Genomic DNA, 557,611 nt, shown 5'->3' on the forward strand with positions numbered 1-557,611 from the left:
GGAAACGTTTGTTGCATATTATATTATTACATGGATATCTTGATTAAACTTCCAAGAAGCCTGCCTGTCTCTCAGGTAAAGGTAAGAAGATTAATTCTGGGGTAGGGATTAAAACATTTACTCCTAACTGGCAAAACAAATGGAGGACTGTTTGTTGCTACTGTCTACTTTGGGTGTCGTGAGCATAATTCCTGCCATAGTCCAGTCCAGTCCAGTTATTTTACATTGAAGTGTCTTCCTGTCCCCTTAATGCTTTTAAAAAACCCACATATACTTAGATACTGACTAGCAAATGAGTGCTGCCTGTCGGGGCTTTGTTATCGATAACAATGCAACGAATGAGCAGAACGTTAATGCTCACTAACTACGTATAGCAACAAGACAATAGCACATATATGGTAATAAGTTGGGCAAACCTGTGGACTTTCAATTTCTTCTAGAGTACGTCACCTGTTTAACCTTAGGAGAACATAGTGACACCCAGACCTTTTATTGTAGTCTCTTAATGCATCTTTTACATAAGTGCTATGGAGTAAACTTCATGACTTGTCCGAAGTCAACTCATTCATATTTTTAGCACCAATAAGTCTTCCAGTTGCTAGTAGGCGCACTGGGAATTACAACCCTTTGACTATTTAAATGTGTTTATCCAGTCGTTCACCAGACACCATCTAGCATGATGGCACGCTGTATATTTATAGGGACACTACAGACAAAAGGCATATTCCTTTATAGAGCAACATGTTTATAAAATAGAAATTGAAAATTCTTTTAAAACTTGGCTACACCCTAACCATAAATATATATGTTTGGCACTCTAAGTATTTTCAGATTCCAAACTCAAGAGTAAACTGTTGAATTATTGCATTTTCATTGCATACTATACTGTCTACCACACTGTTCTTCTACAAGTCTTTTCTCTTAATGGGACGCTTAGAAATATGTCCTATTGTACATATTTCTGATTATACAAGTGGGCAGCCCTATATAACTTTTATCGCATTATGTCTTGTTATGATCTTGCTACTATATGTTGTCTTTTATGTTTACTTGGCGTTCACATGCTTTTTAGCCTTAACAAAGCCCAGAGGGAGTAGATGTCTGTTGATTTTTCCTAATATAAATATATTGGCTTCGATAAGTTTTAAGACTTTTCCATTTGGACGGTTTCCATACATTGATAGTGGAGAGGTAATGCGTGACCAATCATGAGAAAATAGTTATGGTTGGCAAATACAGCAATTTTTGCCTGAAGCATTTATAAGAAAAAAATCTGTTGGAAAGAAATTCCTAATTTTTAATATTTTAATGGAGGTACCCACTATGGAAAACTTTGTTACAATTAAGTGGCTTTTCTGGTATTTCCTCATCATCAGATTACATTTGCTAAAGCTTAAGTTATATTTTCACTTTAATTTTCAGTGATACTCTCAATTGTTGCTGAAGCCTAATATCAATCTAATTCAACAGCAAGTTTGTCTGGTCAGTACTTAGATGAGCGTAAATATATTTTAAAAAACTATGCAACCCTATCTTCCATCTGAGAAGCATATAAAGCAGTGCCCCAGCTGGCATGATATTTTTTTGCCCAAACTGATTACAAGGATATATACAATTCTACACCCCGTTATTTGCAATAGGAGTATACCAAAATTACATTTTATTTTTATTATTTTACAGTTGTTTACCGATATGTGAGTTTTTTAGATTTGAGAAAGGGTCCAATCGTATCTCCCACTTGTAAAGTTGTAAAACTATTCTGAAGCAATGAGCATGTGCCGTAGCTTCCTAATTGGAGAGGCCATGGTCACATGCATCCATTCTGTTGAGAATGCGGATGAAGGGGTGATTTTAGGCTTAACTAAATTTTGCTGTTGTGTGGATACGTTTTTGTAGTTGTCGAGTTGCCATTCTTTTGTCATTTCAAAGTAAGAGTGCTGCCATTTGGCAGCTGAGATGCATTTTTTTTTCAACTACATATTTTTTGTTACCTTCTGAATTCGTAAATGCTATCTAATGGTTCATTGAATAAGTCAGTAATACATGGAGTACTTGGTTCGTTCATGGCATTTGACGCAATCCTTGACGGCTCATCGTGCATGTTTGAACCCAAAAATGACCCTGCCATCTCACCCACTTTGGATATGTGTCTTCAACACCCGTTGCCACCACTTCCACGTACCATTAAACCTGGATGGATCGCATTTCTTGATTAACTGCACTTTGGAATTTACCTCTCTGAACTGGGGGGTTTTTGGTTACCAGTGACCCCCCAGGGTTATGTCACACGTCTTGGAAGTATAGATAATGGGGTAAGGGCTAAACCACTCTTTATAGTCCACTAATATCTAGGGAAGCAGGTGAGCGTACCCCTAGCCCTTGGAGGAGGGGGCATGCAGAGTTGCTTATATACATGTTAGATCTGAACTAGATCACTGCCTAGACATATTTGCAATCTCAGACAAGCTAAGGACTCCTTCCTGGTTGAGATGAATTCTTCACTTCTAAAAATGTTTCTAGAATTGTGAAACAGAAGGGCTGATGTTGCCCTTATTATTAATAATGTAGGGGCATCGACCACTGCCTCACAGTTGCAGACTTTTAAGGCGTTTGAGACGCCAGTGGGCAAAGTTTTTATGACCCCCTAAATCCATGTGAATTGTTGCCTGTGTTCATAGACCTCGCACTCACAATTCGCTCTTTGACGAAGATTTTCTGGAGGAGTTGAATTGTGTGATGGGCCATGAGAGCACTTGGTCTCCTGCGGGGGACTTTAATTTCTTGGAAATCGGGAAGATAAAGAGCAGATATCATCTTTACTGAACCCTGACTTGTGGAGTTGATCAAAACTCCCACTTATGAAAAGGGTCCCACCCTTGATCGGCTTTTTACTATAGATATCTTTGCTCCATCAGATATTCAGACCATCTTCAAGCCTTGGACTGATCTTGCTTTATATCCTGCCAGTTGATCTATGAGGACTAATCCGATGGGGAGCAAAATAATGGTCTCTGTGTTTGATCAGATATAGCGGACTAATTAAGCAATTGAATCTCTGGTGATATCTTTTCAAATGCCGGACCAGACCCGAGTAGAGTAGTGAGTTGATGCACATAAGACGCGTTGACTCGGGACATGTGACCAGCAGCACCTGGAGAGATTTTAGCTTAAGAAGTAATTTACCGCCTCAGAAGTGGTTTATGCAGGAGTTGCTATCAACTAAAGCCCAGCTCCTTGTTTTCTGAAAAACTGTCACAAGAGCAGCTCAGGGAACAAGGAGGCAATAGATACATTGCGTAAATGCTGTATCGGTGACATACAAGCAGCACCATTCCATTTATATAACCGGAGTTAAGTCTGGAACATATACAGATGAATTATAAGCGATTTTAAGAGATGTGACTGTGACCAGATCCCTCGCTGAGCTCCCGGGTGGTAAGCAGGAGGCTGTCTTGGCTCAGTTGATCAAGGACAGATGACACCTTGGTGATTTACTTACACCTTTCCTTCACTTCTTTATCTTTCAGCCATGTTAAATGGCACATTGAGGCTTTTAAGCCAACTGTTTGTGAACCATGTTTGTGTTTTTGTAAAGAGAAACCATGCCTAAGAAGAAGAGGCCAGGGCAGCAGGGTCAGAAGGTCCATGGACTGCTGTGTCTGTAGTATGGAGGGCGGTAAAGAATCCATAGAAGGCAAACCGCATCCTGCATCCCAGAGCCCACAGGGGTGAATCCCCTACGGAAAAGTAGTTTGCCCCTGCTTTTGCACGAGAGACATTTGTGCAGCTGAAATGTTTATAGTGCTAGTCTCTGTCCCGTGTGACTGGGAAATGTTGGTGTAAGTCTGCATCATCCCTCTGTTTGTTGACTCCCTGTAGCTTTTAGGAACTATGCAAAATCTGGAAAATTACTTTCCCTTGATTTTTCACAACAGTTGACCAACCAGTTGGATATTATTTTAGGGGGGGGGGGAATTGTGCAAAAAGTAGTATGCCAGTTCTAGTACCCCCTGGAATAGTGGCTTCTCTTAAAATAAGTCTTCATTTTGTCCAGTTTACACACTCCATGGGAGTGTGTTAATATTCAGCATGAAAGAGCAAGAACGCAATGTTTAGGGCACCTACATATCAAAACCGCAATAAAGCAAATGAAGAGGTCCTGTCCCCTCCAAAGATAGAGTGCAGAATGGGCAAGGAGAACAATCTGCAATGTAAACAAGCTTGGGATAGACTTAAAGAAAGCCTACCATATTTAAGGGGCCAATGCACTCAAAAAACAAGCCTGAATGCAAAATGAGTAACATACTGAAGGTAGCCGTGATAAACTGACAAGAGTATCAGGGGCCTCTTGGGCTCACCAAATGTGCTAAACCATGCACCCTCAAAAAACCAGTACCAGTGCCTTCGAAAACACTTTACCTTACATCCGACATTCCCAAGGAGACCAGTGTATATTAGAGCATTGGAATGATGGGAGCTCCATTGAAAATGATGGAGTAGCTCCAGGCTTATAATGACTGGTATATGGCCAGAGCTCCAACATGCCAATGTTTGTCTTCACGTTTCTCCCTTTTTAATTTAGAACCTTCTACCCTTAGTGGGTGTAATGTTCTAATAACCCATAGCACTTATGCCTCGGGCTATGCCTATTATTAAAGGCCCTCACTCTCGTTCTATGCCCTTGCCTGTGGCTCAGACCTATAACTCGGTTCAGGGCCTTTAACAACTGGTATAGCTCTCTGCCATCGGCTGTAAAGCTATATTACATTCGCTCTGGCCTAGCTTGGTGACCTTACGACATGGTGTTCTCCGAGTTTAGATTGTTCACGTGGTCGTTTGTATGGTTTCACTCCTGATACTACTTTCGTCATCACCTCCAGGCAGAAAAGTAAGCCCCATTGTTTTCCATGTGGACTGTCGCACTGCTGTCTAGGGACTTCTCACAGAGCGGGGCTTCTCCACCTCCAGTAGATAAAGAAAAGCAGCTGGCAGTAGTGCTGGCTAGTAGGAGGGTCCTACATCTAACATCTGCTACCTGGTGGTTCTTTGAGGAGGTGGGCTTCCAACAGATAAGTGACCTCACTATAGCCTATGCCTTCTAGCTTGTTTTAATGTTTTTCTCAGTTATAGAGCAATGAATGAGGTAACTTCATTCAAGAATAGACCAAGCGTACAAATCAAACTGTGCAAACTCAATAGTCTTAAAAAGAACAAATAACAGATGAAAATGGACGTGACATAAGTGGTAGTACAATGAAATTGTGAATAAATCAGTGTAAATACTTTCACTTGGAACTGGCATTTTCTACATGCCACTGCTCACCTTGGAGGCTAATGTTTGTAATTGGAGTCTACTTGTGGAGTACAAGTCATGAGTATATCTTGATTGTGTATCACAGAGTGCCGGGCACCACGTATTAAGAGACCGACAGCATCATCACCTGATTAGTATAAAATGCATTTATTCTGCGAGTTCAACTAATCTCATTTGACCTTGGTGAGATACAGCTACTTGCTTGGGATTGGTTCCGCTGAAGAATGTTTTAGTCTATAACCGGGTTTAAAATCAGATAGCCCATTGAAGATGTGCCTAGACACAGTTGTATGACACAACCACACATTAATATTCAATGCGTTCCTTAACGCAGACCGAACAACGAATGCGTCTGAACCACACATTCCATTTACAATACAAGTTGTTACAACAACTTGCCTTAGGCGGATGATGAACTTTGGAATAGTATTATTTACTATTCCAACTCCAGTCAATGTAACAGTAGGGAAAGCATTGGACTTTAAAGTCCAACGTTGCTTGACCCAACGCATGGCATTGTAACGACTTGCGTTGTAAATGTAATGAGTGGTTCAGACGCATTAGTTATTCAGCCCGCGTTGCAAGGGCAACGCGTTGTTCGGCGGGGAGAGGAGTTGGCCTAACTGCTACGGCGGTCGACCTCGAATCTGGAGAACTGGGTTTAAGTCTCAGCAATGACGCTGAACAGCCTGTGATTCTGGGTAAATCACTTACACTCCCAGTGCCTAACAAAAATGAATGTGTCCTCCTGTAATGCCTCTGGTGCTATGTAAAGCGCTCTGATACCCGATTGGAGTCAAGTTCGCGCTATATAAAACTCTGTACAAAAAATATATATATATATTATTTTCCATTTCCCGCCTAAACACACAGAGACAACTCTAAGCTTGGATTTAGCTAAAAGTACTGTGCAAGGTGGGTACAGTCGGACTGGCCTATTGAGCAGTCGGGCAGTGCCTGAAGAGCTTGGCTGACAGAACAGTTTGTGAGTCTGTTTTTTAGCAGTTTGTAGGCCTGTTTCATGGCCAGGTGGTCTGGTTTTTAGTGTTGATTTTCCTGATATTACTGCAAAACTCACCTGCTGCCAACCCAAATATCTTTAGTCTCCATTACCTTGCAAAATACTCATACTCTTTACTAGTCAAAAATTGGCATGATTCGCAAACGTACCCCACTTTTTTTAGCGATCTTGTTTGCTGATAGAGGCCACTTTTACTTTGATGCCCTGGCCTATTTTTGTTCCATCTGACCCTGTTGGTTGGAAGTGTGGTTTCCAAGGGTTGCCCGATATTGTTAACTGAGGGTGTCTGACACAGTCTTTGCTACTGTTGCTGTTTTAGAGTACCAGGTCCTGGCTTGTGGTGGACATGATGCTTCTCTCTGTGTTCCGTAATACAGCTGAAGATTGTTACTGATGAAGTTGTTGCGCCATCAATGTAATTTCTGGCTTACAGGTCCCCGTATTTTTGGTTCTTCGGTTAGTGACTGAGGAGTATGTGTGTCCTGCAGGCACTCATTGAACATGGGAATGGTGAGGTAGGAGGCTGCGAGAGCTGAGGCTGCTTCCCTGCTGCTGAGTTTATGCATGTGGCTTATTGGCAAATTAGAATGAGTCTAGTTCCCTAACAACTGGTATCTTCCCTGAGTCATGGAAACACGCCATTGTTCTACCGCTCAGAAAAAAACTTAAAGGAGTGCCTGGCGATTTGAGCAACTATCGCCTTATCTCTCTCCTCCCAGCCACTGCAAAAATGAAGGATAAGTGGGTTCAAAGGCAGCTATCCTCGTTTGTCGAGGAATCTGGCACCTTGCATGATATCCCATCTGGGTTCAGATTGGCTTTAGTACTGAAACGGCCCTCTTGGAGGTATGAGAATCAATACGAAAGACAGTGGACAAGAGAGCATCAGCGATGCTGGTGCTCCTAGACTTGTCCGCTGCATTTGACAAAGTAGACCATGCAATATTGCTGCACAGACTCAAGGAGATCGGCTTGAGGGGGCTGGCTTTGAGCTGGCTGAACTTGTTTCTCCAACCGGACACAACAGATCGCTCTGCAAACTCACAAATCCAAAAGCAAGCAGATCTGGTGTGGAGTCCCTCAGGGTTCAGCACTCAGCCCGCTCCTTTTTAATATCTATCTGGCCCCACTGTTCTCGCTTATAGCCAATTGGGGTGTGAAGGCTATTCCTTACGCTAACGACACCCAGTTGGTGTTCTCTTTTAAAGATCAAGCGGACAATGCCTTTAAGAACTTCAAGGGTTGCTTGACAGATATCTCCTTATGGATGAATAACAACAAATTGAAGCTAAATGATGAGAAAACGGAGGTACTATTCTTTGGATATACTCTCCAGCTGCCGTCGGACCTATGGTGGTCACAGGACATGGGTCCTCCACCCACCCGGCAAAGTCTGCTAAAAATTTGGGGATTAAATGTGGGAGACTGATCTCTTGCTTTCAGCTCAGATCATGCGGGTGTCCTCAACCTGCTTTGGTAAACTGAAAAGCTTACGAAAATGCATCCATTTATTACCTGAGGACTGTCGCCGCGTATCCATGCCACGGTGACGGCTAAATTTGACTATGCGAACAGCCTATATGTAGGTTTACCTGCATATTTGATTAAAAGGCTGCAAATGGCCCAAAATGCAACTGCAAGAATGATTAGGTGAGTACCCTTCCGCCATCATATCTCCCCACACATCAAGCTACTCCACTGGCTGCCTGTGGCTAGGAGAAATGAATCTAAGGCTCTGACCATTGGTTTCCGCACCCTACATGGTAAGTGTCCGAGCTACTTGAAACGGCGCTTATGTAGCTATAAACAGAATAAGCTCTTGAGATCTAATTCCTTAAACCTATTATGCATTCCGAGGTTTAAGAAGGCGCGATTGGAGGGAGATCCTTCATGATTGCATCTTCTAAGCTTTGGATTGCCTTGCCTAACTTTTTATGGCAGATAGATTGTGAGCCATTGTTCAGGATAGCACTGAAAACTTGTCTCTTTAGCCTAGATCCGATGTACTAGGTAAGTGTGAGTAGTTCGGACGACTCGTTCTTCTGTCTTGCTTAGCGCCGGGACACCTCTGCTGGAGGTAGCTGTTAGCGCTTTTACAAATGCCAGTATTATTATTATTCCATTCCAGCCTGCCTTCGTTTAGTCCTAGAAACATAGACATAAATAGCAGGAACCCCCTGGCCAGTCTCGTCTCTCTAAATGCAGCAGGCCCAAAGCTTTGTCTCCATCTCCTTTCCATTTGATTCTGAATCATTCTTTCCAAAATTTCTGCAGCTGTGAGGCTCTTCGGGTTGACATTTGGGATGAAAACTGAAAATAAACCAGAAAATCATTATTTCGAGGTGGTTAGATGGTGTAAGCCCTTGACCAGAAGTAATCATGTCTTGGAGGTTTCCGTTCTGAGCTTACCTCTTCTGTGCATTTTCTGGCCTTTTATTTCCAAATTCTGGCTTTTGACCTTGATTAATAAAGCTGAGTTTAATCCAGCTCTGGCCCTCGTTGCTTGTGTCAGTAATCTGGGAAAACCGCGTATATTCCACTTTTACAAACTTACACCAGGACACCTCAGGTCTTTCCCTCCTCTCCAACCAGGGTTATCCTCAGCATTTCCAGAAGATATAAATACAGCAAGGATTTCCTTTTGTGCTGTGTACCTAATTTAGACCACTTAGGCCCAATTTTTTTTTTTTTAAACTTGCCCATGCCTAAGCATTTGAGAAAATTGAACAAAAATGTATTTATTACTCTACAAAAAGTCCAGAATGTACCTTCATTCTGCATTGTCAACTCTACGTTTAAAGAACAGTGTTTATGCAAATTGGAGCCCTTTGTAGCCTCGTCAAGGGAATGAAGCAGTATACAAATTTGACAATACAGTACAATGGTGCAATACGTTTTCTTATCCTGTTGGAGACAACAGTGACTCTGTGTGACCACTGGAGATGCACACAAAGGCTCCATCTCTTGGCCCCAATCAAGATTTAATTCTACTTCATTAATGTCTCTTGGTATCGCCAGAAGTTTGGGGGGTCGGGTTTCATCTCTTTCCTGTTATCTGTCTGGTCACAAACATTCTCAGACTGAATAAGGACTGATGGGCGAGTTGCAAGGGCTACAAAGATACTGTGTTTAGCCAAAGCATAATATTTTAGTCAGTGTTCTGAATATTTAGATTAAAAGTAGTAGGAGATCACCAGTAACATAATCATGTAGCATGTTTATGGTACATGCAACAATTTAGTATGTGAAACCCAAAAACAAGACGGGTGATTTGAAACATGCCTTTGGTCGAGGGTGTAGTTTAGTTTGTTACCTGATTTTTTGCACATAAAATATGATTAGATTCTAGATTGATTTTGCAATGTATTTCAGTCGCATGTAACCAAAAATGAAATCATGGGTGTATGTATGTTCAGGGCCACTGGAATTATCCAATTCTGCTGATTTTTTTTTTCTTTCATAATTATGAGTTAACAGCACTTGCCGCATAATCATTTGCAAATTTCAACAAAACATATTTCTGGCTCAAACAGATCAAAAGTTACTTAAAGTGCTGCATGTGGTGTTGTGCACTGGCAAACCATTTAATTAGTCACCTTCCAGTTGCTGATTTCTGGATCCAGGGGTTAAATAGGTGCTAATGAGTTGATATTTTTAGAACTACATAAATACGTGTTCAGATGACAAAATAATGCTGCCTGTTCTGCTGAACGCTACATATTTTGACTTTTTGTGACTCATAATTTATTCAGCACTGCTTCATGATTGGGGCTTTCATTGCGGCATAATTCCAGTAGCCCTTCTTATGGTCAATGCCACATTTTGTATCTTTTCAAATTCAATCAGCATGTTAGAAGGAACATTGTGCACTCTGTACATAAATGAAATGTTGATCTAAACTTTTACTGCTGCATTTTCTATGCTATTGTCTGGGAAGAATAGTCTTTTGAATGTACTATGCTTTGTACTAGTTGCTTGTCCTATTGATAGTTCGACACAAGTGTTGAGCTGAATTGATCCTATTTCTGACTGTGAGGCTTTTGGGCTTCGTGATATGTCCACTCAAATGTCCCCTTCTTGGGTATTTGATTCCACAGCTGCCTCCACCCCCACCCCATCTTCAAGTACATAAATGTACTTAAAAACAACAAAATTAAGGCATTTTGTTTGTGTCTGCAATGCACCAGGTTGGGTTTTTATGCACATGAGAACCACTGCTTGAGGGCCGAAAAGTAGCAGAGTGAGGGCTTTGGTTGAAGGTAAAGTTCAATATCTGTGGTAGTGGGTACCACTTACCTGTCATTTAGAGGGTCATTGCTGTAGCCTCTGCATGCCTAGCATTTTGTTGATGGCATTATGAAGAAGCCTGCACAGGTCTGGAGTTAGTGCATAGGCGTCTGAACCCGTATGATGACTATGCACTGTCCTGAATTGTATTTGAGTAACATTCAACTTGTAAAAAAATGTTTTTAAAAGGGCTGAGAGGAGTTTTCTTGGGTACTCTTTATATTCTCCAATGTGTTTTGCTACTTTACATGAAAAGTCATTAAGTGCCTCTTCTTTCACTTATCCTCTAGTATCACAGTTTCTTTTCGTGATTTAAGCAACAGCCTTTGGATGCCAAATACTATCGGCCTCTTTTCACGTCTGCCAGTATGTACGTCTACCTGCGTGTGCCCCAAACTTGAACTGATGATCATGTAAACCAGAATGTCAAACCGATCTTACCTGGAGGTTGTCCAAAGCTGGTCTAGGTGGCCGGTTCCATTTCACATTTTTAGGATAATCCATGACTATGCCAATTAAGCTTATTGCAATCCATTGTATGCAAATGTATGAAATGCTTATCTTGAAAGTTTGAGGTGGATCTGGCCCCCGTGGACCATCAACGCTTGTTCAATCTCCGGACCAGCAGATGCTGCAGATTGTGTTTCAAGCCACTATGCTGAATGAATCTAAAGCTTTCTTAAAGCAATGACCTTTATGTCCCACATTTGTGATGGTGTGAAGACTGTTTGTAGATGTTGAAAGGACAGAGTTCCCACAGCTGCTCTTATGGATCACTGCAGGGAAGAATACACACATGATGTAAATAACATCTTTATCTTTTGACGGTTTCTTTCCTCTTATTGTGAGAATTGGGTCCCATCTGCAGAAGGCTTCTGACCACATGGTATGTCAGCATAAATATTTAATACTCTTCCATGCAGACATCGCTTTGTGTCCTAAAAAACGGGTTTAGCTTGTGCCCTTCCACGAGCTGCAAGTGCTACACTTTTGTTTTCCTGTTGTCAGAACGAGGCTGCCGTCCAGCCAGAAAGACTTTCATACTTTGGCCCATGCTACCCGCTTGCACATCCTCTGCCTGCATGGACCAGGGAGGGGGAGACTCCACGGCCTTCTTAATGGGGCTTGAGGGTGTGATGTTTTTTTTAGTACTGGAGTTTCATAATGTTGGAGACTTTGTTGTGCATTGATCACCTGGGAATGTGTCTATTTCAAATCTAATAAAGCATGTAAAATATCCGTGTAAGTTCTTAAAAAGGTCTCTGATTTTATTTCCAACCCACGTTATCTATGAACCTAGTACGTTTTTATGTGGCCCCCCATTTTCACCTCCAAATATAACGGATTTTGTGTTTATATGTTGCTTTCTAAAATTTACACTCGACCAAGCCTGTAGGATTCTCTGTTTTTTCATCCGTGATTTAAAGGGCACGTCTTTGCTTTGCATTTGGAATAAATGGATATGTGCACCAGTTGCTAATATATATAAAGTCTCTTCCACCAGTTATATAGCAAAGCGGAACACACAGTAAGCCACTCATTCATGAGAGACACACAGGTCATCATTGTGACCACAGAGGAATTACAGTGCTGTAGATTCGCCCGATGGTCAATCTGTTACTATACCTTGCGGTTTAACCCTGGTCTGAAATTTCTACACATGTCTGTAATTCAGAACAAGGGATAACATGCAGAATTGAATTTAACACATCAGGGAATGTATTGCAATAAGTTTCCAGGTTGGTCCCCCTCATTGGATCCCGGAGTAGACATTTGTTTCTGAATCGATTGTGGTGTCATTGTCTAATCTGTTCCCTCTCAGCTCCAACGTTCGATTTCTCAGATTCAAGACTTATCTGGAGTTGAATGTGACTTTTGGCATCAACTGGTTTGCACCAATGTTGACAGCACCAATGGACATGCTTTTCTAGATGTGGTTCTCATCAGCTAAGGCATGGTGCTTTATGCCAAATTCTCTACCTTGGAGCCAACGCTCATGCTGTGTCTGTTCCCCAGAGGAATGATCCTCATCTCCGCGACCAGTGTAATTTAAAGCTAATGATTTCTTCAGTGTCTTCCTCCAAACCCCGAGGTGTAGTCCTAGTCCGGGGCATTGGTGCAGTTTTTCAGGAGTAGGTACCTGGAGTTTGCTCATCTCTGGAGTTGTTTTAGCTCACCTACATGGGGCTCTTCTCCTGATGCCTTCCAGCCTACTGGGTGGACCCTGTTTTTCGTTGTTGGATCCAAGCAGGTTTAAATCCTTATTTTTAGCTCTCGACTAGCGTGGGCTGCGCTTGCGCAGTCTCGCTGACGAGATTTTGTTTTTCAGTACTGGGGCTTGAACCCGCCTCTCTCTTCCATTGGCTAGCTTCATAAATGGAGGCTTGCCATTGGAAGAGATGTGCGTCACTCATTTCTAGCTCCGTCTTGTTTAATTTTTTATTAGTAAATCGTTTTTTATTGGTATTTTACAGCAACAACACATCAAATAAAAGTCTAGGATATGTGATTGCAAAAATAATTAACCAAATCGGAGGAGCAAAATAAGTACTCGTGACTTGGGAGATAATACAACCTCCTGAATACAAATAGTCTCTGTGCCACAATTTCATGCAACTTGGGTACAATCGTGTTAACAGTAAGGGAAAAGTGTTTCCAAGAACAGTCATCCTAATGTTGTAGGATTTGTTTTAAAAAAATGGACTGAGTATTGGGAATGATATGGGAAACAGTGGTTGCACTCATCCATAAGAACATATGGCATGCGTAAATGGCTCGGGTGTGGGGGTGTTGTACAGATTTGCAGATCGATTACACACCGGTAAGGGGGCCCAGGGATAAGGAAGGTAGAGGAGAGAGGGAGATGTGTGAATAGTGTATGAGGACAAGGAGAATGGTGGGCATCCGGAGGTACCTCACAGAACTTTTCAAGCAGTGTGTCCCAGAGATGGTTGAGATATTTACAAAGACCTTTTACCTCCTCCTTGTGCAACTGCACACTCTGCTTGAGCCCATGCATGTACCGAACGTGTTCACGCAGAGGCCATTGGGGGAGTCGCTGCTTTCCATTTGCAGGTAATCATCCTCTCTACTAAGAGGAGGGCCAGGTCCGCAAACCTCATCACCACTTTTTTTTTTTGGTTTGTTGGTACAGCCCACGTATACATACCTCCCAGGTGTAGGGGAGTGTGGTCTATGTACAGTGTGTGAGGTGTGGCCTGATGTTTCTCCTGTAGGACGCCAGTGCTGGGCGTAACCAAAGTGTATGGATTATGTCCGCAGCAGATGTCTGGCAGCAGGGGCAGCAAGACACCAGTGAGGGATAGTGTGGTAAACTTGCCAGTCGATATCTGTGCAAGCTCGACAAAGATCAGGGTTCTCACAATGTTGTGAGGGAGTGTGTAAAGCAATGGCCAAGCCAAATAGCTAGGTGCCTCCTGTTATCGAAGTGTCTAAATATTGTATGAGCAAATGTTGTGCAGGTTCCTGTTGCAGAATCTCCCAGGACAGAGATAGTGGTCCGATTGTCAAACAGTCGGAGAAGTCCATCTGCAAACAGGTCACTGATGGTGTGTAACCCTGCCTTGTGCCACTGCGACAATGTTATGTTATGTTAATTTATTTCTTCTATAGCGCTCGGCTACTCCAAGGAGCATCCCGGCGCTTTGGCGAAGAATATCAGCAGGTAAAACAACACATAACAACTGAAATGCAGACAGAACAAAAGGGAAAAAGAAATATTTGGTAAAAAGCCATGTTTTAAGGTCTTTCCTAAAAACGAGAAGACTGGGAGCCTGTCTCAGGGAAAGTGGTAGTTCGTTCCAAGCCTTCGGGGCTAGGTAACGGAATGACCGACCTCCCATTCTTGCACGCCTAATGGCAGGGACTGTCATCTTGAACAAGCAGGATGACCTCAGGGTCCTGCTGGGTACATACCGGGAAAGACGTTTCCCGATGTACTTGGGGCCTGTGCCATGTAGAGCTTTGAAGGCAAAAGTCAGGCTTTTGAAAAGAATTCTCTTTGCGATCGGTAACCAATGTAAGGTGTTCAGTAAGACAGTGGCACCTGCTCTTCTCGGGAGTCCATAGATGGCTCGGGCTGCCGAGTTCTGAACTACTTGCAAACGGGTCAGAAGATATTTCGGTAGACCCAAAAAAAGGACGTTTGCGTAGTCCAGTCGAGATCCAATCAAAGCCTGGACAATTATCTTCCTATGCTGGAATGACACTAGAGGAAGAAATTTCCTCAGCATCCGCAGAATGCCGAAGCATTTGCCTGAGAGGCACGAAATATGAGGCCCAAAGGACAGTTCACTGTCCACAATCACTCCCAAGTTCTTAGCCTTGAAAGACACATTGTCAGGGGGAAACATATCTTGTGGCCACCAAGATTTCCAATTTGGCTCGGGAGCGCATCCAAAAAAGAGCAGTTCCGACTTATCGGAATTGCACTTTAAGCCATGACACCTAAATCACTCAAAGACCGCACCGAGGCAATCCCTAATCTGTATGCCGTCAAACGACCCGCCCCTATCACATGTGAATAGGAGCTGGGTGTCATTGGCGTAGGATACGATCTGGGCGCCAAAGGACTCCGCGACTGCCGCCAGAGGGGCCATAAAGATGTTAAAAAGCATGGGGCTGAGAATGGAGCCCTGAGGGACCCCCACCTCTAGCGGAGCCATATCAGCGGAGAAAGGGGGCGCCCAGATCGTTTGCCGGCGATCGGCCAGAAAAGATTTGAACCAGGTCCACACCGTTCCTCGAAGGCCGCATTCCCAGAGTCTTGCAAGGAGGCCTTCGTGAGGAACGGTGTCGAATGCTGCTGACAAATCAAGCATGACCAACATGGCCCCTCCCCCAAAGTCGAGTACTTCCCTGATGGCATCAGTGACCTCGAGTAGGGCCGTCTCCGTGCTAAAATTAGCACAGAAACCGGATTGCGTTTCGTGCAACAGGTCGTTTCCTTCGATGAAACTGGAAATCGTCCTATGCACGTATCTCTCGGTCACTTTCGCCAGAGCAGGGAGAAGGGAGATAGGCCTGTAGTTGGCATGAATGAGGGGGTCTAAGGTAGGTTTCTTGAGCAGTGGTAGGATCATGGCACGCTTCCATGCCTGCGGTCCCACACCTGTAGACAGGGAGGAGTTCAAAAGGGGGTTCAACAAGGCACTTAAGGCAGGTGCCACTTTCCCCAGATGTTTAGCCGGGCACGGGTCAAGTGGAGAGCCGGATTTCAGACCCGACAGAAGATCGAGAGATGTATTCAAACACAAATGGGGAAATTCAAAAAGAAAAGGGCCTTGGCCCTCCTCAAGAGATGAGGAAGATGAGGGGTTTGAAACCATCTGTGAGCAGGAGTAAGAAAGAGAGGCTTGAATGTTTGTAATTTTACTAACAAAGAAGGTGGCTAGCTGTTTTATCCATAATTCAGAGTGAGTATGAGAGGGGGTACAAATGGCAGGAGAAGTAAAATCCTGAACCACTTTAAAAATTTCTTTGCAAACATTTTCAGCCTCATCAATTCGGCGCTCAAAATAGGCCTTTTTTTCTTCCCAGATCGAGTGATGGTAGGCTTTAGTTATCGCTCAAAATATTGTATGAGCAAATGTTGTGCAGGTTCCTGTTGCAGAATCTCCCAGGACCGAGATAGTGGTCCGATTGTCAAACAGTAGGAGAAGTCCATCTGCAAACAGGTCACTGATGGTGTGTAACCCTGCCTTGTGCCACTGCGACAATTCCCGGGTGGTGGTGTGATCATGACCCCTTGGCATGCCAAGCAAGAGCAGCTCAGGGGCATATGATATAGATGATCATGTAAGAAATAAGGCTCCACGGTAATATCAATATGCCACTTGTAGTAGGGGTATAGCGGGTGGTGGAGTTTTAGAGAACGGGTGAAACAGAACCAGGATACATTCAATGGTCCAGGAGGGAAGACCCGACGCAGTGTCACTGAGATAATGGCCAGCAAACTGACGAGACGTCCAGTGCAGCCAGATAATATTGTTCAAAGTTAGGAACATTTAGACCCCCGCAGTCCGTGGGTAAGTCGTTTTTTAAAATCTATTCTGCAGCGTGTGTTGTGCCAAACACAATCCCCCATTAGATGCTCTAAGGAATGAAAGAAGGGCCTGCTTAGGAGCAGTGGAAGTTTAGTGAAATAGTAAAGTAAACGTGGCAGGACCACCGGTTTTTTAACAAGGCAATTCGACCTGCCACCAACAGTGGCAAAGTCTGCAAGAAAGACGTTTGTGCTCATATTGTCGTCACTGCCAGAGTGAGATTGCCCTCCTGAAGATTTTTATCTGTGTGTGGTATCTACGGATACCTAAGTAACGAAAAGAAGCAGGCTGCCATTCCAGTATAGTGTAATTAATATGTATATGGGATTGGGAGTAAGAGGGTTAAAGGGGAAAAAGACAATTTTGATTAGTCAACGCCAAGACCAGAGACGTTAGAAAACTCTGTCAAAGTTGCTATGGGGGGCGAGGGGGTTATATGACGGACGTCTTTGAGATAGAAGAGAATATTGTCTGCATATAGCAAAATAGAATGCATGCTGTCGTCCAGCGGGTCCCCCCCAATTCTGGCCCTGTGCATGTAAACGAGCCAGAGGTTCGAGCACTAGGGAGAATAAGATAGAGGGGACAGAGCACTTCCCTGTCAGGTCCTGTGTTGTATCATAACAGGTTCCGGTGTGTGGCACCCAATGTATACCCTGACGGTGGGGTTGGTGTAGAGTAGTGTTAGAACTGGGGGTCTCCAGTTGGCAATGGTATACACCTTTGACCAAATAGGGACCCTTGCTTCTAAGTCAGGGAAAGGGGATTACACTACTATATGACTCCCGCTCACCCCCTTGGTAGCTTGGCACGAGCCAACAGGCTTCTCTCAGAGGCAGTGTGTTAAGCATTAGTGAACACACAGTAATACAGTGAAAACACTACAGATGGACACAACACAGGTTTTTTAAAAATAAGTATTCTTACAAGACCACAAACGACAAAAATCCACAATAATGTACTTAAAATACTTAAAGATGGTAGAAGTCACTTAGTTAAAGTTGATGATAAATGCGACACAGTTCTCACAAACGTACTTGGATGCGTTTCGCAAAACAAACAAAACCCTCCCCGAGTTGGGGATGCATCGGTACCTTGCTTCGGGGGAGACGATGCGTTGCGCCTCAATGCTTGCGCAGAGTTGGGGATGCGTCTTGGTCTTTACCAGAGAGGAGGTGATGAGTAGCTTCTCAAACTGCGGCTCGGTTACGATGCGGCAAGATGGCGCCTCGATGCGATAAGATGGTGCCCATGATGCGACGACCTGAAGATGTGTGGCAAACACTAACTTTAGAGCTGCAACAGGCCTTGCGACACGCTTCTCCGGTGATGTGACGGCAACCTTTGCGGTGGCGACACGCTTCTCCGGTGATGCGTCGGGTAACAGCTTTGACGAAGGCACTCTTCTCTGGTGATGCGGCAGGGAGACCTCTGCAGCGGCGACACGCTTCTCTGGCGATGCAACAGCTGTGACTGCGACACGCTTCTTCTCGATGCCTCGTGCTCCCAGTGACACGCAGGCTTCTGCAGACAGAATTCCCAGCAAGGAAATTCAGAGGGGAGCTGGTGGTGAAGTTTTTTTTGTCCCTGAGACGTCAGCAGGAGGCAAGCACAAGTTCAAGCCCTTGGAGTAATATTCTGCAAGATGATGAAAGTTCTTTGAAAGTTCCTTCTCCTTTCCTTTGCAATAAAGAAGCCAATGCAGGGCAACACAGCATGCTGGCAGGGGGGCAGTCCAAACTCCTGCTGCTTCCTTGGTTGTTCTCCTTTGCAAAGGTTCGTCTTGTTCCAGAAGTGATCTAAAGTCTTGAGGTCTGGGTTCCCATATTTATACTGCAAAATCCTTTGTCCTCTGAAGGCAGAGGGGCCTGTACCTAGTCCAAACCAGTTCTGTGCAGCTGTGGAACACTTTGTTTACAGGATTCCTTCTTTACTTTGACAGTGTGGGCCAGGGACATCAGACGCACCACAGGAGGTGGAGCCAGCATTGTGGAAGGCAGGCTCAGCCCTATTCAGACCCAGGTGCGACTCCTCCCACCCATCTGCATGCAGATAGGTCTATTCAGCCTTGTGCTGAATCACCCTGTCTGCTGGAATCCCCCAGCCCCTGTCACTCACAAAACCAGACCCACAATACACAAGCTAGCAGAGGCAGGCTGGATAGTTAGGCAAAAAAATACCTACTTTCTAAAAGTGGTATTTTCAAACACAGAATGTTAAAACCAACTTTACTAAAAGTTGTATTTTATCATTCTGAATTCAGGCATACTAAATTTGAATTTCTACCATGTTCCCTGGGTCAGTTAGGATTAAAAGATGTTATACAAAAATGGCTGTAATTCACTATTAGGACATGTCACACACATCAGGGCATGTCCTACCTTATATTTACAATGCACCCTACCCTTGGGCCTACCTTAGGAGTGTCTGATATGAAGAAAAGAGAAGGTTTAGGGACTGGCAAATGGATGCACTTGCTAAATCGGCATGGCAGTACTAAACTGCACACAGGCTCTGTAATGGCAGCCCTGAGACACACTTTACAAACTGCTTCTGTGGGTGGCACAACCAGTGCTGCAAGCCAGCCAGCAGCATTTGATTTACAAGCCCTAGGCACCCATGGTGCACTGTACTAAGGTCTGACAGGTAAATGAAATATCACAAACTTGGAGTCACTAGTCAATACATCAATTTAACATAGGGAGCACTTGCACTGTGGCACTGAATAGCAGTGGCACAGTGCCCAAAGCATCTAACCAGCAAAACAGATCAAAAACAGAGGAGGCAATCTGTTAAAAATGGAAGGCAGACTCACGCCAATGATACCAGGTCTAGCAAGTAGTGTCACAAATCAAAGGAAACGGGCCCCAATTCTGTATTGCTTCAGTAGTGCAAAAAGGAAAGGCCATTCCAGGGAGTCAAAAGCCTTGTGAAAATCTAAAGCCAGGCATTCCGAATGAGGGTGTTGTGATGGTGCGGGCTTAAACACTTTAAAGAAATACCGAAGATTCAGTGAGGTTTTTGTATGGGGAACAAAGCTGTCCTGGTCTGAGTGTACCAAGTGAGGGACCAGTGGTGCTAGGCGATCTACCAATCTTTTTGCAAGTATATTATAATCTGTGTCCAGCAGTGCTAAGATCTGCTATCTGTGGGGTGAAGGGGCCTTCCCCGTTTAGGCAATGAGTTAAGCATAGCATCTCTCATCAAAGATGCCATGATGAGAGCAGTGTCATATATGGTTTTTAGGTGAGGGGCCAATTGTGGTAATGGACTTTGGAAAATAGTCCGGCAGGAGTCTTGCATTGGACAACAAACTGATTGCTTACCGTATTTCTAATAAAGGTAATCTCATTAAGTTACTTCCTGGGCATTTTAACATTCTTAGCGACCATAATCGATGGGGACTCTGCAGATTCCTGTCAATGCATCATGCCCGCATCCTGTGCCAAATGTTTTTTCTTTCTTAAGCTAAAAGCATTATAAACCGAACAGGCACGGTTAATGTGGTTCCCCAGTAGGCAGAGATTGTTACAGACCTGATGGTGCTCTGAGCACTGGAAGTTACTGTTACGGAAAGCGCAAAACTTAAATGGTGTTATTTTTTTTATACCATCCCCATAGGAGTCTTTTTGGCACTACCAGCCACAGACTTGGCAAATTATTCAGCTTCACTGCTGTCGACGAATGGAAGCATTCTTGCTCTTCTATGGCTAATGTTCCAAGTCCAGTTGGTTAAAACTGCTTAGTTGATGTGGGCCAACAGCCACAGGTACTAATTATTAGTACACAGCAGGTGTGGAGCCATGGAACATGTCTGAACCAGATAGTGGGAAAAATATCATTTGGAGTCTCTGTCATGGTGCATTATGGCTTTTAGGGGAGCTATCACGAGTCACTTCGAAACTGAAACCACGTCTTTTTAGAAAAAAGTTGTAGTGTCCGAGCCCAACACTAGACGGCAGGAGTGTTCACAGCAAGCGATCTTCAGCACATGCTGCAAACATAATGTTCACCTACGTATTCTCTGCAGGAATTCTGGTTAAGATGCATCACACTCAACCTTCTTGTTTCTTCATACTTATTTTATTTTTATTTATTTGAAACTTATATATAGCGCTGGCTAGACCCAGAGGTATCAGAGCGCTTTACATGAGACAGGACATTGTTTCAGAGCATTGTTACATAGTTACAGTTGCAATTACCAGTATATGCGTAGGAGAAAAACATGAGATGACACAATAACATAAAACATTAGCGTGTAGCATATCCAAGGCACACATCATATGAGTAATGGAAGGAAGTGGCAGAAAGGTAGACAGGGGAGATGAAAGCAGACAGTCGGGTCCCACAGTGGTTTCTGTTTTCCTCTTCACAATGCAGTGGATTATTCCATTGCTTATCTGTATATTTGGTTTTATAAGATCCCTGGAGTGAATCTTTGAACCTTCAGGAAAACGCCAGTAACTGAATGTCCTGGACTCTGTTTTACAAGCAGGTTTAGGAAAACAGGGTTAATCTGCTCCAGCGAAGTACTTTTCCTCCTCAGATTAATAGTGTAATTAAAATGGGGCTTTCTATCAGATACGTATATAAAAGCAAGACAGTCGCTTATCATTTTGTTTCGTTTCAATTCTGTTTGGTACCAGAAGATGTTGCACAAATAGCAAACCGACCTGATTTGGAAGCAGACTGCTTCATTGTACATTCGCTTGTTCATTTCTAATGGCCTCTAGAAGGTTGACAACTATGTGTCTCGCGCCGTGACATCCCCAAGGGGATAGGTCTTCCGCTTTACAAATATAGCAAATAATTTGATACTTAGTACAACTTGAATGAGCTCCATTTAGTTAGTCTTCAAAATGATTCAAATCTGTTTAATTGTTATTTATTTTTACTGTGAGTCGGATCCTGGGGAATGTTACTGATGAAATCATCCGAGGTATGTTTCTATCCCTGAAATTGAGTATTTTCAGACCTACGTCCATTTCATTCCCGTTTGTAGGTGGCCATCCCCCGGTCTCACAGAAAAGCTCCTAAACAGACAGTTTGTCTAATGATTGGCGCTGTGAGGCAAATACAGGGTCAATTAAATAGATGGAATGTGACTCCAGCCCACCTCTTGCGGAAACTGTGCGGTCGCATTGGCAGCTGAAAATCAAAAGAAGGAACTGAGGGTCTGGGGTACCCTTGGAGACAGCCCTTCGTTGGGCACCCTTGTGTCTGCTCATCACAAGCCCACCATCTTGCTGCAGGAAAAGATGCTGCAGTCAATGAAGAGGGTCAGTGCTAATGTCCATCTCCATACCACGCACGCTGTTTTACCGGTTCCAAAAGCGCAGAGATACTCCAGAAGGAGTGGATTCAAGCACTATATAAACCAGCAAATAAATAAATAAATATGCAGTGGATTTCAGCTGCACCAGCAGTGCGAGGGAAGTGTAGTATAGGCAATGTCTTGCTCTGAACGTCAAAATGAAGACAAATTTATGGTAAAGACATTAACACTTTGGGAAGGCATCGCGATATTTTTTGTATATACTTTGACATCTACTTCACTCTGGGGCAAGGCGCTTCTCGTGGTTGCAGTTGAAGAGCATTTTCTTGTATCGCGGAGAACACATCAGGAGTGTCTGCAAGGCAGATCACCCCCCTGAGAATTGAGTAAGTGGAGATAAGAGGCAAAACCTATGGGTTTCTAGGGCTCAATGGCTGCAGTGGAGGGTTTTGATGAAAGATTCAGGTGATTGAGTAATCAGCATGAGTGCAGAGGACAAGGTGGATTAGCAGGTGTGATAAGACATTGCAGCATTCTCATCCTGGCTCTTCTTTTAGCTCTCCCCTTCTTTAGCGTCTTTTGTTCACTGTGGTGGGAACCTGCTAACCGTTTTACCTGGTTGTGAAATTCTGCTCCACTAATGGAGTTTGCATAGATTTCCCACTCCATGTAGCGCACAGTTTTTCCCCCGCTCGTGTTGGCCAACGTTAATTGGCTCAGTGCAAGCGAGGAAAATCTTACTACAGACCACCTCAAAGCAAGATTTCTCAGTGTGGGCGGTCGCGGATTGCCACAACCGATCACGTTGAGAAACCTTCGACGTCCTGGCACTGTTGACAGGCTTGGAAGAAGTTGGTCCTGAACAAGGAGAGATCCTGAATTTTCCTGACTATTGTAGACAAGCATTTGAATTGCAATAGGTCTCGCATTTGCTTAAGTTAGAGCTATTAGCGTTGTAAATGACAGTCTTCTATCATCGTTTTTTTTGCTGTTGCCATATTGAGTGTTAATAAATTCAGATCTCCATAGCAGAAAGTTTTTCTACAGCCACATGTAGTAGAAGGAAAATTCAACACCCCTGAAACCTAATGCAGTTTTTTAGGTCTTGGCTAGAAACGTGAGAACTATAGTCGGCGTCTCAGAGCGACAAAGGGAGACAAGACCTGGCCGCGCGCAGCGTTTCCCCATAGGATAATGTTGTGCGCGCGGCCAGGTCTTGTCTCCACAGCATGGCATGGCAGACCGGATCGCGACGCGCGCCTCTCTGGAATGCAGGGGGATTCTGCATAACAGCGCGCGGCGCTGATGACACACACTACAGAATGTCAGCTAACCGACTCTGCTGCAGGCAGATACAAAAAAGCTTTTCACTGGAAGTCCAGATGAGACTGACGAGTGTGCGTGGAGGCATATGATCGAATGTGCTGTCAGCGCTAATGCATGCCTGGCTCCCGTGGCACAGTCCTGCTATGCTATTTGCTTTTTTATTATTTTCTGGATGTCTCTATCCTGGCACCCTACTCCTCTTGTGCACAGAAATGCTCCTCTTCCTATGGGCACGTAGTTGTACAGGCTATTTATTTATGCGTTTCACGTAGTTGTACAGGCTATTTATTTATGCATTTTTATATAGCGCGGACCTTACCCGAAGGCGTCAGAGCGCTTCACATGGCTGCCCCTTCAAGCAGGCTTCTTTAAGTTGCAGGATTTGCCTCCCCTTTCCTAACTAGCTCGAGCTTGCACACATACAGAGTTGTACAGGCTATTTTTTTTTCCTGCAATAAAGAAATTCGTCCCATTCCATAGATCAGGGGTGTTTTCACTTTCTGGGCAACATTGTCACCTGTCTAAATGGCTAATTACAACAGTGAAGAGCTGACGGTGAACACAACTTTCACAAAACTCACACTGATGCCGTACATGCTGTCCACAACACGTTTAATAACTGGTCAGTTTTGGCTACAATTTGTTGTGCTACAATCTGACTATTATCTATTATACAGCAGTCAATAGATTACGTGTTTTTATGTGGCAAATTCATATTTGCGCCGAAAATATTTACGTTCTATAAGTACGATTTTCCAGTGGCCATGCACACATTTCACGTGACAATGGAACCATATGTGTCACCTGGCACATATTGCTGTATTCACACCTGTCGCTGGAATTCCTCAGTCACCTGCCTTAAGTGTATGCTTTCGGGTCAGGCTGTACGCGTCCTATTTTTGGAAACCCAACAAGATGATGGACGGAGTGATGACACTTTTCAACCACTCACAGAACTGCTCCTTGCCGGTGACAGCGGCGCTGCCATTTGCTACAACGGAACTTTCTACATCTCCGTCATTGTTCGGCCATATCCCTTTTGTCGACACGCCCTGCTCACGGTATCTCTTGCAAAACGTGCCTGAGTTCATCAGAGTGAGTGTCCCCAAGAGTTGGTATTCCATTTTGTCCTAAATAAAAGCATACGTTGGTCCTTCTTTGCCCAAGGTAGTTTCTGCCTCTCCTCCACTGAGCAGCCTGCTGCTCTTTTCAGTGACCCCCCCCCCCCACCCCCCCTCCCTCCCTCCCTACTTTCCCACAACGTGGTCCGTTAACGCCAAGAACTCTGCTCCATTATTATGTTTCTTTCCTGAGCAGTTCATGCATTAGCATTAGCCACTGTTAAATGTGCAGTTTTATGCACCGCAAACTCTGGCCCGAGGACTTTGATGTGCTTTACCTGAGCACCGGTTACATTGCACAAAGTCGCATTTTTTTAGGCACGGGGAGATGAATTGACTTAGCTCAGAATCACACAGTGCTGGGCTGACGCCAGGACTCCAACCTGTTCCCAGTTTCCAAAGTCAGCAGGTGTAGTCGTAACGCCACATCCTCTCTATTAGCCACTCGTCGGTGGTGGCACGTGGTCTCCGCGAAATCTGAACCGCCAGCAGTCCGTATTCTCCTTCATTCTTTGACGTTGTTTGTTTGCACATGAGTAGGTTCTGAACTTTGCAGCTTCTGGTAGCTGTGTCCCTCTTAATCTTCTTGAGGTCACTACTTTTCGTGCCTGCCCTGCTTTCTGCTGCTACAGATTTCCCTGTTTAGGTCTCGCGCAGCAATTTGCATGCTTTTGTTCAGCGGGTTGTACCTGGCGGGTCTTTCTAAGGGAGTCTTTGTGGACATAGAAAAACAGTGGGATGGCTTAGCAATTTTCTAAGCCCTTCCCATCTTTCTGGCGAAGGCCTAGAAAGGCAAGGCTGTCACGGGCTGAGAGGTGACCGAGCCGAGGGTCTGGAATAGCTCATGGCGCACAGGAGTGCACATCAAGGCGCTAAGCAAGCTCCTGCGCAGTTGGAACATGCCAAGGATGTGTTAATATCTTTGAAGTCCAGAACTTGAGGTTGGGGGCTAGGGGGAAGGGGGTGGGGAGGGGAGGAGGTCACTCCCACAAAGGTTGGAGTCATGTGCCGTCTTCTCTGGCAGGGCAGAATCTTGCTCCCTATCCCCAAACTCGCCTCGAGCACCCGAACAATGGGACAGTCTCGCCCCACGCTCCATCCCTCGCCCCACACTCCATCCCTCGCCCCACACTCCATCCCTCGCCCCACACTCTCTCTCTCTCGCCCTCCCTCTGTCTCTCTCTCTCCCTCTCTCTGTCTCTCTCTCTCCCTCTCTCTCGCCCTCCCTCTATCTATCTCTCTCTCTCGCCCTCCCTCTATCACCCTCACTCTATCTATCTCTCTCGCCCTCCCTCTATCTATCTTTCTCTCGCCCTCCCTCTATCTCCCTCTCGCCCTCCCTCTATCTCTCTCTCGCCCTCCCTCTATCTATCTCTCTCTCGCCCTCCCTCTATCTATCTCTCTCTCTCTCTCGCCCTCCCTCCCTCTCTCTCTCTCTCGCCCTCCCTCTCTATCCTATCACCACAACATCACTCGGCACCACCACAGCATCACTCAGGGGGACCACAACATCACTATGCGCTACCAAAATGCTTATAAGTACAACAGTAACTTACAATATTATTATAATATAATATTATTGCCAACATTGCTTCATCTTGCAAATCATCTTCATACACCAATACAGACTTTGCAAAAAAATGTAATGCAACACATTGTCATACACAATGCCAATAACTCAAACTTTAATGCTGCGAGACCTATTGCATTGCAAATGCTTGTTGAAGAAGTATTTAAATTGGTTCAACAGGTAAAATTACTCCTAATGAACTAGTATTACTTTTCAAGTATTAAAACCCTTGACTTGGAATGCGTGGATACCATTTAGGCACTCCGTAGTTTGCAACAGCGCGTGGCCTGGTGTGATGTCACTACTCGGTAACTCTGATACATTGTAACCTGGAACGATGCAGAAGCAAAACACAGCAACCTTATTACTACACGGTAGCAGCGGATCTGTACTTGATAAATGCAACATAAGATAAAAAGCGACACAATTTGTTTTAATATGGCATATGGGCGTTACTATTTGTTTAACAAAGTTATAATTGGGCACAGTGAAAACGATTTCATGTTTGGTAACTCATGTGAAATATTCTAATCTCCCCTGATCTAGGTGCGGGAAACAGGATTCTAAGCTGCCATTCCCATGCTACTGCGGATTACTTTCCCAAGAGAGTCCTTATGCATCACAGTTTATGCTAAAGCGCTCCTATTCCCTAGTACTTGGAGGCGGTATATAAAAACAGTCAACAAATAAATACATTTAAAAAAATGTAGTGTGTCTGTTGGAGCCGGCAGGACACAAATAGAGTGGGTGGGTCTGCGGAGTCTCGTCTGCATCAAATGCAGCTCTAGATATTATGGGCTTCCTGCCAGGAACATAGTAAAGGGGAAGGGGAAGGTGGGGGGGGGGGGGTTTCCCTGCCAGGAACATAGCAAAGGATGGGGGGGGCGGGGACACTTGGTTTTTCACTTTCTTTGTAATTACATAGAGAAGTATCCCGTAGGATGAACCCAGGAATCTACCTTGAGTGAGGGACGGGCAGCCACCGAGTAAGGGAGGGGCAGTCTCTGAATGACTTCCCCCAAGTACAGCTACGGATTGGGGGGGGTGGGGAGGGGGGTTGGGGTTGCTGAGACTGAGGAGACTGCAGTGGAAGGGGCTGGAAAGAGGGTAACTAATACAAGGCAGTGACCGACTGATCCAAATAGAAAGAGGAACAGGTTATCAAACATGCAAGCAAAGGGAGGACTAAAAAGCTGGGTACATGGATAAAGGACATTAAAGATGGAGATATAAAAAGCAGAGTTGGCGAGTGGAAAACTCCACAAAGGAGCAGAAGAGTCGTACAAGTTAAGGGCAGTTATGAAGCGTCACATGGTGGGGGGAGGGGGGGCCCCCACAGGGCGAGAAGAGTCAAAGAGGAGATGTGTATAGAAGATGTGCTTAAAGGGAGAGGTGGGGTTCACACGGTTGTTGGGGCTGGGTGACGTCCGAGCGAGGAGTGATACACCTTAGAACACCAGAGAGTCCCGTGTGAAGAAGTGGTAAGGGTCCGCAGGGGACTTGAAGCCACAGGCTTTCCGGTCTTTCCTTTGTTTGGTGCTTTCTTAAAGCACCTTCAGTGGGCGGAAGCAAGAGACGTTTGAATGCATCCAGCATTAGGTCTGCGAGACATAAAAAGTGCTAACCTTTTATTTTATATGCCGCAATGAAGGAAAGGATCATAAACGCTGACCCCCCTGCAAAGACATGGATGCCACCAGCGCAAGGCAGAAGGAGATAGTAAAGCACCTCCCACACCATCATGTTGATGCCATGAACTGGAGTGTCTCTACCTTGTCTTATGTTTGTACAGCACACCCCGCCAGCCAGCCAGCCAGCATCCATTTATCATGGGCTGCCATCCCAGGCCACGTCACACAGTGATCACATTATGCAAATAGTAAATACCACATGAGCGAAGGAAAGTGTATCTGTGTTGCAAACGCTAATTTACTAGTGTAAAGCTTGCCAGAGCTCTGCATTTGGTTTTTGCCAATGCTTGTTTTTGAAAGGGTGTAACAGATTCCAATAAAAACTTGGAATCAAAAGGTAAACCCCCAATTTCTCGCCCACCGCAAAATCAAACATATTGAACCCCAACGAGCGCCCCAATGTGTCTGTCTCCCACAGAACGGAGGCATAATGGCAGTACGGCGCTATTTACAAACAAAAGTACCATGTGCAGACCAGCATACTCCAAATAATGGCATGGGGTACATGGATGGAGAGGAAAGGGTGTTGTAAACGACTTAACAGGATGCCAAATGTAGCTTGATGCAGAATACACAATGCAGATTGACAGAAAACTGCATGCAGAGGGTAAAGGGGGGAAAAAGTGTATGGAGGGCATCAATTGGAGAAGCTGCATGGTCGTAAACTGGAGTAGAAGGTGACGGGCTGCACAAGAGTACGCAGAATCGGTGTAGCTAACACTAAAGGAAAACTGGGGAGTGGCGGAACGAAGCAGTAGATTGCAGCAAGATGGAACATGGAGAAAGTTATGCGCAATACAGGGAGGAGCGGGGGAGATAAATGTCCAGTTGGTGCACAGTAATCTGAACTACAAAAGACGGAGGATTAGAGTACAAAAGAGACCAAGGCAGAAATGCGGGCAATACGCTTAAAACACAGGGGTGATTGGGGCGGGCGGCGTACTTAAAACAATGGGGTGAAGGGGGGGAGAAATCAGAGCAAGGAGAGTAGCAAAACATGGTACATCTGTTGGCGGGAATAGACGATACAGCTGAAAAGGGTATGTCGAGAAAGCAATATTGGGTGCTGTAGTGTGAAGCAAATACTACTTTAGGAGGGAAGGGGGTGCGTGTAATGTATAAAGGTGCGCTAGTAGGTTATGATTAGGAGTACGCAATACAAGGAAAGATGCCCCAAAAATAATACAGCAACGTGGAACAATAGCCATAACGAAGAGAAAATCAGAACGTGAAGCAGGCAAAAACGAAATCCTAATGGTCGGGGTACAAAAAGGTAACTGGTGAAAACGTAACGGGGAAATGTTATGGAATGCAACGGCGACAAGCCAAACATGGTGGTAGAAAAGAAACCGGAGCCTTCAATAAATGAAGCACATTTTTCTGCACTGAAGACATTTTCTACAGAATCAAAACAATGACAGCTTGTAGCGGACTTACAGAATCCTTCGGATGGCAAATGGTGATCACTTTTGCGGCCGCTTTGATGATCTCAGTGGCCACGCGGCTCACTGAGAACATCAAAGCGGCCGCGAAAGTGATCACGCAGGCTGACAAATGGTGCGCGCGCCCGGCGCACATGCACTGTACCCGATCTGCCTGCAGCCTTTGGGAGCACTTTCAAAAGTCCCTTACTAAATATCTCGCATAGCATCGCTTACGCATTAGCTAGGCGAGACCTAAAAAGGAATTCCAGACTCTTGCTGCAAAATTGGAGGAGAAAGACCGGCCTCCCTGTCTGCTCAAACAAATTTTAGGGGCAGTGGCACGAGAGAACGAGCATGGAGATACCAAGAAAACCGGTCTGATGTACAGAGGCCCATTGTAATGCACAGTCAGTGAGAAATATCTTAACACCTTGGCTGCTAAGGCCATTTACCTATTCTCATTTAATTTCCATTGAAATCAATGAAAAGTGCATGACGAGTTACCCTTGTCATTAGCAGCCAAGAGGTTAAAATGTCTTGTTTCTGAACAAGAAGTCAATGTAATGAACGTAGACAAGATGTTATTGATTCATGAGATGGGATATACAGCGAGAGCCTTGCCGTATATTATGAAAAATGTCCAGAATATTGACAGTCATTTTGAAGCCGTCAGCGAGATTTATTCTGCCAGACCATTTGACTGATTAAGGGATGTTCGATACCCCAGTGCGTGGTGACTCACGAAACCCCGCTCCTTGTACTTTTCGCATTGTGGCAACAATATACCCACGAACCCAGGATTTCACTGAGCGGCATAGCTGCCTCCCAAGAAGGGCCCAATCATAGAGCTTCCTTCAAGTGCTCCTCAACACCTCCTGTCCTGATGAAGACCCCAACACGAGGAAATACCAGCCTGTAACCTAACAGGGGTCGAAACGTAGACTTCTACAGATCATCGAACACGTGGGACTTAAATGAACAAACTATATATGTCCTAGGTGTTATGATAATAAGGAGAATTTATGGATCTTTCTAAGACCGTATACGTTTTTATTGTAAAACTTGCTATTGTGCACGTCACGATACCTTTACCCTTTCCCTCACCTACCCAATCACCCCCATTCTGCTACCAAAACTTCCTTCCCTTGTCACTGTGAGCACTGTATATAATAACACAGTAATATGCCAAATGTTTTGAGTACTAAAGCATTTATTATGTGCATACATCAATGACTAATGTGGAGTAAAACACATGATTTCTTATTTATGTTCTATGTGTCACTCATTAAATATATATGCTTGATGAACTAATGAAGCCATTTTTTTGTGGTGGATTTTTTGTTACTATTCTTTAATAATCAAACTAACTCGACCAGTTTCTCTAACGTAATGCTTTGATAACCCTGGTCGGGTAGTTTTATTTGGGTCATCCCCGTTAAAACTTAACACAGAATATTGGCCAAGTAGACGGGAAGACCCAAAAGCAAAGAATTAGCATAATCAAGGTGGGATGAAACTAGTGTCTGTACTACTGTTTTGTGTGGCGATCAAGGAAGATGGGGAAGGATATTTTTCAGTACCGGAAAAACAATAAATGAAATGTTGGTGTTGTGAGCAACAAAGGTAGGTTTATTATTGTGTTTAAAATCCAGTGTGACTTTAAAAAAAATATATATATATATTTCTTTATTAGCAATTTTAAGCATATTACATCTCGCACCTAGCAGCAGTTCAATGGAATGAACTGCCGCTAGAATTACGTCTTACTGATGACTACATGTTATTTAGAAAAAGGCTGAAAACCCATCTGTTTCCTAGGGTTTTGTTCCTGACACAGTGTCATCTAACACTATCCCACCCTCACTATGAATTACGCTCTCCCAGCGTCGTGATACACTTTTGGATTAATGTTCCGCTTTATAAATAAATGAATAAAATATAAACAGTGCAGTATAATTATTGAGAAATCCTTGAGCAACAGATGTATACATATAACTGCTACCTATACTGGTCCAGCAGTAACAACATAGCAGTCAAAATGATACTCCACAATATCTACCACATAACAGCTGGGAGTACTCCAAATACCACCAATAAAGAACACATAAGTAGTGCACGGTATAACGGATAGAAACACAGTTTATAATAAGCATTTTCAATGCAATAGGTCCCGCAGTTGTTAGAGTTTTGAGCCATTGGCATTGTAAATGGCACTGCCTTTTATTAATGTGTTGGTTTTTAAAACGTAAATAAAAGGCATTGTCAATTACAATGCCAATAGGTTAAACTCTCGTAAATGCGAGACCCATTGCATTGCAAACGCTTGTTTATCTTCAAAGAGCAGCACAGTACTCCTAATTACAGCAAAGACACCACAGAACTAACGAAGGATTAGAACGAATATGTGTATGTGCCTGAGGAGCAGTGAACCCCCCCACATAAGCAGCTAAAGTGTCAAGGACTAGCCGTCGGCCCATGTGGCAGGAGATTTGGGTACCACTACAAATTAGCTAGTTGTTTATGGGCGTTTTCCGTCTGCAACTCTGCAGACAAAAAGCTCATAAATAACACTGTTAGGGGATGCCATGACAGAGAGGCGTGGGAGGTGGGCTGGTATGTACAGGGAAGGAAACATACATTACATGTTTTTTTTTAATTACAAGAGAACAATGGGGGTGAACAAATACAAAAAAGTCTACGTTGGATCTAGTCTTATTCCTACACTGGATATTCCAGCCTTAATAAGACCACGCTTCAGCCATGCAGGTGGAGAAACCTTTTAAGAATCTGAGAATAGCAACACCTGTTCGTAACTGATGGAAAACGCATAAGTACAGAGAAAACAGTCTCTTAGCTGTACCCAACAAAGTTTGTAAAATCAAACCTCGCAACACCAACAAAACGATTTAGAAGCTACATTTAACATTCCATCTAAGCATTACAATTCCTATCACGGTCCATTAGGTTAATAATGTGTTTTATTCATTATCACTAAAATTATTATCCACGGTTTATTTGGCAGAGAACAGGGCCACTGGAATTATGCCATTTTGCGGTTGTGGTGTTTTCTGCAAAACTAAGGTCCATCAACTGCTGGATTTGCCGCATATTAACAAAAATAAACTAGCACTAAGGGAGGCTGACACCGGGGGACAGTCTGAGGCCTGGAGTGCATGCTCAAGGAAGGGTGACTCTTATTACCAGTGGGGAGCTGAAGTGAGAGCCCTGGTTAGGGGGCGGGAGGGAATGTGGGAGGTGAAGGGCTGTTAAGGTCAGTTGGGGTGGGGAGCCTGGCGATTGTCGGAGCCTTCGTAAGTGTGTACACAGGCTCTGGCTGATTGGGGGACGGGGCAGTGAATGTTTGCCATGCGTGGGGAGTCTGTGGCAGTGGGAGCCTGAAATGTGAGGAGACCCCGTGGATGGCTACGCCAGTTAGCTGACTGTGAAAAGACAGACAGTGCCACTGTTGGTATGTAACTGCCACAGTCTATTAACACGTGGATCTCATAATGTGCAGTCGGGCTGGCATTTAGGGGGTTTGGAAATGGGGTTGTTGCAGGGGAGGCGGGAGGGAGCTTATCTTCCATGTATAAAGTGCACAATGGCTATTCGATTAAACATGTGCACCTCATATCAGCGCGCCGGGGCCTCGCTGGTGAGGGGGAGCCGCGCAGGTATTGGGACACTCACAGGCCCGTGGTGCCCATGCCTACCGTGAAGATGACGCAGAGGGCCGAGAGCACCACCATGAAGTCCGGCATGTTGGCAATGGGGGCGGGAACGGTCCTTGAGACTCCACCGCATGCTTGGCGTCAGGAAGCTCGAAAGCCGAGGAGGAGAGCTGCCGCCTTCCCGGGTCTGGCCCTCCCCGCCGAGACGGGCTTGGCATGAAGTCTGTGTACGATGCAGGAAACAAAGGCAAACTACAAAGAAATATACGTAAGGTGTGGTGGAATATGGATGCACCAGCAACATATAACAAGACGCCGTGAGCGTGCACATGGGCTGTCCAGGCGCCCTCGCGAAATTGAAAGCAAGGCAGAGCGCAAGAGGAGAGGCGCGCGTTCACAGCGCATGTCTCTAAAAGCACGTGGTCACAGCTATTGTCTGCAATGGGTTTAGTAAGCTCGTGCACCTCTCCTGTCTTCACTTCATGAGCTACCTGGCAACAATAAGTCTCGCTACGCGAGAAACGCATGCGCTGCATCGGTAGCGAGACCTGAAAAGGAATATCAACATTTTAGAGAATACCCTTCCCTCCCTGCCAAACCCTACCCACTTGACTTTCTTTCTGTATCGTATATGCACTGCTCACAGTTCTGCTGTTAGAAAATATTTGAATATAGTTATTCGCACATGTTTAGGTGCCTATACCTTTCCTAGCAGGACCGCTCTAAACTCCCTGCCCCCTTCATAATCCTTTTCTGAGTAATTCTCCAAAGGGGTCTCCAGTAATGATTGCATCATGGCGCCCCAGGGTAGCAGGGCCTCCGCAGCCTACACATCTCCGCGCGTTTTTCTCATCTGTGTCACTTACGCCCGACCCACTCCAGTGAGTCTCTTTTCCAGGCATCAGCCATTGGGGAGTTGAGGTCTCAGCCAGGTCATCTCTATATGCCATCTTGCCACAGTAGGCCTCAATACTGTGTAGTGTCTACTCTGTGTCTTTTTTGGGTTATCGGAGATCAGTCCAAGCAAACACTGGGCTATCTGCTGTGGCATATCCCAGCCAGTAGTGTGTTGGATGGGGTACAGCCCTCCATCCATTAGGGTACAAAAGCTGTGCAGTGCCACATCATATGTAGGATCTTGGCTATCTATGCTCTGCAGCAGAGACCACGCTGATCCCTATTTGGGTAAATGGAAGGCATCTCCCAGGGCATAGGTGCACCAAATGAATGATATTATACTGAAGCTGGTAGACTGTTGGCTTCAAATTGACACCCTACGAACCCTAGCATGGATATTAATAGTCTTTGGGAGCAATAGACTCATAACTATCTCATTGCCAGGCCGCATCTATTCGTAGCGGCGCTAGCCGCTTACCTGTGGTAGCTCCCTGTATAAGTGTGTTATGAGCCTACGCCCACATGCCATGGACAGTAAAGTAACTATTGTGTGTGAAGGCTGGCCGGAGGGGGACTCTGGGAAGGTCAGTCATAGCTGACGTGCTGTGGCTGCAATTTTGGCGTATTGGAGAACCTGACCCCCTCCAAGCTTAAACGCCTCCTGCTTAGCGACAAAACGTCCCTCCCAATAAAGGTCCGATGACCTTATACAGCCACCCTCTTGCCATTTATCAATTGCCATGAGATCCAGTGTGACATTTCTGATTTGATTATAATGATGTGTCTGCTAGACGTTTTGCAGCTCTCAAAGAACTCTAATGACAGTCTAGCTGGCTAAGTGCCTTCTGCACACATCCACTTTGAATGGTGTAAATTATTAACTAGTTGTGGTACATAGGCCTCGGTATGCTCCCCTTGGAATTTAGAATCATTGAAATGTAATATAAAGCTATTTGGGTTGATGTGTAACTTCCAACTCAACATCTTGTAGATTGGAAGCAGGTAAGACATTTTGGGGAGCACACCTACATCTATGGACCTCTGGGTTCCGCTTCAGTTTAACACTGCCGACGTGGATCTAAATAACGCCCAGTCTATGTTTTAGGAAGCTCAAAGAATGTCTGATAACAGCATGACTGATTATAAACCAGCTGGTCTTAGGGAAAATTCACTTATCAAAATGCCTGTGCTGCGCGTTCGTCAAGCAAGTCCCAAGTACTGTTGTGGAGTATTGCAAACATCAGTGCTTAATTTGAGCAGGAGCTTTCAGGTGCTCAGCACCGGCACTTCTTTCACAGGGCCGGGGATACAATTTCTGACCCTGCAGGTGGTGGTCTCAATATTAATTGTTCAAATTCAAAATAAAAAGAATAACATACATTGCATGGTTTGTGGCTGGTAAATGTTCATAGTCAGGCCAGCATACGCCTGTCCAGGCAGGTATGATTGTGTATCACCAAGTTAGTGATGATTTCATCTCGATGATCACAAATCCAAGAAGTCATCGACAAACTATGTCTTGCAGTCCATTCCCAGAGTCTGCTGCTCCCTGCCACTGCCTGAGCCTAAGCCTCTTATTGGATAATTGTAGATGGGGTCTGGCTCAAGACTGAGTTGAGGCAAGGAAGCTGCGAGAGCGCATTTGGAACTTGGGAGTGAGGGCTCGTGAGGAAGAATAAACTAAAGCAAGTGTGGACTTTCCACTTGCTGTGTAGCCAGAGTAGCATATCCTGCAGCCCTGCATTGCTGCTATCCTCAACGTGCTTGATGTGGCTTTGGCCCAACACAACTTTTGTGCGCCATGGCGTCACCTGTAGAATTTGTGCGCTACACCCCAGCATGGTAATTGGTGAGTGTGCGTGAGTCCAGTAGGCACCACAGCCATACTTACCAGCATTGGCAGCATTACGGCTGGGGACAATGCCTGTGCTGTAGCAGGCAGGGTCACAGCAAGCTGCGCAGGGAATGCCAATGCCGTCGCCATCTCTGGACCTACTAATTACAGGCAGCACTAGTAGTGACATCACCTGCTGTGCTCGAGCAGCTACCTGTTCTGCAAATAATCCAGTTATACTGCACTGATTAATATATGCAAAAAAAGAATTTTCATTTGGTGTACATTTTTGTTTTGCACTCGGTGTAGGTAAGAAAGTAAAACACATGCCATCTTCCTCTTCTTTAGGGAAGACAACAGGAAAACACAGAGTTCAAAATAGCAGGGACATGTACAGGCTGACAACAGGGGTCACAGGTCGCAGCAGTGTTATAGATGAGAGAGCAGGAGTAAAGAGGAGAAAGAAACAACAGGAGAGGAGAGAGATAAGACAGAGCTAAACAGAAGAAAAGGAGAGCAAATCAGATACAAAGAAAAAGCAGCCATGACGTGAAGAAGAGAGCATTAAGAAGAGAGAAAATAGAATGAAAAGATGTAGAGGACAGGACAGAGGAAAAGAAGCAGTCGACTGATAAAACAGAAACACAGATAATCCCTGCTAGAAGAGTGATCGTAAAGAGCCAAGATCGAGGGGAGAGAGAGCAGAGCATGGATAAAAGGGAAAAGGAAAAAGGGCAGGGGTAGAATGAATAGAGGGCAAATCAGAAATGCAGGGAATAAGGTAACACACCAGGTGTGACAAAGATGATAGAAAACAAGTAGAGAGGTGAGAGGATAGACTCTTAGAGCAAAGACGTAGGGAACAGACAACAGATCAAGGTTAGAAGATAGAGACTGAGACAGTGAGAGTGTTGAAAGTGGGGCTCACCGGAGGAAGAAGTGAGCTGTGGCCTCCTTGGCAAAATTTGCAACACCTGCACTTTTTTTTCTCCAAATTAAGCACTGCTTTCAAGGGGCCTCATTTATGAAAAGTGACGCATCGCTGCGTGAAAACAGCGATGCGTCACTTTTCACTGCGCACTCCTTGCGACACCAATGATGCGTCATATTTAATGTATGACGCATCATGTCGCAAGGACTTACAGATATGTCAGTATTTCTGACGTATCTGTAAGCGCAAAAGTGACGCATTGCTGGAGTGTGTCACAAAAGTGTCGCAACTCCAGCAATGCGTCCTTTCACATGGGAAAAGCCCCATGTGAAAGGGATTGCGTCAGTCTTACACCTGCTGTGAGGCAGGCGCAAGATTTTGACGCAACAGCATCCTAAAAGTGACGCAGTGAAATCTCATAGATTTCACTGCGTCACTATTACGAGGCTTTTTGCGGGGGAACGCCCTCTCTGCATACAGTATACCTGACGCAGGTATAATGTGGCGCAGGGGTTTAAAAAGTGACGCATCTACCTATATGCGTCACTTTTTAAATATGGCGCAACAAGGCACAAAAAGTGACGCACCGGCGGTGCAAAACTGACGCAAGGCCTCATAAATAAGGGCCAATGTGTTTTGGAGTTGTGGAGCCTACATTTTAAATACATTTAAATGTAACGGTCTTAACTGGAGTAGTCGCGGGTACCTCCAAACATCATTCAGATGTGACATTTGATTCACTTGCGCCTCTTCAAATATTGGAGAGCGTTGGCTTCAGAGCTCGTTGTTACTTTGCTATCCAAACGCAGTGCGGTGTGGGTCAGCCCTGGGCTGCACCTCTGCTTGCAAGCACTCCAAAGCTTGGTTGCACGTAAGTTGGAAATTAGGAACAGAAGTATTGAACAAAATGGAAGATCCGTCATGAAGGGGAATAGGATAGATCACCAGGAGTCTACAGGTATTCCAACTCGAGTGATCCAGTAACTTATGGGGTTGAGAGAAGACTGACAATTTGGCATATCACTACCTCCAGCGGCATTGTGTGAAGGGTCAGACATTCAAAGACTGTGGGTGTGCGCGCATTCTCAGGTGTCCTGATGGAGAGCAGTGACTGCAAGAGTAATTCATGACAGTTGAGATTATGTTCAGAAAGTGTGTATGGTGATAGCACGAGAAATGTACATGGCAGTTTGAGTGTATGTTACATTTTCATAAGTCTGTGGTTGTGAAAGTGGCAAGGTGCAGCTGTGTTTGGTATGGACAGGGTGTGTGTTTTCATGGGATCTGTAGAAATTAGTGTAGGACTTCACTCTTTTATAGAGTGATATACATGCAGAATGTGTGTCCCCACTGTTTTTCTTTCAAGTAAGCCAGGGCAACCCACTATACAATGTGGCAAATGGAAGAAAGTGTTTATGCTCCACGCTACAGTGCATGGCAATGCATCTGAGCACTGGAAGAAACAAGTCCTGACTGATGCACTGGTTGGAAAATTAGTACGTCTAGCACCTGATTGGCAGTGAATTTATGAACATTTGCCAGAACTTACTGCCGAAGAAGCGGCAGGTCCCATTGAAATTGATGCCTGCGTAAAAAGAAATATATACAATTCTTACAAAATATGTGCACCATATTAGAGAGCTTGGAAAAGGGCACAGAGAGAAGGGGAAACTGTTTAATATTATGATACAGAAAGCTGGCAACAGACCGTAAGTTTGGGAAAAGTCTTGAAGAGAGAAGAGGCGATCAGTTTATGTTGGGTTGCAAGCAACATCGAAAAAGACAAGCTCTGGTTGAAGGCTAACTCTAAATCATCAGAGGTACTTCTGATCGCTAATAGAACTGAACACAGCCTTACTGGCGTTGAAGAGATAAAGAGAGAGCATGGTGAGAGGGAGAAAGTACAGGTGGTGATGCACAAGAGCAAAATTGATCAAACACACCTTGAGACATTTGAAACAAAATGTTATAGATGTGGCAAGCCAGGTCACTTTGCGAATGATAACGAATACCCAGGATGGTAATCAAGCTGTAAACCATGCGGTAAGAAAGGACATTTTTTTAAATTATCCAGATCAACTAAACCTCCAAAAATGTAATCAAGTAGTCAAGGAGATTGTACAACAGGTTACAGGGAGAAATAGATTAGTGCTATCGATATAGTGAAAACTAAAGTGTGTGAACTTGACCTGTTATTTGATTCAGATTCAAAGTTGACAGTTTTTTAAGAATTACTTGTAAAATTCATCAAGGGAATGGTAAAGTGTATAAGGCTGATATTAGATTTGTCCATAGTGAGGAGCCTATTAACTTACAGGGCTACTTTATGGGCTCTACAGAATATAAAAAAAGAATAACCATGACTAAAGTGTATATGTCATCCAGAGGGGACTGTATAATCAGTCAATTTCACCTACAAAATTATATTTTACTTTTGGTCCCTAAAGCCTCTCCTCCCTCCATTTCAAAGGAAGATAACCACGCCTTGAGGTGAAAGCAACATAATTGGGTGGTGACTGATTCAAAGCAGAATTCTGTGAAGCATTTAGTCAAAAGGCGAGGATGTTTGAAGTGGTATAGACATGGATAAGGTTGAAAAGAGAGTCAACCAAGAGTAAGTGTTTTCCACGTTAGATATATCATCAGGTCAGGTTGTATGAAGAGTCTAAAGACTGCAAAGTATTCCTCCCCCTCCATGGAACATATAGATTTCTCCTCTTCCCGTTTGGTCTCATCTTTTCAGCCTCAGTATTGCAACCAGTGACGGCAAAAGTGTTCGCTAGCATACAGGATATCAAAGTTTATCAGGAGGATGTCCCGGTAAATAGATGAAGCCAGAACGAGTATGATATTGAAAATGCAGCAATATGGGTTAACGTTGAAAGTAGAGTAATGTAGGTTCAATCAGAAGGAACGCAATCACTTGGAGCAAAGATAACAGGAGATGGGATTAAGCCAAAGCAGGAGCTAGTTAACACAATTGAAAACTTACAGCCTCAGAAAACAGACAAATTAGCAATGTACCTTGAAATGGCAGAGTTTTATGCCAAGTTTATCTGTAAATGTGCATGCAGTACACAAGAAATTAGAAGATTGCTAATGGAAAAGGGTAGAATGCGTATGGAGCAAGGCATGTGAAGCTGAGTTTGAGATGGTAAAGACCGATTTAGTGAAGGCTCCATCACTTCAGACTTTTGACCCAAACTAAAAATGGAAAACAGTAACAGATGCAAGTACCAGAAGGTTTTGGGGCAGTCCTGCTTCAGTTTGAAGGAAAGGAATAGAAGTCCATTGTTGTAAATAACTATCTTTTGTGTGGTATTCTCCAGATGTTTGTCCTCTTTTGCCAAAATGTGTGTACTCCTGATTGGCACATTTAAGTCCCTAGTATATGGTACCACATGTACCCAGGGCATGTAAATGAAATGCTACTAGAGGTCTGCAGCACTCATTGCAACCCTCACTAAAGAAGCACTGTACACACTTGTCCCAGACCTGCCACTGCAGCCTGGGTCTGCAGTTTCAAACTGCAAATTTGACCTCTAAAGATAATCCTTTTGACAGGTTTAAACCTTCCTTTTTCATACTTATGTTACCCCTAGGAAAGACCTTACGTTCTCATAGGGTAGGGTGCATGGCATTTAAAAGTAGGGCATGTTGATTTAATGTTTTACACTCCTTGGCAGTGAAAAACCTCCCAAGTAATGTTTGACTGGGGCAAGGCTTGCTCTCCTATAGGGAAGTGCTGAGGTACATTATAAGCACTTGTAATGCTTTGTATCAGTTTGGAGCAGCAGAAACATGATTAAAACCTTCCTGCACACAAAAACAATCCACAGATGCATTTTCCTCTTTCCATGTGTGCTGCAGCAGACATGAAAAGAGGAAATAACAAAGAGAAATAAACCTTCTCCTCATTATACACCTGTTGGGATGGCTTAGCGTTTTGACAGAATCTCCGGTTTAGTACCTCTAGTAAATCTGGGATTGTGCCAAACTCCTTGAGGGGATGCGTGGGAGCGCCCACACTCCACCCATGGAACGCCGTCCCAATTCAGAGTAACATAAGGCAGCAATTTACGCCGCCTTGCAATACTCTGGATTTACTGACCCCTGCAGATCCACACTAGGTAGCTTTGCGTGGCTTAGTAAATCTCATAGAAGCCCTTGTGTGACGCAAGGGCTTCGTAAATCTGGCCCCTGGTTGCGGAGGAGCTAGGCTGTGCCTACTTTGGTCTCGCCCTAGAGACCTTCAATGACTTGGCGACTGCCAGGAATCCTCCAATAACATGAGAAAGTGTCCCTGGCTCTTCCTCTGTGTTGCCAAAGTGCATAAATCTGCTCACTTCTCTGGACATTCGGCTGAATAAGAGGTTTAGAGGACGCCTGTAAGACCAGCTGTGGAGCTGCTGGCTCATACAGGAAAAGGGCAAGAGAGTCCACCACCACCACTACCAGTGCATTTGTTAAAGCGTCATCCGATAGGCCCATTGCTGTATGCAAGGATGGCCATTAAATGCAACACACTGCAGAGACAGGAGCCAGGGCGTACAGACGCATTAATACTCCTCATGACATCTGCCTACACCTTTCTGGCGTGGAATGTGAAGGGCACTATCTCCGTAGGGATGTGGAATAACCCCCGTTTGATTGAATCTGAACATGACAAGCAAAAGAGGGTAGGACAAGTGTGGTAATTTTCTTTTCCTCCCTCATTGAAAGGAATGTTCTTATAGATTAGCATAAATCTTCTTGTCCAGCTGCATCGATCTGTCATGGATCCAGGCGTATCTGTGGGAGTGGCGCGGACACATCAGAAGCTGATGCCACATTGTTGCATGTATGCGCCCAGTGTCGGCAACGAATAAGTCTTCAACGCCATAGAGGGCATAGACCAAAGATACTCTGAGTATTATATGATTTGGGTTCTACATTTTAGTTCCTGCTGTGTTTTATGGGTACGATAGCACAGTCCTGGGTGAGTATTCTTCCGAGACTGCTGTATGTTTGCCAAAGTTGATTACGCTACTCGCTTGCATGTGACGCATACCTTATTTGTAGTTCAAGAACATAACTTGCTGTCGAAGTTGTTTTGGGGAGGGAAATCAGGACTCGTGGGCTTGTCAATGCTCATATTTTTGTGGGAGTATGGACCCACCATATGTGGAGCGTGGGGCATAGGACTGCGGAGTTCATGGTCTATAGGATTATTGATACTCCTGAGGTGAGGTCTGGAATATTACACCAATAACAAGATGCCCTCCTTGCTTATTTCAAGTGGATGATACAGGGGGACCAATGCTACTTCTAAACATGTACTGAAATGTTCATTCCGGGGTTTTTGATAATATTTTAACAAATGTCACATAACATTTTTGTTTTGAGCACCAAAAAAACAGGTGAAATTAGGTTTGGCAGCGGCATTGTTGAACTACAAATATGGGATGCATGGAGTAAACGCTGTTGACTGAGCGCGGGTGATGGAGGTAGTTATAATGCTGTATGCCAGGCACCAGTGAGTCACTGTTGTTAAAAAGGACTGAAAGGGAATCAATTTCGGAATAGGTTTGATGGGCACGCGATAGGCAAGAAGACTTGGCACTTATTAGAGGGTGCTCAGGAGTGCCAGATCCAGACTTGTGACAAGACTAGAAAAAATGGTTAGGGGTTCTGCCCACCTCACCCTCCCGTACCTGGAGAAGTGTGGCTCACTGGTTAGAGGAGGCAGACCTGGCAGCAGAGGTCAGCCCGGGACCAGGGTTCAATTCCCGGCTCGGTGGGGTCTTGAGTCCTAAAAATGTCCATGGACTTGACAATTCTCGCTCCGGTGCCTACTCGATTCACGGGTTCACACTCTGCGACTCTGGGCAGTAGCTTGCTTAATCTCCACAACGGCCCCTCACGGCGGGATGCCTGGCTTTCACCTTGCGGATACCCTGCCGGGGTTATCTCACGGGAATACCAGGACGGGTTCCCTAAGCAAGTGCTTAGAAACCGCTTGGTGATTTGCGCTATATAAATTCCTGTACATTTACCTTTACATTTACCTGAGCAGGAGACATCCAAGGATGAAAAAGTAGAAACAAATGGTACTGAAGGGATCAATCCACTTTTAATTATCGAACAAGAAACAATTAATTGTCTTGTGAATTGCGAATTATACCCAGGGTAAGTATATATTAATTCATATACACATATATGAGCGAACAGCCAGAGAGGCACAATATAAACAAATAAAACAGTCTATATACAACACATCACATGTACATTATATACAAATACACAAAACATTTACAATATCAAAAATACTTCTCTGTACCCTTAAGACAAAAAAACATATATAAAATATATATATACACCAATTTACATATGTACCTCCTCTTAATTTGGGGTGGAGTACACAACAAAATGGTAGTCCCAAAAACAAAGCACCAGGGGGTTAACTTATCAACCCAGCCTACATTTGTGTTGGTGCACCTAGGAAAAAATCCAATCTTCCTTAAATTTTAACAGGGGACTCCGTTCAAAGCATAAGGTGTCGACGCAGTCGCGTTTCAGCCAGATGATATAGGCTTCATCAGGCCATGGGTAGTCTAGTAACAAAAAATACATATATTATCCTCTTTCTTACCTAAACAAGACAACACATTACAGCTGCTAGAATTAAAACCTCGCCCCCACATGTGGAAATGCAGTGTCAATGGGTGATTCCATCAAGGAAGAAAAAGAAAAACAGATAGTCAAGACCCAAACGAAGAAAAATCCAAGGGCAAATAATAATAAAGTAAATATTAATAATACGGGAGACTATCAAAAAACCACAACCACACCTCCAAGGGTGAACAGCACAAACATGTGACAAAAATTTAGAAACAATGGACAATCAATCAAATCACCTTATATCCCAAAGTGTATTATTGCATATACATGCCAAGTACTACGAAACACATTACGTGTCAAATATAAATACCTAATCTTCACGGCCCTGGCTAAACCTAGGGCAGGTATCACCGGCCACCCCACACAACCACCCAAGTGGGTGGGGTAGGCACCACCGTCTCGGCTCTAGTCTTGTGAACTCTACATGAAGTAAACATATTAGAGAGGCCAATCAATCACAGCGGAAGATCTAACAAGGGGGAAATGGCCACATAGCAGCCATCACTAACAACAGGATATCTAACCCAAGTCCCGGCGCACATACCTTATATCTTCACAGTGTCCGCCCAGATAGAGAATAATATCTGAAGTGGCTCAAGTCTCGCGGTCTTCCTATAATCATACCGGATCCCAGGAGAAAGAAGAAGAGAGGAACAACACACCGTCAGTCACTCGGACCTCTCTCCTCATTTCCCTCCACCAGTGTTCAAACAACGCTAACTGAAGGTCCTCACATGCTGGATTACAAGCATCTATAACCTTTACTAGGTGCGTACACCCACCTCTACAGACACTCCCAGTCATTAACTTCACAAATAGTGGCAGCCGGCCGGTCATGTGCAGATCTAAATCCGAGTAAAGAGGGGGCTCAAAATACCCATAATTCACGTGCCCGCCAAACTCAGAGGGTTACGTTCTCAAAGCTACATATCGGCCTAATTACAAACCCTAACACAGACCCTCGAAGCAAGAAAACAGACAAGCATTGGAAATGCAATAGGTCTCGCAGCATTAGAGTTAGTGCTTTTAGAATTGTTTATGGGTTTTTTTTGTAAATCTTTAGCATTTTTGTTTCCTGTAGCCAATGCTAAAGAATTACAAAAAAAAAAAGCCATAAACAATTCTAAAAGCTCTAACTCAAATGCTCCGAGACCTATTGCACTGTGTGAGGGTGAGGGGTTGAGGGTGAGGGTGGGTGAGGGTGAGTGAGGGTGAGGGGTTGAGGGTGAGTGAGGGTGAGTGAGGGTGAGGGTGAGGGGTTGAGGGGTTGAGGGTGAGTGAGAGTGAGGGTGAGTGAGGGTGAGGGGTTGAGGTTGAGGGTGAGGTGTTGAGGGTGAGGGAGGGTGAGGGTGAGGGAGGTGTTGAGGGTGAGTGAGGGTGAGTTAGGGTGAGGGGTTGAGGGTGAGTGAGAGTAGTTGAGGCTGAGTGAGGGTGAGTGAGGGTGAGGGGTTGAGGGTGAGTGAGGGTGAGGGGTTGAGGGAGGGTGAGTGAGGGTGAGGGTGAGTGAGGGTGAGTGAGGGTGAGGAGTTGAGGGTGAGCGAGGGTGAGGAGTTGAGGGTGAGTGAGTGTGAGGGGTTGAGGGTGAGTGAGGGTGAGGGGTTGAGGGTGAGTGAGAGGTTGAAGGTGAAGGGTTGAGGGTGTGAGGGTGAGGGGTTGAGGGTGAGTGAGGGTGGAGGGTGAGGGTGGGGGGGTGGGGGGGTGAGGGGGTGAGGGTGTGGGGTGAGAGTGAGGGGGTGAGGGTTAGGGGGTGATTGTTAGGGGGTGTGAGCGTTAGGGGGTGTGAGCGTTAGGCGGTGTGCGGGTTAGGGGGTGTGAGGGTGAGTGTGAGTGAGGGGGTGTGAGGCTTCGGGTGTGTGACGTTGCGTGAGTGTGAGTGTGTTTTTCTTGTGATGTCCCACTCTATTTTGATTCATTCTCCACTAAGTTCGGTGATTCATTGGGGGTGCGTGGCTAGCCGAGCTGCGAGATGGCCGCCATGTGAGCGAGCTCCGCCGACCGGGGGATTAATCCTCTTAATTTATCCTGCAATACAAGCTGTAACTGGCGTGCTGTTCACTCTACACGGTGGGGTAAGCTTTTGTGGCCCCTCGAACGAAAAACAACGTAGCGAAAAGTGTCCCGCTGGGCGAGATCCGGAGGAAGGTGGGACCCAATTGGGAGACACTGAACCAGCCGCAGGCGAGCACCATTATCTCGCTGCTAAAATCGAGCCCGAGGCGGAAAGCGAGACTGAAGGCCGCAGCTGTGGGAAACTGCGGAGAACTAACCAAAGCACGCAAAGGTGCCTGGGGCTGGCGGACCGCGCTGCCTCGAGCGCCAGATCTACACATTGCATGCATCAGCAGATTGCTCTCCTGAAGCTGGCTGCCTGAGCCTTTACCCTATACAAAATGGCGGCACCCCGCAGATTGCTCTCCTGAAGCTGGCTGCCTGATGGAGTGGAGAGCGGGCGGGCAGAGAGAGTGAGGGGGCGGAGCGGGGGTGTGGGAGGAGTGCGGCTGGCTGCCTGATAGAGTGGAGAGCGGGCGGGCAGAGAGAGTGAGGGGGCGGAGCGGGGGTGTGGGAGGAGTGCGGGACACAATTGCTGCGAGAGGGGGCTGTTTAAATATAACTTTTAGATGCTGGCACCTGAGCCTTTACCCTATACAAAATGTCGGCACCCCGCAGATTGCTCTCCAGATTGCTCTCCTGAAGCTGGCTGCCTGATGGAGTGGAGAGCGGGCGGGCAGAGAGAGTGAGGGGGCGGAGCGGGGGTGTGGGAGGAGTGCGGCTGGCTGCCTGATAGAGTGGAGAGCGGGCGGGCAGAGAGAGTGAGGGGGCGGAGAGGGGTGTGGGAGGAGTGCGGGAACAGACGGGAGGGGAGGAGAGTAGGAGGAGGAGTAGGGGAGGCACGGCCTAGCGGCCGTGCAATCAAGAAGTGAGGGGGCGGGAGAGTAGGCAAGGCAGGCGGCTGGGGCCATGTGCACGCGCTTTTAAGCTCAATGCGCATGCGCATTGAGCTTAAAAGTCACGGGCACTGCAAGGAATCGCCACGATTCCTTGCAAGTTGGGGAAAGAGTGGATAAGTCCCAATACTCTCGCTTGCTCGATGCGCATGCGCATCGACAGGCGAGACCTAAAAAACGAAGGGGGCCATACCTGCTTATCACTCCACTATCTTACCCAACACTCCCCTCAAAAATGTATTCTAATCTCCAATGACCTCACTGCCCGCGCTGCGCGCTCGCATAAATATGCGGCGAAGGGGGAAGAAATTACCTTCAGTATCCAAAAGGTCGGCGGCACGTTACTTCAGTGCTCGCTACAACGCCTCTCCAGTCAAACCACCAGAGATTCTGGGGTGGCCGACAACGCGCATTCTAAATAAGCGTGTCCTACGTCAAACGGTACGCCCATCCCGCAAACGACACTAAAAAAGGACTACACATCCCCAAGCGTACCCGAAGTTCATTTACTCTCGACTGATGCACATCCACCGGCACTAAAAGGTCACAAGTGCTCAAATTATTCCGGATAGAAGGCCAATCTCATTCAACCATGCAAAAAGGAACAAAAACAATTGTTAATAAAAATAAATCATGTAAGAAGAAGAAATAACCATAAGAAGACAATTCAACCAAAAAGCCCATTGTGACATCATCAAATCGTCAAGCATCCACTAACACTCCTGCATTTCCACTACTGGGTTCCCATTCTAAAAAAGGCAACATGACATTACATCCCAAAAAGGAGTAAACAGTATCAAAGAAGATGAATGCCACTCATGCTCAATCTGTGGTAGAGCACAATAAATACACATTATACACATTATAATGCCCCATCAAGAAAAAATATATATGTATGTATATAACAGCATAAGTACACATACATCAGTAATTAGTGCCATACCATATCGCAATCCATACTCACTAGATAAAATCTCCAACAGAAATATACATAGTACAGTGATCAAGGCAAAGGAACAATAGATTCAGATCAAAGCCCAAATTTCATCCCGCTCATTAAGTCCCTTCTCAGAGGTATGGTACCTCTCTATTAGTCTTGCTTCTGTACGATTCAACTTGGTCTCTAATTCTGTTTTGTTTTTCGCCGAGATGGTAACTAAGACTGCCCAAGTCAACTCCTCTTCATTATGGTCTGCCTCCATATAGTGCTGCACTAAATGAGCCCCAATGTACTTACACCTTATGCGCGATTTATGCTGTCCAATGCGCATTTAGACTGCTTGCGTAGTTTGCCCAATATAGGACAAATCACAGGGACATGTTACTACATAAATGGCGTTCTTGGTGTTGCAATTAGAGAAGGTGCGCATCGTATGTGTATGGCCATTGATATCAATCTCTTTCAGATCCTTAGTATTCGGACACACAGCACAGTTCATACAGCGGTAGTGTCCGATCACGGGTGGCAATCCTAATAGGCTCCTAGTATCTTTTTTGCTTATCACCACCCTACTCGCCTTCACCAAATTCTGCTTTATTTTTTTTCCTTTCCGAAACGCAAATAGCGGTTTTGGAATATTCAGATGTTCTATTAGTCTCCAATTTTTTTAAATGATCTGTTTCACCTTATTAGCTTTAGGATTGAATGTTAGGACGCAGGTCAAAGATGTGCCCTCTTTCTTTTCTTTAGGTGTCAACAAACTTTCCCGGGGCGTGTACCAAGCACGTTTAAGTGCTACTCTGACCAACTTCCTGGGGTATCCTCTATTGCAGAGTTTATTCATTAGTGTTTCCGCATTATCAAAATAGTCGCTTTTGTTGGAACAATTGCGACGAATACGCAAAAATTGCCAGTAGGGCAAGTTTTCTTTAAGACTCCTGCGGTGGCCACTACTGAATTCTAAAAGTGTATTCCGGTCAGTAGGCTTAGTGTAAAGGTTAACCTCCAGGTGTCCCTCGCTGTTATAAATCCACACATCAAGAAAATTGATTTAATCATTGCTTGCACTCATTGTGAATCTCAAATCAGATGAACACGAATTAAGCCACTCATGAAACCTAGTGAGTTCCTCACTATTACTATTCCAGATTAGGAATATGTTGTCGATGAAGCGCACCCTCCTCGACACCAAGTGCAGAAATGGGTTCACTTCACCGAAGACATACACCTCCTCAAATTGATCCATCACCAGGTTGGCAATCTCCGGTGCAGACTTGTGCACATGGAGTGTCCTTGATGCCACAGCTTCTACATAGACAGGAAGCGCCCGGGTGTGGATGTGTGAAGTGGCAGCGTGCAGAACACTTGTAGCACAAGTCTTCTCCGATACTACCGGTTGGATTTTGGGTCAAACCCAACTCTAAATTTAGATTTTGGGTCAAACCCAACTCTAAATTTAGATTTTGGGTCAAACCCACCTCTAAATTTAGATTTTGGGTCAAACCCAACTCTAAATTTATGTTAAGGGAGCTTGTGTTGGCAAAAAGGCGCGAGACCATGAGTTGGAATCACATAGGGGTCAGACAGAATGTCAGAGCGTTTGGGACTTGCACAGATGCCTGAGGGAGACCTCAGACCAGGTGTACAGAGGGCCAGCTAAGGCCTGGACATAAGTGATGATCCCCTTCCTCCATTGTGTAGACGTACACTACCATCCATTGCGATGCCCCAGGCGCAGTACTATATAATGCTATGGACATGTTCGAGGTGGGAGTTTACAATTAATTTTGACATCACAAGCTTGCCCGCTATGATAGATCCGCAGATTCAAATTCCTTCAAATATCTGACTTTGCAAAATATTTAGAATTTTTGTGAATGCGTGCAAAGGATTATTTGTACACGTAGCATGCGATTAGGAGGGCAAAACTGTATTGTATTTACATTTCACTTTAATAAAAAAAAAGATATTGAAATTACAAAAATAGAAAAGAAAGATTAAGCATGTATATAAAAATGTATGTTGAAATGTTAAACGACAATGCTAATGACTGCTTTACAGTGTAAAGTTTACACTGTAAAGAATGTGATGGGATGTACCTCAGTGTTTCTCTTGTCTTCCCTCCTTCGGCGAGTCACAGGGCTGGGAATGAATGTAGACATGTCCTGCTGTCCCCGCCTCTCGGGCTCCAAGAATTCTCTGCTTGTGTCCGGGCTCGCCTGACCCCCTTGGAATAATTCTCTTACTGGTACGTCCCAAAGAAAGCTATAAATGTCATCGCCTGTGATTGAAACGCCCGTGGGAGGCGCAGGCCCGCCGCAGCCCGTGCAGGGCCTGCGGCCTTCCAGGGACGGCCCCAGTGCCTGACCCGGGGCCAGGCGGCCGTGGACGAGAGAGAGGGCGCCCCCCCCCCATCCGTGTCAGGAGCCAGGGCACTGTGTGAAGAAGGCAGGGGGTGGGGTCAGGGTTTCAGAAAGAGGCACGCATAAAGGTTCAGGGACAGCGCCCTGCTCATTCATCATCTGTACGTAAAAATGATCTCTCAGTGCACATTCAGCGGGGCCACCGGAATTATGCGGCATGGTGGAAGCAAAATATCCATAATACGCTGTGGCAGTATTTCACTTCATTTGGGCCTGCATTGCTGCTTCACGTCATCATTGTAAGTCTAATAGCTGCATCAAGAGATCTGCACAGAAAGGGACCCAGTGAACCTCTGCACCACGCGCACTCTCTGTTGCCCAGACCTATTGTACATATACTGGGCGTTGGCTCAGCTCCTTGCGCGTGATTGGATGGCTTTGTTGTCCGTCTTCCTTCTTTGCTCCTGATTCGATCTCTTCGTCCATGTGTGTCCCATACTGGGAGCATTTTGGGCTCCAGCTGCTCGGCTTGTGTCCCTCCACTGCTGACCAGGATTGCATTCAGGGATCTAATATTATCATTTTCTGTAAGGACTCCAGTGCATTTGTTTTCTTGTTCTTTCTCCTTGTGCTACTTCCAGCATCCCCCTACTAGCTCTCCATGTTGAGTGCTCTCCTCTCCCCCATCCCACCTCTTTTATGAGAACGCCCTACTCGCGCTCTATTTTTAGATGGCGAGACAGGACGTATATATATATATATATATATATATATATATATATATATATATATATATATATATACCTAGAACAAAATTATTTTTTGTTTAACAACGAGATCTACCATCAGGTGAGAGGAGTGGCGATCGGGTTCCGGCTTCTCGCCCAGCTACTCTTGTTTACACATGGGGCATTGAGGCCGTGGGAGGAGCAGGTCCTGAGGGGAGAGCACAAGAAAATTATGGATGATCAGGGTTTGGTTTATCTCGGGTATATTGAAGACCGGGGGCCTCATTTATGACTTTTTGCCGCAGGGAAGCGCAGCAGGCCTTCCTGCTGCGCTTCCCTACGGCAAAAGAAAAGGGCAGAAATGCACCGTATCTATAAGATACGGCGCATTCCTGTCCTTTTCCCCTGCGCCGGCGCACAATGGGCTGCGTGCGCCAGCGCAGGCCCCCTTGCACAATGGTGCAAGGGTGCCTGCGTTGCGGGGAAGATTATTTTTGTACAGGAAGGGAAACCTTTCTGTACAAAAATAATCACAAGAGGCTTTTCCTCTTTCTATGTGTGCTGTAGAATGCAGCACACATAGAAAAAGGAAATACAAGGAGAAATAAAGACATTTCTCCCTGTTGCGCCTCCCTTACGCCTCCCCTGGGGAGGCGTAAGCTTTTGGCACTGCTTCAGAGTTACGATTTCTCGTAAATCTGGGGCAGTGTCAAAAGGCCATGGATGTTGCTGGGAACGCCCCCAGCAACACCCATTGCACGCCCCTTTAACGCAGAACACTGCGTTAAAGGCACTGATATTTATCAGGCAGCAGTACGCCACAAAAACTGGCGTACTGCTGCCTGATAAATACCACGCAGGCTTCTGCGCCACGGAACTTCATGAAAAGTGAAGTTCCGATGGCGCAAGGGCCTCATAAATGAGGCCCCAGCTTTTCATCTGGAGAGGCACAGAGCAGAGTGCCATCATATTTGTGGAAATGCTTAATATCAACTGCCTTAACTTACATTTTACGTCAACAATTGATACACAAGCTGTCTGCTTTTTAGATGTGGAGGTAAACACAGATAACAACTCTTTGGCAACTAGACTGTATAGGAAGCCTACAGCGGGCAATACTGTTCTGCACGCGCCGAGTCACCATCCGCAGCATCCCTTATGGTGAGAGGCTGCGTATCAGACGCATATGCAGCTCGGACGTGGAGTGTCAGATTGCCCAGTTAGCCAGCAAGAAACGCTTTTTGGCCGGAGGCTATGCTGCCAGTGTAATCGACGCAGCTATCCAAAAGACTAAGTCCATATCTACAAGAGAAATATTGATACCTAAGACACAAGAAGTGGGACAAGTTGACAGTAAATCAGGTACCCAAACTAGGATCATTCTCACTTACAATAGACCACATCAAGAGCTGCATAGGATCAACAATCGTAGCTGGAATTTGGTGCAGGGGGACCCTGTGATTAGAGGTTTAGTGTCAAAGAAACCGGCACTTACATTTAGGAAATCCTATTCGATGGGCAAAAGTCTGGTGAGGAGCAGCCCTGAAGTAGCCACTCCGGGAACATGGATGGCACAGATTAAGGGTTTCAGAAAATGCCCTAGTTGCAAGGCCTGTAATAATAATAATAATCTTTATTTGGATATATAAAAAAGAAGATATCCTTAAAAGCATTTCACAATAATTCCCACAAGTCAGCACGTTTTAAAAGAAATTTAAGAGCACATTTTAACGACAATTAATCAATGAAGATCATCCGAATCATGTTGTTCAATTTCTGTTGCCTGTTAAAAATTAAAACGTTATTTGACAAGCGACAAAACGCCTAACATTACAAAAGGGGTTTGATGTGCTGTCAGTTGACGACGTACAACTTATAAAAATCAAAACAAATTCAAGAAATTGCTACTAGTTGTGCAAAAATGCAGTCCAAGTAGAGTAAAACACTAGTCAGTGACGACAATTATGATAAAATGCAACCGGTTATCAACAATTTTTAAAACTTAGAAGTAAAATACGATTTGTGTTAAACAGCTAGACAGGGGAGAGCGGGGGTTGCTTGTCCGTCTGGCTTTTGTGTAAAGCTGCGGTGTGCGTGCCGTATGTAGGTTGTGAAGGCAATATTTAGAGCTGTATTTTCAGGGCTTAAAGATGTGATAATTGCCTGTCTGCAGGTCCGAACACCCAGCCTATTCCACTCTGCTTTTAGTTTGCGTCTTTGTTGGGACATGAGGGCGGGACATAAGCAGACCACGTGCTTCAATGTTTCAGCTGTCTTACAGCACCCTCTGCACGTTAAATCTTCCGTACTGCGCCGCCAAGAAGGCAGATCCTTTAAGAATCGCCAATCCCCCATTCTGATGGCCAAAAAAATGCGTATTAAATGCAGTGAGTAAGTGCAAGAAAGGTAGATGGCAGGGGATATCCACCCATAAGAGTTCATAACTGACCATGCATGACTGCGTTTGGACAGGTGCGCTTTATCCATAATAAGGGAGCTCATTCTGACGCCTTTTTTAATACAGGTTTTGAATGCAGTCGTGCTAGGGTTGAGGGCCCATAGGTCGCCCACCGACATTTCACGAATAGAATCCGTGAAAAGGCGGCCGTATGAGCCCTCTGGGTTTTTCTGGCTAATCTCTAACCAAACTAGACCCCATTATATCCAACATACAGGAGTTAAAATGGTTGAAAACTGACCCTATTTGCTGGTCAGACCATTTTTTAACTCTTTTTAGTATTACTCTTACTGAATCCAAGCTGCCATACTCTGCTCGGCCTCCGATTTTCATGAGAAATTGGAAAAGGTTGGACCTGACCGAGTTGCAGAATGCACTAAAAACACACCCCCCTGTTTTGGGTGTTGACATGGAAACAAATGCGCGGGAAGCCCACACCTGGCTGGAGAGAGCAGTCGACACTTGTTTGCCCATTACCAGGTGCAGAGGGAATGTTCATCGTCCCCCAGCTCCCTGGTACAATGAAGATTTGAAGCTAGAAAAAACCAAGTGTAAGGCACTCGAGCGGAAATGGCGCAAACATTATGATCCTCTAAAAAAGGAAATATATCGTAAGGCCAGAAACCTCTACCATATGACCTGCACCAGAGCCAAAGCACACTATGTAACAGAGACCATCAACACTGCCGCCAATAAAGCACGGACTCTTTTTAATACAGTCAAAGAACTAGCCGGAGCTAATTCTATGGCGGCTGCACCCCCCCTTACCCCTCAAAAATGTCAAGATCTTGCCACGTACTTTGTGGAAAAGATCGAGAACATTATTGCCAATATTAATCCCCTGGTGAGGGATGACAGGGAAGTTCCATCTTCTGTAAGTCCAACAGGACAACGGCTTGACTCTTGGCCACCCATCTCCTTGGACACCCTGAAATCCTTAGCTGCTTCCATTAAATCAGGCTCTCCCTGTGAGCCTCTCCCTATTAGTATTCTGAGTCAACTGGATGACTCAGCTCTGGGGATTATTGCTGAGACATTAAATGCCTCTATTCATCTGGCAACCGTCCCAGCGGCTTGGAAGCACGCCATGGTCAGCCCTCTATTGAAAAAGCCGGCTGCTGACCCAGAGGGGCTGGCCAACTACCGCCCGATATCCCTGTTGCCCGCTTTCTCAAAGATCTTAGAGAAGCACATTCACGGTGTACTCTCAACATATACGGAGAATAACAACTTACTCCATTTTTCCCAGTCAGGCTTTAGGGCGGGCCATTCCACCGAGTCCGCCCTCTTGGGAGTCACCGAGAAGATCAGGGGACTCTGGGACGAGGGGCAAACGGTTGCTCTTGTCTTTCTTGATCTAAGCGCGGCCTTCGACACCATCTCACACAACAGACTGCTTACTAGGCTGAGTGATGATGGTGTCTGAGGGAAAGCGCTGGACTGGATCTCGTCCTACTTGAGCAACCGGACGTTTCAGATCTCGTCCTCGCAAGCTCAGTCACACCTTTTTCTCACCCCATGGCGTGCCTCAGGGCTCAATTTTGAGTCCGCTATTTTTTAATCTGTATCTCCGCCCTCTCGCCGATCTAGCAGAGCGAGTAGGTCTAGAACTTATGACATATGCGGATGATTCGCAGATTATTTTTTCTCTTACCAACTCAAAGCCTTCATCCCCCTCTGCGCTGAAATTAGGTCTTCACGAAGTCTTCAGCTGGATGTCAACGAACCAGGTGAAGCTCAACGGGGAGAAGACGGAGATTCTTCTCCTAAGAGAGATCTGTGGCAGGATACCCATTGGCCGCCATCCTTGGGTGCTTTTCCCAGCCCGGCTACCCAGGTCAGAAACTTAGGGGTATGCATCGATGATTCTTTATCGATGAAACAGCAGGTCAATAAAGTGGCTGGTACGTGCTTCACTATCCTCAAATGGCTGCGGAAGATCATCTGGATGCTGCCTGTGGATACCCAGAAGACCGTAGTCAATACACTGATTACATCTAGGCTTGACTACGGTAACATCTTATATCTGGGTTCCAATTTAGCTGTGATTAGGCGGCTTCAACTTGTCCAGAACTCCGCAGCCAGGCTGCTATGTAAGATCCCTAGGACAGCAAGGATCTCGAAGCACCTTAAGGACCTGCACTGGCTTAGAGTTGAGATCCGGGTTCGGTTCAAAGCGTTGACCTACATGTTTAAGATCAAGGCAGGGACCGCACCAAAGTACCTGCAAAAACTGGTTAGGCCCTACGTTCCTGCACGCAACCTCCGTTCTTTAAATGGAGCAAACTTTGTGGTTCCTAGATTTAAACTGGCCCGAGTGGGGGGAAAGTCCTTTTCCCATCTGGGACCAGTCCTCTGGAACTCCCTTCCCTTAGCCTTACGTAAGGAGGAAAATCTCGCCAGTTTTAAGAAAAACGTTAAAACTTGGCTCTTTAATAAATAATTGCGGTCTTTGACCGGGTTGCTTTCTGTGTTTTCGGCCTCCCAGTCCTGGCGCCGGGAAACCCTTTGTGGGTATCTGCGCGCATTATAAGTGCAAAAAATAAATAAATAAATAAATAAATAAATAAATAAATAAACTAAAGACTCTAAAGTGCCTATATCTGCTTTTCTAAGTTTGTGACAGAAATTTAAGTATGTGTCGATGTTGGAGGCCTCGTAGTTTAATAAGCCCAGTTCTAGCCTGATCTGGGCAGCGAAGGCAGATTTAGGCAAATGGAGTTCATTTTTGTAAATTCTGGTCACAAGCTGATTTAGGGTTGTGTTTATTTTACCCCTGAATATCTCGATGCCATACGCCAAGCTAGGCCCAACTTTGGTCTCAGGATATCCAGTAGGAATGAAAGTGTTGGACCAGACAGCTCTTTTGAGGGCTTAGATAGAGTGACCTCTAGGGTCGTGGCTTTTACTGCAATCTCATTGCGCTGTTTGGTCAAATTACCCCTAGAGTCAAAGTGGACCCCTAGGTATTTGTATGTGTTTCCTGTTGTTAAACTTATATTTTTATATGACCACCCACCACCACCGTTGCGTTTCCTTCCAAAGGTTACTACTTGGGTTTTCTTTAAATTTAGCTCAAGTTGGTTCTTAGTGGTGTAGCTGTATAGTTTATCCAAAAGCCTTTGCAGCCCGACCCGTGTAAGGCTGAAAAGAACCAGATCGTCGGCATAAAGGAGATTACTTATTGATGAGTCTCTGACCTTAGGGGGGTGACTGTTTATTTTGTCGAGTGTGACCGACAGGTCAGCTATAAACAGGTTGAAGAGAAGGGGGTAATAATAACAAAAGGTACCAGAGGTACCTTTTGTTATTATTAGATTCAGTGGGGATCGTACTCAGAGCCAGGTCTATAAATTTTCCCCTAGGTCCTCTCCTACCTTAGTGTGTTTTGTTGAAGAGAAGGGGGGCCAGCACGCATCCCTGTTTGACACCTCTGGTTGTCATGATTTTCCGCGAGAGATGCGTGCCAGACCCCAGCTTCACCTGGACCCATGTGTGTGAGTACAGTTGGATTATTGCTTCCAGGAGTTTTTCAGGAATCCCCCATTTTTTTCCCCATAGTGCTGCCCTTGGAACCCGGTCGAACGCAGCTTTAAAATCAACAAAACAACAGTGCACAGCCCTAGATGTTGAGAGCATTTTGTCGATGATTATGGGCAATGTGAGTAAATTGGTCAGAGTCCCGGAATTGGCAGTAAAACCTGTTTGGTTCATTGGAATCAGTTCGCGCAGATCTGCCCATGACCTCAGCTCCTTCAGTAGAATTCCTGCATAATGCTTTGCCTCGATGTCTAGGAGGGCAATTAATCTGTAATTGCTTGGAGTGGTACGGGAGCCTGATTTATGGATTGGATGGATTATTGCACCGCGCCAAGAGTTGAACTATTGAAGTTCTTAGTGCAAAGTTGAAAAGGCTGGTTAAGTGCCCCGACCAAAGAGCAATGTTTGATTTAAACAGACTCTGAGGTAAGCCGTTTGGGCCCGGGGCCCCGTCTGATCTTGCTTTTGACACAGCCTTGGTAACCTTTTCTTGAGTGATCTGGATATCTTCACTGCGAAAGTCTACACAATTTGTGGACCTGCGCACGCTGTTACTTGGGAGGGCTTCTGTCTCTTTGGGGGAGCGGCTTCTTATTGGTGCTGTGGTCTCCGGGGTCCTAAAGTGGTCAGTCAGGAAGGTGGCCCAGTCAGATTCTTGTATATTTGCTGACCCAAAGCTTCATGGACACGATTTGGAGCGATTGATTAATGCCCAGAATTTTCTTGCGTTGCCTTTTTTACTTTCCCATAGCAATTTGGCCCAAAATTGATTTTGATGTGTTAGTTTGTCTTTTTGTGCGGCCATTCTGAATGATTTTTGTGCTTATTTGTACACATACAGGAGCTCGTTAATCCCTGGGGATTTTGTAAGCGCCCGCAAGGCATTGTTTCTGGTTTTCTTCAACGCCCTTGAGTGATTTGAAAGTGAAAACTGCAGGGTGGAAGTAGCATTGTGCAGAGCCTGTTTGGCGGAAAAAAGGGTGACCAGTTGTGAGCAAAGCATTGTCCATGCAACAGTCGGGGAGGCCATCTGATCTGTTCCACCTTTAATGAGAGCCAGGCTTGCCTTCATGATGTTGGGACTTATGTCTTCACTCCATCTTAGGCGTTTCAGATTTTCAGTGTAGATTCCTGTGCAGGTGGTTAAAGCAGATTTATGATGCTCTGGTTTTGTGGTGAGGGTAATCACCTGGGGTCAGTGATCACTTTCCAGTCGTGGTAGAATACTAAAGCTGGCCAGATGTTGGATCAAGGCTGAATTGCAGATGGTATAGTCCAGGTAGGATTGCTTGTGGCCGTTTGTCCAGGACCATTTTGGAGGAGTATCAGCCGTTGATCTTCCGTTCATTACCAAATATCCGGCACTGTAGAATTGCAGCACGCAGAGTTCTGCCAGGGCGCAATCAACTTGGTTTAGGGGTTTAGATTGTGCCGGTGCCTCAGATAGTGTAAATGGAAAAAACCCTTCATATTCTGCAGGTTTACCCTGGAAGAGGTTGGTGTTAAAGTCCCCTGAAACAATACAGTCTGAATCGGGATAGTCCCCAGCGAGCTCAATCATGATTGTTGATAGACGTGCCAGATGACCCTTTTTTGTGCGTGTGCTTGGGTTGATGTAGACATTAAGAAATAGGAGTGTGCGTTGCTTAAACCATGAGTTGATTTTGACACCAAGTAGCCAATCTTCATCCAAGTTTAATGGCACAATCAGGCCTTTTAAGTTGTTTGAAACATAAATTGACAGGCCCCCTTTTGAGTGGCCATAGCGGCAGTCTCTGATTCCCAGTTTCCATAGTTCGATAAAACCAGTGACGGGACAACTTTGAGTAGCCCACGTTTCTTGCAGGGCTATTAGTGCATGCCCATATATAAAGGAGTGTGTCTCTAAGTTGGTTATTTTCTGCTGGAGGCCGCTGATGTTCCATGAACACAATGTAAAGGCGGAGTCTACCTGAGTGCTTGTAGTGGTTGCAGGTGGGGGTGATTGGGATCTTGCTTGTGCCAGTGCTTTGTAGTTTTGGTTCTCCGGGGGAGCTTCCTGTGGTCAGTCTGTTTTTCTACTGGACAGGGCGGCCGGGAGCCATCCCCATCCTTGGGTATTGTCAAGGTTAAGTTCACCTGTTGGGGAGGTTGTCTGTGGTTCTGTAATTCCTAACGCATTTTTTAGAATTGAATATGGCCTGGTTTTGAGTCCAGATGTAAGGCGTTCAGCTTTTAGCCGGGCGCCTGACTGGTTTAATAACACTGTGGGGTAACCTGGGATAGAGTAGGGATAGATTCTGATGCCCCATTCCCGGAAAGTAACCATATGGTCCAAAAATATTCCTGCCCAGGGGGCCGACCTAAATGACACCAAGGTTACCTCGGATGGTTGTGTACCTCTTGGGGGAAGGAATTCAATGGAGTTTATGTCATCCGATGTTATTGCTTCAAAACCCGGGATGCCATTCACTAATTTTATTATATTTGACCTATGTAGGGTGTCATGCCGCCCCTTTGATTTATATTCTGGAGCTAGGAGAATAGTGGTGTATTTTGAATCGCTTTTGGACCCCTTGATACATGGACTTTGTTTGGACTGAATGGCTTTGTCGGCTGGGAAGCCAGTATCCAGTCCCCGTTGGAGTTGGGGCTGCTGTCGAGGAACTAGACTTAATGTCTGACTGTTTGTTAGGGAGGTTAGTTTATGATTGTAAATTGTTTTTGAAGGGATTATTTCAATGTTGAGTTTTTCCAGCCGAGGTTGGGTTGTTGGGAAGGCTAGTTGAGGTTGTGTTAACGTGCCTGTAGTCCTCGGTGTGGCTAGTTCATTGGGTGTGGGCCTCAGTTTTTCTATGGCAGGCTGTGGCTCTGATGCCACTGTTTGAGCGGATGCCATGTTTGAATCATAACCACAATCAGAGGGTTTTTGACAGGGGCTTGAGTGTGAATCCCCTTTTAATTGGCTGTGACTGACGTTTTTTGAGGTTGAGGGTGGTGGTGGAACACTTGTAGCTTTTTTATTAGACGCCATTAAAAAGACAGGAATAGTTTCGGAGGGACGGATGTTTGATTTGCTCTTAGTTTATTTCTTTGTTTGCTCTGCCGTTTGCGCTCTCTCTTGCTGCAGGGTGGCATAGGGGCAGACAATGTTTCGAGATTAGGAGGTGCGGAAGCAGCTGGACTGACTGGCAGCCCTGCCACGTTGGGGCTGATAGGATGTGTTTACCCACTTAGTGACCCGGTGTTTCGGGCCGAGGCCGTGACCGGCGCTAATGTCATTGAGGGTAATTGAGGTTGGCAAGGTTTTGTTTGGCTGTTGCTGTGGCCTATTTGAGGATCTTGTTCCCCATTCGCCTGAGTCACAGTTGCAAAAAATGTCGGGGAATGACTGATTCTGAAATCGGATTTGAGGGGATTTGCGGTTGCTTGCAGGGGGTTTTCGGTGAACCGCCTCCCTTCAACAGCTTAACCTCATTTATTAAAGTGGATAGAAAACCTGGCAGTGAAGAAAGTGAGTCAATAATGGGTGAGCAGCAACAAACCGACTGTGCTAGTTTTGAAGATGATTGTGCTCCTATGATTAAGTTGTTCAATTTATCCAGTTTATTGTCAATCCCTGCTGTGAAAACTGCTAGAGTATTCAGTAGGTCGACCTGCGGGTCTAATTTGTCAGAGTGATAATTTAAGGCGGTAACGGTCAGTTGCAAGGTTTGGAGTAGTTGAGGCCAAATGCTTGATATTGTAGGGGCTTCTTGATGTTGGTTCGCTTTCGGGATAAGGTTAGGGGCGTTTTGAGGGTTTTAAAAAAAAAACAGGTGGCTAAAAGTTGGTCATTTGAGTCAGATTTTTTGGGTGATTTTGATGAGGTTGGTATTGCTGTTAGTGGTGAGAGTAAACATTGTTGGTAACTGGTCGGATACGGGCTTCCCTTTAGAGAACTAGGGATATGTGGTAGGGGGGGGCTAAGTATGTCATTGTTAAAGGCATGATAATTTTGAGCATGAATTTGTGGACAAATTAGTTGAAGGTGGGGTGCTGGGGTAACCTCCTTTAGCACAGCAGTGTGTTGCGGTGGCTGTGATGGTGAGGTCTCTAACTGCGATGGTTGACGTGCTGAGGAGTGTAAATCGTGAGTGAGGATCACTGGAGGGGGTTGGGTAGAGCAAGCCTCTTGCTTGTTGGTGACATAAGGTCGGTGAGACTGACTCAATAAAGATTGATGACTTGGTAAGTGATCTTGGGTCATCCTCCCGCAGCTCTCCCTGGCCGTTATCTGGTCGTGAGATGCAGACCCAAAGATGTAGACTTCTGGAGCAGAAGCAGGGTTTTTGATTGTTGTAAGCAGCGTTTGCGGTGAATGCAGTGATTGCGTGCTTGACTTTACCGATTGTTCTAGGGTGCTCGGACAGGTAGCCTCCAAGGGATGAGGATAAGAAGTAGACTTTAGCATGTCCGGGGCTTTTTTAATGTAGTCCAATAGGAACCGGGGTTTAAGACCATTTGCAGCTGGTGCCTGGGAGAAGAGCGTGTTGCTGTTGTTAGGGTGTTGCCTTCCATGTGAGGGCGAATTTGGAAGCTTCAATGTGTCCCGGAGGGCCCGAAGGCTCGTGTGAGTAGCCAGGGGGGCTCTTTATCGATTGCCGCCTGGTTTGCCTTCTTCCTTTTTGTTGCGGTGGTGGTTTTTCTAACTCTCCCCGATCTCATTGCTTCTGTTGAATGGCGTGGTTGCAGGGAACCGCTGGTGTAGGGTCCAATGCAGTGGGACCTTCTTCCGGACTTGCACTTGGATGTTTCTACTAGCTCCTGACTGTATCGTGAGATCAAGGGACGTAGGAGCCCCTAATGGCAAAATATTCTCGTCTTAGCTTGACTGTCTCGTAGCGGGGAGGTCGGGTTTCAGGTGTCAGGTGTCAGGCGCTACTGCTGTTGCTGTTACTGTGGTGTGTGTAATGGCGACCCCCTGCTCGCTGCTCCCCGCCCCAGCCACCCTGCTCGTGGCCACCCGTTCGCCGAACCGACCACCAGGGGCCAAGGGTCCGTGCTTAGTTCAGAGGCATGCCCCACCCCCCAGATGCAAAACCTCAACCAAACGTGGGGGGAGGGAGGGATGGGGGGCGGAATGCGTGAGCCCTCACTACCTGGTCTCCGCCGGGCGGCGGAGCCGACTTGGTGCCCATGAGCCTGGGGGGGTGTCAATGGGGAGGGAGCGAAGGGGATGGAGCCAAAGCTGGAGAGCTAGGGAGATTCCCCAAGAGCGCCCTAGGCAACCGACCCGGCGAGGAACAGGCAGCGGTAGGGGGGGGAGACCACGCCGAGCAGAGCGGAGCTAATACCCTTCACACCGACCAGGGCTTGAGAAGTGCCATCAACGGTGACCGAGGGGGGTAACTCCGGGGCAGGTTAAGGCAGTTTAGGGCAAACAGGCCGGGTGAAGCACCTTGCGAACCAGGGGGGAGCGAGGTCTTGAACTCAGCCTGGACTTGGCTCCCTGCCTACCCGTGGCTGTGTTGCGCCGCCGCTCACCGCCTCTCGACTTACTTGGTTTTACCTTCTATGCACCACACCGCCGTCCCCCTCGTTATGCCTCGTTCTCGGGCCCCCTGGTTACCAAGTCCGCGGCAGTCCCGGTCTAGATCCTGGTAGCTTGGATACGGCTCCGGCAGAACCTCCACTTGCTCCACTTGCTCGGCCAAGCTCCTCCCACCTACAACCAGCTACGCCTCACCACGTCAGTACGCCCTGCACGCTACCAGTGAAAAACAGCTATGTGAGAGACACAACCAAATAAACGTAGGCCTGTAGATTTGGTTGCAACAAAACCCAGTATGGCAGTCCCTTTCAACCAGAGCCTATTATGATTGGTAAAAGATTGACATGTAAGACTGAATATGCTATTTATGTGCTGGAGTATCCTTGTGGGCTCAGATATATTGGCAGCACAAAACTGCCGGCCCCCAAACAGATACTCCAGCACATAAGAGCTATTACGGTAAATGATCAAGCATATCCAGTAGCCAGACACTTCGAGCAGGCCCATAATGTGAGAAGTTGGCCTGGTATATGATGTTCACTATTCTAGTGAGCACCTTGCACCAGTCCAAACAGCCCTTATGGTGATGGTTGTAAAGTCAACCTTATAGACCAGCTATCCTAGAGGTAGCATGGACAAAGCAGTCTTAGGCTAAACTCAAGAGGGCATGTGAAGCCAGCTGTTCTACCATATGCAATCCCTTTAATACCAAATAAAAGGACACCACACAGGATATATATTCAAAATATATATGTATTTATTTCTAAAGCAATCCCCTGAAATCTTTATGAGCACAGAAGTACAAGCGCATAACAAGTAACTTAATATAACATACAAAAGTTGCACAAATATGGATAGGGCCGGGTGGCCCGCTAAACCATATACTAAACAAATGGTATAGGAACCATGTCACGAACAATGGTAAGGCCTAGGGCCTTGGGAATCGCTGGGGCTACTCTGAGCTAACAATAGTTAGGGAGCAGGAGGCCCACGGGATGCGTGTGCAGTATCTAAATGCACACGCGTGCACACATAGAAGTCAATGGGTGCGTAAAGTTAGAAAGTTAAAGGTTTGGGAGTCTTCCGACTGGACTAGAAGCTAACCACTTGAAACTAGGAGAGTTACTCTTCACAGGAGCACCGCAGTACTCGCGTTACCTCACCCACAGGAAGCGGGTGCATAGGTCCCAAAGTGTGTCGGGTTTCGTCGTGGAGTTCTATGGAGCCTTGGAGAAAAGATGCTGCAGGCGGCCAGGAGAGAGGAGTTCGGGTGGATCCAAGGGTGGATCGAAGATGAAGAGGACCTGAAAGCAGAGGGGCCAGAGTCTGGGTCACTAGCCAGTGACCAGGAAGAAACCAGGCGATGTCGCGAAGCAATCTGGTGCTGATGGGAAGCTTCTCTCTGCAGCCACGTGGACCAGGAGGCGTCAACGATGACCAGGAGTCAGGCACGGACTGTCCCACAAAGGCTCTCACTGTCGGCAGTGTCGGGTTCAGGATTGGAGTCAACAAGCCTTGGCAAAGGCAACCCACGCAGGATACAAAGTGGGCTTCTTACTCAGACCAGCAAGGTCTGAGGGGCTGCTTCTTTTGAGGGAAGCAAGGGCCAGTCTGGAGCAACCAGACCAGCAGAGTAAATTCAAAGGATCGTCGCCAAGATGGCCACTAGCCAACGGGCAAGTGACCGGGCAGACGCGTCGAGCAGGAAAATGCATAAGGGACCCACGTAGAACTCGTGGAGGGTGCAGGGCTGATCTTTGGAGCAGATGCTGCTCGGGGTGGTGCTTCTTAATCCCCAATGCACAGCTTCGAGGAGGCCTCGGGGGCTGCACAATTAGCAGGTCGCAGACTTTTAAAGATAGCTGGTCCCACGTCTCTCGTTGCCTCCACGGGTCTCAGTTTTGCAGGGACTGTGGATCGGGCTGTTGGATGTCTGGAAATCCAGTTCTCGTTGGGCTCTGTGCTCCGGCGGGAGCGTCGACAAAGCAAGTCGGTGATCGCTGGGTTGGTGCCTGCTTGTGCAGGGTGGTCACTCCTTGACCACAAGGGAGATTCTTCAGTCTTCTTCTTGCAAAGTAGAGTGGTGAAGGTACAGAGTTTAGTTTCAGAATTTCAGTCAGGATAATCTAAAGTCTTGGGACTCAGCTCCTACCTATATACCAAATCTAGGGGCTGGATTACCTGCTAGGTCCCTCCTATGGGTGGGACCAGGGAAGGGGGTGGTTACACCCCTTTCCCTTTGTCCAGTTTTGCGCCAGAGCTGGGGCTGGAGTGCCCCAGCACCGGTTTGAACTGGACTATGCATGGGACACCTTGTGTGCCCCAGGCAGTGTCTCCTTTTTTTCAGCCCTCCCTGTCCCAATACACAATATCCTGTCTGGGGTGGTGCTAGCACCTCCCAAGGCAGGAAACCTATTGTCCAAGCCTCCCTCGCTGGAAGGACTCCCAGTAGCAGGAGGTCAGACTTGTGTCTGTGGCAGCAGCATCCATTTTGTGATGCTGAGGCTCTGGTTAACTTTAACCGGGAATATTAGGAAAAACATGTCTACTCCCTCTAGAAGGGTGGAATGCTACCCCCGTAGCCAGAACTGGTGAGGGGGTTAGTATTCCAAATTGTATGACACCTTACTCAACATGTTTTGATAAAGCCAAACCAGAGTTAGCATCTGACCGCAAGGTTCATAATGCACTTAAGAGTATATGGTATGGCAATATCCTAGAACAGCTATAAGGACATGGTTCCGAAAGCTGCAGACAGGCTGAGCTCATGCTAGAGCACCATCTCACATAAAACCAAGCACTCTGCCTCCAGGATTGTTAAGGCCGGCCATAGGAGTGACTTATAGGTGTATATGTGTCTAGATATAAGGTCTATATAGGTATACTATATCTAAGCAAAGGGTGATTACACCACCTTGCCCCAGCTGAGTGATCAGCCAACTGTGTCAATTTGGGTGGACAGCCAGGGGTGGCATAATACATGCTGCAGCCCCTGGTAGCCCTTGGATGCACATATGCCCTGGGTACCTATAGTACACTGTACAGGGGCTCATAAGGTGACCCAGTATCCAATTGGAGATGTACCTAGGGTACATGGAGTCCATTTTAAAGAGAGAGCAGATAGCCTGGGGCCCTGATTAGCAAGATCTCAGGCCAACTAAGTCGAAAACCAGCTAAACACTAGGCAAAAAATCTGGGGTAACCATAGTCCGGTATCCACCTTCCTACACATAACAGCAATCCAAATTTCTTGCAGTACTATGTAATTGAAACGGTCTTTCCTATGAAGCGAGGTGGTAACCGGAAGGCAAAATTACGTCTCCTCGAGACTAGGTACATAATTGAACTCGATACAAAGCATCCTGCAGGACTTAATTCCAGTGAAGATTTTTATACTTGTTTGTAATCTCGGTTTCCCAGTGCATATATTTTGTAAATTGTTCTCTGGTATTTATAAATTTCAATGTGGGCCCATATTGAAAATGAAGATGACAACCGTTACAATCAGGTTCTGGTTTTATATAATATGAATGAATTTAGGTTTGATTTTTTGGATTTAACACTTTCTCTTTGAGGTTTAGGGTTATTACAGAGCAGCACCTGTAATAGGTGCTCTGATGCACAAGGGTATTAGCTATGCAATTTTGCACTATTTTGCACATATATTTATTTTTTTGAATTTTCGCATACAGTGTTGGTATATACAGGATGGATTTATATAATTATCTCAGGTCCTTGCGAGAGTAGATAACGCCCACTTGGGCTATATTATAATGGTATATAAAGCATCTGTGGCAATATCAACATGAATATCTACAATGCAACATGTATGGTACTTTATACATGGTTGTCCTGGTAATACATTTTCTTGTATACATGGACTTCCAGGTTACCAACTTTCATAGGACAACCATCACAGATACATATATTTCAATGTTTGCCTCCATGGCACTGGGAAGGTTTTGAATTATATGTATTACTGTGACAGGCAATCAAAATGACAAAAACATCTTTTTAAAAGCATTAGAACAAGTGTTTTTAAATATTTATCTTTCTATTCAAAAGGTCATTTTTCTTGCTTCCATGCTTGATATTTTTCACATTATTATGGTATTATGCTGCTAGGAGCAACTTGTTGCTTTATTTATGAATCTTGCACTGAGATATGTATTAATTGCACAGTTCCATTGTATTATGCTGCTAAAAGTAACTCGTTGCTTTCTATGATGAATTTTGTACTGTGCAATAGCCATTTCCTATTTACACACTTTAAATGCCTCCCCTTCCTGTGACAACGCATCATGTGATCAAGACCCGATTGGGGCTCGAAACGCGTCATGGCGTACTGGCTGGTCGAGAAATAAAGCATATATGATTGGCACTGATACCTGGGTCCACTTTTCGTCTTCTTGCCCAGGAGAGACAGTCACAAGCGGCGATTTGGAAGTGTATGTATATATATATATATATATATATATATATATATATATATATATATATATATATATATATATATATATATATATCTCTATCAGGGGTCTCCAACCGTGTCTGTAAGAAGACACAATTAAGGTAAATGAAAATCTTCCTGAGCTACAGATAATAGTAGTGTTTCATTAGTTATAGTCAGATTTAGCACATGAATACGTTGACGCGTTTCGGTGGACTAAACCAAATCTCGTCCACCTTCTTCAGGACAAATATTTCGGTATGAACCTCCCTCGAATTAGGAATAACAGTTCATTTAATATCTATAAAAACATTCATATAACAAAAGATTAGAACCAATTGAAGGTATCACAATCGTGACCAGCTCAAGCAAAAGGTGGTGGAAATTTGGTTTAGTCCACTGAAAGGCTGTGAGGTATTCATGTGCTGAATCTGACACCAAGGAAGGATTTTAGGTGAAAAATATTCACTTTGTCAGGATTCATGTTTGTTCAGAAATAACGTTTCAGCACTTGCAGCAGATGTAGTAACACAGTTTTTTAGGGTTCTCCCATTTGATTTTCGTTTGATATTATACATTATTTGTTTGATTGTATTCTGTTGCACTGATACCATTGGGGGTTTGGAAAGGGACTTTATTTACCTTTTTAGGTTTTTATTAGATATGGTCTTCAAATGTACTATGAGAATATAATAAACAAGTTAGACATCTATATGTGGTCTCTATGACATTAAAGCTTTATATACATTTCCTCTCTGGTGGTATTTGCATAACCTTATAGGATCCCAGTTGCTTTGTGTGCAGGGGGATGAATTGAGTGGTTGCATATCTATTGTGTGCCGCATTGATCCCAAGGGGAGTCTTCTATTCTATTACTTCAGGCATGGTTGCCAGCAGTAATGTAAAAGATGCTTTGTCATTGTAGAAAGGCTCTAAATGGATTAATACATAACATAAATATCCGCAATGCTCTGGCACCAAAATACTATTATTGGTAAAAAGACTCCCACTCGCCATGATTTATCACTCAAATATCATCTTTAAATTTACACTATGGACATTCAGCCTTTTCTTCCCTCCAAACATCAGTTTATTGGTTCTAAAAATACACACATTATTGTCTTGAATACACTCGTTTTAATTTTGATGTACATACACTAATTCAACCAATCAAGATGTTCCACTTTTGTAGCCTTGGCTCCACGCAGGAGAGTTAATTCCAGGTAGCTGGAGAGATACCTGTTGGCAAAAAGTGAGTGTGTGAGAGTTTGTGTGTGTAGACACACACATATATGTATATGCACACTCCCGTATACATAACAGTCCACTCACAATGTTTCTGTGTTTTACATAACTCTTCCTCTTTTATTTTATGCATCTAACGTGGGCGTCCATCATGTTAGATTAATAAATTAAAAATGGCCGCCAGCATCACAACACATGCATTGTGCTGCTTATCTTGGGATGGATTTTCTTAACTAAAAATCCATTCCAGAGTGGCCTCTGTATGCATATGGGAAGGAATGTCGCTGATATGATTTCAATGACTTCCCACAAATGCAATGAGCCGAGATGTTAAGGGTCAGTGATCTGAATGGGAATAAAACCAGGTCTTGCTCAGTGAAAAACTCAGGGTCATATTTTCAAGGGGATCACTTTTAGCGATGCTCTGGTGACGATATGCCCTTCTCCATATGTTTAAAGCAGCGCTGAGCGACTTTTTGTCACTTAATGCCACCTTGTTAAATACAGCCCCTTTACACGCATCCCGTAGAGTGAAAGGGGCGTGCAATGGGTGTTGCTGTGGGCGTTCCATCACATAACCTATTGATTTTGACTCTTCCCCAGATTTACAAGGAGGTGTAAATAGTTCAAGTTCAAGTTCGGGAATTTATATAGCGCACTACTCACCCAGAGGGTCTCAAGGCGCTTGGGGGGTCAATATTTATCGAATAGCCAGGTTTTAAGTTCCTTTCTGAAGGAGATGTGGTTCTGTGTAAGGCGGAGGTGAGTGGGGAGTGAGTTCCAGGTCCTGGCCGCCAAGTAGGAGAAGGATCTACCTCCCATGGTGGATCTTTGGATACGCGGAACTGAGGCGAGGGCTTGATTGGAGGATCTTAGTTGGCGGGTGGGTGTGTAAAAGGACAGTCGAGTGTTGAGGCATTCGGGTCCTAGTTTGTAAAGGGCTTTGTGTGCGTGGGTGAGGAGACGGAACGTTATTCTCTTGTTGACGGGAAGCCAGTGGAGGTCTTTTAGGTGGCTGGTAATGTGATCTTGGCGAGGGATGTCCAAAATGAGTCTCGCTGATGCGTTTTGAATGCGTTGGAGTTTTTTCTGTAATTTGGCTGTGATTCCGGCGTATAGTGTGTTTCCATAGTCCAGTCGACTCGTGACCAGTGCGTGGGTGACAGTCTTTTTTGTCTCGGGGGGGATCCAACGGAAGATTTTTTTGAGCATACGAAGTACGTTGAAGCAGGAGGATGAGACTGCGTTGACTTGTCTGGTCATCAAGAGTGAGGAGTCCAGGATGAAGCAGAGGTTACGAGCGTGGTCTGTGGGTATGGGTGCTGTGCCCAGAGCCGAAGGCCACCATGAGTCGTCCCAGGCAGAGGGGGATGATCCTAGTTTGAGCACCTCCGTTTTGTCGGAGTTAAGTTTTAGGCGGCTGTTTTTCATCCATTCTGCTACTTCTTTCATGCCTTCGTGGAGATTGGTTTTGGCTGTGTTAGGGTCTTTGGTGAGGGAAAGGATAAACTGGGTGTCGTCAGCGTAGGAGATGATGTTAAGGTTGTGTTGACGCGTGATGGGTGCGAGTGGACTCATGTAGACGTTGAAGAGGGTGGGACTGAGTGATGATCCTTGTGGTACACCGCAGATGACTTCGGTGGCCTCTGATTTGAATGGGGGAAGTCGGACTCGCTGAGTTCTCCCCGCGAGGAACGAGATGATCCAGTCCAAGGCTTTTCCTTGTATGCCGATGTTGTTGAGGCGTTGTATAAGGGTGCTGTGACAGACTGTGTCGAAAGCGGCGGAGAGGTCGAGTAGGATGAGGGCCGCTGTTTCTCCGTTGTCCAGTAGTGTTCGGATGTCGTCTGTCGCTGCAATGAGGGCGGTTTCAGTGCTGTGTTTGGCTCGAAATCCGGACTAAGAGGGATCGAGGGAGTTGTTGGATTCAAGGAAGGTGGCGAGCTGGCTATTGACGGCTTTCTCAATGACTTTGGCAGGGAATGGGAGGAGGGATATGGGGGGGTAGTTCTTAAGTTCAGTGGGGTCTGCTGTGGGTTTCTTCAGGAGGGCGCTGAGTTCGGCGTGTTTCCAGCTTTCTGGGAAGGTAGCAGAGGTGAAGGAGCTGTTGATGACATCACGGAGATGGGGTGCGATGATGGAGTCTGCTTTGTTGCAGATGTGGTGGGGACATGGGTCGGTTGGCGAGCCAGAATGGATGGAGTTCATTAGGCGGATGGGGTCTTCAGTGGTGATTGGGTTCCAGGCGCTGAGGTTGTTAGCGGGCGGTGTAGGTTCGGAGGGGGGTGGGGAGGGTTGTTAGTTGGAAATGTTCTTGAAGCTGTTATGTATGTCGGCAATTTTGTTGTAGAAGAAGGAGGATAACGAATCGCAGAGGTCTTGGGAGGGAGAAATGTCGTTTGAGGCTGCGGTGGGGTTGGTGAATTCTTTGACGATGTTGAAGCGTTCCTTGCTGTTATGGGCGTTGTTGTCGAGTCGATCCTTGAATGCTGATTTCTTGGTGGATCGAATCAGTTGGTGGTGTTTGCGGGTGGCTGCTTTGAAGGTGGACATGTTGTCGGTGGTTGGGTTTTTTCTCCATGTTTTCTCTAGAGTACGGCATAGCTTCTTGGATTTCTTAAGGTCATCGTTGAACCAGGGGGCCTTTTTGTTACCTGATTTGATCTGGTGGTTTTTCAAGGGTGCTAATTCATCAGCGCTGTGAGTGATCCATTGTTTGAGTTTGGTGGCAGCTTGGTTTGGGTCCGATGAGAGGGTGGGAGGGTTTTGGTTGAGTGATGTGAGGAGTTGGTCGGTGGTGATTTTGTTCCAGTTTCTTCGAGGAATAGGTTGTGAGGGGTTGTGGGTCGAGGTGGTTTTGTAGCTGAAGTGAACACAACTGTGGTCCGTCCAATGGAGAGCTGTGGTGCGATCGAAGGAAATGTGTTTGCTGGAGGTGAAGATTGGGTCGAGCGTATGTCCGGCTACATGGGTGGGGGAGTCAACAAGTTGTTTGAGTCCGAGATTGGCCAGGTTGTCCAGAAGGGTGGTGGTATTGCTGTCGTTTTTGTTTTCCAGGTGGAAGTTGAGGTCTCCTAGTAGAATGTAGTTCTCGGAGGCGAGGGCATGTGGGCTGATGAAGTCAGTGATGTCTTCGCTGAATTGTTTACGGGTTCCTGGTGGTCTGTATATGAGGGTGCCTCTAAGTGTAGTCCTGGGGTCGGTGTGGATCTGGAAGTGAAGGTGTTCGGCGGTAGCGAGGTTATCGTCGGAGCTGGTCGTGATTCTGATGGTGTTCTTGTGGATGATGGCGATGCCTCCTCCTGTTTGGTTGGTGCGGTCTTTTCGGATGATCTTGTAAGCGTCCGGGATGGCTATGGCGATGTCGGGCGCTGATGAGGCGTTCATCCATGTTTCTGTGAGGAAGGCGACGTCCGGCGATGTAATGTCGAGTAGGTTCCAGAGTTCAATGGAGTGTCTGTGGACAGAGCGGGTGTTCAGCAGGATGCACTTCAGGTGGTTCGAGTCGGAGCTGTGTTTGGAAGGCGTGGATTTGGTGTGGGTCTTGATGCAGGCGAACTTGCAGGAGAGGCAGGCGAAGGGACCGTGGGTGCGTCCTGAGGCAGTTTCGTAGCAGAGCATGATGGTGTTAGAATGGCGCAACAAGGACAATACTTTTATTTCTCCTCGTTTTTTGGTCTTGCCTGGCGAAAGCTGCACACAGCGCTGCACTTGCCATGCGTCAGCTGTTTGTCATCAAATCAACATGTGCACACGTACGGAGGGACAAAGACGGCGTTGGGCTGTCCACATGCACGCGCAAATGCACGGGCATGTGGACAGCCCGACGCCATCTTTGTCCTTCTGTACGCGTGTACATGCGACTTAAATTGACACACAGTCTCGACTCACTCACTAGTGTTGCTCTCTCAGCAGTCGATGCTACTGCTGTCAGTCACACTGTGGCAAACCATGGGGCCGGGATTAATATCCGGATGTGGCGGCGTAGCTGTCACGTCTGGAAGAAGAGTAAGTGAGAAGCTGCAGGAGACTTAATCTGAGTCAGATGACGACTCGAGTCGTGCTCTAATGATGGCCGCCCGGCGGCGTAAAACATGATCGATCGTCGTATCGCGGGCGGCCGGTGGTGCAAACTACTACTGCGGCTAGGCAGCGGCGCCAGGGGGCCAGGACGAGTGAGTCCGCAGCCTGGGGGATTGAGAAGAAGAAGGCTGCTGCTGCAGAGTGCATCGATTCATGCAGCAGCAGTGCAGTTGACGACCGGGAAAGAGTGTCTGCACTCTACAAGTAAGTGTTTTAATACTAACTCATGAGTCATCGTGATCTGAAAAATATAAATTTCACACAAATATGCTGCATTGATCGGCAGGGCTGCTCTGTATGATCATCCTTCCAGGGGTCACAGTGAGCCTGAGTCTCCTGGTTTAAACTAATTTATCATAATCTCTGCAGTGTCACATGATTTCACAGTATGCAGGCAGGCCGCAGGGCTGCTGATAATTGACTTTTATGTCGATCCTGCTGGCAAGACCTCAATGTGTCCAATCAGGCTCTGGCAGCGCAGCTCTGATGTTTTCCTGTTTCAGCCTCTACCCCTGCCCAATCTGGGTGTGTGTCTACCTTATGTGCACAAAACTTTAATAAAATACTACCTCTGAAATACTGGTTTAATGCCATGGTTACACATTTGTTTAACAGTATGATCAGGTCCTTTGCAGCAGTTTTTAAACCCTTGTTAGAGTTTCTTGTTGTTCAAATGGGTGTAATTTCTAATATTGATATGTTTCCCTCATCTTCGCTGCTTAATTTTGCTCCAAAGGAAAGTGTCACTCATAGTCATTGAAATGTCACTCATAATTACACTAAAGTTCTGAAACTTTCTCACATAGTAATCTGAAACCTTGGCAGCTATGCACAATCTTATGGTTCCCAGGTGCTTTCACAATCTGTGTTCCTTTTACGTTTCTGGCATTCTTGTTGATGTTTGTTCTGTTGATATTCCAATTTGTAGTGTTTCCTATTGTTAATACGGTGTGTTGGATGGTCATTAGTAAGGCTGGAGCAGGATTATATATTGTTTAGTCGTGGAATATTTTGTATAGTGAACTGCTAGATTGGGCTCTGGGTCTGTGTGGAACATTATCTTTTCTTAGTTCTGCTGGGTTGAGGAATTTGCTCATTTGCAGTGCTTAAATTGAGCTGTTGCTGGCAGGTGGGGCCCACCAGCACATATTTTACCTCATCGAGTTGGACACAGAACAAGAAAGAACAAGCATTAAAAATTCAATAGGTCTCGCCTATCATTAAGTTAAAGTCATTTGCTTTGCTATGCAATGCCATTAGCAAAGCAAATGGCTTTAACTTAATCAAAGGCGAGACCTATTGCATTTTCAATGCTTGTTTCTATGTGTGCTCCATCCGTGCCCCTCTGTAATACTGATACCGATCTTCAGAGGAATTACAAGTGCTGTATTATGGTGAATGTTCTGCCCCTAGGAAAAATAGAGCGGCTGCGTTGAAGCCGCTCCGTGTTTTCACAGCCTGCACTTTGAAGGGAGAATAGAGATCCCCTTGCAGGCAGGTACAGTGAGTGGCTGCACCTGCTTGCACAGGGGTGTCTGGGAGCCCCTTTCCCCCTCTATAGGGCTGCTATCAGGGGGCACACTGATGCCGCATCACCTTTTGGTAGTGTACTGTCAGTGCGTCTCCTGAGAACTCCTCTGTCTGTAATACGGCGCAGGTGCAGGGGCAAAGGGTGTCCCACATTTAGATGGGGTACGCCCCCATGCAATTGAAGGAAACACCCTCTAAAGATAGGTATCAGTATTACAGGAGGGGATGCACAAGCATCTGGTGACCCTACTGTAATACCAAAGTGCCCCGGGGGCATGCAAAGGGGGCACAAACGCCTGTTGCACTCCAGGGGCACTTGCATAATACGGCTCAAGGTGTTTTAGGAAGTCATGTTGCCTGGGCTATGTAAGAGGTATTCTCACTGACTGGCTCTGTCCATGTGATTTGCGCATTCGCAGCAGAGTGCAGCTGATTGGTCAGAATGCTGAAGAGGTTTGCATAATTAGAACATTAAGTGGGTTCTTGTCCATGCACTGGCATCAGGTTCGTTCTGTTGAGAGGTTGGTGGAAATCTGAAATGATGCAAAGAGGGCACTCTATCCAGCACAGCGAGATCCCAGGCCCCAACAGGGAGGGTATTATGAAGCCCCGCAGGCGCTTGCTGGGAAACATATAGGTTTGGGGAGCACATGGTGACTGCCAAGACTGTACGACTATCAATCCAGTTTCTGGGGCTAGTGTGCCTTAGGGCAATGAATGTGGTAGATTGCTGCTGTCCTTGGAAATGCAAGAACTGCTGCAAGGTCAACAATATGCCCAAGTAAGATCTTTAGGCCAGAGCCCAGATTTACTAAAAAGTCATGCAACACAGCGCAGCGTCTGACGTTGATGTGTTGCATGAAAGGGAGCGAGCAGAACAGCACCATATCTACTAAGATGTGGCATGGTTTTCTTCTCTCACTGTGCTGGCACAAATTTTGGCTGCCATCAGGGACGGCTCTAGGCGGCCCTGGGCAGGGAGCATAGGTAGGGGGCCCCGGAAGAGGGGGTCCGGGCAGGGCGGAGCGCGGAGGCCAGTGAAGAGGGGGGGGTGAGGGTGTTTGGAAGTGGAACAGAGCCGGAGACTGCCAAATCCCTGCCAGGGGCCACCACGCAAATATGTATCCATCCTCAGAGGATTATTATATTAAGGATATATATTGGCGTGGTGGCCCCTGGGGTTTGGTGGCCCTGTGCAGGTGCACAGCTTGCACATGCCTAAGGCCACCCCTGCTGCCATGTACCAATACACACACCATTATGCAATGGTCTGTTGCTTTCTTTAAGGACCCTTCCAGTAAAAAAAAAATATCCTTTAACAGTTTTCCTAAATTGTATGTGTGCAGTAAAATGCACAATGAGTTTGAGTTTAAAAGTTTTTATATAGCGCTCTTACACCAGCGGTTTCATGGCGCTGTAACTGGCAGATCTCCACAAGGGACAAAGGGAGGAGGACAGGTGACAGGGGACTAAATAAAGATTTTGCTGAAAAAATAAGTTTTAAGTTTCTTTCGAAACTGGGAATATGGAGTTACACAAAGTAAAAAAAGAGGAGAAATGAAAACATGCGTCCTCGCTGCACCTGCTTCGAGGCGGCGAGGACTTTGTTGCAGATTGCAGTCTACTATTGTTTGTAGATTTGGGTTTGCGTCAGAACCCTTGGGTGGTTGCATTGGAACGCCCATGAACCACACATGGAATTTACCTCGGACACAGTGTAACGCAAAGCATTGGACACTATTCAGCACAAACCCTGATGGAGGTTGTATAGTAAGCTCCATCATAACATTTTTCATTGTGTTTACATTCCAAAAATAACGCAAACCGGCGCACAGCATTCGTTAATCTGGACCCTCATGTCTAAGTCAAAGAGTCCAGGCTCACTCTCGAAGGGTGGGGTTGCGTGAAAAGTCTGCGTAAGGCGGCACATGCATCAGCTCTCAATAAATATAATGTCCAAGTGCTGGCATTCTCTTTATAAAAGAGAGGACGTGTTTATTATTATGAAGGAAATAGAAGTGAATATGTTTTATGGTGTGTAGTACTTTGGTTTAAACAGCCTACGCACCTACCTCTTCGGTGCCCCGGGGGAAACTTAGGGTCATATTTACAAGGGCTTTATCTCTGCTTTTTTGGCTTAAAAAGCCAAAAAAGTGGAGCTAAAACTATCACCCTATTTACAATAGGGTGCTAACATGCATATTCACATGCTAGCACCCTTTTTCCCAACGCCTCCCTTTGCATGTGGTCGTCACTGGGCGTACCACGGATGGACAACCTTGCAAATATTGCTGATGTTCACATTGCGTTATTTACATGGCTGCCCCAGCAGTTTAGCACACATTAGTTTTTTGAGAAAACTGCTGTTTTCTCTAAAAACTAACGTCTGCTAAAATGCAGACTTACCTATCCCCAACATTGGGGTGGATTATGCTGATAAGACCCTGTGGGTCGTATCAGCGAGGTTATCGCCCTTTTGAAGGGAACATCACTGGGTTTCCAGCGATGTTCCCTGCAAAAAGGCGATAACCTTGCTATCTCTGGAATTTTTATCGTCCTGGAGTAACGCGTTGTTAATAACGTGCTACCAGGGCGATCAATTCCAGAGATAGCCTGCGATAATCTAATTATTGCTAAGCGCGGCCAGCGATAATTATCGCTGGCCGTTTTTAATATGCCCCTAAGAGAGACAGATAGACTAGGTGTTGGACCTGGCCCTTTTTGGCAGGTTCACCCCGAAACTTTTTGCTTTTTCCTAGCCTGTTTCTGTGACCTGGTGTTGGTGATTTTAGGCCTCTGTGCACTTTTTCACTGTGGTACAGTGTAAAGTGCGTGAGCTCTCTGTGTATGTGTGGTGAGTGACCGGCCCTCCCATAGGAATGAATGGGGAATATGTATGCCCATGGTAGTTCCTGATGTGTGGGGAGTGCAAGGTCGAGTTTGGTATGTGTGAACTTGTGAGATTGAATGCTGCGCAATGATTTATGTGGAGAAGTGTGGCTCAGGGGTTAGAGGCGGCAGACCTGGAGCTTGAGTTCGGCCCTGGACCAGGGTTCAATTCCCCGCCTCGGCGGGTCTTGGGTTCAATAATTCCACGGACTCGATAATTCTCGCTCCGGTGCCTTCTCGACTCACGGGTTCACACTCTGCGACTCTGGGCAATAGCTTGCTTAATCTCCACATCGGCCCCTCGCGGTGGGATGCCTGGCTTTCACCTTGTGGATACCCTGCCAGGGTTATCTCACAGGGGAATACCAGGACGGGTTCCCTAAGCAAGCGCGGAGATGCCCCAGGGTAAGTCATGCGCTATATAAGCTTCATACATTTACATTTACATGATTGTGTCTAGTGTAGAAGTGCCACTTCTAGAAGTTGGCATATTTGTGTAATTTGTGCCTGGCATGTGATTGGCTGGAGCCTGGCTCCAGGAGGGTGCCTGGGCCTGCTTGTGGATTGACTGTCTGGTTTGAGGGTGACAGGGGCTGGGGTGCCCCCAGGAGGTTGTCTGAGTCAGCCCTTGGTTGAATGACTGCATCTGCAACTAGAGTGGTGGGAGGAGATAGCACCTGGGAGTGAATGGGGCTTGGTTTTCCCCACACAATGCTGGCTCCACCCCCTGTGGTGCGTCTGATGTCCCTAGCCTGGCCTGATAAAGGAGTTCCCTATAACCAGTTGTAGCTGGTTCTCACACTGCCTGCACCCTGCTAGACAAAGGATTTCTCTGTATAAAAAGGGGCTGTGTCCCCTTACAAAATGTTCTTGTTTCTGACTTGAATCCTGCCAGGGGCGTGCTGCTGCTTGGGCTCAGGGGAAGGCCTGCCTCCCTGGGCCCTGCCCAGCCCCTGGATACCTGATGGACCCTGTGCTGGGACCCCCCTGCTTTGCCTGGGGGGATTGGGGGACTTTTCTTTGCTGATGGGCTGGTTTCTCCAACTCTTGGTTCCAGGACTTTGCTGCATCCCTTGAAGAACTTTGCTGGAACTTTATCTGTCTCCTGTCCTAGCGCTAGGAGCGCTGCATATGCCTTTATAGCGCTGGGGGAGCGCTTGATTTGTCTTTATAGCGCCTCAAAGCGCTGTATTTCCCCCCTGAGCACCTGGGAGCGGTCTGTTTTCTAGCGCTAGGAGCGCTGTTAGTTGTCCTTTAGTGCTTCATGTGTCTTGGCCGGTGCCCACCCGGCATTTGTCACCCCGTGTGGTGGCCGAGCGGCGCGGGTGCCACCCCGCTCATTGCCGCCTTCATTTGCCCGCTTTTCTCGCCCCGTTTATGTTTTCACTCGAGGGAGCCTACCCCTCCGTGAATTCAGCCCCCGCCTACAGTGCCTGGCCGGGCCGCCGCGCTGCCCGTGACGACCCGGAAGTGGTTGGCCGGCCGGCCAATTGCGAGTGCCGCCTGGCCGGAAGTCCTGCCCTCGCAGGAGCAGCCCGAGGAGAGAGAAGAAGTACGGCGGGAGATGGCGTGGGGCTCCCGTGAGACTGGGAGAGCCTCGCACCAAAGGGAGATGCAGCAGAGGCAGCCGCGCTGATGAGGAGCCCCTGTGAAGGGTGGGGCTCCACCACGCGGCACAGAAGGCCAGAGGCGACACCCGAGGGAGACCGGCGGCATATCAGAGCCGGTGAGTGGGGCATTCGTGGTGTTGGCAGCAGAGGGGGGCGTCAGGGCACATTGCCGGTGCCCCCCCCGCCCCCAGTGGTTGCTCTCAGATGAGTGGGGCCTCGGAGTCCCCCGAGAGGGACTCCCGCATCCGGAGGCAGGATGGTGATTGAGCCCTGAGAGGCTCAAGTGGCCCCATGTGTTGACGAGCCCCGAGAGGCTCGAGGGAGGCATATGTGATTTAGAGCCCTGAGAGGCTCCAAAAGGCGGCACTTCGTGTACGAGCCCAGAGAGGCTCGTGGGGCCATATTTGTTGAGCCCTGAGAGGCTCAGACCGGCCCATTGGTGTTAGGAGCCCAGAGGGGTTCGTGGCCGCATTTCTTTGCTTGGAGTCCAGAGAGGCTCAGGGGCGATCACTTGTTCAGAGTCTGCGTGACTCCCACGTGGACCCATCATTATTGATTCCCAGCTTCCCAGCAATTACTGGGCAGCTGCACCGTTTAGGACCCTGACTATTAAGACACAGGGCGTCATAGCCCCAACAAGGCCAGTTGGCCTAGGGACTGCCACAGGTGGCGGCTTATGTAAGTTTGGCGCAATTGTGTGGTTTTTCCTGCACCTCTGAATGTTTTTAGGCATCATGTGTTTTTGTGTTATTGAGTTGTGTTCTGGCACCTCTGAATGTTTTTATGCATCATGTGTCTTCTTTGTTCTGGTACCTCTGAATGTTTTTAGGCATCATGTGTCTTCCTTGTTCTTACACCTCTGAAAGTGTTGGTTTATGCATCATGTGTCTTCCTTCCCTGCACCTATGAATGTGTTTTTGATGCATCATGTGCCTTGTTCTTACACCGCTGAATGTATGTTTTATGCATCATGTGTTTTCCTTCCCTACACCTCTGAATGTTTGTGATGCATCATGTGTAATGTGTTCTTGCTTATACCCCTAATTGTATTGCGATACTTAGGTGGTTGTTCTTTCTAGTACAGGAGGTCCTAGTGAGGTCCTGGTTCCCTGCGTGACATTCTCCTAAGGTGGTTAGGGTTGCGTAGGTGGTACTTACCTGTTACCAGTGGTTACTGGTTGTGTGCTATATTTGCTAATTTGTGCGACAGTGATTTTATATCCTATATTCTATCTTCTAGAAGTGCTATTTCTACTAAGTGCTGATTCTGACAGTGGTCCACGTGGCCCTGTCCGGTGTCAATAATCCCTTGTGAATATTGCCCGTGCCAGTTGGCACAATGTATATTGTGTGATTACTATCTGATGTGTTTTGACAACACAGAAGTTATTTTTATATAACCTCGTGTGGAGTTCCTTTTGTGGTGTGCCTAGGATGTTGTTGCTGTTGTGTGCGTGCGCAAATGCTTTACACATTGCCTCCGGGATAAGCCTGTCTGCTCGTGCCAAACTACGAAGGGGGTGAGCAGGGGTTATCTTGGCGTGTAACTCCCTTGCCCTGACTAGAATGGTGGTTTCTGCCTAGCTTTGGCGTCAGCCTTAGCCAACCAGAAATAGCCAGTTCTAACACTAGGGATACAATTGTGATGATTTCTAAGCAAGTGCAGGCTCTCTTCAATAAACACTGGTTCTGTGCATACATATTGGCAGGCCCTGCGCCTAGGCTCCATGGGCAGACCACGGACCACTGCTGTGCCACACACACAAGGAGGGTTGCCAGTGGGCTGGGGTCTTTCTGGCACTTCCCTTTAGGTTTGCCTTACATCCCCACTTAATATGCCTGGAGCCTGACCTTCTTCCACTGGGCTTAGTTTGCTGTCTGCCAAGTTTCATGCAGTTTCTCTCATGCCATGGCTTTTCACAGGTGCTCACCCCCAACTTAACCCTGTCTAGTCCTGAGCCTTATTGGCTGCCCCCTCAACCCATTGATCAGGACATTTCCATTCAGGATATTGTCTGTGCTGCATGGCAGAAACCATGCACCCAGGATTGTGGCTGTCATATGTGCTGCACAGTTGCCGCTCCCCAAATCACCAGCAAAGTAAATTCTATTTGCATGCGGGCACCTCAAAAGCGGAGACAACATGCCCCATCTGAGTGGCGTGATACAGCGGGATTTGAGGATCTACTGTAGGTCTTAAGAACCATCAGCCTATAAAACGCTCACCGGGTGTGGCCGTGTTCTTAGTTCGGAGCACAGGGTTCACGGTTCGATCCCCGGCTCCCGCGGCAGCTCAGCTCAGCACCATGTGACTCTGGGCAATAGCTCACTTCATTTCCACGACTGCCCCCAGCGCCTTGAGACCTGTAAAGGCGAGTAGTTCGCACTTTACAAATACGGATTTACATTTTTATTTTTTGGTTTTCCTCCCGGTTGATGAGAGGAAGCCTCAGCGTGGAGTCTGTGCTTCACCTCTGTTGTTCTGCTTGTTTGCAAAGCTTCTCCTGTTTCTGCCTCTCCAGCTGAGACTATCTTCAAGCCAAAATTAAGAGAAAATCTTCCCAGACATTTTCTGTTTGCAGGGACTTTGGAATTCCTTCTGCAGTGTCACATCAAAGACTTTTCTAGCATTCCTGGAGTTATTTGGTTATCATGTAGTTGCCTTGTCCGAAGTCACAGGTGCAGGAGGCTCAGGTATCCAGCGGTCTCTGACTGTGCCCGCTGTGGCTCATATGGGTATTTGAGAAGTCTGGGGCTACAATAGACCTTTGTAAATTTGGAAAGCTTGCGGTGCGTCCTTGCAAGTTCCTGGCTGAGAACTGGCGAGGTGAGAAATTGCAGTTCTTCTTGGGTGGTGGTGGTGGTGGTGGTGGTGGTGGTTGTTATCTCCATGAGGTAAAATGTAACTTCTGGAGAACTTTGAAAACTGTTTTTAGTTAGAACACTAAGTGGAAGGTGCCTGAAAAACCATTCTACAATGAGTTCCCACAATGTACATCTGATGGTGTTGAGCTCCCTTTGCTGTGAACCGGAGGACCTTTCCTGTGGCAAAGGACGAAGCTTCATAAATGCACATAGAGGATGGAGCAATTGTCATCTCTGGAGCAAGCATCAGCCACCATGAGGCACATTCCAACACTTGGCTCTGTACTACATCTAGGCCACCCCTTCAACTAGGTACACCAGGCACATACCAGCACAGGACACTCTATTGCATTAAATTTGCAGTTCAGAGTGCTGCGTGAACTCATGCATACACTCGAACAGCACTCTGCAACGCGAACCGGTGCATACACTTGAACAGCACCTTGGTGACAGGCAGACGGGCTCTTTGAAATCACTTATCTGGCTTTCACTGGAGGTGGAGACCCAGCCTGAGTTTCAGAGGGAGCAAGGGATACCCCAGCAGGCGGGGACAGTCACTCACTGCACCCACATGCTGTGGAATGTATGCGGGTCCATTATACCCCAGCTTCCTTTTCCGCAAAGGCACCCTCAGAGGAGACGCCTATGTGGCATGGAGTTAGCGCGCCTATCAGCAGCATCTTTTCCCCCATGGACAAAGAGGCAAATGGTTCACTCCTTTGCATCTGGCCATGCGGTCATGAAAATGAAGACCCCCTTGGAACCAATAACCTTATTAACCTTCTTCGGATCTAACATTATTTACCTCCGTCTGTTTGTACAGTTAGTACCACCACTCCCCCAAACCCGCAGTGTGTCTTCCACCTCAGACCATAATAATAAGTGGTGAAACTTCAAGATTGTGTGGTCACCCTTGGTTTGTCTTTGGGGAATGCCTTACTATTGTGGCGGTTGAACCATAAAACTGAGAAAACGCTTTGATCCCTTCACTCTTCTCAAACCTGCTGGTGGATATAACATTGATGGGGTAAACATTCCATTTGTATGCCAAGAAGTGCAACATGTATTTCATTTTTCTACCGAAAGATGCATTGATAGGAGTTAAGACTACAGGACAATGTATTGTGTGAGCTATGATAGAAAGTTTCTTAAATTGGGCTTCAGAAAGTAATACCATAATAAATGTTATATTGTTCTTTGATTTGACCCTTGGATCTTTGTTGGTCAATTATGTAAAACATATGCTGCCTTTATAGTTTCTTTAATCCATCTTTGTTTCTTTCAATGATGATAGCTTTTATTGTGTTTTTAGTCTTCATGCCTTGAGAAAGCCCTCTGCGGTCGTGAAACACGTGTCGGAGATCCAGATATCTTATTTGGATTTGTAATGTATGATGCAGATGGAGTTACACTGAGTGTCCATTCAAACATCCGATAGTTTCATTACTCATGGTAGTGCACCCACATGTCACATGGCCTCAAACTCTGGTGTTACTCCATTTTGAGGATAAAATCTAGCTTCCGCATGAGGCATCTGGTACAGAGAAAGACACTTTCTGCGCACTACAGACTGACAACTACAACTGAGGGACATATTTGCAAGGGTTTGCACCACTGGAATGGCACTTTTACAGATCTTGCGGAAGCACAATGCTCTGCTCCATATTTACAAAGTGGCGTTTGCCACTTTTTGTGGTTTAACGCCGCTTTCTAAACATGGTACCTTTTCACACAGGTATCTGCATGAAAGGGGTGTGCAATGGGTGTTGCTGTGAGCGTTCCACCACAACACCCATTGCTCTTTGATGCTGCCCAAGGAGGTGTGAATCTGAGGCAGTGCCAAAAACGAATGCCATGCAAAATCAGGTGTTAGAAAAAGCAACATTTTGGAGAAATAACAGATTTCCTCACGTTGCGCCATTCTATGTGTGCTGCATTCTCCAGCACACATAGAAAGAGCAACCCGCCATTAATGATTGTTTATGTGCAGGAAGGTGCTCCTTCCTGCACATAAACAGTCATGAAATAATGAGGCTTTGTTACTTCTAGGTGTGCTGCAAAATGTAGCACACATAGAAGTAGCAAATCACAATACCTTCCTGCACACAAACAATCATTCCCTGCAACACGGGCACCTTTGCCCTATGGCGCAACAGTGTTTGTGTTGGAGCTAGGCAGCTATAATTTTATCACCAGCACGAGGGAAAACACAGGAGTGCACCATATTGTTGTAAATACGGCGCATCACTGCGTTTTGGAAATGGCAAACGCAATGCTGCACTATTTGCGCCAGCTCCTTCAATTCCCTGTAAATATGCCACTGAGTGCGTCCGGTCATGGAACACGTGTAGGTACAGTTCAGTGATGAGCTGCATTATTCGATGGATTCCTTTTAGCCCTGTGGTTGGATGAATGTATTATTGTGACGGTCTACGTGACTCTAGAACAGGAAGATGAGTTATACAGCCAAGATCCATACTTTGAAAGATTGTTCTGTGGGTCTAAATACCACAATGTTACACAATCTGAGCATAGTAGAGTTTTAAGCCTGAAAGGAAAGTGTGTTGCACATACTTTACACTCATCAAGCAACAGGAGTAGTAAGGGGAAGCCAGGTAGGTCAGAGATTTACTCCTCTCTGCTGTATGTGTCCAATTGGTAGAAGTGTATACAATATGGTAAAGAGTAGAATTCAAGAATGTTTACTCTGAGAAACCAGTTCCTAAAGAAATGAGCAGTCCGAACTGAGAAATTGCTCTCTATGCAGGTCTTTAAATATCACTCTAACCTGGTATTTTAACTGTAAGGAAAGTGCAATAGAAAATATGATGAAAATATTTGTGATCTGTATAAATAAAGAATCTGTCACCCAGTGTGGTGGGAAGAGGTTGTTTCATGCAAAGTTACTTAAAATGTAGTTAAGTGTCTTGTTTTTGCTTTTAAGTACATGCATGTCAGCACTCTTGGATGTTCTGTTAAGGCGCTTTTGCGAGAGTGCTTTATACCTAAAAGAGTTCATTGAACTGAAGACCAAGAGAGACAAGGGATCATATTTACAAAGAAGTGACAGCGAGTGGTATTAGCCTTCTTGGTTTAACGCTGTGCTCCGCCACTTCTAAAAAAAGGCAGGGCAACCCCTATTTACAATATTACAGTGCAGCCCTGTGTCTCCCCCTGCGCTAGCACTAAATTTATCTGTCTAGTGCCAATGCAAGCACCTTTGCACCATAGTGCAATGGAGCGTGCGTTGTGGGGAATAATTGTTTATGTGCAGGTCGAGACAGCAATTTTAAATGGCGATTTGTAACTTCTATGTTTACAAGTTGCGACTCGTCATTTTTAAAATGATTATTTATGTGCAGGAAGGGACACCTTCCTGTACATAAACCATCATACATGACGTTTTGCTGTTTTTATACGTCCTGTACAATGCAGCACATGCAAAAACGAGGAGATATAAAGCATTACTCCTCGTTGCGCCTTGATAAGACAAGGTGCCTTATTTACAAGGCACCGTTAAGCCATGTTAAGTGGCTGAACACTGCCTTACAAATAAGGCGAAACCCATATCACCAGTCGTGGCCAATATGAATCCTGGGGGGGGGTGTAGGGGGGGACAAAGACAAATAGAGGGGTACACGCACGGGGGTTAGTTATAAAAAAACAACACTTACGTTAACTTACCTTTGCGTTTTGCATCCCGCGTCGTCCGCCTGAACAGGAAGCAGCCACATGCAAAAATAACAGTTGATAGACAGAATGCAGAACAATGTCATACATTCACCCCAGTACAGAGATCTGGGTCTAAATCCATCGTTTTTTTTGCACTCCACACCACCCCAGTTCAGACATGGCCATATGCAAATTAGCCTTGACCCTGTGCCTCATGGGAACAGTCCAGCATGAACTGCCAAGCCATGTCTTTCCTGGACCGGAATCAAGCATCCTAGGACCGGTTTCTGGCTATCAGCCGTCTTCAGCCAGGATAGCTTGACTCCAGTGGTGTGGAGAGCATGGAACTCACATCTGAGCATACCCATCCCACTCGGGGTGACAAATGCAAATATAACAGTTGATGGACAGAATGCAGAACAATGTCATACATTCACCCCAGTACAGAGATCTGGGCCTAAATCCATCGTTTTTTTCCACTCCACACCACCCCAGTTCAGACATGACCATATGCAAATCAGCCTTGACCCTGTGCCGATTTAGGCTCAGATCTCTGTCCTGGGGTGAATGTATGACATTGTTCTGCATTCTGTCCATCAATTGTTGTTTTTGCATTTGTCACCCCAAGTGGGATGGGTATGCTCAGACATGAGTCCCATGCTCTCCACACAACTGGAGTCAAGCTATCCAGGCTGAAGAAGGCTGATAGGCAGTAACTGGTCCTTGGATGCTTGATTCCGGTCCAGGAAAGACATGGCTTGGCAGTTCGGGCTGGACTGTTCCCATGAGGCACAGGGTCAAGGCTGATTTTGCATTTTCTGAACTGGGGTGGTGTGGAGTGCAAAAAAACGATGGATTTAGGCCCAGATCTCTGAACTGGGGTGAATGTATGACATTGTTCTGCATTCTGTCCATCAATTGTTGTTTTTGCAGGAAGCAGCCACAGGCAGCCAGCCGCCCTCCCCTAATCCAATCACGATGCAGCAATTGCAGCGTTGTGATTGGCTGGGACGCCAACCCCACAGGTGTCTATGGGGAGGCCATTTCATCTATGTAGCCGCCTTGTCCGTCTGAACAGGAAGCAGCCACAGGCAGCCTCTCTCCCCTAAGTCAATCACGACGCAGCAAGGGCAGCGTTGTGAATGGCCCATAGACAAGTGTCTATGGGGAGGCCGTTTTCTCTATGTAGGCTGCATGCAGCCTATATAGAGAAAATGCAGAGTGCGTATGACTTGTTTGGTTGGCCCTGGGGCCGACCAAACAGTCAGGGCACTCAGAGTGGGCAACCCACTCCTCCCCTGGACTCCTGCAGGACCGCCCACCCGCCCGCCCGCCCCCAACCAGGCATACCCTTCTGCTTTCTCGCAGTACAAGAAGCAGAAACATAAAATGTTATTTAAAATACTATTTTATGTTTCTGCTTCTCGCACTGCGAGAAACCAGTGGAGCAACACTCCTCCACCACACGGGGGAGCTGCCCCGGATCGTCACCACAACGTAAAAAAAAACTCAGGTTCTGGTTGCAATAAGGGCTTGTAAATATGCCCCAAGGTTTGCTATAATGCCACAAAGGAAATCATTTTGATGAATCTTTTTATGGAAATTCACGCGAATACTCATCACACTCTATGCCAGAGGTAAGTGACTCCATAACATACCTACTTGGGCTCCAAGAGGTGATTTAATAAAACGTGTATAGCACTTTATAAATAACACAGAAAGTGGTCATTCCACATGAATGAGAGACCTGAACTGGTACTTCTTGCATTAAGAAAGAATTCTGAATGATGTCACAGCTCAGTCATTAAAAGTAATTTATTTGGGATTTCATTTTATTCCTGTTTGTCCCCCTCTCCAGGAGCTCCAAGAAGCACTTCTGAGCAGCTCAAGCTGCATAATGAGGTACCGTCCTGGGGTTCATGAACAGCATAAATCAACAAAGAACATAAAACAGACCCTCTCCTTAACAGGACATGCAGAGAGAACAACTGGGTTTCTGTCGCGATCACAAGTTAATACACTCTTCACACCCTGTGCAAAAAAAGTGATGCAAGCCTGGTTACCAAACTCATGTAAATATATATTTTTTATACAATAAAAAATTACAGAAATCAAAAAAACAACTTAAGCCCAATACCGTGTGTGAAATCTGAAATACACATACCGAGGGTTTTATGGAAACACACTTTAAAGGTACATTATTTATTTAAATTGTAAAGAAAGTAGCAATGCCGCATTTTGCTGACTGTCTACAGCCCGAACACTACAGTAGCTGAAAGTTATTGAAACTACTGGGGGCCTCATTATCGGTATTTTGGCGTAGGGCAGAACAAAAAGGCACCTTGCTACGCTGCCCTGTGCCAAAGTGAAAGGGCAGGAATCCACCGTATGTATCCTATATGGAGCATTTCTGACCTTTCTGCCTGTGCTGGCACAGTTTCGACAGCCTAGCGCCAACATAGGCACCCTTGAACCATGGTGCAAGAGTGCCTCCGTTGCAGGTACAATTGTTTTTGTGAAGGAAGGGCCACCTCCCTTCACAAAAACAATCCTACAAGGCTTTTTCCTCTTTTCATGTGTGCTACAGAATGTAGCACACACGGAAAGAGGAAAAAAAGCAGAGAAATTACCATATTTCTCCTCTATATGCCGCACCTGGGGAGGCGTACGGATAGCATGGAGAGCACGAGACGCACGTCTGGACATACCCAGCCCACTCGGGGTGACAATTACAAAAAGAACAATTGATGGACAGAAAGTTGAACAGTGTCTTTAGCTTTCTTGCTTTAACCCCTTAAGCGCTGCGCCCGTCCAGCGGCCGACGGCACCACTACCTCGGGAGTGCTGCCGTCGGCCGTTGAACGTTCCAACTGCACCTGCGCAATGGAACATTCAGCCCTGGAGCTGGACGTTCCAAAGCAGCTAAGGTGTTAAGTGCAACAAGTATGCCCAGACTGGTCCCAGGACGCTTGTTTCTGATCCAGGGAGGATCTGGCTGGCCGTTCAGGTTGGATTGTTCCCATGAGGAGCAGGGTCAAGACTGATTTGCATATGGATAGGTCTAAACTGGGTTGGCATTGTGAGCAAAATAACGATGTATTTAACCCAGATCTTTGGAATGGGGGTGAATGTTTTGATTCGTTCTGCATTCCGTCCATCAATTGTGTGTCTTTTGAAAATGAGGAGTTGGCATGGACACTGTGCGCAGTATTCCTGGTTCCTGTAGTAGTTCATTTAGGGAATCTTCAAATCTGATGTAACTCCTGCAATATGAAATGAGACATACCCTAGGTGTAGATAATTCTGGAGTGCAGGAATACTACTGTGGTAAACTCAAGGGTCCCGTGATAGGGTCTATGAGAGGTAGAGTGGTAGGCGCGCCTGAATCTAGGCATCAGGATCATCTTCTATTTCACAACAGCTATTGTGTGCCACATCTACTTCTAGTATCCCATGGAGGGGTGGGGGTGGAGATGCCCTTTTTAACTTATTTAACTAGCCCGGACAGACCCAGCAATTACCGCTGTAGTTCCCTACTGTTAAGAAACCCAGTTACCTCTTCTTGTTGGGGTATTTTGCTTTTCACATCTAATTTTTATGATTTTTGTTTTTTTGCCTGACCCTGCGCATTACATTAGCCTATTGCTTTTGCAGTGCTCCGCTCCCCCCCAACACACACAAGTCTGTGTCCCTCCCCTGTCCTGCCATGTACTTCAACCCCTTTCTCCAACCAGTACTTACTAAATAACATGTCAATCTCCTATTAAGGCACCACGAGACCCAGCATAAATAGCAATTCTTTAAAAACCTTTTGCCTTCCACCTACCCCCACCCCATATTGACCCTCCCCATACCTGGGCTATAAAAGAAAGGAGGGCCCGCACAACTTCTCTTCTTTTTGTTTGCTTCTTGCAGACATCGCATAGGATTGTTGCTTCAGGATTGTGCATCCAGTGCGTGGAGGCCGAGAGGACTCCAGGTGAGTAGACATCACATCAGCTTGATGCTTCAGGCTCGTGCATCCAGTGCGTGGAGGCCTAGAGGACTCCCGGTGTGTAGACATCACATAGGCTCGATGCTTCAGGCTCGTGCATCCAGTGCGTGGACGCCTAGAGGACTCCCGGTGTGTAGACATCACATAGGCTTGATGCTTCAGGCTCATGCATCCAGTGCGTGGAGGCCTAGAGGACTTCAGGTGTGTAGACATCACATTGGCTTTATGCTTCAGGCTCGTGCATCCAGTGCGTGGACGCCTAGAGGACTCCCGGTGTGTAGACATCACATAGGCTTGATGCTTCAGGCTCATGCATCCAGTGCGTGGAGGCCTAGAGGACTTCAGGTGTGTAGACATCACATCGGCTTGATGATTCAGGCTTTTACATCCAGTGCCTTGGGGCTTCGAGGACTCCAGGTGTGTAGACATCACATCGGCTTGATGCTTTAGGCTTGTGCATCCAGTGCATGGAGGCCTAGACGACTTCAGGTGTGTAGACATCACATTGGCTTTATGCTTCAGGCTTGTGCATCCAGTGCGTGGACGCCTAGAGGACTCCCGGTGTGTAGACATCACATAGGCTTGATGCTTCAGGCTCATGCATCCAGTGCGTGGAGGCCTAGAGGACTTCAGGTGTGTAGACATCACATAGGCTTGATGCTTCAGGCCCGTGCATCCAGTGCGTGGAGGCCTAGAGGACTTCAGGTGTGTAGACATCACATTGGCTTTATGCTTCAGGCTCGTGCATCCAGTGCGTGGACGCCTAGAGGACTCCCGGTGTGTAGACATCACATAGGCTTGATGCTTCAGGCTCATGCATCCAGTGCGTGGAGGCCTAGAGGACTTCAGGTGTGTAGACATCACATCGGCTTGATGATTCAGGCTTTTACATCCAGTGCCTTGGGGCTTCGAGGACTCCAGGTGTGTAGACATCACATCGGCTCGATGCTTCAGGCTCGTGCATCCAGTGCGTGGAGGCCTAGAGGACTCCAGGTGTGTAGACATCACATAGGCTTGATGCTTCAGGCACGTGCATCCGGTGTGTAGAGGCCTAGAGGACTCCCGGTGTGTAGACATCACATCGGCTTGATGCTTCAGGCTCATGCATCCAGTGCGTGGAGGCCTAGAGGACTCCCGGTGTGTAGACCTCACATCGGCTTGATGCTTCAGGCTCGTGCATCCAGTGTGTAGAGGCCTAGAGGACTCCAGATGAGTAGACATCACATTGGCTCGATGCTTCAGGCTCGTACATCCAGTGCATGGAAGACTAGAGGACTCAGGTGTGTAGACATCACATAGGCTTGATGCTTCAGGCTCGTGCATCCAGTGTGTAGAGGCCTAGAGGACTCCAGGTGAGTAGACATCACATCGGCTCGATGCTTCAGGCTCGTACATCCAGTGCATGGAAGACTAGAGGACTCAGGTGTGTAGACATCACATAGGATTGATGCTTCAGACTCGTGCATCCAGTGGGTTAAGGCCTAGAGGACTCCAGGTGTGTAGACATCACATAGGCTTGATAATTCAGGTTCGTACATCCAGTGCGTGGAAGACTAGAGGACTCAGGTGTGTAGACATTACATAGGCTTGATGCTTCAGACTCGTGGGCCGATCATGGTTTGAGGTGGGGGGGAGGCGAAGAATGTTGATGAGGGAGGAGGCAGGCAGGAAGGGTGGAGGAAGAAAAAGAGGTGGCTGCTGCAGTTTATAGCCTACGCCGATGCTGCTTTCCAAGAAAAGGCACCAAATTTAAGCCTTCAAAGGGTGCTTTCTCCATGAAAAACCATCACGGAAGCTGAAAAACCCTAAAATATACGTTTAGTTTCTTGCCCGCTGAGTGTTGTTAAGGGTCGAGGTGGAGCTCGCAAAGTGACTGCTGCCTACCTGGAACTAACGATTTTTCATGGAAATATTGCACACTTCTCTGCAAAGTCTGCCTTGATTTTTCCGATCTGGGATTTGGTGTTTCCTGCGCTAGAGAACAGACCAACAGCATTCCCCCTGCAGCAGACACAAATAAAGAAAGACTTCTACAACCAGACCACTGGACTTTTATTTTGGTTTTTAACGGCATTCCGTTCCCAGATGTTATAGACGTCAACCCACGCCCCTTTCCAAAACCTTGCACCTGAAATTAAAAAAAATATATAATAAATACAGAAATGCTGGAAAGGGAATCCGAAAAGGGGGAATTTAAGGCATCCGTTGGCGGAAGGCAAAAGGCAGCTGGTTTCCTCTTTTGCTCGTAGCGGCGGAGGCCCGGTGTACATCCCCGGACTACAGTGGCAACAGTGGCGGTCGAGGACGCCGCGGCCGTCGGCATGGCCGCCCAGCTCACACCGGAAGAAGAGCAGGTAACCTAAACGTCGACACCCTGTCGCACTGACAGGACAGTACTAGGGAAACACTGAGGTTTAGAGAAAAAGAGACGTCAGAGGGCGGGGTTGTCTAAATCCTATAATCCTCGTTTTCGAATCTTATGTATGCTGAGAAAATAGATTTGGTAATTAACATTTGTATAGCTTTATAAACGTCTTCAATGGCAGTTTAGTTTAGGCACGTTTTTGTTGACGCTCTAGTTGTTCCGTCACCGGAACAGGAAGGGGAGCAACAGGAAGCGGAAGGCGGCCATCTTGTAGAGGCGCCGACCGCTAACGCAACGGTCAGGGTTCCCGGCGCTCCGGCAAATTAAAGATAACTTTCATTACTTATATAGCGCGTCACTGGAGTTATTTCAATTACTACAATGGCGACGAGGCTCATCGTGTGAAACCCGCGCACCACCTGCTTTCCGACACGGCACCAGCAGGAGGAAACGCCGGAGCGTGGCAGAGGTCCCGACCTCCAAGTGGAAAAGAGCGCGAAACGGCGCCGCCCCCCCCCCCAGAACATCACCACAGGTCAGCAAATATTAAAACACATGCCCTGCCTGCGGGGGGAGAAAGGACTGGAAGGGGTAACAGCAAAGGCACACTGTGGGCACGGGAGGAAGCTACAGAGCCCGGCCCAGTGGTGCACAGTACCCTGGGTGGCAGTGGAAGCTGCTAGAAGGTGAGCACATAAAGTGCGGCGTAGAGAGGGCGGACAGGAGGCGCTTAGCCCTGCTCAGTGGAGTACCCCACCTCAAGCTTTAGCTGCAAGGTGCCCGGCAAGCTGGCAGAGCAGCGATCAGGAAAAGAAGTGCCTGGCTCTTCAGACCCAGCCAAGGAAAGGCTTGTACAGGCTTCACCTGGTTCCTCAGAAGTGAAGGGGGAGGAAGACAGCGACGACGATCGCGAAGAAAGGCACGCAGTCGAGCAGTCCACGCCGGGTAGTCCACCTAGTCGGGCGATTCCGGTTGCCACTCGCCAGAGAGGCGAGCCCAAAATGGCTACCCAGTCATCCTCCCTCACCCAGCTAGTGCCATTATTGACGAAGAGCGGAGAACCGGACATGCAATGGGAAGACTGGAAGATGTACTTCCTGAATTACCTTGATGCTTTGGAGGAGGAAGGTGATACCCCGTTTTCTTGTAAGAGGAAGAAGAAAATATTGTTGCATAACTTAGGTCCTGAAGGGATTAGGGTATATGACACCATAGTCAAAGGAGCAAGGGACGCCACAGATACAGACGTTTTCAGCCACGCCATTGCCGACCTCGACGCACATTACTGGCCGGTGGTGTGCGTCGCCATAGACAGATACAACTTCTTTCAAAGAAAGCAAAAGAGTGGTGAGTCCGTGGACGAGTATGTGGTGGCCCTCCAGAAGTTAGCCCTTTCGTGTAAAGTTGGCACACTACACGACAAACTAATCAGGGATCAGATCATCATGCACACATCAAGCACCCACGTCCAAGAAAAATTGTGGGTAAATGGGGACGCCCCCCTCAAAGAGATCTGGGCGATGGTGAAGAAGGCCGAATTATCCAAGCGATGTGCACAAGCAGCCAAGAAGGAAACTGGAGGATCGCAAACAGTGTGCAAGATAATGACACCGGGGAAGAGTGAGCGGCCAAGGCCGAGAGACCAACCGAAGATTCAAGAGGGTCGGCGCCCAGCCCCAACCAATCAAACGGACCAGAGAACGAGCAAAGGAGGGCGACTAAGCTGCTACAGGTGTGGGAGCACAGCGCATCTCGGGAACGACAAAGCGTGCCCGGCATTCAGGGCAAAGTGCTCATACTGCAGTGTGTTCGGGCACTATGAGAAAGTGTGCCGCCGGAAGCCAAAGGGAGCAATGGTCAGATACGTCGACCAAGAGCAACAAGAGAATGTGGATAACCAAGAGGAAGAAGATGACTTAGAAGAAGTTCTCTACATAGACGTGCAGGTGTTAGAAATGGATGGTTCTGAGTCGGACAAACCAAGACTAGACATGCACATAGGAGGGATACCCATAGAAATGATTGCAGACAGCGGTGCCCCCATCTCCATCATACAGAGACGAGTGTGGGAAGAAAAATTTGTCTCCAACATTGAAGAGGAACTACGTCCGATGGACCTGAGACCGGTCACATACACTGGACAGAAAATTCCCATGTTGGGATACTGCCCCCTCCTGTTCGAGTTCAGGGGCCGTCACGCACAGTGCAAGCTATACATCGCAGAGAAGGGGCCCTCAGTACTAAGCTGGAAGGACCAGGGAGCGTTGGGGATACAGCTCAACCCAGGAGGCAATGAGAAAATCCTACTAATGGATTGGGAAGAGAAAGATGATACGGAGTCGTGGCGCAGAGCATACCCCAAAGTCTTCAACGGACAAATTGGAGAACTATCGAAGTACAAACACCTCATAAAACTTAAGGAAGGAGCGAAACCCGTCGTTCACAAGGTGAGGAACATCCCGTTCCGTTGTAGGGAAGTAGTGCAGATGGAGCTGGACAGGCTAGAAAAGGAAGGGGTGATCAGAGCCATAGAGAGTGCAGAATGGCTTTCACCACTGGTGGTGGCGCAGAAACCCAACAGTAAGGTGCGGCTGTGCGTCGACCTCAGGGAATTAAACAAGAACATAGTCATCGACAAATTCCCTCTGCCCCGCATAAATGAGATGCTGGCGAAGACTAAGAACATCAAGTGGTTTTCCACAGTGGATTTATCGTCCGCCTACCACCAAGTGAAACTGCACCCATCCTGTTGTCACCTCACGTCCTTCATCATGCCCTTCGGCTGCTACGAGTTCATGAGAATGCCGTTTGGCCTGGCCTCAGCGGCGGCAGTATTTCAGAAGATGATGCACAGGATCCTGAGAAATGTTGAAGATGTACAGTTCTTTCAAGACGACATCTTAGTCATGGGAAGAACCAAGCAGGACCACAACGACAAACTTCACAAAGTGCTGCGCACACTACAAGACAATGGACTTACAGCGGAATGGACCAAATGCAAGTTCGGAGTGCAATCAGTTACCTACCTGGGTCACGAGGTAAGCGAAAGAGGGATTGAACCAAAGCAGGCCAACATGGACGCCATCCTGCAGGCCCCCACCCCGAGCAAAAAGGAGGATGTTCGGTCATTCCTGGGAATGGCCGAATACTACAGCAAGTTCATTCCTCACTTCGCAACGAAAACCCATCTCCTGCGCCAACTACTGAAAGAAAAGAACAAGTTCGTATGGAGCCAGGAGGAACAGACGGAATTTGACACCCTCAAACGGGAAATGGGAGCCGCCATTCCACTAAAGGGATTTGACCCAACGGCAGCATCCATGCTAACAACAGATGCCAGTGACCGGGGTTTGGGAGCGGTACTGATGCAGCAATCCGAAAATGGAGACATGTCAACAGTCAGCTTTGCCTCAAGATCTCTACCGCCAAATGAAGAAAAGTTCAGCGTAATTGAAAAAGAAATGCTGGCTGTAGTATGGGCCATGGAAAGATTCAGGCAGTACTTGTGGGGTGCAAAATTCCTGGTAAGGACTGACCACAAACCCTTGGTCAAAGTGCTGACCTCCAGTGGCCATGCTCATGCGACACCCAGAATTGCGAAAATGACACTCAGACTACTGGACTATGTGTATGAAGTAGAGCACATCCCGGGGCCGCAAAACAAAGTGGCGGACTTCCTCAGCAGAGCGGCAGCCATGGAAGCAGCGGAGGACCAGGAGAAACATAAGTGGGAAGGATTCGTGGTAGCCACCATCCAAGAGACAGAGAATGTTATCAGTGCCCAGGAATGGGAAGAAGCCTATAAAGAGGACGATGACTTGGAGGCCATCAAGGGGTACGTAGTCCACGGGTGGCCGGAAAAAAGACACCTCAAGGACGAGCTCAGGAGATATTGGGAAGTAAGAGAGGAACTGTCATTAGCAGAGAACCCAACATTCCTATTGCGAGGTGACAGTGATCCCGCCGCGCGGCATACTGAATCATTTGATGTCCTTACTGCATGAAGGGCACCAGGGCATCACAAAGAGCAAAGCCCTTGCTAGACAAGCGTACTGGTGGCCGGCCATCGATGGTCAGATAGAAAGATATGTAAGGCAGTGCGAATCATGTGCCAGGGCGGACAAGTCGCAGAGCATGTTAAGACCACCGTGGGACGGTTCCCAATCCCGGATGGCCCGTGGGAAATGTTATGAGTGGACATTATGGGCCCCATCCTCAACAAAGCAGGAACGCTGAAGTATGCCATGGTTCTCATCGATAGATTTTCCAAGTGGCCGGAGGTGGAAGTGACGGAGACCGTGGACACGGAAGCAGTGGTGAACTTCTTACGCTCCACATTCGTAAGAGAAGGAATTCCAAAGATGGTCACGTTCGACAATGGGCCGCAATTCACATCCACCAAATGGACTGCCTTCACCGCCAGGAATGGGATAGAAGTCAAACATACGCCCATCTACCACCCCGCAGGAAACGGCCAAGTGGAGCGTTTCAATCGAGTGATCATGGGCACCAACCATCCAAGCGGCGATCAATGATGGATTGGACTGGGAGAAGGAGCTGGAGAAGATGATTTGGGCTTATCGGATCACCCCGGGGAGCACGGGATACAGCCCATTTAAAGTTTTAAGAGGAAGAGAAACCTTCACAAGAGACAACTTAGCGTGGAGGAAACTTGTGGTGCAAAGCAAATGGTCACCGGCGGTGGTCAGGAGGAACTTGGAAAGAGCTCAAGAAACATACACGACACACTTCAACAAGAAACGCAACGTGCAAGGTGCAGAGCTGGAGAAAGGCGACTGGGTAAGGGTGAAGCTAGCTATCCTCAAGAAAAAGGGAGAGAGCAAGTTCTCACCGCCTTTGCAAGTATTGGAACCTTACGCACGTTCTGCCCTACTCAGTGATGGGAAGGTGTGGTCACAGGACAGAATGGCAAAATGCAGCAAGATCATCAAGTGGGGCAGTGAACAAGAGGAAGGTGCAGAGTATGAAGAAGAAGGCGAAGAAGCAAGTGGAGGAAGGCAAAAGGAGAAAGTCAGTGAAGGTGTGCAGCAAGTGGAAGACAGTGAAGGTGAAGGAAGTGCGAACGAGGAGCTGGTGCAAGGAAGAGAGCAGTGAGGAAGTGGTAGAAAGAGAAGGAGAAGGCAATGGAGGAAGACAGGACGGAAAGGAACAAGAAGAAGGCGGGAGTGAAGGAGTGAGAACCAGAGCGGGAAGAACTGTAAAGGTACCTGGGAAGTTCAAAGACTTTGAAATGAACTGGAAGTAAGGACTCTATTGTTATACTGTTTTAGTTGATTAAAAGGGGGGAGATATGTGGTGACGCTCTAGTTGTTCCGTCACCGGAACAGGAAGGGGAGCAACAGGAAGCGGAAGGCGGCCATCTTGTAGAGGCGCCGACCGCTAACGCAACGGTCAGGGTTCCCGACGCTCCGGCAAATTAAAGATAACTTTCATTACTTATATAGCGCGTCAGTGGAGTTATTTCAATTACTACAGTTTTGTGTAAAAATGTGATTTCATGTTAAAATTCAGTGTCCGTTTAACGAGAAGTTGCGTAGATATTTTTCATTGTGGACAGACCCGCTTTTATGTTCTAAAGTTATTTCTACAGTAACAAGGAGTAGAAAACACGTATTGCGCACATGATTTAAATACAGTCCGCCACTTTTTGAGGACTTGCCCAGTTTCCGAGTCTGTGAAAGGGCTACTTTTAAAATGTCCGTTTTTTTTCTTAACTTAAAATTCATTTCAACAGCGAGAACACTTTTACTATATACGTCACCTACTTTGTAAGGCTAAACCAAACTTTTTACCTATTCCTCTATCTTCGATAAAACGTAATTTTCCCGGGTCTGTACCCGAGAAACCTTATAACGCCCTCCAAATTCACTTCCTTCGGAGTTTTTAAGTTGTGACAAGCGCGGCTATTGTGTAAAGGTTGATTTGAATTCAAACTCTACCTTTTCCAAAGAGTAGTCCAGAGTCGTAATGTGCAGTTATGGACTGGGAATCGTGTCATATGTGCCCAAACTACATTACAGTGGTGCTAAATAAGTTTGCAGATTTTAAAAAAGCAGGGACCAAATCAAGTAGCGTTTGTTCTTTTGGTTCTGTTTGCGCGGGGTGGGGAGGGTAATCACTGTTTATTAAGTAGTCAATCGAAGACAGGCACTATTGATATTTAATTCTTGTGCGTCTGAACAGTAGAGAAGTGAGACGAGTAATATTGGATTGCATAACGCCTAACATTAAAAAGATAGCAGGGCCATTTTCGATTGCATGATGGTCTGCCCTTCTGCTACTGATTTCATTGCAAGTTAAACATTTATAAGATGGACACAGCTATGGGTATAGGTAAGCCCACCCCACCCCCCTTCTCAATGCATGTGTTGTCAAAAATGGGGCCGCAGGAGTTTAAAACAAGATTGTCTCATTGAAAATGGCAGGAAAAGTAAATGGTAGGAAAAGTAAATGGGGGAGTCGGAAACAGCTAGTTAGGAGTATCTTGAAAATTACACACCAGTTTAACATTTGTGATCTAAACTGAATACCGTGGATCACCACTGTCGGAGGTTTTGTGGTGACTCCAACATTTATGTCTATGACCAGTTTCAACTAGGATTTTTACGTGGTTTGAGATCAGGATTAACACCCAGTCTCTCACAGGAGTGTTTTCTTCTATGGGCATTCAGGAAAGTTATGAAGACATTGCTGTTACAATGCCTGAACCAAAAGAGTTAGACACATGTCCTCCTTTTGTCTACTGCTGTGCATGTCATTGATTTGAGCCCAACACACTTTTCCTTCTGGGGCACTTGAGACTCAGACACAACATCCAACTATAGAACGCTCTGCTTTCCCAATAAAGGAAATAAGATGTGCTTTTTTAACTAATAGCCTTTCAATTGTTAATTAGTCGCTATTTTGGGATCACATTTTTTAAAAACATTTTTGCCTGCAGTTTAAAACCAGGCCCTTTCATTTGAAGCGTCTTAGTAGGTCAGATTTGAAGTGCAAAAAATGTTAAGTGCTTTTGTTCACGGTGAAGTGGGCTCTTTGCTCTAGGAAGCAGGCCCTGTTAAGTGGGTGTCTCTTTAGTACCTGTATGACGTCACATCAGTGCACAATACATACCTTGGGTTTGCTCTCCTCTGTCGTGCTTTCTAAAAAGGATGTCATTGATAATGGCCAGGTGGTGTACTGTGCAGTAAAGCACGACCAAGGCCACGTCCTATGGATTTGTATGGGTCATAAAGCACTACAGGATGATTTGCTTTATACGTACGCTGCACTTCACAGAGACAATGTGTCTTCTCACCTTGAAACTTCCATTCGGAACCTTCCAGAGAGGCAGATGTTGCAGAGCAAGGGATGGGGCTTTCTTTGGGTAGGTGTGGCTCACTTGGGACATTACAGCATTTTCACGTCTGTCACATGACAATGTTTAGAAGGGTTATCTTTTGTGTGCACGTTAGTGTGCACCATGTTTTTTCCATTTAGGTTCGGAATGCCTTGCTTAGTGCACTCTAGGAAGGTGTGGGGGGGATGTCTGGTGACGGAAGTAGACTGGGCTGCAGTGGTATCTGAAACAGACCCTCACCACGCACCTTGTGTGAGGGGGAAGGTTGTCCAGTGGGGCATTCCTCCCGCTTCAGCAGTCGGTGGCACCTGTGATATCGCACATGCACAATTCTAGTCTGATAAGAGTCTAACTTGGTTATTGGTGGTGACCAGTGCGGAAGCAGAATACTTTGTAAAGTGAGCTCTTGTACGTAGGTGACCTGATGGGTTTTTCACTGCTGCTCTGTGCAGTTACATGACTCCATTTCATACCAGTATGTGGAACTGTATCTGTTAGTTTGACTGTAACCAACTTGTCAATAACATGACCTGATCTGTAAGGAACTAAATCAGGCAGGGGTTATGTGCCAGGCCCAGCTGCCTCGTGCCCAGCCTACACTCAGATTGCAGAGAAAATGACCTACTCTGGTGTCCGCCCCTCACTGCTACCCTTACATCTGCTGACCTAGTACTTTTTTGTGTGTAGGTGGGTATGCACACACAGAAGACGATTTCTGAATCCGCTTCACTCAAAATGCAACCCACGGTGCCAAAAGGAGGCAGAGGTTAAAAAGGGACAGACTTGAATAACTACATAAAGTCGCTGTGTGTGGCTCTGGGTGTGTGTGTGTGTGGCTCTGTCGGTGTGTGTGTGTGTGTGTGTGTGGCTCTGGGTGTATGTGTGTGGCTCTGGGTGTGTGTGGCTGGCTCTGGGTGTGTGTGGCTGGCTCTGGGTGGGTGTGTGTGTGTGTGGCTCTGGGTGGGTGTGTGTGTGGCTCTGGGTGTGGGTGTGTGTGGCTCTGGGTGTGTGTGTGTGGCTCTGGGTATGTGTGTGAGTGTGTGTGTGTGTGGCTCTGTGTGTGTGTGTGTGTGGCTGGCTCTGGGTGTGGGTGTGTGGCTCTGGGTGTGTGTGTGTGGCTCTGGGTGGGTGGGTGTGTGTGTGGTAGTAATTGCTGTCTGCTGAGCTCGTCCGAAGGGTACAATAGGTCTCACATTTGTGAGAGATTAAGCTAATGGCAATGTAAATGACAATGCCATTTATTTATCTGTTTTCAAAACCAACACATAAATACAAATTTTGTCATTTACAATGCCAATAGCTCTAACTTTTCCAAAGGCGAAACTATTGCATTGTAAATGCTTGTTATTTTTTGGTTTTCCTCCCGGTTGATGAGAGGAAGCCTCATTGTGGAATCTATGCTTCACTTGTTTTGTTCTGCTTGTTTGCAAAGCTTCTCCTGTTTCTGCCTCTCCAGCTGAGATTATCTTTAAGCCAAAATTAAGAGAAAATCTTCCCAGACATTTTCTGTTTACATGGACTTTGGAATTCCTTCTGCAGCGTCACATCAAAGACTTTTCTAGCATTCCTGGAGTTATTTGGTTATCATGTGGTTGCCTTGTCCCAAGTCACAGGTGCTGGAGGCTCAGGTATCCAGTGGTCTTGGAATGTGACCGCTGTGGCTCATTTGGGTATTTGAGAAGTCTGGGGCTGCAATAGACAATTGTAAATTTGGAAAGATTGCGGTGCTTCCATGCATATTACTGGCTGAGAACTGGCGAGGTGAGAAATTGCAGTTCTTCTTGGGTGGTAGTGGTTATCTCCATGAGGTAAAATGTAACTTCTGGAGAACTTTGAAAACTGTTTTTTTAGTTAGAACACTAAGTGGAAGGTGCCTGAAAAACCATTCTACAATGAGTTCCCACAATGTACATCTGATGGTGTTGAGCTCCCTTTGCTGTGAACCGGAGGAGCTTTCCTGTGGCAAATGACGAAGCTTCATAAATGCACATAGAGGATGGAGCAATTGTCATCTCTGGAGCAAGCATCAGACACCATGAGGCACATTCCATCACTTGGCTCTGTACTACATCTAGGCCACCCCTTCAACTAGGTACACCAGGCACATACCAGCACAGGACACTCTATTGCATTACATTTGCAGCTCAGAGTGCAGCGTGAACCCCTGCATACACTCGAACCGCACCTTGGTGACAGGCAGACGGGCTCTTTGAAATCACTTATCTGGCTTTCACTGGAGGTGGAGACCCAGCCTGAGTTTCAGGGGGAGCAAGGGATACCCCAGCAGGCGGGGACAGTCACTCACTGCACCCACATGCTGTGGAATGTATGCGGGTCCTTGATACCCCAGCTTCCTTTTCCGCAAAGGCACCCTCAGAGGAGACGCCTATGTGGCATAGAGTTAGCCCACCTCTCAGTGGCATCTTTTCCCCCATGGACAAAGAGGCAAATGGTTCACTCCTTTGCATCTGGCCATGCGGTCATGAAAATGAAGACCCCCTTGGAACCATGTGTTTTTTATTAACCTTCTTCGGATCTAACATTATTTACCTCCGTCTGTTTGTACAGTTAGTACCACCACTCCCCCAAACCCGGAGAGTGTGTCTTCCACCTCAGACCATAATATTAAGTGGTGAAACTTCAAGATTGTGTGGTCACCCTTGGTTTATCTTTGGAGAATGCCTGTTGCCTTACTATTGTGGCGGTTGAACCATAAAACAGAGAAAACGCTTTGATCCCTTCACTCTTCTCAAACCTGCTGGTGGATATAACATTGATGGGGTAAACATTCCATTTGTATGCCAAGAAGTGCAACATGTATTTCATTTTTCTACCGAAAGATGCATTGATAGGAGTTAAGACTAAAGGACAATGTATTGTGTGAGCTATGATAGAAAGTTTCTTAAATTGGGCTTCAGAAAGTTATACCATAATAAATGTTATATCGTTCTTTGATTTGACCCTTGGATCTTTGTTGGTCAATTATGTAAAACATATGCTGCCTTCATAGTTTCTTTAATCCATCTTTATGGTTTCTTTCAATGAGGATAGCTTTTATTTTGTTTTTACTCTTCATGCCTTGAGAAAGCCCTCTGCGGTCGTGAAGAACAAGTTACTTACCTTCGGTAACGCTTTTTCTGGTAGATACAATATCTACCTGTGGATTCCTCACCTTGTGAATATCCCCCTTGCGCCAGCAACGTTCGGAAAATTCTTCGTAGCACGCCGGCGTGGACGACGTCATTGGAGCACGGCATCGCGCGCGACTCCGTCTGACGCCACCGACTCCATATAAGGCCCACGTCGGCGTGATGACGTCAGTTCCGCCCTTTTTTCCGTGCCTTCGAGGCACCCGGACGGACCAACGAGTACATATATATGTATATACACAATGTACACAGCACATGCAAATCAAAAGCAATTAAAGTGCAAAACTATACAAAATCAGATAAAACCATAAATACATTTGCATATAAAACCAGGTATAGCAGAGTGGACAACGGGGAGGCTGGTGGGTCAGTGAGGAATCCACAGGCAGATATTGTATCTACCAGAAAAAGCGTTACCGAAGGTAAGTAACTTGTTCTTCTGATAGATACATCTGCCGTGTGGATTCCTCACCTTGTGAATAGAGTCCCACAGCAGTCCCCACTCCCGGAGGAGGGTGCCCACTCTGCTACACCAGCAAATCTTGGAGAACAGAGCGCGCGAAGTGGCCGTCCCTCCTCACCTCAGCATCCAAGCAGTAGTGCTTCGCAAAAGTGTGGAGGGAGGCCCAAGTCGCGGCCCTGCAAATGTCCTCAACAGGAACAGCTCTAGACAAGGCAGAAGTAGCAGACTTTGCTCTAGTTGAATGAGCTCTAATACCCTCAGGAGGGTCCTTACCCGCCAGAGAGTAGCAAATCTTAATGCAGAGAATAATCCATCTGGAAAGTGTGCGCTTGTGTACCGATCTGCCCTTCTTGCAGCCAGCAAAACCCACGAAGAGCTGATCATCTATTCGATAGTCTTTAGTCCTATCAAGATAGAAACTAACCGCTCTCTTCGGGTCCAGGCGATGAAGCCTCTCCTCCTCCTTGGAAGGGTGTGGGGGAGGATAAAAGGTAGGAAGGGTAATGGATTGACCTAGGTAGAAGGGAGTAACCACCTTAGGCAGAAAAGCAGCCCTGGTCCTAAGAACCATTCTTTCAGCATGGATGGACAAAAACGGGGGCTTGGAACTAAGAGCTTGAAGCTCACTTACCCTCCTTGCCGAGGTAATTGCAACCAAGAAGACCGTCTTAAAAGAAAGAAGCCTCATTGGACACTTGTGCAAGGGTTCAAACGGCGAACCCATCAGATAGGTTAACACAAGATTCAAGTCCCAATGAGGCACAATGAAGGGAGAAGGAGGGAACCTATTAGTGAGTCCCTTCAAAAACCTCAATACCACAGGAGATTTAAAAAGAGAGGGCTGATCCGGCAAACAGAGAAATGCCGATAAGGCCGAAAGGTAACCTTTGACAGTGGCAACAGCAAACCCTTGCCGAGCCAGAGAAAGAGCAAACAACAAGATATCAGATAAATGAGCCTTTAACGGGTCAACATCCCTCTCCCTACACCAAGATACAAACTTAGACCACCTATACGAATAAATGGATTTGGTGGAGTCACGCCTGGCAGAAAGTATGACATCCACCGCATCGTGAGGGAGAGAGAAAGAACTCAGATTGCCCCGTTCAATCTCCAGGCATGAAGGTGTAATGTCCGGAGGTGGGGGTGTTGAACCTGCCCCTCCATCTGAGAGAGGAGGTCTGCCCTGAGAGGGAGACGGAGCGGCGGGTGAGAGGAGAGGTGGAGAAGATCTGTGTACCACACCCTTCTTGGCCAATCCGGGGCGACCAATATGACTCGGGCCCGGTCTTGGCGAATCTTCCTCAGAACCCGAGGAATCAAGGGTATGGGAGGAAACACGTAAAGGAGCTGACCTCCCCAGCTCAACTGAAACGCGTCCCCCAATGCTCCTTGCATCGGATACTGGAGACTGCAGAATGACGGGCAGTGAGCATTCTCGCAAGTGGCGAACAGATCCACCCGAGGAGTCCCCCACATCCGAAAGATGTTGCGAACAACCTCCAGGTGAAGCCTCCACTCGTACTCGTACTCATACTTTCTGCCAGGCGTGACTCCACCAAATCCATTTATTCGTATAGGTGGTCTAAGTTTGTATCTTGGTGTAGGGAGAGGGATGTTGACCCGTTAAAGGATCATTTATCTGATATCTTGTTGTTTGCTCTTTCTCTGGCTCGGCAAGGGTTTGCTGTTGCCACTGTCAAAGGTTACCTTTCGGCCTTATCGGCATTTCTCTGTTTGCAGGATCAGCCCTCTCTTTTTAAATCTCCTGTGGTATTGAGGTTTTTGAAGGGACTCACTAATAGGTTCCCTCCTTCTCCCTTCATTGTGCCTCATTGGGACTTGAATCTTGTGTTAACCTATCTGATGGGTTCGCCGTTTGAACCCTTGCACAAGTGTCCAATGAGGCTTCTTTCTTTTAAGACGGTCTTCTTGGTTGCAATTACCTCGGCAAGGAGGGTAAGTGAGCTTCAAGCTCTTAGTTCCAAGCCCCCGTTTTTGTCCATCCATGCTGAAAGAATGGTTCTTAGGACCAGGGCTGCTTTTCTGCCTAAGGTGGTTACTCCCTTCCACCTAGGTCAATCCATTACCCTTCCTACCTTTTATCCTCCCCCACACCCTTCCAAGGAGGAGGAGAGGCTTCATCGCCTGGACCCGAAGAGAGCGGTTAGTTTCTATCTTGATAGGACTAAAGACTATCGAATAGATGATCAGCTCTTCGTGGGTTTTGCTGGCTGCAAGAAGGGCAGATCGGTGCACAAGCGCACACTTTCCAGATGGATTATTCTCTGCATTAAGATTTGCTACTCTCTGGCGGGTAAGGACCCTCCTGAGGGTATTAGAGCTCATTCAACTAGAGCAAAGTCTGCTACTTCTGCATTGTCTAGAGGTGTTCCTGTTGAGGACATTTGCAGGGCCGCGACTTGGGCCTCCCTCCACACTTTTGCGAAGCACTACTGCTTGGATGCTGAGGTGAGGAGGGACGGCCACTTCGCGCGCTCTGTTCTCCAAGATTTGCTGGTGTAGCAGAGTGGGCACCCTCCTCCGGGAGTGGGGACTGCTGTGGGACTCTATTCCCAAGGTGAGGAATCCACACGGCAGATGTATCTATCAGAAGAACAAGTTACTTACCTTCGGTAACGCTTTTTCTGGTAGATACAATATCTGCCTGTGGATTCCTCACTGACCCACCCGCCTCCCCGTTGTCCACTCTGCTATACCTGGTTTTATATGCAAATGTATTTATGGTTTTATCTGATTTTGTATAGTTTTGCACTTTAATTGCTTTTTATTTGCATGTGCTGTGTACATTGTGTATATACATATATATGTACTCGTTGGTCCGTCCGGGTGCCTCGAAGGCACGGAAAAAAGGGCGGAACTGACGTCATCACGCCGACGTGGGCCTTATATGGAGTCGGTGACGTCAGACGGAGTCGCGCGCGATGCCGTGCTCCTATGACGTCGTCCACGTCGGCGTGCTACGAAGAATTTTCCGAACGTTGCTGGCGCAAGGGGGATATTCACAAGGTGAGGAATCCACAGGCAGATATTGTATCTACCAGAAAAAGCGTTACCGAAGGTAAGTAACTTGTTCTTCACGACCGCAGAGGGCTTTCTCAAGGCATGAAGAGTAAAAACAAAATAAAAGCTATCCTCATTGAAAGAAACCTGATCTCAAACCACGTAAAGAACTCAGATTGCCCCGTTCAATCTCCAGGCATGAAGGTGTAATGTCCAGAGGTGGGGGTGTTGAACCTGCCCCTCCATCTGAGAGAGGAGGTCTGCCCTGAGAGGGAGACGGAGCGGCGGGTGAGAGGAGAGGTGGAGAAGATCTGTGTACCACACCCTTCTTGGCCAATCCGGGGCGACCAATATGACTCGGGCCCGGTCTTGGCGAATCTTCCTCAGAACCCGAGGAATCAAGGGTATGGGAGGCAACGCGTAAAGGAGCTGACCTCCCCAGCTCAACTGAAACGCGTCCCCCAATGCTCCTTGCATCGGATACTGGAGACTGCAGAATGACGGGCAGTGAGCATTCTTGCAAGTGGCAAACAGATCCACCCGAGGAGTCCCCCACATCCGAAAGATGTTGCGAACAACCTCCAGGTGAAGCCTCCACTTGTGGTCGGCAGAGAACTGCCGACTGAGAATGTCCGCACGAACGTTCAGGACTCCGGCCAGATGATTCGCCATCAGACAAATCTGGTGGTCCTGAACCCAGGACCAGAGACGCAGAGACGCAGAGCCTCTTTGCAAAGACAATGCGACCCTACTCCTCCCTGTTTGTTGATGTACCACATCGCGGTCGTGTTGTCTGTCAGGACCTGGACCGACCGACCGCGAAGGGAAGGGAGGAATGCCTTGAGCGCCAGACGTATGGCCCGCAATTCTAGAAGGTTGACGTGAAGCAACCTTTCCTCTGGAGACCAAAGACCTTTGACCTCCAGATCCCCCAGATGAGCACCCCACCCTAGAGTGGATGCATCCGTTATCACCGTGGCCACCGATGGTGGAAGCTGAAAAGGCTTTCCTTGAGACAGATTGCCTTCCACGCCCCACCAAGACAGATCCGCTGCAGTTTCTCTGGAGATCTTCACAGACTCCCCGAGATCTCCGTTGTGTTGATACCACTGCCTGCGGAGGCACCACTGGAGTGCCCTCATGTGCCAGCGTGCATGGTTGACCAGGAGAATGCAAGAAGCCATCAGACCGAGCAGGCGAAGGACCCTCAGGACCGGAACAACCGCTCCATTGTGAAACAAAGGAATCATTTCCTGAATGTCGCGAATCCTTTGCGGAGGAGGGAATGCACGACATACAGTAGTGTCCAGTACTGCACCTATGAACAGGTTGCGCTGGGAGGGCACCAGGTGAGACTTGGGCACGTTTATCGAAAAACCCAACCTGAACAACAGCTGCGATGTCTCTTGCAGGTGATGAAGCACCTTCTCGGGCGACTCCGCTTTGATCAGCCAGTCGTCCAGATACGGGAATACAGGTATCCCCGACCTCCTGAGATGTGCAGCCACCACTGCCATCACCTTGGTGAAAACTCGAGGCGCAGTAGTAAGACCAAACGGAAGGACCGCAAACTGGTAGTATTGCGATCCCACCGTAAATCGGAGATACTTCCTGTGCGACTTCAGGATTGGGATGTGAAAATACGCATCCTGCAAGTCGATTGACACCATCCAGTCTTCTTCCAACAGCGCTTGAAGAACCTGCGCAAGAGTGAGCATTTTGAATTTCTCCTGTTTGAGATAGAGATTCAAAATCCTGAGGTCCAGGATTGGACGTAACCTGCCATCCTTCTTGGGGATCAGGAAATACCGGGAGTAGCACCCCTGACCCTTTTCCTGCTCTGGAACCACCTCTATCGCACCTTTCTTGAACAAAGCCAGGACTTCTTCCTGCAGGCGAACAAGGTGGTCCTCCAAACAAAAATCCTGGCAAGGAGGGTAATTGGGAGGGAACTCCTGGAAAGGAAGAGCATACCCATTTTCTACGAGATTGAGAACCCAAAGATCTGATGTAACCGATTCCCAATCCCGTAGAAAATGAGTAAGCCGACCCCCCACCGGAGCCACCTGATCCAGAATGGCGGATCTAGGGCTGCTTTGCTGCAGGGGGAGGGGGTTGGTTATTAGAGGAAGAGGAGGAGGAGGAGGAGGAGGAGGAGGCCTGGCGTCCACGACCACGGCCCCTTTGCTTTCCTCTGTAGGTTTTATAATATACAGAGGATTCTGACGCTGCTGCTGCTGCTGCTGTCCCTGGTTGTAGGGACGAAAATTGGATCTGCCAAAACCCCCTGTACTTCCTAGCCGCAGAGCCCCTCATCTGAAGGCCCAAAGACTTCGCCGTAGCCCGGCTGTCCTTGAATCTCTCCAGAGCTACGTCAGCCTTCTTGCCAAAGAGGCCTGACCCATCAAATGGCAAGTCCAACAACATAGACTGAACATCAGAAGAAAAATCAGAGGACTTAAGCCATGCGGCCCTTCTTGTAGCAACAGTAGAGCCCATAATTCTGGCAACAGAGTCCACCGTGTCCATACCACTCTGTATAACCATACGAGCTGCAGCCTGAGTATCAGCAACCACCTCGATAAAGTTCTTCCTATCGTCCTCCGGAAGCTTAGGAGAAAGCTGTTTAACAGAGTCCATTAAAGCATGAACGTACCGCCCCAAAAGGCAAGTAGCATTGGTGGACTTCAAGGCCATGCTACCTGAGGAGAAAATCTTTTTAGCAGACTGGTCCAATTTCTTAGAGTCCTTGTCTGCCGGCACCTGTGGGAAAGAACCCGCAGCCCTGCTGGAACAGGCGGCCTGCACTACCAGACTCTCCGGTGCAGGATGCGAGGAAAGAAATTCAGGGTCATCAGGAGCCACCCTGTAACGCCTTGCCACTGACCTGGAAACCGCAGGAGCAGACAAAGGTCTCTTCCAGACCTCCTTTATTGGTTCAGTCAATGCCTCTGTAAAAGGAAGAGTAGGCTCCACAATTGAAGAAGGCGAATGCAAAACTTCCGTAAGGATGTTGGGCTTGTATTCAACTGTGGGCAAAGTCAAGCCTAGCAACTCTGCAGCCTTCTTAATAACAACATGATAGGGTGCCAAGTCCTTAGATGGAGTGTCTGAAACGGTTGGCAAACCCCACTCAGGAGAAAGTTCCAGGCCACTAGCGTCTTGAAGGTCCTCAAAACAATCCCCCTGATCTTGCAACTCCCCTTCCTCAACCTCGGAGTCCATACACTCCTTCTCCTCCAAGAGGCGTTGAGCCCTGCGCCTCGACCATTCCATACGGACCGAAGTCGATGGATCCGGCAACGACTCCGACGGCGCCGGAGCCGACGTCGAGCGAGGAGCCGGAGGACGGGAAGCACCACGATCCGAATCACCACGAGGCCGATCCGGAGTCGGCGAAGCCGCATGCGAAGTCGACGACCTCGGCGGCGCCGTACCGAGCCAAGGAATACAAGGCGTCGGCATAAAGGGGGCCGGGGCATAAGCCTGGGGCACACCCAAATTGAAAGACAAAGGACCCATGGGACCAACATGCGCACCAGTGGGGTACATTGCCCTCGAGTAAACACCAAACATGGCGTTTAAAAACTGCGAGGGATCCTGACCTGGATCTGGAAAGGGTGGGTACGAACCCAACGGCCGCTCCGAAGGAGGCTGATCCGGCAAAGGCGCACCCTGGCCCTCTTGTTCTTCAGGCTCCACAACCGGAGTCGGTGCTCGAGGAACCTCTTCTTCATGCACCGATGAATGGTGCGACTCCAGATCCTGTTCCGGCTCTTGAACTGGAGAACCAAGGTGAGATCGAGCAGGAGAAGGAGACACAAAGTCCTTGTGATGTTTACGTGACTTCTTCCTCGAATCCGAAGACTCCTTGCCAGAGTGGTGTCTGGAGTGATGTTTACTCCTCTTATGCTTCTTTCTCGAGGAGCCCGAAGCATGGCCCGAGGCCGACTTGGATCCGGACCTCGACCTCCCTCTGGACCTCGACCTCTCTCTCGACCTCGACTTGGCCCTTGAAGCCGACCTCGACTTCGACCGCGACAGCTGTCTCGACTTCGAGCGCCTGGACACTGACCTCGAAGACCTTCCGGCTTCTCTTTCCTTCACCTTTGCAAGCAGAAGCTTCGCCTCCCGCTCTCGCAAGGCTTTGGGGTTCATCTTGTCACAGGGACGACAGTTCTTAACATCGTGACCCGAACCAAGACACCACAGACAGTCGGAATGCGGATCGGTGATCGACATCATCCGGGAACAGGAACCACATTGTTTGAAACCTGTCTTCCTCGTCAACATCTTCGGCGTTGAAGTGAATTCCAACAGAGAAACAGAAACAGCTAAACAGCGAAAAGATACAAAAGTATCGCAGAAGATCCCAGAAACCGTTAGCGTTGACGACGCGGAAAAAAGGGAACTGACGTCATCACGCCGACGTGGGCCTTATATGGAGTCGGTGACGTCAGACGGAGTCGCGCGCGATGCCGTGCTCCTATGACGTCGTCCACGCCGGCGTGCTACGAAGAATTTTCCGAACGTTGCTGGCGCAAGGGGGATATTCACAAGGTGAGGAATCCACACAGCAGATGTATCTATCAGAAACACGTGTCGGAGATCCAGATATCTTATTTGGATTTGTAATGTATGATGCAGATGGAGTTACACTGAGTGTCCATTCAAACATCCGATAGTTTCATTACTCATGGTAGTGCACCCACATGTCACATGGCCTCAGACTCTGGTATTACTCCATTTTGAGGATAAAATCTAGCTTCCGCATGAGGCATCTGGTATAGAGAAAGACACTTGCTGCACACTACAGACTGACAACTACAACTGAGGGACATATTTGCAAGGGTTTGCACCACTGGAATGGCACTTTTACCGAACTTACGGAGGCACAATGCTCTGCTCCATATTTACAAAGTGGCGTTTGCCACTTTTTGTGGCTTAACGCCGCTTTGTAAACATGGTACCTTTTCACACAGGTATCTGCATGAAAGGGGTGTGCAATGGGTGTTGCTGTGAGCGTTCCACCACAACACCCATTGCTCTTTGATGCTGCCCAAGGAGGTGTGAATCTGAGGCAGTGCCAAAAACGAATGCCATGCAAAATCAGGTGTTAGAATGGCGCAACATGAAGAAATCTGTTATTTCTCCTAAATGTTGCTTTTTCTATGTGTGCTGTATTCTCCAGCACACACAGAAAGAGCAACCCGCCATTAATGATTGTTTATGTGCAGGAAGGTGCTCCTTCCTTCACATAAACAGTCATTAAATAATGACGCTGAGGGAAAACACAGGAGTGCACCATATTGTTGTAAATACAGCGCATCACTGCGTATTGGAAATGGCGAGCGTTATGCTGCACAATTTGCGCCAGCTCCTCCATTGCCCTGTAAATATGCCACTGAGTGCGTCCGGTCATGGAACACGTGTGATGTGTAGGTACAGTTCAGTGATGAGCTGCATCATTCGATGGATTCCTTTTAGCCCTGTGGTTGGATGAATGTATTATTGTGACGGTCTACGTGACTCTAGAACAGGAAGATGAGTTATACAGCCAAGATCCATACTTTGAAAGATTGTTCTGTGGGTCTAAATACCACAATGTTACACAATCTGAGCATAGTAGAGTTTTAAGCCTGAAAGGAAAGTGTGTTGCACATACTTTACACTCATCAAGCAACAGGAGTAGTAAGGGGAAGCCAGGTAGGTCAGAGATTTACTCCTCTCTGCTGTATGTGTCCAATTGGTAGAAGTGTATACAATATGGTAAAGAGTAGAATTCAAGAATGTTTACTCTGAGAAACCAGTTCCTAAAGAAATTAGCAGTCCGAACTGAGAAATTGCTCTCTATGCAGGTCTTTAAATATCACTCTAACCTGGTATTTTAACTGTAAGGAAAGTGCAATAGAAAATATGATGAAAATATTTGTGATCTGTATAAATAAAGAATCTGTCACCCAGTGTGGTGGGAAGAGGTTGTTTCATGCAAAGTTACTTAAAATGTAGTTAAGTGTCTTGTTTTTGCTTTTAAGTACATGCATGTCGGCACTCTTGGATGTTCTGTTAAGGCGCTTTTGCAAGAGTGCTTTATACCTAAAAGAGTTCATTGAACTGAAGACCAAGAGAGACAAGGGATCATATTTACAAAGAAGTGACAGCGAGTGGTATTAGCCTTCTTGGTTTAACGCTGTGCTCCGCCACTTCTAAAAAAAGGCAGGGCAACCCCTATTTACAATATTACAGTGCAGCCCTGTGTCTCCCCCTGCGCTAGCACTAAATTTATCTGTCTAGTGCCAATGCAAGCACCTTTGCACCATAGTGCAATGGAGCGTGCGTTGTGGGGAATAATTGTTTATGTGCAGGTCGAGACAGCAATTTTAAATGGCGATTTGTAACTTCTATGTTTACAAGTTGCGACTCGTCATTTTTAAAATGATTATTTATGTGCAGGAAGGGACACCTTCCTGTACATAAACCATCATACATGACGTTTTGCTGTTTTTATACGTCCTGTACAATGCAGCACGTGCAAAAACGAGGAGATATAAAGCATTACTCCTCGTTGCGCCTTGATAAGACAAGGGGCCTTATTTACAAGGCACCGTTAAGCCATGTTAAGTGGCTGAACACTGCCTTACAAATAAGGCGAAACCCATATCACCAGTCGCGGCCAATATGAATCCTGGGGGGGAGGGTAGGGGGGGGGACAAAGACAAATAGAGGGGTACACGCACGGGGGTTAGTTCTAAAAAAACAACACTTACGTTAACTTACCTTTGCGTTTGCCGTCCCGCGTCGTCCGTCTGAACAGGAAGCAGCCACATGCAAAAATAACAGTTGATAGACAGAATGCAGAACAATGTCATACATTCACCCCAGTACAGAGATCTGGGTCTAAATCCATCGTTTTTTTTGCACTCCACACCACCCCAGTTCAGACATGGCCATATGCAAATCAGCCTTGACCCTGTGCCTCATGGGAACAGTCCAGCATGAACTGCCAAGCCATGTCTTTCCTGGACTGGAATCAAGCATCCTAGGACCGGTTTCTGGCTATCAGCCGTCTTCAGCCAGGATAGCTTGACTCCAGTGGTGTGGAGAGCATGGGACTCACATCTGAGCATACCCATCCCACTCGGGGTGACAAATGCAAATATAACAGTTGATGGACAGAATGCAGAACAATGTCATACATTCACCCCAGTACAGAGATCTGGGCCTAAATCCATCGTTTTTTTTCACTCCACACCACTCCAGTTCAGACATGACCATATGCAAATCAGCCTTGACCCTGTGTCGATTTAGGCCCAGATCTCTGAACTGGGGTGAATGTATGACATTGTTCTGCATTCTGTCCATCAATTGTTGTTTTTGCAGGAAGCAGCCACAGGCAGCCAGCCTCCCTCCCCTAATCCAATCACGATGCAGCAATTGCAGCGCTGTGATTGGCTGGGACGCCAACCCCACAGGTGTCTATGGGGAGGCCATTTCATCTATGTAGCCGCCTTGTCCGTCTGAACAGGAAGCAGCCACAGGCAGCCTCTCTCCCCTCCCCTAAGTCAATCACGACGCAGCAAGGGCAGCGTTGTGAATGGCCCATAGACAAGTGTCTATGGGTAGGCCGTTTTCTCTATGTAGGCTGCATGCAGCCTATATAGAGAAAATGCAGAGTGCGTATGACTTGTTTGGTTGGCCCTGGGGCCGACCAAACAGTCAGGGCACTCAGAGTGGGCAACCCACTCCTCCCCTGGACTCCTGCAGGACCGCCCACCCGCCCGCCCGCCCCCAACCAGGCATACCCTTCTGCTTTCTCGCAGTACAAGAAGCAGAAACATAAAATGTTATTTAAAATACTATTTTATGTTTCTGCTTCTCGCACTGCGAGAAACCAGTGGAGCAACACTCCTCCACCACACGGGGGAGCTGCCCCGGATCGTCACCACAACGTAAAAAAAAAGTCAGGTTCTGGTTGCAATAAGGGCTTGTAAATATGCCCCAAGGTTTGCTATAATGCCACAAAGGGAATCATTTTGATGAATCTTTTTATGGAAATTCACGCGAATACTCATCACACTCTATGCCAGAGGTAAGTGACTCTATAACATACCTACCTGGGCTCTAAGAGGTGATTTAATAAAACGTGTATAGCACTTTATAAATAACACAGAAAGTGGTCATTCCACATGAATGAGAGACCTGAACTGGTACTTCTTGCATTAAGAAAGAATTCTGAATGATGTCACAGCTCAGTCATTAAAAGTAATTTATTTGGGATTTCATTTTATTCCTGTTTGTCCCCCTCTCCAGGAGCTCCAAGAAGCACTTCTGAGCAGCTCAAGCTGCATAATGAGGTACCGTCCTGGGGTTCATGAACAGCATAAATCAACAAAGAACATAAAACAGACCCTCTCCTTAACAGGACATGCAGAGAGAACAACTGGGTTTCTGTCGCGATCACAAGTTAATACACTCTTCACACCCTGTGCAAAAAAAGTGATGCAAGCCTGGTTACCAAACTCATGTAAATATATATTTTTTATACAATAAAAAATTACAGAAATCAAAAAAACAACTTAAGCCCAATACCGTGAGTGAAATCTGAAACACGCATACCGAGGGTTTTATGGAAACACACTTTAAAGGTACATTATTTATTTAAATTGTAAAGAAAGTAGCAATGCCGCATTTTGCTGACTGTCTACAGCCCGAACACTACAGTAGCTGAAAGTTATTGAAACTACTGGGGGCCTCATTATCGGTATTTTGGCGTAGGGCAGAACAGAAAGGCACCTTGCTACGCTGCCCTGTGCCAAAGTGAAAGGGCAGGAATCCACCGTATTTATCCTATATGGAGCATTTCTGACCTTTCTGCCTGTGCTGGCACAGTTTCGACAGCCTAGCGCCAACATAGGCACCCTTGAACCATGGTGCAAGAGTGCCTCCGTTGCAGGTACAATTGTTTTTGTGAAGGAAGGGCCACCTCCCTTCACAAAAACAATCCTACAAGGCTTTTTCCTCTTTTCATGTGTGCTACAGAATGCAGCACACACGGAAAGAGGAAAAAAAGCAGAGAAATTACCATATTTCTCCTCTATATGCCCCACCTGGGGAGGCGTACGGATAGCATGGAGAGCACGAGACGCACGTCTGGGCATACCCAGCCCACTCGGGGTGACAATTACAAAAAGAACAATTGATGGACAGAAAGTTGAACAGTGTCTTTAGCTTTCTTGCTTTAAGTGCGACAAGTATGCCCAGACTGGTCCCAGGATGCTTGTTTCTGATCCAGGGAGGATCTGGCTGGCAGTTCAGGTTGGATTGTTCCCATGAGGAGCAGGGTCAAGACTGATTTGCATATGGATAGGTCTAAACTGGGTTGGCATTGTGAGCAAAATAACGATGTATTTAACCCAGATCTTTGGAATGGGGGTGAATGTTTTGATTTGTTCTGCATTCCGTCCATCAATTGTGTGTCTTTTGAAAATGAGGAGTTGGCATGGACACTGTGCAGTATTCCTGGTTCCTGTAGTAGTTCATTTAGGGAATCTTTAAACCTGATGGAATTCCTGCAATATGAAATGAGACATACCCTAGGTGTAGATAATTCTGCAGTGCAGGAATACTACTGTGGTAAACTCAAGGGTCCCGTGATAGGGTCTATGAGAGGTAGAGTGGTAGGCGCGCCTGAATCTAGGCAGCAGGATCATCTTCTTCTATTTCACAACAGCTATGGTGTGTCACATCTACTTCTAGTATCCCATGGAGGGGTGGGGGTGGAGATGCCCTTTTTAACTTATTTAACTAGCCCGTACAGACCCAGCAATTCCCGCTGTCGTTCCCTACTGTTAACAAACCCAGTTACCTCTTCTTGTTGGGGTATTTTGCTTTTCACATCTAATTTTTATGATTTTTGTTTTTTTGCCTGACCCTGCGCATTACATTAGCCTATTGCTTTTGCAGTGCTCCGCTCCCCCCCAACACACACAAGTCTGTGTCCCTCCCCTGTCCTGCCATGTACTTCAACCCCTTTCTCCAACCAGTACTTACTAAATAACATGTCAATCTCCTATTAAGGCACCACGAGACCCAGCATAAATAGCAATTCTTTAAAAACCTTTTGTCTTCCACCTACCCCCACCCCATATTGACCCTCCCCATACCTCGGCTATAAAAGATAGAAAGGCCGCACAACTTCTCTTCTTTTTGTTTGCTTCTTGCAGACATCGCATAGGATTGTTACTTCAGGATTGTGCATCCAGTGCGTGGAGGCCGAGAGGACTCCAGGTGTGTAGACTTCACAAGAGGACTCCAGGTGTGTAGACTTCACAAGAGGACTCCAGGTGTGTAGATATCACAAGAGGACTTCAGGTGTGTAGACATCACATCAACTTGATGCTTCAGGCTTGTGCATCCAGTGCGTGGAGGCCTAGAGGACTCCAGGTGTGTAGACTTCACAAGAGGACTCCAGGTGTGTAGACATCACAAGAGGACTTCAGGTGTGTAGACATCACATCAGCTTGATGCTTCAGGCCCGTGCATCCAGTGCGTGGAGGCCTAGAGGACTCAGGTGTGTAGACATCACATAGGCTTGATGCTTCAGGCTTGTACATCCAGTGCGTAGAGGCCTAGAGGACTCCAGGTGAGTAGACATCACATAGGCTCGATGCTTCAGGCTCGTGCATCCAGTGCGTGGAGGCCGAGAGGACTCCAGGTGTGTAGACTTCACAAGAGGACTCCAGGTGTGTAGACATCACAAGAGGACTTCAGGTGTGTAGACATCACATCAGCTTGATGCTTCAGGCCCGTGCATCCAGTGCGTGGAGGCCTAGAGGACTCAGGTGTGTAGACATCACATAGGCTTGATGCTTCAGGCTTGTACATCCAGTGCGTAGAGGCCTAGAGGACTCCAGGTGAGTAGACATCACATAGGCTCGATGCTTCAGGCTCGTGCATCCAGTGTGTAGAGGCCTAGAGGACTTCAGGTGAGTAGACATCACATCGGCTCGATGCTTCAGGCTCGCACATCCAGTGCGTGGAAGACTAGAGGACTCAGGTGTGTAGACATCACATAGGCTTGATGTTTCAGGCTCGTACATCCAGTGCGTAGAGGCCTAGAGGACTCCAGGTGAGTAGACATCACATCGGCTCGATGCTTCAGGCTCGTACATCTAGTGCGTAGAGGCCTAGAGGACTCCAGGTGAGTAGACATCACATCGGCTCGATGCTTCAGGCACGTACATCCAGTGCGTGGAAGACTAGAGGACTCGGGTGTGTAGACATCACATAGGCTTGATGCTTCAGGCTCGTACATCTAGTGCGTAGAGGCCTAGAGGACTCCAGGTGAGTAGACATCACATCGGCTCGATGCTTCAGGCTCGTACATCTAGTGCGTAGAGGCCTAGAGGACTCCAGGTGAGTAGACATCACATCGGCTCGATGTTTCAGGCTCACACATCCAGTGCGTGGAAGACTAGAGAACTCAGGTGTGTAGACATCACATAGGCTTGATGCTTCAGGCTCGTACATCCAGTGCGTAGAGGCCTAGAGGACTCCAGGTGAGTAGACATCACATCGGCTCGATGCTTCAGGCTCGTACATCCAGTGTGTAGAGGCCTAGAGGACTCCAGGTGAGTAGACATCACATCGGCTCGATGCTTCAGGCTCGTGCATCCAGTGCGTAGAGGCCTAGAGGACTCAGGTGTGTAGACATCACATAGGCTCAATGCTTCAGGCTTGTGTATTCATGCATGGAGGCCTAGAACACTTCAGCTGTGTATCTAGGGTGACTGAGAACCCAGAATAAAGTCCAGGCTGTCCTCCTTCCATATCTGGTAAGTAGTGCCACATGCTGGGCTTGTAGATGGGGGTTTGTTCGGCGGTTGTAAGGTTATCGTCAGAGCTGGTCGTGATTTTGATGGTGTTCTTATGGACGATGGCGATGCCGCCTCCTGTTTGGTTGGTACGGTCTTTTCGGATGATCTTGTAAGCGTCCGGGATGGCTATAGCGATGTCTGGTGATGATGATGCGTTCATCCAGGTTTCTGTAAGGAAGGCGATGTCTGGTGACGCAGTGTCGAGTAGGTCCCAGAGTTCTATGGCGTGTCTGTGGATCGAGCGGGTGTTTAGCAGGATGCACTTCAGGTGGTTAGAGTCGGAGCTGTGTTTAGAAGTCGTGGATTTGGTGTGATTCTTGTTGCAGGCGAACTTGCAGGAGTGGCAGGCGAAAGGACCGTGGGTACGTCCTGGGGCAGCTTCATAGCATTGTGGTGCGTCCGGGGTTAAGGGATAGGAGGGTGGCGGCGTCAAACGTTATGCGGGAGGAGTGCGGCTTGCGGGGGACAGGGGGTCTGGCGCTGGGCGCGGTCCTGGGGCGGACGGGCGTAGACGGGCTTACCTTTGGCGCGCCTTCAGCGCGCATGGGGCACGACCGCTGCGCGTGAACGCTGCACGACAATGCATCTGTCATATGCGGATAGTGGAAGGGGAGGGGCGAGGGAGGGTCAGCAGGGAGGCAGGGTGGAGATCAGGGGAAGGAGGCAGGACAACAACAAACAAAATGGCAGCAAGCAGGCAATCCGAAAACAACACTGGGGCACAATGTAGGCGAGCGCGATGTGAATGGCGTTCTGGCAAATACAGTATACTATTACAGGCACTAATACTATTTCAGGCAGTATAGTACAAGAACTGCTGTCGCACAAGCGCACTTTGGTCGTCAAGCGTAACGATTTAAATGGCCTCGGCAAATTTAAACAATAATGCCCGGCGGGCGGGGCAATCTAGCGCTACGCTCTAGCTAGATGAATCTTAGACTGTGCAGGCACAGGCAGAGTGCGAGATCGAATCTCAGTGGTAACGATACCGGTTCGAGGAGGCTGGGAGCAGCGTGTGGAGCGGCCGCTTCTGCTGAGAGCAGTTGTAAGAAATCCCAACTTGTTCCAACACAGGTCTTGGGGTTCATTGGGGCCCGATTCTAGACTTTACTGTGCCATGTCTCACTTCCTCAACTCACAGCTGTCAAATTATACCAGTTACTGTTTACTCTGGGGAGAGGAAAGCTGAGCCAGCAAGCCCAGAGCTGCCGACTTTGGAACTGGGGAACCAGGTTCGAGTCTCGGCATCAAATCAACATCCCGTGATTCTGGGCAAATCACATAATCTTCCCGTGCCTACCAAAAATGAATGTGTCCGAGTGTAACTAACGTAACTGGTGCTATGTAAAACGCTCCAATTCCTTCGGGTTGAGTTCCTGCTATATAAATCTGCAACAACAAAAAAAAGCCATGGAAGACAGTTGACCATAGGCAGCTAACATGTTCAGTGTTCTTTTTAGGTGCCATAAACTCGGCACATAGATTTGGGGAACTGGGATATCCATTGATCAAACCTTCACATCCGAGATTGTTTTCAGAGACTAGGTCTAAGATTAGGAGCAGAACTCTGTCCAGGGCAGGACTGGCTACCAGGCGTTTTGACATTCTGCCGAGGTGGGGGCTGATGTCACTGTGGAGGGGGCTAATTTCGTTGATGGAGACCTGCTTGTGCTTCGAAATAAACAAAGCAAAACAAATTTCGTTCAGCACAAGCAGGTCCCCATCAACGAAATCAGCCCCCAGCTCGGCAGCATGCATAAACGCCCGGTAGCCAGTCCGGCCCGACTCTGTCCTAAGATTATGTCCCTCTTCCATCACAGGAAATAACTCTTCCTTCTTTGTTTCTAGTTTCTACAGCTGAAGAGGAATCGAAGATACACTGGATGTGCTCAGAGCATTCAAACTCGACAAATGGACAAGATCCCCGATTAAAGATTGCATGAAAGAGCCATTGTCAATTTTGGTGTTTTTCATCATGGTTGTAAGGCATCTAATGCAACCTTAAGTGGATGGTTAAAGATGGGATTTCCATGACCTAGGAAGAGTGTAGGGTACATTTTCCTTGGGGATGGCTGGCTGCATTCTGGAAAGAAGCATGTGGGGCCTCTATTACCAATATATGTAATGCCTATATACTTGTATATGCTATGATATGTCTCATCAAAGCAGTCCATGCCTCATAATGGAACATATGGGAGATGGGTATAAATAATAGAAAGCAACGAGGGACACACAATACTGTGAACAAGACCCGGTGGGGTTGAAACGCGTTGGTGTTGGTGTAATTGCGATTTGTACATAGTTAATAGATTGAAGATTAACTATCCTCTCAAGAGTGCAGCGTTATTTCTTTAGATGGAGAATGCTTTGATATATGTACCTATATTACTCATTATAGGTCAGATGTAGCAGGTATAAATTCGATGTGGAGCCCAATGTTTTGGGAGCCGCCACTTGCTTAATCATTGTTTACTGTACTTTTGGTTCTCTTGGCAGAACCATTGATGTGGTTTCGGAGCAGGTGGCTGGAGGCATTTCATCCTTCTGACTCACCAACTCTAGACCTGGCTGGCCTCAACAGTTATTGCAACGAGAAACCGAGAGCCAGGGAGGCAGAGAAGTGCTTTATGAGCATGAGAAATAAAACAATAAAATACAGGTGCCGGGAAGGTAAAACCATAAGAAGAAAGGTAGAAGCGGAGGTCAAGTGAAAAGACCAAGAGCACTATTGAGAGCGAGCATCGTGGGTCAGGAGACCGACTACAGCGCGCACGGCACTCGCTGCCAGGGCAGCCGGTGCCTATGATTCTACATTAAAAAATAAATAAAACTCTGTTGATAAAAGTTTTTAAGCCGGAAAAAGAAGTTCTTTCTGGAAGTCTATGGAAAAGACCATCACTACTTTCAACCAGATGTATTTATTTGCAATATGTTTTTTATACGTTGCGAAGGGAGTCAGGCGAAAAAGCATTTATTTCAGAGAGATTAGGGTGAGGGGTCTGAATGGCCAATCAGAGGTTCCCTCAAGTTCAGGCAGGGACTCTAAAACTCACAGTGTGTCTCCGGTGTCTAGAAGTACCAATCCAGCCCCAAATGCTACACCATGGTCCCTCCCAATGGGAAGAAACACAGCAAGAGAAGCAGTTCGGCACTGCCGGGCCTCCAGGGACACAACTAGACCTACAATTCCAAACTTGAAAAGGGTCACTTCAACAGAGAAAGAATATGGGCTGCTCTAAGTGAAGGAGTCAATTTTATCCACTGGGATCTCAACTGGGTTAGAATTATGAGCTTTTTTAATATTCATATGTATTATTATAGGAAGCGACTAACCACATGTAACTCAGTTTCGGCTATGCCGCAACCAACCAGACCAGACTCAGCTGCTTCACCTCAGTCCGTCCGAACAAAGACAGATCAACCCCCACCACGGTTCCAGCTACTTTTTGGGATACAGCCTTTACAACAAGGGTTTTACCGCATTGTACCTTTACCACACATTTTTTTACCAAGCATATGCTTTTACAACGTATGCCTTTACCATGCATTCAAGGTAAGTTCAGAGGTGTGGGGGGTCTCCCCCCACAAATACATTATATATATATATATTGGTTGTGTGAGCAAGGCAAAGATGCTGAAACGTGTTACAGCGAAATAATAAATGCAAAAGAAAATTTGTAGATAAGCCCCTGTGTTAGTGTCTAATTTCTATTGAGGAATTGGAATATATACATATACAATATATCACACACACACACACATATCTATATATATATATATATATATATATATATCTATATATATATATATATATATATATATATATATATATATATATATATATATATATCAAATGCTCCAAACACCAGCCGGTTGCACTCGTGAGCGGGTGCACGCCAAAACGGGGGTGTACCCGTTGTATTTATCACAGCTACAAACGATCCACGAATCCTTAATTCGTAAAGAAAGCAGCACACTCAGGGGGTAGTTCCACATAGATTTAATGAGGGAACTTACAGCATACGACGCGTTTCGCCAGAGGGCTTCGTCAAGATATGCAAAGAGTAAGGCGTTTCAACTCATTATAAATCAACAAAAAAATCTCTTACTTCCGCTATTACAATGGTAAGCAAAGAAGGACTATATACATGGTTACAAATGGAACCGCCATGTTGGAGAGATGTATCCTCACACTGTTATATACAGATAAACAATCAATATACGCAATCAATATACATATGTACATGAAATGCAGCAACCCTAATGCATATTAGAGGGTTGCAAAGTTAATCAAGCCCGGAATGGGCGTAATAAGTCCTTCTATCCTGATAACGCCCAAGATGGGCATAACAAATGAACAGGTGTTTTGTACAATGGATAGGGTGTTAGCAAAATACACTATACTCTGAGATGCAGGGAACCAAATGGCACACGTAAATACATATATACATATATACATAAGCTGCGAGTAGCAGTACTCGACATAATCTAGCTGCATGGCACGGAATTCTGTAAACACAGAGGACACACCCTCAAAGACATGGCAGAATTGGCAGGCCTAAATCTAGCCCTGGATGGGCCTGTGTACTACACCTGTACAAAAGAAATAACCAAATAAAATGGGATGTAAGAACAAATTCTAGATATAAATAACAGTCATGTAATCCTAAAACCAGAAATACGAATAACAAATATGGACTGTAAAGACAAAATAGAGAATACAGTGCGAATGCCAATATTAGTCTCCATCATAAATGCATGCAGATTAACCCAAGTGGACTGAAAGTTCTTCGTGCATATTAAGACCTTTGGGGTATTTACTCTGCAAGTCGATGATGTATCTCGACTCCAGCCTTCTAAGTTTGAGAAGGCGGTCGCCACCCCTGATGTTCACTGCTACACTATCGAGACAACAATAAGCTAACAGGTCCCTGTTGCTATTATGTTTCTTTTCAAAGTGCCTCGCTACAGGGTAGGTGGCGTCTCTTTTGGCAATGGCACGCATGTGTTCTAAAATTCTCAATTTAACTGCATTGGTGGTGCTCCCAATGTAGTTTAAGCCGCAAGGGCAAGTGAGGCAGTAGATGACATATGCTGTAGAGCACGTGAGAAATTTAGTGATATTTTTGGGTGCGGGGAGACCTGGAATTTTAAAAGCAAGCGTCCGCTTGCTATATTTGCAGGCCTTGCACCGGCCACATGGGTAGAAGCCTTTGAGTGCCGGTAATTGGGCTTTATTTTCAGGAACTGAATAGTGACTCGAAACCAACTGGTCTCTGAGCGATCTGGCTTTCCTAAACGTTACAAGAGGATTGCTGGGCAAGTCAGCTTTAATGATGTTGTCTGACATTAAGATGTTCCAATTCTTTTTAAGTATCTTTTTGACTTGGCCAGCATTGCGGGAAAAGGTGGTAATGAGGCGAAATGCCCCATTGATGGATTTACCTGTTTTCTTAGGTTCTAACAGTGTTTTCCTCTGCATCTTATTGGCTCTGTCAAGAGCCCTGGTTAACACCTTTTCACTATATCCCCTTATCCTGAATCTTTGAAGACTAGCATCCGCTGCCTTCTTAAAATCCTCTTGATTGGAGTTATTCCGTCTAAGCCTTAGAAGTTCTCCATAAGGGATGCTTTCTACCAATTGGCGTGGGTGGCTGCTAGTGGCGAAGAGGGTGGAATTACCTGCCGTCTCTTTCCTAAATAGTTTAGTTTGCACCATTCCCTTGTCATCTATATATACAGTGAGATCGAGGTAGTTTACAGAAGTCCTGCTTATATGACCTGAAAACTTTAAGTTCATGTCATTGATGTTGAGTAAGTCTATGAACGACATGGCAGTGTCTATGGGACTTTCAAGGATGATAAACAAATCATCGATATATCGATGCCATCCAATTATTCTGTCATGCCACTCTGGATTGGTGGTTCTCCAGGGAGCTTGCTCCTCCCACCAACCTACAAAGAGGTTAGCGAAGCTTGGAGCGGAGCAAGCTCCCATGGCAACTCCAGAGATCTGCCTGTAAAGCTGCTTGCTGAAAAGAAAAATATTATTTTTCAAGCTGAAAGTCATAAAATCAAGCAACATCTTATTATGTTCATAGTAACACGCAAGACGTTTATCCAGAAAACTCGCCATGGATCTCAACCCATCGTCATGAGCTATACATGTGTATAGACTGGCGATGTCTAATACCATCATGCAATAAGTGTCTTTCCATACAATGTTGTCCATCAAAGTCAAAAAATGTTTGGTGTCTCTAAGGTAAGAGGGCAATGACTTGTTTCTGCGTTGTCTAAGCCCTGTGATTCCAACGTTTTATTACCTTCCCAAGGTACATAAGGACATGTCCAATCCTCCGGGAAGGCCCATTGTCGCCTCCAACGGTAGTCTCACTGAAAACCTCTCCATTTATGTGGATTCATTCCTTTCACCTTTGGTTATGTCATTGCCCTCTTACCTTAGAGACACCAAACATTTTTTGACTTTGATGGACAACATTGTATGGAAAGACACTTATTGCATGATGGTATTAGACATCGCCAGTCTATACACATGTATAGCTCATGACGATGGGTTGAGATCCATGGCGAGTTTTCTGGATAAACGTCTTGCGTGTTACTATGAACATAATAAGATGTTGCTTGATTTTATGACTTTCAGCTTGAAAAATAATATTTTTCTTTTCAGCAAGCAGCTTTACAGGCAGATCTCTGGAGTTGCCATGGGAGCTTGCTCCGCTCCAAGCTTCGCTAACCTCTTTGTAGGTTGGTGGGAGGAGCAAGCTCCCTGGAGAACCACCAATCCAGAGTGGCATGACAGAATAATTGGATGGCATCGATATATCGATGATTTGTTTATCATCCTTGAAAGTCCCATAGACACTGCCATGTCGTTCATAGACTTACTCAACATCAATGACATGAACTTAAAGTTTTCAGGTCATATAAGCAGGACTTCTGTAAACTACCTCGATCTCACTGTATATATAGATGACAAGGGAATGGTGCAAACTAAACTATTTAGGAAAGAGACGGCAGGTAATTCCACCCTCTTCGCCACTAGCAGCCACCCACGCCAATTGGTAGAAAGCATCCCTTATGGAGAACTTCTAAGGCTTAGACGGAATAACTCCAATCAAGAGGATTTTAAGAAGGCAGCGGATGCTAGTCTTCAAAGATTCAGGATAAGGGGATATAGTGAAAAGGTGTTAACCAGGGCTCTTGACAGAGCCAATAAGATGCAGAGGAAAACACTGTTAGAACCTAAGAAAACAGGTAAATCCATCAATGGGGCATTTCGCCTCATTACCACCTTTTCCCGCAATGCTGGCCAAGTCAAAAAGATACTTAAAAAGAATTGGAACATCTTAATGTCAGACAACATCATTAAAGCTGACTTGCCCAGCAATCCTCTTGTAACGTTTAGGAAAGCCAGATCGCTCAGAGACCAGTTGGTTTCGAGTCACTATTCAGTTCCTGAAAATAAAGCCCAATTACCGGCACTCAAAGGCTTCTACCCATGTGGCCGGTGCAAGGACTGCAAATATAGCAAGCGGACGCTTGCTTTTAAAATTCCAGGTCTCCCCGCACCCAAAAAGATCACTAAATTTCTCACGTGCTCTACAGCATATGTCATCTACTGCCTCACTTGCCCTTGCGGCTTAAACTACATTGGGAGCACCACCAATGCAGTTAAATTGAGAATTTTAGAACACATGCGTGCCATTGCCAAAAGAGACGCCACCTACCCTGTAGCGAGGCACTTTGAAAAGAAACATAATAGCAACAGGGACCTGTTAGCTTATTGTTGTCTCGATAGTGTAGCAGTGAACATCAGGGGTGGCGACCGCCTTCTCAAACTTAGAAGGCTGGAGTCGAGATACATCATCGACTTGCAGAGTAAATACCCCAAAGGTCTTAATATGCACGAAGAACTTTCAGTCCATTTGGGTTAATCTGCATGCATTTATGATGGAGACTAATATTGGCATTCGCACTGTATTCTCTATTTTGTCTTTACAGTCCATATTTGTTATTCGTATTTCTGGTTTTAGGATTACATGACTGTTATTTATATCTAGAATTTGTTCTTACATCCCATTTTATTTGGTTATTTCTTTTGTACAGGTGTAGTACACAGGCCCATCCAGGGCTAGATTTAGGCCTGCCAATTCTGCCATGTCTTTGAGGGTGTGTCCTCTGTGTTTACAGAATTCCGTGCCATGCAGCTAGATTATGTCGAGTACTGCTACTCGCAGCTTATGTATATATGTATATATGTATTTACGTGTGCCATTTGGTTCCCTGCATCTCAGAGTATAGTGTATTTTGCTAACACCCTATCCATTGTACAAAACACCTGTTCATTTGTTATGCCCATCTTGGGCGTTATCAGGATAGAAGGACTTATTACGCCCATTCCGGGCTTGATTAACTTTGCAACCCTCTAATATGCATTAGGGTTGCTGCATTTCATGTACATATGTATATTGATTGCGTATATTGATTGTTTATCTGTATATAACAGTGTGAGGATACATCTCTCCAACATGGCGGTTCCATTTGTAACCATGTATATAGTCCTTCTTTGCTTACCATTGTAATAGCGGAAGTAAGAGATTTTTTTGTTGATTTATAATGAGTTGAAACGCCTTACTCTTTGCATATCTTGACGAAGCCCTCTGGCGAAACGCGTCGTATGCTGTAAGTTCCCTCATTAAATCTATGTGGAACTACCCCCTGAGTGTGCTGCTTTCTTTACGAATTAAGGATTCGTGGATCGTTTGTAGCTGTGATATATATATATATATATATATATATATATATATATACACACACATATATATATATATATATACACACATATATATATATATACACATATACACACAGATTTGCATATGGGTGATCCACATTGTAAATACAATGTATACTGCAGAGAGGAAATTCCAGTATTTATAATGTTAGGCAGTATTTTCATCTATCAATTCTTGGCTATCAAAAATGGTTTCAAATACCAATTCAGTAGTTTGTGAGCCACCAATTTTAAATATAGTTCTACACAGACATGGCTATTGCTATTTCTAAAATAAGAATAATGTGCTCCTTTAGCGGTACCCGCATACCCAGAAAAGGCGTCCTGTACATTTTTAAAGGCCTGATGGCCTTAAAGAATTCTTTCAGACATCGAAAGGAAGAGGGTCTTTGGAATGCTTCAGACATCAAACAGAGCCTTCTCCTGCACTATTCTGTCAGACCGAGAGCAGACTGGAAATTGTTCTGTAACACACCTGCAAACTGCTAGACAGTCTGAAAATCTATAAGTAACAAACAAAATAATCTAAGACAAGCTCGGATTGTAGGCACTTTATGAAAAGCTATGAACCCTTGCATTGAGTGCTGTACATGGTAACATAAAGCACCACCAGAAAGACAATGATGAAGTAATCAGCGAAAAATGAGGAATGCATCTGGTAAGCTTTGAAGAGTATACTCTTTTCCCTTTTTAAACACATATGTCTCTGCTGTGCACTTTCACTTGGTTCCAGAAATACCTATGGCACCTTTTCCACATCTTTGCATGAGGTGGACATTTAGTTTAGAGTCAGTGCAGTACCAAACACAGTGTTGAGCAGCAGCAGTATGGGATTGTTCCGGTTCTGAAAGTTCCTGGTTGGGACAACCTTCCACAAACAAGCATGGGAGCCAAGTGATGTCCAGCAGGATCATTGAATTGTTTCTGTTCTGCAACTTTCTGGTCGATTTATCCTTCCAGTAACAAATATGGCAGTGAAGTAATCTCAAGCAGGGTGGTTGGATTGTTTCTGTTCTGCCACTTCCTGGTTGACTCAGTCTTCCAGTAACAAACATGGCAGCCAAGTGATGTCCAGCAGGATCATTGGATTGCTTCTGTTCTGCCACTTCCTGGTTGACTCATCCTGCCAGTAACAAACATGGCAGCCAAGTGATGTCCAGCAGGGTCATTGGATTGCTTCTGTTCTGCAACTTTGTGGTTGATTCATCCTTCCAGTATCAAACATGGCAGCCAAGTGATGTCCAGCAGGATCACTGGATTGTTTCTGTTCTGCCACTTCTTGGTTGACTCATCCATCCTGTAACAAATATGGCAGGCAAGTGATGCCCAGCAGGGTCATTGGATTGCTTCTGTTCTGCCACTTCCTGGTTGACTCATCCTTCCGGTAACAAACATGGCAGCCAAGTGATGTCCAGCAGGATCATTGGATTGCTTCTGTTCTGCCACTTTGTGGTTGATTCATCCTTCCAGTATCAAACATGGCAGCCAAGTGATGTCCAGCAGGATCACTGGATTGTTTCTGTTCTGCCACTTCTTGGTTGACTCATCCATCCTGTAACAAATATGGCAGGCAAGTGATGCCCAGCAGGGTCATTGGATTGCTTCTGTTCTGCCACTTCCTGGTTGACTCATCCTTCCGGTAACAAACATGGCAGCCAAGTGATGTCCAGCAGGATCATTGGATTGCTTCTGTTCTGCCACTTTGTGGTTGATTCATCCTTCCAGTATCAAACATGGCAGCCAAGTGATGTCCAGCAGGATCACTGGATTGTTTCTGTTCTGCCACTTCTTGGTTGACTCATCCTTCCTGTAACAAATATGGCAGGCAAGTGATGTCCAGCAGGATCATTGGATTGTTTCTGTTCTGTCACTTCGGGTTGACTTCTCCTTCCAGCAGCAAACATGGTAGCCATTAAATATCACAGAATTGTTCTGGTTCAACTACTTCTTGGTGGGTCATTCCTCGGGTAACCAACATGGCATCTGAGTGCTGTTTGGCATCTACTAGTAACAGAGGAGTGTTACTGTTCTGCCACTTCCTGGTCTGTTCTTTCCTCCCTTACTGCAGTTGACACCAGGTTTCAATGGATTTTTGCTCATATTCCATGGGGGCTGCTGTTAAAAAAGTCCATAAGTCAAATGGCGACACCCCTGGCACTGATCCATACGATGGAGGTATAAAGGTCATGCTTCGCTGCTACCTGTCTGCCAATCTGGGTTGTTGAAGTCTTGGTCTGTCAGGTTCACTGTGTAGGGCACATCAATGACCCCACTGGGTTCCCCTCGCTGGCCACTGGCCGAACGCCAAGAGTTCAAAGGGCGAATGGACTTCTTAAACCTCTGAAGAAAACAGAAGAAAAAAATTATAAACACATCTATTCATATTGCACCAAAGGCCAGCAGGGGGCATCAATGAGCTTTTGCAGTATTTGGGGCAACAAGACCAGTACAGTAAGACACTACATTTGGCGCAATAACTCCAAATAATAGCAAAATACCAGTTTGGGTAAAAATAATAAAAGATAGAATTATTTGTATTTTTCTTTCGTTAAAGGCATATATGCTCTTGCAATATGAGAGTGCTGCATAAATTATGCAAGTTGGGTACTTCCAGAATTTAGGTGGAGAGCTGCTCCTTCCTATAGAACACATCTTCAACACTACCGACACTCAAAATCTGCTCACCTCAAATGTCTGTTTTATGACATTTTTGTAATTTTTTTTTAAACAAGTTTTATTTGTCACAGTTCACATAAGTTGCATAGCTCCGCAACCCAGAGACTGCTGCACACATCAATTGTAAAATAAAAAATTACGTTGACTTTTATATACTTGAAAAAACCATAATAGATCAAACCCCTCCCTCCTCCCCCCGATTGCGCCCACGCCCCAATAGAATATTTAGTACTTCTCTGGACCCATACACAGAGCCCATCAGCCACCCTGCAGAGCCCATCAATCCGTCAAGTGAACGTCCCCTTCCAGCGGCGGATGTAAATCTAGTCCCCGGTAGTCTGCCCATCTTTTCCAAATCTTATAATGCTTACGGGGACACCCCCTGGCAATGAAGACCGGCTGTTCAAGTCCCATGCAAAAATCTATCCCATTCCTCCTTGCAGCCAACGTCTGAGCCGAGGGCGCCTTCCAAGCCCTGGCAATGTCCCTCTTTGCCAACGTGAGACCTAACAACAAGAGGTGTTGCTTATATCTATTGCCCCCAACTACCTCCATGACATGTAACCGGGCCAAGCGCGGCGTGCAGCGAAGCTCCCATCCCATCCCAACACTTCTGACAGGCAGGAGAACACCCCCCTCCAAAATCTATGTAGCGAGAGACAACTCCAGACTGTTTGCAAAAAGGCGCCCTCCTCCGAACCACATCGATACAATCATTCCTGCCCTCCACAAGCGCTCTCTGGTAAAATACACTGTGTAAATATTTGAATTGTATCAGACACAGGCGCGTGGCTGCTATTGCTGCACCCCCATGGACTTGCTAATACCTCCGCCCAGTCCTCCTCCTCCAGTTCACCTTTTTATGGCATTTTTTTATGCGTAGGGTAAGCTCAATGCCATCCACAACAAGCTCAAAAAAAGTGACAACGTTTTTACTATGTTTAGCATTTACTACTATTGTTGCCAATATGGAAAAGGGGTTGCCTTATGAAAGTTATTTAAAGGACTCTGCAAGGTAGAGGTAGATTGAGTTTTTTGCCTGTTGCAAAACACAAATGCTTCGAAGCACTCGTCTTACAAGGCACATTCAGATGTGGCTGCCGCAGGTGGTAGAGAATGAGCCTTCCTACAGTAATGCTGCCAACTCTCCATGAAAGCTCTATAGATCCCCAAGGCAGTGGTTCCCAAACTTTTGTCTTCTGTGGACCCTGACTTTATCATTACTGGAGCCTCGGGACCCTCACTGAATCATTGTTGGAATCTGGGGACCCCCCTTCGCTGAGTCGTTACTGGAAGTCAGGAACCCAGGATTAAACACTGTCGATAATTTGAACCACAAAACAATACACAAAAAATCCAGAACAAGCATTCCATCAACCACATACATAAATAATAATACATTTAATTTGCAAACAAATATGATTTTAAAAGAACAGATTTTAGTAGAAGGGTTGGAGCTTTTCTAAATTCCACTGAGGCCCCTCGTCGTCCATACTATATTCTATTTGATGCACCTTCACTGCTCCCACGAATCAATAGGAGGATACCAATTTAATTTCTAGCCTCCAATTTCAAATACTGGACATTTCCAGTACATTTAAAAATGTCCAACTGTACATTTAGCCACTATATGTATTTACACTTTATTAATCTGTTAATATTAGTTAATTTTCTAAGCAGTGATGGACCCCCTGAGGAGGCTTTGTTGACCCCTAGGGGTCCCTGAACCACAGGTTGGGAACCACTGCCCCAAGGTGTAGTCCCGAGTGCAGGAGATGTTGGTTGCAGATGTTCTCCATGGATTTGAGGTGCCCCAGATCCCCCCCCCCCCAAACCACAAAATTCCTTCCAAAGTAGAATAGGAATATTTCAGTTACGTTTGCAGAGACATATTAGTAGAGACGTCCACCAGGATAGCGACGGAGTTCAATTTCGTAGATAGTCAAAGGCTACATAAATGTGGGCAGGACTGTAACGAGACCCTCTCTTGAACAGGCAGACCCTAATGCTTTCAGCCATCCAAGTTGACAACGGCAAACTGAGCTAAAGACAGTGGCTGCATTTTAAGGAGCCTATGGCTTCCTTGCAAACATGCTGGGAGAACCTCAGAGAGACTTGTGTAAGTGCAGAGCCGCACCATCGGTCGGATGCCATCCTAGAATTTAAGGCTTAAAAATAAATAAAAAGTACCACCAGAGTATACTGCTCTAACACTAAAGTGTTGATCTAGGCTTTCAGAGATCAGCCATTAATAAAAAAAATCTCTCCCACATTAAAGATTCTTGTAGTGCAGGTAAGGCAATGAATTGAAGCATCCGGGAAGGATACGTGATTTCAGGTTAGGAAGGATCTAATAACCGAGATAAAACAGATTTCTTTCAGCACAGGCATTCACACACCAAGGTTATCAAGTACAGGAGCAATAAGAAAGACCGATTTCCTAAGAGGATATCAGATGAGCCCAGACAGAGCTAGTGTCACCAGACATTCTGCCAGATCTCATGGTCAAGGACTCTTGTGGTGAGTAAAGAATGCAACAATTGCTCCAGGATAGCACTATTATGCATCGATCTCAGTGCGCATAAGCAAATGTGTTGGATGTTCACTAAAAATTGAATGCAACCCTGCCTCAGTCTATCACCTGAGGGACGGAAAGACAGACGGAACACTAACAATGCCCAGTAGAGAGTTATAGCGATGTCTTGCAGTCTAAGCAGCTTTGCTGTAGTCGTATCAAGCTACTACTCTCCGTTCACAAGTTCATCAGAAGCTCCAGAAGGAATACTGTACTTACGTCTGTCAGGGTTCCAGTTTCCTTAAAGATGGCCACTCCCGCCCAGATGGGAATCTGTATACAGCAGAGTGCCCCCATGCAGATGCCCAGGGCTTTTCCCCAGCGCGGATACTCGTACGAGCCGTAGTGCAGCGGTGTGTTGTACATCTCCATGAAGATATAAAAGAGGATGAACTATGAAAAAAGAGACAAGATCTTGAGGTAAAATATGCGGGATCAAAAGCCGGCATACTTCTTGTGCACTTCTGTTAATTCAATAATTGTTTCACAATAGATAGATTTGCAAGCTGATACTGATAGGCAATTTTAAGACTGAGCCCACTCTTTATTTAAACCCCTTTATGAAATACAAGACAGTGTGATCTTATTGGAAGCAAAGATACCACTTCTTCAAAATCACATACCCTATGCTACAAAATCCATGTCACAAAAACTAGAGTGGGGAAGAGCAGGAGTCTCAGACAGTGGGAGACAAAGGGAGCAAGCCTCTCCATCAGCTATCTGATCTTATGCAAATTTATAGTGTCTAGCTACCCTGGGGCTTCCCAGCGCTAAGTGAGTCGAGTGTGCACCCTCAATCGTCTAGAGCTGAAGCTTAAGTTAAACTAATGAGGGTAGAGCCATGGTTTGATCATCTTCCTGAACTGAATCTCCATCCTTAATTCCCTTGGCAGAGAATTCCAAAGTTTGGGGGACAGATAAGGCACGATCTGCCACCCCATCTGGATCTGTGAACACGCGGCACCCTCAAGAGACCTAGGCTCGAGGATCTTAAACCCCTACTGGGAACATAAGCTGATAGAAGAGCACTTATCAGTGGAGGTCCCTATGATTCACACTCCTGTGAACCATGCAGAGTGCCACAAAAGTATTCTGAAAAGCCTTTTTGAGCTGCAGAAGAGTAGTTTGAGACATTCATCTGCCTTTTCCCTGCAGTTATTTTATATATTTCTTTAAAATAATTGTTGTTTTTCCATATTTCAATACAAAATGCATTTTTCACATGGGCCTTAGATGAGAACAGTATAATAAGCCCCACTGCCCAGGCATCATGTCTTCTGTCCTTGATAACTATTCACATCACACCCCAATATGTCTCATTAACAGCTGAAACTTCACCTGTCTCCTACCCACTTGTCCAAGATTAAGACAGAACTACAAACCTGTAGTTTTTTAATTTTTTTAACTGTGTCCTTCTTACATTTTACTTTTCCTTAACAATTCTCTTGCTTTAATGAATGCTTTATTAAAATAGGGGAAACCTCAGTGTTGTAGTCATTCCAGCCTGGCCTAGTCACACTCCTTAGCACCTTCTTGTTTTGAATATGTCGTTATTGTTTTCCTGTAGATGCAAGGTGGTGAGTTGCACACCTATATAATCAGATGCTCTTAGACAACTTCGCTTAACGTACTCTGCTGGGCGTGTTAGCTTCCTCTGCGCTCTGTCCTATTAATATGAGAGCAAGAGTACGTTTGCTCATATGGGATTCCTCACCTGGGGAGAGTTAAGTGAATAAAAGTGGGCGGTAGCTGGTTGCAGCGAAGCTATTTTTTTTCTGATGGTACAAGCCAGAGTATTCCGCGGCTTTTTGCCGCGAAAGAGAAGGAATATGGATGATTCACGAGTAGGAAGCTCACACAAATAATTGTTTTGGAGATAGAAGAGCACGTGTCACGGTAAGCGCGTGGCAGTAAAATGTTATTGTAGAATAGTGAGCGTCGGCTGGAGGGGTTACGAATCAGTCAGTTGAACATTACTGAGTAAATTTCAGATAATGGTTTCTGGGGTAACACGGGCAAACGCAGGACGATGGTAATCTCGCTACTGTTTGGAACAGGCATATCCAGAATGTGTATATAAGCGCAGGCAACAGGCTTACAGTCTTACATTTATATGAGTGCATGGGGTTAGTAGACTGTATTATAATGATGACATTGGCAATTATTGGTGATATGTATATTTTTTATTTTCATAGATGCCCCTGAAGAAGGGTTTTATATCCTAAATGCATTGGGCGTTTTTACAATAAAGCGTGACATGTGGAAACTTTCATCATTCTTGTGCTTTTTTGGAGAACGACATGAAGTGCAACAAAAATGAGTCAAATGAATTGACTAAACAAAGGAGTAAAAAGGATTAATGATGAACTAAACTTGGTATAAGCGTAGAATTTCATGATTTAATTCATTGGATTCGTTTGAAACATGGCTGTGCAGTTTGATGGGAATCGACATGTGGTTCTCTTGTGTTCGTATCGTTATTGTTTTCCTACCATCTACAATGGTCATCAGTGGGTGATCAACTTTCAAATCAAATGCATAACTCACCTCCCTTGCATATCTCTTAAAAAGAAATACCTCTTTGCCCACCCCCTTCATCTCCTTAGATTCTCACTTCAAACTTCAGGTTTCTCCGGATGAACATCCGGGATGCTGATGCTGTGCACACAGGAACAGTGTTGCCTATTATGTTCCCTTAATGCTGTGATTTCATGCCTCCTCTTATAGAGAGCTACACTTTCTCCTCTAGTCTCTTCTTGGCCTCAGGAGGTATTTGGTATTCAAGGTAAGATTGTTTGAATGGCAGAGGTCATGTTATTTTGTATTTTAAACTTGGTATCTGCTAAAACCTGGAGATTTTGTATTTGTGTCAATTCTTAAAATCTAATCTTACTTTTTGTATTAGTTTGAATTGATTGACCTTGGAGAAGTCAGACGTTTCTAAAATCCATGCATGACCAGGTAAGGTTTTCTCTTCACAAACTGAACCACGCAGACTAGACTTTATAACACTCACACTTCGAATACTGAAATTTGAGAGCACCGTCCTTTGAGGGGGCTGAAGAGTCACCAAAAACACTTTATGAAAGATGAGCCGAGATGGGTCTTATATTTAGTAATTGCATGCTGCCACGAAGGGTGCCATTAACAGGTTATAAGATTGTCCCAAAAGCATCAAATATGGTTTAAAGTTCTAAGTTGAGAGATGTTGACGATCGGACCACAGATTTGTTTAGTTTATCCTGAGATCTCCAACACCTCACTGGGCTCTGACTCTTTAAGGGTTGGAGAGCTGGAGGCACCGGTGTTTAATCCAGATGTCTGCCTAACCAGGTCAAGTTTCACCATCATCTTAAGGAGTGGGAACTCTGTGTTTGCTAAAGGAATCAGAACAGCATCAATGAAAAGACCATGTTATATTGACTTCCTGGACTCGGTTTCTAAATTGTAGATATTGAACTGGTGCTTCCATAGACATTGCACATATTATAAATATGTGGGGAATCGGTGGAGGTTGGGGAGTTGGAAGACGGGTAAAGGTGCCACAGAAGGTGTGGGAACAGAATGCATTGATATTTGTTTTTTAGTTAGCACTATTGCCACTGAACATAACTTATTTACTCGGATTGTAGGAGTTGTAATTAGCAATTCAATGAATGTTAAATTTTGTGTTTAATCTACATTTGTGTAATACTAGCCTGATCAATCAATCCGAGTATTTAATATGGAAGAGTCATTGTCTGTTCTTGGTCATATGAAATTAAATAAGTCAATGAGCTTCGTAACGTTGTCATATGTTTGCCTTTCTTTAATAAAGTTGGATTGATCTGGTTGTTTAAATATGTTCTAGTTGTATAGTCAACTATTTAGCATATATTTTTAAGGTGAGATTTAGACTCACTGAGGGACTGGGTCGCCATCCAGCTTAGGTATCAGTAATGTAGTACTCAACCATGACCTTAGTTACTGTGCTAGTCCCTGGAAAGTTACAATCACTCTTTACATCATCATAATTTAGTCATACTTTGATACATTAGTCCTCCTTCTGTTTCAGGACAGTTCTTGATTCAGACTTTTTAGATGAATTTGTTCAGTTGAGACATTTGGCTGGGCTCCTACTTTCTGATTTTACTGAAGTACAGCTTGTAGGAAGGTGGAATCCCACTTTTTGCCTGGTATTTTGCTGATTTTCGACTTAGTTGGACTGGGATCCTGCTATTCAGGGCTTTAGTCTATCTGCTTTCTCGCTAAAATGTATTCCATGTACTTTAGGTACATACCAGATTAGTTACTGAGTTACTATGTGAGCCCCTAGTATATGGTACCTTGGGTACCCCAGAGGCCTACCGGGGCCTGAAGCATGTATTATGCCACCCCTGGTTAGCCTTTCAAAATGGCACCACAGATCTGCACTTGCAGCCTGGGCAAGGTGGTGTAAGCACCCCTTACTTAGATATAGTATACCTATATCTACCTTTACATATAGACACATATTTACCTATAGGTCACTCCTATGGTAGGCCTTGAAAATCCTGTAGGCAGAGTGCTTGGTTCTGTGTGAGAGGGTGCCCTAGCCTAAACTGAGCCCCTCTGCAGCTTTCGGAAATCCTTCCTTATAGCTGTTCTATGATATAGCCATACCATATACTCTTAAGTGCATTTTAATCCTCGCGGTTAATGCTAACTTTGGTTTGGCTTTATCAAAACACGTTGTGAAAGGTGTCAAACACTTTGGAATACTCCCCTCCACCCCTCCCCCCCCCACCAATTCTGGCGGCGGGGGTAGCATTACACCCTTCTAGAGGGAGAAGACATGTACAAACTGGTATACCCGGTTAAAGTTTAAACGAGCCTCAGCATCACAAAATGGTTGCTGATGTCACAGATACAAGTCTGCCCTCCTGCTGCTGGACGAAACTCCGGCAGGGGGGGCCTGGACAAAAGGTTTCCTGTCCAGGGAGGTGCTAGCACCTCCCCAGACAGGCTTTAGTGTTTAGGGGCAGGGCGGGTTGCATTCAGGGAATGCTTTTCAGACACTGCCTGGGGCACACAAGGTGATCTTTGCATTTTCCAGTTCAAACCGGTTTCTTGGGCACTCTGCCCCAGCTCTGGCACGAAACTTGACAAAGGGGAAGGGGTGTAACCACCCATTACCCAGATCCTCCCATAGGTCGGAGCCTAGAGTTAGTCCAACCCTTAAACTTGGTACAAGTATAGGAACCCAGTCACTAGAACTTTAGATTACCCTGGAAGAAACTCTGAAACATAAATCTTGGACCTTCGACATTCCAGATCGACTGGAAGACGGAAGAAATCTCCCTTGAGGTCAAAGACATCATCAACACATCCTTCGACACCGCAACCTTCCCTGAGAGCTGGAAGCACGTCGAACTCAGCGCTCTACTGAAGAAACCATCAGCGTACCCCACCGAACTCAAAAACTACCTCCCCATCCCGCTCCTCCCGTTTCCGGCCAAAGTCATCGAGAAGACCGTCAACAAGCAGCTGGCCGCCTTCCTCGAGACCAATGGGTCCCTCGACCTCTCGCAGTCTGGCTTCCGGGCCAACCACAGCACCGAGACCGCCCTCATCGCAGCCACCGATGACATCCGAGCCCTGCTCGACAATGGAGAAACAGTGGCCCTCATCCTCCTGGACCTCTCCGCAGCATTTGACACGGTCTGCCACCGCACCCTAGTGCAGCGTCTCAGCAATGTCGGGATACCAGGAGAAGGCACTGGAGTGGATCATCTCCTTCCTCGCCGGAAGGACACAGAGTCCGCCTACCCCCGTTCAGATCAGAAGCCACTGAAGTCATCTGCGGCGTTCCTCAGGGCTCCTCGCTCAGCCCCACCCTCTTCAATGTCTACATGAGCCCCCTTGTGGCCATCGCACGCCAACACAACCTCAACATCATCTCCTACGCCGACGACACTCAGCTGATCCTCTCCCTCACCAACGACCCCACCACCGCCAAAGCCAACCTTCACGAAGGGATGACAGACGTAGCCGAGTGGATGACGACCAGCCGCCTGAAACTGAACTCAGACAAGACGGAAGTCCTCATCCTGGGCTCCTCACCCTCCGCATGGGACGACTCCTAGTGGCCCCCCGCCCTGGGCAGCGCACCCAAACCGACAGACCACACACGCAACCAGGGCTTCATCCTGGACTCCTCCCTCTCCATGACCAGACAAGTCAACGCCGTCTCCTCGTCTTGCTTCAACATCCTGCGCATGCTACGTAAGATCTTCCGGTGGATCCCCACCGAGACCAGGAAGACGGTCACCCAGGCCCTCGTCACTAGCCGACTGGACTACGGCAACGCCCTCTATGCCGGAACCACGGCCAAGCTCCAGAAGAGACTCCAGCGGATCCAGAAAGTCTCAGCAAGACTCATCCTCGACATCCCCCGACACAGCCACATCTCCGGACACCTCAGAGACCTGCACTGGCTCCCGGTCAACAAGAGAATCACTTTCCGCCTCCTCACCCACGCTCACAAAGCCCTACACAACCAAGGCCCAAGATACCTCAACAGCCGCCTCAACTTCTACACTCCCACCCGCCAGCTTTGATCGACCAGCCACGCCCTCGCCGCCGTCCCCCGCATCCGAAGAGCCACCACAGGAGGAAGGTCCTTCTCCTACCTGGCCGCCAAGACTTGGAACTCCCTCCCGACCCACCTCCGTCTGACCCAAGACCACCTCGCCTTCAGGAAGCAGCTCAAGACCTGGCTGTTCGAGCAGTAGCGGACCCCCCTCCCCAGCGCCTTGAGACCCTCCGGGTGAGTAGTGCACTATATAAATGTGTTTGATTGATTGATTGATTGATTGAAAGAGTGACATCCCTGTTCAAACAGGCACCAAAGAGCATCTTGCCGGTCTGCATTTTTGAGACTCCCGCCTGATCCCGAAGAATCTGCAACACAGGACACAGACTTCCAGACATCTCGGAGGCAGATACAAGATCCCAGCAAAGTTAAGTTGTGCATTGGGGTACTTGAAGCCCATGCCCAGAGAACTTTTTATACCGAAGCTGAGAGGCCTGCAATCCACGAGTGTTCTGGATGCCCCCTTTCTTCACTGCAGCTCGAGGCTCCTTCACGATCCCTAGATCGTTGGCTAGAGGGTCCCCACGAAGGACAATCCTTAGTTTCTTGAGCTTTCCTGGTTGATGTGCTCTGACTCCCCTCCAAAGGGCGAGTCCCTCAGACCTTGCTGGTTTGCACCAAAGCCAATCTTGTCATCTTGCAAGGGTTGCTGTTGCCAAGGCTTGTTGGGTTCAATCCGGATACCGACACTGCAGCACTCGACATCCTTTGTGGGATAGCTCGAATCCAGCTCCTGGTTGTCGTCGACGCCTCCTGGTCCTCGTGGCTGAAGAGTCAAGCTTCACTTCTTTCACCTAAAAACACCCGACATTGGCTGGCATCTTCCTGTCGCCATACTGGTCACTGGCTAGTGACCCAGACTCTGTCCCCTCTGCTTTCAGGTTCTTCAGATCTCTGATCCACCCTTGGATCCACCCGGACACTTTCCTTTGGTCGCCTGCAGCACTTCTTCGCAGCTCTCCATTGGAATCGATGACGAAACTAGACACAAAAAGACACCTATGCACCCGGCTTCCCTGGGTGAGGTAACACGAGTGCTCCGGTGCTACCGTGGGTCTTGACTCTCGAAGTGTCTAAGTCTGAAAGGGTTCCATCGTAGTTCACTCCTAAATGTCCTTAATCTTTAAAAATGTAACTTGTATTTCCTCCACAGAAGTTAATAGGTGATCTGCGGCTGTGTTAAGACACTGCACAAGTTCCCCGTGGGCCTCCTGCGTCCCTTCCTTGGGTGGTTCCTGGTTGCCCCAACAGTTCTACAGGCCCTAGGCCTAGCTTCTATCTCTCACTTGGTTCTTATACCATTATTTTAGTATATGGTTTGTGAGGGCCCTAGGGCATAACGTATACTATGCTATTTACTGTGTGCTATTTAAAGTTCTTGTATTGTACTTTTGCCTCTAGCCTCATAAAGAGACTAGGGGAGTTGTTTTTAGAATAAATACATATATATTTGATATATACCTTGTGTGGTGTACTTTCATTTGATCATTCAAGAGATTATAGACTGGTAAAACAACCTGCTTTACATTCCTTCGAAGACGTAGCCTGAAGGCTGCTCTCAACTAGGATAGCTTTCTATAAGGTTGACTTTAAACCTACCATCAATAAGGGTTGTTTGGACTGGTGCAAGGTGCCCACTAGAATAGTGGACATCATATACCAGGCCAACTTCTCACACAGCTCATTACAATGTGTGCTGCTAGTTATGGAGAACCAGCTTTGAGTGTTGGTAATTGTAGAGGTGTAGCTCTGTAGCACACTCTGATAACCTGTAAAGGTTTGTTCTATCTCTGCAGTATCAAGTGTTGCCCATAGTATACAGCTGGTTAAGCATTGAGTGCCAGTCTGTGTTCAAATATACCTCAGTTGCCCAAATACTCCTGGTGCACCTCTGCCGGGCTGGTGGTCTGTCAGCAGAAATGTCTGCTGGCACGCTTATAGGTGTGCACCTCTACAGCATAGACTATTGACCTGTATATAGTGTGCATGTCTGTGCAGCATCGAGGATTGGCCACTGTAGAATAATACCTCTGCCAGATGAACTGCGAGGACCCCGGAGTAGCGTATGGGCAGCTTGTCAGACTGATGCTCACGCAACCTTGATGAATGTGCCATTTGGCCTGAACTGATGGAAGAAACAGATCAGCTCCTTAGAGGGGAACTCACCAGCAGCAGGAGAGGTGTGCAGAACACCCAGCAGGCTTTAAAGAAGATGAGGAGCTTCGTGCACCATGGTGGACACTGGCAGATCATATCGATAATGTCTTGGCAGAACTGGTTCACTCCTGAGAAGGTAAATAAAACAGTTAAACATAGAGCAGTCAGACTTCTTAGAATAGTACAATATCAGCAATTCACCTTTGTGATCAATGCCTTATTGAATAAGGAAATATGACTTGCAATCCCAGTTCTGCATCATTTGTATGTTACTTAGGTTGATCAATATTCAATATCCACACTCAGGTGTGAAAGGTAACATATACAGACACAGGAGGTTAATGGGGAAGAAGAGAGACAAGAACATACACACATGCAAGCATGTTTGTTCATTGAATCAAGTGCTGTGGTGTTGTAGAGTGCTCCATTTACATTTAAAAGAGCTGCTATAACCTGGGATCTACCAGGATTTAGGTCTTCTTTATGTGAATAATTTGTGCAGCACTCTAAGCCTGAAAGAGTCTGGCTCTGACTTGCAGGGGCGCTCTCTTATGTCTGGACAAAGATTGTGACTCTCTGATTAACTCAAATGATAGTGAAACACGTGTCAGCGGTTGCTTTAATTCATTTCAGGTTGGCTTGGGTGGTATATTACTAATTCAAATCTGTAATACTATGCCTGGTGTGGTAAAAGGCTTTTGTCATTTTTCAGCTTAGCGTGGATAGCACAGTGCTAATCCAATGCTTAAATACTTTGCTAGAAAAACAGGCACTTGAGCTGAGCAGTTTTGTAGTATTTGTGATATTGTGGAGTGTTCCATATAAAGGAGCTGCTCTCCATCCAAAACTTAGGAACTACCCAGATTCCTCCTCTTTCTTTAAAAAAAAATATATTTCTACTTTGCCAATACTAAAAGGAGAATATTCACTTTGAAGCAAATGTTTAATTTATTACACACATTGGTGATAATAGGTGGGATTTTATGAATACTAATTAAGATCCCTTGACAGGGAACACACCATTTTCGATTAAAGCCAGTACTTTCACATACTTTAAACACTAGGCTGTAACAAACCACTTCCCAAACTAGTCTGTGTCATAGAAAATCACTTTACAGACACAGCACCAATTTAATAAACGTATCACACTGGTCCACACAAGACAAACCACTCCACAAACCAAGCACAGCCAGTGAAAACATGAATTATTCATGCATATCAACCAAATCAAATCCTTTTAACAATGTGCCAGGCACGTGTCTCAATCATTTCACGACCATCCACAAACTGAGCCCGCTGACAGGTGCAGTGAAATATTTGCAGCAGCAAAGGGAATTTAAATGCACAAAGACATATGTATGGGAGGTGTCCAACATTTGTTTTAAACATTCACGTATGAAAAGATACACTTGTGTGGTGTGTGTAGGAAGCATGGGAATAAGAGTAGTTTTAGATCACAGAATGCGTGTATCTATATCAGATCCTTATTGGTGCATCCATTGCCAAGGCAAAGTAAGAGTCTACAGAGGGTACCAGTGATAGATTAAATAGGTTTATTGAATACAGATTGTTGGGCAGATACATGGACCTCTTGACACCCTGAAACCCTCTGATAGATGATCTACCTCGCAAACTTCCTATTCTGTCGCTTTGTGCTCGACGTCTCTTGGCAGAACATGTGCTACCTTCACAAAGCTGTAATATCTTCAAATCTCAGTTATTCCTTCTTATTAGGGTTACCGAGAGACCTGTTGTCTAACAGACACAATTAAAGATGCCACTAGGCAATGAAGAGATGCCAATCTTTATCGGTCATATCTTTGTGTCAACCATTACTAACGCCAGTTCTAGCTCTGGATTTCTAATTCTGGGCACAACGACACCGCCAGGTACTAAGAGCTACATCTGTGAGCGCATCTTTTCCAAGGCACCACAGATTAACATCATCAACAGGACTGGGCAGGAATACACAAATAATGAAATCTCTTCCTTTCTTAAATGTACATTGACTAACGTTGCCAAGATAGAACTATGGTCATGGAATTCTTTAAGGCGTTCCAGTGAGATCCACGCTCAATTTTCATAAAGTTGCGAACCTTCTTCAGGAAGGCAGACGAGGGAGCATCTCTAGTGTATCTTAAAGACAACGCACCAGTGTTGCAGCACTCACTCGATTGACTGTGAACATGGCAGCCTGACAAATGGCTCCAATGCTATAGCTCTATTTGTTCATGACAAAATGCAATTTCCTTCAGGATTCTTGGAAGTTGCTGAGCTAAGATATTCAAGAAAGCTGTAGTTGATTTGCTGACGTATGTAATCTTCACATAAGTCTTTCACCATCTCTGGTCCATGGGCCAATCTATTCGATATCACACACCTAGATTCCTTTAGTAACCCAGATGTTGAGCCACAATTATGTGTTTGAAATATTGACCAGAAGGTATATCATTACCATAATATCAACTTTACAATAGTGGAGTTAATAACTGTAAATCTACTCTTATCGTGCCCATGTTTTGATAGTCGATATCATGGTACAGTTACAAGTCATTATTTCAACTGTGATTTTTTTAACACACAACCCTTACCCATTGTAAGTACTGGCATGGAATTTGCCTTTTTTAGATTGTTTGTTCACTACCACGTGTGATCGTTTTTGTGTTTAGGCACTTATAGGGAGCCACCCGATTAGAAGAGACTGCAGCGATGGTCACGGTGAAAAAAAGAGTATGTAAGCGCTGTAGAGTAGCCTCAATGTCTTGTGCTGGAGGAACCAATCCATTTTAGCCTCCTACATTGGATTCTAATATTGCATGGACACTGGTGGCATTGTTATATAGTAATTATTAATAGTAGACACTGATCTCCCTCTGATTTTCCTGCTACTCTTCATGCCCGGGGAGGGAAGAGTGTGAGACAAGGGGTGGCATTCCATCACTGTTGACATTTGACCATGATTGTCCGGGGTCATCCGTTGAACGTTGTTGATATCAAGTGCAACCTGGTGAACCAAACCAGGCACTCAATATCACACAGATGCGTTGCCTCCTCTGCCTACACGCCAAGTGCTCTTAAGGAGTGGCTACACACAGACCCTTTATGTGCACAAGATGTTTTAAGAATTATGTGCTACAGGCAAAACAGGAGCATATAGGGGTGTAAAGTATGTGTCTGAATGAGAGTACATTTTTAATTACGCTTATACAAGATGGCGCCCACCAGCTAAAGTCAAGGGGACCTGCCAAGATACCTACCATAAAAGCAGGTCATGCCGATGCACATGAAGAGAGTGATGATAATGAGTCCGAAGCTGGTGCTGTATGAGTCGATTAGGGTAAACCAGTAGATACCGCCCTAGGAATCAAGAGGAAAAGAGCAGATGAACTGGTGACAATCTATTAATGGGTGGCAGCCAAATCGTGATCCTCTGTACACTCGAATTATCCCAGATTGCTTCATGTCAACAAATTTATTGTTTAACATGTTTATCCTCATTTTGAATGGCCCGAATATCAATGTATGCCCAGGACTTTGTCTGTTCTGCACTGTGATAGCTTCTATGTCCACAGGGGATTCTGGGGGTAGATGTATGAAAAGACTGGTCACAAAAAGTGGTTGGAAATTGGGCATGGGCATTGAGAGACCAGTCTTCAATTTTGAGGTGGCTCTATGTACTAATAGGTTGCATTGCAAAATTCCCAGTTTGAGGGAGAGTGGGATCACAGATTAGGCTGGGGTTGCAAAGTAAGGTTCAAGAATAACCTGCCTGATTGATTAACTAGGCAGGTCGATATTTGATTGGATTGCCTACCAACCCAGGGATGGCAGCCTGCAAAGAACAGCAGATCACCATCCCTGCGTTTGCATTCCCAAATGGGAAACTTTTTTTGTTTGCTTTTTAAAAAGCAGTTTATGTTCCTTAAAAGAACCATTGCTGCTTAAAAGAAAGTGTTTGGGAACACATATGGGGAAGCAACAGGCCCCCAAGACAACTGATTGCTCCCCTGCGGTTACCTGACACGACCACCAAGGGTAAAAGCTATCCAATGGGGACATGACTCCTTTTGTGAATCTGTTTCCACCTCTCACCTGTAACTTTTCAGTGGGTTGTATAGTGATCACAACCCTTTGATAAATACCATTCTAGCTTGCTATTAGGATGGGATGGCCATTCCTAAATGTGATTCAAAATGTGCCGGTAAATCCATTTTGTGAGTCCGAAATGCTTTTCCCACGCACAAAGGCCATTTTTCAGTTGCAAACTCAATCATTTTGTGCATTGCAGGGTTTGAAACAACAAAATCACTCTGTACATCTCCCCCTGGTGCACGCACAAATGTATTCTGTTAGCATAGACACGAGTAGGACACATTTCTTATTTTAAGATGTCGACATTATTTGCGTCACCCCTTCTGTGAGCACAAAATACAGGTGTCCCAAGTTACACAACATTCCAGGGGTTGGGGAATTCCTATGAATACACCGGTTTATTTATTCCCTAGAATGATTGTCCCTTGCTAGGGTTAGTTGCTCTGCATTACTGCCAACAAAACAAGGGTCAAGGCAGGATCCTGGGAAAGAAGCACTGACTGCACCTGACTTACTTCATGGAACCTCTGCCTCAGAAGGCTACCAGGTGTGGTGCTTGCTGGAGGATCTGTACGGCAGCACTAACACCAGAAGGAGGCCATGGCCCTGGGAAGAGTCACATCAAAGCTAGAGGGTCCCATCTAAAGAAGCAAGAGGAAGTGATAGTTTTCTTTAATTTAGCGTGACACTCAGATAATGGATCAGCCTGAACTTTTGGGTTTAGGAGGAAACAGAATGTCCATAAAATGTGCGGGTCGCCCTTAACACGATCCCAGAATAGGACTCTTGCAGTCCCTATCCAGGCCATTGCGTCTTCAGATGAAAACTCTACTTTATCCACATTCATCTGCCCACAGCCCCTGCCAAATCCATGGAGAGGTGCCCTCCAGAAAGTACACACTTGCCTCAGGAGTAGACATTGCCTGTGCCACTGTCCCTCTCTCTTTGGAGCAGTACAAGGCCCCCTGATTCGCTAAAGGACGAGTTTTCTCGAGCAGCTCTGTGGAGTTGGGGCTTTGGTGTGGATAATATCTGTGGACCAACAGGACCTTTCAAGTACCTCTGTAATAAGGAGCAGACCGAGAAGGTAGAAGCCGAAGCAGAGGGCGCCAAGGAAGATGGTCTTCCGCCTCCAGTCACGTAAGGACGGGAACTCGTCAATCACGGCTGTGGTGATGCCTTCCATGTTACCAAACTGAAATACACAAACAGGAAACAGCAAGTTCTGGCGTGTGGTGGCATGCAGGGTAAGCGCAATCATGCTGAAGACCCAGATAACATGACTCTCTTGATTCTAATTATCACTAGGCAGACAATTGGAAATGCAGAAACATGGCTGCTGCATGCAGTCGGATACAATCACCAGGGGGGTTCATCCATAATGAATCTAATTAGTGCTTAAAAGGACACACCTCCTTAGTATACGAACCTCTAGTTCATCTCCGCAGGAAATGGCATTCGAACGATGCAGGGAATTAAACCAGATCTTGAGGGAAATCTAACATTGTGACAAGGTAACACTATGGTAGTCAATTCTTGTAAATGCTACAAGTAAGTTCTTTCCTTGGCTGTTACATATACGCAATATTACTAAACAACTGCTGATTTAACAACACAATGTTTCAATAAAATAATATCACCAATAAAGCTACCATTTATAAGTTCTTAAAGTGTATTTCAAGGCAAGTTAACATTTCTACAATGAAATTCATACAAAATATTCATTTGTATAACTACTTGATAAGCAAATAAAACCGCATAGAATCAAGACAGCCCTACATATAAGAGAAGCAGTAAACACATTTTAACTCCAAAACGACTACTTATTTATTGAACGTATCATTTATTTATAAAGCACCCAATTACCTGGGGCTGTCCTGGATCTAGCAGAAATTACTCCGGAGTAAACAGCCAGGTGTTAAGCTCTTTCCTCAAATGTATCAAATATATCAGCTTGGTCTGGCTCCAAACGGACAAAACACATGTTTGGCAGATAAGTCTGATGAAAACTATACTAAACTGTGGAAATAAAGATGACAGCCAATTCTAAAAACAAAGCTAGTGATATATTGAAAGGCAATGTGTGGTGGACATGTTTCAGTCGTTTTTTAATTGCATTCAGCCTTCTACAGGACCATAATTGCTTGGGAACATAGATCACTTGCATACCACAGAACATTCTCGAATTAAGATGTTTCGCCTAAGCTAGATTGGGCAAAAACCAGTGAAGCCAACCAATTGTTGATACAGATTCCTTAATAAGGATAAAAGATGTTGAAGAGCAGGAGTACCGTCAAAAACTGCTTAGTCTTCAATATTTACAAACCACCCATATTCTCAACCTAAACCTTGCCTGGGTTCAAGTTTGTTTAGCTCCCCGCCATGGCAACACTGAAAAAGCACCAGAACCAAATAACAAGGACATCCAGGGTCTCCTTTAGAGGTTCGTATTGAGACACTGGTTTAAAGGCTGTCATAACTAATCGAACTGCAGGATATGTGTTCTTCTACAATTTTTATCCATGTATTACACCATTAGAGCATAGAGGTCCCCATAGCCCCAAAAGGGGCATGGCTAGTATAGGACACGAGGTTCTAGTATCACCGATGCGTCTTGTGCTTTAAATAGAATTCTGAAGCAGCAGTTCACTTAACCATCTTCAAATTCATGAGTAAAGTGTCACTTCACGATTAATGATCACTGGACTGCTAATGGAGCCAATATGAGGGCTTATCCTGTCCATGGACAGCCCAGGAGATGTGCATACCAAGCACAGTCCTAAAAATAGATTATAAAACCTCACAAAAGTCAGCTTTCTCCATACAGATTCTAGCTTTCTAGCCCTTTCACCAAAAAGGGGAGACAAGATGAAGAACACCTGGCCATGAATTGACAATGCTGTGGCAGCAAATGATGGACGGAAGAACAAGTTACTTACCTTCGGTAACGCTTTTTCTGGTAGATACAATATCTGCCTGCGGATTCCTCACCTTGTGAATATCCCCCTGCGTCAGCAACATTCGGAAATTCTTTTGTAGCTTCGCGCCGACGTGGACCCGGACGTCATAGAGGCCCGTCATCGCTCGCGACTCCGCTGACGTCACCGACGCCTATAATAGGCCCACGCCGGCGTGATGACATCAGTTCCGCCCTTTTTTCCATGCCTTCGAGGCACATGGACGGACCAATGACAGTAGACAAACACAGTACACACAGAACCAATATCAAGGTAACACACACAGTGTGAAGTAAATGCAATATAACATTTGACAATTAAATAAATACATAATAGAAACACTGGCATAGAAGAGTGGACAACGGGGAGGCGGGTGGGTCAGTGAGGAACCCACAGGCAGATATTGTATCTACCAGAAAAAGCGTTACCGAAGGTAAGTAACTTGTTCTTCTGATAGATACATCTGCCGTGTGGATTCCTCACCTTGTGAATAGAGTCCCACAGCAGTCCCCACTCCCGAAGGAGGGTGTCCATTCTTCTAAACCAGAAAATCCTGAAGGACAGAGCGCGCAAAGTGGCCGTCCCTCCTCACCTCAGAATCCAAGCAGTAATGCTTCGCGAAAGTGTGGAGGGAAGACCAAGTCGCCGCCCTACAAATATCCTCTACAGGAACACCTCTAGCCAATGCAGAGGTTGACGACTTAGCTCTTGTAAAATGAGCCCTTATACCCTCTGGAGGTTCCTTACCGGCCAAAGAGTAGCAGATCTTTATACAGATAACAATCCATCTAGATAAAGTTCTTTTATGGACCGCTCTTCCTTTCTTGCAGCCAGCAAAGCCAATGAAGAGCTGGTCATCCAACCGACAGTCTTTAGATCTGTCCAAGTAAAAGGACACCGCCCTCTTGGAGTCTAGACGGTGCAACCTCTCCTCCTCTTTGGAAGGGTGTGGGGGAGGATAAAAGGTAGGGAGGGTAACAGATTGACCAAGGTGGAAAGGAGTTACCACATTTGGCAGAAAAGCAGCCCTGGTCCTAAGAACCATTCGATCAGCATGAATGGACAGGAATGGGGGCTTGGAACTAAGAGCTTGAAGCTCACTAACCCTCCTTGCCGAGGTTATTGCAACGAGGAAAACTGTCTTAAGGGTCAAAAGCCTCATAGGACATTTGTGGAGAGGCTCAAAGGGAGCACCCATCAAAAAGGTCAAAACAAGATTCAAGTCCCACTGAGGCACAATGAAAGGAGAAGGAGGGAACTTTTTTGTGAGGCCCTTCAAAAACCTAAGGACAACAGGAGACTTAAAAAGAGACGGCTGGTCAGGCATGCAGAGAAATGCCGACAGCGCAGAAAGATAGCCTTCACTGTGGCAACAGCAAGCCCCTGTTGCGCCAGAGAAAGAGCAAACTGAAGAACATCAGATAAATGGGCTCTCAAAGGATCTAAAGACTTCTCTCCACACCAAGTGACATATTTCGACCACCTATACGAATAAATGGACTTAGTGGAGTCACGCCTGGCTGACAAGATGACATCCACCACGTCAGGCGGGAGAGAGAAAAAACTCAGGTTGCCCCGTTCAATCTCCAGGCATGAAGGTGTAAGGTCTGGAGGTGGGGGTGTAAAACCTGCCCCTCCATTTGGGAGAGGAGATCTGCCCTGTGAGGGAGACGGAGCGGCGGGTGAGAGGAGAGGTGGAGAAGGTCTGAGTACCACACCCTTCTTGGCCAATCCGGGGTGACCAAAATGACTTGGGCCCGGTCCTGGCGAATTTTCCTCAGAATCCGAGGAATCAAAGGTATGGGAGGAAACGCGTAAAGGAGTCGTCCTTCCCAACTCAACTGAAACGCGTCCCCCAAGGCTCCTTGCATCGGATACTGGAGACTGCAGAATAACGGGCAGTGAGCATTCTCGTGAGTGGCGAACAGGTCCACCTGAGGAGTCCCCCACGTCCGAAAGACGTGACGAACCACCTCCGGATGAAGCCTCCACTCGTGGTCAGCCGAAAACTGCCGACAGACTGTCTGCACGAACGTTCTGTACTCCGGCCAGATGATTCGCCATCAGACAAATCTGATGGTCCTGAACCCAGGACCAGAGACGCAGAGCCTCTCTGCAGAGACACTGCGACCCCACTCCTCCCTGCTTGTTGATGTACCACATCGCGGTCGTGTTGTTCGTAAAGACCTGAACCGACCGACCGCAAAGGGAAGGGAGGAAGGCCTTGAGTGCCAGACGAATTGCCCGCAACTCTAGAAGGTTGATGTGGAGCAACCTTTCCTCTGGAGACCAAAGACCCTTGACCTCTAGATCCCCCAGATGAGCACCCCACCCTAGAGTGGATGCATCAGTTATTACCGTGGCCACCGATGGAGGAAGTTGAAAAGGCTTTCCTTGCGACAGATTGCCTTCCACGCTCCACCAAGACAGATCCGCTGCAGCTTCTCTGGAGATTCTCACTGACTCCCTGAGATCTCCGTTGTGTTGATAGCACTGCCTGCGGAGGCACCACTGGAGCGCCCTCATGTGCCAGCGTGCATGGTTGACCAATAGAATGCAAGAAGCCATCAGACCGAGCAAACGAAGGACCTTCAGGACTGGAACAACCGCTCCATTGAAGAACAAAGGAATCATTTCCTGTATGTCGCGAATCCTTTGAGGAGGAGGGAATGCACGACATACAGTAGTGTCCAGTACTGCCCCTATAAACAGGTTGCGCTGTGAGGGCACCAGGTGAGACTTGGGTACATTTATCGAAAAACCCAACCTGTGCAACAACTGAGTTGACACTTGCAGATGATGGAGCACCTTCTCCGGCGACTCCGCTTTGATCAGCCAATCGTCCAGATACGGGAATACAGGTAACCTTGACCTTCTGAGATGTGCTGCCACCACAGCCATCACCTTGGTAAAGACTCGAGGCGCAGTAGTAAGACCAAAAGGAAGGACCGCAAACTGGTAGTGTTGCGACCCAACCGTGAATCGGAGATACTTTCTGTGCGACTTCAGGATTGGGATATGAAAATACGCATCCTGCAAGTCGAGCGACACCATCCAGTCTTCTTCCAGCAGCGCTTGAAGAACCTGAGCAAGGGTGAGCATCTTGAACTTCTCCTGTTTCAGGTAAAGGTTCAAGATCCTGAGATCCAGAATCGGCCGAAACCTGCCATCCTTCTTGGGGATCAGGAAATACCGGGAGTAGCATCCCTGACCCCTCTCCTGCTCCGGAACCACCTCTATCGCACCTTTTCGAAACAGTGCCAGGACTTCTTCCTGCAGGAGAAGCAGGTGGTCCTCCGAACAATAACCCTGGCAAGGAGGATAAATCGGGGGAAACTCCTAAAAAGGAAGCGCATACCCATTCTCTACAAGATTGAGAACCCAAAGATCCGATGTTACCAATTCCCAATCTTCAAGAAAATGGGTAAGCCGGCCCCCCACTGGGCCCACATGAGCCTGAATGGCGGATCTAGGGCTGCTTTGCTGCGGAGGCTGGGGGCTGGGAAGGGGAAGAGGAGGAGGAGGAGGAAGCGTTACGGCCCGAGCTCGGGACCTCTGCTTGCCTCTATAAGATCTATAAAACGTGTTTTGCGGCTGCTGCTGGGTTGACTTATAGGCTCGAAAAGAAGATCTGCCAAATCCTCTTGTACGCCTACCAAAAGTGCCCCTGGACTGAAGGCCCAACGACTTTGCAGTCGCCCTGCTGTCTTTAAAGGCTTCCAAGGCAGTGTCCACTTTTTTCCCAAACAAACCAGACCCGTCAAATGGAAGGTCCATCAACGCCGCCTGGACATCTGTGGAAAACTCACTTGACTTCAGCCATGCAGCTCTTCTTGTGGCTACGGGAGAACCCATGACCCTAGCCACAGAGTCTGCCGTGTCCAATCCACTTTGAATAACCTGCCTTGCTGCAGCTTGAGTATCAGAGATTACCTCCTGGAAGTCTTTCCTACTCTCCTCAGGCACCTTGGGCACCAACTGCTTCACAGTGTCTATAAGAGCGTGGATATAACGCCCCATCAAACAGGTAGCATTCGTGGATTTCAAAGCCATACTGGCAGAAGAGAAAACCTTAGCAGCCTGATCCTGCTTTCTCGACTCCTTTTCCGCTGGGACCTGCGGAAATGCACCCGTAGATCTTTTGGAACATGCAGCCTGCACCACCAAACTCTCTGGTAGAGGATGAGAGGATAAAAACTCTGGGTCTTCAGGAGCTGTCCTATATCTCCTAGCTACTGCACTAGACACAGCAGGAGCCGATACAGGTTTTTTCCAAATCTCCAAAATTGGATCCTTTAAGGCATCATTAAAGGGCAACATTGGTTCAGACGCTGAAGAAGGTGAATGAAGGACCTCCGTGAGCAGATTAGATTTAAATTCTGCAGTCGGCAGAGCAATGTTCAACAAGCCCGCAGCCTTCTTTATCACTACATGATAAGGAGTCACAACCCTTGATGGTTCATCAGAAACCGAAGCAAGGTCCCAATCAGGTGACAGTTCCAGGCCACTAGCAACAGAAAGGTCCTCAAAAGGATCCTCAGAATCCTGTAGTTCGCCTTCCTCCAGATTTTCCTCACGATATCTTTCCTCCTCCTCCATCAACCTCTGGGCCTCACGCCTTGATCTATGCTTCACATTTGAAGCCGACGGATCCGCAATCAACTCCGACGGAGCCGGTGCCGGCGTCGAACCCGATGTCGGACGAAGAAGAGATCCACAACGTTGATCAGGGTTCGGCTTCAAAGATGATGGGACTGGCGTCGACGGAATCGGAGACGCCGACCTCGGCATTGAAGGCTTCGGAGTTGAAGGCCTCGCCGGATTCGGATAATGCCAATGCGGCGTCGGAGCCGGCATAAAGGGCGCAGGTGCATAGGATTGAGGAACACCCAGACCATATGCCATCGGACCCATGGGACTAGAAGGAGCCCCAGAGGGATACATAGCCCATGAATAAATTCCGAACATCGCATTCAGAAAACGCGAAGGATCCTGACCTGGACCTGGGAAGGCTGGATACGAACCCCCAGGCGGATCTCGAGGGCACGGAGCCGAAGCGGCGTCGACCTCCTCTTCAGGCTGGTGCACCGGAGTCGACAGACCTTCGAGCAACGGAGCCTCTCCCTCTCCAACCACCTCCTCCTCACCTTCATCCTCCCGACCTGAAGGATGGGATGGGTCCGGAGATGGAACAGCTTTCTGCTTCGGCGAACTCTGAATTCGCATGCGACGCCTCAGCCTCGGCATCCTGTTCCTCCGAAGCCGAAGAAACCACCACATTCTCGACCAGCTTCACCTGCGACTTCGGCTTGGAACCCGACTCCTTTCTCGATCGATGTCGGGATTCATGGGTTCTCTTCTTATGCTTCTTCCTCGAAGACCTTGAAGCATGGGCTGAGGACAAATCCGAACGAGACCTTGACTTCGAACGTTGAGTCCGCGATCTTGATTTCTTCTTTTCTTTTCCTTCTTTAAACTTGGCAACCAGAAGTTTTGCTTCTTTTTCCTGGAGGGCCTTTGGTGTCATCTTCCTGCAGGATTGGCAGTCCTCGACGTTGTGGTCAGAGCTCAGACACCACAAACAGCATTCATGCGGATCTGTAATGGACATCCCCTTATTACATTCTCCGCAGGCCTTAAACCCGGTCTTCTTCGAAGACATGTCGAAAGAAAGTGAAGACAAAGAGACTAGAAACAAATAGCAAGTAACAAAGTTACAGCCAAGGCTACAGACGATCCCAGAAAACCGTTAGCGTCGACGACGCGGAAAAAAGGGAACTGATGTCATCACGCCGGCGTGGGCCTATTATAGGCGTCGGTGACGTCAGCGAAGTCGCGAGCGATGCCGTGCCTCTATGACGTCCGGGTCCACGTCGGCGCGAAGCTACAAAAGAATTTCTGAATGTTGCTGACGCAGGGGAATATTCACAAGGTGAGGAATCCACACGGCAGATGTATCTATCAGAATGCTGAATAAATCAAACATTCTCCCATAGTCAAGTGATCAGGCTTAAATCCATCATTCTTTTGCTTACCACGCCACCCCAGTTTGGACGTAGCCATATGCAAATCAGTCTTAACCCTGTTACTCATGGGAACAATCCATCCCGAACTGCCAAGTCTGGTTCTTCCTGGACCGGAAACAAGCATTCTCGGACCGGTTTTGGGGTATATCACCCCTCATCAGCCAGGCTAGCTTGAATCCAGTGGCACAGTGAGCAAGAGACCATCCCACTTAGGTCGAAAGGTGCTGCAGTGAGCAAAAAAAACTATGGATTTAGACCAAGATTTCTGTTCTCTGTAAATGTTTGACATTTTTCAACAGTCTGTCCATCAACTGTTCTTTTTGCATTGGTCATCCTGAGTGAGAGGGGTATGCCCAGACATGGGTCCCGGGCTCTCCATGCCACTGAAGTCAAGCTAGCCTGACTGATGAGGGGTGAAACCCTAAAACCAGTCCCAGGATGCTTGTTCTCGGTCCAGGGAGGACCTGGCCTGGCAGTTCAGGCTGGACTGTTCCCATAGGAAGCAGTCTCAAAACTGGTATGCATATGTCTGGGCTCAAACTGGAATTGCATGGGGGAGCAAAAAAACGATGGATTTAGGGCCAGATCTTTGTACTGGGGTGATTGTTTGACATTGCACCTGGTGGAGGTCACTTTTGATTTGATTTTTATCGGCATCTCATGATTTAGGATATCCATCATATTTTTACAGCCTTGAGAAAGCCCCAGGCCTGTCTGGCCGAAAGAGGGTGAAACACAGGCCTGCTGTCCATAAAATTACCAACGTGTTGAATGATATCGTGAATATGATAAAAACGCTTGTTCTGTGAATTAAAAATATAATACCTCAATTGAAACAGGACTAAATAAGTTTCTTAGCATGCTACATCAGAGTGATGAAACAACATACAAATACACAAACAAGGTTCCTAAACTAAAAAGGAGGCCAAACTCAACCCTTAAATAACTACTATTAACAGAGGCAAAGGAGGTCCAAACCTCGAGTAGCGTCCTACCGCTCATATTACAAAAGGGCATTATCAGCCCAGGGAGAGATTACTTGGACATAAGAATTTGAATACCAAAGACTGAACAGGGGTTTGAAACAAAATACAATGCCTGGGATCAAATCATCATTCCAAGGGACAAGCTTAAATGCAACATTTACTCAAAACAGCCACAGAACTAGAAAAAGCCACTTGTTTTTCAAAAGTTCGAGTTTACTTCCAAAATTCCAGATTCTGAATGCTCTTGGTGATATTACTGAAGTTATGGCTATGATAGTTCAGAGGCATGCATAAAAGTACACAAATGATCCATCAATATTCATGCCTTAGAACAGAATTGGGCCAAATCCACACAATGTTGTGGACAATACCCTTTACAACATTTCCAGTTCCTCAATAGATGGGGATAGTTAAGCTATTGCCACTATGCCAATGCCTGTATTATTTCTGGTCTAGGTCATACCATGAATTAGCACAAAAATAAACAAGCATTTGCAATGCAACAGGTCTCGCATTAGTTAGAGTTAGAGAATTTGGCACTGTTTATATTTAGCTGGATATGTTTACTGTTTTGCGTACTGTATGTGTTAGAGAATGGCAGGTTTGTATGTATCAATGGAGTAAGTATGTGTATTATACTTTATATTATGTATAGTGTATGTGTATTATATATTATACAAACCTTGACCCACCCCAGAGAACAACTTTGTTCCATGCTCTGACCAGTAAATTAGGACTGTGGAAAATCCACCATCCTGGCTTACTTTCTGCCATTGTAAAATTAACAAAATCCAGTTTCATGAATTACAATATGAAATTTAGCCCAACTATGGTGCCCAAAAAAGTTTGTTAACAAGACTCTGTAAAAAAAACATTATGCAATTGCATTACAAATATGTATAACAAAATCAGACTTTCAACTTAATATTTCCTGAAATGAGTCCTCATCAACATAACAATGAATATGTTAGTAGGAAGAACAGCGTAAGTGAAACACTCTTGAGGTTTTCAAGGGCCCAAGGACCTGTTCACACTATGGGGCATATTAAACCTCTTGCTGTGCGTTCGCCTTCTCCGCATTTGTTTGGTTAGTAAACCTCATGCTGTGCGTTTTCCCGTCTGTGTGATAGCTTTCATCTATTCTACATAACAAAAAAAACGAGTTTACGCTATTAGCATTGTAAATGGCAATGCCTTTTATGTTCTAAAATAAAAAAAGGAATTGTCATTTACAGTGCCAATAGTTTCAACTCGCGTAAATGCGAGACTTATGCATAATATTCCAACAATGTTGCATCACATTATTATTGACTTTGAATTAATTCCAAAAGTTATTAACAGAATGGCAAATCATGACTTGTGTGTAATTACCAATGCATTTCGGATTATTCCACCCTTCTTCAGGGGCAGCTGTAAACCCAATAATATGCCAATTACCACATTGTAAGGAACGTGACTCGTTTCTAAAATAACCTAGTTCTATCAATGGCATGAAAAAGCGAAATGGCTGGAACAGTGTAGTAAACCAACTCTGAAAATCCGCCACCATACACTGTAAATATTCAGCACACCACCAGTATGTGCTTAGAACCATGTGCTCAGACACAAACGTTATAGTGTCTCTCCTTGTTTGAGTACCCCAAAACACTGTAATGACTAAAAAAAGGAATAAAAAGACAACAAAACACTTGCTGCCAGTGCTAATAATTTTATAAAAAAAGAAATGTCTTTCTGATACCAGGTGCAGCATACTACAAGATCCAGCATCCATCAGTAATCTTACTTGTGCACTGAATCGTGCTGCCCGAGTCTCAGCGCAAAAACATGGCGTGTCCTTGTGCATTACAAGCATACATTTACAGCCTTTGGCCATCAGCCATTATTGGGCACTTCATGCCTCCCTTCCCCCGGTGCCTCGGCTGCTGCTGGTTGGTGTGCAGTGCGCATGCTCCAGGGACAGAATGAGTGATTAGAGCTGTGTCCTCTCTGTTTACCAACCAGGCGCTAAGATCTGAAGCCATGTGATCACTGCAGGAATAACCTTTGAACACAGCCTTTGGCTCAGTCCTGAAAACATCATTGTCGCTAATGCGCTCCTTCAAGGCACTAGGCATGTTTTAGCCCCCCCCCTCCCTCCCTGACAGATTGCTTATTCTATGTGCACGGGATTTAAAGGCTAGAGCGTTTCTTCCGTCCAGTCATTTACAGCGCTTCGTGGCTGCTGCGGTGCTGTTAGACACTGGGCACTGCAGAAGGGGGCCGTCAGACTTCAGATTTAAGATCAGGATGGCCCCCCCCTTACACAAGGACGCATTAATTTTGTTAGACTAAATTCAGATGCCAGATGTAGACTAGGGGTACAAAAGGGGGTGGTGATGGACGGAGCATCTGAATCAATCAAACACTCACACCCAGTCAAAAGATTTGGGTTTAATCCATCACCGTTCTTTAGCCCACTCTGCCACCCCAGTTCAGACATGGCTATATGCAAATCAGTCTGACCCTGTGCCTCATGGGAACAGTCCATTCCGAACTGCCAAGCCATGTCTTCCCTGGACCGGAAACAAGCTTCCGAGGACCGGTTTCTGGCATTCCAGCAGTCTTCAGCCCGGCTTGCTTGAATCCAGTGGCAAAGTGAGCAAGGGACTCACGTCTGAGCATACCCTGCCACACTTATGGCGGCCAAAAGCGGTACAAAAGGGGGTGGTGATGGACGGAGCATCTGAATCAATCAAACACTCACACCCAGTCAAAAGATCTGGGTTTAATCCATCACCGTTCTTTAGCCCACTCTGCCACCCCAGTTCAGACATGGCTATATGCAAATCAATCTGACCCTGTGCCTCATGGGAACAGTCCATTCCGAACTGCCAAGCCATGTCTTCCCTGGACCGGAAACAAGCTTGGGGGCAGTGCCAGTGATTACAACAGATCCCCATCGAATATGGCGGCCTACCTCACCAGAAGCGAACATCATCTGTGGGTTTCATCATCAGAGTGGTATATTCCCGTCCTGCCAGGTTGAAACCTAGCGCTTGGAGGCGGGGCAGAGGGAGGCTGCACTGTGTGCTCCGTGGATGAATCCAGCAATCTTGCAGAGCAAGTAAGGGGTTGCATCAGCGGAGTGACATGCCTCGTCCTGCCAGAGTGTAACCTAGCTCTTAGAGGAGGGGCAGTGAGAGGCAGCGCTGTATAATCCAGGAATGAATCCAGCGCTCTCACAGAGCCCCGTCCTGCCAGACAATGAAACCTAGAGCTTAGAGGCGGGGCAGAGGGAGGCAGCGCTGTGTGCTGCTCCGTGGATGAATCAAGCGCTCTCGCAGATCAGCAGAGTGGCTTGCCCCTGCCCTGCCCATGCCGAAAAATTAGTTTGTTAAGTTTGTTTGGTTTAACTGGAAATCCCTCTGTGTTAAAAAAAGTTTGTGCACATATTTGTATCACCAATATTAAGGGCATGCACAGTTTTAACTTGCGTGCAATTCTAGAGAGGTCCGGAGACATTTACCTTTGTAATGAGAGAAGCTTCCTAATGGGGGACAGCGAGGTCGCATTCCAGCGGAGCAGCCGTGAAATGGATTCCCCCCAAAAAAAGAAGCATATGTCTTCAATTATCGCGGCCGTGTCTGGCCGCGATAATTGAAGACATATGGGCTTTGGTACGCGAACGCCTATGGCCTATTGCGTGTTCTGTTAAAAAAACAGCACACACGCAAAGCCCAATCAAAATGGACCTAGGAAATAACATGCCCGAGCTGTGTGGAATTTCTAGGTCCATTTTTGAAACCCTACCAAAAGGGCTTTTCACTTCGCTTCGCTTGTGAGCCCTAAAATGGAGCCCTGGTTAAATTGCAAAGCTACAAGCAGTGGATACAGTTGAATTTTGTGGTATAAAACCTCTACACTACAGGGTGACCACCCTACCATAACCTGTGAACTGTACAAACTATGCTGCAATACTCTTTGTACCGAATCAACTTGCAATATCACGAACGCAAGCCTCAGCGTCCTCCACTTACCAGGGTATCAACTCCCAAAGTAAACAGCATCAGGAAGAACAGAATGGCCCAAAATACCGACCCGGGCAGGAGGGCAAGAGCTTCTGGGTAGGCTACAAATGCCAACCCCGGACCTAAGGAACAAAAGGAAAGTAGATATTTGTCTATTTCTCCAATTACTTTATTACCACTGCAAAATACAAATAAAATGTGTTCTACTCTACCCAAATTGCACAATTCCATTTCTACATAGTCATCTAAGACCAATAATAATGGGATTCTAACAGTTATATCATTTCTTGTGACTTGTTTACGAAATGCAAAGCAGAAACCAGGTATACTATGGAAAAGTCTTCAACTTTATCACCAGAATGGGGATTGAAAAAGGGTTTGTTTAATAAATAAATGTAAAAAAAGAAAAAGGGTTATTTTCTAATTAAACCTGGTATGTGGTAAAATGAAAGGATTTTTCAATGCAATGTAGGAATTCATTAGGTTTGTGATAAGATTTGAGACGGTTTCCACAAAGTATCTGATGGGATTAGGGAAAAGGCTACACTCCTTAGACTTTAGGAAGCTGCCACCCACCCATTCACTGGAAGCAATGTAATGGAAGCCCTATCCCCATGCTTTTGAAACAGACACACGCTCAAGAGAGGCCCATCCCTCCTGTTATGCTTCAGAAAGTAAAATGTAGCTCCTTTAATACCAAATTCTCCCTTAAAAAACGTCCTAGGATTTTCCTACAGAAAAGCAGAAATTCTTTGGGTAAGCAATAATTGAGTTAATAAGGAATTATGTTTTAATTCCATTCATATAGCACTTACTACTGCCCAGGTGTTTAAAGTGCTTTACAGTGACTAAAACCATGGAGCCAAAAAGCAGTGGTCCGTTGGTTATTGGGGTTAGGCTTGCACGTTAAAGAAAACCCTTTCTGCATTTACCTGTGTTTGTTTATGTGCATTCTAATCTTAGCTAGGACATTAGTCCAAATGGCAGCTCAACTTAGGATCTCATGTAGTTTTATCACGCAATAACCAAGTGCCAAATCCGAGAACTGTCCAGGCAGGTCGGGCTTCTTTCCCCTTCCTTTAAGAGTATTCTAAAACTGTCCTACATGAACCCTAACACAGGCACCTGTGACCGTGGTTTAGTGTCTTCTGTAAGGGACCAACAGGAATGACTTGGGAGACGTTTGGGGTGCTGTGAGCAACGAGTGCACGCGTCCCACTGAGAAGTACAAGATTACTCTCCTAGTACAGTTCATCAGAGGAGGAGGAGGAGAAGAAGAAGAAGAAGAAATCAGGCACTAAGGAAAGAAAGATACACACAGTGACCTCTGCCTCTCTGATGGGGGGGGGGGGGGGGGGGGGGGAGGGAGAGGGAAAGCGTGTGCTGCTGACTATCGATAGTACTGGAAGTGTGACTCGACCAGAAGGGAAGAGGAGCGGTACCGCAGCCAGGGAGACTGACGCTGGAATCTGGGGCTCACGGTTTGATCCCCGGCAGCGGCGGCAGGTCAGCCCAGCACCATGCGACTTGCTTAATCTTCCCGACGGCCCCCAGGGCGTGATGCCTTCGGGTAGCTGTTCATGCCTAACAAATACTGGATTTACATTGATCAGACTGCATCTGCTGGCTGGGTCTGAGTGTTAGTGCCATCAGGCATTGACACAGAAATGTTTATATCCTGAATTGACGGCCACTCAAACCATCACTAAACCTTCACTAAGCAGAGCTACATCAACCTCTTTTCTTTTTTAACAACTGCATTTATTTTTTTTTCTTTGCCATTACAGGGACATCATAGCATGTATGTATGTATGTGTGTATGTATGTATGTATGTTTGTCCTAGTTACATTGGAGTATAAATTATTTCTTACTTTTAAGTGAAATTTTGCTTGATGTATAAATAATAAGCAAAATATCTCTTCAAAACCAGTCTACTACCTTTGCCTCTTTCAATTATCCTTTTAAGGATCTCTTCTCCCATTGAGTTTCCATTTCATGTGTCACCGATCGGGGCGGAGCATCCGATAGACGCTGGACCGCTCCGCAGCACACGTCCTGTTCATATGGGTTCTGAATTGGCGCCAAACTTTCTTGAATAAATGCGTTCTATCATTTCCTAGTGCGGATAGTTTTTCCATAGCATATAGGTTCCAGATCTTTCCCGCCACAGATGCATCTGCAGTGGTGGATGTAAGGGTGTGTCTGGAGTCTCCAAATATACATGGTTGCTATTCTTGTAGCTAACAGTAGATGAGATTCATTTCCCAACCAGAGTTGTGAGTAGGTAAATACTATGTTCTTCTGGTCCTCTAAATAGCAGACTTGTGGGATCAAGTGGACGGGTAAGCTGTCTAATGTGGGATAGGTTTTCCTTGTCATATGACGGTACATGTTAACATGACCATCACTTAAGGGTTAGAGTGCCCTTTTCCCTACAGTCATTCCAACTAGTCTCCAAGCCACTAAACTTTGCATGCATCCTTGCAGGGGCTCGGTACCACCTTACCAATATTTTATATACATTTTAACCACTATTCTTAAGGGATTCACAACTGTGTTCCTCCCCAACAATTTCAGGGCTTTGCATGTATCAAAGATACAACTAAAATAATTAAAACTGTAAAAGCATAATTAACTTTTGAAAACTTGAATATACAAATACGTCGAAACACTTAAAAGCAGACCAGACTTTACCAAAAATAAAGAAATTTTTGAGAAATTGTGAAAAATGTAACAAGAATGCTTATAACTTTAGGCAGATTAGTAAGTAACTTCATTTTTAAAATTTAAATTTAGGGGAACTTTGGCACAAGTGGAATGTATGGAAAAGCATATAGAAAACTATTTGACCATTTGATCACATCCAGGGATAATGAAGTCTCGATAACTATTAATAAACAAATGCGAGAGAAAGGGTATTTCACCATAAAGGTGGGGAAGGAAATCCTGATCCCCTTTTATCAATGATTTACAACAAAATGGAGGAGGGCCCCCAAGAGGTTGACTAATACCTCTTTTCAAATGGATATCGAGGTGAGTCTATTGCAACCCAAAGTGGGACAACCTTTGTCCTTAGAAGACCCCTCACTCACCAACCTAGTTGGTGATATGCTTCATCATCGGGGTCCCACCTGGACAGCCAAGTGCCATCCAAGTGTACTTCGACACCTGACTACAGTGGAGCTGTTTTTTTGTTTTTCATATGTGCAGAAGAAGTAATATAAAAGTGCATATTAAAATTGTCCAATACTACCCACTCGTAGAATTTATTCTGGAGCGTTTTAGACAATGATTAAAATAATATGGGACACCTTTGCCCGGTTAGGTGGGCTATTGATGTCAAAACAAGTTGTGTCGTTTTTCTAAAAAGAGGTCTACATGTTTCAACCTACGTGCAAATATGAGGTTTTTGTCAGGACCAATGTGATGCAGACTAGGTGGTATACGCACGCTAAGGCTTACCCTGCCCTCGCCTGCGTAAATCTCAAAATCACAAAAATCGTGATTAGTTACAAAATACTGTTCTTCTCCATGATTGCTGCAAAAACTCGAAGCGCTCTGATTGCGGGCTTCATAGGAGTCCCCGGTCCTGCATTTGAGATCGCTGCCACAATTAGTGGAGGGATTCTGCGGGCAGATTCGCCTATGCAGGTAGCCGTGCGGGAGCCCCGTTGGTGAAACATGTAGACCTCTTTTTAGAAACACGACACAACTTGTTTTGACATCAATAGCCCACCTAACCGGGCAAAGGTGTCCCATATTATTTTAATCATTGTCCAAAACGCTCCTGTTAGACCTGTCTGCTTCTGGGAAGACTCTAACCACCATGATTTATTTTTGTCCCCCTTAGCCTCCCAGAGTTTCTATTTTTTTATTTTTACATGTGTCCATCAGGAGTTTTTAATGCTGTCAGGGGGCTAGGTGTTCCTTGGCGATGACGCCATTTTTCCCTCATCACTTGTGAGGCCTAGTCACCCCCTTGAAACCTTAGGGATCTCCAGAGACCTAAAATGGTGTCCACCAACTGCCATAACGGACACTCCTGGAGGACAGGACCATAGGGTAACATTAGGGAACTTTCTGGAATCAACTAGAGACTTCTGCAGGACTCAGGCCACCCTATATAAGGCCAGTGACCAGCAGCCATTTTATGCTGACCCCAGAGTAGAGGAGTGAGGCAGTGGTGAGAGGAGGTGGACACACTGAGAGCAGCTAGTTTGTCACTGAGGCTGACAGTTACTTCAGAGGATTGTTCCCCCTTCAACCTTTGACCGATCCCTCTCTCAAGACAACAACTACTGTCAAGGAAATCGAGTTACTGGAGGAAGAAGAACCTTTTATCACAGCGCCCCAGTAAAACCACTCAGAGCACCCTTAATTGGGGGTATTCCTGCCTGTCAATACCCAGCGCTGTGCTCACCGGTGTTGTGGAGTAGCTGTGGTGAAGGTGGGCGTCTGTGGCACCTTAGCGCCCTGAAGGGCGAGGACGCCGTGTGTGCACATCCTTCCTGTGGACCCGGAGTGAGAAGTGCCTGAGGAGAAGCAGTGGCGCTGCTCCGATCGGCGTCGGGACCCCGGGGGCACCGGCCGCGTCACACGAAGAGGTAGGCGCTTCCGCGCATGACCGGCGAGTGAACGCTTTTGCGAGGCAGGAGGGGCCTAGGATCGAGCAGGCCCAGAAGAGACCGAGCAGCGTCCCTGTGGAGATTAGCGTCCTTCCTGGGAGCAGGTGCGCCGAGACGGAAGAGGAACGAGCGCTTCCGCGCATGCTCCGCCGAGTAGTGCCAGCGGAAGGAAAGTCATCGCGCCAGCTGAGGAGCGCCGCGCCGGAGCGCCAGGAGGACGATCCCCTCAGAGGAGGCAGAAGCGCCACAGCGGACGACGCGGTAGGGAGCCCTGGGCCGGGGAAAGCCTTCCCTGCCTTCCCCCTTCAGCCCGTCTGTTACCGGGCTCCAGCGCGTGTGGAGGAAACACCCGCGACACGCCCCCAACCTCACAAGTAAGCCGGGTAGTGTGGGAAAGGGAGGCGGCAGAGCCAGGTGAATGAAGCAGGACAGTGGGGCTACGACCCACGCGAGTGACTGACTTGTCCAGGGGAACCTGACTCAAGGAAAGCGAGTTAGCGAACGGAACATCATAGAATAAAACTGATCCAATATCTGACTCAGAGAAGAAAGGTGGAAGTGGTGCAGGGAACCACAGGGTTCCTGGGTAAAATCCCCTACAGAGTAGTGATAAGTGAAGAAGTAGATTCTCTACCAGCTAGGTGTGCCTGTCAATCAGAGGGAGAGGAACCTTACTAATATTATTGTGTTTTCCCTTTTAGCACATAACTGGTGGGTTATACAGTGAACATCTACATTCAGGTCTTGCTGTTGAGTTGAGCAGTGCTTAAGAGCTGTGGTGTAAAGTACCTATTAATGAACCTGTAAAAACGTATTGCACTATCAGTCTGCATCTTCTTTTCAGTAGATTTATTGGTGGAGTAATGTGTCATTGTATGTTAATGTGAAGTAACCTTACAGAGTGTGAAGCTAATGAGATTCTCTTAATCAACCAAAGAGTTACCCTTATGCTTTACTGTACCATTGACAAAAGAATGTGATTTATTGCCCTTTTTCCACAGCAGGAGGAGTGAAAAGTAATTTCTTAAAGTAAAAGTGTAATGTTGACTCCTGAAAGAAACTAATATTGCATCTTGTATAACTTAAATCCAAAGAGACATATTATTTTTATAAAAGGTAACGGTATTTTTCCAAACAGAGGTGTTGTGTCTTTATTTTAGTGGTTCATCACTGTGTTACTGTGGGTGAGACTTGTAAGTACTTAGCCAACGCCTTGAGTTAGCTGTAGACCACTACTGTGCCAAGCTACCATATGTAGGCTTGGGTAATCTAAGTCCAACATAATTGGTGTTTCAGCGGTGGGATAGCGGATTTGTGCTTACACTCACTTATTAGTAATGCAGTGCCAACCACGAGACCTCACCTGGAGTTTTCTCCCTGCGGCCCTCCTAATTTACATTTTTGATTTTTCTAAATTTACTTCTGGCGGTGGGTGGAGGTTGACCTCAGGTCACTCTGTGGATTTCTCCTGGGTAGCATTTTATACTTCAAATAGAAATGGAGATAAATGTGGAAGAGCTAGACAATTATACTGTGCCCCAATTGAAGGAATGGTGTCAGCAGCAGGGGGTGTTTTTCAAGAAAGGCGCCAGAAAAGTAGAGCTGCTGACCAGTATCCGGGCATGGGTAGAGGCTCATTCCGGGGAGGAGGTAGATCCTGAGGAGAGTGACAAGGACACTGTCCTGGAGACCGCAACACTGTACCAGGCGGGAGGGGAGAACCTTGTAACAGGTCCTAGAACACCTTCTAGAGTGGGCAGTAGTGTGTCAGAGAGGGGCCTGACCGACGCCGAGTTAGAAGACAGGAGGGAGGAGAGGAGGATGAGAATAGAACTAGCCAGGATGGACATGGTGAGGGAGGAAAAGAGGTTGGAACATGAGCGGACCATCAAAGAGATGGATTTGCAAGCCCTGAATTTACGTACCCCCAAACCAGAGAATGGTGGCAGCGATAACCAAACCAACACCAGAGAACCTAGACCGTACCTACCAAAAGACATTATGGCTTGTTATGTACCCAGTGACGACATTGCTAAATGGCTAGCCGCCTACGAGGTCTCGCTGAGGGCCCATGGAATTCTGGAAGTCCACTGGGGAGGTGGGTTATACAAATACATGCCCCCCACTGGCAGGGATACTTTGTTGGCCCTTGACCAGAGTGAACAGACCTACTATCCGGCTATGAAATCAGCGCTGCTCAAGAAGTTTGGGTTGACCCCTGAGAAATATAGGCAAAAGTTCCGGGGCAGCTACAAGCTGGGCACACAAAACTGGGTAGATTTCTTGGACTACTCCAGGAAGGCCCTGGAGGGTTGGGTAAGAGGCAGCGAAGTAGGAGACTATGAGGGACTATATGACCTCATACTCAAGGAACACCTACTCGAGAAGTGTCTTCCCGAACTAAGACAGCATCTGGTGGACAGCAAGCTGACCAGCCCCAGGAAGCTTGCTGAGGAGGCGGACATCTGGGTTAGTACCCGGGTGTCGACTAAGGGGACTGGAGGGAATTCCCAGAAGCAAGGACAGGGAGCCCCCCAGAAGAAAGAGGGAGGGGAAACTAAGAGGGAGTTCTCAAAAGGGCCACAAAATACTTCGCAAGGAAGGGGCAGAGGATTCATCCCCAAGAGTAACCCCCCTCGCAACCCTACCCCTGGCCAAAGCCAGCAGCCAAGGGTTGTTCATTGTTTTGAGTGTGGTGGTGTGGGACACTATAAAGGAGATGTGAGATGCCCAAAAAGACCACCCCCTCCCACTGGAGGAAGAGCCCCGGGAATCACTAGTGTAGTGCTCGGGGAGGAGATGCCTTTGGGTAATGGAGGGGAGCGGGCGGGTGTCACCCTAGTGTCCCTGGGAGATAAGGAGATGGTTCCCAAGACCCAGCTGCCCTCTAATACTACTAAGTATGAGCAGTGGGTCACCATCAATGGCCGTAGAGGGGAGGCTCTGAGAGACACAGGAGCCAGCATGACTATGGTAAGGAGTCAGCTGGTGTCTCCAGAGCAGGTCATCCCAGATGTACTCCATCCCGCCGTAATGGCTGACGGCAGATTGGGCCACTACCCTGTGGCTGAGGTTCCCTTTGAGTGGGGAGGGGTTGCAGGTCCACTTCGAGTTGCCGTAAGCCCTGCCGTGCCTGTTGACTGCCTGTTAGGGAATGATATGGAGCACAATGCTTGGAGGAGGGTGGAGTACCAGACTCACTCTGCGATGCTGGGACCCCCTGACTGGACTTGTGTCAGCACAAGGTCAGCGACTGCCCGAAGGGGAAGTTTGCTTACGCTGGAGCCTGGAACAATGGCCCAGCCGGCTGCCAGAGAGGAGAAGGACAAGAGGCCGGAGGACCCTGCCTCGACATCTCCCCCTCGTGAGACAGCTGGACCACCTGCGGAGGTGGATCTGGAGTCCACAGGGGAGAGTGTTGCTTCCCTGGAGAACCTACCCATCCCTACTGAATGGCATGTGGAGGGAGGTCCTTCCCGGGAAGAGTTCTGCAAAGCTCAGAAAGAGTGTCCTACTCTCGAGGGGCTGCGGCAACAGGCCAACGCCCAGGCAGCGGGAAACATTGAAGGGAGCTACCGGATTTACTGGGAGGATGGACTCCTCTACAGTGAGCCCAAGGCACCTGGCCACGGTTCAGCCAGAGCCTTGGTGGTCCCTCAATGCTTTAGAGCCTTTCTACTGGAACTGGCTCATGAGATACCATTGGCAGGACATCTAGGACAGGACAAGACCTTTGCCCGGCTTGTCCCCCACTTCTACTGGCCTCGAATGAAAGTGGCGTCTGATACATATTGTCGGACGTGTGTGTCCTGCCAAGCTAGTGGGAAAACAGGAGTGAAGCTTAAAGCTCCCCTGGAACCACTACCTGTCGTTAGCACCCCCTTTGAGAGGGTGGGCATCGACATTGTGGGGCCATTGGATCCACCAACTTCAGCTGGTCACCGGTTCATACTGGTTTTGGTGGATCATGCCACACGGTACCCAGAGGCAATACCTCTGAGGACCATCACTGCACCTGTGGTGGCAAGGGCCCTGATGGGGATCTTTACCCGAGTGGGTTTCCCCAAGGAGGTTGTGTCCGACAGGGGGACTAACTTCCTTTCAGCATACATGCGGGCTATGTGGAAGGAGTGCGGAGTTACCTATCGGTTTACCACTCCTTATCACCCACAAACCAATGGTCTTGTGGAAAGGTTTAACAAAACCTTGAAAGGTATGATACGGAGTCTACCTGAGAGCCTGCGGAGGAAATGGGACATCCTCCTACCCTGTCTCTTGTTTTCTTACAGGGAAGTGCCACAAAAGGGAGTGGGCTTCAGCCCCTTTGAACTTTTGTACGGGCACCCTGTACGGGGACCTCTCAGCCTGGTGAAAGACGGATGGGAACGGACTCCCAGAAAGCTTCCCCAGGACGTGGTGAGCTACATGCTGGCCTTCCGGAGCCAAATGGCTAAGTTGTGGAAGCAGGCTTCAGACAACTTGGAGGCCAGCCAAGCAGTAATGAAGGAGTGGTATGACCACAACGCTCACCCAGTGGAACTGGAGCCTGGACAGAAGGTTTGGGTGATGGAACCTGGAGAGCTAAATGCCCTCCAGGACCGTTGGACAGGCCCCTTTGAGGTGTTGGAGAAGAAGGGGAAGTCCACCTACTTGGTGGATCTTAAGGCCCCGAGGCAGCCCCACAGGGTGCTGCATGCCAATCGCCTCAAGCCACATCATGAGAGGCCCGCGGTTGTCTTGATGATGGTAACCGATGGAGCAGAGGAAGAAGAAAGCGAACCTCTCCCTGATCTTCTCTCGTCCCAAGAAAAGGATGGGTCGGTGGAGGGAGTAATTCTCTCGCCATCCCTAACTCCTGAACAGCAGAGTGATTGCCGCCAGATACTGGAGCAATTCTCTTCTCTGTTCTCCCTTGTCCAGGGTAGGACCCACTTGTGTACCCATGACGTGGACACAGGAGACAGCCCACCTGTGAAGTCTAAAATCTACCGGCTGTCGGACAAGGTGAAGGCTAGCATCAAGAGTGAAGTCGCCAAGATGCTGGAGCTGGGAGTGATTGAACCTTCTGGAAGCCCTTGGTCTAGCCCGGTGGTTTTGGTACCAAAGGCTGCCCCACCAGGCACCACACCTGAATTGAGATTCTGTGTGGACTACCGAGGCTTGAACTCAGTGACCAAAACTGATGCCCATCCTATCCCACGGGCGGATGAGCTGATTGACCGGCTGGGAGCTGCTCAATACTTGAGTACCCTTGACCTAACTTCAGGGTACTGGCAGATTTCCCTTACCGAGGAGGCGAAGGAAAGGTCAGCCTTCTCTACACCTGAGGGACACTACCAATTTCGTGTGATGCCCTTTGGGCTCAAGAATGCCCCTGCCACTTTTCAGCGGCTGGTGAACAGGGTCCTTTCTGGAATGGAAGCTTTTTCGGCTGCATACCTGGACGACATTGCTGTCTTCAGTAGCAGCTGGGAGGACCATTTGCAGCATCTGCAAGCTGTTCTTCATGCCCTGCAACAGGCTGGATTGACAATCAAGGCCAGCAAGTGTCAGATCGGACAGGGGTCGGTGGTGTACCTAGGTCACTTGGTAGGCAGAGGGACGGTGCAGCCCCTCCAGGCAAAGATTGAGGCTATCATCGCCTGGGAGCCCCCCAAGACTCAAACAGAGGTCCGAGCCTTCCTGGGCCTCACTGGATACTACCGTCGCTTCGTGAAGGGGTATGGCACTATCGTGGCCCCCCTCACTGAGCTTACTTCCAAGAAGCAACCCCGACGGGTAGTCTGGACGGAGGCTTGCCAGCGAGCCTTCATGACCTTGAAACAAGCATTGTGTTCCGCTCCCATTCTCAAGGCCCCTGATTTTGCTAGAGAATTCATTGTCCAAACAGATGCGTCAGAACATGGCATTGGGGCAGTGTTATCGCAGCTAAATGATGAGGGCTTGGATCAACCCGTGGTCTTCCTGTCCAGGAGACTACTCCCCAGGGAAAGGAGGTGGAGTACAATTGAGAGAGAAGCCTTTGCGGTGGTCTGGGCTCTGAAGAAGCTGCGACCATACCTGTTTGGTTCGCACTTCCTAGTTCAGACTGACCATCGCCCCCTTCGTTGGCTGATGCAAATGAAGGGGGAGAATCCCAAGTTGCTAAGGTGGTCCATCTCCCTACAGGGAATGGACTTTAGGGTGGAACACCGACCTGGGGCAGACCATGCCAACGCAGACGGTCTATCCAGGTATTTCCGCCTTAGTGATGAGGACTCCCAAGGGGTTGGGTAGTTCTCCCCACTTTCAGCTGGGGGGGACGCGTGTTAGACCTGTCTGCTTCTGGGAAGACTCTAACCACCATGATTTATTTTTGTCCCCCTTAGCCTCCCAGAGTTTCTATTTTTTTATTTTTACATGTGTCCATCAGGAGTTTTTAATGCTGTCAGGGGGCTAGGTGTTCCTTGGCGATGACGCCATTTTTCCCTCATCACTTGTGAGGCCTAGTCACCCCCTTGAAACCTTAGGGATCTCCAGAGACCTAAAATGGTGTCCACCAACTGCCATAACGGACACTCCTGGAGGACAGGACCATAGGGTAACATTAGGGAACTTTCTGGAATCAACTAGAGACTTCTGCAGGACTCAGGCCACCCTATATAAGGCCAGTGACCAGCAGCCATTTTATGCTGACCCCAGAGTAGAGGAGTGAGGCAGTGGTGAGAGGAGGTGGACACACTGAGAGCAGCTAGTTTGTCACTGAGGCTGACAGTTACTTCAGAGGATTGTTCCCCCTTCAACCTTTGACCGATCCCTCTCTCAAGACAACAACTACTGTCAAGGAAATCGAGTTACTGGAGGAAGAAGAACCTTTTATCACAGCGCCCCAGTAAAACCACTCAGAGCACCCTTAATTGGGGGTATTCCTGCCTGTCAATACCCAGCGCTGTGCTCACCGGTGTTGTGGAGTAGCTGTGGTGAAGGTGGGCGTCTGTGGCACCTTAGCGCCCTGAAGGGCGAGGACGCCGTGTGTGCACATCCTTCCTGTGGAGCCGGAGTGAGAAGTGCCTGAGGAGAAGCAGTGGCGCTGCTCCGATCGGCGTCGGGACCCCGGGGGCACCGGCTGCGTCACACGAAGAGGTAGGCGCTTCCGCGCATGACCGGCGAGTGAACGCTTTTGCGAGGCAGGAGGGGCCTAGGATCGAGCAGGCCCAGAAGAGACCGAGCAGCGTCCCTGTGGAGATTAGCGTCCTTCCTGGGAGCAGGTGCGCCGAGACGGAAGAGGAACGAGCGCTTCCGCGCATGCTCCGCCGAGTAGTGCCAGCGGAAGGAAAGTCATCGCGCCAGCTGAGGAGCGCCGCGCCGGAGCGCCAGGAGGACGATCCCCTCAGAGGAGGCAGAAGCGCCACAGCGGACGACGCGGTAGGGAGCCCTGGGCCGGGGAAAGCCTTCCCTGCCTTCCCCCTTCAGCCCGTCTGTTACCGGGCTCCAGCGCGTGTGGAGGAAACACCCGCGACACGCCCCCAACCTCACAAGTAAGCCGGGTAGTGTGGGAACGGGAGGCGGCAGAGCCAGGTGAATGAAGCAGGACAGTGGGGCTACGACCCACGCGAGTGACTGACTTGTCCAGGGGAACCTGACTCAAGGAAAGCGAGTTAGCGAACGGAACATCATAGAATAAAACTGATCCAATATCTGACTCAGAGAAGAAAGGTGGAAGTGGTGCAGGGAACCACAGGGTTCCTGGGTAAAATCCCCTACAGAGTAGTGATAAGTGAAGAAGTAGATTCTCTACCAGCTAGGTGTGCCTGTCAATCAGAGGGAGAGGAACCTTACTAATATTATTGTGTCTTCCCTTTTAGCACATAACTGGTGGGTTATACAGTGAACATCTACATTCAGGTCTTGCTGTTGAGTTGAGCAGTGCTTAAGAGCTGTGGGGTAAAGTACCTATTAATGAACCTGTAAAAACGTATTGCACTATCAGTCTGCATCTTCTTTTCAGTAGATTTATTGGTGGAGTAATGTGTCATTGTATGTTAATGTGAAGTAACCTTACAGAGTGTGAAGCTAATGAGATTCTCTTAATCAACCAAAGAGTTACCCTTATGCTTTACTGTACCATTGACAAAAGAATGTGATTTATTGCCCTTTTTCCACAGCAGGAGGAGTGAAAAGTAATTTCTTAAAGTAAAAGTGTAATGTTGACTCCTGAAAGAAACTAATATTGCATCTTGTATAACTTAAATCCAAAGAGACATATTATTTTTATAAAAGGTAACGGTATTTTTCCAAACAGAGGTGTTGTGTCTTTATTTTAGTGGTTCATCACTGTGTTACTGTGGGTGAGACTTGTAAGTACTTAGCCAACGCCTTGAGTTAGCTGTAGACCACTACTGTGCCAAGCTACCATATGTAGGCTTGGGTAATCTAAGTCCAACAGCTCCAGAATAAATTCTACGAGTGGGTAGTGTTGGACAATTTTAATATACACTTTTATATCACTTCTTCTGCACATATAAAAAACAAAAAACAAGCTCCACTGTAGTCAGGTGTTGAAGCACACCTGGATGGCACTCGGCTGTCCAGGTGGGACCCCGATGATGAAGCATGTCACCAACTAGGTTGGTGAGTGAGGGGTCTTCTAAGGGCAAAGGTTGTCCCACTTTGGGTTGCAATAGACGCACCTCGATATCCATTCGAAAAGAGGTATTAGTCAACCACTTGGGGGCCCTCCTCCATTTTGTTGTAAGTCTCGATAACTATGACATTATGGGTGTGAAATAAAAATATGGACTAGTTTGCTATCAATAAAGGCCTCAACTACATTGAAAGGACAAATCTTACTCCTGGGCAATGTGTAGCCCCAGGACTTTAAAAAAAAAAAAGTGACCTGAAGCATCATAGACAAACTTGAAGGTAGGCTGTAGCCAACCACCCTTACTGTCTAAACCCGCTCCTGCTTTATAAATGGGGCACTGTCCACCAGTGAACTACTCAGGAGACAGGCAAAGCAGATATCCTGGTGGTATTTCTGGATTCTTTCCTTGAGTGGCTATATTTTCTGAACATTTTCTCACTATAGAAGATGCACATGTACCTGCACAAAACATTATTTCAAAGAAAAAAGCGTGAAAAAGATACAAAAAGCATATCAAAATGAATTTTAAGTTGCTAAAACTGGAAAGAGAAAGTAGCATTTTTATAGATTCCTGCTTCACAGTGTGGAGAAAATAATGGAGTCTAAGAATGGAGTCTAGTTTTCCAATGCATTGTGGGACTGCAAGGCAGCACCCATGTCTTAAAGTGACAGAGACCCTGTGGCTAACCCCCCTCCCACCCCCGCCTGTGCCGTTCTTTTTCTTTTCGGACTTTTAAAATTGGCCGTGAGGGGGAGGGAGTAAAAGACTGAAGGCAGTAGAGTTGTACTTTTAATTCTCCATTGAATTGGACATTTGGTATTAAGAAAACATTCTAAGCCTCACTTTCATTTGTTGTTCACAATTATATATTAAAATACTTCGCTCACACAAGTATGTGGAGTTATGCAGAACAAAAAATACTCCTCTTTAAATTTAAATACATACCAATAGAAGATACACACTATACCTATTTTTGTTGGTAACTAAGTGCTTGACCTAAATGTTTGTCTGTTTCTATCCTGTGGGCAAGGATATACCGACTTTAGAGATGCAGGATTTGTTAGTGGTTGCCCTTCTGTTAAGTTTGCGACTCTCTTTTTCTGCCGTACCTAAAATACTTCTCCATATTTGTTTTAACCCCCTCACTCCCACACACCCACAGATGGAGAACATTGTGGGACCTACTTTACACTTACAATTAAATTCAACTTAAACACCCAAGCTCTTTGGAATGTTACCTTAGTTTCTGCTTCCAAATTAACATGGGGTTTCTCACCCATCTTAGGAAGGGATATGTTGGGTCATATATGAACTGGCCAGAGAAGCATTCAGTCACGAGACAGGATGGCAATGGAGTCATTTCATGGCTCCTCTGGTGCATTTCAGGGAAAGGGAAAGATGGGCGGGTGGGATCGCGAAGATTCAAATATCTGGGTGGGATGGTGGGCGGCATCCTTCCCAGTTCATGTCCCAATAACAATGGCAGATAAAATCAATAGGGTGATGTATTCCCAGAACCAACTGACCCCGCTCTCCCCTAGAGCTACTCTTCCACTTACCTGAGTCGGCCACTTCTCCCACCGGCACTTTCTTCTTCCAGGCCATGTGTCCCAGCACAGAGAATATGGCGAAGCCGGCAAAGAAGCTCGTACAGCAGTTGCCAATGGCAATAACCAGGGTGTCTCTGCAGGGACACCAAAAAGTGTAAATCACCGTTGTCCGGCGCTCACATGCATTCACATCCAAAGCCTAATGCATTATTAAAAAAAATCAGTACATAAGTGTTGTTTTGAAATTGATCTTAAAAAAGTACAAAATCAGTAAAAGCTAATGGCCTAGTTAAATGTTATGCCCTTCTTAAACATCTTCAAGAAACGCGTATTAAGATATTGCATTCATTTTTAATATTTTTTCAAAAAATGTTCTCTGCCCGTAGAAAAATCTTATGATGTGTTATGTTATGTTATTAAAATCTTATAGAGCGCACGTACACCCAGAGGTTTCATGGTGCTGGTATGTTGAGACTTGTATTTCCCCATCACAGCATGTGACAACAGCTTGCCAGCATGTATGCACACCCTGGTTGTTAAACGGTTGTCACAAAAAGTGTCATCACTCATTCAGGAGAGATGGGCATAGCCAAATGCTGTGCACGATGGCTTCGTGGGCTTGCCTGCACCATCTGTAAACGTTGTCATTTCCCTTAGCCAACCATTTCAGACAGAGGTCCAGAGTCAAAACTCCTCTGAGATGTTGGGACATAAATGTCCTTTTCTTGTGGTTGGAGTAACAAGTGCCCACGTGCGTCTGTTGCAGCAGAGCTTTGTCCGAATGATTGAGCCAAGCATGAGAGGCTTTGCAAAGGCGGTCTTTTCACCTAGAAGCAACAGCGTCCACATGTTGCTATTAACAAACTTCTTGAAGTCTCTTGAGATTGGCTGCTCCCACACACCGGTTATGTGCAGGTCTTATACTGTTCTGCAGATGCTCTCTGAAGATGCACTTCCATGTATCGGTCGGCGGTTCTAGCCAGACCCTGTGGTCCAGCGAGCTCTCCTGGGGAGCTCTTGGCTTTTGCCTTGCATACGTTTGCTTCTCAAGCCCACGTTCCAGCCGGATGTGGGCTCGAAATGCACTCCATGGAAGGCAGAAGAGCTGCCTGTATCTGTTGAGGGCTTCTAACCACTCTGATTGGCGACCACAGAGAGCTTCACAACCATGTGTGATTGTGGGGAGAAGCTTTGTGCTGATGACTATCAATAATGGATAGAGGGCTTAACCTCCAAGCCTCTTTTCAAGTGGTACAAAGGCTGCTATTAAGGACCCACTTTAGATTGTATGTGGGCCTTGTGACTAGGTATTTTATGTCAATAAGGATTCCTAAATATTTATCAATTTGTTCCGGAATTATTTTAGGGTTATTCACATACCAGATCTCTGATCTCTCTAGACTTTTGCTGAACACAAGCGCTTTAGTTTTGCTAACATTGATTTCAAGCTTATCTGTATCGGTATAGTCTCTTGGTTTCAGCAATATGAACAAGTTACTTACCTACGGTAACAATATATCTGCAAGAAACAGTAGTTAGCATTAGATTCCTTACCTTAGAATATCCCCAGGCGTTAGACTGGATCCGGAAATTTTTGAGTAGCAGTATCCTTGCGCGTCGGTAGGCGTCGTCTGCGGCTCCGTGTCCGTCGTGGGCGCCGTGATGACGTCGTCAGAGTACTTAGACGCCGCCTCCGCGTGCTGACGTCAGTTCTTAGACACAGCTTTTCCGCACCAAAAACGCAGAGCTATGTCAAAAACCAACACTGGTGCCATTGAAACTAGGGCCCTGAAAGGGGATGGCCTTAACCCTAGATATCGGTTCGCAGAACGGGGAGGATGGGTGGGGCGGTAAGGAATCTAATACTAACTACTGTTTCTTACAGATATATCGTTAACCAAGGTAAGTAACTTGTTCATCTGAAAGAAACAGGTTAGTATTAGATTCCTTACCTTAGTATAGATACCCCAGCAATACCAACTCCAGTGGTGGGTCTGCGAACCCAGAAAGTCCTGGAGGATGGAACGGCCAAAGAAGCCATCCCTCCGGACTTGGCTGTCCAGGCAGTAGTGTCTTGCGAACGTGTGCAGCGAGGCCCACGTAGCTGCCTGACAAATGTCCTGCAAGGGGATTCCCCGGACCCATGGCAGTGGTAGCCGCCGTGGCCCGAGTGGAATGGGCCCTCAGCCCAACAGGAGGCTCCTTCCTTGCCAAGGAGTAACAACCCTTGATACACAAGACGACCCACCGAGAGATGGTCTGCTTGTGTACCGCCCGTCCCTTCTTAGCGCCCACGTAACCAACAACGAGTTGGTCATCCACCTGGAACTGGCGTGTGCGGTCCAAATAGAATGAGAGCGCACGTTTTGGGTCCAGACGGTGGAGCCGCTCTTCCTCCTTTGAGGGATGCAGAGGCGGGAAGAAGGTGGGCAGGGTGATAGACTGCCCGATGTGGAAGGCCGTGACAACCTTGGGCAGAAAAGAGGGTCTTGTCCGCAACACAACCTTGTCCGGATGGACAGAAAGGAAAGGAGGTTTAGAGGAAAGAGCCTGGAGCTCACTCACTCTCCTGGCAGAGGTGATGCAACCAGGAAAGCAGTCTTCAAAGTAAGAAGGCGGAGAGGACAGTTGTGAAGTGGCTCAAAGGGAGCGCACATCAGATAAGTAAGAACCAGGTTCATGTCCCACTGAGGCATCATGAAGGGAACAGGTGGAAACATGTGGATGATGCCTTTCAAAAAGCGATTTACAATAGGGGAATTGAACAAAGATGGTTGATCAGGCAGTCTCAGAAAGGCCGAAAGGGCAGAAAGGTAGCCCTTGATAGTGCCCAGAGCAGAGCCCTGCTGGGCAAGAGAAAGAAGGAAGAGAAGAACCTCAGAAAGATGGGCAGAGAGAGGATCCACAGCCTTTGCTGTGCACCATGCCACAAATCTGTTCCACCTGCAGGCGCATACCGACTTAGCATTCTGGCAGCCAGGCGTCCCTCCACTATCACAAACTTCAGGAGGCAAGTCAAATGGCCTCAACTGTCGCCGCTCAATCTCCAAGCATGGAGGTGGAGACTGGACAGGTTCGGGTGGAGGACCGTCCCCTGTTGCTACGACAGAAGGTCCCCCTGAATAGGCAGACGAACCGGGGATCGACTGACATACTGAGTAGCTCGGGATACCAGTACCTTCGTGCCCAGTCCGGAGCCACAAGGATGACTTGGGCCCGGTCGCGTTTGATCTTCTTCAGCACTCTGGGAGGAAGTGGTATAGGCGGAAAGTCGTACAACAGACCGCAACTCCACTCGCGACGAAAAGCGTCTCCGAGCGAGTGCCGCCTTGGAGATTCCAACGCGGAGAACTGATGACATTGCGCGTTCTCTTTGGTGGCGAATAGATCTAACCAAGGCTCTCCCCACTGCTGAAAGAGGCGTTGCACCACGTCCGAGTTCAGACGCCATTTGTGATCCATCATGCACCGGCGGCTGAGTTCGTCCGCCCTGGTCACACCCTGATGTTCCAGCCGCTGCCAGAAGCGCAGAGCCTCCTGGCAGAGGGTCCACGACCCCACCCCGCCCTGTTTGTTGCAGTACCACATAGCGGTGGTGTTGTCCGTGAACACTTGCACTACACTCCCCCGGACAGAGGGGAGGATTGCCTTCAGTGCTAGATGAATCGCCCGCAGCTCCAAAAGGTTGATATGGAGCCGTGACTCCGCCGGAGACCAGAGGCCCCTGATCTCCGCCTCTCCCATGTGGCCTCCCCAGCCCTGGAGGGACGCGTCAGTCACAACTACGTGCTCCGGTTGGGGAACGGAGAGGGATCTGCCGCTGACCCAATCGCGGTCCTTGAGCCACCACTGCAGCTGTCTCGCAGTGCCCTCCAAGATCAGGACATGGTCGGACAGGTTGCCCTGATGCTGGGCCCACTGAAACTTCAGGTCCCACGGCAGAGCCCGCATCCGCCAACGGGCGTGATGCACCAGAAGGATGCAGAAAGCCAACAGCCCCAGAAGCCACAGCGTCAACCTGACCGAGACTCGGGATAAAGGCTGAAAGATCGGAATCAGAGCCTTTATATCCCAAACCCGCTGTTCGGGGGGGGTAAACCCAGAACTGCGCAGAGTCGAGAACCGCTCCGATGAAAAGGAGCTTCTGAGAGGGGCACAGGTGTGACTTCGGCACATTGATGGAGAACCCCAGCTGGTGCAGGAGGTCTGCCGTCGTCTGGAGGTGGCTGACGACTGTCTGGGGCGAGCCCGCCTTCAACAACCAGTCGTCGAGGTAGGGAGAAGACTGAAACCCCTAACCTGCGCAGATGAGCCGCCATCACTTTCGTGAACACCCGTGGGGCGCTGGTAAGGCCGAAAGGGAGAACGGTAAACTGAAAGTGCTCGTGGCCTACCGTGAACTGCAGGTAGCGCCGGTGGGCCGGGTATGTGGAAATAAGCGTCCTGCAAGTCCAACGCTACCATCCAGTCTCCTGGGGCAGGGCAGCTAAGACCTGAGCCAGTGTCAGCATCTTGAACTTCTCCTTCCGGAGGAAGCCGTTGACGTTCCGGAGGTCGAAGATAGGGCGTAGGCCCCCTTTGCCCTTCTTGGGTACCAGAAAGTAGTGGGAGTAGCAACCACACCCTACTTCTGGCCCAGGAACATGCTTGATGGCCCCCTTGGCCAAGAGGGCCGTATCTTCCTCCTGCAGAAGCCGCAGATGATCCCCCGATACGCGGTGGTATTGCGGTGGCATGGCTTGAGGGGGTCTCGATGGGGAGGGAGTAGCCCCTTCGGACGATTTGCAGCACCCACCTGTCCGATGTGACAGTGCGCCAGTGGGAGTGGTGATAGCGAACCCTGCCCCCCACTGGCGCCACATGGGCCTGAAAGCACGGACTAGGAGGGTTTTGTGGCGGATGCTGCAGGGGAAGGGGTGGGCTGGCCTCGCTGTTGTTCCCGACCACCTCCACGGCGATTTCTACGGCCACCACCGCGTTGGATGTTAGCCGGAGGTGCGTGGCTGGCAGCACGTGTGGGGGGGCGCCCCTTCCTTGGCCACGAAAGGAGCGAAAGGCACCCGTTTGTTGGCGCGGGCGGAGAGGCCCAAGGACTTGGCCGTAGCCCTGGAGTCCTTAAAGCCCTCAAGCGCCTGGTCTGCCTTGTCGCCAAAGAGGAGACGGCCATCAAACGGCATGTCCATGAGAGTATTCTGGACATCCGTCGAAAATTTGGCAGACCTCAACCAGGCGTGGTGACGAATCGCTACCGCCGTTGCCATTGCTCTGTCCAGTGAGTCGGTGGTATCCACCGGATGGAGAAACGTGCCATATCTCGACCCTCCGCAAGGGCTTGGGCGAGTTTAGCCTTGACCTCCGCCAGGCATTGTGGCAGCACTTCCGTGACCGTGTCCCACAGGGAGTGGGTGTAACGACCCAAGAGGCATGCAGTGTTGGAAGACTGCAGTCCCAAACTAAGGGAGGAGAATATTTTCTTCCCATAATTCTCATACCTCTTGGATTCCCGATTAGGCGGAGCCAACGGGAATGCAGTCAGGGAATTAGAGGCTTAGATGACCAGGCTCTCGGGGGTGGGGTGGGTGGACAGGAAACAAGGGTCGCCCGGAGCCGGGCGGTGGCGTCTGGCCACGTTCCTATCTACAGGCTGGCCTGTAGCGGGCCTGGACCAAGTGCCCAAAAGAACGTCAGTCAAGGCCTCATTAAACGGCAGCAGAGGCTCTGTTGAGCTGGACTGCGGTTTAAGGACCTCAGTGAGGAGGTTAGTCCTCACTGCCGTGACGGGGAGCTCAAGGCCCAAGGCCTTGGCAGCCCGCGTCAACACCACGCTGAAGGTTGCCCCCTCCTCCGAAGCCACAGTAGGAGGTGAGACAAAACCAATGTCTGGCGAAGTGCAGTCCCAGGAGGACTGGACAGGTGTGTCCACCTGTCCAGTCCTCCTGGGACTGACCCTCACGTGTCAGAGGGTCCTCAGACCCCTCCCAATACTCCTCATCAACCATCTCCTGATAATCAGGGTAGTCAAAAGACGGGGCCGGTTCATTGAAGTAGAACTCCCCAAGCGGCGTCGAGAGCGGCGGGCAGTGGAGCCGCTCTGACGCTGGAAACGGGTCGAGGGAGGTATTGGGGACGGCGCGGCCCAAGGACGGCGCCGGAGGTGACACCTGTGGAACTGGTGCTGGTGAGGTCGTCAGGTCGACCGGCGACGATCCGGATCCAGTGGGGCCCTGCGGCGCCGGGCCCGAAGGCTCCGGCGGCGTCTGGGCCGAAACACCCGGCGGCATCGGGGCCAAAGCACCCAACTCACTAGGGCCCCCAGACAGGTCCGCTGGGCCCGAAGGCGCCGCGGAGCCCGTCGGAGGAAAGAGGGACCTCATGGCCATGAGGAAGTGCTCGATCGCCTCTGGCGTCGCTTGCTGCCCAGGGACCGGAGGGTATGGGGCAGGTCGCGACGCCCGCGACTCCGACCGAGCCACATGGGCGGTGTCACCCGAACCCCCGGCCGCATCGCGCGAGCGTCGGGGGGGAGTCGGAAGAGCAATGACGTCTCTTCGACTTCTTGTGCTTACCTGACAACGACTTCGACCCGGAGGAGTGATGACGACTCCCGGAGCTATGATGGCTCCGCCCCCGCGACCGGTCCCTCGACCTCCATCCGGACCGGGAACTCTCACGGCGCGGGGCCGACTGCCGGAGCTCGAGCCGCATGCGGGACCGCTTCCGCCTAGCCTTCGAGGTTAAGGCCCGACAGTCTGAGCAGGTCTTGTCGTCATGACCGGCGCCGAGACAGTGGAGGCACCGACGATGAGGGTCGGTGACTGACAGACGGTCGCAGTCCCCACAAGGCTTAAAACCTGGCATCCCTATCGGCACCGATCGGAGTCGAAGACTCGAAGAAATGATCAAAAAGATCTCAAAAAAGTTAGTCAAAAAGTGACTGAGGTACCACTTTTTCCGGATCTGCGCTGCTGGCACGGAAAAAAGAAGAACTGATGTCAGCACGCGGAGGCGGCGTCTAAGTACTCCGACGACGTCATCACGTCGCCCACGACAGACGCGGAGCCGCAGACGATGCCTACCGACGCGCAAGGGTACTGCTACGCAAAAATTTCCGGATCCAGTCTGACGCCTGGGGATATTCTAAGGTAAGGAATCTAATACTAACCTGTTTCTTTCAGATGTTATTCACATTTTTGCTGCTTTACATCAGATAGTACATTGAAAATCATCCATGCGCAGTGCTGCATTTGGCACCCATTTATGTCAGGACAGAGGACATTCGAGAGTCATTTAAATGCACATGAAATGTACTTGTCATTCTGATGGATCTGCCTAGCTCTCTGTATGCAACTGTGTGGTGCTTTGGAGTGACTAGTATTTTACAATTATTTTCTGTGCTTTGATAGGACTCAATTCATTAATTTGGTTTTCAGGGCTGGATAGTTTTTTTTTAGCTCATTTAATGTTATTAAATGTTCTAAATTAACATTTGCTAACAGCTATGCAACAATATCAGAAAGAAAAGAGAAGTGAAGATACCGGCTATTGCGGTGATTGTCAGTCCATGATATCCTGAACGACTGATAGCGCTCACTACCCGATGGGGTCTCTTGGTGCTGGTCTTAGAAGCCCTGCCTAATCAAAAAGATTACTCTTGAGATTTTGTGGGAGTGTGGGAGAAAGCCGGAGCCATCATGACTTCCAAACCAAGAGGCTTGTACCAAGAAAGTACGTCCACTATGAGAGATGAGGCGAAACGTATCTGCAGATATAAAGCTTCAGCTCTACTCTGTATATTACAACATGAAATGTGTGACTGTTCTCTTGAGCGAAGATATAGTGGAGTAAGGAGGTTACATCATTTCAAGGAAAGATATGCCATTTTGAAATAAATGTGGCTTCCACCAGGAGTGAGTGTAGAGGCCTCCAGACAGACGATGTAGGGTCTTTTTCCAGAGGCCAGGATTGGCTCTAGCAGCGGAGTTTGACCCTCCAACGAGGTCTCAAGCAAGCCCAGGTTAAATTACATTGCGGTCATCAAGTCAGGAATCAATGGACGCCCCGACTACCAATGTTCAATGGTGCTGATGAAGCAGAAGATAAAGAGCCTTTAAGGTCCAGGGTTGGCAATAAGAGCTGTCCAATCACAGCCCTTCCCTGTGGCAAAAGTACAGTGAAGGCACAGAAGTATTCGTTCTGGTGTTATTGGTGTGGATCCTGGCTAATTTGAGCCTCGATATCGCCATAACATATTTGTAAGTTCTTCATGTCACATCCAAAATTTCACCTTCACCCATCATAGCAAAGTGCCTGCACGCTGTATCTATTGAAGCTAAGTCTGCCCTCTTAGAAACTCCATCTTTGCTTGACATGCTGAAATAGTCCAGGTAAACTTCATCACCTTCTCTGCTGCTCCTGCTCAAATTTAAATTCTTTTTTAACAATAACCATTAAGGCAGTGTCATTTAAATACCGGACGTTTCAAGCATTGTTTCCTAAATTGGGTTTATGCATTTTTATATGTTGGATGAGTCTTACATTCCTGCACTGTATGCCAATGTACCGCTTTCAAACGCATTAGTTCGGCATAATCTGCTTTATCTTGGAATTGTTAATGCAATATATGGCTGCCTCCGTAAATTAGTACATGCAGTCCTCCCAGCTCCCAACCTACCTGATGACATTATTATTAAACTTGTTGTAGGAGGCCATGGAGAGCAGACCGCCGAATCCAATCCCCAGGGAGTAGAAGATCTGCGAGGCAGCGTCATTCCACACCTGAGAAAGAAATAAAAAGGCAGAGATCTCAGTCTGAGCCAGAAGTTACAAGATGGCTTTCTTCCCTCTACTGGCTCCACAGATGTGGGGAATGCAAGGCTGGAGCTACAAAGGAGGTCCATACATTGGGCTAATTTTATATACACTACAATTTACAGCTGAAAAAGAAACATCTCAGGATTGGGGATCCTAGAATTTGGAGCAGTCGGCTTTGGTACACAGCTTAACATCAGGATAATGAGACGTTGGGAAACCCTGAATATCTGGTGTACAGATGTGGAAGTGTTGACAGTACAGCTTGTCTGCAAAAGCACTTATAAAAGGAAACATGGCAGGAAACCTCTTTTCTATCCATCCTACTAAGTTGAGCCCTTGTGATACCAGCTTAGGAATTCCGCAACCATGAGTATGACGACGGTTTATCGCTAAAGCCACAGGGTTGTGCTCTCTCTCTAATGCTTGCTTTATTTACCGCTTTGTTCTGAGAACCACCATGCCCTCCTTGATGGCGGATGGTCATGTCTCGGCTGTTACTATCATCACGGGCTCATGTCTTGTTTATGGTAACTCACCCAGTCTTGGTCTTCCATGGATCAAAACTTCATGTGATACGGCGATGGACAGTAGGATCATGGGAGGGACCGCCTCGTGGCTGCATATGTAGAAGTGTACTCGGTTCAAGAAGTGGTGCCTCGTCCATTGGATGATAAGGTAAGGTGCACCAGATTACGACTAAATAGTATGCTCGGTTCGTGTCTTCCGGCTGTGGTCCTGTTTATTCGTTTTTGGTGGTTGGTCTTTATAAGAATAACGTTTGGGTACCAGCTCTCTTGCAAGTTGGATACAACTCTCTAGAACAATCATTCATTGACACAGTGTGCATTTATGTACATATATAGCATAAACCTGGTTGCAAAGTTAAAGAAATGCTGTGCAATGGAGGGAGTATAAGGAGGACCAGAGAGGAGGGGGACAAAGGACATTACTAACTTGGATCCATGATCCGAGTGTTATACAGCAATGAGGTGTTGCTTGAAGAGGAGAGCCCTCGGCAGTTGGGGTGAGGGGCTTTCTGGGACTGGATGGAAGTTCTAGGTCCAAGAACATAGCAAGGTAATATGCGATGTCTTGTCTTTATCCGTGCTGCATTTATTTGTCTTATTTGCTGCTGCAAGCATTACACGGCCAGCAAGAGATTTGGAAGTCAGGGATGGTGGAGTCTGAGATTACCATTTGTTGGATTATGTTACAGATTTTGAAGAAAATGTAAGCTGTAGAGGGAGACAATGGAGATCTTTGAGACTTCATGAGAATCTGTCAAACTTCCTAAGACCTTTCATAAGTTAGATTGCACCGTCAACTATGTTCTTCATGGGGGTACAATGTGATTATGTGATTCTAGGATAACAGTGAGCAGGACACTGAATTCAATGAAGTTAGAATAGACCAGGGACTGTACAGCTGTTCTGAAGTCAGCTTCTGAAAAGAGATTTTACTTTGCCAGCATGATGAGTTGGCGTATTTTTGATGGGTGATGTGCATTGTAAAGCAGAGGGTGGTATGACTGTAGAATCCTTGAAGCTTAGCACAGCGGACCAGTTGTGGGTGTACATTTTTTTTGTACAAAGTTGTATTGTCTGCCGTTGGCAATCAGTACAGACTGGGGCTGGATGTCTCCTGCTAGACCCTGCTGCTCTTGTTGGCCAGAAGGGTTCCCAGGTGATCCATTTAGAGGCTGAAGTTTACTGGAGTTAAGATGGACTCTGTAATTGAGCAGGTCACAGGGAGAGATCAGATCTGGGAGTGTTCGTCTGGCTGAGCTGGAATGAATGAAGGGGAACAAATAATTATTCCATCAAATCCTGTTCTTGAGAAGATGGTGACGAGGGGGTTTAATGACCGAGATGTGTCAAAGGATGTAGAGAGGAGATACTGACCACTGTTGGTGATTTGGAGTACATCATAGCTTAGTTGCCTGTTGGCTGCCTCTGCTACATGGGGTCAAACTCTGGTCTACTTATCTTGGAAGAGGATGCCGTGCTTGATCTATCAACAGAATTGAGTCAAGACTACTTATTCAAAGCTCTTATCCTGCAATGGTAGGTGGGTGATGAGGCACGATTGTTCCAGTCTTGTGTGAATTGGGGTTGATGCCATGGCTGAGGGGCATGATCAGTTTGGTTGGATGGTGATGCAGGCGATGGCTCTCACTATTGATACTGGACCTATGTTGCCCTTTTCTGATTTGGGCCTCAGTGAGTTTAAGATGCTTGACAGGTCCTCAGTGGCGAGAGGTTCTAAAGGGGCCAGTTGGGTCTGGCGATATGTGGCCCCATTCAGATGACGGCCAAGAACCCTGTGCTGTCAATGTGCTGCAGGAGTGAGGGGATTGACGGATTAAGACGACGTGGTTGCTGCTGTGTGGAGTCGACTGCACAAAGAACATTCTGGAATGTGGAGGAGATACAGTAGATTTCTATGTTGCCATTTCTGGCAGAATCATCATCAATTCTACCTACCAGGAGTCTAATGAGACCGCTGCATTCAATAAAGATGCCTCCGTTGCCTCGGTCAATTAGTCAACTCTTGTATGATGCTTCTTTAGGGAAATGGCACACTTCCAACTAGTTCAGGGCCCAACACAGTGCATCCATTTATGAATGTGACAATGCCATATTTCAAAGGTAACAAGTGTGAAAGGGTAACCAGTATACTGAAGTTGGGAAGGTGGGCAGTTGAGAAAAACAAGAGATTACCCAAAATTTGAGGTTCCGCATGCTCGGACATGGGGCGGATAAACATGTGTGGTTTGGGGGGCAGGCTATATATACACCAATAGAACCGATTTAGCCGAAATACTTCCGATTTTTGAAGTCTCCAAAAAATGTTATTTTAGCTGTCTCCCGCCTTAAAATAACTTCACTTTAATATACATTACTTTGAATTTCTTTTACAATAAGCTGGTATGTATGGGCAGACAGAGAGTCAGTGAGTTCCATAGATCAGAGGTATGACCTACCTGAGCGCTCTGTAGCCTCTTCCAATCTGCCGTGAGGTAGAACCGCACCCCTTCGATGGAGCCCTCCAGAGTGGCGCCTCGAATGATCAGCACGAGAATGACAAAGTAAGGGAAGGTTGCTGTGAAATACACAATCTGTGGGACAATGGGAAACAGACGGGAAATTACATGTTAACCGAGGAGCACATGGGCATTGACTGTAAGGGCTGGGGAAGAAGAAGACAATGTTCTTGTGTGACATTAAAACCTGCTATAGACATTTCTTTGACTATGTTTGAGGTTCAGAAACACAACATTTCCTCAGGGACAGCGAGCAAACTCCTAAAAAGATGCCACAAAAAATAGGCTGCATCCAATATTATAAAATACATTGACTTGTGTATGCAAATAATTTACATCATTTGACAAATGGAAAAAAAAACGATATAATAACCAATTTTTTTTTTTGCTGAGACAGGGAAAACATTTTAAGTTAACTTCAGATGTGCGGTTGCCTGGCATGTTAATTGTTCTTCATTCAGTCATCTAAATCCCCATGACAACTAAATCTCTATCCCGTCATTCATTCAGTGCCCCTCCTCGCTATAATCTACACTGATTTATTCTTGTCTGCTCCACTTCACGCACAGTCCTTAATATGATTTAATAATAAAGAACGCACCGCTAGCAAGCCTTAAATGATATGGGTGTATTACCCTCCGGCTGTGTCCCTCTGACTCCATTCCCCGATTTATTCTTCTTTCCTTTGCACACTATCATTATTTTAATGCGGTTCGAACAGGTGAAAGTCTCACATGTTTATGTTACGGTCTTTTCTCTAGAATTGTAGCCTAGACGCAATGCAACTGTGTAACAAGAAGTAAACAAAGTAACATTGTTCCACCAGATGGCAGCCATGTTGCTTCTTGACGCCAATATACATTCCATGGCAGAAGTGTACAAAACTGTATTCCAAGATGGCTGCCTTACAGGTTATGCAAATGCTTACACTGCAATTCCACAAACACTGGCAAATCCAAAGCCGAAATCTATGTGTGATGAGCAGCTGGTCAGCAGTGGGATCTGGAGAGGAGGGGCGAAGGGAAAGGTAGCAAGCAGCAGGAGTGTCTAGTGCAAGTGGGGAGGGAATAGAGGGGGCAGAAAGCAAAACAAAAGCAGTGTGCGGGGGGGGGGGGGTTATAGATATTGAGGATGACTGGCGAATGAGTGCGGGACAAATTAGAACATAGAAAGTTACTGTCACATAAGGAGAAAGAGGAGAGTAAAGAACATGCACTCTTATTGAGTGCTAAAGCACAAATGCCACAGAACCATGCACAAAGAGAAAATTATTTAGCATGCCAGCAGATACTCCACACATGCCCCAAAGGTACAGGTCGAAAATGTAGGATGCAGGGTACTGCTAGATAATTTAAAAGAGTAGACACCGGTAAGGAATTCTCCCCTATTGGGCGACAGGTAAAAAGGCCTAACCTGCCAAAATAACCTTTCCCTCAGGCCTCCACTGCCTGGTCAGGTGACAGAAGTCATGCTCAGTAAAGGGGTCTGCACATGGCGCGCCCCTCCAGACCACAGACACAACATCCGGGTCACCTTCCATAGCACAGTGAGCCTGTTGTGTGTGCAGAAGCCAAACATCAGGTAGGGGCAGGGTGTCTCCAGAGCTATGCCGGTCACCTTTTCCATCCCAACACTGCCCTCCCACACACACAAGGCCAGCACACTGCCCACAGATATGCCTCACTTCATCATACATTGAATGACTGAAGCTTGGAACGCTTCCAGTGTGTTATGCTGTGGATACTGGCTTATGAGAAAGCATTATTGTAAAAGTGCCATTGTGACAGTCCGCAACAGAAGAAAATGAGCCACAAGGTAAGACAACAATCATTTACTACATCACATGTGACAAGATTCTGGTAAACCTTGAATGTGTAGTTAAAGGAAACAAGAATGAGGAAAATAAAAATAGGTTAAGTACCTGTAGTCCAGGCTCTGCATCATAGGTATCTTCATTTTTTAATAATTCCCCGCTTCGTGTGTGGACCGCAGAACGCCATTAAATAGGTCATTTTCATGGAAATAGCATCAAAGAATGTGTTTGCTCATGAAATTTCTGAATAAATCTGTTGAACGAAAGTCTACAAAATCGTCTCATTTTTCATGCATGTTCATGAGAATGTTTCTAAATGTTATTCATCGAGTCACATTGCAGCATCTTTCACTAGGAAACAGAGATTAAAGTCACTCTGAAACAGAATATGAAAGGTATTTCCACGAAAACAAACTGTTCAATGGTGTTCCAGGGTCCAGGGATGCAGCGGGGACTTGGTCAAGCACTCATAACTTCAACAAAGAGTTCTATGATGCAGAAAAGCAAAAACAATTGAATAGACAGTCTTACACATTAAAACAGAAGCTGACGAATTTTACAGCATTTGTTGCTGCCTGATTCCACAGTCTCACATTGCATTGACCAATTCAGTGAGAATTTTTAAATGACAATTTCCTCTTCATTTTCTATGAAGATTGCTTTTTCCATCAAGGTGGCATTTTAGTTTGTGAGTAATTTGTTTTTGCATGTTTTTTTGATTACATGAATATTTGCAATTTTTTGTTTTGACAGTGTTTATGGATTTAGCGTGAAAATAAAAAAGTTTACTTGAACCAGACTAATTCATACAGGAAACCCTGGTGCATTCACATATTTTGGTGTGGGAAACAAATCTTGACATGTTTGTCCCCAAGATATCATAATGATTTAGGGAACTTATTAGCATTACGGTCATGGAAAATTACCAACACTGTGCATAGCGTCATCTATATCATAGGTACCTAACATTGATCCACGGAGACCAGCGATAGATCACATTTCATTGATAACCTAGGACCATGTCATGGATTCCCCTTTAGATTCATCGTATGCAGAGTCATCTCTTGTGGATATCTTGAAACATTGGCATACCGGAGTTCCCTGGTGACATGCACCTGGAGGTAGAATTTGTATGCACCAGTGGTTATATCTATGAACTCTCAGCCATTTTGTAAGATGGAGTGAAAGCATTATTAGAAAATTAGAATGTGGAGCACTCCTTTGAATATGATGGAGTGCTCTGTGCTTCTACGGGCCGGTAAAAGCCCACAGAGCAACATTCCAATGTTGTTTGAACAAAGGTGTCTCGGAGCCTGAGGGGATTTCAATCCCCTTGGACTCCTGAAGCCTTTGTTTTATTTGTTACAACATTCTGCCCTCTAGTGGCAGAATGTTCTAATAGCCTTATAGCCCTTTGTAGCGGAGCTATACCGGCCATTAAAGTCCTGCTCCTTTGTTAAAGGCCCTCACCTTCAGCTCGGGCCTTTAACGCTGGAGCGGGCCTTTAATAGGCAGTAAAGCCTACTACGGCAGGCTATAAGGCTATATTATACAAACATGTCATGGCAAATGTGCATTATTAGTCAGAAAATAAGTCCATCAACGGGTAGAGGCATTGAAGTGCTTTGCAAAAGAATTGCATACTTCACGGCAGGGCCCAGAGTGACTGTTGTGTTAGCTGTAAATGCTGCTATTAGACGTATGTATATGCAACATTATACATTTTGCTGTACCCAGGGCTTTAAGTGGGCCGGCTCTTTCCGGTGCTCAGCACCGGCAGTTCTGAAAAGCAGGTGTTGAAACGGGTTTCAATAGGGCTCTCCATTTTTGCCCTCACCCTCAGGGTTAAAATAAACCCTTAACTCTGCAGCAGTGCCACCCTTCACTGCCTTTGATATAACTTCAAAGAGACCCGTCTAGCTTGTTGTAGGTAATCTTACTTATTATATTATATATCTGGATTCAATCACAGAAGCAGCAAAATGCCTGCCAGGTGGCACACTATGCTAAGCACAGATTTTTTAGCTTGCGTTTTAAGCCACACCCTTAACTGAATCGGTCACGCTCCTTTGAGAGACCCCCAGCCAGTTTTTTCAGCTCACTTAGGGCCAGATGTAGGAGCCCTAATACCGGTCTGTAATGGCCAAATTCGGCCGTTACCGACCGGTATTAGGGTTTCCAGATGTAGAGGGCCTATATTTGACCGATTCTGTAAAGTTACCGAATCGGTAAATTTACAGAATCGGTAAAATACCGAAACGGTATATTTACCGATTCGGAAAAACCACATGTAGGTGGCACTCCTAAGAGTGCCACAGGCCCTTAAAAATCGGTACTTTACCACCCAATCCTATTGGGTGGTAAAATACCGAATTCAGGTGTGCATGCACATCTGTGCCTGCACACCTGTGCAATGTGACACACAGACATGCCCTTAGGGCATGTCTGTGTGCCACATTGCACACAAGTCCAGAATTGGGGTGCTGGAGGGTGTCAAAGTGACACCCCCTGCACCCTTGCAGGATTCGGTATTTACCGATTCTGTAAATACCGAATCTGTATTTCACATTGATTCCTATGGGCTTCAAGGCCCATAGGAATCAATGGGAAATACAGATTCGGTATTTACAGAATCGGTAAATACCGACTCTTACAGATTCGGTAATTTTTTACCTACATCTGGCCCTTAGAGCCCTGGCTGTACCGATTAGGCGCATGCAGTTTCTAGTGTAGAGGAAAGTTAGTTGTTATTAAGACAGATGTTTTAGTTATGTATTGATTTGCATTCCTGCTTGTTTTTGCGTTTAAGAGACTGTGCATTATTCTGTTGTTTGGTTGTCCCTGTACACTGCATGGCAGAGATGTCCTTCCACACGACCATTGCCCAAGGGCTAAGATTAATGTGCTGGAAGCACGAGGCAGGTATCTCGACTCACCTTCCCAGAGCTGTGGATTCCTTTCAGTATGCAGAGAAAGATGATGAACCAGGCCACCAGCAGACATATCGCCAGCTGCCACCGCACTGGTCCTGGGTCGCTGAGCCCGGTGCTGTGAATCACGCCCAGCACCTTGTCGCTGCCAAGACGAAGGCATAGTTAGTGAAGACTTACACTGGTATGGTATTCAATATACACAAAACAAGGCTCTGACCCTAAACACACTGAGTCTGCAGCACCCCCTACCTCAGGTCCAGGAAGTACAGGTGCTGATAAGACCCATGAGCTTGGAGGCCAGCCGCTTAGATAAAATCCCAAAAGACAAACTAGGGCTCCTCAGAGTACAAGAAGGTGTAGATGTGATAATTCTAAGTTCCGACAAAACACATAAAACCTCTGCTAACCCAAGGGTGCCCAGTGTTGGTCCCCAAGTCAGAGAGTCAGGCCACCCACGAAATGCACTTGCATACAAGGGGTCAATATAGGGATTATTTACATAGCCCGGGGTGTGCCGAAAAGATGCCAGGGAGGTGCTGAAAGGATGACAGGGGGGTGCTGAAAGGATGCCAGGGGGGTGCTGAAAGGATGCCAGGGGGGTGCTGAAAGGATGCCAGGGGGGTGCTGAAAGGATGCCAGGGGGGTGCTGAAAGGATGCCAGGGGGGTGCTGAAAGGATGCCAGGGGGGTGCTGAAAGGATGCCAGGGGGGTGCTGAAAGGATGCCAGGGAGTTGCTGAAAGGATGCCAGGGAGTTGCTGAAAGGATGCCAGGGAGGTGCTGAAAAGATGCCAGGGAGGTGCTGAAAGGATGCCAGGGGGTGCTGAAAGGATGACAGGGGGTGCTGAAAGGATGACAGGGGGTGCTGAAAGGATGACAGGGGGGTGCTGAAAGGATGACAGGGGGGTGCTGAAAGGATGACAGGGGGGTGCTGAAAGGATGACAGGGGGGTGCTGAAAGGATGACAGGGGGGTGCTGAAAGGATGACAGGGGGGTGCTGAAAGGATGACAGGGGGGTGCTGAAAGGATGACAGGGGGGTGCTGAAAGGATGACAGGGGGGTGCTGAAAGGATGCCAGGGAGTTGCTGAAAGGATGACAGGGGGTGCTGAAAGGATGACAGGGGGTGCTGAAAGGATGACAGGGGGGTGCTGAAAGGATGACAGGGGGGTGCTGAAAGGATGACAGGGGGGTGCTGAAAGGATGCCAGGGAGTTGCTGAAAAGATGCCAGGGAGGTGCTGAAAAGATGCCAGGGAGGTGCTGAAAAGATGCCAGGGAAGTGCTGAAAAGATGCCAGGGAGTTGCTGAAAGGATGCCAGGGAGTTGCTGAAAGGATGCCAGGGAGGTGCTGAATAGAGGCCAGGGAGGTGCTGAATAGAGGCCAGGGGGGTGCCTAAGGGATGTCCTCGGCATACCAAAGGGAGGTCCTCGGCGTGCCGAAGTAAGGCCAGGGGTGTGCCGAAGAGAGGTCCTCTGTGCGCTGAAGAGAGGAGGTCCTCTGGTCGGGTAGAAGGGGGCAGTGTGTGGAGCAGAGAGCCGTGAGTCTTCAGAAGGGGCAAGGAGCAGAGGGGGCAGTGTGTCTTTAGAGGGGCAGTGTGTCTTCAGAGGGGCAGTGTGTGGAGCAGAGGGGGCAGTGTGTCTTCAGAAGGGACAAGGAGCAGAGGGGGCAGTGTGTCTTCAGAGGGGCAGAGTGTGGAGCAGAGGGGGCAGTGTGTCTTCAGAGGGGGCAGTGTGTCTTCAGAGGGGGCAGTGTGTCTTCAGAGGGGGCAGTGTGTGGAGCAGAGGGGGCAGTGTGTGGAGCAGAGGGGGCAGTGTGTGGAGCAGAGGGGGCAGTGTGTCTTCAGAGGGGGCAGTGCGTGGAGCAGAGGGGGCAGTGTGTCTTCAGAGGGGGCAGTGTGTGGAGCAGAGGGGGCAGTGTGTCTTCAGAGGGGGCAGTGTGTGGAGCAGAGTAGGCAGTGTGCCTTCAGAGGGGGCAGTGTGTCTTCAGAGGGGGCAGTGTGTGGAGCAGAGGGGGCAGTGTGTCTTCAGAGGGGGCAGTGCGTGGAGCAGAGGGGGCAGTGTGTCTTCAGAGGGGGCAGTGTGTCTTCAGATGGGGCAGTGTGTGGAGCAGAGGGGGCAGTGTGTCTTCAGAGGGGGCAGTGTGTGGAGCAGAGGGGCAGTGTGTCTTCAGAGGGGGCAGTGTGTGGAGCAGAGGGGGCAGTGTGTCTTCAGAGGGGGCAGTGCGTGGGGCAGAGTGTCTTCAGAGGGGGCAGTGTGTGGAGCAGAGGGGCAGTGTGTTTCAGAAGGGGCAGGAGCAGAAGTGGGAGTATGTGACAAAGGGGGCAGTGTGTGGACAGAAGTGGAGGGGAGGGTGCAGGGTATGAGTAATGGGACAGTGTGTGAGAAGGGGCAGAGCACAGACGTGGCGCTGTATGGGCGTATGTGAGCCCAGGTTGTCTAATTCTGTATCTATAAGGGTTTGTAGCATTTTTAAATAACCATTCATTCAGTATTAAAATGAACCTAAATGAATATACTTCAGCGGTGGAAGAGACCACCGCACTACGTCTCACGGTCCCACCTTATAGACCAGCACTGCTCCCTCCCTCCCCCAATAATTTTTTTTGAACACAGCTCATTTGGAGACAAACCTTTGTCTTAATACAGGCATGAGAGCCCAGAGGGGTGAGAACAACGAGGCGCGACATGGCCCATGTTCTGAGGTAATGATGCGATCGGTCTCCGACTGGCAGGGCGGCCTGTGCACGGTCTGTAAAGTAACAGCGCCGCCTAGCGGGCTCAAGTGGCTATCGCAGAGCATTACCTCAGTTCACTGCTTATATTTTGAAATGAGGAGATACTGCCAATACCACTCGCTCTCAAGCATTTGGTACTACAGGGGAATATTTTATATCATTACAAAACTGCCTTCCGCAGCCATTTAAAAATACAAAGGGGTCTGGAGACGGGCAGCAAAGTACTAAGAGTTCACCAAACATGGCTGCTGCAGAAGCTTTGCCTTACCAAGTGTAGTGTTGTCGACCCTGGGCCCACATGCTACGACTAGAACAAGTAACAGAGACACCGTGGGTACGCTGGTTGACTGGCCATGAGCACGTGCACCCGGGCCCTTTTATTAACAGGGCCTCGTCATGCGTGACGCCTGTGGTGGATGGGTAAAGGGGTGCATATGTGTCCAGCCCTCGAGGGAGTGGCTGGGAATACAAGTGCCTGCTGAGACACTAGAATGTGTCCATCAGGACACTACATCCCTACCTGTGGGGGTAAACCATTAACAAAACACCGCAGGGGCCCATCAGCATCACGAATCGTGCAGCGTGAGGACAGCACACTTGGGGCTGGTGACTGACTGCAGCAAGACAATCTTAGCTGGCACTCATCATTTAACCCGTTTACCGCGGCGAACAGTAGGCGTTCTGAAGGGAGGGCGGGGCTGCGTCGGCCAACGGTCGTTCGCAGCACCAGGGAGGGGGTGCTCCCGTTGGCCACACGGAACAAGTTAGTTTGAGTAATTCAGGACATGAACGCTGACTTGGAGACGTCAGTCGCACTCCGGTAGCATACCAGTTGGAACATGTCCTTTGGTCTGAAGTTTTTTTTGGAAAACGTAGTTTATTGGTTTTGTCACAAGGCATACATTAAACATTATAGTACTTCTTCTATCTCAGTCCCCATGTATCATATCGTGAAATACCTCAATTCTTACAATCTACGTACTATTGCAATCTAAATTTAAAAAAAACAATTCTTCCGTTATCTCCCCACAGTCCTCCCTCCCCCTTCCCCACCTCCCCAAACCCCGTCACTGGCGCGTGCGGTTGTGATGTACTCTCATAGTGTATGCGTACAGGAGTGATTGTGTGTCATCGTGCTTGATGGGGAGTGAAACGGTCCGTGCTTTCTGCAGCTTACGTTCGGTTCTCCCATGGGGCTGTTTCCACGGACGTTGGGCCGCCTTAGTGGCTGTCTGGTGCCTCCGGATCAGCACTGTGGTGGTGCGAGTACTCATTCTTCTTCTCGCGGTCTCTCCAGCGCACCTGCGGATATCCAGTTTTTTATGATGACGGGATTGTCACTTTTCTTTTGCGCGGACCTCCTGCTGGTAGGACTTGCTTCTTCTCCTTCAGGAGCTTTCGCTGGCCCCATCCCCTTCGCAGGGATTTTTGCGGTGCTACTCTGCCAGGATGCCAGGGTGTCATGCTTCACCCTCGAGGCTGTGCCATCTTGGCGTTTGCTTTTGCCTCCATTCGGGCATGCTTGGAGGAGTTGGTCACTTAATGTGCCATGCTCCTTGCGTGCTGTGCGATGTGGCGCCCGGACACGTGTCACCTGTCATTGGACCACGTTGCAGTGGCAGCTTGCCATGTGGAGTGTGCAACTCTCCTTTTGCCTGTCTTGTGCCTCTGATGACTCCGTCTTGAGTCAGTGTGGAGGAGGATACTCTGTGCTGTCTTTGGCCCATGGTGCGGCTTCGCTGGTGCAGTGAAGATGTAGAGGTTGTCCCTGCAGCATTCAGCATTGGGTCTTTACTGTGGAGAGGTGTCACTCTCATTGGTGCCTGCCTGTGCGGTCAAGCTTCTAGGTGCATGGGTCGACGCACATCGGGCTCCGCACTCTTAGTCCTTTTTTGAGGCACCCTTTCCTGGTGCGTGGCTTGCTCATTTTCTAGTTTGCTGTGGTATCCGTTCACTACTGGGGGTTTGCGGTAGCATCAGACATCCACTGGGATTTGCATAGTGGTCACTTTTCTACTCAGGGACGTTTTGTTCCTCGTTGTGTGGCTTCTCCTGTCAGACAGGTACCCAATGAGCCTTCACAGGGGAAACAGATCTCTGGCTGCCGGCCGTGGCAGCAACAGTTTCTTTTGAAAGGCTCTTGCTTTGTTTCAGTGAGGGTGCTCTTGGCTGGTTCCCTGTATGCTTGCTCAGCTATCCTTGTGGTGCATGACACTCTCCTCGCCCTTCTTAAACTTTTCTCACGCTGCTGGGAAAATGCTTTTGGGCGCAACAGGTATCCGGGTCCGTTGGAGGTTGGTGCAGCCTTTTGTGGGGGGCTTCATGTCTGCCTTGCTGGGTACATGGCCCCTGTAGTGCAGCAGATATGTGGGTCTGGTTATGTTTGTTGCTGCCCCAGGCAGTATGTGGTGCTGTCCGGGGACCTCCAGGGTGTGGGCAGCCTGCTTTCTGTAGTATTTTCCTTCCCCAGTGTTGCACGTTGGGCACTGTTCGCATGTCTCCTCTATTGTACTGAGGAGCAGGGGGCCTTTGACTTTACTGAACTTGTAGCAGCATCCTGGGCTTTTGCTAGGCATTGGGAGATGTTGTTGCAAGGTAGGGATCACGCCAGAGCAACTTATGTCTGAGATAAGTCTGTGCTTAGTTGGGAGCCGTTTTTGTTCAGGTCCAGTGCCACTAATTACTAGATGGCACTGCAGTCTCTACAATTCTCCACACTTCAGGCCTCCGATCTTAACTTTACATACTGCTGTTCTGTCAATTCTTGGGGAGGCCGCATCATACTAGGCAAGATGGGAAGACAAATGGAGGTAAAGCACACTTCACAGGCCTGGACACGGACGTTCTAGTAGCAGGCGATTGCTGGGGCATTAGTTTCCATTCCGCATTCAGCAGGTGACTAGAAAATGTCTTGGGATATTGCAGCCTTTTAAGGTCGAGGACCGTAGGCTGCGCTTACGCAGTCTCAGTCAGAGATTTAATGTATGAGATGTTTTCTACAGTGGGGCGTGAACCCCCCCCTCTTCTCCATTGGCTGGCTTCCTAAACGGAGGCCAGCCATTGGAGGAGAGGGTCGTCACTCCATTCAAGCCCCGTCTTTTTGAGATTCGGTGGTGTGTTTTTTACTTTCTTTCTCTCCTCTTCCCATTGGCTGGAATTTTACCTTCCAGCCAATGGGAAGAGGAGAGAAAGAAAAACATGCCCCCCAGTCGCAAAATGGCGGCGCGTTTCGCAGAGGCATTCTTGCCTCGCCTCAGAGAAACATGGTCGTATGGAGCGCTCCTCTCTTGTTTTAGGACTTTTGCCCTGGGTGAAAGAGTTTTCAATCCTTCTACTACGAAGACGAACTTGCTACCACAGCCAATTTTAATCTCAAAAATTGCATTTCTTCCCTGTTTATCTCTCCGCCTTCCTTTTTCTAGCGGCTTCTTACCCTCTGCTTCTTTTTACTCCCGCACGGAAGTGCCAACTGACTGGTAATGCACCGCATAGATTGGTTGTCATTCAGTCAGCATGCAGCACTTTGCACACAGACTACGTCACTGTTGTTAATACCAGCCAATGAAACGTGCAGCGTGATGGGGACGTCATCACCTGCGTGCAGTGCCACTCTGAGCACAGGGCTGTGGTGGCAGGTTGGTTACAGTTCGACGTGTGTCCCGCGCGCCTGTGCAGCAGCCCTATCGATTACAACGTGACAGGCCACATACCAGCGCGGTGTGCGCAAACAGGCTGACACCTTCCTGCAAGCGGCTCTGCGTCTGAGCCGTCGCACCCCTTCCTGCTCTCTCGGGGGCTGAGCTCTTGTTCAGCGCCTGCTGCTGTTGTCTTTTGAAATGTTACTTGTGCGCCTCTGCGCCCTGAAGGCTTCACTTAATGTCCAAAGCACATGGGGGTACAGGGGCAAAAGCAGCTCCGTCTCCTCTCGAGGTGGAGGAGGGGGCCCCGTGATATAGCTGCAGACACCGAGACACAGGGCATTGCAGACAGCCAGACACAACAGTGTGAGCTGGCTGTATACAGCCACATAACGCCCTTATCTGGTCACATACAGTCAGACAGCACCGAGATCCGGCTGCGGACAGATATAGGACCATGAACTAGCCTTCGACAGCCAAACATAGGGTTGTGATCAGGCTGCGGACAGCCAGACAGTGCAGTGATCTAACCCCGGACAGCTAGACACAACACTGTAATTAGGCTGCAGATAGCCAGACACAACGCCGTGCTCAGGCTGCCGACCGTCAGACAGAGCACTGTGAACAGAGCGAGGACAGCCAGACACAGTGCAGTGATCCTTGCAAACAGCCAGACACAGCACTGTGATCAGGCTGCGAACAGCAAGACAGCGCAGTGATCTAGCCATGGCCACACAGACAACATTGTGACGAGCCTGCAGAAAGCCAGATAGCCCCGCGATCAGGCTGCACACAACCAGACTCCAGCACTGTGATCAGGCTCCAGACAGCATCATGATCAGGCTGCAGTCATCCAGACACAGTACAGTGATCAATCTGCAGTCAGCCAGACACTGCACCATGATAAGTCTGCGGACAACCATTCACAGTGCACTGATCTAGCTTGCAGATTGATAAAGCATATATACATGAAAAGCAAAATGGTATATTTGTTTAAATCTCTGTAAATGTGAAGGAGTTTGAAATTGCCAACCGTCAATTAAGTTGATATTCTTAGCTTGGTTTGTGGGTACAGTAAACCGTCTAGAATGGGCGAACCATGGCCTCAATTGAAGCATTGGTATGAACTGACAGCATAGATTAGGAGAAAGAACGATAGTGATATTGTTGCATCTATCATAATTGCAGCCAAATTTAGGAAAGCTACAGTCTTCCATTTAACAGTTTCGTTTTTATATTTTTTTTGTTTGTGAATGAAGCATTTCATAATTTATTTGAGGGCCACTTCTGTCTTTATTTCTAGGTATTGTTTTGTGGTTCAAATTGTAGAAATTGCTTAGGCTGTGGTTTTAGGTTTGCAGTAGTGATTCACAGAGAGGGCCACAGAAGTCACAAGATTAAGAGCTGCAGGGCTAAAGCATCTGCTACTGTGATCTGTGTTCGACTTTATGGTTATAGGTTCCAATCCCAGTGGCTCATCTTGGTCTTTCATCTTCCGTGGGCAATAAAATGAGTATCATGGAGTAGGGCATTAATATGCATTTGTGATTCTGCTCCAAGGTACTTTTCTAGGTGAACATGCACTGTGTGTGTGCGTGAAAGCGAAGGCCCTTTAGAAGGTTTTGGCTGGGGCATAGTACCATAGAACAAGTTATAGATGCTATCCATTGAGAGGGGAGAGCAGCTCAGGGGTGCATGGTCTGGGGGCTCTAAGGGGAGGGAGCAAGCACCATGGTGTACGACTGTACGGAAACCTGAGGCCTTAGGACCAGTTGGAGGAGCTATTGATGGTGAGTGGAGGGCATCTAATGTTCATACAATGATGGCAACTCTATGGAAGGGGTGGCATGACCATGGTGCTCTGGCCTAGGCAATTAGAACAGTTGTAGTGGTTTCCCATTGCATGAGGCAAGCCGGTGTGGGGGCAGTTGTACCACTACCACCACAAGGAAGGTGCATATGTGGCACTGTAAAGAGCTGGCCATGGTGAGGAAGGAGTGTTGAGTGAAACATATTCAGAAGGATAAAGGGTTCCAGGTGGTTGAGAAGAAGTGAGATGCCAAGGAAAGAACTTAGAGCTTCTTGAGAACTGTTGATCTTCAAAGGGCAGGATTAGATGGCCACAGTTGGGGCGTACACTTTTATTGAGGCTGTTTGCTTCGATGAGAGGTATGGTTTTGGGCATGGAGAATAAAGAACGTATTTCAAGTGTAATAAGCTGCAGCAGCATCACACTTCTGATAATGCCCCATTACATGGTCCAATGTGATCTTAATTCAGCATTTTAGCAAATTGTGCATGTGAATTGAATTGTTCCCACTTTCCTTGCCTAATATACTTGAAGCAAACTTAATTCTCAGCAATGGATTAGGCTCTGTGAAACATTATCAACCTTGTGTCTAAAACAGACTGACTGCAAACTGAAAATCTTAGCGTTACCATGGCGACTTATGATGCCTTGATATGCGAATTAACTCCTGAAGTCTTCTTACATTCATCGATTTGTCTGAAACATGTGTATGTGTGGCTCTGTGTGTGTGTGGCTCTGTGTGTTTGTGTGGCTCTGTGGCTCTGTGTGTTTATGTGGCTCTGTGGCTCTGTGTGTGTGTGGCTCTGTGTGTGTGTGTGTGTGGCTCTGTGTGTGTGTGTGGCTGTGTGGCTCTGAGTATGTGTGTGGCTCTGTGTATGTGTGTGGCTCTGTGTATGTGTGTGGCTCTGTGTGGGTAGCTTTTTTTGTAGGTGGCTCTATGTGTGGGTGGCTCGGTCTGTGTGAGGGTGGCTCTCTGTGTGTGTAGGTGGCTCTGTGTGGGTGGCTGTGTGTGTGTATGGGTGGCTCTATGCGAATGACTGTGGGTGGCTCTGTGTGGGTGGCTCTGTATGTGTGTGTGTGGGTGGCTTTGTGTGTATGGCTCTGTGTGTGGGTGCAAATGCAATAGGTCTCGCATTTGCGAGCAATTAAGCTATTGGCATTGTAAATGACAATGCCATTTATTAATATGTTTTAAAAAAAAGAAAAACATAAATAAAAATAATGTCATAGCAATGCCAATAGCTCTAACTTCAACATTGCCGAGACCATTTCATTGTAAATGCTTGTTCTTCAGGGCGGCAGGGCCGGCTTACAATTTCCCCTCTGTCAATGCAAGCTACAGCAGCTTGCTTGCTTGGTTGACGCTGGGGTATTGGGGGCACTATAAATACTGGTGCGGGACAAACACTCCACGTACCTCAGTGGATCATCTTGCTGAGATATTCAACGCGTGTATGCAGCACCAGTATTTCCCTAACGCCTGGAAAGAAGCAAGAGCCATAGTATTCCCCAAGGCTGGGAAACCACTGCGAGATCCTGCAAACTACCACCCCATAAGTCTGCTATCTGGCCTATCAAAGCTCTTCGAAAGAGTTATCCTCTCCCGTCTCGTGGACTTTGCGACAAGCGAAAACCTCCTTGCCAAAGAACAGTTTTGGTTCTGGAAAGGCCACTCAACCAACCACCACTGCTTTACAAACTTATCAAGCTCAAGTTTCCAAGCTACCTGGTCAAGCTGTTGTCTAGCTACTTGTCAAAACTGACCTTTCATGTGGCGGTGCAAAAAGAATGCTCATCGCCACGCCCAATTCTTGCTGGAGTGCCTCAGGGATCAATCCTAGGACCATTCCACTTCAACATATTCACAAACGACATCCCCACTGACCTAAAGAAGACCGATCTTGCCCTTTACGCAGATGATGTTGCAGTCATCTCCCAATCCTTCAGCGACAAAGAAGTGGCTAAGAACCTTGAGACATCGCTCTGCAGACTCTCCGAATGGTACAGCTACTGGCAGATCACCCTGAACTGAAGCAAAACTACAGCAATATTATTCACCAGAAAGCTGAACAGGAAACATCCACAGATCCTCCTCAATGGAGATGATATCAAATGGGGAAAACAGCAGCTCCTACCTGGGGGTGACTCTAAACTCAGCTGGAGAAACCACAGGGAAGACCTGCCAGAAAGCAGCAGCCAAACTGGCTGCATTATACCCACTCCTGAAACCAAGTCGATGCCCATGCAGAGCAAGGTGCGAGCAATCACCGCAATAATTCGACCAACTATGACATACGCTTCACCAGTTTGGAGTGGCTGCCGCCCGCAGCTTCAGAAAGACCTACAGAGCAAGGCCTTACGGATTTCAGCAGGTGCTCTAATGTTCACACGAACAGTAGACCTCCACAGAGACCTAGGCTTTGAGATGTTAGACGACCATCTCCTCAAACTCAACAGTGCATTCTACAAAGGATTGGATCAAAAAGAAAACCCAATGATCAGGAAACTCGAAGACATCTCTACAAACCCATTTGACCGCTACCCGCGGCCCATCGAAGCGCTAACCTTGTGAAACTGAAACAGCAACGCAGCATCAAAAAACTCATCAGTGGCTGAAGGCAAACGCCCAGCAGGTAAGCAAAACTCATCACTGCCAGATGGCATAATCGCCTCGGCAGGCACCCAAAACTCAACACTATCAGAAGGTGCTAGATAGACAAGATGAGAGTCTTTGAGGAAACATGCAGACACTTCTGCAAACTCAATTGACCGCTACCTGCGGCCCATCACTGAGCTGACCTTGTGAAACAACCTCAACTGTGACAAAGCGTCACACATCAATAAGACAACCTAAACAACTTCTACAAAATTCAAAATGAAGGTGGAGTAATGAGGCTACTGCCTCGGTATCCAAAAACTCACCACTGTCAGAGAAGGAATCTGACAGACTAAAACAAGACACAGACGCACACTCCACCTATTAGGTGGTTCACTTTGCTGAGATGCGGTGTCATTAATTACTGCAGGGTGGCCTGCTCACGTTTTTGTCTAAAGTGCAGTACATATTCATGGACTTTTGGGAACTGGGTCTGGACATATTACTGTGCGCTCTAGTCAGGTAGCAGCACGTTTAGGAATCTCCGATACGTGCACCTTTGCTACAGTAAGCAGTTCTTATGGGTAATTCCCTTTACCCCACCCTGCATGTCTCGCCCATGTCCTGACCCCACACTCTTGCAGGTGTATGAAAGACCCCATGCAAGCACCTACTTCCAAAAGGCTTCGCTGGCGCTCAGCTGGGTGGTGTTTGCAGTCACGTTCTGAAAAAGAAAAGAGATTCATGTTGTAGTAAACACCCTCTGATGCCCTTTTGGAAAAGGTTTGCCATGATAGTGCAAAAGATTGGTTAAGGCCCGAATGGGGTACAATTCCAGATGAATACTGTTGAGTGGATTACTCTGTCGGGAGACGAGTAGGAGTAAACCAATCCAAACAAGGACCACAGTACTGAAGGAGTATTCACAATGTCCACCTGATGATACCTGGGGACAGACGCAAGCATCCCACCGCCTCTCCAACCAATGCCTTTATATGGGGCATCAACACACTTACTTACATTCAACAGAATGAGCAATGGACTATCTAACCAGTAAGGCCCCCCACAGTCTGGTACACCCCTAGCTCTGTACAATGAGTAGACCCTCTGAAAGCCAGTGACGTGGTCAAGCAGATGGCCTTCCACACAGCTGCCCACACACTGTCAATGACATACAAGCGGTCACAACAGCTACAGGCACAATGGATAAACTCACAACTGTAGGTTCCATCATATACACACTGTCACACAAGTTCAACAAGAATTCCAAACGGGCGCACATGTTCTCAGACACCATCAAATAGCTGCATGAGTGTGTGTCACAAAACTGTCATACATATAGAATCAGTGTCACAATCATGTACTGTCATACAGCCACATACTATTGCAGAGATGCATGCAGACACACACACACACACACAGCCACATTGACAGTAACACAGATATATAAATACAGACACACAAGCACACACACACATACTCGGCCAGAGGCGAGAGGTGGCCTGGACTCTTAGCCCGCAGACATGACATGGAAAGACCCAGACAAGAGCTTCTGAGAGGGCAACCTGTTGGTGATGCCACCTAACATAAGACCTGTGGGTAGACAATGTAACACATGGTAGGCAACTAGTCTAGAGTATACCCAAGCAGCTTCTGGGGCCCAGGTGGGTGCTAGCCCTTACAGGGCTAGAAATGGACTAGTGTAGAGTCTTGATGCTGCTGGAGGTTTTGGGCGCCAGTTAAGCTTACCCCAGCTAGCTGGAAGGGAGGGGACCATCAAGGGAGCCATAGATACAAACTGTACAGTCAATGAAGGGCTTCAGGCTCCACTGTCCTGGTTATGAAGGGCTAGGTAACCACTGTAGGCATTTTGTAGGTTCTGTCATGAAGGCTCCCACAGCTCCTTGTTCTGTGAGCCACTGTGTTATTTCGCGTGGGTGACTTGCAGCTACGGCATGGGTGAATCAAATGTTGGCTGCAAGATCTCATTTGATGTGCATGGGTGCAGCATTATATTTGGTACAAAAGTGATTTGGAATCCTTCTAGAGCACTTCAAGTAGACCACACCCACCTGAAGTGCATCCCTCAAGGGAGCCGTGGTTGTGGGTCACGCCTCAGAGTTCAGATTAAACAATATATTGTAGGTGTTGGGCGGAGAATCGGTGGATTGAATAATGCAGTATCTTTGATTGCCTATAAACCAGGAGTGCAGTCACAAGCGAAGCATTCCTGGACAAGGTTTGTACAATAGTCTGCACCACTCCTTGTTCTGCTCATTGGGAAGGGAACAGAGCTCTAGAGTGTGGCACCAGCACCACCACCAGAGGCAACTTGTGAATACGGGGTACAAAAACACCTGCTCTTAGGTTTGATCAAAGGACTTCACACTCTTGAAAAAGGACTCCATCAAACATTTTATTTACTGGCCCCAACATTTCGAACACAAATGTTTTACAAGAGAATAGTAGCCGTACACAGCAACTCCGACAAATGGGCCTGCAACAAACGCCAGGCTGAGAGTTAATGAAGAACCCCAACAATGCGGGTTTGTGGCATAAACAACAACCAATGGCACTTAGTGTAGGATGAAGTGGTCCTAGTTCCATATGGAACCGTTGTGGGGGTTCACCTTCTGTTAAAATAGGCCACAATTGCACTGATGATTTATGAAGGTACTTAGTTTATATGCTGTTCTACGCAATATTATGTTTGTAGAAGGCCCCGTAGAGTGGTGCTTCTACTCTGCAGAGTCATGGACTTAAAGAAGGAACATGGACAGATTGTGCTGTCATTTTTCTCATTGCTTATTGTCGTCACTGCTTATCGGACAGTTTGATCAGCAACATGGCAACATCTAAAGGAACTTGCATCCAATGTTTACACCTGAACAAGGTAATATATCGCACCGAGCACAAGGAGCATGTGGACTGTACCAGGTATGTGAGAGGAGTGTCCCTAAACACAGTGCCTGTGGACATTACAGATGAAACGCTGTTCAGCATGAAAAGCAGGATATCACCTGCACCCTTCAAATCTGTGCCATTACATTGGGAACAGTGTAAGGAGCAGGCTGTGACATACTCAAACGCGATTAGAGAGGAAGTATTTACTGCATGGAGGATGTTTGATTTTTAAAGTATGGTCTTCTAGATTTTGGAACAAGAAATTTGCTCACATGTATTTAGAGACAATGGAACTTGGAGGGGCTGCTAAGGTGATACAATAGAGGATTCCGCATCAGAGATCAAAATGTCCTATAAGGGGTTCAACCGAGATGAAAGTAGAGTTCTAGACCCATCCGTTTTTCCAGAGAGCCTGGGGGGACCAGTTGATGCCTTCATGACAGCGGAGAAGAGAAGCTGCTACATGTAACTAACACGAGTTTAAAGAGGAGGATTAGAGACAAGTTCATTGAGAAAAACAGTAGTAAAAAGACATGCAGCATCTTGCATGAGACAATTGATGGTGTGAGTCAAGAGTGACCATCATCATGAGGTGCAGAGTTGACAAATTTAAACCTAATGGCAAAACAAGAGAGTAAAGAAGGAGCAGGATAAGTCCTGTTAGAATAGGGACAGTAGCTGCTTGAAGAGTGGAAGTTAATGTCATGGAAGGAATTTAAAAATGTTTCAGCGTGGTCACAAACATGTTATAAATGTAACTAATCGGTATTATGTGAGGGTGTGCCAGGGGACGGAAGCATAAACACCCTGGTAAAGTGTGGGAGCAGGGCGGAAGGGACTCAGGAAGAGAGTATTTGCCGGGAACACGTTGGTATGCATTGTATTAAAGGTATAGGGATAATTGCAGGTACAAGATCTCCCTCTAACCTAGTTACAGAGGGTGAGTTTATTAGAGTAGAACTCCATTGAGGGTTGAGATGAAGGGTTAAAATAGAAGGGAAAACCTTGCTCCATGGAAGTGAGGCAGTAGAGTCGACGCCATGCGCTGAGATTTAGTAATAATGAGGGCCTTGTGTATAGATTGAAGAATGAATATTGTGGTTTCATATAGAAGAAAACTCAACGTCATAATGGATCCCAATCACCTGTATCAAGATCCTTGGGCCAATGAGGAAGGAAAGGCTTCTGAATCCACTTGGGAGGAAAATTCCTGGCTGTTATTAGCAAATGCTGGGAAGTTTCAATAGTTCTGCTACAAGATTGTCTTGAAGGATGATGCCCCACCCTATGGAGGCAAAGTTCAGAATTCTGTTTGGGTTCAAAAAGAAGCTCAAGAGAGTTCAAGAGATTGTTACTTAGATACAACTGAAGAAATACAAATTTGGAGTGACTGGTGCGCATGGTCTAAATCATCGAGAATGTACGTGGGTTTGCGGTGCCTCAACATTTTGGCAGACCATAACCCACTCTTGAATATAGTGATGTTCTCCTAGGGGGCCTCCTTGTTTACAGCAGTGGATTGTTTCATCAGGCACACCAACACAGGTAGTCATGACATCTGAGGGTGTGCTTTGGTATAAAAGAAGGTAATCAGCTAAGGACGAGTATCTGTTCTCTTTCTAAAAGCCATGCACACTTTGTTTAGTAAGTTAAAAGAGCAGCAGCCTCTCAGGATGGCATGCTTGGATTTAGGATGAGTGAACACGAACATGAGGCATTGGAAAGGGTGTTCAGTGTCCCTGATGGTGAACTCCAAGAAGAGAGAAGTGTAAAAACCTAGTGGATGATGGAGTATATAGGACACACGTGATAAACAAGGACTGCCACCAGTAGAGCTTGGTACATGCCATTGAAAAGGCTTTCAGTCCAATTAACAAAGATCAGTAGATTTCATCCTTGGGGCTAGCAGAATTATTTTCCAGAATTGTATCACAAAAGACAGAACTCAAATGTTTCTTTCTTAAAAAGGATAAAACTATTGTGTGGAGCAAAAAGTGCAATGTGTTGAGGCGAGTTAAGGATGATACTCGAGTCAAAAACATTAAAAGCTTTTGACGCAAGTTACAAATCCATAATTATACCAGATGTGAGTGGACATGTATTGTGAGTACTACTACTGCAAATGACAAGAGGATCAAAGAAGTTGTATCTATTGCTGCAGGAGCATGTTAGTTTGTGTAAGCGAGAGGACCTGGCATGCTGAGAGTGCAGCACTGTGGGACCTGCCTGCGGGCAACAGAGTTTATCCTGCCTACCACTCATAGCCCACTAATAGAAGTTTGGCGGTGACTTGAGGATGCAGCAGAGAACACAACAACATTTTCGCCGGAGTGTCTAAATCTCTGCAAGCAATATCCCAGGAGGAAGAGGTGCTGTGAAAGCTTAATTTATTCCAGGAAGCCATTTTCTTAACTTTTGGAATGCGTGATGTTGTCTTCTCCGAATCACAGTTTTTTAAAAAGCGGCAGAGCTGGACTAGATCATCATTCCAAATCAAAGCTGGTGAGCACAGTGGATTTCTACGGCTGCTTGCCAATCCAAGAAGTCACTTCCTGTCTCTCTACCAGGCTGCTTCTGAATTTTGGGAAAAAGTTCACTGCAATCGATCCAATAGTGTTGTATGCTATGGTCTACCACGTTTTCCACCCTTTGCTCTATACGGTTATTCCACTGTTTTCAAGACTCTTCAGCAAGTCTCTCCTGCTAGTCTCTCAATTCTTTGCATGAACTTCTGAAATGTTTTCCCAAGTACATCTCCATCTGACACTGGATGTTTTTTGCCTTTGGTGCTTTTCCTCCCATGAGATCTTATTGGAAGACACCTAATTTTCATGCATTGTTTGTTCTGTGTAGGTGGTACTGGGTCTACAGGAAAGAGTTGATTGTGTCAGGCAGCACTGAAACCAGGATAGAAACCTCAGCAAAGTCCAAAACCTGACACCTTTTGAACACCAAAGGGTACTGATTGCGTCACTCCAAGCTGGCATTACAGTCTCTGAAATATTCTTAGAATATTAAATAGGTTCCAGGGTTCAGAAATGTCACTGCCAACTGTGTCCCACTTACCGGTCCTTGATGTCACAGATTAAGTTGCGAATGAGGAGACTGAAGAGAAAGAAGAGTGTTTTGTCAGCCAGATGAACAAAGTGTTGAATGAAGCATTGACGGACGAGATGAGGACACAGAGTTCCACTAATGCTCATTCTAGCCAGGGTTATCCATTACATCAACAAAGGTTTGCCTCTGGCAGGTCAACCAGCCTTGGTTAAAGATGCCCATGTATGTTTCGCAGATGAATTAGCAATGGATGGGGATTTGGCCAGACAGTTAGACCTGCGGGTGGCAATACTGGGATGAACGAAGAAGGCAATGGGAATGGCTCATGAAGGTTACATTGGTACAAGAGCCATCATAATATATGGTCAAGATGACTTTTGGTGGTCTTCTCTCGACAGGATGGTTGAATGTTTTGTGAAGGATTTTTCTGCATCAGTCCACATTTCGGCACCAATGTGATACCTTTGTGTTGACAAGAGACAGGATTAACGATTTTTGTTTAAAAGGCGGGTGGATAGGATGGTAGCATTTGAGTGCGTAAAAGCTGGAGGGTGTGTCGGATGCAAAATGCATGGCACAAGACGAAGAAAAGAAGATGTAAAGAACTGAGAGTAAATGATGGTGAAGCGAGTGTGCAGATATCAGGTTGGATACCGAAGGAACACAATTGATTTCCTGCACTCCAAAGGGTGTCGCAGTTGAAGGAGGATGTGGTTGTGTTGGTGATTCCTTGCGGAAAGAGAGAAGAGATTTGTGTGAGAAGGCGGAGAAAGAACATGGTTTTTTAAATCAATACAGATGTGTTTAATCTTACGGCAGTACATGATAGTCCCATGGAAGCAATTGCTGGCCCTTGACCTGAAGAATTAGGTTATGACATCAATGTTGTGTGGTATGACTGCACCGTTCTGTTCAGGAGGTTTCCATATCTTGAGGGTGCAAGGGATGAGGGAGTGTTGGGACTTACAAGCGTGAAATAAAATAAGCTATGTCCACTGGGGCGGGGGTGTGGGGGGAGGGGAGCTGTTTGGTGGCTGATGTCTAAGTTTCTGGACAGCAGGTCTGTGAAACTTGGTGATGTGTATATGTCCTCTGCCATTAAGAAGCCTGTACATTGCACTTCTTTCCAACAGCAAAGACAGATAAACCGATGCAAAACTAAAGCTAGTAAGAGACAATGTTCTAAATGTACATCCCTACAGTGTAGGAGGGCTATTTAAGGCAGACATCCCTCTGGGACTCACAATGCCAGAAGATGGATAAAAATGCCATCATGTAAGAGAACTAACACTCATGCATCCGGGAGCTGCTGTTACTTCTGATTTTTTTTTTAAATATGTTTTTTATTGCAGGCAATATACAAGTCACATGTTATCACATATTACAGTTCCATTTCTAGTTGTCACGACGTGCCAATCTTTCGGCAGCTCTTTACACAGCCCATTAGCCCACATCCCGGAAGCCGGGCGGCGTGTTTCAGGATAAATTAAAGGGCGTAAAGCAATAGTCCATCATAGCCATCTAGTAGGAGGACCTTGTGCCTGCTTTTCCTTTTAGGAGTATCCCTTCCAACATAAAGCCCACCCAGGCCCACCAACATCGCAGTGTTAACTTAAGGAACGATCAAGGTGTGCTGAATACACCTTAATACAGCTCGTGATACCCTTTCTCTCCATAATCTTACGGATCTCCTACCGGGCGTTTATGCCTAATAGGAACCCCCCATCTCGGTGTCAGGTGTCGCTACTTCCTTATTATTTCTCCAGGAGTTCCTCACTAATCTAGTGATATTGTGTATTATGTCGTGAAGGTTCAACCTATAGCGTATCCTAGGGGCGCTGATGTGCTATCTACAGCCCTTAGTGCTCTTGATGTGGTCTCCCACCCCCTCCCCTTCCCTTAGTCCCACCACTTCCACATGTTATCTCAGTCTGCTTTCTAGTGCTATGTACCAGGAGTGTTAGGTGTTTCGGGATGTAATGTATCCTGGGTGTGTTGTTGGCGTTCCCTTTGAGTATCTTGCTCCTCTTCCTCGTCTTGTGTCTCCAGATCTCTTAGGGCCTGTACTAATACCTCCCATGCCGTCGCTGCAGCTAATGCTCTATCATCCTGTCGCCTATGTGCCATCTGATATCTGAGGGAGCTTTCGCAGGTAGCCCATTTCAGGAATTCACTCATCCAGCGTCTATACGAGGGACCAGCTCTTGCCTTCCAATGTCGAGTGATTTCGCGTTTGGCTAAAATAAGACCCATGTCGATGAATTTGCTAGTGTTCTTGTGCTTGGGGTGTGAGGGAACCAGTGTAGGACACCGATAGCCATGTCAAACTGCAGCGGTCTCCCCGTCACCTCGTTTAACACGTCCCCTATCGCCTTCCAATAATCTCCCAGCATTGGACAAGTCCATAGCATGTGGTCTAATTCTACCGCCTCCCTAGTACACCTCAGGCATGCTGCTTCATGCACTCCAAAATATTTACGGATTTTCCCTGGTGTTAAATATGCCCTATGCAATATAAAAAAGTGTACTAGCTGGAAGCGCGCATTCCTAGTGCTCCTGCGGACTCGTTGCATTATCTGCGCCCAAGCTGTCTCCGGGATCTCTTTACCTATGTCTGCTTCCCATTTGTTTTTCAACACAGTCAAAGGTGGTAAGTTTTCACAGAGCATTCTGCCGTAGAGGCATGTGACCGCTTTGTAGGTGCCCACCGCCATCATGGTATACTGGCAGGCCATAGTTGTTGTGGGCTCCATCAATCCCTCCTGCCAGTGTGCCTGCACAACTCTAGTAATCGCGGCATGCAATAAGAAATCTCTCCTTGGTAGGTCAAATCTTTCCTGGAGCGTTTGGTAATGCAGTAGCGCCCCATCCTCGTACAGATCTCCTACAACTTGCTGTCCCGCCTCCTCCCAAACCTGCAGTTGCGACCAGTCCCCTCCATGCGGTAACGCAGTCACCATTCCAATCGGAATTTCCGGCGCATATGGGTGGCGTACTCCCGCCAGGCGTTGGGATCTGTTCCAACAAAGTCGGAACGTTCGTTCCTCTATAGTTAGGTCTTGCAAGTTCAGCTTCTGTTGTAATGTTATATACGTGTCGCTGTATGCCTCCCTCTCTCTCCTGTTCTGGGCCTCTGAACAATCTCGCCACCTCTTGCGTAAATAGCTACAACTGTGCTGCTAGATAATAGAGTTCGAAGTTCGGGACTGCAAGTCCCCCCTCATCCTTCGGTCTAAGGAGCGTATTCTGGGCGACTCTGCATCTCCCTGTGCCCCAAAGATATGAGGAGATCTGTGATTTCAACGCTTTGAAAATGAAACAGGGTATCCTCACGGGCAGCGTACGGAAGTAGTACAAAAGTCTTGGTAGGGCTACCATTTTTAATAGGGAGATCCGGCCCATCAATGATAGAGGCAGGGTCGCCCAGAAGGCCATACTGCTCTTCAATGCTCAAATACAGCGACCCACATTACCCTCCAGCATGTCCGCTGGTTTGTGGTATATGTACACCCCGAGGTACTTCAAACAGGTGGGTTCCCATTTTATCAACGGGTGTCAATGGGTGTCCATCTGGTCTAAGCTCTCCCTGCCGAACAGGAAACATACACATCTTGGACCAATTGACTTTTAGGCCTGAAAGCTCCCCAAAGCGTTGCAATAGCCTTTCTGCCCCAGTCAAGGCCTCCTCCGCATTTTCAAGAAATAGCAATAGGTCATCCGCATATAGGGATATAAGGTGTCTCCCATCTCTGCCGTCTAACCCTCTATAATATCTGCCCGTCCTGATCTCACTGGCTAGAGGTTCTATTGCGAGAGCAAACAAGAGGGGGGACAGCGAGCATGCCTGTCGTGTCCCGCGCGTTACCTGGTATTGGGGCGATATCAATCTCCCCACTCGTACCATCGCCGAGGTATATAATACTCTCGTCCATTTTATATATTCTTCGCCCAGCCTGAAGCGTTTCAAGACATTATAGAAGTAGTCCCACTCCAGGCTATCAAAAGCTTTCTCTAGGTCTACGGAGAGGATCAATGGCACTTGTGCTTCGGAGATGTCAGCGCTCATAAGGCGTATGAGTCTCCGAATATTTGAAGTGGTGTTGCGCTTAGGGATGAAGCCCGACTGGTCGTCATGGACCAGCGAGGTCATGCATGGCAGCAATCGGGCCGCTAATATACTACTGAGAATTTTATAATCGATTGTTAACATGGACAATGGTCTATATGAAGCCTTGTCGCTACTTTCCCTCCCTGGCTTCAGCAATGGGATCACCAGCGCTTCCCTCATTGATTGGGGCAAGCAGCCCTCTTCCTTGGCTTTCTTATATACCTCCAATAGCCTTGGTGCTATCAGGTCGACATATTTGCTATAAAATTCTACCGGCAGACCATCCAGTCCTGGTGTTTTATTGCGAGCCATGCGTTTTATAGCTCCTCTAATTTCCGCTAGCTCTATATCCTTTCCTAGGTCCTCTGCTTGATCGTGGTCTACTTGTGGGAGATCCAGCTCGTCTATAAAGGCATCCAGAGCTGGGTCCCCATTTGCTACCATATTTTTGTAAAGCTTCTCGTAATACCGTGTAAAGCTCTGTAGTATTTCGGTCTGTGTGTGCACCATAGTCCCCTCGTCATCCTCCAAAGCCAGGAAGGGGGAGTGTCGCCTTGTGGGGTTGGCCAGCCACGCTAGTAGCGTGCTCGCTTTATCCCCTTCTGCATGCATCCTCGTCGAGTAGGTCTTGTAGTCAAAGCTACGGAGTCTTTCTACTTCAACAGCCACTGCTTCCCGAGCTGCGCCGACTCGCTCTTGGAGCTCAGGGTGCCCAGGCCTCGCTATTTCTATTTCTCTGAGGTTTTTCTCCGCTTTATCTAGGTCTCCTAGGAGGACCTTACGTATTCCCGCTTGCTTCCCAATAAAGAGCCCCCTGATGACGACCTTGAAGGCATCCCACTCTGTTGCCCGGGTCGTGGTGGAGCCAGCATTGTCTGCAAAGTATTGCGTAATTCCCTCTTCCAGCATCGCGTGAAAGAGCGGATCGTTCAAGGTGTCTGGGCGTAATATCCATGTGGGAATACACGGTGTCTCAGACATCCAGTCTAAGGTAACCAATAGGGGGTTGTGGTCTGATATTGTCCTGGCGAGATACTCAGCTCGTACCACAGATGGCATCATCAGTGGGGAGCACAGCATTGCATCCAACAAGTTACTTCTGATACAATCCCAATATTATAATGTTTCACCACCTGCAGCATATGGTCGTGCTTTGTGCTTTGCAGAATGAGCACAGGTCTGCCACGTGAGAAACACAGCAGTGTCAGCATGTTCACTGCCTCCCTCTGTTGCAATTTGCGAGTCGCAATTAAGGAATTTGTAGGAAACGCAATTTTGTGTGTGATTCCTACATACATAGGCAATAGCGATTCTTTAATTGCGATTCCTTAATAAATCGCAATTAAAGAATCGCTATTGTCTATGTTGATGTATGTGCACCCTAGAGTCCAGCTTCCCAGATGGATAGGTGACCGACTGCTGACCGCGCATGGAACTAAACCGCAAAAATCTTGCGGTCCCCTGCCTTGACCATGGGCACATTATGGCCTATAAGTAGGGGTTGATTTATGGATTCATACTGGGGTGAGCATGACATAGACACCCAAGATCTGCTGTATCACTACCATGGATTGAGTCCAGGAGCTTTTCTCCCGCAGCCTTGTGACCTGCTCATGAGCAGTCACCAACTGGAGGCCCCCTATTGGATAACATTGGGACTCCGCACTTTGCACCCGCCCGATCTATGTCACTGAAGGAGCTTTGAGAGTGCATCCTTAAAACTGATAAAACAGTTTTCTCCCATAGGACTGCACTGACTGCTTTTCTGTGAACATTCTTCTAAGCGTGTAGTTGCTTTGTATGAAAACCTAAGAAACTGCAAATGTACCAAAACTGATTTACGTACCTTTTCTCCAGGAAATGTACCAGTGTGATATCTGGGCATATCACATGGAGTAGAAAAGGTAACTTAAAAAGTAATCTGAAAAGTAACGTACAAAGTAATCTCAAAAGTAACTAAAGAAATTTTGACTGGTGCCTTACCTATAAACAAACCAATTGCATCCACCTGTATTCCAATTGTATTGAGCTGCATTATACCTGCAAATGTATTACTTCACTTACCTTCAGCAGGCCCGGCTTTTTTCTAGAAATAAAATAACTAAATATTTTTATACAAACAAATGGGTCTGAGTTCAGTCTTTGAGTGTGTGACGTAATTCCTTGCCTGGGGGTGTACAATAAATGCTTAGCACTACCCTCTGATAAAGCCTCACTGCTTGCCCATACTACCACAAATAGAGAGTAAGGTATGATCTACTTTTACCTCTTCCTGCCTTTGGGGTTCCACTGGACTCTGTGCACACTATAACTTACTTTGGTATAGTATATACAGAGCCAGCTTTCTACAAGGATTGTTTGGGTATTCCTCCTTCAGATGACGAAAGCTGGACTTTGAAAACATTGAAAAAGACTGGAATAACATCATAAATGTCAAGAAAGTAAATCTGGAAGGTGGTGGAAACATTTCGGATTCACAATGGAAGGGACTGTAGAAAAGAAAGCACAGGCATGAGAAAGGGGAAGATGTGGAGACAACGAGGTTTACAGGGGTCTCACCCTGTTGGTGACATTTCAAACAGTGAGTATTTCCTACATGATGTATTAACTATTTTAAGTAATCACTATTTTCAGAACATGGCAATTTATTGCGTGTTGAAAGAAAGTCTATGTATTTCTTCTGTTCTGACACTATTATGTGCCTTGGCTCTCTAAACTACTAAACTCCTTATTAAGTGGGTTGGTTAAAGCACTGGCACATTTAATTTTGCATCACTGGAATTCTTGGCTCCTTGGTACTTCTGGAGTCAGACATATCAGATTATTTTTACATGGTTGGCTAGCTCTCCTCTGGACCATCTGAATGCCAGCACTCCTGTTCCACATTGAAAACATACAATGTAGTACTGCAGTGAGATTCAGGGCCCGTATTGCTCCACTACCCAGAAGCCATAAGGTCAGGCTGACTTAACGTCCCTTTCTGCAGGTTCCTAATTTTCAGTTTATGTTGTGCCTTTGCTCTCTGGGTACTCTCTTAATATATAATTTAGGTTATCTTTTCCTGGACCAATCATGCTGGATGTTATCTGTGCCATAACCAGGCCTGGGCGTATTTCGCAGAGTTTTGCTATGCGAAACTCCGCGAAGTTCCACGAGTGGCGGAGTGCAGTGCGAACTGCAGTTTGTGCTGGTATTCCTGCTGCTCGGACACAAATTCTACCCGAGCAGCAACTCGCGAACATACCGTTCGCGAGCAGGGAAAAACTCAGCTGCACATCGTAGAGCGGAGTTTTCTGCACTCCGTGATCTCCACGGAGTGCGAAGTGCAGAAAACTCCGAAAACTCTGTGAATGGAGCAAAGTTCACCGCCAAGGCCTAGCCATAACCTGAAATTAAACTTCAATCCTAACAAATATTGTATTGTAACATGTGTACAGCACTTAATAGCCTTTTGTCAGGTGCTAAAAAACTCAAAATGTGAATAGGAAGCTACACCGTGTAAAGTGTGTGGGGGCGAAAGAGGTTTTTCTTTGGAGTGTATGCAGGAAGTGTTTTCAATATTGTGTTGGATGGCCACCGAGGTGCGGTTATAGTGTTATGGGACGCGGGGCCTGGCAGTGTGATGGGGAGGGTATGTGAGAGAGATGTGCAAATTATAATTGTAATAAGGACTAGCCAGCTTAGCCGTAGGTGCTGCAGGATACTGTGTGCCTGTACACCAAATAGGAGGTCATCGGAGAAGGCCCTGTAATAAATATGGCAGAATGAACCAGGCAGGCATGCTGTTGAATGAGTAAAAGGATGCAAGAAGAGCAAGAATGGGAACTGGTAGCCTAAGGAGTAGCCATGCATCATTTCATGTTATTTTTTGTTTGTTGTTTTGAAAGAGACGGCCTCAACCAACTGCTGAACGAATACACCCCGTGTAGGAGGAAGGAAATTAAAGAGCAGTCAAGGCAGGCAACCTGAGCAGGAACTGCACAACGTTTAAAAGGTCCAGACACCCCTTACTGGAAGAAGGAACAAAAGGAGTGCACAAGGGGTTGCAACCCAAGCCTCTCTGATGCTCATGAAGGCTACCAAATGAGAGAGAAGCCTGGCCGGGTAATGGCTCAGACCCCAGGCAAGCTAGCACCTGCAAATGCAAGGCTGGGAGACATAGCGCTTGGTAGGTTGCTGACCTCACAGTGCAAGAGAAATCCACCTGTCCTGTGATATCCTCCTCCAGACCTTCAAGGATTTCCTACCAGAACAAAATCCACTTACGTTATTAGTAGTGAATGCAATTTCAGGGCAAAAAGGAGACAAGCTGGTGAAAGCAGACATACCTGGTTTCTATTGTGTCAGCTAGAGCGGCAGCATGGCAGCTGTTTGGTGATTCTTAGTTTGTTCTACCTTAGCTGAGCTCTTCTCTGATCTATTATAGCAGGGCCACAGGAGTTATGGGATTGTGCAGAGATTTTACATAAATTTAGATTTGCCGCACTTGCCACATAATACATTATCTGCCACATAATCTGAAGATTTTAACAATAAAAAATGTTGCTTTCACTCAAATGGTTCAAAAGTTACTAAAAGAAAAGTGACACGTGTTGCTGCTCAGTGGAAGGCCCTTTGCAAAGCTGGATTGGTCACTTTTCTGTTGCTAGTTGTTATATTTGGGTATTGAACTGGTACTAATGAGATGCAAGCAATGCCCAGGCAGTGTTAATTAGTGTACAAATGTCAAAATAATGAAGTAATACAGTTATAAAAATGTGCTGCATTATGCCGCCTAATTTGCCTTTTCTTGACGCATAATTTACTCAACCCTGCCATATAATTTGGCCCTCTCCTGCCACATAATTCCAGTGGCCTGGATTCAAACCATGCTATTGGGTACCAGGGCACTTTTGCCTCAACGAGTAAGTATCAGTGGCCCTGCTGGTTTCAAGGTCTGATTACACAATGTTCTCGCTGGCAGCCTTTGCCCATGGATTGGAGCTGCACTGTTTCTTAGAAAGACGGCTTGGCACACAGAGCCTGGACTTCTGCTCATCTGAAGGGCACTGATTTGCCCTGGTGTGTCTTACATTTCCCTGCAGTACATGCTCTTTACACTGTTGTGAAGGACCACTGCTATTGGCATCAGTATGATGGAAAAAAATACTGAGCAAGCACTGTGCAAAAAAACCAAAGTTGTTATTCTTTGCTAATGAGTTCTTAGAAGGAAACTCTGTTCTGGCAAGGTGTATGCTTATGTCCAGGGTCAGAGTTTCTTGCCTCCTCTGAGGCTGTATGCCCACCATGTGATGTGTGCATGGGCACACAGTGACCAGAGGGTATTTTAATGAATTTCACTGCAAGTACTCTGTGCGTCTGTTTGCTAAAGGACGTATATATTTTTGGTATGTCAAAAACTGAATTGTGTGATCTAGTCATTTTCTGGAAAATGTACTGAATGTAGTTTTATTCACCTCCACCTAGACACTTTGAAGCATCAGTAAGGCACAGACTTGCGCTGCTGCCATCATCTCATCTGATGATAGCTTCTGAAATGTCACTTCATCAGCACAAGTGTGGTACCTCCGTTTTTTTGTGTGTGCAGTTTTATATAGCACAAACTCGACCCGAAGGTATTGGAGCGCTTTACATAGGCACCAGTAGCATTACACAAGGGCACATTCCTTTTTGGTGGGCACGGGGAGATGGAGTGATTTGCCCAGAATCACAGGATGTTGAGCCCACGCCGAGGCTCGAACCTGGATCCCCAGCTCCAAAGTCAGCAGCTCTGGCAGTTACGCCACATCCTCTCCCCAGTTCTGCGGAGCCTTGGCCTCTTCAGGCAGCAGCACATAGTCCACATATGCACACCCTTATTTATAGATGCCCCCGCCGGTCCGCGTCTCATTGCACATGATCCTCTCATGCGGTATTTCTGTTTTCACAAGAGGATAATCTGCACCGGATTTAATGAAACCAGAGCCGGCCTGGGAACCCAAAGCAGCCCTAGCAATTTTGTCAGCCGGCCCCCTCTCCCGGGGGGGGGGGGGCCTGGGGCAAGGGTGAAGCACTGCTGCTTTTGTTACTGGAGATGGAAATTGCAAAACCGGCCCCCACCCTTCCAGCCTCCCCGGCAAAGGCCTGATGCCCACTACGACCAGTCCGGCCCTGAATGAAAGCCATATCTTGACCCCTAGAGGAGGTTTACTGGTAGTTGAGGGGTCCACAGATCGGTGCAGTCAGTTTGGGTACTGATTCTTCGACTGGTACTAAGAGCCTGAATTCTGTGCTTACACATGTTCCTGCTTTGCGTTTGCATGTGCGGAAAGATTAGGTATACCTTTGCTTCCTCTAGGGCACACAGACATTTATTTCCTGTTGAGCTGCAACAGCTTTTGAAACTCCATTCCATCTTATAACCAGATTGTATAAAATTGGGCTATTAATTCGGGGAGGGCCACAGAGCTTAATTTGAGCCGGTGGTTTCCGGTGCTTGACACTGGCATTTAATTGATAACACTGGTACTCATGAAGGCCAGCTACATGGTGGAACTGTTTGCCTAAAATTAAAGATGAGCACACAACAATTGTTTATTAATTTAAATAAATGTTAAAATACCTACTGTCCAAGTCATTCTCATAGCTTTGGGGGCCTGGAATAGTCTGAATTGTCACTCTTGTTGGAGTGTGATGGTTAGTAGTTGTGCTGGCAGTGTCATTGCCCATTGCCAGCACTGGAAGGGGCAATGGGTGGTGCTAACTGCAGTTACATCCTGAAGAGGGCCCTGGAATATCTCTTAATTTACAAACTAGGCACTGGGGAGGGGCATGGATCAATTCACCGAAATGCCAGGGGTAGCGGAAGTGACATCACATACCCTTTGACCTCCACTTTCACTCACACACACATACACACAAATTCACACAAACATACTCTCACCCACAAGCATGCACACAACATACAATTAAAATAATTTTTTACTCACCTTAGCTGCGTTGGAAGGGCATATTCCAGTTATTGTACTCCATTTTTATTACTCTATTAGTGAATAACATATTTTATTTATTCACCATCAGTGTAAGGAATTGACAGAAAATAAAGAAAGTGGAGCCCCAGCTGCCCCTGTGTTCCTGGCACTGAATTTGCCACCTTTGACTCCTGGGGTAGCATAGGCAGATCTAGGGGTAGCAAAGGGCAAGCCAGGGGTCGCAGCTACGACCCCTGGAGACCCCGAAATGATGTCCATGGGGAGGGGACTGAACTGACTTAATGAACACAGTCTTGTTATGACTACACACAGTTCTTAGAGAAGAACAATAGTTACTTACCTGTAATCTGTGGTTCACCAGTATTGGTGCCTTTCATAGATTCACATGCCTGAATCATTCCCCGTCGTCAGAGTGGGAGTCCCACGGTACATAAAAAAGCAATAATTTGTATATAAGAAACCAAAACCCTTGGTACTAACCAACCAGGAAGTAAAGTAGTCCTAAGTTACAGTGGAAAAACTTCCACACTCATGACTATGCTAGTCATTTTGTATAGACCAAACTACAGCCAATCAGGCGCCAGCACCCACCAGAATGTTCTCCCCAGAGACTCAGGCTCTCAGATTTTCTCGCACAGGAGTGAAACCAGTATTATCACCTGAGGAGCCTCTAAGGGGAGGTGGGTGGGTGCATGTGAATCTATGAAAGACAACAATACTGGAGAACCACAGATTGCAGGTAAATTACTATTGTTCTTCTCCAGTATTGGGGTGTCTTTCATAGATTCACATGCCTGAATCAGAGTAAATGGCAGTACACACCATCCTGCTCATAAACGCTTTTTTCCATTCCTATGCATATGTACACTTTGCAAACAATATTACATGAAACATAAGCGTCTAGAAGAGCATAGAGGAGGAGGGAGAACAGAGGCTCACCTTACTTAAAAAGATTGCGAAGCACTTCTTGTCCCACTGAAGTATCTGCATCGCTGGCAGCATCCAAGCAATAGTGCTTGGTGAAGGTATGCATGCTGGTCCAGGTTGCAGCTCTGCAGATATGATGGAGAAGCACTCCAGAGAAGAGTGCTGTTGAGGAGACCGTTCTCGTAGAATGCGCTCTTGGCAATGATTGCAATGGCCTTCCTGCTTGCCGGTGACAGAGACTTATTTCTGCAGACACCCAGCGGGCTATGGTCTGTTTAGATACAGAATATCCTTGACATATCCTTCCGTATGCTACAAAGAGCCGATCGTTTTACGCAATGTAGCAGTTTGTTGAAGGTAAAATTTAAGACATCTCCTGATGTCCAGGGAATGCAAGGCCTTCTCCGCTCTCGTTTGTGGATTAGGAAGCACTGGCTCATTAAGATGAAAGTCAGATGGAACTTTAGGCATGTAGCTTGGATTTGTACGTAGTACCGCCAAATTTGAAGTGAACTGTAAAAACTGAGATTTGATGGTGAATGCTTGAATGTCACTGACTCTAAATGCCAATGTTAGAGCTAGAAGGAGAGAAACCTTCCAGGAATGAAATTTGAGATCCACTTTATGAATAGGCTCAAAGGGGTGATGCATGAGTTGAGAGAGTACCACATTCAAGTACCAGGAAGGAGGTGGACGCCGAACAGGCGGGAACATTCGAAAAAGGCCCTTGAAGAATTACGGAATTATTCTAGTGGAATACAGAGAATTAGAGCCGTCTTGATGGAATCTGGAGATGGCTGCTAAAAACACGTTCAGTGTGGAATGAGACAAGCCAGACTTAGCCAATTGAAGAAAGAACTGTTCTGGTTTCGCATGGAGTGGATGTAAATTGGCCGCGAGACACCAGTCACAAAACCTTTTCCATTTAAGTTTGTAAGTCTTAATAGTAGCAGGCGCTCGTGCATTGGCTAAAACCTCTTTACAATCCTGTGGGATATCTAGATGGACGAATGAAACGTATTGAGGAGCCAAGCTGCTAATTTCAAGGAAGCTGGGTCCAGATGACAAATTTGACCCTCTTACATTGTTAGAAGATTTGGTAGTGCTTGAAGTTGTATGGGATTGCACTCAGAGAGAAGTAGGAGCTCGGTGAACCAATATTGGCGAGGCCACCTGGGCACGATGAGGATAAGGCGGCATGGTTGCGGTTTCATTTTCCGGATGACCCTGGGAATCAAAAGAGTCGGTGGAAAAGCGTATGCAAATATCTGAGACCAGTTCATCGAAAGTGCTTCTCCGCATGAATCCTTGTGGGTAATCCAACTTGCAAAGTATGGGCATTTGTGGTTCTGCTTCGTCGCAAATAAGTCCAGGTCGGGATGACCCCACTTTTGAAAACTCTGTCCAGAGTCGGCTGATGAAGTTCCCATTCGTGATTTGTCGCTGTCGCTCTGTTGAGAGAATCGGCGAGCACATTGGACATTCCTGGAATGTGCGTTGCTGACAGATTTATCCTGTGACGCAGAGCCCAACTCCAAATCTCCTAGGCCTCCTGAGAAAGAAGGGCCGATCTTGTGCCCACTTGTTTGTTCAAGTAATGCCTACTTGTTGTATTGTCTGTCCTGATTAGAACGGTGGATCTGTGTATCACCGTCCGAAAAGATTTCAGGGCCAGAAAAATTGCTCTCAACTCTAGGAGGTTGATGTGCCACTTCTTTTGATGTGTGTTCCATTTCCCACTGAAGGGCATTCCCTGTAGGTGTGCCCCCCCATCCTTCCAGGGAAGCATCCGTGGTGATGGTGTAACTTGGTATCTCAGTTAGGAATGAACGCCCTATTTGCAGATTCTCTTTTTGGGTCCACCATAGAAAAGCTTCTCTCATACAGTAGGCTATGGCGATCCTGTTGTCGAACGACCCTGACACTTGAACCCATTAGAGACTGCGTTCCTCTTGGATAGGTCTCATCCGGAGACGGCAGTTGGGTATGAGAGGGATGCAGGAAGATAGCATCCCTAGGAATGACTTGTACATTTGTACTGAAACGTACTCTTATTGCAGCAAGTTGAGGGCCATCTTGCAAATCTTGAGTTGTCTTTCTTTTGAGACAAAGGTTTGGGCAAGAAATTAGGACATGGCAACCAATAGACACTCTTGCCTTCGGGATTGCATTGAGTAGCATAAAATCAGGTTCACCCCTAGATCCTCTACCTGCGCACGTTCTCAAACAATTGGATCTTCCTACTCTGGAGGTACTCAGAGCACTGTTAAATGCCTCCCTGAAGGAAGCTATACTACCCAATGACTGGAAACATGCCATGGTAGTCCCCCTGCTAAAAAAGGCCAACAGCGACCCCAAAGTGTTTCCCAACTTTCGCCCGGTCACTTTCCTGCCGATTGTGTCGAAGATTTTAGAAAAACATGTCAATAAGCAGCTGGCAGATTTTGTCAATGACAATAATCTTCTGCACTATTCACAATCCGGCCTCAGAAAAGGCCATTCCACAGAGTCCACCCTACTTGGGGTCACTGAGGTTATACGCCAAGAACTTGACACGGGAGGCACGGCGGCACTCACTCTTCTAGATTTGAGTGCCGCATTTGACACCATATGCCATACAACCCTCATCAAGTCCCTGAAGGATATTGGAATCAGAGGGAAAGCACTGAAATGGGTGGAGCAATTTCTCCTGCATCGAACATATCAGGTCTTCTCTAAAAGTAATCACTCAGAAGTATATGAGTCCCCTTATGGAGTGCCCCAAGGCTCTATACTGAGCCCCCTCCTTTTTAATGTGTATGTCACTCCCCTAGCTCAAATTGCTGAAGAGATGGGCCTCACCATTTATTCTTATGCGAATGACACACAACTTGTGTTCTCCCTTACATCTATAGAAAAATCTGACATCTCTCCCCTTCGATCTGGACTACTCAGAATGGCCAGCTGGCTCCATTCTAAAAAATTAAAGCTGAATGGGGATAAAACAGAGCTACTAATTTTTGGCAATCAAAAGAATCTCTGGGGCCCAACTCACTGGCCTGTTGAAATGGGCGCTACTCCGACTGCGGTTCAATCCGCACGCAATTTAGGGATAATAATTGATGATAAGCTGTCCATGCGTACACACACAGCCAAAACTGCCTCCACATGCTTTCTGATCCTCAAATGGCTGCGAAAAATACTGTGGGGATTGCCAGATGGAGCTCAGAGGACTGTCCTACAGGCCTTAATTACGTCAAGATGATATTATGGTAACGTCCTATTCCTAGGAGTTACGAATAGCACTCTGAACCGACTTCAAATAGTCCAGAACTCTGCAGCCAGAAGGCTCCTTAATCTCCCAGGACGCACGAGTATGACAGAACATCTTAAAAAACTACACTGGCTGAGAGTGGCCAGCAGAGTAAAATTCAAAGCACTGTGCTATATGTATAAGATCAGCTCAGGAGCAGCCCCGGAGTACCTATGTAAAATGGTACAGAAATTCCTACCCTCGCGTAACTTACGCTCAATGAATCAGGCAAAATGTATCGTTCCCAGGGCAAAAAGGGCTCGACTAGGAGGTCGTTCTTTTACCTATATGGCACCGGTACTGTGGAACTCACTCCCCCTTCAAGTACGGCTAGAACCCTGTTATCTACGCTTCCGCAAGGGAGTGAAATCATGGCTGTTTGATCAATAATTGTCCCCTGCCTTCTTGCCAGTAATACAGATCCAGGCACCGGGAAACCCTCAGGGTAGCTGTTGCGCCATATAAATGCAATAAATAAATAAAATTGGGTGAGGCGAGTGTCTAATGTTGCTCCCAGAAAAGATATCTTTTGTGACGGAACAAGATGGGATTTCTTGAAATTGATTGAAAGTCCCACAGACTGGAAGAGTGAGAGGCATCTTTGGACATGTACTCTTGCTGCTCTTAAAGAACTGGCCTCGATAAGGCAATCGTCTAAATACGGGAAGATTTGAATGCCTTCCAAGCGAAGATGTGCCGCCACTGGGGCTAATATCTTTGTGAATACTCTGGGCGCTGAACGAAGCCCAAACGGAAGAACCTTGAATTGAAAGTCCCTGCCAGCCACTCTGAACCTCAGGAATTTCCTGTGCCTGGGGAGAATGGGCACATGAAGGTAGGCATCTTCAAGATCTAGGGTAGCCATGTGATCACCTTGGGAAAGAAGCTGGAAGATTTTTTGAAGTGTTAACATCCGGGAGGACATCTTGAGGTATTTGTTGAGGGCGCTTAGGTCGAGAATGGGGTGCCATTCTCCTGTTTTCTTTCTTATGAGGAAGAACCTCGAATAGAAACCTCTTCCTCTTTGTAATTAAGGAACTTTTTCGATTGAACCATTCCGAATCATTAGATATATTTGGGAAAGAAGCTCTTTGAGGTGAGCTGGTGGCGGACCGTTTGGAGGTGAATTTGGAGGGATTTTGACAAATTCTAAAGAGTGTCCTCTGGCCACTACATTCAGGACCCACATGTCCGTAGTAATCTTGGACCAATTTGATAAGTAATGGGATATTCTTCCTCCAACTTTTGACCATGGTACTGGCAGAGGTGGTGGGAGTGGCAGTTCTCATTGCCTCTTAGAGGAATCTCGTCCCCGATAGGAGGACTTTTTTTTCTTGGAAAAAGTGGTTGCCTCGCTGTCTGTATGTTTGTTGTTTATACGGCTGACATTGCTGGTTACCTTGTGATGATTGCTACGAGCGTTGATGAGAATATCCTCCTCTATTTGAACAGGACCAGTGTCCTTTGGCGCCACGAAAGGACGATTTACGAAACTGCAGGTTTCCCAGCGACCTTGCGGTGTCTGTATCTTTGTTTATGGCCTGCAAAGCCTCATCAATGTGCTGGCCAAATAGATATTCTCAGTCGTAAGGCATATCTATTATCTTTGCCTGGACTTCTTGCCGTAAGGAAGTTGACTTCAGCCAACCCTGTCTCCTTAGCACTGCGGCGCCCGCCAATTGTCGAAAGCCTGTGGTTGCCACATCCACAGCTGCGTCAATCATCTCTGCAGAGACGTACTCCCCTTCATATAACACCTTCTTTGCTTCTGACCTCTCCGGTTCCAGAACCTTTGAGATATGGAGATATATCTGACCACATCTGTCTATCATATCTCCCTAGGATTGCTAGGGAATTTGCTGCCCGGATTGTAGTCGCAGCTATCGTTGACACCTTTTTGCCGATGGAGTCGAGACGTCTTCCATCTCGGTCAGGTGGGATGGTCACTTGTGAGGACGGGTTTCTAGCTCTTCTCTGTGCCGCTTGAGTAACAACGGACTCTGTCTTAGCTTGTCTGATAAGGCATGCAGGTGATGTAATGGGCGCATTGTACTTTTTGTCAATTCGAGGTAAGACTGCGGGTAAAGAATTTGGAGTGGACTTGACCTTCAGGCCCTCCTTCCAAATTAAACCTATTATCGGGATTGTCCTCGCTTGTTTGTGAGGCTGATCTTTAAAGTCATATAAAAAAACAATCCTCCTGTTTAGTTTCCATAGTAATCTGAAACCTCTTTATTGCTCTTTCCATAACTAGATGGAATCCTCCAATATCAACAGGTGGAGAGTCCGCAGTATGAGGAGCAGTAGGTGATGGGGTCTGCGTCTGATAATTATCCCACTCCGACAGTACGGATTGATCGTCCACCTCTCCTTCCTCTCTGTTGTCATCAGTGGTGTTACAGTCCTGCAAATGGTGGGATTGAGCCGGAGAAGGCGGAATTGAAGAACGTACCAAAGGTACTGGTGCCAAAGGAGACTGTCTTGGGACACTCAAGGCTGAGGCAGGTGTTTGCGGTATGGGTGTCGCCGGAAGAGACTCTGCCGACTCAGACGGAGGGAACCGGCGGTAATAGTCATTTAACATATATTGTAAATTGTTTAGGAGGTCTAATGGCATATGTGCCATTGGTACTGCAGCAGGGGCTTGAGCAACTGGTGCAGGAGAATGGTCTTCCTCTTCGTGATCTTCCTCCTGCATCTTTATCAATAGTTCTGACGGACTTCTGGCCGCTCTGAAACGGTCGTCCTCATCAGATTGCTCCTGATCATCATCTTCCTCTGAATCCAGAAGCTGCTCAGGCAACTTTAGGGGTGAAAGAGGCAGTAGAATAGAGCCTCTTCTTTGTAATAATGAAGCCGCCGTCAACGATGAGATAAAAGAGGCAGCAGGCGAAGCAGCGGACCAAACCTGTAGATCCGTACATGATGACTGAAGAGGCATTTACAGACCCACCGTCGACTGTATAGTCGACGGGGATATTGCATGCCTCGTCGACGAGGCTTTCAATGTCGACTACGTTGTCGACGACGAGGTAAGTTTCATCGACGAAGCCTTAGACGACGATGTAGTCTCCGTCGACGACGAAGCTGTTGACGACGGTAGAATTCTCATCGACGAGGTACTTGTCGATGACGGTGGAATCTTCGACGATGATGGACTTCTTGTCGACGGTGCGGTCGTCGACGGCAAAGCTGCTTCCTTCGACGAAGGACCCGTCGACGGGATGACTTTCGTCGATGGGCTAATCTTCGTCGACAATGCACTTGTCGACGATATCTTCTTTATCTTCGATGACAAAGGAACGTCGACGCTTGATGGCTGAATAGTCGTCGACGAGATGGGTCTCACTGAAACCAAGACCATCGTCGACGGTGAAGAAGCAGACGACATCAACATCTGAGGCCTTGGCGAAGAGAAAGTAACAGTCGACGTGGAGGAAATACTGTAGACGGGACCCGTAGACGGAGACGAGGTCTTTTTCTGAGGTAACGTTTTCTCTGACAGTCTTTTAGATGGTAAAGACTTAGCAGACTTTCTCGGGGGCGAATTAGGTCCAGATTTAGAAGGTGGAGAAGCCTTTTTTGCAGTAGAAGAGGAAGGCAAGCTAGAATCCTTAGCTTTTCTCAACACCTTAGCCCCAGGAGAAGATACCTCTTCCTCAATCTTTCTCTTTCTGGAAGATATAGAAGACCCCGAAGCCAGACTTCCTACCTCAGATAGAGGATCATCCTGGTCCTTAATCTTCTGCAACCCTAGTAGAAGATGACCTTCCCTGTCTCGGAGGGTCTTCTGAGGACAGGTCCTGCTGATCTTACAATCCTTTACCTCATGGTCTGGATATAGGCAATAAATGCACTTTTTGTGGGGATCTTCTTTAAAAAGCCTAAGCTTCCCACAAGACTCACATGGTCTGAAGAGAGATTTTGAAGAAAAAACAGTCCGGTTGACAAGTACTGAGCAGAGCTCAGGGAGACTCTCTTTCACACGACGTGTGGTAGAAGATCTGAGAGCCGGAGTCTCTGGGGAGAACATTCTGGTGGGTGCTGGCGCCTGATTGGCTGTAGTTTGGTCTATACAAAATGACTAGGATAGTCATGAGTGTGGAAGCTTTTCCACTGTAGCTTAGGAATACTTTACTTCCTGGTTGGTTAGTACCAAGGGTTTTGGTTCCTTCTATACAAATTGCTTTTTTTTGTACCGTGGGACTCTCACTCAGACGACGGGGAATGATTCAGGCATGTGAATCTATGAAAGACACCCCAATACTAGAGAATCTCTGTTCAACACTAGTTTCATTGGCAAAAGCAGAATGCAAATCCCCAGAGAAATGTGGGCTAAGTTCAAGCAGTGCTAACAACTTCAAAGTCAAGAAATCAATGTAAAAAAATCCCAAACCAAATAGAGAAAAATTTAACACGCAAAAATACACCAAAAATATTAGAACTGGATAACAAGAACCAAACCTATGAATTTACATGTCTTATGGTAGAAAGCATATTCAAAAAAAGAAAGAAGCAGTTAAAAAATATCAGTCAGAGGTTGTCCAGGCCGTAGGTGTGATTTCAGGTGGTCCGTCATGAAACGGAAGTGAGATCCACCAAGAGGGTGGTCTCAATTAAAGTTTCTACCTTTTGACTTAGTCTATTTTTTATCTAGTCAGAAGCCTTCAATGGGGCAAGGTTCCATGCTGTAGCCAGTGAGAGTCCCTTGAATTCACATATGTCATTGTTGAGCTCCTGCTGAAGGGGGTTGGCATTAAAATCTTAGAGCAGGACAAAGCTGTATTTTGTAACTGACCAGGCTGCTTTGCTGCGGAGACAGATTTGCATCTCACACTGATCCAAAGTATTATCTTCAGGTTTACTATTTTGGTTCTCAAAATACTCCAAAGAAGCCAGACTGGAAGCTGTAGCCAGGCATGGCCCCACAAGAGTGGATATCTTTGGTACAGCAGAACCGCATGGAACTTTCCAATATTGCATAAATCTCCAAGTAAGGCACACCTGGTTTTCTTGTCCTCTTTGAAGGTACTTCATCCCCTTATCTGGAACTTCCGGAGGTGGATAAAAGAACCAACTCTCTCTCTTTTCTCCCAACTGCTGTAAGTGTTTCTGCTGGTCACTCCTTTAGCCCTCAGGTCAGGCGTCTAGGCACATGAACCGTTTCTAGCCATTGCTCCTGCAGAGTCTATGATGAAGACTCCTGTGTTCAGTTGGGATCTCTTGGAGACAGGGGCCCTTCTGCTTTATCTGTCCGTGGAACAGGCAAACAGGAGGTCAAACACCTGGTATGTGGGAAGCGGTAGCAGCTCCTAGGTCCCAGCAGACATCAGGTGTTCGAGTCTCCTTTCTCATTTTGTTTTTGAAACATCTCATTTCTTTACTAGTCTTACATAACATTGCAGTTAGTTCCACTGTGAAAGCCACAGCCAGCCACACACATGAAAGAGGACACCTGATACCCAAAGCATACAGGCATATAAAAAAGGCTAAGAGAAATACCAAGAAAAAAGCATGAGATGTAAGCATCTGCATCAAATCCTCTGGGTAGTCTAGATCACAGCGCAATCAGAATCTTCCCCCTAATGGCAATACTAGGCAACTAAAAGTGCATATAACTACTTTTTGGGCCAAGAAGTATAGCCCTCCTAACTGACCCAACCCCATAATGTGACTCTTGCACATCCTCCACCATTAGAATACATAGGTACAGCCTGTTCGACTGTCCAGTAGAAGGAGTCTTCTTTCTTCCAACAGGAACTTAGTCAGGTGTGTTTTGCATAGGTCCAGAAATTCTCAGAGGAGATGGTGAGTTGCTAGTTGTATCCAGTATACTGGACAGTGATAGGATAATTTTCCCAACCCAATTCTGTGTACTTTCTGGCTCCATGGCTATACTTTACCTCCTTTTGGAGCACTTCCGTTTTGCTTTACTGTAAACTTTTCCAGAATGCGGAGTTCAAATATAATACCTTTTCCATCCCAAGAGTCCCAGGCTCTCTTAAACCACTCCCTTGTTTAGATGCAGTCACCTTCCTCCGTCAACACTGAACTGTTTTTCCCCTCCTGTAATTCGAGTCAGGGAATCTAGCAGCATCCTGTGAATGAATGTGAACAGATTTTTTCAGTCCCATTTACTGTTTCCAAATCAAAAGAGGTAGCGTGAAGGCTCTTTGTTCTGCCATTAGTTCATGCACCCTTCACAGATTGCTAATCCCTGTTAAATGGATATTTGTTAGCAACAAGCCTGGCTTCCTGGTTCTGGAGGGCAAGGCATGGTCCACTGGAGAGCAAGGTGGATAATTCCAGCTAAAAATATGTATTGAGCCTCCAGCAGGCCTACTAGGATAGGATAGGATATATGTTTATAGAAGGCTCGATTGCCATGGCGTCTTGGCGCTAGTGTATGTGAAAGGAAGTACGGCCTGTGTTACCAGTAGGACTAGGTGGAGGTGAACAGCCATGTTTTCAAGTCCTTCCTAAAGAGCTGCTGATTAGATTGAAATCTCATTGCCAATGGCATTTTATTTCATAGCTTTGTCGCACAGTTCGATAAAGTCCTGCCACCCCATTTTGCCCGCCTAATCTTAGCAATCTGGATAAGGCCCAAATTAGCAGATCTAAGAACACGGGAGGGGGTGTAAGGTAGGAAGTTTTTGGGGATATCCTCAGCACCATCACCGCAGAGTGCTTTGTGTGCCAGGCATAAGGCCTTAAATTCCATGCGATGCTGGATGGGAAGCCAGTGCAGCGACTTAATTCCTGCCAAGGTTGATTGTCCTTTAGGTATGTTAAGAGTAATCTTGCTGAATCATTCCGTAAAGACTGCAGTTTTCTCATCTGGGTCTTATCATAGCCCCAAAAAAGGGCATTTCAGTAGTCCAGTTTGGACAGGAACAGAGCCACCACCACCGTCTTTTGCAGTTCTTGTGAGATAAAAGGGAAACATTTTCCCAAGGTTTTTAATAAAAAGAAGCAAGAGGAACTGAGACCGTTAACTTGGGCAGAAAAATTCAGCTTGACTCCGAGGTTCCTGACCTTAGGGACAGGGCACGGGCATTCCCCCGCCTCAACCGGCTGCCAGGAGTCATTCCACAGGGATCGTCCCTGGCCAAACTCTATCACCTCCATTTTATCGGTGTTGATTTTCAGGAAGCTATGGTTCATCCAGGTCATTACAGACTCTGCTCCCTCGCCTCCAGAAAGGAGGAGAAGAGGGCCAGGGCAGTGTTCTCGGCCCCACATCCTTCTTCCACTGCACTAACACCGTGTGATTCACAGTGTAAATGCTGCAGACTGGTCTAGGAGTGCGAGGACTGCTCTGCCCCCTCTGTCCACTATTCTCTGGATCTCCTCCGTTGCAGTAATCAGGGCTGATTCGGAAGAGTGACAAGACCGAAAACCATGCTGTGTAGAGTCCAGCAGATTGTTGGCATCTAGAAAGTCAGTCAACACCTTGTTAACTGACTTCTCCAGAATTTTGGCTACTATCGGGAGGCCAGGAATTGGGTGATAGTTCTTTGGTTCAGTAGGGTCCAGGGTTGGCTTTTTGAGAATGGCCTGATGGATACTCTTTTCCAGGTTCGTGGATAGTTACCCGATTCCAGAACTTGGTTAACAAGAGGGGTACGTTTGTCACAGATCTCGGCCAGGTGCATAATGGCAGGAGGACAAGGGTCTTTGGGTGAGCCGCATTTTATAGAGAGGAGAAGTTTTTGTACCCTTCATTTGTGATTGTAAGCGGGATAGAATGCAATGGGTTGATTGAACAACATCAGGCAGTTGCATTGCTTATCCGGAGTCCCTCGAGTGTTCAAGACGTCATTATAGATCACTTGCACCGTATTCTGAAAGTATAGGGCCAATTTGTTACACATGGCTTGATCTGGTTTAAATGTGTTGTCCTGCTGTGGTTTAGCCAGCAGTTTAACATATTTAAAAAGTTCCTTCGTGGAATTTCCAGCTTCCTCAATCTTAGTTGTGAAAAATAGCTTTTTAGCGGCAATAATTGCTTCCTTATACTGTTGGAGGGCTAGATTATAGGTTGCTTTCTTTGCATTACTATAGTCTTGTCTCCAAAGACGTTCAGCTCTCCTGCACTTTACTTTTAGGCACTTGACCTCAAGGCTATACCAAGTTGACAATGTCTTGGATCGTTTTACCGCCACCAATTTTTCGGGCGCAACACAGTTGGCCACTGCCAGGAGCCAGTCATTGAACTGGGACGTTGCTTCGTTATTATCCTTCGCTAGCGGGGTAGGGAGGTGACCAAGGGCCAACTCTAGGTCAATGCCTTGAACTTTGTTCCAGCATCAGAATTTTACCTTGGATGGCTTAGTTTGAGTACAGTGATTAGGCTGCATAACCTTGATGTTAAAATGGACGGCCTTATGGTCTGTCCATGGGAGAGTTAACATTTTAGTCAGATTAATATCAGTTATTTGAAAAGATGCCATCCAAAGTATGGCCCGCCAGGTGGGTGGGTTCGGTTACTAGTTGATTTAAACTAAAAGCTGCTAGGTTATCTACCAGTCGGACTGTATCCGAATTGTTTATTAATTCCAGGTGATCGTTAAAATCCCCTGGAATTGTGAGGGAGTGGGAGCCTGTATAGGACTCCGGAAGCGTCAATAATGCCTGGGAAAAAGCAGCTCTGGGCCTAGGTGGACGATAAATGAGTAGCCTCTGAAAGGTAGACAGGTTATTTAATTTTATACAAAAATGCAGTGCCTCCGCTGGTAGAACTGAGATGGCTTCCAGACGCACCTTTAGATGTTCTTGGTAAATAATGGCTCTCCCCCCCCCCCTTCCCCCGCTTCTACCTTCCTCCTTATCTTGTGAGGGGACTGCATAGCCCTCTGGTAACACGATGTTCCAGTCTGGGCCTGAGGTATTATCCGTCCAGGTTTCTGTCACAAAAACTATGTCAGGGGTGGAAAGCTGAATCAGGTCTTCTAGCTGATATTTATGTTTTAACACCGAACAAGCATTCAGCAGAACACACAGTATGTGCTGCTCACGTATTGCCTTAGGGACCTTGACTAGCCCGTGTGTGGTAGTGTTTTTGGGCGTCCCCCCATTTCTCTATCCTTATGAGCTTAAATCTTTCCTGCTCCCGATCCTCGCCATGCCCGGTTTGTGTGCTCAGAGCGATTAGTAATGCCTGGATTGAGGCAATATGAACATTTAGAGCATAGGAACTCCCCTACATTCTTGTTTTGCAGAAGCATGTCATGAGCTCTACATGTGCCTCTTTCCAGGTCAAGCAGCTGATTTTTGCTGTATATTTGGGGCTTTGAACAACCAGGGGTTCTGGCGCTGGTTCGTGCTCCGGGCGCCAACGGGCGCAGATAGGCTTGCCTTTGGCGCGGTCGCTCCGGCGTGGTTTAAATAGTGGAGGGGAAAAGACTAGAACGTCAACCCCGGTGCAATGCGGATCGGTTTTAGCATCCGGGTACCGCAGGGGTCAGACAGGAAGCAAAGTTACATACCCAATATTAAAAACAAAGTTCTAAAACAACTAGAAAGTAAGTCTTTTAAAAAGTATTCAATTCGTAGATCTAGTGTGTGCAAAAACGCAATTGACTTTGAAGCAATTAGCACCAATACAACGCGGTGTAATGGGCTCAGTGTCCTACCACATACACAAGTCTCCCTGATGTGCTTCCAGCCGCACAAAGAACATTTTTAAAAAGTTACTTTCTCACTGAAATTACCAAAAATCATATTTCATCATTACATTGGATTTTGAAAACTAAGTGGAAAATACCTGTGAACCATTTTCCTACTATTCTCCCAGGCCAAGATACAAATTAAGGATTTTATTTCTCCCGAAGTAGGTTCATGGAGAATATAGTGGAACCTACACTACAAAAACGTCTTTAGGAAATTTAGTTGTGGTAATGACACAGTATATTAAATATGTAGTATGCCACTTTTTTTTATTTTAAAACATTAAGCACCCAGCCCTGTGGACTTACAAAGCACCCGTTCAAGTTTACATTATTAGATATGTATGTTTTTCTTCTTTGCAAAGGCACTTTTACTTTTCATATATCACTGCAACATTTTCAAAACTGCAGCACAGTTAGAGCATTGTGGTGCTCCTGGCACCCATATATTTAAAAAATATATACTTTTGGGTGTTGTAAATACGGACTGAGACCCATTCATTACAATTAACTTTCATACCATTGGTTCATTTTCAGTGTCATCTACAATGGCCTGACAGGAAAATTAAACAGACCAACTGGTTGAACCCAATTTGGAGGGAACCATTTTAGGGCCAGAGCACATGCACAATGGCACTTAATAGAGGTGTTAATATGCAGAGCCCTAATAACAGCAAAAATAAGATCAAGAAAAAGATGAAAAATCCATGTACAAAAGGCAGATTTTCTATACTAGTGTATTGTTTTTATTTTGATCCATTCTCCCACTTTATTAATAGTTCAATCAATGTTTTTCAGTACATCACACATTTGATTCCCTTTTTCCTGAAGTGGAACTATCTCTGTTTTAAAGCAAAAGTTATTTCCAAGTTGCTTTTCCAAAAGCCTCGGAAAAACACACCCACTACCGAAATCCAGACTGTTTAAAAAATTGCTGAACCATGGCATGGTAGACACCTCCCATCATCTTTAAAAAGGAAAAAAAAGTTATTAGAAACTGTTTTAAAGAACAACTCTTTCCCCTCAGGTTTATTCACACCTTTACCAAAAAAATCTTTGCATTTTTAAAAAAAATCTTTTTATTGAACCAAAACAGCTCCATCAAAAGACACATCAGGTAGTAGTGAGAAAGCAGTGGTATTCACACATTAAATGAGTAGAGTGCACCAGCCATTGATGGGCAAAAATACAGTCTACCCCCAGGTCATGCCCCAACAGAATATAAGTGGGTCAGCTAATCCGTTCCTCTCTCTCCTCCAATCCCCTCCTCCTTGGCCAGGACCCTCGCCCCTACCTCCCTTCTCCCCCATCCCCCCTACGAAGTGTTCAGACTCTGCTATCAGCCGAGGCCCTTGGCCTCCCAGGGAGAGGGTGTGTCAAAGATATGTAGTTTGTGGTACTCAGAGGGAGGGGGAACTCCTACGGTGATGCATCCGGGGTATTCATCCATTCTCCTCTATATTTCCTCCAAGCCTGCCATATCTTTTCCCATTTTTTGGGGCACCCTCTACTATAATAGATGACTTTCTCTGCCCTCTGGCACCAGTCTATATCCCATTCCCATTCCTCAATTGTCTGAATCAAGTCACTCCCTCAAAGTCTTGCAATGTTTCTTTTGGCTACCATGCTCGCAAAGGCCAACCATATCCTGTCTCCTTTGGGCCACGTAATGTCCCCCGTGACCCCCAAAACATGCCAGCTAGCCTCCAGCGGTACCTCCGCCCCAACTACCTCCTCCATTAAGTCCTTCAGCCTGACCCAATATGTACGGATTTTAGGGCAGTCCCAGAGGATGTGAAAGAATGTTCCCTCTTCCCCACAACCTCTCAAGCAGAAGTGTGATGTTGCGTATCCCATCTTGAATTGTACCGTTCGTGGGGTGTAGGACCTGTGAAGGATGCGCAACTGCACCAACCTGAATCGAGCTCGAATCACCACCTCCCTAGGACACTGCAGGGCCTCATTCCAGTCATCGTCCTCTAACAAACCAAGGTCGGATTCCCACTTCTCCCTCAGTGGCCCTAGGATATCAGGAATATTATTATTGAGCTTCTTGTAAGTAAGTGATATGGCCTTATCAATCATGGGGTCTAACAGTGGCCTGTCCTCAAGAGGGGCATAGTCAGGGACCTGATCCCCCTGTGTCAGATGCCTATATAGGGCGTAAAAAGTTCATAGGTCGCACACTACTCCACCCAGGGGCTAGCGGTGTGCGGTCCATTGCTGTTTTTTCTACATAAGGGCTCCCATGAGCCTCCCAAGCAGGCGAGCTTCTGGACGACGCACCTGCATGCTGGGCAACAAGGCCCGTGACGGTTACGAGGCGGCCTTCTCTTCCACCCCTATTGACTTTCTCTACTGATAAGGGAAGATATCCCGAAACCCGGGCCATGTCCCGGGTCTAGAGATCGGGGGAATAACAAGTATCTACTTGCACCTACATAGGTGAACCACTTACGAACTTTCAGTAATTCTTTAAACTTCAGGCACTTCACATACCAGAGTGCTTAGGGGCGACCCGGAGGAGGGGCTAGCGGTGTGCGGTCCATTGCTATTTTTTCTACATAAGGGCTCCCATGAGCCTCCCAAGCAGGCGAGCTTCTGGACGACGCACCTGCATGCTGGGCAACAAGGCCCGTGACGGTTACGAGGCGGCCTTCTCTTCCACCCCTATTGACTTTCTCTACTGATAAGGGAAGATATCCCGAAACCCGGGCCATGTCCCGGGTCTAGAGATCGGGGGAATAACAAGTATCTACTTGCACCTACATAGGTGAACCACTTACGAACTTTCAGTAATTCTTTAAACTTCAGGCACTTCACATACCAGAGTGCTTAGGGGCGACCCGGAGGAGGGGCTAGTGGTGTGTGGTCCATTGCTGGTTTTTATGCCTATATAGGGCGTGTTTGAATTGCTGATAGTGCAGGAATTCGCCATCCCCCCATTTGGAATTCCGACTGAAGAGTTGTGAATTCCACCACCTGCCCCCTCCTCCAGACGTCCCCCAGCGTATCTATACCGATCAGGCTCCACTGTCGCAGGTCACGGAGTTTCACCATTTCCCTAAGGAAGTCTCCCCTCCATAAGGGCGTTTGGGCAGTAAGCCTCATTCACCATCCAAGCAGTTTCGTTGCTCGTTTCCACATGTCCACCACTACTGCCGTCTGGGGAGGCAGTGACTGGTCGCGCCGTGGTTTGGAGTAGAGAGCTGCTAAGTAGGAGCCTGCTCCTAGGGCCATTCGATCCACCCGGTATGCCGGTTCCTCCTGTGGAGTGAACACCCATCCATTGATATTAATCAGCTGTGCCGACCAATCGTATAGGCGGATGTCGGGTACTGCCAGTCCCCCTTCGTAGGGACCCCGTTGCAATTTCCGAAGAGCAATCCTCGGACATCCTCCACCCCACAATAAGGAGCGTTGCTCCGATTCCACCGTTTTGAAGACATGCTCCAGGATCGGGAAGGGCGAGCTCTTCAGTACAAAAAATCTTTGCATTTTTAGTGCACATTTCACAGCCATTTTTTCGCCGCTGCAGACGTTGTTAAAATATTAAGAAAAAACGTGAAGGTCAAATGCTTTCCCCCCTGATATTTTTCTCTTTATACCACAATCCAGTACATACAAAGAGGGGTCCACTGTCCACACACAGGGACCACAAGTGAATCCAGAGCTGGGGAAAAAAGTCTTAAGTCTCTGGTGGGTTTGAAAAAATTAGAAAAATGGTGGGTGATGCTAGTTAAAGGAGGGTAAGTTTGGAGGAATTGAACCAAAAGAAAAAGCTTGCAGTTCCTAGTGTGCGTTTCTCTCAACTTCAGCACCTAACATGTACATACATAAATACTCTACATACACACACAGAGCAGTCTATTGTGCAAGTATTAAACAAAACCAGCTACCGTCCAACATTTCATACATACATAATGTAATTCAGGACTCGGGGATGATTGGGATATTTTTGTAAATGGCACAAAAAGTGAAGAGTGGAATGCTTGAATTTATTTATGCCCGGACGCGAGTCCCTTGCTCTCCATGCCACTGGACTCAAGCTATCCTGGCTGATGAAGGCTGAAAGCTCAGGGCCGGTCCTAGGATGCTTGTTTCCGGTCCAGGGAGGAACTGGCCTGGCAGTTCGGGCTGGACTGTTCCCATGAGGCACGAGCTCAAGACTGATTTGCATATGGCTGGGTTCAAACTGGGGTGCCATGGTGAGCAAAAAATGATGGATTTAGGCCTTGATCTCTGTACTGGGGTGAATGTGTGACATTGTGCAGCATTCTGTCCATCAACTGTTGTTTTTGCATTTGAATTTATCATAGGCACTAGTTACGGTTTAGGATTCTATTCCAGTCCATCATATTTCAGCTTGTCCTAGCCATTATGGACAGAGACCAGCTCTATGCAGTCAGTCTTGGCTCCACTCCACAGAGGATGGCCAGACCAAACTGCCAGTTCTCCTCTGAAATGGAACACAAATATCCCAAACCTGATGCACAGTGAGCGGAGGACAAGTCCACATTCCTCCTGTTTAGGGAGGTTCAATTCGCACAAACAAGGGATGGGTCGCCCTCCATGGGTTGGAATGCAGTCCAGAGTAAGTATGAATGGATGAGATGAATTTAAGCATTCCACTCATCCCTTGTGCTCTATTTGTCTCAGTCACACCATGCTGGTGTGCTTTGTGCGATAGGACTCAAGCTGCACATAACTGATGTGGTCCATTATGGTTGGCATGGATCTGGCTTGCTTGTGTTTTCGTTCAGACAGGGCGTGTGCCTTTGTAGTTCAGGCAGGACGGTTCCTACTGGAGCAGGACCTGGGCCAAGTCTAAATAGTTGCTCTCTGTCAGGAGTGGGCACAAAAATGGACTGCGATGCAGTCCAAAACAAATAGCAGTCAACGGGCTTACATTAAATGCAAGTATTTCACCCATCACATTGTTTTTGGGATATTTTTGTTGCACATTCCAAGTAAATTCACAACTTGGAGGCCAATTCGGTAAGTACCCGCTTTGCCATTTGTGAATTGTAAGTAACTTCCATACACAATACTTTTTCCATTGCTGTGTGTGGTGCCGACAATGCATTTCACTTCTAAGCACAATAAAAGGCAGTCACCTTGCAGAGGTGGGCATTCTGAGGAGCTTCGCAGGACCACGGCAGAGGGCTCTGGAATGACATGCCCAGGTAGTAGAAGGTCCAGGCGATGATGACGTTGTAGTAAAGTGAAACCAGTGATGAGACCAGTAACATCCCAATGCCGATGCCTGTGGAGCAAAGGAGGAAACAAAACAGAGATCTGAGGTTAGAGACAGGTGTCCTCTACAACAGCTCTCCAAATGACGCACTACATGAAGAATAGCGGCTAGAGTCCACAGCCCCCTAGGACAGCGCTACAGTCACACATTAGATGAGAACAGAGGTCTAAGGTTAGAGTCATGTAGTGCCATGCAACAGCCCTAAAAATAACAATACACTGTGCATAAATGTTGTCGACTGATCAAGAACCATTGCATTAGGCTTGTGCTCAAACAGTGGTAGCAATGTCTACACATCATCTAAACAGAACTAGCTCTGTGGTGCAGAGTAGTTCTTGAGCGCACTGGAGGTAGGAAAGAAGGACCAGGGACATAGAATAGTCACTCTTCCCGAATGGCAACATATCAGAGGAGTTGAAACAAGAAACATCACCTGTATGGTCATTCTGAGGCACCCAATCCGTCTGGCACCTTCCCAACAGCACCACAATACTTGCAACTCCAAGCAGCTCCGAAAACCTTGGCCTCTTTAAGCAAATGCAAAGCTATCCTTTGAACAGCTGCCTCTCAGGGTGATCAGGCCTCTGCCTTACGTTACTATCTATAATTTACAAAAGGGGTCGCTGTACTGTTCCTATGGGAAATAGGGGGAAGTATCTAGCTGGCATGACCACAGATGTTAGAATAACATCCTGGGGCATCCATTTTGTTGGATATAATGGCCTCACACACCCCGAAGGATGTCATGCTTCATCATCGGCAGTTGCTCCTCGTCGGGGAGGCGGTGCAATCCCCGACGGGCTCACCTCAAAGAGGGGCTCTTTGGCGGAGATCTTTTTCCAACTGCCTTATGGTGAGGTGGGGGTGTGTGGACCGGGCTAGGTGTGGTGGTGTGTGGGGTATTAAAATGTAGCAAGGGGTACCGGAATTCAATTTATTCTGGGGGTCCCCTGGCTGCAGTTAAAAGGAGGGGTTAGGCTCACTACGAGTCAACAAGTTAGGTCAGGTGACCCTAGCTGAGGCTAAAGGTGATGAAGGTCGACATGTTTCACGCTATGGGTATAGTCACCCGCGATTCATCAGGACCGTGTAAAAGTGCAGTGTCAAACATGCTAGTGTCATGTATGTCTTATGTTTACCTCTGTGGGTACTCCTATGCCTGGACATAAGGGAGAGAAAACAGGAAAAACATTAAATGCTGCTATGCATGTCAGTAATTCCAGTCAATGCCAGCGTGTTCATACAGTAAGGCATGCCTTAAGAGTTGAAAAAAACATGCCTTGCAACAAAGTCTGTGTGCTAAGTGCCCAGTGAGAAGCACACACAACTGCTGAGCTTTGTGAGGAGGTTGGTGATGGAATGTGGTCTAAAAACAAACAATTAAAACCAGCCCCTCATGTGGCAGTTAGTCCTTAACCTTTAGGTGAGTGGGACATAGGCAATTTCCCAATATTTTACACGTTTGAGACACAGTGTGTGTTTGGTGTTGTAGATGCATGTATTGACAAGTGGTGTCGCCAAAAAAACATACTCGCTGGTGTTTCACAAAAGATGAGTAACCAAATCCTCATGAATTGCGGTCTACTGGTTAATTTTTTAAGTTCCTCCAAAAAACTGGTTTTAATTGTTTGTTTTTAGACCACATTCCATCACCAACCTCCTCACAAAGCTCAGCAGTTGTGTGTGCTTCTCACTGGGCACTTAGCACACAGACTTTGTTGCAAGGCATGTTTTTCTCAACTCTTAAGGCATGCCTTACTGTATGAACACGCTGGCATTGACTGGAATTACTGACATGCATAGCAGCATTTAATGTTTTTCCTGTTTTCTCTCCCTTATGTCCAGGCATAGGAGTACCCACAGAGGTAAACATAAGACATACATGACACTAGCATGTTTGACACTGCACTTTTACACGGTCCTGATGAATCGCGGGTGACTATACCCATAGCGTGAAACATGTCGACCTTCATCACCTTTAGCCTCAGCTAGGGTCACCTGACCTAACTTGTTGACTCGTAGTGAGCCTAACCCCTCCTTTTAACTGCAGCCAGGGGACCCCCAGAATAAATTGAATTCCGGTACCCCTTGCTACATTTTAATACCCCACACACCACCACACCTAGCCCGGTCCACACACCCCCACCTCACCATAAGGCAGTTGGAAAAAGATCTCCGCCAAAGAGCCCCTCTTTGAGGTGAGCCCGTCGGGGATTGCACCGCCTCCCCGACGAGGAGCAACTGCCGATGATGAAGCATGACATCCTTCGGGGTGTGTGAGGCCATTATATCCAACAAAATGGATGCCCCAGGATGTTATTCTAACATCTGTGGTCATGCCAGCTAGATACTTCCCCCTATTTCCCATAGGAACAGTACAGCGACCCCTTTTGTTTCCTTAGTGCAAAACACGGACACAAGCTGCAACTGGACCTTCCACCCACCCTGTGGGTGGTTAACCGTGTCCGTTGATCGATTGATCTTCTCTAATCTCCCTCCTTTTGATACATATCTATAATTTACGTCAGTTACGTGGCATATGTCGCGAGGGTGTGGACATAAGGAGATACGAAGAAAGAACCAGGAAGGTTGAGCATCAACATTTAGGAAGGCTTCTTCCTCCCGCATGCAGCTTTCCAATCTTCCCCATAGCTTGGGAAAGGAAATCAATAGCCAAAGCTAACTTGGAGAGGGAAGCGCATGTTAAGCCAACCTTGGTCGAGGTTTGTCTCTTCATCTTGATCACCATGTGCAACAGATGTGGCTTAATGGCCAGAGCGGCGGACTTTGAAGCTGGGGAACAAGGTTAGAGTCTGGCGGGAGGCTCAAACATCCTGGGATTCTGGGCAAATTACTTAATCTCCCCGTGCCTACCAAAAAATTAATGTGTCCGTGTGTAATGCAACTGTCGCACATGCAAAGCGCTCCAATACCTTCGAGTCGACTTCGCTCTATAGAAATCTGCAACAAAAAAACCCAAAGAAAACACTGCCAAACTTAATTGTTTCTAAGTGCAGGTGTAACTAATAGGAATACAGAGCCACTGATACAAATAGGGGTCCAGAAAAGTAATCATAAAAGTTTTATGGCTTAATGCTACCATATATATTTCAATTAAAAACTAAAAAATATTGGTAAGGGCCTAGTATAAAAGTGCTTTACAAAAAGGAAACAACAATTTTTGCGCTGTTCCGTGCAGGGAAAACAAGGGGGGGGGGGGGGGTAAAAAAGATGCTTTACCATTTTATTTCCCATATTTATGCCAAATCTGGCATGAAATTAGAACTTTACTCAGAAAGTGTGTTAACATTGAGTGGTTTGGTGTAAATCTGTTTAGTGGAGATATAAGCGTTTTAAAGAGGTGCTGGATGGCATTTAAAGATGTTTTATACCTCTGCTGTTTAAAACCACAAAACCTGTTCACCACAAATCAGTTTTGTTTTTATAAATGTGACTGGCTGATGAAGAGGATCACATTTTTTGCTGCCATCTTGAAAATTGTGATTTTTGTGCAAAATTGTGATTTTTTGCGTAGTGGTACATTTATTTCCAAATTAATGGGGAGGGGCACCATGAGAGATGTCTGACTCCAGGGGAGGGCTGGGTGGCGCTAGGAGACCTGGAAAATGGTTAATAGCCAACATATCTTAGAAAAAAAGTTTGCTGTGAAATAATAATAATTTTCATAAAAATCGAGATCGTGCAGCTGCCAGCTCTGTGTACAAAATCATGATTTTTATGGAGAGTGAAATATTTTTCAAAAAGTGTTTAGGGTAAAATTACACTTGCTGCACACAGCCAAAGGCTATGCCTGTCAGTGTTAGGAAACTGGGGCAGGTTATGTTATGTTATGTTAACCTCCATTTATAACGCGCACGGCTACTCGGAAGTTTCCCAGCGCGAAAGCCAAAAGGTAGGAGATTAAAAAAAAAAAAAAAAAGGTGACCCGGCTGAAAAATTACTTAAATAAAAGAGTTTTTAAATGTTTTTTAAACAGCCTAAGGTCCTCGATGCTGCGAAGTTCAAAAGGCAAGGCATTCCAAGCCATGGACGCTCTGACAGAAAGGGAGCTGCCACCCACTCTGGTTAAACAGTACCTAGGTACGACCGCGAGGCATTGGTCTGAGGAGCGCAGATGTCTGGGTGGTACATAGAACGTGACGCGTCTCCTAAGATACTGCGGCCTTGCCTTATAGAGGGCACCATGGGCCAGTGTAAGAGCCTTAAAAAGAATCCGCTGGTCAACCGGAAGCCAGTGCAGATCCCGCAGCAACTGTCTTACGCCAGACCTAACAGGGATCCCCAGTAAAGCTCTCGTGTTCTGGACAATCTGCAGTTTTTTTAGCTGTTATGCCGAGAGACCAATGTAGAAAGCATCGGCATAGTCCATCCGCCACAGGATGAGCTTGCGGGTCACCGTTTCTTTGGCCCCTTTGGGCAATAGGGGAAGGAACTTCTTTAATCGTTTAAGCGTGCCAAAGCACACACCGGCTAGTTTACTAATCTGAGGCAGAAATCTTAACTCCTTGCTGAACCAGACCCCCAGATTTTTTGCCAGGCTCCCTATAGAATTAGGCAAGGGGTAACCCACATGCCAGCTGTCCCCTCTGAAATGCGGAAGGAAGGATCCATAGAGGAGCACCTCCGATTTCTCCTCGTTGCACTTTAGTTGGGCTTGCTCTAACCATTTAAAGACTTCCGCAAGACAGTTTTTCGCAGTGGTCGGAGAAAAATCGGGTTTCTTCCATGAGAAGAGGGGCTGGGTATCATCAGCATAAGCGATGACCTTAGCGCCCAGCTCTTCCGCCAGGTAGATGAGGGGCGTCATATAGACATTAAATAGAAAGGGGCTCAATGTAGCGCCCTGCGGAACTCCCGTGGTCAGTCTTCACGGCGTTGAGGAGCAGGGAGGCAGCCATATTTGTTGTGTTTTATTAGCCAGAAAAGATTCAATCCAACCCCACACCTGACCAGAGATGCTGACAACCGCGCCAACAGTTGGCGGTGAGGTACGGTGTCAAACGCGGCAGAGAGACCTAATAGCACCAGAGCTGCTCTACCGCTGGCATCCAGGCACTCCTTAATCGCCTCCCCCACCTCGACCAGGGCTGTCTCAGTGCTATGAGAGGCCCTGAAACCAGACTGGGCAGAGTGGAGGGCGCCAGAAGTCTCCACAAACTCCAAGAGCTGGTTGGAATCAGGGCCTGGCATTGGGTAAACGCATTGTGAAATACACTAAAAATACACTAAAATAAATACACAACTGGGAAGAAAAGATGCTGTGAAGAGAAAGCCCAGAGGCACTGGTGTCTCATTGTGGAGATTCCATTTCAAGTGTCCCTGCAGATCGGGGAGGTGCTCCAGAAGTGTCCAATCAAAATGAAAGCTGTGAAAAGCAATCGTAGTGAAGTTACGAATCCCGTGCATAGTAAATGCCTCATGGGCCCTAATGAAACATGAAAATGTGCTCTTTATCCACCCAATGGCTAACAAAGTACAGCCATTATTGGAGGCAATCAATTCCTAAAGTTCTTGTACTCTGGTGCCACAGCAGCACCACTGATAGCCACGCGTCTACCAGTTCCTAAATAGAATCAAAGTCCATTTGTGCACTGCATGGAGTCTCCATGACCTCAAAGCCCTCATGCACCTGTACTTAAAGCTGTGGTGTCCAAGCGGCCCATATGGTCCACTGCGTTGGTGAGGACGGGTACGTGAATGTTGGAAGGATCAAGGGATATCCAGAATATTGAAATAACCCCATCTTGAGCTCTAAACACACCGAGCACATCAACTCTTTAAAAGACTTACCTCCACCCCATCATGATCCTTCCATCACATGAGCTATTAACCCATCCGTCAGTTCATCCCTTCCCCTTTTCATCCACCCATCCACTTACTCAGCTATCTATCCATCCTTTTATCCAAGCATCCATCAGCATACCCACTAACTCTTTCAATCTACTGTAGGAAACAGGCTCTGTATATACTACACAAAAATGAGGTATAGTGTGTATAGAGACCAAGTGACCCCAGAGATAGGCAGAGGTTAAAGTTAGATAGAACCTTACTCTCTATTTGTGGTAGAGTGGTGGAGCAGTAAGGCAGTATCAGAGGACAGTGTAAAGCATTTGATGTACACACTCAGTCAGCAAATGAAGTCACACACTCAATAACTGAACTCTAGGCCAATTGTATTTGTATAAAAATATATACTGTGGTTTTATTTTTAGAACCAAGCAAGCCTGGCACAGGTAAGCATTAAATACTTTTCAGTAATAAGCTACTGGATATAGAACACTTTGTTTGATTTACAGGGGATGCAGTAGGATGCAACACTTAGAAATACAGTACATTGAAATGAATAGTCTTTTTCAGTAAATTACAGGTAAGTTACTTTTTACGTTACTTTTCTAACTCTGTGCTGGATACCTAGATTTAGCACTGGGACATTTCCTGTAAACAGGTAAGTAATTACGTTTTGGTTATTCACATGATTTTTTAAGAATATGTTCAGATTGCAAAACTTCACACACTCGTTGTTTTGGAAGAAAAACAGTCAATGTTAGCCTAAGGAGGCAAACATGTTTACTATTCACAGATAAGTAATCAACTGTGGCAGTTAAGGTTCTGGAGTTAGACTCAGGAGTCCCCCAGGGTCAGTGATGCACTGTTGTTGCACCCTCAGCGGCACTAGGGCGGCCTGGTGCAGAGTGTTGAGGCCCAATGTTATCCAATGGGGGATAGGGGGTCTCCGGTTGGTGGCTGCTGGCCAGCAGGCCACTGGGTTGTAGGAGCTAAGCTCCTGGGGTTAAGGTCAGGACAAATGAGGAAACAAAGTAGCACAAAAGGTGCACCCTGAGCAGCATTGGGGAGGCCGGGTGCAGAGTGCTTTTTTGACGTCGGGCACCCTGTTTTCTATGGAGAACCTCCGATTTGTAAAAGCACTGCAGGCAGGGAGACGAAGGACTTCTGGGTGCGACCACCACTTGGAGAGGTAAGTTGGGAAGTTAAGAATTGGTTAGGCACCGTCGGTTTGGGCACACAAAGCAGTGGGGCGTCGGGTGCAGGGGTGCCTTTTGGGGTCGGATCTTCTTACCAGCTCCTGGTCTCGGTTAGGGGGGCCTTCTGGATTTAGGCTGCAGTAGTCGGCTGGAGGCTTGGGGCAGGTCAGGGGTTTCCGGATCTCGGGTCAGGATCGCCAGGGTGACCTCCTTGTTGTGTTTTTCCACTCGAGCTTGGGCCGGGTTCGGCGGGTGCATAGTGGGCTGGGTTCGTGGTCTCTGGCTGGTGCCAGAAGCTGCAGTTTTAACAAATCCGGTTGTTAGACGGACCGGGAGGGTCGGCCGAGTATAAGGGGAGAGGTCTCCAGGGAGAGCCGTCTCCAGCGATCGTACAGACAAGTAACTTCCCCCCCACAGACGGACACCACACAAGGATAAGGTTAAACGATACTTTATCAGCAATTCTTCGAATACGGTTAAATGATACAAGGAGGTCTGGACTCAGGGGTCCCCTCGGTTCGGGTCTCTGGTGGGGAAAGGGGTAGCGGGACAGTCTTGTTACCAATTGGGTAGATGGATAGCTCTCAATCCTCGAGCTCGGCGTTCTAGATGATCGGGCCGCGGCGGAGCCAGCAGGTCCCGAGATGGTTGAAGGTAGCGACGGTCCGCGGCGGAGCCAGCAGGTCCCGATGAAGATGGTGGTACAAACGGTCCGCGGCCACGCCAGCAGGTCCCGACGACGATGAAGGTTTTCGGAGGTTACGGCAACGCCAGCAGGCAGGACGATAGTTCACAAGGAGGGACTACGGCAGCGCCAGTAGTCCGTCAAGGATGAGTTCTTCTCTGCGTCTCTCGACTCCAGGATACAACTGCCTCCCTGCTCTGGAGCTGCCTCAGTTATAGGGCTGGTGCCCTTTGATGTCCGGACCCTCGCACTTGGAGGTCGGGGGGTCCAGGATGAGGGAGTCCAGACACCCAGCAGGGGGGTGGAGCCAGCGCCCGGGGAGGCTGGGGGCGAGCGGTACCTGGCGGGGGAGAGCCATCGACACCTCTTTCTCCCATTGACCTGCCAAGTAGTGCGCTCACCTCCTGGGTGGATGGTGGTGCCGGGATGTCGGAGGCCTGGCCAGGCCCAGGGTTAGGGTCGATCGGAGGCCACGCGACCTCGTGGTGCAGTGTCCAAGATGGCGCCCAGGCCGGGCGCGCGGGCCAGTAGTGGATCGGGCCCACGAGGTCGATATGTTCAGAGGCAGGGGTCCCGGAGGGGACGGAAAGCGTGAAGTGGTGGTGTGTAACACTTGAGGGACCGGGCTCGGGCCTGGTCGGGCAGAGGGGGAGCGGGCCCTTCATGTGGCCTGTCCAACATGTGTCCCCCCCAGCTGAAGGCGGGGAGAGTCACCCATCCTCTTGGGGACTCTCCTCGTCGAGGCGGAAAAAGCGTGACAGGCCATCCGCGTTGGCGTGATCTTGCCCAGGTCGATGTTCCACAGTGAAGTCCATCCCCTGCAGGGAGATGGACCAACGTAGTAGTTTTGGGTTCTCCCCCCGCATCTGCATCAGCCACTGCAGGGGTCGATGATCGGTCTGTACCCGAAAGTGTGTGCCAAAGAGATAGGGCCGGAGCTTTTTGAGGGCCCATACCACGGCGAAGGCCTCCCTTTCGATGGTGCTCCAGCGTTGTTCTCGAGGTAGGAGTCGCCTGCTGATGAAGGCCACTGGCTGATCAAGGCCTTCGGGGTTCAATTGAGACAGGACCGCCCCAATGCCGTGGTCGGAGGCATCCGTCTGGACGACGAATTCCCGGCTGTAGTCGGGGGCCTGGAGCACAGGGGCGGAGCACATGGCGGCCTTCAGTTGTTCGAAGGCTGTTTGACAATCTGGGGTCCAGTTGACCTTCTTTGGTTGATTTTTGGACGTGAGTTCTGTGAGGGGCCCCACTATGGTACCATAGTCCTTCACGAACCGTCGGTAATAGCCCGTGAGTCCCAGAAAGGCGCGTACCTCGGTCTGGGTGATGGGGGGCTGCCAGGACTGGATGGCGGCGATCTTGAGCTGCAGAGGGGCCACCAGGCCGCTTCCCACCTGGTGTCCGAGGTAGGTCACGGACCCCTGACCAATCTGGCATTTGCTGGCCTTGATCGTGAGGCCAGCTCGCTGAAGGGCCTGTAGCACCTCTCGGAGGTGTTGGAGGTGGTCGGACCAGTGGTGGCTGTATACAGCGATGTCGTCTAGGTAGGCGGCACTGAATCCTTCGAGTCCGGCCAGGACCTGATTAACGAGTCGCTGAAACGTTGCTGGGGCATTCTTCATGCCGAAGGGCATGACCTTGAAATGATAATGGCCGTCAGGAGTGGAAAACGCAGATCGTTCTTGGGCCCGGGGTGTGAGGCCGATCTGCCAGTAGCCCGCCGTCAGGTCGAAAATGCTGAGGTAGCGGGCAGCTCCCATGCGGTCGATTAGTTCGTCTGCCCGGGGGATGGGATGTGCGTCTGTTCTGGTGACCGCATTCAAGCCCCGGTAGTCGACGCAGAACCGGAGTTCCGGTGTGGTGCCGGGAGTGGCTGCTTTGGGGACCAGTACTACTGGGCTGGCCCAGGGGCTGTCTGAGGGCTCAATGACCCCGAGCGTGAGCATCTTGGTTACTTCTTCTTGGATGCAGGCCCGTACCCGATCTGGTACGCGGTAGGCCCGGTGGCGGATAGGGGGGCTGTCCCCCGTGTCCACGTCGTGCACACACCAGGGGGTGACACCTGGGGTGAGGGAAAACAGGCTGGTGAACTGCAACAGAAGGTCTCGACATTCCTGGCGTTGTTCCAGGGTGAGGGCCTCCGAGAGTCGGACCCCGTCCACGGAGCCGTCTTTCTCCCGAGTCCGTAGGAGGTCAGGGAGGGGTTCGGAGTCTTCTTCGGCTCCATTGTCTGTGGCCATCAGGAGGCTGAGTTCTGAACGCACGAAATGGGGTTTCAGTCTATTAGCGTGGAGGACCCGGAGGGGGTTCCGTGAAGATTCCATGTCGATGAGATAGGTGACAGGGCCCTTGCGCTCGACTACTTTGAAGGGCCCCGTCCACTTGTCTTGCAGGGCGCATGGTTCGGTGGGGGACATCACCCATACTTGTTGGCCGGGTTCAAATTCGATGGAGGAGGCATTTTGGTCATACCACTTTTTCATGTCCTCTTGACTGGCCTCCAAGTTTGCTTTCGCCAGCTCTCTGAACCGTCGGGTCTGGTTGCGGAAGGTTAGGAGGTATTTGAAGACATCTGGAGGGTTCTTTAGAGGGGGCATCTCCCAGCCTTCCTTGACTAGACTGAGCGGCCCCCGTACGGGGTGTCCATACAATAGTTCAAACGGGCTGAAGCCGAGGGACTTCTGGGGGACCTCTCGATATGCGAAGAGGAGGCACGGCAGCAGCACATCCCACTGGCGACGGAGGGGCTCTTCCAACCCCCCAATCATCCCTTTGAGCGTGCGGTTGAACCGCTCAACGAGTCCGTTTCCTTGAGGGTGATAGGGGGTCGTGAATCGGTAGGTGACCCCACACTGTTGCCAGAGGGACTTCATATATTTTGAAATAAAGTTCTTGCCTCTGTCGCTGACTACTTCTCGGGGGAAGCCCACACGGGAGAAGATCCTCATCAGGGCCCGGCCGACTACCGGGGCTGTCACCGTTCGCAGGGGAACAGCCTCGGGGTAGCGGGTGGCGTGGTCCACCAGTACCAGGATGAACCGATGTCCTTGTGCTGTATGGGGGTCCAGGGGCCCCACAATGTCTATCCCGACCCTCTCGAACGGGGTGGTGACCACTGGAAATGGTTGCAGGGGGGCTTTTAGTTTGCGGCCGCTCTTTCCACTGGCTTGGCACGTGGGGCAAGATCGGCAATGCTGGAGTACATCATTCCTCATTTTAGGCCAGAAGAAGTGGGTCACTAGGCGGCTGTAGGTTTTATCCTGACCCAGGTGTCCAGCCAGGGGGACATCGTGGGCCAGATTTAGCAAGAAGTCTCTAAAACGGAGGGGCACCACTAGCACTCGACTGGCCCCCAACTCCGCGATCCTTTGTTCACTGTATAGCAGATCATTGTCCCAATAGACCCAATGTGTTCCGGAGGTATCCCCTGCGCTCTGGGCGAGGGCTTGTTGGCGGAGTCCCTCGAGGGAGGGACAGGTCTTCTGCTCTTGGCGAAACTGCTCCTGTGTGGGCCCCCCTTCTTGATGCCACTGGTCGAGGCCAGAGAGATCCGGAGGTTGAGCTGGTTCTGGGGGGACGGCACGGTCGGTGTCTTCGACTGGAGCGACCGGGGGAGGAGGCGCCGGCCATTCAGGTTCCTCGGGTCGGGGATTGGCACGGGCGGCCATGGACCGGGTGGTGACGCACGCCCAGTCCGGGATGCCTAACATCCCCAGGTGTTCTCTTCGTTCTACGGCTGCCCACGGAGAGCTTTCAAGGTCATTCCCCAGGAGGCAGTCTACGGGGGCATCATCTCGGACCGTCACCTTCAACATGCCGGAGACCCCTCCCCATTCGAAAGGGACGCAGGCCATCCGACACAGACTCTCCGAGTTATCGGCTGAACGGACAGGGCACAGAATCTTTGGTAGGAACTGTTCTGGGGTCTCCAGGTGACAGCGGACGGCTTTACACTGGCCCCGGTGTCACGGAGGGCTTCGGCCCGGCGTCCATTGATGCTCACCCATTGGCTGTACTTCCGGGTATTAGCGGGTAGGGGGACCCGCGGGACCATGTCTTTCCCCCCCAAGCAGGCTAGAGCCATGGCGGCTGGCTCCCATTCTTGATGTTCTTGCTCATATTCTTCTTGTTCCTCGGAGATCTGTTCTTCCCCCAGGGCAGGGGCAGCCACCTGGCGGGGTCTCGGGCTCTGGTTCTGCGGGCAATTTGGGTCGTTTGCGTAGTGGCCGACTCGCTGGCATCGATGACACGTGACATTGGCCCTATATCCCGGTCGTGCCGGGGTGCTGCCCCGGTTGGCCGGGGGAGTGGTGCTGGCAGCGGGGGCGGCCGGAGCGCTGTCTCTTCCTCTTCCTTGGCCCCCTCCTCCCCCTCCTCGGGGACGGTGCTGACCGTGGTGGTTTCGGTTCTGCTCATAGGACCCATTCCGGCCCACTCTGGTGATTTCCCACCGGTCAGCTTCGGCTGCGAGCTGCCGTGGATCAGTCAATTTGCTGTCGAGGAGGTGCTGCCGGAGCTCGATGAAGCAATTGTTTGACAGATGCTCCCACACCATGAAATTGAAGAGCTGTTCGTAAGTTGTGACATTGCTTCCTTTGATCCAACCCTCGAAGGCTCTGCTGAAATAGTTAACGTACTCCACCCAAGTTGTACCCGGGATGCGGGTGCAGTCTCTGAACCTCTGGCGGTACATCTCGGGTGTGAGCCCATAGCGGGTGAGGAGGGCTGCTTTCATGTGGTCATAGGAGGTCATCAAATGGTCCGGGAGCTGTAGCAGGGCATCGCGGCCCTCATTGAGGAATCTCCCCCATAGACCGGCTCCCCAGTCGCTTCGATCGATCCGGTGGGAGGTCATAGCTATTTCGTAGGCCTTGAACCATTGTTGGATGTCGTCCTCTCGGAAGTATTCTCGAACGACATCCTTGGGGATGTGTACCTTCTTATCTGTTGCTCCCGGGGTGCGGGGTTGCTCGGTCGCCCCTGATTCCTTGTTCTGCTTGCGTAAGTCTATCTCAGCTAATTTGCGCTCATGTTCATAGGCCAGTCTTTTTTCCTCGAGCTCTCTTTGTCTCTGTTTTTCCTCTCTTTCTTCTCGGAGCCTCAGATGTTCTAAGTTCAGTTTCTGTTCGGCCAACTTGAGTTCACCATCCATTTTGAGCCGGGCCATTTCTAGCTCATGTAGTCTTGTTCTTTCTCGTTCCTGGATCTCGTCTTGCGAGAGGCCCGTTCTTCGCTCCTCGGGAGCCGCGGTGTCTTTTTCTACTGCTGCGATATTTTGGTCCGGGGGTCTGACGGCCCCGGTTTCTGCCCAGGACTCCAGGGCCTGCTTGAAATCATCTTTGGTACTTAGGCCGGTGGTAGCGATACCTAGTTCGATGCAGAATTGTTTTAATTCACGATGGCTGTATTCTTCCAATTTCTCCATCTGAAATTTCTCGGTGGATCCGCTTTCTTTGGTCGTCATCGTGATTTCGTCGTGGGGTGAGCTACTCTCTGTACGATTATGCGGTGATTCGGATCGCGCCGCTGGCCACCAATGTTAGACGGACCGGGAGGGTCGGCCGAGTATAAGGGGAGAGGTCTCCAGGGAGAGCCGTCTCCAGCGATCGTACAGACAAGTAACTTCCCCCCCACAGACGGACACCACACAAGGATAAGGTTAAACGATACTTTATCAGCAATTCTTCGAATACGGTTAAATGATACAAGGAGGTCTGGACTCAGGGGTCCCCTCGGTTCGGGTCTCTGGTGGGGAAAGGGGTAGCGGGACAGTCTTGTTACCAATTGGGTAGATGGATAGCTCTCAATCCTCGAGCTCGGCGTTCTAGATGATCGGGCCGCGGCGGAGCCAGCAGGTCCCGAGATGGTTGAAGGTAGCGACGGTCCGCGGCGGAGCCAGCAGGTCCCGATGAAGATGGTGGTACAAACGGTCCGCGGCCACGCCAGCAGGTCCCGACGACGATGAAGGTTTTCGGAGGTTACGGCAACGCCAGCAGGCAGGACGATAGTTCACAAGGAGGGACTACGGCAGCGCCAGTAGTCCGTCAAGGATGAGTTCTTCTCTGCGTCTCTCGACTCCAGGATACAACTGCCTCCCTGCTCTGGAGCTGCCTCAGTTATAGGGCTGGTGCCCTTTGATGTCCGGACCCTCGCACTTGGAGGTCGGGGGGTCCAGGATGAGGGAGTCCAGACACCCAGCAGGGGGGTGGAGCCAGCGCCCGGGGAGGCTGGGGGCGAGCGGTACCTGGCGGGGGAGAGCCATCGACACCTCTTTCTCCCATTGACCTGCCAAGTAGTGCGCTCACCTCCTGGGTGGATGGTGGTGCCGGGATGTCGGAGGCCTGGCCAGGCCCAGGGTTAGGGTCGATCGGAGGCCACGCGACCTCGTGGTGCAGTGTCCAAGATGGCGCCCAGGCCGGGCGCGCGGGCCAGTAGTGGATCGGGCCCACGAGGTCGATATGTTCAGAGGCAGGGGTCCCGGAGGGGACGGAAAGCGTGAAGTGGTGGTGTGTAACACTTGAGGGACCGGGCTCGGGCCTGGTCGGGCAGAGGGGGAGCGGGCCCTTCATGTGGCCTGTCCAACACCGGTGTTCACAGGAGATGCAGTCTTTAGAAGTGAAGGCAGGCAGGTCCTCCGGGTTTCTTGAGGTTGCTGGCTGCAGGACACACCAGGATTTCACAGGAACAGGTTCAAGGGGAAGACAGGCTGGTAGGGCTGGGGCCAAGTTAGTGGGTGTCGTCCTCTTGTTCGCTCTTTACGGCTCTTCAGTCCTTCTGATCTTCTTTCTTGTCTGGATCTGAGGAAGCAAGGTTCAGGGTGCCCCTAAATACTAGATTTTGAGGCGTTACAGGTAGGTAAGGGCAGGGCCCAATGGGTCCTTTCCCTTGGGTGAGTACGCCCCCTATCGTGCCACCCTCGAGTGGGAGGAAGGGCAGGAGCCTGTCCCTGTTTGGCTCGGTCCCCCCTTTTTTTCAAGATGGCAGGGACTCAGGGTTGTGCTTTACCTCGCCTCCCCCACCTGAGGGGTGGAGTTGGCAAAGGTGGGAGCACCTCTTTCCCTCACTTGTTTTTCCCGCCGGCTCTCCCGCCCAAAGTGGGGGGTAGAACCAGTGGGGAAGTTGCTGAAAACAGCAAATGGTCTGGGGAAGCTCACAAAGGCGGCATGCCTTTGAAGCTTCCCCTTTCGTGAACCCTGCCCATCCTGGGGGAAGAGACTTGGCACCTTGTCCCAGGATGTGCATCCTGGGACAAGGCACCCAAGAGCAGCATGCTCTCGACCCAGGGGTCCTATAAAAATCTCTGTGGGTGGCAGCCTAAGCAGCCACTCAGTCAGGTTATTAGGAGTTGGTCAAGTTTCAGGGGGCATCTCTAAGATGCCCTCTGTTGTGCATTTTACATTAAATCCCACACTGGCATCAGTGTGGATTTAATGTGCTGAGAAGTTTGATACCAAACTTCCCAGTTTTCAGTGTAGCCATTATGATGTTGTGGAGTTCGCAATAACAAACTCCCTGCTCCATATACTCTTAATGGCAGCACTGCACTTACAGTGCCCAGGAATGGACTTGGGCACTGTAGGGATACAGGGCTCATGCACCTGTACCCTCACCACTGGCATAGGGCACCCAGCTCGAGGGTTGACTGATGTATGCCAGGGCAGTGGTTTGTGGGCATGGCACGTGTGCCATATCGATTCTTCACTTTGTTCTGCACCCAGATATGCAGCCTGCAAAGTAAGTGTGCAAGTGTCAGGGGAGAGGGCCTCTAAGGGTGGCACAATAGGTGCTGCAGCCCTTAGAGGCCTTCTCTGGTCACAATGCCATGGGTACCCGTGCTATCATTAACCAGGGACTGACATTTGGCCAGAGATGCCAATTGGGTTTGGGCTTCAATGCACTTTTAGGGAAGGAACATAGGCCCTGGGTACCTGATTACCAGGAGCCCAGGGCACACTCACTCTAACAACATCAGCAATTCAGCAAAAAGTGGAGGCAACTTTGCAGAAAAAGGGCACTTTCTCACATCTACCGAGTCGGTTATTCTTCTATCCTTCTGTTCATTCACCATTTATCTTATTGCACTTGAGAAGTGTGGCTCAATGATTAGAGTGGCAGACCCTGATGCAGAGGTCTAGTCCGGGACCAGGGTTCAATTCCCCACCTCGGCGGGTCTTGGGCTCAAAAATTCCACGGACCTGATAATTCTCGCCTCGGTGCCTATTCCAATCATGGAGTCCCACTCTGCAACTCTGGGCAATAGCTTGCTTAATCTCCACAATGGCCCCCACAACGCTAAGGATGCCTGGCCTCCACCTTGGGGGTGCCCAGGAGTGGACGCCTCACAGGGAAAGCCAGGATGGGTTCCACAGCGGTATTCGTACAAGCGCCTTGAGACCCTTGAGGGTGAGTAGTGCGCTATACAAGTATCAATTTACAATTTACAATTTTCACTCTTCAACCCACCCTATCACACTTCCACCCATCCATCCTTTCCCCCCCCTCTTTCCACCCTTCCAAACCTACCTTTCAACCTTTTTTTACTGTCTTTACTTTCAAGAGTACTTCTTTCCACCCTTCCTTTCTCCTCCTTGGATTTATTTCCTCCCTCTTCCCATTTTTCTCTCATCCTTACTGTAGCTTTCTAATCTTTATCTCTCACACCCACCTCTCTTCTCCTCGGTCTCAGTTTTCCCCTATTTTCACCAGTTCTCCCTCTGTTACTCTTAGTGTACAGGTCGTCCCTGTGCCTGTACCCCTTTGTTACCCAATTCCAAACTCTTCTAGTTATGAGCATTTAGTCTACAGACGCAAACAATTCATTAGCATTTAAGTGAGGCACTGTGTACCAGCCCATCGCGCCAGCGGCAGCCCCTTCCTCAGCTGCTAGAGTGGGCTTCTCGAGCTACTCAAAACACTACTCTTTTGGCCAATCAGCTGCATGTACCCCTATTTCCCCGGTTACCCCGTGGTCTCACCACTAGATGGGGAATGGTGGGTGCTTGCAGAAATGAGAATGGTTGTTGCATACATTCTCACACAAAAAATCCACATCTAATGAGAAACATCCCCTGGTGCAATGCTTGGCAGGACAGGGGACGGGGTCGCTTTTGGGACAGAGGCAATGGAAGCTGGGCAATGGGAATGGGCCAGTACTCCAGCTGACCTGGAGGTGATAGATCTGTGGCAGTGACGATACCCAGGTAGGGAGGCGGCACAGAGGCAGAGGGGAGGGTTTACTAGAGGATTTAGGGTGGCATACTTTGGGGCATGGCTTGGCCCCTGGCTGATAATTTGCCTTCCGCGAAGGAAGTGTCGGAGATAGTTTGAACTAAATTAGTGAAGGACGTTCAAGCAGGATGCATGACAGCCTAGTTTCAGGAGAACCCAATACAGGACCTGGTCATGTCACTTCGTGTTGTCCCCAAGAAGGTGAAAGGAGAGCACACTCGGATTTCGGAGACCTTTAGTATCTTTTTGGACTGGTTTGTGAAGCGGGAGCTCACAAAAAGTGATGCACTCATTCAACAACTTTGTTGGAAGGTGGGAGAGAAAGGCACTGAGAATGCATCAGTTTGACGAGGACATTGGAGAGCGTTGATGCCAGGTTTGGCGTATTATTGGCCCCTGAGAAAATAGAAGGACCGGCCACAAAGATACAATTTCTGGGCACTGAACTTGAATCAGTGGGTATGAAGTCACATTTACTAAACAAGCATTTGCAAAGCAATAGGTCTCGCAATAGAAAAGTTTGAGCTTTTGGTGTGTAAAATGTAAAAAAAAAAAAATTTTGTTTATGTTTTTCAAAATATAAAAGTATTAATTTTGTTATTAGAAATGCCAATAGTTATAAAGTTAGCAAATGTTACATCTATGGCATTAGTAAAGGTACATGTTTAGTTTTCCCCTGTCTTACATGTATTGATCTGGCAAATCACAATGTTTTAACAAGAAAAGAAGTGAAACCATTTAACATCTTTTTACGACATTTGCAATAAAACTTGAAACATTGACAGAAAATATTTGAACCAGTTGTTGTTGAATGGTTGCACAGATTGATGCTGTTGTAGCGCATAGTGATGTTGTGGTGCCCCTGAGTGATGCTGTAGTGGTGCTGAGTGGTGCTGTGGTGGAAGTGTGCACTGCCGGCTGGTGGTGTGTGTGCCTGGTGGAAGCGTGCACTGACGGCTGGTGGTGTGTGTGCCTGGTGGAAGCGTGCACCGACGTCTGGTGGTGTGTGTGCCTGGTGGAAGCGTGCACCGACGTCTGGTGGTGTGTGTGTGACTGGTGAAAGCGTGCACTGATGTGGTTATGCGTGTGGTTGTATGTGTGGTAGTATGTTGTATGACGGGCGTGAAACTTCAAGTGCGGCAGGCCGGCAGTAAAAAATTAATGAGGGGAGGAGAAGCCCTTTGATGTGGTGTCACGGCTTGGCGGCCGTGAAAAAATGCAATTAGGAGAGGGGAGAGTGGTGAGGAGAGTGGTGTTGAGAGGGGAGAGTGGTGGTGAGAGGGGAGAGGGGAGAGTGGTGAGAGGGGAGGAGAGAGTCAGGCCTGGAGAGAGTGAGGAGAGGGGTGAGTGAGGAGAGGGGAGAGAGGCGAGAGAGAGGTGAGTGAGGAGAGCGAGAGGGATTGGAGAGGGAGTCCTCAGAAGGATGAAAGGCTGAGTGGACTAACCATGGGCGGAAAATCCGTTTCGCTCGCGGATTTTGCGGATTTTCGGTAAATTCGCAATCCGCGAGATTCGCGAATCTCCCGCAAAATCCGCAAATCCGCGAGCAGCGGATTTTGCTCGCACTGTTCGCACTGTTCGCGTGAGTTCGCGCCCCGCGAATAAGTGCAAAATTGCAGAAATACGATTTTAGCAAAACTGAAAGTAACTACTTACCAGGTTCAAAAGTTCAGGCTCATCATTAGTAGCCATTTCCTGTAGTGCTTCCTGAGGGGCCCCTCCAGAGTTCAGTTGCCAGTTGAAACTATTATGTGACCCTGCTCTGAACCTCAGAATAATTACACATATGCCACAAAGGTCCTGAATTACAGCTAAGGGAGACAAGCAGGAGCCAGGCTGGAAGTTCAAATCCATTAATCAGCCCCTAATGCATTATTGTCAGTTGGGGCAGGGCAGGTGTTGTAACTACTTTTGCAACAATGAAAGCACTTAGCAAGTGCAAAAGATCACTAATCAGGAAGCACTAAGGAAGCAGGTGCCAGCTAAAAAAATATTCTGTGACACATTAATCAGCCCCAAATTAATTCAGGTCACTTGAGGCAGGGAAGGTGTGCTTGCGTTGCCACAATAATGTACACTGACTGGACAACCAGAGGGTGCTGTGATGAAACAGAGGGTGGCATGGGTGGGCCAGAGGGTGGCATGAGTAGTCAGAGAGTGGCAGTGGTGACAGAGAGTGGCAGTGATGAAGAAGAGTGTCCCAAACAGGCTGGACACGTAGAAACAACAAGTTCGCGAAACTTGCGACCCGACAGGTAAGTTCGCAATTTGCGACATTGTAAAAAACCCTCGCGAACTGGCAGAAACCCGCGCAAACACACAAAAAAAAAATCCGCAAATTCGCGAGAATTCGCGGATTTTGCGGATTGCGAGTTCGCAAATCCGCAAAATTCGCGAACGCGAGATTCGCAAAATTCGCCCATGCTTAGAGTGGACCCACCAATATTTGAACCTGTGACCATGAGGTGAACACAGGCCGCTACAGTGGTTGCATTCGTCCACTGAACCAGAAGACTCAGCATAGCAGGGTCGAAAACCAGGTTATGGAGTAGCAGGCCAAAGCATGTCAAAAGGGACAGAACCGGTGAGACACGTGAGACAGGGGATGGCATGTGAGAAAGTACAAGGAGATCAGCGAGAAAGACAGGAGCTGAGATAAAGGAGGAGTAGAGGGTTAAAGAATACCGCAAGAGATGACAGATACTCCAGCACAAGACCAAATGTTATGTAGGCAAGGAGGGCCTGGGGAGAGCGCAATGGGGGTGGGCATGAGAAGCAGATGCGAGTCACGGCCTGTGGCCGTGATGGCGAGGGAGGGTGTGCTGATTAGGCGGAGGAGAAGGGAGTCCGGCCGAGCGCACGCTGGGGAAGCCTGTGGGAGGGATGGTTTGATGAACATCGATAAATTCCTGCAAGCAGCCACGAGGAAGAAGCACAAGAGAAAGAGGAAAAGGGGAAGGGTGGGAGTGGGAGTGGAGACGGCGAGCAAGTAATGAAACAAACAAGTACGGGAAATGCAAGCGGCGGGGAGCAGAGGGACAGAGAGGAGGAAAGGTGGGAGGGAACACGGCCTGGGGGAAGCTGGCTCGGGAGGGGGGAGGAGAAATCCTAGTAAGGCTGTGTTCCTTTCTTGCTCGTTTGCGGCATTGGATGATCGAGTGTCAGGATGCTTTCAAGCTAAGTGGTTCGGCTGATCTTCAGAGTTTCCCCGGGTCCAGATTATGCGTTCAGTCCGAAGTGCAGGTGGTTCCCAGAAGCGAAGGTTCAGGGCATCCTGTCCGGTCAAGCAGTAAACAGTGGCCTGCTGATCAGGGCGCGCGCTCTGTCTTTTCGGGTGTGCTTGTTTTAAAGTTCTTTCTTAATTTTGGTGAGTGTGTGCGGGCACTTCACGTGTTTGGAGTTGGGCAGCAAAATGGAGAGGGTGCGTGCCACCGTTTTACAGACGTATATGAAATGTTTGGTAAAAAAAAGTAGTCTGTCTCCAGCCAAGTCTGTAACAATCTGCAACAGAACTTGCGGTTTAAAACATGGTTATATCACAGAGAAGTGGCTGATGCTGAGTTTGGGCTCCAGCAGGGGGGGGCCCCATAAAATGCTCGCATTTATTGCTTCAGGAAGGGGCGTCCGGTGCCCGCCTGGCAGTGTGATTAGTCATGGCGAGAGGCTCCCGGCCTGTTTCTAGGGCCCACGGGATATACACGGCCTGGTGCGAAACTAGAGATATGGGGAGCGAGGGACGGAAGAAAGAAGGAAGGAAGATGTGCCGAAGTGGTGCCATGCCCCCACAGACAGTTTTCATAGTCTTGCATATATAAAGAGCGCATGCGCAGAACCCAAACAGTAAAAATGCCCAGATTAATGACACAAGATGAATGATACTTTCACCTTCGAGTCGGAGACATAAAAGAGATGTAAGGGAGTTTGTATGAGAGTGGTATGTTTTAAAGAACACAACAAAACAGAGAGCAAACAGGGAAAATGAAGATGAAATGAAGAGGTAGTGAACCTCTGGATTGGAGGAGGAACAACGAAAGAGGCGAATAAAGCGAGAAGGAGTGAGAAAGAGGAAAAGGGGAAGGGTGGGAGTGGGAGTGGAGACAGCGAGCAAGTAATGAAACAAACAAGTACGGGAAATGCAAGCGGCGGGGGGCGGGGAGCGGAGGAACAGAGAGGAGGAAAGGTGGGCAGGAACACGGCCTGGGGGAAGCCGGCAGGGGAGGGGGAGGAGAAATCCGAGTAAGGCTGTGTGCGGGGAGAGAGAGGGGAGGTGCTGGAGCTAGGGAACAGATGGCCGTGAAGCAGGGGGCGGGGCAGCGGAACCCTTTGATGTGGCCTGGCGGCCGTGAAAGGAAAAATGCTGCTGCCAGGGGGAAGGCTCGTGCATGAGAGCAGGTCACGTGATTGTGATTCACGTGAACTGTTCAAAATCCGCTGGAGGAGAGCCCTTGGCCTGAAGTAGTGGTTTAGCGGCATTAGACTCGCAATTCATTCCTTGCGGAATAGAGTAGGCGAGACCTAAAAATACAAGATATACTGAGAGCTAGAATTCGTTGGGAGAAAAATGCGAACAGAGAAAAATGCAGCAAGTTTGGAACCATCTGAACTTTGCATGTAAGGTGGTGATAGGTCATTTTGCAGAGAGGTGGCCTTGGCCACGAGGGGGACTTTGAAACCACACCACAGGCTTAGGATCTTGAAAAGGATAAGGCAGGAAGTTTTTGCCTTGGAATATATTCTTGGACAATTGTACTTAAGTGACTCTGTGACTTGAGAAAGGCCAGGCCACCTGGGCACTGGAGATCTTCTCTGACGTGTCAGAGGGCTGCAGTTTCCGCATTTACTGGAGATGGCAGTGGTGTGTGGAATGATCACTAGACAATAGAAGAAAGCGCGTTTATAGCATTGTCTTTTTAGAGTTCTTCCTCGTCTTGTGAGCAGTGAGGTTGTGAGGCAAGAGACGCAAGAACAGGACGCAGGATTCAGTCATAGACATTGAGCTGGTAGTAGGGGTGATCCATGAACATCCTTCTACTGGGTCCTGCAGCAACAAAGAGTAGTGTTAGAGTGTCTGCGATGGAATATCGTGCTCGGAGTGCTACATATCACAGGGCTAGATACTGGTATTGCTAATACACTGTCTCGATTTGAGTGGTTGAGATTCTTTGGGCAGCCACCAGCCATGGACAGAAAAGGAGAAGCAATACCAGAAGAGATCTGGAGCCAGGGACGGGCAGAGTCTGCCAGTAGGAGAGCAAAGAAAAAAGGAAAGGCTGAGACGGGTATGGCATCTCGGAAAGACAACACTGTGAGCTCTGTAATGATGATGAGGATGATGATTGACAGACAGTTGATGCCACGGAGAGTGGCATGAACAGCATTCTATGGAAAATGTTTCTATGGATATGAACCAGACGGTGAATTTCTGGAGCGCATTGTGGGGGGTGGGTTAGATAAAGGGCAGGATGGAAAGCAGAACAAAGGCTACAACAGAGTAATTATTAGAGGACATTATGTTACTAGGCCGGGTCACCCCCTTGCTCCTGCCGCTTCCTGCTCCTGCCTGTTCCTGCTGACGCCTGCCAAGCTCCTGCCGCCGCCGCCGCCCTCCCTGACCCCCGAGCGGCCCAGCCACAGCTGAGCCGCCTGCCCGCTAGTTTTTCCCGCCGCTGCCCCCCTGTGGCCCCGCCCACCACCAGCCCATTGGCCGCCCCGCTCCCGCCACCCAGCTGACCCGCCCTCCCGTCCCGCTTCTTAAGGGGATCGTCGGGTGCGCTCGGGAGTGACCACTGCGCCTTTTACTAGGCCGGGCACCCCCTTGCTCCTGCCGCTTCCTGCTCCTGCCTGTTCCTGCCGACGCCTGCCAAGCTCCTGCCACCGCCGCCGCCCTCCCTGACCCCCGAGCAGCCCAGCCACAGCTGAGCCGCCCGCCCGCTTTTCCCGCCGCTGCCCCCCTGCGGCCCCGCCCACCACCAGCCCATTGGCCGTCCTGCTCCCGCCACCCAGCTGACCCGCCCTCCCGTCCCCCTTCTAATGACGCCCCCAGAGTGACCGCGCAGCGGACGCGCGCAGCGCGAGCACCGATTGAGCGCCGAAGGTGTGCCAAAGGTGTGCCAAAGGTGTACCAAAGGTAAGCCCGTCTGCGCCCGTCCACGCCTGGACCGCGCCCAGCGCCAGGACCCCAGGCCCCCGCAGACACCAGCCCTCCCGCCAGACCTACAACTCCACCGACCTCCACGCTCTCAACACCGGCCGAATTCCGGGATACTACCGAGCCACCCCGAGACACACCCACGGACCCTTCAGCTGCCATTCCTGCAAGTACACCTGCAACCGGACCTGCACTACACCAGCACCCACCAAGCCGAACACCAGCAGCAACCACCTCAAGTGCATCCTGCTCAACACCCGCTCCGTCCACAGACACGCCGTCGAGCTCTGGAACCTGCTCGATACCACAGCCCCTGACGTCGCCTTCCTCACGGAAACCTGGGTGAACGCCTTCTCAGCGCCCGACATCGCCATCGCTATCCTGGACGGCTACAAGATCATCCGGAGAGACCGCGTCAACCAGACAGGAGGAGGCATCGCCATCATCCACAGGAACACCATCCGCATCACGACCAACACCGACGACACCCTCGCACCCGCCGAACACCTGCACTTCCAGATCCACATCAACCCCAAGACCACCCTCAGAGGCACCCTCATCTACAGACCCCCGGGACCGCGCACACAATTCAGCGAAGACATCGCCGACTTCATCAGCCCGCACGCCCTCCCCTCCGCTGACTACATCCTCCTCGGGGACCTCAACTTCCACCTGGAGAACAACAACGACCGCAACACCACCACCCTACTGGACAACCTTGCAAACCTCGGACTCAAGCAGCTGGTGACCACCCCCACCCACTACGCCGGACACACACTCGACCCCGTGTTCTCATCCAGCAAGGACATCACCTTCAGCCACGCCACCGGACTCCACTGGACGGACCACAGCTGCGTCCACTTCAGCTTCAGAAGGACCACGATCCACCACCACCAGCAACAGGTTGCACGCAGAAGCTGGAACAAGATCACAGCCGAACAGCTCGCAACTTCCCTGAGCATGAACCCTCCCACCGGCGCAACGAACCCCAGCCAGGCGGCCACCAACCTCACAAAGTGGATCAGCAACTGTGCAGACGACCTCGCCCCTCTGAGGACCCCACCTAGCAGACCCGGCAGCAAGAAAGCCCCATGGTTCACCGACGAACTCAAGAGCTCCAAGAGCCCTCGAGAATGCCTGGCCCAGAGACCCAACACCGGACAACATGACTGCCCTCAAGCTCGCCACCTGAAAACACCACCAACTGATTCACGCCACCAAGAAAACTGCATTCAAGGAACGACTGGACAACAACGCACACAATAGCAAGGAACACTTCAACATCGTTAAAGAGCTCTCCAACCCCAACGCCGGAAACAACGACATCACCCCTTCACAAGACCTCTGCAACTCCCTCGCCTCCTACTTCCACAACAAGATCGCGGACATACACAACAGCTTCAGCACTCAACCGACGCACGCCACGACCGAACCACCGCCCCCCACCACCACTCTCCGCACCTGGACCCCGATCAGCACCGAAGACACCGTCCGCACGATGAACTCCATCCACTCCGGATCTCCGACCGACCCCTGCCCTCACCTCGTCTTCAACAAGGCCGACGCTGTCATCGCACCCCACCTGCGGGACATCATCAACACCTCCTTCGACACCGCTACCTTCCCGGAGAGCTGGAAGCACGCCGAACTCAGCGCTCTACTAAAGAAGCCATCAGCCGACCCCACCGACCTCAAGAACTACCTTCCCATCTCGCTGCTCCCGTTTCCTGCAAAAGTCATCGAGAAGACCGTCAACAAACAGCTGGCCGCCTTCCTCGAGACGAACGGATCCCTCGACCTCTCGCAGTCTGGCTTCCGGGCCAACCACAGCACCGAGACCGCCCTGATCGTAGCCACCAATGACAGCCGAGCCCTGCTCGACAACGGAGAAACAGCGGCCCTCATCCTCCTAGACCTCTCCGCGGCTTTCGACACTGTCTGCCACCGTACCCTAGTGCAGCGCCTCAGCAACGTCGGAATCCAGGAGAAGGCACTAGAGTGTTCATCTCCTTCCTCGCCGGAAGGACACAGAGCCCGCCTCCCCCCGTTTAGATCAGAAGCCACCGAAGTCATCTGCGGCGTTCCTCAAGGCTCCTCGCTCAGCCCAACCCTCTTCAACGTCTACATGAGCCCCCTCGCAGCCATTGCACGCCAACACAACCTCAACATCATCTCCTACGCCGACGACACCCAGCTGATCCTCTCCCTCACCAACGACCCCGCCACCGCCAGAGCCAACCTACACGAAGGGATGACCGACGTAGCCAAGTGGATGATGAACAGCCGCCTGAAACTGAACTCGGACAAGACGGAAGTCCTCATCCTGGGATCTTCACCCTCCGCCTGGGACGACTCCTGGTGGCCCCCCGCCCTGGGCAGCGCGCCCAAACCAACAGACCACGCACGCAACCTGGGCTTCATCCTGGACTCCTCCCTCTCCATGACCAGACAAATCAACGCTGTCTCCTCGTCGTGCTTCAACATACTGCGCATGCTACGTAAGATCTTCCGGTGGATCACCACCGAGACCAGGAAGACGGTCACCCAGGCCCTCGTCACCAGCCATCTGGACTACGGCAACTCCCTCTACGCCGGTACCACCGCCAAACTCCAGAAGAGACTCCAGTGATCCAGAACGCCTCAGCACGACTCATCCTGGACATCCCCCGTCGCAGCCACATCTCCGGACACCTGAGAGACCTGCACTGGCTCCCGGTCAACAAGAGAATCACCTTCCGTCTCCTCACCCACGCACACAAAGCCCTACACAACCAAGGCTCAGGATACCTCAACAGCCGCCTCAACTTCTACGCTCCCACACGCCAGCTTTGATCGACCGGCCACGCCCTCGCCGCCGTCCCCTGCTTCCGAAGAGCCACCAGAGGGGGAAGGTCCTTCTCCTACCTGGCCGCCAAGACTTGGAACTCCCTCCTGACCCACCTCCGCCTGACCCAGGACCACCTCGCCTTCAGGAAGAAGCTCAAGACCTGGCTGTTCGAGCAGTAGCGGACCGCCCCCTCCCCTAGCGCCTTGAGACCCTCTGGGTGGGTAGTGCGCTATATAAATGGTTTGATTGATTGATTGATTAAAAGCACAAATCGTGTGCATATTGGCCTAGTAGCTGGGTTATACCGAGCTAATTTTGCTATCCTGTTTTTCGGTGCCTTCTGGGTGTCTGAAGTGCTTAGGTAAAGAGTATGAGGGAAGTTGTTGTAGCATAATAGCTTTTTAAAATGTGCAAGTGTTTTAATATCAAGTGTAAAATATTTTTAGAACATTTATAATTTGAATGAAGCTTAGTCATACTCGATGAATGTGTGATGTTGCACTTGAAACAAATTTAAAAGGTTGCTTTGAAACGTAATTCATTTCATTAAGGAGTTACGCCACATTTACGTGAGATACCATTTATTTTAATATGCATGCAGTTTCTGATATTCAGCTCATCGTGATCCTGCTCATTTCCCCGCCTAGTCATGGTCCTGCTGCAAACGATCTTTCCTCTTGTTTGAGCAGAGAATCAAGTGAATGAAGTAAAAGATTAAAAATGAACTGTGTTAGGAAGTGTGCATTGTGAATGAAGCTTCCATCGTATACCCAAAGTATCATACTCAAGGACTCCCGCTTTAAGTTCCATTGTAGGAGTACTAATTCTAAGAGCCATTGTTTTAGAAATGCTTCATTTTGTGCTGAACCTCTCCGGAGTGTAGTTGCTGAGGGAGTAGGCAAAAGATTTCTTTTATCTTAAGAAATGGGTTGGTACTAAATATTTTAAAATATTACGTTGCAGGTTTTGATTTACAAAGGGAATGCTAACCATGATCATACCATGCTGAATTTGCAGAATTTATTAAGAGCTTGTGTAAATTGTGTATAAAAGCTCTTGGGTTTTAGAATCACCGGGTCATTATTAAATGTTGCATCATCTGCTGCTGGGTTGACTTTTTAATTTTCTCCTGAGACTATTTCCATTTTTGTCTAGATTTGTTTAGGAGAGTCTCTCAGTATTCTTTATTAGTTTGGGTCTCTGGCTTTGCCTAAACCTGACTAATAAAGTTTTATGACTGTGTACTTCTGTGTTGGAGCCTTCTTGGCAATTCATGCAGGTTTCTCATTAACGCTTTTGTTAAATCCATAATAAATAAATGTTTCCCTATTTTGATCTAGAACACAATTATTGATGTTTCCACATTTATATTGTTATATTTTACCAAAGTATTTCTTTTTCTGACGAGGAGTGTAGACTCTAACTGCTAGATCTATTGCCGATTTTAAAGCCAGAGTCTTCGAATTATTGGGGCTCAGCTCCCACAGTGGTGACGGATGGGCCTTGTACAGGAACTACAATGCGGTGAGGAGACACTGGAGAGGTTGGACAGGTGGAGGTCAGCAAAGGTATGGGGGTATGTAAGGCAAGGGAGGTCATGAAGGTGAGTGGCTGCTAAGGGGACTGGTCTCTTGAAAGGAAGCGGAGGAAGGCGATCGGGCTATGAAGGCACTACATAGTGATGTGGTTAGGTGAGCATGAGAAAGGCTAATCACATGGCCAATAGCCTTTGGATGACGACAAGATGTTGGTGCCATAGCATGGTTAGGGGCATTTGATGGGGTAGCAGATGCTTAAGCACTAAAAGATGGGACCAAGGCTGCAAATATTGGTAATTCACCTGGAAGAGAATGACGTAGTGGGTGGACTTATTAACGTTGATGTAAAGTGGGTGGACTTATTAAAGTTGATGTAAAAGGATTTGAAGGTTGTACAAGACAAGTGAGAGGAACCGACATTTTATGGACTCAGGTTTTGCCTGAGAGGGACTGGAGGGGAATCTGCAAGTCAACAGCAATAAACAAGGCGTGTAATGAGGTAAACAGGGAGATAGCCAGATTTTGTAAGGCCAGGAAGGTTGGAGTACTTCGTCATGAGAACATGTATTAATATGGGCATCTGACAGAGGTTCTCATGGGGCAGGTTATTCGTGCTAAAAAAAAAACAAAAAAAAACCACTTACAATGCAATAGGTCTTGCATTTGTGAGAGTTTGAGCTATTGGCATAGTAAAGGACAATGCCTTTTATTTATGGCTTGTTTTTAAAACCGATAAATAAAAGGCATTGTCATGTACAATGCCAATAGTCTAAATTCTCACAAATACGAGACTTATTGCATTGCAAATGGGTTCATGCTATAAAAATGGAGAAATAAAAGTGTGTGGAGAGAGCGTGTCAAGCTATTTGAGAAAATAGTACTCGGAGGCTGTAATTAAAGCCTACAGAGTAACAACACACTTAACGGGGTGCGGCCATGGGTGGCTACAAATTGAGACAAGGTGGTACTAAGGAGGAACTACATAGCCTACTGACCAACGACCAGTTTATAGTGGATAATGACAAGCCAATAAAAAGTATGGACGGAGAGTGGGCAGAGCTTTAAGTCCCTACCTGAATACAGCATGCTTCTCAGAGCAGCTCATGCGCTGCCCAGGCTCTACCTAAAAAGTAAGAAAAACTTTACTGTGCTTCCAAGAACAGGTACTCTTCCCACTTGTAATCTTTAGCGAAGGGGCCGGGCAAGCACTGTTGCAGGACTTCCATCCTCTCGATTCGTCGTTCGCTCACTTCTGCCACGCCCTTGCTACGTCACGTGGCAATGATTGGGTCATGTTATGTTAATTTATTTTTAGAACGTTCGTAGAGCTTTGTGGTGCTGTGGCAAAGCCAACAACTAAACGCTGCCACACAGATAAAGGTACCAGTGACTGCTTTCAGCACTGCTTTGGAATAGCAAACAACTAAAATATTATTTGAGCCTTATATTGATGATTTGTTATCGTTTCAAGTTCACCATGTGACGTCTGGGCTAAAGGAGACACCGAAATGGGATTAAATAACAAATATGCGGATCTTAAGAAGAATTTAGGAACCTATTGAGAAATATTTTGACACATGATTTTTAGGTCTCGCCTGTCGATGCGCATGCGCATCGAGCTTGCGAGACTATGGGGGCTTAAACAGTCTTTAACCAACTTGCAAGGAATCGTGGCGATTCCTTGCAGTGCCCGTGAAATTCAAGCTCAATGCGCATGAGCATTGAGCTTAAAAGCGCGTGCACATGCCCCCAGCCGCCTGCCTTGCATGTATTTTCCCTCAGGCGCACTCCTCCCACACCCCCGCTCCGCCCCCTCCCCTGCCTGCCGTGTCGCATTTCTTCAGTTCCCTCAGCCGCACTCCAGGCCCCTGCTGCTTTCACACCCTCTCCCCGCTCCGCCCCCTCCCCTGCCCGCCGTGTCGCATTTCTCCTCCCTCCTCCCCTTCTCTGCCTTCCCTCCGTCTTGTCTCTTTTGGTCTTATTCTTGGATGTCACCGGATGATCTGTAGACTGTACCTGAGCTGGAACAACAACCTCCAGCAACAGTCCGTGCGTGACTCTCTTGTGACGCTCTTGTTTAGTGGTTTTATTATCTTTTGTTGATTGTTTATTGTATATTGTCTGTTGTATGTTAACATTTGTTTTTACTGTCAGCCTTTGGCAGTTTTCAGCAGAATGGTGCTTGTGCTAATGACCATCTCGCTGCTAGATATTCACAGCCCTTTGCACCAGCTCCTTGCCTGCTCAGATTGACACCTAGAACCGCTGGATAAATCCAGATATCTGTATTTATGCATTGCTTACTTTCTCAGCTGTGTATTGAGCCCATCTTTATTAGTTCTAGTCTCCGCTAGCGCGAAGCGAGAACTTTTGTAGGGGCTGCAGAAAATGCTCCCAAAGGCTTTGGAATACGGCTCGGCTGGCGGAGAAGCCCACAACTACAGCTTTTGCCACCAGCCACTTCATGCGCGCCCCACTCCCCCTACTCCTCCCACAAATTAAGACAAGAACATCAAAGCGACCGCAGCCGCTTTGAGGTTAGCGGCCGCGGTCGCTTTGTTTTTGTAGGCACGCAGCTATTACTTTTTTCTCCTTTCATTGTAGTCTTCCTTTAAAGTGTTGAGTGCGTCATGGTGGAATTGGTTTTCCCTCACTTTAATTGGCCTGCTCTCTTCCTCTTGTTGTATTTCTCCTCCTGTCTTTCACCCCCTCTTCTCTCCTATTACACATCTGCTCTCAGAGCTCACACCTTAGTGCAGGACCTCTTCCCGGAAGCTGCTCTGATAATGTGTGCCTTACTCTTCCTGGTGCACTCACGCACTACAGATCTCACTCATGCAGACTTCTCTCCACGGCCACCTCCTGCCTCTGCCGAAGACTAGAGAGCACATGTCCTGCCCCCGTGCCACATCTCTCCTACCCCCTGCACTCCCCTGCCACTGTTCCTTTACCTATGATTCCCCGGCGTCCCTAATGGTGCACTTGTGTCCACGTGCACCTGGCTGGACTGCGCCCCCCCCCCCCAGCCCTTCGATCTCACCAATGTTTCATTACCCATGATTCCCCTGTGTCCCTTTGGCCTGTGTCCCCTTGTGCCCACACCCACCTCTAGCCAGATCTGCACTGCCCTTCCCCCCGCCCCCAGATCTTACCACTGTTCCTTTACACATGATACGCCTGTGCACGTCTATAAGCCGCTCCCTTTTCCATGCCTACCTCTTTCTAGCCAGGGCTGTGCTGCCCACCTTTCTCATGTGTTCACATCTCTCCCCTCTTGTGTCCTGCCTTTGTGGGGAGTGCTCTACAGTATCTTAATCGCCCTCCCTTTACACTCCTCTCGTCTCCATTTCTTCCCTTGTTCTACCTTTGCCATGAGTGTCCGTGTGAGCACAAACTCGTCTTCACTATACAAAATCCACAGCTATTTGGGCTTTGACCATGCTCGGCAAACTTTTATTATTTTCTCCTTCTTAAGCAAATATTTCCAGTTAGCGCTTTGATAGGTGGCGGAAGTAAATCTGCCTTGCCTATTCTTTTACTATCTTTTCGCCTCTGGGCTGTTTACACAGGTCTCCGCTACTTCTGTAGTCTGCAGGGGGTACAGTGCTGCGAGCCATTGTGGGATTAACCATTGCTTTATGCAGTCCTGCGATACAATGCAGGGCGGTGCTAACTCTGCCCCTTCTAGTCGCTTATCTTTAAAAGCCTCCAGTTTCATGATAGCACACGGAGCTCCGCTTGTGTGCACAGCCCGTCTGTTACAGGTTTGTGCGAGCACACAGAGCTCCGCTTGTGTGCATGGGCCGTCTATTACAGGTTCTCGCTAGCACACGGAGCACCGCTTGTGTGCACAGCCGGTCTGTGTTCCAGGTTTGTGCTAGCACACGGAACACCGTTTGTGTGCACGGCAGGTCTGTGTTCCAGGTTTGTGCTAGCACACGGAGCTCCGCTTGTGTGCACGGCCGTTCTGTGTGTTCGTCTGTTCAGGCTCGAGAGCATGTGCACAAATCTGGGTTTTGATTGGAGGTGGCCACCAGGGCCCGTCCCCTCGAGGTGCACGCCAGTTTGCAGCTGTGTGAAGTTTTCCCACTTCAGTTAGTCTGGGTTGAGAATTGGTGACGCTGCTGTAGCATTTTGATGTACTGAGGTTTAATAGGACAGCCTGGGTCTTCAAGTCCAGGTGATATTTCACCTCTGTTCTTGGATTTTCGTCACAATAAAATACACTGAACATATTCTTCAGAAAAGTTATTTAAAATAGTTTTAGATATTGCTATTATAAATTACAATCTTTTTTATTTCAGTCTTAATTAATTAAAATGTTTTAAAACCATTTGTATTTGCTAGATGAATACATCTAAGTCATGTACATACAAAACATGTTGCATTAGAAATGCTATAGGTGTCACATTTGAAAAAGTTTAAAGTATTGGCATTGTAAATGAAAAAAAAAATGTGCTATTTTCAATACCCACACATTAAAAAAAAAAGGTCATTTACAAAACCAATAGCTCCAACTTTTCTAATGCGAGACCTATTGCATTTCCACGGCTTGTTTAGAATTACGAACCAGAAGGGCAAAATAGATTTTAGAAAAAAAAATAATAAGATGATTTTATTTTGTCAAGCATTTTATTTTGGAGTATCTGAGTAGAAAACATAATAAATGATATCTTGCACATCATTGTATAGGATGCAACTGCAAACAAGTGGCTTTAGCATTCTATGACCACAATTATTTTCCTTGTGCTTGGTGTAACGTTTAGCCATGTGAACTGTGATCCCTATCACTTTATTGCCAACTGTGAGATGAGTATGTCACAAAAGGCAATTTAAAATACTTTGTTTAATTAATATCTGTTATGATATGTTTTGAATTGTACGTTTTCTTCTGCATTTGATTAGAATGATTGTAGAAGAGGAAATCGGACATAATTAGTATCGGTTATGATATGTTTTGAATTGTACGTTTTCTTCTGCATTTGACTAGAAAGATTGTAGAACAGGAAATCGGACATAAAGAAATCCGGAAGTAAGCAACTTTGCAAATGACAAAAGCCGATCTCTCACTTACCCATCTCCTTCGTGTAGAAGGTAAATGTAACTACATGAAAAAATATATCCTTTTTCACATTTAGTTATGGCTCCTCTCAACAAAACCACAGTCTCAAATCTACAGCGAAACCACAGCAAAAAGTTCCCGGGCATATTTAAGCGAAAGAAAAAAAAAGGAACACCCCATGACTGGAAATTCCTGGCAGGTGCGAGTCGTCTGTCAGAGACAAATGTAGGCAGAGTGTGGCAAAAGGCAAGAGCTGCAGGGCAGCCGGGGGTCCAGCCTTATCGATGAAAGCTAAAAACCTTGCTTAAAGCAGGCGGCCAATCGATGAACAAAGGCCAGAAAGAAATGAGGTTTGGAACATAACAGCAAGAAATAATGACTGGTGTATGTTTGGTTGTTCAGGATTCTCTGCATTGTGAATAAAGGGAGTACCGTATAAAACCGGATGTGTGCTGGAACACACTCAAAAGAGACCGATCTGAGTGTGTTACTGAGTGCGCTACGGAGAGGGGAAAATTAACACAGAAGAAAGAGCAAGAAGAGGGTGGAAACCGGGCTTTCTGGCTGCTCCAAGGCTTACCTTAAAGGAAGGAAGCCTCTCCTTAGAGGAGAGAAAACTATGATCCAATTCAACATCGTTACAAATCGTGATTCACACGTCGCAGTCTATCACAATCAGCAAAATTACACTTGTGGGACATTGCTCGTCAATAGTATGAGTGGAAAGTGTCCCCTTCAACTCAATGAGAAGCGCCACTGATAGATCATGGAACATTTGGGAAAACTGGTGTTTATTATTTCCTTTCCTAAACAAGTACGGAAGTGTTGCGTGCGCGCCACAGCGAGACTTCTGTTTTGCATTATCGGGCACGATAATGTAAAATAGATGTTGGCCGTGCGGGTAACAGACACCTATAGGCCATGGGTAGGGCAAATGATGGACATGCACCCGCATTTGCCCAATTGCGTGCTGTCTTTGTTAGAAAGATGCACGCAACGCCCAATAGCCTGCAACAATAACAAAACCACAAGCACGAGCGTGTGGTCAGCTTTCAGAAGCCCCTACGTGAAGTCTCACGAAGCACGAGCAGACCTGCGCAATGCTAGGAGCGAGACCTAAAAAAGGGGAGCGCCGGCAAAAGTGGCTATTAGTTTACTCCTTGCTATCTCAGCAGAGCATGCCAGGCCCACTTAGCGGTAGGGGTCTGGAGTTCAACTTGGTTGAAATTATTTGGTGCAAGGATCACTAGAGGAATCTACATCTGGTCACATCCTTGTGTAGATGAATATGCCTAATAATATCAGGAACCAGTGGGCAAACAGTTGCAATGTTACTGGATGCAACCCTTTCAGAGGGCCATGAGGCAAGCAGAAGCTAGGGGGCACATCCGCGGAGGCCGAGGCCTTTTATTCCTAATGTCCTAGGGACTGACCTACTATGCGCTCTGAGTAACGGAGTCAAGTACTCTTCCTGGACCTCACCAACACTGGTAGCATGGGTCGAGCAGTCCAAAGCTTTTCAGGGGGATATAGGTGTAAGGTTTATACAGGCACAAGACTCAAAATACATGCAGCGACTACAGTAAATGAAGGCAAAGCCAGATATCTGCTTTTAGAAAATTATATACGAACACAAAGTGAAATATAGCACACCACAAATACCATACACAGCCTTATTAAGGCCAGCACTTTAGCATTGTCTTGGGAAGATGCTAAGTCCCACTTTCCTGCCAAAGGACTGTGGTTATTCCCATTGGTCGATGGCCCCTACCAGTCACAGCATTTCCCAGGGAGACAACAACCTCTGGTCAGATGTGCTGGGGCGACGGACTGCGATCTTAACTGGGGCTTCAACCTGGGATACGGGGTTGCAAACAGCGGCACACTGACAGATGACTCAATCGGTTCAGCTGTCCTGACTGGATTGGAACCTCACATTTTTTTAGGGATCCACTCAACCGGATACCCACTGGACTTCACTCCTTCCAGGCATGCTCCTCCTCCTCAAACCGTCCTCTGGTCTAAGTGGAAGGCAAAAATTAGTGTACCGGGCTTGAGGACAAGTGGTCTTCATTCTCCTGGGTCATGTCCCCTCACCCAGCAGGGATGCTAGCAGACCTTGGTCTCCGGTCATGATCATAAGAGACATACTCAGCTTCTCCTTGTGGACGGACAGTCACAATTGACTATCTGACATTTGACAATTTTGTGAGGCTCAAGCTCCCCTTTTTATAATCTGTTTCCGGACACAGATGTGCCCACTCTTGTGGCCTATCATTTGTCCAGGAAGCAGTCTACCACACCAGCAGTGACTCCAAGTTTGATGGGCGCACAGACAGCCCATGGAAGTGATAGAGAATCGCACCTCAAGTCTGCTTGCCTAAAGGATACAGAGGCCCAAGCCCTGCTCGTTGGGATTCCCTGTCTCTGCAGTGTTTCCCTTATCAGCCCCATCATCTCTCTGACAATCTGTCCAGCCCTATTGAACAGCGATGTTTCCGGAATCAAAAAGACATTTTGATGTGCACGTGAGAGCGTGTCCGTGTGTTTATGTGTGTGTCCCAGCTGTCAGGAATATAGGCAATCCAGAAATCTGTCTGGGATGGCTCCTCCACCTTCACGTCTCTCGAAGGCCCTGGGTTTCTAATAAGGAATTTATATTTCCATGCACTGTACCACACACAGGCACGAGTACCTTCAAGCATGCACATGCAAACACATGAGTGCTGCACTGAGCTGCATACTAACAGGATGTAGGCCAAGGGTGCATTAAGAACAGAGCAAAGGAACTTCACATGAGTGGGCTGGTAGGTTTCCCTTCAGTGACACAGGTAAAAAGGCCTTTTTACTCTGCTGACCAGTACACAAACAGTATGCAGCCACCACAGCACTTGTGCTACTTAACTCTTCGTAAGTGCAGCAGCCCTTTACAGCTATGAGGGTAATGCAGTGTGCACTCCTCCCAGTCTAACAAGGCCACAATCTGTGAGACAGGCTGCAGCATGATCCATGTGCACCCATGACCAAAAATAGGTACCAAGGATCCTGCAGCTGGGGCACTTGGGGCAAGGGTGCACATCCTTCACCACGGAGGGGGCTTTTCCATCTCAAAGTGAGATAATCCGACTTGGCGACAGATATCCCAACTTTTTTAGTTTTTTTAAACTTACTCATATATATGGATTGATTATTACAAAATAACTAAGGGAAGTGACATTACATTTATTGCTTACATGACAAAATCAAGTGCCTGCCAGGAGACCTTAATTCTTGGAATACTCTGGGCCCCTGCTGGTTACAGGGCATGGTTGGGGTACTTGTTTAGGGGGGACTCAACGGTGGCTATTTAAAGCATTTTGTGTAGTGTGAAAAACAACCAACAATTTCAGGTGACAAAATTCCATTGGAACTTCTACAAGTAAACTAATAATTTACTTCGACATTTCCAGATGAAAAATGTTGCAGGAAACAAACTTTCTGCTTAGGAACACATTGGACTGTCCTCTTAACAGACAAAACATGTCACATACTACCTAGATATTACCTTCACTTCCTGAAGGGATCAATTCAAGAAAGCAGGGTCTCATTCTTGTTCATGGTTGGTTGGATAAAATGAGGCCCGAGCCATGGACAGTGGTCAGCATCAGGAGGTCATCCAGAAGATATAGCTGGAGAGCGTCCTTCACATACCACGAGCCGGCCTGAGTCGGTCTACCAGGTCCTAAAGATTTGCACTCCTATTCATCTCTGTAATGGTAGAGAGACTAAGGTTGAAAAGGGGTAGTGCTCCCTCGACCACGTCAAACTCTACCCTCACAATATGGATACGACATGGTATCAGGGGCTTTAACATGGACCTTGTGTCTACTTAGCTCCCATTTGGAGCATTTTCAACCTTTACCACCACCCACAGGCTAAAATCTAGAACCTTTAAGATCACCATTTAATACTCAAACCCCTCTTACAGTAGGCAGCTGGTAATCTAACACTGTCAAGAGCGACACTTACGGTGTAATGAGTTTGCTTCTATCAGGTACCTTAGCCTCAGAGCCTGGCACCACTTCCTATGTATACCATGTGAGCTCACCTATGTTCCAGAACGTAATGTACATTAAAATTGGTAACCCTAAAATGTAAAAGCTGAACCAGTGAGAATAAATATGAACAGTATGCACAATATTGGGGTGCTTGAGGTCATTCGTTAAAAATGCTCGTTGTACCGGACTCTAATCTAACAATCCCCAAAGCAAAAGACTTGCAGTTGCTGCACAGCAAATCACTGTTTTGTGTAGGGCAAACCATGAGAGTGATGGTAGCAATGAATAGATCATTTACTGACCAACTCAAAAGTAGAAAAATGTAGGTCTGAAAGTAATTGGTCAGAAATAATGTAGGAGCCTTGGTATCTGGCATACAGACATCAAAGATATATTAATTTAAAAAAATCTGCGGAACACTAAATATAATTGGAACATTGGAATGTTGAGAGCACCATTGAAGAGAACGGAGTGCCCCGGCCTTGTAATGGCGGAGGGAAGCCCAGAGTCTTCATCGAGCCAACTGATGTGTAAACATGGTGATAAATGGAAAACAGATTCCCTCTCTCCTCCTACACTCTTGTGTGGGGTTGACTTGACACCATTAGAAAGACAAATACCCTCTTAATTCTTCACCTCTTTGCTGTGCTGACCTTTCTTTTAACAACTTTGTTTCATAGAGAAATAAACAAGGTCTCATCAAATTCTTAAGTTTTGGAAACCCCCCACACATCTCACTTTGACATTTCCAAGACACTGAATAATTGGGTGGGAAATCTCTAATTGCCTGTATGAAAGACCAAGCTGTGTAACCTTGCAGATCGGTATGGATAGGGCACCCTCTCCCTGGCTCCAGTTCTTATGTACCTTAGTGAGGATTTGAATGGCACTGTTGACTTATTTCTCCATGGAAATGCCACTGACTCCGGATTCCATTCAGTGCCATTTCTACCCCCAGCATTAGCCATTACTTCTGAGACATGATGGTCATGGGTCAAGACCAGCTGTATGCTTCCGTGTCTAACCCATGGCCCCCAGAGTGTCCTGTTCCATTCACCCTGTAAGGGTCTCTGCCCGTCTTGGGACACACCAACATGAAAATCTTTTAAGGGTGAAGGACCAGAGAAAAGTTGTTTAGTCCTATTTCTCCTAATTACCATTTTCTCTTAGTAAATAGCAATAAAAGGTTCATTTGAAAAAACAGAAGGCAGCCATTCTTTTAGGTTTTGGTTTTGATAGCAAACTGCCACATAAACCAATTAATAAAAATATACAGAGAGGGGGCTTTGGGACCTTTTGCAAAAAATATACAAAGAACAGCTTTGGGACTGAATCTTTCAACCATTGGCTTTCTGCAACATACCACTTTCAGTCACTGGCTAGAGACTTTGTCTATAACGTCCCAGCTCATACCTGTGGTTATTCACCTCTTACGTAATGCAATTGGTTACCTCAAATAGTTAAACAAGATACACACGCAGCTGGTCACATGTTGGACGGGATCTTTACTTCCAACTTTAACCTTAAAGTTGACACAATACTGCCTGTTCCGTGGTCAGACCATAAAGCTATTCTGTTCTCCTTAAACATAGATCAGGTGCAGACAACGCCCAGGAAGGAACATAAGCTGGTTACATATCAGGACTGGGCTAAAATTGACGCCCCGTTGTTACAAGCCATATTAGCAAAGAGTAAACCTGAACCAATATCTAACAGTAATGTAGCTATGGATAGACTAGGTGCCTGGATTGAATCGGCGGTTAATATTGCAGCCCCTACAAAATGGTTCACTTCCAGGAGGAAAAATCTGTCAGAACCGTGGTTCATAGATTCATTAAGGGCACAAAAACAAACATGCCGAAGGTCAGAAAAGGTCTTGTGTACAATCATTGGCAGACTACAAAAAAATTGATCATGAGGGTAAAAAAGCAAGTATTACACTAATAAAAATAATGAGACCAAGAATTCTAGTAGGGGACATTTCACCACAGTCAAAAAACTAGCGAACCTACCGACTGCAATACAAATGGAAAGCAACATAGAATTCTACAACACTCTGGGCAGTTCTTTGTTGACACAAAGTCACTTCAGTGTATGAATTTTTAAAGAATACCAATAAGTTTATGGACTCAGTTAAACAAGACACACAAGATCTGGGCATTTCATGTCCTAAATCTGGGTTCTGCTTCTTATCTTCCTCATCTGAACACATCAACCAGGTAGTAAAGAAGATCAATTCAAGGGGACCAATGGACCCTTGCCCACCCAAGGTGATGCACATAATCTCGGAATTATTAAGTGAACAACTAAACACTGTGTTCACAGAAATAATTCGGTCAAGCTACTATCCAGATATGTGGAATACAGCTTCAGTACTGCCACTCTTAAAAAAAGACAACTTGGACCCTAAACAACCGAGCAGCTACCATCCAATATCAAAAATCCCATTCCTGGCTAAGGTCTTTGAAAAATTACTCAATAATCAACTATCAGAACATATTGCTGCAAATGAACTTCTGGACTATTCGCAATATGGATTCCGAGAGTAGCACGGACCAGAAACTGCATTCGTTCTGGCAGCCGAGGGATTGAGGATGATTCTAGATGCTGGAGGGAAGGCAGCCCTGATTCTATTGGACCTCTCTGCTGCCTTCGATACCGTGAACCATGAGATATTACTTATACGCTTAGCAGAACTAGAGTTCCATGACTGCACTCATGCTGATGGCCTCCTACTTAAGAGATAGGTCTTTCTCAGTAAAAGTAGGAGAATGTACATCTGCCCCTTTTAAATCACCATGTGGAGTTCCTCAAGGATCATCCTTGAGCCCCACACTTTTTAATGAGTATGTCGCTCCCCTGGCAGATATCATAAGGCAGTATGGCTTTACACCAGTGTCATACGCCGATGACACCCAAATAGTGGTGTCAGTCACTGGGAATGTTGAGGAGACAGAAAGGCGTTTTAATGAATGTATGGCACAGGTTGTTCATTGGATGCAGTCAAACAGCTTGAAGCTAAATGGGGAGAAAAGTGAGGCGATGCTACTGGGAGCTGGGGCAGATTTGTGGTCGTCCTGGTGGTGGCTGGAAAGTCTGGGTGTTGCCCAAAACCAGTGAATAAGGTTAAAAATCTGGGAGTCATTTTTATGTTTAAAGTATTTTATTGAAAGAGTACACAGATAAGAAAGACATTCAAGCGATGAAATTTGTGCTGTAACCCCGGGAGCCCATCTTCAAGATAATGCTACGTGTCCCGCAAATGCAGTAGAGGCTGCGTGAGCTCCGTTTCCATCCACATCACATTAAATAACACCCTGAGGTAGAAATGAAGTCTCTGTACCCTTTCCCCTTTAAAGAAACAGTTACCCCCCCCAACTCCCCTCCACCCCCACCTTGCCCCCCTACCCCACTCCCAGTACCCCCGTCCAGTGTCTTGTCTAGCTAAACCTTCTGAGCTCAGCCCACCCCATTATCCCCTAGCCCTATCCAGCCTGTGGTGATTAAATGGTGAACTCCAGCGGTGGTGTCAGTTTCAAGAGCCTCAGGTACCTCGGACAGGTTAGTTCCCTGAACTCTGTGGCCAGTAATGCATGAAAGGGCTGCCACAACTCCTCAAATTGATCTACTTCCCCAGCCATCATCAGTGATAATTTCTCCATGCCCAGGACATGCCATAATCTATGTAGCCAACCCGTGATGGATGGAACAGTGGTGGTCCGCCAGTGTATTAGAATGTTTTGAACGGCGGAGCCCAGTGCTATAGCAATTGGTCTACCCCTGCGCGATTTTAGTGGGTACATCAGCCGGTTAGACAAGCCCAACAGGACGTATGCTGGGAAGCGGGGCAACTCTATCTCAAAGCGGGTGTCGATCTCATCTAGCACCTCCTCCCAATAGAGGCTCAACAACGGGCACTCCCACAGGACATGTGTCAGTGTACCAGGCTGCCCACACTCTCGCCAACAGGTATTATCAATATGTCTATCCATCTCATGCAACCGCTCCGGAGTGTAATACCAGTATGTAGACACTTTAGTGAAAGTTTCAGTTAGTCCTATATGGTATGCAGAGTGTCGTGCGCGGTATGAAATCTGGTCCCACTCTTTATGGCTCAGTGTTCTTCCCAGCTCCCTGTTCCAGTGTTCCCTACCTGGGCTATGAAAGTGTGTGGGGGGAGGCTGTAACATTTTATAAAGATCCGTGATGAGCTTAGCATCCGAGGCTCGGGTCACCAACCACCTCTCGTACGGCAATAATTTCCTGTCTGCCAGCTCAGGCACCTGTGGCTGCAAAGCCCAGTGTCGCACCTGCCAGTAGCGCATCCTATCTGTCTCAGCCAAACCATACTCCTCCTTGAGAGTCTGGAAAGGGAGAACTCCGTCCGGCACATACACATGTAAGAGGGTCCTGCAACCGGCAGCATGCCAGTGTGCAAAAGCTCCCTGGGTAATCCCCGGCGTGAAGTCCGGGTTGTCTGCAATAGGTGTGAACGGAGAGGGAAACGCGGTAAGTTCGTGTGCATTGCTAGTAGCATCCCACACCCTCAGCGGAACCCGCGTTACAAAAGACGCGTAGAGATTCGGGGGGCGATGAGCCCTACGCAGAAAGGGCACCTCCTGTAAGGGACGGCCCGCTACCACCTGATCTTGGAACAACCAGTGCTTGTCCGACTCCCATCGGCTCCATTCGACCAGGTATCTCAGCTATGCCGCTTGAAAATATTTGCGTAAATCTGGGACCCCCAGCCCCCCCGATTCCGGTGCCAACGTGGAGAGAACCCTCCTCATCCTAGGCTTGCGGCCTTGCCAAATAATACGGGACAGAGCCGACTGTGTCTGCTGGAGCCAGCCTTTAGGCGGCTGCAACGGCAGGGCCCGGAATAGATATAAGATCTGTGGGAGGACCGTCATTTTAACCGCTGCCAGTCTCCCGAGCCACGATATCAAGCCCTTACTCCATCTCCCCAGTTCCTCCTTAATCTTTCCAGTCAAAGCCGTATAATTGGCTGTCACCATGGCCTGCAATGTAGGTGCCAACAGGATACCCAAGTACTGGACCTGGTGGGCCGACCAATGCATGGGGAAGAGGCCCTGCAACTCCCGCCGTGTAGCAGGAGTCAGGGAGATGTCCACTGCTGTTGATTTACCCATGTTCATTTTGAATCCAGCCACCCGTGAAAAAGCCTCCAATTCGTCAATGCACGCAGGCAGAGCACGCCTCGGTTCCTCCAAGGTCAGAATCACATCGTCCGCATAGAGGCTGACCGTGTGAATATATCCCCCCCATCCTCACTCCAATCGCGTCCGGGTTCTGCCGGATTCTCTGGGCGAAGGGCTCCATGTACATAGCGAAAAGGAGTGGGGACAGTGGGCAGCCCTGTCTGGTGCCTCGTTCAATGCAAAACCTTTGAGAGCGACAGCCATTCACCCGCGCCACCGCCGACGGGAACCGGTAGCAATTAAAAACCAGGGTGCGAAATTTTTCACCTATGCCCATCCTCGCCATAACCCGTTCCAAATAGGGCCAGTGCACCCGGTCGAACACTTTTTCAGCGTCAATCGATAGGAGCATTCTTTCTCCAGGAATCCGGGAAGCCTTCTCCAGAATATGTACTACCCTCTTGGTGTTATCCACCGTCTATCTCCCGGGGACAAAGCCAACCTGGTCCGACTCTACCAGACCCGGCAAATGAAGCGCTAGGCGTGCCGCCAGATTTCCCGTATAAAGTTTTAAATCCACGTTCAAAAGGGAGATCGGACGATACGAGCTACATTGGGTTCGGTCCTTCCCTGGTTTAGGTATGACCGATACTGTGGCCTGCAGGAGATCCGGTGGGATCGCCCCTGGTTCGGAGAAGGAATTAAAAAATTTAGTCAGCATAGGGGCCAACGTGGCGCTGAACGTCCTATAGAAGAGCGCTGTGTAGCCGTCCGGGCCAGGGGCCTTACCATGTTTAAGCCTGGAGATGGCAGCAACCTCCTCGACCCGTATCTCCCTTTCGAGATATTCCGTTTGAGATGTTTCCAGGGACGGAAGGGTGACTGAGTCCAGGTAGTCCTCCGACTCCTGCGCTATTAGGCTCTCCCCAGTGTATAATTCCGCGTAAAAATCGGCGGAAGGCCTCGGCTATCTGAACATCCTCCGCGACCAGCCCGCCATTTCCCGCCGCAATCTCCTTAACCCGATGGCGTTCATGGGCTACTCTGAGTTTGTTCGCCAGAAGGCGGCCACACCTGTCCCCCCGTGTAATAAGCGTGTTTCAGTCGTAGTGCTGCATATTCCGCCCAATCCATGTCCAGGGATGACAGGAGCTTCCTCGCTGCCTTCAGCTGTTTCCAAATCCTGGGGGCCCCTGTACGGCGGTGCACCTCTTCCAGTTCCCTGACTTTTTGCGTGAGCTCGTCCCGTTTCGGTCTCCGTTCCCTGTTCTCCGCCGAGGAGACCGCAATAAATTCCCCTCTGACCACCGCCTTAAGTGCGGCCCACTGCGCCGCCACCGAGGTGTCAGCGTTGTCATTATGCGTTTGGAAGTCCCTGATCGCCGCCGTAACCCTTTGCACAACTGTTTTCTTATGTAAAAGAGCGTCTCTGAGGCGCCAGACCCCACGGGGGAACCGATCAGCCGGCAGAGAGAAACTCCCCGAGACCGGCGCATGATCAGATAGGGAGATGACCCCCACCTCCGACGTCGTAGCTAGATCACGGACTGGGCGGGTAACTATGATGTGATCTAGCCTCGCGTATGTTTTGTGTGCGTGAGAGTAGAAGAAGTAGTCTCGATCCGTGGGGTGCAAGTGGCGCCAAAGGTCATGAAGATCCAGGTCCACCAGTTGGGATTTAACTACTTGTGACATTTCCCCTGTCTGTGGGGAACGCTGGGCCGACCTATCCATAGCCGAGTCAACCACCATATTTAAATCTCCACCCAAAATTATGTGCCTGTCCGGGGATGCTGTTATGTCCACTAATGCGGACTGAAAGAAGCTATCCTGATGTTCATTCGGACAGTAAATCGTCCCGATGGTAAATGTCAGGGCTCCTAGTTTGAATCTGTGCGCTAAGAGTGTCCCCTTCTGCTCTGCAAACTTGTGCAGTACCTCCTCCCTAAAGGAGTTAGACACCAATATCGCCACCCCAGCCGTTTTGGTGTTGGACAAAGAAAAGAACTGTGTGGGAAATGTGCGGGATCGTAATCTATGGCAGTCCCGCGCAAGCAAATGAGCCTCCTGTAGAAGACAGATGTCAGCCTGTGTGTTCTCTAATAAGGACAGGACTGCCCTCCTCTTGACAGGGTTATTAAGCCCTTTAACATTAAGGGTCACTACCTTAAGGGTCGCCATAGGGAATCAAAACAGAATGAAACATGCCATGGATCCTTTGCAGTGAAGGAGGGTCTGTGGGCCTCAACTGCCCAGAGCTCCCCATCGGGGCATCGTGGAAACATCAAGAACACTGAACGGACTGTACCCACCCCCTCCCTACCCAACTCCCAACCCCCCTGCCCCCCAACTCCCCCTCCTCCCACACCCCTCTCGGTGACCCAACTCCCCTCCACCCCTTCCCCCCCCCCAAACCCCCAAGACCCCCAACACCCTCTGAGAAATTGTCACAGCCATGTCCTGTCCGGACAAGTCCGTAGTAACGTATCGTAGTGGACGTCCAGCCACACCCTTCCACCGTCTGCTCCCTCCCCAACCCTCAATGGCCCTAAGCCAGCAAGAACAGTAATGCAAAGTCGTTCTCCCCCCGCAGCAGTCTTACGCTGTTAGCGTGACACCGTCGTGCACCACGGTATCTCTGGAGGCTTCTTGGATGGCGCTCGCCATATCAGCCCTGATGGTAGGCGAGCTCGGACGCTGGGATGCCGCTGACGTTCTGCGCCTCGAGACCCTGTGCCACCCGTCCTCTGTGGCGTGTCTCCTGCGTGGCGTGGCGGAGACCTCCTCCTCCGCGGTGATCCCCAGTACTTCGCACATGTCCTGTAGGGACCTCAATTGACGTAGCACACCGTTCCACCTGAAAATAAGTCAGAAAGGATGACCCCAGGAATAAGGTGTTTCATGCTGTTTCAAGAAGTCTGTTGCGATTTTGAACACGTTCCGCTTTTGGAGGGTGATCACAGACAGGTCCTGATACAAGGCCACGGGGTGTCCTCGAAACGTCATCGAGGGTTTTTTCCGGGCCTCCGCCATGATCCGTTCTTTCAGTGGAAAATCAGGAAGAAAAGCTAATATGTCTGTTGCGCGCCTCTGAGGGCCCACTCGATGAGCTCTATCAATCCGTACCGGAAAGTCCGCCGCTTCACCCAATATGTCCCTGAAGAGCTCCCTCAGGTATTCCGCCACATCCGTCCCCTCTTCCGTCGATGGCACTCCCCGGACCCTGATGTTATTCCGCCGAGAGCGGTTTTCCAGGTCTTCATTATGGGCCTGGAGGTCCATCTGTTGGTCCCTCAAACGCAACACTTCTTGTTGTAGCTGCGTGATTTCCTCGTCCTGTCTCTGTGTGGAGCTTTCCACCGTGGCCACCCTCTCACCTAGACCGTCCACTTCTCTTCGAATTTCTCGGGCATCCCCGGCCACCTCCTGTTTCAGCGCTTGAAAATCGTCTCTCAGTGTGCCAAAAATTGACTCCAAGAAGGATCTGGTGACCGGGGGTTCACCGCCCCCTGCTGTGTGAGAGCCACTCGCCGCGTTCGGCGACGGTTGATTTCTGTCTCCCCTGGTCTGAGACCTGCCAAGCATCTCGGGGAGCGTGCGGTCGTTCTGTTTATTGCCCTTCTGGCTCGCCATCTTGTCCTCAAGGCCGCTATGCCGAGTACGGGCACCGCTCCGGTCAGACACCCGGGCGTCGCCCCCACCTGCCTCTTCTTGCTATGATGACTCGGTCCTGTGCCGCGGGGTGCTTCTCCCGAACCCCCCGATTCTGGGAATGACCTCTGTGGCCCGGGCACCACTATCCGCCCTCGGCAGCGCAGCGAGCAAGTGCAGGGATCCTTCCACGACCTGTGCAGTCCAATTCCTCGCGCCTAGCTTTTCCTTCGGCGACCGCTGCTGTCTTCTTCGACAAGCCGACCATCCGCGGTGTAGCTCTCCAGGGCACCACGCACCACCGTATTCCGCCGGTTTCCTCACTACCTCCGAAAGCAACTATGGCGGCTCTTCACGCCTCTGCAAGTTGTTGCACCCTTTCCGGTGATGGCGCAGCCTCCGGACATCTCTCCGTTCGACCCCAGGACTAGTCGCCAGTCGCTCAGGAGCCGATGCCTCCGTAGCGGTCCTTGGAGGGTCCCGATTCCGATACTCGTCGCTGCAGCCCTTGTTCCGCCTACGCTCCCAGCGACACCGCCCTTCTGGCCTGCAGAAACTCCGATCAGCTAGGCCACAGCCGCGGCCTCGATTTGCGTCGGGACCGACAACCAGGGGTGGGTCGTCCTTGCGGGCAGCAGACGCTTCTTAGGGCCTCCCAGCACCGTCACGGCACCCAGGTGTGTCCCCTACTTCCTGCCACTGTACCACCGCTGACTTCTGCGAGCTTCGGGGACAGAGCTCTGCCCAACCCCGGCTAGGCCGCTATCCTTCTTCGCTTCCGATCTCTGCGTCGCTCCGTGCCGCGGTCCGGACTACGGACCCCCGGCCACTCCAGAGCTAGACTTCGGATCTAGCACAGCCCGACCGGTTCCCGCACCGTCCCCAATCGGTTTTATGCCGATGGGGGGGAGAACAAGCTATACAGAAGGCTCAGGTCCCGGATCGGGTCGGGAGCTCCGGGCGAAAGCGTCTCCTCACTCCGCCATCTTGGCCACGCCCCCCTGGGAGTCATTTTTGATAACAGACTGACTTTTAATGACCAGATAAATAACTTTGCAACAACCATTTGGTATATATTGAAAATGATTAGAAGAGTCAGCCCATATATTCCTCAAGATTCATGCAAAACACTGGTGACGGAATTGGCCTTGGCCAGACTAGATTATGGAAATGCCTTATATTCAGGATTGCAAGTCCAACACCTAGCACAACTCCAGCGTTTGCAGAACGCCGCCGCAAGGATGGTGCTCAAAATAGCTAGATCGGAACCAGTAGGCCACAGATTGAGCAGCCTTCACTGGCTTCCTATGGGGAAGAGGAGTGGGTTTAAATCATTGTGTCTGGCTTATAAAGCCTTGTATGGGATGGGACCACAATTCCTGAGAACCCATCTGAAGATGCCGGCTTGAAGTCTAAGTTCAGCCCATTCAAAAACTGTGCAAGTTCCTAAATTCAAGCAGATGAGGTGGGGAGGGAGAGGTTTCTTGTTGCCGTACTGTCAAGGACTGGAACCTACTCCCCATTACGATAAAATGCAGCCCGTTGCTCCTGCATTTCAGAAAAGCTGTAAAAACATGGCTTTTTACCTGCTAACACAATACAGGTAAGCACAATTCCTCATTAAGCATCGAACATAGCGCCAAGACGCCTCAGGGCAATCGTGGGCTTTAGAAATACCAAATCAAATCACATCATTGGTTATTTGGGTGCATCTTTCTACCTCCATTCCAGTGCTTGCACTAAACTACAAGCAGGACTACTTTAGAACTATAGCACTTTTTATTCTCTGCTGGCTCCCTCTTGCGCTTCTCGTTCGAATGTAATAAATAACGCTGCATGCAATATCACAATAACCCCAGATCTATTGGGTTTGCCAATGCTTGTTCCAGTTGGGTGCTAAGACCTGGATCAAGCACACCCAAATCGTGTTCAATTCCTGTCAAAACCTGAAAGGGACGGAATGATTACTGGCCAAAATACAAGGAGATAGGATTACTGGCAACAAAAATTTGACAAGGGCACAATTTCTATCCCAACAGTTGCTTAATGACTAAACTGCATATGAGGTCTCTACTCTACAAAGTAGCATTTCATAGTATAAAGCGATGACAGAGTTTTATTGTTAATGTCGCATTAATAGGTCAATGCCTTTATATTTATTCTCCTTTTCCTGATCACGGTCATCATCTGGGCCAGACTAGCCGTACCGTGCTTCAGGCGTTTCCACAGGAGGCTGGAAGGGTGGAGGCCGGTTTTGCAGTGGTGGGCCTGGTTTTGTCACTACAATATCAGCCCCCAGAAACAAAAGCAACAAGCGTTTCCAGCCTCCCGGGGCCAGGCAATGCTTTCCCAGGGAACGGTACGAGAAAATAGCTAGGGCTGCTTTGGGTTTTCAGTCCGGCCCCGGTCATCATAATCGTCGCTTTACTGCCCAAAGGCCCCCAAGAGAAGGGCTTGGGATTTCACCTAAATTTTTAAACTATACTGTTCGGAGAGCTTTCATGAGTAGGAGCAAACCGGTACAGAGCCCTAGGTTCAGAACAAATCATTCCAAACAGAACCCGCTCTCCAAGGAGAAGATTCGATTTTGAATTAGGAGCCCTCCATCTTTAGAGCTAGTTTCCTAATAAAACGATATATGTGGCGTATGTATATGAGGTCTTTTAGGATGGATCCATAAACTGCTTTATGAACTAGTGTGCGTGACTTAACACGGTCTGGTGTAAGCGATTCTGGAGCCCCTGTTAACTGTGAGCTTCTTCGAAATGGGAGTACATGGCTCCTGGGTGGGCTATTCTCTCTGGTTCTTGCCACAGAGTACGGGAATATATGAAGTTTCTGGCTTTGGAAGGCTTGGCATAAAAGCCATCACAGTGCTATATTTTATTAGCTTCTTTATCCCTACCAAGGGCCTGGAGGCTGCAGGATGCTGAAAAAAAAACTGGGACCGGGATCAAATATTGCTTTGACCATGTACAGTGCTCCGCAGTCTTCTGGCTAGGTTCATGCTATAGAAATACCACATACATGCATTCATACATCCATTCCAGATGCTAATTGCTCCCCTGCACCATGCAATTTCAAGTTTTGGTGCCACAAGAGCAGACCCAGGAATACCGGATCATTTTCCCCATGGGGATACTGCCTGGTTTTAGTGCTTTTTCTGCACCCACTCTTTCTGCAGTGAGCAGCTAGAGTGTGGGAGTGGATGCAGGTTTGAGGGTGCCTAGGCCATCGGCAGGCTGTTGCCAGTTGAGGGAGACCATTGCATGCCTCGCGCCCACAATGGTAAGCGGTGGGGGTGGCTTGGCCCTTTCCGAAAAGATTTTATCAGGTGGTTTGTGCACCTTATGGAATTGGACCTGGTGTTCGTGCACCAGTTATTCCCGGGTGCAGGAATGCTGAATGGCGCGGTACCGACCTCAGTGATACCACTGTGTGTGGCACTAAGCGCTGCTTCATGGAGCGGTGTTTGATGTACTTTAGTGGTGTCGGAGGATAAATGATTGGCGAAATTAACACACACTGAACAAGTCTAAAAATACATGTGTTGTAATTGCATTTATTTCTAGAACAAAGAATAAATCAGTACTGATAATATAAGTAGGCTGTACATTATGAAAAACAGATGGAAATAAACACATACATTAGTAGTGTATTTAAAAGGGACCGAAAAAGTATAAAACACTTATCTAGAATAATGACAAAGAAGCAGGATATATTTCATGCAAGGAATTAATGAAATAGAAACTTTTCAGTTTCCCCTAACCCCACAGTACCTTACCTTTAAGGATGGGACAGCACTTCCAGACGGTGATGGGTCCGGCGGCGCCATATTGGCCAAGGCTGAGCTCCATCAGGAAGAGAGGCAAGCCGGTGAAGAAGAGCATGATGCTGTATGGGATCAGGAAGGCTCCTGCATGGGAGAGGATAGGGAGGTGGGAAAAGAAGCAACAAGTGAGTGGGGAGTTGAAGAAGAAGCAACAAATGAGGACTGGAGGTGAGAGAAAAAGCAACAAGTGAGGAAGGAGAAGGTGCGAGAGGAAGCAACAAGTAAGGAGGGGGGAGATGGGAGAAGAAGCAACAAGGGAGGACAGGGAGGTGGTAGAAGAGGCAACAAGTGAGGAATGGGGCGGTGCGAGGAGATGCAACAAGAGAGGAAGGGGGTAGGTTCGAGAAGAAGCAACAAGTCAGGATTGAAATGGGAGAAGAAGCAACAAGTGAGGACGGGGAGGAGGGAGAAAAAGCAACAAGTGAGGACGGGGAGGAGGGACAAGCCACAAGTGAGGAGGGGGGAGAAGAAGCAACAAGTGTAGGCAACAGGGTTTACATGGGGGAAATGGAGTAGAGGAAGGGAAGGTGGTGGAAAAGAGATGGCAGAAGCAAGAGGGGAGGTAAAGAGATACAAAAAAAAATTACAAATAAGTATTGCTTTGAAATAATATCAACTCTGATGATCAGAGAAATACTTTGTAGACGAGTGACATCCAACAAATGCCCAGGAGGCCAGAATCCATAAACTGCATCACTGAGTTCCACTTAAATTCATTGTATGTAAATTTACTGTGCATGGACAGCAGGATAATCTGGCATGGATTCAGTGGATCTGCTCACCTTGGCTACCACAGACCTAGAAGGCATCAGAACTGATGGTTTCAATTTAGCTCTCCCATCATTGTGCCAACCCCGCCCTATAATGCGCGGTTTGGCCCACGCTGTTCTGCCTTGTCACACTGGCACGAGCAGAAAAGGCCCAGTGGTATGTTGGCCATATCTAGCCTTGGCACAGATGTGTAAAATTGATGGCATGTTGTTCTGTACACCCAGTTTCCAGCAATGGATGTCTCGGTGAGGAGCAGAACACACCCATGTTGGTGACCACACCCCCGCAGGACAGTCTTATGGGAGCTGTTGATCTACAGCGCATGCAATGTTGTAGAAGATAATAAGCATTTCACGTGCTGCAAATTTTTACGTTCTTGTGCACATTACTCACAAGAGCATAATGTAATCAGAGTTAAAATGTAGTTAACCAGGGACATAATTCTCATTTTCCAGTTGATCCACATTGGTTCAGTAAGTCCTTTTGGTTTCTAGTGGCACAAAGTTATGGTTACTATATTTACCGCCAGCGCATTAAAAAAGCAGAGTTCCAATGTAGTATCTGCAGTTGATCTAGCATAAATGCACTGTGTTGGTGCCCTATCAGCTGGGTCTGAAAAAAGCCTATAAAGACTAAGTAAATGGTGGAGCACCATAACATTTGAGAGAGTCAACCAGACAACTGTTAGTGTGCGCTTTAAAGAACCAGGTATTTTGGGGGTGGGCAGGAGGTTACTGAGCAAAGGGGCACTCTTCTCTAGGATCAAGTGATGATGATCTTGTGCCTGTGCAGAAAAATTGAAACTGAACAATTCGACAACTCTTAGATCTTTTCAGAAGATCCATGGTGAAACATAGCTTGATTGAAGGCTTCAGGCAGTAGCGCAAACCAATCCTTAAACCAGTTTCTAACTTGTGGGAGTCTCAGAAGAGGAACCAATCAGCTTATAGGTGTCAGAATCTCTTACATTTGGGCCCAATCAGTTTCCAAACTGTGGGAGAGGACTCTAGGGAGCAATCGGTTTGCCTTGAGGGTGTGTCGAGGAACAGTCAGTTGCAGGGAAGTCGCCTTCAAGAATGCACATACTAGATTCATCAGGGCTCTTCATCAAAACTCAAGCATTCCCAACACTGTATGTGGTGCACAGAGAGGACCAGCACACAGCAACTCTTACATCGGTGGGAATAGCCTTAAAGGCAAGGTAGTACCTGTGGTCTCCTACTACTTTCCCGCCTGAACAGCTGACTGGACAAGACACCATGGAGGCTCGTATGAAGAATTTATTATGTCTAATAACATATGTATTGAAGCTTAAAAAAATCACTGGCCTCTTTTTGATGGATATCTAGTAAGGTGAAATTTGGTCCTAGAGCAATCATGGAAAATATCCCTGTCTCCTGCAAGGTTGGATAATAAGTCAGCCATGAGTTGGCAGACGCGACTGAAGCCATGAATCCCTCCCCACTCTGATGCAATTGCACCCATGATCGCTATTACGTCCGATCAACGCATGAGGCAGAAAAGCATGCGGTTTCTCTGGAAATGCAAATTACTCCAAATGAATGAATTAAAACAAAAAAACACACCTACAAAAAGGAAGTATAATATCTGTAGATCCATCTCTTGAACTGGGTTAATAGACAGACTTTTTTATCTGCTTCTCAAACATGTTTTAGAGAGCATCTTCCACTAATCACACCTGCACAGCTCTTGCTACTTTACCTACACTGACTCTGCTGAAGATCTTCCCCACATTGTTTTGTTGCATTGTGGATTTCAAATTTACATTTGACCTAGTCATTAGGCAAACGTCGTGGAACGAGTTGAAGAAATACAGAATTCCACATGGGTCACTGGCTGCAATCGAAACTCTACATGAATAATTGGATCTCCGTGTGGTTGTGTGCGAGTAGGAAGTGAACGTCAAACATTCCCCGATATAGAAGAGTCAAACCAGGGTGCACATTGAACTCCTTGTTTTTTAATCTGTTTGGCATAGCTAGATGTTCATCTGTGATCAGGAGCACTGAACGTCATTCTTGCAGTCAACCACATTGACAGTATTGTACTGAAAGAGTATTGAGACAGAATATCGGAAATTGAATTTCATGGGACAAAAATATTGTGAAGGCAAATTCTAAAGGTAAGCTAAGTTTTATTATATATAACTCCACATACATGTTCCTTGACGATATTTGTATCTTAATGATAGGTAGTTGTGGAGTTAAGAATAGTAAATCTATACCCATCTATTTGCACTTCCCTTCTTGATATTTTGGTATTCAATATTTTTGACACAATATTCTGTCCACATGATATTTTTGTTTCCTATATTTGGTCAGTGATACATGTCACATCCAAGCTGGAGTGCAGAGTGGTCTTGACCAGTTGTCTATTATCGCTTTGTTCATAAAGATTAGGAAGACCAAGAACAGGATCTGTGCATCCTTGACAAATACAAGGATATTTACTGCACAGTACCATATTTGTTCTTGTTCTGAATTACAAACACTCAGGCCTTATGCTTCCGAAAGGCTGTAGAAGAAGAATGATGAAACAGAGGACTAAAACGGTTACAGATACCTTCACCAATTTAATTGGATATATATGAAGGCTTTTCCTAACAAATTTAAAAGTTGGTGTATTAAGCAAAAGTTGCCCACATTCTGATGTCAGGACAATGATGTGGCGGAAAGAAGTCAACTCGAAGTTCAACAAAGTAGAAGCCAAATTTTGAAAGGTGACTGGTAGGGTGCACACACTAATGTCAAAGGGCCTGATTATGATCTTGGCGGACAGGGTTACTCCGTCACAAAAGTGACAGATATCCTGTTCGCTAAATCACAGTTCAATTATGTCCTATGGAACTTGTAATACGGTAGACGGAATATCCGTTCCATTTGCGACGAAGTTTCCCATCCTCCAAAATTGTAATCAGGCCCAAAGTTTAGAAAAATAATTATCAGGTTAGATTAAGTAATGCAATGGCATGAAAAAACTCATTTTGACTGGTGCAGTCTCGTCAAAAAGCATTGGCATTCCTAATGGGTCCCAAAGGCAAGACCTATTTTCTTTGCCAGTGCTTGTTATACCAAGTCATGTCATTTGCAGACTTCCTGTTTTAGAATATGTTTTTATTTTGGTTGCTTACTGTGGTAGAAGTCATATTTTCTCATGATCTTTTCAAGTTTTGATTTTTAAGCATCAATTACTCCAGGGATCTTTTTACACTTTAAGACATTTAATCTACATAAATATGAGATGTGCCCCGCAGCATGAGTCTAGGAGGTGCGACTTCTTGGAGCACAGCAAGCTCCCTTTCCAGGTACTGAGCCTTGCCCAAGCATGCCTCTTCTCCTGACCATGCCAGCATAGGCTGACTCTGCTGGAAGCGATCAATTCCTGGACTCCCCCGCTGCCTGGCTGCAGGCCAACTCTGCTGGAAGCAATCCATTACTGGACTCCCCCGTTGCCTGGCTGCAGGTTGACTCTGCCTGAAGAAATGCATTCCTGGACTATCCTGTTGCCTGGCTACAGGCTGACTCTGCTGGAAGCGATCCATTCCTGGACTCCCCCGCTGCCTGGCAGCAGGTTGACTATGCCTGAAGAGATGCATTCCCGGACTATCCTGCTGCCTGGCTACAGGCTGACTCTGCTGGAAGCGATCCATTCCTGGACTCCCCCGCTGCCTGGCTGCAGGTTGACTCTGCTGGAAGCGATCCATTCCTGGACTCCCCCCGCTGCCTGGCTGCAGGTTGCCTCTGCCAGAAGCGATCCATTCCTGGACTCCCTGCTGACTGACTGCTAATTGATACACAGAAGGCATGACAGGCAGCCTGCCAAGCGTGTTTGTTGACATGGCTAGTAAACAGTTATTCATTGGAGGATGGCAGGCCCACAGAGACATGCCCACAGGAAGCGGGTGCAGCATATACACACATCCGCACACTTCAGGGAGCAGGTAAATAGCAACTTGCATTCTTCGCTGCCACATGCCTATTTTCCTAGAACTATTTAAACTCTAAAGTGTTTTTTTTCAGTAGAACCAATTCTAAGAAAAGTTCAAAGTTCCCTGCAAGCTACCACAAGTCCCTTTTTCCATAGTCTGTGGCAGTGAATGGTGAATGGATAAAATCTATGGTGGGTGCGGTCATTCACCTCTGGGTCTCAGATACTATTTAATTTCAATTGGATAGCCAAGTTACTTTGACCATGTCCCTTAAAATGGGACCCTTCAGGGCTCATAAGGGGCTGCATTATCCTTGCTATCACTGGTCTGCATCACGCACAGAGGACCACACTGTCATTATACCCCAGCCAGGGACCTCTGTTACACTGGAATCAGCAAATTGTACATGTCGGTATATGACGGACTCTTTCAGGGGTACTGGTAGAATGACTACTAAATCTTCACAATTCAATCAGCCACTTTTCATCAAGTTTCTGTATGGCAGACAAACACCCATCTTGGATAAAGCAGCACTATATAAAACTGTTAAATAAATAAACTCAGCCTCCTGGTAGTCTGGTGTGTCAGCGATAGTCATCATTCCCTGGGGTGGTGGTACACATTGGGTGCATAAAAGATCCGGTACTCTGCTGAGGGAGCAATAAAACATGAAGCACCCTCAGCAAACCCATAGATGGTGCAGTTCAAGAAGAAACAGCAACAAAGCACGGAAAAAAGCCGACCAGGGAGAGTCGAGACAAGTTCAAGCTTGCAGTGGCCACGTGTAACATACGGAGGCTGGAGGGCAGTGGGGGGACGGGAAGTAGACAAGTTTCTTGAAACTGGCACCTGTCTATCAGTCAGGCTCTGTCTTTTCCAGCATCACCATCCATACAGTTTCCGGCTGTTTATTTCAACAAGATGGAGTCTTTGGGTTAACAGCATAAGGGGAACAAGTCTTTTATGGATTACTACCTTACTTTCTTTCGGCTCATAACCAATGAAAAGCTCCTCCTCTCTTTTTGAGAGCGTGCACCGATTCGTGTAACTTGGACCCTTCTGACAACAGATATTACTGACCCACAGCAGTCTCATTCACATCACTAGGGTCGTCCTTGTAGTAAGTGTTACTCGCGTATTGTGTTACTTGCGTATTGTTGTATATACTATTGAGGACATGGGGCAACCCCACGTGCTCTCAAATGTGTTATTTACTTACAAGAGTTGCCTCGCGTTCCCAGGTGGTGGTTGGGTTCCACTGCAGTTCCTGCGGCGTGGGATTCCGATTGGCTGCTCTGGGTGCGTCGTGGGCTGCTCCATTACCATAAATCTCTTTGGATCTTTACACTGCTTCAGAGTGAATCTCTCTCTACATATTAGCGACAACCGGATCTTGCCCCTGTTAGAATTGGTGGTCTCTGGTTGGCACAGGTATGCACTTGTGACAAACAGGGACCCTCTCCTCTAGTCAGGGCAAGGGAACTACCCCTTAAGAATAACCCCTGCTCACCCTTTAGGTTGTGTGGAGCAAGCAGACAAGGCTAATCCTCAGGGCGCTAAGTCGGTTAAGCATTCATAACCACATACAGCAAAACTACAGACTCCCCACAAATAGACACCAGGCATAAGGTTGGTATCAAAAATACGTAGACTTTATGTAAAAATAACTTTCATGTGCAGGATTATTCACAAGACCAATATGTCGTTAAGTAATGAGGCCACTAGATGTAATTAGGCAATAGTTCTTTCTAATGGCTGGTTTTTGAGGGTCCTGTGCGCTTCGCACGAGTGGGGGGGACCCCTTTCTTGATGAACTCGTACCTTTCACGAAGGGAGCTTCCGCGCTTGGGGATCAATGCGTGCTTGTGTGGTGACCCGTTGTTGAGTGGGGACCGGCAGGGAAAACAAACGCTGCGGACCCTGGATCCGATTGGCACAGTACCTTTTGATGCAGACCATGCGGCGAGTAAGGGGCCACCCGGGATGAGGATCGGCAGCGCTGATCCGGCTCGTGGTAGGCTGTCGTGACAGGAGGCTGGAGCAGGACTTTAGAGGGGCGCAGCGGAGGGTCCGGGCTGCTGGCGAGATCTACAGCATAGGCGTACCTTGCAGGTATTCGATCTCCCTCACCCAAACCCCACCCCCCGAGGCGGCAATGCGGCACGAAGGCGGCCTGTACACAGCATACAGCGCAGCTCTCCTTTGTGCGGCGCGGCCTTGGGAGCGAACGGGACGGTGTAGTTCTGGTACGCTTCTAGCGTATGTCGCGTACTTCCAGGTTCTTGGGCAGGCGTTGTGCGAGGCGGTGCTGGTTGGTACGCTCCTATCGTACGCAACGCACTTCAAGGCACTTGGGCAGGCGTTGTGCGAGGCGTACTTGGCTGAAAGCAACAAGCCAGTACGACACGCAGGGTCACAAAAGGCGGTGCGAAATCCTCCAAGGTACGGGTGAGGCATACAATGCAGGCGATCTCTGTCAAGGCCGGAGCAGGGCGGGAGGTGGCCGGTGCGCTTTAAGCGTGCGGGCATTTCTCGCCTCCCAAAGGGGGCTCCGGGCTATTTTCGGCAGCTGGGGCGATCAAGGTGTGAGACTTAAAGGAGGAGGGGGGCAGGGTGCGGGTGGCCCAGCGGAGCGGGGCACAGCTCAGGGGAGAGCGATGCGCTCGAGGCAGGAGGGCGGCCAGGCACGGGCTGCAAGAGGGGGGCGAGCGAGGCACATTTCAGGCGGGGCTCCCGCGGCACAGGGAGATCAGACAAGTCCCAGCAACTTGGCAGGGAAGGCACGATAGAGTCCACTGGTCCTGGGACTCTGTTCAGGGGGGCAAGCTCAGATCAAGTTCTTGGAGATAGTTTTAGGCACAAATATGACAAAGTCCTTTCTGGTCTTTTCCTCTCCATACTTAGCAAGGCACCACTGCAGGCCAGTCCTTAAGGTCATGGACAGTCTTTCCTCCTTCAGCTTCTCTTGGTCCTTCTAGTCGGGAAGAGATTCTTTGTGGTCAAAACAGGATCTGATATTTAGGAGCAGGGCTCCTACCTTTATAATCAGTTTATTTTGTATTTGCAGGCCAGGGGGCCTGGGCCTGGTTCAACCCATTTTGGAGCACTTTGTTTTGGAGACTCTTGCTGTTGCTTTCAGGTTGCAGGGCAGGGACATCAGATGCTCCACAGGAGGTGGAGCCACCATTGTGGCGGCAGAGCACAGCCCTATTCAGAGTCAAGGGGCACTCCTCCCACCTAGCCTGGGGGTAATCTCCCCATTCACCACCTGGCAGCCCAGACTGTCCCCTGGAATCCCCCAGCCCTGTCACTCACAGAAACCAGACAGCAGATACACATCCTAGCAGAGGCGGGCTGAAATAGTCAAGCAAGCAAATGCTAACTTTCTAAAAGTAGCATTTGCAAACACAGGATATTAAAATAAACTTTAGTAATAGAAGTATTTTATTATTCTGAGTTCAGGCATACTAAACTGGACTTTCTACCTTGTTCCCTGAGCCTGCTAGGATTATAGAGTGTAATAATTCCAGCAGCCCATCCTGGCCTAGAAGAGAACAGGTAGCTTTACAATAGTGAAAAACGAACATGGCTGTAATTCACTATTAGGACGTGCCACACATATCAGGGCTTGTCCTACCTTACGCTTACAAGGCACCCTGGCCTAGGGCCTACCATAGGGGTGACTCACATGGAGTAAAGGGAAGATTAAAGGCTGGCAAGTGTGTGCACTTGCCCAGCCAGCATGGCAGTACCAGACTGCACGCAGGTTCTGCAATGGCAGACCCTAGACATATTATAAAAAGTTGCTTCTGTGGGTGGCGCAACCAGCGCTGCAGGACCACTAGCAGTATTTGTACTTACAAGCCCTGGCACTCCTGGTGCACTTTACTGGGGACTGACAGTAAATCAAATGAGCCAATCATGGAAGTCAATTACAGGTACACTTTACATTGGGAGCACTTGCACTTAGTCACGGATTGTCCGTGGCGCAGTGCCCTGATCAGCTAACACCAGCAACACATCTGAGGCACATCAGCAAAAAGTGGAAGGGAGACTCCCGCCAAGGTGCCAGGTCTAACGGCCCAGCTCTTCCACAGCCCACTGATGCCATTTCACATCTTATAAGCCAGACGCAGACAGCTCCGTGCCCGCATCAGAGCTTCATCACCTTCCCAGCAGGTCGGCTTTGATTTCTTCAACGTTCAGCTTCCGCCATGCTGCCCACATCGGAGTCCTGAAGCCTGTCCAAGAGCCAGCTCAACACTTCGCAAGTGCTTCAACATTTATTTATTTAATCCTTGGGGCCAGTGCCACTTAGTCTCACAGATCCTTGTTGTGAGCTTCCTCTCTGCGCGAGCGCTCTCTGGCCTCCTGGGCATGACGTCACACGACGTCCAACGGGGTGGCCATCTTGGTGCAGTTTATTCTTCACCAATGCACCAATGGTCTCAACATCGCCGGAAATCTCTGCTCTTGCGAATTATTACTTCTGCCAATAACTGCATTAACTGTTTCTGCTCGAAACTGCGCTTTTCTTCAACAGCGCACTAAATTTCAACAAGTTAAAAACAACAAAAAATGTTTACAAAAAAGACATACATTCTTTTTTTTAAAGATTTTCTCTCTTTCATTTTACATTTCGCAAATTTTCAGATACATAGCCTGGTTACATTGTCCTCAACATGGCAACCCCTAAGCAAATCACCAAGCCGCTCTTTTTCTTTTAGCAAAAACAGGTAAACCAGCCATCAAATGGTCAGAGTGGCTCAGACTTTTTGAAAATCATCTTGTGGCGATCGACGTTGGCAATTACAATCCACAGAGTAAATGTACCCTATTATTTGACAGTCTTGGACGTGCTGCCCAACAAATCTTCAATTTATCACGTATTCAAGCTCCTACTGGTCGTTCTGGTGATTCACAAGAAAACATTTATATCGAGGCTCTTGAGCGGTTAAAAAAACAATTCGCAACGGAACCCAATATCATGTTAGAGCGTCATAATTTCTTCAAGTGCAAACAGGCCAAAGGTGAAAATGTGGAAGAATATGTTGAAAAACTCGTGAATTTGATCCCACTGTCGATACTAGCATACATGATCAGTTCGTATTTAGCTGTGCCTCACGTAAAATACAGAAAAGAATACTACGTTGCCGCAACCCCACCCTTAGTGAGGCCAGTGACTTAGCGAAGAGCATTGAACGTTCGCTCATTTCCACCAAGGCCCTGCACAGCGATGCCTCAGTCAGCACCCTGACAACAGAAGACAGTACTCAAGCGATCACATATGTACTGTGAACACTAAATTGTAAATTGATACTTGTATAGCGCACTACTCACCCGCAAGGGTCTGAAGGCGCTTGTACGAATACCGCTGTGGAACCCATCCTGGCTTTCCCTGTGAGGCGTCCACTCCTGGGCACCCCCAAGGTGGAGGCCAGGCATCCTTAGCGTTGTGGGGGCCGTTGTGGAGATTAAGCAAGCCATTGCCCAGAGTTGCAGAGTGGGACTCCATGATTGGAATAGGCACCGAGGCGAGAATTATCAGGTCCGTGGAATTTTGAGCCCAAGACCCGCCGAGGCGAGGAATTGAACCCTGGTCCCGGGCTAGACCTCTGCATCAGGGTCTGCCGCTCTAATCATTGAGCCAAATTTCTCCACTAAGTATAAGAGTGCCAGACCTACTCAGCGCAAAGCTGGTTCTTTTTTGTTTCTGATGTGTCTCCAAGAGTCACATTGGTAGCTTTGCTGGATGTCCAGCTTCAGGAAAATCTTTTTTTGCAAGATATTAAGACATTTTCAGTCGGTCTGCAGAAGTAATACGACCACCATAAGAGACAGCTCTATTGATACACAGGTGGATGAATGCACAGACTCAATTAGTAATGTAGTATGAACAATAGAATGTAAGTGTTTCAAAGTTCCCACTTGTGAGGCCAGCAATGATGGTGTAACTATGCATATAATGGCAGATTCCGGCTCCCCTATTACCATTTTGAGAGATCCCACATTCCACGAACTCTGGGATAGAGAACTGTCCCCCAATGAGGTCAACCCAAAGGCATTTGGTGAAAAGGACATTGACATGCTGGGATACTTTTCTCCTAAACTAGTTTGTTTGGGTAGAGAAACAGTGACTAAAATGTACAAGGCCGTCGGGGGTAAAAATATTAGTGGGTGTCAGGATTTAGCAACAATGGGCATGATTTGGAAGCCTGGTTCCGATAATCCATTTCTCTTGGGGGATTTACCTGTAGATTACGTTTGCAACCTCATAGATCCAGTACAAGGTATTCTAACTCGATTTGAGAATGTATTTCGTGAGGAAGTGGGCAGTGTAAAAGGGTTTGAGCATTTAATAAGGCTTAAGCCTCTTGATCAGCCTGTGGTTAATAAAGTAAGAGCCTTTCCTCTCAGTGCGAGAGTAGAACTCAAAATCCGCCTTGAGCGCCTTTCAAGAAGGTCTGACTTCTGTTATCACCGAAGACCAGAGTCAGTTGGGTCTTGGAGTTCTTTTAAGCCAAAAGCATACAGGTAAAGAAGATAAGGCTTTATTCACCTCACAAGCCCTCAAACAATGCGAGAAACAATATAGCAAAATCGAACGGGAGGCTTTAGCTTGTGTCTGGGCCGTTCACAAATTCAAAATGTACGTCTGCGAGCAAACGTAAATTTATTCTACAAACAGATCGCAACACCTAGTGTACATTTTTTTCTAATTGAGCCTGTAACAATTTGTCAGCAAGATTAGTGTCCAAATTATAAGAATTGTGTTTGAAATTAGGCATGTTCCAGGGAGAATATTTTTTCATTCAGGCTGCCTTTCACAGATGCCTCTAGAAGACGTGGAAGAAGATGACTTTGTGGATGATGAGGTCTGTGTGGCATCTGTGGATGCCATTAACCTTAAATTATGTGCAGGTTTGAGTGAATTGGACTGGTTGACTGCTGGTCAGGAGGATGAAACCTGGAACAAAGTCTGAGTATGTTGTTCAAGGTTGGACGGAAAAAAGTATACTAAGATGATCATTTGCTCATGTAGCAGATGAACGGTCTTTAGCCAATGGTTTACTTATGTACGTTTTTTGTAGGGTTTGTAGGTACCTCTGACAAAATTAAGGGATTCTATTATTAAACATGCGCACTAAGGCAATTTAGGTTCTACCAAATCATCATGAAAATTAAACAGTACAACGGGTGGCATGGAATTGATGTCCAGGTGAAATTCTCGATTGATAGGTGCCCTGAAAGTCTAATTTCCGACAAACACTGGATGGCACTCAACACCCCTCTGCATCCTGTCCAGTATCCTAATGCTGCATGGGAGAACTTAGGTTTAGACTTTTCAGGACCATTTATTTTATTACCAGACCACATGAGGTACTTGATAGGTACTTGTAACCCCGCGTGCCCTCAAATGTGTTACTTACCAGAGTTGCCTCGCATTCCTTGGCGGTGGTTGTGTTCCACAGAAGTTCCTGTGGCGTGGGATTCCGATCGGCTGCTCTGGGTGCGTCGTTGGTTGCTCCATATAAATTAACCTCTTTCTATGTTCACGCTGTTTCCGAGTGAATCTATCTCTACAGTCCTTATTGTCTTCTCAAAGCCAAATGGGGGGGAAATCTGCTCGAGGTATGCAAATGGATTATGATTGGCTACCCACCGGTACACTGACAATCTAAACCTCTGTGAAGATCGTTTGTCATGGAAGGTGTGTAGAAAGGTGACCACCGTGTGCTAAATCAAAATAGGTGAGTGAGACGCGTTTGTCATGTTCTGGAGTGTTTGACTTATGAAGCCAGCTGAACAAAGGTATGTGGATCAAGATTCCTGCATGCAAGATGGAACCAATGATCCACCCGTGACCAGGTGCCTATCTCAGAGTGGATATCAACTAATGAAGCTGGGCTCCTGCCAAACGGATCAATGAACATCCTCAGCCTTTGCACTGGTTGCAGCCCGAAGAAGTGCCAGCAGTGGAGCAGGTCTGGGAATAGGGTTGTCAACTTTAGGAACGCTTGGGTGTAAGTCCATCCCTTGGTTGATCAGGACCTGGGGTCAGCGGGCCATCCCTTGGCTGGCTCTGGGCCTGCAGTCAGCACACCATCTCTTGGTCCGCCCTCGACTTGGGAGTCAGCGGGTCATCCCTTGTTCGGCTCTGGACCTGGAGTCAGCGGGCCATCCCTTGGTCAACTCAGGACCTGGAGTCAGCGGGCCATCCCTTGGTCGGCTCTGGACCTGGAGTCAGCGGGCCATCCCTTGGTCGGCTCTGGACCTGGAGTCAGCGGGCCATCCCTTGGTCGGCTCTGGACCTGGAGTCAGCGGGCCATCCCTTGGCTGGCTCTGGACCTGGAGTCAGCAGGCCATCCCTTGGTTGGCTCTGGACCCGGAGTCAGCGGGCCATCCCTTGGTCGGCTCTGGACCTGGAGGCAGCGGGCCATCCTTTGGCTGGCTCTGGACCCGGAGTTAGCGGGCCATCCCTTGGTTGGCTCTGAACCTGGAGTCGGCAGGCCATCCCTTGGTCAGCCTGAACCTGGGGTCGGCAGGCCATCCCTTGGTCAGCCTGAACCTGGGGTCAGCAGGCCATCCCTTGACTGGCTCTGGGCCTGCAGTCAGCACACCATCTCTTGGTCCGCCCTCGACCTGGAGTCAGCAGGCCATCCCTTGGTCGGCCTGGACCTGGGGTCAGCAGGCCATCCCTTGGTCGGCTCTGGACCTGGGGTCAGCAGGCCATCCCTTGGTCGACTCTGGACCTGGGGTCAGCAGGCCATCCCTTGGTCGGCTCTGGACCTGGGGTCAGCAGGCCATCCCTTGGTCGGCTCTGGACCTGCACTCAGCACAGCATCCCTTGGTCGGCCTGGACCTAGAGTCGGCAGGCCATCCCTTGGTTGACTCTCGACCTGGAGTCGGCAGGCCATCCCTTGGTCGGCTCTGGACCTGAAGTCAGCAGGCCAGGTTTGTGCATCAGTGCATATTGATCTTACTAGAAAGGTGGTATCCCGTTCGGGGAAGACAGTGAGCAGTGGAAGCTCTAGAAATGTTTACCGGGGTGGGGATAGGCACACAAGGGGATAAAACTGATGGGACCATCTATCAATGGCAATTGTGAAGAGTGTGTGCCCATTTGTGGGTTCTGGTGTGGGCCTTGCCCTGTAGGTCACCACCAGAACGGCAATATAGGACCATATTACACAGTTACCTCTGATCTATCTACACATATGAAGGTCTAAATACTGCAAAACTCCACTCATCTCAAACTAGATATGTATTATCTCATCACAGATTTAATTGTAATTCTGATGCAGGTGAACACAGGCCTTTCTGCCTTTTTTAGAATCACAAGTTGTAATTTTGAAAAGCCATACCTCCATATAATTTTTCTTTCACATGCACATTTTACAGGTGAAAATTACCAGAATTTGCAGGTGGAAAAGGCTGAGAGAAAAGAGTAAAAAGCACTATAACTTCTTTTTTTGGATCTCAATTCGTTATTAAATATTTATTTTTTAACATAAGACAAATAATGATCAAATACCATCGCAGAAACATCAAGCACTGATGATACATAAAAGTATAAGCAGAACAATGACAGAAGAACATAAATGATCAGTCGTCTGAATGATCTATAGATCTATGCAATAAAACAAGAGATTAGTAAACAGAAGCCTCCTGACCTCCCTGGCAGGCCTTTCTCGGATCTTTCCTTCCAATCTTGTGCAGTTCTCTTGCTCAGTTCCATGATGCTTGCTATCCATATTTACCTTCATCTTCCGAGGTCAATTGTTCGTCTCTTTGGTAAATGCACAAATACAAAAAGATGCACCAATCCCTTTCTTTAATTCTTACTTTTTCCTAACAATATCATTATACATTTTTCTTCTTTCGGTCGGTTTCCTCTTTTTTATTTCACTTCCACTTTAGTTCTTTTCCTCTACTCATTTTCTTTTCGTTTTGCTATGCCATCTCATTTTCAATATATCTCCCTTTTTATTAGGTCGAGCCTACAAGACAAGTCATGGACTGTCTTTTGTACCGACTAATAGAAATGACGCGTTCATGACATACGTAGAACTTCATAAATGTTTCAGAACTGTACGTTTGAAATTTTTTTTGCAAATACTCCTGTGTCCTACACCACAACATCAGTGCTTTGAAATGCCCTTCCACCTTCTTTCCTCCTACGAATGTGATGCCGAAAGATCTAATCACATTCGAAAATGTAGTATTGAATGAAACACAACAAGTTTTTCAGGAAAGAAAGTATGTTAAGTTTAACTTTTCAAAAGAAGAGAGAATGGTTCTTCAAACTCTATCGAATCGGGAAGATCTTATTGTCAAACCCGCAGACAAAGGGGGCGGGATTATCCTACGGAACAGAACTGACTATGATAATGAGGTCTTACGACAACTCAACAATCCAAGTCATTATAAGAAACTTAGAGGGGACCCGACATCTAGAATACGTAAAGAAATACTATCATTGACGAGTAGAGGCCTTGAAGGAGAGTGGTTAAGTAAAAAAAGAGTTTGATTATATGAATAAGAGTGATTACACTATTCCAGCGTTCTATACGCTACCCAAAATTCATAAGCACAGTCAGTGCCCCCCTGGAAGACCAATTGTGGCGGGTTGTCAATCTATTCTGCAACCATTAGCTGAATATGTAGATTTTTTTCTGAAACCCTTTGTGCCTTTAACAAAAGCTTATACACAGGACAGTCGAGATGTGATTATCAAACTAGAAGGCCAACCATTCGATCCACAGTCTGAAATGCTGGTTACTATGGATATTGACAATTTATATACGAGCATCCCACAAAATGATGCTCTGGTGATTATCAATAACATTCTAGATACACGAACACGGCCTCACCAAGTTCCTTCAGAATTTATAGTCCAATGTGCCAAGATCGTCCTCAATGAGAATTACTTTATCTTTGGAACTGATTTTTATGGCCAACTAAAAGGAGTAGCCATGGGCGCAATTTTCGCGCCCGACATAGCTAACCTTTTTGTGGCCGCTTTTGAGAATGAAGTAATATATAACAACAATCCCTTTGTGGACAATCTCCGACATTATCTGAGGTACATCGATGATGTCTGCTTAATATGGAATGGTACGGAGGAGGAACTGGGTAATTTTTATGCTTGGGTGAACCAACAGGATGTCAACTTGCATTTTACATTGGAAAGCAACAGGAATGCACTCAGTTTTCTGGACCTGTCCATATACAATGACAACAATATTCTGTCGATGCGTTTATATACTAAACCCACGGCAAGGAATACCCTTTTAAAATATGATAGCCACCTCCCGCGAAACCTCTGGGATAACCTCCCTTTTGGACAGTTCCTGCGTCTTCAACGTAACTGTACCAGAAGGGAGGATTATTTTCGTGAGGCAAAGGTTCTACAATCTAAACTTGTGACGCGTGCATATCCATACAGATTGGTAAAAAAAGCCATGAAACGCACATGGTATTATGACCGCGATACCTTACTCACTAAAAGTAAATCTTGATTCTGACGATCAGGACAAAGTTCTGACATGTGTAATGACATTTGGTTCTGAATCTAACAAAATTAGATCGATCATCAAAAACAACTGGCATCTGATTAGAAAGGTTGAACCCCATCTGGCACAGCCTCGCTTTGCATTCAAAAGACGGAGAAATTTAAGAGATCACCTTGTATAAGCTTACAAAGAAACACCATCAATAACATTACAGTTACAGTGGGGTCTTACTCCTTTCATTGGACATTACCCTTGTGGTAATTGTGCAGCATGTGAGACAACTAAGGCAATGAAAAGTTGCAAATTAAATGGGAAATAATTTAAAATGTTTCACCATACAAATTGTAATACAAGAAATGTCATCTATTGTATACAATGCCCATGCCCACTGCTGTATATAGGTAAAACCACTCAAGAAGTAAAGAAACGTGTGCTACAACATCAGTCGCGCATTCAATGTAATGTGACCACTGCACCATTGGTAGAACATTATCATCAGAAGTCACATTTACCCAATGAAATGTTATGGTTTGTCATTGATGTCATCAAGTGTACCAAACGATACCACAATGTTGATCGTCTTCTCACCCTTAGGGAGAATAAATGGATCTGGACGTGCAACACGGTTGACAAGGGGTTAAACTCCTTAATTAAATGGCATACTGTGGCTACATTGTGATCATCTGTAATTTGGATTTCATTCCTGACTTTCCATGATAGAGTTTAAAGTGTATCATAATTCCACTGGTAGACGTATGATGTGGTAAAACACTATATGTTTTTTTGAGATTGCCGGTAGTCCACTGTTTTGGGGTAAGCTACTATAGTATTTGACCTGTATTGGGCCATATTACGTATACAACGGACTCCGTTCCAAGATGGCGCCGATATATTCATTAATCTGATATATGGTGCCCGATGACAGCTTTACTTTCAATTTAGTGTTATTAGACACCTATATGTCAGTTGTTTCATAAGAGTAGACAGTTTTGCTTTAAACATAGTGTAAAAAGATATTTGCAGGTTAGCTGTTTTAGAGCACTGCTCGTTTCACAAGACGGCAGTACGCACGTCATGACGCTGCGTAGCGCGAGGGGTATGTTTACTGAATGCCGGGCTCGGCACTCGTGTAAGAACAAGCCGAGAGGAAGTCGAACTCAGCGTCTTCCCTAAAGTATGTTACAGCACCATGGTTCATAGAAATGCTGACTATTAAATGCATAACGTTACTTTTGGGTAGTTCTGTCCGACGTGTTGTCAGTGTTAATAGGTTTCTTTGATTACAGGTGATTGAGACTTGATTTACTCTTGATGTGAGTACTTCATTTTTTTCACACGATGGGCGTCAGCAGGTTTTGGTGAAGGAAACCGGAGCTAGAAAGTGTTATTGATGTTGGGCTCACTTTTATGTATTCATACAGGGCCAATATATACTTTCATGACATTAGCAGATTGATTAAGTGAACCTCTCTGTAAGTATATTCTCTATGTGTTTAATACTATACATAAATTGATCTAGTTTCCTATTCAAGTCTTACGTCGGTCTTCACTTTATATTTTTAGACATTTGGACATTTTTGTCCTCTCAGGCCTTGCAACCTCCGGCTGGAGGTTTTTGGTAAGACCTTCTTAAATTTGTGTAATTTATCAGACTATCATAGTGCACTGATTTATTTGTATTTGGGTTTTGGTGTCCTGGTTTGAACACTCTTTGGTCACACGTAGAGTGCATGTCTTTGGTTTTGTTGTCCCTTTGGGTGATTAGACGATATCTGGTATGCAAGGAGTTAGATATTGATTTTTGTATTTATTTGTAGATATGTTTGTGCAACTTGTCCTGATGATGGTCCTATGGATTTTATAAACCGAAGAAGGACCGAAACGTCGACGCCTAACACCGTTTTGTTGTCATTTTGTACCACTTTCTTGTGATGTTACAATGAATGTAGTATATTGTGATTAATTCTTTTTTACATGGCATTTTGCTTTTCCATGTTAAAAACAAAAGGTGTTGTATACCACTTGAAAGGAAATCAGTATATATAGTACTATTTATGTTGCCATCTTTCATCGTTTTTGATAATGAAAATAATTCAAAAAAAATGAACAACAGTAAAATACTGTATTTTTCTTGCATTTATGGAATGATAGATCACTGTTGTGACTAACGAAGAATTTATGAAAAACTATTTAAGTGACTCCTACGGGGACAATTTGGATTTCTGAGCCTACAAGACAGCGCAAGAGGTCTGGTTGAAAAATGTTTCATGGACGTCATTTGGGGGTCGCCAGAGGTCTGAAGCCCCTTGCACTGCCTTGCAACCCCTGGCAATGCCCTTGTGACTCCTAGCCTAAAAGGGGGCAAAGGCAGCTCTAGGGACCAGTGCTTTAATTTGTAAACTAATATGTGCCTGGAACCCGACCAGGAGGCCATGGCATCTTGCACCACCCATTGCACCTGTCATCACTGCCAGATAGAACCAAAACAACTACTAACCATCTCTCACCTGCAAGTGCGACAGTTCAGATCATTCCAGGTCCTCAGAGCTAAAGGGATGGTGGGGGAGACAGGTAATAGTAAGTTTTAATGTTTATTATGTGTATAAATAACCGTCATTCGGCTCATCTTTAAATTTGATGAGCAGCGCCACCATGTGGCAGACTGTCATAAAGGCAGGTAAGTGTGTTGTCAAGTGCCGATGCAGAGCACTGAAAACCACAGGCTCAAATTAAGCACTGCTCAGAACAGAGACAAAATAGCATTTTACTGTGAAAAATGCTCAGAGGCTCTGTGTCAGCCTCAAGACTGTAACAGTTGCAACTTGGAACTGTTACAATTCTGATTAATTCAGCTGAAGTGTAGCAGAGCAACACACTAATGCCCTAGGAAGCCCCAAGCAGGCTTGGAGGCTTTCAATATTACTGTGCTATCCCAGAATGAACAGCGCAGGAGAAGTGGTCTCCAAATTTAAGCCACTTTTATTGTTCTAGTATGCAAACTATCGAGATGGCACACATTTTTGAAGAGTTACACCAAGTGCTTTTATTTCGCGTTTTTTTTTATTTGTACTTTTTTTGTTCATACCAATACACGTTTAGTTTACTTTCAGGTCTACGTTTTAAAAGCATTTTATTTCAGGCATTTTCTTTTGGTTTTCATTCAAGTTTGTGTGAGAGAGAAAGTGAGTTTTCACAGACCACAGGATGGAAGTGGGGGCTGCAGATCAAGTTTGATGTGTATGTATATAGTAGTATATATGGGATATTACAGCGCTCTGCCAAGTGTCATACATCTGGAGTTATAATTGGGTATCTCGCTTTAATCCCTGCATCACAGCTCAGATTGCATATTGTCACACAATCAGCTGAGTGGTGCATTTCTCCCCTTCATGGTCACCTGCTGCGGATTAACTTCTCTTCAGCGAAGCTCTGGCCAGAGTCAGTCACACTGGGGCCGGGGTTGCTGCAGCCAATCACATGCATGGGCTCAACTTCCACCCTTATTGAACTATTCTGTGGTTGCCCAGGTAACTGGACTGGCCTCCATTGGCCAACTAATTGCCTCCCTTAAAGTACACTGCTCGGCACAACCCACCCATGTCTGCCATGGCTTTGTCCAGCTGCCCTCAGGCACATGCATTTCAAAATTGGGTGCAGAGCTACCTGGAGTAAAGAAGCCATGGGGGACCAGGGGAGGTATGGAACGGGTAGAGACAGTCCTGCTTCCATTGTTTTCTCCTGAATTGGGACACTGTTCCGCGACCCCTGGCATTTTGGTGAATCAATGCCCATGAAATGCTTATTGTGGGTTTATGAAGAATGGACATGGGTTTTCAGCCTGCCCATAGCGTACCTACTTCCGTGCTTAGATTTGCTGCTTCGCTTGTTTTGAAAGATCTCCTTTGAATGCTTCTCCCCCGCTAAAATGCATCCTTCCCCTTACTGTGCTGACTTCTCCTTTGTGTGCCGGTTATCTTCTCCCCCACCCACTCCCCATTCTTTTCAGGGACAGTTCCTCCACTTGGGTGGAGGAGCGCGCCTCACTGCTTGCAGAGCAGATAAAAAATAAAATGATAGTAACCTTGTTAGTATCATTTCATTTTTCTTTGCTATGGGGCTAGGTTAGTGCCGGGCTGGGGTCACGGAGGAGTGGTTTGCACATTCCTAGTGGGCATGACTGTTTTGCCGGCCATCATGGACTGGCCAAAAAGTCATGCGCACTTTGCCTCTTCCCACCAGGCAATAAGGCACAGCCTGGTGAGGAACATGCACAGGCTCCATGCCCCAGTCTAAGCACCTAACTGTGGCGCTAAGACCAATCACAACACTGCATTGCAGTGTTGTGATTGGCTATGGGGAGACTGGATGCTTCCTGGTTCAGACCTCGCCGAGATGGGCGGCAACATGGAGAGGTGGCAGCCATTTGAAAGCCACCACAGATTCTTTTCCATCACCTACTCCTCCGTTGCCCAGTCTTTTTTTACATCACCTTTTTTTTTATTTATTTGGGGAGTGGGCATGGGGGGCAAGTTCGGGCCAAAGCTTCCACGGGAAAAGCATTTTTTGTTTTCTCAATAACTTTGTCACAGCTTGACTAATCCCCACAACATTTTCCCAAAATTTCCCATTTTGTTTCAGCTGTTGTGTTGAAAGTTTAAGGGTGACCTGCCAAGTGGGGTCCGAGAAAAAATGGGGGGGGGGGGGGGGGGGGGGAGGGGGGGTGGTCCTAAAACAAGTTTTCCCCATGTTAGGTCTATGGGGATTTTTCATTGTTTGAACACAACTACTGCCGAACTGCTAAACGGAATTATACCAAATTTAGCAGAAAGCTAGATGTTGGTCAAGAAAGCATGTTTTTTGTGATTAGGCGTAAATAAGTTCAGTAGTTTGAGGTATCTAACCTAAAAAATTATAGATATCTGGGGACAGAAGTCCTTGCAGTGGATTTGCGGATTCTACTAAAATTTGATTGGCTGCCAACACTTAACCAGGAAGTGTTGGCAGCCATCTTGGGACTCTGTTCGAAACGGAGTCCCACAAACAAAGTAAAAAATAAATAAAAGGAGGCACAGTAGGAATACCCTGACCCCCCCAGATATGGTCGCCAGGGGTAAAAAACATAATTTTTTTATTTAATAAAAAATGAGATGTCATCAGCGATGTCCCCGACCATGTCATGAGTGATGTAATATGTGAGGTCATAAGTGGTGCATTGCTGGTGGAATGAGTTATAATTAGCTCGGCTAACTCGGCTGAATTTCACGGGTTTTGTACGCGTGAAACCTGAGCCAAACTAACATTCCTGTAACCTTTGCTTTTTTCAACGAATGTCTATGTTTCTTTATACCATTTCCTAACTATAACGTCCCTGTAACCTTTGCTTTTTTCAACGAATGTCTATGTTTCTTTATACCATTTCCTAACTATAACGTCCCTGTAACCTTTGCTTTTTTCAGTGTGTGTGTATGTATATATACACTGACATTGAGGATGTTGAACTTCGTGATGCCTTTCCCTCCCCCAACATCCCCAACTTACCTGAACTTGGCATTCTGGGACATGTAGGCGTTATTGAACTTGCCACATATTTGACTCACCATGGGGGCGGAGCTACCAACCACGCAACAGGGTGCAGCTGGGTATTTGAAGCCGCGAAATGTGTCGCGCATCCTGTGAACACCTCAAGGCACTGAAGAAGGCTGTTTGTGTATGCCGAAATGCATTTGCCGTTTTTGTGCTCCGAATAAATGCCTCCAAAACGTCCCCGCCTGTGGTCTCTTCTTCTTCTGCTGGAGGAGAATATCTTGGATATTTTCAGCGTGAACGCCAACATTCACGCGTCAGAGACCCCCGCATTGCAAAGTGGGTGCGGTGTTGTTGGCTTCTGTTTCGACGGTCTGCTGGTTTCCAGGGTACTGGATTTGCGCTGCACCCCACCTTCAATCTCGGGAGGAGCTGGGCGGCGGGCTACGTGGAATCCATTCCCGATGCCCCCGCCTTCATTTTGCCCGGAGGATTGGAGGGTTATGCGGACATGGGGACCCGAGGAGGTATGAACTTTGGGAGGCACACTGACATTGAGGATGTTGAACTTCGTGATGCCTTTCCCTCCCCCAACATCCCCAACTTACCTGAACTTGGCATTCTGGGACATGTAGGCGTTATTGAACTTGCCACATATTTGACTCACCATGGGGGCGGAGCTACCAACCACGCAACAGGGTGCAGCTGGGTATTTGAAGCCGCGAAATGTGTCGCGCATCCTGTGAACACCTCAAGGCACTGAAGAAGGCTGTTTGTGTATGCCGAAATGCATTTGCCGTTTTTGTGCTCCGAATAAATGCCTCCAAAACGTCCCCGCCTGTGGTCTCTTCTTCTTCTGCTGGAGGAGAATATCTTGGATATATATATATATATATATAACAACACTTTCTCCACCTTCAAGGAAACTATGAGCCGCACACGCAACACGTGCTTTCAAAGCATTTATTCGAGCAATTTTGGGCAATCCTGACACGTTTCATTCCATCTTGGAACTTCTTCTGAGGTGAGCCCTGGCAAAAAGAAACTGATTGCGAGTCCCCACACGTGCAGATCTTGAACCATTCTCGGCCCTCTAGTGGGCATCAACATGATAATATTTTACAGTGCATGATGGTATGTGTGATTTTCACAATTCAGTCCAAACATTACGAACCCTCCAGTGGACTGCCTTTTTCAATTTTAATGTCTCGATGGAGATAGTCGCCAATTCCGTGTTGCTCCACACTGCAGACCCACTTTCAAGACTGCTGCGGAACCATGCCAAAGTCCAGTATCTGGCAGCGTCCGTTCGGCAGCAGTCTTGAAAGTGGGTCTGCAGTGCGTTGATGCGGTCGTAGCTATTCAAGAATATGAATTTATTAAAGCCCCAGTGGGTGTTGCAGCTTAGTGGCTGAATCTGATCTTCGAGTGAGGCTCCCTCCTTCTGACCGGTAACTGTTTTGGAATAACTAGAGGCATGCCTGAGCCGCGGAGTGGAGCCCCGGGGCTGTGACCGGCCCTCCTGCAGGGACGTCAAACGACGCTGCGAGAAGGAAAGAAGATGCCGGTTCTTTGTGGAAAGAAGACAGCAGCGTCATAGCAAACTAAGCTGCAACACCCACTGGGGCTTTAATAAATTCATATTCTTGAATAGTTACGACAGCGCATCAACGCAAGATAGGTACCACAAGTACCATCAGGCCACAGGAGTGGCCGCGCCCATTGGGGTGTGACTTAAGGAAGCTAAATGTGGTGCCAGGAAATGCCGTGCTACTCTGAGAACAGTCTACTGCCTCTGATGAAATGCTGTTCGCATGAAACGTGTCAGGCAAGACTTTATTTGCTGCTAGCTGTGGTTTGTGCACGCTGCTTTCTGCATTGAATAAAAGTGGCTGAATCTGGTCTTCGAGTGAGGCTCCCTCCTGACAGGCAACTGTTTTGGAATATATATATATATATATATATATATATATATATATATATATATATATATATATATATATATATATATATATATATATATATTAGACACATACATACACACACAAAATATATTAATTCATATCGGATCGGTAAATAAATAACAATAGCACCAGCCTCAATTTGTAGGCATGCATGAGTAATCATGCATACATGGGCACACACATCATCACGAGTATTTGATGTTTTTTTTTTCTTTTTGCATGCTGTACGACACTTTGGCATCGCCAACAGAGAGACCCATTGGCTTTGCCAAAGCTGGGTTAGAACGGATTTCGCTCTGTAGTTTATCTCTTCAGTCTTCTGTTTCCTGCTTCTTTTCCTTTTATATCACTTTTTTCTTTTGCGCTCTTTTACAGCTCCTATTTATACTTTTCCTCACCTGTGATATTCCTAGTTACATCACATTCTCTTATCTGCTTTACCCTTTTTTTTGTCGTCATTGTGTGTTCATCTTGCCATTAGCCTTTTGTTCATTATCAGTGCACACCCATCAGCCAGGTAGAGCCTGTTTCTTAGACTAGGCTGCGGTGCCAAGGGAAAGGGCTCCAGCACTTGGAAAATGATGTCATAGCAGAAAGGGCGCAACAAAGCAAGTCTGTCTCCCAAGGTAGGTGGCTGTAAAGTTGAAACTACACAATTTAAGTAGAAGATGTAGTTTATTAAAAGAACACAGGAGCAAGGTAGGGAACAGCCTACACAGGACTTCTTCAACAGCAACTACCACAGTTGCTAGGCAGGGGAAACCAAGATACAGTGGAATACATACAGACACATTCCAAAAGAATTAAAGGGCAACATAACACATCTTCCCCTTTTACAAAAGGAGGTAAGAGAAAACAAAATAAGTTAGAAATATAAGACATTCAGCAAACAAAATCTTCTAGCCACTTGGGTTTAGAGCAAATGCGTTTCCGGTTTACAAATACATCACTGCCACGTGGAAGTTCATTGACAGAAGTAGAATTGACGTCATGATTAGGTGGAATAGAAACAGAGGTAGCAGGAACACTAGAGGACGGAACAGACCCATCTGAATTGGAAAAAGGGTCAACTACATTTGCACTAGAAGGAACATTACATGCATTAGGGGAGGAAGGGTTAGGATTGGAGGAAAGATTTTCAGAAACACTAAAACCACCATGATCCCCACAAGGAGTGGAATTAAGAGTGGAAGTACATGGCAGGTCAGGAGAAATAAAGCAGTCATTAGTTAGACGATTTTTCCCTCTGTAGATGGCAATTCTTTTAAGATTCCACACTTTACCATCGCTAAGAAGGACGGCATTTCGGAGTATCTTTTTGACCAAAAGAGGTTCAGAAAATTGGGAATCTCCCTTACGGACTTTCCAGGGTTTTTTAACTTTAACCCACATGCCAACATGAACTTCTGCAGTGCTAGAGCAACATTTCTTATCAAAGTTTCTCTTATACTCTAGGTGCTTATCAATAACATCAGTTCTAACTTTATTCATGCAAATGTCTAAGCAAGATTTTTTATGTAACCATTTGGGATTGCATTTAGTTCTGGCAACACGACCTCTCATGATTTCAAAGGGAGACATTTTTAAAGCATCATGAATATTGGTCCTATATGACCAGACAGCTTTGAAGGCTGAAGTTTCCCAATCCTCACCATTTTGTACAGCAATTTGTATGGCATTTTTCAAAACTCTGTTGAACCTCTCGCAAAGTCCATTACCGCTAGGGTTGTAAAGGGAGGTAGTCTTATGTACAATACCCACACGTTCAAAATAGGATTTAGTTAATTTGGACGTGAACTGAACACCATTATCACTGATAACTTGGTTGGGCAGCCCTTCTTCAATGAAAACTCTGTCAATAAAATTCAAAACAGAAGAAGAATCAACCTTGTCCACAATGGTGATATTAGGCCATCTGGAAAATACATCAATTATAGAAATAATAAATTTATGATCGTCTCCAATTGGTCCCATAATGTCTATGGCAACAGTATGCCAAGGACCCTCTGGAACTAAGGGTTCACACATGTCAGGTTTGAGTGTGTTGAGAACTTTATCAGAATTAGCACAAGTGACACATTCGCGAACAATTCTTTCAGTAAGGACATCAATACCTGGCCACCAATACCATAGTTTGACATTCTGTTTGGTTTTCACAATACCACAATGATCTTTGTGACACAGATCAATGATGCCCTTCCTTAAAGAAGAAGGTGGAATGGCTTTTTCACCTCTAAAAATTGTATCATCACAAACAGTCAGCTCATTTCTAACCTCCCAATAGGGTTTAAGATCAGAAGATAAATCTTTCTTATCTGTCCAACCTTCACGAATGGAGGTGATGATAGAAATTAAAATACTATCTTTGAGATAATCATCCTTCCACAATTTTTTGTCTATACAAAAAGGATTGCTATCAAGAATATAGGCAATGTGAAGGGAATCCCACTCATTCACCTCACATTCATGTAAATCAGTAGGCATTCGGGAGAGAAAATCAGCAATAACGTTGCTTTTACCAGGTAGATATTCAATTTTAACAATAAAATCCTGTAGCCGCATGGACATTCTAGCAATTCTAGCAGTGGCATTGTAAAGACCTTCAGTAGAAAGGAGTTTAGTGAGAGGTTTATGGTCAGATCGCACAACACACTCTCTTCCCCATACAAAACTGCGGAAGTGCTCAAGAGCCCATACTACAGCTAAGGTTTCCTTCTCAATAACTGAGAATTTACTCTCCGGAACAGAAAGTGCTCTTGACGCAAAAGCTACAATGCGTTCTTTACCTGAGCTGTCAATTTGAGATAGAACACCTCCTAAGCCTTTATTACTAGCATCAACTGTGACTACAGAACTTAGATCTAAATCAAAAGGACACAACACAGGAGCATTAATAATCTCCAATTTGATACTGTTGAATTCGTCTTCACAAAAAGGAGACCATTCAAATTTAACTTTGCTTTTTAGGAGTTGTCTAATATTGAAAACCTTGGACGAGAAATTTTTAACAAATTTAGAATAGAATTCTACCATTCCTAAAAATGATCTTACATCATCTTTACAGGAAGGAGGCGGAGCATCTTTTATGGCATCAACTAATTTAGCCTTGGTTGAAACACCATCACAACACAGCACGTGTCCAAGATAAGTTACAGATTTAACTGCAAAATGGCATTTAGAATATTCAATGGTTAGACCCTTATTCTCAAGAATGCCAAGAACATCTTCAAGGATGGTGTTATGCTCATCTTTATCTTTACCGTACACTAGAATATCGTCCTGGAAGAATTTCACTTTAGGATGTTTCCCAAAAAGTTGGTGCATGATGCGCTGGAAAATGGCAGCGGCAGACGCTAAGCCAAAAGGCATGCGTTTAAATTGGAAACACCCCATGGGAGTGATGAACGCAGTAAGTTGTTTACTCTCAGTGTCTAGGGAAATCTGATGATATGCGGAGGATAAGTCTATTGTGGAAAAGTACATAGCACCATTAACTAGAGACAGCATTTCATTAATCTTGGGTAAAGGGAATTTGTCAACGACAATATTCTCATTTAAGTGGCGAAGGTCCACGCAAAGACGGATTTTGCCATTGGCACGCCTTGCGATAACTACTGGAGAAATCCAATTAGAGGACTCAATAGGTTCAATTATGTCTTCCTTGACAAGTTTCTCTAATTCTTTTTCAACATCACCCCGAACCAGAATGGGAATATTTCTGGCTTTGAAAATTTTAGGATTAGCATTATCTTTGAGAACAATGTGGTGAGAAAAACCTTGAAAATTACCTATTTTACCACTAAAAACTTTAGGAAATTTTTTAAGCATGGAGTCACCAATTTCAGTTCCCTCATTGATAACTAACACAGGATCTGGACTGTTGGGATTTAAAACAATATCTAAATCCCACTGATCTCTCCACCCAAGGACAGAAGGTCCAACCTTGGCAACATATAATTTACAAACAGCTTCTCTTCCTTTGAACTTGAAATTTAAAGGTTTGTAACCAATAACCTCAATTTTACCACCATTAAATCCTTCAGCAGAGATGTCAGGAGAATAAAGTTCATTACCTAAATACCGAACAAATTTAGAATTCCAAACATTTTCATTGATGATGGAATATGGGGAACCAGAGTCAGCATATATGTCAATGGGAACTCCACCAATAAGCATGTTACAAATAGGTTTCTTGAGGACATTCCTTTTCCCTGAGTCATTAACGTTAAAAATATAAACTTTCTCAAGAGGTTTAGGTATGCAGATCTCATTCATAGAACAAGGTGTGATACTCTTTACACAGTCATCATCAACATAACAATGCATAACCTTATTACTCAAAACTTCTTCATCATCAGACGATGAATCATAAACAATTTTAACTTTTTTGCTTTTTAGCCTATTGCACGCTCTTGAATAATGACCAATTAAATTGCAATTAGAGCACTTTTCCTTCAATGCTGGACAAAGCTTGTAATTGGCTAAGTGTGAACTGCTACCACAACGAAAGCATTTTAAATTATCACTCTTTTTAAATTCAGTAGGTTTGTTTTTATATTGAAGTTTTTGCTTATAGTTGGATTTTCCTTGAACCTTTGCAACAGTTTGGTCACTAGTAGTTTTAGCATCAGAAATGGCTTTTTCTTCATTTTTAATAGCTTTAGCACTTCGACCGGAAAGTTCAGCTTTTCTGACAATAGCCAATATATCTTTGAGATCTGAATCTCCATTTATCCATAATCTGTCTTGAATGGAAGGATCCGAAGCATGCATAACTACTTGGTCTCTAATAAACTGCTCTTGAAGGTGATCGAATTTACAATCTTCAGCTATCTTTTTAAGTTCAGCAATATAAACGTCAATGTTTTCTCCAGGTCTTTGTTTCCTGTGAAAAAACTTGTAACGAGTAATACCTATACAAACTTTAGGCGAAAAATGACTGTCAAAGTCTTTTAGAATATCGTCAAAAACATTAGAATCACCACTTCCACCACTTTTGGGCATTTCTTCATAAACCTTAAGACCACCAGCACCTAATGAGTGTAAAAATAGTTTTTTCTTTCTTTCTGGTTTCATTTTACCATCCTCATCAATAGTGTCAATAAAGTTCATAAAATATGCTTTCCATTGAAGCCATTTCATACAAGGTTCTAAACCTGTAGGCCAAAAGGGTTGTGGTGATTGAATAGTAAAATTCTGGGAAGTCATTTTGAATAAAGAGAATAATAAAGAATAATAAAATCTTACTTGAAGACTTAGGTTGTTAGAAGAATCCTTTGAATGTGCACTAGAAGAATCCTTGAATGTGCACTTAAAACGAAAAATATGAAGAGAAAAGAATTAATAATTCACTCTTAAGGTATTTGGCAATTAAAGTTAAACTTTTTAACAGTTGAGCGTAATGTGCTGAAAACGCTCTGAAAACGCGCTCTCAAACGCGTGCAGAAAGGTAAATAAAGCGTGTGAAGTTTGCTTTAAAACGCGCTTTCAAACGCGTAGGAAAACGTGTTACCATGGAAATGAACTCTCTGATCGACGCTCTGGGTTGTCAAGGAGATAATCCCTGACGCAGGTCTTTGACGCTCGTCAATGCGTGGAGACGTACGAGCTGACGTCACATCATAACAAAGGAGCGAAGGTGAAGAGCGAGAATGGAACGAGCTGCTGCGCGCTGAAGTGCATGAAGGTAACGATCGTTTGAAAGTTTCAAAAGACGCATTCAATGTTAACAAGGATCTCTGATATCCAAAGTCAATAGAAAGTCACATAAACGTAGGGTAGCACAATATGGAATAATTTATGGCCGATGAGAGGGAGCGGAGTAAACAATGAAGGGTTACTCACAGAGTTCCTCGAAGTTGAATTCAGGAAACGTTCATCCAGGTTATAAAACAGTGAAACTCGACTAAAAGAAGGTCGAAGTTAAACGCTTGAAAATAGATGTTTACAAGATGAATTTTCTTGAGGTTTTCCAAGATGAATTTCCTTGAAGTTTCTCTCTTTTTAAAAAAAAAATAAGAAGAAAAATTGTAGAAAAATGGGTTCTTCAGATTCCTGGTGTTCTTGGAAGCCAAGTCGCCAAAATTGTAAAGTTGAAACTACACAATTTAAGTAGAAGATGTAGTTTATTAAAAGAACACAGGAGCAAGGTAGGGAACAGCCTACACAGGACTTCTTCAACAGCAACTACCACAGTTGCTAGGCAGGGGAAACCAAGATACAGTGGAATACATACAGACACATTCCAAAAGAATTAAAGGGCAACATAACAGTGGCGTACACGTGGCAGCAGTCCAAACTTCACTCACACACAAAAAAAGGTACTGCTCAGGAGGGATTAAAAGCTTTATGCACAACACAGGTATGGACAAGTAGCAGTGCCCACTTTGGGCAGTGCAAGCGTGGCCATGTTCAACAGGGATAACACACAAATATGCAATGGAAGCCTGGCCGGCTTCAACAGGTACAACACACAGACAAGCAATGCAAGCGTGCCCAACACAAAAAAGCCATAGTGAGACGCAGTGAAAGCTTGGGTAGCTTCAACAGGCACAACAATCAGACGCAATGAGAACTTGGCTAGCTTCAAAATTAACATGCGGAGAAGCAATGCAAGCTGGGCCAGCTTCAACAGGCACAACACACGGAGAAGCAGTGCAAGGGTGCCTAACACAAAACAGCCATAGTGAGACGCAGTGAAAGCTTGGGTAGCTTCAACAGGCACAACAATCAGACGCAATGAGAACTTGGCTAGCTTCAAAATTAACATGCGGAGAAGCAATGCAAGCTGGGCCAGCTTCAACAGGCACAACACACGGAGAAGCAGTGCAAGGGTGCCTAACACAAAACAGCCATAGTGAGACGCAGCGAAAGCTTGACTAGCTTCAACAGGCACAACAATCAGAATGAATGCGTGCTTGGCTAACTTCAAAATGAACATGCGGAGAAGCAATGCAAGCTGGGTCAGCTTCAACAGGCACCAACACAAACAGAGAAGCAGTGTGTGTCCAACACAAAACAGTCACAAGCTCATGGCATGTGAGGAAAGCTGTGGAACTCACTTCATATACATGACAGCATTATGTGCAAGAAACGAAAAAGACATGAGGCACCAGGATAACTCCTGGCCAGTCAAGAGCCTTAGGATATCATGCTGCGAGCTCGGGGCTCTGCACCATCGAGGTACGGGGCACACCTAACACACAGGTCCTGCCAACATCTTTCCTTCAATGCTTTCCACTTTCAGGCAAAATGTCCTGCCCCAGCGTGAAAATGATAGAAGCATCAGAGAAAGTGAATCCAACTACTGCTGGTGCACAGCTCTGAAATGGACTCTCCTTTAGGTGGGATCCTGAGCTCCACTCCCACCTCTTGGGGGGCTGCAAGTTCTCCTAAACAAGTGCTTCTATTAATGAAGGGAAATCCAGCCTGACCTCCGTACTTGCATTTATGGTTCTCTTTTATATAGTGCATCCTGCAACCAACATGGTTTTAAAGCGGCGTACCTAAGGTGAGTGGGGAAACACAAGGCAGGAGTCACCGTATGACGACTGGAGACGCAAAACAAGTATTATTTACAACATGGTTGTTTGACCCCGAAAAGGCTATCAAAGATGGGAGGCGGGGAAATCAAAGAGGTCTAAAGATTAAATACATATGTTTTGGCAGTGCCCTCGGATCCAGGTTTTCTGGCAATAAGTCGGTAAGGTTATTGTTGTGTCTCTCTGAAATTTTGGGGGAAAGATATTCATGTAAGTCTTGCTTTGGTGATTTTTGGGTTCCCGTCAGGGGACAGGCAACAGATAAAACTAAACAGGTATGCACATTTGCCGTTTGCTTTATTATTATTGACGAGAAGGGATATTTGTTTAAACTGTGTGTCATCTGCGTCACCAGAATATAAGGACTTGGTGAAGTCCATTAACAGAGTAAATAGTCTGGATCGATGCTGCCTATCTAAACAGAGAGCAGGACGTTGGGAGGATTGGGTAAATAACACTTTTCACATAACATCCTTATACGGTCCAACGATTATGAAACATGTGAAAATCATGGCAGGATGAGGAAGAAACATTCAGGTCCTCGAAAATCCTCGTTCGCCTGCTTTATTTGGGGCAAGTACTCAGGAGAGAATGGCTGGAACCCTTTGAACCAAAATATAACTTCTCCTTTGGCGTTTCACCTGAGCTCATACCTCCTAAACCTTTTTCATAAATGAGCACAAGAAAAAAACATGGTTGTTTCAGAATTTTAGAGGATTTCAGTACAATGACATAAGGTGGCTAACAATGCATTACATTTTATAAAAGTGCAGTGCCTTAGAGTTAAAAAGGATTACAATTCAAGGGTGTAACAATTAGGCAGTTGTGCAGTAATAAGCAGTTTAAAGTATGTACGTTTAATAGAACTTCTAGAGCAGCATAAGTTCCCCAAACAAACCACAAGTACAAATAAAGGAATAACTAAGTATTTAGAACAAAACATCAATTTGCCTAGGGCACCATTGGTCGCAGTAGAGTTCGAGCAAGAGGTCTGGTTTGCATATCCTGTTTTAGGTTTAAAAGGAGGATAACTGATAAAACCTCACTAAAAGGGAAATAGCCCTTCTCAGTGTAAACGTATAAACTCTGATAAACACCTGCACAATCACAAACTATAATGCCACCCTTTGAAATGAAAGTAAAAGAGAATTAGTCATTTTTATTTCTTACTGAAGGGGCCAACACAATGCAACATTGTTACACGAGATAGCAGAAAGAAAGGCTAGTCCAAGACAATTTTTCTTCAGTTTTGATTTTTATAGATGTCAAAATATTGTTCCTTCTTCCTTTGGTGTCCTCCAGTTTTCTGTACTTGAGGTAAAGGTGCAGGGTTGAGAACCAGGCTTTGAGTCGGATCTAAATATGTTATACACTGCAGAGAATCTGGGCTTATTCACAACATATATGATCTTTTGGCAGGGTTCAATTCTTTCACCGACTGGTGAAATGGATGGCTCATAAGAATCTAGGCCAATAAGTACTATCGCATTTAAGGCACAGAATTGGTCAAATCCTTTGCTACATCAGCCCCCTTGTCTAACTAGTCAGTTTTGATAGCAGGTCCACTGTCAAACACCACAGGCTTAAACATTTAATACGAGGTGTAGTGACAGGTACCTGTAAAAAGACTGCCATCACCATGCTCATGGGATAGTTATTAAACCATGATGCAAAACTTTCTGCATACCAACAAAATTCATAGCTGCAAGGCAAGGCGGCCCATCGTTATACATGATACCGCCACATAATCCTGAATGTTTACCAAACTACACTCCACTGCTGGAGTTTTGGAGCCCAGAGTTACAATGTTGACTGCAACACTGTGTACTGGAATTTATGTATGAAAACATTGGAGTATGGCACGGTTACTTTTAAAATCCATTAACAGTCCTGTATACCAGACATAGTGAATGTGAAAAGTAATGCTTAGAAGCGAGAGCAATGATATGTGATTGTGAGTGCAATATGCAGACTTTCTATGCTTCAAACAGTAACATAAGTCCATTGGATACACTGCCAATGGGAAGACACTACATAGCTTCCCCTACTTAAAATAAACATGTACCTTTTAACAACCAATGCAAAACAAAAACAACATGTTTTGCAAATACTGGAAAAACACAGTTTTTGTCTATTTTGAGGGTTAGGCAGCTGAATAAACACGGATCAGCACTGGTTTTAAATGTTTTGTTAAACAGTAAGAAACCATCACTGAAATCCACAATAATAAACACTGAGAACTGAACAGACTGCATATAATCAGAGTTCAAGTAAAAAACCCACAAGAGTAAGTATGAGGATATCATAAAGGAGCACATTGCACAAGCCACCATTGCTCATACAGGTAGGAACATACAAGCAACAGCGGCCTCGAAAGGTAAACAAAAAAAGTGACTGGAAGTGGAAAATCATAAAACCTAAGAGTTGGGTAGAGTGGGAGGTTTAAAGACGCCTCACAACAACAAGAGTCGAGAATGAAGGTAAATAATTTGGTAAATGTACAGAAAGTATTAGGCATCTAAAATAACATAGCGTTCAACTAGAAGGTGATTCCGAGCTTTAAAGGTAAGCCAGGCAGTTGTCATAGTGCAGCATGCCTCAGTGGGGAGCTATTTAACACACAAGTGCAGGGTTAACCTACTTCCATTTTTTGTATTAGTGATGAATCCTGCTAAAGCATGTTGCAGTGTTCTGAGAATGCCTAATCCATTTATGTTGGGTGAGCAAGGGGCCTACCAACACAAGAGTTTACCAAAGATTCTACTACCAGCTTCATATCACGAAAAGAGAGAATGGGTTTGGACTTAAGTTAGTGAAGGTGGAATCTGGCAGATTTAACCAAAGCTCTGCTATGGTTTTTAAGGTTTGGGATGGAGTCAGGAAAAAATACCAGATACTTTGCAGTGGTGGCCAGGTGTTAGGTGATGTCTACAGATTTTATTGACTCAAGCTAGATAAGGTCTTTGGTAGGGCTAGGAGGAGAAAGTAAGTCTTCAAGGGATCACATTTGAGATGCTTTTTCTCCATCCAGTTCTGGATGCGTCCGATAGTGGATTTTAACTTGATAATATATTTAGGAGGATCCAGTTTGAGGTAGGCCTAAGTATTATTAGCATATTATTGGAAGGAGACACAGATTCTGGAGACTTCACCAAAAGTCCCTACAAAGATATTGAAAAGAATTGGCAGTAGGATAGGCACAGCATGAAGTGCAGGAGGGCACCGAAAAGTTTTTTTACCAATTTTGACCATCTAGGAATGTTTAGAGGAACTGAAGTGAAAACACCGTAAGACCACTCTCTCAACACCCATCTTGTATTTCTAAGTGTCTAGCATAATTTGATGATTATCTGTATCGAAAGCTGTTCTTGGCTCCAGGAGAAGGAGGGAGCTGGGATGTCCTTTATTTCATCATTTCTGGAGATATGTTTTATCAGCTGAAAAGATACACATTTCTTTTTAAGCAAAGGCAAAAAAGGCAGACCTTGGATAGTTTGGGAATTTTCCACATTCGAGGGATCATGGGCGATTTTAAGAGGGATTTTACACGTGTATTTTTGAGGCAATTTAGTACAATTAGATGAATTAGTGATGGCAAGCCAATGTAGAAGGGCCCGAGGAAGCTCCCAAGCCATAGTGGAAGGGAATGGATCTGTCAGGAAAGAAAAGGGTTTGAGATCGGATACATCTGAGAGAAGGGTTTCTTCCGAAATCAGAGTGAAGGAAATCCAAGGAGAGATTGGCTTATTGTTTGAATGGGAGGTGTAACCAGAAAGGGAATGTCAGAGTTGAGGGGGAGAGCGGTTTGAGAGTTCCACTTTGATCCAAGAGATTCTATTAGAGATGGAGAGGATGTGTCCTAATGGCTAGAGCAGTCGACCTCAAAGCTGAGGAACCGGGATCGAGTCCCGGCAGCGACGCTCACCATTCTGTGATTCTGGGCAAACCCCTTAATCTTCCCAAGTCTAAGAAAATGAATGTGGCAGACTAACGCAACTTGTGCTCATTAAAAGCGCTCTAATGCCTTCAGGTCGAGTGTACGCTATATAAAACTCCCTCGACCCAAAAAAAAGTTCCTGTCTGATTTTGCTAATTTGATCAATGAAGAATTCATTGCATCTGGAAGCATCAGGGCTGGAAGGGGAGGATAAAGTGTTTTGCAGAATGAAGAATTTCAAAAGTTTTTCAAATCTGTTGTTGAAGAGATCGTTTTGAGAGTTAAGGCATCAAGCTTTAGCAGAAAGGATGGAGAATTTGTAAATTTTGTTTGAGCTAGCAGAGTGACAGAGGAGTTTCTCTGTTCTCCACAGTATTTTGGCTCTTCTTTCCGAGCGTTTATCGAGACTGAGGCTGGATGAAATCAAACTACAGGTCTTGGTTTTGTGCAATGTTTTCCTGGCAAGAGATGTGAATTTACCAACAATTACTTTAATCGCAGAATTACATTTACCAAAGAGGAGAGTAGTTTCACTGGAGGCAGGCAGAGGCAAGAGGGTAGTAGAGATGAAGACAGTGTGGCAGGTTCTATCTAATAGTGTATGTCTGTGGTTTCAAGTCACGCTTATGTTTCTGACCCCGTTGGCGGTGAGGGAGATGGAGACAGCACATAAGGAACTGATCTGCCCAATATAATTCGATCTAGGGCATGGACAGGCTTTCTGTAGATAATGTCTAGGAAGGATCCTAGTGGAGCATACAGGTATGAAGGTAGGTGTCTGCCTTCTGGGAGTGCAAAGAGGTGAGAAGGAGTTGGAAGATTTGAATTACTTGAGCCTGAAGAGTACTGGGAGGGAGAGTCGGGAGTGCATTTCTCCCAGGGCAACTCTCCTGGGCACCTGCACTGCACACCCAAGCATAAGAGGCAGAGGGTCTGAGCACAAAGATAGGATGGACTAGGCCCAGGGGTTGGACAATCTAGCACATGGCTAGTGTCAAGACTAGTGTCAAGTCACTGGTATGTAGATTCCTTGAAGCCACCCTGGACAAAAGTCGATCTTCACCAGGCACACAGGTGCAGACAACAAAGAGGGGTTACAGGAGTCCTAAGCTCACAAGTCATTAATGAAAGTAAGTGGGTAACTAGCTGCAGGTCACCACGTGTTAGGGTTATCAACTCTGGTCAATGTCTATATAGAAAGAGTTGGAAGTCGGCTATTTCTGGAGGGTCGGTCTTGCTCTAGATGTGGTCCTAAGTTAAGCCACAGCCGCACTTTGGTGGGACCACATGTCCTTGTTTTGTCCCACTACCTACGGGTCCTGAACCCTGGGGAAGGTCTGGGGCACTCTTGGGTTACTGCGAAGGCGGGCAGAGGTTTCCCCTGTCCTGAAGAGATGAGCAGAGGCATCAGTAAGAGACTCAACGTGTGTGAGAGAACCACAAGGCCACTTTTGTGTGAGGTTTGGTCCATTTGCAGCGAATGCCTGAGATATGCAACCTATTTGTACCTCAAAGTGATTTGACAAAGTAAAGAAAGATCAAAGGCTCCAAAATCAAGCATCAAGTTGTGTCTTCGTTTATGGCGACATGACCATACATAACTGGATCTGAAAGAGTTCCTCTAGCTGCCACTGAATGCCGGTATTCAGATCTAGTCCCTGCATCATCCAAGGGGATTTCTAGAACAAACATACAGGCAAAAAATTAAATCTCTCATAATAATGCATGGTCAGCATCACCACATTGGATTCCTCCGTGGCCCTTGAGCGATCTGAAACACACGGGATGTTCTTTAAGGGTGGAAACGCCCTGGATCCCAAACTCAGAGCGGAGCCCAAGCACATCCGGGTCAGATAACATATGAAAAACTAACTGTTAAAGGAAGCTTTTGGCTATAGGTACTCCGGTTCTGCAATAAAAGGATGTCAGAAGTGATGCCACATAACCCGACATGGCTTTAATGGTCTGGCTATTCTGCTCTATTTATTGCTTATACTAGTCTCTTTTGTTGCACGTGTTCCAGCACCCTGAAGTTATGGAAAGATAAAAATATGCGCTTTACAAATTGATACCATCTATAAATCAGAATTATGACACCATAATATTAAAACACTTTATTTGAATGGCCATTTTTCCAAGAATGTGTTTTGGGGTCATCAGTAAACGTTATTGACCTGTTCTAGAAATCAAGGAATTTGCTCCTAAATAGACCAATAAACATGGTACCGAATTTTAATTGAGCGTCGAAAGTCAAGTAATGTTGCTCAAGTCAGGACCAGCACTCAGCACAGAGCAAAGCGACCCCCAACCCAAAAAAATGTGCTGTTTCCTGAAACCTTTGGCCACATTCTTCTTAGTAGCAATCTCACCGGAAGCGTCACTCTGACTTCCAGCAAGACTAATATTTACAAATCAAACGTGTTTTCTTTTTCTCTATTTGTCGGTTTTAAGTTTTGTCTTTCCTCATGGACATGGTTTACTTCTTCGCTTACAGTGCCTGGCACCAAGTCCTGAACCGTACAAGGCGCTAAACTCCAAAGCCAGAGAACAAACATAACATAACGTTCTAGGGTAGACTCAAAGGCTGTTTGATGTGAAATACAGAAACGATCAGGATTCAGTGGGCCCCGGTGCCACTGCACTTGCCGCACCAATGGAAGTTACGCCCCCGCTCTACAGCCACCATGGAAGTTCTTCAGGCAGCCCTATGGTCACCCAATGGCTGGAAGGAGATATGTGAGGTAGGTTACCAAGAGACACTCACCTCCGCCGTTCCGGTAGCACAGGTAGGGGAAGCGCCAGACGTTGCCCAGCCCCACGCAGTAGCCGATGCAGGAGAGCAGGAACTCGTATTTGCCGCCCCAGGTCTGCCTTGGGGGGATGGAGGGGGCAGCCGGGGAGGAGGGCTGCGTCTCGCCTGGGGACTGCGGGCTGCTCTGCTGCTGCGAGGCATCGTACCCGTAGATGACTCCATTGAGGTGTTCAGGGCTACCCTGCAAATAAAGATCACAATTATGTACTTCCGGGTCACAGGGGTCATTTTAAGAGAAACTCAAAACTGTGCAAGACCAATACATGAAAACAATAGAACATATTCACATTTTACACCCAAGCAGGGCCGGCACTATGCATTGGCAGTGTGGGCAGCTGCCCAGGGCCTCCCACTCAGCCCACCAGCATGGGGCCCCGTACCAGTTCAACACACAACCGGCCTCTTGTACTCATGTTGATACAATTGAAAGAAAGGTATCTCTTTGCAAATGGGCCCATAAGAGGGAGGGGAGGGGCCTACCCCTGGGCCGCTTAGGGATGGTGTCCCAGTTGCAAGGAGACACATTTTGCAGGTTTGTCCTACAATCAGGCCTCCTGCCGGGCTGCACATTCAGAGACACTGAGGGACACCCATTGTCAGCACTTTAGCACCCCACAAGTTTAACTCTAAGCCCCCAAGCAAGTCTCACACCTAAAGCCCGAATATGGGCTTTAAAAGAGGTGCTTGTAGGTGGCTGAGCGGAGGAGCTGCGGCCCAGGAGGAGTCTGAACATAGCAGCTTCTGGGGCCCTGAATATGTCCCGTATGCAAATTAGAGGGGCCTCGCACATTCACTTTCATCCCAGGGCCCCAAAAATCCTAGAACCGGCCTTGCACCCAAAATGAAGAGAAGATTGGGAATGTAAGTAATATAAAGTAATCGGAAAAACGCGAGTTGAGGGCTGGAAAACAGAGGAACGGCAACTGTGCAACACTCCCAGTGCATGCAGAGGTGTGCACAGAAGAGGATATGGAATATACAGCTCAGCAGGGGTAGCTATGGCTGAAGGTAAAGCTGTAAGAATCCAGACGCAGGCCGATGTAGAGTTCACAGGTGATGGAAAGGCTTCCTATTTCCAGAGGAAGTGCCCAGTCCAGAGGAGAGATCAGTGAGTTCCTTCAGAGAAGGGAGCTCTACTCTTCGGACTGAGCTCTTCCTGCAGGAGTCAGACTTCCCCATCAACACCACTCCAAGCCAGGCTCAGAGTTGGATGGAGAAGAGCTTCTTTAGTGTGTGGACAGGTTTTACGGGAGGGTGGCTCAGTGAGCTGAAGGTTTACTGCTGACAAATACTTTGTCCTGGAGCTCATGAATTAGAATACCACAAAAAGTAGACTCTGCCAAGCGCGAGGCTCGAGGAGCGTGCCTCTAGGGCCTGGCCCCCGGCCCCCGCTACGCCAGAGGTCAGAGTAGGGGGCCGGCTAGCCCTATGGGCGACTGGCCGCGTTTCACTACCGGGGGACCGGGTGATGCACGTCCGGTGCGGGAGGGGGCAGGGACCGGTACCTATTTAGGCTCTGGGAGTTGTGGTCCCGGTCTCTTTTTCCTCGCCTGCACCGGACCGGCTGTGCGCTCCTGGGACTGCGCCCATTAGTTTAACTCCCACCAACCCGTCCCTTAGATCAGTAGTTCGGGGGGCAAGTTTGCAGTAAAGAGACCTTAGAACATGGACATGGATTTACAGAATGAACGGGAGTCCATCTTGCGTACTCCTTAGGCCAGCACTGAGGGGAGAGACAGTAAGCTCTCCGCAGGCAGAATGAATGTGGCTACCGGCTGGGGAGGCTAGGGCGCCAGGTTATGAGCCTCTTGGAATCCTGGGCAACCTGGTGGTCGAGAGGTGGGCCCCGGAGATGGCAGACAAGGACCAGAGGGCAGGGTTCCATCACTCAAGGAAGCAGGTGGGTTGCGCCTTGCGTGTGAAGCTCGGATTTGGAGAAGCGAGCCAGAGGGCCCCTTAGTGCTGGGGGAAAAGGAACTAGTATAAAGGAAAACTTGTAATGTCAATATTAAAATTGTGTTATTGATTTTATCAAATTTTTAATATAAAATGTTTAATCATGTTTATGAATGTTGATATTAAACATGGCCGTTTTACACCCACTCTATCTCTGTGGATGATTTTAACTGTGGGTTGTACTGTTGTCTTGGCTGGCGGGGAGCAGGCTGGGGGATCCAGGCCCTATGCCTTCTATCCAGCCAACTGGAGTACATTGACAATGTAAGAAATTGGGGTATTATCCTTGTTAGGGTGAATCACTAAAGTCACTAAATTAGCCTGAACTCAACCCACTGATATCAGTGGCACAGAGCAGACAGGCCTAACTTGGAGGCAATGTGCACGTGTCGCTGTAAAAGCAGCTCGTAACTTTAACTCACTACTTTAGAGTACTCCGGAGAGTCACCACAGGCTTAAACTCTAACGGGCACATGCATCATTGTAGGAATTTGCATTTCCTAAATTGCGAAAATTAATGAATCGCAATTTAGGAATTGCAAAATCCTATGTATCAAGAAATCCTAACATTTTTTTAGGATTTCTTAATTTTCGGAATTTGCGATTCCTTAATTGCGAATCGCAATTAAGGAATGGCATTACATTGATTCCTATGGGCCTAGAGGCCCATAGGAATCAATGCCGTTTTGCATTTCTTTTTTTGGGAATTCGCAATTTGTTGATGCATTGCAAGGGTGCAGAGGGGGGGGGGGTCCAAAGGACCCCCCCGCACCCCTGATATGTATTTTAAAGTGCATGTTTCACACACACATGTCCTAAGGACATGTGTGTGTGTAACATGACACTTTCCAAAATGCATTTTTGTACTTTTTTAAAGAATTTCGCAAATTAACACGAGGTTCAACCTCGTGTTAATTTGCACTTCCTATTTCAAAATTCGCATTTTAAAAAAAATTGATGCATTGCATTTAAGGAATCGCACAAATGCGATTCCTTAAATGCATTCGCATTTTTAGGAAATGCAAAAAAAAGCGAATTTTGAAAAATTGTTTCATGCATCCCAAAAACGTATTTAGGAAGCGCAAACGGCCGAATTTACCGATTCGCACCGTTTGCACTTCCTAAATAGGTTGATGCATGTGCCCGTTAGTCACAACAGAGCGTTACGTTACAAACACCTCTTTAAACAGAGAGGTCTTAGAGGCCACTTAACACCACCTTTGAAGGGTTTCTGGAAGTCCACCTAACAATAGAATCTGTGACGCAAGCCACAGGGGTCTCACTCCTGTAGATTTCCTTTGTCCCGAGACACGTGTAGATAGCCTGTGGGCCAGCAGAGCAGTAAAACTGGACTGGGGTCACCCTGGTCAAATCACTGACATGGGTCAGTACACAGAATATTCCAGGCTTGCCAGAGACCCCAGAATGTTGATAGCTTTAAGTGGAGTCCCCCACGTGGTTCTGATAACTCAACAAATATATCAATGATGTCATTACAAAGCTTTATTATATGCTAACCTAGCGCGTACTATAAATGAAAAACTATTAGCACAGCTGAGCATTAGAAAAGAAAAAAATTAAACCATTTTAATTGGGGACTAACAAAACCAGACATTAATGGGCCAGATGTATCAAAGGGTTTTACCCATTCAGTGTCTATAGGAATATGTGTTTGTACATATGACCCATTGTGGTGCTCTGTTGATCTGTGAAAATGCACTCATCCCCCTCAATGTCTTTCCTCTGAGGGGTGGCCCTTCCAGAGAGCCATACTGCCCAGGGTCAGTCAAGGGCAAGGAGCCCCATGTATCAAAGGGTTTTACCCATTTAGTGTCTATGGGAAAATGCCTTAGTACATGTGGGCCAGAGTCTGTCAGAGTTCCCCAGCATGGATCCTCCTCTCTCCAGAGGAAGAAACATGGTGGTTTCACACACTGTTGCACTCTCTAAAACAACAGGCGCGTGGTCTAGTCTTGCTTCTCAAGATGGTCATGAGATTGAGGCGGGAAAATGTACACGTGTAGGGCAATGAGAAGACAGCGATTAAACTGCACGTTGTAAGGCACAATATTATACACAATTCGACTAAATGAGGGCATTAGTAATAATCACTCAAATACACACAAGATAAAAAAATATATATAACAAAAAAAATAGCAAGAAGGAACAAAATACCACAATATAAAAATAAAAAAAACGTGCATCAAGTGACGGTACTAAAGGTTAAATGTCATGTAATCCTCAGTTGTAAAAAAATGATTAAATCCAGCACACTCGAGCCCCCAGCAGAGAAACACCAAAAACCCTCGAGGACGTGCTTCTTTCAAGCAGTTCTGCAAGGTGTCCTGGGCCGCTCTCAGACACCGCCACGCCGTGAGGTGGATTTCATCGGCAGGCACCTGAGGCCGGAAGGGTTCATAAAGTAGGTCAGTCGTGTCCAGTTTCCCTTGCTCCTTCACCACTACAGAGGGCGACTATGCTGAACTGTACCTAACCTGTGGCAGATCAGAAACCACAGCATGGCAAGGAGCCAAGCCCAACAAAAGGGTCTTGTACCCTGTCCACGGCAGGGAATTCCCTTGGAAAGCCCACTTTAGAATACCTTTTTTTTCGAATTCTTTTTATTAGTTTTCAACATAAAGTGACAACACAACCAAGGAATAAAAGACAGCACAAGGCATGAAATGTAGTTCTTTTAAGATTAAGTCAATTTTTTGATACTTTGGGACCGTGGATATAATGAATATGGCCCGCTGGATGTCTCGGTTGTTTAATTGGATGTTTCAGGCTCTCCCCTTTTATCCAAGTCCCATCTGAGGGCCCTCCAGGGGCACCAGATCTTCTCCCATATTTTGGGGCAGCCCCTGCTTTGGTAGATTGTCTCTCCTGCAAGGATGCACCAGTCCATGTCATGCTTCCAGTCTCGTAGGACCCCAGTTTTGTGCTACTTTGCTCTTAGCTACCCCTAGACCCAGGTTTACCCACAGCCTGTTATACTTAGGAGGCGGGTCATATTTCCATATATTCAATAGTCAGCATTTGGCTGTGAGGAGGGGATGCAGTGGAGTATAAACTCAACATGATGGCGCACACAAGAAGGAGTCGGCTTTGTAGGCTGAAAGACACAGTACGTTGAGCTTCAGAGGCAGGAGAACCAGAGTGGTAGAAAGGCTACACGCACTAAATGAGTTGGATGATGAAGACCATATAAGGCAGAGTGGAAAGAAATTAACTGAGTTGTAACTTGCATGGTCTATTGGGAAAACATGGCCCACGCACCCACAGCCGCCCCTAAAGACCTGAAATCCTGCGCCAACCTGGCAGTGCTTTTATGGCTTTGTAGATGGTCATGGTTCTAGCTTTCTGTTCCTTCCCTCTTCCATTTTGTGTAGCTAAATTCCTTACCAAGCTGTGTCGCTCCCTCTTCCTTCCTCTTCTACACTCTTGATGCACTACTCTTTTCAGTCCCCTTTTCACTCCTGCTCTTTTCCTTCTTTCCTTCTCTTTCTTATACTTTCCATCTTTAAATCTGACCCTTCTTCCCAATCATATTCTCTTTACTACTCTTTCCCCTCTCTCGTTCGTCTCTTCTGCTCTTCCGTGTATCTTTGTAGAACATTTTCTTAAGTTCCTAGAGTTACCTTTGCACGTCAAAGCCTTACCAACAGCGCAGCGGTCTGGCAGCGAAAGACATAAGGATGCGTCTATAGTTGACCTGGAAAGCAACTCCATCCACCATTTTCAATTGGCTTCTTGATTTTTTTAAACTCTTATTTTCTTGCTTTCTGTTCAATGGTTTCCTTTAAGCCCATCCACCTAGACTTTGTCCCTCTTGTCTGTTTACCGTCTCTCCGATTGGCTTCTTTTATCCTTCCACAAGTATCTGCTTTTTGGGGAACTTTCTGAAAGCACTTCATGAGAGTGCATGCGTAATCCTATTCCCTGTGTGTTCCCACTTCTCCCAGCACATTTATTTTCATAATACATTTCTACTTTCAACCCCTTTTCCTTTGAGCTTTTCTCAGTATCTTCACAGTTTCATACAGATTCTCCCTACCACTTGGTCTCCCGTGCACATCAGTTTTAAAATATTTCATCAAGGCCTTTACTATACTTCTACGTGCACATTTCATTTCTTACAGTTAACATAATCCAAATTAATTAAAAAAAAAAAACTTAAATCGTGCTTTTATTAAACATTCAATGAGACTGCACGTTTTTTACCATTCAGTGGAAGGGCCCGCTTATCTTGGCACATTTCTTTTCATAAATTATAAAAATGTCACTTTAATACAGCGTTGTCCTTTGAGCTGCGCGCTTCGGCACTTTACCTCCACGTTACTATTTCTCTTGTTCAGTTGCTTTCACTCTCATACGTTGCCCTGACTCCATTTGCTTTTCTTGCTGCGCCATCCGTATTGCTTACTTCCCTCCCTGTGCCCTCTGTTGCTTCCCAACCAGCATCCTCAGTGTTGCTTCCCCCCACCCGTGTCCTCAGTGTTGCTTCCCCCACCCGTGTCCTCAGTGTTGCTTGCCTCCCTGTGCCCTCTGTGTTGCTTCCCCCACCCGCGTCCTCAGTGTTGCTTCCCCCACCCGCGTCCTCAGTGTTGCTCGTCTCCCTGTGCCCGCCGTGTTACTTCCCCAACCCGCGTCCTCAGTGTTGCTTGCCTCCCTGTGCCCTCTGTGTTGCTTCCCCCACCCGCGTCCTCAGTGTTGCTCGTCTCCCTGTGCCCGCCGTGTTACTTCCCCAACCTGCGTCCTCAGTGTTGCTTGCCTCCCTGTGTCCTCCCTGTTGCTTCCTCAACCCGCGTCCTGAGTGTTGCTTGCCTCCCTGTGCCCTCTGTGTTGCTTCTCCCATCCGCGCCCTCTGTGTTGCTTCCCCCACCCGCATCCTCAGTGGTGCTTCCCCCACCCGCATCCTCAGTGGTGCTTCCCCCACCCGCGTCCTCAGTGGTGCTTCCCCCACCCGCGTCTTCAGTGGTGCTTCCCCCATCCGCGTCTTCAGTGGTGCTTCCCCCATCCGCGTCCTCAGTTTTGCTTGCCTCCCTGTGCCCTCCGTGTTGCTTCCCCAACCCGCGTCCTCAGTGTCACTTGCCTCCCTGTGCCCTCAGTGTTGCTTGCCTCCCTGTGCCCTCAGTGTTGCTTCCCCCACCTGCGTCCTCAGTGTTGCTTCCCCCACCTGCGTCCTCAGTGTTGCTTCCCCCACCTGCGTCCTCAGTGTTGCTTCCCCCACCTGCGTCCTCAGTGTTGCTTCCCCCACCTGCGTCCTCAGTGTTGCTTCCCCCATCCACGTCCTCAGTGGTGCTTCCCCCATCCACGTCCTCAGTGGTGCTTGCCTCCCTGGGCCCTCAGTGTTCTTTCCCCACCCGCGTCCTCAGTGTTACTTCCCCCACCCACGTCCTCAGTGGTGCTTCCCCCACCCACGTCCTCAGTGGTGCTTGCCTCCCTGTGCCCTCCGTGTTACTTATCCAACACGCGTCCTCAGTGTTGCTTGCCTCCCTGTGCCCTCCGTGTTGCTTCCCCCCACCCGCTGTGTTGAGTTTGGCGGACCCCTGTTGCTTCCCCCACCATCTGTGCTGCTCCTGCACCCGCGTTCTTTCCCTCACATACTTGCGTTGCTTTTTTTTGCTATTTATCCATTCTTCTCGCATTTGGCAAAACCAATAGGCCCCAGAGGGGAGACCTATTTGCTATTTACTTTATTATTCAATTCTCATCTCTTATCTCGCGCCATCCATTCTTTGAGCAATTGCTCTATTTATCTCCCTTGCTTTTGACTCCCTGCTCCTCACTTCTGTTCTTTTCCATCTCCAGCAACTTAATTATTTTTCAAAGTGCACACAAGAAAGCAGCTGAAGTACAACAACATGACGTGATGTGCCTAGGAGCACACATTTTAACCAGCAGTGATTAAAACACATGTCTTTAAGTTGCCAGTTCTGCAACTAAGCCACTTACAAACGTTTACTAATCGGAGTTCTCTGGTAGTTAATGTACTAGTTAGTATCCCTTCGAAAATTCACAGAATGACAGCTGCAAAGGTGGAATCTGCAATTTCTGTACAAAATGTTTAAGATATGATAATCTATTTAATGCTAAACTTCAGAGGAGGCATATTAGCACGGTTTCATCACAAAAGCCTTCATAACAATAGTAAAGTCTTTAAAAAAAAATAAAAGACATCACGTTGTGCTGTTTTAGAGCTTTATGGCATTTGAACAGGAGGACATTTTTTACATAATCAGCGCAGGGCCGACTTTAGCGCAGATGGCCCCTGGTGCAACAATCTTTTTTGGTGCACCCCTTCATGACCTCCTCGTTGAATTCCCTCACTACCACCTGGCAAATGCATCCCTCATCTCTCCATAGGCCCTTCCTCACATGCATTTCTTTCTTTTAAAGCGCTGGCGAAGGTTGGCTTTAATAATCCACCTTAAATACAGATCCGTTCTTTGCAGTAGGGTTATTAACCCTCTGTGTTACTTTATGGAAGTCTGAACTACCTCTAGACAAAACTCTAATCTCTCTGTAGCAGGAACATTAATCAGAAGAGTTATCTTGACATTTTTATTCCTGCTGGAAAGCTGGATACACAAGGAACTCTGCAGCAGGTGTTTTTAAATTTGAAGTTATTGCTAAACACAGCGCCCCCTTGAGGTCAGTGCCCCCCATCCAAGTCGGAGACCAGTGCGCCACACCGCCTTAAAGTCAGCCCTGAATCAACATGCGTTGACTAGGATTCTCGCAATAGATTCTTTATAATCAAAGACCAGGCTTTAGCTTAACGGTTGTTTGAAATTTTTTAAGTGAATACACGGTGGTCTGCTGTTGGAGCCCCAGCAGAAGTGCGGCTGAGCTCTGTAGTAATAAATAGACCCCACTACTAGCGGGAGGGTCACATGACAAGCACTAGTGGTGCCCCCTGGCCTGTAGGTTGTTTGTTGCACAACCGTAATCCAGAGAGGGTAAGGTGCGTGAAGGAAGACAATACGTTTACAGACTGGAGAAGATAGAAGGTGTGATATTGTAAGAAATCACCTCAACAGATTACTGGGAGACAGACTTGAGTAGTAACACAGCCCTTTATTGATTTAAGGTAAACGCTAATAAAGGAAGCGCCGAGCGTCTCTCTGTCCGCAGCTCCGGTCGCTTAATGCGTAACTGCCGTTCGCGCCAATGCCTGCTGCCCCCTGCGCATGCGCGAGTGTTTGCGTTCTGGCTCCGGCGCGCCGCGTCATCACGCCGGAGACTAAAACGCGACACTACATATCTCCCTTTTTTTCCAATAACAAAGAACAGTTCAACTCCTCAGTTCAACAGTCATTAACTTCATAGTCTTTGAAACGGGAGGGCCGGATCACAGCCCTCCCTGCTAGGGTGCGTTTTACCGGAGTGGACTCTTCCTTGTCCCCATTACGCACAGGGCTCTTCGCTCTCCTCTGTGTCTCCACTTCTTTCTCCGTTGCAGTAGTGGTTTTATCAGCTGCCCTGCTTCCTGGGCTGACCTCTTCAAACCCTTCATTTTCTGTTTCGACTTGTCCTTCCTCCTGAGTCTCTCTTGCACCTGTCATCTCCTCTACTTCACTGGCTTGTCTTATTTCTTCACTGTCTTCGTCCTTGCTGGCAGGCCACTGCATGATCCGATTGATTTTCGCCATGCGATCTTGGGACCACACTCTGCCATCGCTGAGCAGTGCCGCTCTTCCGTACACCTCTTCCACTTTTAGGGGTTTGCTGTATTTGCTTTCTCCTTTCCTTTGGATCATAACAAGTTTGACTCTGACCCATTCCCCTTTTTCCAAATCAGTGGTCCTAGTGTTGCGCCTTCTGTTGTAATGGTCCGTGTACAACTTCTGAGCCCTTTCCAGGTTGTGCTGTACCACTGCGGGCGACCACTTGCTTGTCACTGTCTTCTCCCTCTAGACTACGTTGTCCTTGGTGAAGGGTAGTCTGCCTCTCAATATCTGGAAGGGACTATAACCTAGTCCCGTAGGTGTTATTCGGTAGGCCCACAGCATGCTTTGAATCTCCATTTCCCAATCCTTTCCTTGTATTATTGCAGCTTGAATGGACCCCATCAGGACAAGGTTGAACCTTTCCACTTGTCCGTTGCAAGAGGGATGGTACACAGCTGTGTGCTTGGACTTGATTCCGTTCCTCTCCATATACTTTGTCCACTTCTCTGACGTGAATTGGGGCCCATTATCGCTCAGGATCGTTCTGGGTATTCCTTACCGGAGAAATATTGAAGTGAGAAATTTCAATACTGTGTCTGTGTCCATGACTTCCTGCACATCTACCTTCGGCCACTTTGAGTATTTGTCTATGATCACGCATAGGTATTTCGCCGTTCCCCTGGAATCGAGCACCGGACCCAATATGTCCACCGCCACATCTTCCCACGGGTTGTGGGGCTGCTCGAACATACCCAAGGCGGGCCTTAACGGCCTCAAGATCTTGTCCGCTCCTTGGCACTGGATGCACTCTCTCACTTGTCGCTCTATCTGGTTGTCCATATCTGGCCACCAGTACATTTTGTTTTACACGCATCTTTGTCTTTACGATACCAAGGTGTCCTTCATGCAGTTGGTCCAGCAGCATTGGGATGAGCGTCGTTGATGGAACAACCTTATCGCCTCGATATAAGAAAATACCTGAGTCACTCACTGACAACTCCTCTCGCACTTCATAGTACTTCCTCATAGTCTCTTTAAGGTGTTTCTTTTCCGGCCATCCGGAGATCAAAAATTGTTTGACTTCCTCCATTTCTGGGTCACCTTCATAGGCTTGGGCCCACTCCTGCCTGCTGATGTTCCTTTCTGAGTCAGCCATTGCAGCTACCATTTTGTCTGTACCAGGCGGGACCAATGGCGCTTCCTCAATGGCCGAGGCCCTGCTCAAATAGTCTGCCACCTTGCTGCGTGTCCCCGGCAAGTACTCCACGTCGTAGGTGTAATCAAGCAGCTTGAGCGTCATCTTCGCAATACGCGGTGTTGCTGTGTCATGTCCACTGGAGGTCAGCACCTTGACCAGTGGTTTGTGGTCCGTTTGTAGTCTGAAGCGGGTGCCCCATAGGAATTGTCTGAATTTGCCCATGGCCCACGTGACCGCAAGCATCTCTTTCTCAATGACGCTATATTTTTGTTCGGTGGGCGACAACGCTCGGGAGGCGAAGCTGAGTGTTTCTACTGTTTGATCGTCCCTCTCCTGCGCTAACACTGCCCCTAAACCCTTTTCACTGGCATCCGTCGTCAGGATCGTGTGACCCATTGGGTCATAGCCGTGTAGGGGTATTGCCTGGCTTATGTTGTTCTTCAGTTCATCAAATTCGCTCTGGGCTTCTTCGTCCCATTTGAACATCACTTGGTCTCTGATTAGTTGTCGGAGCCTGTGGGTCTTGGTGGCAAAATGTCTGACGAATTTGCTGTAATACTCCGCCATACCCAAAAATGACCTCACTTCCTCCTTGTTGGTTGGGGCCTTGGCTTCACAGATGGCTCTCACATTTTGTCTCTTGGGTGTGATTCCTTGACTCCCTATCTCGTGTCCTAAATATGTGACTGCTGATATTCCCAGCTTACACTTGCTTCACTCGGCGGTGAGGCCCTTCTCTTGGAGCACTGTTAACACTTCGGATAGTTTTTCATCATGGTCCCTCCGGCTCGTGCCCATTATCAAGATGTCGTCCTGAAAGTATTGGACCCCAGGGATGTCTTTGAACAGGCGGTGCATTAGCTTTTGGAAGACTGCAGCCGCAGATGCCAACCCACATGGCATACGCCGAAATTGGTAACATCCAAAGGGCGTGATGAAGGAGGTGAGCCTTCTGCTCGCCGGGTGCAAGTCAATTTGGTGATACGCGGAGGTCAAGTCGATAGTTAAAAACCTCGTCACTCCTCTCGTTTTCGCCAACATTTCCTCTATTCTGGGTAGGGGGAACTTTGATTATCAGGCACTTGTTGAGCTCGCGCAGGTCCACACATAGACGTACCTTGCCATTTGGTTTCCTGGCAACGACTAAGGGGGCCAACCATTCCGAGCTGTCAATGGGTTCGATTATCTCCTGTTCCTCCAGTCTTCGTAGTTCCTGTTGGACTGGCTCTCTCACGGCGATGGGAATGTTCCTGACTTTGTGGGACACTGGGCGAGCATCTTCCTTGAGCTGAATCTTGTGCACAAATTTGTCTAGTTTTCCAACCGTGCCTCCAAACACTTTGGGGAAGGTTTGTTTCAGTTTCTCTAGATCTGGCCACCGACTGTCCTCCGTTAACAGTATTTGTTCTTTGCCTCCTGGGTCCAGTTTTATCCCCAGGTCCCCCTGGTCTCTCCAACCCAGTACGGAGGGTCCTCGTTCCACTACGTATAGTTTGCAAATCGCCAACCTTCCCCTGAACTCAAATTTCAAGGTGCGGAACCCCACCATTGGAATCGCGTTGCTGGTGTAGGAGATCGGTCTTATGTCAGGTGGTTGCAACTGCGGGCCGAGAGTGGGCACAAAGTCCTCTTCCCACACGGACCTTTGTACAATGGAGTACGGAGACCCCGAGTCTATTGCTATGTGAACTTTCACTCCTCCGATCAGCATGTGCGTACGCGGTTTGTCCGAGCGTTTGCCTGTTACATCCAGTACCTGTTCATCGACGGATAGGACCATGTCATCGTCCTCTAGGTAGTCTTCCGCCAGGTCCTCGGTTTGGCGCTGATCAATGCATTTCACCATGGGTTTCTTTCCCTTCCTATGGCACACCTTTTCATAATGGCCAACCAATCCGCAGAATGAGCATCGGGCGCGAAAAGCTGGGCATCGTTTATCCTGTGCTGTGTGAGCTGTGCTCCCGCACCGGTAGCACGAGAATTTGTTGTCCGTGGATTGTTTTCCCACTGATCCTGGTTTTCCTGCCCATCTCGATTCGTGCTTTCCTTCTCCTGTGGGTCTCCTTTGTCTGGATGAAGACCGTGCTTCGTCTATTATGTTGGCCATTTGCCTCTGCGGGTGTTCCTTCTTCGCCGCTTCTGTGCATCGCTTTGAAAGTTCCGTCTTTTTGACCATTGCGATGACATCCTTCAGGGATGCCTCACCCTGCGACCACAATTTGTCCTGGACTGACTTGTTGGTGGTATGCTTGACTATTTGGTCTTTGATATATTCGTCCTGGAGCTGTCCGTAATTACACGTGATGGCTAACCGTCGCAATGCTGCTACATAATCATCTATGGATTCACCTTCTTCCTGTTTCCTTTGTTGAAAGTTGTACCTGTCGATAGATACACACACGGCTGGGCGATAGTATTTGTCCAAATCCTCCAGGGCCTTTTTGAAAACGTCATCGTCCGCCGCTTGTCTAGTAGCTGGTACGATGTTCGCAAATACGCTCACGCCTTCTGGGCCCAGGTTATGTAGCAGTAACCTTTTTTTCCGGGCACTAGGAAACGGATCTCCATTTTCATCTTCCAACTTCCCTCCATTCCTCCCACTTCATCAGGGGTTCTCCTGGTCTGGGTAGGAAAGGGACAGGTGCGGTGAGGGCTGTCATTTGGTTGCTCATCTTGGGCGCGCTTCCTGGGCCGTCGCCTCGGTTTCGCGGGCTACCTGGCGCGCTGAGACTTCCCTTGCGGTCTGAGTTGTCCCCTGGGCTTTTAGGGCTGCCGGGTGCACTGGTGTTCCCGCCTTGTGATTTGCTGGGGCGGCTATCCTTGTCGTCCCCCGTGTCTCCATCTCCCTTTCCTGCCATGGTCTCAGCTGGGTGCCTTCCCCGCTCACCTGCAGCTTCAGGGGCTTGGGCTTCTGGTCTAGAGCCACGTGGATTTAGGGCCGCTGGTTTCTGCGCTGCTGCCGCGCTTCCTTGTGAATAGCGTGCTTGTCCTCCTGTGTGTGTCCCCAGTAGGGTGTCCTCCTCTCAGCTATGTTCAACCTTCCTCTTGGCTGGGTGGTTGGTCTCCGTTCTGTTTGCTGGTTTGCTGGGCGAACCAAGCGGGTGATCCCACTCCTCGTCGCCACTGTGATATTGTAAGAAATCACCTCAACAGATTACTGGGAGACAGACTTGAGTAGTAACAAAGTCCTTTATTGATTTAAGGTAAACGCTAATAAAGGAAGCACCGAGCGTCTCTCTGTCCGCAGCTCCGGTCGCTTAATGCGTAACTGCCGTTCGCGCCAATGCCTGCTGCCCCCTGCGCATGCGCGAGTGTTTGCGTTCTGGCTCCGGCGCGCCGCGTCATCACGCCGGCATGTCGGAGACTAGAACGCGACACTACAGAAGGTTCTAGACTGCAGTTTTTGAGAGAGAAAAGACAATGGACAGAAACAGTTTCCAGGAAGGGCTCTATTGACTGAAGAAGCATTTGAGGAGAAGGAAACAGCCTGAAGGACTTGAAATGGAAAAGGCTACAGAGCAGGGGTGTCCATTGCAAGTCCGAAAGGGTTAGACTCATGCCAGATTTACAGGATTACAAAAACAACAAATGAATGGATTAAACCTAGATCAGTTGACTGGGGGTGGGTGCTTGCAATGATCAACACCCCGTCCATCAACCCCTTTGGTATTGTTAAGTTCGCCCTAAGTTGGCAGGGTATGCCCAGACGTGGGTCCCTTGCTCACTCTGCCACTGGATTCAAGATAGCCTGGCTGATGAGGGTTATATGAACCTGAAACCGGTCCCAGGATGCTGGTTTCCGGTCCAGGGAAGGCACAGCTTGGCAGTTCAGGCTGGACTGTGCCCATGAGGCACAGGGTCAGACTGATTTGCATATGGCCATGTCTGAACTGGGGTGGCAGAGTGAGCTACCCACTGCCTCATTCAGTAAGCGGATATGGGTGAAAGAAAAATGTGAATGACACTTGAACAGACCAATGGTAGAAAGGCTGACAGAAAACACTTGTAAGTATCTAAGGTTGTAGGTATTTTTATTTAGAATTATTTAGAAAACACAAGGTTGACACACCAGCTAAAAGGTGTCTCTAGGTCAGTCCTAGAAAGCAGAGGGAACCTTCACATAACCTCCCCTTTCCCTTCTCACGTGGCGGCGTCACTTCCGGAGCTAAGAACTCAGCAGCCTGCTCGGCCCTCATCCTGGTAAAACACTGCTCAATCCAGCCTTGACTAGCCCTGGCGGGCAGAAGACCAGGAGGCTGCAAGGCGGAATAGTTCTAACTGAGATTGTGTTTATATAGAAAACAAGGGATTTCAGTTTTAGTGTATTTGTCGACTTTATAGAAACTTAACTAGTACTTGCATTTACAACTACAAATATTTTGCCTCTTCTCGCGAGATCCACGGATAATCTGTGATCAGTTGAAAATGAGAACCAATTCGGTACAAAATATAGTTTGCCAGTGAGAAAGACTAAATCTTCATGAACTTGCTTTACAGCTCCGTTGGTTTGCTCCCATTCCCTCTCAGCAAGTGTAATTAAAAAAGAAAAAAAAATCCAGCCTATATTCTCTAAAAATAAATGACTGCCCCTGTACCTCCTGGACACTGAGAACCGTGTTGAGAATGATACACGGGGCATTATTTGTACCACCAGAGCCTGCAGCACGGAGGAACCAATCTCCCTCACAATCTATATAACTGCACGCCTAACCCTGGAGACGATTTTCAGAGGAATCATCTCGCGAGACTTCGACCTCCAGTGCAGACGGGCGCATTTATACACTACTTTGCCATCTGCTCCCTCGTGCAAAAAGCTGGACCCAAACAACAGTTTATGGTTAAGATGCTCGCACCCCCTCACCCAACCACCTCAACCCAGTTATCACTGGCAGCACCCTGCCTTATAGCCAGCACGGTCGTCTATTACAGCACACTCGTGACTATCCGATACCCCACTGGTTTTGAAAGAATGGTTCAATCACTTGAATGCTCGCAGCTGAAACATGTGGTAATCACCAGATCACAAGTGTGAAGCCTGACGAAGACAGCCCACACAGTCGGCCACCTGAGGTCTGTTAATTAAGTAGTAAATTAAATTGATTACCATTATATTCAGTGTTTTAAATGGGAAAAAATAAGTGCGGGTACCCATTAAAATAAGCTAGAGGTGTAGTGAGTGGGAGGGGCAAGGAGCGGGGCTAAGGGCAAGACTTGGTGATTCTTAACTTCGATAATAGTTCCTGAACACACCCAAACAAAGCAGGTTAACTCATTACAGAAAATGAAAGACTAATGTAATAATATGTTAACATTTCCTTTTTCTGCAATACATGCACCTTCCGAGAGCCATACTGGTAATTGCTGTCGTTTGGCACAATAATATATATTTTTGAGCACAGGAGTAGGAAGAAATTGAAAATGCCCCCACTTCGAACCAAGGTCTTATGGCGCAGAGCATATGAAGCAACTCATCACGACCCCACCCCCGAAAAGATCTCCTGTCTCCTCCATTAATCTATACATTCATCCTTTCATCCTACCATGTAACTGCTGATGTCCACCATTTAACCTTTACATTCTGTTGTCTATTCAGTCTTGCATCCATCATTCAGTTTTTCACCATTCCATCTGTCCTCCCTTCAAATCCAAACCGATACATCCAGCCATCCTTCCATCTAGAAACCTATCCATTCATCCTTTCACTCATCCATCTCTTTAGCCACCCTTTCGCTCATTCATTAATCCTTTCACTCATCTAACCATCAACCCTTTCACTCCTTGATTCCATCCACCCTTTCATTCCATCCACCCTTTCACTCAATCCCTCCTTTCACCCATCCATCATCCACCCTTTTATCCATCCTTCCTCCCAGTCATTCATCCATCCAATCTTTCACTTATCAACCCATCATCCGCCCTTTTATTCAATCATCCACCCTCTTTCAACCATCCATCCATTCACTCATCTATCCATCTATACATCCACCCTTTGACTCACCCATCCATCCATCCTTTCACTCATACACTCTGCCACCCACCAACCCTCCCTTTTACGTTACATATGAACCTTTTCCGACGAGCAGCCATATACACACAAAGTGCCACCCTTTTTCTTTAAAATACCTCCTGAGAGGGTTCGGATTCTCTCCCTGTTTCCTTACAAAAAACAGGCATACACATGCAGGAAAACACACCAACATAAACAGACACACAAAAGATTTAGATATGATAAAAGCCATTTTATACTCTTCAAATACCATGGCTTTTTTAATTACCACTGCCAGGGGACTGCCTTCATTCCTGTATTTGCACAAATGTACACAATAGTGTGAATGTGATTGACAACAGAGCGCCTGAATGGACCCTGCTCTGTCAAGCACAGCGTGATGGTGAGCACCTGGACATTATTCAAATGAGGCCTGCTGAATAGCTCTGCCGGGGCTTAGATCGAGGCTACCGTAGCGGCGCCTTGGCTGCCAGAGACACGCTCCACTCCTGCTCACCAGCACTCCCAGCCAATGGGCCTACCTTTTCATGAGTACCGGTACTCTTCTCGGCAGTGGAGAAGTGCTGGTACTCAGAGTGACAAATCAATGAAGTGCCAGTACTCAGTACCGGTGAGTACCGGCCCATTTAAAGCATGGATATATTGAATTGCTATATGCAGCGCTTAGAAATGGGGGAACTGTGGTCTGAAGAGCTACATAATATACAAGCTATTTGTATACAAAAGCATTAATTCTGATGCCATTGCATTTTATGCCACAAGAATTTCAATGAAATTTTCACTTGCAAAACATGAACTATATTTCCCGAAACATATCACAGTTAAAAACAGAGTTTTGTTTTTGCATCAAAAGTGTAAAAACACTGAAATGTCCCAGTTATACATATGAACACAAACAGACAACATAACTGACGCTGGTCTGCTATGTTGTTCTCTTGATTATTGTTTATGTGTATAAGTGCCATTAGCAAATTGGTGTTTTGTGCATGGCAGACAACCAGGAGTTCTGTTGTATGTGCTAATAAACATAACTGGCAAATAATACGACCAGGTCCCGTGCCCAACATGCCATGAGAGCTCACCCCATATTTTTTAGAACCATCATTGCGACAAGATTGTGGTCTTTATACGATTCAATTCCCCAGAGCAATGCATTCTCCGGGGTATGTTGCCGATTGTAGGCCTGGAACTGCAGAGTTTTGGAGCAAGGAATTCGGAAAGACTAGAACATGTGTTTCATTACTGATGAATGTTATTCAAACATAGGAGTAATTTACTGGAATTGATAGAAAAGTGATGAATTGCTCTGAGTAGCTGAATAGTCAGGAAGTCACTATTGTGTCCTGATGATGGTCCTAAAAAGAAATCACAGGTGGGCCGAAACATTGACACACCCACGGAGTCAGCCGGTGGGAGTGTGGGATCTGGGCCCAGTAAGGTTCCACATAAGAAGGGATTTGGATGTCTTAGACCCTTTACATGGGGCCCTGGCTGGCCGCTACCGGCCCAGTACAATGTTTCCCCAGTAAACACAGGCATTGACTTGTAATTCTGCATCGTTCTCATTTTTTTGGTGAAAGCATGGCACATAATGGGGGAAAAAAATCTGATTGTGCACTCCGTATCTGTTTTCATACGGCAAGTCTGCAATTAGGAGTCCTGTGGCAGGAAGGCACAGGTGTTCAGCAATAAGCACACCTCCTGGTTAACAGTATTCACACAATGAGCAACGCCTGGGAGGGAAACACCTGGGAGAGAGTTAACCAAAGCCAAAACTCCGCTAACTAGCATACATATCGAAACCTAAAGATGCCCTGAGGTCTTCAGGGGGGCAGTTAGAAATGGTCTTCTAGACACACATACACACACAAAACCACAAGAACTGTATCTAAAGTGACTTTTTAAGGTGAAGAAAGGACATGAGGTTGCAGAGGCGGGAGACAAATTCCCGAAACCTGCGTTGGCAGATGAAACTAGCCCCATGTCGCAATGAATGCCGAATAGATTCCTATCGGATGACCAGAGTTGATGTTTGGCATCACCCAGGATGAAGACTTGCTTGGTTGAAAGGAGGAGTCGTCGATGTAGTGATTTATGAGGCATGAGGAAGAGACTCAACTTGGCCCTTGGTCACATTGGGCCCAAGTGCAAATTCCTATTATATGATGCCAATGATTTCGGTTTTCTCAGTTGGGCAGCTCGACTGGCTGGACTCCTTTGGACTTATTCAAATGTCAATACCTGCTTTCCGGTAACGCCTATAAGGTGACGCTGTCCAAGGAAGGCAGGCTTGATCACTACTAATCCTAAAGGCCCCCAGTGATGCAAGCAAATCAGCAGAGGCAACCAGGGCGTTAGTTTTCATCCACAAAACTGGACCTAGAAATGCGGATTCTGATAGGCTGGAGAGTAGACTCGGAAGGTAATGAGCAGACAGAAGGTACAAGTTCTGCAGATTACCACGGGAAACTGGGCAATAGGTTATTTTCCCAGCACATAATCTAAATACATTTGAGCAGAACTGAAGTCAAGTTTCATTAAAGAGTTTCTGGCGCAGTTACAAGAAGCAAGGGGTGCGTTGAGTTGTTCTGCCTGGTGGGGAATTCCCATTAGAATGGAAGTGGAGCAGACTTAGTTAAAAAGACTAGCATTTGGTTAAAAGTTGGGGGGCAGATTCAGGGTAGAGGAGTAAGGTAGTGAAACATTCCAGGTGTACTGTGGTACTCATCATACTGCTTGGGAGAGGCTAACTGGGTAGTTTATAAACCCCCCTGTGATTGAACAGTCTCGCCCAGCCCCCACCTAGTCCCTACTGAGTCTTTGCTGGTGCTCCACATAGCAGCGCTCTAAGGCCAGTTACGCTATATACCTTCCCACCAATTCATCCAGCTTGGACTGGAATAGCCAAACTGGATCCAGCGGCAAAGCCCTGGGGATACATGGTCACAGCAGCCGTGCACCGCACTGACCTGAGAATCCCAGCTTCACCTCACACTGCCACCGCCATGACACCCAACTCTCTCCGACCCCACCACAAAAAAACTGGGGTAGTGTATGTAAAACTTTCTTCTGAGAACACACGACTAAACAACCACAAGCATTTGCAATGCAATAGGTCTCGCATTTACGCGAGTTTGAGCTATTGACATTGTAAATAACAAAGTCTTTTATTTCTGTTTTCGGTTCCAAAAACATAAATAAAAGGCATTGACATTTACAATGCCAATAGCTTAAACTCGTGTAAATGCGAGACCTATTGCATTGCAAATGCTAGTTTTTGTATCTTGGTGGGAAAACAATGCAATTTGTTTTGATAACGTAGTGCAAATGAAAACGGATTTACTAAGGAGTTTCCTCACTTGGTAAAATGTAATCTTCCATATTTATATCATGGATTATATTTGATGGAGAACGTGTTTTATTTTAGGGCAGGGTGGTGTTGCTGTCCAGGAGGGCAGGATGGCACTCTCCTTTCTCCCTGTAAGACCTTACAGCTCTGTGCATCTCTCCTCACAGTATGAGCTCCCAGTGACACATCGAACTAGAGGGTGGGACACTGATGTATACTCACTTTACACCTCGCTTGTGTCTCCACACTCTCTGTAGGCTGCATGTGGTGCACGAGCCAGGGCAGAACGAGCAGTGCCACAGGGAAGGGGGGTCCCCATCAGGGGTGAGACTGACCTCGCCCCGGCCCTTTAAGACTCACAGTTCTGTTTGTCCCTCTTCAGAGCACGAGCTACCAGTAACACGTTCGGAGCTCACCTTTCGGTAGAGAGAGGAGAGTAAAAAGCTAAAAAAAAATCTTCATTTCTAATATAGTTACTAGCAGATAAAAGTTGAATAAGATGCTATGCGCCCGAACAGGGAATTGAACCCTGGACCCCTAGCTTAAAAGTCTGATGCTCTACCGACGGAGCTATCAGGGCTTCAAGCTCATTTTGTCACGGTCCTATTTAAGCATTTTTCACGTGTCAGGACCATTTAAGCTGCATGTTATAGAAGAAAGGGAGATGCATTATATCTGGGTGAACAAACATATTCAAAAGCTCTAATGGTCTCGGAATGGTCTGATGTAACTGCTGCCTCATGCCTCGTTATATTGATAGTAAATAGAAGTTTTAAACAAGTGGTAATATTCATGACTTCAGACTCACAGTTAGTGGGAAGTGGGTCTGGAGTGCAATAGCAATAATCTGTAGTCTTTTTCACCATTCCTCAAGCGATAAAGATGTTAACTCAGGCTGATTGTGGAGATTTATCGGAGGGGAGGGGGAAGGGTTAGCGGATATGAATTGCAAAATAGTTCCTCAGATGGACAACATATTTAGCAAGAAGGGATGATTTGGGTCCAATACTGAGAGTAGACCTGTCCGTGTTTTGCATCTTTTGGGATCTGATGCTGGGAATCTACGTTTGGGAATAACTAAAAAAAACAACAGGGTACACTTGAATTGAACGAACTGTTCGAGCGATTTAAGTATATTTACAATAAACTGCTGGTCACATAAAATATCACAAGGGCCCTGTACACACCGCGGAGGCTGAGGTGGGTGCTGATGGGAGTTTGTGGTCACAGCTCCTGGAGGCCGCTTTTGGTAGCTGTGCAGAATGATAGAACCGATAGTAGAAGTCAAAGGCACTTGTCCCCGCACAGTTTAGAAAGCAGGGCATCGCAGCGCTATGGACGTCTGTGTTGACATCACACATGCAAGGCAGCTGCTTCTGCCTGGCCAGTGACTGCTTTGTTTTTTTCAGAGACCATAATGGCGGGGTCCCCGTAGTTCCATATTCTCGAAGATAAATGGACAGCGGTATCCGTGGCCAATAAATGGGGGGCCTGGGGGAAGCGGTGTGTGAGTGTGTGTGTGTGTGTGTGGGGTGGGGGGGGGGGGGGGGGGGAGAGATTACTCGGTCCGCAAGGGTCGGACATTACCCGCTGCTAACTCTTAATATTTCTGGCAGTTCGGCGCAGTGTGAGCCCACAGTTGTCATCACAAGAGATGGGGCTGAGATCCTGACGGGTGCACTATAGCGCCTGAGGAATTCCCGAAGCGCATCTTCGCACCCAGACTGGCGGAGACCCTAGTGGAGATGTTCTTTGTGTGCTGGCTCGGGGATACAAACGCTCAATGTCCCATGTTTGCGTGCGCATACAAAGAAGTCAACAAACACCTGACCGGGTCTGCATTGTGCGGGCGGCGTTACGACTCAATGAATGACAAGTTCATGCCTGGGGACCACGTAAATACGTTTAATCTATGCAGGTCCGTTCCAGAAGGTGACACAATATGTTGCCAGCACTGCTGTTAATTTCGCAGTCACGTATTTTGATTTTGCTTCATGCACTAATGGTTTTCTCCAAACCCCGTTTTGTCAGCAGTATTTACCAACAGAAAACAAACACGTCTGAACCGTCTGCGCCTGCTTAAAGAGCGCCGTTTACCGTTTTTTTCTTCTCAATTTCTATTCGTACACTATATGACAAGAGTAATTTCTTTCCATCCCGTTTGGCACTTAAATAAACTGTAAGGTTAAAAACCAGATGACGGTAATCACCACAATACATTAAATCATTTTGAACTTGTCAGTGACTCCTGTGAATACTGTTTATGATTAACAAAAAGCACCTGCATTTATTACCACCAGAGAAGGAAGACATACAAGCAAAATTGGTTGCAGTTACACTACGTGATTTCAGCTAGAAAACCAATATTTTATGTAGGGAGAAAAACAACATAGCTACATTTCGTAACAAAGCATAACAACAGCAACGCATTTCTGGCCCTTTGCAACGTTAAAATTGGAACTACACATTGCAACCTGATTTAGGTATGGAAAAACCAGTGTGGCTGATAGCGCCGTCACATATGCAATACGACAACTGCTACGTGTACATTAACACCTGGACCTTCCCAAGAAACACTGACAGTGCTAAATACGTACTTGTGAGGTCTTCCGGCGCAATGCAACTTTGTAAAGCCCCTAGGGTGGTGCTTACTGCTTATGCTCCCTCTCCCCTTGAACGGAAAAAAAGGCCGTCAAGAAATGCACTCACGTAGGGAATTATGACATAGCATACCTAAAACAAGTGTTTTGAACGAAAGAAAAGCGTGTCCGTGCGCAATGACATGTTAGGTAGTAAACTCGAGCCCCGATGTATACAAATACACTCACGTGCAAAATTAATCACAGCTGGACTCTCATACCGATACTTGCAAATATACCCCGACCACGTTAGAGTTGAAAGCGCGTTAAGTTTAAGGCATGTTAAACATCCAGGGATGAAATAAATAACTGTTGAAAAATAAAAAAAGATGAATGCACTACAGTGCAGATGACAGCGAGTGCGAGGCCTGACACGCAAATCGGATTTCCAGGCGGGAGAACGGAGAGGCGTGACACGCACGAACTGTCCGGAAGGGGCGGAGAAACAACGGAGCGGGCTGCGGAGTCTGGACACGGAGGAACAGGACGAGAGGAGTATTACCCGGTGAGGGGGGGCGTTGGGGCACATTGATGGCGCCCGCCCCCCCAGTGTGGAAGCACTGCGTGTGCCCGGTGAGTGGGGTTGGGAGGGTGTGTGTGCGCGTTTGTGTGTATGTAAGCCCTGCGTGTGGGGGGGGGGGTGAGTGTGTGCGCGTGGGAATGTGTGTGCGCATGCGTGACTTTGCCTGTGTGTGATTGCGAGAGCATGTGAATGGCAGGCAGGGGATGTGTACGGCGACGTGCGCGCCCTCGAGGGCAAATCGGAGACAGCAGAGGCTCGTGCATGTACACTGTCTCACATTCCCCTGAACACGCCAACAAAAGATGTTGAGCAGACAAAGCATGCTTCGCATGCTTTTTAGGTCTGCTCGACCTAAAAAACAACTAACTTTGGGTCCAGAGTAGCATGCTGCTCGTCATAATGTGCTTCAGCGCCTCACTAGGGGTAGGAAGTGCTATTCAAATGCAATTACAATACAATTCCAGACTCCATTTCAAAGTCTTAGTAGCCCCTTCTTGCTTTACAGTAGCTATGGCCACTTTATCCCTTCATATAGCTTACATGGGTCTTTCCTAACTGGACATTGCCACCTGTAATGCGGCAATATAAAAGAATTCTCTGTCTCACTGAGTTAATGAGCAAAGATGAATATCCATGGCAGGACGAGAACTGTTTATGAACTATTGCAAGCAGAGCACCCCCTTGAGGTCCCACAAGTAGCGGTGTAGGGCTCCCATCAGAGGGCTGATGAGAAGGGCACACTCCACACTCTGTGGTAGTTGAATTTTCAGAGATTCGGCTGGTATGCAGTTTGTCATTTTTAAGACTATAACCAGGGCCACTGGAATTATGTGATTGTGCGGCCGCTGTGTTTTTCCGCAGAATTATGAATTTGTGGCATTTGCCACACAACCCATCATCTGTTGCATAATCTGCTGATTTTAACAAAAAAAGGTTTCTAGCTCAAACGGTTCAAAAGTTACTAAAAATGCAGCAACATGTGTTGCTGCAGAGTGGAAGGCACTTTGCAAAGGTTGACTAGTCACCTTTCTGTTGCTTATTGCTATATTTGGGTATTAAACTAGTACTAATGAGGTCAAACCAATGCCCAGACAGTGTTAACAAGTGTAAAAACACCAAAATAATGAACTAAAAAAATCACATAATGTGCCGCATTACGCCGCATAATTTGCCCTTTTTGCTGCATAATTTACTCAACCCTGCAGCATAATTTTGACCTCCCCTCCCATATCATTTCAGTGGCCCGGCTAGAACAGGTAGCCCAACACTTACTGACCAACAAAATGCAAAGACCAATTGTTAATCCACTAGGACTCGATCGAAGAGCTATTGAGGGAATCAGCCTTGTAATGGATTCCCGTGTAGAGTCATAGATTACAGATCTATCTCATGTAGGTATCTTGAAACTCCGGCTTGGCTCAGCCCTCGCAGACCAGCAGTGAAGAGGGTCCAGAGGTGTATTCAGGCAGACTGTGTGCGTGCTGGCTCAGTGGAGGCTGACCAGGAGAGTCGAGGTATTTCCAAGGGAAGATCGACTAATCAAAGGGTTTACCATGGCTTACGCAGACCAAGAAAAGAGGTCCGACCTGCACTCTGGCTCAAGATTGCAGACCGGCTCAGAGGCCAAAATGAGCAGTTTTAATCGGAGGAAAACCCTCACTGGCAACCACTGCACAGAGGGCAGCTTTACATGAACAAGCCAGTGCCATGCCTCACTACTCGAGCTGCTGCAGTCAACGCTAGCAGGCACGTTTCTGCAATCAGGACCTCCGTTATTCCTGGCTGTGGGATCTGTACCCAAGGAATAACAAGCGGAGGTCAGAGGTCGAGACAGGTAATAACTCGGTGGCAAGGTAGAGGTAAAAACACCCTGGTGTGACTAAAGTCGTTTATCGATGGACATGTGGCTCACTCGGCTTTCATGAACACGTCTGAAGGTTGGGCGCCGGTGCGGTTCCAAGGTTAAAGAAGACTCATAGGTCAAGTAACTGAAGCAAATAACAAACCAGTGATTTATGAAACCAGGAAGAAACTGGATTGTCCAGAGTCTGGTATGAGTGGTGCACCTGTGCTCCAAGTCGCGAAGTTTTCCATTCTGCGGTCCAGACTTGGAAGGTAACCAAGATTTAAATGCCAAGTAGATGAAAGGAAGCCCGTTGTGACGTAGCCGAGGATCCGGTGGAGCAGGCCCTACCACCCAAGTGGGGATTGAGCAATGGGTGGACGCCTCACTGAGGACACAACGAAGGGAGGGGGTGAAGCCTATCACTGGAAGGGCTGTACAGCAGTTCTTAATTACAGGTAAGGTGACTTTGATGACGATAAACATTATGACTCAATTAACCTGCTAATCACTGAAGCAGCCCTCAAAGGTAAACATTGGCTCCCCTTCCTAGCAGGCTGGAGACTGTCCAACTAGATAGAGGATACAGATACCGCTCAGACTTGGCTCAGGTGTCCCTCCTCAGTGGCACACACAGCTTCGGATTCACCAGCCTTACTTCCTCCAAAGGTGGGTTTGCAACTGAGATTCCTAACTTCATCAATGCTTAGGAGGAGCCGGTGGAGGGACGGGCAAGGCGGACACTCAGACCGAGCTGGGGACCTTCACAGGGTGAGGCTGGTTATAAAAGAGAATCACCAGACCTGGGGCAGTGAAGACTGAGGTGCACCAGGTCCAGTTTACAAAGGGCTCATCAGAAGATGGCCCTGTGGGTGCTCTTTCAACAATAACCATCACAAAATATTGATGAAGGTCTAGGCCATGGCAAAACAAGATTAGTATGAGGTTCTAACAAAATATCGATATTTCTTTTTTACATCGACTACACTTACATTGACCTAACCAACGGGCTCTAAATTGATCTTCAATGTAAGTATTTAAGTACAATAAATCTACACTTCCATAAGAATGCTTACCTTGCCAAATGGTTGGTAGTTGATATTCCGCAGTCTATATCAGTGCAGTATGGGCCTCAATACATTCATATACAGTCTTTAGGACCAGCCACAGAAGAACAATTTCGAAAGCTCTAAGATCCGAAGGCCTGGAAGCTGTAAAGCAGGCCTATGAAGGCTGAGAGGAGTCTGACAATAACACGGTCTATAAGTCACGTGCTCGCGCCATGTCCCGCAGGGGATGGGCATGCGGCCAGCAGGCTGCCGATATTAGAGCAGCTGAAAAGCAACACAAGCGCCTCTGCTGAGAGAAGTTATTTGGAAAGCAAGGATGAATCTGACTGGTGTTCAGAATAAAGCTAAAACAACCTGCTGAATCATTAATCAACTGGAAATTTATTCCTTTTTTCAAAAAATATATTTTTGTTTATACGTGACACAATGTTTTTTAGTGCATGGATAGAACGACAGTTTTTTATATATAAATATGTACAGTGAACAGTAAATACAGGTGAAAAAGTGGTCAGACCACTTTTTCTACGTATCTGGTCTACATCTTTTTCACTATAAATCAGCCCATGTATCAACCTCTGTAAGAAGAATACCCCTTTTCAGAAATTCAGTTGAAAAGACTTTAGAATTATTTCTCGAAAAACACCAAGGGATTTATCCGACTGATTTATGACCGATACGTGGTTTCATGTATTTTGTATTTTTGTACCTAACTGTTGCTCGTATTGTTTTACTGTTTTCTGTGTATGCAAGTGTTTTGTACGATTGGAAGGCCATGATTGTTGAGAGTGTGTAAATAATTTTTTCACCTGTATTTACTGTTCACTGTACATATTTATATATAAAAAACTGTCGTTCTATCCATGCACTAAAAAACATTGTGTCACGTATAAACAAAAATATATTTTTTGAAAAAAGGAATACATTTCCAGTTGATTAATGATTCAGCAGGTTGTTTTAGCTTTATTCTGAACACCAGTCAGATTCATCCTTGCTTTCCAAATAACTTCTCTCAGCAGAGGCGCTTGTGTTGCTTTTCAGTTCAGTTTGGCTCAGCCGTGCTGAGTAACGAGTCAAGACCCTTGGGTGTTTTGCGATATTAGAGCAGCATCATTAGGAGGCGCAGGGAGCGCTCCTGATGCAAGAAACACCGGGCAACGTAGCATCAAGGCATTGCTGGCCCTGCCCTTTGCCTTGAAGCACATCCGGGTCAGTCATCTTTGCTTGTCAAAGAGATTAAAATGGCGGCCTCCGTGGCAGGCAGGATTATGGGAATTTAAAGGGTACTTTGAAAGGTGAAGTAGATGCAGTCTCTTTTATCACTACAACACTAGGTGTCATTTCTCGTCAGTCTGGAACAGAGTCTTTTAGGGCTGGGGCTGTGACCATAGGAGTAAGGCAAAGTAACATTACAAAGACCATTCAAATCTTGGGTAGAGTGAGGTCATACAAGAGGTACAGCAGGTAAGTTAGGGGTGGACTACAATGTCGGTGGTACTGCCACCGACAGGCCGTCGGTGGCAGTCCCATTGACAAACAGCCCTTTAGTCCGACCGCTGCATTATGATGCAGACTGTCAGAGCCTTGTCGGATGGGGTACAGACCGCCTCCTCCGACAGGATCTACTGATCCAGACGGGGCGGCAGTCGGATCGTAATCTTGAATGACGACTTGATTCTGAATGACGATGGTGTCGCGGCAGGCACCGCCGTCAGGATTACAAAGTCCCTTTTGGACAGCATTTTCAAAGCGGTCAGAACGGACTTTCGAGGCCCCAAATAGAACTCCCATCCCACTGCAAGGTGGCCCTGGGGGCACATTTAGTGCCCACACGCACATCTATTCTCCATGTGCCACGCACCACATGGTGCACAGCACACATGGAAGTCAACTTCTACGCTTCCAAACGCCACCTCCGTTCAGCCAACCACGCCCTCGCCGCCGTCCCCCGCATCCGCAGAGCGACTACAGGAGGAAGGTCCTTCTCCTACCTGGCTGCCAAGACCTGGAACTCCCTCCCGACCGACCTGCGCCTGACCCAAGACCACCTCTCCTTCAGGAAGAAGCTGAAGACCTGGCTGTTCGAGCAGTAGCGGCACCCGCCCCCCCCCAGCGCCTTGAGACCCTACGGGTATGTAGCGCGCTTTACAAGTGTCATTGATTGATTGATTGATTGGATGTCCACAAAGTGCTCTTTCACACTGCGGCTTGTGCTGCGGTCCTTATCCTGGGACGCAACCCAAGATGCGGAGTTAAAGAGCAGTTTTCGAACCGCCAGCACGGCAGTCACATCTTAATTTGGCAGTCGAACCACAGACTGCTTCTCGGGTGGACTCCTGACCACTACCATCAAAATCAGCCCCTTAGATGGCAAAGACATCTTTTTATGCACACATCAATATGTGACAGTGGTGAAACTCCTTGAATGAATAAATTTTGGTTATGTGGCCCACAGAAACGTACTCTGGCCTGGAACACAGGCAGAAAAAAGAGGGTCCTGTGCGGGGCAGCTGAGATTCAGACATAGCACATTATAGCTCTACAAGTCTGCCAGGGAAGCAAGGCAGACCCATGCAGATATGGAGTTGAAACAATTTAGTACAGATTGATGGGCTTGAGTAGAAGGGACCACCGTAAGAGGAAATAGGGATTCTATGTGCAGACGAGGTGGCCGGGGTACAATGGGTATGGTCTGTGTCACTATGGAGGCGAGGGGGCAGTACGGAAGCCAGAGCAATCAATAGTGTGAGACAAGGCAAGTGGGAACCGGAGACCATGTCGGATGGACACCCTCTCTTGTTCATGACCTCCTGCTTTTGTCAACTCCCCTTTTTTTGGGGCAGGCGAGATTGACATCTAAATGAGGGCATTGATGTTTACAAGAGGACCATACAGATTGACCTACTGGGCAACCTTCGTCTTGGGTCCACTCACTTACCGCTCGTGTGCCAGAGCCTCAAGTTCTACTGGAATTCGACTGTATGGTTAAATGACTTCCTTTGTGCACCAGAGTCTTGGAAAAAGAGGGTCATCGTCACAGATTACTCTGGGAGATGGTGGAGGGTGTGGACTCTGATGTAGCAGTACACAGTCATAAAATACAACCTTAATGTACACTTAGAGGTATATGTCATAAAGATAGGTCTTTGGCAGGTAGGAAAAGTCCAGCTGTGTCATTGAAGCACAAGAAACAGAGTAGGCCAGAGCACATGCTGGAATAGGGATAAGTAAGGAGAAAGGTTTCTAGTGCTTTGAAAACAAAATGAAGCCAAAAGATATTACATGGTCTAAGGATCACCATCAGGGAGCGCTTACTACAGTCCAGTAGACTGCGTCTGCGGACGGTACCAGATGATACAATGTACCCTCCCCGTGCAATGGTATTGCTGGTGTAGCCAGTGTTACCACTGCAGCTCTGGGCACCAGCTGCATAGTTTAATGGGTCTCAACCAGAATGGCCGGGAGCGTGATCTCAAAACGCAATATTTCACCACCTGCAAGTTTTGAGGTTGGAGAAAAGGGAACTGGGCAGCCTTAAGTCCTGGGGTATCTGGCTATTGAGGGCCAGGTGGTCAATGAAAGAGGAGGATCAGGACAGTGCGGTACATCCGCCTCTGCCCCAATTGATGCCCTCTTATGTGATAGCTCCCACAGAGGGCTTCTTGGAGACACATACCTTGTAAATGAGTGGTCGTTGTCAACACTCTGCAGTAGCAGGAACAGCCTTGCGACCTCTGCCACCCAATGGCTCCCACCACCAACTTGGTGAAGCACCAGGTCCTCCCTGGACTGGAAACAAGCATCCTCGGACTGGTTCCGTCTATCAACTGTGTGTTCTTTGCTTTCTCCCCCTAAGTGCGCCAGGTATGACCAGACGTGGGTCCTGGGCTGTTGTGCCACTGGAATCAAGCTATCCTGGCTGAAAAGGGGTGAAACCCCAAAACCGATCCCAGGATGCTTGTTTCCGGTCCAGTGAGGACCTGGCTTGGCAGTTCGGGCTGGACTGGTCCCATGAGGCACAGGGTCAAGACTGATTTGCGCATGGCCAGGTCTAAACTGGGGTGGCATGGTGAGCAAAAGAATGATGCATTTAACCCAGATCTCTTGACTGGGGGTGAATGTTTTGATTTGTTCTGCATTCAGTCCATCAATTGTGTGTCTTTTGCCTTCTTACACGCTGGCACGAGGCCCGCCACTTTCACCTGCCTTTTTACCCTCCCTTTCAAGTTGACTGAACTCAGCCATTCAATTTTGAAGCACAGATTCCTGTGACAATTTTCTCCACCCCAAATGTAGTTAATTTTGGCAGTTCGTATCAAATTGCCAGATCATTTAATATAAGTAAAGTGAAGGTTTTTAAGTGAACTTTTCAGCTCATAGTGGGGGGTCCGTGGATGCAGGGGCATCTGGGCCAACATTGATGGGGGGTGGCTAGTGGTAGGGAGGTTTGTTAAGAGTACACAATCTATTGGTTACTGTGCAAGTACTTGGAGGCAGAGAATGTATCCTGAAATTTGAAGGGGCCACCCTGTCAGGAGAAAGAACAGCTCTCTTTACCCCATCCTGCATCACTAACAATCACCAATAGCAATGCCGCTTTGTTCGATGACGTCAGCTCAGCTTTTGAGCTGTATTGTGACATCACTAACTGGGTGGGCCCTTAAATAAATATAAACTTGGTAAGAAGCGTTTTTGTGTCGCCCTGCGTCCTCGGGCTGGCTCTAGCCCAAAGCCCAGCTCTGCCCTCGGGCTCAGTGTCGCAACTTCAAGGGAGAAGAGAAAAGCAGGAACCCCCTGTCTGACGCACCGCAGGGCGAGTTGGGTAATGATAGGTGTTTGGAAATGTGCCTTATGCTTCACCACAATCTTACAACACTCAATGCACAACACACTCAGGGAAACCACAGTAGGCGTGTCCACCTGCTCCGTTCCCTTTGTCTAGGGAGACAACACTACCAGTGCACTGCCTGGAATTAGGCGAGTTGGTTAGCTCAGTGGGTTGGCACAAGAACTGCAAGCCCTGTGCGTAGGGCATGCTTGAACGCTCCCTTTTTGCTGGGTAACCTGTCCATAGGAGTCTGTGCAAATCTAAACTCCAGGCTTCTTTGTACTTAGCACCTAGTATCAGCAACTTGCTTGAAATCGCAACAGAGAAAGAACGCTGTGAAAGGGATGTGAGCCAGGGTCCCTCAATTTTAGTCAAATTGGATTAAACGATTCCATGGTTCCACCTTCCCAATTAGTTGGCAGAGACCTTGCATGGCAAAAGGTGCCCAATAAATTGGCAACACATAAAAGCACCCGTTCATCTTTTAAAAGACAAAACAAATGAGTGGGTGCATTGCATCACCTGCAATTGCACGACAGATGGAAGGTGGGAGGCAGAACCCCAGTCTGGAGGAGTCTGTGGCTTGCGGCAAATAGTTTAATGGCTGCAAGTTCATGTGTGCATCTTTGAAAGCTTCTAAAAAATTATTTGTCAAATGCAAATACTGGCGCACTCTTGTTGCTCTATTCTACAGGACTGAACGTGACTTGCCCAGGATAACACAGTTTTGATTAAATGGAGAAGCTGCTGGGATCAAACTTGTTCTGACTCAAAAAGAAGAATGGAGGTCCCTAGAGGCTTCTCCCATCACCAAGACCTGCCTCATCACCTACAAGGTTCAGTAACTCTTTGACCTTAGCTAGGAACAACGAAAAGGTCCTAGAATGTGCTGGGAGACGCTCATTTTATTTATTTATTTATTTATTTATTTCGGATTTGTAATACTCATGGCTGCCTCAGCGACGAGGCGTCCCTGCGCAACCAGAGACCGAGGACGAGAGCCTGAAAGTGCAACCGAGTGATCAAACAGCAAAAGTAGGAAAGAGCCATGTCTTTAAGGCCCTTCGAAACTCCAGATGGTTCGGAGTAGCTCTAATAGGAAGATATTATACCGGGGAAAATATTTGGAAATTACAGATCATGATTACTTTGGTTCGGGTGGCACCAAAATCTGCATGTTAGTGCCCCCAAAAATGTAATTGAGAAATTCGATCAGTCGGAATACATCAGGTGCGCTATTATCACATTTACTAATGCTCGGTCACTTGTACTGAAGGCAGCTAGCCAGGCTTTCAGCACCATCTAGGAATGATCTTGAGTAGACAGAATTACAATTCTTTTGACATCTTTTGAACTTGTATTTGTGCTTTTAGCTTATATTTCCGTGGGGAAACACACCGCGTAGTGATATTTGTGCTTATTTTTTGTTGTTGCATGTCTTGTTCATTATACCTAATACTCTCTGACTTATCCCTGCACCTTTTCATGCAGTCTCTTCCATTCCTTCCAGGTCTTGCGTTAACAAATATATATATATATAATTTGTTTTTAGTAATCCTTGGTTACGTCATGCTCCCCTTCAGCGTAGGATGAGGTTGCTAATATGTAGGACAGGGTCGGTGTGAGTCTCTTAGTCCAGATTCGAGTCCTAAAGTCATGTTTTTCTGTTTTTTCAGTGACAATATTGGTCCTGAGGAGAACCCCGGTATTTGGCGGGGTATGAAACGCGTCGACCAACCCGGTCTCGGGTCATTTAAAACATTTATTACCACAACGGTGGTTTGTGAATAGCAAGAGAATTCTCTTCTCAATTGATTTGAACTTTGAAAAGAACTTTGCATTGGATGAGAACGAGGATGATTTCTTTCTATGTCATGTGTTTAAAGTGTTATTGACACCGTGACCAGTTTTTGTATGTATGCATGTTTGAATGGTGTTGGATGATTGACGGCCAAGAGTGTCTGAATTGTCAAAGTGTGTATTTGTTGTGTTAACTTTTTTGTATATAATATGTATATAAATATTTTTGTATTTCCATGCACGAGACAAGTTTGTGTTTAAAAATTGAAGAATTGACAAAGAAGCATTAAAAATTTATTTGTTGCAATTCATAAAGCAGGTGTTTATGTTACTGTAGGAGAGTAGGGTCTGCTATCCTATGGTCACCCCAATTTTTGCTTTTTACTTCACTGGTTTTCGACTTACTGAGGCTGTGGGCCTGCTAATCAGACCCCCAGCCTGCTGTTCTCTCTCTACATTTATAATACATGTGCTATAGTTACATACCACAATTGGAAATGGACTCCTTGTCAGCCCCTGTACCATGCACTATAGGTGCTCAGGGCATAGGTGCCACCAAGGCCTACCAGGGGCTGAAGCATAGCTTTTGCCACCCCTGGCTGGTTCTTAAATTGACACAACTGGCTGATCACTCAGCTGGGGCAAGTGGGTGTAATCACCCCTTGCTTAGATATAGTATACCTATATCTAAACCTATATCTGGACACATATAAACCTGTGAGTCACTCCTATGGAAGGCCTTATCAATCCTGGAGGCAGAGTGCGTGGTTTTATGTGAGATGGAGCTCTGGCATGAGCTGAGCCTGTCTGCAGCTGTCGGGAACAACTCCCTAAGCTGATCCGGGATAATGCCATACCATATACTCTTCAGCGCCTTATAATCCTCGCGGTTATATAGCAACTTTGGTTTGTCTTTATCAAAACATGTCGTGTAAGGTGTCATACGAATTGGAATACTACCCCCTCGCCAGTTCTGCCGACGGGGGTAGCATTCCACCCTTCTAGAGAGATAAGACATGTAACTTTACTGAAACGCGGTTGATTTAAAATGAGCCTCAGATCCACAAAATGGATGCCTCTGCCACAGACACGGGTTTGGCCTCCTGCTGCTGACCGAAACTCAGCAAATGGTGGCCTGGACAAAGGGTTTCCTGTCGCAGGGCGGTGTCAAACCACCCCAGACAGTGGAGATAGTGGATTGTAGCAGGGAGGTTTCAAAGAAACCAGACACTGCCTGGGGAGCACAAGGCTGCCCCTTGCATAATCCGGCCAAACCGGTTCTGGGGCATCCCAGCCCCAGTCCCAGCGCGGCCTGGATCAAAGGAAAGGGGTGTAACCACCCCCTTCCTGGGTCCCACCCATAGGAGGGGACCTAGCAGGATGTCCAGCCCACCAGATTCGAATAAGAGTGGGAGCAGTGCCAATGCAACCCAGATCATCCTGAAGAAACATAAGAAACGAATTCTGGACCCTTCGACATCCTACTCAACGTAGAAGACTGAAGAATCTCCCTTGTGGTCAAGGAGTGACCACCCTGTGCAAACAGGCAACATCCAGCCCTCGACCCTTTCTTTGTTGCAGTTCCCGCCGGAACTCGAGCGACAGAGATCAACGAGATCAAGCTTGCCTGCCTTCTCCCAGCCCGATCCACAGTCCCTGCAGAGCTGAGACCAGTGGAGGCGACCGGAAGCGTGGGGCACGCCATCTTGAAAAGGCCACGAGACGCTGACCGTGCAGCCCACGAGTGGCCCTCGAAGCTGTACACCGGGGTTTGAGAAGCCCCAACCCAGAGCTACACTTGCACCAAAGCTACCCCCTCAACACCTGACGAGTGCTGCGTGGGGCCCTTCTGCTTGTGTTGGCTCGACGCGTTGGCCCGGTCACTTGCCAGCTGGCTTGTGGCCCCTGTGCCGACGAAAACTTGAAAACGACTTGCTTTTCTGGTTGCTCCAGATCTACACCAGCTCCTGTGAAAAGGAGCCCCCACTCTGACCCTCCTGGTCCGAGTGAGAAGCAATCTCCCGGTTCCGCGTGGATTGCTTTTGCCAAGTGCTGTTTGCTGCAATCTTGAAGCCGACGGTGCTGACGGCGAGAGCCTGCGTGGGACAGATCGTTTCCTGCTCCTGGACGTCGCAGATGCCTCAGAGCCCACGTGACAGCGGAGAGAAGCCTCTCGACAACCATCTGATTGCGCCCAACATTGCCTGGTTCCGTCCTGGTTCCACCCTGGTCACTGCTGAGTGACCCAGACTCTGTCCCCTCTGCTTTCAGATTCATCTCTACTTCGATCCACCATTGGATCACACCGGACACTTCTGATTCCCATCGCCTGCAGCTTCTCCAGCTCCAAGCACCAAGAACCTGCGTGTCAAAACCTGACGCCACTTCGACCCTGTGCACCCACTTCCTGTGGGTGAGGTAACATTGCAACGCCGGTGTCCCTACACTGGTACACACCTCTAGGGTCTGTGTCTTAAATTTTGTTTCTCTAGGTTCAGCGGAAGTATCTTTAAACTAACTTTGTGTAACTTTTACGCACTATTGACTTTGCATTGGTGCAAGCCGCACTTTACGTGCTGCACCCAAATTCCGTGGGCTACTCCCGACTCCAGCATTGCTAGTCCTGACTGCTCCCAGCGATTCTCTAGGCCCTAGGCCTAACAACTGTTCGATTGGTATCTCTTATACCACTTCCTTAGTATATGGTTTGAGTGGCCACCCGCCCTCATCCATAATTGGGCAACTTTGTATGTCATACTGTGCTTTTGATTTAACGCTTGTGCCCTTTTCCTCATAAAGAGTACTGGGGAATAATTTAGAAATAAACTCATATATTTTTATAATATATACTTGTGTGGTGTCCTTTCATTTGGTATTACAGGATTGTATGTGGTAAAACAGCTCGCTTAACACAACCTCTTAAGTTAAGCCTTTAAGGCTGCTTAGTCCTTGCTACCCCTAGGATAGCTAGTCTACAAGGTTGACTTACAACCAGACACCATAAGGGATTGTTTGGACTGATACAAGGTGGTTCCAGAATTGGAAACCCCACATATCAGGCCAACTTCTCACAGTTGGATTCATAACAACCATTTTTTTCAGATTTGTAGCTTACAGTTTAGGTTTTCAGCACTGGCAATTGTGTTGTTTGATTACCCCTTCAGCGTATGGCAGTGCGTCAGTCCACCTTAGCCTTCGGCTAACCTTACTGTTTGTATTCTGCACATAATACTACTTGCTTCCAGGAACTGTAATAGCAGTGTGCACTTCTCAAAACTAAAGCTTCTAAGCCAATGATTTGTTTTATATTGACATGTGCCCGGTAGCTCCCTAACAAAGCTTGGCAGAAAACAAAACCAGAATTGACAGAGTTAAAAGGCATGCAGACAGTTCCAGATCTATTGATGATGCCAATGCTTATTTTATGCCATTCTTTTTTGATTTCAAATCGTTTTTATTCGAAGGCAAACAAAACAAACGAGTAAAGAAATACTCATGTTATAAATGATACAGAATACACTGAAAGAAAAGTAAACGCATAAAATGGCAATGAAGAGATCAAAATATGACATGAATGAATACATACATTGAATCATAAAATACGCATATACATGAAGGTGATGATACAAAAAAAGGTAAAAGGACAGAATTCAATTCAGAAACAAAACGGTAGCGTCCAGAAATAGTACATATCATATACCAAGGATGACATACCTGCTCCTGCCGATGCTCTCTGTACTGCATTATTATCCTCCAAGAAAGCTAGGCCACCTAGGAAGAAGCGTGCAGCTTAAAGCCCTGCTGTTACCATAGTCAGCCTCAGTACCAGCAATGTGGAAACAAGCTAAAGTTATTCCTTTACTAAAAAGCCCGCACTGGATGCTTCCAAGCCTGAAAATTTCCACCCCATCTCTCTTCTAACTTTTCCGGCCAACATCACTGAATCACATATTACTGCTATTCTAGCTAATTTTCTGGAGGCTAATCTGATCTTGGACTTCTCAAAATGGCTTCAGACCTCAACACAGCACCAAATCCACACTGCTAGCGTCACAGAGCACCTATGCGACACCTTGCACAAGAGCGAATCCTCAGTCTTGATTATGCTGCATCTGCGGTGTCTCCTGCTGTGGCGTCTTCAGAAAATCGGCACTGGGGGAGCGGAACTGACTTGGTGCACCTCTTTTTTTTAAACTGATGGGTCTTTCCAGATTATTTCCTCTCCCCATCAGTCTCAAATTCAAAAGCTACGCTATGGGGTCCCCCAGGGCTCCACCTTAAGTCCTACCCTATTCATTATCTATATCCTCCATTTAGCCCAGATGGCAAAATCATGCAATAGCACGTTAGTATCCTATGCTGACGATGCACAATTGGTGGACTCCTTTGCTAATCACTCCACACAGAATTTTGTCAAATTCCAAGAGGACATGATGGCCATTGCCAAGTGGATGGCTGCCAGCTGCCAATTGCCTTCAGCTCAATTCCAGAAAAATCTGAAATCCTTCTCTTAGGGAGAGATTGCCATATGTGGAGCGATCACTGGTGGCCTTGGGCACTAGGTTTACTTCCGCAGCCCAAAATAGCGGTGAAGAATCTTGGTCGACAATGCTCTGTCTTTTGAAGCCCAAGCAAAATCAGTGGTAGGAGTCTGCTTTGTACTCCTACGTGGTTTTAAACCCATTTTGGGATTCTTTGACTCCCACACTCGCCAGATGATTGTCCAGTATTCCATACGCTCTAGGCTGGATTACTGCAATGTCTTGTTTTTGGGTTCCAATAAGATTGTGATCAAAAGGCTTCAGACAGCCCAGAATGCTGTGGCTCGGCTTTTAATCACCCTTCCTATATTATGTTCTATCTCTGGCTTTATCCATAGGTTGCACTGGCTCCCGGTTGAACAAAGAATTCTTCTTAAAACCTTATGTTTCACCCATAAAATTATTACTCAGAGTCTCCCAATTCTAGCCAATCTGCTCAGTCCTATGTCCTCCCACCACCCGAGCTTTGCAGTCTGCTAAGCTACATTTAGCTCATAAACCTCGGGTGAGAAGAGTGAGGGCAGGAGGTCGCTCTTGCTCTGCAAAAGCCCCCGTCCAGTGGAATACGCTTCCTCTGTCTATTAGGACTATTCCTAATCACTGGGCTTTCAGGAGGGCCTTGAAGACTTGGTTGTTCTCGATCTAATCCTCTGCTCCTTTTGCCGTGTCATCTCCCTAGACTAAGGCTGGGACTGCCCGTTGCTGGGGCAGCCATGCGCTTTACAAATATTTAAAAATAATATAACATAACAAGGCAGTGTCAACCACTGAGCCAAATTACCCGATGGAAGAGCTCACCCTCTCAGAAGACCAACTTAACAAGAAAAAAATCAGAATATCTCTGGAATTGAAATCAAAAAGTGCAAAGAGGAAAATTGGGGTCTTTTTAAGATATACTCGGGTCTGGAGCAACATTCCAACATGGATCAAATGCAACCATACTCCTGTGTTAGAAGCTGAACATTAATCTCTTCTCTTCCTGCCCCTTCTGTCCTCCAGGACCATACTTTTTCCCTCCTACTTCCCACAAGCATCGGTACACAATGTCCTATTGCTTCCGAACACCTCTCCTATGTACATAGCTCTGGTAGTTTACCTCAAAAGCTGTCCAAGCCACTAGATTATATCTGCTCATCTTGTGAAACACCACAGAACATTGAGTGACACGGATTGCACCAGCACCCTCCTGGGGGCCTGAATTTCCTCCTTGCAGGCATCATGCTCAGTGACGAAGGCGCAGGTCTCCGGGTTTCCATCAAGTCACCCTACCCTTAATTTACAGACTTTTTAATTCAACTTTGAAATTCATCAGGCAGCTTGTGTAGAGCCAAAACATGCTGCTACGAGATGTCTCATGTGTCACCAAAGACACCTCATGCAAGCCCAGTGAATTGCTGCCTGGGAAGAATTTATAAAAACAAGCACTAGCTAAGCCAATTGATCTTGCTTTGCCAATGCTGTACAGTTGCTGGTATTGGTTTTGCCAATGCAGAACAAGCATTGCCAAAGCCCATAGAAATGCTGTGCTGGCAACTTTGGAATTTTATTTTCTATATTCCCAAAATGGCCACCACATTGCGTCTTTACACAATGTAGCAGCTAGTTATTGGCTTTGCCAATGCTTGTTAAACTGCAAAGCAAATATTGGGAAAGCCAATAATGGTGACCGGTCATCTTAGATGTTATTTTTGGTACTTTCAAAATGGCCTTCACATTGCATCCACACACATAACGTGAAGGCCATCTTGGAAGTATAAAAACATTCAAAGATGGCCAGTTACCAGTATAAGTTACCAGTATAAGCTTTGCCAATGCAATTCTACAAGCATTGTGAAAACCGTTAACAACAGCTGGCAGCAAGAAACAGAGGTGGGGAGGGGAGACCGAGAGACACAGGCAGCAAAAGTGTTGTGTGGCAGAGGAAGAGCCATAATGAGGCAGTGGGGAGTACAGCGGAAGTGACAATTACAAAGCGGGGGAGGGGTAGAAGGTTAAAGTAAGATGGGATCACTTTTGAATTTGTTTGCTTGCTGCCAAGTGCTCGCTGGATTGAACCGACCCCCCCGGAGGGAACTGCGAAGTGTTATCCTCCCCAGGACTTTGACGACCTCGCCGGACCCACTTCGCGGGTCCCGCAGCGCCTCGTGTCTTAGAGGCTGCAGCTTAGTGGGAGCCAGTATCGAGGAGTGGGCAGGTTGAAGAGCCGGCGGGGCTGCGAGCACAGGCAGGGACTCCAGTCTCCAGGAGCCCCTGCGCGCCCATTTCACACACCTGGGCTGCTCTCCCCGCTGGCCACACCCCCCTGTCCACCAAACAATGACAGACACTGACAGTGAATAAAACTGATCACGACTCCCGCTTCGCGGGAGGGCGCCGGGAGAAGCCCGGGACAAGGGCGGGACCGTCTGTGGCCGTCAGGGGCCGAAGGAGGCCGGGCTGGGCCAACCCTCTGACATTTGTCCAACTGTTCATTCTACAGTAAGTGATATTGAAATACTGTACCCTACTGGCGTGAAGTAGGGCAATGTCTGCCTCTACAAGTATTGTCAGTGTCAGTTCGACTACTCCACCGGTCGAGATCGGACCACTGGCAATTGGCCCCCTGGATAAATTCTTTTTTAACCGTTCATCCCTATCTATTGACAAAGAGTTATGCTTGGCCGAGAGGCGCGCAGAGCGCAGACTATCCATTGAACTACTCAAAAATTCCACGGACAAGCATTTAATTCTAACATATCCCGCCCTGGTAACACCATTATCTTCAGTAAATCTTCCAGCCGCTAACGAGCAATCTGAGGCACCAACAAAAGTAACAAATAAGGACACTGTTACTGAATCGAAGAAATCCAGTGGGAGTCACATTAATCCTACGTTGCTTCCTGACTCTGGTGCCCATGTAACCCTGGTTCAACCCAAGCACGGATCTAAAAGGAAAAGGACTGCTGCACCGAGGAAATGCAAATTTGTGGCGAAAACCCCTCAAAAGCATAGGAAGCTACACAAAACTATGAATACTAGAGTGGTTGTCACTGAAGCAAATCATAGCACAGAAAGTGTACAGAATGAGAACGTTGCTCCCTTGGATAGCCCAGTCTCTGGACAGAATATTCTTCCCGAGACAGTCTCCCCAACTGATGACAAGTTGTCATCGCTTGCAAACCTGATCCCTGAACTAGAAAAGTTGCTTAGACTAATTCTTACCCCGATAGAGGATCGCATTGCCAAGCTCTCTGATAGATTAAACCATTTTGAACAGGCAACGCTAGATAACTTCTACTCCACAAAATCTTTGATTAAAACTAATGCTAGGGTGGATGTAAATACTAAGCCCCAGGACAATACTAACCACGCTACCCAAGACAAGGGAAGAAGGTCTCAAACTAACCCCCCATTAATACCCAAGTCAAGTAACGCCATTGTAAACACAATTCCCAAACCTACTGAATTGGTACATCCAGGCCCTGCCCTACAACATCCTAACACTGCAAACCCAGCTCAGTCTGTGGTGCTTCAATCAACATCAGCACAAATTCCATCTCCGGTTGTTGGTTTAGGGGCTAATGTATGTCCCCCAGCGGGTAAAGTACCAGTACCTACAAAAGCACCTAATAAGCAGTTCGTTTCAAACAATCCTGTTGTTGGGAAAGGGGCTAATGTATGTCCTCCAGCGGGTAAAGTTTTAGTACCAACTCAACCAACTAATAATCAGTTGGTGTCAAACAAACCAGCACTCCGCCCTGTTCCTATAGTTTCCAAACTGATTCCACCACCCTTGTCAAAGCCACCACATAGGAAACCCCCAGTGAATCTTACTCCGGATTCTTTCCCCTACGTAGCAGTCCTTATAAATGTTCCACCGCTATCTACAGGACAGAGAGAAACCTTCCAGATGCTTAAAAACAAGATCATGCACTGGTTAAGGGAGAATCGACCTCTCCCAGGTGACATCGATGGGTTAATCATAGGGGTAAGGAGAATAGATTGGATAGGGTATACACCCAAAAGTCTGGGTGGGGATTGTATTGTGGTTAACTTCCAAGACCCAAGGGTGGCTGGATGGATAACTAGGCAGGGATGGGGCACAAACAAGGGAGGTATTGGAATTGTAGATCTTACCTTTTTTTACCCCCGCCCAACCAGTGTATTGACTAGCCTGCTCAATGAACCCACAAATCCCCCCCACCGTACCATGGCCAATCATTTCCACACCAGCTCCACCTCTTGTTCAAAACTATACCACATGTATGAATTATAATCCTCATGTCGGATGGCAAGATCCAGGATGGGGATGTTGACAAACCACCAGAGAGTTGTGTAGTAGCAGTGGAGGGAGCATCAATGATTTTAAGGGGGCCTGTGAAGATCATGTTGTTATTGCTGGTACAACTCTAATTGTCGGTTCCACAGGGAAGGGGAATTTTGTTGTAGAGGGAGGAGGTGGGATAGAAAATATAAATGCCAGTGCTGTGAAATTACCCATATCAACAGTAAACATGGTAGTTGATATCATTGATGATCCTGTGAAGGTCGCTAATAACACTGAAAGCCCAATGATTTCCCAAGAATGTTTCAACAATAGCAACTCCGGCGGGATTGAGCCTAGCTTTGGTACGCTTTTATCTTGGAATGTTGCAGGGTTGGGTAGTAAGTTAGACTCCCAATCTTGGGTGGAATATATCAGTGGGTTTGATGTTTGTTGTTTTCAAGAAACCTGGGCTTGTGACCCCCTCTTTCTTTGTGGTTATTTAAACTACTCTATACCAACAACCAAAGGTGGAAGGGGTCGGCCTATGGGCGGCCTTACTGTATGGATAAAACAGGACTTGGACATTACTATTAAAATGTTGGATTTGGGAACTAGCGATTTACAACTGCTAAGAATTTCAACAGAAAAGGGGCTGTTAATGGATTTGTACAACGTCTATGCAAGAGGCAGTAATACAACCAACTCTTCCACCATAGAGCTGCTGTCTGCCTCCTTAGAAACCAAGTCCCAAGATAATAGGGTAATAGTAGTCGGGGATCTTAACAGGACTTTTGAACCTCTAGACTGTACAAATGATCCCCTAGGGAAGGACGAGGACAATCTTTGGGGAGTACCACCTTTATGTTTAAACCCCGTCCCACGGTGGACAAAAGACATACTATTATTAAATGCCATTTGTATGGAATACGGTCTAAGAGCCCTGAATGGGAGAACCCCAGGGGACAAGGAGGGCAGTTGCACCTTTGACAACGGCAACAGCAGGAGTAGAATTGATTATATATTATGTAGTCTCCAGCTGTGGCAGGGGGTCATTGATATGGCTGCTAAGCCTAGAATAGAAAGTGACCATAACCCCCTTTGTGTGACCCATAGGTGGTGGAATGTCGGAGTGGGAAACTTGCATCTAAGGAACGACCAGATCCCAGTCTTGAGCAATGATGAACGTAGGTTAAAATGGCCAAGGGTATTGGCTAACGAGGAAACAATGACCTATATCAACCCATGAGGTGGATAACGCAATTTCCGCCATGGAGGCGGTAGATCTCACAGCCCCTGGGGCTAGGGATATCACAGACATCCACAATAAGTTATTTTCCCTCCTTAAACCATGTTTCCTGACTAAGATCAAGAAAGGGAAGAAAACTCAGGATGTTGGCAGGTGGTTTAATCGCCAATGCAGATCCGCACGATTGGAATTGGGACAAGCTATTAGAAATAGGGACAGTGTTGTAATTAGAGAGACAAGGAAATTGTATAAATTGGCCATTTCTCAAGCCAAGAGGAAATGGGACGAAGACCACTGGGCCGAGTTAAAAGAGGCTTCTAGTAACCAGGATTCTAGGATCTTTTGGAAAATTATTAAGTGGGGTAGAGGAGGTAGCCCCGCAAAACCTGATAACAATGTAGCTGAAGAAGCCTGGGTTGAGTACTTCAGACCACAATATGCCGAAGTCATGCACCCCGGGGTAGGGGAGGGCATAACGCCAGTCTATGCTATTGATAACTTGTTCTCCCCTAAAGAAGTAGAAAATGCGATTAGCTCTGTGAAATGCGGGAGAGCACCAGGGTTAGACGGGATACCCCCGGATATCTTTAAGTATGATATGATGAGATGGGTGAGGTATATCTTCTTGTTAGTAAATGCTCTAGCCAAGGGGGGGGGGGGTGGTTCCTGAGCTATGGAAAGGAGCAATTATTATTCCCATTCACAAGAAGGGAGACCGTTCACTCCCTGCCAACTACAGGCCCATAAGCTTAATTGCAACCATGCAAAAAGTAGTGGGGAGAATGGTCACAAACCAGCTTATGGATTGGGTGGACGACAAGAACGCTCTTTCCCCATATCAGGCCGGATTCAGGCGAGCAACCAGTACCATTGACCAGGTTTTCCGCTTTACCATACTGCGGTGGAAGACGGTTTTACTTGGAAGGGGCTGCCTGTATGTCGCGTTTGTCGACCTGCGGGCGGCATTTGATTTGGTCCCCAGGTTTAAGTTATGGCTGGTTTTGCAAAAGCTGGGGATTCCTGCTGAATTGCTCACCCTAATCATGCGTCTACATGAATCCAATTTCGCAGGAGTCCAGTGGGGTGGGAATGGCGAGTCAACTTCGGACTTCCCCGTGGAAAGGGGGGTCCGACAAGGCTGTGCCATGGCTCCCTTACTCTTCTCATTATTTATTAATGGGATTGTCGAGCGAATGTTGGAAGCAAGCGTAGACGCTTCATCGTTAGCGGACGTCAGGGTCCCGATCCTGATGTTCGCTGACGACACTCTGATCTTGTCAAAAACCCCTCCAGGGCTACAACAAGCATTAAATATTTTTGATATTTTTTGCAAAGAGCACGGCCTAGAAGTAAATGTGGGGAAAACGAAACTAATGGCTTTTACCCCACGCCGTAAAATTTACCCTAAGGTAACCCTGAATAATAGCAAGTTAGAGACTGTTAATGAGTTCACATATTTAGGGGTACAGATAGCGGAGGGCCTTGGCTGGTCACATCATTTGGAAAAAGCGGCCCTAAAACACCAACAGCTTTCAGGTGCATTGCGGGGAGAACACCGAAAATCTAAGACAAAACGATTAAACCCGCCCTTATAGTGTATGACGCAAAGGTCTTAGGTGCCACCTTATATGGTGCGGAGCTATGGGCTTGGGATAATCTTTCGGCCCTACAGACATCTGAGAATAAGTTTCTCAGAGGGATTACAGGCCTCCCACAGAGCACCCCCCTAATACCATTGTTCCTAGAGTTGGGTAGACGTCCAATTAGCGATAGAGCGCGATTGCGCCCTGTCCTCTACTGGAGACGTCTCTGGACAACTCCTGAGATTAGACAATATGCTGATGGTTTCCTTTCAATAATCAAGGAAGACAACTTCCACAAGATAAAATGGCTTAAAAATCTAAGGGCCATGTTAATTAACCTTGGGTTTTCCAATCTTTGGACCAACCCAGTGGAAGAAGTCTTCCCAAGCAAGGAAGCCCTCAAATTACAATATTGGGACTGGGTGGGCGGCAATGTGCTGAGAGGTGTTAGGTCTGACTCTATGGCGGGTCGCTTCCTGGAGACAAAAATCTGTCCGATCTTAGAAAATTACTGGGACACTATTACGGTCCCTATGGATAGGAAGCTAGTCTTTCAGCTAAGATCTGGTTCTATTCCCCTAAAAAAACTAACGGCGGGTTGGCAGAGGTCGACTAATAGGTCATTCCCAGTATGTGAAACAGCTGTAGAGAGTGTAGGCCACTTTCTGTTTGTATGTAAAGCCTACTCATCACCTAGGAGAGTATGGCTTACACCTGTATGCAAAAACCTTGGGACACGTGACAGCGTAGTGGCATTAAGAATTTTGTGTACATCAACTCAGGAGTCGATAGTTATTGGGGTAGCTAAATACTTGGGGTGGGCCTGGGAAATTAGGCGGCGATTTTTGGGGGGGACCAGTTAATCATGTTTCTCTTTTTAACTGTCTATAAAATTTAAAACTAATTTGTCATATGTAAATGTTTCTACGTCGATATTGTATGAGCTCGCACAGAATGTCTATATGAATTGTACCTGTTTAATGATATGTCTTTTATTCTGTAAATGTTCAATTTTATGCTGTGCTTTTATGAGAAATAATCTCGAATAAAGCTTGTACAACAACGATGGAAGAGAGTGAAAACAGCGAGTAAGTAATACGTTCTACAATCCCAGGGAGCACTACATCACAAATGTCACAGAAAAACTGAAAGAAAACACATTCTAACCTCAGGGGTGAAGGGATGCCCTTAACTAATCAAAAATTAAGGTGAAGTCTAAATTCTCATGGGGGTGGACAAGAACAAAAATAAGGAGGAAAACCAGGGAATCTGAAGCAGCGAGTTGAAATAGACAAGAAAGTCATCCAATGGTAAGCAAGGGGCAGACCCAAAGCCCTCTCTAGGTATATGTTAAAATTATTGGTTACAATTGTCTGCACAGACGGATAATGCTTTCTGTAGTGACGCCGCAAATAAAGGGAATCGAATGGCGTACTTTACAGCACAATGTTTGGATAAAGTTAAAAAAACGCTACATGTGGGGCGTGGCTTGGACGGCAATGCGGCAGCTTGCCTGAATCCCGAGCTCCGTAGCTCCCTGAGACAAGCCAAACAAAACAACGCATCAAGGATCCAGAAGACCGTGAAAATGACCAACGCATTTCGGAAGATGCCGAGCACTGAACGAGCGAAGAGAGGACAGCCAGAAAGGAAGCTGTGAGGAAATAGGGGGGCTTGACAACAACTCCAACGGCAGACACTCGACGAGCCCAAGATGGCGACCACCTACTGAATGGGGAGGTCTCAGATTCACCAGAATCGTCAAAGACTGAAAAGAGGCACCCGAAAAGGGACTAGAACCGAGCTAAAGCAGCCAGCAACAAGCAGACCCACCACACTTCCTGAAACCGTGCATATCAACAAAGCCAACAAAGCAGCCAGTGCAAGTTCCACGCACACCGAGCAAGTTACCGAAAAGGAAACCTACCACGGGCTGCCATTTTTAAAATCAGAACCGAGGAACACAACGCCTTGAAAACCAGGGCAGCAGGGCGCTCACACTGATGATTACACCAGCGAATAGCAATCTGCCCACAAACTAGTGCATATCAACAAAGCCAACACAGCGACCAATGTGAGATCCACGCACGCCGAGCAAGATTCCGAAAACGAAACCACCCGGGGGCGTGGGGGGGATTTGGGGGGCATTTTGAAATCAAAACCAGGGAACACAACAGCGTGAAGATAAGGGCTATGAATCGCTCACACTGGTGAGTGCTCCAGCTAACAGTGCTCAGACAGCAAACTAGTGCATATCAACAAAGCCAACACAGCGACCAGAGCGTGACCCACGCACACTGAGCAATATACCGAAAATGAAACCAACCGCAGGGGCCGCCATTTTGAAATCAGAACAGAGAAACACAACGGCATTTAGGCAAAGACCGGGAGGTACGCAAACATTGGTGAGTGCACCAGCAAACAACGCTCAGCCCGCAAATTAGTGCATAATAGCAAAACTATCACAACAGCCAGGGTGAGTTTCATGCACAGCGAGCAAGACACCCGCCACAGAGCACTATCATAGGACACCAGAGATGACGCAACAAGCGGTCACATGGCCACGCGATAAATACCATGGGTGAGAATTGGTACCAAAACAGTGGCGAGCACAAAGGCACCGGAACCTACCCCGAAAAGAACAGTAAAGGGGAGACAGCTCTACGAGCTCAGGAACGTATCAAAATGCCCCGCTAGGCCTGTAAACACAGAACCAGAACAAAACGGAGCGGAACCCATAGGGACAAGACAGACTGCTAAAGAAATATGCGGTCAAGTTACGAGACAAAAAGAGGACAAAAGATTCCAACTAATTCAAGCAAAAAGGGGCCTTCTCACAATGGCGGGCCAACAATCAAAGAAAAACAGAGGAGACTCCCCCATAAAATAAAGAACAGATCTGAACGCCATGTTGAACATGATACTGAAAAAACTAGCTGAAGTACACGACTTGCCAAGTCCACCAAACACACCAGGGACGCCATTCAGCTGGAGCTGGCAGCGGCTGGGGCGGACAACCACGCAGAGAACAACAGGATCACAGCCGTAGAACAGAAAGTTAGCGACATAGAAGATGCGGACCAAAACACGAATAAAATCCTTGCCGCCTTGTCTAAATCCACAGCAACAATGCTAAAACTCACAACGTAATTGGACAATCGAAACAGGAAAGGCCACAAAAGGATCCTAGGGGTGCCAGAAGGAGAAGAAGATAAGACCAGCTCATGTATAGCCCTCATCGAAGACCTGATCCCCAAAATCACTAACGTTAAACTGGACCTTCCCATGGAACTAGACAAGGCGTACAGAGTACCAGCGTTCAAATCACCAAACAGTCCGGGCCCGCGCCCTATTATATGCAAACCCCTTCGATCGTACCACACGGAGGCCATCTTCATGATAGAACGGAGGAACCAAGGTCACGCCTTGGAATGACCACAAAATAGTCATAACACAAGACTACTCAAAGAGAACAGTGGACATAAGAAAAGGCTTCCTGGCCCAACGAGACAAACTAAGAAAAGAAAATATCCCATTTTCCTTTGAAGGGCCCAACTAGACTCAAAATAACCAACAAGGGGAGAACAATAGTTTTTGAGGAGCCCAACAAACTGTACAAATACCTACAAGACCCGATACAACAAGAAATGGAAACAACAACCCTAGGGTCAAGCAAGAGAAGGGCCTCAACAGAACCAAGAGTGGAGGAAATTGACGAGAGGCGGACAAAGGAAACGAAAACGTCAGCATAGCCGCTCAACCACATCTACCTCAGAAGAACAAGATGACCCAGAACTTTTCGCCAGCACAACGAAGCTACCTCAGACATGTGACTTTATATCCTTTACACATAAAATTAACTATCTAATTCTTAAGTCATAGAGGGTATTCATGTAAGCGCTCAAACGCATGTGCAAGTGCCTGTACTAAAGGTTAGCTTTAAAAATAACACTAGCAGACCGGACTGATAAGATAGGGTAACTAATGACAATCTCTCAGGGAGACGGGGATTAGGGGATCTTGCTGTCGCACACTCAGCGTACAAAGTGAAGGAGGGGGAGGGGGAGAGGGGATGTTTGTCATGTCTGTCTTTGTTGTCTAGTTAGTCCAGTTTGTCTAGTCTTCTATCAAGTAAATCCTACATATCTCGGCTACTCTACAAACACCACTACACTCTTCGCTTTTCCTTTCTACAGCCGTTGCACCAGCTACCTACACAGGCCCAGGTACACAACGAGGGTGACACAAGTAGCGTTAACCCATACTAAAGAGAGGCTACACGTAGCCCACACAGGAAGGCAGAGAATCAACAACCCGCGCACGCAACCGAACCCATGACACACAACAACCTCCCCTCTCTAGCATCTGACCTCAAGATAGTCTCCCTAAATGTCAAGGGCCTCAACCACCCAGTCAAGAGAAAGAAAATCCTAGATTATTTAGCCAAAACCAAAGCAGACATCATACTGCTACAGGAAACCAAACTATCTCTAGAAGACACATCCAGAATCAAAGCAAAATGGATAGGAGAGGCCGCTTGCTCATCAGCAACCTGGAAAAAAAGGGGTCATCACACTCAAACAAGAAGGCCAGAATAACAATAATAGACCAACAGCAAGACATAGAGGGCAGGATACTAATAACACAGTTGAAAAGAGACAGCGAGACAATTCAGATAGTGAACCTATACACCCCAAACACAGACGATACCACATACTGGGAGGATATGACCAGGAGATTGGAAACGTGCCCCCCAAGTGATATGACGGTGGTGGCAGGGGCCTTCAATCTAGCACTCGACCACACCCTAGACAGACAATCACATACACACAGACAACCACCGGCTTCACACATCACCTTAACAAATATGTGCAAAAGATTAGACCTCAGAGACCCCTGGAGACCCGGACACAAGAGACTACACATTTTACTCCAACCCACACAAGTCCTATAGTAGGATCGACTATATACTAATATCGGGCTCCCACACCCACCTAATAGACCACACAGAGATAGCGGCTAGAACAGTCTCAGATCACTCCTGCATCAGTTTGCAGCTGATAGGCCGGAACAATGATCACGTCACACGCAGATGGAGGTTTAACAACATGGCTATTGCCAAACAATTAGACAAGGACAGAATAGAGCAAGCCATTAATGAGTACATACAACACAACGACACACCAGATATAGACCCACTAACGCTGTGGGACGCACTAAAAGCCACAGTGAGAGGCACCCTAATCGAAATCATGGCCAAGCATAAAAGGATAGCGAGGGAGCACCTAGACCAGTTAGAAACAGATTAATACGCTAGAGGGAACCCACAGCAAGGACACAAACAACGTAATCGCACTAACCGAACTCACACAAAAAAAATACGAATACAATAGAATCCTGAGTGAAAGTGCGGGCCTATGGATCAACAAATACAAACAGATAAATCTATGTGAGGCCAACAAAGCAGGGAAGTCCCTCGTGGCCTATCTGAAATACAGACGAAGACAGCATTCCCTGCCCTCCATCACGGAAGGAAACAACATCACACACACGAAACACAAAGACATCCTGCACACATTCTGTGAGTTTTACCAAAACCTATACAGGAAAGACAACACACTAGACCAGGAAGGGACCCCCGAGTACCTAAACCTACCCAGGATAACCAATGACGAGGCAACCGCATTAGGCAGAAACATAAGCGCATCAGAAGTCGAGACGGCGATCAAGTCTCTCAAAGACAACAAGGCCCCTGGCCCCGACGAGTACACAGCCTCCTTCTACAAAGCCTTCAGCCCCACCTACTCCTAACAATGAAAAAAGTTTTAAACCACTGCAAAAGGGTGGGCAGTGTTATAGAGAGTATGAGGGAAGCAAACATTATAGCTATCCCCAAGGAAGGCAAAGACCTGCAACGACCACAAAATAACAGGCCCATCTCCCTTATCAACTTGGACTGCAAGATTTATGCCAAAGTCCTTGCCATGAGACTCAACGCGGTACTCCCAAAACTAATAGGGCAAACACAAGTAGACTTTATGAAGACTCTCATGTCGCACGACAACACAAGACTCTTGTGTCATATCCTAGAACAGGCAGCCACACTCACCAGCTCTGCGATAGCCATCACTCTAGACGCGGAGAAAGCATTCGACAGAGTGTCCTGGCACTTCCTAGAAAAGTGCTTAAAATCTTACAACCTGGGAACAGAATTCACAAGGAAAGTTATGGTACTATATCCGGACCAAAGGGCGCAAATAGCAATCAACGGGGGAGTTTCAGAACAGTTCAATCTACAACGTGGGACAAGACAGGGCTGCCCCCTTTCACCAGCGCTTTTCTTACTGGCTCTCGAGCTTCTTATCAGGGACATCTTAGCCAATGAGGACGTTAAGGGTATTAACATAAACGGGACTACCGCAAAACTAGCCGCATATGCAGATGACACTCATTACCACAGAAGACCCCATTTCAATCATTCCAGCCCTCATGGAAGCCATAGGTACATACTCTATCCACTCAGGGTATAAACTCATAGACAAATCAGACTGCATGCCACTTAACATCCACACCCCAAGAGAGGTAGTTGACAACTCGGGACTCGCGTGGCAGCCAGGGTTCATCAAATACCTAGGAATCCAATTCAGGAAAAACCTCATACTCACACTTAAACAAAACGAGAAAATCACTCTGGAAAGATAAAAAAGCTTCTAGAGACCTGGTTCCCCAAGTTCGTATCCTGGTGGGGGGAGAGTAGACACAATTAAGATGATGATCACCCCGGTGATCAACTACCTCACAGAAATGATCCCACTCATACTAACAGAGGACTTCCACCGCAAAATAGACAAGCTACTAAACAAATTCCTCTGGCAAGATAAAAAACCCAGAATAAGCCTAAAAAAAACTGAGATTAATGAAGAACTTTATGGGGCCTAAATCTGACTGACTACAGAATGTTCCAGACCGCTGCTATAGCAAGGCAGGGTTTATACTGGATCACATCCAACCCAATGTACACGCCAACGTGGTTCAAAATAGAGAAAGCCATACTTAACCACCGTGACCCACTATCACTCCTCACCACAAACAAAGCAGCACAAAAAGGGAGCCTTATACTCAAGAACACCAAAATTGCCCTCCTCAGATTGGACAGAGTACTAAAGCATAGGATCAAAAATTCAAAGTGGGAATCTCTGTGGGAAAACTCCAGGATAAAATACAAAGGAAAAACCCTAAAGCTAGATGCCTGGACACAATTAGGACTCTTTCCCTGCCCAGCTGGAAGAGGGGGGCACACCCCTTACCTTCAGCACTTTACAAGCCATACATAACCTTGCGAACATAGAAATGTACAATTACCTCAAAATCAGAACAGCCTTAACAAAATCAAACCTGACCAAGCAGACCCCATCAATCTTCCAGTACATGTCAAATCTGAACATTGTGGCCCATCAGATCTCCCACATCTACAAACTTCTCCGACCCAACACGTCCTCACTTAACAACAACATTCTGGGAGACAGACCTAGATGCCGCACTAACTGAGCAACAAAGCCACGCCCTATGGTCAGCCCCATCTAAAAATATGGTCACACCGATCCTTGCCCAGAGAAAATTCTGGCTATTACACAAACTCTACTGGACCCCGGCCCGCCTGGCGGCCATGGGCCTAAGAGAACACGACAGCTGCTGGAAGGATTCGTTACTTACCTGTAATCCTAGTTCTCTTCCAGGGGTGTGTGTGTGTATATATATATATATATATATATATATATATATATATATACACATACATACATATATATACACATACATACATATATATACACATACATACATATATACACACACACAATTGCAGCCAAATAAACAGTAGAGCTGAATTATGCTGTAAAGAATATCCACCATACATGAACATCTGCATTAGAAACATGAGAAACAACACCAAAGATTGTTTAGAAACTGTTTTAATGCTTAGAAAGCAGTAGACATTCTTATAACTCATTGAAAGCATAGAAAGCTCCCAGGATGCATTGCAAACACACAGTCTAAAAAGACTGAAAAGCTAACCTGTAGCTGCATGTAATACAAACTGACTCTGTGCCTTTGAGGCACTCATGACCCCCAGTATCCCATCATGCCTCAGGGGTGACAGTTGGGTCAGTTGTTCTTTTCGGAGACTGAAGAAACCAAGTAACAAATTGGTTAACAATTTCTCCTCATTAACAAATGTCCTTTGCCCGGGGAGGCGGGAGGGTTGCTTATGCTTATGACTTTGATGAGGATACCCCTGGAAGAGAACTAGGATTACAGGTAAGTAACTAATCCTTCTCTTCCAGGGGATCCTCATCAATAGTCATAAGCATTAGAATAGAATAGCGAGCCTCACCTCATCCCTGCGGGCAAAGGAATAACACAACAGTAATTTCCCATCAACAAGCCTGAGCAGGCCATAGGCTACCCAAACAGATTCCTCAATGAGGCTTGCCCTACTTGAGTATCGGCCCTGGAATCAGATTCTAGACAGTAATGCCTCGTAAAGGTATGAACTGATTTCCAGGTTGCAGCCTTGCATATCTCGGACATAGGTATGTCATGTAAGAAAGCTACTGTGGGCGCTTTCCCTCTAGTGGAATGCGCTTTGGGTGACCTCAATAAAGGTTTGCCTGCAAGCCGATAGGCCAATTTCATGCAGGAGACAATCTATCTGGAGATGGATCTCTTGGCCGCTGGAAAGCCCGTTCTCATGGAGCCATAGTTCACAAACAGCTGATCCGTCTTCCTGATCCCCTTGGTCTTTTTCAAATAGAACTTGAGCACTCTTTTAAGATCCAAGGAGTGCAGTGACTGCTCGGCTGGGGTCGTAAGATTTGGAAAAGGGAAATGGACTGATTTATATGAAAATCAGAAACCACCTTAGGCAAGAAGGATGAGTGAGTTCTCAGGACTACTCTATTGTGGTGGAAAACAGTATATGGTTCCTTTGTACAGAGCGCTTGTACTGAAGCTGACGTAATCGCCACTAAAAAGGCTGCTTTCCAAGAGAGATGTTGCAAAGAACCAGGTTCAATTCCCAAGGAGGAGAAGGATTTCGCACCGGGGGATAGACTTTTTTCAACCCCTGTAGGAAATCCTTGACCACCGGAACCTGAAAGAAAGAAATCTGGTTAGGTGATTTTCTGTACGCTACTATGGCTGACAGATGCACTCTAATTGAAGCATATTTCAACCCAGAAGTTGCCAAGGAAAGGAGGTATGGAAGGATTACTTCCTCCTGCCCTTTAGTAGGATCTAGGTGACGATCCCTACACCATATGTAAAACCTTTTCCACTTGAACGCATAAGACGCTCTTGTGGAAGGCCTCTTAGCCTCTTTTAAAATGTGCATACATTCAGGAGGCAGGTTCAGGTACCCATACTGCAGGACTTCAGGAGCCATGCTGTCAGGTTCAGTGATGGGAGGTTGGGATGCAGTATCCTCCCGTTCATTTTGCTCAACAGGTCCGGTCTGCAAGGAAGTCGTCTGTGTGGACACACAGACAGATGCAGAAGGTCCGGGTACCACCACTGCCGTGGCCAATCCGGAGCTATCAAAATCATCTCCATGTCCGATCTGAGGAGCTTGGACACTACCTTCGGAATTAGAGCCAGGGGAGGAAACGCGTAAGCAAAAGTTCCTGACCAATCCATCAGGAGAGCATTCCCCTGCGTCCCTGGCCGGTGGAATCTGGACGCGAAGGCGTGGCATTTTGCGTTTTCGTCGTCTGCAAACAAGTCTATGGTTGGACGACCCCCAACAACGAAAAAGCTCTTCTACCACTTAGTCGTTTAGCACCCAGTCTGGCTGATCTACGAAGTGCCTGCTGAGTGCGCCCGCCTTGGTGTTTAATTTGCCTGGAAGGTGCACTGCCACTACTGATAGGCCCGAGCCAGAAGCCAGTGCCAGATCGCCCGAGCCTCCAGGGAGAGAGGGCGAGATCGTGTGCCTCCTTGTTTGTTCAGATAGAACATGGTGGTGGTATTGTCTGTCTGAACTAGGACAGAGTCAGTGTTTATAGCTTGAAGACAAGCCTTGAGAGCCAGATGAACTGCACGAAGCTCCAGCATATTGATGTGGTAGGTTTGGTGCTGAGTTGACCACCGACCTTGAATTTGAAGGCACCCCATGTGTGCCCCCCAGCTTTCTAGAGAAGCATCTGTGACCACGGACAGGGTCGAAAGAGGCTGGTGAAACAGCACTCCCAGCAACACATTCTGAGGGCGAGTCCACCAAAGGATGGAAGACCTCGCTGCCTGGGACAGACTGATCCGATCCTCCCAATTCCCTGTCGCTTGGTCCCACTGGTCCTCTAGAGCTTGCTGCAGAGGCCGCATTCGCAGTCTGGCGTTTGGTATCAGAAAAATGCAGGAAGCCATGGAGCCCAGCAGGGAAGCTACCTGTGACTTTTGGATTCCGAGACTGGAGAAGAGCCCTGCACTTCTGCTTTATAGATGATTGTCTCTCCTCCGAAGGAAACGCTTTTCCCAACCTTGTGTCCAGAACTGCCCCCAGGTAGTGGATGCTCTGGGTTGGTTGTTGGACAGACTTCTCCATGTTCACATGGAGGCCTAGCTTGTGTAACTGCTGAAGGCACAGTTGGAAGTCGCTGAGTACCTGTCGAGGAGATGGGCCTTTTAGGAGCCAGTCGTCCAGGAATGGATAGACGAAGAGCCCCTTTTTGTGGAGATAAGCCGCAGCCACTGCCATGGATTTGGTGAAGACTCGTGGTGCTGACTTGAGTCCGAAGGGCAGCACTTTGTACTGGTAGTGCTTGCTTCCTACCACGAACCTCAAGTACTTCCGATGACGAAGGGCGATTGGAATATGAAAGTACGCATCTTGCATATCCACTGAACACATCCAATCCCCTAATTGAAGATGTGGACATATTTGGTGAAGATCCAACATGCAGAACATTTCCTTGACCACCACCACCTTGTTCAGAAGGCGAAGGTCCAAGATGGGTCTGAACTTGTACTCCTGATCTTTTTTGGGGACAAGAAAGTATCTGGAGTAGACTCCTTTTCCCCTTTGAGAGGGAGGCACCTCCTCGATGGCTCTTTTTTGAAGAAGAGACTTGACCTCTCTTTGGAGTAGGTTTAGTTGGTAAGGGCGAGACTTTTTCGGAGGTATGGACTTTGGGATCGCACGGAAACGTAGTGCATATCCATTGCGCAGTATATTCAGCACCCAACGATCTTTTGTGATGCTGACCCACTCTGCCAGATGTTGTGAAGCACTTCACTGGAGTGGGTAAAGGCACCAGAGGAAGCCACTGCTCAAGCTTTCCCTCCTCTCGTCGTGGACGAGGACTGCTGATGACCTCCTCTACCCCGGCTGGATTTGCCTCCTCGAAAGTGGGTTTTTCCCAGATTTTTGCTCGGGACCACTGAGGGGTTTGAACCCTCTGTTGAGACCCTCTGCCCTTGTTGGATTTGAAGCGTTGTTTGAATTCTTTCTTCTTCTCCAAACCGACTGCTTTTACCGTGTCCAGTTCGGTCTTCATCTGGGTCATCGCCTCATCTGCGTGTTCCCCAAAGAGAGAGGACCCAGAGAAAGGAAGATTCAAGATGCGTTGTTGAGCATCCGGTTTAAGGTCTGTTAAGCGCAACCAAGAAGATCTTCAGGCACATACTTCATGTGAATTGGAGTGCGCAGCCAACACTGCACCGTCCGCCGCAGTGCTTATCATTTGGTTTGCCACAAGACTGCCTTCCGTTAGAGTTTCTTAAAAGTCATTTTGGTCTTCCTTTTGGAGCTTGGCTTTGAAGCGCTCCATCGAGTCCCATAAGGCTCTGCATACCTTCCCAGCAGCGCGGATGCACTGGATACCTTCAGGACAGAAGCGGCAGCATTACAAACTTTGCGACCCCATGAGTCCTGTATCTTACTGTCCTTATCTGGCGGGACAGAAGATGAATGAGTGACTGCATGGGTCTTTCGAGCTGCTGCCACAATCACCGAATCTGCTGGTGGATCAGATTTGACAAAGACTAGGTCTGAGTCAGCAGGCTTATATTTTTTTTTTATACAAGCCGGCACCGCTCTGATGGTTGCAGGGGTGAGGAAAATGTTCTTGACTGGATCCATGATTCCAGGGACTAAAAGAAGTAACGGACGGGAAGAAGATTTTTGGTGTAATGTCTCAAAAATTACCGTGGTAGCCACTTGTGGGACAGCCATCTCAATATTTAATTTCTTAGCCCCTCTCTGCAGGACATCCAGATAGGTATTGATGTCGTCCACTAGAGAGACTCTGGAGATAGGGCTGTCTGTGGGAGTAGGGGAGTAATCCCTAGTGGAAGATTGGGTAGAGGAAGTAGAAGAGGTGGAAGGAGTTCTTCTACTCCTGCGATGGGAACTGTGTCGCCTCTCACCCGATCTTCTGGAACGCTCTTCCCTTCTTGGAGAACGAGACCTTCTGGGACGTTCCTCTCTCCTAGGAGAACGAGACCTTCTTGGACGTTCCTCTCTCCTAGGAGAACGAGATCTTCTTGGACGTTCCTCCCTTCTTGGTGAACGAGATCTTTCTGGCCTCCTTTCAGGTGAACGTGCTGCCTGTTGTCTGGGGGGACTGACTGTCTACCTCAGCAACCAGCCTTTGCAGCGTAGATCTATGTTCCGGGCTGACGTACTGCCGAAGGCAATCCGTAGCCCCTGAGTCCTGCCAATTTTGCAGTGGCGCATTCCATCTAGGGGACAGCCTCACCCCAGGAGCAGAAACCTCTGACCGACGTGGAGGAGATTTACGGACAGGACTTCTGGTGTTTGCAGATTATCTGGAGGAACCAGAAGACTGGGAAGCTGAGTGACGTGAAGCTGATTCCGTAACCAGAATCGCAGAGTGCCTTGACATTGATCCAGCTCTCGACGGTAAAGAATGACGCCTCATTGTCGAATCACCATGCATCAACGATGGAACTCTTCCCCTCGACGTCGACCACCTCCGGGGCATCGACGGAGCAATCACTTCCGACGTCGGATGTCTTGACGACGAGTGACACGAAGAAGGATGGTCTCTCGACGTCGAACGGCGATGACTTGCCGACGATGGAGCTTTCTCCCTCGACGTCGAGTGTTTACGTGACGACGGTGGAGGAACCTTGGACGTCCTCGATGCCGAACGTCGACGAGACATAGACTGAGATCGCCTCCTCGACGCCGATCGATGCCTGGTTGTCGACGGCGGAGGGGTCTTGGTCCTAAACGCCGGACGTCGCCTTGTTGAAGTCGGCGGGGGAGTCACACCTCTCGACACCGATCGTGGAGATGGCGACGGCAGAGGTGTGCCGCCCCTCGACGCCGATCGTCGCCGGGTTGACGACGGCAGAGAGGTCTTGTTCCTCGACGCCGATCGTCGCCGAGTTGACGATGGCAGAGGGGTCCTAGTTCTCGAGTTCGAACGTCGTCGAGATGACGACGGAGGGATCCTTGTCCTCGACGCCGAACGTCGCCTGGTTGACGACGGCGGAGGAGTCACTGGCCTCGACGCCGATCACCGCCCTGTTGACGACGGCGGAGGGGATTTCGCCGACGGAGCTGGCATCCTCGACGTCGGTGACGAACCTGATCTTCTTTGACGGCGAGTCCGCCGTCGATGGTCGTTTTTCAGCTGGAAAACTCACCGGAAGATGTTTCTTTAGCGCCGAACTCGACGTTGAAGTAGAAGGACGTGAAGACTTGCCTTTAGAAGGACTTCTGGACCTCTTGCTGCCCTTCTTCACTGGAGATCTTCCTCTGTTGGATCTTTGAGCCAGTCCATAAATGCGGTTTCTTTCTCTGTCCTTGAGAGTTCTCTCAGACAGGCATTCGCAGTGAGGACAGTCCTTAGGATCACGATGATCAGGCAAGCAAAGTATACAGACATCATGACTGTCTGATTTTGCCTTCTTGTTGCCACAAGAAGGACAGTTGTCAAAAAGAGAAGGCATTCTAAAATAAAATGCAACACAAAAACTGTCTAAAAGACAGAAACCTTACTTGACAAGGTGTTAAAAGTCAAAGTAAGTCCAAAAGTTAGAAAATTGAAGCCAATTTCTGTCAGAAAAGCCAGAAATGAGTGGAGCTGTGTTACCAGGGTCCTTCCTGAAGGAGCCGGAAAGAACAACTGACCCAACTGTCACCCCTGAGGCATGATGGAATACTGGGGGTCATGAGTGCCTTAAAGGCACGGTGTCAGTTTTGTATTACATGCAGCTACAGGTTAGCTTTTCAGTCTTTTTAAACTGTGTGTTTGCAATGCAGCCTGGGAGCTTTTTATGCTTCAATAAGTTATAAGAATTTCTACTGCTTTCTAAGCATTAAAACAGTTTCTAAACAATCTTTGGTGTTGTTTCTCATGTTTCTAATGCAGATGTTCATGTATGGTGGAAATTCTTTACAGCATAATTCAGCTCTACTGTTTATTTGGCTGCAATTGCATATATATATATATATATATATATAATGGGGCACATATAATATATTGTTTCCGGGGTCCCGCGCATGGGCGGGAATATTCTAATGCTTATGACTATTGATGAGGATCCCCTGGAAGAGAACTGTGACTTAGAAAGGGGTGCCTGGCTCACCTCATATTCTACTGCACAAAAGTCAGGAAATACTGGAGCAAAGTCTTCGCTTTCATAAACAATACCCTAGGATGCACTCAAAAAAAAAAAAAGTTCTCCTCTCTCACGACCGCATTCATAACAGCTTACCTAGACTCGCAACATGACAGAGAACTGCTAGACCTCTTATTAACAGCAGCAACAAAAATAGTCCTCACCAACTGGAAGGACACCTCCAAGGCCACATTCAAGGGTTGGCTGAACTGGGTGACATTCTTGAGAGGGGCAGACATCACAACCCTTCGCTACACACCAGTGAGAGCGCCCAACAGGGGACTGTGGTCCGCCTTAGACAGATTCTTGATCCCATTCGATCCACCTTGAGTAGTAAGCCATAAATCACCAGATCCCCCGCCCCCTCTTACACTCTTTAACTTTCTATCTCTCAATCAACCACCTCACACCACAGAGTAGCACAAGGGTCAGGGGCCAGCTGTATTCCACGACCCAAGCCTACCAGCCACACCTAGCAGGCACCGCCCTAGCGCTCAACAGCGTAGGAGACTAGGTACATGTTATATGTCACACAATGTCGATAACAGGTATACCAAGCCAATGTAACCCAGGCTATTAATGTCATACCCTGTACAGACAATGAGTTACGCATATCTGTAATGTATTAAATGTCTGGACAAAAATCCCAATAAAAATATTGTTAAAAAAAAAAGCAGCTCTGTAAGAGCAATCATGTAAAACGTTAGATGTCATTGTGTGCCAAGCAAGTCTGACTTTCCAAAGGATTGTTTGAAAACATCATGCATCAGGAAATATATGAAGAAAAAGGGGAGGAGAGTTGTGTATTTTAGTATAATTGGTATAAGTAATTGGGTGTGCACTTTGACATGGTCTTCAAATGTTTTCCAAAATGTATGCAGCACATTACTTTTAATTTTATATATTACCCCTGCCAGGTAGACTTTCAGTCAGCGAACTAAGAATCGTCCTTAAAAGATCAACGGGGAAATGTAAAGTTACCGGGATCTTACAGTTTAGGCCCTGGCAGCGGCTAACAATACACAGGTCTCACAGATTCCAGTAACTGAGCTGCTTCCTAAGTGATGGATGGTTCACAGGCCCAGAGAGATGAAACACACCTTTGGTGACACCAGTTTTAAGCTTTCCTGCCTCCAAAGGCTGAACTAATTGTTATAATTATTCCATAAGAAAGCTATCATTATATATAATGAAATGCCTCTACGAGTCACAAAATATGTAACACCAGTGACGAGAGGTGGGCGTGCCACTGAAACCTCGAGCCAGGCTTGGCCAGATGCCTGGCTCAGCTCGAGGTCATCTTGGGCCCAGGATGCATGTTTTCCGAGGGGGGTGGGAGGGGGGGGGGGGCTCCTGGCGACAGCAGCTAATTGTGTATCCTCGGGAGCTGGGAATGAGACTGCCCGCGGCGCACGCAGGGCGCCCATTCAAAACGGCAGCCACCTTAGTGCCACATTAGGCACATCACCATGTTCCAGTCCTGGGGTTCCTCGGGGAGTCCCCAAAGTACGGTGCTAATTCTGCGTCACTTCCGGCACCGGAGGGTGAGGGCGAGGTACTTATACCTTCCCCCGCCCAACTGGCCTTCCTCTTATACCCGGCGTGTTGACTGGAGGGCTCGGCCATGTAGGGAACATGTTAACTTGTAAATTTGTGTTGCAGGCGGAGTTACAGGGCGATTCGGAGTCTGAATGGTACATAGGGGTACCCTTTTCAGGAGCACAATAGGGGTGCCTATGCCAAACTCCACGAGTCTTTACGACAGGACCCTGGATGGAAACTATGGTGCCCTGCTAGTCTTTCGGGCAGTCATAAGCCTGAGCAACCGGGGGCTTGCCTTGCAACACTCTGCCCCTAAAAAGGCGCGAGTAAAGAGATGGACTGGTGATCCACGGTATTTAAGTGCGATAATCCCCACATAAATGGTAGCACTGATTGGGTTGGCCACGTTGCAGTTGTCTCATCAGGCAGGCAGGGTAGCTTATGTTAGTCACCGCTGCCTGCCCATGGATCGCCCTCAAGTTAACCCACCACGTTGGCATACTTCTTATATGAAATAAACCTGCAGCAACCTGTTTTGTGTGATTATTTATTGCAGTGCGTGCAATGTTAATCTTGAGAGGTTTAGCATACAGTGAATCCTGGCAAAATCCCTTCAAATGTCCCTGTGCCGAAAACAAAAAGTGTAACATAGTCTGTGTCTCCTATGAAGCGCTCTAATGACCTTGGGCAAGGTTAGCTCTATGAAAAACTGCTGAACATAAAACGTGGATTTTGCCTGTTACCCATGCGTTATTCTTATCCACCAAGAATGAATAACACAGCACTAAACTTTAATGTCATGAGTTGTAATGTGAAAAAATATACCAATAAAAAGATATTATTATAGCAAGAGATACACTTCTAGTGGCTGAATTGCACAGTGTGAAAGTGAAAAATCTGAGCTCAATCCTGGCATCTCTACTCGACCAAATTGTGTGATCCTAGGCAAATACTCTATTTCACAGAGCCTTCCGTTTGTTCATAATCACACGAGCACCTCCAAATACCAGAGTTCAGGACTGCTCTGTACAAAAAAACAGGTCTTGTGTTTGATTTACTAGCGTATAATTGTGCTGCACCTACAAGAAGAAGCTAGGCAACATTTAACATATGTGACAGCTGATTACCTTAGTTTACTAACAGTATTGTCATCAGGAAGGGGCAGGAACGTTAATCCATTAAAAAAACACTCACTTTTAATAAATACTTTAAAATCATCTGATGTACTAAGGTGAAACACTTTGAGTGTTAAATAAATATACTCTCTTGAAGTTTGAAAACACTGTGTAATACTCTAACACGATGTTTGTAGCACGAATATTTTTAGGGCTAAACTTGTGCAAGCGCTGTTACAGCTAGAGTACAGCCTTGGCTCGGCTCTGGCTCGTCTCTCCCAGTTACTCACCTGGTGATTGACCAGTGATCTATTTAACATGCGCAGTGTCCTAATCTATGCATACTCTATCTCTCAAATAGCAGCTTTAAATATATTTTAGAAACGCTTTCACTTTGCGTCAAATACTAGTCCGTCATTTTATGCAAATTCACGGATTTTCACCTACTAGTTTTTAATTATTTGGTAGATTAAACCCATTTTCACCACAACCATCAACTTGCCTTTTTCTGAAAAAACTTGTTGGCCCCCAAAACCTTTTTAGGTCTCGGCCTAGCGTACACTGCGCATAAGTGTTGCACAGCCGAGATTTTATGTTTACCAGTACGGGGGCTTGAACCCGCCCCTCTTCTCCATTGGCTGGCTTCCTAAACCGAGGCCAGCCATTGGAGGAGAGGGGCGTCACTCAGTTAAGACCGGATTCGGGGGGGTGTTTTTGACGTTCTTTCTCTTTTCTTTCTCTCCTCTTCCCATTGGCTGGAATTTTACATTCCAGCCAATGGGAAGAGGAGAGAAAGAAAACCACGCCCCGAATGCGAAAATGGCGATGCTTTCTCCAAGGCATTTCTGCTTCGCCTCGGAGAAAGATGGTGGTGTCATGCCGTTGTCTGACTGTCCACGCAACAGACAGAGACCCCTCCCCCCTACTCTGAGCCCGTAAGTTTTTTGGCGTCTGTCCCCTTGTTGTGCGTCTGTTCCCTCGTGCTTTCCGCCCCCCCCTCGTTGTGCTTGCTTTCCACTCCCCTCGTTGTGCTTGCTTTCCGCCCCCCCTCGCTCTTGTTTTCCGGTCCCCCCTCGTTGGTTGTGCTTGCTCTCCTGCCCCGCTCCTTCGTTGCTTGTGCTTGCGGTCCTGCCCCCTCGTTGCTTGTGCTTGCTCTCCTGCCCCCTCGTTGCTTGTGCTTGCTCTACTGCCCCTGCCCCCAACCACGTTGGTTGTGCTTGCTCTCCTGCCCCCCCCACGTTGGTTGTGCTTTCTCTTCTGCCCCCCCCACGTTGGTTGTGCTTGCTCTCCTGCCCCCCTCCCCTTGTTGCTTGTGCGTGCTGTCCTGCCCCCTCGTTGCTTGTGCTTGCTCTCCTGCAACCCCCCTCATTGCTTGTGCTTGCTCTCCTGCCTCCCCCTCGTTGGTTGTGCTTGCTCTCCTGCCCCCCCTCGCTGGTTGTGCTTGCTCTCCTGCCCCACCTCGCTGGTTGTGCTTGCTCTCCCGCCCCCCCCCCCTCGTTGGTTGTGCCTGCTCCCCTGCCCCCCTTGTTGCTTGTGCTTGCTCTCCTGCCACCTCGTGCTTGCTGACATGCCCCCTCGTTGCTTGTGCATGTTGTCCTGCCCCCTCGTTGCTTTTGCTTGCTCTCCGGCCCCCCCTCGTTGCTGGTGCTTGCTCTCCTCCCCCCCTCGTTGCTTGTGCTTGCTCTCCTTCCCCGCCTGTTGCTTGTGCTTGCTCTCCTACCCCCATCGCTTGTTGTGCTTGCTCTCCTGCCTCCCTTCGTTGCTTGTGCTTGCTCTCCTGCCCCCCCTCGTTGGTTGTGCTTGCTCTCCTGCCCCCGCCCTCGTTGGTTGTGCTTGCTCTCCTGCCCCCCCTTTCGTTGGTTGTGCTTGCTCTCCTGCCCCCCCTCTCTGGTTGTGCTTGCCCTCCTGCCCCCCGCTGGTTGTGCTTGCTCTCCTGCTCCCCGCTGGTTGTGCTTGCTCTCCTGCCCCCCTCGTTACTTGTGCTTGCTCTACTGCCACTTCGTACTTGCTGTCCTGCCCCCTCGTTGCTTGTGCTTGCTGTCCTGCCACCCTCATTGGTTGTGCTTGCTCTCCTGCCCCCCTTATTGTTTGTGCTTGCTCTCATGCCCCCCCTTGTTGCTTGTGCTTGCTCTCATGCCCCCTTGTTGCTTGTGCTTGCTCTCATGCCCCCTCGTTGCTTGTGTTTGCTCTCATGCCCCCTCGTTGCTTGTTAAAATTTGGAGATGAAGTTAACACGGATTGGGTGTTCCTTTGTGGCGGGGGTGCATTTTACCAGGACATGCGCTGGTAACTTTAGGCAGTGCCAAATCTATATATTTATCACAACATGGCCGTATTCAGGATTTGGTGGCAGCTGTCCCTTCAATGCTTCATGACAGCTGTAGTATTTTAGATCATTTCACTTCGTGCCTGATGCTCTGGAAGGAGTAGAATAGCAGCTTCCTTTTGAGCCTCAAGCATGCCTACCCATTAAAAACAAAACATCTGTGAAAATAATCATTGTATTAAGATATTTGTGAACTTTTGGGCACTCTCTGAATTGATGGGGTTGTACTCTGTGGTTGTGAGGCTGCCTAGTATTTGTGTGATATAGAATAGGTTACATTTGTGGTAAACTCATCCATTTTTATAAATATGACTTGTGGTAATAGCTGGCAGTAGGTGTTCCAATTCTACCATAAACCAGTAAAAGGACACAGACAGCCTTATAAAGATTACGGGCTAATCCAACAAAAACACACAACCCTCATGTTATGTTATCTCATTTACTCTAATTTCACGTTTCAGTATGAACAGTCCTGTCGCTGATATCGCTCTAAATCACTTTTTAATTTCTTTTTTGAAACATTTTGTTAGAAATTGTATCATTGCAAATAGTGAAATCACATCTTACTTTAGCTTAAACCCTTTAAAACGTTTTCTATTTAATGTGAAAGGGCAAACTTCTTTGTGAATTCAATCCTAGGCTTCATATGTCAGTAGCACATAGTTTCACTTAAATTCATGCTAAAATGAAATTCCACTTTTTTTAAACCGTATTCTCTGTCTCTCTCTCCCATCTCTCTAAGCCAGTGGTTAAAGTGATTTTCTAGTGGGGTGAAAATGTGATTTAAAATGTTGGCTGTTGCGTTTTCCCTTAGGGCAATACTCCCCAGACGATGTGTGTGTGTGAGTGTGTGTGTGTGTGGCTCTGTCTGTGTGTGTGTGTGTGTGGCTCTGTCTGTGTGTGTGTGTGTGGCTCTGTCTGTGTGTGTGTGTGTGGCTCTGTCTGTGTGTGTGTGTGTGTGTGTGTGTGTGTGGCTCTGTCTGTGTGTGTGTGTGTGGCTCTGTCTGTGTGTGTGTGTGGCTCTGTCTGTATGTGTGTGTGTGTGTGTGTGTGTGGCTCTGTGTGTGTGTGTGTGTGTGTCTGGCTCTGTGTGTGTGTGTTTCTGGCTCTGTGTGGGTGGGTGGGTGGCTGTGTGAGAGGCGCTGTGTGGGTGGCTCTGTATGTGTGTGTGTGTGTGGGTGGCTTTGTGTGTGTGGCTCTGTGTTTGGGTGCAAATGCAATAGGTCTCGCATTTGCGAGCGATTAAGCTATTGGCATTGTAAATGAAAATGCCATTTATTTATATGTTTTAAAAACAAAAACATAAATAAAAATAATGTCATGAGCAATGCCAATAGCTCTAACTTTAACAATGCCTAGACCATTGTATTGTAAATGCTTGTTTCTTTTGTAACCAAACATACACACTTTTGATGCCCAAAGAGGTGTCATAATCACAAGGGCTTCCAGTCACAGTCTTAGGGTGCCTACCAGATGTCAGGGATACCCACCTGAATCCCCACATGCCCACCTTAGACAGAAGGTGGCCACAATAAGTCGTGGACATTCACTTTAGGCCTGCAAGGCTCATCAGATGCCAACTGATGGCAGTGGGGCCACCAATATGCCACAGAGGAGCATCAGATGGTGGTTCAGCACACCATGTGCCAAGGATTGTCAGCCAGACTCTGGAATGCTTTCATCTGGACCAGTCGATGGGAGATGCCGCTTCTCTGCAGGACTCTTATGAAAAAGACCATTCAGGCCGCACTCTCACGCACTCTGAGGAGTGGACTTCTTTATGTTTGTTATTCTCATTTTGGGCTCCCTGCACTCTAACTGGTTGGGTGGTAGCACAGGGGAGTGCTTGTTGTGGTCTCTTATTTTTTTAGTCAACAGTCATTGTGTATATATAAATGGGAAAGGGGAAGGCTGCTGATGAGGCCAACGACATCCCCTCCCCCCCCCCAAAGAAAGGCCCCAGAACAGCAGGAGGGAATTGTGCCATGGACAGAATAGATGGCCTGCTGGAAGAAGTAGAAGGGATATTAAACCTGCCTGTTGACCACGATTTAATTTCCCCGCCCCTAAATTGGATCCTTCCCCCTTAAAAAAGAAAAGGCAAAAGAAGGGGGATCCAGACATGTTCATTGAAAGACGACTTCAGCTTTACTCCCCCTGGCAACTCCCCCTGACCGCCGTGGAACTCTAATACTGTTGATCAGAACACTGGGGCTAGCACTATGGGTTTGGCTCATCTTGATGAATTATGTAGAAATAGGTTTGCCACCCTTGGCACTCAAGGTGATAGCAAGTCTTCAGAAGGCAAGTGAAGACATGGTTATTCACTCAATAATGCACAGGAAGTGCCTCTCTGTCTGCCCAGCGCCGAGACACCATTTGTGGTATTTGTTCGCGCTTTAGAAATTTAGAAAATAAATAAATAAATAAATGAAGAAAGGGCTTTTAGTGCCCCTGCTGCACATTCCAAAATGCCCCATGGTATAGACAGACTAGTGAAGATGATTGAGGGGTTGAAGGGCGAGGTTTTGGATCTGAGATTGGTTGTGCAAACTCTCGAAGGGAAAAACAGTGAGGCTATGGTCCCAAGATTGTCCGGCCTGCTGAGGTCCACGTGGAGAATAAGACCCTATCACCCCATACACTCCCTGTATGCAGATGGCCATGCCTCCAGGACCACTTGCTCTTCCTCCAGCACTGGGTCCTGCAGGCCACCCACTTCCCTTACCAATAAAGTTATCAACTGGCTCTGGAATGTGAAGAAGTGCTGTTCTATTATTAAGAGTGATATCTTGAGAGTTGAGCAAATTGAGACCCCAGGCAATTCCTGTGACCTGGTGAGAGTGGTTTTGAGGCACCAGGCGGCACTGATTAACGGTCTGTTAGCCATGGATGCTTGCAGAATATATAGTGCTAACACCTAAATTCAGGTAAAAAATGGGGATGGATTAGAAGCTCAATTAGCCCAGGGACCGACCCAACACTGAGGGCTGAGAGACTAAGCAAATCCACTGCTTAGGGAGAGCCTGTAGGCGTCAGTCCCGGAGGTGGGTAATACAGTAACAGAGGTTTGGGATGGAGCAAGACCTCTGGCGGTTGAAGAACAGTATAGCACACTTGGAGTAAGAAAAACCTGTATCGTGGAGGACAGTGTAAGGATAGCACCCCACTGTCCCCTAATAAGCCATCTAGACTAAGTTCACTGTAGGGGGCACCTACTCATATTTATAATAAAACCTGCTCAAAGAGGGCTGCCCCAGCTATTGATATTTACAATGTGAAGGCTCTGGGAGCCGTCTTGTATGCCTCTGAGATTTGGGGTCATGCTAATTGTAGCATTTCCATAAGAGCAGAAAATAAGTTCCTCAGATCCCACTTTCCTTAGAACTCGCCTGGGACTACGCTGCATCTTGATATGACATTTAGGAAGGTTTCCAAGAAGACTGAGTATAGGCCTTTGATTTATTGGCCTAGATTATGGTCTTTGCCGATACGGAGAGCGTAAAGAGAAGCCTTAAGGGACCCTTTGGTCACAACTGGTGCACTTAAAGTCTCATGGCTCAAGAACATTAGAACTACTCTAAGGAACCTGGGTCTTGAGATGCTCTGGGTAAGGCCGGGGGAGTCTAATTCGGTTTCTAAATGGGACTTTAAATTGGCCTACTGGGAGTATGACTCCACAGAAATTATTTGCAGTAGTAGAGGCACGCTAACTATTGAATTCATCAATCACAAAATGCTCCCTGCATATGAAAAAACTACTGATGAAATTACACGTCCTTGGCTAGGAAACTGTTTCTACAATTTAGGAACCAGCCTCTTCCCACTAGAGCCTTCTGTACTAAGTAGACCCATGCACACGCATGATGCTTGCTCTGTGTGTAGAGGGTCTTCGGAGATCATTCTCTCAAGACGGACTGTTATAGGATGGTGATATTTGCTGTATCAAAGTATCTTCTGGCTGCCTGGGTTTGACGTTCAAAGTGCATCCGAGCAAGTGAACAGGATTTTTTTAAAGTTAATCATGCAGAAGGTGTCGGTTAAGTCTTTTACTGATCATATTAAATAGCACTACATTGTTTTGCAGACAATCCACCTTGTAAATTTTTTTATCTATGGTATTGTGATAGTGTTGTTACTAGAGACCTTAATTTCGAATTCAAACGTTCTAATTGTGTTTTAACTCCAATCCAGTGGCATTGAGTCATGCTCGATGAAAAGTCAAATCAGGAACTGCACTTTACTCCCTTGGGGTTCGCCGCTACGCTCAATGAAGTCTAAACGGACCTGCACTTGAATCCCTAGGGATTCACAGTTATTTTGCACATTCTTCCGAGTTCAAAAGGCAAAACAAGCTGAAGCTTTAAGTGGGCATTTGCGTTATTATGCCTGTATTTTTATTCTTAATAGAGGTTTTAAATTCTTTAACTATAAAAAAGTTTTTCCACCTGTGTTTAACTTAAACTGATTATTAGGTATTGCCCGGTTACTCACCGGTAATTCTCATTACTCCGAGTCCTGGTCTCCCCGTCCCATTCCTGACAAGTGAGCAGCTAGTCTGCTCTACAGAAACCCCTACCTAGCTGAGCGGTTTGCACTTCCCCCTATGATGACGTCACCATCACGTGACTATAAAGGGGGAAAGTGCATCCAATGATCATGCTGAAAATACCAAAGAAAACCAGAATGAAAAAACAGACAATCACCCAAAGAAAAAACCCAAACCAGGGAGGGAGGGAAGGGCTCAGGAATGGAACGGGGAGACCAGGACTCGGAGTAATGAGTATTATCGGTGAGTAACCGGGCATTACCTCCTCGTCCTGTCTCCCCGTCCCATTCCTGACAAGTGAACCTATACCCAAGCACAAGGTGATTGTGAGAAAAAAGCAGACCAGAAAGTATGAGAAAAACCAGGTCCATTTTAATCAATAGAAAACAGTACAGACAATCATGTACAGAAGACAGGACACAAGCCCCAAGAGCAGCAGAGGCCGCCATCCCCAACTGAAGACAGTAATGTGCAACAAAAGTATGCGGAGAAGCCCACGTGGCAGCATTGCACATGTCTTTCAACGAGGCCCCCTTGAACATGGCCCAGGAGGACGACACGCTCCTAGTTGACCTACCCTGGACGGAAGAAGGCAGAGGACAGTGGGCAGAATCGTAAGCAGAAACCACAGCGCCCTTGACCCAATGAGACAAGGTGGACAAAGAAGGGCGAAGCCCCAGCCCCGAGAAGCCATAGGCGACAAAAAGGGAATCAACTCTACGGAAACCAGCCGCACGCTTCAAGTAGATGCGGAGAGCCCTTAGCACATCTAACGAATGGAGGAGCACCTCCTCGGGAGAGGCAGGAGCCGGAAAAAACACAGGGAGAACAATATCCTCCTGACAGTGAAAGGAAGACACCACCTTAGGGAGAAAGAACTGACTCGGGCGGAGAATGACCTTATCATCGCAAAAGCGCAAGAAGGGGGGGAAGCAATCAGCGCCCCAATCTCACTAACCCTCCGCCCGGAAGTAATGGCCACCAGGAAAATAACCTTAGTAGAAAGGAATTTCAGGGCCACGGAGTCCAAAGGCTCGAAAGGAGGACCCGTCAAAGCCCGGAGAACCAAGGGAAGATCCCAAGGAGGAACAGGAGAACGAGAGACAGGGCGCTGAAGCAAGAAACTCCGCAGAAGGCGAGCCACCAACGGGGAGACAGAGGAAACAGAAGAACCCCGGAAAGCAAGAATGGCAGCCCACTGGGCCCGTAGGGAAGAAACCGCAAGCCCCAAGATGAAACCATCCTGCAATAAGTCCAAAACCTTCACAGCCTCACAGGAGGCAGAAGAGAGACCCCTCACAAGACACCAGGAGGAGAAATTCTTCCAGTGACGGTCATAAGACTTCAAGGTGGAAGGACGCCGAAAAAGCTGGAGACAACGGGCAACCTCAACCGAGCAACCCAGACCCAGTAAACTCAACCTCTCAAGTGCCAAACCCCCAGCCGGAGGCGACGCAGGGAGGAAACCCCCAGAAGAGGAGCCCGCAGCGGGGAGGGAGACAGAGGAAACCTCCAATGAGGGCAAACAGAAAAGGTCAGCAGAAGGGGGAACCAAGACTGCCGAGACCATTCCTTGACCACCAGGAGAACCTCCGCCCGATCCCAACGAATCTTCCGGAGGACCCTCGGAATTAAGGCAAACGGAGACCCCTCGACCACGGAATCGAGAAAGCATCGGTAGCCCACGCCAAGGGAGAGGGAACTATGCTGCAAAACCGAGGAAGAAGGGCGGACTCTTCCGAGGCAAACAGATCCAGCCAAGGAAGGCGAAACCGGAGGACAATCAGGTCGAACAGATCCGGGGACAGACAAAGGGACACCGAGGAGGGGAACACCCTGCTCAAAGAGTCCGCAGGCCCATTCTCCTTCCCCGGAAGATAAACCGTCGTCAGAGACAAGAGATTCGACTCGGCCCAAAGGCCGATCTCCCGGGACAGGAGAAACAGAGCACGACACATGCCCCCCTGGTGATTCACATAAGAACGAACCACCTGATTGTCCGACAGCACAGAGACTGCCCGACCCCGAAGGAGAGGAGCGAACCAAAGAAGAGCCAACCAAACCGCCCTCAACTCCTTCCAGTTCGATGACTGGAGGGACTCGAAACTGGACCACCGACCCTGAGCCCTGGAGGAACCCAGAACGGCACCCCACCCCAAAGCACTGGCATCCGTGGAAAACACGATCACAGACTGAGGAGGAAGGAGATCGAACCCCCGGGAAAGAGAGAGAGGGGACAACCACCACTGGAGATCCGCCCGAATCCCCGGAGTGACAGGGATCAGAGTCTTGTAGTTCAAGGAGGCAGGATCCCAGTGCGACAGGACATGATGCAATAGGGGGTACAGATGGAGTCTGGACCAAGGAAGGAGATGCAGAGTGGAAGCCATTTCCCCCTGACTCCGCAACCAGAGATGGGCAGACACCCAGGATTGGGACAGAAGCCAGGAAAGGTGACGAAACAAAGTCAACTGGCACTCCTGCGAGAGAAAAACCATGTCCAAGTCCATGCGGAAGAGAGCCTCCAGGAACTTCAGAGACTGGGAGGGCACCAGGGAGGACTTCCTGTGGTTGATAAGGAACCCAAAGGAACCGAGCAGAAGACACACCTGGTCCACATCCGACAGAGCCTGTGAAAAAGAAGGAGATACAATCAACCAGTCATCCAGATATGGAAAAACCAGAAGACCCCTGGAATGAAGAATACCCACCAGAGGGGCCAAGAGCTTGGTGAACACTCTGGGCGCCGAGGAAAGGCCGAATGGGAGCACCCGGAACTGATAGTGAAGGGCCCCCACAGCAAAACGGAGAAAACGCTGGTCTTCCGGATGGACAGGAAAGTGCAGATATGCATCCATGAGATCCAGGGACGCCAGGAAGCCCCCCCGGCAGGACCAGAGGCAGGACGGACTGGAGTGTCACCATCTTGAACGGACGGTGGACAACAAAGCGATTAACCCGCTTCAGATCCAGAACAGGACGAAGATCCGAACTGTCCTTCTTCGAGACAAGAAAGAGGATAGAATATCAACCCCTGCCTCTGCCCCTGCCCCTCTCCAGAGGGGGACCTCCACAACAGCCCTCTTCTCCAACAGGAGCCGCACACCTGTCAACAAAGCATCCCTGCGCAGAGGAAGACGCGGCAGGGGAGTCAGCACAAAACCCAGAGGAGGAGGAGTGGAAAACTCTATCCGGCAACCTTCCGAAATAGTCTGAACCGCCCAGGCATCCGGAACCGATAACCACAGGGCGCGGAAGGACTGGAGGCGACCACCAACTGGCAAGGGCAGACAGTCATTGAGAAGAGGATGAAGCGGGGGTGGCAACACCGGCAGCGGCACGGGGCTTGGCACTTGCAGGGGCCCCCCGGCCGCGACCCCTGCCACGAAAGGGCTGAGAAGCGCCACGAGCAGGAGTCCTAAAAGCGCGACGGTAACCAAATCCACGACCCCGAGAAGGAGGACGGACCGGAGCCACCAGCTTGCGGTTCTCAGCAGACTGCTTGACCATACCCTCCAGCTGAGGACCGAACACCTTGGAACCTGCAAAGGGCAATTTAAGGAGGACCGACTTCTGTGAAGAGTCCGCCTTCCAGGAACGCATCCAAATATGACGACGGGCAGCGATGGAAGCACCAGAAGCAGCCGCCGCCGCCGCCCCCAAATTGTCAAAGGAAATATCCGACAGGTATCGAACCTGTTGCTCCATGAAAGACAAAAGAGGCGTGGCATTATCGCCGTCCTGCAGCAGAACCGACAGGGACTGGAAATCCTTAAGGAGCGACTGAACCATATAGTTCGAATAGGCAGTCGCACGGATGGAAAAATTGGAAGCAGCATAAGAACGCTTCACAGCTCCTTCAAAATGCTTATCCACAGCGTCCGCAGGAAGGGCGTCCTGAGAAGAGAGGCCAGCCATCAGATTATCAACCTTCACAGCCTGAGGGAACTCAGCAGCAAAACCCTCCAGAGGGTAACGCCGAGACAGGAAACGAGGAAAAGCAGATTTGTCCACTTCCTGCCATTCGTGAGACAACACCTTGCGTATAGCACCGTGCAAAGGCAAAGAGTCCGGAGCAGGCTGGACATATTGCGTGAAGAAGTCATCCTCCAAAACATTAGCGGCAGGAGGAGAGAACCCCAAATTGGACCTAACATGTGCGAACAGTTCAGTGAGCTCAGCACCCTGAACAAAACGACCTCGCACACCCTCATCATCCTCAGGACCCAAGTCATCCTCAGGGTCAGCCTGTGGATCCACAGAAACACAAGGCCTCTTGGGAGGAGGACCAGCCGCATCCCTAGCCAGGAAAGCCGCAGCCACAGCCTCACTGACAAGGAGGCGCAGGGCATCCAGAGGGGCCGCAGAAGATGAAGCCTCAGCATCCATCATAGAAGCAGAAGACCAAAAACCACACCAACAGGCAAAAACAAGGACAAAAAAACACCCAAGAAGGACCCCCTATATACAGGTCGAGGACCCGAACACCTGTGGCAGGAAAAGCAATGGGCCGGCATAAAAAGCCCAATCAGCAGCCAACATGCCCCCTAATTGCACAAACCACCTGAGAGGCGCAACACAAACACCACCAAAAGCCCCTGCCCGCTAATGCAGGGCGAAATAGGACCGGAGACCACCCAGGAACGGCCGCTGGAGCAGGCCAACCAGAGCCCGGTGAGTGGCGGCGAGTGGAAAGAGCAAAAACGGCCGCTAACGCGAGCCGCGTGTAGAATGAAGCCCAAACAGAGACGGCTGCTAACGCAAGCCGCGTGCCAGTCAGAGCCCCAAAAAGGAGACATCGCGGGGGAAAGGCAGCGCGAGAACCAAGGCGGCCGCTAGAGCACGCACCTAGAAAGGAAAAACAGCAGTAAACTCACCAGATACATAGGCAGCCCCCGAACAGCAAAGCCAGGAAACGCGGTCGTAGATCGCAGAAAAAAAAAAAAAAAAAAAAAAAGAACAGGATGATCATTGGATGCACTTCCCCCTTTATAGTCATGTGATGGTGACGTCATCATAGGGGGAAGTGCAAACAGCTCAGCTAGGTAATGGTTTCTGTAGAGCAGACTAGCTGCTCACTTGTCAGGAATGGGACGGGGAGACAGGACGAGGAGGTAATGGGTCTTAAATCCCACGATGTGTCTAAATGGAAAACTGTACCTTAGTTTACTAGATTTTATACTCTCCATGAAAAGCTATACTGCACTGATTACAGTCGAGCCAAGGCCTAGTAGGATATGTTGTATATGGCCAACCCTGGCGCCACATTGCATCGCCTTTTTGGATGGATAATTTATTCATGCATCATAAGTCTAGTCAATGTTAAATGTAGTAGACCTTGTTTTATTGTGTTATGGGGTGGAGTCGTCAGGGGGGGGGGGGGGGGGGTTCAATATGATGCTCTTTATGAAATGCCTTAATTCAAAGCATGTAATGTTTGGCCCGCAACTTTTTGCTTTTACGACACCTATGGTTATCAATCAGGATGTTTAAATGTTTTTTATTAAACTTTTATGATCCTTGGTTGATCGAAACAAAGTTTCTGACTGACGGCCAGAAAAAGCGGACTCGATTTCACACTTAGGTTAATGAACAAGTGCCCGTGTAGCTGGAACCAACTGACCTAGAGGTTACTACTGAAATGCTTCTACAACTGAAGCAGAATAAAATGTTAGTAACAAGATCTCAATTTTAGAATCCAAGCACATCTCATTCAGTGACCATCATAAACCAACCAGGATAATTACAGCCGCTATACAATGCAGTTAGGGCTACCTTCCCTGCAGTTGCCAGGTTCACTGAAGTTTTGGGACATTGCAATATCTAGATATTCAGGGATTTACAGAATGCATTTTGTGTGATATATCCTGCAGACTTCAGGAAAGAAAAGTCTATAGCTTTAACGGATCAAAAGTTACAAAAAAACTGCATTCAAAACTAAATACATCAACTGGTTATATACAGAAGCATGCTCCTCTTCCATCCATGCAGCATTCAACAAGGCAGGAAACCTTGTCAAATGGTATTAACGGCCCTAATATCGTTCATGGTGTATTAGGGCGCGAGAGGGCAGCTTTACCATTCATTTTACAGAGCACTCAACACATTTCAGCCCTTTCTTCGAGCTGTACATTGTAGGTCTTACAATTTACCAACCTCTGAAGGATGGAAGGCTCATTTGGTCTTCACACCATTCAAAGTGAAGGCCTTCAGATTACAGCAGTGGTTAACTTGAGCTCTTAACTCTCTGTAATAACTTGCTTGTATTCACAGGGCAAAAAAAGGTGCAGCCCATGAGCTCATCCTAACCAACACAATCAGTCGGATTCAAAACCAGATTTAATTACATGATGCAAGTCATTAATCTTCATGAAGCCGGCCTTCCACCTAAACTGCCCTGTGCTCACCAAGATCCCGCCCATCCATGCTCCCCAGTACATGTTGACCATGAATGTGCCCCAACTTTCTACATGAAGCTTGCACATTACAATGGTTTTAAAAAAGATAAGCACCATTTTCTTTAAAAAGCATGCAATACGATGTAACTGGATAAAGTAAGGCGCGCTTTCATGCATGCTGGGCAGACAGAGCTACTGCCTCGGGTGGGCGGGCCTCCTGTCCAAACTTGAGTGAGCTTACCTCATTTATACTAGAGGCAAAGGCACAGCTTAAATTGTAGGATTATGGAGGAGAAAGGGTATTGTAGGATAGAATGCAGCATTCATCTTCTTTTATGTTGGTTTCTTCTGCCTGGGGGGATTATGGCTGTGCAGACACCCTAACAGCTGTACTTCTTTTTCTCGAGCTGCTCAACTCCTGGCAGATAGAGACATGCAGGGCAGACCCTGGCACTGCAGCAAATACTGTCAATATTTCTCACTGCACATTGTCATAACTAGTATTATAGAATATGTTTTGTCTCGGACGAATAATAAAGTAGCATGAGCATCCGTACCAGTCACAACAGAAGTACTCCCGCCCTTTAGCGGTGTGCTTTATAGCTGCCTTCTGTACTTTGAAAGTTACCCAGGCTGCTGGCTCACAGAACTGATCTTGTGGCCACTATGCAAGCTGGACTTTGTTCTGTTTACCAAAAGCTGGATTCTCAGCTTCTGGTACTCCCAGCTCCTGCTTGTGGCCCTCTGCGGTTCAGAGCTGTAAAATGGCTGCTAGGCTTGTGCGCAGGGCCGGCTTGAACACTGGTAGCGCCCTTTGCCACAAGGTTTGTTGGCGCCCCACAATGACCACCTCTGCCACGGAGAACCTCACTAGCACCCTTTAACAGTGACCCTCAAGTCTCCATAATCACGGTCTCTCTGATTCATTTTGTTTTATAGTACCACTCATACCAGTGTGAGGTGTCTGAGCACTTCACATATCACACGCATTGCACAGAGACAATCATATGTGTGCAAATCAGTGTATAGGAAATGTTACTTCAGACAGGACTACAAGGTGTGGAGTAGGAGGGACAGGTCATCAATACTGGTAGGCAATATAGTTTAAGAGTCCTTATTCTGGAAAAGCACAAATTCTGAATTTAAAACGTAACACCATCATTAGGGGTTCTCTTTAATAATCAGAATTGTTTTCTACCCAAATGAAACCTTTTGGCAAGATTAGGATAATGAAAGACTGGGAAAAAAACATATAGCTCTAACATATACCTTGTAGTGTACACACAGCTCTTCGATGCCAGTTAATAGTTCAATGTTTTATATTAGGATTTTGACTTACAAATGACAAGTAAGAAATGGAGCTCTCTTACAGAGGCAGTAACCCACTGACCTATCTACATCACATGCACTTTGTGATCTACATGGTTCATGTTCTTAGCAGCAGCCATGTTTAACCCTCTGTGCTACCTATGGATGAGTCAAAACTTCCACTAGACAAACCTCCATCTCTTTCCAGGAAGAATATTAATTACCGGAGTTATCTTGACATTTTAATCGATGCCTGAAAATTGCTGGAGGCCAGGAAAGGGGCAGCAGGTGCTTTTAAAAGGAAGATATACTTGCAAAAATACCGCCCCCACCCAAAGTCAGCGACCAGTGCGGTGGCACCGATCGCACCGCCCTAGAGCTGGCCCTAGTTGTGTGAAAGCTGCAAAGTGCTCATCTGTGCTCCAGCCATTCATATTCAGGTGGGTCATAGACCACCCTCAATCAATTATTATTAGAGGTGAGGCGCTGCGGCCACAGGGGCTCACGGGTCGATCCCTGGCGTGGGCAGCTCAGCATCATGTGACTCCGGGCAATAGCTCACTTAATCTCCTCGAGGATCCCTAGTGCCTGGATACCCTTAGGGGTGATAAGTCAGACTCTACTAATGTGGAATTTTATTATTACTATGTATCTTCTCCAATAGTCATGAACCATGTCAGGTTCACCCTCTGCCTCCCACTATTGAAGAGTTGGGACCAGGCCTCATGGAAAGTGTAGAGTGTCAAGTCAAGTAATTTATATAGCGCGCTACATACCCAGAGGGTCTCAAGGCGCTTGAGGAAGGGTGGGGAATTACTTGTCGAATATCCAGGTTTTAAGTTGCTTTCTGAATGTAAGGTGGTTCTGAGAGACGAAGGTGGGTGGGAAGTGAGTTCCAGGTTTTAGCTGCCAGGTAGGAGAAGGATCTGCCTCCCATGGTGGTTTTGTTGATGCGAGTTACAGTTGCAAGGGCTTGGTTGGAGGATCGTAGGTGGCGGGAGGGGGTGTAGAAGGAAAGTCGTGAGTGGAGGCATTCGGGTCCAAGTTCGTAGAGTGCTTTGTGTGCGTGGGTTAGGAGGCGGAACGTAATCCTCTTGTTAACGGGGAGCCAGTGGAGGTTTTTCAGGTGTCCAGAGATGTGGTCTTTACGCGAGATGTCTAGTATGAGTCTGGCTGAGGCGTTCTGGATGCGTTGGAGTTTTTTCTGGAGTTTAGCAGTTGTACCGGCGTATAGGGTGTTTCCGTAGTCCAGGCGGCTCGTGACCAGTGCGTGGGTGACCGTTTTTCTGGTTTCGGTGGGGATCCAGCGAAATGTTTTTTTGAGCATGCGAAGAATATTGACGCAAGAAGATGAGACAGCGTTGACTTGTCTGTTCATAGAGAGAGAGGAGTCCAGGATGACACCTAAGTTCCGTGCATGGTCCATCGGGATGGGTGCTTTTCCAAGGGCCTCTGGCCACCAAGAGTCATCCCAGGCGGAGGAGGAGGTGCCAAGGATAAGGACTTCAGTTTTGTCAGAATTAAGTTTAAGACGGCTGTACTTCATCCACTCGGCTACTTCTTTCATTCCTTCGTGTAGGTTGGTTTTGACGGTGTTAGGGTCTTTGGTGAGTGAGAGGATCAGTTGAGTGTCGTCAGCGTATGAGATGATGTTGAGGTTATGTTGGCGTGCGATGGCCGCAAGGGGGCTCATGTATACGTTGAAGAGGGTGGGGCTGAGTGAGGATCCTTGTGGCACGCCGCAGATGACTTCGGTAGCTTCTGATTTGAATGGTGGGAGGCGGACTCTCTGGGTCCTTCCGGTGAGGAACGAGGTGATCCATTCCAGTGCATTTCCCTGGATTCCGATGTTTCTGAGGCGTTGTATCAGGGTGCGATGACAAACTGTGTCGAAGGCTGCGGAGAGGTCGAGGAGGATGAGGGCGACTGTGTCTCCGTTGTCTAGCAGAGTTCGAATGTCATCTGTTGCTGCGATGAGGGCGGTCTCAGTGCTGTGTTTGGCTCGGAAGCCGGACTGTGAGGAGTCGAGGGATTTGTTGGTTTCGAGGAAGGCGGCGAGCTGGTTGTTGACAGCTTTCTCGATGACTTTGGCCGGGAATGGAAGGAGCGAGATAGGGCGGTAGTTTTTGAGTTCGGTGGGGTCAGCTGTGGGTTTCTTCAGAAGGGCGCTGAGTTCGGCGTGTTTCCAACTTTCCGGGAAGGTGGCGGAGTTGAGGGAGCAGTTGATGACGTCTCGGAGGTGCGGTGCTATAATGGAGTCTACTTTGTTAAAGATGTGGTGAGGGCATGGGTCTGTGGGGGATCCCGAGTGGATGGAGTTCATCAGGCGGATGGTGTCCTCAGTGGAGATTGAGTTCCAGTCATTAAGGATGTTCAAGGGGGGTGGGGGTCCTGCAGAGGGTTGAGTGGGTTGGTCTTCGGGTCGGTTGTCGAAGCTGTTGTGGATGTCTGCAATCTTGTTGTGGAAGAATGAGGCTAGGGAGTCGCAGAGGGCTTGAGAGGGGGTGATGTCATTGGAGTTGGATGAGGGGTTGGTAAATTCCTTGACGATGTTGAATAATTCCTTGCTGTTGTGGGCGTTGCTATCTAGACGGTCCTTGAGAGCGGCTTTCTTGGCATTCCTGATCAGTTGGTGGTGTATGCGGGTGGCGTTTTTGAAGGCGTCCTTGGTGCTGGTGTTTGGGTCTTTTTTCCAGGCCTTCTCAAGGGAGCGACAGAGTTTCTTAGATTTCTTAAGATCATCGTTGAACCAGGAGGCCTTCTTGCTGCCTGGTTTGATTTGACGTTTTTTCAACGGTGCTAGGATGTCGGCGCTGTTGGATAGCCATTGAGTGAGGTTAATGGCTGCTTGGTCGGGGTTAGAGGAGTGGGCAGGGGGTATTAGAAGAAGCGATGAGGAGATCTGGTCGATGTTGATTTTGTTCCAGTTTCTTCGCAGAGTGGGTTGGGGATGGTTGTTGGTTGTGGTCTTGTTGTAGGTAAAGTGAACGCAGCTGTGGTCCGTCCAAAGGAGAGCTGTGGTGTGGCTGAATGAGACATGTTCGCTGGAGGTGAAGATAGGGTCGAGTGTGTGACCTGCGATGTGGGTGGGGGTAGTGACAAGTTGTTTGAGTCCGAGGTTGGTGAGATTGTCCAGAAGGGTGGTGGCGTTGCGGTCGTTGTTATTTTCAAGGTGAAAGTTGAAGTCTCCCAAAAGAATGTAATCTTAGGAGGGGAGGGCGTGTGGAGTGATGAAGTCTGTGATGTCCTCACTGAATTTTGCGCGGGGTCCTGGTGGCCTGTAGAGGAGGGTGCCCCGGAGTGTGGTGTTGGGGTCGATGTGGATCTGAAAGTGAAGGTGTTCAGTGTTGGCGAGATTGACGTCTGAGCTGGTTGAGATGTGGATGGATTTCTTATGGACGATGGTGATGCCTCCTCCGGTTTGGTCGGTCCGGTCCTTACGGATTATCTTATAGCCTTCCGGGATGGCAATGGTGATGTCTGGGGCTGATGTGGAGTTCATCCATGTTTCTGTAAGGAAGGCGACATCTGGAGAGATGGTGTCTAGTAGATTCCAGAGGTCGATGGCGTGTCTGTGGACTGAGCGGGTATTGAGCAGGATGCATTGTAGGTGGTTGGATTCAGGTATCTGTTTTGTGTTCGTGGATGAGAAGTTGTTCTTGGTGCCGTCGAACTTGCAGGAGTAGCAAGAGAAGGGTCCATGGATGTGTCCGGGAGCGGCTTGGACGCAGTTGGGGAGTCAGCCGGGGTTTAGGGCTGAGAGGGTGGAGGCATCGTATGAGATGCGGGTGGGGTGTGTGGTACGGGGGCCAGGGGTCTGGCGCTGGGCGCGGTCCAGGCGCGGATGGGCGTAGACGGGCTTACCTTTGGCGCACCTTCGGCGCGAATGGGGCGCGACCGATGCGCGTGACCGCTGCGCGCTAATGCATCTGTCATATATGGATAGTGGAGGGGGAGGGGCGAGGGAGGAGCTGCTGGGAGGCGGGTGCGTGGTGTAGGGGGCGGGCTCCGGCCACAACAACAACAACACAGGTAATGGCGGTTCAAAGGCAATAGCCGACCGGGTTGGGGAGAAATAGTTAATTAATTATTCTGTGGTGAGTAGCGGGGCGCAGAACAGTCAAGCAGACAAACAAAGCGCTATATCTAACGAGCAAAGGCACTGTAAAATAATGCTTCAATCGATGTAGGCACTCTCACAGCGCTAACGAAATACAGCAAATTCTATCGAGCAGAGGCGCAGTTAAATAATGCTTCAGTCAATGTAGGCATTTTAGCAGCGCTAACGATACCCAGCCAGCGTTCAGGAAAGAGCAGGGCAGGAGGGAGCGACCGTATCCAACAGAGTCAGGACGGTCACAGCGTCACGATGTGCACGAGGAAGCCTTGCCTCTGAGTGGGAGGGAGGAGCTGCTGGGAGTTTTGATTGGATTCTTGACAAATTATTGCAAACACTTTATGGCTGTTATGACATTTTCAGGGGTTCCCATACTACAGGAAATGCATAGATTTACTTTAAAGGACACTAAAGCCATTCAGCAGATCCAGATCAAATGATCATATACCAATCATGAATGATTTTGTTTCATGGAGGCACACAAACACATTTTATTGACACTGCCCCATTTTGCAAATCCCAAGAGTACAATAATTTGCTTGAAAAATACAATATTGAGCTCAATAAAAAACAAGATTGAATACGTGAGTGGTGGCAGCGGTGGTGGTGGTGGGTTTTTTGAACCGCATAATTCCAGTGGTCGAGAGAACGGGCTCATTAAGTAGTGGATCACAAACCACATTGATAAAGAAATTAACTTTCTATTCCCAGACGTTCCAATCCCGTGAGAAATCTAAAATTAAGGAGTGCAAAAACTCTAGAATAAACACACAGTGCATGCCGTGAAGGACAATGGGGCAGTGGGCCCACACATAAATTGGTTTGTGTTGGGTATTCTTGTTTCCATATGTTCTTCAAGGGCTACCATAGATTTCTCGCGATGTTTTATTCTAGATGCTGTGACTATGAACATCCTATGGAGTGGCAATTGATGGAGGTTCCCTGGAGCAGATATTGGCTTGTTCTGCTGGGGTGTCAATGCAGAGAATGGATTTTCTATTTACAACTGAACAGTATGAGTGTTCTTCCTCTAGAATCTGATAAAGGTTACCATACCGGATGCCTAGATTACCGCCCTGAACTAGGACAAACCACACTGACAATCCAAGACAAAAGCATTAAAAGGGCACACAAACGGCAGACCATTTGCACAAGGCTTGCAACGAATTGTCCATTGACTGCCCACGTATTAATAACTGTTTAGAGCTGCTTCCTTGATCTTAAGTGGTGGAGTGTCAGAGGACAAGGTGCGTCTGCATCCTACCTATTAAACAACACGATGAGGGACAGAATGCTGAAACTTTTCTACCTCTCACCCCCAGTCACAGATATGAGTTGAATCCATGGTTTTCCTGCTCTCTTCGCCACCCCAGTTTGAACCCAGCCATATGCAAATCAGTCTTGACCCTGTTCCTTATGGGAGCATTACAGCCCGAACTGCCAAGCCAGGTCCTCCCTGGACCGTAAACAAGCATTATAGAACCGGTTTCGGGGGTTCACTACTCATCAGCCAGGCTAGCTTGAATCCAGTGGCACAGTGAGCACAGGACCCACGTCAGGGCATACCCTCGTCCATTTAGGGTGAACGCAGCAAACACAACAAGATGATATTCAGTTAAGAGTTAGGGAAAGCAATGGCTCACAGCCATAAAGGTTTCTCAATAGAACCACGATTATCTCCTTAACACTTTCTTTCAGAAACCAGGCACCCTAACAAGGAAGGATTAAGGTGTTTTTTCCCCTCTCTCTGGGTACCCCAGGAAAATATCATGGCGTGTCAGGTTATGGGGCCAGCTCAGCCAGCAGGTCCTTTACTATCACCCACCCACTGTCCGTAGAGAAATACATTAGCAAAGTCAAGTACAGGCCCCCCTACCCTAGCACTGACGCACACTTCTTTTTAGGTGTATGCAGTGGCGTAGCGTAGGCGGGCCACTGGTGCGGTTACCCCGGGCGCAAAATTCTTAGGGTCCACAGGTTAAAGGGCGCAAATTGCTCTGCGCAATACTTGCCTTGCCCCGGGCACTGGCAACGCACGCTATGCCGCTGGGAGTAGGTGGACTTACTATAATCAGGCAAAATGCTGTTCTTCACACTGCAAGAGAGCCAATCAATCAATCAATCAATCAATCATTGCATTTATATAGCGCACTACTTACCCAGAGGGTCTCAAGGTGCTGGGTGGGGGGGGGGGGGGGGTGGGGGGGAGGGGATCTGCTACTGCTCGAACAACCAGGTCTTGAGTTGCTTCCTGAAGGCGAGGTGGTCCTGGGTCAGGCGGAGGTGGGTGGGGAGGGAGTTCCATGTCTTGGCGTCGAGGTAGGAGAAGGACCGTCCCCCTGTGGTGGCTCTACGGATGCGGGGGACGGCGGCGAGGGCGTGGCTGGTCGATCGAAGCTGGCGTTTGGGAGCGTAGAAGTTGAGGCGGCTGTTGAGGTATCCTGGGCCTTGGCTGTGTAGGGCTTTGTGTGCGTGGGTGAGGAGACGGAAGGTGATTCTCTTGTTGACCGGGAGCCAATGCAGATCTCTCAGGTGTCCAGAGATGTGGCTGCGACGGGGGATGTCCAGGATGAGTCGTGCTGAGGCGTTCTGGATCCGCTGGAGTCTCTTCTGGAGTTTGGCGGTGGTTCCGGCGTAGAGGGTGTTGCCGTAGTCCAGACGGCTGGTGACGAGGGCCTGGGTGACCGTCTTCCTGGTCTCGGTGGGGATCCACCGGAAGATCTTACGTAGCATGCGCAGGATGTTGAAGCACGACGAGGAGACGGCGTTGACTTGTCTGGTCATGGAGAGGGAGGAGTCCAGGATGAAGCCCAGGTTGCGTGCGTGGTCTGTTGGTTTGGGTGCGCTGCCTAGGGCGGGGGGCCACCAGGAGTCGTCCCAAGCGGCGGGTGAGGATCCCAGGATGAGGACTTCCGTGTTATCTGACTTCAGTGACTGAAGCGTGCAGACTCAGTCTATGGTGTAGGCTGTGGTGGTCGGAAGTAAAAAAGGTATGATTAGGAGGTCAATGGATGAAGAGGGTTGTCCGAAAGCCCGTCTCTGCATGTTTTTTTATCCATTATTATTTAAATTGTTGTTACAGGAGGCAACTAAAGCTTCTCTAGGTCAGACCTAAAAATACTTGCTGCCTGATGTGTAGAATTTCACAAAAATCATTGAACCCAGGAAACATGGCATGTTGAACCCATATTTATGGAATGTTATGTAAACTACAACACTAAGGCAATTCCTTCTATAAGAAAGCTGCGCCCCTCTTGGGGGCTTACGGGATGGATTACAAGTCCCAGAATTCAAAGTAAAAAATCCTGGACTGGAGCAGCACATCACACATGTGAAACTTGACAGATATTGAACAATTACATGTTCTACTAGAAAACCCTAACATGGACAGTCTTACTGTTGTTTCTGTTGGAGATCTGAATCACAGGTTTGAGGCCTTCTCCCTTGTTAATGAGGTAACTAAACAGGGGGGGATGAGTCCTCGGCGATTCCAGATGGAATATATGACAACGCGATCAGTTACATTGCGGTACGTTAATTGCGGTTATTACAATGCATGTTGTCACAACAACTTGCGCTAGAGGAGCTGGACTTAGGAACAGTATGATTTACTATTCCAACTACAGTGTGTGTATCAGTAGGGAAGGTGTTGGAATAGTAAATCATGTAACAACTTGCATTGTAATGACCGCGATGTAAATGTATTGCAGTGTCACAACCGCGTTGTAAAAGTTGTTCGCCTTCCAGAGGCATATGGGGAACTCTATGAAGTGGGCCCATTGAACCAGAATTCCCCTGAAACCCACCTTCAATAATGGAAGGTGGGCTCCATATATAGGTCATGTATTATTACATCAGCTGTTGGCCTTTTATTAAGCAGGTTGAGATTAAACAAATGGTAGAGAATGATCAAGAACCACAGGATCTAACGTTGAGGAGGAATCGTTCCTTTAAATCCTCTGGCTGCCTCATTGGTCACTACAACCGGTCTAATAATAAAGAAGTTAATTCTGTAGCAAATAATAAGAGCGGTATCAGATGGACAAACGTTGTGAACAGCACCATACTTGCAGAGGTATATAGCAAGGTGGTTCAATCAGTGGAGGAGCGGTGTGCTGTGAACCCTACAAATTACAACAAAGTTTAGAGTATCCACTGCCAGCTGTGCAGAAGCCATGAAAGGGTTTATTTCACTGAAAGTAAAATTAGCAAGAAGCTACAGAGCAAATTGACCTCCCTGGCAGGTCAAGTACGGCAAATTCAAAATGACACAAATCATAGTGGAACTGGAGTGGTGGAGAAGAGGCTGGAAATAAGGGAGGGCAGGAGAAGATATATGAAACATCTTCAAAGAACAACAGGAAAATTGGCAGAATGACAGTGGGCGTCCCTACTGGCGGCATGGAAAAATCAATGATATGCATACCTTTTGACATATAATTACCAATGGCTTCTTGATCTTTATAGAGATTCCGGACATGCATACCAATATCTAGGTAGGACATTTAAAAAATATGCATTACTCACCATCAGAGAACCAGTTTCATTATCTCTCTTTACAGACCTCCTCTTAAAAGAGATCCCTGTAATCAATCAATAAATCAATCAAATCAGGCATTTGTTAAGCGCAACTGCTCACCCGTAAGGGTCTCAAGGTGCTGGGTGGGGGGGTTGCAGGCTCCAGTCCATCAAGAGGGGGGGTCTGTCAAAGAGCCAGGTTTTGAGGTTTCTTGCGATGATGGGGAGCAATGTTGTCTGTCTGAGGTAGAGCTGCAGGGCGTTCAAGTCTTGGGCCGTTAGGAAGAAGGAGCGGCCTCCCGATCTGGTCTTTCTGGTGCAGGAGACCACAGCGTAGGAGAGCTGGACAAATCGTAGGAACCTCTGGGGTGCGTGGAATTGGAGTCGGCTGTTCAGGTATGCTGGTCCAGTGTCATGGAGGGCCTTTTTGACGTGAGTGAGCATCTTGAAGGTGACTCTAGCTTTGACGGGGAGCCAGTGGAGTGTACACAGGTGCTGGGAGATGTTGCAGTGTCTTGGCAGGTCAAGGACTAGACATGCGGGGGCGTTCTGGATGTTCTGTAGCTTGCGGGTGAGGTTTTTGTTTATTCCAGCGTAGAGTGCATTGCCGTAGTAGAGTCTGCTGGTGACCAGGGCATGAGTTACTGTCTTTCTGTGTTCGAGGGGCATCCATTTGAAGGTCTTACGTAGGAGGCAGAGGGTGTGGAAGCAGGAGGACGAGACGGAGTTGATATGGCGGTCCATTTTGAGCTTGGAGTCCAGGATGATTCTCAGGTTGTATGCGTGGTCCATGGGGGTGGCCGGCCTGCGGAGTGCCACCAGGTGTCGTTCCATGCATCAGGGTTTGGGCCCATGATGAGTAATTCTGTTTTGTTGGTGTTTAGTTGTAGGCAGCTGTTTTTCATCCATTTGGCGACGGCTTCCATGCTTTCTCAAAAATTGTGTCTGGCGGTGTGGGGTTCGTTGGATAGGGAGAGGACGAGTTTGGTTTTGTCAGCGTATGCCACAATGTTGAGTCCATAGGTTCTGACGATTGTACAATTTGCCGATTGAGTAAGTCCTTGATGCTATTCATCTTTTGAAAACAGAAGGGCACCCCGAATAGATTGATTTCCGAGGGATTTATTTAAGGCAGAGATTAAGATTTGGGTTCCATATTTTCAGATTATTTTCAATGCAAATAGCTGCAGGAGGCCCAATACCATTTTATTGTCTGGAAGCCCAAATAGTTCCAATACTCAAATATGGCAAATTATTGCGTCCAAATAATTATAGGCCCTTTACCATTATTGACAATTCAGATATTTTTTCCAGATGCATTTTGGATAGGCTTAAAGATTGGTTAAAGGATAAAGATATTCTATCCTGTTGCCAAGTGGGTTTTCAGGATCCCATAGGCATGATTGATCAAATGTGTAGGTTCTTCTTGCTTAAATCGTTGGTTGTAATTTTAGGCAAAGCATCCTTATTTGTGGGTTTTTTTAATCAAAATTTGTGATTGATACAGTACCCAGATCGAAGCTACGGCAAGCCTTGAATAAAAAAAGATCTTACGATTGTGATTATCTGTTTATACACTTGTCACTGTACGATACAGGCAGACAAGACTATATCACACTTCGCTGTTAATATATCAGGGACCATGGCAGGTTGACTGTGTATTTATAGATGATTATGCAAATTTTAAACCAAGGCAGTTCCTTCTATAAGGAAAGGGCACCCATCTTGGGGCCTTACGGGATGATTTGTGATGGACATGGCGCAAAAGGTAAAAGAATTAGACACTCACCCTCAAGCTTGCACACAGCATATTGAAAGCTTTCTTTTTACCTTACCTCAGCTGCAAGGGAAGGTCATATTTCAACTAATTGTACTCCAGTTTTTATTACAATAGTAAACATTACTCACTATTAGTGTAATAAAAACATGGAGAGACAACAAAGAGTGGAGCCACACAACCAATGTCAATAAGGTCGATCTAAGATTGTGTTCCTGGCACTGATTTTCCCACCGGTCAGGCCCGGGGTCACAAAGGCAGTGCCAGGGGTCGCAAGGGACAAGCCAGGAGTGGGGGTCATAGCTGCATCCCCTGGCAACCCCTAAATGATGGATGTATAGGGTCTGTATAACGGACTGAACTTCTCAGAATGGTGAGAATGAAGAAAAAAGAGAGGGTGGAATAAGAGTTAGATATGAAGGTGCAGATGAGTGGAAGTGAATCCCATCAGCCCACCCATATGGCGGAGCCTCGTCATCTGGGATTGGTTGGCAAGGTCCTGGTCCAGATAAGGAGGCACACCTGATGAATTGTGTGTTCACTCCAATTCTCTAGGACCACCCAGGCGGATCCGACCTCACAAAACAGAGAGTGGGTAAATGGTGTGAGTAATCAGGAGAAATTTGCAGTGCAACAGAGAATGTGTAAACAAAAGTTCATAATAGAATGTGAGTTAAAATTGACTACCATGATAAAAAGGAATAATTTTATTGGGGAGTAAATCATGGGGTCAAGATTAAAAATAGAGTGTAAGACAGTGCAACCTAATAACTGTCCTAAGAGGATGATATAATGGTCAACATGTTTCTGCTATCTCAGGGGCAGCTCCCCTGCTCAGCTTTCATCAGGACCAAGTCTTAGCAATACACTACTGCAAATGAAAAGGATTTTTAACCCCAAAAATGTGAAAAAACTAGGTAACATACAATGGCATTATGAATGTTACCTAATGATTTTTCTGACTGTAATTTTCTACGCAATGTACTCACTGCGCCTATTTCGTCAGATTTAATCTCAAGGGATTCTTTCCTGTGGAGAAAATGAGAGTAAGACACACAATGTCTATTATGCATCTCAAACTAACTAATAACACCAACTGAAAAATCAAGTACAATATCTTAGTCCACTTACAACAGAGGTCAAGAAAATTAATAAATTATATCAAGTGATTCATTTACTTACCCCAGTAATCTAGGGAGTAAGCCTCACCTCTCCTGGCACCGGCTCAGGGATAGGAGGCCCCGCTCTGAATCATGTGAAAACAACAAGTAACAAGTAACTGGGATAAGTAAATGAATCACTTGATATAATTTATTAATTTTCTTGACCTCTGTTGTAAGTGGACTAAGATATTGTACTTGATTTTTCAGTTGGTGTTATTAGAGTTAGTTTGAGATGCATAATAGACATTGTGTGTCTTACTCTCATTTTCTCCACAGGAAAGAATCCCTTGAGATTAAATCTGACGAAATAGGCGCAGTGAGTACATTGCGTAGAAAATTACAGTCAGAAAAATCATTAGGTAACATTCATAATGCCATTGTTATGTTACCTAGTTTTTTCACATTTTTTGGGTTAAAAATCCTTTTCATTTGCAGTAGTGTATTGCTAAGACTTGGTCCTGATGAAAGCTGAGCAGGGGAGCTGCCCCTGAGATAGCAGAAACATGTTGACCATTATATCATCCTCTTAGGACAGTTATTAGGTTGCACTGTCTTACACTCTATTTTTAATCTTGACCCCATGATTTACTCCAATAAAATTATTCCTTTTTAGGTCTCGCCTGTCGATGCGCATGCGCATCGAGCAAGCGAGAGTATTGCGAGTTATCCACTCTTTATCCACACTGCAAGGAATCGTGGCGATTCCTTGCAGTGCCCGTGACTTTTAAGGTCAATGCGCATGCGCATTAAGCTTATGCGCATGCGCATTGACCTTAAAAGTCACGGGCGCGTGCATGTCCGTCTTTGTTTACCCGCTCCGCCCCCTCCCGCCGTGTCGCCTTGCCTACTCTCTTCCACAGCCTCCCCCAGCTCCGCCCCCTCACTACTTGATTGCACGGCCGCTAGGCCGTGCCTCCCCTACTCTCCTCCCCCCTCCTCCTCTCCTCCCCTGCCTGCCTGCCGTGTCGCACCTCTCCCCTCTCCGCCCCCTCCCCCGTTCCGCCCCCTCCCCTTCCCGCCGTGTCGCATTTCTCCTCCCCCCTCCCCTCTCTTCCCTCCGGCTTGTTTGTTTATTTGACCCGCTCCGCCCCCTCCCCTTCCCGCCGTGTCGCATTTCTCCTCCCCCCTCCCCTCTCTTCCCTCCGGCTTCTTTTTTTGTTTATTTTACCCGCCGTGTCTCCGATCCTTTTGCTTGTTTTTTTTAGATTGCATTCTTGATTGGCGCCAGCAGAGAGGTGTAATCTAATCTGGGCAACGTCCGGCTGTGGCACCGGCGTATTATCTCTGGCCTCACTTCCTAGCGTCCGTGTGTGCTCACTGTTCAGCTCTGGTATACGGGGGCCCGAGCAGCGGCCCGCACCACGTCCTCTGCTGTGCTCTGTTAGTAAGGGGATCCTCCCCAAAGTGTGTACTCGCTGCCTCTGCCCCTCCCCAAGTGTCGAGGCTGCTGAGTCCAGTCCAAAGGCGCCACGATTTCTCTCCGGCCTGTAAGCTCCCTCATGCAACTCAGGTGAGCCATGACCTTCGGTCATCTAGCCCGGTGGCCTCACATGCTGCCATTCGCTCCAAGATAGCAGAACGGGGATTAGACAGAGGCGGAGGTGCAACACAATAGGACTGCACTGCACCAGGCTAGCATCCTGGGAGAGCCAGCCTGAAGCAGGACGTCGCCGCCAGTGCGCTCCTTCGTTGGATATGGCCACCGCTGGGTCTGCTCAGGCTGTTTTGCCGCTGCATAGAGTTTTCTCGCCAGATGCCAGCAGTCAGTCCCTCACCCTCAACCCCTCACCCTCAACCCCTCACCCTCAACCCCTCAACCCCAACCCCTCACCCTCAACCCCTCAACCCCCAACCCCTCACCCTCAACCCCTCACCCTCAACCCCTCAACCCCAACCCCTCACCCTCAACCCCTCACCCTCAACCCCTCACCCTCAACCCCTCACCCTCAACCCCTCACCCTCACTCACCCTCACTCACCCTCAACCCCTCACTCACCCTCACTCACCCTCAACCCCTCACTCACCCTCACTCACCCTCACTCACCCTCAACCCCTCACCCTCACTCACCCTCACCCTCACTCACCCTCACTCACCCTCACTCACCCTCACTCACCCTCACTCACCCTCACTCACCCTCACTCACCCACCCTCACCCTCACTCACCCACCCTCACCCACCCTCACCCACCCTCACCCACCCTCACTCACCCACCCTCACTCACCCTCACTCACCCTCACTCACCCTCACTCACCCTCACTCACCCACACTCACCCACACTCACCCACACTCACCCACACTCACCCACACTCACCCACACTCACCCACACTCACCCCCACTCACCCTCACTCACCCTCACTCACCCCCACTCACCCCCACTCACCCTCACTCACTCACCCACCCTCACTCACCCTCACTCACCCACCCTCACCCACCCTCACTCACCCTCACTCACCCTCACTCACCCCCACTCACCCTCACTCACCCCCACTCACCCTCACTCACCCCCACTCACCCTCACTCACCCCCACTCACCCTCACTCACCCACCCTCACCCACCCTCACCCACCCTCACCCACCCTCACTCACCCTCACTCACCCTCACTCACCCTCACTCACCCTCACTCACCCTCACTCACCCTCAACCCCTCACTCACTCACCCTCAACCCCTCACTCACTCACCCTCACTCACCCTCACTCACCCTCACTCACCCTCAACCCCTCACTCACCCTCACTCACCCTCAACCCCTCACCTCACCTCACTCACCCTCACTCACCCTCACTCACCCTCACTCACCCTCAACCCCTCACCTCACTCACCCTCACTCACCCTCACTCACCCTCACTCACCCTCACTCACCCTCACTCACCCTCAACCCCTCACCCTCACTCACCCTCACTCACCCTCACTCACCCTCACCCTCACTCACCCTCAACCCCTCACCTCACTCACCCTCAACCCCTCACCCACCCTCAACCCCTCACCCACCCTCAACCCCTCACCCTCACTCACCCTCAACCCCTCACCCTCAACCCCTCACCCTAACTCACCCTCACCCTCACTCACCCTCAACCCCTCACTCACCCTCTCACCCTCAACATCAACCCCTCACCCTCACTCACCCTCACCCTCACTCACCCTCACTCACCCTCACCCTCACCCACCCTCACTCACCCTCACTCACCCTCACTCACCCTCACCCTCCCTCACCCTCACCCACCCTCACCCTCACCCTCACTCACCCTCACTCACCCTCACCCTCACTCACCCTCACCCTCACTCACCCTCACTCACCCTCACCCTCACTCACTCTCACCCTCACTCACCCTCACTCTCACTCACCCTCACTCTCACTCACCCTCACTCACCCTCACTCACCCTCACTCTCACTCACCCTCAACCCCTCACTCACCCTCACCCACCCTCACCCTCACTCACCCTCACTCACCCTCACTCACCCTCAACCCCTCACCCTCACACAGTGCAATAGGTCTCGGAGCATTTGAGTTAGAGCTTTTAGAAATGTTTATGGCTTTTTTTTTTAATTCTTTAGCATTGGCTACAGGAAACAAAAATGCTAAAGATTTACAAAAAAACCCATAAACAATTCTAAAAGCACTAACTCTAATGCTGCGAGACCTATTGCATTTCCAATGCTTGTTATCATGGTAGTCAATTTTAACTCACATTCTATTATGAACTTTTGTTTACACATTCTCTGTTGCACTGCAAATTTCTCCTGATTTCTCACACCATTTACCCACTCTCTGTTTGTGAGGTCGGATCCGCCTGGGTGGTCCTAGAGAATTGGAGTGAACACACAATTCATCAGGTGTGCCTCCTTATCTGGACCAGGACCTTGCCAACCAATCCCAGATGACGAGGCTCCGCCATATGGGTGGGCTGATGGGATTCATTTCCACTCATCTGCACCTTCATATCTAACTCTTATTCCACCCTCTCTTTTTTCTTCATTCTCACCATTCTGAGAAGTTCAGTCCGTTATACAGACCCTATACAGCCTTTCTTATTGATAACGGTTTAAACTGGGGGTTTAGGCTGTTAGTGGTCTATAAATATTGCCACCCCTTGGACCCTTTCTCATCCGGTTGTGTTACAACCCCTAAATGATGTCCATGATTGAAGGCTAGAATTCTTTTTTATTAAATTTAGATAAAGAATTTTGCCACTGGCGCACTTCACCGCAAAGTGTACGTGTTTGATGAATGTATTTATTTTATTTAATGCATTTTTATAAAGCGTGCACTTTACCCGAAGGGGTCAGAGCACTGTACAATAGAACCAGTTATGTTACATGAGAGAACTGTTGCAGGAATGGAACAAACAAAAAGAGCATGCCATAGAATCGAAGCGACGCAGGCAAAAGGCACAAAATCTCAAGCACAGCATGAAAAGACTGTACAAGCAAAAATAAGAATAAATAGGACACATTTTACAATGACTAAAGAACTTCATGGTGAAAAATAGCAGGCCATAGAATCAAAACAACGCAGGCAAAAGGAACACAATATCAAACGTGCAAGCACAGGATGTACAAACAAAAATATAAATATATGTGACAAATTAACAATGACTAAAGAACTTCCTGGCGGGGTCTGAGAAGGGGGGAATTTGTTCTGAAAGTGTCTTTGGAATAAAAGATTTGAGGTCCGCTTTGAAGATCTGGATGGAGGTGATGGCACGGAGCAAAGGATGAAGCGAGTTCCAGATTCTCTCCGAATTACCTGAGAACGATTGTGATAACAATTTTTCCCTTTTGAAGGAGGGGGGGGGTTCAAGAAGGAACTTTTCCGCATTCCGAGAAGGTCTTGAGCCTCCAGACAATTTCAGTTTCTTCGCTAGATAGCGAGGGGAGGAAGAGTGCATGCTGGCTTCTAATGCCCGGCCTCCAGTATTGACACTGTGGGGGTCTCCAGACTCCTACATTGATCACTTGGGGTGGGGGAGGTGTTCAGTAATGATGAATTGTGGGATCCACGGAGGTCAAAAGGTTAAGATCCACAGTGTTAGTGCATGAAGGCTGTAATCTGCAACACACAGGTCCTAGGTGCGGGAGTCCAGCATGGGCCCAGAAGGGGCAGCATCATGTCACACATTCAGGCTATTCGCCAGCTAGGTAAGGAACTCCCATTCGAAAACACTGTATTCTAGAACTCATGGGATATATTTAACATCTGGCATTGAACCGGCCCTCCTGGGCCATTGCTGACCACACGTGGCACGTGCGCACCTCGGAAGAGCAGCAGACCTTCTGTCATTCAGCTCAGTATCTGCTGTTTTTGTGGAAACGTGTGGAGCTTGTTAATCTCCACGGTGCACAGCAGCCAAGGATAAACCTCGCAGCCACGTCACATTCGTGCATGTATTTATTACTTAGCCATCATCAAATATTAATTAGAGAACAGGTGCGTAAAGTCAGCCATGGCCTGAAGGGCGCCCACGTGGCTCAACACCTTGCAGCGCGTCATAGTCCGCTTCTCCCCGCCCTCGGTTTCTCTACGGTCCTCTCTTTAATTACAGCTGCGCCCTTCCCCGCCTCCCCCCCCCCCCGCCACTACTTCCCACCCTCCAATGGGAGGGGCGGGGCCTGCTTGGACGCTATTTTCGGCTCCAGTCACAGAGCCGGTTGCGGGTTCTAATAGGGCACACACGCTTCTCAAATCAGCGCTCTGAAGACTGTTGCTGAAACGATGCGCCGAGGCTCACGCGACACAGAGCAGCAGGTCTCCGCCGGTCGCTAACTAGAGGATGATGTACCACCAACGTGAGAATTACAGACGGATGCTGCACCCTTCAACTAGCACAGCCCAGGCTGGCATCTCCCGCCCGCCCTTCCTCGCGGACGAATGCTCCACTCCCTCGGCGGGGGTGCAATAAACGCCCAGTCCGGCCACGCATGGGCCCTGCCACCACCCAAGGCCGCTTGATGGTCTGCTTAAGACCTGGGCGCCCCTTGTGGTCTCCACCGGCTCTATAGCTGGGTATGTCTGTTCCAAATGTAGTCTTCCCCTGGATAATCTGCCCAATGCCCGGGGTTGTTGGCATGAGCAGTTCCGGATTACCAAATAGGCAAAGTAGGCACCGGCTCAACTCCTTTTAGGGACCTCGTGACAACTGATCAAAATGATATTTATTTGATCTTGAAAGAAATTTACTATCAAGCTTTCTTAAATTGTTTCCAAAAGATAGTAAAAAAAAATAAATCAACGAAACGAAAACTTTACACTAAAGACGCTATAAAGAAAATACTGTATTAGTGTAATGTACCCATTAGATAGTTAAAATTGTTGGTTTATTAAAAATCATAGATGCTTAGTTTTGTGTAATAAAATGGATTAAAATTGTTGGTTGGTAAAATTAAAAATGTATTAGGAGATAATTTGCTATGGTCCTCCACAGGGTTTAATCCGGCACTGGGATGCAAGTAGGATAGTAGGCCCCCATTCTCGGATTTCTCACTCAGTCTGTCCTAGTCCATCATGCCCTGAGGTAATGGTGCCTACCAGACAGCTCCACGTCAGCAGGAACACCAAGTTACAGCATTCATTCACAATTTCCAAATCACTGTTTTCAAGTAGGTTAGTCCAATTTGTTGAATTGATATGAACCAGTCATGCAACAGGGGGGCAGAGGAGAGTGCCCGATGATGGGAGCCATCTGTTAAATTTACTATGAGGCTGTGAGGCAGACCCAACAACCGCCCTTGGAGGGGTGTTTATCACCCGTAATAAGAGACATGGAGTGGCCCAGCTGTGGCACTTCATCTACTGGGTATCTGGGGTGCCCAACACCGAGCACACTATCCCAGTTTCTCATCTGACTCACAAGGAAGGCAACCGGTATGTATGGATTTGCTGCAGGGAGTGGATTTTCCAAGATGATAAAGTTTGCAAGTCACCTCCAAGAAAGTCCTTATCCTCCATACATCAGCTGACACTGCCGGCAACAAGTGTATTTTAATAACTAACCGGTTCGGCCACAGAAATGTATAATCAATGGACGGATCAGATTGAGAGTGTGAAACTGGCATTCTCCCTGGTGCAGCGCGTGCAGATCAAGTAACGAGGTTTTATAATATCTAGGGCGGCGGCACAGATTCCTATTTTTAACCTTAATAACAGCTTGTGTCTCCCAAGAGAGCTATAACCTGGGTGTACCGATTTTGGCTCGCCATTGGAGCCGAGCCATATCCAACACAGACCATCTATTGTACAGCTTAATAGAAAATGTATATCATTGTAAGATTGTACAGTGTATACATTTGAATGGCTTTTTCTTATTTGAGACATTTGCCCTCTCTCCCACTTCTTTTTGTCTCCTCTTTTATCTCTCTCTCGCTCTCTCTTTATCTCTCTCCTCACCTTTGTTTTCCTTTTGTCTCCTATCTACAACAATACATATCTGATGGAATTGATAAATTTCGAGAAAATAACAATTGTACTTTACAATAATGTGCATATTATTGTGTTCAAAAACAAAAAAGTCACACATATAGAATGGATAAAAAGAATGTAGGAATGGACCAATACTGTATATGTTTCTAAAAAGAGCATGTGTGATAAAGATGAGGGTTCCTTTAAAAAGACAGTCTGAACACATAAGTCTCTTATGACCCAGTTGAAAGCTACAGCCGAAACGTGTCGGTCAGTTATTGTTCTATCTTTCTTAATGAATAAAAAATATCACGTAACTCACCAAAGCTGTGCCTCTGTGTTTTATGGACCTTTGTGCTGGAGTATACAGCGAGAAAGGGTCAGAGAGAGAGAGAGAGAGCACACACACGAGAACACACGTGAACGAACACACACACACACACCCACCCTCCCACCGACCAACCTGTATTGGACCTCATGAATCACAACCAACTCTTCCCACATTAGGTCATAGTACAATCACACACTTCTACAACCAAATCATGTGGCTTGTAATCATGCCACACAGTTACAGTGCCGTTATGCCACACTAATGGTGGTTGTGAGCCATTCAAGTCCTGGGTAATATTACATATGGGAGAAGATACAGTGAGCAAGAAAGTGGGGCTTGAAGCCATGGCAAACATTGAAGTGAGGTACAAAGCAGGGAGCACTCCGAGGAAGTGATGCCTCACCCACTGACCAGTAATCCTACTTACTCATTCCTGGCATTGAGCCGACATCTGGTTCTATGCACAATAAAACAGAAGGTGCTTGACATGTTGGTGGCTCTACTCTTATGCCAACCTTGAGTTCATTAAAAATATGTACCCACTTTTTTTTGCCCAACATAGGCTTCTGTAGTGGGGTACCGGTCTTCAAGGTTTGAACACTGGAGAGATGTGACAAAGATCAGACATGCAGAGGAAGTCGCATGTTTTGAGAGCACTTAAACAGGCCGATTTGTTCCAGTCAAAATGTAAGGAGTGGCTGCCTTAAATGGAGCAAAGTTCTTCTATTCTAAGAGGAGAAGGAGACTTCCTTCATACAGTAACAACAAATTTTATTTAATGCAACACTTGCTAGACAAGCATTTACAATGCAATGGTCTCGGCATTATTAAAGGTAGAGCTATTGGCATTGCTCATGACTTTTGTTTTTAAATCATAAATAAATGGCATTGTCATTTACAAAGGAGAGCTGCGGGCGGAGGGAGGGGGGGAGGAGCGGGACGAAGGAGAGCTGCGGGCGGAGTGAGTGGGGGAGCGGGACGATAGAGAGTGCGGGCGGAGGGAGGGGGGAGCGGGACGAAGGAGAGCTGCGGGCGGAGGGAGTGGGGGAGCGGGACGATAGAGAGTGCGGGCGGAGGGAGGGGGGGAGCGGGACGAAGGAGAGCTGCGGGTGGAGGGAGCGGGACGAAGGAGAGCTGCGGGCGGAGGGAGCGGGACGAAGGAGAGCTGCGGGCGGAGGGAGCGGGACGAAAAAGAGCTGCGGGCGGAGGGAGCGGGACGAAAAAGAGCTGCGGGCGGAGGGAGCGGGACGAAGGAGAGCTGCAGGCGGGGGGAGCGGGACGAAGGAGAGCTGTGGAGGGCGGGGGGAGCGGGACGAAGGAGAGCTGCGGGCGGAGGGAGGGGGGAGCGGGACGAAGGAGAGCTGCGGGCGGAGGGAGGGGGGGGAGCGGACGAAGGAGAGCTGAGGGCGGAGGGAAGGGGGGGACGAGCAGAGCAGCTCTGGAAACCACCACCGTCTTTCTCCGAGGCAAAGTAGAAATGCCTCGGAGAAAGCATGATAATTTTCGCATTCGGGGCGTGTGTTTTTAGGTTTGAGTGACGGATGACGTCACAGGTAGAAAGAACCTAAAAATACACCCTCCCGAATCCGAAAGAGACGGGGCTTGGCAGGAGTGATGCCCTTCTCCTCCAATGGCTGGCCTCCGTTTCGGCTGAAGATGCGCTGAAAAGCACTAACAATAAACGCACAATTCAGTTCCACCCGCCGCTTCGGCGCGGTTCCACATGAAGCCGCGCTGATTGGAATGCGGGACACATAATGGCCTGTTTACAAGGTGTAGGAGGCAGGCTAATTTGGGCTTCCCATGAATCTGAATTGTGGCCTGGCAGCACGGAATGGGGGCTTTGACTGACTTCATAGAGTATGGCGTAAGGAGAGGGCTCGAAAAACTGAGGCTGCTATGTTTCGAAAAGGTACATCTTTTAATCAACCAACCACCCAAAGATCAGCGTCAAGAATGGCAGTCGTTTTATTTGGCAGTAAATGCATGGAAGCAGCAGCCCCGCGCAAACTAAAAATACCCGTTACAGCTATAACGGGAGAATCTTAGCTTAGATCACCTGTTTGTAGTTTCCTCTCCACTGGTGTTTGTAAATGTTTCAGCACATAATTTTAAGTAGTTGAAAGTAACTAATGTCTTAATTTTTTTTTATTTACTTTGTCCTTTGATTTTTTTTATTTTGCCGTTACTCATTCTTTACTTATCTCAACTAATTCCCCAATTATAATTGCCCCGAAACGAGCTAATAGTCACAAGTAGAAGACTGTATCAGTTCTCCCATGAAGTTATTTATGGCTGGAATTTACCAGCAGCGTTAGAGCTGATCCACGAGTGATGCACTCTAAAGTGACGCAAGGTAGGCTGACGTGTCCTTCTGCGCATATGGAACACGTGTGATAAATACAATCTGTTGTTTTCCTTATCTGTTTGCTGTGACGCTACTCCCTTCCAACCGGCCCCTCTTACACTAAGGACGTGTTTTCTCTGACTCCTAGGGCGCCAATAGAAAGGAGGCACTGTGTAGCTCCTAGATTAGAAGATAACACCGGTCTTGATTGCCAAATAAGAGGGCGTCAAAGCGTTGCTTCACCAAAGGGTAAGGGTGTGAGTGGCAGGTCTGACATCTGTGAGGCTTTTGTGTCCGCCTAACTCTGTTAAGGGGCCAAAAGGAGACCAATTTATTTTACATATTCACAGGGCACAGTATTTTATTGTTAAACACAGAGGCCACTGAATTGAAACTAAAATAAACTTTAAAACGTGGCATTCGAAAGCTACTCGAACAGGAAAAAAGAGGGGGTTGGCACACGTAACATAGAATCTGGCTCATACAGCCAAGTACAATATTTGTAGGTATTTCTAATGGGAAGAGTAGAGCATCCTTTTGTCTGACATTTGTTTCAAACTAGGATCGATAATTTTGCATGACTGACAGGTTAGAGCAACAGATCTAAAGCCACATTACTTTACTGACCGATCCACAAACTATGGAAACCCGCCAATTCCGTTCTGTGTGCAGAAAGCGCTTAATTGCAGCTAGCGCCCAGCGTGTAGCGCAGTGAAGCCGATTCACGGCGCTACATATTTGCTCTGGTTCAGCATTGATCTTGATTCCAATTGATAACCAGTCATACACAAATGAATGCGATCCGCCCAATGGCATGACCGCTAGCCACTTACAGATTATTTTACTGTACCAAAAAATGGGCCACTTAAAATCGGGATATGTGGAAAGAAATCGAGTCTTGTGCTAAAGTGCGGTGCAGTCTCCTAATTTACATTTTTTTACATTTCTTCTTTCAAAAACACGTTGTTCTCTCTTGATGACCCTTGACCTGTACATTATTACCGATAGCTCTTGCTGTCCGTGTTCTGTACTAGTCTGTACCCTTGAAATGGGGCACACTTATCAGCAGAGGCAGAGCTGCCAGTTTTTGAATGGGCAGTATTAACATGTACTACGGTAGGCAGCATCAGTATAACTCAGAAGAACTAGATTTCTGGGGCAGTATCAACACTCCTTATCCAAATTGACTTGTTTATTTGGGGGCAATATCCGAGTACACTGCCTAGTTATATATTGCAGCGTTATGCAGCGCCAACTTCGCTCGAGGGCATTGGGGCGCTTTACAAGAGAACCACACCATTTTTACACATTCTCATGGGCAGGGAGGCTAAGTTTTCGTAGCAAGTAGGGCAGGATGCGAACGTGAAAATGTGAGATGGCCTGTGCGGTAGGTCCTCGTGACACGTGGGTGTGGCTAAAGGGCCAGAGCAGCAGCATTTGGAGCTTTGGAAACCAGGTTCAAGTCTCGTTGTCTCAACATCTTGTGATTCTGGGCAAATCACTTATCTCCTCCTGCATCCCAAAATAGAATGTGTCCATGTTTAACGGTAATGAGAGGGACCCCACAGGCCTGTAATGATTCAAAAGGGAGCAATGATAGCTGCGGCGGAGGGAAGGGGGGGGGGGGGAGCGGGACTAAGGAGAGCTGCGGGCGGAGGGAGGGGAGGGAGGGGGGGGAGCGGGACACCCAATAGTACCCTAGTTGCCCCCAAGACATGGTGGGAAGTGGATTACAAGGACAGGGCATCTGAAACTGCTTGGACTTAACAAAATAATACGGAATAAAACATAAATTACAGGTTGTGGGACGAAGGAGAGCTGCGGGCAGAGGGAGGGGAGGGAGGGGGGAGCGGGACACCCGATACTACCCTAGTTGCCCCCAAGACATGGCGGGAAGTGGATTCTGCCTCCATCATTACACAGCATTAATCACTGCTGCCGGTGGCCGACAGAGCCAAAACTGCTGACCCCTACGCCAGACCCGGGAACTATGGGCTGCTACAGCGGGCGCCAAGGATCAGGGAAATGGTGAACAGACACAGACAGCGAAAATACACGGAGAGCGGGAGGGGGGCGGGAAACAGACAGGGGGCGGGAAACTGACAGGGGGAAGAAGGCACGGAGGGAAACAGACACGATCTTACCTTCACTGCGAAGGATAGAAAATGGCGGACACAAGCTTCCGGATTTTGGGGATTTGGGGGCGTGGTTTTGCTGTCCTGAGTGGCGGACGACGTCACAGGGCTAAAGAATGCAAAAAATCACGCCCCCAAATCCGAAAAAGACGGGGCTTCTTTGGAGGGATGTCTCTCTCCTCCAATGGCTGGCCTCCGTTTAGGAAGCCAGCCAATGAAGGAGAGACAGGGTAGGGAGGACCTTCTGCGCTACTAGGAGTCATTAAATCTCCGGCCTAAGACTGCGCAAGCGCAGCCTTTTAGGCCTCCGACCTAAAAAAGGATGGCTCATGTCGAAGACCGCACGTCATATACCTCGCATCATATATAAGAGCAGCCACGCGGTCTCCAGTTTATCTATACTATGGCTCGTTTAGGACACGTATGAGTAGTGTGATGATGGAAAAAGATAAATATTTCCATTCTGGAAATGCTCACCGGGGCGAGAAGCATTCTTACTTTACAAAAGTAAAGCCTAAAGATGCTCTACGAATCTAGTGACAGGACAGAGGGCTGCTTTAATCAGACCCGCCAACTGCACTGCCCAATAGTCTCTCCTAAAAAAAAGAAGAAAAAAAAAACACACACACACACAAATGATGGGCGAAATGCAGAACAAATAAAACATTCACCCCAGTCACAGGTCTGGACTCAAACCATCGTGCCTGAAGCGGCTGGAGAGAGTCTTGTCTTCCTCTGACAGTGATGAGTTTTTTTGGATACTGAGCCAGTAGCCTCATTAATCCACATTCATTTTGAGTTTTCTAATTGCAGTTTCGATTTTCTTATTGATGTGTGACACTTTGCGAGAGCTGAAGTTGGATCACAAGGTCAGCGCTGTGATGTCTGCAGCGACTGCCCCGTGGTGGGAATATGCAGGAGGAGGGAGGACAGGGGGGGGGGGGGGTGAGGATGTGCTGGCAATTCCTGTAATGCCAGCAGCTGAGAGCGGGGCTGCCGTTTCCTGTGGTGCCTGCTCTGCGACGGCCAAAGCTAAGAGAGGGGGGGGGGCACGGGGGAAGGCCGCTGCCCCCAAAACTCATGCCACTCACGCTCCCCCCTTGCTACACCACCCCAGTTTGGACCCAACCATATGCAAATCAGTTATGGGAACAGTTCAGCCCGAACTGCCAGGACAGGTCCACCCTATAGTTCCTCCTAGCCCCCACGCTGAAAATGGTTGGGAGGCTGGGATCCAGTCTTTTCTTTATTTCTCAATATTTCCCAGGTCGAGTACACTGTGGAACAAGACATCAGTCATCCAATGACCATATGTGCTATATGTTCTACCATGGGAATGAGGGCCCTTTAGGACAGGCTGGTGTGCAAAGGTGACCCTATGCCAACAAAGGTGTTGAATTCCATACCTGCGAATAAGAGTCAGTGGATAAGTATAAGTGCTCCGGAATTGGGCTTAGGAGTGAGTACGTTGACATCAGTGAACTAACAAGGCCACCTGGCCGAGACCATGCCCTCCTTCCATAGGTCACTGCCCCGTCAGCAGAAGGTGTTAGTAACTAGGGGCGGGGGGGGGGGGGGGGATGGAGTTATAAGTACCTGTGTTGTCAGCTATATTAGTCTCAGAGTAATAAGTGATGGGAACCAAAAGCCATTTTCATCTTTGTCGGGCGTATGCCCCTGATCAATTCGTGGTGCATCTGCCCGGAATGGCAAAGGGCTGTGCTCCCACACCCACAAGGGGAAATAATATTTTCAAGGAACCCTCAGTCTGTAGGTATCCTATTTGGGAAATCCAACACCAGCATCATCACGGTGCGCTATGACCCACACAGTATGCGAGGCCTTAGGCATTATGCCTCACCGCTCCTTTACCGTGACCAGGAGTAGTACAGGTCTATGCTCGTTGTGGGCAAGGAGTTCCTGGACAGAAGTTCCAGCTGTCCTAAGGCTTCAGGAGCACAAATGCTGGTCTTTCCATACACCAGGTAGTATAGTAAAAATCTGCTGATGTGAAGCCAGTGGACACTCAAACATCATCAAACTGTTATTCGGTAATAAGAATATCTTTAATCACCTTTATTGAAAAGCTACTCCAGCAGTTTGACATGGGCATTATCAAAGTCAAATTTCTGGGTGTCAATCAGATAATACAGGCCAGATCCCAATCTTTTTCCCCCAATGATGAGGTCTTTCCAAACTTTCAAGGCCCAGGCACTTTCTCCCAGGAAAAAAATCTAAATCCATTCTCCAGGAATTCACGACGGCCAAGAAGTCAAAAGGCCATCAGTGGTGCTTGGCTATTCTCCTTACACATGCAGGAGATCCACGGCCTCAGGAGGGAAGGCTTCCAGTGAAATGATCTTGTCCAGGTCCTGGTAGCCATGCAGAACAAATACAACTTTTGCTCAGTTAGCCAAAGGCTGCTCACTTTTGTGCACCTGTCCTTCTGCTGCCACTTCATGGTGGTGAACCAACACTACTAGTACAGATGATGCCATCCATCCTTGGAGCAGCACCTGAAGTCTAACTCATCTGCTGCCTTTCTGCGGCTGCAGCACGCCTCCAGTTTCCCCAATTTAGATGATTGCCGGAGCGGCCTTCATGAAGACTGGGGTATGTGTTGCATCTGATCCTCGTTCTTCCTACGCTCACTGGGCGTTACTTCACCGTCTGCTATTGAAATCCACACTGCTTCCATCACAAGCGGTGCAGATTAGCTGGGCTAATCTGGAACTTAGACTCTCAAAAAGACTTTCCTGCCAAGGAGAAATTTTCTGAAGGACAGGCAGTGGATCCACTTCTGGAACATTGTACAGTGACAGCACTGCGGGCCAAGTCGTAGACACCTTTTAGGCCCACCTGAACTCAAAAGGTGAAGGTTTGATTCTGGGTCAGACAAGGTTCTCGCGTCAAAGGACAGTGGATAGACATTCAATACAGCAGGGAAGTTTCTTAATGCCTTTCCTCGAACTCCACAGACACGTAGCCTGAACACAGAGACGAACACTGAGAAACTCACAAAACATACAGCCTCAGTTACCGAGGTGATAAACACGCAATTACACCAAGAACTCACCCAGATACCTAGACATGAATCAGTTTGCAGCACATGCTATAAAAGGCTCCTATTTAACATGGAAAATTAAACTGTAGAAACATCTGTGGCTAAATGGAATGCTGCTATGCAACAGGGACACATATGCTATGCAATAAGAGGTAAGTGTAAACTGTTAAAGGGGGTACATTGCAGACTTTGTTTACCTTGCACACATTGTTGAGAAAGAGAGGAGTATTTGTACGTGTAATGGTTTGGTCATAAATATACAACCAAATAGGAACCCATTCTAATGTCTATTGTTATGTTGAGTATGCGCTAGAGGATGCGCTAGCGAGTGCGCTCTCCCTGGCGACACTTGTGTGGTCAATAATGGGCTTGGAACCGCAATTGCTTTCATTCATAGGCATCACTGTCACGCTTCTGTGCTGCCTTCCAAGTGGGCAGTGCTTGCTGAGAGTCACTTCCTTTTCAGTCTGTGGCGCATGGACCAAGCACAGATCAATGTATTGTACTTGGTAATCCTCTGCCCCCCATCCTTTGTCGAGCTGTGATTCAGGTACTATTTATTCTCACCCCCCCCCCCCCCCCCCCCACTCTTAGCCTGCAGCTCTGTGCTTGAGACAGAGCACGTCCATGACGTTTCCCTCAGTACGACATTTCTCCTTTGGTTTACATATGCTTGATTTGTGAGCATGATGTAAATAAACAGCACTTGGTACTGCAGGAATGTAAAGGGGCCCTTCACAACCCGACCGCGTTTACATTGTCCCAGGCCTGGGTGCTGGGCTCCCTGGAGGAAAGGCCTCGAGCTCAGCTGGAAATCGTGGCTCTTGCAGGATGTGCTTATGTTTTATGGTTATTAAATTAGCTTTCTTAGGCAATTCCAATAAGTAATTTATAGTGGGGACTTGGCTTTGGTCACTCTTTGTAGCACATCTGAAACTTTCGGTCCAATGTCATATCCATGAATGCGTAAAATGTTAAATATTTTAATGCAGCAAGAAACAAGCATTTACAATGCAACGGTTTCGCCTTTGCAAAAGTTAGAGCTATTGGCATTGTAAATGACAAACGTTTTATTTATGTGTTGTTTATGAAAACAGATAAATAAATGGCATTGTCATTTACAATGCCAATAGCGTAATCTCTCGCAAATGCGTTTTCTATTGCATTTGCACACACACAGAACCACACAAAGCCACACACACACACACAGAGCCACACGCACCCACCCACGACACAGACCCCCTGCTTTTAAATGATATCGACCCCCACTAACATGCTGTGCCTGGACAATTTATAGGTATGTTATGTCACAAGGTTGTTAGAATCCCGACCAGAGGTCCTGTTTATAGAACTGTAGTTGATAAGGTGGAAAGCCCTTCTCACAAGGAAATGTTAATGTGTGTGGCTAAAAAGAGAGACTTGTGTTTGGGAATGAGAAAGTAGTAATTTTATGTCACAGCTTGTGAAAATATTCAGAAATTCAGCCCAAGTGTGCTTTCCCCCCCTCAAACAAACATAAAATAGCAAATACTTGAAGAAATTACTTCAAAAATTTTACTTATGTCTAAACAAGTCCTACACGATTACTGAAGCAAGTAGAATGCACTTTTGGACTGACAAAGCCTATTTATCCCATTTTAAGATCAGGACCACATGTTGCATAGTGCCAAAAGAAAACCCTTTTTGTTTATCATCATGGTTAGTAGTAATTACAAAGCAGGATTCATATTGGGCTTGCCCCATTGATTACCAAGGACACACATGCTGGTCAACTTACTCTCAGATGGGGCAGGCATCACCCTCTTTTAATGATATCGCCCACTTAAAAATGAATGCGCCTTCAATGAATTTGATAATCTCACCATGTTTGGAAACCTGCCTCACACTTTCCAAATATATTTTTATCCGTTCTGATGGTATCAACCTTTTACTCTAGCGTCACCCTCGTGTGAGCTCAAGCAGGTTGACAGTGAGAAATACCACTGTTTCCATTGAAAGATACCGCCAACTGTACCATTTTAAGATTTTGCAAAGGCCTGCAAAGTATTAAGCAGAAATTGGCATTAAATTGTTTGTTGCCATTCTTAACTTAGCATTTCTGTCTTTGTTTATTTTAAATACCAGTCGGGGTCATTATGATAGCTGTAGAACCTATTTTGAAGCGTTTTCTCTTACATTTGACGTTTTAAGTATGTACCGATAGAGGGAAAAATATCGGCTTTAGGTGGTTCTCTTAATTGTTGCACTCCACCCTATGTTATCCTACTCTACTACTCCAATCAATGCCACAACAATCTATTCCGCTCTACGCCACTGTACTCTTCAACACTCTACTGCACTGCACTGCACTACCACTCTCTACGCCACTCCATTCTGCTTTACGCCACTCCATTCTACTCCACACCCTTTCACTCCACGACACTGCTCCCTCCACAACAGTCCACCACTTGTACTCTATGCCACTTTGCAACACTCCACGCTCCTTTATGCCACTAATGTTTAGCCTTGCATTTGCGTAGGCAAGACTTATTGCCTTTGTCAGTGCTTGTTGGTTAAAGCGGTTGTCGCCTACCGGGGACTCCAGATTTTCGGGGATTGTTTTATTATTGCTCGCTTCTACCCCGGCTGCCTGTGGTGGACAAACACGGATTTCTTGGTTATTCTTGGTTGATGCTCACTGATGTCTCCTGCATTCCCGTTTCACTGAAGTTAAACCGTGAGACCCCCAACCCCCACAAAAAAATAAAAAATTTAGAGCCCTGTGTTTTTTTGCAGGGGCCATAATCCATGCCACCTAGTGGTAGGCAGAGTTAAACCGGGGGCCACAGGATTTCCAAGGGAAAGTGTGAAGACATGGGGCCGCTCACCTGGCGTCATGGCTGCCTTGGTGGCCATGGCCAGGAGCAGAAGTCCCCTTCCAAGGAACCCACCAGTGGGGCACGGAGGGGCAAGGGGATAGTGAAAAACCAGACCAGAGGGCCGACCAAGGGGGCAGCAGAAAAGGGACTACAGGCAAAGAAAAGGGGGATGCCTGCCGAATTCTACATAATAAGGAGGGAGGACATGGGGCACACGAAGAAGGGGACGGCTCCCCTGGGTTAGGGATGCAAGTAGGGCTGGGAGGACCTGGACTAGAGCGGGAAGCCAGCCAGCATCTGCGCCCCTCTCAGAGTGACCCCCCCCCCCACAACCACAAGACTGTTAGGTATGTTCAATCTCATCCCACTAAAAGTGAAGGAGAGAACATGGAGGAAAGAGTTCATAGACATTTTCTCACTGCTGGAAGTGCGCCAGGCCGGTTTAGACTTAGCGGCGCAAGACAAAAAAAGACTATGACAGGAGAGACTGCCGCAAGCCCAGAATAGAAAGATCAATAGAGAATTAGCTGAATGCCTTCCGAACATTGGCATGCACTTTTATTGAGAAATTTCCCGAAAGCTCAGCAGCTCCAATTTAACACATGCAAAAAGTGCACGAGGAGCAGCAGCAGTATCCGGGCGATGCATGGCTGAGATATGAGGAGGGTTTCAAAGAGAAGATGCAGATGCGGCCTATAATTAGTTGTGATTGCCAGGACATGGAAGGGTTCTCGATGCACATGGTGGCAGCCAGAGAAGGCGTCAGTGGCAAAGAGAGCAATTTTCGTCCCTATGGGAGTAGGGGGCGAAGATTAGGGCAGGGGCGGCCTTAGGCATGTGCAAGCTGTGCACCTGCACAGGGCCACCAAATCCCAGGGGCCACCACGCCAATATATATCCTAAATATAATAATCCTCTGAGGATGGATACATATTTGTGTGGTGGCCCCTGGCAGGGATTTGGTGGCCTCTGGCTCTGTTCCACTTCCAAGCACCCTGACCCCCCTCTTCACTGGCCTCCGTGCTCCGCCCCACCCGGACCCCCTCTTCTGGGGCACCCCTACCTACGCTCCCTGTCCAGGGCCACCATGAGCCTAGAGCCGCCCCTGATTAGGGGCAGTGACAAGGGTTCAAAGGGAAGCACCAAGGTAATAATACATCTGGAAAAAAATGGTGGAAATTTGAAAAAGATGATTTAAGTGTCTCATTCAGGTTTCAGAACACTTGCGGAGCATGCAGCCGGAATCACCCCGCCATCCGTTTTAAGTCGGCCCCAGGGGCAGGGGCCCACAAAGACAAAAACAGGAGCTAGGGAGTGAGGTACAGGTACCCCCCCTACCCTCCCCAGATGGGGGCAGCAGGGCCAGGGCGCTGGAACCCGAGTGGAAGGGAGAGCTACCTCCGATCGGTAAACCGTGGGTAGTGTGGCAGAAGGAGCACAAGAAAGGTAGAAAAAAGAGAATTACTAAAAAGGTAGAGGGAAGGTTCACAAAGTGTCCTTGGGATGCTTCACGGTAGGGGCACTGAGGGAGCCATGGGCGGCCTCCTGCCATGGAATGAGTAGCTGTGATGCTCCTGCAGGACCCTTGGGATGCCTCACGGCTGGGGTACCGAGGGAACAAAATGGAAGGACTCAGCCTCATGATAGAGTAGATGCTCAAGCAAGGTCCTTTGGATGCCACATTGGCAGGGAGGGCCCATGGTAAGGGCAAGCGGGACGGCGCTTGCAGCCCGGGCAGGTCCTAAATTGTTAGCAAGTTGAAGCCTTGACCAGGGAAACAGAGGCCCAGACAGGTGGCTCCTCCAGTCCCCGGCACTTGAGGAGGCTGTGTCCAAGCAGCAATGAAAATAATTGCAAAGACGAGGAAATAGATTCACATGAATATTAAGAGAGCATGAGGATAACCATGATTTCGGCAAATTTATGAAGATGTTATGTTGAAGAAACTGCGACCTTTTTTGGCACCAAAGCAATTTGTCAGTGTTTTGATTTGATGGGCACGAGGGACGCAGTTGTTTGATGCAAAGGGGGGGGGCAACTCACCTCCTGGAAGGGGTTCAGACAACTCACTCCTCATTCTCACCCTTCACTTTCACCTTGACCCTACACTCACAGCGATCACAATGCACTCACACTTATCACCATGCACTCACACCATTCACCTGCTCACCCTGAATTCAAAATGCACTTGCACTGTTCACCTGTACCTAACGCTACAGTCACAGGAGCACACTACTCACCCTGCACTCATGTGACACTTCACTCATCTGTCCGCCTCACTGCTAAATCTGCAATCTCACTCAAAGAAGTCCATCCCTAATCAGGCATTCATTTGTCCCACTCTGCACTTACATCTGAACCCAAATTCATATGGTCACCTCACTCACCCTGCAGTCACTCCTCTCACTCTACTCTCACACTGTTGCATTGCCTCACATAGTCACTCCTGCCATCCACACAGTGCAGAGGGTTAATGTGCCAGCTACAAAGAATGTGTACCATGTAGATCACAGAACTGATTGTGAGTAAACTATGAGTAGCGCTATAAAAAATGAAATGTTTGTTAGAAAGGGGCTATAGAGAGATGAGGCGCATTGTTGGTGAGTAGTAGTGAAGGAATTCATGGAGGAGGAGGAAATGGGAGAGGGGTGCAAAAAAAAAAAAAAAAAAAAAAAAAAAAAAAAAAAAAAGACGCTGCACCCTGTGCAACCAGTGCTAGGGCACCCCTGGCTGGGAGTGTTAGGACCCTCCTCCCCACCCCTGAAGTTCAGGTCTGGCTGCTGCCCGGGTCTGAAGTAATCGCATTAACCAACCAAGTTTTCATACCCGAAAAATGCACTTCCCCACGGGCAAATAAAAATTGCATTTATTTTTCATTTGAGATGTGGGCATTCTATTTTATATGCAGTTGCCTGTAGGTGAAAGTCCGACAAAACAGTTCATATTTTGTTTTCTGTAGCTATGAATCTGAACCCGTCCTACTGTACACCGAATTCTACTTTCCATACTTTTCTTTATGGACTTCCACACCTCAGTGTATTCGGATGCACCAACAAGAAAACACAGACCGAGGAAACCAAATACAGCCCAGGTGGCACAGAATAAACACTTCAGGCCGTGCCCATAATTATACAGGCCACGCCTTTTCTAAAATATACATAAATGCGCTCCTTTAACCACACCCTTTTAGAAACCCCCAACTTTTGTTTCAGTTAAAACACGGTCTGTAACAAAGCATTGCTTTACATATGCTCGCTCGCCTTTGGCAGGCAAGGGACTAAGAAGACAAGGAAATTAAGGGATCCTCCCAGGATCACACAGTGCAGTTGAAATGTGAACTGGGATTAGAATTTAGATCTAGATTTCACAGACATCGCCTAGTTTTACGGAAGTGACTTTAAAAGCACAATAATAAAATAAAAGTAATGCCTAGCGGAACCCACTAGGGTGACCAACCATCCGTAAATTTAACGGACAGTCCATAAATTGGACCTCACGTCCGTTGTCCATGAGGATCCTTTTTGCAACGACTTTTGTCCGTAGTTTTAGGCATTGCAGGGGAACAGAGCTCTTCCCCTGTGAAAGGCCTCAGCTCCCTGATGGGGCCGCCTCACACTCCTCTGAGCAAACAAGAGCAGCCCCACCCAACCCATTGTCATTCTGTATGTGGCAATTAGCCCTAGACAGAATGGCAATGGGTCAGTCTGGGCTGGCACAGCAGGTGGTGGCCTCCCCGAGCCTCAGTCTAGGGCAGGGCTTTCTGTCACCTGGGAGTGCAAAAACGCCCTTGCTGCTGCTGCTAAGTGAGAATCCAGTTAACCAAAGGAAGGCGGGGAAAGAAGTTCGAAGGAAGGGATTATAGTTATAGTAATATAGCAGCCATGGTTGCTGCTTTTTTATTTTATGCAACTAACAACCGTTGACAAAAGCCAATTGTTCTGGCTTGTTGTAGGTGTAATGTTACTTGTTCTAAGTGTAACGTTAGTTGTTGTATTGTATATCTGGATGCAATGACAGAAGCAACAAAAATACCAGCCTGGCGGCACATTACATTAAACACAGATTTTTAGCTTATGTGTTTTAAGCCACGCATTTTATTACATTAAACACCATTTTGGGAGAGACCCCACTTAGAACAACACCATGCCACAGTCGCCCCACGTACAGGCACTGTGCATCATGCATGACTCATGCCTTCCACTTTTTCAGATTGCCTATGTGCAGGGGCAAAGTGAACCCTGCCCCATCCCATCCCTTGCTTTAGGAACTACAGCGAGGGTGGATTTCTTGATGGGTCTCATAATTAATGTGAAAAGGTGAGTAAGTAAGTGAAGGGATGGCTGGATGGATGGCTGGACAGATGAGTGAAATGATGGATGGATGGATGTAGGAGTGAAATGATGGATGGATTGATGAATTGATAAGTGAAAGGGTGGATTGATGAATTGATAAGTGAAAGGGTGAATGGATGGACGGATGAGTGAAAGGGTGTATGTAAGGCTGAATGAGTGAGTGAAAGGGCGGGTAGATGGACAAAAGGATGTATAGATGAGTGAAGGAGTGAAAGGGTGGATGGATCAGAGAAAGGATGGATGGATGAGAGAATGGATGGATGAGTGAAAGGATGGTTGAATGAATCAACGATAGGTTCAATGGATGGCTTAATGAGTGGATGAGTAGATGGATGGGTGGGAGGATGGATGGATGGCTAAGTGAAAGGGGAATTGAAAGAGAAAGGGGGATGGGTAAATGGATGACTGAACTGGTGAATGGGTAGAAGGATGAGTGACTGGATGGATGGGTGGAAGAGTGGATGGATGGGTGTACGGTTGGATAGAATGAAAGGTGGATGGATGGATGATGAATGAGTAAAAGGGTGGATTGAGGGATGGATGAGTGAAATGATGGATGGAAGGATACGCAATGGATATGTTTGTAGATTGTTGAATGTGGACATGGATGGGCACACAGATGGAAGGACAGATTGAATGGTGAAAGACTAAATGATGGATGAAAGTATGATTACACATTGTAAGCCCCATTATCTTAAGCAACATTTCCTATACATTGACTTTCACATTTTTATGAATGATTGTCTCTATAGAATATGTGTGTGTTGCAACACACTCCAACACTCTGCCCTACGTACTTGGGATGTGTAGCACTATGGAAGAAATTACATACACATGAGAGAAGGTCTATGTGAAGATGAGGGGCGCCATTGGAGATTGGTAGCAAGGCCAGACTGGGCGTTTTCTCTGGGAGCTGGAAAGGTGGGGGCGGTTTTGTTACCACTAAAAAGACCTGCACATTTGCTTAAAGCTGCACGCATACTGACAAACCATGAAGTGCACAATTGTCTCAACCCAATATAAACTTATTTTCACTTGTACTTTAGTAGTTGTCTATTTACTTACTTATATACTATTGCACAACCATCTCTGAAGTGTCTGTAAAAACTTACCTTTTGTCCTGAATTTTGACCTCCTGTCCTGAATTTTTGTCCTGAATTTTGACCCTTTGTCCTGAATTTTTACACTCATTGTCCTGAATTTGCACCCATGCCAGTTGGTCACCCTAGAAGCCACATGTAAAGTTACGCAAAGACGGGGCGCATAGTGGGTTGATCACTAAATTCCTTAAAATAACTTTCCATACCTACAGTATATTTTTAGTATATAGCTTTTATGCAAATTCAAAACATAACTACCAGGACAGCTCCTCCCATAGATGTATACAAATGCCTTTTGCATAAGATCACAGGTCTCGCTCTCGGAGTGCTCACGTTCAGTCCCCAACAGACCTCGCCCCTCGATAATCCTCCAATGACTCAGTCTTTCAAACACTTCAACACCCCTGCTTGGTGCGGCAGCCTGCTGAGAGGCGTGCGAGGGTGTTGCTGCACGAGGGGACACGTGTTGTAACAGCGTCCGGCGAGTTTCAACAGCATCCTGTGACAGTTCTAACAAATAACGCAGTGCAAAAAACGTGAGTGTTATCATAAGAGCGCCACGAGGCCACACGAAAGGCAGAGAAGCGCTCCGCAAAAACACAATCCCCGGCAAAGCGGTTCGATCCATTTTTCTTGCATAAGAAATGTAGCATAGGGAACTAGAACGGCTGCAAACTGACGGTCCGCATCAGAGCAAGCCACGGAGCAAACTTATTTCACATTGTTTTTATTGTGCTTATTGAAAGCAAGGCTCTGCTTTTCATCAGGTCAGTAACGCGATTGTGTAGGAGATAAATAAAACAACTTTTTTTATTCACAAAAGCAAAAAAAACAGGGCAACATCTGTTGAAAAATCCACACTTTTGGCCTAACGGATGAGTGCAAAACCTGAATCAACTAAAAATAAGCCTTGGCATAGCCCATAGGCCTCGCCTTTGAGACAGTAGCTTGATCGATGTTCTTAAGCCACGCTTTGTGGACCTCGGCTAAATAAGGGGAAAGCCAACTATGTCATTTTGTAGGCGTGTGCAACACGACCATCTATGCACATGCCTGCAAAATGACAGCCGCTGTTTTTTTTATTTGACAAGGTGGGTTGGGTGGGCAAACAAAAAGACAAATATGCGCAAAAAATTTTTTTGAAGAGTGTGTAGGAAGGAGCGACATGGAGGTTGAGGGGGAAGCAACACGGGGGTGTGGAGGAAGAGAATGGGTGCCAGAAAAGGAGTGTGTGTGGGAAGCAACACAGAAGGCAAGGGGGTAGAAGTAACAAGAGGATGGGGAAGAGAAACAACAGGCAACAGAAGGAGGGTGCGGGTGGGGAAACCAACATGGGTTGGGGGGCAGAAACAACAGGAACAGTGGCCGCTCCTCCGTCACCCCCTGCTCACAAGGAAAAATAAAAGGATAATAAGTTATCTTTTTATTTTTTCCAATGCAGTCAATGCAGGGGAGGAGTAGTTTACAATCCCCAAGTGCGCAGGAACTGTTTCGCCGGCCCACTTGGGCCAGCCAAATAGTTCATGCACACTTTGCATGTTTCCCACCAGGCTGCATTTCACAGCCTGGTGAGGTACATGCACAGGCTCCCTGTTCCAGTCTGCATTGCAGCGTTGTGATTGGCTCATGGGAGCCTGCCAGTCCAGGTGCTTCCCGTTGCCAGCCGGGACTGCAGTAAGAAAGAAGATGAAGAGGACGGAGGAGAGGCGGCGGCCAGCCATTAAAGCCAAGTCCTTTTTATCTTTTCTCTGGCATCTAGATCCTGCCTCTCTAAAAAAAAAAAAAAAAAAGTTATCTACGAGCTCCCTGGCACCCAGATATAAGTATATCTGTAACGAGAACTCTATGATGAAGCATACCACTGGAGTGAGAACACAGTGGGTGAGAGTCCTAAAAATAAACCAATTGGGTTGCACTACATTGAAAGACCCCACCAGAACGTGAGAGCCTCTATCTCATTTAAGTGGGCGATTGTCGAAACAGGGTGAATACACAAGTAAAGCTTATATCACCCTCCATTGATTAAACTGTTCTTGATAATCCCACAATAGGTATTTTACAAGTTCCTGGAGAATTATGGGGAAACTATGGAACAAGGAGACAAGGGACTCCGAGACACCAAAGGAAGTGTATACCAAGTGTATACCAATGCAGTCTTGGGGGCGTGGCTAGCAGCCAAGCATGGCGGCCGTCCTTTAACGGAACTCCGGATCAGGGCTGACAAAATCCTGGAATTCATGGCCGGATTTCTGTAGGAAAGGCACTACAAGCACCGGGAAACGCAGCTCGGAAGATACAGAAATCTCGAGGCTGCTCAGAATAAACGGAGAACGAGCCCTGCCGCAGTTATGCCGCCGGAGGCATGATGACACAGCAGACTGCTGTGCACAGGGAGCCAGGAAGACATTGAGGCCAGTAATATTGCGCACGCAAGTCGGAGATACCGCGGCTGTGGAGGAGCGGACGCGGCCCGGGGACCAAGAGTGCTTCGCCGCTGAGTGCAGCTGAGGGAAGTCACGGTGGCGCGCGCCTCATAAGGGTGCCTACGCGAGCGAGTGTGCAGAGATACCGAGACAGTGGGTCCGGAGGTTACGTGAGCCGTAGACGCGGTGAGGCCTGCTCCCCCGCCGCACGAAGAAGACGCTCTGTGGTGGCCCTGCGGACGGTGCTCGGCGGGCGGTGCCAGAGTGAGGGACTGGTGCTGCGTGTTGCGGACGCTGTCCTCGGGCGGAGCGGGAGCCGGTAATTGAACTTCGGTTCCAAAATGAGAGCGAGATCGCATCAGGACTCCGCTGAGGGCACACTGACCGCTGCGGGGCACAGGCGGTAGAGCGAGCCTGCATGCCCGTATAATTGGCGTTGGGATGCCTGCGGGACTTTAACAAGCAACATACCTGTCGCAATAGCGGGGACAGGCGCGCCTGCACGGCGATTGATGAAGGACTGTACATTGGCAATTTCAATGTGACCAGTGACTGTGGCTTGAGCCATGGGAGCGCTGTTGTGGGGGTGAAAGATAATGAGAAGCCCACAGTACCCCCCTGGTAAATAGAAGAACACAGGGTTCCTGGCCGGTTTAGGCTCGACACGTTTTCCGCAGACTGACATGGCGAGCGCGGAGTGCGCGTGGTGCTGTACTGAGGGATAGTGGGACCGCGATCCAGGAAGTGACATCTCTGTATGGGCGGCGTGGGTGCCTGCGATCCCCCGCCCTGCTGCATACCAGTACGGCTGCAGAGCAAGACCTACCCCACAGTAAGTGATAGGGGGCAAGGAGAAGACAGACTGTGAGATACTGAGGGGTGACCTACCCAAGTGAGGGCTGCAGTGTTATTGTGTGGAAGCGGGGAAGCGTGCTACAGGAGCGCACTGGTGACCTGCGTCAGCAACGCTGTGAACTGTGTCTGCTGTACGCGTACCGCTGGTTGTTGGATTGTTTTGCATGATGGGGCGCAAGGGAGTGAAACAACACGGCCAGGGGGAGCAGGATAACATCCGCACCACAGTCGATAAGGGTGTGGGTACCCTACTGATCCTGCTAGACCTCTCGGCTGCGGTTGATACCCTGTCTCCCCTCGTTCTAACATCTCGACTGAGGGAGATAGGGATGGAGGGGCCTGCTTTAAGTTTGTTGGCCTCCTTCCTGGACCAGAGGGAACAGAGAGTGAAGCTGGGGGAATTCCTATCTCCATCCCTGTCAGTGAAGTGTGGGGTCCCACAGGGGTCGGCGTTAAGTCCGACCCTGTTCAACATCTATGGGACACCCCTGGCCAGGCTTATTAGATCATTTGGGATGGAGGTAGTTTCCTACGCCGATGACACCCAGATCTTGCTGTCTCTCGCCCAGCCTCTCAGTTCTTCTGCCTCCAAGTTTAGATACTGTATGGAGGCAGTCGCACAATGGATGATTGACAATTCATTGAGGCTAAACGTCGAAAAGACGGAGATCCTTGTGTTCGGCGAGAAGGAAGACATCTGGTCGACGGAATGGTGGCCTGTATCTCTGGGGACTTGCCCGGTTCCAACCCTTGTAGCACGAAATCTGGGGGTCATGATTGACCCGGCCCTTGCCATGGGTCATCAAGTCAATAGGACCATCTCCACTTGATGGGGCATTATTAGGATCTTGCGGAAAATTAGGCACTATTTGTCCACACAAGCCCGGAAGCAAACGGTGGTTGCATTGATAGCCTCTCGGCTTGATAATTGCAATGCCCTATACGCTGGAATTAACAGATGCTTGCTACAAAGACTTCAAACGGTGCAAAATGCTGCAGCGAAGTTTGTATTGGATCTACCCAGGAGGTCATCAGCAACCCTCGCCAGGAAAACCCTGCACTGGCTTCCAATTGATGCTAGGATTTCCTTTAAAGCTCTTTGTTTGGTTTACCGAGCCCTGAACAGAAAAGAGACTGGAGGAGTCAAAGATCTTATGATTCCCTATGTCCCCTCTAGAAATCTCCGCTCCTCAAAGAAGTTTCTTCTATCAGTCCCCCGAGTTCGAAGAGCTAAGTGGGGAGGCAGAGCCTTCTCCAGTCTTGCTCCTAGATGGTGGAACACTGTTCCCCATGAAATTAGGACTCTGCCTTCAATTCAACCCTAAAGACTTGGCTTTTTGTCAAAGCTTACCCCTAGTTCCCTGGTTTTGCCTTTTATGATTAGTTGACGCCTTCGGGCAAAGTTGCGCATTATAAGTTTTATTTCATTTCATTTCAGGACTTCATCCCGGACACAACGGCTCCTGCACCTCACAAACCTGGGTCTGAGTGTACTCCACAGGCGGAAGCACCTACACCTGTGGATAAGCTGGATCTCATACTGCAGGAAGTGCACGAATCACGAAAGGCGATCGAACTACAAATTGGGACTTTGACTACTGGCCTTTACTTGCTCAGGGCAGATCACGCTAAACTTGTGGACAAAGTGAAAGATAATGTCACGACATTGGAGGAGATGGTCCTGTGACAATCGCAGGCTGAATCCAAGATCACACAGCTGTAAGATCAAGTGGCTACCCTTTTAGATAGGGTGCAAGAAGCAGAAGGGAAGGCTCGACGTAATAACATCTGCGTTATCGGACTGCAGGAGAAAAGTGAAGGAAATGACGTGACAAGATATATGGAGCAGTGGTTCCGGGACCACATCACCAATGAAGGACTCTCCACGCAATACTGTATAGAACGGGCACACAGGATACCTACCGGTCGTCTGAAACCGGGACCCCCTCCTCACCCTCTCATCGTAAAACTATTGAACTTTCGCGATAGAGACGTCCTTCTGCAAAAAGCCTGTGAGTCATCCCGAAAAAATGTTGAGAATACCAAAATCTCACTATACCCAGATTACACCATGTTAGTCCAAAGACAACGCTCTTCCTTTATAGCAGTCAAGAAGAAACGACGAGACTTAAACCTGAAATATGCACTGCTATTTCCGGCGCATTTAAAAATATTGCACAATCAAAAATCCTATTTCTTCTAAAGCCCTGGAGATGTCGAAGACTGGCTAGAGGTGATGGAACTAACGAATGCTGCGAAGACTAGTTCTTATCTCACTACTACGAGCAGAACAAACTCAGCAAGGACGACTGGGAGAGGTAGCCGAAGAACGCGTCGGACTCCTGGACTGCAATATCTCACCACACAGCAGATGCAAAAGAATAAATCGAAGGCACTTATAACTGCGGCTACGTTCATGCATACGTCGGGAGTGGAAGCTAAGGCCTCCTCGGAAAACGAAGTAACAATGAATCGGACTCTGAGGGCAGTGTGGCTCTGTTCCAGTCTGCGACCCTGCAAGTCATTAAAGAACTATATGGCCGACTGTGCCCGCAAGTATAGGTTATGTGCCTACACAATGTTCTTTTGTAAACTGTACACAGTAACATCTGGTTTCATGTACAATGCTCATTATTGATATAGCCCAGGTTCTGTAGAAGCTCTGAAATATGGTTCTGGACAAAGTGTACCACATGCGAGGCGCTGGCGATGTCATCCACACGGCGAAGGCGCTAAGCATGTCCGTTATGGTTTTATTGTTTCAGTTCAGTTTTATGGTCCGGTATAGTTGGGTGACCAGACCGAGTATTGGTATGTTCAGGGAGAGGGAAAGTCTCACGGTATGGAACTGGAAAACTTGGCTCCTTTACTTATGCATCATATACAGTCCCTTAAAGATACAGACTAGTTATAATGAATGTACAGGGTAAATACACTATCATAACATGGAATATACGGGGCATGGGAACAGTGCAGAAACGGCATAGGTTGCACGCGTAATTGCAGCGTCGTAAAGCACAAAAAGTATACTTACAAGAATCCCATATGATAGACAGCGAGGTAGTGAAACTACGAAAGAAATGAAAGGGACAAATCTTCTCCACCTCTTACTCTAGTTATGCGAGGGGAACCACTATTTGGGTGCAGCATGGAGTACCGTTTATCGCTATCGAACAGAGGGTGGACAAACTAGGTAGATACATATTTGTCAGGGGTACGCTAGACGGGCAACCTGTAATTCTGGGCACGGTATATGCTCCAAATGTTGAGCAAGATAAGTACTGGGATGTGGTGAGTGGGGTACTAACGGGGTGGGAGTCACAGCCATGGATTCTGGGAGGTGACTGCAATGCGGTATTAGACGTGACCCTATATAGGTCACATCCACCACTACACGGAGCAGGGGTATTAAAGCAAGCTGAGGCATTGGTTAGATGGGCACAAGGTTGGGAATTTTGTGACGTATGGAGGATGAGGAAACCCACAAACAGGGAATATTCCTATTACTCTGCAGTGTATGACCTTCATACCAGGATAGACTGGATATACTGCTCCACCAGGATAGCAATGCAAATGATCAATGCCACGTACTAGCCAAAAACCTTTAAAAAAAATAAAAAAAATAATGCAGTCCTGTAATCAATAACCTGAACAACAAGGAGCCCTCTGACTCAGACAACAGACCAATACCCATTCACCACAAAGAGAACCGACTATCACCTCGCAGACTCACTGTAGGATTAGCTGAAACACATCCATCCGAAGCAAGCCATCAAAGGATGCACTCCACCCAAGGACCAAACGGACTCCTAAGCAAGTGCAGCTATGCATACAATATGATGTAAAACAAGACTCCAAAACTATAGCTTAGCACTCAGCTGACAAGTTAGACAAAGGGTCAAAGGCTCACAATACCACTGCGATGCAACCCACAGAGACAACCCTTTGACCTATTCTCAGATTTGGACATCAAAATGCATGGTCATCTCTCCCATCCCCCAACCCACATACACTGGAACAAGACCAATGGGAAAATGCAGCATTTAACTAAACAAACCAAACATCATTTGTGTTACGTGAGCTGTCTTTAGAGCCCTTCCCTTTCATTGAAGAACATCCTTCATAGCCTCAATCACAAAGATATGTCTGTCTCGAAAAACACAAAGCGGCCATGTCATCTGCAGACATCTGGTACAGGAGCAAGCATTGGCAAAGGCAATAGCTCTGGCTTGAATGCACATTCACACACGCCGAAGGCGCGCCAAAGGCGAGCCCGTCTGCGCCCGTCCGCGCCGGGACCGGGCCCAGGGCCACAACCCCTGCTCGGCCCATCCTGTACAAACGGAGTACTCTGCTGAGCCTTCGCCCAAACCATACCTCTCATTGTACCAAACTTGACCTGACACATTCTCCTATGGGCACTAACTTAAAATGCTCTCATTGTGATATCGTCGTCCCTTTTAATAACGACATCCTCCACACTCAGGTCCCTAAGCAGGCCAAGGAGAAGTATATTACCATGGCCCTTATCAATGCGCGCTCCCTGGGTAAACACTGCCAAGAGATAACCGATCTTATTATCGACCACAAATTAGATGCCCTGTATATTACGGAAACATGGATGGACGAGGCATCTGCTCCCGACTTGGTCACGGCAGTCCCACCAGGTTATAAGGTTTATAGGCAGGATAGAGAGAAAAATAGAGGGGGTGGCCTGGCTATCATAGTGAAAGACCAATTTAAGGTCCGCACATCCCCTATTCCCGCCATATCTTGCGAAGCTCTACATTTTAATATAAAATTCACACCGTCTTTTAGTTTTAACGGAGTGCTCCTCTATCGACCTCCTGGGGCCAGAGCAGCTTTCCTAACAAACTTAACCATCTTAATGGAATCATTAGCCACAGATGAGTCCACTACGGTAATGGGCGATTTTAATTTTTATCTTGAGCAAAATAATGATAGAGACACCTTTACTCTCACATCTGATTTAGAAATTATAGGACTCAAACAATTGGTTACGGCCCCAACCCATCAGGCAGGACATACGCTAGATGGCATGTTCACGAACGTGGAAGACCTTCAGGTGACTAAAATCCTTCCCATGACATGGACCGACCACTCGGCCATTTTCAGCAGGCTGACTATTAAAGATCCGTGTAGGAAGAATACTCCCCATCCCAAGCCAGGCACCTTCAAGGCGTGGAAGGACATAAACAACAACAACCTAAATATACTTTTAAATAATACTAAGCCTGAACTATCTAATGATCCCTGTACGGCTACTTCCCAATTTCATGAATGGTTGAGTGATGCCACGTCTCAATTGGCACCCACTAAGTCCCACTCAAGGAACAGAAGTATGCCGACTGCTCAATGGTACACAGAAGAACTAAAATTACAGAAACAATTAACGAGAAACAGGGAAAGGTACTGGCGACGAACTTACGACAGTGAAAGCAAGATTAGATATAAAGAAGCGCTAGCCACTTATAAAACCATGGTCACGACAGCAAAGAAGCACTTCTTTACTCTACATATAGAGCAAGCTAAAAATTCTACCAAACAGCTGTATAACTTAGCTAAAACCCTATCGGGTAACACACCAGACCTAAACCCTCCCCCATCACAATTACTATGTGATGCCTTGTCTGAGTTCTTCTTCACAAAGGTGAACAATATATATCAAGCGTTCACCTCGGAACCCAATACTACTGTTGTTCCATCTTCGCGGATAGTTCCGAGTAAAACCATGACGAGTTTTAAACCTCTAACGACCGATCAAACTAAATCCATACTGAAGTCCATTAAATCAGGCTCTGCCCTGGACCCATGCCCCACTTCGGTGTTAGCCATGGTTTCAGACACAGTTAATCCCATTATCACCCACGTTTGCAATATAATATTGAGTTCTGGGACCTATCCGGACTCTTTAAAAAACACATTGATTAAGCCTTTGCTTAAAAAACCAAATCTTGACAGGAATGATTTGAAAAATTACCGGCCCATAGCAAATCTTCCATTTCTGGCCAAACTGACAGAGAAAGCCATGAACCAGCAGCTGTCAGAATATATTGAGAGAAATAATCTGCTTGATGATACCCAGTTTGGGTTCCCTAAATATCATGGAACCGAAACTGCCCTCATCAAGGCAGCGGATGATATTAGACTCATCCGGGACCAAGGAGGGACAGCTTTGCTGGTGCTCTTGGACCTCTCGGCAGCATTCGACACGGTTGACCATAAGACCTTGGTCGACCGTGTCGAAAAAATGGGGATCCACTCCGCAGCGAGAGACCTGCTTGCCTCCTTCCTGGCTAATAGAACTCAGGCGGTAACCCTTGGACCATTTCGATCTGCCAAACTGTCGCTGCCGTGTGGGGTTCCTCAAGGCTCATCCCTTAGTCCGACACTTTTTAACATCTATGTGTCGGACCTTGCCAGTGTCATCAAGGCACATGGGATGAGCCTAACCTCGTACGCAGACGACACACAGTTGGTGTTGGCCATTAAGGGTGACGGACAGGAGGTGGCAGAAAGGTTCCAAAGTGACATGATAGCTATCGGTGAGTCGATGGCAGGAAACTTCTGAAGCTCAACTCCGAGAAAACGGAGGTCGTAATCTTTGGCAGTCTCTTGCCACCGTGGCCCGATATCTGGTGGCCATCAACATCTGGCACCCCACCTTGCCCGACCCCCAAGGTGAGGAATCTGGGAGTCACCTTTGACAATCAGCTGAACTTCATGGCTCATGCCAATAAGGTAGCGTCCACGGCCCACTTTAAACTTAGAATAATTAGGAAAATCTTGCCTTTTCTGCCTGACACAGCCGCCAAGACCCTGGTCACGTCATTGGTTCTAAGTTCACTAGACTACTGCAACGGACTCTTTCTGAATGTACAATCTAGAGTCACAAAGAAGTTGCAGATGGTACAAAATGCGGCAGCACGCTTGCTGTCCAAAAAACCAAAATTCGTACCCATCTCAGATACTCTAAGGTCCTACCATTGGTTGTCCATTCAAAACAGGATAAAGTTTAAAGCGATGTGCATAGTTTACAAAGTTATGCAGGATCAGGGGCCTCGCTTCCTTAAAGATCACCTAATACCCTATAGTCCGGCTAGAAAGCTACGATCCTCAGCACTTAACCAACTAGTGGTCCCACGTACCAGAACTGTGACTTGGGGTGACCGCCGTTTCCTAGTTGCGGCCCCCAAGATCTGGAACACCTTACCATATCACATTAAAGCCAGTCCATCGCTCCTACAGTTTAGGAAGAAGCTGAAGACGTGGTTATTTAACCAATAAATGTTAGCACACCAGCCGCATCCTTACCTCTAGGGAATGACATTACTGCAGTCTAGCGCCGAGACACCCAAGGGTAATTGTTCGCGCTCTATAAATGTCAGAAAAAAAAAAAAAAAAAAAAAAAAAACATGTGCACAGATGCTGTTCCCACCTGATCCCCGCACAAACGCAGTTTACCATATTAAAGCCTGCTATACTGGCTGTGCCACTGAAGGGAAACAAGTAGAAAAATGTTTACTTTGTGTAGAACAGCGCAATGGTTGAGTGTACTTTAACCGTCCACAACCCTGCATCCTCTATTACTTGTTGACTTAATGCTGGTCTTTGACTTTGTAGGGTGCTCTGCTGCATTTTGGCTATGTTTGTGCTGCAGAAACAGCATACACAAATACTTTCTGAATGTAAAATACCCTTATATTCAATCTAATGGAAGCACTTCTTAGAGGGTGAGAGAGTGATACTCCTTTCGGTGAAGCCAAATCCTACTCTATGTGTATTTCAAAGAATTGGGAACAAAACGTACAACAGAGAATTGTGCTATCAGGCCAGATCTAAACATGCACACTGTACCATATCACAGAAACAGTGAATCTATGCAACACTGATTTGTCCTGCATGTATTTGCTCCAGCGCAAAATGTATTGTATTATGGCCTCAGGTGTTAAACACAGTCTCGCGTATGCTTTCCACAAGCTTTTGTATAATTTCTCCTTTATGGAAACATGAGAGCGTGTAACACGAAGAACTGCTGAACTTAAGGAAAAACATTCAGGTAGCACTTGATATGGTTCGTTCACCACTGACTGCGTTTGTATGAGAACTGCTTGTACTTCTCATCGCTCACTTCATTTCTCCCCACCCTCTTCCTATTCGCACCCTCCTTTTCTTTCCTAAGGGTTTTCTTCAAACTGGATTACACTTTCTGCCTACACAGGTTAACATGCTCCATTGTTAGCTAATCCCATGCCCCCCACTCACCAGCTGTCCCACTTATCCACGTACCCTGCATACAGCCTCACCTAACTGTCTATTTTGGGTGTGTGCCCCCTATTTTACTATATAACCATTACACTACTCCCAGCCAATCCCTACATGTGTGTGTGCAGATGGTGCAAATCTAGCAAAAAGGCATCAGAGAGCTGTATAGGGTCAAAGGCAAGCATAACCAAAATGAGTGCTAGGTGAGATCGTAGGTTGTCGGGCTGTTCATATATTGTGATGTAGTGTTCTTTGAAGAGGTGAGTCTTCAACTCTTTCTTAAACTGGATCAGCATTGGGGCGGTCCTGATGGATACAGGGAAGTTGTTCCAGATGGTGGGAGCAAAGAAAAGGTCTACCGTCCTGGCTTGGGTGAAACTCCTCAACTACCCACCCGGGGTGCAAACATATCCACCTACTACAGGTGCCTCGTCATTAGCTATCTTTAGGTAGCTCCAGATTACCTGCACATGGGTTTCAGCTCATCTTCTCTCAGAGGTGCCCATCCATGTCAAACCTGAGAGCATGCTCACCTTCTTACCCAAATTCTCAGGGTTCAAAATAATTATTTCATACAGAGAGCTCTTAAAATATACATAAATCAGAACAACACTAACATAACTAGTAACTGTATAGATACAATTCCGTATTGCATAGGCAACATCAATATATTTATTTCACCCACAAGGTCCATAGCTGTTGATCGGGTTAAAGAATTATAAATTAACCCCTTACATGCTTGGCAAATTTTCGCGTTGTGCGGGTCATTTACATAGTGGGCGGGATTCGGCCGGCCCCCAGCCGTCGTGAGCACATGCCCACTGTGACTCATCATGCAAGGGTCTAAGGGCACAGAACATAAACAAAAATATACCACCTATATTTAAAACAGATACAAACCAATTAAATACGAGTCTATGTAAAGAGAAATACTTTCAAAATAAGTACTTTTCTCATTACAGCTGACATCAAGTTCGCCAATGGCAACCCTGAATTCACCCACACTCTTAGTCTGAAAAGGTTTGTTAGTTTTTTTTGTTTTTTAGAGCCATTAGTGAAGAGCCTCATAATATGTTATTTGATGAACCAAGATAATCGCAGGTCAGAGTTTCTTTCAAAAAATTGTGATCCAGATTCAGACCATACATTCATCATTTAACTGTAGCTTGCCCTGAGTAACCCTCTCGCTGGCTTCTTTTGGATCATCCCTAATATCACCAAGTCAACTAGTCAGCCTGTCACGGGCGCCTTATCATCAGCCCGACTCAGTCGCCCCACCCCCAGCCCGGCACAGGTGCCCTCTCCGCGGCACGCCATGGGTGCCCCCTCCGCGGCCCGCCACGGGAACCCCCTCCGCGGCTCGCCACGGGTGCCCCCTCCGCGGCCCGCCACGGGAACCCCCTCCGCGGCCCGCCACGGGTGCCCCCTCCGCGGCCCACCACGGGAACCCCATTCACGGCACGCCACGGGCACCCCATCCTAGACGCCATGGGCACCCATTAGTGAAGAGCCTCATAATATGTTATTTGATGAACCAAGTTAATCGCAGGTCAGATTTTCTTTCCAAAAATGTTGATCCAGATCATATATTCACCATTTGACTGTAGCTTGCCTTAGTAACCCTCTCGCTGGCTTCTTTTGGATCATCCCTAATATCACCAAGTCAACTAGTCAGCCTGTCACGGGCGCCTTATCAGCCCGTCACGGTCGCCCCGCCCTCTGCCCATCACAGCCGCCCCACACTCTGCCCGTCACGGTCGCCCCACCCTCGACCCGTCACGGTCTCCCCACCCTCGGCCCGTCACGGTCGCCCCACCCTCGGCCCATCACGGTCGCCCCGCCCTCGGCCCGTCACAGGCGCCCCTTAATGGGCACCTTATCATCAGCCTGCCGCGGGTGCCCCCTCTGCGGCCCACCACAGGCACCCCCTCCATGTCACGCCACGGGCACCCCCTCCATGGCCCGCCACGGGCACCCAAGCCCCGGCCCGCCACGGGCACCCAAGCCCCGGCCCGCCACGGGCGCCCCAGCCTCCGCCCGCCACGGGCGCCCCAGCCTCCGCCCGCCACGGGCGCCCCAGCCTCGGGCGCCCCAGCCTCGGGCGCCCCAGCCTCGGCCCGCCACGGGCGCCCCAGCCCGCCACGGGCGCCCTAGCCTCGGCCTGCCATGAGCACCCCATCATGATGGGTGCCCCATCATCAGCCCGTCATGGGCGCCCCATCATGAGCCCGTAATGGGCGCCCCATCGTCAGCCATGTCTGTGTATCCTCAAGTTTGCTGTCCATGGGTTCTGCTGTCTCCTTCCCACATTAGATACCCCTTTAGCTGCCAGCACTCCGTGACTAACGCCAAATGTGCCTTTACACCTTTCTACATTTGGTGCCGGCTCATTCGTCCAGTCCTCAGTGAGTGGTCGTCCAGTCCAGGATTTTATTGTCACAGTGGTGCCTTTCACATCAAACTCTGACCTACAAAGACCAGAGATCAGGAAATGACACCGGACTGTGTGAGCTATGCATGCCTGGCATAGCACACGCTTGGGACCCCTCATAGCCCATCCCAGGAACCCCCCATCGTTGCCCCGACAAGCTATCCCCCGGGTGCTACTTTTCCCAGCAACCTCTTTGCCCCCAAGAAGCCCCCTCACAATCTCTATAACGAGCCCCTCATAATGACTCTTTCCTAGAAGTCCTGTCTGCCCACGTGCCACCCTCATTTCCCCCAGCTCCCTCGGGCCATATCTCCAAGGAGCCCTCATTGTCTCTTGCGGGGTTCCTCCTCGTTGTACCGGTACGTGCGCCCCTCATTGTTATTACTCTTCCAGGAAGCCCTGGTATCTATCCCCCAACCCCTCCCAAGCTCTGCAAGGAGCCCCCTCATTCGCCCGTCCCTGGGAGCCCCTCCTCCGCAGCCTCAGCCCCACCTCTCCGCTCCCTTCACTCACCGGCGTCTGCGGGGCTCCCTCGGCCAGCTCCACCGCCTGCATTTCCTGCTGCGGGGGCTCGGTCTTCCTCAGCCCGTCCGCCCATTGTTCCGGCGGCAGCTTCATGGAGAGTCCCCTCTGCTACCTGGGGCTCGGAGAGCCGGGCGGAGCAGACACCAGAGCCGAGCCAGGCGCCAGCCCAGTGTCCCCGGTGTGTGGTGGGAGCAGCCCGCCTCCCGCAGCCAGACAGCTCACCTGGGCAGGTGCGGCTCCGCCCTTTCCTGGTGTCAGCAGGGTGTCTCCACAGTAACCAGGACTGTCCGCCTCGCAACAAAAGGGGAAGCCGCGGCCGCCGGGCCTGGCGCAGCGCCATTTAAAGAGGCAGGCTGCGTGCAAACCTCGAAGGCAGGGGCCGGCAGGCGTGCAACACAAGACGAGCCGCATTCAGGGATAACCAAGCTCCTTCAAGGGCAGAGGCTTTGGAGCTGCCACGTAGGACAGTTTGAAGTGCATTAACTTCAGCAAGTCCTGGCGTTTTATCCAAAACCACATTGGGTTCTGGGACATATAGTTTACCTTGTTTTATTCAAGACGTCGACGTCCCAGAATGCAAAGTGCTGTTAGACTGCCCAGGGTGCCAGACATGACACTGGCCGACTTCCACTAGATCACTCCCCTGTCATTCATTTAAAATGTTGCGATCCACTTGTAATCCGAGAGATACAGGCATCTTCTGCCCGCTCTGCCCCACCTGCCTTCTGACTGCAAGTTTTTATATGCCCTCCTGGCACCAGACAATGAGACCACTAATTTACTATTCTACCTCCAGCACTGGAATATTCTGGAGAAAGTTAAGAATTCCTCAGTTAGAAGACGTAGTTGATATGTTGGGATTTAGAATTGCAGCGTAGTCCTGGCGGCTACTGCCCTGGGCCCACAGCGTCTTCTGTCCTGAACTTTGGGGCAGGGCAGTTTTGTCTTCAGACTTGGAGCTGCACACTGCACGGTAATCCCACATACACTCTAATTAAGGGCGTGGCTTACAAACACAATAAATCTGTGCTTAGCATAGTCTGCCTCCAAACTTGTATTTTGCTGTTTCTGTCATTGCATCCAGATATATGTTTCAACAAGTGACATACCTACAACAAGTCAGGACTATTGGCTTTGTCAATAGTTGTTAGTTGCATAAGATAAATAAGCAGCAACTATGGCTTGTATATAATATTGAAAAATCTTCTACTTAAAGCCCTGGTGACACCACAACAATATAATATTGAAAAAGCTTCCACTTAAAGCCCTGTTGACAACAGGACAATGTTGCTGCTCCTGAGTTTCAAAAAGAGAAGGGAAATCCAGAGAGAAAATGACTCTCTTTAAAGGATTTCCCTTCCCCTACCGCACTCACCAGGCATGACATGCCATCAATTCTCCATTACTGAGGGGGCGTGGCTTGAACGCCTATGTAGGCAGTAGCGGGCTCCGGAGCTCCTCCGCGGCTGCCCTCCGAAATCAAAGATCCTGGCCAGCAAACACGGAACCCGGCACCACTTTTTGTGGCTGAATGGCTAGTGCCCCTCCCGAGTGCAGTTATTGACGGGGGCGCTAAGAAGCAGGAGAGTGTTTATTCCCTCCCTTGACGCAGGCCACCGCCTCGGGCGACAAGATGGTGGCTCCGCCCTGAGAGACTGGCGCCTGGCTGAGGTGGTGGCGATCGGGACCGGCGGACGCCTCGAGGGAGCTGTGGCCCTAATAACGGGACCGGAGGAGGGATTGCTACTCTTGTGGAAGCCAGCGGTGAGGAGACGTCGCATACCGGCGGGCGAGGGCCGAAATACCCCGACTGGTCCGATGTGATTGCCTGACCTCAAGATGGCGGCGCCCGGGACAGGATTGGCGCCATTTGGGAGCCTGCGAGGGCTATACAATTGCTAACAGCCCTACAAACCACTCGTTGGGGGTCATAGAGGCCCTAGAACCAAACCAGAGAGTGCCACTCGCTGAACCACGACCCGGAGTGCCCCGAGGCAAGTGCTGGAGCGGCCCAGCACTGCGAAGGTGAGTTGGAGCGCGTGACCCAGGACTGCAGCCTTGCCTGTGCTGCTTTTGTTGCCTCTGCGGCCTGGGCTTGTGCCTTCACCGTGGGCTCCCCTGGAGACGCGAGTTGGGGTGTGCCCTGGGCCCTTGGCTGAGATAGGTGACGGAGAGGGCCGCAAGGGACGAGGGTGTGCTTCCACGGGCTGCCTGGCGGATGGTCTATGGCACTGGGGGTGAGGATGACCCATCTGGCTGGAAGAAACATTGGCCGGCGGTCCTAGGCAGCGAATCTATGAGACGCCTGTGACCTGAGAGGAAACAGGACTGCCGCGGCGCTGGTGGTGTGTCACGGTGACGCAGCGCTGGTGACAGACTGGTGGTGTACACAGACGGGTGGTGAGTTGGGCCCCATCTTGGCAGGCGGGATACCGGCGACGCAGCCTGTACACTTTCTACTTCAGGCCAGACAGCTCGGCATTGTGAGGCTCCTCTGGGGGGTGTCTCCACACGACACTGGTCCTGCACAAGCCCAGAGAGGCGATTAGGGCTGAGATTTCCGGAGCGGGCGCTCAGAGACGGTGGTGGCTTGCTGCTGCGGAGTACTGCTGTGGGCTACCCCGGAGCTGCTAACATTAGCAGCATCTGATCACTACAATGGGCCGCGTGTCAAGAGAGAAGGGCTTTGAGGTGCTACGCATAGACGAGCCGGAACAACACACAAGACGAAGATGGAGATGCTGAGAGACGGAGACCGGGACGGCCTGGGGGACCCTACCCTGGGTGAAATAATGCAGGCCATTGTGGCCTCGTGGGAAGCGCTTGAGAAAAGGATGGACCCCATTGGATCGGACCTCACCCTACTAAAAGACGATCATCGGAAGCTCAAGGAGAGAGTGGCGACCCATGAATCGAACATGAAGGACATCCCCCGATGCGGTAACAGCCCTGCGTCGCTCTTTAAACGAGGTAACAACAGAGTCAAAGTCCTTGAGGTTCGGGCGGAGGAAAGTGAAGGGCGCTCACGGCGCAACAATCTCCGTATAGTGAGGATTCCGGAGTGCGAGTAGGGCGCTGATGCGGTCCGGTTTCTGAAGAACTGGTTGCAAACAGAGGTAGCGCTGGAAGGCCCTCCCCATTTCATGCGTTGGAGGCAGCGCATAGGGTCCCGGCTCGCCCACCTAAACCTGGAGCTTCGTCGCGGCCAAAGGTGAGGAGACTGTTACATTACCGTGACCGGGACTATATCTTGCAGAGGGCTCGGGAACAACAGAACTTGCAAATAGGAAACAGTAGGGTGCTGATATTTCCGGATTACCAGAGAGGTCCAACTTCAACGCTCCTCCTTTCTAGCTGTCAAGAGAAAGCTGGGTCAGCTCAGTCTCCCTTACGCCAAGCTCTTCCCAGCACGTCTGCGGGTGACGGCAGACGGGGAGACCCACTTCTTTCTTGCCTCGCAGGCGGCGTGGGACTGGTTAGAGAGTCGCAGTGGTACAGCAGCGAGCAACTCACGGGCGGCCTCGCCTCGAGAGCGACCGGCGACTACTCCGCCGAGGAGGAGGCCCACTTCCCCGGTGGCTCAGCTACATGAGCGAGAGAGTGCAGTGCGAGCTGTGGCGGCCATCAGCCGAGGAGCGGTCAGCCCGACGAGTATTGATACCGACACGGAGAAGAGCAGAACAGAGAGCCCGAGATCTGGTAGCGCTCAAGGACTCTAGGAGATGCCGAATGTCACCCCACAGACAGCTGATGGAATGTTTGGGTGATGGGGCTGCAAAGGATATGCAGGGTGTAAGCTACAGGGGTTGTTGCACTGACTGATCTCGGGGGTCGCTCTGATGTGGGGCAGCACGACCTGTGATGACTTCTCAGGAATGCAGGTTCTTCTCAAAAGAGTGGGCGGCCGGGGGGGGGGGGGAGGCGTTCTGGGGGGCAATGTGCGTGAGCCATGAGTTAACTCCTGAGGGGCTGACACCGTCATTACACCCACCTCAGAAACCATCTTGCTGGGAGGAAAGGGTCGCGCTCCAGTTGTTGGACGCCTCCCGCCCTCCCAGCTTACTTAAGGGTTGTGACATTGCATCGCAGTGATTTTCCCTAAATCTACCCCTGAGGCGGAAGCCGGGGGCTCTCCATCTAACCTTGTCATTGTTAAAACCTAAGCATTTGACCACGAAGTACTTGACTATTTTACGAGTGTAAATATTTTAATTGTGCTTTTTTAACTTGTACTTCCATGCACTTCGGCGCGAGACTAGCGTCGCACCGAAGCTCAGATTGACACTCTTTCTGGCACTGCGCAGCCGATTTCGGGGCTGACACCGTCATTACACCCACCTGTTAAGCGTGCAACCACAAGTTTCCAGATATTCCGTCTTGAAGATGACTAGTCCCAATTCCTTCTAAAACCAACTAGCGTGACAAGGATTTAACTCTTGGCACAACCAATTAGTCCCAAAAGGGAAGGGGAAGTGGAAGAGAAACAAACAAAGAAACACAGGATCTCTTCTTAAGGGAGGATACTGCTGTTGTTTCTTGTGAAGTATTCTGGGCTTCTCCTACAGTTGTGGTTTGGCTTGAGCTGATTACTGTTGCTGTAGCTGAATTATTGACAACACAACATCACTTTAATTAGCAATTCAACTAAACATTTCTGTTTCCTGTATTTTCTTGACTTAATCAAATAACGTACCCAAACTAGGAAAAACCCATTCATATACTTCGTAGTTGCAAGGTAATAGCGTCCTTCAATGTAAACTTGTTACCTACAGAAACAATACAGTGATTAAGCATCAAATACTGCCAACAATAGCAATGCACTACAAACTGCGTTTAACTGATTAATGAGCGGGTTAGTACAGTGAACAGTCATGCACAACTGGTATTTCCCTACCTTGCGATAAAAGTTCTGGCGTTGAGTAGGGATTCTGAAAAGAAGAGAAAACGAGAAACTACACAACCAACTGCTTTCTCTTAATCCCTTAAACGTAAGATTAGTCAAAGGTTTTCTTCGTAATGCCTGCAAAATGCCTGCTTACAACATGTAATAACAATCTCAATGGCAGCAGTTAAATGTCACTGTTATACCTTGCAATAACATTCTCAATGACAACAGTTAAATGTCCACTGTTATAATCTGCAATAACATTCTCAATGGCAACAGTTAAATGTCACTGTTACATTAGTTTGTTGAACCAAAGTCTTTCTCTCAAGACAAATTGTCAGTAAATAACCCAAGATTGCTAGTTGTTTTTACCAAGGTTTGTTCCTTTTAGTTCTACATCAAATTGTCAGTAAATAATCCAAGATTGCAATTTGTTTTTACCAAGGTTTGTTCCTTCTTTTGCTAGATCTGTTCCTCTCTATCTAACTAAAAAGGCTTACTGTTGCGTTTCTGGTCCGGAAGTCTGTTCTCGGGGGAAGCCTTAGAAGGAGGACAAGTCCGGTGAGGAAAAGGGCTCCGATGGTACAACCGGAAGTTCGGGGCTCCGACAAGAAGATGCTGAAGATCAGAAGGAAGCTCCGGAACTCCGCTGCTCAGGAGGGTGTTGCTCGAGAAGGCTTCAGGTGAGGGTACACGCAGGGAGAGGGGGAAGAAAGGGATTAGAGTGGCTGGAATCTTGCGGTGACGCTGACGACTCGAAGCGAAGCGTCTCTCAGGTCTCAGGCAGGGCTTTTATAGCCTTACTGCTGACGGCGGTTTCCACGTGTTGCCGAGTTACGGTTGAACACATGTGCAACGTGCCGGCTCATCTTTTAAGTATCTACGAGCCTACGAGCCAACACCCAATGAAAACAAGCATTGCTACATTCAACAGGACAAACGTTACCAAAGGCCCAAGTAGTGAAACAACAAGCATTGCTAAAAGCAAATGTTCAATTAAAGCATTCCAGCACGTTATCAAAGCATAACAGGTTGAAAAGGGGGTAAGGTGTTTAGGTACTCATAACAGTTCCCCCCCCCAAAGGTCGCCTTATAGGTCGAGGTTTGTTAGGATACATGGCATGAAAGGAACGAACCAAGCGTGGAGCGTGTACATGATTCTCCGGCTCCCAAGACCTTTCTGAAACATCATAACCTTTCCAGTCGATCAGATAAAATAAACGACCCCTAACTCTTTTTGAATCTAGAATCTTCTTGACCTCATACTCTATGTGATCTCCCACAACAACTGGAGGGGGTGGTTCATCAGGACGGGTGTTTGGATCTACAGGTTTAATCAAGGAGACATGAAATACGGGGTGGATTTTGTAATCTTGAGGAAGACTTAGCCTTACTGAAACGGGATTCACAATCTTTTCTACAGTAAATGGGCCAATGAATCGAGGTTTTAACTTTCTAGGTCCCTCAATTTGAATATGTTTAGTAGATAGCCAGACCCGATCTCCAATTTTATAACTTGGCGATGGTACTCTATGTAGATCGGCACTGGTTTTCATTTTCAGTTTCTTTTTTGCTAAAGTTTGTTTGACTTTTTCCTGGAACTCTCGCAAACAAGCTATTTTTTCTGAAACTGCAGGCATGTCAATGGTTTTCTCAGGAAGAAGTGTTGGTAGGGTTCTAGGGTGCTGGCCAGTGAGAAAATAAAATGGAGAACAGCCAAGAGCAGAATGTAAAGTGTTATTATATGTGAACTCTGCTAAAGGTAGAGCCTCGACCCAATTTGAAAACAAAGTAGTGGTTAAGCACCGCAGACTTTGTTCTAAATATTGATTTAACCTTTCGGTTTGACCATCAGTTTGGGGATGGAAGGCCGAAGATAACGCTAAATCAATGCCCAACTGACCACTTAGCTGCTTCCAGAATTTTGACAAGAATTGAGGGCCCCTGTCCGAAATTATTTTTTGTGGTAAACCATGAAGTTTTACAATATTAGATAAAAATACTTCACTGAATTCTACTGCTGATGGAAGCTTTGGTAGAGGAATAAAATGTCCCATTTTGGACAACAAATCCACAACTACTAGGATTGTTGTCATTCCAGATGATTTTGGTAAGTCTGTGACAAAATCCAAACTAATGGTATGCCAGGGTGTAGGCGGTATTTCCATTGGTTGTAACAACCCCATGGGAGATGAATGTGAAGATTTTTGTCGAGCACATACTGGACAAGTCTGAATGAACTTTTGTACATCATACCTCATATTCTTCCACCAAAAATGTCTTTGGCATAACTCCAGGGTTTTATTTATTCCAGGATGAGCTGCTAAAGCCAATTCATGATTCCATTTAATCACTTGTTCTCTCAAGTTTTCTTTTGGCACGAATAATTTATTCTTATGAAAGAATAAACCATCAGAAATTGTAGACCTTTTTTGTGAAAGCCAATCAGCTTGGTCTAATTCTTTTGTTTGATCTCTAAGCATAGTCAGAAAATCTACTTGTGTTATTTCTGCACATATTTTTTCTACAGGGATAATGCTTTTCAGTTTCTCATCAGACTCTTTGCTTTTATCACAGACCAATCGTGACAGTGTGTCTGATAACAATTGTTTGGTTCCTGGTCTATACGTGATAAGAAAATCAAATTCACTAAAAAATTGCAGCCAACGCATCTGTCGAGGTGTAAAAGCCTTGACTGTTGAGTAGAATTGCAGATTTTTATGGTCAGAAAAAACAGTCACTGTATGTTTTGCTCCTAGGAGATGATGTCTCCATTCCTGAAAGACTGCTTTAATTGCTAGAAGCTCACGCTCGGCAATAGTATAGTTCTGTTCAGCAGGCAATAACTTCCTTGAAAAGAAAGCTATCGGATGGAAATGCCCTGAGTTTACATCTTTTTGTAACAAGACCCCTCCAATGGCTGTTTGAGAAGCATCTGCCTCTACATAGTATGGTCTGTCCGGATCTGGATGTTTCAAAATAGGTGCGGATGTGAAAGCTTGTTTTAAAACATTAAAAGCTGATTCTGCTCCTGCATTCCACTGAAATTTCTTTCCCTTCTGTAAAAGGCTAGTAATTGGAACTACGATTTCAGAAAAATTTGAAATAAACCTCCTGTAGAAGTTTGCAAATCCTAATATTCTTTGTACTTCCTTGACAGAAGTGGGGGAAGGCCAATCCAAAATTGCTTGCACCTTTTTTGGGTCCATGACTATTCCTTCTGGAGAAAGCCAAAAACCAAGGAACTCAACCTTAGAAGCGTTGAAAACACACTTTTCCAGTTTGGCGAACAAGGAATTATCTCTTATTTTTTTCAGAACGGCTTTTACGTGTCCTACATGTTCCAAAGGGGTTTTTGAGAAAATCAAAATATCATCGATATATACAATGACGCAAATGTCCAAAAGGTCATGCAGCACTTCATTAATAAAATATTGAAATGCTGCTGGAGCATTGCAAAGGCCAAATGGCATCACTGTATATTCGAAGAGTCCAAATTTTGTGCGGAACGCTGTTTTCCACTCATCTCCTTCTTTGATACGTATTAAGTGGTAAGCTCCGCGAAGATCCAATTTGGTATAGATTGTTGACCCTTTCACTTGATTCAAAAGAACCGGAATCAACGGTAGAGGATATCGATTCTTAATTGTAGCCTTATTGACAGCGCGATAGTCTATACAGGCCCTCAAATCACCAGTCTTTTTTGCTACAAAAAACAAAGGAGACGAGACTGGCGAGGTGGAGTGACGGATGAAGCCTATTTCCAAGAGTTCGTCTAAGTATGATCTTAAATACTGGTTCTCAGGTTCGGTAAGGGCATATATTCGACTGCATGGCAGAACTGCTCCTGGCACGAGGTCTATTCTGCAATCATACACCCTATGGGGAGGTAATTTTGTGGCCTTCACAGGATCAAAAACATCAGAAAAATCCTGATATTCTGGTGGTAGTTTTGGAGGGTCAATCTGAGCACTTGCACAAAACAGCGGATAGGTTGGATCTCTATGTTCTTGGTAACAATGAGTCTTGCAAAACACTGAGTCTAAGGTCACGGTGCGTTTCTCCCAGTCAATCTTTGGATTGTGGAGCTCCAACCACGGAATCCCTAAAATAACACCAAAGGTTGGTGTATCAATAAGGTCAAAACTGGTTAATTCAGTGTGTCCGTTATCAGATACCAGAAGCAAAGGCGGAGTATGGAATCTGATCAAACCAGAAGAAAGTGCTGAGCCGTCTACTGCCCGCACCGGTTCTGGTTCTTTTTTGGGTAATTGAGGTAAATTCAGTTTCTTAGCAAATCCCAAATCAAAGAAATTACCTGTAGCACCTGAGTCAATTAATACTGGAATACTGTGCTTTTGTTGATTGTCTAAAATCAAAATTACTCTAATAGTGAAATGTTGAGGTATTTGTTTCTGAATATTTATGACTTCCTGCGAGGTCTTCAAACAACTATATCTCGAGGAATCGACCCCTCCTCGCCTCGAGACGATTAGTTTCCCGTCTCTTGTGTGGAATCTGGAATCACAGTTAAGACCTTCTTTTTCACTGGCCTTATGGAACAATCTCTAGCGAAATGACCAGCTGTCCCACAGTATAAACATAAGTTAGCCTTTCTTCTCCTGTCCTTCTCCTCTTGCGTTAAAGGTCCCTTGATTCCTCCTATTTGCATTGGTTCTATCTGGGAGTTTTTATCCTCAGCACTTTTCTTTTCGGTTTTAAAATGTAAGGCCCTAAAATCGTTTCTTGGTCGTTCATTTTTTCTTTCGCCTAACCTGTGATCCAACTTGATCACTAAATCCTGAAACTCGGTAAAATCCTCGGGTAAATTCACAATATGTGACAAGGAGTCTTTCAATTCCTCTCTGAGTCCTCTATAAAACAAGGACACTCTTTTATCCTCAGGCCAATGTGTTTCTGCTAGCAACCGATTAAAAGTTGTCACATAAGAAATTAGATCTTTGGAACCTTGACGCAAGTTTAACAACTCATTATCTGAAGCTTGCAGAAAAACATGTTTGGCAAACAGACTAGACATGGCGGTTTTAAAGTGTGTCAAATTATGCAGTAAGGGATCATTTCTATCAACTAGAGGCATGGCCCAATTAGCTGCCACCCCTCCAAGATAAGAAATTATGAAGGCTATCTTAGTGGTGTCAGTAGTGAAAATGTTAGGTTTACACAAGAAATGTAACTGGCATTGACTCATGAAAGTCTGAAAATGTGCACTATCTCCTGAAAACCTCTCCGGATTTGCTAAGGGAACAGGCTGAGGAGACACTACTGTAAGTTGAACTGGTTGACTTTGGCCAAAACTTGTCCCCTGGGTAGGGCCCTGAAAAGGGACTCCGAATTTTGGTGGAGTCAGTATTGGTCTTTTAACCTCAACCTTTTCTCTCCAAGATGTAAAACCATCTCTGGTATTGTCTAGCTCAGCTCTGGTGCTTTCTAATTCCTGCCTAAGGGAATGATTTTCTAAGCGTAGCTCCTGTACCTCATCATTCATCTTGCGCACAAACTCAGTTAGCTGCGTAACATCCATGTTAGCAAGGTCCATGGAAATAGTCAACTCCAAGAGGGAATATATATATATATATATATATATATATATATATATATATATATATATATATATATATATACACACGAATTGCCCTTTAGCTTTCGGGAGGACACTCGCTTCAAAGTCTACCATCCGGTCTGCATTTCTGGCTCACCACACTCGCCTGATCAAAGTTTTAGTGCCTGACGCGTTTCGATGCACACGGCATCTCATCAGAGGCTTAGCTTCACGTTGATGCGGTGGAATCAGCCCTCTTTTATTTCCATGGATGCATATGTTGATTAACACCCTAAGGGGTGTGCACTCGTTGGGCAGATTGTATTGCATGCTGGTAACTGTGGTCCCCTCCTTTAGGAACCGGAGTACTTTTAAAAGAGCCCACCGCTCGTGTCCATTAAAAGCTTTATTAATTTCTTTAGTAGAATTCAGGTCCGCGTGGAGAGTTTTTAAATCAGGACTTGAAGCGCTGATGCGCCGTAGAATAGTTCCAGGCTCAGCTTCTCCTTTTCACTTTATGGAGACGGTGCCAAATTCTACTAAAGAAATTAATAAAGCTTTTAATGGACACGTGCGGTGGGCTCTTTTAAAAGTACTCCGGTTCCTAAAGGAGGGGACCACAGTTACCAGCATGCAATACAATCTGCCCAACGAGTGCACACCCCTTAGGGTGTTAATCAACATATGCATCCATGGAAATAAAAGAGGGCTGATTCCACCGCATCAACGTGAAGCTAAGCCTCTGATGAGATGCCGTGTGCATCGAAACGCGTCAGGCACTAAAACTTTGATCAGGCGAGTGTGGTGAGCCAGAAATGCAGACCGGATGGTAGACTTTGAAGCGAGTGTCCTCCCGAAAGCTAAAGGGCAATTCGTGTGTTCATATATATATATATATATATATATATATATTTTTTTTTTTAGGCTTCGCTTTCTGTTAAGCGTGCAACCACAAGTTTCCAGATATTCCGTCTTGAAGATGACTAGTCCCAATTCCTTCTAAAACCAACTAGCGTGACAAGGATTTAACTCTTGGCACAACCAATTAGTCCCAAAAGGGAAGGGGAAGTGGAAGAGAAACAAACAAAGAAACACAGGATCTCTTCTTAAGGGAGGATACTGCTGTTGTTTCTCGTGAAGTATTCTGGGCTTCTCCTACAGTTGTGGTTTGGCTTGAGCTGATTACTGTTGCTGTAGCTGAATTATTGACAACACAACATCACTTTAATTAGCAATTCAACTAAACATTTCTGTTTCCTGTATTTTCTTGACTTAATCAAATAACGTACCCAAACTAGGAAAAACCCATTCATATACTTCGTAGTTGCAAGGTAATAGCGTCCTTCAATGTAAACTTGTTACCTACAGAAACAATACAGTGATTAAGCATCAAATACTGCCAACAATAGCAATGCACTACAAACTGCGTTTAACTGATTAATGAGCGGGTTAGTACAGTGAACAGTCATGCACAACTGGTATTTCCCTACCTTGCGATAAAAGTTCTGGCGTTGAGTAGGGATTCTGAAAAGAAGAGAAAACGAGAAACTACACAACCAACTGCTTTCTCTTAATCCCTTAAACGTAAGATTAGTCAAAGGTTTTCTTCGTAATGCCTGCAAAATGCCTGCTTACAACATGTAATAACAATCTCAATGGCAGCAGTTAAATGTCACTGTTATACCTTGCAATAACATTCTCAATGACAACAGTTAAATGTCCACTGTTATAATCTGCAATAACATTCTCAATGGCAACAGTTAAATGTCACTGTTACATTAGTTTGTTGAACCAAAGTCTTTCTCTCAAGACAAATTGTCAGTAAATAACCCAAGATTGCTAGTTGTTTTTACCAAGGTTTGTTCTTTTTAGTTCTGCATCAAATTGTCAGTAAATAATCCAAGATTGCAATTTGTTTTTACCAAGGTTTGTTCCTTCTTTTGCTAGATCTGTTCCTCTCTATCTAACTAAAAAGGCTTACTGTTGCGTTTCTGGTCCGGAAGTCTGTTCTCGGGGGAAGCCTTAGAAGGAGGACAAGTCTGGTGAGGAAAAGGGCTCCGATGGTACAACCGGAAGTTCGGGGCTCCGACAAGAAGATGCTGAAGATCAGAAGGAAGCTCCGGAACTCCGCTGCTCAGGAGGGTGTTGCTCGAGAAGGCTTCAGGTGAGGGTACACGCAGGGAGAGGGGGAAGAAAGGGATTAGAGTGGCTGGAATCTTGCGGTGACGCTGACGACTCGAAGCGAAGCGTCTCTCAGGTCTCAGGCAGGGCTTTTATAGCCTTACTGCTGACGTCGGTTTCCACGTGTTGCCGAGTTACGGTTGAACACATGTGCAACGTGCCGGCTCATCTTTTAAGTATCTACGAGCCTACGAGCCAACACCCAATGAAAACAAGCATTGCTACATTCAACAGGACAAACGTTACCAAAGGCCCAAGTAGTGAAACAACAAGCATTGCTAAAAGCAAATGTTCAATTAAAGCATTCCAGCACGTTATCAAAGCATAACAGGTTGAAAAGGGGGTAAGGTGTTTAGGTACTCATAACACCACCTCAGACGCCATCTTGCTGGGAGGAAAGGGTCGCGCTCCAGTTGTTGGACGCCTCCCACCCTCCTCTAAATCCCCAGGAGACATGCATAAATACAACATGTCTTCCCGGGCGCGCCGGTGGCGCGCCAAAGGCAAGCCCGTCTGCGCCCGTCCGCGCCGAGTCCGGGCCTAGGGCCACGACCCCTGGCCTGGCTCCATTGGATCACAGGTTGGTTTACTCCCGTTCAACCTTGACAGAGCTTCGATCACTTCCCACTTCTCGCTGTATATTGCATGATCCAACAAGCTTAATACAAAATGCTAATATCACATGCTCTGATTGCAACACTATGATTTTTATTAATAATCATAACATCCAACCTAAGCCACAAACCCCTCTTAGAGAAACGGACATTCTTATGGCTCTTATCAATGCGCGATCAGCATGTAAACACAGGCAGGAAATAGCGGACCTTATAATTGATAACAACTTAAATGTCCTGTTTATTACCGAGACATGGATGGATGACGCGTCAGACCCGGACTTAGTAATTGCCGTACCTCAGGGTTACAAGGCTCACCGACAGGGTACGGAAAAAAGGAGGCGGACTGGCAATCATAGCTCGAGAACGGTTTTCCGTTAGAATATCATCCTTTCCAGCTACCGCATGCGAAGCCTTGCAGTTTGGCATCAAGTTTACTGCCCTTTCTAACTTTAAGGGAATACTCTTATACCGACCGCCAGGCACAAGGACCGCGTTTCTAGCTAGTCTAAGTACAATAATGGAATCGTTAGTCACGGAAGAGTCTTTTACTGTCATGGGTGACATGAATTTCTATTTGGAGCAAGAAGATGATAGGGACACACAGGCTCTTGTCACGGACCTGGACACATTGGGGCTTAGACACAGAAGCAAAAAAATCGTTCTTTTCGGATCAAATAGAAAAAGCCAAAAACTCAAGTAGGCAATTATATGACATTACTAGAACATTGTCAGGTAATGCCTCCGATCTTACCCCACCCCCTCCCAATTACTTTGTGATGCATTGGCCAATTTCTTTTTTTCTGAAGTTAATGATATTTACCAGGCTTTTACCCCGCATTCTACAATATCAGCTCCCTCTGATCTGCCTTTGGACAAAGCTTTGACCAGTTTCAAGGCGCTTACTGTAGATCAAATAAAGGTTATTGTCTCCTCTATTAAAACCGGATCGACATTAGATCCTTGTCCATTCTCAGTTCTTCCGCCGGTGATGGACACACTCATCCCGGTTATTACCTCAGTTTGTAATTCTATACTGGCCTCCAGGACTTTCCTGGACTCCTTAAAGAATACGCTGGTGAAGCCCTTGTTGAAGAAAGCAAGTCTTGATAAGGCTGAATTAAAGAAATACAGGCCTATTGCAAGCCTTCCATTCTTAGCCAAAGTGATTGAAAAGGCCATGAATCAACATCTGGTCGAGCACTTAGAGAAACATCTTCTTCTGGATGAATCACAATTTGGTTTTCGAAGATACCATGGCACGGAAACCGCCTTAATCAAGGCCGCCGATGATATCAGGGCAATTCGAGACCAAGGAGCGACAGCAGTACTTGTACTGTTGGACCTATCGGCGGCCTTCGATACAGTCAACTATAAGATCCTGGTCGACCGTGTCGAAAAGAAAGGCATTCACCTTACAGCGAGAGATCTGATTGCATCCTTCCTAGCTGATAGATCACAGGCTGTCACCCTGGGCCCATACCAATCTGTCAAGCTGTCACTACCGTGTGGGGTTCCTCAAGGCTCATCCCTAAGTCCGACACTATTTAATATCTATGTGTCGGACCTTGCTAATGTCATCAAAGCATACGGGATGAGCATAACCTCTTACGCTGATGACACACAACTGGTTTTGGCCATCAAAGACGACGGACTTGAGGTGGCAGAGCGTTTCCAACGTGGAATGCTAGCAATCGGAGAGTGGATGGCAGCTAACTGGCTTAAGCTTAATTCCGAAAAGACGGAGGTGCTTATCTTTGGACCCATTTTTCCAGATTGGTCAGCAACCTGGTGGCCTTCAGCTTTTGGAGCCCCCCCAGGCCAGCCCTCAAGGATAGGAACCTGGGAGTATTTTTTGATGGGGACCTCAATTTTGTGGCACATGCGAACAAGGTAGCAGCAACAGCCCATCACAATTAAGGTTGATCAGAAAAATCATCCCGTTTTTGCCTGATACAGCCACCAAAACACTGGTTAGTTCCTTAGTGTTATCTTCCCTTGACTATTGTAATGGACTATTTTTAAACGCCCAGGTCAGGGTAACTAATAAGCTTCAGACAATACAGAACGCAGCAGCACGCTTGCTCTCGAGAACACCCAAGTTATCGCCTATATCAGATACCATCAAGAAATACCATTGGCTGACTATCCGTAATCGGATCAAATTTAAATCACTTTGTATAGTATATAAGATACTCCATGATCAAGGACCACATTATTTTAAGGATCAGCTGATACCTTATAAACCGGCTAGACAGCTTCGATCTGCCACTCTTAACCAACTAGTGGTCCCACGATCTAAAAACAGTTTCGTGGGGTGTTCGTCGCTTTTCAGTCGCCTCACCTAAATTATGGAATACCTTGCCGCAGCACATCAGGATATGCCCTTCACTTGTGCAATTACGCAAAGGACTGAAGACGTGGCTTTTCGATCATTAATCAATGACTACCAATCTTTATGAGCCTCTTGGGGAAAATTAGGTGACATAGCTAGCGCCTAGACGCCTACGGGTATTCTTTCGCGCTTAACAAATTGCAAAAATAAATAAATAAATAAACTCCTAGTTACGGTTCTAGCAACGAGCAGTTTTGTTTGGATGGGAACCTGTTCTTGCGTGCCTGTCCTGGGGAGTGGGAGTTGGGGGACGTTTGAGTGTTGGGTGGGATGGGGGGGTCAGACATGTCGCCAGGGCGGGTTTAGACAAGTGTGTGCATGCGTTGGATCCATGGGCACCTCCATAGGCCTTAAAGTTATGACTTTGAATGTGCGGGGGATACACACTATGTGTCGGCGACACAAAATACACGCCTACTTAGTAAGAAGGGGAGTGCAAATCGCATTGCTTCAGGAAACTCACTTGACGAAGGCGGAGGGGGTGGCACTGCAACGCCGCTGGAGAGGGCAGGTTTTTCACACCACTTACTCGGCTTATGCCAGGGGACATTAGTTTGGGTGCGGGCAGGCGTACCATTTCAAAGTGTGAGACAGGTGATTGATCCTGAGGGCAGGTTTACTGTGGTCACGGGGCGACTAGATCGGCGAGGCATTACCCTAGGAAGCATATATGCCCCCAATGTCGAACAGTCCACCTTTTTTACACAGCTCTCGCAGAAATTGTCGGGGGTACTAACGGGCCCTGTGCTACTAAGGGGGGATTTTAATTGTGTGACGGACGCAGACCTGGACCGTTCCCACCCACCACTCCCTGACACCCCTACTCGTAGAATAGCAGAAGTCAGGACTGGCAGTGGAGCTGGGGGCTTACAGATACTTTGAGGACCCATCACCCCAGAGAGCGTGACTACTTATTTTTTCGCAGTCCATGAGTTGCATGTCAGGCTTGACGCGGTGTTGTGCTCCCCTGATGTCCATATAATGATTACGATGAGTGAATATCTGACTAGGACGGCCTCTGATCACAACCCCCTGTTGGTGGTCCTGAACTGGGTTCAGTTTAGAACGGCGATTCCTAATTGGCGTCTCCGGCCGGAGGTCTTGGAGGATCAGGTCTTCCGAACCGCCATAGGTACTGCCATGGAGGACTACTTCCAGCACAACATGGGCGCCTCTTCCAGTCTGCACAATGAGTGGGATGCATTCAAAGTGGTGATACGCTGGCGGTGCATTGGGGAAGCCATGGGAGTTCACAGAACTCTATTGAGTGAGGTACAGCAGGCAGAGAAACGGCTCCGGGGGAAGGAAAGGGAGAGACCAGGACGGGAGGACATTTAAGAGAGGCCCCTGAGGGCGAAGGAAGAGCTGGCAACGCAACTGGAGAGGCTGAGGTGCTTTGATTACAGGGCCTACATGGTGTGGGCGCACGCAGAGCGCGATAAGTCAGGTGCGCTCCTAGCCTGGTTGGCGAATCCTGCGCGCAGGGGCACGCAAATCCTCGAAATATGGGCCAAGGAGGGGACGACCCACTTTGGGCAGCAGGCCATTAACATGCAGTTCCTGGATTACTATTCCACCCTTTATTGTAGCACGCTGGACCCCAGAGAACTGGAGGAAGGGGATTTCCCGGATATAGAATTACCTCAGATTGAAGCAGAAGAGGCGGAGAGTCTGGGCCGATCGGTAGAATTGGGTGAGGTCCAGGAGCTCTTAAGCACATGGCCAAGAACAAAATCCCAGGCACCAACGGGTTGCCGTCGGAGTTTTACGTCACTTATATCGATGTGCTGGCTCCGCAGCTGGTGTCTCTTTATAACCGAACGAAACAGATGGGATATCTGCCCACCTCGACGAGAGAGGCAGTGATTGTACCGCTCCTCAAGCCGGGTAAGCCGGAGTGGGATCGAACAGCGTATCTCCCCCTGGCGATGTTAAACATTGGTTATAAGATCCTGAGCCTGATAGTGCACATGACGACTCTGGTGCATGGGGACCAGTCTTGGTTCATCCCTACCCAAAACACGGCAATGAATATTCAGAGTCGGCTGCAGGAGACAACAAGGTGTGTGTACTATCCATAGACATCAGAAAGGCCTTTGACAGCCTAGAGTGGCTAACCCTGTTTCGGGTTTTGAGGGCCTTTGGCTTAGGTGAGGGGTTTGTGGCTTGGACGAATATTTTCTACTCCCTCTCGACGGCCAGGGTTCGGACGGGGGGGCAATTTCGTCTGTGTGTGCCGTGGACAGGGCTGCCCGCTGTCTCCTCTCCTGTTCGCCCTGACAATGGAGCCGCTGGTGGCACGAGCGCGGACAGGGGGACACTACAGGGGCCTAGAAGTGATGGGTCGGATACAGTATATTGCCCTATACGCAGACGATTTGTTGATGTTCCATGCCAATACTACTGATGCGCTCCGTGGAGCCCGGGCGTTGCTGGAGAGACTGGGGCGGGTCGCAAGGCTCAAGGTTAACTGGGCCAAGACATGTTTGTTCCCGATGCGTGAAGCACGAGGCGATCCTCCTGAGGGGATTGATGAGAGATGGGAAGGCAGTTGCTTACCATACTTGGGGGTTAGAATTTACCATGAGCAAGCTGATTTATTTGAGGGTAACATAGGACGAGCCCTGCGAAATACCAAGAGTAACCTTGACTTCTGGGGGTCTTTACCTTTGTCGGTTGCGGGACGAGTGGCATTACTAAAAATGATAACCCTCCCCCGGTTACTTTATTATTTTGTTACTCGGCCGCTTTGGATACCTGGGAAGTAATTTGCACTACTCAACTCCATGGTTTCGAGCTTCTTATGGGGATCAGGAAGGCGTAGAGTGGCACTACCTACTATGATGCGCTCAAGACAGGAAGGGGGCTTTGCAGCTCCTGATTTCGAGGGTTACTATCATGCGGCCCAGTTCCAATGGTTCACTCAACGGATGGCGGGGAAACTGGGAATGGAGATAGATCAGAGAGGCAGGGACTTAGAGCTTCGCCACTTGATTCGGGTTCTGCTACGGCTTCCGGTGCAAGAAAGGTAGATGTCTAGAGAGTTCTGGGTCTTGAGGCAATGTTGGTATAGGGCCCTACGACGCAATAAAGGGAGTCCGGCATATACGCCCGAGATTCCGGTGTGTTTCTGCGTGGAGCTCCCTCACTGAGGGGATTGGCAGCGGCTACATGAATGGGAGGAGCTGGGGATCTCCACCATTGGAGATCTGTACGAAGATGGTACACTTCTACCCAGGGCTTTAAGTGGGATGAAAAAACTGGGGGGTCTCTCAAAGGGGCGTGGCCACTAATTAGGGGCGTGGCTTTTAAACACTTGCGCTAAAAATCTGTGTTTAGTATAGTGTGCCGCCCAACTTGTATTTTGCTGTTTCTGTCATTGCATCCAGATATGTGATACAACAAGTAACATCATACCTACAACAAGTAAGGACTATTGGCTTTGTCAAGGGTTATTAGTTGCATAAGATAAATAAGCTGCAACTATATCTTGTTATATATAATATTGAAAAAGCTTCCAATTAAAGCCCTAGTGACCCTACCACAATGTTGCTGCTCTTGCGTTTCGAAAGAGAAGGGAAATCCAGAGAGAAAATGACTCTCTCTAAAGGATTTCCCTTCCCCTACAAAGCTCACCTGGCATCACGTCATGCCGTAACTTCTCCATTTGTGAGAAGTGAGCAGTGTGGACAGAGCACATCCATGTGCTTGTTGTCTCGAAACGGGTCTCTATCTGGCTGTTTTGCGCACTTTTTCCGGACAGCAGGGACAGTAAACTGCTGTCTCTGCAGTCTGGAAAAAAACGGACCGCCTGTGCCAGGGCTCAAAACAGAGCCCGATAGAGACCCGTTTCGAGGCCTCCTTTAAAAAACTCCCGGTGCTCAGACCCCTTGAGACCCGGTCCACTTAAAGCCCTGCTTCTACCATTTCAAGATCTCATGGAAAGGCACGAACTGCCTGCTCAGGACTTTCTTATACACACGGCCGTGACGGCTGCTGTGCGCAAACATTGGAAGAAAGGGTTGGAGGAACCACGGGTCTTCCTTCCGTGCCAATATGTGGTCACCTCCGCGGGTAAGATTAAGGCGGTTTCGTGTTTGTATCGGAGACTGACGCAGGGCTTGAGGACTCCGCTAGAAGAATTGCGCACTAAGTGGGAGGCTGACCTGGGAACGCCTATAGAGCCTAAACCTTGGGAAATGCTGATGGAACGGGCATGGAAGTGCTCCCGAAACGCGAGATTCCAACTCATCCAATTCTACGTGTTTCATCGGGCGTATCTCACTGCTTCCAAAATTAATGAATTCTTTGGCTCCCACACTGCCTGCCTGCGATGCAGACTGGAAGATGCAGCGTTCATGCACATGTTCTGGGATTGTCTACTGCTTCAGGGGTACTGGGGAGAGGTAATAGCCAAATTGACAGAGGTAACGGAAAGGGACCTGCAACATACTCCAGGGGTGTGCCTGTTGCACTGGTTTCCCCACACTGCCCGCAACAAATCCACCAGTAGGTACCTGGATTTGGGGTTGGTCCTAGCCAAGCGCGAAATCACTAGCCATTGGAAGGCGGTCACAGCCCCCAGTACTGCACGCTGGCTCAGAGACTTCATCAAGTGGGCGGACTGTGAGGGGACCCTCCGGCTCCAACTAGCACAGAGAACTGACAATGACAAATTGTGGGACACAGCAAGAGCCTGGGTGGCGATGACAGATTTGCCTAAAAAGCCGACTGACGATGATGACTGATCTCTCCGGCTTTGCACCCTCCCTTGGCTGCATGGGACCTCAGCCGCAGGTAGTGGGGTGAGAAAGTGGGTAGAGAGATCACTAAATTGAGCGCATCCTCCCAGGTGGGACATGGGCTACTGCCATAGGAATCGAATGGAGTGTGCGGAATACATAATGAGTAATAAGCGCAATGTTAGGGAAGCAACATGTCTGAGGGAAGGAGGGTGGTGGGGCCGAGGGGGGTGAGGACCAGGGAGGGGGGGATCATGTTGAGGGGGGGTTGTTTTCTTTGTTATCTGATCTGATGAATGGATGCCGATAGTGCTTGTATAAGCGAGGAGCAACTCGATTGAGCCCCGCAGGACTATGCCACATGACAGCTTAGATATGACTCTTGACCCAGGAAAGGCAGCACTCCTCACGCTGAAAGTGCAGGTGGGTTAGACTAGCTAATGTGAGGCGAGGCAATGTTATGCTGTGATCACAACTGTCAGATGGGTCTTGCAGGTTTACTGTATACTGAAGGATTACATGTGTGAGGCATTTGAACTCGGTAAGAAAAATCAATAAAATCTGTTTTAAATAAAAACTTCTCCACTACTGAGAAGTGAGCACGCGTACATCGATGTGCCTGCTGTCACTGCAGTCCCGAAAAAAGGGACCGCGTGTGCCACAGCATAAAACAGAGCACGATAGAGATTCGTTTCGAGGCCCCCTTTAAAAAACTGCCGGTGCTCAACACCGGTGAGACCCGGCCCACTTAAAGCCCTGGGTTTAGGGATGTCATAAGTCTAGACTGTTTTCTTGGGTGTCGCTCGTTCCACTTACTCCAGGTTTAGAGGGGCTACAAGTGTCACTGCATTTTCAAATAAAAGACAATCATGCTTGATTTAAATGCATTTGGATAGCATAACCAGGTTTCAGTTGACATGACTAGGCCGAAGTCAGCCTGCAAAGGCATTCATTTTACAGTGACAGAAAGAAAATGTGCTAATAAATTCCGCCAACTAGTTTCCTATGCGCATGTTTTTCTTTTATTTCTTTCCTTTTCATAAAATAATTGGAACAGAATTCATTTCACTGTGGTGTTTATTTGTTGAGCTGAAATGTATTAATTTGTGACCCTTTATAAGGAAGCCATGTGCATAATGTTCTTTTTTTATTATGGTACTTATTTACAGTACAACCTGTAAACAGATGACAGAGACTGCATTCAAGACTGGACACAGTGTAGGGTCGTGTGCTGGTCCATCCCGCCTCCCATTGTGTCTCCAGCCGACCTTCGCCACAACCACCACGTGGCGATAGCCATTGCCACAGTGGGCTTGTTTATATCATCAACTTCCCAGCTCGGCGATCCTGCAGTGGTACAGATTCCAGGAGCGTTTTAAGTGGACCCCAAATATTCCTTTGGCGGGACTTTGTAGGGGTCGCAGTTTGTCATAGATGTCGACTTGTTCATTATATTATATTAAAGCATCTTTTTAAATTTTGTTTATTTATATATTTTAAAAGTTTTATATAGCGCTGGCTAGACCCAGAGGTATCGGATCGCTTTACAAGAGCATCAGATCATAGTTACAGGTTACATCGTTGCAAAGGTTACACAGTTCTTAGAGCATGGCAACATAGTTACTTGTAAGGTCAAGATAAACAATAAGCACAAATACTAACAGGAAAAGCAGGCAAGGTGAGAGATTCAGGCGAAGGGGGGTTGGAGCAGGGGAAGACAATCTTTGTATTTGGAAGTCCTCCTTTGCCCCAGCAGCTTGCTATCCCAGGGACATCTTTAGGATTTTGGAGGCCCAGGGCCACACGTTTTTGGGGGCCCTGTTTGGATTCATTTTGAATTTATGAACCAATTTCAGCTCTCGTGCTCTCTCTGGTCTGGTTTCAGCCAGTGCACAGTCGCACTCGTCCAAATTTTAAATGTATTTATATGTGAGATCCTGTTTTGATCTCAAAGAAACTTCCTTTATGGATGTTGGATGAAATATAAATACAGCATTTCTCTGCAAACTGTCTGCAACAGCCACTCATACATCACCCATATTACGAATAAATTAAATAAAAACGGTATTTAAAACGATCTAAAAATTATTAAAGGTCATCAGGGTAAGACTCTCTGCAGAACCGAGTTAGCTCTATCAGGGGGCCCCCTAAAAGCCTCGGACCCTGGTCCAGGGCCCACTTTTACTCATGCCTTAAAACAGCTCTGCGCTATCAACCTCTTCACCTGTAGTAATGCCAGGGCAGTGTATCTCCTGTCTACAGCAGGTATCTCCCATCCCCATCCCAGAATAGTTAACATTGGGACCCAAAGAACCTTGAATTCAATCATCACAGTTAGCGGGGTGAGGACTTCCTACCAATAAGAGTATACAGTGGAGCAAGCCCAAGTGAGGTGGATGGATGAAACCAGTAGTGTGCATATGGTGCTTGAGCACAGAGATAAAACAGTTCTGGAGCCTTGAAGCCCATGCTGTGAAAGTGCTGCACTAGCGTCTCTCATTTGATCCAAGGTCGTTTGCTTGCCCATGTGAGTCTGATAAAATGAGTTCATAGCTACCAAAAGAAAGTCTTAGAGAGCAGCAGCGGAATATTCATGAAAATGTATAGTAGTTTAGAGAGCAGCAACATCTTTGAGTCCTATTCTACCAGCCAGTAATATTAGTAAGGTCAGCCAACATGATATCTGATCGGTCATTTTATGCAAGTTCAAGTTCAAGTTCAAAAATGTGTATAGCGCACTACTCACCCAGAGGGTCTAAAGGCGCTTGAGGGAGGGGAGGTGCTTTACTTATCGAATATCCAAGTTTTTAGTTGTTTTCTGAAGGAGAGGTGGTTCTGTGTAAGGCGGAGGTCGGAGGGGAGAGAATTCCAGGTCTTGGCCGCTAAGTAGTAGAAGGATCTTCCCCCCATGGTGGATCTTTGGATGCGTGGAATAGCGGCGAGGGCTTGATTGGACGATCGTAGTTGGCTGGTGGGGGTGTAAAAGGACAGGCGCGTGTTGAGGCATTCGGGTCCTAGGTTGTAGAGGGCTTTGTGTGCGTGGGTGAGGAGACGGAACGTTATTCTCTTGTTGATGGGGAGCCAGTGGAGGTCTTTTAGGTGACCGGAAATGTGAGCCTGGCGGGGGATTTTTAGGATGAGTCTGGCTGAGGCGTTCTGGATGCGTTGGAGTTTTTTCTGTAGTTTGGCTGTCGTTCCGGCGTAAAGGGTGTTTCCGTAGTCCAGTCGGCTTGTGACCAGTGCATGGGTGATCGTCTTTCCTGTTTCGGTGGGGATCCAGCGGAAGATTTTTTTGAGCATACGTAGAATGTTGAAGCATGATGATGAGACGGCGTTGACTTGTCTGGTCATCGAGAGGGAGGAGTCCAGGATGAAGCCCAGGTTACGTGCGTGGTCCGTTGGTATGGGTGCGTTTCCCAGGGCCGGTGACCACCATGAGTCGTCCCAGGCGGAGGGGGATGATCCTAAGATGAGGACTTCCGTTTTGTCCGAGTTCAGTTTTAAGCGGCTGTTCTTCATCCAATCGGCTACTTCTTTCATCCCTTCGTGTAGGTTGGTTTTGGCGGTGTTTGGGTCTTTGGTGAGGGAGAGGATCAGCTGGGTGTCGTCTGCATAGGAGATGATGTTGAGGTTGTGTTGGCGTGCTATGAATGCGAGGGGACTCATGTATACGTTGAAGAGGGTAGGACTGAGTGATGATCCTTGTGGTACGCCGCAGATGACTTCGGTGGCCTCTGATCTGAAAGGGTTGAGGCGGACTCTCTGGTTCTTCCGGCGAGGAACGAGATGATCCAGTCCAGTGCTTTTCCTTGTAATCCGACGTTGTTGAGGCGTTGTATAAGGGTGCTATGACAGACTGTGTCGAAGGCTGCGGAGAGGTCAAGTAGGATGAGGGCAGCTGTTTTTCCGTTGTCCAGTAGAGTTCGAATGTCGTCTGTTGCTGCGATGAGGGCGGTCTCGGTGCTGTGTTTGGCTCGGAAGCCGGACTGTGAAGGGTCGAGGGATTTGTTGGATTTGAGGAAGGTGGCAAGCTGACTGTTGACGGCTTTCTCAATGACTTTGGCAGGGAATGGGAGGAGCGAAATGGGGCGGTAGTTCTTAAGTTCAGTAGGGTCTGCTGTGGGTTTCTTCAGGAGGGCGCTGAGTTCGGCATGTTTCCAGCTTTCCGGGAAGGTAGCGGAGTTGAGGGAGCAGTTGATGACGTCTCGGAGATGGGGTGCGATAATGGAGTCTGCTTTGTTGAAAATGTGGTGAGGACAAGGGTCGGTTGGCGATCCTGAGTGGATGGAGTTCATCAGGAGGATGGTGTCTTCAGTGGTGATTGGGTTCCAGGCGCAAAGGTTGTTGGAGGGGGGTTTTGGTTTGGAGGAGGGTGGGGTGGACTGGTCTCCAAAGCTGTTATGTATGTCAGTGATTTTGTTGTGGAAGAACGAGGCTAGAGAGTCACAGAGGTTTTGGGAGGGAGTGATGTCGTTGGTGCCGGCGGTGGGGTTGGTAAACTCTTTGACGATGTTGAATAGTTCCTTTCTGTTGTGGGCATTGTTGTCGAGTCGATCCTCGAGAGCTGATTTCTTGGTGTATCGGATCAGTTGGTGGTGTTTGCGGGTGGCGTTCTTGAAGGTGGTCAGGTTGTCAGTGGTTGGGTTTTTTCGCCAGGCTTTCTCAAGGGTGCGGCAGATCTTCTTGGATTTCTTAAGGTCATCATTGAACCAGGGGGCTTTTTTGCTACCTTGCTTGATTTGATGGTTTTTCAAGGGTGCTAATTCGTCAGCGCTGTGGGTGATCCATTGTGTGAGGTTGGTGGCTGCTTGGTTTGGGTCCGATGATTTGGCAGGAGGGTTTTGGTGAAGTGATGTGAGGAGCTGGTTGGTGGTAATTTTGTTCCAGTTTCTGCGGGGAATTGGTTGAGGGTGGTTGTGGGTCGTGGTCTTATTGTAGTTGAAGTGAACGCAGCTGTGGTCCGTCCAGTGGAGAGCTGTGGTGTGATTGAAGGAGATGTGCTTGCTGGAGGTGAAGATTGGGTCGAGCGTGTGCCCGGCATAGTGGGTGGGGGTGTCAATGAGTTGTTTGAGTCCAAGGTTGGAGAGGTTGTCTAGAAGGGTGGTGGTGTTGCTGTCGTTGTTCTTTTCCTGGTGGAAGTTGAGGTCACCCAGTAGAATGTAGTCCTCTGAGGGGAGGGCGTGTGGGCTGATGAAGTCAGTGATGTCTTCGCAGAATTGTGTGCGGGGTCCTGGTGGCCTGTAGATGAGGGTGCCTCCGAGTGTGGTCTTGAGGTCGGTGTGGACCTGGAAGTAAAGGTGTTCGGCAGATGCGAGGTTATCGTCGTAACTGGTCGTGATGCGGATGGTGTTCTTATGGACGATGGCGATGCCTCCTCCTGTTTGGTTGGTGCGGTCCTTTCGGATGATCTTGTAGCCGTCCGGGATGGCTATGGCGATGTCGGGCGTTGATGAGGCGTTCATCCAGGTTTCTGTAAGAAAGGCGACGTCCGGCGATGTGGTGTCGAGTAGGTTCCAGAGTTCAAAGGCGTGTCTGTGGACCGAGCGGGTGTTGAGCAGGATGCACTTCAGGTGGTTAGCACCTTATCCATGTCATGATTGAGCAATATTCCAAGTTATTTGACAGACCTCTCAGAGCACTCCACAGGGAAATCAGGGATGAAGCAGCGTGCTGCCTCCATGAGGGAGAACACCTGCAATTGGCTCTAATTGATGGTGATCCCTGAGAGTTCGCCAAATAATCTATTCTACAAGAATGTCATTAAGACACAGGGCATGATTTAGATGTTGGCAGGACTACCGTCATCCAGTGGCGGCAGCAGTCCTAAGTACTCTGCTGAACTGATTGTTTTCTGGCCACTGTGTTTAGTTGTAGCAGCAACAGACAGTGTAACCGCTGCGTCAGGGGTCTTCTCTGCTGGCTATTAGTCTGCTGCAATCATGGTGGCAAGTTTGAGCCGAGCCGATTTAGATGTCCCAGTTTTGCTGGCAGTGGTTTGCTGACAGAGTTAATACTTGGTGAAGTGGAGACTGGTAAGTAGTACTTTTTTATATGTCAATATTCACAAATGTTGTGTTTTGAACAATAAACATATGCCTACTCCGCCTCGTCTGGCACTTTTGTTTCTTCTTCTTTTCTTCTCCAAATAAATGAGAGAGGGGAAGAAAAAAGAGTGAAATTGAAGAAGAGGGAGGTTATAACCAAGGGCGGCAAAGTGTAAAACCCCCCAAAATCATCTTCTTTTCTTTCCAGCAAAAAAGGGCAGGATACCCCATTTAAGTTGCAAGTGGAATGGTGTTAAGAGGCAAATGAGGACAAAAAATAAAAAAAAAGAAACATGTTGGTAATGCGTTGGCCTTTTTGTTACATTTTGCATGCCACACAAACAACATTCACACACCATAGTATGCACACCCATAGGCACCACAAGCACAACACACACAAACGCCACAACAACATTATTACTTTTTTAAGTGTCAATACAGGCGAGTTCATTATACCTTGATGAGTTGTTAAATATACACCACTGCATTACACATTAAAAAACATGTAAGAGCAATGTAGAAATACACAAGGCTATAGCTAATGCTAACACACAATTCATAGTGAGACAATTGTAAAAAACATACCTTTCATCCCGGCAACAACTGAGTGGATTTGCATCGTGGTCAGTTTGTAGCAATAAAGGAGGGACCTGGGCAATGGGTTTCCTGATGGAAACGGAAGTTGGAAACAGGACAAAATGTACGTTTTTACCTCTTTCCCTTTGATTCCGCCAACTCAAAGTAGAAACGTTTCCCACCACAGTTGCCTCGACGGAAAGGCACATAATAATTAGCTCGATGGAAATCCTATCTGGCCAGTAGGCGGGACTCAGATGAGCTATTGTCTATGGACCCACTCACATCTAAATACAATGGGCGGACCACCAAGTAGGTGGGCGGTGAAACCATCAAAAAACAAACTTATGGCGGGGCCCGATCTGCTAACATCTAAATCAGGCCCTTAGTCTCTTTTTTGGAAGTCGAAAATCTCCAGTGGAACGAGGCAGCGGGTAGTGGCCAACGAGGGCTCCACAAGGCTGCATACCCCTTCTGCGAGGATCTGCTGAACAGGATTTGCTGCTGCAGAGAAGAACGTATCGGGAGCTACCACAAATTAAGGCCAACGCATCTTGGGCAGATTGATGAGCAGGTTGGTCCCAGTCTCCTCTCAAAACTCTGAGAACTTTTTGGCCAAACGTCCTGGGCTTTGGATTTGGGATATCTGGGCAACTTTAGCACCACTTCCAAGGGCCCAGGACTGCAGAGGTGCCACTTGGAGGGGCAGGACTCACTAAGGCAGGGTCCAAGTGTGGGTTGAAGATGACTGGAGCCTTTTCTATCCCTTAGGCTCTGATCAGGAGGCCAGCGAACTAGCCCTCTGGGTCACTTCTGGAAGTCCTGGGTTAAAGGTGAAGAGTAGGGCTCAGAGCAGGCGTCAGGCAGCAGAACAGTCCTTCTCGGTGTGCAAATCAGTCCCTCTGAAGTACAGAGCAGGAGTTGCTAGTCCTCTGGGAGTCCTTCTGCAGGTCCAGGATGGCACTGAACAGTGGGTCTGAGGGTCCTGTTTTCATATCTAGTCACTAGTGTAATGTAAAATGAGTCCCCATACAGAAAGCAAAGAGGGGTCCCTGAATTTCCCATATCTCACAGATATTCAGAGTTTTTTTTGTCGCACATCATCTGTGGGCTGAGCAAGATGGCGGCTGCTTAGTTCACCGAGTTAGCTGCTCCCCCGACCCTAAACATCAGTGCTAATGCTTGATCTCACCTCTTTCCTGAATTGTGCCAGTCACCGTCTTTGTCAGCAGCTCAGTTACATTGTTGGGCTGTTGCGGGTCCGCATGGAGAGCCAAACTCTCTCCTGACAGCCTCCTCGGCGCCCCTTCCTGGTTCCTGTTTCCACAGACTGGAAGCCTGACGATGCAGCTGAAAACCAACAAGCAGCTAAAGGAGCGGGCGAAGCCTGTGGGATCAGTCCCTGCACGCACAGCTCCATCCAGTAAGAAGCTGCTTTCAGCGCGGAAAGCAGAGGAAGGCACGGGGTCTGCTACAGGGACATTTAATACTTGTGCAGAGAGGCTGAAATCGGACCACCCAGGAGTACAAGGGTCATCGATATGCTCTGAAGCCACAAAAGAAAGACAGCCTTCTATTCTGGTAAATTTGCGGGTCAACTCCAGAAGGATCAAGGTAGGTCTGCCGCCTCTGCCCTCCTATTAATTGCACCTGTGGAAGTGGGGGTTAACTACTCGAGAGGGTCTGACAGGGTTGACCCAGGCTCATTAGGTGGCACTGGCACTGTACAAAAAGAAAATGACAGTGGAGAGAGAGGAGAGCAAACTATGGAGACGGTGGAGACTGAAGTGATCATGTCGCAGGGATCAGAGACAGTCATTCTTTCACTACCAGACTGGGAATTGAGTGGGGGTGAAACCCCCGGTAGGGATATGTAAGATCCCCTAGAGAAAGGCCAAGGGCAAAATGCGGCTACGTAGATGGGAGGACCTTCGGAGGGACCAGAGAAATGTTTTTCTTTAATAGATGAGTCAGACCTCTCCGGCTTCAGAGAGGAACTGACAGATGGCGATTCTACCCCAGATTCATCGGTGATAGCCTGAATGGAAGTAGGTCAAAACCATCAACACAAGAGCGATTACCCCTCTCGAAAAGGCGTAGCGAGAGATCAATGAGGGCTGATAAAGAGCTGGGAGTAGAACTAAGTATTACTAGGCAACTGAAGTGGTGCTACTCAGCGACTCGCCAGGTGTATAGTGAGAATGAGGGAGAGAGATCGGGCACACCGCAGTGGGTGCCTTCAACAGACATGAATCCACCAGTCGCTCCCAAAATGGATACACTCTACTCCATCCTGAAGCAGATGCAGTCTGAGGATAGAGTGGAGCATAAAAGAGCCCATCTGGCTACAAAGAAGATAAAGGGAGCAGTACGAAAAGTCAACAAAATTAGCTCTGAGATGGCGGAGCGGATCACCGCAGTTGAGAAACAGGCAGAGGCAGCAGTAGCCGCTGTGGCAACAGTAGAAATGGCAGAACCTACAGGAGACCCAGCTAGTGGATGTAATGTGGAAGCTGGAGGATTTTGACAGCCATCAACGCAGAAACAACTGATGGTTTCTTGGGCTTGCAGAGAATGTGGAGGGAAGCAACATCAGATCCTTCATGCTGAAGCTGCTCAAAGGAGCCTTCCCAGACCTTGCCCAATGGGACTGGGAATCTGAAGTTCAACGGGTGGCTTTCCTCTAACGCTTAAGAAAAACCATCCTCAACAGGTGGAGAGACCTAGAACTATCCTGGTCTATTTCGGCAACTTTCTCCTACGCCAGGCTATCTTTGATAAGGCAAGACCAGAAGCAAGGAGGTCATATGATGAGCCTACCTTCTTCGCCCGTCTGGGTTTTTGCTGTGTGACGGTGGAGAGGAGGTGGCAGCTCCAGCAGCTATTTCCCCCTTTTCAGCAAATTGGCTGTGAAGTGTATCTGTTAAGTTCGGCTTCAAGAACACCTTCAAGGGAAAGACACAGACATTTGTCTCGGAGGTTAAAGCTCAAGAATACCGGAAAGAGATTACCAATGAGACTGGACTGGGTTGATAAACCCCTGAACGCTTCTATTTCTGTGTGAATGGGGGCTCTTCTTAGCTTGTTTATTTGTTTGTCTTCTTCTTCCTATGTGTATATCTTTGGATTTTTTGGATAGGGCACTAAGGCTTCTGAAGAGGTTTTTTTTTAGGGAGGTCACTGCTTCTTCCTGTCTTTTGCTTTTCTTTGGGCTTGATAGGGTTTTTGTGGGATTGGAGGGAATGGGCGAGGCAGGGAGGGTGGGGCGGCTCGTTGGTAAGCACCGTCACCAGGGTCAGGATTGACCCTTTTGTTTGTGGTAGGGGGTGGGGGGGCCTCTTGGGGAGGCTGTGGGGGGATTCAAGCAATTTCTTGGGTTGTGTTTGTCCGGCAGGTGGTCGCCAGGTTATACTGCACTATAATAAAGGATGACTAGCTTAAGAATAGCCTCAATCAATATTTGGGGTTGAATAATTTTCAAAAGTGGCAAAGGGTGAATTTAGACTTGCAGTATTTAAAAGTTGACATTTATTGTCTGCAGGAAACACATGTTGAGGGGTCCCAAAAACATTTATTGGAATTTTCAGGATACCAAGTTATCTCTGGGACTCTACAAGGAACCTGCACCTGCGGTGTGGCGATTCTTGCACGCAAGGGCAAGAACTGATACACTATAGCCAGGGCAGATTAGTATGGTAGATGTGCTATTGCAGAATGTATTTATACAGGAGGGTCTTTCACACTTTGCTCTATCTACGGGCCTGTCATTGAGGATACAGCTTTATTGGACTGGCTTTGTCCTGAACTAGACGGGTGGATTCCTCTGGTTGTCTGTGAGGACTTTAACATCAATTCTAAAGGAGATGCTCTGAGGGCAGGGGTAACAACCTATTAAGGACTTAAGCCAAGGTTTTCTGCTCATTGATGCAGCTTGCGACTACTCATGGGCTTTACGATGTTTGAGCCGGTAAAGAACCTATGGATCCGGCTATATTTTTTTTCTGCTCCTCATCAGGTGCATGTTCGCCTAGGTTATTTTTTATATCTAGTGGGCTGGGGCATGCTTCCTGAATATTCAAATATCCCCGGGTGATGTCTGACCACGATGCCTTAGTGCTAGAATTAGATGTTCAAGCTATCCAACAAACTAATACGGGCTGGTTGATTGAGAGAGCTCTGCTGTTAGAGGATGACTATGTCATGCATATGAGGAAGTGGATTCCAATATTTATGGCTGAAAACTTAAGGATTGCCCCTATTGGTATAGTATGGGGTACATTCAAAGCAGGGATCCATGGGGAAACCGTGAGATTTAGCTGGATTAGACATAAGAAGGAGAAGCAGCACCTGTAGGAACTCTATCACGCTTTATCGCAGGCTGAGGTAGATCTGGTGGACGCTGTTTCTGCCGGACTAGATATTAAAGATGTCCAGCTCCAGGTTATACTTGCTAAAACAGCAATAGGGGATATCTCTGCTAAGAAAAGCGGCTAAAAAATATACGGCTTGGAAGAACAAAACATAATTTAATGAAAAGGTGGGGCATACACTAGCATTCCATGCCAGACAACAGGCAACTTGCGGGGATATCAAGCAAATTCAAGATCCTGAGCTCGGACCTATCTTTGATGTAGAGGGGATAAGCTCTGTCTTCCACAGATATTATCAGCAACTATATGCTGAGGAGATTGTAGACTCAGGTGAGATAGTCATATCTAGATTACGAGGCCCTGGAACCAATAGAAAGGATTGTGAGCTTTTAGATCAATCTATTTCGGCATAAGAAATCACACTTGTAGTTTCCACACTAGCGTCTGGAAAAGATGCAAGGACAGGACTTATCCCGGGGTAATTTTAGAAAAATAAATAAATAATAATAATAATAAACAAATTTATAAAGCGCATGGCTACACTAACTAGTGTGTCACCGCGCTGTAGTGCAAAGACGAACATGTTCCGGGCAGAGCACAGAGAACAAAAAACGGTTAAACAGAGGAGTTCAAAGAGGGAAAGAGCTGGGTCTTTAACTTTTTTTCGGCAGATTATTTCCGAAGCCTCCAACCGGAGCCCCGGTGAGAGTTTATTCCAATGCTTGGCTGCTAAAAAATGAAAGGAGCGGTCACCCATCCTTGCTCTCCTGATAGATGGAATGCTAACCTGCCCCGTCCCGATTGATCTCAGTTGACGGGTCGGGGAATAAGGGGTTAGTAAGTAGTGCAGGTAGGTGGACCCCTTTCTTTGTAGAATACAATGGCTGACACATAGAACCTTAAACAAAATTTGCTCCCTTACCGGAAGCCAGTGAAGGGAAGCTAGGGCCTTGTTGGAAGGGGCTCTCTTGAGCAGCATTAAAACGAGGCACGCTGCTGCATTCTGAATGCATTGGAGTCTCTTTATGCATTTGGTACTAGCTCTCAGGTACAGTGCGTTCCCATAATCCAGCGTGATGTCACCAGAGCATGGACCATAGTTTTCCTTGCTGTAATCGGCAGTACATCTAAAGTCTTCCGTAGTCCTCGCAAGACTCCAAAACATGTTCCTGCCACTCGCCTGGTGTGGTTCTCAAAGGACAGCTTGGTGTCCATCCACATCCCTAGATTCCTCACCTGATCACAAGGGGAGGGGGTCAGTCCCAGTGTCTGAGGCCACCATGCTGATCGAGATCGCTTTGCCTATCACAAGCACTTCAGTTTTATGACAATTTAATTTAAGGCAGTTGTTAGCCATCCAGGACGCCAGTTCTTGTAGGCAAGTCGAAAAACTGATGGCAGCCTTCTCATGTGCTTGTGTTAGGGACACCATCAGTTGTGTATCGTCAGCATATGACACAACACTGACACCACATTTTTCAGTAATCTCTGCCAAAGGAGTGACATAGAGATTAAACAGGGTGGGGCTGAGAATGGAGCCCTGTGGAACCCCTTGTTTCAGCTTAATACTTTCAGAGTAGGAAGGTTCCTGTGACACCTGGAAGATACGATCATACAAAAAGGACTCCAACCATTCCAAAGCTCGGCCTGCCAGACCTTCTTTTCCTAAGATTCTGTAGTAAGGTTTGATGGGCCACAGTGTCAAATGCGGCACTTAGGTCTAAAAGAACTAAGGCCGCCGTCTGTCCCTCATCTACATATTTACAGGTGATTTCCGTGGAAAGGACGATTCGATGGAGTAGGATGCCCGAAAGCCAGATTGATTAGGATGAAGTAAGCTGTGTTTACTAATGTGGGCTGTCAATTGGATGTTAACCACCTTTTTATGTAATTTTAGCAACGAACGGTAGCAATGAGATAGGCCGTAGATTCTCCAGTTGGCTCATGCTAACATTAGGTTTCTTTTTTAGTGGAAGAACGATTGCCTCTTTCCATTTTTTTGGGACCGTTCCTGAGGTAAAAGAGAGCTCAAGGAGATGTCTGATGTAGGGCTCAAGTATCTCAATGCTCCCCCTTAGCACTTTGGGAGTAGCAGGGTCTCTAGGCGAGCCTGACTTGATGCTTAAGGCTACATTATTGAGAGTGTCACATGAGGTGACAATAAATTCACAGAGATGTTCTTCCTCCACTATGTCAGATGTCCCGTCATCATCCAAGCGCACCTTACGTGCTGTGTCCGGGAAAGTAGAATAAATCTTCCCCACCTTCTCTGCAAAGAAGTCGGCCACCAAATTGCAAGAATCCACTGAGCCTATGTTAGGAGCTGTGGTTCTTGCTAGTGATGATATCTCTTTAAAGACTGTAAAACGTTCCTTTGCCGAGTTCTCCCCTGTCCCGATCCTCTCTTTATAATAGGCGGCCCGAGCCTTCCTAATAAGAGAGTGATAGTTTTTAAGACTAGATTTATATTCACTCTTCCTAAGGGCTGAGAAGTTTCTTCTCCACGCTCTTTCAAGGTGTTTACAGGCTGATTTGGCTAATCTAAGTTCACCGCTAAACCAGGGAGCAGATTTTTGTTGTCTCCCAGGCGGTTTCAAGGACCATGGAGCATTACTGTCTAATGCCTCCACGATACGATTGTCCAATGCGTCACAAGCAGAGTCAATATCCGTCCCGGCAGGTAGCCTGCCCTGTAATAGGGCCAGATTAAAGTTAGCTTGCGAAAACCTAGCCCACTTCCTATGTTTCTTCTTGCTGTCTGGCTTCTCCGGTAAGTGTGATAGAGGCATCCAGGCACTGAAACCGTTTTACAATATAATTTGTGGATACCATGATAGAGAAGAAGCCTGCTTCGCTATCCACAATGTCCACTGGGTACACTGAATAGATAGCCTAAGAATAATCGCAATTCCCCCTCCCCTACCGATAGGTCGATCCACTCTAATTATTCCATACCCACTTGGGAGGGCCTCGAGGATTTCAGAAGCAGAATCCTCGTTTAGCCACATCTGGCTGACCATCTATCAAATGGTCATGAATTTCCATTTTTGTTTCCCCAGGGATCTGCAATTGATAAGAGAGAGGCTAAGCCTCTGGCCTGTCTCCCTGGATTTCAAACATGACTCCGCCGTAAAAGGGCGGTAACTACAATTATAACTCATACTACCAGCCATTATACTGTGCTTACACGACTCCATAATGGTGGGGCATAACGCCAGTAACTGCATGGGAGTATAGCTACGATCTAGTCCGATTTGGGCAGGGGTTTTGGCCCTGGGCCCTGGTCGGCCACAGACGGGCGCGGACGGGCTTGCCTTTGGCGTGCCGGCGGCGCGCCCGCTGCGCGCGTCTGCAGCATGTCCACCATGTCATGTGTTCTAAATAGTTTGCCTCCCCCCGACTAGAGCGTTAACCACTCCGGAAGGCGGAAGTGCCTGGCTCTCTCTTCCACGCCCTCCGCGCAATGTTACTAACTACCTCGTCGGACCGGGGCGGGAAAGTTGACCGCTGAGCACAGGTACCCGCTAGTGCAAGTAAGCTCTCTTTAAAGAAAGAGTCAGTTTTATGTTAAAAACAGAGAGGGTTTATACTAAAACACAATACAATTAAGGAATGCAGAACCAGGTAAAATCAAAATGCAAGACAACAAAAGCAGTACCGCAAACACAGGTCAGAGCAGACTGCCACCGTCCGCTTTCACCACCACTAGAATCCATAAATATATGCTTGAAGTATTTTTAGCTATTCAGAGGGGCACTCTTCCTCCAGATTCATGGGCCTCCGCCAAGATTGTGGTGTTCCCCAAAAAGGGAAAACTGGTGCAGGAGTTAGGGTCATATCGATCAATTACATTAATCAATTGTGACACTAAAATCTATGTGACAATATCAGCCTCAAGGTTATCTGAGATAAAGAAAATTGCTTCACCTGAACAACACGGTTTTATTCCTGGAATGGGAATGACAGACCACGTTTGTCAAGTGATTACGTTATTTGATGTGGCTAAAATCCAAGGAGATGGCTTTGCTATTACTAGATGCTGAGAGGGCATTCAATAGGGTCTCCTGGCCTTATCTATGGGCAATATTGGAGAGCAAGGGTGTGGGTCGGGATTTTTTGGGTTTATTAAAACATTATATATGAATCCTACGGTCAAAATCTCGCTAATCGAGGGAGAATCGGAAATAGTAATTATCCAGCTGGGGACAAGGCAGGGATGTCCATGTTCCCCCCTGCTCTTTGCCCTTTATGCTAATCCTCTAATTTACCGAATTAAAGGTTTACTTCAATTTTGCCGATGTCCACCAGTGGCTGGGACACCAAAATCCTAGCTATTGTCACTCCAGATCCCACCCTGGCTGTAAAGGAAATTGAAGTTGAGGCTGATCAATTTGGCTGTATCTCAAGTTACAGACGCAACCGGGACAAAACACAGAAACTCATAAATGATAATATCCGGTTTGAGGGTACACCAGTAGTATTGAATGCAGTATATTTGGCGTTAATATTAGTGTGGATAAAGTGCTAGAGGGTAACTTAGGCCCACTAATTAATAAAACCAAGACCGAGCTGCTTAGGTGGAATAATCTCAGACTCACCTTGATTGGCAGGAGCAATCTAATTAAAATGATGTTTTTCACAAGAATTTTTTATTTTTTCAGAGCCATACCTCTCGAGGTGAATAACATATGGCTCAAGGTTCCAGATGGTATGATTAGGAGATTCTTATGGGCCTATGCCGGACCCCACAGGCCTCTGAAATTCCTCTTCCTTTCAAGAGGGGAGAGGAGTTGGCCTACCGGCTAGGGTGGTCAACCTTGAATCTGGGGAACCGGGTTCGAGTCTCGGCAATGACGCTGAACATCCTGAGATTCTGGGCACATCACTTAATGTCCCATGCCTAATAAAAATGAATGTCCTCATGTAACGCAACTAGTGCTATGTAAAGCTCTCTGATACCGATACTGGGTCAAGTTCGCGCTATATAAAACTCTGTAAAAAAAACAAAGAGGACGAGGTGGCTGGGCAATACCAAAGTTGCAGCTGTACTATTGTGCCTCAGCCCTGCAACAAAAAACACTCTATTGTTTGGCCCAACTCAAGAAGTGGCCCCACAGAACACTACCACGCAATGTTTTGAATTGACCCTCTTTGACGTGGTCCATGGATGTCTGTTTTAGACATTAGAATTGGGCTATTGTAAGAAAGTTAGGTTTAAAACCCTATTATATGCATTTCAAGTTTGGATTCGTGTCTGGAAAAAATTAGGATTGGCCAGTTTAGTTTTTATACTCCCCTTGAAGATAACCCTCTATTACCAGACATATTTCATGATCCCCACATTAGGCGCTGGGGGAAAATTATCGTCCATTCATCCTTGGGGTTTTTTTTAACAATAATTGGAAACTTTATATACATTGAATCTGTATTGTTAAACATGTATGGTAATATACTTCCTCAAATGATTTTGAATGACTTCAGTGAGAACTTTATCATTCTTTAAAAAAAAAAAGAATTTTATTGTTTTCATTAACAGCACAGTACAGAACTTCAATATGAGCTAGTATTACATTATAGATCTGTAGTATATATGCAAACACAGTCATCACTTTTGGTCCATTCATCGGTACTTGGGGATTTTTTTTACGACGATAAAGGCTTTACTACCTTTGAGTCTCTGAAGACTAAATTTACTTAGGAAAGAATGAGTTCTTTACATTTTTCCAAATCAGGGACTTTGTAGGGAAGAAAAGAGGGGGGAGGGGCTTAATTGGGTCGATCTTTTGGATCTGTTAATTAGAAGTAAGCCTTTGATTGGAATTATTTATAAATTATTAAATGATAGGATGGGGGACGATATTGAGAGACACACTACCCAATGGCAGGGGGCACAACAAAAGACAGAGGAGGACAGTCTCTTCTCTCTGGAATTAGCCCAATCAATGCTTTTATCTGCTAGCCTACAGATACAACATTATAAAACCTGGTTTAACCTATCTTTACACCTGCTAAAATTAGTAAATGGGGTGGAATCTCCGGCACAAACTGTCCCCCCTGCTAGGTGTTTGGGGGAGACCTGGTTCACATGTTGGCATATTTTCCGGGTCTAGGGAATTTGAGGAGGGATATAACTCATTTCTTTGATGGCAAACCCAATTTCAGGATTGAGTTCACTTCTCAATTGATTTTATTGGGGGTTCAGGAGCAGGAATCCCCTCTCTCGGCCCAATCCCCCTTTTTATTCCTTGCCATGGCAGTACTCAGACTGTGAATGGCGACAGCCTGGCTCAACCCTGCCCCTCCATCATTTAATCAATGGTTGGGCCGGCTAATCTCAGTTTATCACATAGAAAGTGCTGTTTATGCCCAGAAAGGTAACCAATCTCGGAAAAGAGGGTTTCAAATCAGGGCTCCACTGAGGAATTGGCTCGAAACACATGACGATAGCTGACCGGCTTGTCACGGATGATATTCCTTAGCATCCTGTTTGTGGTTTGGTGCTGCTGTTTTGTCTTGTTTTATGATTTAAAATATCTGTGACATTTATATGTTGTCATTGTATATACATGTCTACTGCTTCCACCTGCTCGTTACTTTACTTTATCTTTTCTTTTTTATATTCTGGCTTGGATGGGGTTTGGGGTGGTGGTGGTGGGGGGTTAAATTTGTCAAAACTCACTAAAGAGTGTGAAAAAAAAGATTCAGAGGTTTTGGGTGGAATGGGGCCCCTCTGAAGGGTTTAGAGGACCTGGAAGGGTTGGGGGCTCCTGCATTGCAGGGGCTACAGGGGCCTGAGTTACATCCCTGCACCTGATCCCTGTACCTGGTGGCTTCTTAGAAGTAGGAGAAGTTTCAATAAAATGTACCTTTCAAAAGTGCTTGGAATTTTCTGCCTCCTTGCCCCGGCCCCAGTCTGTCTCCAGGTACAAAAGACAAGGAAAACGTATTTGTGTGAATCTAGGGCAGACTTGGAAGTGGGACTGTGCCCAGCTCAGCCTCCCCATCGTGCCTGTGATGGCCCATCCAAGCACACCTAATCATTCTATTGTGTGGCTGTCTGAGAAGAATATATAGAAGCCAACTACACCAGTCAGGTGGCCCAGGAACAGGCTATTGTCACCACTTAGTTGGGCCAGGAAGATGCCAACCTTCTAAAGGAATGTATGACATTGTTCTGCATTCTGTCCATCAATAGTTCTTTTTGCATTTGCCACCCCGAGGGGGACGGGTATGCTCAGACGTGAGTCCTGTGCTCTCCATGCCACTGGAATCAAGCTATCCTGGCTGAAGAGGGGTAAAGCCCCGAAACCGGTTCTAGGATGCTTGTTTCCAGTCCATGGAGGACCTGGCCTGGCAGTTCGGGCTGGACTGTTCCCATGAGGCACAGGGTCAAGACTGATTTGTATATGGCTGGGTCCAAACTGAAATGACATGGTGAGCACAAAACGATGGATTTAGGCCCAGATCTCTGTACTGGGGTGTATGTATGACATTGTTCTGCATTCTGTCCATCAATAGTTTTTTTTTGCATTTGTCACCCGAGTGGGTCGGGTATGCTCAGAAGTGAGTCCCGTGCTCTCCATGCCGCTGGAATCAAGCTATCCTGGCTGAATAGGGGTGAAACCCCGAAACCGGCCTAGGATGCTTGTTTCCAGTCCAGGGAGGACCTGGCCTGGCAGTTCGTGCTGGACTCTTCCCATGAGGCACAGGGTCAAGACTGATTTGCATATGGCTGGGTCCGCACTGGAATGGCATGGTGAGCAGAAAAACAATGGATTTAAGCCCAGATCTCTGTACTGGGGTGAATGTATTACATTGTTCTGCATTCTGTCCATCAATAGTTTTTTTTGCATTTGTCACCCCGAGTGGGACGGCTATGCTCAGACGTGAGTCCTTTGCTCTCCATGCCACTGGAATCAAGCTATCCTGGCTGAAGAGGGGTGAAACCCCAAAACCGGTCATAGGATGCTTGTTTCCAGTCCAGGGAGGACCTGGCCTGGAAGTACGGGCTGGACTGTTCCCATGAGGCACAGGGTCAAGACTGATTTGCATATGGCTGGGTCCAAACTGGAATGGCATGGGGAACAAAAAAACAAAGGATTTAGGCCCAGATCTCTCTACTGGGTGAATGTATGACATTGTTCTGCATTCGGTCCATCAATAGTTTTATTTACATTTGTCACCCCGAGTGGGACGGGTATGCTCAGACGTGAGTCCCGTGCTCTCCATGCCACTGGAATCAAGCTATCCTGGCTGAAGAGGGGTGAAACCCCGAAATCGGTCCTAGGATGCTTGTTTCCAGTCCAGGGAGGACCTGGCCTGGCAATTCGGGCTGGACTGTTCCCATGAGGCACAGGGTCAAGACTGATTTGCATATGGCTGGGTCCAAACTGGAATGGCATGGTGAGCAAAAAAACAATGGATTTAAGCCCAGATCTCTGTACTGGGGTGAATGTATGACATTGTTCTGCATTCTGTCCATCAATAGTTCTTTGTGCAACTTTCTAAAGGGGGCATTTTCAAAATTGCTATTTATAATCTAACTTAACAATTAAAGAGGATTTTAAGGGACAATTTCTCAAAACCAACCACGACTTTCCTAAACTGCTCCCAGTCAAAAGTTAGCACTTATTAAATGTAATGAGGTAACCCAATGTTATCCTATGGCAGAGGTAGGCCTTACAGTAGTGAAAAGTTAATTTGGGAGTTTTTCACTATCAGGACATATAAAACTTAAAAGTACATGTCCAACTTTTTAATTACAATGCGCCTTGCCCTATGCACTGTTTAGGGCCCACTCTAGGGGTGACATATGTGTAACAAAAGGTAGTTTAAGGCTTTGCAAGGGGGATATCTTGCCAAGTTAAATTGGTATTTTAAAACCGCTTACAGGCTGCAAGTGTAGGTCTGAAACATTTTATATGGGTTGACTTAAGTAGGTGTCACAATAAGTACTGCCGGCACACTAGTAGCATTTCATTTACCCACCCTGGGTATATTGTATACCATTTTACCATGGACTTATAAGTACATTAAATATGCCTATCAGGTGTATGCCAGTATTACCATGTTTTAGGGAGTGAGCACAAGCACTTGGGCCCTGGTAAAGTGCACAGAGTCCTTAGGCCAACAAAAGCTAATTCAGTAATATGGCCGGACATAAGAAGACACTGAACGGCGTTCATGGCAGCCGCCTTCCGAGCCTGCAACCTACGAGCAGCAGCGTGCGGCGCAGGCATGACGTCTCCGCCGCACCACAGGAACTACAATGCCCAGCAGGCCGTGCGCGACGCATGCGCAGGCCGTTCACGGCATATATAGCGGCCGCCAGTCAGTAGCAGCGTTGGATATTGCTGGACGCTAGCTGCAGTTAGCATACCCCGGGAGAAACGCGAGGCTGGCGTTTGTCTCCCTTTCTTCACTGCAGGTTCTTCAGAGCCTTTAGGAACGTTCCACAGACAGCGGCGTTCGTCCGCCCTGCCTCGTTTGGCTTCAGTGCTTGCTAGCTGCCTCATAAGGGGGAACAGGAATCATCAACTGGGGCCTTGGGAAGCCCTCCAGAACAGGCAAGCCCCTAAGAAGTGATAAGGGGTTCAAAGCGGTGTCGTTAACCGCTGGTGCAGTAACCCCGCAGCATAAACTCATACCCTGCCGCAGCAAGCGGAACTCGAGCGGCATTTTCAACCGCTGCTTTGCACGATGTCCTCCGTTGGTGAGCTCCCAGGACAGGGGCTCTTGCGGAGGACGGTTGGTCCCTACGGTTCGCTCAGCATTGTCGGCTGAGAGGGGTTCCGCCTGGATTTGCTGAACGGCGAAGGGTATAGTTGACTTTACATTATTGTTCATTTCCTGGATGTGTAATCTTTACTTTGGTAATGCATTAAACCGCCTAACAGTACTTTATCTCGTTGTTGTCTGGGCGTTTGTAATTGCTTCCGTGTGCAGAGTAGGGGATGACATTCTAGGTCTTTGCCTCTGTCTCACTCCCACAGGAACTCCGCAGCCAGGCAGTGGTTGGTACACTGCAAACATTCCTCTGTGGCTGTTCTCGCTGGCGTCAGGTCGACCCTGAGGACCAAGAGGTTCACAGGCTGACAGGTCTATGGTCTAACACCATTTTGTATCTAGATTGATTTGTGTGTTAAAATGAGCTTCCAATGCAGCCAGAGTGTTTTCGAAGTTGTCATCATCTGTGGCAGAAGGTGTTAGGAACTCTTTCTTTATTTCTTCCCTGTGTAGTGTGACAGGAGGAACCATTTTACCACACTTTTGGAATCACCATGAAATAGCTGCTTAGCTGGCTGATCCACACATTCCCTCTTGTAGCTCTCAAAGTAGGAGCTGCCAGTTCACTGTTCAGAGACGCTGGTAGGTGCACCCACAGATGCATTCCTTCTGATGTTCAGTCATGACCGGCGCCTTGTCACTAATGATTGCAACGTGTGACACTAGTTACCGCACAGGAAACACAGCAACGGTTTCCTGTGCGGTAACCACACCTAGCCACCAGTCTTCTGTTTTCACCTACCGGGCAGATCAGGGTCAATCAAACCTGAGAAGCCACAGAAGTCAGGTTTGTCCCTGCCCAGTAATTTTATGTTTAGTATATTCAAAAACTGCACTGTCACCCGAGGGTCGCCTGCGCCAATTTGAGAACATTATCTAGGGTAGAACTGTACAAAATTTAATGGAGAAGAATAGTTAAACTTTTTCAGATACAGAGCATAGGAGCACAGAGCACAGAAGCACTCTTGGGAAAAGTGCGAAAGCCTACCCTATCCTAAAGTGCGCACTTTGCAGACTCTGGGCACCAGCAGTTGTGAATGCTCAGCTGACCACATATTTATAGGTGAATATGTTTTGATCCAATTTGAAATGACATCTGGAGTTGTGCCATCCTTGGCTCAATAAAGAAGGCGAAGAACGTTGAAAGTGATGCAGTGCTGTATTGGGAGCCTGACAAGGGACTAGTGAACAGCAGCAGTGGAGCTTAAGCTAGGCACTCCAACTACTAGCTTGGTTTTAAATGGATCATAGATCGTGTCAGAGAGTTGTTTTTATGCAGAGATAATAACAATTGCAATTGTCTAATCTCGATCCAATTATTGCTGAGATGGCCATGGCGCTGCTTTGCTCTGTTAAGTATGGTAGAACAGGCAGATTTGGTGGAGGTGGAAGGTGCATGCCTTAACTACTGAAAACACCAGACAGTCCATCTGTAAGGCAGAGTAATTTTTAACTCCCAAACTCTTCAGCCATGAGTGGATAGCAATGAGTCCATTCTAGAAAGGTGAAATTGCGTATAATAAGACTCAGTTTGAACAATGACTGTGTCCTTCTCATTAATATATACATCAAGACCAAAGGTGTGGGCAACTGTTGCTAATGTCACAATATGGACAATAAAAAGATAGGGGGACAGGGAAGAACCCTGGGGAACGCCATATATTAGTTATTTGGAAGGTGCTAAAACTTGACCAACAATCATTTCTTGACTTCTATGGGCCAGATGTACGACCAGTTTTAGTGGTCGCAAACGGAAAATCGGGCTGTTTGCAACTGCTAAAAAGGGTTGTAGCATGTGCAAACCCTATTTTGCAAGTTGGTAACCTATTAACAACTCTTAAAATAAGGTTTGCGAGTCGCTATTAGGAAGGGGCGTGCCCCGGGTGCCCCATCCTAATGACGTGTCGGAAGGGGATGTACGATAGTTTTGCGACCGCATGTCGCAGTTACCACCAATTTCAAATTGGTGATAAGCCAGTCACAAACAGGAAGGCATGCCCGGGGGACTCCTTCACCTTTGCATTTGGCAGAGAAAATATTTTTAAGACCAGGCAGTGGTCCCAAGGACCACTGTCTTCCCTTAAAAAATGAAAAGAAAACTTTTATTTTTTTCTTTTAAACGCATATCCTTTTCCTTTAAGGAAAATGGGCAGCATTTGAAAAAAAAGTTGTTTTATTTAAAAAGCAAACACAGACATGTTGGTCTGATGCCCCCAGCAGGCCACCATCCCATTCCCAATGGATGGCAAATTGCGACTTGCTTCACGAATATTCATAAGGCAGGTCATTTGCTGCCCCATTGGGAATTGCTAAATGTGTGTGAGACACATTAGTACATTCGGTTTTGCGAGTTGCAAATTGCGAGTCACAAAAAATTGCAATTTGCCATCTGCAAAATGGAATTGTTGTACATCCAGCCCCTAATGATTTACATGAGGCAGTTGAGGCTCTCGACAGAACAATTGTTTTTTTTGGTACACAGGTTGAAAGGATCAACCATCACAATTCCTCTACACGGATCCCCCAGAGGTTGCACTTCACAGAAATTCAATAATTAAGCCCAGCACTGTTGGACTTGGCCCTCTCTATGCGGTCACCCCCAAACATTTTGCCTTTACCCTCCACTTTTGCTGAATTCATTTTGCTGGCCTTAGGACTCTGTGCACTTTACCCCGGGCCACTGTAATTATGCGATTGTGTGGCAATTTTTGCATAATTATTATCTGCTGCACAGTCTACAGATTTTAATAAATAAATTTGTTTCTAGCTCAAACGGTTTAAAAGTTACCGATAATACGATGACAAGTGTTGCTGCGCAGTGGTGGAAGGCCCTTTACAAAGCTGGACTGCACAACTTTCTGTTGCTTATTACTATGTACTAATGAGGTGCAACCAATTCTCAGAGAATGTTACAAAGGTTAAAATTGATGAACTAAAGAAGTAATACTATTAGAAAATGTGCAGCATTATGGCGCATAATGTGCCTTTTCTTGCCGCATAAATTACTCAACCCTGCTCCATAATTTGGCTGTCTCCTACCGCATAATTCCATTGCGGTACAAAAGGGGGTGGTGATGGACGGAGCATCTGAATCAATCAAACACTCACACCCAGTCAAAAGATCTGGGTTTAATCCATCACCGTTCTTTAGCCCACTCTGCCACCCCTGTTCAGACATGGCTATATGCAAATCAGTCTGACCCTGTGCCTCATGGGACCAGTCCAGCCCGAACTGCCAAGCCATGTCTTCCCTGGACCGGAAACAAGCTTCCGAGGACCGGTTTCTGGCATTCCAGCCGTCTTCAGCCCGGCTTGCTTGAATCCAGTGGCAAAGTGAGCAAGGGACTCACGTCTGAGCATACCCTGCCACACTTATGGTGGCCAAAAGCGGTACAAAAGGGGGTGGTGATGGACGGCATAATTCCATTGGGCCTGACTTTACCACTGCTAACCAGTGCTGAAGTGCTTGTGCTGTCTTCTTAAAAACATTGCATTGTTGGCTTATCCCCAAGTGACATATTTAATTTTCTTGTAAACTCTTAGTAAAGTGGAACTGCATGTTCTCAAGGCCTGTAAGTTAAATGCTACTAGTATGCCTTCATACCTGACTGTACCACTCACATAACCCTTTAAACATAACTCAGACCTGAATCATGTGGCCCTCTCCCCATTCCTGTGAAATCAGTCAAGAACCTCTGGGTTCTTTTTGATAATTCTATGAATTTCAACAAGCAGGTTAACCATATTTCTAGTTCTTTCTTTTAGTATTAAATCTTTTTATTGAGCAACAAAGGAAACATAATATCTTTTACAGCCCGGTCCTCCGGTATGGGCACAGAGGGGTCGTGCACATTTCGATAGCATGAACATAGCTAATAGATGTTCCTGTTGCAAGCGTTAACACAGCAAGCCGCCTACAACCCATCCGGGCTGGCCGCGTCTTTAAGGCTGAAAGGTAAGTGCATACGGCGATAATAATGAGCATGTATAAAATAAAGAACTGGAAAAGAAACAAGTAAAGGAAAAATAAACACCCACCCCCCACCCTCCTCCCACAACCACCCCTCTCCTTGTCCACTGAGCAAAGGTGACGACTATATGGGACCATCTCTCTAACCAGTGCCATCGAGAGCAGAATTACTTGGGAATGTGCGCCTGCGTGGTTGCGCCTTAGGTTCTGGAAGTGGAGTGTCTGCAAGGCGTAGCAGTCACAGATATTGAGGGCAGCTCAGTTCTCGGAATTCTCCTGTCAGCAGGGTCAGAAACGGCCGCCAAAGAGCTGCAAAGTCTGCTCCCCGTCCTGTTTAGCCAATGATAGTTTCTCCATTCCCAGGATCGCCCAAAGCCTATGTAGCCAGCCTATTTGCAAGGGGGGTTGGACGGCTCTCCAATGAGCTACAATATTTTTTATAGCAGCCCCTAGTGCGATTGCAATAAGCCTCCCGCTCCAGGACTTTAGGGGGTACATCAAAGAGTTAGGAAGGCCCAGTAGGATATAAGCAGGGAACCTGGGTAATTGGGTGTCTAGGTGCGCATCTATCAGGTCTAGGATGGGGTTCCAGTAAGGCTGGAGGTGGTCGCAGCTCCAAAGTAGGTGTTCCAATGTCCCCAACCCTCGGCATCCCCTCCAGCAGTGGTCACTAATCCGGGGGTCCCATTGATGTAGCCGTTCGGGTGTGTAATACAAGTATGTGGCAACTTTGGTCATGGTTTTGGTGAGGCCTGCATGGTGGGCAGAGTGTCTAGCTCTATAGTAAACCCCTTCCCATTCTTTGCGTGAGAGTTGCCTCCCCAAGTCCCTCTCCCATCTGATCCGTCCCGCGTTGTAGGTGTATATGTTGGTGAGAAGTAGGTGCTGATACAGGTCTGATATCAGTTTTTTGTCGGAGGTGCGTGTCAATAGCCACTTCTCGTATGGAGTGATGTGGCGCTGTGCCCCGGGTCGGATCGATGGCTGTAGGGCCCAGTGGTGAACCTGCAGGTAGGGCAAGCGATCAGTTTCGGGTATGCCATAGTCCTCCTTCACTTTCTGGAATGGAAGAATGCCATTGAGGTCGAACATATGACCCACGTCTCTACAGGGTGTCTTTCTCCATGTCGCGTAAGCCCGGGGGTTAAGGCCGGGGAAGAAATCCGGGTTGCTGAAGATCGGTGTCATTGGTGAGGGGAAGGAGGTAAGTCCACGTTTGACAGCCACCTTGTCCCACACCTCCAGGACAGTACTAATGATCCGTGAGGCGTAGAGGTTGGGAGGTCTATGACATCGCGGTAAAAACGGGATGCCCTGAAGTGGAGGCCCCGCCACCGCCTGGTCCTGAAAGAGCCAGTGTCTGCCAGATTCCAGCTGGTGCCACTCCACCAAGGTGCGCAGCTGGGTCACCTGAAAGTATAGGGTAAGGTCGGGTACGTCCACACCACCATGTTCAGGGGGGAGTGTGGCAAGCGCGTGTTTAAACCGCGGACGGCGGCCATTCCAGACAAAGCGCGCTAGCTCCGATTGTGCCTTTTGGAGCCATCCTGTCGGTGGGTGTAGGGGAAGGGTCTGGAAAACGTAAAGAATCTGGGGCAGCAGGGTCATCTTAGCAGCCGCGATCCAACCCAGCCAGGATAGGGTGAGATGCTTCCACCGTCTGATGTTGTCACGTAGTCTGGAGCTAAGCCTAGTATAGTTGGCGTCTGCGGTGGCTTGCACCGTTGGGGCCAACAAGAACCCTAAGTAGGGGATGGTGGTCGATGACCACTGTAGGTCAAACTCGGCCTTGGCGTCCTCTAGCACCTCTGGCGACATTGATATATTCAGGGCCTCCGACTTCGACACATTAATCTTAAATCCCGATGCCTGTGCGAAGGTGTGGAGCTCAATAAAGAGCGCTCGGAGAGATTGCATCGGGTTGGTCAGGGATAATAAAATGTCATCAGCATGTAAACTGATTGTGTGTGTGTCCCCACCAAATGGGATACTCGTGATGAGGTTGTGTTGCCTCACCCGTTGTGCCAATGGCTCCATATAGAGCGCGAACAGGAGGGGGGAGAGTGGACACCCCTGTCTGGTCCCTCTGCCGATTGAGAACCGTGGGGAGGTGTGACTATTAACCCGGACTGCAGCGTTTGGTTGGCGGTAGCAATTAAATATCCGGTTGCGGAGGCTTTCTCCCATCCCGAACTTCTGTAGCACCAGGTCCAAATAGGGCCAATGCACCATATCGAATGCTTTCTCCACGTCGATAGTGAGGAGCATGCAGTCCGGTCTCGTCCGAGACCAGCCTCGATGAGGTGGAGTACACGTCTGGTGTTGTCACTGGTTTGCCGTTGCGGGATGAAGCCCGCCTGATCGGGCTCCACCAGTTGTTGCATGTATGGTGCCAGTCGACCTGCAAGTATGCCGGTGTAAAGCTTCAGGTCAATGTTCAATAAAGAGATTAGCCGGTATGAGCTACACCGCGCGGGGTCGCGACCCGGTTTGGTAATCACCAAGATGGCCGCTTCTAGCAGATCCGGTGGGATGGCACCGGGTTGGTCAAAAGTGTTGAAGAGGTCTCTCAGTAGTGGGGCTACTTGTTGGCAGAAGGTCTTATAGAAGGCTGCCGTGTAGCCATCCGGGCCTGGCGATTTCCCAAATTTGAGGCGTGAAATCGCTGTTATGACCTCCTCCAGGCCAATGGGCCGGTAGAGGAACGCTGTCTGCGCTTCATTGAGGGATGAAAGGGACGCACCGTGCAGGAAGTCATGGCCATCCTGCAGGTCGAGGCGGTCTGCTGTATAGAGATTAGCGTAGTAATCGCCAAAAGCTGCAGCAATGGCCGCGTCTTCTGTAATGGAGCACCGTGGCTAGGTTGGAGGTTTCGGACATTTTGCCTCTGCCGTTGTTCCCTCAGTCTGCTCGCCAGCAGCCTCCCGCAGCGGTCCCCTCCTGTATAATACGCGTGTCTGAGGCGCATGTCGGCATATTCGGCCACATCCTGGTCTAATGCCGCCAGCATTTTCCGTTCTGTGCATAGCTGACGCCACGCTCTTGCTGCCCCAGTGCGCTGATGCATCTGCTCCAGTTCTGCCACCCGTTGAGTGAGTTCGGCTCTTTTCTGCGCGCGTTCCTTATTGTTAGCTGAAGCTATGGAGATAAATTTGCTGTGAAGAACCGCTTTAAGAGCTGCCCACTGCGTGGCTTTAGAGGTATCTTCGTTAGCATTATGTGTGAGGAACTGGGCAAGTGCTGTCTTAATCCGCTCCACTATGGACGGTGTTTGCAGAAGGCTGTCTCGCAGACGCCAGTGTCGCTGTGGGCTGGGCGCGGCCGAGACAAGAAAGGACGCCGTTACTGGCGAGTGATCGGACAGAGAGGCCGGTAGAATCTCCACGTCTCGTGCTTGAGAGACCATCCGGGAGGAGCACACAAGATAGTCAAGCCGCGCATATGTTTTATGTGCTGTGGAGTAGTACGTGTATGCCGTTGTCTGCGGGTGCACCAGTCTCCACAGATCTACTAAGTCTAGGTCAGAGATGTGAGTGTGCCCTTCTGTCGATAGCGCCCCCACTTGACCGGACCGCTGACCAGAGTGGTCTGCAGTGTTGTGAAACAGAAGGTTCAGGTCGCCCCCGAGCAATAGGTGTGGGTGTGTGGTAGCTGTGGCCGCCTCCAGTGCAGTGTGTAGAAATTTCTCCTGGCCTTCATTGGGCGCATATACGGTACCCACTAGCAATGTTTGACCGTCTATTTGGAAGCGATAGACTAGCAACCTACCCCTGATCTCGGCTTCCTTCTGCAGCACCCTCCCCCCAAAGGATTTGGCCACGAGTATCGCTACCCCGGCCACCTTTCTGTGTGCGGATGAGAAAAATTGCCACGGAAATGATCGGGACTTGAGTCTGTGTTGGTCTTTGGGCAGCAGGTGAGATTCCTGCAGGAGGCAGATATCTGCCTTCGAGTGTTCCAGGAGAGATAGGACCGCTTTGCGCTTGACAGGGTTATTAAGCCCTCTCACATTATGCGTGAGAACTATCAGGGGATGTGTCATTCTACGTGATTAGTTGGGCCGGCTGTGTAGTGCGCCTGTATTGCCGTGGTCTGTAGCGGAGCCGTTCCGTGTTCCGCATGTGGGGGCCCGGAGGACTCAAGCGCAGACTCAATATACCGTGGACAAGGAGAAACACCCCCACCCCCCATCCCTACTTTCCCCCAACTCCCATTGCACCCTCCCACCTCCCTTTCCCTACCCTTGCCCCAACTGTGAGCAACCAAAAAGTGAACATTGTCCCAGTTCCAGCTATCAGTCCAGCTGGATCTGTGGTGAAGTGTAACATTAACGGGGATATAGTGGCAACGGCTGCCCGATGGCCCCCCACCCGACCCCCTCGCCGCATAGCGGCCGTGCATCTCAATCACCCCAGTCACTAGGACTCATGGCGCGCTGGCTGTGTCTTTCGTCACTTCCTGAATGGCAGCCGCGGGTTCCAGGGCTACTGTCTCTGGGCCTGGCTTGCTAACCTCTTTCCTATGTCGCTTGTGTTTCACCTTCTGCCAACCGTCTCTAGCTCCCGACTGGAGCGTCGATTGAAAGGTGGGAGCACTAGACTCGCCCTCGGAGCCCTCCTCCTCATGGGGAATGCCCAGCAGGTTGCAGGTGTCCCTTAAGGATCTGAATTGGTGAAGAGTGCCGTTCCATTTGAAAATGATGCGGAATGGGTGCCCCCAAGTGTATGGGACCCCTTTGTCTCTCAGGAAAGTAGTGACTACCTTGAATGACCTCCGTTTCTGTAAGGTGATAGCGGATAGATCCTGAAAGAGTTCCAACGTTTGACCCTGATAGGCGAGAGGTTGTTTCTGCCGAGCCATTTTCAAAATGCGCTCCTTGAGAGGGAAATCAGGGAGGAATGCGAGAATGTCCGGCGGGGGGCCAGCAGTGCGGCGTGGGGGGCCCACTCTGTGTGCCCTGTCTATTCTAACCTCGAAGTCCTCAGGCTCCCCCAGTATGTCACGGAACAGGCCCTGCAGATACGCCATCACGTCTTCCCCCTCAGCCTTAGAGGGCACATTCCGGACGCGGATGTTGTTGCGCCGTGACCGATTCTCTAGGTCTTCTGTGTGCGCCTGAAGGTCCATCTGCTGCTCCTGGAGTCTGAGTATGTCTTGCTGGAGTGCGTGCACTTCTTCGCCCCGTGCAATGTCCGCGTTCTCCACCTCGGCCACTCTCTCCCCTATTTCGTCTACGTCTCGACGTAGTTCCTTGTATCCTCCGGCCATTTCCTGCTTGAGGGTCTGTATGTCCTCTTTGAGGGAGGTAAACAACCCCTCCATGAAGGACTTGGTGGCTGGCGCTTCCCCATCGGGTCGGTCTCCGTCTTTGGGTTGGGGCACCGGCGTCGGTTTGTCGGGGCTTTTCTCCCCTTTGGTCGCTCCTTTTACAAACATGTCTGTGATAGTGCGCCCCGTTCTGCGGTTGGAGGAGGACATGGCCGCGGCACGTCTCATGTTGTCGGCGTCTCTGTGTCCAAGGAGCCGGTGGCGGGGTCCGATTGCTTAGTTCTGCCATTTGTTATGCATGAGAGAGTGGCTGCCGTGCAGGGAGGGTGACCAGATGGCTCGGCAAGGCCGGAGGGCCTGTGCGCCAGCCCTGGCCCGGGACAGATGTGGTCAACAATGTGGTCCTGGCAGACTGCCAGCTCTCTCTGCTTCTTGGGGATCGGTCTTATCTGAGGCGGGTGTCCGGGGAGCGGATAGCTGGGTATGCAGGCTCTTCAACTGTCTGCTATGGCGGTGGATCACCAGGCCCAGGACTCCCGCCCGCGATGGTTCCCGGGGGCACTAGGCGGCCACCAGCGGCAGAGCGAGTGTCCGTGTTGCTGGGCAGGAGGGTCGGGTCCCCCGGCGGCGCCCGTGTGCACCCCCCGTGCGTCTGTGGTGTCTGTTGGCACGGCGCGAAGGGCAGTGGCCGTCAGTGGGGGCCAGCCCCAGCTCCCCGGTCAGTGCTTGGGGTGGGGGCCTCAGTTGGCTGCACTTCTTTGCTGATCGCGAGGCCTTCAGCCTCTCTGTTCCCCGCTGCTTCACTCCGTGGCGGGCCAGGCCCTGCACCGGGGGCTTGAGTGCGCCCCCCGAGTTCCCGCCTACACCCCCTCAGGCCACTCCTCACCTCTGGCCTCCGTCACCGCCGGTCCCGGGGCGTCTGAGCACTCTGCGCCGCCGAACTCCGTCTCCTCAGCCTCGCCGCTCCCGGTAGGACGTTGCTGCTTCGGGCACCGCTGCACCTCCGCCAGTCCCACCGCGAGTCGGCTCCACAGCTCTACTGGGTCAGTCCCTGCGGTGGCGGTGGGTCGGTCTGTCATCCCCCTCTCCGGGTCACGAGCCTCTCGCTCCCGTCACGGCGCCTCCCCTGGTGTCTGCTGGACCCGGTCCCGTGCAGGCCCGAAAGCCGGGGCCTCAAGTTTCACGACCTCCGGCTGGGTCCCCCTTACTCCGCCCACTGGAGCGATGCAGTCGCGGCTGCGGCCTCCGGAGCTCCGGTTCCGCTTCGGTCAGGAGCCTCCGGTCCCTGGGCTATGGTGCTGATTCCGCAGAGAGCGGAGCGACTTCGCCTCGTCCAGCGGGGCGCTACAGGGCGGCGGAGTCCATTGAACACCTCGGGGCGGCCGCCATTACAGGAGTCGTGGTCGCAGGTCGCTTGGTCGTCACGTTTCTCACCCGACCAAGCAGGTCCAGTTACAGCACCGAGGAGGCAGTCCACAGCTAGGGTCAGTTGGCGACCAAAAACATGATGTTTGGGGGATGTTTGGCTATGTTAGGTGCGTTGAATGAGGATCGAGGCATTGAGCCACAGAGACCTGCGTCCGATCAGGCCGCCATCTTAGCCACGCCCCTAGTTCTTCCTTTTAAATAATCAGAACTATGAGAAAAACAATCCTTTTATGCTTGCAGAACTTCGCGAATCAGTGGCCATTGCTTTGATTACATCACACTTAGATTACAGCAATGCACTTCATTTAAACATCAGCGACTCTTCTTTGAATAAACTTCAGGTTATTCAAAATGCGCGTCTTATTTTGAATACCCCTAAACATTTCTGTGTAAGAGAAGGTCTTCGGAACCTTCACTGGCTTCCTGTTAAGAAGTGAGTGATCTTCAAAACTCTTTGTACAGTTTTTCTGGCTCTAAGCCAAAAGAGATCTTGGTTCATTTGATGGTCCTTTCACTGGTGCATGCCAAGCAGGCCACTCAGATCCCCATTTAGCAGAAAGGTGATTGTTCCGGGGTTCCTCAAAGCTAGATTGGGAGGATATTCCTTCTCTGTTGCTTCCGCAAAATTATGGATTACTCTACGAGCTTATATTGCAGAAATCAAGTCTCTGCCTTCTTTCTGAAAACATCTCAAAACGTGACTTTTTTCCTCTTAGTTCTTCTCCCCTTTGAAATCTGAATCCAGCAGCAGGTGTATGTTTCATATACTGGATCAGCACTTTGATCACCTTGGGTTTAGTGCGTTTTTCAAACCTGGTTTTCATTTCATTTTCATTTCAAGTAGCCTGACTTAGACCTGCCATTGCAGCCTGTGTGAGCAGTTTTAAAACTGCCATTTTTAATTGGCACAATAAGCCTTGTGCCAGGCCCAAATCTTCCCTTTTTATACATATAAGTCACCACTAAGTAGGCACTGGAGAGCCCAGTGGGCAGGGTTCAGTGTATTTAAAAGTAGGGGTGGGCGGAGTTTGCGGAGTCCTACTACGCGGAATTCCGCGGAGTCGAAAAAAAACTCTGCCACACTATGCGGTGTTCCACTTGCAGGCGGAGTCTGCCGGTGCGCCCGTTCGCGGAGTGCTTTTGCACGCTCCAAAATTGCACGTGAACGGCACTATGCAGTTCTAAAGTGTGTTCTAAATCGCGGGTGAACAGCACCACGCAGTTCTCATGGGCTCGCCCATCTTTTTTTTCTGCTCTCTGTTATGGTACTAGGCCTAAATTTTACTGTCCTTAATTTTTCTAATTCTTCCTCCTTATTTTTTATACTAGTGTGTGTCTTTGTGCTTGTGTATTTTATGTTTCTGGGTACTTTATGACTTTATTTTCCCATCTTTCCTTATTTCTTTCTTCTTTACTTTTCCTTCTTATTTCTACCCCACCCAGCACCATGGCAGAGGGACAATTTCCTTGCGTGCGGCGCCGCCACTCATGTGTGCAGCCCCGGGCGATCTTTTGGAGAGGAGGAGGTGGCAGCACTAGTTTTGTTTGTGCTGCGCCACCTCCCCTATATGGTGGCAGCAGGCAGCAGACGGTAGGCCTGGTAGTGGCTACCCCGTGCGGGATCATCGGCAGAGCTGGGGGACAGTGCGCCAGTGTGTGCAACGCACCAGCCAGGTTCGGCGCACCGCCCATCAGCTGATGCACCGTTGGGCTGACATTCTGAACCGGGAACAGGACCTGTTTGACCTGCTAGGCCTCGAGGTTCCGGGGCTCAGTGAGTATTAATTATTTGTTGTGTTTGTTTTCCAAATAGCATGCTACTCACACTCATAGGTAAGTTATGTTTATTTTACGCTGGTATATTATTGTGTGATCCAGTTTCTGGTTTCTGTTAGGCAGGTGCTCAGCGCTAGCTAATCACACTCATCAGGTGCTCTGTTTGGCTGATTAATTAAGAAGGGGTACTAAGGTCATAAGTGGCCTCTACTGTCTAGCATGTACTTAAAGCAAGAAGGTGTAGACTGTGAAAATGAGTGAGGAGATCAAACGTGAACCCATCAGCCCACCCATTGGTGGAACTTCATCATTTGGGTTTAAGAAGCTCCAAAATGGTGTCTACTAGGTGTCTCACCTTGATGAAAATGTGAGTACAACCACTAGTATTTAGTACACCAATGATGGAAGGTAATGTCTGAAGGGCTGTGGGAGGTAAAGAAAAGTTGCAGTGTTGAAAGCAAATGTGCTATAGAAAGAGTGGTGAAATAAAATTGACTAGCATGGTGCCTAATAAACCTTTATTCAGACGGTCACCATGGTGCCAAGATTAAAAGCAGAGTGTAAATGGATGTAAACATATATTACCATTTATAGATGCCATACCATGCCCAAGGAATTAACCTACTGTGAGTAGGAGAAGAAGTCACGGTATTCTTGAAACCAACTGCTCCCGCAATTGAGCTGGGAGATGGCCTCACCTCGCCTGGCGCCCGCTCAGGACAATGAGGCCCCGCTCTGTCTGTCGGTGCCTCGAATCCCTTCTGAATACCGTGACTTCTTCTCCTACTCACAGTAGGTTAATTCCTTGGGCATGGTATGTACTTTGAATCTTACTACCACAGTTGCAGTAGTGTCTAACTAGGTCCTGAAGAAAGCCTCCCGAGGCTGAAACATGTCGACCGATTTATCCATCTATAAATGGTAATATATGTTTACATCCATCTACACTCTGCTTTTAATCTTGGCTCCATGGTGACCGTCTGAATAAAGGTTTATTAGGCACCATGCTAGTCAATTTTATTTCACCACTCTTTCTATAGCACATTTGCTTTCAACACTGCAACTTTTCTTTACCTCCCACAGCCCTTCAGACATTACTTTCCATCATTGGTGTACTAAATACTAGTGGTTGTACTCACATTTTCATCAAGGTGAGACACCTAGTAGACACCATTTTGGAGCTTCTTAAACCCAAATGATGAAGTTCCGCCAATGGGTGGGCTGATGGGTTCACGTTTGATCTCCTCACTCATTTTCACAGTCTACACCTTCTTGCTTTAAGTACATGCTAGACAGTAGAGGCCACTTATGACCTTAGCACCCCTTCTGTGTTTTTCATTAGTCTTATAGGGGTAGGGTGTTATCAGGTCTTTAATCTCATATCCCCCTTCAGACCCTGTCCACCTTTTGTTTAATCTGATTAATTAAGAAGCCATTGCAGACTGTTCTCCTGTCACTACAGTGAATCGGTGAGTAGAGCATTCTTTCTGGGACTTTGTTTATGTAGCTCATACAGTTTCAGGTTATTTAATTGAATTCACAGTGATGTGAAGCATGAATTTGAATTTGAATTTGAATTTTAAAATATTTATAGAGCGCTCTTATACCAGAATCGGTTTCATGGCGCTAGCATCTATGCATTGCAAAAAAGGGAGAATGAGTTTGATCCATCAAGGGTGTGGAGAAATGTGAATAGAATCAAAGATCATTCATTGCAATGCATTAGTTCCAAATGTAGATTTTGTTAAGGAAATTTGGAATATGGATTTAACAACAGTTGATAGACTCGAGTCGAAACTAGTAGTACTAGAGGTGATCTGTTTTAGTGACTGCGTTTGCTTTTCATAAAACATTTTGTAGAGATTATGAACTGAATCACTTATCTATTTTTATTTATCTTCTTCATTTCTTTCATTAAGACCCAAGGGCAAGAAGAGGGTCTTGGAGAAGCTAATCAGCCGATGCTGACCACCAGCGCCGCTGCCAAGGGCTCTGCTGATCCCAGTAAGTCCTTTTTATGGCTGTGTGATCTTCTTAGGGTAGACTCTTGGGGTATTGGAATATTGGTGATGTCTATCGTAAAGATTCGGAAAGCAGGCCCATGTAAGCGAGTATTATAAATAAGGCTCCATGTTTTCAGTTTTTATGAATTTTTACAGATAAATACAGACAGAAAGCAATATGTTTTCTGTCTGCATTTCTTTTGTAAAGTGGATAAATACAGAAAACTGGGCTTCTTTTAAGAGACTCTCTGTGCTGTCTTTCATGAATTATAGCCCAACAGCTGAGCAGATGAACAGCATGGGAAGTGAAAAAACAGTATTACATTTCTTTAAATAATGGTATATGTGGACATACATTTATGGTATAATGCAAATATTTACCAGCAGATGTATTTGTATGTAAAATTTGGTATCTTAAATAGCTAAAACACGACAGACATCTAAGTGTAACTGCGTGTCTATCAGTTAAATAAATATGGAAATACACAGTTTTACAACTTCATTTATCCACAAAACACTAAATAAATATGGATAAATACAGATAAAATGGTCAAAAAATAAATATGGATAAATACAGAGGGAAATGTTAAAAAAATGAAATACCATAAAACAGGAAGCCCTAATTAAACATATTAATCACCATGTATGTTTGTTGAGAAGGCTTTCCTTTTCCTGCTTATACCTAGCTCTAACACAGTTCAGTTCACGAGTGAATTTAGTGTGCTGCAGAAACGTTTATTTATAGGTACAATATACTAGCAGTTCCCACAACAGTGCAGCAAGGCTAGAAAAAAGTATGAGGTCCCACTCCCATTGCATATGCAAACCAACACCATATATCTTTCATTGCCCATTATTCCACACCTGGCTTGTTTAAATTTGTGAACCAATCAATCAAATGCCCAGAGTGAAATTTGGAAGATACTGACGTGCTAACTGAGCTGCAGTGCTGCCTTGCAGTTATATTTGGGGTTGTGTATCTGGCTTGTCAATTATGTGTAATGTTTAATTCTAGCCACACTGAACATCCAGTGCTGCTGCAAGAGGAGATGGGTCAGTTGGAGGGAGAGAAGCGGCAACAGGGACGGACACTGGTAAGTCACATAATTTCTTGCAATTACTATGCTCAATAGCTATTGTCATGGCGTCACTCGTAGTCATCAAAAATTACCATAAAGTGAACCCCCCCCCCAACTTTACTAGTGACAGCAGTGGTTGAGTTATTATTGTCATGGCCTCTTCTATCTGCAACTCAGTAAAATCTCCCATAATGAGCGTTGATGAATTGAGGGCGACATGAAAGAATGGAAGGTAACGTAAGAGAAAGGAAATGGTATATGAGTGAAAGGGTGGATGGTGAAAGGGTGCGAGGGTGGATGGGTGGAAAGGTGCACGGGTGGGTAAACGGATGGATGGGTGAAAGGATGGTTTGAAGAAAGGGCTGCTATTGAAAGGGTAAACCATGGATTGAAAATTTGGGTGAAAGACTGGATGGGAGAAAGTAAAGCTTAATCATGGTGGATATGGGTGAATTAGAATGAAAGGATGAATGAATATTTGGATTGTTTGGATGAATAAGCAAGGCAGCTCTCCTAATGAGAAGCATGCTGCTCACCTACTTTGCTTACTTGGTTTATGTAGGGCTATCAATAGCATTCAAAGCTATGGTTCTAAGTGGGGGTTATTTGTATTCTTTGTTCTACTCCCTTAACTCGTTGTATTTAAATGAGCCAGATCTATCCTACCTATCATTCATCATGCCCCCTCCCCGCCCATGGTATTTGTGCCAACTATGACCGAAGTGCAGTATGGGTCAATCAATTTGTGACTGCAGTGTTGGCTGTGGAAAATGCGTCTGCTTCAGTTAATGCATTTACAATGTTTTCACGCATTGCAAACCGAACGTACCCGGTGTGTTATTCCTTTGCCCACTTAGTCACCTCTTAGTACTTCAATCCTTTACTTTTTCCTAAATTCTTCCGTCCCAGCCTACCAAATTAAAAAATCCATTCTTGGAATAAGCCACATTTATTTGATACCTATGTGATGTGATTCCAGAATATATTTCATGGTTTCCCATAACAGATTTAATTTACACTTGTTCAGATTTTTCCCTTTCTAATTGTACTGTGACTGAATAAGCCAAAAATGATGAATCGATGACCAGTGTAGTGGGCCCTCTAATAGATATTTTTTAAAAAGCTCTACCCTACCTGTCTACTCTCTCTACCCTACCCCCTGCAGTAGAGAAAATCAAGTTTCCCTTCCTCGGCTACTGCCCAGTAATGTGGGAGTAAGTACATGAATTGATGTCACGTTTGGCGTGTGAGATACACAGTGACAAATGTGCCAAATAAAATCTATATATTCCGTTCCTTTACCTGTAGTACAGTCCATAACATTCATTTTCCTCAACATCTACTAACTGCAGACATGATAATATATTAATATCCGCATTTCACACGTGAGGTGTGTGACATAGTATCTTATTTATTATTTATCTGCCTCTTTGGAGACAAGGTAAAAAGAGAAATGCATTTGGCGAAGAGTAGGGCCATTTGAATTAAAAATAGATAATTGTCAACTACAGCTATAGACAGTAGCAAACTAGTCAAGGGGCTAGCTAGCAATGAGCATGGCTTATAGTGCATAATACCATACTCATTAATGAGAAGTAATTTGTTTTTCAATTCAATTCAAGTGTCTGATTTTGTTAAGCCTTTAGAATAAAACTAATCAAATCACAGTTTTTTAGGTTTCGCCTGGCGATCCGCTGCGCAGCAGCGTTCATGCAGGCGAAATCTTTTGAGAACAGTCTGGGGCTTTGTTCCGCCTCTCTGTTCCATTGGCTAGCTCCATAAATGGAGGCTAGCCATTGGAACAGAGATGCGTTACTCATTCCCCGAGCAGATTTGTGGGCGTTCCGGCGTTTTTTACTCATCCCGCCCATTTTCGTGCGTCATGCGGCGGTGGGCGGTTGCTTTTTTTTCCAGCAAAGGCGTGTTTTTGTCATTCCGCCGAAGATGGCGGCCGCTGCAATCTCCCTCGGTGATGAGGCGATGGGCCGTCCATGGAGGGGGTGTGTGACCACTGCTGACCTCCAGTCTGAGATCACTGCTGATCTTAATACAAACTCTTCTCGGGCTTCATTTGGTGGAAGTTATCTTTCAAGGACGCAGCAAAGCTGTACGTGAGGAGCGCGGCGGAGCGCTAGGAAGCGCTGCTCCAAACTTCACATCAGGGCTTTGTATTCTGTTTTGCATCGATAACCGCAAGGGGGCGCCAGGCGCGAACATTTTACTCACTGGGCAAGAGGAGTTCAAATTGATTATTGCCTTATCAGGTGAGTTTAAGGGTGGTGATCGATCAGAGAAAGGGCCGATAATGCTCGACATTATTGGACTGAAGACTCCTGCAGCCGAGCACAGTATCCCGGGAGGCACAGTCTGCAGGCGGCCCCTGCCACTCAGCAGGTTTCGGACACTTTTTCAGACACAGAGTCCTAGGGCAACCCCCCCCCCCCCTCCCACAGCCAACAAAGAAACCAGGTGAAGGGATTCCCAGAGTTTCAATGTCCGCTTGAAAAGCACTTACCTGCACAGGGGGCGGGGCTTGCAATACGGGTGGACGCAGTGTGTCATGGACCCTGCCCGATGCAAGGAAGGAAAGACCCCCCCGCCACTGTGTGAACTGTTACATGCAAAAAATATCAGGGATCTGTGGGCCAGTCATGCCTCTGGGCCCCGGTGCCATTGCACCCGCTGCACCGATGGAAGCTCCGCCCCTGATGTGGTGGCTTCGGGTATGGGTGGCCTGGTCTCTGTTACTCACTCCGAGCTCCTCAGTGACTCTCGTGACCCGGCGGACATAGATTGGCTCCCGCCCGGGGTGAGTGGTCCCGTCTGCCGCCGTCTTGTTATAATGCACCGGGGGTCGCTGCTCCCCCCTGACAAGCATCGAGGGAGCCGGGTCAGACTGACCGCTGAGAGCGGCCCAGAGTCCGTGAATCACACTCTGCAATTCAGGAGCAAGGACTTTTCTTTCTGGTAACGGACCCTAGAGTGGCAGCCAGGCTGATCCCAGAGACCCCCCCAGTCTCCCACCCCCTCAAACACCGGTCATCAGCAAAGTGTTTACATCTTGCTTGTACAAGGTTCACGCAGAGCCGCCCCTCAGCTCTGTGCAGTGAGCACAGCCCCATCCATATATAAGGGATCCCAGCGCACCCTCTGCTGCTGGTGTGATCTCGGATCCTGGGAGCCTGTCCCCAGGGGGCCCTCGAGTCTCAGCCGCTTTGTGTGATTCTTGGCACCGAGGGGCCCTGTTTCCAATTAACGATGGGGTACGTGGAGCCATCATAATGATTAGGTGTCCTGCGCACCTTGCACTGAGAGGGCACGTATTCTCTCAGACCTCCCCGAGCCCATCACAGAGCGCCTCCTTCACCTTTGACACCTATTGTGATTTGTGACACAAAGTAAGTGCTCTCCATAGTGCCAGGCATAAATGGCTTCACTAGTTGACTCATTCTGGGCTGTGCAGAGTTCAGTTTTCAGTGCTTCACGTGTCATTAGGCAGATGACACTCGTGCACCACCTGGGGAGGGGTGGGTGGTTTCACAAAGACAGATGTGTAGTGTCGGAAACAAAAAACTCTCCATGCTGAAAGATGTGCAGACCTGCTTGAATTCCCAAATATACTGTTGTCTAATGATGATTTGTGTTTTCATAAGCGCGTGAGTACTATGAGATAGGCCTGTCTCAAGGATTGCCCTGTTGTTGGAGCCGGAGAGGCAACCTGAGCATTATTCTCTTAGTGGAAGGCTAGCACCTTCCCCAAGAGGCACACGCATTCTATGTGGTGATTAACATGTGAATTCCATGTGGTCCTTTTTAGGTTTCGCCTGGCATTTACAATGCCAATAGCTCTAACTTTTTCAAAGGAAAAATCGTTGCATTGTAAATGCTTGTTTAAAATCCTGTGATGTTATTCTCTGCCTGTTAATACTTTTCTGCCACACAGTCAGTGCATTTTTATATTTGGCAACATGTGTGGGTAAAACTTAAAATTGGCCTTGTGACTCTCTAAATCATAATCACCTCAAATAAATTCCAATGGCCCTAGGGGACCAGCAATATACTGCTACTGTGCCACCCAGTAATTTAAAATAATTGTTTGTACAGAACATTTTTTTCAATTTGTCTTTTTTGCTTTTCTCAATATAGTTGTTCCTGGTAGTCCTGCCGGCTCACCCACCAGGCAGGAGATAGCTGCCTGTTTGCGGTGGCAGAGTTTGGAGCGTATCTAGGTAGAATACTGGCATCGGGTGGTCCTGGAAGAGGAGGAGAAAATGAATGGACAACACCTGGGCCCCAGTGCAGTCGGTCGCCCTCAGCCTCCAGGTCATCAGGTCACCAGTGCCGCTACCAGCCAACTACTGCCAACCCCCACCACACTGACAAAAGGCCATTGATGCACTCCATCCTGCAGTGGCTGGACATCATCGAGGGCCCGCTCACCATGATGGAGAAAAGCCAGGACAAATTCCGGGCCGACATCCATTATGCCATCTTACAGCCCTTTTTATAAATTTTGTTTTGGTGGGGGGGGGATTTCTTCTTTGTTGGGGCTGGGTGGAGAGAGTGGGAAGGGAGTTGGGACTGGAGAGACATTTCTTTGGACATTTTGAGTTTTGGGGCTTGGGTCAGTTTTGTTTAGGGAGAGGGATGGGCATGTTATTTGAGTGAAGAGGATGGGTTTCTTTGTAAATAATAAATAAAGGGGAAAACTATTTTATTAAATCTAAATGTATGCGTCAAGTAGTTTCTTTTACTTTTACTTTGCACTGCTGCCTTCAAGTAGGTTTACGCAGCCTGTTTATGTGCTTGTAACTTATGAGAGAGTGTAGCACTTAGTTATAGAGTCTGAACTTTTATTTCTCTAACTATCTTGACCATTATTGGGAATACTGCCACGATGACCTATATTTGTGTACAACTATCCAGATAAACAACAGTAATAGTTACTTTCTTACTAAGTTAAATTTCATTCATACTAGTTGCCTTACCAGAATATACATACAGCAATAACAGGGTAGGCATCACAACTTCACAACAAGATCCCGCTTCCAGTTCCACCCAGGTGAGCTCCAACTGTAGTATTGATCTGAATGATTGATTGACTATCCATCGTAGGCAACTAAACTGAAGAGTGAGCTAGTGGGTTATATATTCATCAAAGATTTACAAAGAATTGACTCCACCTGATGTAGAGTGAGTCTCTACAGGAGGGAGAAAGGGAAGACAGGATTCAAATAAACAACATTTTCAAAGAGGGGCAAGGATGTGTGGTGAACTCAGAAAGGAAAAGAAAACCCAAGAAGGAAGGAATACAGACAGAGAGTAAGAAATAAGACAAGATACTAACAGCTTATCAGACGCAGGAGAAGAACAGAGTACAACTGTAAATAACTTTCAGTGCAAAGTACTTACCTGTGCCTCACATATCTTTTCTGGGGGACTCTGAAAGGGAACTCTCCTATCTAAAAGAAAAAAGGGAAGGTCAGTGAAGAAAAAGTGAACACAGGGTTGTGAACACTTATTTATACTATTCTCAGATGTACCCAGGAAAATAAGCAAATAAGAGATTTTGTTTGGCTCCTGGTGTTGTGTCTTAAAAGAATTATTAAACAACCGAATAGAGGATCATTGTAACCAGCTTCTTGTGTTTTTATCTGACAACCCAGCCGAAGCCGCCAACACGTGGTGTCAGAAGTGTAATTGTCAGTGATAGAGAACATTATTCATTATTTGGCAGAAGAGCAGAAGCCCCGAGCGGCAAAAGTTTTGGGGGTGGCGGACACCCCGTTGTACTTCCATGCAGGGACTTCGGGTGGCAAAGTGTCTAGCTACATCACTGAGCAGAAGAAATAACAGTGGGCCCTAGAACGCTACATTAAAACCTCAGAGACTAAGCATACCATCTTACGAGATTACCTGAAAAACCAGAAGGAACAATTACATCAGGTGTCCGAGGGGCAACTTTAAAAGGCTATAGGAATTGCTCAAAGTAGGGGCTTTTGGGAGACCTGCACATGTAAGTGTGTGGCACATTGAAAGATGGCCACACTACCTGGCCCCATTATTAGGAGAAGCACAGGTCAATTATTAAGCTGCCAATTCCAGCAGAAACACACTCTACAGGGTCGTCAAGAGGTTATCCTCAATAGGCTCGGGATTCATGAAGAAACTCATTGAATATGATTTTGTAAAGGAAGTGGTTTACCTAGAGATACCCCTGAAGCCCTATTCTTTAAGATGAAGGATGCTGCCCACCATTGGCTTAAATCCCAGAGTGTAACCAATAAGGAGACAATGCCTAAAATTTACTTTGAACAATACCTGAAAGCTTGCTGATATCAATGCAAAGGTGTTTAAGACAACACCCAACGATGACCTGGAACAAGCTATTGAAATGGCTACCACCTTTTCAAGGGCTCAACCACCCAAGAACTTTCCGGAATATATAACAGAAACAAAACCTCTGCCCTGTACCCTTGGAAAGATCCAAAAGAAACCTCTGAAGACTTGTCCAGAATTGACTACTTTAAGACCAGTCAGAACAGAAACCCCACATCCAGCCGGTTCACATTGTTATGAATGTGGAGAATTGAGTCACATCGCCCGGTTCTGTAGAAGTAAATAGATGAAAGAGGAGCCCATGGAAATAAACTACTGGCCCTACCCATTTATTTTACTCAAGAGATGGGATCTTGCTATTTTGTGAGTGTACAAATTAATCAGAAATGAGTTACCGCCATATTGGGCTCTGGATGTAAACAGTCTGTAACCAAATATGATTTGGTTCTTCCCCATTAGATTATTACTAATAAACAAGTATGTATTAGATGCGTTCCTGGGGACCAAAAAATTTACCCAATAGCTAAAATCAGTGTGAGAAATGGAGATGGCCAAGAAACATGAGTGGAAGTTGGGTTTCTCTGTAACCTCTCAGAAGTGCTTATAGGCATTTATAACCCTCAGTTCCTTGCCCTCCTCAGATAAACAATACAGGTGGAGCAAAGATCCAAAATTCGAGACGCAGAGATGGAACAAAAGAGAAAAGAGCCCTCCAAAAACTACTTGGGATTAGAAGAGCCCTGGGAACTAGACTGAAACTTCTGGGTGGCCCAACTAAACGATCCGACCCTTAACTTTGCCTGGCAGAGGGCCTGAGAGGAAGAAGGAAAGCTTCCCCATGTATATCCGTTGTTCCAGATAAAAATACGGACTGTTGTACCAAATTGGGAAAAAAGATGAGTTTCCTCAGTTGTTAGTTCCAAATATTTTTCAGGATCAAATATTTCTCTTTGCCCATTATCATCTCATATCTGGGCATCCCAAGTCCAGAAATACTGTCAGGAATGTGAGGTATGTCAAAGGAAAAACCAACACCAACCTCCTAAGGTTCACTTACAGAAAATGCTGATCATTGGGAAAGCCTTTGAAAGAATCACCTTAGACCTAGTGGGACCCTCGATCCATTATAGCAAAGGAAATAAATATATAAAAATTCTTATTGACAATGCCACTTGTTATCCCAAAGCTGTTCCCCTCAGAGAAACTACCACCAAGACAATAGCACAGGCCATAATTGAGAGCTTCTTTAGAATGGATTTCCTTCAGGAACTCAAGACTGACTAAGCCCCCCCCATTGGTATCTAAATTAATGAGCCAAATCTACAAACAAGTGAACATTAAATACTTGAGGATGTTGGTATACCACCCTCAAACAAGTGGGCTAGTAGAAAGATATAAGGGGCCCCTAAGTTTGACTCTAAAATAAATGCTTACAGGAGAGGGCAAACATTGGGACCAATTATTCCCATTGCTGTATTTGTGATATAAAGTCCTAGTAGCCTAGGGTGTGAACCCTTCAAATTACTTTTAGGGTGTAAACCTCAAATCTTAGGTGGAATCACTAGAGAGTCATGGGAGAAGGAATCACAAGAAAAAAGAAATTTGAAAGAATATAAAGTCCAACTCAAGGCTAAAATAGGGAAACATACGTAATTCATTAAAAATAATTTAGAGAAAGTTCAACCAAGACAAATACATTTTTATATTAAAGGGAAAAAATGAAGGGAATTAAAAGTATGGAGTAGGTATTAGTACTACTACCCACCTCTGAAAACAAAATGAAATCTGAGTGGCAGGAACCATATAAGATCATAGAAAAGATTGGTCAAGTTACCTATAAACTACAGCTCACAGGAGGATGTATGCAAATTTAGCATATAGATTTGCTTAAAAAATGGTTGGGACCCGATCTTTTAACATTTCAAACAGCAACCCAGATAAAGATTAACAATAGTACCCACGTAGATATTACTATGGGTGACATTGTAACTATAGAGCAAAAGAAGGAACTATTTAACTGTTTGTCACCCTTTTCACAAGTGTTCTTTGATCTTCCAGGGAAAACCCATCTTACCACTCATGACATTCATATTAAAGAAGGAACAGTTGTAAAACAGCGACCCTATTGAATACCTGAGGCAAGACAAAAAGCTATACAGGAAGACGTAGAGCAGATGTTAAAACTTGGAGTAATTGAACACTCGACCAGTGAATGGTGTTCCCCTATGGTTCTTGTTCCCAAACAAGATGGAAACATCCGTTCTGTATTGACTTTGTGCAGTAACTAAAATTTCCAGATTTGATAACTATTCTTTACCAAGAATAGATGAATTCATTGAATGATAGGGAGCTTGGAACATATTCTATATTGACCTCACTAAGGGATATTGGCAGATTCCCCTGTGACCGGAGGACAAGGAGAAGACAAAGTTTTTGACACCGAATGGGTTGTTCCAAATTACAGTTCCCCCCTTTGAGTTGCATGGTGCTCCGCCCACCTTCCAACATTTAATGAATCACATTCTTAAACCTCACAATAATTATGCCTGGGCATACTTGGATGATATTGTTATATTCAGCACTTATTGGAAAGACCATCTTAAACATTTTATCAAACTGTTATATTGGAATTGCAAGTTACTGTTTTCCACATTATTGTACAAAAATCCAAATTCACTCATAATAAGGTCAAAGCTCTGATGCCTTCGGCCAGTTGAAGAGAATAATCACCTACAAGCCTGTCCTACAGTCTCCAGACTTCACCAAACCCTTTTTACTCCAAACAGATGCCTCTGAGATTAATATTGGAGCTGTATTGTCTCACGTAAATGATGCTGGAGAAGGAAAAACCATTCTGTTTGTTAGCCGTAATCTGTTTCTCAGCGAAGTACATTACCCCATTATCGAAAAGGAATGTTTGGCCACCAAATGAGCAGTATTAAAACTGTGATATTATTAGGATGGACGTCCATTCAGTCTCTACACTGAACATGACCCCTTAACTTGGATAAGCAGGAACAAGGGCTCTCTGCTGGTTCTTACCCCTTCAACCCTTCCAATTTAAGGTTCGATATCGTCCTGGCAAAAAACAAGTTAATGCCGATTTCCTCTCTAGGTATCCTCTTTTTTCCCCGATCGGGAAAATCGAAGGGGATGGACTGTGTGAGGGACCTGGATTGACTGAACAGGTGGGGGAGTTAGAGCAAGACTAACCATATATTCCCTGGTGGACAATGCAGTCACCAGCACCTAAAAATACATTAACACAGTTAAAAAAAAGAAAGGACAAAAACAAGACACAACAACATACATAAAAACAAAGAAAGGACTTGTTTTCAAATAGGAGGATTGAGTTGACACAGAGGGAGATGAAAGACTACAAGAAGAAGCGGTAGCGCCTAGCGAAGAGAGAGAGGAAGAAGGAACAGGGAATCAAGGAGCGGAGTGCAGCAAACCAAAGAACTCTATCAGAAGGAAGCACACTCCGGGCTAACCTTTGTAACCAAAGAGCAGAAGACCTCCATGACGGCTTAAGGGTTTCCTGTGGATAGAGCCCTCTGGAGAGGCCCTCAGTCCCAAGAGGCTTCCATAGGAACATGCCTAGCCCAGGTGAGGAATGAAAAAACACCACTGGGTCTGGGCTCCCAACAGCAAGGCCAAGCCACTGACTAATGCCAAACAAAAATAATGCCAATACTGTTTTCCTCACTCTTCTTTTGATTCCACAACACATATGAATTAAACAATATGTATGTTCACAGTTTTTTGTCAGAATTAATCTTTTTTATTTTTTTTTTTACTTTAGATTCATTGATTTGGTTAAATTTCACCAATTTTACATTTCAAAAACACCTATACAAAACATACAAAACATTATTCAGATTTTTTATAAAATATTACCCTCTACACATTCATATGCATTCCGTACTCACAGTCCTCATTCATTCTTTCTCACACACACACAGCCACCATAAACTATTTACACCAATTACAATATTCACAAAATGCCATAGACCATTAATTTGTCAAATTTTGCCATAAGTTGGAACACTTTTTTCATACAAAATTATGATACTCTTATGGCTCCACAAATACGGTCTACGCGTTTCGAACTCGTAATGAGTTAGAGAGTTCTCATCAGGACCAACGCTCTATTGAAGAAAGCTTATGTTTATTCAAAATATACCACGATGTTGAACAATTTGTTTTTTTGGGAGTCCGCAGACCGGCACTGTGTGAAGGTTGATAGGTGATTGCAAATCCGGTATGTCAATTTCCTCGGATCGATTCGAGGAAATTGACATACTGGATTTGCTTCTCGACACTCCAGGAGCTTGAATAAGGCAGCCTGCAAGCACCTATCAACCTTCACACGGTGCCGGTCTTCGAAAATAAAGGCCAGTTACATTCATGAAAAGTGTGTGGTCCTCGTTGTGGACTTTAAACCCTAGCTCTGCCGGCACCTAGAGAAACCTTGCAAACCTATACATTTTTTAAAACTAGACACCCAGGAAAATCCAGGATGGGGTGACTTGTCTGGTTCTCACCAGGTTCTGTTACCCAGAATCCCTTGCAAACCTCAAACTTTGGGAAAAAAACTATTTTCTTCACATTTCTGTGATGGAAAGTTCTGGAATCTTCGTGGATCCACAAAATTCCACCCACCCCGCATTTCCCAAAGTCGTCTGATAAAAATGGTACCTCACTTGTGTGGGTAGGCCTAGGCCTAATTAAACAAGACACTCAAGAAACCCAACACTAATTTATAAATATAGATTGTATTTTTATGCATTTTTAGACACCAAAATAAAAAAGATCCACCAGCGGGTTCCTGATATACAGTATTTACAAGGTATGGTAAATATCCACTTTTTATTGAACGGCCAACAAGCATTGGAACACTCAGCAAATTTGACACTTGGATTTTTTTTAATGTAGGTCTGTATCAATGCGGTTTATTCCAGTTACTTTAGGTGACCAACTATGGGAGAGAGCCAGTCAAGGAGCCAGCAAGGTTCTCAGAAACAGTTACTTCAAAGGGAGAACAGTCTTCGTGAGTTGCAGGCACTTTTATCCTCTTGTTATAGGTTTCTATCGAAGTGGTCCTAATGAAAGGGATACAGGATACTGAAGATGCTCAAGGGATGCTGTAAATGCAATTCAGTCTACAGAGGACTTTCTGTGGCTACTCCTTTGTCCACGAGCTTGGTGAGGTGGTCCTGGCAACAGGGGTTAACATCCCTCAAAGTCCTTTTGGTCCTGGCAGTGAAGGCAGCGGCCCACTAGCGACCCAGCAAGAACGAAAGAAGCGGGGCACGAGCCTGCGACCAGAGCCACAAGCAGTACGTCCGGCACAGCGAAGGCGAGTTGGTAAGCGAAGCTGGTCTCAGCGCCGAAGTGGGGAGGAAGGCTCTTTAAGCACCGCCAGGAAGGCGAAACGAAACCGGAAGCAACCAGCGCGGCCATCCTTAAGCAAACCGATGGCAGCGAAGGGGATAACTCCAACGAGGGCGAGGCGGATGAGCAGCAACTCAAGGCCGGCACACACATAACCCCCACGAACCCACAACAGTAACCTAACACCTGCGAGAGGGCAGCCGCAGCCGGAAGGCCTGAGATAACTGGCAGCTGTATGCGAACAAAACGAAACTGACACGGGACGCGACCATCCGTTAGCCATACACGGAGGCGAGTAGGTACGCGGCGAGCGCCGAGCGGCGGCATCTAAATCCAGGGAATAGCACTATTTTGATTTTTCCGATTCAGATACATCCAGCAACAACGAAACCGGAACCGACCAAGGGGGCAGCCATCTTGGTGGTGGACCTGCATACACAGAGGCGAGCAGGTACGCGGCGAGCACTGAGCGGCGGCACAGCGCGGGGACCCAGAACCCCACACAGAACCAGGCAAAACCCGCAACCAAATCCAGGTAATAGCACTATTTTGAATTTTCCGACTCAAACACATCCAGCAACAATGAAACCGGAACCGACCAGGGGGGCGGCCATCTTGGTGGGGGAACTGTAACCTAACACGACTCCGTCACGAGCGGAGCGGGAGCGAAGCAAATAAAGAACAGAAACCGGAGGCGGAGCAGCTGGACAGCCGAGCGAACATTGCACAACGCAGCAAACCGCACAAAGGAAGGTGCACAAAACTGAAAGCAGGAAAGCTACTCCAGCCGAACCGAATACTGCACGCCGCTAGCCAAACCGAACAAAGGAGAGGCACAGGCATAGCATCGATTAGCAAACACAAGAACAGAGCTGACGAAGGAAGAACCCAGACACACAGTAACCAAGGAGCAAACGAAGACAAATGACCGAGCCTATGGAAAAGGGACACGAGCAGAGCAGCAACCCCAAAGCACAGCACAAGCTGCCAGCCACAAAGAGACCACAACAAACCGAACAAGCTCCAAGCCATCTAGGCAAGGCAAAGCAGGCCCTCTGAGCTGGCGGGGGCGAAGACAAGAACCAGGACGGTCACACCCACGCAGAGAAGCACCACAACAAAAGGAGCGAAAGAGGACCCTACCAAACAACAAAAAGAAGGTAGACTCTACACCTATCTGGTCAGAAAAGGTTTTGACACAATGGTGGGACGCGATGAAAAGAACCCCAATGACACCAAAAAAGTCAGGAAAGACTACCCGGACTCGCCAAACAAGCTAAAAAATGACCAAAAAAACGAAATAACACTGGACACACTCCTAAAGTAAATCAATGAAGGCAACCAACTAGCCAAGGCCACGAAAAAAACAATAGATAATATGCAGATGGAGCTGGCAGCCATAAGGGCAGACCAAAGCAAAACAAACGGCAGAATCGACGTAGCAGAGAAAAGGATTAGCGACCTAGAAGACACAACTAGCATAACTCACAAAGACCTGGGCCTAGTAATAAGAACAACAAACAATCTACAAAAAATGCTGGTGGAACAAGACGATAGGAGCAGGAAGGGGAACATAAGGCTCCTGGGGGTACCAGAGGGAGAAGAAGACCCCCAAGGCTCATGTGCAGCCCTACTAGAGGACCTCCTGCCCAAACTGACTGGTCTGAAGTTCGATAGACCTTTCGAAATAGATAAAGCGTACAGGGTCCCAGCAACAAAACCGCCACAGGGCAGAGGCCCAAGACCAATCATCTGCAAGCCGCTGCGCGCCAATCACACTGAAGCAATTTTCGCCTTTGCCAGAAAAGGACAAACTCTGAAAGTGAACGGGCATAACATCATTATCACGCAAGACTTCTCCAAGCTCACAGTTGAGACCAGGAAGGGCTTCCTAGCCATGAGAGACAATTTGTGGAAAGACAACATCACCTTTAGTTTCGCCAGGCCGGCGAGGATGAAGATAGCGGACAGACGAGGTACCCTAATCTTCGATGAGCCCAACAAACTAAGGAGGTATCTGAGAGGCCCGTAACAAGAGGAAATGGAGGCACAAAGCCCTGGAGCCCCCAAAAGGAGACCTTCATCAGACGCAGCTGAAGGAGGAGCGGCGGAATACTGATCCAACCAAAGGAGCACCCAAGAACCAAACAATGGACAGACCCTATGTCCAGTGATTATAACCTGATCTACCTCAGGCCTAGACACATAAGGCCATCCACACATGAAAAGAGGAACTTAAGAACTCATTCGGAACAACGATCTACCTCAGACGGACCGGCGACACCAAAGAAGACGGAAGATGATGTACCTATATCCTTTACCCTTGAACATTTTGTATACAATGACTGATGCGTTCCAATAATAACTAAACTAACATAATATGCAACAAGACACAACTGAGACAAAGGGCCAATAGGCACAGACTCGGGGGGGGTAGGGGGAGGGAGGGCCCTTGCTGTCACACGTCCACAGTTCTAAATGCGAGGGAGGGAAGGGGAGTGAGCGGTCACATTTTCCAGTACAGAAGTATGCATTTCTTTTTCTCTGTGTCTTTACTATCTCTAGGTCCCTATCCACACCCATCTACCACCTAGGGGGGAACACCTCGGCCAGCACACACAGGTCAGAACCTCTTAGCCAGCACAGCAAATCAAGAACTAGCAATATGCTGGATCTGCAACAGACGGGTACGGTAGCGCACTTAGCACAAACCGAAAAGGGAAGCGAAAACAACAAACCACCATGACTACACTAGCACAGATTAACCTAAACACAAACCTTAAGGTAGTATCCCTCAACGTGAAGGGCCTCAACCACCCCATCAAGCATAGGAAAACCCTAGACTACTTAGAGAAACTAAAAGGAGATGTGTACGTCCTACAAGAAACTAGACTCTCGGAAGAGGATGCAAGCCACCTCAAAGCTAGGTGGATAGGAGAAGTCTTCTGCTTACCAGCCAAACACAAGAAACCAGGGGTTATCACCATAGTAAGCAAGAAAGCCAACATGACTCTAGAGAGCAGCCACACAGACGAAGACGGCAGACTACTATTGACAAGCCTAAAGAGAGGGGAAGAAATCATACACGTGGCCAACGTATATGGGCCCAATGCAGATGACAAAGATTTTTGGCACAGCGTAGGATCCAAACTAGCGGAGCTACCTCAAGGGGACCTCCTCCTACTAGCGGGGGACATGAACCAGGTCCTAGACCAGTCCACAGACAGACACCCGTACAGACCAAGTCACGACTCCCAAAACCAAAACATCCTCAAAGACATATGCACCAAGCTCCAACTCAGGGACCCGTGGAGGTTAATACACCCAGAAGCAAGAGAATACACGCTCTACTCACACCCACACAACTCATATAGTAGAATTGACTACATCCTAATGTCAGCCACACACACACACCTGATTGATCAAACAGACATTGCCCCAATTACCATTTCAGACCATGCACACATATCGCTCTCTATGAGCGGAAGACACAATGACACACCTAGCCGCAGATGGAGGCTCAATAGCGACATCCTACAACACCCAGGCACCATAACAGAAATCGAGGAGGCCATAAAGGAATACCTAGAACTCAATGACAACTCCGAGGTAAATAAGGGCACCATTTGGGACGCCCTAAAAGCCACACTCCGAGGCAAACTTCTAAACATCAAAGCCAGAATGAATAAAGACAGGAACAAGAAAATAGCCGAACTAGAGGACCAAATCGGTGACCTAGAAAAAGGGCACTGCGCAAACCTCACCGACAAGAACACACTGACAACACTAACAAAGAAAAAGTATGAGGTCAACAAGATTCTGAGCGAAAGAGCGGGCACATGGATCAACAAATTCAAAGCCATAAACCTCTGCTCCATCAACAATGCAGGGAAAGAGCTAGCGTCATACCTGAAAGCGAAACAGAGGCAACACTCGATTGCGGCGATAACCGATAAAACAAACAAATCTCAAACAACCAACAAAGGGATCCTAGAAGTCTTCAAACAGTTCTACCAGGAGCTGTACAGTGCCAACAAGAACCTAGTCGCCGACGGGGGGGGAGGGCAGAGCTACAAAGCAAAATTGCCCTTCCGACACTGACAGCGAACCAGAAGGAAACACTAGAAGGAGACATCACAGACGCAGAGAGAGACACAGCAATAACAACACTCAAAGCAAACAAAGCACCAGGGCCCGATTGGTACACGGCGGCGTTCTACAAGAAATTCCTAGAACAACTTAAACCCACCCTGGCGGAAGTCTTCACCCACTGCATCCGCGAAGGTCGAATGACGGACTCCATGGCGGAAGCCAACATCATCGTGATCCCCCAAGAAGGGAAGGACCCCCAATACCCGCAGAGCTTCCGCCCAATATCACTCATCAATGTGGACTGTAAAATCTATGCCAAAATCCTAGCGAACAGGCTAAACAGGGTCCTGCCCCACCTCATCCACAATTCACAAGTAGGATACCTTAAAAACAGACTGTCCCAGGAAAACACAAGACTACTCTGCCACCTCATCAACCAAACAACACACAGTGCAGACCAGGCAGTAATGATAGCGCTGGATGCGGAGAAAGCCTTCGACAGAGTCTCCTGGCCATTCCTCGACCTATGTATGGAGAAATTTGGCCTAGGCACAAAATACAGGGGCATTGTTATGGCACTGTATAACAGGCCGAGAGCCAGGGTTGTAGTGAACGGCGGCACATCAGAGCCGCTAACTCTGGAAAGAAGAACAAGGCAGGGCTGCCCTCTATCTCCAGGCCTATTCCTGCTAGCGCTAGAGCCGCTGCTAACAATGATAAGGGTAAACCCAGACATAGCAGGGGTCCAAATCAAGAGTAAGACAGTGAAACTGGCAGGGTATGCACACGATGTGCTAATCATGACGAAAGAACCAACCACATCCATTGCGGCACTGATGAACTCCATAGAAGATTATGCAAGAGCCTCAGGCTATAAACTAAACAGGGACAAATCAGAGTGTAAACCCATGAATGTGCACACAACAAAAGCGGTACTAGGAAACTCAGGCCTAGCCTGGCAAACCAAAGCCCTTAAGTGCCTGGGCCTCCTCTTCGGTAGAAACCTCAAAGCAACCCTGAGCATAACGAAGAAGCCACCCTAAAGAAAATAAAGGAGAGATTAGAGCTATGGTCCCCCAAATACATCAGCTGGTGGGAAGAGTGGAGACAATAAAGACGATGGTGACACCAGCTTTCAATTATACGCTTAGCATGCTGCCTCTAACAATGACAGAAGATTAACACAAGAAACTCGACAAACTGATAAACAGGTTCATATGGAAAGACAAGAAACCGAGAATCAGTCTACAGAAACTGAGGCTCAACAAAGGTCTCGGTGGACTGAATATTATGAACTTTAAAAACTTCCAAACTGCCTGCCTAGCTAAATAAGGAAGCTTCTGGATTACCAACACGCAGGACTATGAACCTGAGTGGCTAAAACTCGAAAGGAACATCCTGGGGGGGGGCTAAATCCAATAGAAATACTCACAGCGAACAAACACCCCGCCATGCATGACCCCATCATCAAACACACCAAAATAGCCCTGCTAAGAGTAGACAAGCAAATGGGACAATGGATCAGAGGAACCAATTGGGAATCAATCTGGTTTAACACAAGATTACAATACAAAGGGAGAACGATGGGCAACGAAGCCTGGATCAAGAAGGGAATCACCACCCCAGCGCAGCTGGAAAAAAAACCATACCCCACTCACTTTCCAGAACCTCAAACAGATGCACAATCTACCGGACATAGAACTCTACACGTTCCTCAAAATCAAACAGCCATAACCAAGGCGAACCTAAACAAGGAAACGCCCACCCTCATACAATACATGAGCAACCTCAACAAGATTGGACACCAGACAGTGCAGATCTACAAACTCCTGAGCCCCAAAACATCTACACTGAATGCAAAAACAACAAACTCCTGGGAAACACTGTACACAAGACATCTCAGCGAAGAAGAAAAGGGTCGACTATGGAGGTCAGCCACAACAAATAAAATCACGCCACAACTCACACAGACAAAATACTAGCTCTTACATAGAGCCTTCTGGACCCCTGCCAAACTTGAAAAAGCAGGCATAAGAGACAGCGACACATGCTAGAACTGCCACAGGGGGACAGGGAACATAGAACACCTTATCTTCGAATGCCCTAAGGTCCGAACTTTTTGGGTGAAAGTGATCGATCTCATCAAGACTGTCGTAGGGAGAAGTATACAACCAGGCTTCATAGGGCTAGCCACAGCATTCATGCCACCAGAGAGCAAGGAAGAGAGAGACCTAGTAGACCTCCTACTTACCGCAGCAGTCAAAACCATAATATCTTCCTTTCTCTATTTCCTTCTTTCACCCTCTCCGGGGGGCTTACAGAACCTACAGCCAAATCAGCCTATACTATGTATGCTCTATGTAACCATGTAACCATGAAGATGCCAGGAATTTGCTCCCCCCCCCCCCCTGCATTACTACTGTACTGTATTGGAAAATCTTCTAAATAAAAAACTTTTGAAATAAAAAAAAAAGAAGGTCTGCTGTTGCAGCGTGCAACTCTGCACTCACCAATGGGCTACTACCCTTTTCCAAAGTAAAAACAATTGTGGGTTTTTACTGTTGGAGCATGTAAAAAAGACATGGTCTACTTCTTAATGTACAGCACCCTGCCCTAGGGCTGGCCCGCTAGACCTACCTTAGAGGTGACTTACATATATTAAAAAGGGAGGACTTGGCTTTGCCATTATTTAAATGGCAATGTTGAGTTAGTACTTTAAAACTGCCCTTCCAGTTTGCATTTTCAATCTATGAGCCATGTTTTACTTTTGTCAAACGCAGTGTGGCACAACCAGTGCTGCATTCCCTGGGGTGACCCTATAACTGACAGGACCTGAGTACACTGGGCACCATATACTAGGGATTTACAAGTATGTTACCGTATGCCAATTGGACATAAGCCAAGCAAACATGCACACTTTAAGGTCAAGGCACAGGCACTGAGTTCTGTTTAGCAGGCCTCAAGGTCTTTAAGAGTTGAAAAAACAGAAGTATCAGTCTAAAACTTTGGCAGAGACCATACAAAAGAGGCATTTCCTCACTCAAAGTATCTCTCGAATATGATCATTTTAAATTCCTTTTTCAATGTGGTCACACTGGAGGTTGTGTGAAGAGCAGGAGGTATTCCTAGATCCTTGATGCACTGCCAGAGGATGCCTGTTTCATCTAGTGTCCTTGCCTGAAAGTCAGAGGCTCAAGCGGTAGAGAATCAGCGTTCAATATAAGATAAAATATACACGCATAATGCCAGCCTCCAAAGTCTCTGCGGTCCTGATGAATCAATGTCACAATCTAGGACTTTCATTCATCAGGACTGCAGAGACTGCACAAGACGAATTCAAATTGTGACTTTAAACAAAGACCTATAGCCTTGAGAAAGCCCTTGGCCGATTTGCGGTACAGGCGAAACACATGTCGGCTGCTTTTTTCCTTCTTTGCTTTGCCATATTGGAACTATCTCAAATAAATGAACAAAAAAACTAAAGATGTGTATTGGACTACATCATTACAGGATACTACAATTACAAATGCAGCTTTCTTCCTCTTTAACCCCAGCAAGCATGTTAAACAGTGGCTCTTGGGTGTAGCCCCTTAAGGAGAAAGTGCCAATCCCCAATTGGGTCCTGACCTTGGAGGTTGCCAGGTTTCCAGATGGTACCTAGGGGGCTTGGGGAGGTGGGGAAGGATGGTGGGGGGTGGCCTTGAGGCGGTAGACAGCCAATCGAGGTCACTTCACGACTGAGTAGGTCAGAAGGATGAGGATTAAAGAGTGACAGCAGAAGGGAGGCAGAGTTGGGTTTGAGAGCTTAAAAATGCGATCTAGCAGGGCCAGATTTGTATTGGAGGATCAACACATAATCGTTCCCATCAATAAAAATGTAAATGAAAAGATTGTCATTAGACTGTGAAGAGGGTGAGACTTTAAGATTTCACCCAGAAATGTAATACTTTTTTTAGGATTCCAGTAGTTCCTCTAGATTTGTAATATTTGCTCGTAAGTGCTAGTTGGCAGTGAAAATGAATGTGGCATTTTTTGCAAGTTCGCTTTAACACCGTTTTTCTAGCACTTGTGAAGAAGAATAGATATTGGTGAATTTTTTTCTCACAACTACTTAAAAGTTAGGAGTAGTTGACGATTTCCTATCTTCTGGCGCCATCTACTGGTAAACATTCCGCACTATTCCTCTACAAGTACATTATAATTTATAATGTTAATTTCCAGACAAGCCTTCGGCCCGATTTAGAAAAAGTTCGGTGAATGCAATTACCGTCTGCTGATTTACGCACTCAGCTGTTTCCCATGTGTGGATCACCGGGCCTTAATGTTACCAGGCAGAAAACCCAGCTCGTAAAATGGCTTTGGAACAGGTTACGTTGCAGCCAGGGCCGTCCAACACCTCCCACCCAACCCTCAGCGATGGGGGAGTAGAGCTTCCTTTTGTCAGGTGACATCTTCAAAACAAGCATTGGCATAGCCAAGAGGTTTTGCTTTTGGCACCTTATAAGTGTTTCGCCAGTGTGCTTTGCCAATGTCTGTAAGCGATGTTGTAGAGCGGCGTGGGCGCTGTGCAGCATGTTGAAAAATTATTTTAAAAAGTGTTATAAGCATTTTTGTGACCTTATATATAACTAATAAGGCATTGTCTAGGCGAGACCTAAAAATGAGGTGCAGCATTTCTTTCAACACCGACCTACGGGTTTCCTGGAAAGTCTGCTCAGGCCCAAAGGAGTCGGCGATGATCATGGGGCCAGGTCTTCCCAGGCTCGCAGCTGGGCTTTCCAAACACATAAGTGGATGGGTAGACGCCACATGTAAATGTAAATCCAGTACTTGTATAGGGCACAAATCACCCCCGAAGGGATATCTCAGCGCTGGGGGCCATTGGGAAGGTTAAGCTAGCCGTTGCCCAGAGTCGCATGGTGCTGGGCAAACCCCTGCCGCCGGAGCCGGGGTCCAGCATCAGTCGCCCTGGCCGCGGCGCCACACATGCGTGCTACAAGGAGTAAGTGAACGAGGCCTTTGGATGAGACTGACCTGCAACGCATCGCCTTGTCTGGGGATTTTGTTACTGAGCAAACATCCTTGTGAGATGCAGTACAAAGGGGGAGTAGGAGGCAGAGTCTAGCCTACAGCCACGGATACCTAACACAGTCCAACACCACGAGGGAGACCACCCTGGCCAGCTCGCCCCTCCCCAAGCATTGGCTGAGTTTGACACTGAAAACGAGGCCAGGCCCATGATATTAAAGGAGCAAACAGGAAGGGCAGTTTTCAGCCAAGGATACCAGAATATTTAAACACCAACAGGGTGGCAAATGTGTACACTTAACTTCCTCTCGCCATCTGCACTGGAAACATTCACAACAAAAAGAGCCACAGTGTCTATGCTTGGGCACTTGATTTCCTCATTTCCACATCGCAGGCACTGAAAGAGCCCAAGAGAGACACCCTGGTGTGCCCTCTGCACCTCCAATAACACCTGTGTTGCATCCACTATCCTATACATCCCAGATTTGTGTCATCATCTTACCCATGATTTTCAAGGGACTAATGTAGTTTGGGGAGGACCATTGCAAACAAGATCCTTAAATCAATCAAGGCCTCAGGTGAGCACTGTCGTCTCACAAGTGACTAACTAACTGGCTTATGACATGCTCCTACGCTACTATTCTGAGGTAGCAAGCACCGCTTCAATAGACCACCATGGTTAGTACCCCTATGTGAGTAGTGCCGACTGAAGTTTATATCATGCCAGGCTCTGACACAATGGCTCTGGTAAGCACTGCTGTGATAAAAGTGGTCCTGGTAAGGACTGCTTTGCGAAGTGTCATTAAAGGTGCATTGTGCCATGATCAGATAACCATAAACAGCTGCACTGCACACTGAATTTATAAGCAGTGCCAGCACAAGTGAATGCTGCCACCTTATGATGCAATGACCCAGATAAACATCATTATGTGACCAGCGCTCATGCTCCTACACTATGGTACGAGCAGGCCCTGCTGTGTGAGCAGCAGCGGCAAAAGTGCATTGTGCCAAGCTTGGAAATCCTCCCTGGTAAAAGCTGCTGTATGAGCAAGAGTAGCAATGGTGCATCATGCAATCCGCGGACACAATGGTACCGGTGAGCACTTTTGTGTTCAGTGTCACGCTCCTGAACCATGGTCTTGAGTAAGCACCGCGTGTGTCCCCCCAGGTGAACCGTCTACTCTGTCCTTAGGAGTAGACACGTATGTACTGAGCGATGAGACTTGGTCGATGCCTATATGTTCTCCGGGATTTCTCAGCGCATGGAGACAGATCTTTAAAAAGAAAGATTAGAAACTAGAAATACCACCATCAACTGGCAGTTTAAGCCGGGGGAGGCTTGGTGTAAAAGGGGTAAAAGGTCACATAAGCATGCAGTTTCAGCCCAGAGAACCTTTATCTTGATAACCCAGAGCTCAGAGGGAGCTCAAGGCTTTTCATCTCCTATGTGAGGTGATGGGGAGTTGGAAAATAGCAACTGCTGCGTGACGTGGACACCAAAATGAGATTGGTAAAACACAGAAAAGGCACAGGGATCCACGAGCCCTTCGCATGGTGTGAGAGGGACGGGCGGAAAAAGAAGCTAGGAGGTCTTATGCTTGGATCTATGTTGGCATATTTTATTCAAAACACAGTGCAAACAACCAAAAAAAACCACAGGTGAGACTAAGTGAATGTTGGTTTCTGGGTGGTGCTTGAGAGTTCTCTGTCAGTTTCTTCCTCTCCAGGTGGGTGGTGATGACGTTCCCCGGGTACCTTAGAAAGAGAAGAGACAAAGGCGGTAAGTATAGCTGTCACGGGGTCTTAGGTTTGAAAAAGAGCACCATCAACAAGGTGGTAGGGAACACCGGGTGCACTCTGGCTAAGGGCAGAAGGTAGAGGTTGCATAGGAAGTGTTCTGAAATTAATGGCTAAGCTGAGCAAAGAAGGTTAGACTTGTCCCTTACTTCAGGTCACGAGCTTAAGGTCTGAGAGGCAACGAAGGGGAATGGCAAGCCAAGGCTGACAGGGTTTCTGTGGTGCGCCCGCTTCCCTCCCCAAAGCAAATGAAAAAAGGGAAAAAAAACAATTTAAATTCCTGTACCCCGTGGCCCGAGCCCACAACAACGTTTCCTCCGTCCCCCAACCCCCTCGCCTGAGTCACATACCGCGGAAGCCGTAACTCTCCACAGTTTTGGCGGCATACAGGCATCCTCCGGGGGCGTCCACCAATCCTCGGACCAGACCTCAGTTTCGGCGGAGACATTGTCCTCATCCTCCTTGGGGATGTAGCTGGTCTCGGGTCAGTCCTCGTCAGGTCCAGCCGTCTTCTGCTGAAGGGTTCCTGTCGTCTCCAGGAAGGCTGTCAGCGGTTTGTTGACAGTTTTCTCCATGACTTTTGCAGGGAAGGGGAGGAGCGAGATGGGGCGGAAGTTCTTGGGGTCTGAGGGGTCTGCGGTGGGTGAAGGATCTTCCTCCAGTGGTGGTTCTGCGGATCCGTGGGACGGTGGCGAGGGCGAGGCTGGCGGAGCAGAGCTGGCGGGTTGGCGTGTAGAACGTGAGGCGGTTGTTGAGGTATTCGGGGCCCAAGTTGCGGAGAGCCTTGTGTGCGTGGGTGAGGAGTCTGAACGTGATCCTTTTGCTGACGGGGAGCCAGTGCAGGTCCCTCAGGTGGGCAGAGATGTGGCTGTGTCGGGGGATGTCCAAGACGAGTCGTGCTGAGGCGTTCTGGATGCGCTGGAGTCTTTTCTGTAGTTTGGCGGTGGTTCCAGCGTAGAGGGCGTTCCCGTAGTCCAGACGGCTGGTGACGAGGGCCTGGGTGACCGTTTTCCTGGTTCCAGTGGGGATCCAGCGGAAGATCTTACGGAGCATGCGGAGAGTGTTGAAGCAGGAGGAGGTAACGGCGTTAACTTGCTTGGCCATCGTGAGGGAGGAGTCAAGGATGAAGCCTAGGTTGCGTGCGTGGTCCGTGGGCTTGGGTGGGGGGCCCAGAGCAGGGGGCCACCAGGAGTCGTCCCAGGCGACGATGGATGGGCCGAGGATGAGGACTTCCGTCTTGTCTGAGTTCAGTTTCAGGCGGCTGAGCTTCATCCAGTCTGCGATGTCTTTCATTCCGTCCTGGAAGCTGGCTTTGGTGGAGGTGGGGTCATTGGTGAGGGAGAGGATCAGTTGGGTATCGTCGGCGTAGGAGATGATGTTGAGGTTGGGCTTGCGTGCGATGGCTGCGAGGGGGCTCATGTAGATGTTGAAGAGGGTGGGGCTGAGCGAGGAGCCTTGAGGTACGCCGCAGATGATCTTGGTGGCTTCTGCAAAAAAGAGCGGGAGACAGACTCTTTGGGTTCTGTCGGAGAGGAAGGAGGTGATCCATTCCAGGGCCTTTCCTTGGATCCTGGCGTGGGGGAGGCGGGTTGTCAGGGTGCAGTGGCAGATCGTGTCGAACGCAGCCGAAAGGTCGAGCAGGAGGAGGGCGGCGGTTTCTCCGTTGTCCAGCAGGGTCCAGATGTCGTCGGTGGCTGCTATGAGGGCGGTCTCGGTGCTGTGGTTCGCTTGGAATCCGGACTGCGATGGGTCGAGGGAGCCGCTCGTCTCCAGGAAGGCTGTCAGCTGTTTGTTGACAGTTTTCTCCATGACTTTTGCAGGGAAGGGGAGGAGCGAGATGGGGCGGAAGTTCTTGGGGTCTGAGGGGTCTGCGGTGGGTTTCTTCAGGAGGGCGATTATCTCTGCGTGCTTCCAGCTCTCCGGGAAGGTGGCGGATATGAAGGAGTTGTTGATGATGTCCCGAAGTTTGGGTGCGATGATGGAGTCGACTTTGTTGAAGATGTGGGTTGGGCAGGGATCGGCTGGGGAGCCCGAGTGGATGGTGTTCATCGTGTGGGTGGTATCTTCCGTGCTGACCTGAGTCCAGGCGCACATGGTGGTGGTTTGGGGTGTAGGTTCGGTGGTGGGGTACGTGTTCTGAGAGCCGAAGCTGTCGTGTACGTCGACGATGTTACAGTGAAAAAAGGTGGCCAGAGAGTTGCAGAGATCTTGAGAAGGCGTGATGTCGTTGTTGCTGGCGTTGGGGTTGGAGAGCTCTTTCACGACATTGAAGAGTTCCTTGCTGTTGTGGGTGTTGTTGTCCAGTCATTCTCTGAAGGATGACCTTTTGGTGGTGCGGATCAGCTGGTGGTGTTTGCCGGTGGCGTTCTTGAGGGCTGTCATGTTGTCCGTTGACTGGTTGTGGCGCCAGGCTTTCTCGAGGTCACGGCAGGATTTCTTGGAGTCTTTGAGATCATTGGTGAACCACGCAGCTTTCTTGCTGTTGAGGTTGCTGGGAGGGTTTTTCAGTGGAGCAAGGGTGTCGGCGCAGTCGGTGATCCACTGTGTGAGGTTGCGGGCTCCTTCGTTGGGGTCCGTGGTGTTGGTGGGAGGGTTTAGGCGCAAGGATGTGGTGAGTTGGCCGGTGGTGATCTTGCTCCAGCATCTTCGGGGGGTTTGTTGAGGTCAGTGGTGGGTCGTTGTTTTCCTGAAGTTGAAGTGTACGCAGCTGTGGTCAGTCCAGTGGAGGATGTAGTCGGGGGAGGCGAGGGCGAATGGGCTGATGAAGTCTGTGATGGCCTCGCTGAAGTGTGAGAGTGGTCCCGGGGGTCTGTAGATGAGGGTTCTTCTGAGGGTGGTCTTGGGATCAGTGTGAATCTGGAAGTGCAGGTGCTCTGCGGTGGCGAGGGTGTCGTCGGTGTTGGTTGTGATCGATGCGGATAGTGTTTCTGTGGGCGATGGCGATACCTCCTCCGGTCTGGTTGACGCGGTCCCTCCGGATGATTTTGTAGCCGTCCGGGATGGCAATGGCGATGTCGGGGGCTGAGGAGGCGTTCATCCAGGTTTCGGTGAAGAAGGCGACGTCTGGTGCCGTTTTGTCCAGGAGGTCCCATAGTTCGACGGCGTACCTGTGGATGGAGCGGGTGTTGAGCAGGATGCACTTGAGGTGGTTGTTGTTGGCAGCTGTTTTGGCTGGCGCGGTGCAGGACCGAGTGCAGGTGAAGGCTCCATGGGTGCGTTTCGGGGTGGCTTAGTAGCAGGCTGGATGTCGGCCGATGTTGAGTGCGTGGAGGGTGGCGGCGTTGTAGCTCAGTAGGGTTGGCTGGCTCTGGCGGGGTCCAGGGGTTCTGGCGCTGGGTGCGGTCCAGTGGCGGACGGGCGTAGACGGGCTTGCCTTTGGCGCGCAATCGGCGTGCCCGCTGCGCGTACGCGCGGTCCCCGCCATTTATGGCGAAGTGAGAGGGAGGAGCAGCTGGGAAGCGGGGCGGCGAATGGGGAGCGGGAGACAGGAGAAGGGGGCGGGGCCGCAGGAGAGCAGTGGCGGGGAGCAGAGGGGGGGTTGGAAAGAGCGGGAAAGCGGAGCAGGGGAGAGCGAGGGCAAGCCTGGGCAAGCCTGGAGAGCGAGGGCAAGCCTGGGCAAGCATGGGGAGCGAGGGCAAGCCTGGAGAGCAGGGGCCCTAAGGAGAGGCGGCACCAAGAGGGCCAAGCAGGCAGCGGCAGCAGAATCCGGGCACACGGGGGCCGTGCGGTAGTAGAGTGACCGGGTCAAGGGCAATTTACATTTTGTGTTTTAGTTCTGTAGCGGGTTGTGGGTTTATAGGGGAATAGGGTGGGAAGTAATTTAATTTTAATTAAGTAAGTATTAATTTGTAATTACTGGTATTAATAATTAATATACTGTTAATTATTAATCGCTAAATAATTATTATTAATTGATAATTCTATTATTTGTATTCATTTATGAAGCAATTATTAATTTTAATTATTGGTATGAATAATTAATTTATTGTTAATTAATTATTAATTTGTAATTAATTATTGTTAAATGATAATTATATTATTTGTATTAATGTATTATTGGAGTGGGCTGTGGGTTTATAGGGGAATGGGTGGGAAGTAATTTATTTGTAATTAAGTAATTAATAAAAAAACTTGGGTATTGATAATTAATTCTTTTGTTAATAATTAATTAGCATCGTTCTTTAGCTTACTTGGCACATGGCTGGGTCTGAACTGTGGTGGTGAAGTGAGCTAAAGAACGATGATGGGTGAAACACAGATCTGTGTCTGGGGGTAAGTGTCTAAAAAGTTTTATTGCTCCGTCTATCTCCTTGTGTTTGCTTTGTTCACCCCTACCTTGGCAGGGTATGCCCAGACGAGGGTCCCTTGCTCACTTAGCCAATGTATTAAAGCTAGTCTGGCTGATGAGGGGTGTTACCCTAAAAACGGTCCGAGGATGCTTGTTTCTGGTACAGTAAAGACCTGGCTTGGCAGTTTGGGCTGGACTGTTCGAATAAAGATCAGGGTCAAGACTGATTTGCATATGGCTGGGTCTGAAATGAGGTGGCGAAGTGAGCTAAAGAATGATGATGGATTCAACCCAGATCTGTGACTGGGGGTGAGTGTATGAAAAGTTTCAGCGCTTCGTCCGTCAACTCCTTGTGCTTGCTTTGCAGATAAAGAAAGCAACATTAAAAGTTTACATGTCGGTGGCCAGGAACTGAATGCAACGGCCTCAAATAAAAGGTACACACCATTACACAAATGAATGCCATGCGCTATACGGAGATGCAACTAAATTACAAAGCAGTGCAAATCAATACTTCAGTACAAATAAAATGTAACTTCATGTGCTACAAAGCAGAGATTAACCAAGCGGTTTTGAAAAAATATTGAAGGACAAAGCTGACCAAAAGTTATAAAGTTACCTTCTTACATCGACTAGTTGAATGCAAGGCATCTATATTTACCAAAACCATTAACGAATGATCACACCATAATGTGCTGTAAAGAGGCCCCAGGAGGAGGGGCAAAGGTTATGTGTGCGGAGTAGTGCGGAGAGTTGGCTGTCGTAAAGTGAACCATTTTGGGATGACCTGCAGGATGAAGAGAAAGGTAAGTGCATCACAGCTTGAAGACAAACTGGTTGACCAAGCGGTACCTCACTGACGTTCGACATGCTCCCACACGCCAAGCGGTCACACCAACTTTATGCAAATTGGAACCAAAGAAATGAGATCTTCATCTAAACCATGGACAGAGGGTTTCTCAGTTTCAGTTTCCAGTGAAAGTGGCAATGATAATTGTGCGATGTTGATGTTTATCTCAGAAAAGCATGCACATGTGGGACTGGTCAAATGTGAGAAAAAACTCAAAGTGAAGAAAAACCAACATCAAGAAGCATCAAACAAATTAAAACATTGTTCAAAGATAACTCTAAAAATAAATATGTGTTAGGTACTCTTCATAATTGACAGTGGTGCGTCATTAAATATCATGCCTGAGTCTAAGTATCAAGAACTGTCTCTGTTACCATAATTACTAACAGCCTGATTCATCATACTCCCGTTTTGCGAGCCCCTAATAGCGATTCATAGCGAATCGCTATTAAGGACTCGCAAAACGGGATTCATGTAGGAATATGCAAAAAAAATGCCATTTCTACTAATTCCTTATTTGCGATTAGCAAATTGCTAATCGCAAATAAGGAATAACTCCCCGTTCATTCCTATGGGCCAAAAGGCCCATAGGAATAAATGGGGAGTATTCCTTATTTGCGATTAGCAATTAGCTAATCGCAAATAAGATAGCGATTGAAAGGGTGCCAGGGGTGTCCAAAGGACACCCTGTAGCACCCCTTAAATGCTAATATGAACAGGGGTTGCGCACACACATGTCCAAAGGACATGTGTGTGTGCAACATGAAACTCAGAAAAATGCTTTTAAAAGCATTTTTCGGAGTTATCGCTATTTACCACGAGGTTTGACCTCGCGGTAAATAGCGGCCCGAAATTGCGATTTCGCAATTTTTAAATGGATGATGAATTGCATTTAAGGAATCTCAAATAGAGATTCCTTAAATGTAATCCATCGCAAATTTGCGAAAACGCAATTACCGATTTTTGCATTTGGGATGATGAATCCCAAATGCAAAAATCTCACTCGCAAAGGGCCAGATTCTCAGAATCTGGCCCTTTGCGAGCCGAATTCAGCTTCATGAATTAGGCTGTAAGTCAACAACAAAAGTAAACATGTGGACTCTTTTGATGCCCTTAAAGAGTCAAGGGCCCTTTGCAGCTATGATAAAATCAAGAGAAATGTGGTACAAGCACCTATTCATGTATTTCAAGAAAGAGCTTCAAGTGCTTGTTTGGTGAATTTCAATACTCCGGCTGAAATGGGACTGATATCAGTGAACTACAATATGAATGCTCATCATGAAGTTGCAAGTCAATTTCTGTCATCATGTCATGTGCCAGGAAAACTCAAAACAATGAAAGTCAAGTTCCACATAAATGAGGATTTTTGCCCCGTTGCCCAAAGACACAGACACATTGCGTTTCACTTGCAAGACACGGTTGAAAAGGGTCTTGATTAATTATTTAAACATGACATCATTGAACGCTCCACTGGTCTAACACCATGGGTTTCGCCCTTTGTTGTAGTGCCCAAATGAGACAGTGAAGGAGCTGTACGCATATGCGTTGACATGTGTTAGGCCAACAATGCAATTGAGATAGAAAGACATCCTGGTCCGCACATTGCTGATATGATAACTCAGCTGAGAGGTTGTGGTTCCGTGGTCCGAATTGGGTTCGATAGTTCCGAAACCCGATTTATAAAGATCGTCGGAAATGGACGATTTTGGTCTCTACAGACCGCAAATGGCGAGTATAACGTGTCTAAGTGTTTTCGTATGAATCGATATAGGAGAACACTCTCCATTTGAGGATTTAGTTTGAACCCTCGGGTTCCATCTTGTATGTGGCAGCCATCTTGTATGGTTGCCCTAACATAGGCCCTATGATTGTGGCCGAACGAGTCCTTGACACGTACGCCTTAGTTGACTACTGGTTGACCTGGCCGAACTGACTCCTCGCCTGGGGCGAATCCCGCTGAGCCAGTTCCTTGTTCAGCAGCTGGCCTGATAAAGATCAAAGAACAGGACGTGCCTTGACTTTATGGCACACCGTTCCCACTCCTCTATCTCCTTTCCATCTGTTTCTGCCTTTCCTTTACGACATGTTCATCGATCTAGGTTGATGGTTTTATGATGGGTTTGTCCGGCCTGATCGAACAGGAAACTTAGCATATGTGCGATCGTTTTGGTGGGCTGGACACCGGAAAATGGGATTAACTTTGACTGTCGTGATTCGCTACTTTTTGAAATGCTACTTGTGCATTGGTTAGTTTTGTATGCACCAAATGTAAATTGTGATGTTGCCAGAGGCGTAATTTTCGGCATAAAAGACCGAGTTTCGTTCACTGAGTTGGTGCAGTCTCTGTCGAACTACCCGTGTGTACTTCGTAGACCTCTATCCCTGGTTGCAACCAATAAACTTTGGTCTTTGACGCCATCAAGAAGTATCCCGTGTCTCTGTTTGCCAAGACAGGGGAATCCGGGGTCTTTGGGTGTTGCCCTGACACCGCTGGGTAATTGTAATAGTATCGGTTCCGAGAAAACCCAGTACCTCAATTGGCGCCCAACGTAGGGCGACTTCAGCGGTACCGGTCCAAGCCAGAGGTTTGTGAGGAGCTTCGTGAGAAAATTCCGGAGGTTGGCCAGCCACTTCAGCGACCCCTGTATGTCGACGTGGTTCCGAAGGTCTTTGCTGCGAGGTTTCCCGCGTCCCGACGGCTACGAAGGACTGCTGCCCTGACTGTTGCCCTGTTTTGGAGCCTTAGACGTTTGTAGAGCGAGACGATTGACGGGTCTTCTGGTGACGCCATCGACAACTCAGTTAAGTTTAAAGGGAGCGTCTCCTAGTCCTTAGTTTGTTTTGTATCCATTAGTGGATAGCTTTGATTTGGTACCTGCAGGCCCCTAAGCCAAGGGATTCGTGTATTCACGAGCTTATCGATTTTAGATTACCCTTGTTGTTTGAAGCTAGACTAGTGAGCAAGATGCCTGGTTTTAGCAGTCTTAGGAATGTGTTTAGTTGTGGTACGTTGAGGGATTCCCGGTTAGAGGATTCCTGTCCGGTTCCTCTGATCGTAACTCCTACATACGAGTTGTACGTGAAACATGGTGTAGGTCCTATTAGCTACAATGAGATTTGGGTAAAATATACGAAGGATGACGGTGTCCTACAGTGGCCCCGTTATGGTAGTTTTGAGTCAGAAGTCCTAGATAACCTTGAAGCGAGGTTGTTCAAAAAGAAAGCACGCCCGGCAATGTTTGACTCTTTCCGCATATGGCGCAAAGAAGCCAAACAGAAAGAAATTAAGTTAGCGAAGAAGAATAGAAAGGGTATGTCAATGGTGCAAGCTGCCGTTGCATACAGAAATGATGAAGAAGAGAAAAATAGCGAGCAGATGCTTAGAATGAGGAAGTTAGCGGTAGACAGATGCTACCCAGTCTTGCCGGCTAAAGAGCATAAAGACGATAAGGAGCTTGTGAAAGATCCTTTGATGTCGCATTTGTTAACTTCACCTCCACCGTATGCGCAGAATGCTACGGCACCACCGCCACCAGCTGTGGCTGTGCAGTTGCCGGTTGCTTTGCCTCCTGTGATTCCTCCACAGCCAGCTTCTTCGTTGGCCGTTGTTCCTTTGGCGCAGCCTTCTCAAGGGTTGCCAACCTTGTCTTTACCTGCTACTATTGCCTCTATGCCTGTTCCGACAATGGATCCTACCACTATTGTTTCGTCTCCTCTTGTCTTTCCGACTGTTCCTTCTCCTAGACAGCGGGTGACCGCTGCCTTTTCTAATTTCTTATCTCCTTTGTTGGGACAAATGGGTATGTCTCCTGTGAGTGAGCGTAGACAGTTGCGTAGCCAATTGCCTGATACAGATGAGCGAGTGGTTTTGGACCATATGGCACGTAGATGGGTGACGTATAGATCCCAGTATGACCTAGCAGGTATTATGGATGTTTTCCGACAATGGGAAGCACCAAAGCAGCGTTATGTTTTTGAGCTCATGTGTGCGTTCCTCCATGAACAATGGATGGACGAGTTGGATAGAGTTCCTGTAGAATTGTCTCGATTGCGTTCAGAATTTGCTAAAGGGACGATTGTGAGTCTACACGACATCGAGAAAGCGGTGTTGACGTTACTGTCGCTGCGAAGCGACGTCCCTACTGATCGGCTGTTTGAGCCAGATTCATCAGTTAGGAGACATGCGCGTCAATATCCGATGCGAGAGGTTCCTCCGATATGGAGACCTGCTGATGCCAATGTTGTTCCACCTGTTATTGCGCACTTTCAGCGAGTATGGGTTCATATTCCATGGAAGCGTGCTGAAGTTCTAGCGCTTAAGTAGACTTTGCCAGATCCACGAAAGAATCCTGCTGGATATTATAAAGAACTTACGCAAACTGTGAGTTCGTGCGTTATGAATTTGGCGGATATAGATATGTTGTTTGGGAATGTTGTTCCACAGTCCATCTGGAATGTTATTCGATATACAGATCATGACAATGAATTAGGGGGTTCGTGGGTGAATCTTGTTGCAGCAAATGATAGACAAGTTGGAGGTGCTAAGCCTGAAGATGTTATTGCCGAACTTCCTGGTAGAATTATCACTTTCATGAAGACTTTAATGCCTGAAGTCCGTGTTAATTGGGACAAGTTGTCAGGTTGTAAGCAGAAGAAAGACGAGTCTGTCTCAGACTTTTTCTCGCATTTTGAGGAAACTTTTGTTAACCACAGCAGTCAAGATATGGCTACTGAAGGTGGCCAGAGATTATTTGTTGATAAATTCGTGCACAATCTTCTTCCTGAGTTGTGTACTAAGTTGGAGGATTACGAGAGTGCTTGTCCTGTTTCTACTGTGGCGCAAATTCTTGCTACGGCTCAGTACTACAAGAATAGGCGTAAGGATGAGATAGAGAGAGCGGATAAGAAGACTAAGGAATTGAAGACTAAGGTTCTTCTACAACAAGCTTATCCACCTCGTGTTAATAATCAGCGTGATTATCAGCAATCACCACAGTATTCGAGGAACTCGCAAAGGAACGTGACTCCTCAACAGCGTATTCAGTATGTGTCAGATTACGCTCCACAGGATCCGGATGATGATCATACAGCCCACCTCCAAACGTCACAAACCCTCTGAGTATAAGTTAACAGAGGATTTGAGCCATTAGGCGAGGGGTAAATGCAAAATAATAAACAGGGAAGGTAAGGGAGGGGTCTGCAGGGGAAGGGAATATCTGAAACGACAAAAGGCACAAAGATAAGACTACTGTTCCTTTCTACGATCTGACCACTCATATATTAGACATATGTAAACTGTATACCTGTGGATATAAAACAGGAGTTCTGGAAAAGTATTTCTGTTATCCCTCTTTGGGTACTCTCGTCCTATATGATATATAAATACAGTGAGACCAGGAATCACAGACGCAACAAGAACAAATGAACCTAGTATGCTATATCTCTCATACCTTCTACAAGAAGCAACAAGATCTAAACAAGGGGTTCCTGGGATAGTATCCCACTATTCTCATTCAACAAGGAGGACTGATGAGGACCAAAGAGCGGCAGCACAGACAAGAGAAACGCAGAACACGGCAATGCGTGGGAAGCAAGAACCACAGCATTCCGCTCTGCCAGATCCGGTAGAATACCACACAGTCAGTTATCCACAGATATGATATAAAGGAATCCAAAAGAAATAATGACAGTTGTTGGTAGTACTATCCACGGATAAATACTATTGGAACACAACCTTATAGTTGGAATAAATACTGTCCTCACGGAAACACATAGCTGAGACTGCCACTGTACTCCGTAGCAATTTGAATCTAGAAAGTGTTCAAAAACAAAATAATTACAAGCAGCTTGTACTGGTGACACGCAGCGAGAAACACCACCGTGCACCCCTAAAGCCTCCGCGGGCTAGACTTGCCAATAACGATATGTAAATAACACCCAGTCCAGGTCAATACGGTAACGTGTGGCTGGGAACCACTACGCTCCGCAAAATAGGCAAAACACGATTCAAACAATAACGCGCGCAGTTCCTTCACTGCACGCGACGAGCAAGACGGCAACGCGTAGCAGCCGCCACCGCGCTCCGCTCAATGACGGGGAAATCAGAACAGGGATCCTCTCCTACCTGCACGAGTTCCTTCACGCAGGAGAACCCTCAAGGACCATACGGAATAGCGAGAGAAGGCTTCCCTCTCGCGTAGCACCAAAACGTCGGAATTACACGCAACAGGAAGCGTGTCTTACTTCCTGAAATAGCCTCAGCCGAGGCTTCTGGGAAACGTAGTTTTTTGGCGATTGTACCAGGTTTTCCATGCAGGCGCCGATGTAGACCCTGACAGTATGGGCCTAATCAGTGTGCATATTGTAGAGAAGAAGGCCATTACAAGAATAGTTGTCCGGTGTTATTGCAACGTACTAATAGTGCTCCTGGTGTTAGAGGTAGAGGTGCTCAACAAGCACCTAGAGGTAGAGGTTGCGGACAAAACGCGCACCCTTTGCCTCCGCAGAATTCAAAGACCAGTTTCGATCAACAGCAGAATTTGTCTGGTAGGTCTACACAGTACTACGTAGATGATTACTATGCTGAAGGCGACAAAGAGCAAGGTAATGATTGTTAGGACAGCCATGGACAAAGAGAGGGAGTTGTTTCAGTTCCGGTAGATCAGAGTGGACCTTACGTGGAAGTGATTGCATCAGGTGTGTCAGAGCCTTTTCTGCTAGACACTGGTGCTACGAAGAGTTCTATTATGCATTCCAAACTCCCTGGCGCACCTTTGTCTGGCTTTATGTTATGTTATGTTATGTTATGTTATGTGGTTTTTATTTGGCGCACAGATGCTCCAGCTAAGGATAATAATGTTAATAATGTTTAATAATGTTAATAATGTTTAATAATGTTTCTATATGTTTTTCTGGCGCCCCCGTTATGAATCCGATTACTGTTCCATTGCCTCTTTCTGTTGGTCCTCGTAGGTTTGAAGCACCCCTTCTTTTGACTACAGGTTATAATGAGAACTTGTTAGGCCTTGATTTGTTGAAGTGATTATATGCGACTCTGTACTGTTCTCCGTCAGGAGTACATCTTACTTTGGGTGAGAATGTGATTTCCCCGATATATGTTTCGAAAGATTGTCTTCCACCGGAATTATCTTCTTTACCAGACTCGTTGTGGGCTACAGGTCCCAATGATGTGGGCCTGTTAGACATTCCTCCATATGTTGTGACGTTGAAAGCAAATGCTCAGTTGCCACGCATTCCGCAATATCGTATTTCAAGTGATGGTGAACGTGCACTCTTAGCGATCATTTATGATCTGATCGACAAAGATGTTATCGAAGAGACTCGAGGTAATGTGTGTAATAGTCCGGTTTTGCCTGTTCTAAAGAGAACGGATTCTTCACAGCCTCCGGTATATAGGTATGTTATCGACCTTCGCGAAGTGAACAAAATTGTTGTTCCACAATTTCCTGTTGTACCCAACATTACTGCATTATTGACATTGATTCCAGTTTCTGCTACCTGGTTTTCGGTGACCGACTTGAAGAATGCTTTCTTCAGCATCCCGATTGCCATAGAGAGTAGAGATATCTTTGGATTCTCTTTAGGAGGACGAAGTTTCCGCTTTAAGCGCGCTCCTCAAGGCTATTGCGAGCGTCCATCTATCTATAGTCAAGCTTTGAAGACGCAACTTGACTTGCTAGCTCTTCCTGATGGTGCGGCCTTTATCCAGTATGTTGACGATTTGTTGGTCGCTGCCGATACTGAAGACATATGTAAGGATGCCACTGTGTCCTTGTTGTCTCATTTGTCTGAATGCCATCACAAAGTTTCTCTCTCGAAGCTGCAATTCTGTCGCCAAGAAGTTACCTATTTAGGTCACCTCTTATCGAAGGAGGGAAGGAAACTGACCCCAGAAAGAATCCAAACTTCTTGCGAGAATGAGTGTCCCTACGACACAGAGAGAAGTACGTGCGTTTTTGGGTATTACGTCGTACTGCAGACAGTGGATTCCGAATTTTTCTCTTTTAGCGAAACCTTTGATAGCTCTTACGGTTAAGGATACTCCAAATCCGATTCCTTGGACTGAGGAATGCCAGAAGAGTTTTTCCGAGCTACGAAATGCGTTGTGTTCGGCTCCTGTGTTGGGTACTCCCGACTACAGCAAGCCTTTCACATTGTATGTCCATGAGAGAGAGGGATGTGCATTATCGGTTTTGACTCAACAATTTGGCGGGAAGCAACGCCCATGTGCGTACTTTTCGTCAACTTTAGATCCTGTGGCTAGAGCGTTGCCGAGTTGCTTGAGAGCAACTGCAGCAGCGGCTGTTTCGATCCGACAATCTGCTGGTTTAGTTATGGACAATACGTTAGTGGTCATGGTTCCACATGCAGTGGATACCTTGTTGAATCGGACGAAGACACAGCACTTGACTAGTGCTCGGTTGTCAGGGTATGAGCTTACGTTGTTAGCGAGCCATGTGCACATCAAGAGGTGCAATACCCTAAATCCGGCTACGTTGTTGCCAATTTCGCTTGAGACAGACGATGATAGCGAAGAGCAACATGATTGTTTCTTGAGAACAGAAGAAGAGACGAAAGGGAGGATAGATCTGAGAGATACTCCTCTTCCTGATTGTAATGATGCTTTGTGGGTTGACGGCTCGTGTTTTAAATTACCAAATGGCGATACCACTGCAGCATATGCCGTGACGACTCTACATACAGTTGTCGAAGCTGCCCGTATCCCGTACAACTCCGCGCAAGCGGCGGAATTGATTGCACTTACAAGAGCATGTGTGTTGGCGAAAGGGAAAAGAGTGAATGTGTATACTGATAGTCAGTATGCATTTGGAGTGGCTCATAGCTTTGGACGATTGTGGCGTGAACGTGGATTTTTGACATCGCATGGAACGAAGATCCAGCCTGGGCAGCTGGTGAATGAACTTCTTGAATCTCTTACGTTACCTTTGCAAATAGCGATCGTAAAATGCAGTGCCCATAAGAAAATCACGGATGATGTTGGTCGTGGTAATGCGTTTGTGGATGAAGTTGCGAAAGAAACTGCTAGGAATATGACGAGCCGAATGTATGTTGTGGGACCTGCGAGATGGGTTCCAGAGAAGAGCATGTGCGAAGATACTATTGAGAGCGTGAAGATTATCCAGAGTGAGGCTACCGAGAAAGAGTTGGATGAATGGAGAGAGAGTAAGGGTAGGTTGGATTCGAATGGTTGTTGGACTGATTTGTCCGAACATCAAAGATGGTTGCTGCCAAACGCGTATGTGCTTCCAGTTGTTACAATGGCGCATGGATTGGCACACATTAGTGTGAAAGGGATTTGCAAGTTGTTGGCTCCGGTTTGGCAGAATGTGGGAATACCTAGATGTGCAGAGAATTTGGTCAAGAATTGTATGGTGTGTTTGATGCATAATCCTGGCAAGGGAACTCCAACACCAGCTGGTCATTTTGCTCCTCCTACGTATCCGTTTGAGGCCTTGCAGCTAGATTTTATCCATATGGAAAGATGCAACAACTTGAAGTATGTGTTAGTGGTTGTTTTCTCTTTTTCTAGATGGGTAGAAGCTTACCCCCTTAAGGACAACACTGCTTTGTCCACCGCCAAAGCTTTGATAAAAGAATTCTTCAATAGGTTTGGTTTGCCGAGAATCATTTGGAGTGATAATGGAAGTGAGTTTGTGGGTCACGTGATGAAGAGAGTGTGTGATGGTCTCGGAATTAGGCAGAAATTCCACGCTGCAAACCATCCCCAATCAGCTGGTTTAGTCGAGTGCTACAATGGCACTTTGAAGCTTAAATTGGCCAAAATTCAAGAGAGCACTGGTTTACAATGGCCAGATGCTTTGCCTTTAGCACTTTTGTCCACCCGAATGACTGTGCATTCGCGAATGGGTTTGAGTCCGTATGAGGTCGTGTTTGGTCGCCCGGCGAATATTTGGGGCGTACCAAGATCGACGAGGTTTAGTGACCTCGAATATCCTGTTTTGCTTGATTACTTGCGTGAATTGACAACTAAAATGAGTGTTTTACGCCAACAGGTATACAGTTCTCTCCCACAAGCTACAGAAAATCCAGGCCACGCCATAGAACCCGGCTCTTGGATCTTCATCAGGAACTTTCAGAGAACGAAAAACGAACAGCCCCGTTGGACTGGACCCTACCAAACCCTTCTATCGACGAGATCTGCAGTGCGAGTACGTGGGAAACATCACTGGATCCACGGCTCCCACACGAAGAAGGCACCCTTACCTTTGCCGTATGATAAGTGGGTTCAAGACGGTCTTGCAGATTCTGAGACCGAGACAGTCCCGAAATTTGTGACGTTCAGTGATGCTCGTTTGATTGGAACTAACTCAGAACAGGAAAGTGACTGTCTTTTACAAGCATCAATACCTTCTGCAGATCGATTGGACACTACTGAGCCTCATCTTTTGTTTGTTGATCAAGAATTACCTGGAAGAAATAGATACAATTTGAGATCGAGAACAAAGGACAAATAAAGTTAATAAAGTTGATTTTTTTACTGTTTGCAGGTTAACTCTCCACCAAGGATCTACGTATTTTTGTTTTTCTGAACTGCCATCTGGTTCTTGCTACTAGGGTCACGGTTGCTACCAGTCTTGGGAGTGTAAGCCTGAGACACTAGGTCTTGGGTTCTGTTGGTCCGAGGCAGTCTTCCTGGGTGCAGCAGAGGCACTCTCAAGCAGAATCAACCAACCACCTAGGGCAGCAACTTTTTTTCAGGATGGATTTCTTTGAGTTGGAGAGACCTGTGCAGACACTGACTTTTAGAAAACGCATTTGCAAAATAATGTCGAAGAAATGTTTTTTGATACCATGCATACTTTTACTACTGAGTTTCGTAATTTTCATAATTGGTTATGTAGCATTTGTTTTTAAAATGACGTCTAATTCCACTGTGCAATCTACACCTTCACCTACTGTTTCCTCTTATTCTTTCCACCCTTTGCCTGAATATGAGGTAGTCAGAAGTAAGGAATTCGCTTATAATTCCTTCATACAGCTTTTGCACCAGCATCAGTTAGTGATCAATACAACGAACTGCTGGATTTGTGGTTTGATGCCTCATATCACCGATAAAGGAATTCCTTATTTGGTCTTGCCTTTTAGTTTGAATGGTTCGATTCGAGCTTATAGAACCATGTTCATATATGCCCACAGTGTTGACCCCTTACGTTCACCGAGAGATAATCCGAAGAATAGTCCTATAGCTAGAGGTATAGTCAATATGATTAAAGGGACTAATGCAGTAGAGACTATTTCGAAAGATGAGAGGCAACCATATAGTGGTTGGAATGTAACTGGATATGGAGTTAGTCTGAGTATTAACCAGCGAGTGAAAAGTCCCCTACCGATCTGGATAGTGCCCCATAAGGGCTACTATTGTCTGCAGGGCAACGGTAAGAATCCGAAGGCTCAGTTAGGGAAGAGTGTTTGCGCTGAGACTTATGTGTTTCCGTCTCAGTCTATCCCAGCGTTCTTAGCTGCTAAGGGTACGTACTTTGTTTGCTATGACAAAGTGTATACATGGTTGCCCGCCGACTTTTCGGGCACATGTTTTATTTCCTTTCTGTTACCCCCCACTTTTACAGCTGCGGCAGATTATCAGAAGATGAGAATTACTAGAGGTGTCCTTAGTCAAGAAGACACTGCAGGACAAGAATTGGGTGATTTCTTCAAGGGTTTTCTGCCGTTTTGGGAACCTATGGCTAACAGTAGGAACATTCGTCAGCTTACGAGAGTGGTTGAGTCCACCATAGTTGAGACTACCGGTGCCCTTGGTAACTTGACTGCTGAGCTCCAGTCGGATAGACTTATGACACTTCAGAATAGAGTTGCCCTAGATGTTATTCTGGCAGATCGAGGGGGAGTTTGTAGATTGATTCAATCGAGCTGCTGCGTTTTTATTCCTGACAATGCTCCGTCAGTCCTCCAGGCCATTTCCAAATTACATAAAATCTCCGATTCTGTCCATCTGGACAAAGGGGATTGGTCTTTGAGGGGATGGTTATGGGGATTGATATCCACTTGGGGTTGGAAGATTCTGATGGTCATTGGTGTGGTTTTAGTAATTCTGTTCATGTTTTGTCTCTGTGTACAGTGTGCTCCGGCTATTTGTGGCCTTTGTGCTACTTTGTGCGTACGGAAACCTGTTCGGAGAGAAATGCATAGTAATAGGATGATGCTACAACAGCATATCGATGACTTGATGAATATAGATCCGGATTCAGATTGAAATGGGTCTGGGTTTATTGCCTATGATAGGGCAAAAGGAGGGTCTGTGGTTCCGTGGTCCGAATTGGGTTCGATAGTTCCGAAACCCGATTTATAAAGATCGTCGGAAATGGACGATTTTGGTCTCTACAGACCGCAAATGGCGAGTATAGCGTGTCTAAGTGTTTTCGTATGAATCGATATAGGAGAACACTCTCCATTTGAGGATTTAGTTTGAACCCTCGGGTTCCATCTTGTATGTGGCAGCCATCTTGTATGGTTGCCCTAACATAGGCCCTATGATTGTGGCCGAACGAGTCCTTGACACGTACGCCTTAGTTGACTTCTGGTTGACCCGGCCGAACTGACTCCTCGCCTGGGGCGAATCCCGCTGAGCCAGTTCCTTATTCAGCAGCTGGCCTGATAAAGATCAAAGAACAGGACGTGCCTTGACTTTATGGCACACCGTTCCCACTCCTCTATCTCCTTTCCATCTGTTTCTTTACTTTCCTTTACGACATGTTCATCGATCTAGGTTGATGGTTTTATGATGGGTTTGTCCGGCCTGATCGAACAGGAAACTTAGCATATATGCGATCGTTTTGGTGGGCTGGACAACGGAAAATGGTATTAACTTTGACTGTCGTGATTCGCTACTTTTTGAAATGCTACTTGTCCATTGGTTAGTTTTGTATGCACCAAATGTAAATTGTGATGTTGCCAGAGGCGTAATTTTCGGCATAAAAGACCGAGTTACGTTCACTGAGTTGGTGCAGTCTCTGTCGAACTACCCGTGTGTACTTCGTAGACCTCTGTCCCTGGTTGCAACCAATAAACTTTGGTCTTTGACGCCATCAAGAAGTATCCCGTGTCTTTGTTTGCCAAGACAGGGGAATCCGGGGTCTTTGGGTGTTGCCCTGACACCACTGGGTTATTGTAGTAGTATCGGTTCCGAGAAAACCCAGTACCTCAAGGTGGAAAGTTCTTCTCTCGAGTCAACTTAAATAAAGGATACCATCAATTAGAGCTTGAAGAAAAATCCAGGAACATTACAACCATTTCTGCGCATATTGGTTTGTTTATTTAAATGCAACTTGAGGTTTGGTGTATCCTCTACTGCTGAACTTTTCCCATATGTAATTTGATGTATCATACAGCCTGTAGTAAATTAATTTAACTAAAGTGATGACAAATTCGTTTTCAGAGCTACTCAGAAGGAACATGACAACGCTCTCATACAAGTATGTTGTTTGCTGACCAATGTAGGCTTAACTTTGAATGACAACAAATATGAATTCCACAAGAAAAGCTTGAAATTCTTTGGCCATGTCTTGTCTGATGGGGGTATGAAACTTGATCCAGCAAAAGTGCAAGTGCTGACTACCGCAAATCCCAAACAAGATATTTCTATGCTATGATCTTTTTGTGGACCAGCCAGTTACTGTTTGAGATACATAAAAGACTTTGCTATAGTCAGTGCACCATGTCGAATATTAACAAACAAGAACTTCTCTTTTCATGGTCATGTGAGTGTGAGAAGAGCTTCCAAAGAATCAAGCAAGCCATTGAGAGTGCCACTGAAATGGTCTACTTTGGTCCAAAACTACATACAAAGGTTGTAGTTGATGCAATCCCTGTTGGGTTGTGTGCAATCCTTGCACAGCACAGTGGACAGCCACATGCCCAGAGACATATCGTGGCCTACACCATAAGAGCCTGTCACAAACAAAACCCTCTTACTTGCAACCTGAGAAAGAACATTTGGTACTGGTCTTGGCTTGTTATTATTTCCATGTTTTCTTGTACGGAAAGCCTTTCACTGTAGTGACTGATTATCAAGCACTGCTGGCGATATTTGTCAATGAAAAAGCCAAAAGGCCTCCTAGAATTCAATGTTGGGGTTTGAGGTTACAAGAATACAACTATACAATTATTCATCATCTAGGGAAAGATCAGAATACAGCTGGTTATTTTTCAAGTGTGTCATTACAATGCCCTGGTACCTGTGGAGGCCTACATCAAATTTATTGACAAATTGAGCATACCAGCTGCCATGCCATTAGAACAAATTGTCACCGCCACGAGCCAAGATAGGGACATAGCAAGATTAAAAGAAATTATTGTTCATCATTTGTGGAACCAGAACTCCAGACCTTTCACTAATGAGTATTTGAGGTTCAAAACCTGTAAGAGATGAACTTTCAGTGACTCAAGAAGGTCTCATTCTGCGAAATACACAAATTGTTATTCCTGAGAGTCTGTGACAACAAGTAATCGATGTCGCCCATGAAGGGCATCCAGGAATAGTTGCCACCAGAAGAGCTTTCTGTGACCGAGTCTGGTTTCCCTATCTTGACGAAAGGGTCAAAAAAGAATTAAAATGTGCCATATCTGTAACTGACTTTCTTCTCAAGTTATTCTGCACCTTTTAAACATGTCAGACTTGCCACATCATGCTTGGGAGAGAATTGCTATTGATGTATTTCGTCCTCTGGAAAATGGACATAATCTGCTAGTCATTGTTGATAAATACTCCCTTTATCCATTGGTGGAAGACCTTTCATCCACAACATATGAAAAGGTCATTCACAAATTAGGTATCTTTGTGACATAGGGTGTACCTGCGGTTCTGAAGTCTGACGAAGGTCCACCATTCAATAGCCAAGAATTTAAAGACTTTCGAAATCACCACTATATAAAGCAGCAAAATATACTCTTCTTTGGTTAAGGCCAATGGCCTGGTAGAACAGTTCAGGAGAACTCTAAAGAAAGCTGTTGAGTGAAGAAGCTCGACCTCAAAGTGGTTTTAAACACTACTCTTCAGGATTACCGTTTGTACACTCACTCAACCACAGGGGAAAGCCCAGCAACTCTCATGTTTGGAAGAGCCAGGACAACCAAGCTACCCCAATGGACCAACCTCAAACCTAAGAATAAAAATTAAATGAAAATAAAACGTTTAAAGCGCAACGAATGCCCGGAGGCATGGGGAAGACATTCACACTATGGATGTTGGTCGCAAACAGAAAATGAGAACATCTGCTGACCGGCGACGTCATGCATAGGACATCAATTTTACAAGAGGAGATTGAGTGCTTGTTAGACATTACAGTAGAAGGAAATCTGATGCTTCTTTTGAGGTTGAACCTTTTACTATCACCAACACCAAAGAACACATGGTGACTGCCCAGCGTCCTGGGAAGTACCTTATGAGAGATTCCTCTAATTTTTTACGTGTGGCCCATCACTCACCAAACATCGATGTCAATGTAGAGACTGGGTCTAGGCAGACTGTTGATGACTCTGTATCTGCTGATAATTCCACCTCACCTGTGCAGCTCACTGACCCTTCGAATGCCAGTTCCCAGTGACCCGATCATGACATGTGATTCAGGTACCACAACGCTAGAATTGTAAATGCTTGTGTATCTATGTGTTTATTAATGTATTTTGTTCATATATTTATTTATGCATGTTTCTATTTTTTAAAGTTGTGGCTTTTTATTAAACAAAGCAGGAGATGTAGTGTCTTGTTAATAAAAGAATGCTGGAGCTCTATTGGTTCTCACTGTGCACCGTAGGTCTGTGACTTAAGCGGTGGAGAGATGTGTTGAAGGCAGGCTTAGAAGGTTGAGTTTTAACTTGCATGCAGCAGAATATTGGGGAGTTCCTATGCTGGCAGGACGCTACAGGAATGATTAACAATTTTCGAGTCTGACGCATAATGTGTGGCTCTTGGCAGGGCTGCGTAGTTCTGAGTTCAGTAACTAAATCGAAGACCTAATGCCTTTGCCAGTACTTGCTCCAAACATACACTGCTACTAAGTAGCCTTCACATGGTTCAGGCTTGGCTGTGTACAGCGTAACCTGGGCGAAACAAATGTGGTAATTCACATCCTTTCCAGTTAGGGTGACCAACCATCCCTAAATATCACGGACAGGCCGTAATTTGGACCTCACGTCCGTTGTCCGTGAGGATGCCTTTTACGGACACCTTTTGTCCGTAATTTTGGGCCCTGCAGGGAGCAGAGCTGTTCCCCTGCAAGAGGCCTCTGCTCCCTGATGGGGCCGGCTCTCACTTGTCTAAGCACAAGAGCAGCCCCACTCCGCCCATTATCATTCTGTGTGGGGCTGATGATTGCCACATACAGAATGACAATGGGTCAGTCTGGGCTGGTACAGCATGTGGTGGCCTCCGCCAGCCTTGGTCTAGGGCAGGGCATTCTGTCACATGGAAGTGCAAAAACGCACATGCTGCTGCTACGTGAGAATCCAGTTAATCAAAAGAAGGCAGTGAAAGAAGTTCAAAGGAAAGGATTATAGTTCTTTCCGAGTCTCATGATTTTAGAACTGACGCATTTTCAATATTATATTCAAGGAAGCCATGGTTGCTGCTTTTTTATTTTATGCAATTAACAACCATTGGCAAAGCCAAAAGTGCTGGCTTGGTGTAGATGTAACGTTACTTGTTCTAGGTGTAACGTTATATATCTGGTTCCAATAAAAGCAGCAACAAAAATACCAGTCGGGCGGCACAATTTACTAAGCACAGATTTTTAGATTAGGTTTTTTAAGCCATGTCGTTAATTACATCGTACACTCCCTTTGGAGAGACCCACCTAGTTGTTTCATCCCATTTAAAGCTCTGGAAACAAGACCATGTCACAGTCGCCTCACGTCCTGGCATGGTGTATCATGCATGACTTATGACTACCACTTTTTCAAATTGCTTATGTGCAGGAGCATAGTGAACCCACCCCACCCCTTGCTTTAGAACTACAGCGAGGGTGGAGTTCTTGATGGGTCTCTTCTGTCTGCAACTCTGCAGACAAAGGCTCAGCTCATAATTAATGTGAAAAGGTGAGTAAGTGAAAGGATGGGTGGATGGATGGATGGATGGATGGCAGGATGAATGAGTGAAATGATGGATGGATGAGTGAAAGGGTAGATGATGGGTGAGGAATGGATGAGCGAAATGATGGATGGATTGATAAATTGATAAGTGAAAGGGTGAATGGATGGACGGATGAGTGAAAGGGTGGATCTAAGGCTGGATGAGTGAGTGAAAGGGCGGGTAGATGGACAAAAAGATGGCTAGATAAGTGAAAGAGTGAAAGGGTGGATGGATGAGCGAAAGGATGGATGGATGAGTGAAGGATGGATGAGTGATAGGTTTAACGATTGGATTCATGAGTGGATGAGTAGAGTGGATGGGTGGGTGGATGGAAGGGTGGATGGCTAAGTGAAAAGGGGATGGAGAGAGAAAGGGTGGATGGATGACTGAATGGGTGGAAGGGTGATTGACTGGGTGGATGAATGAGTAAGTGAAAGCATGACTGGATAGGTAAATGGCTGGGTGGAAGAGTGGATGGATGAGTGTACGGATGGATAGGGTGAAAGGGTGTGTAATAATCCACTGAAATCCTTAAGCTTGATAATTGGTTTATTAATCACAGCACGGCAAAAGACATCTCTCCAGTTGTGGCTCCAGATGCAACTGAAACCCAGCAGAAATCTACAAACTGACACTCTACATGGAACATGGAACACATAAAAGTATACAAAGCGCATGCCACGTAATCCAAAGCATGAGCTCATATTTGTTAAAGCTATAGGACAAATAATATGGTAAAATAATGTAACACATCACCCTCATTAAATGAAACAACAGAAAGGGGAAAAGGAGGAATAAAAAAAACACTTGCAGGAAATGATAATCTTTTTGAAAATTGCCTAAACAGATTAGAGACCTTAACTCTTGAGGAAACAGAGTCATTTCCAACTACACAAGGCGGCATATCATGTTGCACCGCAAGGTGCTCATTACTGAGATTATTCTTTTTAATGTCAAACGCATGTTTTTTTGCAAATATATTATGTGGGCATTTGGCAACCCTTCTTATATTCCATATTTCACCATCTTGCATTGCAATGCTATTCCTAAACACTTTCTTAATTTGGATAGCCTTACCAAACTTGCTCGCACCCTTACTCATCAGACCAGACTTCAAATTCCTGACCCAATCTCCCACTGTAAAAGAGGGTACTTTGGTTCTCCACTTGTTATGAAACCATGACTGACTTTTACGTTGGGGCGTGGCTTGGACGCCGATCGGGATGGCGGCGTGAGCTTGCTGCTCCGCGCCTGATCCCGCTAATTCTCATGAAAACTACACCATTGGCGCTCCCTGAGGGGCGGTTTCCCCGTACGAGGTATTGGAGAAGCAGCGGAGAGCAGCTGGGGGCCAAGAGGAGACCGAACATAGTGCTGAGACCCGATCTCGGAGGCCGGAGGTGCCGAGCCGAGAATGAAGAAAATGGCGGCGCACAGGAGCGATGGAGACTGCTTGCGGGGCGAGGCGGATCAGAACTGACCCAGATAGCAAACAATTGCCAACTAGGTACGAGGAGCGGGGGTCCAACTGAACGGGACCTCAGAGAGCGACTAGAGGCGTGAGGGGCTCCCATCGGCCTGGTACACGGCTGACGCAGCACCCATCCCCCCACCGCTCCCTAACATGGCGGCCGTGTGAGGGGCGGCCCGCCTTCGGCCTGCGACCCCGGTCTCTGGGGCTGCCGGGACCATCGTGAGAGCTTGCTGCTGGGTGGAACTGTTGAGACGCTTGAACGAGGTCGGAGAGCAGAGGGCGAAGCTCCCGTGACGGAGGGCGCGAGGCCTGGTGAAGCACCTACGACGACCATATGGCGACGCACGAGGCAGCCAAGATGGCCACTGCTGGTGGACAACCCACCATGGAACACGGTCGAGAAGACGCGACCGCGCTAGTCCGAGATGGTGGGGCCCACACCCTCCCGGACGTAACGGAGCAGGAGCGGAGGCTGAATCAGCGACTGGGCAACATATTGGAAGCAATAACCGCGACTAAGGAGTCATTGCACCAGAACATAGCACAGGTCGCCACGGGGCTGGGTCTCCTGAGGGCGGACCATGCTAAGCTCTCGGACAGAGTAAAGGAGAATGAACAACTACTTCAAGAGCTGAAACCGGCGGTAGTGACCGCGGAACACAAATTGACAGATATCCTTAGCCGCCTAGCCACACTGGAGAGACGAGCAGAGGACGCCGAAAGTCGTAATCGGAGGAACAACGTGAGGGTGGTAGGCCTTCCGGAAAAAATTGAAGGGGATGATGCTGTGGCCTATATGGAGAACTGGTACAAAATGGTGGTGGCGCCAGAGGGTCTCTCTCCTTTCTTTTCCCTGGAGCGAGCACACAGGGTCCCGGCTCGCCCACCTATGCAGGACCGGCCGCCTAGGCCGATGGTGGTGAAACTCTTACATTACAAGGATCGGGACCTGCTGATACAGAGGGCGCGCTCACTGGGCCCCTTTCAAGTGGACAATAGCCGGGTCACGGTCTTCCCGGACTACACACAGGAGGTCCAGAAGAACAGAGCGTCCTTCCTGGCTGTGAAAAAAGAACTGAGGGCGGAAGGGATCCAATACTCCTTGCTTTTTCCGGCCAAGCTACGAGTGATCCTAGATGGGAACACTCAATTCTTTCAGACCCCGGATGAAGCATGGTCGTGGCTCGATTTATATTGCGCCGGAATGGACCGCAATGGCAAAAGTCAGAGGGAGAGACATAAACCGATCCAGATCCGAAAATCACAGCGTATCCGCAAACGAAATAAACTCAAAAGAGCGATGAGGGATGTGCAGATGGCGGCGGACAGGAAAGGAGCGTTAGCTGCCACAACGAGTATTACGAGGTCACAACAAGAGAAGGCATCGGTGGGGTCGGACTCTGACGAAGATGGAGGAAAATCTGGAGAAGAAGTATCGGAATCTGAGAGCTCGAAGGGACCAGCGGTTACCCCGCAGACATCAGATGGACTCTTTAATGAGTGACAATTGAGAGGGCTGAACAATTCCGTCACTTCTACTGGGGCAGGCTCTCCTGGTGTTTGGCGGGCTGGCAGGTATGGTGCTGCAAATGCAGTATGGGATCGAGGGCGCGGGGTGGGAGCTCTGCCTGCCCTGGGTCGGCGCTAACTCACCCTCTTGCGGCCCTTAAGGCCTTCTGTGGTGGCGACCACAGATTAGTCTAATGTGTGATGTGTTACAGGTTTGGAACAGGGCTGAAGCTGGGTTATTAGGTCCTGTCCTGGGGAGTGGGGTTTGGGGAGTTTTTTCGGTAGTTCTGATGGGGGGATACAACTGCAATGATGTGGGAAACAACTGGTTGCTATTGAAACGGTACGGAGATGACTACTATGGGGACGTTACCTAATTTGAAATGCCTAACATGGAATGTTCGAGGACTTCGAACAATGGTGAGACGCCACAAGGTACATGCTTATCTGGTGAGGCGTGGCGTCCAGATTGCAATGTTACAAGAAACTCATTTAACCAAGCAAGAATGCACTGCACTACAGAAGAGATGGTGTGGTCAGGTGTTTGGCACCACGTATTCGGCATTTGCTAGAGGGGTGCTGATATGGATAAGGGCGGGGATACCATTCCAGGCTACGAACCAGCTAGTGGACCCTGAGGGCAGATATGTGGTGGTGATGGGGAGGTTGTATGGTAGGGATGTGGTTTTATGTAGTGTATACACCCCTAATGTCGATCAGGCCCATTTTTTCGATGGTCTAACAAGTTTGCTGGCCTATTTCCTGGCGGGCCCCATCATCCTAGGAGGTGACTTCAATTTAATCACTGATGTGACACTTGATAGGTCGCACCCACCGTTGGCCGACTCCCCAGTGCGTAGGTTGGCCACACACAGGAAGGAATGGCAGGAGAGTTGGGGATTGATAGATGTGTGGAGGGAGCAACATCCTGATACTAGGGACTATTCCTTTTTTTCAGCCCTGCATGCACTACACGTCAGAATAGACTCTGTCTTGTGCAGTGGCCCCCTGGCTGCCGTGGTAACTCACACGGAATACTTGACTAGGACTATCTCGGATCACAATCCCTTGTTGGTGTTAGTACAGTGGCAGCGGGCGAGATCAGCAGTTCCAACATGGAGGCTGCGGCCTGATACATTGGAGGATCTGGTGTTTAGTGACACGGTCCAACACGGCATTGAACGCTATTTTGAGGAGAATGAGGGTTCAGCTGCCGCGAGGTCGATAGAATGGGATGCGATGAAGGTGGTGGTGAGAGGCGTATGCATGGGCAGGTTCTCGAATGCAAGGACATCAGTCTTGACTGCTCTAGCGAAAGCAGAGGATGCGTTGAGGGAACAGGAACAGCGTAGGCCTGACCGACCGGATTTACAGGAGCGGTTACTTGAGGCTAAGGAATTAGTGGCGACTAAAACGGAACGGCTGCGGTGCTATGATTATAAGCAATACACCTTCAAGGCACATGCAGAGGGAGATAAAGCGGGTACGCTCCTTGCTAGGCTTGCCAACCCAGACACTAGAGGTAACCTGGTCATGAGCATAAGAACAGAGACAGGGGAAATAGTCTACTCGCAGGCGGCGGTGCTGGCGCGCTTCCAGTCTTACTACACGAAGTTGTATGCATGCCAACTGGGGGTGGAGGTTTCTGAAATAAGTGAGTACTTGGCCTCTGTCCCACTGCCAGTACTGGATGACGAGGAAGCGAAGAACTTGGGAGGGCCTGTAACGCTATCGGAGATTAGAGTGGCCATTAAACAGATGGCAAGAAATAAAACGCCTCGTGTTGATGGCCTGCCAATTGAATTCTACCTGAAATATATTGATATTTTAGCGCCCAGACTATTGGTGGTGTACTCTGAAGCCAGAATGTTGGGGTACTTGCCCAAGTCAAAGAGGGAGGCGCTAGTGGTGCCACTAGTCAAACCCGGCAGAGAGGCATCCGATGTGACGTCTTATCGGCCCTCTTCTGTGCTAACGGTGGACTATAAGAAATTGAGCCGTATTCTAGCCACCAGACTGCTAACACATATGACTAGACTAGTGCATGGGAACCAGGCGGGGTTTATCCCTACTAGGAACACGTCAATGAACATATGCAGATTGATCCGGATATTAGACAGTGCTGGGGACACAGATCGAGAACCTGCAGTTTTGTCGGTTGATATTGAGAAAGCTTTTGATAGCCTTGAATGGACATACCTGGATGAGGTGTTGGTGAAATTTGGTATAGGAGAGGGATTTGGGAGATGGACAAGAGTGCTGTATTTATCGGCCACAGCGAGGGTACGGCTAGGATCGACTATATCCTCAGATTATCCAGTGCGTAGAGGGACGAGGCAGGGGTGCTCGCTGTCCCCCCTGTTGTTCGCACTGGCGATGGAACCACTGGCGGCGCAGGCAAGGTCGGGGCCATGTACCAGGGGATCAAGCAGGGTGAGGAGTCGCATTACATATCACTGTATGCGGATGATCTGTTATTATACCTAGCGGACCCAGAGCGGGCCCTGGAGGGAGCAGTGGGCATGTTATCCAGATTTGGCCAGTTGTCAGGCCTTCAGGTGAACTGGACTAAAACCTGTGTCTTTCCACTGCGGGCGGGCGCGCCGTGTCCCCCTCTCGCGCTGGAGGTGGTCTGGGAGCCATCTTGCTTCACTTATCTAGGTGTCCGCATCTACCATGAGGCCGCAAATCTGTTGGAGGGTAATATAGGGCGTTGCATGCGCGCATTGAGAGGTTGCATATCTTTTTGGGCCCCCCTCCCTCTCTCGGTGCTGGGTCGAGTGGCGCTATTGAAAATGGGGGCGCTCCCACGGTTGCTTTATTACTTCCGTACCCTGCCGATATGGAGCCCTCAACGGATCTTTAAAGAACTAAGGATGATGGTAACTGACTTCCTTTGGGGTCAAGGACGACGCAGGGTGGCATTGAACACTTTGATTAGACCCAAACTCGAGGGAGGTATGGCAGTCCCCGACTTTGAATTATATTATTTAGCAGCACAACTTCAAATACTCACGCAGCACATCGCCAGAGAGTTCAGGGGACCAGATCACGAACGAGGGACTGGTATCCAACGCCATGTCTTGTCCTACATAGTTATGCAACAGAAACTAGATATGAGGGACCTTACAATGGAGGAAAAGACTATCAGGCTGTGTTGGCAAAGAAGTCTGAAAAGAGCGAAGAGAGCCCGGCCGTATGCACCAGAGATACCACTGGGAATGCTGACCGCTCTGCCGCATGGGGGTGATTGGTCCCCGTTATCAGATTGGGAGGAGATGGGCTTACAGATGGTGGAGGACTTATTCATAGATGGAACGTTGGTCCCCTTTCAGACGTTACAGGAACAGTTTGGCCTGCCAGACGGGAATTTTCTTCTGCATGCGGCAGTGGTTGCGGCGATGCAAAAGCACTGGAAGGGAGGACTAATTGAGCCGGAAACGACCATGGCCTGCCAGTATGTGGTGATGGCTGCGGGCACTTTTAAAGCGGTGACCTGCCTCCATAATAGGATGTTAAATGAGGGACTGGAACCACTACAGGCGCTAAAGGCGAAATGGGAGGACAGTATAGGTAAGCTCATCCCGGACATGGTGTGGGGACATATTTTGAAGCGGACATGGAAGGGGACCAGGAATGCACGTTTCCAGCAGGTACACTTTTTTGTCCTACACAGGGCATACCTGACACCGGAAAGGATTAAGCTGTACTTTCGGGTACACGACGTGATGTGCCCGAGGTGCCTGGCGCCTGAGGTTGACCTGGATCACCTGCTGTGGGGCTGTCCGAAGTTAGGGACGTATTGGCCGGAAGTGGGAGAACTCCTGAACGTGGTTACTGATAGGGAGGTGGACTTTGACATGGCGGCGTGCTTACTGCTTTGGTTCCCTCACACAAAGAACACAAAAATCACAAGCAAATTCATTGATCTAGGGCTCATGCTGGCTCAAAGAGAGATTACCTGGCACTGGAAGTCCAAGGAGGGTCCGTCCGTGAGGAGATGGATGAATGAGCTGCTGAAATGGTCCGGGTGTGAAAGTGTGCTCAGAATGCGACAGGCTGCCAGGACTGACAATGTTAAAAGCTTGGAGATGGCGAGAGCATGGGACATGATAGTTCAAGCGTTGCGTGACTACATGGTAGAAGATGAAGAGTAAGTACATTGAACAACTAGGGCTCCATGAGGCTTGAAAGAACAAATGCAATCCTCGATTTGTGCCGTGCTCCATTATCAATGTTGATTACCTATGCCCACATCAGCAGCAGTTGGGGGGTGGGAGGGAGGATGGGATGGTTTGGGAAGGGTTGTTAGGCACCGAGGCAATGTTCAGGAAGATACCTGCAG

General features: G+C 47.2%; 1 protein-coding gene and 2 long non-coding RNA genes across 4 annotated transcripts; 2 read left to right on the forward strand and 1 right to left on the reverse strand.

Moving 5' to 3' along the window:
- Positions 1–125,499: 125,499 nt before the first annotated feature.
- LOC147693550 (sodium-dependent proline transporter-like) lies at positions 125,500–448,913 on the reverse strand. 2 transcript variants are annotated; one of them, XM_086933770.1, is made up of 15 exons: positions 448,658–448,913; positions 322,558–322,786; positions 284,545–284,676; positions 235,276–235,424; positions 199,903–199,952; positions 188,456–188,594; positions 183,647–183,781; positions 180,524–180,627; positions 171,862–171,986; positions 157,062–157,174; positions 144,137–144,271; positions 142,242–142,341; positions 138,994–139,112; positions 130,434–130,607; positions 125,500–127,303 (listed from the first exon to the last, which is right to left on the reverse strand). In XM_086933770.1, exons 1-15 carry the CDS (start codon positions 448,760–448,762, stop codon positions 127,148–127,150), a joined length of 1,965 nt encoding a protein of 654 aa, XP_086789896.1. In that variant the 5' UTR covers positions 448,763–448,913; the 3' UTR covers positions 125,500–127,147. The 2 variants fall into 2 exon arrangements, with proteins under 2 accessions (XP_086789896.1, XP_086789897.1); XM_086933771.1 differs by lacking the exon at positions 448,658–448,913 and adding an exon at positions 359,206–359,250.
- Positions 436,308–470,523, forward strand: LOC147693551 (uncharacterized). The gene is made up of 4 exons (XR_015299259.1): positions 436,308–437,404; positions 454,021–454,237; positions 461,062–461,278; positions 470,216–470,523. It is a non-coding gene; the product is annotated as an uncharacterized LOC147693551 (long non-coding RNA).
- Positions 470,524–504,183: 33,660 nt separating this feature from the next.
- LOC147693552 (uncharacterized) lies at positions 504,184–510,084 on the forward strand. Its single transcript, XR_015299113.1, has 3 exons — positions 504,184–504,268; positions 505,283–505,361; positions 509,493–510,084. It is a non-coding gene; the product is annotated as an uncharacterized LOC147693552 (long non-coding RNA).
- Positions 510,085–557,611: the final 47,527 nt, after the last annotated feature.

Source organism: Lissotriton vulgaris, chromosome 8, assembly GCF_964263255.1.
Source record: "Lissotriton vulgaris chromosome 8, aLisVul1.2, whole genome shotgun sequence".
Taxonomy (NCBI): domain Eukaryota; kingdom Metazoa; phylum Chordata; class Amphibia; order Caudata; family Salamandridae; genus Lissotriton; species Lissotriton vulgaris.

Coding starts and splice junctions, on each gene's coding strand:
- LOC147693550 (XM_086933770.1), bottom strand. CDS start 448,762: ATGAAGCTGCCGCCGGAACAATGGGCGGACGGGCTGAGGAAGACCGAG. Junction 183,782..188,455: donor GAATCCACAGCTCTGGGAAG/GTGAGTCGAGAT, acceptor ATTGTCCCACAG/ATTGTGTATTTCACAGCAAC. Junction 171,987..180,523: donor TTTAATAATAATGTCATCAG/GTAGGTTGGGAG, acceptor GTGTCCCTGCAG/AGACACCCTGGTTATTGCCA.